This window comes from Hemibagrus wyckioides, linkage group LG16 (genome assembly GCF_019097595.1).
Source record: "Hemibagrus wyckioides isolate EC202008001 linkage group LG16, SWU_Hwy_1.0, whole genome shotgun sequence".
Taxonomy (NCBI): Eukaryota; Metazoa; Chordata; class Actinopteri; order Siluriformes; family Bagridae; genus Hemibagrus; species Hemibagrus wyckioides.
In genome coordinates this window covers 8,929,992-9,498,330 of record NC_080725.1, presented here as the reverse complement: position 1 = coordinate 9,498,330, position 568,339 = coordinate 8,929,992, and the positions used below count along the sequence as shown (strand labels likewise).

At 39.1% G+C, this 568,339-nt stretch overlaps 17 protein-coding genes and 1 long non-coding RNA gene across 35 annotated transcripts; 8 read left to right on the top strand and 10 right to left on the bottom strand.

Moving 5' to 3' along the window:
- Nucleotides 1-55,055: 55,055 nt before the first annotated feature.
- On the top strand, nt 55,056-63,948 carry LOC131367347 (uncharacterized). Its single transcript, XR_009206930.1, has 3 exons — nt 55,056-55,237; nt 59,534-59,622; nt 63,194-63,948. It is a non-coding gene; the product is annotated as an uncharacterized LOC131367347 (long non-coding RNA).
- Nucleotides 63,949-103,062: 39,114 nt separating this feature from the next.
- On the bottom strand, nt 103,063-112,996 carry mn1a (meningioma 1a). Its single transcript, XM_058412597.1, has 4 exons — nt 112,365-112,996; nt 108,886-112,170; nt 104,941-105,001; nt 103,063-104,823 (listed from the first exon to the last, which is right to left on the bottom strand). Exons 2-3 carry the CDS (start codon nt 111,986-111,988, stop codon nt 104,991-104,993), a joined length of 3,114 nt encoding a protein of 1,037 aa, XP_058268580.1. The 5' UTR covers nt 111,989-112,170; nt 112,365-112,996; the 3' UTR covers nt 103,063-104,823; nt 104,941-104,990.
- A 533-nt stretch (nt 112,997-113,529) lies between these two features.
- pitpnb (phosphatidylinositol transfer protein, beta) lies at nt 113,530-125,945 on the bottom strand. The gene is made up of 11 exons (XM_058412258.1): nt 125,835-125,945; nt 123,938-123,968; nt 122,465-122,610; nt 121,758-121,849; nt 121,479-121,486; nt 121,127-121,201; nt 120,902-120,985; nt 119,846-119,923; nt 118,878-118,988; nt 118,536-118,658; nt 113,530-115,783 (listed from the first exon to the last, which is right to left on the bottom strand). The coding sequence occupies exons 1-11, from the start codon at nt 125,852-125,854 to the stop codon at nt 115,733-115,735; spliced, it is 819 nt and encodes a 272-aa protein (XP_058268241.1). The 5' UTR covers nt 125,855-125,945; the 3' UTR covers nt 113,530-115,732.
- Nucleotides 125,946-127,571: 1,626 nt separating this feature from the next.
- Nucleotides 127,572-327,186, bottom strand: ttc28 (tetratricopeptide repeat domain 28). 4 transcript variants are annotated; one of them, XM_058411492.1, is made up of 24 exons: nt 326,802-327,186; nt 318,906-319,193; nt 210,267-210,414; nt 204,723-204,995; nt 200,689-200,819; nt 172,761-173,268; nt 162,798-164,139; nt 160,764-161,287; nt 158,113-158,222; nt 155,602-155,731; nt 154,157-154,375; nt 152,766-152,934; nt 139,708-139,848; nt 135,054-135,198; nt 134,161-134,340; nt 133,271-133,758; nt 132,666-132,913; nt 132,450-132,574; nt 131,929-132,160; nt 130,672-130,748; nt 130,482-130,505; nt 130,184-130,313; nt 129,905-130,012; nt 127,572-129,792 (listed from the first exon to the last, which is right to left on the bottom strand). In XM_058411492.1, exons 1-24 carry the CDS (start codon nt 326,829-326,831, stop codon nt 128,285-128,287), a joined length of 7,278 nt encoding a protein of 2,425 aa, XP_058267475.1. In that variant the 5' UTR covers nt 326,832-327,186; the 3' UTR covers nt 127,572-128,284. The 4 variants fall into 4 exon arrangements, with proteins under 4 accessions (XP_058267475.1, XP_058267477.1, XP_058267476.1 ...); XM_058411494.1 differs by lacking the exon at nt 326,802-327,186 and adding an exon at nt 326,595-326,728; XM_058411493.1 differs by lacking the exon at nt 130,482-130,505 and having other exon boundaries at nt 326,802-327,185.
- Nucleotides 327,187-327,437: 251 nt separating this feature from the next.
- pla2g3 (phospholipase A2 group III) lies at nt 327,438-331,840 on the bottom strand. Its single transcript, XM_058411497.1, has 7 exons — nt 331,140-331,840; nt 330,913-331,045; nt 330,601-330,735; nt 329,288-330,387; nt 329,077-329,206; nt 328,872-328,985; nt 327,438-327,710 (listed from the first exon to the last, which is right to left on the bottom strand). Exons 1-7 carry the CDS (start codon nt 331,702-331,704, stop codon nt 327,476-327,478), a joined length of 2,412 nt encoding a protein of 803 aa, XP_058267480.1. The 5' UTR covers nt 331,705-331,840; the 3' UTR covers nt 327,438-327,475.
- A 2,005-nt stretch (nt 331,841-333,845) lies between these two features.
- Nucleotides 333,846-366,509, bottom strand: rph3aa (rabphilin 3A homolog (mouse), a). Of its 4 annotated transcripts, none has more exons than XM_058411236.1 (16): nt 366,314-366,509; nt 351,272-351,406; nt 350,315-350,444; nt 347,756-347,842; nt 344,001-344,175; nt 343,527-343,691; nt 343,289-343,402; nt 343,049-343,128; nt 341,372-341,446; nt 340,630-340,739; nt 339,486-339,612; nt 339,327-339,383; nt 337,931-338,082; nt 337,548-337,629; nt 337,237-337,333; nt 333,846-335,569 (listed from the first exon to the last, which is right to left on the bottom strand). In XM_058411236.1, exons 2-16 carry the CDS (start codon nt 351,376-351,378, stop codon nt 335,436-335,438), a joined length of 1,692 nt encoding a protein of 563 aa, XP_058267219.1. In that variant the 5' UTR covers nt 351,379-351,406; nt 366,314-366,509; the 3' UTR covers nt 333,846-335,435. The 4 variants fall into 4 exon arrangements, with proteins under 4 accessions (XP_058267219.1, XP_058267218.1, XP_058267217.1 ...); XM_058411235.1 differs by having other exon boundaries at nt 333,849-335,569; nt 343,527-343,694; nt 351,272-351,401; nt 366,314-366,508; XM_058411234.1 differs by having other exon boundaries at nt 333,851-335,569; nt 343,527-343,694; nt 366,314-366,507.
- A 9,284-nt stretch (nt 366,510-375,793) lies between these two features.
- ptpn11a (protein tyrosine phosphatase non-receptor type 11a) lies at nt 375,794-389,536 on the bottom strand. Its single transcript, XM_058411626.1, has 16 exons — nt 389,273-389,536; nt 388,348-388,470; nt 383,834-384,028; nt 383,461-383,653; nt 383,207-383,326; nt 381,956-382,069; nt 381,736-381,832; nt 381,478-381,557; nt 381,085-381,243; nt 380,531-380,662; nt 380,008-380,162; nt 379,666-379,733; nt 379,388-379,539; nt 379,112-379,224; nt 376,997-377,097; nt 375,794-376,058 (listed from the first exon to the last, which is right to left on the bottom strand). Exons 1-15 carry the CDS (start codon nt 389,284-389,286, stop codon nt 377,028-377,030), a joined length of 1,785 nt encoding a protein of 594 aa, XP_058267609.1. The 5' UTR covers nt 389,287-389,536; the 3' UTR covers nt 375,794-376,058; nt 376,997-377,027.
- An 806-nt stretch (nt 389,537-390,342) lies between these two features.
- Nucleotides 390,343-395,177, top strand: tmed2 (transmembrane p24 trafficking protein 2). Its single transcript, XM_058411627.1, has 4 exons — nt 390,343-390,690; nt 391,059-391,251; nt 393,484-393,591; nt 394,240-395,177. Exons 1-4 carry the CDS (start codon nt 390,511-390,513, stop codon nt 394,362-394,364), a joined length of 606 nt encoding a protein of 201 aa, XP_058267610.1. The 5' UTR covers nt 390,343-390,510; the 3' UTR covers nt 394,365-395,177.
- Nucleotides 395,178-397,491: 2,314 nt separating this feature from the next.
- ddx55 (DEAD (Asp-Glu-Ala-Asp) box polypeptide 55) lies at nt 397,492-405,635 on the top strand. Its single transcript, XM_058412701.1, has 14 exons — nt 397,492-397,663; nt 397,749-397,799; nt 397,902-397,988; nt 398,622-398,713; nt 398,800-398,862; nt 398,961-399,110; nt 399,197-399,386; nt 400,404-400,486; nt 400,624-400,755; nt 401,367-401,459; nt 402,138-402,252; nt 402,618-402,786; nt 403,472-403,758; nt 404,452-405,635. Exons 1-14 carry the CDS (start codon nt 397,556-397,558, stop codon nt 404,632-404,634), a joined length of 1,803 nt encoding a protein of 600 aa, XP_058268684.1. The 5' UTR covers nt 397,492-397,555; the 3' UTR covers nt 404,635-405,635.
- A 916-nt stretch (nt 405,636-406,551) lies between these two features.
- Nucleotides 406,552-427,221, top strand: naa25 (N-alpha-acetyltransferase 25, NatB auxiliary subunit). 2 transcript variants are annotated; one of them, XM_058412700.1, is made up of 24 exons: nt 406,552-406,696; nt 415,053-415,138; nt 416,458-416,596; nt 416,825-416,943; nt 417,361-417,435; nt 417,529-417,636; nt 417,725-417,803; nt 417,904-418,015; nt 419,599-419,688; nt 420,541-420,713; nt 420,943-421,055; nt 421,272-421,479; nt 422,020-422,109; nt 422,388-422,568; nt 422,652-422,751; nt 422,848-422,999; nt 423,230-423,355; nt 423,640-423,883; nt 424,150-424,276; nt 424,414-424,479; nt 424,563-424,660; nt 424,771-424,881; nt 424,980-425,126; nt 426,243-427,221. In XM_058412700.1, the coding sequence occupies exons 1-24, from the start codon at nt 406,639-406,641 to the stop codon at nt 426,363-426,365; spliced, it is 2,925 nt and encodes a 974-aa protein (XP_058268683.1). In that variant the 5' UTR covers nt 406,552-406,638; the 3' UTR covers nt 426,366-427,221. The 2 variants fall into 2 exon arrangements, with proteins under 2 accessions (XP_058268683.1, XP_058268681.1); XM_058412698.1 differs by having other exon boundaries at nt 406,553-406,696; nt 424,147-424,276.
- A 2,003-nt stretch (nt 427,222-429,224) lies between these two features.
- Nucleotides 429,225-442,218, bottom strand: brap (BRCA1 associated protein). Of its 2 annotated transcripts, none has more exons than XM_058412703.1 (12): nt 442,121-442,218; nt 437,022-437,180; nt 436,439-436,622; nt 434,943-435,132; nt 434,712-434,825; nt 433,084-433,232; nt 432,518-432,593; nt 432,035-432,173; nt 431,812-431,921; nt 431,630-431,719; nt 431,429-431,532; nt 429,225-430,785 (listed from the first exon to the last, which is right to left on the bottom strand). In XM_058412703.1, exons 2-12 carry the CDS (start codon nt 437,173-437,175, stop codon nt 430,416-430,418), a joined length of 1,680 nt encoding a protein of 559 aa, XP_058268686.1. In that variant the 5' UTR covers nt 437,176-437,180; nt 442,121-442,218; the 3' UTR covers nt 429,225-430,415. The 2 variants fall into 2 exon arrangements, with proteins under 2 accessions (XP_058268686.1, XP_058268685.1); XM_058412702.1 differs by lacking the exon at nt 442,121-442,218 and adding an exon at nt 437,614-437,954.
- Nucleotides 440,659-445,041, top strand: tor4aa (torsin family 4, member Aa). Of its 3 annotated transcripts, none has more exons than XM_058412706.1 (2): nt 440,659-440,773; nt 443,251-445,041. In XM_058412706.1, exon 2 carries the CDS (start codon nt 443,251-443,253, stop codon nt 444,487-444,489), a length of 1,239 nt encoding a protein of 412 aa, XP_058268689.1. In that variant the 5' UTR covers nt 440,659-440,773; the 3' UTR covers nt 444,490-445,041. The 3 variants fall into 3 exon arrangements, with proteins under 3 accessions (XP_058268689.1, XP_058268688.1, XP_058268687.1); XM_058412705.1 differs by lacking the exon at nt 440,659-440,773 and adding an exon at nt 441,634-442,365; XM_058412704.1 differs by lacking the exon at nt 440,659-440,773 and adding an exon at nt 442,136-442,360.
- Nucleotides 445,042-448,174: 3,133 nt separating this feature from the next.
- Nucleotides 448,175-453,286, bottom strand: zgc:56235 (Voltage-dependent anion-selective channel protein 2-like). Its single transcript, XM_058412730.1, has 9 exons — nt 453,152-453,286; nt 451,680-451,751; nt 451,518-451,567; nt 450,680-450,832; nt 450,531-450,583; nt 449,759-449,980; nt 449,419-449,569; nt 448,904-448,961; nt 448,175-448,786 (listed from the first exon to the last, which is right to left on the bottom strand). The coding sequence occupies exons 2-9, from the start codon at nt 451,744-451,746 to the stop codon at nt 448,695-448,697; spliced, it is 846 nt and encodes a 281-aa protein (XP_058268713.1). The 5' UTR covers nt 451,747-451,751; nt 453,152-453,286; the 3' UTR covers nt 448,175-448,694.
- A 1,467-nt stretch (nt 453,287-454,753) lies between these two features.
- On the top strand, nt 454,754-468,275 carry slc25a1b (slc25a1 solute carrier family 25 member 1b). Its single transcript, XM_058412165.1, has 9 exons — nt 454,754-455,030; nt 461,335-461,442; nt 462,543-462,642; nt 463,306-463,444; nt 464,217-464,301; nt 464,868-464,972; nt 465,064-465,179; nt 465,949-466,022; nt 466,126-468,275. Exons 1-9 carry the CDS (start codon nt 454,907-454,909, stop codon nt 466,238-466,240), a joined length of 966 nt encoding a protein of 321 aa, XP_058268148.1. The 5' UTR covers nt 454,754-454,906; the 3' UTR covers nt 466,241-468,275.
- Nucleotides 468,276-468,955: 680 nt separating this feature from the next.
- On the top strand, nt 468,956-509,412 carry pi4kaa (phosphatidylinositol 4-kinase, catalytic, alpha a). 4 transcript variants are annotated; one of them, XM_058411952.1, is made up of 55 exons: nt 468,956-469,139; nt 470,868-470,984; nt 472,075-472,168; nt 472,269-472,357; nt 473,555-473,627; nt 473,761-474,023; nt 474,637-474,703; nt 476,539-476,687; nt 477,044-477,109; nt 477,200-477,296; nt 477,764-477,955; nt 479,086-479,186; nt 479,316-479,445; nt 479,556-479,685; nt 479,905-480,000; nt 480,119-480,302; nt 481,169-481,269; nt 481,707-481,875; nt 483,403-483,453; nt 483,557-483,665; nt 484,056-484,192; nt 484,838-484,971; nt 486,211-486,293; nt 486,379-486,449; nt 486,533-486,657; nt 488,597-488,678; nt 488,767-488,850; nt 489,254-489,343; nt 490,595-490,714; nt 491,088-491,180; nt 491,296-491,452; nt 491,602-491,729; nt 491,825-491,983; nt 492,607-492,758; nt 492,872-492,979; nt 493,129-493,256; nt 493,904-494,062; nt 494,725-494,804; nt 495,004-495,203; nt 496,142-496,232; nt 497,022-497,189; nt 498,696-498,749; nt 498,844-498,964; nt 499,503-499,632; nt 499,715-499,785; nt 499,897-499,969; nt 501,328-501,398; nt 502,054-502,163; nt 502,254-502,358; nt 503,294-503,419; nt 504,458-504,578; nt 506,504-506,663; nt 506,837-506,926; nt 507,488-507,571; nt 508,295-509,412. In XM_058411952.1, the coding sequence occupies exons 1-55, from the start codon at nt 469,044-469,046 to the stop codon at nt 508,344-508,346; spliced, it is 6,291 nt and encodes a 2,096-aa protein (XP_058267935.1). In that variant the 5' UTR covers nt 468,956-469,043; the 3' UTR covers nt 508,347-509,412. The 4 variants fall into 4 exon arrangements, with proteins under 4 accessions (XP_058267935.1, XP_058267933.1, XP_058267934.1 ...); XM_058411950.1 differs by having other exon boundaries at nt 493,129-493,349; XM_058411951.1 differs by having other exon boundaries at nt 476,536-476,687.
- Nucleotides 509,413-513,882: 4,470 nt separating this feature from the next.
- On the bottom strand, nt 513,883-525,748 carry hic2 (hypermethylated in cancer 2). 3 transcript variants are annotated; one of them, XM_058412195.1, is made up of 2 exons: nt 525,611-525,748; nt 513,883-520,685 (listed from the first exon to the last, which is right to left on the bottom strand). In XM_058412195.1, exon 2 carries the CDS (start codon nt 520,655-520,657, stop codon nt 518,960-518,962), a length of 1,698 nt encoding a protein of 565 aa, XP_058268178.1. In that variant the 5' UTR covers nt 520,658-520,685; nt 525,611-525,748; the 3' UTR covers nt 513,883-518,959. The 3 variants fall into 3 exon arrangements, with proteins under 3 accessions (XP_058268178.1, XP_058268177.1, XP_058268176.1); XM_058412194.1 differs by lacking the exon at nt 525,611-525,748 and adding an exon at nt 525,266-525,393; XM_058412193.1 differs by lacking the exon at nt 525,611-525,748 and adding an exon at nt 522,677-522,698.
- Nucleotides 525,749-529,383: 3,635 nt separating this feature from the next.
- On the top strand, nt 529,384-532,735 carry ube2l3a (ubiquitin-conjugating enzyme E2L 3a). Its single transcript, XM_058411882.1, has 4 exons — nt 529,384-529,453; nt 530,634-530,729; nt 531,476-531,662; nt 531,859-532,735. The coding sequence occupies exons 1-4, from the start codon at nt 529,427-529,429 to the stop codon at nt 532,011-532,013; spliced, it is 465 nt and encodes a 154-aa protein (XP_058267865.1). The 5' UTR covers nt 529,384-529,426; the 3' UTR covers nt 532,014-532,735.
- A 5,707-nt stretch (nt 532,736-538,442) lies between these two features.
- rasgrf2a (Ras protein-specific guanine nucleotide-releasing factor 2a) lies at nt 538,443-567,238 on the bottom strand. 3 transcript variants are annotated; one of them, XM_058411879.1, is made up of 28 exons: nt 566,603-567,238; nt 560,678-560,784; nt 560,073-560,220; nt 559,795-559,884; nt 558,692-558,945; nt 558,451-558,530; nt 556,928-557,121; nt 556,740-556,849; nt 556,108-556,226; nt 555,720-555,880; nt 555,270-555,336; nt 554,057-554,193; nt 553,275-553,357; nt 552,478-552,726; nt 551,326-551,418; nt 550,567-550,970; nt 549,341-549,478; nt 549,065-549,154; nt 548,225-548,331; nt 545,679-545,791; nt 543,986-544,046; nt 543,619-543,722; nt 543,200-543,284; nt 542,899-543,096; nt 541,731-541,810; nt 541,514-541,631; nt 540,593-540,661; nt 538,443-540,442 (listed from the first exon to the last, which is right to left on the bottom strand). In XM_058411879.1, exons 1-28 carry the CDS (start codon nt 566,879-566,881, stop codon nt 540,344-540,346), a joined length of 3,837 nt encoding a protein of 1,278 aa, XP_058267862.1. In that variant the 5' UTR covers nt 566,882-567,238; the 3' UTR covers nt 538,443-540,343. The 3 variants fall into 3 exon arrangements, with proteins under 3 accessions (XP_058267862.1, XP_058267863.1, XP_058267864.1); XM_058411880.1 differs by lacking the exon at nt 549,065-549,154; XM_058411881.1 differs by lacking the exon at nt 551,326-551,418.
- Nucleotides 567,239-568,339: the final 1,101 nt, after the last annotated feature.

Here is a 568,339-nt window from a genome sequence, read left to right as displayed (position 1 = left end):
TATTTGGACCCAGAATAAAAAGTTCTTCAAGCCAATAGAATAGCCATACAATTGGCACCCTGGAGGTCCTACTGATGCCATCTGGTTCTGTGAACTGTAAGTTGTCTTGTCCCTGATGAGTCACTTTTAGATTACTAGGCTAAACCATCTACATGAGCCGTCGATCATTATATAATGCTCATGAGTCTTCAAATGACAAAGATAATGAAAGCCTGCAAATAACAAGCACCATATGCTCTAAAAGAGGTCACGTACAGTACAAGCAAAAGTGTATTAAAAAGCCGTTTTGTGATAAATTGCTGATACTCAATCGGTAACAAAAAAGGGGTCTAGGTTTCAGTTTTTTGCTAACTATAGAACACTTACACTTCAGAGTGACTCCATGGGGTTCCTAAACTTAATTGAGCATCGACTTTGTTCCAGACATGCTCTTGTACATGGCAGAAAATTGCTTTTTAATGACTTTTTGGGGTAAATGTTCAGAACATTTCTTCTCCACAATAAATGTCGCTGAATGAGTGTAAAATATAGTAACAATCAACCATAGAGAAATGAAATAAAAATTATCTAAAGTTCCTTATTCCTGATTTTTAGACAAACAGAAACTGATAACAGAACAAAGGAATCTTGAAGGCACTGGGCAGGTGTCTACTTACTTTTAGGCAATACAGTGTACAAAATGGTGGTGTAGAGGGTAGCAATGCCACCTCACATGGACAAGGGTTCCTAGTACAACCCTTTTCACCATATCTGTGCTGGTTTCTTCTAGCTTCCTACCCAGGTCCTATCTAACAACCCCTAACCCTAACCTCTAACAATCCAAGTCATGTTTGTGGTCCAGTACTTAATTATGTATTTGTACTTGAGCTACAACTAACATCTGTGTCACACCAATATCAGATTTTTTGGTAATGTTACACTCTTACCAATGTGAGTTAAAACCCAATATGACTTTTTCAGTTTGAACGTGGAAGTTGTATTGAATGGCTAAATGTTATACAGATATGAAGAATATAGTTCCACTATGAACTTAAATTTGTATACAGGCAGAATTCCCTCTATGTCTATTTCTTTAATTAATATGTCTGGCACAGTGGTGTAGTGTTGCCACGTCTTCTTTGCATCTTCCATCTGCATCTATGTGGGTATTCCTCCACAATTTTTTGCCACCTCCCAAAAACTTGCTAGGAAGTGAACTTAAATTGCTCCTAGGTGTTAATGTGTGGTGGTCCAGGGCATATTCCTGCCAGTGTTCATCGTTCAAGCTGCTTTGAGACAATGTTCACTGTTAAAAGCACTATACAAAACTAAACTAAACTGAATTGAAAATTTTAACTTGCTGAAATTTTTTTGTTCAGTGTAAAAAGTGTATGCTGCTCAGTTTGGCCTTAAATGAAGCTCCTATAGGTCAGGTTACCTGTGCTTACAGACTGATGTTAATGATGACTAAATGAACTGTAATGACCTTTGCAACCTCTCTGACTTCTTTTGCAGCTGCTGTCTAATGTAAAATTGCACCAGATGCCTTGGGATGATTTCAGAAGAAACAGGCTTTGAAGTTATTTGACTGAGTCTGAGTCTAATCCAACGGCCTGTTCTTTCTATTGTAAATGTGAACAAAACAACCATGAGAAACTATGATTGACACCAAAAGCTGTGAACACTGTAAGGTGTGTGTGTCTGTGTCTGTGTATTGTCTGAAGACAATGCACTATTCCACACACTTTCATTCCAAACAACACGACTCTATAGTGTGTGTCTGGGAGTATGTGCATGCACATTCCTCCCCTTTTCCAATGCTATATGTTATTCCTTTACTTTCAAATTAATTCACATGAATATAAATGAAAGTGACCATGAGGATGCTGCATTTCCATGTACATATCAAGGGCCAGAAAACAACATCTGACAACATTGAATCACACATACACTTACATAATAGCCATCTGCCCATCACTCAAATGTCCATTATGGCATTGTCCCATGTCCAACTGTCCTGCATTAGATACATGAGTCATGGGTTTGTCCTAGTTTCCTACTTTTCTTTTCGGCCTATTTTGTTGTTTATTGAAAATTGTAATAGTGTGCATTTTTGTGTGTTGTTATTACATCATGCATGTTCATAAATAGAAACAGCAGTTACACAATTACAGTATTAACAGTTTTCAGTGCATTTTAGAAATAAGGAATTGCAACTGTTTCTTCCTATGGCATATTTTTACTATTTCAAGTCACATACATTTTATTACATTTCTCAGAATTGTTGTCATTCCATTTTCTTTACTGTTAAACAAACACGAAACTGATTATACACAAAATCTTTAAAAAAATGAAATGCAAGACTGAACATGTCCTATCAGAGATTTACTGTAAATTCTCCTTTAATTATTTCTTCATAGCATAGCATTGCATTGCAAAACACCAATGTAACAAACCAAATGTTGCACTTCCGCCTGCCAAAAAGTGTATTGCAGCATTCTAGGAATCTCAAGTTTGTACCAGTGGCTAAGAAGATATACAGTGATGTGTTGCATTCCTTGCGGCATAGTGACAAGTTCATTCATGTCGTTTGGCTTAGCAAACCACACCTATCCCATTGCATTCCTACACACACCTGCCTGCCGTTTCCCACAGCTTCTCCCTGCAGAAGAAAGCGTTTCACCCTGAAGGCATGTACAGTGGCACAGGCTACAATAAACCACCCTACAAAGCTCCTTCAGAGACAATTCACTATAACCCCTATATGAAATACACCCTATACTCAAGGTGGAAATCGTCTTGAGGCTTTTGTTTCATGTCTCACGCTAGCATCATGTCTAAGCTGCCTTCAAAGTCAGCCTTCAGTAGCCTGCTTGCTGACTATTGCTATTGGAACTAACAGACACTGAACTGGTTGTTCATGTCATTCAAGCGGAAAAATACAGCAAACCAGGAAGTTAGACAGCATCAGGAACATCCTAGGACTCTGGGCATGAAGTGCTATGCTGCAATTTGTGCGGTGTGCCTAGAAGAATTTACAAAGCTGTACCCCTTGGCCATATTAATCTCAAATGCTCTACAGCAGCCAATAAACTATAAAACCCTAAACAACCACTAAGAGAGTGAGAAGACACAGAAGAGAAAGGTTTTACACACTACTTAGTCTCCCAGTGCTAACGTTATTTGCCACTCAGACACATAAAGTTGGTGTCACACCAAACATGAATGAAATTTTATTACATATTGTTCGCCAAAAATCCAGTTCACTGTGATAAAAGTATTAAGGTTGTAACACAATGCCACTATCTGGGTCTGTTTAGTCCTCAAGGTCTGTGTTTTTGTTGGTCCTTTAGTAGTATAGTCTAATTTTACCCTCTACTGCTCTGATGAGGCAGTTAGCATCCTAAATTTTAATTTTTCTGTTAGTATTCATGTACATTCCTCCAATTTCTGAATACAAAAATGTCATCTCTTCCAACACTAGCCAGCAGGCTAACATCAGCTAATGAGCTACTATGACATATATAATGTCATGTAATATAATAGATATAATGACATATCTGACAGTACTATTTTAGTTCTTCTAATATTTTAGACTTGTTTAGTGTTCCTAGATTTTAATCTTCATTGTTAATATTAGCCAGCTGGCTAACATTAGCTAACACAAATAGAATGATTTGATTATCTAAATAAATCACTAAGTGCTTACGTTAGACAGCTAGCTAACATGAACTTATAACAAGGTAGGATTTCAGCAACTCAATTTAATATTTTTCATCATTTATACTGGTAAATAAAGGAGCTAGCTTACAGTAGCTCTGTTTCTATAACATTTAGCAGCTAGCTCTAACAAGGTGCTAACATTAGCCAGCCATCTAAGATTAGCTAACCAAGAATTTCTGAGAGGATTTAAAGGATTTGACTGCTAATTCTTGATAGATGGCTGAACATAGTTGAAAGGTTTCCACCTTGCCATCCTACCTCATAGCCAAGACGTATAAAGAGCTCAGGAGATTATCATCACACAAAGGGAACAACCAGTACTTGCCAGATTTCTGCAATTATTTTATTGTTGCTGTTGTCCTCTTGGCTGCCTCCCTGACTAGTTTTCTCCTGGTTCTCTTATCAATTTTAAAATGATGTTCTGTTCTTAGTAATGTCAGAATTATCCCATATTATCTCTTGTAACCTCTTCCTTATTGTCATTACAGTGTTACATGGTATATCCAATTCCTTGGAAAAAATTTTCTAACCCTCCTGATTGATATTTTTTAACAGTGAGATCACAGACTTGCTTCATAAGCTCTTTGCACTTTCCAATTGCTGGTAATAAAAAGAATTATAGGAACAGCTGCAATTTATCGGGGGTTAATCAGCCAGATTAATTGGTGGCAAGTGTATATTAATTAGTATTAAATAAAAGTATAAAGTAATTGGATGATTCTTAAATACAAGCTGGATACTGGAAGATTTTTTTTGCTTGTTTGTTATTTAATTTTTAGATGTTGCAATTTCATTGGGATGTGACTTTCCATGGTACAGTAGCATAGGCTATAGGCTGTAGAGGCACTTAGAACAGCTGTTTAATTCATGTAAACCTTTCACACAGTAAAATACTAAAAGATTTGACTAAAAGATCTCATTTAACTCTGTTTTCTTGGAAGCATTTTACACTGAAGATACCTGATGTACTTGGTCAGGGATGCTCATCTATCACCACTGTCTTAGACATTGCTGCTGCTGACTAAGCATTCAGTGCCTCAAATGAAGACTTTCTTGCAAGAAAATGCTTTATTACTGACTTGGATTTAAAATTTGTGTGTACTTTCTTTTATTAAAAGTAGAATCTTTTATTTTGAACTCTTTTTACCCCAGAGGCTAATAGAAGACTGTTTTGGAGGTATACATGCTCAGTATTGAATTTCTTTGTCATGTTACACTTAACAGAGGTGATTCATGGCTCATATGCTGTAGACAAATTGTTCAAAAGTATTTCTGTTTTTAACTAGCATACTAGGGGCATCAAAAAGTTCCAAACAAACAAACAAAAATTTCTTTAAAGTAAATGGTGATATCAAATCAAATTCTGCTCTCTGAAATGTCCTATCTAATCAATGTTATCTTCAACTACTTAAATTTTGTGTAAGGTTAGCCATTCAGAGCCAAAAACATCTCACACTGTTTCCTGAATTTTTATCAGACTTGAAATCAATGAAATCATTTATTTGTTTAAAGTGATAGTAATTTTCCAATAAGTTGAACTTCCATTCTTCAGTGTACTGGTTCAAATGGATAACCAATTACTTTTTTCAGGTTATTTATGCAAGTAAGAAATAAACTATTGGACCTTGATTGACCATTGCACATTTAAAGCATGTCTCCAATAAGCATGTCTCCAGGTAAGATTATCCATTGAAAAAGGGTGAGACATGGCTATGAGTTGATTTTAAGCAAAATATAGAAAGGAGAAAGTGTATCATGTTCTAGCTGAACATTGGCTAGCATCTGGATTAGTCCATAAAATGTGGACGTCCCATTAACCTGTCATGTCAACGTGGGCTTGACTTTACTGCCAGTCATTTGAAGCAGTGCAGAGTGTGTTGTGTTTTTTTTTTCTTCTTCAAGTTATGGAACCGGTTCTGTAGGGAGAAGCAGAGAGGTCATTTAGACAGCTGGAATATATAAGAAACAGCCATCTGTAATTTCAGCCTTTCCAATAACAGAGCCATGAACTTAAAGGTTTGCTATGCAGGATGAAAGGAGCAATGACACAGAGATTACATTTCACTGCTCTTTTGAAAAGATAAACCACACTCAGCTTTGATGAGAGCATCATCATGTGTTTTTGTTCGAGAAAGCTTCATTTTTTTGGTTGGGTTGACTGCAGCGGTTTAATATTTCACTGATCTCTTATTATATTACCTCAGTAAAGAAGCAGACTTTTTAAAAAAAACTTAGAAAAGTACGAGCATCGATTTCATTTTAATCACAAATATAAACTTTATACTGGACATAGCTGAGCACGCTACATGAGTTTCACTCCCAGAAACAGCTCATCGAATGATACACCAGGGATCATCACACAAAGTAAAGGCACAGCATGAAATTCACTTGGCTTCTGCTCCTCTAGGAAGTTAAGAAAACTTCACATGCCTTTACTTCATCTCTATGAGATATCTATGACAGATTAATTCAAAGATAAACAAATAAACCAGAAAATTGCCTGCCTACATTTACATCAGGGAAGAAACAGATAAACGAAATCACTAAATAAGGTTTTCTTGCCAAGAACCGTCTTGATGCCGCGTGTTTTTGAGGGTTTTTGAACCACAGGTATCTGTGCAATGCTTGTAATTGATTCCAGCGATGGATGTGTTCATGCAAGACCAGATCATTTCATTCATAGTTCTGCTGGCATGTCAGAGCAGCCTACGCTCGAGCGTGTTTTTGTAGATGCATGTGTTCTTCTTTCCTAGGGCTAAGCACGAGATAATTCATAAGCTTCATAAGGCTTTTCTTTAATCCAAAGATTTGGCCAAACTAGTGCTACCACGTGCCCATTAACATTTGCACAGGGCTTGTCATTGCTTCCTGCAAACATCATCAATCCTGCAGTGAGCCAAAGTACCATTAGACACCGGATTATTTCACCATGTAAAAAAAAAAAAATCAGCAGTTGGAAAAAAACATGTCCTCAATTTAATTTGCTGTTAGCTGTACATACTGTAAATGAATACACCACTATTGAGCAATAAAATACAAAGAATGGTCAACAATAAAACAAATTCTACTTCTCTACTGAGAGTCAGGCAGGGCATCAAACCAGGAAATTATATTTTCATAAGGCAATATGGCTGTCCAGAAACCTGAATGTGATGTCAATTATGTCGGATCAACTCAAATCAAGTTAAGAGCAACAGGAGACAACAGAAGTAAGTACACTACGTAGACCTACACATTACTACATAAAGTGCAAACAGTGCAAGACAGTACAGTTTGATAACTGACAAGGGACAGTGCAGCACAAATCAATATGCAAGAAGGTAATTTAATATAGTACAACACTGTAGACATAAGACAATGTGGGAGTGGTAGTCCAGTGGTTAGGACGTTGGACTGGTTAACTGGTTTTATGCAGTAAGATGTATATAACTCACCGCGATTAAGCCAAATGATGCAAAAAAGATGCTCTATAAGCATCTTGTTTGAGTGCTGTAGCAGCAGTCTAAAGAGAAGTGTTCAAACATGTTCTTAAAGAAAAATATCCAGAAATTTATTTATTGTACTGTTTCTTTAAGAACAGTGGACATCTTTGCACATGGGTCTAGGTGTTAGGAAATGGCATTTAGTCTGAGAATCATAATGATAATGATAATGAGTTATTGTCGATGAAGGTATCTTATGGAGTACATTATGAAGTGCCATAAGGATCAGTCTTAGATATCATGCCATTTTCAAAAGCATGGCATTGACCTTACCTGCTATAGTATTTTGATGACACCCACATACACATTTCGTATTCACATGAATGAATTCTCTCATACATCTAGATCAGCTAATTGCATTCAGGATATTAAAGACTAGGGTATTTGAAAAAGACTTTCTCTTTCTCAACCCATGGACTTTTATGATAGTCTATGAACTGCCTTATCGATGTTTTAGATATATCATCAGCACTTAAGGATAAGCATCCCAATGTCATGATTGACAGCAACTTATTATTTGATATCTATTAATCAGTGCTGTGGCTGTAGAACATCCTTTTTTCCATCTTGGGAACACTGTCAGGATAAGAGACATGCTGTCCATGTACAATGTGGAAAGGAGAGTTCATGCATTCGAAGCCTTAAGATTAGATTAGATTACTATAATTCAGTTCTTGGTGAGTGCCCTGCTATATCGATCAACAAGCTCCTTCCATTTAAGGTAAAGAAACACAGTCTAGTCCATAAATATTTGGACGGCAACACAATTTTGTGTACACCACATTGTCTACACCACCACAATAGATTTGAAATTAAGCAATCAAGATGTGATTAAACTGTAGACTTTCAGCTTTAATTCATTTATCAAAAACACAACAAATCTATCAATGAGAAAGCGGAAACTTTAGGAGTGGCTGAATCAACAATTCTGGAACATTAAAAGGAGGAATACCAAACAGCTTGGAAAACCACAGAATGGATGATCGCAGAATTTTTTTCAAAATCTAGCCAAGAACATGAGAACACTCTCATGGAGGTCAGAGTATCACCATCAAAGTCTACAACCTAGAGCTGCCCTCATGAACATAAATACAGTGTGCTTTCCACATGATCCAAACCACTTACGATCTCCAGATTAGACTATTAGACTATATCTAAAACATCTAAAAATGCCTGACCAGGTCTGGAACAAGATTCTTTGAGCAGAAAAGAGTATGGAGAAAGAAGGAAGAGCTCATGATCCAAAGCTCATCAAATCCAGAGCTCATGCACCACATCAGCTGTTAAAAATGGTGGAGGCAGTTTTACAGCATGGGTTGGTATGGCTGTTTGAATAATGGTGGTAGTGATGGCTTGAATGGTTAAGGCTCTGGGTTGTTGATTGAAAGGTTGGGGTTCAAGCCCTACCACTGTCAAGCTGCCACTATTGGGCCCTTGAGCATGGCCCTTAACCCTCCCTGCTCCAGGGGTGCTGCATCATAGCTGCGCTTTGACCTCAACTTCTTCAGCTGGGATGTTGTGTATGTGTGGCGATAATAAAGGCTTCTTCTTCTAACTCTGTCTGTCTGTGTTTAGTGATAATGTGACTGCTGATAGATGTAGCAGGATGAGTTCTATCGTTTGTAGAGCTGCTATACTTTCTGCTCAGATTCAGTCTAAACTGATTCCCAGTGCAGAAAGATAATGACCAAAAACAACACAAAAAGACAAAACAAAAGAGCTTCTTAATGTAAGAGATGAAATGTCCTTAAATGGCCGAGTTACTCACCTGATCTCAACCTGACTGAGCATGATTTACACTTACTGAAGACAAAACTGAAGACACGAAGACCCATAAACAAGCCTGGAAAAATATCTCCAGGAAGGAAACTCAGTATTTGGTGATGTTCACATGTTCTAGACTTTAAGACAATGAATTGATTTGCGTTCAAATATTAAAAAAATATCCTTATTATTAATTATGTTAGTTTGTCAAATTACTTTTGAGTCTGTGAAAATGATGACTGATGCTGTAATGATGCTGTAATTCCTAAAAAGTTAATGCCATATTTTGGCTAAACCCCTTAAATTAAAGCTGAAAGTCTGCATTTCAGTGACATCTTGATTGCTTCATTTTAAATCCATTGTGGTGGTGCACAGAAGCAATTACTCTCATTACTCTACGCCCCACTGGATTTCTTCTTTTAGTCTTAGGTTGAAGTAGTTAGGCCTGCCAGAACACTAATAATGATAATAAAAATGTTAATGTTGCATACGGATCACCTTACAGACCTTTTTTTTACTACAGTATAATATTCTCATTTCTCTTTTTCAGAACCATCCTGAGGCCTCCTGAGAAAATTACAGACTCTCCTTGTCCCCAGTTTTAAACTTTGTAATATGAGTTGAAAATTGGTATGATTTTGCAAGGTAAATAAAGTAAAAGTAAATAAAGAATAATAGCACAATAATGTTTGTAATTAGGTAAAGAATAAGGCCTAAGCTAGTCAAAGAAAAGCTAGTCTGCTGTTGCTAATGCTAGCCAAGCATTAACTGTTCTCTTACACTAAATTTGGGGTGATGCATTTGCATACCTTGTGTGTATGAGAAATGCTAGTCTTAATGTAAACATCATGTATACAACCTTAGCACACTTTAATGCAATCAAACACAGTGATTCATTTAACAATAACAGATGACCTTCAGAAATTTTAGTTCCCCTTCAGAGTAATAGTTCTGCCTGGCAGTATAATTAATATACAGATTAAACAGGTTAAAACAAGAAGCATAAAAACTAGCACATGTACTGTGGATTCAAGGACCAGGATCATATGGCTTGAAAGCAGCAATCAGGCAAGACTAAGAAAAATGATGATTTAATGATGAAGTGACTGCTTAATATTTCTTGTTGGGTATTAAACAATGTTTTGTTCCTTACATTCAGTGAGATTGTATGAGAGTGTGTGAGCTGGCAGTCTGGATCTGTCCTCTTAATGTCTACTTTGTTGAATACAAGTGAGCAACAGACAGAGAGACAGGATGTCACATGGATTTGGTTTGGGGCTAATATTAGAGTGTCTGAGAGAGTCACATGAGTGCACAAGCTTTTTCAAATGCAACTTTTTGCCTAAATGTTAGCCATGGAAATGGAAAATAATATATAATAATAATGATATTTGCACTATACGGCCAAAGGTATGTGGACGCATGCATGGTTCTTCCCCAATCTGTTGCCCCAAAGTTCAAAGGGCAATGTTCATTAGGATGCAGGATGTCTTTGTAAGGAACTAAGGGACTTGCTCCAAATATGTTCCAGCATGACAATGCTCCTGTGCACAAATCAAAGTCCATGAAGACATGGTTTGCTAAAGTGGGTGTGAAAAAACTAAAATTACCTGTGTACAGCCCTGACCTTAGGGGCATCAGACAGTGGATCTGAGTAACAAGGGCACAAACATAGAAAATAAAAAAAAACGTGTATCTGTATATTTGCTTGTCCTTCAGGGTTCCAATAAAATTTGAACAACCTACAATATTCATGTATACAACCTCAGCACACCTTGATTCATTTAACAATAACAGATGAGAGAAATAACAGATGAGAGAAATCTTAGTTCCCCTTCAGAGTAATAGTTCTGCCCAGCAGTATAATTAATATACAGATTAAACATGTTTACAGGTTAAAACAAGAAGCATAAAAAATAGCACATGTACTGTGGATTCAAGGACCAGGATCATATGGCTTGAAAGCAGCAATCAGGCAAGACTAGGAAAAATGATGATTTAATGATGAAGTGACTGCTTAATATTTCTTGTTGGGTATTAAACAATGTTTTGTTCCTTACATTCAGTGAGATTGTGTTGTTATATTCACAGTGATTTTTAATAGTTAAACTGTAATTTCTTTCATGTTATAATGGACGTTGATAATCTTTGTTGCTGATAATAATAAATCCAATCTAGATAGCATGCTAAACTCAGAAGGCTAGTTAGTAATTATTAAACTAATTTGTTAGTCAAATTTCTTCATGACTACGTGACTCACTACGTGAAATAACATGTGGGATGCCAACCATCATTATTTTCTAAGACGTAGCCACCAGTTTACTGCATCTATACTTGCTATTTAAAATGAGGAGAATACTGTAATCATAAACTTACATAAAGGTACTAGCTTATCTCTTTAACTCAAAGTAAACACCACTGATGATATTTTGGATTTTAGGATTTTACTGCCCCATAACAGATCAACCATTGATCAAACATTGTCTGTGTCTGCTGTGAACCAAGAAAACACAGAAATGATAATAAAACCTTTCATCACTACTGTAAGACCTCTTCACCTTTCTTCCAGTTTGCTGGTGTAGGTAATGTGCTGAAAACCAGAATGAAACAGAAAGAAAAATAAGGGGACAAGACAGGTTGCTTAGGGTTATTCCTCATTAACCCTATTTTTGTGATCGTAGCACATGCTCAAAACCAAGTGACCATTAGTGTAGGTGAAAATTCAACCTAGGATTGCTGCTAGGATTAGGCTTAAAGAATACATTACTATGTGTCAGCTGTTATATCCTCCCCCTGAGGAAAGGAGCTGGGAACCGGATGATGACAGGATGACCAACGTCTTATTAAGAAATTCTACCACATTCATTTTGATCTCTGTTGTAATTAAATCGGACCTCTTTGAGTTCTAAAAGCAATAAATAAATCTGTAAAATCTTTAAGATTGGCGAACTGATACATAAAAGGAGCACACTTTCGTATCTGTCTGCTTATCTGTTAGCTTCACTAAAACATTTTTTATCCTCCTCGCTGGTTACTTCTTTCCTCAGATCTTGGACTTGTAAATGAAATGTATATGAGGGTAAATTGGGTGTGTAGTAAATATCTATCTATCTATCTATCTATCTATCTATCTATCTATCTATCTATCTATCTATCTATCTATCTATCTATCTATCTATCTATCTATCTATCTAAATACTGTGTATATGTACTATATACATTTTCTGTGTCACTTAACCTACACAGGATTGCAGGAAGCCTGGAGACTATGCCAGGGAACTTGGGGCACAAGGCAGGGGACACCCTAGATGGAGTGCCAACCCATCACAAGGCACACACACTCACAATAGACAATTTAGGCATGGCAGTTGCATGTCTCTGGGCAGTTGCATGGGGGAGGAAACCATTGTCCCTAGAGGAATCCCCTGAAGCACAGGGAAGACATTGCATCCCCAACCCCAGAAGTGTGAGGTGAATGTGCTAGCCACTAAGCCACAGACAGACAGACAGACAGACAGACAGACAGACAGACAGACAGACAGATAGATAGATAGATAGATAGATAGATAGATAGATAGATAGATAGATAGATAGATAGATAGATAGATAGATAGATGTAAATAAGGAATCACACCAGTATTTGTTCATACATTATTCTGTTTGCTCAAACCAGCACTGGTTTCAACAATGAATAAGTGTCAGTAAGCAGTACATGTACTAGTTTTAATGATTCTTTGGAGACCAAAGATGAGGATTAGTGGCTACTCCGAAGTTCTAATCTCAGCAGGTTTCCAATCAAACTAAAATGCTACCTATGGTGAAGTCTAAGTGCCTGAGGGAGGATAAGAGAGAGCTGACAAGAGATTGAATCCACATCCACGCAAATGCTCCCATCCAGGCTGACTGACTTGGTTAAGTAAGAGTGAGATATAAAAATATCTCAGTAATACCACAGGATGTACTGATTAGCGATTTATTTGTTATAACTGTTATAATGGTTATACAGTTTAGTGACTGTAAACTAGCGTGTTAGGGTGCCTAGCAGATCTCTCTAATTAATTTCTTTAAAAAAATTTTTATTACTTTATTAAATATGTTATTATTTATTTATTTATTTGTTTGTTTGTTTGTTTGTTTGTTTGTTTTATTTAGCAAAATAACTACACAAGATGAATGCTCTATAAAAATAGAATAAATAGATCAAAATAAATTGTATTCATAATAAATAATAAATAATAACATATTTAATAAAGCAATATTTTTTAGAAATTAATTAGATTAATTAAAAATTTTGACATTTTTATGACATTTACTGTCACGTTTAAATACTCAGATATCCAGAGTGTTATACAGTGTCAGGTTATTACACCATGATGTTTATGATCATGTTCCACTCTGAGTGTGGGTTTAATAATATGTCAATATTATTCTGTCACAGCTGTAGACCTCCATAGTAACAACAAATCTTTGCATGTTTGTTGCTGCTCTACCTGGATCTGCTGAAAAATGAATGAGTCAGGATTTCAGAGCTGAGACTTTTTTTTACCCCTGTTGAGATAAACTTTCATAGAATTTTACTGAATTTTACTGGTTGAAGATAATGCCTTATGAACAAGCACTTGGGGCATCTCAGTGAGCAGTAATGGGTTTAATATCACCTTTCCCTATGTAGACAGAAACTTTTGTGTGAAAAAAAAACACTAACCGTATTTTTGGGACTTTTCTGTGAACATATTGCTCTTGTGGGCTAGGTAAAATGAGAAATACTTAGGAAAATCTACAAATCCTTAAAGGATTCAGTGCCTACTTTCATATGAGCCATTAACCTCATGTGTGACGTGACAAAGAAATTCAGTGCTGAACATGGAAACCCCAAAACAGGCAGCATTTTTTGATCTCCGGTAAAAAGAAAGTGCTTCATTTAGCGTCCTCTATCTGCTAATTGTATAGAAGGTGTTGACTCATTTTAATGATCATTTCAAACAGCAGCTCCGACAGTATTTCTGGCTATAAGGCAAATCACTCACAATCATTTAGATTAATTGCTGTAATTGGAAACGAATCAACTTCAGGAATTGCTCTCTGCTTGGTATCAGGCTGATTCACACCACACTGTCATTGATTATTTTCCTCTAACAGCAAACCACCTCATATTTTATTCTGTACTCATACTGAAGAATTTTCATTTGAATCCATTTGTAAGTTAAAGAACTTCTACAGAAGAAGACCTTGGCTATTGAAGACTTTGCTGTGGACTTTTATCCTTGCTTTGAATCTTTTAAAAAAAATTTCATCATCTAAGAGCTGCACAGCTCCTTTACATCACCAGGAGCTACAATGAAATGACATGTTCATTAGAGTCATTTTTATTTTATAGTAGTCCTCAAAAGTCATATGTTCTGTAAATGAATATCCATCGACCCATGTCATGTTTAAGAACCAGATCAAATTACAAAGGATTCCATCTTCACATCACTCTGAGAAATCTCATCGAGCGTTCTTCTAAATTAAACTATTATGTGGAATGAACTTGTGACCCAGTGTTCTTGTGACCAAAACTAAATGGGGCAAAAATGAGTGCTGGAATGGCTGCAATTAATATAAGTCATGCATAAATAAGGGGAACATGCAGTTCTGTTGTTGCAATAACATCACAAGATGAGTAATGATTAATAGTCAATAACCCATGGAGCATCATTCCGATGCTGTTTCATAATTGACTTCTGTTTTCCAGTGCCTGAAGTTTTCTCATCCAAAGCAATGAGGCATTGATTTTCCATGACGTACTTCTACTCTGTCTTTCCATCCTAATGAAAGTGGAATAATTGATGGGCTTAATTCAAATAAAAACCACAAAGTAAAGTATGACAATAAGATTTGCTCTGTTGAGATCTAACAGTATTGGATCCAAATACCGGTGCAAACCTTGCAATCGAGACTAGGATCAATGCTTAATCAAATTCTTCCACCCCCATATAACATTTACAATGTCATGCTCATAAGTGAAAGGGTATCTGGGTATCCTAACATGATGTAATGTTGTAGGTTTGCCAGAGTAAATAGTGACAGAATTGCTGAGAGTAAATCTGCATTGTTCTAGGTAACAGACCCGGCCCTGTAAAGACTCGGCTGGAGAAAAATACCTGGAAGTTCACACAGTTGGGGAGGAAATGGTGAGGCTGGATTTTCAGTGCCAACATCATGTAGCATTTCAGTTTCGAGAGTATGATGTAACCAAGGGCCAACCGAGGAGATTTTCCAATTCATTGGTTATCTTTTAGCACAGCTGTGACACAGATAACACACAGTGCTTTACCTAACACAACAACAACAGATAAAATAATTCAGTATTTACTTCAATATTATATCATATTCATATCATATCATTAGTCATTGTATCCATTCTATTCATATGCTGCATCAAAAAATTCCATTTTTTATTAATATATAAAAAAGCATTTCACTACATCATACTTTGTATAATTGTGTTGGTGATGAATAAAAATTGAATTGTATTTGATTTGATGCAAACCATTAAAAAACGGGTATCATTTCTTTTAAACAGACCTAAAAACAAGGCTTGGTGTTACTACTCTATTTCCAAAGCCTCCTTTTCAGACAGGGTTTCAATACAGCCATGTTAAATGAAACGCTGTCCTCCCTGACTCCTGCCGCGGGGGATGGCAGAAAAATGGTCTTCCTGATCCTCTTTTTTTTCTTCCTCTTACCAAGCAGATCATTAATTTATCTTTCGTGATGGCTGAAGGCATGGACTAAACATGAGTTATGTTGTTCAACAGTCTACTTGAAATCACATTACTAAATAGGCTAGCATAAAACATGACATATTTGTTATAGTTATCTGATAAGATGAGGTTCTGTAGTGAATTAGAGAGCTTGAGCCTTTGGTGAGACAAACTGTACTTGGTATAAAATGTCATGAGGAAACATTCAACATTTAAAATGTATGGAAAGGGATTTTTCTGTAATTTTAGGAGAAATGTTTAATTCACAACAAGCATACAACACACTCTGCAGCTTTGCTAAGAAAGAACATTGGTGTCCATAATATCTGTAATGGCACTGCCCATCCATCCATCCATTTGTTTATTTATCCATCCATCCATAAATTTGTTTATTTTTCCATCCATCCGTCCATCCATCCATACATCCATTTATTTATTCAACCATCCATCCATCCATCCATCCATCCATCCATCCATCTATTTATCTATCTATTTATCCATCCATCTATTTATCTATCTATTTATCCATCCATCCATCCATCCATCCATCCATCCAAGGTGGGAGACACCCTGAATGTAAGGCCTGACACAATCACACACACACTCACAGACATTTTAGAGATACCTACACTGCATGTCTTTGTACTGTGGGAGTAAACCAAAGTACCCAGAGGAAACCCCTGAAACCCTGGGGAGAACACGCAAGCGTGTGGCAGGGTGCTCTTTAATTATTCCTTGCTGATTATACAGTACAATACCAATTAGTCCTGAAAATACATTAAAGCTTTTATTATCATTTAATCTAAATTACTCTGTGTTAACTCATTATACAACTGAGAGAACCTTTAGTCAGTAATTTCTGCAAACCATATGATTCCCCAGAGTCATCAGATTACGCCGCTCAAGTTAGTTCTTGTCCTATTTGTACTGTATATAAAACACCAAACTTTGACCTGTCTCATAGAACAACAAAGCCAAGCCATCTATGCATTCCGCTTCTGCCTGCAAGCCATTAATATGACATCAAACATCACCTTATTGTGTTATGGCATAAGGCCAAAAGGTCTATGGAGATTAGGACAAACAGAAGAGGATACCCCCCCCCCAACACACACACACACTGTTGTCAGATATGGCATTTATAATTGAGTGATTGTTGCTCCCCGACACGCCTTAAGGATTTACATTCCAAGTACCTGAGAACTCTCACCGAAACTGATGCAAGGAAAAGATGAGAGAGATAGAAAAACAAAGTGTGCTCACAACATGAAAAGCTATCAAGAAACCAAAGGGCACTGGGCCGGGGGTTGTGTAAGAGCATGAGGAAAACACCTTATTCAGACATGCCTGAACATGACTGACAAAGAACAAGCAACAAGCATTAGCTCATGAGACAACACATTCCACTGATTCACAACAAAAAATGTTAATGAAGCAAGGCCATATGTTTACTTAATTAGCACACTCAAAAGAGGTGCACTTATTTTAAAATATAGCACATATATACAATCATAACACAATCTCTGAGCTCTGCCAATTCATAAACAGTAAAAAGTTCATTTTTATGAGGGGATCGAGTTTCGACAGGCTCTCAAAAGTTTTTTTATTAGTCAAGAAATTTTTTTTACAGCTTTCTCTGGCACCACTACCAAATATCCACATCAACCTTTATTCTAGTATTAAAGTGTCGGGTGTGATGAGTAGAGAAGTATAAAAATGCATTCATCATTCTTTTGAAAGACCTGAATTTATGTGGCTTAGCATCACAATACAGCATGAGCAAAATGAAGATACAACAATGAGAGCAGTCACATTATAATATTATGTGCATTGTATAATATACTCAACACAAGAGCAGTAGAGGGGTGTGTGTGTGTGTGTGTTTTAAATCCCATTCCGCCTGCTCCTGAAAGAGTTCTAACAACTTCCAACCTCTACACTTCTGGCAATCCCACCCACAATTTGAATCAATTCAAATCAAACCAACACCTAAAGCTATTGTTTTTGTTTGTACCTATGTGCGATATTTATTGCAATGCAACTTCCTTGGAAAACCAAAACAAATTTGTCATTTGAATCAACCCTGAGAAAAATTCCGGATATCTCTTTTTAACTTTGTTTGGGGCTTCGATTCCTACACTGTGTGTCTCTGGTTTCCTCTCTTAGTTTAAAGACATGCTTTGTAGGCAGACTGGGATTTGTAAATTGTCTGTAGCGAATATGTGTGAGATTGTGAGAATGAGTTGGCACCCCGTCCAGGGTATCCCCCGCCTTGTACCCCAAGTCCCCTGGGACAGACTCCAGGTTCCTTGTGACCCGGTGTAGTATAACCACTAAAGAAAAAAGATGGATAGATTATCAGCTATACGCAAGCTACAAATTAAATTTCCAGCTTCAACCCTTTAACACTGTCAACAAATAAGTAAACATACTTTTTGGTGTGAGAAATAAATCTGTTTTGTATTACAATTTTTAAGGATGTATCGATTCTTAAAATGTACTCAGCTTCAATTGTTATTTCTGAAACTGAGGAACTTCTTACAGCTTAATGATAGATGGAGGACATGACCTCTACAGGAGCATCTGGGACAATTTTCCAGCATGTCCTGATCCATCTGAATATGAGTCTGAATCATCCTACCATGTGCCACCTATCTGACAGTAAACTAGCTGAGTGGGAGGTGATATTGTATTATTTATTATTGATATTGTGTATATGAGTTTTGAGTAATGCTGGTTAACACAGTGCAATGATTTTAAATTAAACTTTTATTCAGCTTTACATAACAGTAAAAATATCTGCAGGTGGAATTCCTTTTGGACCTGGCAGAAGCAAAGGTAACACTTTACAATAAATATTTAAGTCCATGAAAACAAGATAAATAAAATTTTTTAGAAGTGATTCCATCCAGTGAGAACAAAATGACTTTCACCTACATTCTTTACGAGTCTCTCTGTCTCTTTTTTCATCTGTCTTTTTGGCATAAGCTTCAAACTGAAGATATCATTATGTAAAATTTGACCAGTCAGATATATTCAGGTTTTACAGCTGAGATGAAAGAAAAAAACCAAAAAACTTTACAGTCAATCTGACATGAGAGAGCTGATTCATCAGTAGAGAGCAGATTCATTAAGAGTTCATTACAATGATGGAAACTACACAGCAGCACATTGGACCGCTGATAAAGTGTTCTTATCACATTTGTAGGTCCACTGAAAAAGACAAATGGCTTTGCTCTGCTTGTTTCCCGCGGCTCAGTAATGAAGCCCATGGTGCAAAAACTCTATATGATAGAATATGATGTTCTCTCTGTCTGACAGAAAACAGTTCCCATTAGCACACAAGAGGCATTTAATGAACTGGGTGTGAGAAAAAGTCAGTTCCATGGGTTTAAGCCAACAGCTCGCCTCTGCCATCGCTGAGCTCTGAATCAAGACCTTAATCAAACCCAGCAGGCAGGTCTTACGTTAGTTCACGAGGCAATGTCGTGGGAGGGAACTGAACTCAGCAACCCATGTAAAGAGCATCAACAGGAAGGAATAATGGTAGATGGATTTTTTTTTTAATCTGAAGGAGGAATGAATGAATGAATGAATGTAGCCACTTTTTAACAATGGCTTTCAAGGCAAGGACTTGTTATTGTCATTCCTCCATTTAGCTTCCTCCAAATACGTCAGTTTCATTCACTGTTACTCATTTTTATCTCATGTAGGGTAGTTTACTTGTTAAATTTATCTAGAACTGCATTGTTTAAATAAGAGCTGCCGACTTGAAAAAAGTTAGACTTGAAAAAACGACTTGGTGCAGCGTCTCCCGATGGGAGTAAAGACAGTAGAGAGCATGTTGTCTGTGATGAAGAGTACACACTTATTTCTTCTTTTTAGTTCAATGTTTTAACATTTATCCCTCTTGAAATTTCTTACAGTGTTCAAACGCCAGAATTTGTTTTATTTTTACAGCAAGAAAAGTGATTTGTTGTGAAGTGGAATGCTTATTGGGTCACCCATTGATAAACATTATCGCTATGGCCACCAGGACTGGTGACTTCATAGTATAGCGACTTGCAGCAATAAAAACACAGTATGTGTGAACAGCATAATGCTTACATAAGAAATAATGGCTTACATTGTTTGCCCAAGAACACAATGCATGCTTATCATTTATCACAATGAAACCAGATTTACCACAGAACTGAGTGCCAGCACCATGTTTCAAAAGATTCCCCTCATAACGTACTGAACTATAAACACAGATAATCCTCCATTCATTTTGCTGTGCTTCATATTTGCTATACCTGAGCGCCTTTGCCTCAAGGTTATTGGCAATAAGCAAAGAAGGAAACTGCAGCTTCAACCTATACATCAATATCAGTGTTGTGCAGTTAACCTAATTGAATGTAAGTAAGCACAGCATGGATCTGTCTGAGATACCTCGCTAATGTTCAAGTGACAGACAGACAGCAATATTCATTCATTTACAGAAAGTCTTTCAACCTGGCAGCTCTCCAGAAACTGATATTGATTCATAAGTTAGCTGTGCTGTTTGCATAATGGCTTTACATCACGAGACAAACACTAAACTAGTTATTTCCATCCAATTGAATTAGGGGTATAAAGATAGCACAAATGCTGTAGCATGTGTCTGGGTTGGCTTTGCGAGAGATCTGGAGGTTTGACTTCCTGACAAACAGGAAGAGAAGAGGAAGCCTAGAGCTTAATGACACAAACTCAATTGTGTGTACTTCCTTTAGTCAGATGCAGGTGCATCTTGCAGGCCAGCTTGACTGTGAGGCTAGTCATCTGGCAGCACCTCCTCGAACGTTTTGCTGTCTCAACACTCTAGTGGTATATGCCACAGGCGATGTCAGCTGAAAGAAACAGTTTGCAATGAGCAGGAACCAGCACAGTGTGTTCTGTACAGCCACACCTGACATCATGTCCCATTAAATGAGTCCAATTAAATGCCTCAGTTTTGCTTGATCCCTGACATTTTAATGCACTGCCTGGTTCTGCCTGTACACTTCAGAAGTCATCATCAAGTACATCCTTTAATAAATCTCTAATAAATGAACTCATGAACTTGGTAAACAGGTCAGAGGAGAGGTGTTTCACAAGTGTGGCAGCCTGGAAAAAATCGTATTTATTGTTATCATATTTTAAAAAATCTTTACCTCCAAAAGTGAAAAGACAGAAATGTAGATTTAAATGTATATTTATCCCTTGATGTAGAAATAAAGATTTAAACATATATTTATCCCAAATGAGCAAGCGAGAGGTGCTGGTAGTGAGGAAAAACTCCCTGAGACTATATGAGGGAGAAACCTTAAGAGGAACCAGACGCAAAATGAAACCCATCCTCATCTCTGTGACACTAGAGAGTGTTATAAATCATTTCCTTTTTAAAACTGTATACTATACAGTCAAGTGCAATTGTGTAACCAAGAGCAATGTAATAACATAATTATGAGCATTAGCGTCATTTCCTTCCTGAATTTATAACTGCATTTAAAAAAATGTATTCCAATTAATGCACCAGGAGCATCATAGACATTTTGACATCTGTTGATTAAACTTATGTCTGTTTGTTTTGCTATTGCATGAATTCATCCAACAAATAGACCAAAGTGTGACGTGTGTGTGTGTGTGTGTCTTAAACTGCCTAGGAAAACAACCTCAGCAAGACTGAAAAGGAAATAAAAAAATATATTTCTGGATTCTTAAAGAATCAAAGTATTCTATAGACAGAGAAACTCAATTTTCTAGAATGCAGCCACACTCATACTTCAGTGCGTCTTCCCAGACTGCCACATTTGTAAGCCTAGAAAAAGGATTGTGTTCAAGGAAACATTACTGGTTGGATTTACCTAATTATTTTACATTTGCATGATATTTGCCAGATAATCCCACTGCATCAGCTTCAAACAGTAGCGACTCTATATACATACAAATGATTTGGTCAAAATATCTACAGCAGTGACGAATTATTAACTTATTAACACTTTACAATAACAGAGCATGAATAATCCTGCACTAATATCTAACTTAATACTTACTTCAGTATGAACCAATGATGAGTTTAGGCATGTACTAATCATAAACTAATGAAGTGCTAACGTGATAAGCGCTTATGAATTTATTTGTGAATAAACAGCAACGTCCTTAAGTGCATGTTTGTTAGTTAATGTATTAATTAAAATGTAGAGCTTAATGAAATCACATATGTGCAATCTAAGACTGAAAGACCGGAAAGTAATCTTATGGGATACTTAAATGTTAATAGATAATAGCTTCTGATGAATGAATCAATATTAGTGTGTTAATTTCACCCTTGTGGTTAAAAGAGCAGAGCCTGAGCCACCCAGAGCATATAGTAATACTGCAATGAAATTGGAAGAAAAAATGAATGGAGAACGAACAGGTTAAAATGAAATTATTGGAGTATATCGCAAATTATATAAACAATTTAATTCATGTTCTCTCTTATAACACTGTGTTAATTAATACATTATATGTACTCAAGGTGGTTGTTATTTACACGAGTTCATAAAACTAAGTCTTCTTTAGTTTTTGATTAGTTTATGCCGTAAGTCATCATTAAATCTTATTTAAGTAAAAATTAGTTCAGGTATTAGTGCAGGATTACTCATTATGTCTGTACAGCACTGGTCTTTTCCAAGAGGTCATGTTAGGTCAGATCTGGGGTCATAACTTGGATGAAATGAATCATATACAGTAGGTCATGTCATGTGATGTATGATAAAAATATACATTTAAGGAAATCAATTACGTACTGGACTGAAAAATCAAACCAGACACTTTGTACCCTTTAGCTTATCACACTGTACAGACTTGCTTTAAAGTAAATCTGCATGCAGCAAGCAGAGCCGAATCTAATCACCGGCTCTTTGAATGGGTGTGCCGTGCACACATCATGCGAGTTCAGAGCATTTTTAGTAACTGCTTAACAGAAACAAACACAGCACGAAAGATAAGACGAGCAGGCACAAGGGCTCAGGATGCAGTGAGAGGAAAAAAAGAGCCTTCAATCAGCGTGGAGTCAGCCACCTCCCTCAGGAAAAGTAGGGCTGATTATTTTCATGAACGGAGTGAACCCTCGGCTGATAGCATCATGTTTGGACTTCAGTAATGAGCCAGTGAAGCTGTTTGTATGAAGGCTGCAGTAAAATAGACTGTTCTCACACCATGTGCACCTGGAGGTATTAAACAGCTTGGTCACTGCTAGGTCACATGGTTTGGGTTGAATAGCATCAGTCTTGAAAATCCTTCATTAATTATATGAGTGATTAAATGAAAGCAACCTTTATGTGGCTTCTATATGATTCTATGTAATTAGATACGACTTCATAAGTTAGATTATAATGTTGACGTGTCCAATTAGCTGCTAATATGGAATGTATTAGATGACAATATTCCTCTAGTAAAGGGAAAAAAGGAATAATGTCAAAACAAGTAGCTGTCATATTAGTTCATTAGTTCATTTTATATTATGAACAATAAAATATACTTCATTGAACTTATTTTGCTCTTTGTTGTAATATTCAGACTTCAGCAGAAATAGTAAACTGTGTAATGTAGGTTATCTCCTGATAACAAAAAGAAAGCTATTTGACAGACTGAACAGAACTGCAAAATCTAGCAAGGTGAAAAAGCACTTAGGGAAAAAAAAGCTGGAGATAAGCAGCACTGAAAACACACTGCAAACATTTTCATCACCATGATTTCACATCTAAAAACAATGTCTTGTTCCTGTCAAGGTTGTTCTCACAGTTTTGCCACATTATCTTCAAATGCTTGGCTACATTTCACATGGAATCAGTGAGAATGAAGTGGCTCAGAGCATTCTGTCACCTCCTACACTAGTTGTTGTGGGGAAAAAAAAAAAAAAATCCTTCAGCAAACAGCTGGTACATCTGATTCCTGATATTCCATTTGTACCACATTGGGGAAAGTTGTTCTATTCATCATGATTTTTTTAAGGTTTAGGTCTATATCTAGAAATCATGCTTAGAAGCTTCACTCATTAACCCTGTGATTAGAGATAAACATTTCTGCCGTTATCAAGCAGGATACTTCAAATGTAAAAGACAGACACAGCTTGTGTGAGACCAGACGTGTGGAATGTGTTACGGGTTCGGTGGAGACGTGACAACTTGATCATGATGCCTGATGTCTGTCATGGTTGTGAGTCACCTGAATGTTGATACTACAACTCACCTGCTGATTTCTGATCCCCCAGACACCAGACAGCCCTAATCACAATGACTTCATTGTATACAGATATATTTAAATTATATCAGGTATATATATATCTATATATCAGGAGAACAAGGTGTTTTACTATATTGTGGTGCTGGAATTTTTAACAGGATACATATACATATGTTGTGCGCTTTGACATATATCTTTCTAAAAAATGTGGCATCATAGTTGGGATTTCCAGGGCCAGATACCTGGCACTGTAATCGCATGACTGCACATATACAACAAATTATTGTGATAACTGAAAAATAGAAATATTAAATATTTATGACTTAACATGTAGAGCTAAATGAAATCAAACTTCTGTCATTTTTTCTCTAACAAGGATCAGTATGAAGCTACTTGTTTTCTTTACTTTTCATGCAGCAAGTGCCTAAAGGTAAACGTGATTCAGAGAATTTCAAATAAAAATCCTACAGCTGGAATTGAGTTACGTCAAGGCCTTATTTCATGATGTGTGTAGCGCTTTTAGGCATCATTTAGTTCAGAGTGGTGAAGCGTGCATGATTATGTGATAATCCAGTGAGTAATGGATAAAGCATGATGGATGATCATAATTTGGTTCGGTCCAGTGATTCTGGTGGCAGAGAGCTCCCAAAAGAATTTCAATTAAAGCTACTAGATGAGAGTATTACTGACGCTCATCAAGCCTTTAGACTCTGTAAACAAAACCTGCATGTCTACAGCTTACAGGTTAGTGCTACCACAGAATATCTTTAAGTTTAGCGTAATGGCGTCGTTGTCTTTTATCCCAGTGTATGTGTGTGTATGGAAAAACACCTAACGTGATGTGGATCATTTATGATGGATTGGTGAAAACGTACTGTACTGTATTTTCTTATCCTTTCACAGTCATGTTAATGTTTTGGCTAAAACAGCTAGCAACAGATTCGTCACCTCACCAGCCTCACTTTTTTCTCTCTCTCTCAAAGTCAATAAAAAAAAGAAACATTTATTTTGCTGAGAAACCCGAAAAAACTCTACCTTACAAAGTGCTGACACTAGAGAATCCTTCTTGTGACAGAAAACATCACCAAATCAGCACACGTTTATTGTCCTCCATACAAATCCTTTGTTTGTTATGGAAAAATCAGCAAATTCAGCAGTGCTTAATATATTTCTAGTTATTTCATTATTTTAATTCTATTTAAACTGATCAGCCATAACATTACAACTACATTACAGTATATTGTGTAGGTCTTTTTTGGGCAAATAAAACAGCTCCATGGACTCCACAAGACCTCTGAGGGTGGGCTGTGGTATCTGGAAAAAAGACGTTAGCAAAAGATCATTGAAGTCTTGTAAGTTGTGAGGTGGAACATCCATGGATCAGACATGTTTGTCCATTGCAGGTGCTTTTGATGGTGTACAGGGGAAGCATGGGCACTGTGAGTGTTCTTATGGTTCATTGAGCCCTATGGGTAGGTACTATCCACTGCATATTGGGCGCAGCACACAAGACCTGCTGTAGCTTGGAGATGATCTGATCCAGTCATCCAACCATCACAATTTGGCTCTTCTCTCAGATTGTTACACTTGCCCATTTTTCTGCCATGATTTTATCCTTTTTTTGGCCAAAAAGAAACTGTACAGCTATATATTTCATTAATGAGTATTGTTTAATCTTAGCTTACATTTATGTTGTTTAAAACATTGTTTAATGTGAATTTTTTTTTTAATTAAAAAAAATAACCTCAGCAGATAGCTGTGTTATTTGCAATCACTTCACACTGAAGATGCTTCTCATATTAAATTAAAGAACATGACATTTTCAGCTAAGCATCTTTATGGTTATGCTAGCAAGCAAGAAAGCATCAGATTTTCATTTTCTGGTTAAAAAATCCCCTTTCCAGCATTTTTAACTTTTAACAATTGAACAATTTCACAACTGAACATTTATTTCAACTAGCAAATCTGTATGTATAAAATGTATAAAAATGCAAGTGTTATGATAATGTTGTGCTAAATACTACAATATATACAGTAGAATCATGTGACTGATATATAACATTTTACTGGCTCACATCTTCAACCACATGTTTTTCTCGCCTTTGGTAAACCTTCCTCACGATCTATTTCACATCTCTACACTGAACGTTTTTAGATTGATTTTTCACAGAGGCCTTGCAGTAAAACCCAGAGGAAGAAAAATAAAACCCGGTTATTGACAGAAGAATGACCTTTGACAGACCTCTCACACATCTGCTTGACCAATTCCCTTCAGCGGTTTTATTTTTATGACCTAGACTTGAGTATTCTCATCAGGTTTATTGCAGTGCTATATACAAGGTCTGCAGTTTCATAACTGTCTGCTGACAGCAGCCACTGTTATCATTCCACGCATTATTATCTGATGGGTGGAAAAGAGTAGCCAAGGACAGAACTGCAATTCAAAAAAAGAACAAAGCACCATTGAGGCAAACGAAATTAAAGAATGCCTTCGACTCCCTCAATATGCAAATGAACGTGAGGAATCGTGGCATATCTTATAGACTCCAGTGCAAACTTGAACACAACAAATGCTGAGTAAGACAGACTGAATAACAGAATTAAGGACTTTCAGAAGCAGTGTAGGAGAAAAAAAAAAGACCAAGCTGAGAACATAAATGAATTTACACATCAAATGTGCGCTTTCGGTTCAATCAATATTCAAAGTGCGCAGTTCGGAAGTCTATTTGAATTCTTTCATATGGAAATGCAGATCGAATATGTTGCCGTGGAGACAGTTCTGGCGTCATGTGCCACAGCTGCACATATTATCACACTTCAATGCATCTCTCTCTCTCTCTCTTTCCTCTCTCTCTCCTCTCTCTCTCTCTCTCTCTCTTTCTCTCACTGCCTGCTCCTCCATTGCTATGGCAACTAACTCCAACGTCTCTGAAAGATGAGAGGCTTTTCACAAGGGTTCAAAGATTCTTTCCCAAAGAAATGGGAGTCTGCACACACTTCTTCTCTCACATGAAAGTTTTACAGATTTTGCTCTTGAAAGCTTATCTTGCTGTAGATTTTGCGACATTTGCCTAGACCACACATTTCCACACTTACTACTCTGCAGATGACATCTTATCATTTCCACAGTTAGCTCAGTGCAAACACTGAGATAACGAACACAGTATTGTTGTGCGAAAGACAGCTGTAAATATCCAGCTGGTACATTTTAGATTAGCAGGTCAGATGTGTGGCTGCTGGCACTCAGACTCAGATACACTCCAAACACCCAGTGCTTCAGCATGCAAATGACATCAGCATGCAACACACAGCGAGAGAGAGGCTTTTCACTGCAAATGCACCAATGCCATTTTGTTAAGTGATTCAACCAACGTTTCCCATCCGTAGCATTTTACATTTTACATCAATCCAATTAAATCTAATTTCTGCTGATTGCCAAGCAGCTAGCACAAGCGCAGCAGGATGACCACAACAAGTGCCTACTTGATACATCCTCATTTGCAAACAAATGTTTTGGCCTTAGCATTTGCAAGCACACACATGAGAGCTGTGGAGGTCCATGCTATTTTGGACACTTGTACATAGTATTATATTAACTTGCACAAAGAGGGCTGCTTTAAAAGAATTGCATGATGGGCATGACCACTACTAAGTTTCAGTGTGTGTCATAAAGTAAACTTATAGTAGTAGTAGGTTCTAACCGGGTCAATTTTTTAAATCCTGTTCAAAATCTTGATGGTTAAAGTTAGCTAGCTAGCTAAAATGATCAAAGTTGACAGTCTTTCTGAGATTATTTTTGTAAAATCCTGTTCACAATCTTAATGTTTAAAGTTAGCTAGCTAGCAAAACGATCAAACCTGACAGGATTTCTGAGAGGATTTCTTAAAATTCCTGTTCAAAATCTTGATAGTTGAAGTTATCTAGCTAGATAAAATGATCAAATCTGACAAGATTTCTGAGAAGATTTTTAAATTTCTGTTCAAATTCTTGATGATTAAAAATAAGCCAGCTAGCTAAAATGATTGAACCTTACAGGATTTCTAAGAGGATTTTTTTAAGTATTTAAAATCTTCTGGTTAGGCTAAGGATATCTTATGTTTTAAAGGCATATTTATATACATTTGTAATGACATAAACTAACTTGAAAGGATTAAGAAAACCATTACAGCTACTCTGACATTTTGAGGGCATGTACCACACAAGAAGACCAGCACTTACAATGGACAGAGAATATACATTCATATCTCTAAATGATTCAACACGACTCTGTTACTAATGCACAGCGCAGACCTCAGACGCTTGAACGGTCTGAATCGACACTCCAAACATGTGCTCATAAATGTCTCAGGGCTAGTCACCAGACAATGTCTTACACGTTCTTTCTCCCTCTAATTACACACACAAACTCACACACATAGCTGATTCATCCAATTGTACCTATCAGCAGACTTTCAGGCTGGAATAGAGAGTTGAATTATCTAAGTGTGGCCAATAAGCCGAGGAAAGTGTGTTAGTCATGTCATGGTTGGTAAGCAGTGTGTGACTGACATTGGGGTTTCTCTTTCTAACACACACACATACACACACACACAGAGAGAGAGAGAGACACACACACATGCACGCACGCACACACAAACACATATTAAACAATAATTAAAAACACATTAAAAATAATTTGCCTAAGGCCTTTTTTTCCTGTTATCCTTTTATGCCTTCACTAACCTTTGGTATTCAGTTGTCTCAGAACCTATTAATGTATTAATCACATACAGTTATTTTCACATGTGTAGCACATATTAATATTAATATTTATCTAAATAAATGACACTCCTACAATGTATTATGTGGTGTTGTATTTTTTATAGATAGAATGTGCTTTTACCAAAGTAGTACGTAATGGCCTGACTTTGCGATCTAGCTGCACTACAAGCTACATACAGCCCAGTAGCTTAATTTCATAGATGCTAGAAACACCTTCTGTTTATTTCAAATAACAATTTGACAAACACTTTTATTTAACAGCCAGTAAGAATATACATTCATATCTCTAAATGATTCAACACGACTAATGCACAGCGCACACCAATTTGCAGCCACCAGACAAGAACCAGCTATGGATTATATATTGATGGAATATATATTTCAGAGAAAATGAAATATTATGCTATGCTACAAGCTAAAACATGTTACCACCTTGTTAATGGGAAAAGTAATTTCATTGAACAATTAAATCTTATTCATATAGTGCTTTTAGTAGGACCATTGTCCCAAAGCAGATTTACAGACAAAATGTCAAAATTCAAAATATAAATTGTAGAATTGTACATTTAAATTTAAGTTTATCCCTAATGAGCAAGGCGGTGGTGAGGATAATGATATTTAGAAGAAACCTTGAGAAGCACCAGGGTCAAAACTAATAGCTTCCCTGTAATAACTTCAAGCCTATTGAGCATTTTTTTTTTTTTTTTTACTATGAATCAGCTTATTCTGTTGAAATTGTATTATTCTCATTTCACACATTTCTTTATGGAAGAATCTCACAGTAAGTCATATTAAATAACTTTAAAATTCAAGATATTTTCACTTGCCAAGGTTTTGTTTGCGGTGTAATACTTCACTTATATGCTCATATGGAGCTCCTGTGTTTGCCTTGTCACTATTTGGGGTTTTACATAAGACCATTTGAATCCTTGTGTGTGTTGAGAGAACAGTGTGTTGTGTTGTTAATCTCCTGTTAACACAAGCCAAATACAGGATGCTGATTATTACTGGATTATGACTGGAAACTGGGACCTGTTAAAGAAGCTGGCCACACCCATTCTCTCTAGGTTTTCCTTTCCCTCTTTCAATCCACTTCCACTTTTACTTACAGTAATTGTATCAATAGCACATCCTGATTACTTCTCATGGTTGTAATTTTATAGGGGTTTGTCCGTAATGAGCGATGAAGCATATACAATGCAGGTAAGGAAAGTGTTTGCTCAGGCAGTGTTTCCATTTCATCATAAACATCACAGTGCAAAGGTCAATCTTACTCAGCACCAGCAATACCTGTTTCTGCAGTTAATCTGTGATGGAGTGATAAAGATCAAGAGGAAAGTGTACCATTGGATCCCTGATGCCCATGTACAGAATTACAACCCAGTAAAAGTATTGGAACAGATAGTTAATTAAAGTAAGTAACGCTTCATATTTGGTCAGTAACTGCATCATGCCTGGTACTCATTGACCAAAATGTTGGTCTCTTCTTTAGTGATACTTTTTCTATCTTGTATCAAAGCTTCTCAGTTATTATTTATTTGGAAGGGTTTCCGCCTTCAGTCTTCTTTTTAGAGGTATAATGCTGCTCAGTTGGGTCATGTCTGGTGATTGACTTTTCCCTGTTGAAGTCCTTTGTTGTGTTAGCAGTGTGTTTGGCATAATGAAGTTCCTCCACAGTAATTTGGATGTATTTCTCTATAAATTGGTTTCTGTATACATTGCTGCAGTCATCATGAGATACATCATAAGTAAAGATTAGTGAGCCTGTTCCAGAAGCAGCCATGCAAGACCAAGCCATGACATCGCCACCACCATGTTTCACTGATTAGCTCATATGTTTTGGATCATGAACAGATCATTTATTACATTACACTTTGGGCTTTCAATAACTTTTGTTGAAGTTCATCTTGGTTCCAGAACCTTTCAGTCTAATCTCTTTATTTTTTTGTGAATTTCAATTTGGACTTATGAATCTTACTGATGATAAGTGGTGTGAATCTTGTTGCCTTTATATTTTGGCTCTTGAAGTGTTCTTCAAATGGTGGATTTCGATACTTTCACACCTGCTGTGTAATTGTTGTAATGTTCCAATACTTTTGCTCACATGGGGTGGTCTGAGACAAAATGTGACATGCTCTATTTAGTTTAATATAATACATGACAATACCTGACATTCTAAACTCTGTTCTCTCATATGCATCTTTTGATCTCAAACCTAAATGTCTTCATTCTACATCACAAACAAATAAAAGAGCCTTGCTGTTCCAGTAGTTTTGGAGGGAAATGTATTTGAAAGAGTGCATAACTATAAACCTGTAATTGGTCTTGTAGCTGGAACTGCAGTCAGAGCTGCTGTTATAGAAGTTAAATCATTGCTCTCTGACTAGTCAAGATCGATATTTCAACAAGAAACCTGGTATATTAGCAACCCGACTACACATCTCTAATACTCTTGGTAGCTGTTTCTGTATCCTTGAATTGCATTCTAAACAGTGACTAATTGGGTTTCTAGACTGAAAATCAAGTAAATTCATGGAAGACCTTTCATCCTTATTTATTTTATTCTCTCTGAATCACATAATGGCAGGAGGGCTGTTGTGGGGAATTCAGCCCTTGCTGTTTGTTTATGTCCATATCAAGGTCTTTCTCTGGACCTAGGTGCACTATTTATTTTAGAACTTCACTCCAACTCTATGTTCTTTTTCTTGAGCTGGAGCCAGAATCTGTTGGGGTCATAAAATTAAGGCTGGAGGTTATCCACTTACTTCATACTATTTGGACTTTAAACATTGAAAGTCTAAAGACATTATTAAGAAGTTATCCTGTTCTAGCAGCATTTCATTTTATCAAGCCATTAAAGCTTGTTATACAACTGTGCTATTGAATTCTCAAATCTGATCACTCAGAAGGTGTTGATTAATTTTGTGTAAATGCAGCTCTGAAAAGTCACAGATTTATACTAATACATTCATTCACATATTTAATTATTTCCAAAGTAACAGCTAATTCACAGGGCTGTGTATGACACACACTCAACATAATCTAAGCTTCAAAACCATCTTTGTTATTTAACAAAGAAAATCAGTGTCTGAAGTCTTAAGAGTCTTCTGTAAGATGTAAGCTTTCTGCCCTGGGGTTTCTGGTTTCTTTTTTTTTTGTCATTTAAGAGAGAAGACTCATAATTGTTGAAAAGGAGACATTTAATTAACAGTTATGGTCAGTCACAGGAGCTCAAAGACAGTATTGTGTTGATGCACAAATTTGGGGAAGACTACAAAAAAATTCTGTTGCATTGAAGGTTCAGAAAAAAAGCACAATGGCCTTCCTATTTCTTAAATGGAAGACGCTTGAAACAACCAGGACTCTTCCTTAAGTTGGCCATCTGGATAAACTGAGGAATTAGGGATAAAGTGGCTTGGTAAAAGGTGGCCAAGAACCAGATGGTCACTCATCACTACAAGAACTTCAACCATCACTGCAACACTACAAAAATCTGTACTTTATGCTAGAGTGACCAGAAAGAAGCTTCTACTCAGGGCAAGACACATGAAAGCTGGCTTGGAATTTTCAAAAATGCACCTAAAGGACTCTCAGACTGTGAGAAACAAGATTGTCTGGTCTGATGAAACAAAGATTAAATTATTTGGCCTCAGTTTCAATTCCTGTCTAGAACAAATCACCCGCACAGTTCCATCCTAAAGATGAAGCATGATGGTGGTAGCATTATACTATAGGGGAGTTTCATCAGCAGCCAAGCACATAGCCACAGCCAAGACAACACAAAAGAAGTTTGGGCAAATTGAACACTTCTGGAAAGACCTGAAAATGGCTGTCCAAAGCCAGTCCTCATCCAACCTGACACATCTTGAGAGGATCTGCAGAGAAGAATGACAGGTAATCCCCAAATCCATCATCCTCAAAAAGACTTGAGGTTTTAACTGTTGCCAATTATAGTGATTTTACATTTTTTAATACATGTGCAAAGCTATGACAAATCTCAGTTTTGCTTTGTCATTCTGTGTAGATTAATGTGAAAGAAATCTTACATTATTAGTACAAGGCTGCAATATAAATGTGAAAAAATGAAAGGTTCTGAATACTTTATAAATGCAGTGTATATACAGATAATAATTATTCATTTATAAGCAATGTTTAATGTAGTGATGTGTGGTGTTTGCTGCTACAGGGTTATGAAGTTCAGGCACAAACCGTGTTGTAAATATTCCTGTACATATGAATTTTTAACATTAAGTGGGTTCATATGCTACGTACGAGCAAACCTCTTAAGGGTGACTGTGTTACGCCTATTGCACCTCCGTCTGGTACATTTACTGTCTAACCTTTGGTATTTTCTGAACTTTATCTGAAAATTTATCTGAGAGTCTGTAAAGGACATACCACACACCAATATTTTCTCTCCATTTTCAAAGCCAACATGCTGCAGAAACTGAAAGGAATTATGTTAGAAAAAATGTTAGATGAAAAACAAATATTAAAGATTTTTCCATATGGTTTAAGTACAAACCTTTAACTATTGTAATTGATATTTGCAGACATATTTTTAGGGTGCCAATAATTCTGTAGGGCAATGTTTATAAATATAGTTCATATATAACATTCTTTTTTTTTTTTTAACTATCCCCATTCTTCTGTTTTAAGTCACCCAATGATATCCTTACTGGAATCAGATTCCAAGTACTTCCATGGGGGATATTTGGTGCTTTGAGAAAACCCACAAGCTAAACTGAGAGTAATTTTAGAAAATAGAGGGAGAGATAAAGTGCTGCTGACCATGGAACATAATTAGGCTCCTTGAATTAAAAAGACATCCACTGTGTCTCTCAACTCCAGACACACAATTTAATGGCCCCAGATGAATCAGTGAACCCAGTATTCCATGTTCTCTGTCCTTATGTAATGGTTCTGACCCAAAGTCTGTTATTATTAGAAATTAAATCTAGTGTCCACACAAGTAATATGTGCACGTGTGACATATTTTCAATTATCTGTTCCTTGATTCAAGATTCAAGAAGCTTTATTGTCATTTCAACCAATATAGCTGACGCAGTACATAGTGAAATGAAACTACGTTTCTCCAGGACCTACATAAACATACAACATATAGTTCAAACACAAAAAACAACACAGAGCTAGGACCGAAGTTTGTCCAGGCCACATAAAGTGCAAAGTGTGCAGCTAGGTGCAAACAGAGCAACAACAAGACAGTGCAAAAACAATAAGTACAAAAAGACAACACAAAAACACAGGACACTCAGTGCCGAAAAAAGAAAAAGAACATGTGCAATGAAATATAAATGAAATGAAATAAAATGAGATGATGTACAACTTTGAGACCTGACAACATGTATTGTGCAAAATACAGTAGCAGCGGCTGAGGTAGTGCAAAATAGAAATAAACATAAATATAAATATAGCAGCAGGTGTCCACACGGGTGAGAGAGAGAGTGTGTGTGTATGTGTGTGTGAGAGAGACAGAGAGTTTTGTACAGTTCAGTCCTTAATGTGTGTGTGTGAGAGAGAGAGAGTTTTGTACAGTTCAGTCCTGGGTGTTGAGGAGCCTGATGGCTTGAGGGTAGAAACTGTTAGACAGTCTGGTTGTGAGGGCCCGAATGCTCCGGTACCTCTTTCCAGATGGCAGAAGGGTGAAGAGTGTGTGTGAGGGGTGTGTGGGGTCATCCACAATGCTGTTAGCTTTACGGATGCAGCGTGCAGTGTAAATGTCCGTGATATAGGGGAGAGAGACTCCGATGATCTTTTCAGCTGTCCTCACCATCCGCTGAAGGGTCTTGTGATCCAAGACGGTGCAGTTCCCAAACCAGGCAGTGATGCAGCTGCTCAGGATGCTCTCGATGGTCCCTCTGTAGAACACAGTCAGGATGGGGGGAGGGAGATGGGCTTTCCTCATCCTCCTCAGGAAGTAGAGGCGCTGCTGGGCTTTCTTGGTGATGGAGCTGGTGTTGAGTGACCAGGTGAAGTTCTCTGCCAAATGAACACCAAGGAATTTGGTACTCTTGACGATCTCCACAGAGGATCCGTCGATGAACAGCGGAGAAAGGTCACTCTGTGTTCTCCTGAAGTCAACAACCATCTCTTTAGTCTTGTCGATGTTCAGAGACAGGTTGTTGGCTCTACACCATGCTGTTAACCGCTGCACCTCCTCTCTGTAAGCTGACTTGTCATTCTTGCTGATGAGACCCACCACGGTTGTGTCATCGGCGAACTGTGCATTGCTGCACAGTTGGGAGTCAGCAAAATGAACAGCAGTGGACTGAGCACACAGCCCTGAGGAGCTCCAGTGCTCAGTGTGGTGGTGCTGGAGATGCTGTTCCCGATCCGGACTGACTGAGGTCTCCCAGTCAGGAAATCCAGGATACAGTTGCAGAGAGAGGTGTTCAGGCCCAGCAGGCTCAGCTTCTCAATCAGCTGCTGAGGGATGATTGTGTTGAATGCTGAACTGAAATCTACAGCATTTGAACATAGGAGTCCTTACAGTCCCAGTGTGAGGTCAAGATGGAGGGTTGTGGTGATGGCATCATCCGTGGAGCGGTTAGGATGATACGCAAACTGCAAGGGGTCCAGTGAGGGTGGTAGCTGTGTTTTGATGTGCCTCATGAGGAGCCTCTCAAAGCATTTCATCACGATTGGTGTGAGTGCGACGGGACGATAGTCATTGAGGCAGGAAACCGTAGACTTCTTTGGCACAGGGACGATGGTCGTTGTCTTGAGGCACGTAGAGATGATGGAGCTGCTCAGCGAGATGTTGAAGATGTCAATGAAGACATCTGCTAGCTTCCTAATTAAACTACAAGGGTAATATCTGAATTTATTATTATTTTTTAATTTATTTTATTGATTGATTGATTGATTGATTGTGTCCCAAACTGAGTTCACTGAGTGCAAACATCCTTCTTTAGTAGCAGGTATTTCTTTAAAAGAGAGAGAGAGAGAGAGAGAGAGAGAGAACCCTTTATGCAAATAGCTCAGACTTTTCATTTCAAATATATGCAGAAAATTTACATGGCAGTTTCACAAGAAGTCGCAGCAGCACAGAGCATTGACAAGAACAGATTAGGTGAGATAGCACAAAAAAAAGCTCAGTGTGAAGACCAACTAAATGAGTTGGATGCAACAGGTCTTAGAAAATGCTTGGCTTAATGAATGAGTTGGATTAAATTTGATTATTGATGAGGCAAAGCAAAAGAAATTCTGCTTGAAAATTAGGTGGCTCAAGAGGGTAATGTGAGGATAGATGGTAAGCAGACACCAGACAAAAGAAGTCTAAGTACCTGATTGTTGTTGTGTGCCATCTGGATAGAAAGAAAAAAATATGAAGCAGACTATGTATTCTTCCTACAGCTTACTGAATTCATTTCACAGCTAATTGCATCTGTTACTACTGTGGACCTCAGGTAAATCAGTGTATTATCAGCAATCAGACTGATTATAACCATTAAGGTGTACAAGACAGTGGTGAAACCGGCCATGCTGTATGGTTTAGAGACAGTGTCACTGAAGAGACTGGACTCCCACCTTTGGGAGTGACAAGGTTGGACAGGATTAAGAGTACATCAGAGGGACAGCTCATATTGGAAGTTTGGGTGACAAAGTTAGGGAGGCCAAATTAAGATGGTGGACAAGTTCAGAGGTGGGAGAGTGAGTATATTGGTAGGGGAATGTTGGACATGGAGCCAGGCAAGAGGCAAAGAGGAAGGCCAAAAAGGAGGTATATGGATGTAATAAATGAGGATATGAAGCTAGTGGGTGCAAGTGTTGAGGATGCAGAAGACAGGGATAGGTGGAGAGAGATGATTTGCTGTGGCGACCCCTGAAGGGAAAAGCCGAAAGAAGAAGAAGAAGAAGACTGATTATAACCATCCAGCTTTTTTAAGTCGATAAATATGTCTGTGAAGTGGTTGCTTCTGGTAGACTATCAACATGATACATAAAGAGCAAGGACATTCTAGTTACATTAGAAAGCTCCAAGACAGTCATAGAGTAATAGTGTAAACTGAATGCTGATGACTTAGACCAATTAACATTAAAACTACCTGCCTATTATTGTGTAGATCCTCCATGTGCCACCAAAGCAACTCTGACCCCTCCGTGGAATCAGCCAACAAGATAGCAGCATATTTTTGTAGGTCACAAGGTGGAGCCTGCATGGATAGGACTTGTTTGTCCAGCACATCCCACAGATTCTCAGTTTAGGTAGGTGGTATGTGTCAGTGTAACATCCACATGTAGCATCACAATGCTCAATACTCAAGGTTTCCCAGCAGAACATTGGCATTGATGGTGTTGCCAATATTAGCATGATTAGCAAATTGAAAGTTTGGAACTGATCTGTTCGAGCAGAGTGTTTGAATGTGCAGGAGAGATATGTACAGACTAGAGGACTAAAGCTCTGCTGCATCATTCTCTTTAGGTAGAAATTAAGTAATGGCTGGTTTCCAATAGGGCCACTATGAGAATGGCATTGACAGTAATGTTGGAATGTCAGAATTTCATCCAAATAAATCTTGGATACCTTGTAGATTATGTAGATTAATAGGCAAGTCGTTCAGGGTGGTTTTTCCTTTAAGAGTATATAACTAACTACTGAGAAGTATAAGCAACAGACATGCTCCTCTAAATGTGTGTGCTAATATTTAAGCTCCAATAGCACTCCAGCAGAGGCATGTTTCAGTTTGTTTCACTGTAGTTGAGTGAGCACAGGAAGTGAGCATACATCCTTTCTGCTTCCCTCAGCACAGGTTCCCAGGATTGTGTGTGGATGTTAAACACTTCCTTTCATTGCTGCTTGCCTGGATTTCCATACACATAAACACAGATACCCTTTGTGGCACCATTAAAATAATACAAACAGAGAGAGAGAGAGAGAGAGAGAGAATCAATGACTTTTCATTTCTAGCAAAGAGTATACAATGTATATAATGTTTTAAAACAAGTCAGAGTCAAAACTCTAATATTTACCGGACTGTGAATTTAGAGATCACGCTTTCGTTTTTAATTAAATGGCCTTTTAGTGCTTATTGTTTAGAATTTCGCAAATTACACATTAATTCCATATTCAGTCACACCATTGTGTAATTTATGGTCAGTTGAAAATAACAAACAAGAATTTTCAACATTCTAGAAACACCCTATTCCCCATTATTGGTTATGGAAAATTGCACATTTTAGTTGCATCTCTGATTCAACACTAACCAAAACACATTCACCCTTATACATACTGATGATGATGGGAAGAAGAAGAAAAATAAAGTTCTGTCTTACTTTTTTTAGGTTTTATGATATTGACTGGTATGACCTTGTAAGGAAAAAAGTAAATCCTTATCAATCCTCATGCTATTTGTATGAATGCTACTCAAAGACATTTTGTGTATTTGCAAATTTTATGCTAATAGAAAATCCTCAATCCTCTACTACTCTATGAGAAAACTTCAGCCTGTCAAGCAAATCTCAAAAATGAGACTTGCCTAAAAAGGGATTTTTTCAAATGGTTAAATGCATGTTTATGATGAATATTGAAAAATGGTTTTAAAATAAAATTTCTTTTTCAGAAGCTTTTCAAAGGCTATATGGCACTACAATCCTGTAATCACCCAAAAAAAACCTGGTTTATCAGAATTCATTGATTTCTTTCTAAAATCCCAGAGTTGCAATGAAATCTGATCTACAGAGCACTGTAAAGGTGTAGTGTCTGTAGAAACTATATTAGAGGCCGCCCTGCTTTACTGCTCAGGCATTACAACCAAATTCCAACAGCGTTGTCATGGCAGTTGATTGAGAATTTGAATGTGTGGAGGAGTTTGTAAGAAGAGAAATGCAGCAACACTGGATAAAGCCTAAAACTTATTTCTGAGAAACTCTTTTAGAAGTAAGAAATCAACAACTGGGCCTCTTGTACTAATTCTGAGAATCCACTTTAATGGATTTGTAAATAGCTTTTGGCCATTGCATGGCTTGTACAAGAAGTTTTTTTTTTTTTTAAACAAACTTTTTCCTGTTATCTAGGAACTATATTCACTCTTTTTTTTGTCTTTGTCTCAGCCTGCTCTACATTCTTTACTCATGTGAGTCAGCAGCTTTGGGCTGAATGCACACTGCCCCCTACTGAACCATACTTTATCATCCACTCACAATGGATGAAATGCACCAGACACCATTAAAGAAAGCATAAAGCAAGACGGCTTCTTTCAAAATGTGAAGGATTGCATGTGAATGTTATAGGGTCCAAAAGGTCATGTCTGTGTTGAAAGGACCATGTTGAAAATTCTTTTTTAAACCTGAAAATTAACAGAAGATTTTGGAATTTTAATATTCATGATTTCATAAGCTATGTCTAGGTTCCTCATGCTTAATCTCTTCTCCTGAAGCATGTGTTCAGAAAACACTGATAAATTTGATTCAGAATGGATCATAGGGTTTTGCACAAATTTGAGGAGTCCATGCCAGCTGGAATGCACACTGTCACTGAAGCAAAAAAGGGTATGAACCAAATACTAGGAAATGTTTCATGATTCTGATTTCACTCAATTTGTTGTCAATAATATATCATTTATTAAGAAAACTGTTGGATCATTTTAGAATAGAAGCAATTTCAGTACTCTCATACTTTAGTAGGATACTGTACATGCTGATAATCTAGTACAGAAAATCCTATGATATTCAACAACATATTTACAGTTTGCACATGTTTAAGAAAATAAAACAACCTCAACCAATTTTTAAGGGTAATAATCACTCTAATAACAAATATAATGTGTTTGCTTTGTCTGTTTCAGTGCTTCCAGTTTCAGTGCTTTAAGTTCCAGAGCTTCAGCTTTTTTTTCCTTCTCTCAAGTGACCCACAAGCAAACTGTACTCAGAAGACCTGATTTATTTGTGGGTTCATTCTTTTCCACTTGATTCGTGCATTTGGAAAGCAAAGTTAAATTTAAATTAGTCCGATTCACATTTTGCTTGACATTTGTTGGACCCACCTTACACAGCACTGGTTTTCTGTCACCTATCAGAAAAAAACATCTCAATTAGCATTCATGGGGTCATGTGGTCCCACAACATGACAAATGGGATAATAGAGCCACAGTGGCATGAGCGCTTATTTGTTAGACAGCAGTAATAATAGCATTCTATCAATGACAGGAACAATCAATGCTTATTAATACTATCAGTATACAGAATGTGTGATATATATGTGGTGTATATAATCCCGAAGCTAAAAGTCAACCAGTACTACCATCAGTGACTGTATGGCAAGTTGATTTTGATGATTCAGCATTAAATAAAACACTTATGCTATTTCACTTCATATCCGAGCATTTTAGCCAAACGGTAGTGTAGTGTAAAGCAATCACATATTAAAGTACAGTAAAGCAGTTGTGGTGTGAACTGGTGGTGTGATGTGCTAAAATGTGCCACAATTTTCAACAGTCTCTGTTTGAATCCACTGCTGTATCATGAACCCTGAATGCATGATCCCGCAAAACTATTTAAAAACAACTATGAGTGGAAACACCAAGGCTTTTGTTACAGTATTAAACAACATTTATCTAATCTGTTATTATAATTATAAATGCTATAATTATAATTTGTTACATAATTGCTTTAGCATATTTTAGTGTAAACATACAGTAAGAGGATTAAAACCTTTATCAACTGGAGTTCAAGGGCCACAATGATGTGTGTCTGTTTATTGTTTACGTCAAACTTATTCATGTATATATCAAGCTTATTAAATATCAAGATGGTGATTTATTTCTTGCGAATGTGTGGATATTTTTCATTGTCTAGCCAATTTAAATTAAACAGGCAGCCAAGTGTAAATGTTCTCAGCGAGGGAACGACCCCAACAGTTAAGCGGTCTTATATGAGAACAAGTTAGAAAGCAGTGCTGTTCAGGCACTTTTAAAGAGCTTGACTTTATCAAGGATTATATCTGAGGATTATTTATTTATTTATTTATTTGCTTATTTATTTATTTGTTCATTTATCTGTTTGTTTGTTTGTTTGTTTGTTTATATGTATATACTGTATTTTTGATACGTTTGTCTAAACATTCACGTTTTTTAAAATGTAATTGTAGACTACAGAGTCAAAGAATGTGTTATTTAAAAGAAAAATATATATACTGCCTGCAGCTTATTAGAGGAACAATCATCTGAGCTCAGAGACTGATGATTCCTGGTGGTTAATAAACATTGTGTTCTTGCTCATTAGAGGGAACTGTAAAGGTAGTAGGTTACTCATTGCTTTCAGGAAGGACTGTTATTGAAGACTGGGGGTCAGTTGGTCCCACCCATGATGAGCATGGTAATGGCTGTAAAAAATCTTTGAAACAGCATCACGCTGTTTCCTCTAGAACAACCGTTCCAACACATTCCAGTGCAAAGGTCAGTCCTTTCTACGCACTTGAGCCATTCAGTTTTGTAAAAAAAATGCTTGAACAAGAGGACAGATTGAGGCAGCTGTGAAGGATAAAGGATATGTGCAGCATCCTTTCTGCACATGGCTGATGATAAACACGAGGAAGTGGGATGTGGGTGTGCCAAGAGGAAGCTAGAGCCATCTGCGTGAGCATTCCCTTCTAGGAGGTTGGAGAGGAAATTGAGCCTAGAGGTTTGGAGCAGGTTTGTGCAAATGCTTTCCTCTGCTTTGCACGCTTCCTCAAATTGCACCTGAGAAAGAGTCTGGCATGTTACAGAGTGTCAGCAATGCTGAAGGTCCTGTAGGATAATGCCTCCATGAATGCTGGGTACAGTCCAGGCCAATAAATCATAATATATGGCTGATTGTAGCCACAAAATGATATTAACTTTTGACATCCATGCCAGGCCAGTAAGATGCCAGCTGTGGAAATGAATTGTGCTATGAATGCACAGCCAGAGAGTCCTTTTTGAATATCCAGCAGCATGAATGCTTCATTTTACAATCTCTATTTTCTCTACCACAAATATCAGGTCCAGTGTTAACCAGATACAAAAAGTTGCTGTGTAAATGACATAATGTGCCCCAAACATGTTTTTTTCTTGAGCTCCAATTAAATGGAATGTTCTTCAGCGTGTTCTGGAGTAATATAGTAAAATATGGCACGGCCAATAAAAACAAAATGCAGAAAATAATAAACAGAAAGAGTATTTTGTATAAAATGCTGTTGAATTATGGACTAAACACAATACCAAATGTTCCTTTTGCCTCAAAAAATATGGGCTTTATCTCAGGAAGTTCGAGGACGAAAAGGAGTGTGATTATTGGGTAGCATTTGACTAATGATAGGCTTTAAAACAAGGCTACAATTAGCATCTTGTCCTCTGGAGTAGCCTTTGGGTGGATCTTGCTGTTGACAGTTTGATAAAAGCACTGCAAGATATATTTACAGCTTGCTTGTTTTGCACCACATTAGGGTTTTGTTTACATTAAATATCAAATTCAATCAGATTTTGGTTTTGGCTTTTTTGGCTTTTCTTCCCATCAGCTTGCTTATTTTCTGTTTCACCCAAGCAGAAATCAGAAAATTGCATCTAAGCCTGGGTTAAACAGGAAGTGAAAGATAAGCATCACTGAGATAAAAAGTCTGCAGGCTGCATCACTTACATACAGAGATGTAAAATCAGTCGTTATCAGAATTACAGAAGCGTTTCAATGCCAGAAAATGGGAGTGGTGATTCAAGTCGCACTTTCAACTTCCAACTCTATATTTCATGCCTGTTTCAGCCAAAGAGGGTGAGAGGGTCTTTGATGTAAAATCACATACTAATGGTTATGCTGAGGATATGTCCAGCTGCAGTGGAAGCTGATAGAGAATATCCACAAATAGAAACTCTGTTTTTTGTAGTATTTGTTTTAAGTCATATCACACTTCTGACTTGGATACATGAGCAAAATTTAAATAAGTGTTCAAGGACATTCAAGGAAATTAAATATAAAATTATATTACCACTTAGTGTACTGGATTGTCTAATATACTGACAATGTATTTTATACATAGAGATAGATGGATTATAGTAACAATAAAATATAGGTATTCACTAGTAATTTTATTAGGAACAGCTGCACACCACATATCTACTGTGTATGTCATTTCCCTGTTTAAAAATCAATAAAAAATATTGTTGAAAAGAAGGAAAAGCTGTACACATGCTCATTCATGCAATCAGCCAATCATGGGAGTAGCACAGGACATACATTCATGCATATATAGCTTCAGTTAATGTTCACGTCAAATGTGTGAGGAAAAAGTGTGAAATGACTTAGGCATAGTTGTTGCCACATGATGCACTGGAAATATTCATCACAACAGATACATTAAACATTCCAGTTTGGTAGGAAGTTGGGGACAGAGCACAGGGTCAGTTATGTCCACAGACTAGAGCAGAGAGGGTTTAGGGCTTTACTGAAGGGCCCAGCTTGTGGCTGGTGGTTGAACTCCTGATCATCTGATCAGTGCCTTAACATTTAGCCACCAATATCCTGCCAGAAGAAATGACTATTTGATAAAAGAGATCAGTGCAGAAAACTGATTGACAGAAGCTCCAGAAAAACTCACATAACCATGGTGACGATCTCACTCTTTACAACCATGGTGAAAAGAAAAGCATCTCAAAATGCACAGCACGTCAAATCCATCAGCCAGGGGTAGAAATGTGAGGCTGTACTGGGCACCGATTCATAGAAACTGGACAGTTAAAGATTGGAAATATGTCATATGGATAAAAATGAATCATATTCCAAAATGCCTATATCTTTTTTTTCAATATCTTCTATTTGATTACAGCTGTGAGCTGACTGTGTTAGTGTGTAGCAATGCTGGTACTGAACTTAACTTCATTAATACTTCACAAAAAAAGGAAGAAATGTCTAATATTCAATACAATAGAATCTCTGTTCAGCAATCTTTTCTTTGATGAATTCTAAATAGATTCTTATAGAATCATATAGATTTAATAATATATTTCAAATATATTCGAATAGTGTAGTATAGTGAAAATGTGATGGAATAATTTGAGGGTTATGATAAGCACAGGAGAGAAAGAAACTTCGCTCCTTGTAGTAACTTGGAAAGGATTTTAGAATTGACGGGCGTGGTGACAGCAGTGCAGTCTTATGCCAGTGTGTAATTTGGAACGAAGCCTTTAAACTGGCAACAAAAACAGCAGAAAATATCAGATTTTTGAGATTCTGAAATGCTGTGAAGTCCATGTTACTCAAAAATCTGTTCTTAAAACATTTGCACAAATTTACAGACAGTTTATTTGTGGAATAAACCTGATATATGGGTACCAAACGTGAATCCCTCTTTGCAGGATCATTTTTTATTCAGGAGATGATTTCATCTTTGACTTTACTGCATTACTGGTGCAGTGAAGCTCATTCAAGCATCTTTGTGACTCATCATTGTGAAAAAACTGATTGGGTGATTAATAATCATTTGATCATAATATCCAGGGTAAACCTCTTAAAGTCTGAATCAATCTTTCAGGTGATTATTATCATTCTGCTTGTTCTGCATGTAGTATTAAATATGCCAGCTGACATTTAGAGCACTTCTGTGTGCTTGGGGAAATACTGTGGTCAGGGGAATTTATAAATCCTATAAAACAGTTCTTCTGAAAGAGATTTATGATTCAGAATGTACACTGCATTATTATTCATAGCTCTCTTTCAACACCAAAAAATAGAGGTGTAGGGTTATAGTTTTTACACCAAATTGGTTGTGGGTGGCAGAAGCAATTCTGTGGATGGTGGGCAACTATGGAGTTGCTTTTTCAGTCTATAATACTGTGTCAGAATGCTAGGTCTAAATATGGAAGGAAATACTGCAAATATTGGGGTAGGAGAATAAAAAAAGTGCATAATGACCTCACTGAGAGATAATTAATGAGCATTTTGTAGATACTGTGCATTAGAAATGTGTGTTTTGCAATGCATGAACATTTTGGACTAGTATATCTTTTCTAGAAATATTGTTGGGCTGGAAAATTTGCTAAGACCTGTTATCCCTGGAGGTGTGTAGTAGACTGAATAGAGCTTGAGAAGAGGTTCAGTCCTGGGGCACTTCAAGGTTTTTGCCTATTAGTTCTGCACCATGACTCAACATGGCACGAGGCACATGTCCTAGATAACTAATTGAGAATCGGGATCGTTGCCATTAAGCCATCTATTAAAGAATAAAGCATGTTCAGTAAAGAAGAGGGAGAATCAGTATAGGTACTATGAAACAGGGAGGTTATTTTGTCAGAAATTCATTTCCAGTCAAGTTTATTGTGATATGATTGATTTCATCAGCCTGTATAAGGAAAGGAAAAGGAGACATGATGTGATGGATGTTTTCACTGCTATGCTCTGCTGCACTCTCATCATTCATTTCCACTTTGACAGAGGGGTTCACAGAGGATGCAAATTTAATAATGGCATGTAGGAGAAGGTTTGCTCTAATATTGTAAAATGACAGGGGGTGGATAGAAACACAAGATACTTGGTGGTACATCACCGCACTGAGTTGTCTAATGGACAATTCTGATTGGTCAGAAAGATTTTTTAGAATTATTTTCAGCTCTACCTTCTGGGGTTTCCTCCGGGTACTCCGGTTTCCACCCCTAGTTCAAAGATATGGACTATAGGCTGATTGGCATCTCTAAATTGCCCATAATGTGTGGATTGGAGTGTGTGTGTCTGGAAAGTTCTTCTTCACCTTGTACCCTGAGTTCCCTGGGACCCTGTGTAGGATAAATGGTACAAAAAATGGATGGATGTTCTACAGTAACAACTTACACAGGGACATACTGTATATGGCAGATGATCCATGTAAATTGATTAAAAACATCAGAATGGATAATTGTTTTAAGGATCTTGATGGATTTTTGGAAGGAGTCTCTAGTGTCGGAACTTTGTAACAGTCAATGCATTAACATTAAAAGCAACTATAAATGGATAAAAGTGCAACCATTTTCTTTAATTAATAAAAATGTAACTGTTGGCAAATTGGTCTGGTAGTACAGTAGCGGTATAAAACTCTTTAACATGCTGTGGGTAGCACCACACTGCTCTGTTATTAAATATCTTCCTATAACAGAAGATTCAATGCAACTTTATAAATAAGTGAAATAACTGAATAGAAATTAATTGTAAATGTTGTTGTATAGATCACAATATGCAATTCTACGACCTCAATGTGCATACTGTGCATGAAAGAAACATAAAATACTTTTCCTGGCACGGTTCACTTCAAACATTAAAAAGAAAAATACACCATGGAGTTTTCTTCTAAATATTTACTATTTTCCACAAAGCTGTAAAAGGTTTGTGTTTTCCATTAGACTAATGACATTGTGCTCCACTGTGATCTCTCTCTCCTCGGTCCTCTCTGTTGCCATGGCAACTTTTGCCGCTGTTCGAAGTGTACGTTCAAAAGACGCTAACGATAACGGCGGGAAGCTCTGCACATTCCGAAGTGGATTGATCTGATAATTATATAACCACCTAACAAGAGTCAGCATTTCTTTGTGTATATGTTAAAGTACTTGGCTAGATGAGGATAGGGTGGAGTGTGTGGCATTCATCACAGTGTTGGGTGGATACATTTTAGCTGTGGTGCTACTTCCTGTGGCCTGCTGCCTGCCTTCTCATTTTCTCACCTCAGCTGCGTTGACTTATTGCAACGGAATGTCAGATTAAGGTGTGCCTTTCCCCTTCCAGTGAGCAGATGAAGGTGAAAATTGCTTTTGTGTGCGTGTGTAAAGGAAGCCACATCCTAAACAAACGATAGCCTGAAACCACACACCTCTCTCGCTTGACACCTTGAGGGTCACATCCCTGGCTATTTCTCAAGGTTTGTTTTCTTTGGATAGAAGATGCTTCTTACAAAAAGAGGAAACCGCAGCATGGGTTAGTGTTTGGCTATACTTTTCACCCTTCTGTTAACTCTGGCCAGTTAAAAGAAATTATTATTTATTTGAGTACAAGCCAACCACTGAACTTCACCCATTACCTCTTCCAACTTTCTGTCCAGAATGAAATCAGCATTCCACCTTCTGACAAGACAAATACAAAGCACAATCTCTTTCGCAGATGCACTTCAACCAGAAAAGCAAATGCTAGAAAAAAATATAAGGAGAAGTGAGGAGTTTCCGTGAATTCTTTAGCACTCCTTTGCACGGGCTTGCAGATGTGTGGAAAGCCTTGGATAGTGTTTGCTCTTCTGAGTCATTCACTCGTTGTCAAGTTGGTTTCATGTCTTTCTTGAGAATCAACCACTTTTTTTTTTGTGAATTTGAATATCAAATTCTTACAGTACGTGTTAGAACATATTTTCACCTGTCACTGTGTCTTGCTAAATACAACTGTATGCCACACAACCTATTAGTGTGTGTGTGTGTGTGTCTCTGTGCTAGAGCAACTCTCTGTCATCAAAACCACAGAGATCTGAGGTGTTAGCTGGCGCTGACACAAAGCAAACCCCTATTATTTGGTACTGCCGAAAAAAATGGATACTCCTTAATTCAATTCAATACAATTCTTTTTGCATAATGCTTTAAAAGATGGACATTGTCCACTGAGTTCATCATCCCCTGGCATCTCATACACACTCTCTTCCTGCTTCATATCCAGTATAGTCCATATTCTAGAAAAATCAGCATTTATTATATTAACTATGGATACATTTCGTTATAAAAAAGATTTCTTTGATATCTCATCCGTAATTTTTTTCATACACAGTGACTAGCAAAACCAAGTGAAATCTCGTGTCAAACTGCAATTTTCAACATCTTATCTCTCAACCCCCAGGGCCTGTACTCTCTCCTTCCCTGTTTATAGACGTCACAGAAGTGCCTTGCATGCAGAGAAGTGTGTTTTCCTAAGGACCCTTTAAGCCTTGACTGGATAGAAACAGGATACGATAATAAGAGATTAGCTTACCATCTCTTGGTCTTAATTCTGATAACCATCCTGATAACCAGGGGCTTCTATTCGGAGTGCTCATTATTACTGTGTGTCTGGACTTGTTAAACGTTCTGTAGCTGGGATTCTTTTAAACAAACTAAACCACATACACCCTCAGGATAGACTGAAGATTGACTTTTCTTGTATGAATATAACCCACCTATTCAAATATTAAGGTTATTATTTAATAAATAAATAAATAACATTTATTCCAGATCTTTCCATTCGAAGAGGATTATTTTTTGTAGGCCTAAACCATGATTATCCAAGCAGCCTAATAATTACAAGTGCTCAGTTAAAGAAATACACAGTAGATCTGATAATAATAGTGTGCTGTAATTTCCATTAATGCAACAAAATGTTTTAATAGAAACTCCAGACATCCTGGCTATGCTTCCTGGACTGCACTTTGAGAGACAGTATGCAAACATGCTCCAGCAAGTTCGTATACAAAGTAAAACAAAAAATATGAAAGCAGGAATGTTGCCTCCTGGAGGCAGAACACCATCATTCCCTGTTCAGTTCAAATGATATATTAATACTGAATGATATAAAGAGGTATTTTTTTAAAAAGGAATTTTTTAATTTATGGTAATTTTGTTAGTGCTCTCTGAGTGTTTGTCAACAGGAGATTCTACACAGATGCTCAGATAATATAACCAATTATCACTGACAATTTTAAGACAAACCTGTGTCCTATACTGTGTCTTCATACAATGTCTATATTGTCTGCACTGTCATTTGTGTCATTCTTGCATCCCTAAGTGTTCAGTCTACAGTGTGCTCAGGTCCTACGGCAATAAATTCTACAGTCACTGACTTTGTTTATCCTGTTTCCTCCACAAAACGTGCTCCTCATCACTCCTACCCAGCACTGTTTACTAGTCACAGCATACAATGGTCCATTTCACAGTTTAATCATTAGCCTACAGGTGGAAAGAAAAAAAGAAAGAAGAAGAAGTACAAATGAAAATTTTGTGTCTTTTATCTCTTTGGAGACAGTTTTTGGTGTTTTAAAGAATTGTCACTGGATTTCCTTTTAGGTCTTGAGTCATAATTCAAGAAAAAGATAAATAAAGTTACAATTAAAATGTATAAAATTAGAAATGTGGGAAGTTGTAGCTAACCCCTGAGCATGGCCCTTAACCTTTTACTTAGTCAGTTGTATAAAATGAAATATAAATGTAAATTGCTCTGGATAAGGGTGTCTGCCATAAATGTAATGCATAATTTATATCCTGAATTTTTATATAGAGCTGCTTCACATAAGTGTCCATTGTCCATAAAGGTGTGTGTTGTTTAATCAGCACAGTACCTGAATTTGTTAAACAAACCACAATATATTTATACACTGCAATTCACCTTGATAGTTCGGTTTTTGCAAGCGTAAGCAAATAAACCATCTGGAGAATCTGGAGATTTTAAGGCTGTTGCATAGGAAGTTCTGTGAAAGCAGTGAATGGGGTGTGGACTGCAGAGGACGTGGGTGGGAATGGGGGATGGTGGGGGTTTGTATCCTGATGGAAAACGCTGGGAATAGTGTGTGTGTGTTTGGGGGCTGGGGGTGGTTGGGGGGGGTCTTCCTACCGGAGAGATCGCAGCTCAGAGAACAATACTGTGAAAAGCTGCCAACACCCACAGCAGTTCCCTGTGGAGCAAAGCGTTATCCATCAACACCGGGATGTTCTGAGATGAAGTCCAGCGCCTTCACTCTCCAGCATTACAGCTGATCTGAGATCGGATTTAAACATGGAGCTACTAACGGGTGTCAGGCTTTCCAAGCAGTCCTTTACTGCTAAAGCTTTCAGAGGGTGTGATCCATGTTCACCGGCTCTAATTAAACACGTTTGATAAGCCTGCGGAAAAGCCTGACACCGCTGACAGGAAATCTCACCCTGCTGAATGTGCTGCTACTGTGATAAGCACGAGTATAGAGAGTATAGCCTTAATGTAAACACTGTTAAACATAAAATGTGTAGTTTTTTGCGGGGCGAAATGGCTTCCAATATCACACTTTTGGTGAATTACACCAACAAAGACTTTGGATCAGTTCGGAGCTCAGTTCAGTACATTGAACTTGAACATGATTATTAGTGTTTTTGTGTATGATCACTGATTAATTAGCACATTTTTAATGGATCACAGGTTCATGTTTTGGGAATATATTCTTTCTCTACAGCTCTGATGTATACTGTACAGTTAAATGCTAGATTACTGCATTTGCATAACCCTGAGAAAACAAAGAGAAAGTCATCACTTGTGATAAACAGATGTAACTTTCTGGTTATTAAACAACATGGCAACCTTAATTCAGATATGTACTATGTTCTTTTAAAAAGCAAATATTAGATGCCCTAATGTCAAAGGTGTAAATATCACAGAGATTTTTATTGCCTTAAGATGGAGGTGGGTCTAAGATATGCGGTGACATGCAGACAATGTATTAACTGAAGTGCCAACAAACAAAAAATATGAGATAGAAGGCTGATACAGATGCAAGTGCAGGTGAGCAGCTCATTTGTAAGCCACAGTGCATGCTGGGAGTTGGGACACCAAGAAGAATCATAAACATGAAGAGTGGCAAAAACAAAGCTTGACAGTAAAATAGAAGTTAAATAGTGATACGAGTGACAGTGATGATGTGATGTGCTGGGGTTGACAAGTAGTGTATCCCTCTGGTTACAAAATATTACAAAGGTATGAATACTACGTCAAACCACAGGTTTATATTACATTAATACTTAGGTGTCTACATTTTTCTGTAGTAAAACCTCAAACAGGAGAAATATTCTGTCATTTTAAGATTTTACATCACAAATTCCACAATATTTAGAGGATCCTGAAGAACAATTAGCACAGATTTTCTGCAATTTTGGGCGGACACATCATCACAATACACAATCAGCAAAATCTGTCTTCACAGAAAGTAAATCTTCACTGCTAGAATTTTAAGAGAAGACTCTTGACATTTGAAAAATTTTCTACATTTTGAAAAAAACAAAAAAAACAACAAAAAAAAATACTAAAGATATTAAATACTAAAAATAATAAAGCACTTTGGGATGTGTTGATGTGCACTGAATAGGAAAATAATCAATATCACATCGCCCCATCATTCATTGTTGCATATTATTTTTTACTTGGTACATTTTAAATGTACCAATGTGTGAAATCTAAGAGGTAATTTTTTTTAATGTCAGTGTGGCTAAGTATGTGTTTTCATTTTTATTAAAGCATTCAATATAAAAACCCCTTAAGGTTTAAGCATAACACAAACTACTTACTAATTAACTAGAACCCATATATTTATACCTTCATACTGTCACAACCACAACTAAATTTATTATAATTGTAATATTTTTTTTCTTTTATTCATGAAAGAACAGCTAAGTCAGGAACTAACTGCTCCACAGACTATAAACTTCTTTAAAAAACTACAGTGCTGAATGAAGAAAGGACATTGATGTGACCTGCATTCGAAATGGTTTCCGGGATTTAAACACATGCAAATAACTGAAGTTTGAAAGGCAGACAGAGCTAAGCTCATGGGTATCCTTTGGTTAAACACACTTTCCATGCCTTAAGTGCTGCACTAATTTATTTTTATCCCAGCGCTCAAAGGACATGTGAAGTTCTACCTTCATGTTTTTTGGTCTTCAGAGTCCAGGTGACGACATCAGCGGGTCAACTTTACCTCTTGCAATACCTACAGATGTCATTCTTTGTAAAAACAGGTCCATAGAACCCAGTGGTGTGCCGTCAGGGCCAGCAAGGCCTTCTCTGCTTGTCTAATCAGCAGTGATCAGAATCACTGACTTGCATTTTAATATATTAAATATATATTTTCCATGAATGTGTATTAAATTATTCCCAATAGTCTATTCTCTACATTTCATAGCCTTTCTCTTGGTTGTGCTGCTTCCAGTAGTCTATATTTATGTTAGTATTTATCCAATCATATTTCAGCCAGTGGCTGACATCATGTGTTGTCAGGGTGAAAGAAATCTGCCTTAAGGCCTTCAGAATCAATAGTGCAGGTGCCCGTAGCTTAAAATAAGTGGCAATGAAATAGTTACATTAACCAATCAGATTTCGAGTTGGCGTCACTGGAGCCATCTAGCAGATATACGATTACATCAGCAATTTCCCGTCCTTTGATTGGATAATTGGAGTAGTCAGAGGCAGCAAACCGCACAAACAAAATAAAATATATATATATTTTAACTCACAAAGGCTGACAGAGGAGAAGAAATCGATTTGGTCGCAGACATCCTTACAAATCCATTTTCAAGGTGGACTGTAATAAAATTGACTATTCCTTGAGGTGTGAAATACTGTAGCCTAATTTCTTTTTTACTTTGCTATTTAACGGTTGATTAGTATCTATTGCCGTAGTGTCATAATGACGGTATAGAGGTGGATTAGATTCAAGATTCAAAAAGCTTTATTGTCATTTCAACCACATATAGCTGACGCAGTACATAATGAAATGAAACAACGTTTCTCCAGGACCTGGTGCTACATAAACATAAAACATAGAGTTCAAACACAAAAACAACACAGAGCTAGGACATAAGTTTGTCTTAGCCACATAAAGTGCAAAGTGTGCAACTAGGTGCAAACAGAGCAAGGATAAGACAAAAGTGCAAAAACAGTACGTACAAAAATTAATTCAGGAAGGACACCGATGAAGACCTAGGTGTGAAATGCACGGTCCGCCACTGATAGAACCAAAAGCTTATCTAAATGTCTATCATGTCTCTGTCATCACCCAGGCTTATATTAAGATCTGTTTTTTTTTGTTGTGTTAACCTGCTGGGGGTCATCGAACAAAGACTTTGGTTTTCTCAAGGAACCCTAGCAACGATGCGATTTAAAGATACATTTTCCTTTTTGAAAATTCTCACATGGCAAAAATAGAATCGGATATGTATAATCAGAAGCACTTCCCCCAGAGCCGTCCTTTGTCATGTGTAAAATGTGTAAATTTAGGTCACACAGTCTCACTATTGTCCTCTAAACCGGTTCTCAAGGGAAGGATACAGTGACTGGACTAAAGGAATTTGCTTCACAGGCCATGTGCACTGTCACGTTCGAATAGACAACGCTGCCAAAATACGTGTGTACAAGCATGCATTGATATAAAGTGCCTCCTTTATACCTGCAGTACTACAGCTGGTTGATTGCGACTTTAGTGAATAAGGGACTTAAAGTACAAAGGAATACATATAGAAGTAAAGAAATAGAAATCATTATGAAAAAACTGGACTAGCTTTTATAAAAGTTCAAATATCTAGAGTAGGATGTCTAACTGCACCATCTTATTGCTCCCAAAGCCTCTGACTGAATATAGGAAGTCATTTGTGAACCCTTTTATCAGAAAATGTTATAGTTAGTAATCTGCAGATCGTTGGTACATGATGTGAAGGAAGACTTTTTAATGGAGCTGCAGGATTCTCATATTTGACTAGTGGAAGATGTTGAGTAGTTGTCTTTGACAGTAATTCTGGTTATAATTTTAAATCACAGTGTTATATTCAATTTAATTTAATTTTAGGTTCTATAGTGCTTTTATATTTCTTTTAAAGCAGCTTTTTATAAATTCAGGATATGTTAGGGTCTTCATCACCATCACCATTGCCAACACCATCATCATCATCATCATCATCAGATCATCATCATCATCACCATCACCCCAACACCACCACCACCATCATCATCATCACCATCACCAGCACCACAATCATCATAATATAACCTTCACCAACATCATCACCATCACCATCATCATCATCATCATCATCACTATCACCATCAGCAACACCACCATTACAGACACCATCATCACCATCACCAACACCACCATTATTATCATTGGGGGAATTGGGGGATTGATTTCTGCCTCTGCCCTTTATCATCGTCGTCATCATTACATATTCAGACAACAGATGTTGATCATTATATGGAGTTATCAGATTATCTAAATACTGTTTCAGGTTTAAAATTATTTATTGTCCTTCAGATGATCTTAGTTCTATAGTCTGATCTATAGTTCAACAATCCAACTAATTTCTTTCACCTATGAAAAAAGAATTCATGAGAAACATGACCAAAAACAGTCATGATCAATAACTATCACCATCACAAACACCATCATCATCACCATCAGCACCACCACCACCACCATCATCATCATCATCATCATCATCACCAACACTATAACCAACACCATCATCATTACCATCACCAACACCATCATCACTAACCCCACCACTACTATCATCATCATCACTAAGACCATCACCATCATCATCATCATCACCTTCATAATCAATGGGGCACACTGTGGCTTAGTTGCCTTGTACCTCAAGAACTGGGGGATTGATTTCTGCCTCTGTTTATCATTGTCGTCATCATCACATAGTCAGACAGCAGATGTTGATCATTATATGGAATTATCAGATTGTTTAAATGCTGTTTCAGGTTTAAAATGAGCTTTATTGTCCATCAGATGATCTTTTCATAGTTCAACAATCCAACTAATTTCTTTCACCTATGAAAAAAGAATTCAAGAGAAACATGACCACAAACAGCCAACTGTGCAGGTTTGAATCATTACCTCACATCCTCACATCTAACCAAGCAAAAAAAACGGCAAAAAGTACAAATCCTTCACATGAAAAGGTCAAAGTCGTTCTTCGATTTGATTGTCATTTTCCCACTGAAGCTCCGTTTAATTAGGAATATGAGCTTGTTGTTGAGTAACATGAAGCTTAACTAACTAGAATTTACAAGTAGCCTGCCAAACTGTGAATACACCTGACATGTTTTCACAGCAATTAGAGCCACACTAGCACACAGTGAATGTTTTTTTAATGTGAAATCCTTCTAGTCCTCCACTTTCTTGGCTTCTATTTTATTTTCCTTTGTTATGTGTTGCTGCAGGTCATCTTGCCTTTAGAGTAAGTCAGAGGAGGTCAGGTATGCATCGCTAAATGAAAAAGCTCTCTCTGTGCTCTGCATTCATAAGAGAGACCGACTTTTTGCTTTTTGTTTGGGCAGCTGGCTAATCACGCAGATGTGCTCTATTTCAGTCTGTGCTACACTTCATAATCATCTGAAGAGCTCTTATTACAACCCCACAAACGCTGCGACAGCATTTTCTTGCAAACGGTGTGTTACTGATCAATGAGATGAAAATGACACCTGCTCAATGAGGTCCCCCAGGGGGATTATTTGGTGCGGGGTAAGTAGAAATCTCAGCAGGATAGCCACGAGTGAAATTATGAAAGCAGGAATCTGGACTTCATTACATTACACATCCAGGGTAGAGCGATGTGGTATGTGAGTTCAGGTGCACCAACATGTGACTGACACTCGACCTTCATTCATATTCTTCACAGTCAATGGCAGTCTGATTGCTATGCTGTTCACACAGCAGTCTTGCCGGATGCAGACCCCCAAAGTTTGCTTGTGATTGGCCAGCAGGGGAAAAGAGCAAGAGACCTGCATCTGCAGTCTACTCACGTCACCTTACTCTGCGCAGCAACACGACAAGGGCTGACGTCAAATGCAGCTCCTTCACCGAAGGTAAAGGGCTTTAATTCCTCCCAGGAGTTCAAGGTGCAAAGATACTGTCTAGCTGGGAGCAAATAACTTTCTTTCTTTTTTTTTGAGATAATAATAAAATAACAGAGTCACTTTGTCTGACTGGAGAACAAATAAAAAAGGACTTTTTTTCTTTAAACTCTCTAAAGGTTTCTCAAAGGCATTTATTTTGATACCTGGTGCTTTTTTTCAATTTTATTTATTCTTCTATTTCCTTCAAAATCACTAAAATGTCACTTATTAATATTCAATATATATATATATATGTGTGTGTGTGTGTGTGTGTGTGTGTGTGTGTGTGTGTAAATAAAAGCTGCTGAAATGTTTACACTGTATGATTTAACCTATACTCTATAGTGTCCTGAGATCAGACTTTTTTTTTTTTATTCAGGAAATAGCAGATTTGGTGGAAAATTGTTTGGTGTATTACAAAAGGTGCATTAATTACACAATGTGAAATTTAAAAAAAATTATCTAGCATGGCAACATTTGACTAAAACGATTTTTTTAATCAGTCCTGTCCAAATAAACAGTTTGAACTTTTGAAAGCTCTGAAAGTGTCCAAAGCTCTGGCTTTAAGAGCAGCAAGCCCTTTAATAACAGAGATAAATAATGGCCTTATGATCCATTCCTTGCATTCTGTTTACAAATCTAGATTATGTGGCAAACCATCTGAGGATGACAAGCCTTTGCGATCGAAATGTATTTGTATGTTTCATTTAACGATAGACCCAAAGTCACAGAGAGGTTTACGCCAATCTAGACCCCATATGAGAAAGTGGGAAAGATTACAAACTGTTGTAAATCATTCTGGATGATCAAAACATTGAGCAGAAGCAAGAGAACTGAAGAATCAAGAGGCTAAGAACCAGGATGTAATCCAAGAAAGAGTTTATTTGATACACAAACACAGCCTGGGTTTAAACCTAAGTTGAACAGTCGACTTTTATACTGAGGTGTCTGTGGAAAGGGCAGACTAGGACAGACCAGAGTAAGCAAAAAAAAAATCATACTGACTTCATTAAAGATTTTATCATATATAATTTCATAAAAAATCATGGAAAATTAATCAACAACTTCCACAAAACCATTATAATATACTGGTATAGATTAGTAAAGCAAGTTTTTTAAGTGCCTTGACAATAAGAGTCTTTTTGATTACAGCAGCAGTTCTTAGATCCAAATCTACAACATCCAGATGAGTAACTGTGCTTTGTTGTGTTTGTTTTTTTAATCTTGTATCCGGCCCTAATGATTCCATTCCTGTATAAATATATAAAGGCTGGCACAAAGCCCACACATTTCTGGTAAATTACTGTGTTTAGAAAAAAGACTTGGACCACTTACTTGTGAAGGGATTCACTGACTCTACTAGCCGAAGGATTTCTCAAATCGTACACATATGAGTCGGGCAGCTGTATTCTGGAACGTTCCATCATGAGCTGTCTGTTTTCTGAGAAACACTGTAGCCTCAGATTCCTGTGCTGGACTGAAAGGAGTGGATCTTAATATGATCTTTGGGTGTTTTCCTTCAAAATTCATCCTGCTGAATTCAAAAATGCTTTTCAACTCAGTACGGTTGCAAAGAGTTGTTATTTGCTTTACCTTGAACCAGTCTGTCCTTAGCCATCAAAAAGGAGTTTCCCAAAGGAACCTGGAGGGCTGGATTGTTTTTTTTTAATTATTATTATTTTTAGCACCATTTTGTGTTGTTGTGCAAGACATTTAAAGGACATCAACAATTTCTATCAAATAGGGTGATTAACTGATGTATTTGCATAATATTATGTACTGCACTGCTGCCATGTGATTGGCTGATTGGATAAGGGTGATCAATTTTCCTATTAAAGTGGCCAGTAAGAGTATGTATGCAGCATATCCTGTTTTCAAACTACTTCCATTGATAGATCCATATCTCTAAAAAGACATATTTCTGGAAGCATACTACAGATAATATTTTTCTGTAGAGCCTCTGCTGCTGTAATTGGAGGTTTTGGAGCATTAAAGCACTTGGCCATTAAAAACCCAGCTGAATCTCACACCCTGGGTTGCACTAAAAGCTATTGACAGGCTTCAGGCATTCCATGCTTCCCTCCCTTTCCAATTGCATGAAGAAGACAAAACAAGAGAATGGCCTGAGGTTGTGTAAATGTCTCTGCACAGCTACAGTTGGGCCTGGACATGAAAAAAACATGTAGCACATTTGCTGTGATTACACTGCCATTTTACACACGGTGACACACCATTTCAATACTGGAAAACATGCTAGAGTTTCCAGCTATGCAAACAGGGAAGATTCAGTAAGAGGGAAAGAAAGAGGATGGTTTTGTTCTCAACCAATCAGGACCAATCTAGGCTAAAATATTAATTACACATTTTATAGTCAGTATTGTAAAAGGAACTCGAGTTAACATTAAGCTTAATTAAATGTTCCCATTGACCTCATCCTAAAACTCACTGTATAATCCATTTTGCTCGTGTTAGTGACGATGCCATTTGCATGAATTCATTAGGCTGCATTACTATTCATGGCCACCTAAATCAAACGTTACACATTATAATTCTTTATAAGTGCTACTTTCTTGTTACCCCGAAGCTTCTTATTACTGCGGCTGGCCTCGGCTGATTTGCATTTTTGCTCGATGTTTTATGCTTCCATAATACCGAGCTATAAAACTTATATTAGTCTGCACAAGAGTGCGATACATCTTTCAACAGACTGAAAGGAAATTACATAGAGAAATCAAGGATGGCGCCAGGCAGCTCGGAAAACTTTTATATGCAGATGAAACCTACAATTTATATTTCAATACTGCAAATGTCAGTGAAGACACCGCTTCAAGCGAGAGGAAGTTAAAGTCTAGAGCTGTACAGAGTGAAAGGAGTTCAACTTTTAAGAAACAATGTTAACAAAATGTAGTTTTCAAATTATGAGAAACAACATTTACTGTGTAAAACATTTAAAGTAGACTAAACTTGCTTTACAGCCTCTGGAATAAACCAAACTTATGTAATATGTTTGCCTTTTGTTTGTTACATAATTCCAGGGAATATCTGGATTTTGAATCGAAGGACGTTTTCTTTCTTTTTCTTCACATGTAACTGAGCCACATTATTCCATAAATACAAGAAAATCCAAGTGTGAGAAATGTCTGGACCTTGATTCTTCTTATAAACCCATTAAACAAGTTTAAACCTAACATTTTTATACATAATTCCAAGGAACTCCTGGATTTTTTATGGATATGGAGCTTTGCACTTCACATCTAACCAAGCCACATTATTCCGTAAATACTAGAAAGTAGAAGCATGAGAAATGTCTGGACCTTGATTCACCTTTTTAAATCTCTTAAACAAGATTAAAAGCAACATTTCCACAGCCCCTGGACTAAACCTAATAAACATTTAATATGTTTGCATTATCCATTTTAGTTTTTGCTACAAAATTCCAGGAATTATCTGGATTTTGGATGGATTGAAAGTTTTTTTGCTGCAATGAAGGAAATTGTAGGATACTGTTCTTAACATAAGGGGTTTTTTTTGTTTTTGTTTTGTTTTGTTTTGTTTTTTTTTGCACTATTTTGCTTTTTGGGGGGAAACATAATTCCAGGGAATTCCTGGATTATGTAAGGATGAAATGGGCTTTATGACTAAATACATACTACATAGTAGAAACTAGAAATGTAAGAAATGTCACCATATAAACCAAGTAAACAAGATTACATATTTTTTACAGATCCTGGAATAAATCTAACATTTTTAAACATGTTTGAATATTCCTTTTTTTTGTTTTTCTGCAGAATTACTGGGAATGTCATGATTTGAATAGATTTTTTTTTTTGTTACATCAAATGAAAACCAAACATTTTGCTTTTTTTGCTACATAAGTCCAGGGAATTCCAACGGAATTCCAAGATTTTGGATCAGATGTTCCCTTTGGGCTTCACATCTAACCAATGCTCATTATTCCAATACTTGTCAGTTAGAGTCAGCATGCAGTATGTGGCCTGTTCAACCAATCCATCAGTTGGATCAATGTGGTTTGGAAATAGCTTTGGGTTGTTGTTGTTGCTGTTGTTATTAACATCATCCTGTGTTTGATGAAATGATGATTCCACACAATTCTGCACAGTCACTAGTTTATTTGAATCCAAATAATTATCATGCTAACTGTGAAAACTAGCACTTAGTTCTTAGTAGAAAAAAGGTGTAAATCTTGCATGGAGCAAAAGCTATAACATGTCATCCATATTAATGTCTTGTCTTTTCTATCCTCAGGCAAACATTGCCAGTGAATGAGAATGAGATGGATGCAGGTGCCTTGGGAATAAAAGAAGAAGGAAAGAGGCAAATCCAGGGCTGCTTTGGTAAACAGGACGTGAGAGTGGTATCTGAATGGATAAACAGGCAGCATGAGAGTCAATGAGAGACAGACAAGAGATAGGAGTGTGCAATTTTTTTTGTTCAGTCTTCTACACAGTTGAGTGTCTCTTTCCGTGGATAATGCAAGGGATGATTTTTATCTTCAATCAATCAATATTTCCCGCTGCTGAACTCTGACCTCTAACATACTAGGATTCTGACGTCTCTTTAGGACAGTTATATCCATCAAAACCTATTGAAGTGGAGGTATTTATCTGATATGGTGCTGCTGTTTCACTTAGAAAAAAAAAGGTCTGTGGGTGTAACGATGGCATGGAAACAAGTGGATCCATGAGACAGCTGCAAGCTGGGTGGTGAGAGAGTGAGAAAATGAGTAGTCATGCTAAACACACACACACGCGCGCTCAGATAATGTCTTTCAGCTTTGCCCAATACATCCCTTTATTGCTTGAACTCAGCATGTGCATCTTTTAAATCTAAAAAAAATATATATATTTTTCAGTTGAAGGATCTAAGGATCCAAAGGATTCTCTTTAATCACTTCCTGATAAAAATACTTGTTTTATAGCTATGAAGGAAGGTTGGGCCTCTTGCCCAAATCCCGCAAGCCTTGGTCGGCTAATCCTCTGCTTCACTACCTCTCATAAAGTGCCAATTGTTCAGAGATATCATTCTGCTTCATACTAACTAAACACAGCGCAGAGCCAAGAATGCATCAAGCACCTTTCATAAGTCCCCCAAAAGCTTCCTGCCTCCATAAGTCCCCCAAGAGATTCCTGCCACTGCACTGCTATTATACTATATACTGTACATGTAAGAGAGGGTAAAGAGAATGATTTATTGACACAACACTCTGACACTTTTTTTAATAAAATAAAGTCAGTTCATATTTTGTGGAAAGCTCTATTGACATATATGAGCTCTGTAGGTTACAGATTCCGAACCCTGTCTCTGGAAAACCCTCTGTCTTGCACATTAGTGCTTTTCCCAGCTTTATACCCACTTCTACCAAGTGCTTTAAGCATCTATATACAAATTCTTTTCATTTGCTTTTAATGTCATTTGAGCAATATATAGCTGGTGCAGTACATAGTAAAATGAAACAACGCTCCTCCAGGTCCATGGTGCTACATCAAGATGCAGAGCTACATAAATAACAAATAAGTAGGGACTGAGTACAATCACCCATTTCCAAACACAGTGCATGGGTGCAAACCGGTATACCGTACTGTAGAGTGCAAGTGAGGATGTTTTGGTTGTAAATATAAGACAGGTTTCAGCAGCTTTGTAGCAGCATTAAAAGAAAGTTGTACACTCCTACTGTACAAAGACATAAAATAGAACAGAAAACTGTAAACAATGTATTCAGTCATAAAAGGCCTAGTGAGAGATATTGCACATTCAATACTAGGTAAGTTGTTTTTTTTTTTTTAAACAGGAAGAAATGTGCAGGACATGTGATATAGGCATCAAATGATGTGATAACACAGATCTTGCAAGAGAGAGAGAGAGAGAGAGAGAGAGAGAGAGGGAGGTCTTGATAGCTTTGAATTGTGAAATATGTTTTCACTGAAAAACAGGAAACGGTAACAAATTGCTACATTTTTAAGAGTTCAAGGGCTAAATATCAATATCAATAGGGCATAGTTTAGCTGTATTATCAAAAACACTTTTTCAGTCTAGAGTAAATGAAAAAAAAAACTTGATCATACATACAGACCTGTGGGAACAGGCCATGCTCTTTTGTCCTTACATACTTTCAATTCTCTGTTAATTCTTTTCATTGCTTCTTAAACATAAGTATGTGCATCTGTCATGTCCACATAAAGGTTCGAATGAAAAGTCGCTTAATCCAATAATCCATACCTTTATGGCTAAGTGCTGCTGCAGATCTCAGAGAGCTTGCAGGCACAAATAATTGCCCTGGTTTTATTTGTTCAGCTAGTGAATAGCGGGTAAAATAATAATCCAACACCCCCCACACACACCATCTCTCTCTCCTTCTTTGTGACTTATTAAATAAGCTCATCTGATGCACTGAAAAGCCACACTGAGCTGAAAAAGTGATGAAAAGATATGATAAATATTTAGAAATCCCACTGACAATGAAGAAGCAAATCTCACTGGTTTATTCAAAGGCTTTGCTTATGTGTAGGTAGGAACAAAAAAAAACAATCTTTCATGCTTAATTTTGTGGTCAAAGCAAGCAAAGTGCTGTTTCATAAATTACAGCAACTTATCGCTTATACATTCCACTCACATGTATGTTACGGAGCTCTCAAGACAACCGAATTATCAGTATAATGCATACAAAGCCAGAATCTTTCAGTCAGGGGTAATAATGTGCTCTTAAAAAAACAAAAAACAAAAAAAAAACATTGTAGCACTGTTGCCATCTAGTGGAGTCTGTTCAAGCTGATCTCAACAAACTTTGAAAAGGTCAGAGTAAAAATGGGAGAAAAGAGAAAAGAAAGCTCATCTCATCTCATAAACACGCTGCAGTAAACATTAGAGTAACTTGTCGGCTTGGCTTTGGCTTCAGATAGAGATTGTTTAAACATCGCCCCCGCTGAGGAGTGAGTGAAAAATAACCTTCCATCAAAAACCTTTATGTTGTTTTGTAATGCCATTCTGCAATAAGGTCATTTATCAGATTTATCAGCTTTTATCTAGATCAGAATCCGATCTGGACATGTCAGTTCTTTCTGGGGTTCAAATTTAAAGATTTCTGGCCAAAAGGACCACATATAAGGACTACATATAAGATCCAGGAGCACTCTAGCACTGTGCATTAAAAGAAAATTCCACCCACATATTTACGCTGAAATGTTTGTGATGTGCTTCACTAATTTGTTGGTCTGTGCTGTATTTCCTTTTTTCTTGTAAAAAAGGTAGCACCTGCTTTGATGTCATGGGGATATTAGCTAAAAAACAACTTTTTTCTCAAAAATCAGCTAATAATTAATGTTACATTGATGTAAAATCTAATGTAGTGGTAGTGTCGAAAAGTTAAACAGAAAGTTCCAGAATGCAATGTGTTTACATGAGAAGTTTTTGCTGACTAACAGCAGAGACGCAGTTTGGCTAGTTAGAGAGACCGCTCTCTGGGTGAAGGAATGGCAGACTCCTTCTTTCAACCTGTCAATAAAATCTCATCAGCCAATCACGGTGTGTCTGTGAGGTTTTGTATGCAGAAGAGGGCAGCTAGCTTTGGAATGATATCTGTGTTTGTGGATTATGCACATGAGGAAGTGAGAGAGCTGGACAGACAGAATTACTAAAGCGCTGCTGCATACTTAGGTAGCAGGTGGTCAGGTTTGATGGTGGTTGAGTGGCTGGATGCTTTATTTCCCAGGAAGCCCTCACGTCTGTGTCACCTTCTGGCTCCCCTTTTTAGTTATGCTGCTAGTCTTGTTACATGATAATAAGCATACCTAATAATCTCTCTCTCTCTCTCTCTCTCTCTCTCTCAGCTGTTACTGTTCATGAATCTAGTAGTCTTGTTACTTTATTACTTTATTTATTTATTTATATTTTGTGTGTGTGTTTTTTCAGTGATCCTGACCCCTTGTACTCTACCTGCCTGATCCACCCTGATGCCCTCTGTTTGGAGTCTTAGCACTTGGAGGCTGTTTGCTGCAGCTGATGCCTCCACATATACAGCCTGGAGATACATGAGAATACTGTGAATAGTTCCACTTAGATTCCATGGATCTGGCTTTGGACTGCAACAGTTTTGCACTCAAGTCTCCATCAGTGAACATCTAATCATTTCAACATAACAAACTTCAAACTAGAATGAATCTATAAATTATACAGTTACAAAAAGGAAATGATTTATAATCACACTCTCTGGTGTCACCCAGATGAGGATGGGTTTCCTTTTGAGTCTGGTTCCTCTTAAGGTTTCTTCCTCATATCTTCTTAGGGAGTTTTTCCTCGGCACCGTCACCTCTGGCTTGCTCATAGGGATATATTAAAAATAATTTATACCCTATATTTATATATTTACAGCCTATACATTGTTAAAGGTGCTATGCATAAAATTTCATTGAATCGAGTTAAGCGGCATTGTAGGTCATTACAAAATAAATCTTAGAAGAAATTAAATCTAAGTACATATTATAATCCTGTTTTTTTTATACAGATTAATATCCAAATCATTCACTGTGGATTTTTCCTTTTACCATGGATCTATTTTCTCTTATTTAAAATTATTTAAATAAACATTTAAAACTAGTCATCTCTGCATGCCAAAAAGTTTTTGCATACAGTTGTTTGCTGTGCATTTCAAACAATAAAGAAGCTTTCCGGAGCATCTTTTTTGTGTAGCACTGATTAGGATTTACATTATAGGGCAATAAAAGACGTTAGAGGTGATGGGGCAATTAGGCAGGAGATTGAGTTTAATGAACAGTGTAATTGGACATGTGTAACCTTGAGTAGACATGCCATGACTATAGCTCAAGCTGTTAACACACTTCTACATCTAGGGGTAAATACAGTGTCAGTGTGGTAGTAGTGATTAGTAGGAAGGAGTTAAGTGTAGAAATATGACCCACAGTATGAGTTTACGTAGACAGGAAATGCTGTTTGCAATACTGTTTATTTCTGGTCTTGCTAGACGTATCTGCTAGCGTCATTTATGGATTACGAATGGTGTTATTATTATTATTATTATTATTATTATTATTATTATTATTATTATTATTATTATTTAGATTATTCATAGCACAGAACGTAGCATTCAAACAGCTTCCAAATCTTAAGTACAGTACCATAAAAAAAAGTTTTTTCAGGTCTGTGGTTGCAAGATTCAAGATTTTTATTTGTCATGTACACAGTTATATACAGTATACAACTTGCAAAACAATCTTCTAGGTCTGTGATGGGAAAATGTATAGAATATGAATGCATATTAACATAAGATTTTAATGTCACACAACAATGCAGTTGAATTCTTTTATTTTTGTTTTATTCTATCAAGTTACAATTTTTTTGTTTTAACTTTAATACAGAGGAACAACAGAAAAACATTTGCCTTATCAACAAGAGATTGTGAGTTAGAAGCACTCTGCTCTCTGGGTGAAGGAATGGCAGACTCCTTCTTTCAACCTGTCAGTAAAATCTCATCAGCCAATCACGGTGTGTCTGAGGTTTTGTATGCAGAAGAGGGCAGCTAGCACTTTCTTCTGAGTATATTACACTGCCTTGTGATGCAGCAAGAGCAGCAGTTTAAACAGAAGTGCTTGGGAACGCTGGTTGGTTTGTGGGAAGTGAAATCCAAAAGACAGAGTGAGAAGTTGATTCCAAAATCTACGATCACAGTAGACACAGATATGACATTTGCTTTGTTTGTAAGACATTGACTCCAAAATTTACAACCAGTGTAGTTTACACATGCAGAAAAATATAGAGAAATATAGAGAATAAGAGTACAACTCAAAAGATGTCAGCATGATCGCAGGCATTGATAGATGAGTGAATAAGCAAGGAAGTTATCAAACACTGTCTCAGGTAAGGTTTTTAATTCTTCCCTCTTTTAGATTTGTCATTAATCGTTAGTTTATGGGACTAATAAATGTGGTTGAATTTCAGAAAGGACTAGTAGAATAGGAGATAGAAGATTCTATTGTGAGTGTAGATTTTGAAATTGAACTCTCACAAAAACAGGATTATACTCAGCATTTTTAGTTGTTTAGAGTTGCACCCATGCTTTTGATATACACACACGTTTTTGACACTTTTTTTATTCCATATACAGTGAGGAACAATTATTTACAGCTGCTATGACGTAAGTGATGAAAGGAACTAACTTGTTTTGCTGATACTCCACAACATGAATCATAACTATAAACAGATAAAACCAGAATGACGCGATGTTCTTGAATAAATTTGCAGAACAATGCTTCATGACATGCTGCTATTTGAAAGTGGTGGTCATAATAAGTCTGCTTTGCATCAGATTGCATCACACCACATTATTATGGATTATTTTCCTGCCCTGTTGTGTTGTGTTTCACTTACTTATTGCTCTAATTGATTGTTCACTTTTAAGCTTCACATCAAGTGAATTGTGTAACTCTATATGCGTAATGAAATAAAGATGGTTCCTGTCTTTGCGCTTGGCTTTGAATGCTCACCAAACAACCTCTTGCTCTCTCTTAAAATACACAGGAGGTGGGAGGATGATGCTCTGTTGATAAACGAACGAGAGCGTGAGCAGGTGTTAGCCCCAGATGGTTGTAAGTGAGCATGGTGGATGTTTTTTGGCCATTGGGGATGAGAGTGTTGTTTTGGGGTTATTAGCTTTTGTACTGCATCACTAACCAAATAAATAACACCCACACATGGAGGCCCAGAGCCCTCGCTTCTGCTCACGCAGTCCTGGCTCCTGTGGTCCTGTTATTTTATTCACATGTAAAACGCAGCTCTCTGCTGAGAGAGGTTTAAACACACTTTGTCAGATTGAATCACTGTTTTTATCGTAATTATACGAAGGCCCTTAAAAGGGACGGCCTTTTCTCAACTCCAATCTCTCAAGTGCACGTTTCCTGTTTATGCCAACTTTGCTGCATCAGCGTTTAAGCATGCAAACATTTAGAGAACCAGTGAGTAAGCTTGGTTCTGTTTACAGAATTGTGCACTCTAGGACAGATGGAGGCTTCTCATGCTGGAAGATCTGAGAGGTGTGAGTGAACAGGAGAGCTAGCAAACACGATGACACATGACTGCATCGACATGAGATGCACTCTCATGGGTGACAGGATGACGGAAGATCTCGTTAAACTGTGCGTGACGCACTAGCTTTACCTCCACACTTCTCAGAATGAGGATTAAATCCTGGCGGCACTTCAGTAGAACTACTGCTGACAGGAAGAACAAGAAGTTATGCTAAACTTGGGAAAGAACTTGTGCTTGAAAAATGGCATTGGGAAATTCTAGAGACAACCTAGTGGAAAAGTGTCAAGTGAAAATAATATTAAAATACCTATATTATATGTGTGTGTAAATAATTCATAACCAAAACTTTATGGAGCAAAATATTTTCTCTAAATATGGACCATGTTTCTGATGCATTATTTGAAAGATAGTTTATAATACCACGTTGTAATTAGGGACCCCAACACCTACCCTGTTTTTTTTTTCGGACAGAGCTCTGTTTTATTCTTATTATTCTTATACCCCATAACACACACCATGTAAAGACAGAAGTCCCCACATTGCAGGGCTCAGTCTAAACTAAAAGTCATCTTGAAACAATAAACATTTTTTCTAAATTGCACAACCCAAACTTGAATTCTTTAATTCCCTCACCATCTACAAAACCTTCAACATTCACCTTCTACAAAGTCTTCAGGCTTTTATAATATGTATAATTACATTGGATATGTCAAACTATTTAGCTTACACTGACCAGTGAGTCATGAGGGTGTGTTCCATTCTGACTATACCAGCTATATCTTCTAAACCTGTTTGACTCATCATTAAAACGATTCTGAACATCAGTTTGATTCATTTTAAGTATTGCTATAACATTCAGATGGTTTCTACCAGTTTTCCCAATGAAGCTGATATTGTGCATGCTGCATCTAGTGATCGGGCATAATAATAAGGTTTTTAGGCATTATATTGCTTTATCAAGAAAATAACTCACGTAAAAATATAACAATTAAAAGACACAAGTCATAATAAAAAAAAAACTCAGGCTTTTAAGGGATTTTTTCATCTAATACTAGTCTATTGGCAAAATAATTAGGACAATATGTGTCTTATCATGAACTTCAGTTACATTGGTTTCATTCATGGATGATTCTTTTCTTTTTTTTTAATGAATCTTTTAAGTGAATCGTTCTCGTTCACTTCCAGGTACTGACTGATATTTTTGTCCCAAACCGTATAAAACTTTAGCAACTCTTAGTGAGCAGACTGTGAAGGAGAATATCTGTAGTTAGACCTTCCTAAAGAATAAACCTCACACTTTTATATAAAAGTTTTATATCTCTGTGCGAAGAATAATTCCAGGTTATGAATATGTGATGATGGATGATGAGCTTATTCAATGAAGATCACGCTGACTGAAAATTGTTAATTTGATAATTGAATTTTTTTTTTTCTTCTTTTTAACGCAGCATAAAATATCGGAAAATATTCAGATCTGTTGGTGTCATTTGAGGTGAACAAAGTTTAAATAATGAAACACGATTTTCCAAGACATTTGCAGACATGCACATTTTATAACAACAAGAACAAGATTCACTGAACGAATCAGTAAAAGACTCAATGAACGAATCTGAACGAATATTTTGCTGAAAGGAATCAAAAGATTCGAGTCACTGTGTTGAATGGAAATTACCTCCACTAATTAACACTTAAACAGGTGATTCTGTGGTACTAATTGACTACTTAAAAACTGTTTGGACGCCGATGATGTTTATTTACTGCTGTAACAAACTGACTGGCTAGATGTTACAAGAAACATCACTCTTTTTACTTCTTATTATGATGAATGATTACAGGAACAAAGGACATTACAAGCCATCTTTTAAATGCTTATTTCTTTTTAAAAAACTAAGTTTTCATAGTATTGCCTGTTATTGTTCATCATACGAGATCAGGTTATTTTTAATTCTATTATCTATTACAATACACTTTTTTTTTAATTACCAGTCTTCAGATACGCATGATTTACCTGAATAATAAATATCTGTTGTTTTAAAGACCTGAGGAAATGCGCACGTTAAATGGCGTCCCCTGTGTGTTAAGGAGGTTTTGAACACCCCCTAGTGGTGTCACATAAATATTCTATAATTATTTGAGTAGGTACTAAATGTTATTTACTCACCCCTCCTATGAGGTACTTTTAGGTAACAAAGCTTGGGTTCCTAAAGGTATATCCAAGAACAAAAACAACTTAAAAAAGGGTACCCTGGTTTTTAATTGTATTTCCCAAGGCGATGTTTCATATAAAAAAAATCACTTACTTACAGTGAATTATACACCTTAGTGTTCTCTCTTTTCTCAACAAACATATCCAGTGCACAGTTCTACAGATATACCTGCTAAAAATTCTCTCTCTCTCTCTCACACACACACACACACAAAATAAATAAATAAATTTGATGTAGAATAAATTATGCACTCTATAAATAATTCAACAACTCTTTAGAGGGATTTAAATAAATTTAGAGAGATACATGTTAATTAAACTCTCCATATGGTTAAAAGAGAACAGCTGGTGTCCTAACTAAACTTCAGAAACCAGAAAGAGTTTGTATAGAAACAGATGATTTTTCATTTAAGCTGGGTATTTTTTGTTGTTGTTGTTGTTTCCCATCTTAAATGTCTTCCATTTTACTTTGAAGCCTATTGCTGTCTTTAATTCATAGTATTTCAGAGAAAAAGACAGAGAAAAAAGGGATGTTGCCCTCAAGGGTCCATGTTTTGTACCTTTAATATGTCTGTGACACATGGAAGCGCAGATATAACATAAGCTTAAAAATGATTTAAGCTACATACAGGAGACATAGCCAGTTTTTCAGAGTAAAGCTTTAAAGGAACACTTTGTAGATAAAAGGTGAATTTTGTTTGTATCACACTTTTAACAATAGAAGTTTTGTTATGAAGCAGCTTTACAGAAATCCAGGTGGAGATGCAAATATAGACAGACAGGGGTGAAGCAAAATGGGGGAAAAAAGGCTCAAACGAGAACATGTTGGTAATGCCGGTTAGTGTGCTTATAAACCATTACACTTCTACAACTGTAAGATAAACATGTGTGAAAAGGATTTATGACTCTAAGAAAGGTTTTAAGGGATAAGTGCACGTCTGAGATTATAGACTGAAGGAAGCAAGGACGAGGTATGATATCCATGCAGGTCCATCTACAGGTCCAAAAAAAGGTGCGCTGACTTTACAATCTCAACTTAGTCCAGTTTTCTTTTTGTTTGTTTGTTTTGTTGAGTGTACCTTTACATTGCAATTTACAAAACCTGAATGACCTTAAACTCAGACTAAGAATCAAGCTGAGACTAATAAAGCTGAAAGTGGAAAAGTATGTAATAACAAAAGTGAACCACCAGTTAGTGCTGTTGTTCCTTATAACTTTCTCTACATTAGGAAGAAAAAAAACGCACACACAACACGCTCGCTTTTTTACTTGTGTAAAAATTTGGCTAGAATTTTACAACAGAACTATTAAATAGACATTTATTAACTCATTAAATTAACTCGGTGTTTGCACTGAAATGCAGTATGCCACGGGACACAAAAATCCCCCCTTCCCTTCCCGCTGTGCGTACTAAAGTGAGTGGAAAGCACAGGGTGTGCCGTGCTGTGGATGCAATTAGTAGCGTGAGCTTTATAGTTGCTATATGGCAATGCAGGGGCGGTGCCTTTATTTATTATCTCACCAGAGGACAGAGCGTCTGCGTGCGCGGGCGTGCGTGCGCGTGTGTGTGCGTGTGATGATTGAAAACCACAGAGCAGAGGAAAGCCAAGGGAATAGAAATTATAATTAAAGTCAACGGGGGATGACAGGCCTTCTGCTTGCAGGAGTTAGAGGTCTTATTGGAGCCGGCAAAGCAGAATCATAATAATGCAGAGATCCACCTTAGCCGCCTGAGACGCTTAACAAGTCCTAATGAATAATGGAGGAGAGTATCCCACATCTCTCTCTCTCTCTCTCTCTCTCTCTCTCTCTCTGGCTGGCTGCCCTTCAAAGTCTCAGAGGCCAGGTCATTCCATCTTCTTTGCCCAATTATTAACTGTACATTTATTTGACTGTCTAAGACAGCGAATGAAGTCCAAACCGGATTTTACATCGAAAAGATTATGTAAATAATTTTGCAAATTCGGGTGTAATTGAATGAAAATGGCCACCCTGTGGTGATGAACTGTGCTTAGTTTACCTTGTGATTTGCTAATTACTGGTCTGGGTGCTAGGAGTGCTATGCTAACTTCAGAACAGTCGGTGAGCATAACAACCAGACACGTATTTAAAACACACACACACACACACACACACACACACGCACACACACACACACACACACGCACACACACAAAAAACTGTAACTGTATCTGAATATATTACTACTGCTGCTCTATAAATGTAGAGGTTATAAGCATTCAAACATGACCAAATCCTGAGAAAATGGGATCAAGTCATCCTAGGATCCCTGTCCTTTTTCTCCCCTTTATTTTAAGCCGTGACTCATGAGACAACCTTGAAACCTTACTACTCCACTCTACTCACTGTTTAACACTTCTCTTCTCTTTGTAAAATATCTTCAAATATTGCAATGATTTGTTTTTATTTATTTATTTATTTTTGCTTTATACTACAGCACTGTGAATCTTTCAGAAGATGTTGATTCATTTTCTCCAGCAGCAGCTCTGACCGTAGTGCCAGCTGTAATTAAAATCACAGGTTTGTAATAACACGCTCGTTAATTCTTATTCAAAGGGATTCGTATGGTTTACAAGCCACATCATCTAAACCTAATAATAAACAGATTAAAAAAAAAAAAAGCGTGCTGTTATTTTAACGAAATAAAAACGTTTAGTTGATATGAAGAAAATCTGTAAAGAGATGTTTTTTTTAAAAACATATATGGAAGGAGTCTTAAGACTTTGTAATATTGGGTATTTTTTCTGCCAGAGGAAAGTCTTCAGGAATTCTGCATGGTTTGGGTTTTCTGTTTGTTTTTGTTATTAGTTACATTTAAAGCAGCTGCTGTTATGTAAGTGATAACAGGAACTAAGCAATATTAAATTAATAAATTAGTTACATTAAAATGTATCTGTAAATAATTCTTCATTTTTCTTCTATTGACTTCATATTTAAAAAAGATTGTAGTTGTAGTATAAGATGAATAAGGATGTAACAATGTGCTGTTATAGGAAAATATTCAGCTTTGGAGGGGAAAAAGTAACTCAGTTTTGTGTCTTTTTGCATCACAGCAGCCTGTTGTTGATTCTTTTTCTATAAAAACCCACTCCACTGCATGTAGGTATTGTATACACATCAGCCTCCTTGAAGCAATTATCCAACAAACGCTGGAAAAAATGTATTTTTCTTTTTATTGAAATGGAGATGATATGATTGTAAGGTAGCGGGCAATAAATGACAAAACCAACGCATGCATGTGTGGCATACATGAAGTAAACAAGGTCTATGACGGACGCTTCACTGGACCATATTTTGTCTTCACCTGTGAGAAAGGCTGGTTACAAAAAAAAGCCAAAAAAACAAGAGTTCAGCCACTAAATGACAGCTAGAGAACAGCCAAAAGATGTCACATTCACTTGTTACATTCCATCAAAATTCCTTCCAGTCTCACAACAGAAGCCTATTATTCAACTACCTTCACTTCCCCAAGCAGCGCAATGGGGTTGATGTGTGAAACTCTCTAATCGTAGACATTTGGGGCGTCACGAATCAAGAGGTGCGAACACACGTGAATGCATCCTTCCATATGCAGGGAGAGATTCATATACATGCATGTGAGATCATGCAGTGTATTCTACCTCCAAGATTAAAACAACGGCCCGTCATTGTACATTCCACCAGAGGGACGCATCTGAAGTGGGAGGAATGAGAAAGAGGAGGAGAGCGGAATATATTTCCATAAATTCAGCCTTGCCTTGTCTGCCTGCTTAGACCTCGGCTGGCTCGATGCTTGCCCTGGCCAGACCCTATCAGTGTGAAGGGCGATCTCATCCTTTCTGCATCTTTCCTCATCACAGCTTGATTAAATGGGCTTCAGATATGTTGGCTGAATACGTAATGTGCAACCTCCCATACACACACACACACACACACACACATACATACACATGTGCTCTCTTCTCTCTAGCGCTTTGTTCAAGACACACCGATGTCTCCATAAAACAAAGGACATTACACATATCAAGCCCAATCCTGAGCAAATAGGTGAAGAAAGAGCATTTCACTGATGCTATACTAACTCATTCATCATTCCGACTTTTCGTGTGTAAAAGAAGGCAGAATAATAAATGTGTGTTTCACAATTATTGCATTTCACATATAACTCAATTCACACAAGATCACTATTATATCTAGGTATCATCTACATGGGTGTTCCTATCGCTCTATTTTTCTCATTAAATCGTCGTGAATACTTTATCATCGTAATCTGTAATGATGCATTCTAATCTTTACATCACATGCTACATAATTTTATAATGTATATATATATACATATTTATATATAAATATATATATGTATATATATATATATATATATATATATATATATATATATATATATATATATATATATAAACCATGCTGTGATCTAATAGTATTAAAGCTTGCCTTTATAGCCACATTAGTTCATTTCCATATGATCTTTCAACAGCAGCACACAATTTAATAGACTTTTGTTTATCATTCCCACTGCTTCTCACAGCAGGAGTTAGATGATTTCGCCAGTAATCTCCAGAGACCCACAAGGAGACACAAGGAGAATGGCAGTGCATGCAAATAGACGAATGTATGACTAATTGAATGAATTGATTAAAAGGGCCAAATCAATGGCCTTACAGCCAGCAATGAAGATGAGGCACTCAATTTAACATGAACTTGCGAGAGTAAGCATTAACTGAGGAGAGCGCACACATTGCACACTGGAGTGATGGTAAAAGAAAATGGCTGTGTCCTTAGACTCGGTTCTAAGCTTAATGGGGCAGCAGCAGCCGCTTTGATGGACGCATTATAACAGTAGTTAGAAATGCCACTGGTTCCTAATGAGCTCTTTCTTGATTATTTATCCAAATGTTTTTACAGCATTTTATTTTTATTATTATTTTAATATTACTCCACTACTAAGAATTCTGAGAGTTCTAGTGTTCACATGAAAAAGTGGAGAATTATTTCAGGAGTCCCTGTTCGGACTTCTATTGGTGTCGAGCAGCAGCTTAATGTGTTTGTGCCTTTGCTGCCTTAACTCCGTAGCTTTGTTGGTGAAGTGTATCGATTGGCCGTATGCTAGCATTAAACTCACTGAAGTACCTTGAAGAATCTACTTCGGTGTCCTCTAACACCAAACACAGAGGACATCCAGAGGAAAAAGAGGAGGAAGGAAGATACACTCGTCAGCCCTGAAGCTACTGTTCATCTTAGTGAGAAGGAGAAAGCAAGAGGAAAGTAAAAAAAAAAATAAAAAACCTAAAGAGAAAGAAAAAAAAGTGGAAAGATCTGTAGATTCGGTGGTGTACCGCCGGTTTGGTTGTGATGAGCTACCCTAAGAGGAAAATCACACACATTTCACATGAGATCCTATTAAAAAAACATGGCTTGTGGGTGAAAAATGAAGATAAATTCATTGTGTGAAAAAATATAAACACATGCTGTACATGTGAAAAGAAAGTCAAATGTAAATTAAAAAAAGAGGGGCTGGGTGTGGAAAATGAAGAACATGAGAAAATAAATAAATAAATAAATACTTTTGCACTACATGGGAAAAGTGCATAGTACGAAGCAAACCTCGTCAGGTGTCTAAATCGTGCAATTATTCAAATTTGATAGAAATTTCTTTAAAGGTGAGTCACTTAAACCTGCACATTTATCTAAGATAGTGTAGAAAACTTTCATTAGAGCCGGATGATAATATCTTGCATTAATCAAATTCCTTCCAATGCCCTGTGCTTCGTTTCATCATTTACACTGATGGATAGCACTGAGATCAGACTCTGACTCTCTGATCTCCCACAGTGACACTTTTTTGACTGCGTCCAATGTTTATCATTATTCTGCTAGAATTAGAATTAATAATTTAGTGTACTGTATGTGCAGTATCTCCTGTTATATGACACTTTATGACACATGATACTGCACAGATTGTGTAGAGTTTACTATTATTTCATTTACTTACTTTAGCTTCTTTATGTGCTAAGTTAGGAGGAAATTTTCACTGAATATAGATACTTAAAGCATTCTTTATGCACATGCCGATAAGCTCGCAAACTTCCTTGAGGAACTGCTTAAGTATATCACTATAGCAAAACTCTCCTGTGGTCTAGCATGGAGAAATGCTAACACAAAACAAAGGAAAAAAATTAAATCAGTCTTCAAGCACTTGAGGGAAGCTCCAGAATTTACTACTAATTGCTTTTTAGTGTTCAGCAGTTCTATATGCAGAGCACAAAAAGAAGTAAGAGTCCTAGTCTGCCCCTAGATGGGGTATTTAAGCCATACTTGTATATCACTTCTGCATCTTTACTCAGACGCTATTGAAATCTATTGAACTCAGAGCATCAGTGTTGAAGGAGACTTTCGGAAAAGCATGCTGAACGAGGTGAGGTATAAGCAGCTTGTCGGTCATCACTCCTGTAGTGATTTAAGACAGGCCAATAGGAGCCTTGGGAGGTGGCAGCCTTGTCAGTGACGGACTCGCTTACAGGCCTGGTGACCCTGTCCTCACAACCCTACAGATCTAAAGATGTAGTGACACAGAGAGCTCACAGATAATTAAATATTGATTTTTGTTCCCCGCTCCTACATAAAATTGTCCTGAGCCTCCCAGTAGTAATTCTCATTTTAGGGAGAAAAGAGACGGTGGTGGGGGGGGGGGGGTGAGAAAAAAGTGTGAATTGGCCAGTCAGGCCTTATTTTATGTACAGGTAGGATATTTGTACTGAAGTGTGGCTCAGTCCTCATGGCAGCCCGAGCTGGGTAAGATCCAAAGATCTGAGATGCCAAGATGAGCCGTTTGTTGCTCAGAAAAGTTGGCAGCATCCATGCAGTGCAGCTTTCGCCTATTAAAAATTCTTCGGAAAAAAAAACTGCTGGAAGTAAACGGAGCACGGCGACACATGCTTGTGTAGAGTGGGTTGATAGGTGTCAGTGATTTGTTTCAAACACGAAGCCACTGTATGCCGTCATAAGCGGTAACTGTCAAAGACGGATGAGTGCAGCTCGGGTTATGTGGACTAACACGCGTAAGGTACAATTCAGTCAAAAGTACTGGCATGAAATCTGTAATTAGATCATAATACAATCATCCAAATTTCCACTGATTTAAAGTGTATTACTGGCAACAGAGCAAGCAAAACCCTAACCCAACCTTGTCTTAAATAAATAAATAAATAAATAAACAAAACACGCTGCAGTTTTGTAGCAATTATTTTACGCAGCGTGACCAGGTACCTTTTCTGAAAGCCTAACTCAGACTACGACAGTCAAGGCACAAGACTAGATGTTTTTAATGAGAGAATCAGAGTCTTTGACTCATCTTTACTTTCGTGGGGGAAACTTTAACTGCCGTCTGCCCTAAGAGCTGTCTGAATATGGATGAGGCAAAAATTAGTTCAACAGAAGAGGCTGTCGCATTCATTAAGTTCCCCCTACCCTCAGAAACAGCATCATAATATTCATGCTGTTACCATGCAAATCAGGGATAATAAGATGCTGATTATGTTTTTTAATCACAGAGGGAGGAAGAGAGGAGGAAGGGGGAAGGTGAGTTGAATAAACAGCTCTCACTCTCTAACCCCTCATAAGCAGGAGCCATAACAAATAAAGCGTTTGTTGCATTTGATAATTACAATGTTTTATTTAAAAAAAAAAAAAAACAGTCCTCCTGCTAACGCAAGGGTCATCGTTGTCAAGGTCATGGCAGCATTCTGATTTTATTCCGTTATTTATTTCTTTATTTGTTACATTTTTTTTTATTCTATGCAAATATGAACACATTCCTGCGTGGTGTAGTTTCACACTGTTGGTGCAGAAATGAAAGGCAGCTACACATGCATGCCAAATGTGACCAGAGATCAAATTAAATTTCACGCAGACGAAATTGTGGAATTTTTGTTTTTTTTTTTTAGGAGAGAAAAGCAGGAAATACCTCAGTTCAGCATGCTAATGTGGCTAACAAACACCAAAAGCTGATGGATATCAGTAAAAAAAAATTCTGTTCAGGAGTATTCTGTTTATCCTGATTTAAAATTGAAATAATTGTTTAGACAGGAAATTTGACAGTACTGGCACAGCTAAAGAGCTGGAAATATCGTATAGCGTCAGAAATGAATCTTTTTTTTTTTTTTTTTTTTTTTTTGGAAAGAGTAATTTTAAAAGCAAAAAACAGCGAAAAGCCAAAGCCATGATACTGTACTTGTAACTTTGTCCTTGATGTAAATGACTTCCTGCCAAACTGTTTTCATTTGTAGAGCAGCATTATGGTTATAAACAGATCATAACTGATAATAAGTACACCATCAAAAAAAAAAAAAAAAAAAAAAATCCGGCATCTAAAACTGTTTTTGGAGAGCCTAATTAAAATTCTCAAGCGGACATTCCAAAACAAGACATTTTCACTTTATCGCTGAGATCTAAGCATGTAACCCTGATGGAAGTGAGGGGAAAAACAGCATGTTTTATTGCCATGTTAGGACAGAATTACTCATGTGTTATTACTGGCTGTCGCAGTACACGCAGAAGCGAAGAGCAGATGGGCACTGCGTACGGGGAGCAGATATGGAAACAATTTCAATCTGAAATTTGGCAGCATTTAACTCGCGCCCTGTGTTTTGCTTAACGGCAAAAATCATTCGCTTCTTTGCGGAGAATGTGTTTATTTATTGCATGGGGAAAATAATCAATTTTCTCATTATCCTGACCTTGGAAAAGTGTAGGTGATCTTTTGCCTAGTTTTTGATCGAGGCACTGAGTTTAAGGCATTTTTGAAACACTTTGTCCTGTGTCACTTTGTCGTATATCTTCTGTTATAAACATTTAATTACCAGGTTATTAAACAAAGACTTAGACATGTCGCTCTCGCTCTCACTGTCTGTGCAACAAAAAAAAACTTTTGTCTTAAGTCAAGCTGTCCAGCTAATATAATACACCACACACGAACATAATGTTTGTATCTATGTGGGCCTTTTTTCCTTTTTTTTTCCTCCACATTCTCTCGTGTGGCTGCTACTTTGGAGGTAGGCAGCTCCCACCAGAAACAAGCATCAGAATGCGGCCCCCGTACGCTCCCTTCTCCCCCCACTCGAGCAGAGTGCGAACCGAGCAGCTGTGATGATTTCATTTACATACTAATAACCAACCGGGGCTCAGGCAACCGCCGAGTGTTTGACTTTTATTGTCACTTACATCTCCTGCAGTTCAGCAGGAGTGGAGGAGCCACGCATCAGTAATTAACTGTTTGGAGCCACGAGAGTGAAGGAGAGCCGGCGTCACCCAGCTCAAAATAAAAAAAAAAATCATGGCTGCATGGATGCTCTTGAGAAATCTGGAGTTCTTTCAACACTTGTGTACACATCCTGCATTGCTGCGTGTGTTTTGCAAATGTCCTGCGTTACATTCGTCTTTGCTAAAGGCATGTGCCAATAATTTGTTATGTGATATACCATCATATGGATGGGGAGACAGCCTTTTTGGGCAGCATTTGTGTTTCCAAGACAAAGCCTGCTCCATTCGGAAGGCAGTTTAAGGACAGCTGTCTTCTTGTGTTGCTCAAATTTAAAGCATCGCTTTAAATCACGTGTCTCTCTCTCTCTCCCTTTTTGTTTTGCAAAACATGCTAAATAAAACTAATTCTGATTAAATGTGATTAACATGTTATTACTATTGATAAAGGGGTATAATTAGGTTGTTAAAATTATCATTATCAGTTCATACAACATTGCTTGTGTTGCTTAGATTTGTGTCGTTCTGACACGTCATAGATGCTTCATAAAGGAAAATTACTTAAAAATTATTCTTATCCCGAGGCATCTGCTGTGATCTCACAATGTCTTTCTTTCACAGTGAGTCCTGCTTGTACAAACTTTTTTTTTTTTTTTTACAACCGTCTTTGTCTGACACGCGCGAGACCTTCTTGGACCTGCCCATCAGAAGTAGCACATGGCAACCATTAGGGTAACTCTATACTGCCAATGGCTGCCTCATATGGCACTTTGATCACTTAAAATGCTTTTTAAGGAAGCAGGGGCCACTTTTTGAAAACCCAAAATCTCTTTATTCCTTCCAACTCGTCTTGGAATTTTAATTCAATCCTTTCTGGGTTTTTCTGAGATTTTCGAACTGGAATTAGTTTTGTGTACGTTTTTGGGGATCTACCTCACCGAGTGCAGCAGTGAGGAAAAGGTGGAGGTGAAATTTGACTCCCGCTCCTCGTGTTTGGACTGGCCGTGCTCGCCTATGTGGAAAAAAACCCACACATGTTTAATATTTTCACTGGTGTGTTTCACACAAATCCATGCAGTTTTAATTCAAAACACCCTGCGGAACGAACATCGTCCTTTCCCAAATGAAATTTTTGACATATTTTTGTTAAAGTAAATTTTCATTTGTTTTGTTGATTGTTGATTGATATTATGACGAAAAAAAAAACCAAACTACAGAACACTGTTAAAGGGGAATAAAATATAATATATGTAATATAAAATAATACCAATATATTACAGATACTGGATTTTAAAAACAATATCAATCAATTTATCATAACCTCAGAACGTGGAAATTCTGAACACACCTTTAAAATTCATTTTATTTCTTTTAGTTATAAAAAATATTTACATTAAATGGTATTGTGGCGGAAGAAAATATTTGTTTATTTATTTATTTATTGACCATTTATTATTTTATGGATTTCAATATTTTCAGTATTTTTTTTCTCTGCATGTACAAGCTTAAAGAAAAAGTATCTTATTGTGAGCTATACATTTCTTGCATTTTACACACACACATACACACACACACACACACACACACACACATACTACAAAGTAATCTATACAACAAGAATGAAATCAAACCTAAGTTTTAAAATTCAAATATTCTGTCGATTTCTGTCAAAGCATGTTTTGTTTCAGAAATTGTCCTTCTGGGAATTTTTTTTTTTAACAGAGTATTTTTCACTGTATTTTTCACCAAGTCGCGCACATCTTAACTGTTTATGGCTCAGCTACAATTCGCAGTAATATCTCCTCTGTGACTCAGTGAACAGCGATTCAACCGACATGCCGCGACAAACCAAAGCCACAGCAGATATCACCACACAGGAAATCTGCTTCTGCGGTTAGTTTTCATAGCAGAAATATAATCACCATTAGCTACTACACGAATCCTCACAACTCAATGGAAATTTCTAGTTTCCTTTCTTGTATCAAGCTAGCTAACAAACTGGGTGAGATTTTAACTCAGGTTTGCCAGATAGATACTTATAGATGATTCTAACTATTATAGTTTTTTGATTTAAAAAAAAAATGCAGAAAATAATGAGTTATTTAATCAATTGCTGGCTTTCCATTTTCCCCTCAAAACTTTTCTATTTCAGTCGCATGAGCTGACAGCCGCATCCTTTACCCAATGCTAAAAATGGTGACGGTTTTTTTTTTTCCCCCCCGACTGGTCTGTTACTCTTTGTTGTTTTGTACCATTTTTGGAAGCTACAGATTGTTTAGTCACATGACAGGAACAGACATCAGTGGTTGTAGCTCTGTTCATAGGTGACTACACCCAATTTGCTGAGCTGAGTTGTAGCAGCTAGTTTCTGTGTGCATGGAAGCACACAGTCGTTCAGCGTATCATGTGCGTTTGCACTAGAAACACCTGTGGAAAATTTCCTATGGGGAAGTATTTTGTCTAGTCAGAGCCATAACATGGGTTATGTAGCTTATATGAAGGGATTTTTTATTTGATTTTATTTTTTTATCTTTTTGCTTTCTTTCTTAATCATTTTAAAATAGATTTAAAAATAATTTTTTGGGACAGTTTAAACCCTTATAACCAATTGTAGGGTGTCATTATTTTTAAATAACTTAATAATTGCCGGAGCACGTTGGAATTACAGAGTACATAAATGGAAGACAGATGAATATTAATGAACTCCACTGGCTGTGCATGTCAGTTTGAAGACAAAGGAAGCGCACACAACAATGTGGACTGAAAATAAGAAAAAAAAAAAAAACGTAGCAGCTCATAGCTGAAACAAAAAGGCGAGCGATAGAGAAATGAATGGAGCCGAGGCAGGCAAGAGGAGAGAGAGAGAGAGAGAGAGAGAGAGAGAGGCGTCTGGGAGAGTCTATTAGTATTCATGTGGCGTGCGGCTCGGGAAAGGATTAATGTACTCTGATGCCTAATATTCTGGAGAACAATTAATTTGCCCCCAGTTTTGTCACGCTTGAAATGTAAGTGCTAGAACCGATCGATGCTCGCAGCTACTAATATGATCACTGCAGGGCCGCCTCAGCCCAAGCCAAGAGTCTCCAATTTCATCATCATTTTCTCTGCTGGCTCCTGTGACACAGCCGGCACAGGTTCCACACACATTCCTTGTCAAGAATGCCTCACATACAGACTCTGACACACACACACACACACACACTGTTAAGCCAGGGCACTTTTGGCAACAACAGGGGGCGTAGGTGTAACAGCTTGCTGTTGAATTATAAGAGAGACTTGCACTAGAGCTGCTGGTGTCTCCAACAGAGAGGCACAAGGGCTCTTCATGAGTGCTACATGTGGAACCCATAGCTGGAAGTCAAGCAGCTCTCAGCATGGGGCAGTGGGAAGGAGGTTACTGTGGGGAATTTTTAAAAAAAAATCCCTGTGTTACCATCCACATCATGTTTTCTGATAAGCGTTTTTGATTTATAGAGCAGAAGCTGAACACAGTTATTTTTGTCAAGTGCAAATGTTGATGATCACTTAAAGGCTCTATGGTTATTGTCAAATATCAGATGACGGCTATTGGTTTGTAATGTGCTCCGAGATCTTTTTAGGTAAAGGAGATCTTTTTAAAAATTTGTTTTAAATTAAAACTGGTGAAATATCTATGTGCACATCTCTCTCTCTCTCTCCCCAGATAGATAGACAGATAGATAGATAGATAGATAGATAGATAGATAGATAGATAGATAGATAGATAGATAGATAGATAGATAGATAGATAGATAGATAGATAGATGGATAGTAGCTTTGTAGGGGTTTCCTACCAAACCTTTTGGTTTTGGTTTTTTTACAATAATTAAAAACTAAATAATAATCCATTTTGCTTCAAAATGTAACTACATCCCTCCCATTCTTCACCGCTCTAAGAATGGATAATGTTACTGATTGCTTTGTTTAAGTTCGAATTTCAAAATAAAATCAACTTTTTGGTCGACATTCGTCATAAAACCAGATGTAAAGATGGAAAAGTTCAGAAGGAGCAAAACGTCCTGGGGTTGGGGTTCAGAGAGGTGGTGGTGGTGGTGGGGGTGCTGCTAAAATCAACACACAAAAGTGGCAAGACATATAAACGCATGTTCTTCGTTCGAAACTTTGCGTGCACACACACACACACACACACACACACACACACGTACACACATACACACACATACACACACACAGACACATTCTCCTGCTGACTCTGACAAGACGCTCCTCATTTCCATTTTTTTTCCTACAAGGTCATGACCTGTAGGTGTGCAGGGACTGTGGTGTCAGAGAATCAATAATCTGCTCGGGTGAAATAAAAAGGCACTGTGTCGGAAGAAACAAGCACAGGAACGTTTGCAAAAGGGCTCTGCATTGATTATTATGATTATATTAAAGAGAGGGGTGCTTGAATTTGCAATTAATTAAAGGGCACAATGGGCCTTGATTTTATTTATTTAGATGTAATATATATATATATATGTATATATATATATATATATATATATATATATATATATATATATATATATATATATACAATATGTTTGGTCAGACTTTTTGCGATTTAAATTCTATACTCAGAGCTCATATTTTAGAGTTGGAAAATTTCTGGTTCAAAAATTATTATTATTATTATTATTATTATTTTAAATAATATTTTTAAAAAGCACCACCTTAAATAACATACAATATCAGCAATGCCTACATGATTTTGAATTGATGATTGAGAAAAAATTCTACAATAATGAAATTCTGATTTATCCCAGCAATATAGAAGTCACATCTATTCTCATTTCTCTTTGTTTTAAATGAAAATCATCTTACAAATATTTTTGGTTGATCTATCATGAATTGTCTAAGATTTTACCCTCATATCACACTCTTCCACAGGATCTGAAGTGTACTTTTCTAATCAGCTAGTCACAGAAGCTTTAAGAGTATAAACTCCTGAAGGGATCCTCGGTTTAAGGTGCAGCGTGTGCGTTTCTTTGCCTGGGATGAGGAGTAAATCTGGTGATGGTGGAGCTGGTGGAGGGGAGGGTGGAGGTTGTTGTAAATAAAGATTTCAGAAGGGGTTGGGAGGGTGTTGTCAGATTGTGGGCCTGTCTGGCGGTCCGCTTCTCCCACTTGCTGGCCCGCCTCCAGACTCCGTTGCATAAGTACCAGGAAGGACATGATGTAAGTTTGCTCATGAGAGAGGATCTTTATTTATACACTAGTAATCTCGACACAGTCAGATTGGGTAAAGGTTTGTTTTTTTATTGTTGGTTTTTTTTTTTTTTTGCATAACCACCTAGTGCTTAAACAGCTACATGTCCTTTAATAAAACAGAAAGGAAATGCAATTTAGGGTTAACTGGGAGAGGATCTTTTTCCTATTCAGGGTCTTATTTGTCCATTTGGCACACAGCCAAACAACTTTTTTGTCCATCAAGCTGAGAGCAAACACTAAACGTCGGACCACGTTGGAAGGACTGATGTTAATCCTGTTGAAATACCCGTCTCAACAAACGTCCGGCTGCAAATAACCAAGAGGGAGAATTCAGCTGCAGCTCAAGCACTGGATCTACCTGTCTATAAAAACATGAAGAATTTAACAGAAGGCATTTTGTGCTAGGACATATTTAAAAATACATATGGCTTTGATTAGTTGGACGAAGAAGAGAACACTATAAAAGTTAACAGCTGAGTTGTTTGGAATTCCCCTGGTGTGTGTTTCTGGTCCTTCAACACACCTGATTCAGCTCATGAAGGTTCAGTAATCGGTAAAGGAATCATATGAAGTGAACTATATCGAGGGAAAATATGAATCTTTGGCAGTCCAAGACAAGGCATAAGCACACCTGCTGTAGAATTATGTTACACAAGCTTGGGCTGGAAAACCAGTACAAACAGGAGAAGAAGATTGGCATCACATTTTACATTCTTGTACATCACAGCGTGTCAGGAAAACATAAATAACTAACTGTTGTTAACTTTACATTAATTCCAGCGTGGGTCACACCAACAGAGAAAAAAACTCATTGTCTGAGTAAAATAATATATACAGGAAATTTATTTTGAAAAGAAATGAAATGAGAATGTATTAAGTTAGGTGGCTGATATGATATAATACAAACACACACACATAAACCCCTTTGTAAAAATCTTGTGCAACGTTGGTTATTTATCTATTAGACTCAGTATTAGAAAGGGATCCAAGTCTTAAGTATTTCAACAATCCTTAAAAAAAAACAATGTGTACTCTTTAAAATTCTACCAACCATGCTGTAGGTACAGTGTGTGTGTGTGTGTGTGTGTGTGTGTGTGTACTGTACTTTTCAATCTGTCAAAAAAATGCATGACAGATTGCAGCAAACATAACAAGTTACCTACACTAAACCTACTCCAGTATGGGTCACACAGATAATTGAGATCATGGTCACTTAAGGCAGCTAATGAGATTTCCATGAAATGAGCTTCTGTAAGCAGCTCATACAGTAGTTGTCTGTGTCACTGCGGAAAGAGGTAGAGAAAGCCCTCAGGCTTTAACAAAAGCCTCCAGATCCAAACCAAAAGCATCTTGTCTCCAAAAAAAAAAAAAATAGCCAAGCTACATCTCGAGCACTGTGCTGCCTGGAAGAAAAGAAGTAAAACTTTATTCCATATTATATAAGTATATTAGTATCTGCAAAAGAATAAAAGTATGTCCGGTATAACCAGGTACCTCTAAAACTCTAAAAGGCTGAGTCGAATTTCACTTTATTTTAATTATCACATAGCTCCAGCTCTTTGGACGTATACATTCGGTTCAGTCTGTGAGTATGTGCAACTTTTTTCAAAATGCTTCTTTCTCGTGATTGCATAGCGATTTATAATTGCTTGCACATGTGGGCCATTTCCAATGGTTGAGATGAAATCACAGCTTGGAAAAGAGAAAGAGAAAGAGAGAGAGGGAGGCTGAGTTCCCCCCACATTCCTCTGTTCCCCTCTCGACAGCATCTTGAGAGGTCAAGGGTCACCGTGGGGAGATCAACACGATCAGACACAGGAGTATTGTTTCAAAAAGCGGGAGACATTAGACGGGGCCTGCACCACGAATCCCGACCAGATCAAAAAGCTCGCGTTAAGTTGCCGAAATTCCTGCCTGCCTCGGATTCACCATTTTAACCTCCTAAGCAATCAGGCATTTTACAGGAACCATTTGGCTATAATCAATCCCCGAGCCTGTCTTGCAGCCCATCTCTTCTTTGAAACAGGATTATACCCTAAATAGGTCTCTTTTTTCCTCCTCTGTAAAGTGAAGAAGCAGAAAAGTGCTTTTAATCTGGTGAAATTCTATATGGGACGTTTTAAAGTGTGCATTCATAGACTAAAATGGTTTAAAACCTTTTTTTTTTTTAAAGCTAATGATTTCCTATGCAATATTGCTTCTTGTGTGTTGTGAGACAACATCCGACCCAAAAAAATACAGAAATTCAACCACAGCAAATTCCGTGGCAGTTTGCTGACTAGCTAGTTAGCTAAGAACAAGGGCTAGGATCGCGCGTAAATTAGCATGCTAGCTAGGAAGTGAAAGACCCTGATTTTATTGAAATGAGTTTTCTGTGAAAAGAAATGAGAATAAAGTGAAACTTAAAAATGCAGTGAAGACAAGTTTATGTAGCAGGTTATATTAGCTATAATGTCGAGATTGATGTGTAAATATGATAATGCTAGCCTCTTACCCAAACTCCCCACAGGGATTATCTGGCTTTGAATCAATTTACATCTTGACAATTTGAGAAATAATTGAGAATAATTGGCTTAAGGATTGCATTTTACCATGTGGAAAATACAACCCAACATTTTTCCATGGTTGATTTGGATATATTCTCCTAATTAGGGATGTCCAGTAATTTGTCATTAATTCTTTTTATATATTTATTTGATGTCCAACTTCTTATTATTTTTTTAAGGTACAATTCATGCTGTTTATTTAATCTGTGCCAATGTTTCACTGCTTGTACTTAAACCTGAAAGCAATTAGTTTGAAATTTTAACCCTTCCTCTCTATGTGTTTATTCACAGTCAATCAGCACGGTGAAGTGGTGGAGGAAGGGCACGGAAAAAAACGGATATATGTCTGTGGTAGTCTGTCTGTGGTGCAGGTAGGGGGCAAAAGCTAGAATGTAGCTCAGGAGTTATTTTCATAATTAAACTGATACTTTCACATAACAGCGTAGTTTATAATATGTGTTTATGTGTGAGTAATATAATTTAAAAAAAAAAAAAATCTGGGATATAAGTGAACTGACCACAATCATGGCTTTGATTAACAAGTCTTTCCCCCTGTATAGACATTAAGATGTATTTTTCTTCCTTCCATGCCCCGTTGTGCAGAAACCCTGCTGTGTTGCTCCTCTCTCCATTTCCGCAGTACTATTGATCCAGCCTCCACAAGCCGAGAGCGCACAGACCCAGCAGCTCAGAGTGGAAGTGCAGGACTGATGGTGGACACACTCGAAAGTGTTTATCATCGCATTACTGACCAGCGCTGTCCTCTCTCAGAGACCTGGAAGAAGCACAAGTGGCGTGTAAAAAGCTGAGTAACATGAAGGTCGTGTGAAATTTTTTTCACTCTGTTTTACTGTACATGTGACAGATAAAGTCTTCTTCCTCTTCTTCTTCCTCTTCTTCTTCAGGGTCTTCACTGCAGCAACATATGGATTGCTTGTTCAAGGTGAATCAATTCACATCGATTAAAGAGAATACTGAAGAGAAATGTTTTAGAAAAGGAAAAAAAAAATCATCCGGCGCCTCCAGCACAATTTGACAAAAATGGGTTAAAAATAGTCACACACACACACACACACACGCACACACACACACACACACACACACTCCACCCCCTACAACACCCCCACTCAGCACCACCACCACCACCACCACCACCTCCGAAATCCTCAGTCCCCTGTTACATCCAGCCTCTTTGACAGCTACCTTTCAATCCTGTAATCGAGGGGTAAGTAGCAATTTTCATTCTGCTTCACCATTCACAGCGCACGCTAATGAAAGGCAGAGGCTTGTAGGAATGGGCTCAAATGGGCTGATAGACAAGGCCTCTCCATTCTATTACGGAGGATGGCTTCTTATCTCTGGCGCACAGCGATGCTCTTCCCAATCCATTTGTCACCAGATTTACCCTTTAAACCATCGCCAACCCCCCAGTTTGAATTCAAGCCTGCCCCAAGCCTGACCAAACGTCAATGTCTCGCCCATCTCCCATGACGTCTTCATTGCGACGGTGCAATCTGGACATGAATTTGCAAGAAAAAAAATGCCAATGCTTTAGTGCCTGCTGAAGAAGCGGAAGTCAAGAAACTGGACAGCTTCAGCAGAGATAGAAACAGGAGTAAAATAATGACAATGAATGATATAATAACTCACTAATAATCAAGGAGCATAGAAGCTCAGAAGCTCATAGAAATTTCTAGAACATGGTTTTGATATCATAGATAGATAGATAGATAGATAGATAGATAGATAGATAGATAGATAGATAGATAGATAGATAGATAGAAACAGTATCAAAACAAAATATTAGCAATTTATTTATATATAAATGGTGTTGTACCCTGGGAAAACCCTTCGCATGATGAAATATTGACATATTTTAATTTCAGTATTAAATATATCCAGTTCTGAACATTTCCTGAACTGATATATTTTCTCTTTTGCCAGTGTCTCCGTATGTAAGTCAGATTATAACCAAAAAAATAAATGAGGATGTTTCATTCGAAGATTCCGTTCTGACTCTGGCGAAGTGGACATTTTGACAGCTGGTATCTGATGACAAACAAAATTGATTTGGCTTTTGTCCATTTTTGTGGCATTCTCTGTCTGAGGAAATCTGACTTAGCTTGCAGGCTTTCAGGCAGACTGACCGCTGCTTATTTGTGATTTCTGCAGAAAGAGAGAAGTGTTTCATAAAGTTGAGTTGTCAAAGTATGTTACAGGCAGAAAAGTCTGTAGTTGCTTTTTTTATGCATTTTGTATATTTTACTGTGAGAGAATCCAAACAGTGATAACTCCAGTAAAAAAAACCTGATGAATACCAAATGGACAAGTAAAACGACATGCCTTCAATTAGGGAATGACCTGAGGCTGAGATGAGACAGTCCAACAACATGGAACAGTCCAATGCAGTTCATTTTATGGAGTGCTTTTTTGTCTGCAATAAAATATTACAGGGATGAACAGCCCAGAACTTTTTTTCAGCCCCTTCTAAGAAATGGAGAATTCTTTTCCACGGATGGAGGCCTGTGGATTTTTCTGCTATTGGAACTATTTTCTCATCTTTTACCCCACTGGCCCCATGAGAAGTGATGGAGAGGGGCCTCGTCTAGCTCGGGCCTCAGCTTACAACAGTGTTACCAAGGAACGGAGCTGGAGCTCGCTCAAGTTCCACTAAACTCTGCAGAGCGCTGAAAAAAAATGCCTCACTGTTTCCTTTGGCAGCACAGGGCTCTTTTTTCTATTATTCCCAGAGTGTGTGTGTGTGTGTGTGTGTGTGAGAGAGAGAGAGAGAGAGAGAGAGAGAAAGCTGTCTCCTGACCTGGGGAGGGGGAAAGGAAAGGTCGCTCTGCTTTTCTACCCATTCCTCTGCTGGACTTTTGGAAAAAAAACAGGTCTCCAGCATGCACCCTGCCCCCCTCAAGGTATACAGCTTTACAAACTTAGACCTGTTCTCTGAGGATTAACGGCTGAGGCAACTCAAACCATGTGTCTTTTTTCGCTCCGTTTTCCCCCTAGAATCTGGTTTATGAATGCATAATATTATAAAATCCTAATTGCATTCATAATCTGCTTCTCTGAATGTTAAAATGTATGGTGTGATGTAAACATGCAGTTGCTTTACATGACATTGTATAAATCAATTATTTTTATGGACAGCGTCCTAAGGTTGATTAGATATTCCTTAAAATGAAACACTGAGAAAATCTTGTTTTTTTTTCTTAAAGGATTGTCAAAAAAAAAGAGGGAGAGAGATAGAGTGAAAACCTCTCACTTGTGTATCTGTGAAGAAATACGTGAGAGGCAATCACTGCAGAGATTTTTTTTCCCCCTTGAACCTCTAGAAGTGTTCCTCCCTTCTTCATTCCCTCTCTCCTCCCTCTTTCCCCACCTCTCCTCTCTCTTCACCTCTCCTCCCGTGCCTGACTGCTGCTTAACTCAGCTCCGTGCTCACAGCACAGCCAGGCAACGAGAGCAGACAATTATCCTCAATATCTGTCACTCACATGACAAGCACTGCGTCTCCCCGCCACGCTTCAACAGATGCAGGTGGGAGAACAAAGAGGCAAAGGCTCCTGCTTTTACCAACCCTCCTCTCACTCTTTCTCTCTCCCTTTCTCTGTTTTTCTCTCTCCAACTCTCCCTTTCCTGTCTTCTCTCCGTTTCCTCTACCCATGTCTCCGTCCTCTCCTCTCTCTCCTCTACTCTGTTGTTTCTCTCTCTCTCTCTCTCTCTCTCTTTCTTCCTCTTCTCGCCCTCCTCCTCTCGTTCTGTCTTGTCGTGTGCCTGCTATCTCCTTCCTCATTACCTGGCCCATTTGCATGCAAGCTGTCAAAAGAAAACACAAATGAAGAAAGAAATAAAAAAGAAAAAAGAGGTAAACAACGTGTGTGTGTGTGTGTGCGTCTGTGAGCGAGACAGACGACGAGAGTCTATTTACACTAACCATCACCTTCTAATGCAGCCAAACTACAGCCACATCAGTGACGGAAATATCCACACTCCTCCAATTCACGCCGCATGGAAAAATCAATACCTGCACTCACAGTCCTGAGGATATAAATTCAATATCATCAGAACTAAGTGTTCACAACTTCTTTTCCGGATATGATTATTACAGATGAGCAGAGTTTCGCTGCACAAACAAGCTCCAGATATCCACTGGGGCCGGCGCAATAGACAATGCTCTAATGAGCCTTTATTCATTAATGGCGGCTTTTGTTCCTGTAAACAGCATGAATATTTAAGGCAGCCCAAGATTCCCTCCTGGCTAATGAATGCGTCTAAGCCCGAGCATCAGACTCTCGGGGGAGCTGGGCCACTGGGGCCGGTTGCTAAGCGCTCAACCACCGCTCGGGTTTTCAAGAGGAATGCTGTTCTGCACCACCAGTCTGCTCTGACACACACTCGTACGGGTACACACACACGTAGAATACTGACAGTACACCCCTGGTGGCATTGTTTCAGAGGGAAGGTAGAGATGAGATCATACGCATGTAACGATCACACACACACACACACACACACACACAAACATCACCTGACACCGCTTCGATCTGCACTTCCAGTTGCTAAATATAACACAGATTAGCATTCTATATAATGTTCACTGTGTGACTCCAAAACTGGGCTGCCATTTAGACCTTTAAATGCTTAAAAATGAAACACTTTAAAAGAATGAGTGCATTTAGTCCAATAAAACATGCATTTTATTGTTTAAAAAATGATATCCCATGTCAGGCAATAAAAGGGTCTTGTTAAAAGGTTTATCTGCTTAAAATGTCTGCAACTTATCAGAATTAATAAGTAATGGGGTCAAGGTTAGAATTAGCAAATACACACACACACAAAAAACATGAAATTATTTAGCCAAAATGTATTATGTAAAAATAAATAACTGAATAATTTACTTTTCAATTATTTATATACTGTATATAAATATTGAATATTAATAACATTGAATAAATATAGAAATATGTAATATTTATTTCTATATTTATAATCTATCCTTTAATATTTATACATACAGTATCACAGTATCTTTTACAATAAAGGGGAAATTTAAATAAAAAAAAAAATGAATAAAAAAAATTAAATCTACTAGAATTCTTCTTCCCGTGATTTTTGGGGAATTTTGGACCATTTATCTTTCTGTTGAATGAATGGTGGAATATTCCAACTCTTTTATAGGGGTGAATGTGTTCTAACACTGAGTGTTCATGTGGGACTACAATGAAAATTTTTCAGAACCTATTATGGATGATTCATGGAAAAAATATTTCAAGCATGAAATGTTAAATGGATTCATACATTAATATAAAAATAATATGATTTTTTCCCGTAAAATATTTAAATTATTATAAGTCAAGTGTAGTTATAGAAGGGTAGGAGAGAGAAAAAAAATAAATGCTGTTTTATTAACATTTTAAGTTATTTATACGAAATACGAAAATATAATATTAGTGCAACATCTTGAGCCTGATCATAGAAACCCTCTCTCCAGCACTTTTTTTTTTTCTAAAAACTGAATCCTGAACAAAACGTCAGATAGAATCGTCTTCTTCTAAATATGTTTAAATGTTTAAACAAGATGCAGGCGCTTTATATCACGTCTTCTTTCACTCCTGTGATGAAATAAGACAAGTCCCAGTCCATGCACTCGTAAACAAACTCTGTCTCCTATCAAGTAATTGGTCCATAGGGAATTATTATCTTCTTCTAGAGGAGCTCTAATCTGAGTAGCAAATACCTTGAGTTCCTCAAGGTTCTGTGTAGTTACAGGAATTTTATTGTAGGATTGAACAATATATGGTATGTGGCTGAGAGATGATCCAGAGCTTGACTGGAATCACATGACTATTAGTCAAGTCTAACTCATGCAGGTAATCCATCCATTAAAAAAACAATATAAAAAAATGATTAATTAATCAATAATAATAATAATAATAATAATAATAATAAGCCTCTGGAGTAGACAGTGTTATCAAGTTGTTCACTGTATAGTGTTAGATACACTGTATGACCAAAAGTGTCTGGACACCTAAGTATTAAAGAAATTCATTCTCAAAACCCTGGGCATTAATATGGATTTGTTCCTCTTTTGTTGCTGTAACAGAATCCACTTTCATGGAAAGGTTTTCCACTAGATTTCAGAGTGTGGATGAGGATTTGTATTCATTCAGCCACAAGAGAAACAGAGGTTAGGCACTAAGGGGTTTAGGTGCAGGCTCTGTTTGCCAAGCAGTATGGGTAACTCATGTCTTCAAGGAGGTTGCTTTTTGCACAGGGGTGATGTCATGGTGGAACATGTTTTAGCCTCTTAGTTTCAGTGAAGCAAAATTATAACATTACACAATTGTGTGTTTCAGTTCTACATTTTTAGGAACAGTTTTGGGAAGAATTCAATTCATTTTTACTGGAATAGTATTTTTTTAAACAATGGACATTATCTTAAAGCAGCTTTAACAAAATATAAAAATTCAAAATAAAAAAGGTTCAAAATTACATTTATATTCATTCCTGATGACCAAGGAAAAACTGCCCGAGATGATATGAGGAAGAATCCTTGAAAGGAACCAGACTCAAAAAGGAAGCCATCCTCACAAAGAGTGTGATTATATTTAAGGACTTTTCTATAACTCTATATAGTCAAGTGGAGCATTTTAGCAACTTATAAATCAGCACACTTCTGAATTCGTTATAGATTTAACACTAATTTCTTCCTGCTGAAGCCATCAAATGTTCAATGATGGAAGAATTATATATGAGTGTAATGGGCAGCTTTTAAAGAGAATTCCCAAATAAAGTTTTGGTAGTGTTAATTTATTACATTTTTTAACACTAGCTAACATTTGAGAGATAAAGTCAGTATACGAAATATTTTACTTTTGTAAATCTTGTGCTTGTTAATCTTTTTTTTTTTTTTTCTTTACATTGAGTGAATATTTTTGAGCTACTTCTGTGTAATTGCACTTTTACTTGAGCAAAAAAAATGTTTATAATTTTACCATCTCTGCATGGCAACAGCTAGTACTCTGCGGAGCCGCTAACCCGACTGCTGCTGTTTGAATCCCCACCTCATTTTTTAATCATGCACTGTGGCTGTGCTTCACGAGGCAAAAAATGGTCAACATCCCTCAATAAGGAGAACTGATTGGTGGCTCATTGTATCCTGACGACATTGTATCACCTGAATTCGAGGCTAGAGGAGCACACATCATACCCTGCCTCCAGCGCCCTCCTAGCTGTTGTCAGTTACTGCCAATTTAATGGTGCGTTAAACACACCATTGCCAACGAGGCTCGTGCTGCCACCTCTTTCCTTTTTTAACAGCAGAGCAGCCATTAGCAGATCCACAGGTCATGTTGCAGTCTGGTTAACCAGTCTGACGAGATTAAAAGCCTCTGTTCATTTTAATAGTCAGTCGTTTGCCCACCACCGATGGTTATCGTACGGGTTACAGCTTTGTGGGGAAATCTCGCATCAGTTATAAAGATTTTATGGATGAACTGGGACAGGGGTAACCATGCAATGTTTTCTAAATGGGGAAGCTGTTGCCGCTTAAACAGCTATATATATTTATAGTTAACTGTTCTGAAAAGCGGTGTGGTAATTATGTTAGTTAATTTAATGACTCAGTTGTTGACTCAGGTGAGTCGCAGACTGGCTGAAATGACTCTCAAACACACTGGCGCCCCTCAGGGCCCATATTGGGTTTCTCGCATCTGTTTTGGCAGTGTGTGACTGGCAGAGGGGTCATATATGGACTGGAGGAGGAATGGTAATACACACACACAGTAAAACTATGTCAAATGCAATTGCTGCTACAAATACCTCTCCCTTCCCCCTTTGGGCTTTTTTTTCTGCATGTCTGTCCTTCATGACAACATGGCAAATGTTAAATACAATAAAATGCTAAGCATCCTTCCTCTTTTGCTCAAATGTAAATGCCTGTTGAACATAAATATATCATAGCACTCACAGCGCATCATCCTCGGTGACAGACAAGATTTGTGATTTGAATGATGGCATCCTGCAATATATCAGAGCGGCTTGGCCATCACCACTCAGCATGTGGGAATTTACACCAGCAACTTACACACTCAGTGTTTGGAAGAGAAACTGCTGCGACAACGTGCATTTTTAGCCTCGATCCCTTCATGCACAGAAAAATAATGCAGCACAGTGTCCCCCGCTTGTCATATTCCCATGGGACTGCAACATATAAAAAGTGAATAATGTGCACTTCATGGCAATCAGTGAGATACACACACACACACACACACACAAACACTGAGTCCATGCTTCCCCAGTTGCCAATCCGTTACTCTGTCAGACAGCGAACGTAAACAAATTGTCTAACTGCAATGAAAACACGCTCCCCTAGCCCATGTGCCTGTGGGAGACAAGCGTCTCTTTCCCTCTTCTGCTCCACTGTGGGAACTAGAACGTCACTCACACAAAATTGCTGGATGTTATAAGACCTCGACTCAATTATAGTCACCAATACAATGATGTACATATTTAAAAAAAATCTCATAGACAACAAGTTCATGTGTTAAAAACATGCATGCATGACATCCATTTTTTAAAATATAGCTTATTTTCATTAACTACATTTACATTTCTGGCATTTAGCAGATGTCCTTATCCAGAGCGACTTACATTTTACATACAACTGAGCAATTGAGGGTTATGCGCCAGCAGTGGCAGCTTGGTGGACCTGGGATTTAAACTCACAACCTTCTGATCAGTAGTCCAACCTTAAAAACTAAACTACCACATCCATTAACTATTAGCTAGTTCTCTTCTATCACACAACAAAGCTACAACCAGCATAGCATGAACACATCTTTATTTTCCTTTCAGATACTCTGCTCTCTGGATTTAGATTTGAAATGAGGCACAATTTTGTGTTGAACTATTTGTTGATTTGCTGAAACTTTCTTTTGTGAGATTTATGGAAGGAGTTTATACTATAGTTACTGTTTGAAGCTGTTAATGATAACAGGAAATAACGTGTCTCCTGGATGATTTATAGTTTAAAACATTATTAAAATATAAAATAGATTAAAACATATAATGTGTTCCATAAAATAATCTAACAATAAAACTATTGTAATAAAACTTTTTGCAATGCAAATTTTATTTAAGTTTCATCTGAAATTTCTGTAAATATTTTCTCTCAAATGCATATGCATGAGGGGAGGAGCCTAAAAGTTTTCTGCTTCTGCCTCTCAGTCTTCTGACAGACAGGATTAGTTTTTCCGTTACACACATATCTGAATGAATAATAGCTTAATATGTCATGAATCTCATGCTTGGTTCATGATATTGTTGTCACTTGAGTTACTGAGTTACGCTGTTGTTTCTGTTGCTGTTAAAAAACAGAAATTTTGTGGTGGGGAAACTTTGCTCTGCCCAATGAGGAGATAAGAATCAACACTATAACAGTATTAGGTAAATCTCATATTATGCTATATTTGGAAGATTATTTGGAAAGATGAGCTTGAGTAAAATCCATTATCCTGTAGGAACATCTGTATATTTTTCTCAAAATCTTTTTCTGGCCTAAGCTTCAACCACTAAATAAAAAAAGAGTGATTGTGTTAACATTAATGCTTTGATCATTAATTATTTTCCAATAACAGAATGCCCTCCAAGTGTTTTATTTCTTGATGGTGCAGATCCTTGATGGACATCTCTGGCCAGTCAGGAGTCCCTGATAGGAGTCTTCGACCAAAGCTATTATTACTTACAAAGAGAAAATGATCTCAAAGTGTTCCTTGTGACAAACAGACAAATTACTCGTACTGACACATCATTCGTAGTGTTTTCAATAGCAGCATTTTGAAGCACTTTGAGATTTGCAACGGTGATGCAACAACTGCCACGTCATCGCATCTCATCTTGTGCGGCGTGTGTGTTTTGCCAATACTTCCAGCTGTGCCACCGCCTTAAGCCTGTATACAACATAACATGAAACGAAGATTAAGTGGATCTACCGGGATGCTTTGTGTTCATTTGTCATGACATGAATGAATTTTCTGAATCAAGAAAATAAATCCTTAAATATTGCAGTGTAACCTTTAAAGCTTACCAGCCTACAGGACCCAAATTCACTGAACATTTTCATTGGACTACTAGAGGGAATGATTTCCTAATGAGCTTGGTGGGTTTGATAGCACAACAGTGCACTAATGCTAATAGCTTTAAACTGTCCTCTTGGTGGGAACCAGTTATCATGATTAATTTACACCATGCCAGTTACACACTTAGCTCTCATTTGTTCATAGCAACATTTGTGGGGGGGTTTTGTGGGGGTTTTTTTGGGGGGGGGGGGGTCAAAGTATTTCTGTAATCAATATTCAATAACAACATAAGCCATAAACTTAAGACTTGTATAAAAACTGTGTTGTGATCCTCACCATTGCCTCATCTTTCAAAAGGGAGTGATCCAGACATGAGGTAATCCAGCAGGAATAATGCTCCGAAGCTCGTGCCATACAAAACACACATTTAGAAAATGTTCTTGGCATGCTGTTCTGATTTTTTTCATAGCCAAATGTAGTGGATAAACTGAAATGTGTCTTTTTTTCCATAGAAGAAAAATATGGATACTTAATTCAATGTGCTTGATTCTTCACTATATTAAATCTTTATATTTTACTGCATTTCAGGTTCATGCTGTAGTCCAGGTTAGAGTCTCATCACAACTAGCTGTAAATAGCCTCCCATACATTTTTATTTTGACTGTAACATGAGCTATTACACAACTCAGGCTCGTTATTGTTCTGTATTTGGAGCCAGCAGGTCCACACACACAGCCTTCCACAGCGAGAATGACTGAGCTGGAGTCTGTGAGCCAGCTTTATTTCAGTACCTTTAGTCCCAGTGGAAGAAATGTCAGGCATTTGCCTCACCAGTCTCAGTGTGTGTGTGTGTGTGTGTGTGTGTGTGCCTGTGTGTGAGAGAGAGATGGGGGAGGGGGGTGTATATTTATGAGCATGATGTGCACTGAGTATTTTTGGCTCTGCGTGAGGAGAGGGGAGGAGACTGAGGTGTTCCTTTCAGGGGTACGAGCAGCCAGCAAGCATGGAGAATGTAATCTAAAGAAATGGGAACAATCAAGACGGGAGATAGCTGAAGCAGTGGGAGAGAGAGAGAGAGAGAGAGAGAGAGAGAGTGTGTGAACGTTAGAGAGAGAAGTGGATAAGAAGTAAGGCTCTTTGATCCATTGCATCACCCGCTGCTATGCGTAAGCCAACTGGAGGACCTGGTGAACTGGCAGCTATTCTGAGAGAGAAGACGCCACTGATCTGTCTCATGACTGCTACAAAACACCGTCAGGGTCACGCAGCACACACACACACACACACACAGCAGGTTTCAGAGCTCTCAGTATGACCTCATCGTCATAGGCACACAAAACACACACTATATCAGCTGTACTTTAACAGATTATATTTTACCCTGGAAACCAGTTCATCTTTACCACTAAATTTAAATAAAACTCAAAGAAGAACACGTGGGATCAAGTGGGAGTGAGACGGGAGGAGGGAGGATGGGGGGGCAATATTTTACATTCACTCCACTAAATTTGGAGAATATACCAAGGATATAGAATATACAACAGGCAAGAATAACCTCAGTAACCCCAGTGACTGCATCTCTGTCATATCTGCTGTCACACCAACCTGTCAAGCAGCCTCTCCGAAGTACTGAATTGGTGATGCTTGTTAAGATTCAAGCATTTGTCACAGCTCTCCCCCACACACACACACACACACAGCTTGGCAAGGAGCTACACATACGCACACACACACACACACACACACACACACTAGCACTCGCAGACAGCCCCTGGCTAAACTCTAAATTAAAGACCTAATGTGCAATCCTCCTGTGATGCTCACAGCTAATGAAATGGAGAAGCTAAGCCCCTGAGCAGTGGACACAGGAGAGGAGGACACCTGACTCCCTTTGTGTGTGTTCTCTGTCTGCCTCACATAACTACACTCTATAGCAAATGCAGTGAACGTGATACCTGCTATGTGTTATGTGTTGGATAACATAAATCCCCTCCGTAACACTTGATGCTTTATCTGTTCGGATTTTATGTTATTCTTATTATGTTATTATCTCATTATAGTCCACTAGTTTGGTGCAAATACAAGTAGACAAAATGTAATAAATACATATATACAATGGAATAAATGTCCCTGTATAGCAAGGGCACGTGTACTGCATCACACTCGCTTGTCTCATTATCCTTCAGAGAGGAGATGCTATGCCTGTACAGAAGGGTTTTTTTCCTCGTCCAATCAGACAAAAGATACAGGTCATTAGGAGGGCAGTCTGGACCTGTCACCATGAGGTTAGAGGGCAAGCACCTGAGTAATGGAGGCCACAATAGATATTTACAAATTGCAAATGAGTGTGAAACAGATGATATTTTCCACGTCCTACGAACTTATTGATGGTAATGTGTTTCCTTACTGTGTTCCGCTGCTCAAAAGTTTCTAGCATAAACTAAGCATTTGTGTAGCCAAGGTTTGTCAATCTTAGCATATACAGCAGGGTCCTGGCTTCACAAGTGCTGCTTTATCCATTTTTAAAGGCAATTTTTCACTAAGAAAACGATCCCTGACAATGGAAACGGAAAAAGTATTCCTCCAGCCCCGTGCCTCTTTTCTCTCCTTGTGAGTCATATCAGGTAGACTGTTTGCTGATGCCATCGTGTGGATTTTGGCTGTGGATTTTTTCCCAGGTGCCAGTCTGGAAAAGGGAGACGGCAATGCACGTACGGGCCAAGTGCTTCTCCTTGTCGGATCCGATAGCTAAGACAGCACGGCGAGCCGCAGAGCCCCAGCACTGGCTGTCAGCCAGCTGGCCGTCTGGGATTACTCCAGATTGGAGCTCATTAGCGTCCCACTGAGAATCCTTCTAAATGGTATCAAGCTGCTATTTTAGAGGAAGTAATCTCAAGATGGTAATTGTGCTGCTTGAATTATTTCAAAGAGATTGGTCGAGTTTCGGAGAGGTACCTGGTGCTCAGGAAGAGGGGAAACGCTATGAAGGCAGTTCTGGAGCTCGAAGTCATGGGTTGCTTGAGATAAATAGGGAATAGTAACAGCCCATCAAATACACACATTCGAGGCACCCAGTTGGGCTTGAAGGTGTGAGTAGTGATATGCAACAGTGTCCCCGCCTCCTTCACTGGCCTGGGGCCAGTAGTAGCTAAGATCAAGATGATGGACTTGCTCTCTAGGTATGTTGGACCCTGAAAGATGAGCACAGCTAATAGTCTCATTACACACACCTCCTCAAGTGCACACCTCGCAAATGCCACTGCCTCAGAGAGAGGAGAGAAAGCAGAGCGAGAGAGAGAGAGAGAGAGAGAGAGAGAGAGAGAGAGAGAGAGAGAGAAAGAGAGAAAGGAAATTTAATACTAATCTTACTATACCTCTCCCACATGAGTACTTTAGCTCTTTCCACACATAACAGTTCTGTAAGGGTCTAACGAGACCTTGAGAAGATTAACAGACCCAAGACTTATCACATCCAGATCTCTAAACTGCATTTTGTCCCATACACTTTTTCTTGATCTGATCTACGGCAATGGCCTTCTCTCTTGCTGGCAAGCATCCAACAGCAGATAGGCTTTCTCTTTCTGAGGTGGCTTCTGTTTCAGCTCCACATCTCTATCTCAGGCCCTTATCAGGTGACCTAACTGCTTAATATTGTTTATGAGAGCACGCACCTGGGCATTTACTGACTGTCACTTTAAAATAAACCAACTCTATAAATAAATAGTATCCTGTAGCTTATCAGAACTAAGACCTTGGTCACTCAAACCTAAGCTGCGCTACTAACTTGAGGCTAAATGCTTATACCAATGCAAAAAATACTACAACAGCAAAGCAAATTGCTATAATTAGCAAGATTCATTCGCACAGAGCAAGAACTGGTCCCTATTTCAATTTATTATTAACGTTTTCCAGCAAAGTGTCCGTTCCTTCAACAAATGAGACCAACTAAAAGGTTCAAGTGGATTCTTTTAGAAAGTGAGAAACCAGACACTATTCGTTTTCCTCTCTCGTTTTGGCTGCCTACTGATAGAGGCTAGATCAGGTAACCTTGCCCGAAAGCTAAGGGGACATCGTTGGAGCAGGAATCTAATATGGAGATGCAGAAATTACAGACAGGACTTGGGATGAATAATTCAGTTAAGACTGCCAGTTCACTGATTAATTAATCATCAAGCACCTCTCCACTGGGGGTTATGTGAGAGCCAGACAAATGAACTGTTTGCATTCAGCTGTCTCTCTGAGTGCTGCTCACTATAAGTTTTAATCAACTCAAGAGTCTTGTGCCATAAAGAAGCACATGTAAATGTGTAAAGATTCAGCTTAAACGGCTCAATTTCATATTAGGTTCCGTAACTGACAGAAGGGCACGACAGCATTATGTGCATGACTCAGGAGAAATCAACACAGATCAATATGTCTAAGCGAGAAGGTAATATTGTATCAGACTGGCTTCATCATTGTTGCACTTTGGATAACTGCAGGTTTTTTTTCCCAGTGCTAATCAAAACACAGCAGGAAAGCCTAGGGATGATGTTGGGGTGAGGTGGGCGTGGGGTTATAAGAGAAGGGGAAGACTACAGGTTTGGGCCTTTGGGTTCTGACTGTTGCAATGCCTCTGCTCTTTCCAGTCCATCACAGCCCGCTCCCCTGTTAATGAGTTCACAAAGCCTCCTCAGGAAGACCCGGAGAGGCCAGCCAGCAGCTTGTGGAGGAGGGAGGGGGGATGGATTGGTGGCTTGAAGAATTGGAAGAGGAAGAAGAGAAAATAGGAGTTAAAAAGAAAAAGAGGTTGCGGTTTCCAACTCCCTATCCATGTTGAGTCATGGGTAGTGCAGAAGACCAAGGGCAATAAGTCTTGGAATACAGGTCGATGTGAATAATTTAAGGCTGTTTTCCTGGACACAGATTAAGCCTAGTCACTGGATTGAGTTATACTGTCAGCGAGGACTCCTCATAGAAAACATTTATCAGCTAAGTACGAGTCTTGCTTTATAATCAGTGTTGTCTAGACAAGTAAGGCCGTTGCGATGGAATAAGCCCTCCTCTTTTTGCTGAACGGGGGAAATACAAGTCATTTGCTTCTTCTGCTACATATTTTACAGAGCTTTCAGGAAAAGTTCAGTTCCAATAACTTTATTTGTTCTTTTTGCCTATATAACTATGCTTATAAGTCACAACTAATCTATCCCCCAGTGCACACTTCCTCTTTCAGTTCCACTGCTGACAGCTATAGACCATTCATATGGTAAGTTATCCAGTTTTACTTCAGCAGCCCTGAGGATAAAAGAATCATTAAATGCATCCCAACCTCCTGAACTGGCCTGCAGCGCTCACTTACTTGCCCCATACAACTTGCACAAAGAGAAGTATTCCACAAGCCAGGCAAGCATCCCTCCCCCAGTGCCACGAGAGATGCAACAGGCTTTCCCAAACACAGGACAACTGAGTCTCCTCTCCTCAGGCCTCTCCTCTCCTCCCCCTCCCTCCCCTCTTCCTCATTCTTTCGAAGAAAAAGGATCCAAAAAAGCTCTCCTTTTCACTAGCTTTCTTTTGGATGAGCAGATTGAGCTCTCTTTAAAAAGATACTAAAATCTTTGTTTTACTCTTATTGTGCAGTGGGGGGATTTTTCTCTTCCTCATCTCTCGCTCCCCGCAGCTGATTTCCATCGGTGCAGCCCAGCTATTTAAGTGTGCATTGTGTGGGCTGACCTATGAAAAATTCAGGGGACACGAGGAAGGGCCCTAGCCAGCGTCCCACCACTGACTGGCTCCTCAGGGATCGCCAGGCTTTGGGCAGCCAGTGGCATTTGCACACCAATTGCAGAATCCTATTCTGGAAGGAAAGGAAGGACTGAGGTACCCCTCCTCCTCATCCTCCTCTATTCTCCCTCTTTCCAGCGATCCTCACCATGGCACGGACATGAATAGAGGAGCCCACTCTGGGGCCAAGTGAATGGACAGACTGTCAGCTCTCTCAAAGGCCTATAATGTTGTAGCCACTTGGGCTGCATATTAACATGTATGTAAGGAGCAAACCATGCGGTCGCACTCAGGCAAACACACACACACACACAGACACACACACACAAAGAATGGAAAAGTGATCTGCTCCTAAAACAAACACACAAATATTCCAGGCTTAAGGTGGAGGCAAGGCTTTGCCAATATGCTTGTGTTCCAACAAACTGGCTTTTCTAAATATTGTAATTCAAATAAGCGCAGCAAAGACAAACAGAACAATGAGGTAATACAGTAAATACAAAGTTTAAATATGAAGCTTTTACAGTAAAGCATGTTAAATAAATGGCTAGGACTGGATCGCTCATATACAAACTAATTAATTCTGCATGTTATACATAAATATATGCACTTTTGCAACTCTTGCAGCGCAAAAATCTTATCTCTAGGCATTGGTTAGAGCAAACAGAATTATGAAGAGCTGAAAATTAGTCCCCTGATGACAATATGAACTAGCAAAGGCTGAAATTTGCAGCCATTTCTAAATGGGAAAGTGTCTCGCTGCAGCCCCAGCAAATTGGAAAAACAAGTGCAAGAATGTCTGGCGGCAGCCAAGGAAAATGCACCTTCGGCCTAGCTGTGCTAGGACATTTTTCAGACTGCTTTTCCTGTTAAAGATTCCGTCTCTTAGACCGTGCGTCACCCTTGGGAGCCAGAGGACACCGTAACATTAACTCTTTCTACACCACACTCAAGTTGGATTCCTAATGCAGCCGAATGCAAAGAACTAACACGGAGTAGTGGAACACGGCTGGAAAGGGTGCACGTTTAGAAGCAACTGTCTATAATTAGAAGCATATGCTAGATTTTTTTTTTTTAAAAACCTTGCATCATCTAGCTTTTGGTCGTGGCAGACATTTTCGACTCGGGTTTGCACGGGGCTGCACCGTCATCTTTAAAAGCCTGTCACACTGATGATCTGAGACAGTCAAAAACACACATACACACACACACGAACAAAGCTAGGTAAACATTTATAACAAACGTGTAGCTGTGTTTAGCTTGCTTGCTTTTCAACATCTCGTGGCTGTAGTCTGCAAATTAATGTAAAGCGTATGAATGAGGCACGCTACATAGTCGCCTCAAAGCCTGGCTACAGTTCACAGGCATCACTGAAAGTATCCCTTGACTAAATAACCTCTCTCTCTCTCTCTCTCTCTCTCTCTCTCTCAACTCCTTCACAGTTGCTTTCCAAAACTATTTTCCCACTGTTTAAGATTAGTTCAGGGTAAACATGAACCCACTATTTCTCAGGCTGTATCTCAACCTTCATAGACCCTTAAAGAAACAAAAACATTGGGATTTTTTTTTTTTTTTTTTAAATGAGTGGTTTCTTGAAATATAAATGACAAAAGGACAAATAATTAATGCACTCAGTTCGTTTTATATTGATGAGTGTCAGGTGCAGAAAACAATGATTTACAACATATTTCTCAATTAATCCATATTATACAGTTGCTATACAGTTTATTTACATGTCCTATACATTCTACAAGAAAACCATTTTAGCTTTGTAAATATTGCAGTAAAAGCTCTTGGCTTTCAATGCCAACCGCTTTTAATTTAAAAAGCCACTTCCGCATGTGTATAAGTCCATTCAAAAGGTTTCACACTGTGAAAATCCACATGAAAGTTAAGGGCCTTTTTTTAAAAAAAAGAAAAAAAAAAGAAAAAAAAAAGAAAAAGAAAAAGAAAAGAAGAAGACAATGTGTCATGACTAAAAAGCAAATTCAAAACAAAACAGAAAACAAAACAAAACAAAACAAAATCTTAAAACCATAAGCATGGAAAGAGGTAGAGCATGGAAAACACTGAGGTGTCAAACACCAATAAACTGGTTAAAGATCTTTTGAATCACCAGAAGGACACCCATTTTCTTAAAAGGAAAAGTCTTTTGTCAGTGGCTATTGTCCCCGCTTGAATAGGCTGCCAAGTCTGGCCAAACATATTCAGCACCAGTTAGTTTAAAAGCAGGGAGAAGCTCAGTATGTCAATGAAGGCCGAGTGAAGGGGAAAACCCAAATAGAGAAGAGTATCGGCTTGAAACAATGGCATTCCGACACTGGCCAGGCCGCCACAAAGGGATGAGCTCAGCCTACATATCAGATTTCCAAAAGCAGGAGGGAGAGAAGGGAACCCCCACTGGCCTTTCAAAGTCAAAAGGTTGACCCACCACAGTCAGAAAAACCCAGGACTGAGGACCAAAGTGAACTGCCAGGCGTTTTTTTTTTTTTTTTTTTTTTTTTAAACACAATACTGAAAGTGGTTCTTCTCCTGTGAATAGTTTCTGTTGTAACTCTAAAACAGCAGAAGGAGGGACAAAACCAGACATTTGATATCACAGCCAAGTTTCCATCTGTGATGGATAAAATGTGGTGAATATATATTTAAAATGTTCATCGCTTATGATCAAAAAATGATCTAATGGATCAAATAAATAGAGGAAAGAAACAGTGTTCCAGCAAGAGTTTGGATGATTTGAAACAGCCATAAGTCCTGCTGTACGTTCGACGAGGAGAAATATTTTTTAGCTTTTCATCAATATCTCTATGATTAAAAAAAAAGAAGGAAAAAAAACCCACCTCAACATATTCTGATGTTCGCTTGACAGTTTTGTTTTGCTTTTTTAAAAAAATGAGGTAATCAAACAAAATTAAAAAAAGAGGACAAATGGCGAAAAGGATTAAAAAAATATTTGTTAAAAGCAATTCGGCCACGCTGTCCAAGATTCCAATCTGATGTGCTTGTCTTTTCTAAGTCGCAGTCTTCAGTTTCTATGTTGGATCTTCCAGTAGAGACTCAGAGTGTGTGGCCTTCTAGCAGCATTGAACACACACTGTGAGATGGCGGTGTGGCCTCACTGTTCCTGATGAAGACATTATCCAATTATCAGTGAAAAAAAAAATAAAGGACCAAAGACTAACCACCACAGTGATCTGTCAGGTAGAAACAGGCAGGAAGGACCCCCTGCCCCAAAGTGTTTGTTGGAGCTGCTCTTGGATGTTTGAATTTGAATATTGGGTGCTCCAGGAGAGCTTTAGTTGGATCCTTCATCCCTCAATCTCCCTGTGCAGTGAAGAGACAGGAACTGGGCTCCGTCAGGTTTTCCTCCACTCCTACACCAGTCTTGAACAGCACCTGCAGAAAACACGGGCACGACAATTTAGTCACAAGTCTTTTCTCATCTATTTTTTTAGCCTTCAATATGAAAGATGCCTTAAAATGGCTTCCTTCCAGTCAATCTGCAATTGTTACCTTTTTGACGACTCAGGGAGAAGCCACTGAGGGATATCCAACAAGTGATTCTACCCATGCCCTTGGGAAAGACACAGAGAGAGTGTTAGAGAGAGAGAGATCAATTAGGATCATGTCATAGGGTTAAATCTGAACCATGCTAGGATTTGAATATTAACTCCACTGCAAATCATCTCACTGGGCCAGATTTCTGATTTTATTACTCGAGCCTTGGAGTGTCTACCTGTCATTGTTGGCTAGTTTTATCCACAGCTCTAAACACCTGCCAGCTGAACTGCAGGAGTCTTGTGGGCGCCTCCCCACACAAGAGCACAGAGAGCGTTTGGCACTCGAGCTCACTTTTACATTAACGAGTCCCTCTTGGACCTGTTTTTATATACTGTTATATGGTTCGAATTTCTATTGACAAATTTGAATGAAATTGCCTTAAAATATTCGACAGAGTGAGTGGGAAGTGAAGCTGAGGGATATGAAAGGACTTTTCACAGTGTTTCGGAGGCCTGAAATGCACTGAGGGAGTCTCACATCTGAGGCCTGGGGCCATACAGGGCCTGCCTTCATGAGCTCAGGGGCTGGAGAAGGGAGGGAGCGAGTAGAGAAAAAGTGGGGGAGAAGGAGGACTGGGAACTCAGGCCAGCTGAGGGGCCCAGCATGGATGGCTTGCTGCTGTCTGGATGGTTAACTGCTCCATCTGGCTCTCAAACACGCTCTCTTTGGCCAGCACGCTACAGGCACTAAACCTCCGCATATGGACCAGCAACAGCAACACCCTTCTGCTCCATATACAGCTCGTAGGCAACTTCACTGATCTCAGAAACATATGATCACTTCATTGGGAGCTGAAATGGAAAAGTATGAAAAAGATCAACTAAGCTCAATAACGCTGCTACGTGCTAGAGCAAGCCTACAGAGAATTGGTCAGAAAAGTGTTTTGAGCTTAGTTACATCCTCCAGAAAGGGTCTATAAGAAGGAGGGTGTTGCAGGGAGGAAACGGGTATAAATCAAAGCAAAACGTTGGATTCCTTGATGCATTTGCACGAGTATAGACCTCCCTTTTGGCAAAACCCTAGGGGAAAATGCCAAGACAAGATCTTCATTTTTCCTTATGTTCTTAATGGAAAAAAGGACCATGTAACGCAGGAGCTCTGGCAGGGAGCGTCAAGCACCTTAATTCATTCTGATAGACAAACACTCCCATAAAAGGTATGCTCTGGTAAATCACGCTTAAGTTCATGAAACACCGATCTAGCTAAAGGCGTGTGTGCATGGTGTTAGACCATCACAGAGTTCTTGCAGGAAGAGAGTATTACTCTGAATTTTAGCGTGAATGATGTGGATCCAGATGTCATGGCAGACAGAATCATAAGCAGCACGAGTTTTAATTAGTTCTCCGTTCATTAGCGTGTACTGATAATCTTCACTCGTCAAAGGTTTGATGCGTCAAACAAGCATATTTCAACCGTGTGTGTGTGTGTGTGTGTGTGTGTGTGCGCGTGTGTGATGACACATTTTCAGATTTTAGTCCTTAACAGAAACAGTGTTATGGATGTGCCATTAACTAAATAACGAACACCTGAAGAAGAAACCCCACAAAAAACGAATGTTTATCCATGACTAAAAAAACCCCACTATATTCATGCTCAATATGAAGTAATCTCTTAATTACTACATTATGTAGGGTTAAATCAAGGATTTCACCATCCATTTAGTAATTTAATTTATGCTGTAGAATTATTTTTATTCCTGAATGGAGAAAACATGCTGTTTATGATTTATTTCAAATGCAGATCTTATTTAATAACAGCTTCTTATAAATCTTCATTAATATAATTTATTTATTAACATTATATACAGCATCTCAATATGTAAATTCATCCTGTGATCATTTTTGCTGTAAATACTGTGACTTAAAAGAACCTTAATCTGTGCATTATTATTATTATTATTATTATTATTATTATCTTAAATTCACAATCATATAAAAACACTAAAGCAAAATACAGATTATTTCTTATTTACGCATATTATTTACCCTGATCTAATATTTCCAGTCAGTGAGATATTGTTTGGATTTTTTTTCTTTGCTGTGTTTATTCTCAAGAGCCGCAGTTCTGTTGGTATTTTGAAATGTGACTGTTTTAAATATCACACCTGACAATCTCTGCTGCTTAGCCAGTGAATTTTAAAAGCATGCTTATTGTACACACACACACACACACACACACCCCATTGTAGAGTTCTACATTATCACACATTATCGCTTAATTTATTAACTGCAATAACTAATAAGCATTAATATTGCAAACAAACAGATTAAAGCCAATAATCTGTACTAATAAGTTCTATCAGAATAAATATATCTATATAAACGGTTAACATTTTAAAATCCCAAAGCTTGAGGAAATATCTTCAAACATCAGAACATGAACAAAAAATCAGAGACACATTCTTAGATCCTTATATTAGTGGGTTTTCCTGTACTAGTGAAGTCTGAGGATGGTTTCCTGAATGTTCTGATCCATTATAGCACCTTGTTATTCCAGAAATTATAATCACACATTATACATCTTTATATACACATCATTTTAATAAGCGTATCCATTATATAACCTAAAAATTAACCTAAAAAAGAATAACCTAAAAAACACAAGACAAAAGGCATCTGCCTAGCGAGTGTCTTACAACCTAAAGGTTCGTCTCACAAAATTCACTAATCACTACCTAATTCCCCTCAACATTAAATTTTCATAGTCGCCGTTGACTGTAGTATCGCTACACTGATGCGAAAGTCACATGATACACGACACATAACCAGAGCCACTGTAAATCAGACAAGTGTTGTTTTAGGAGCTGCTATAATGCATCACAGGAGAAAGAAAAAAAAAGAAAAAGGGGAACATGCCAAATGAAAATTAAAAGCATACAAAATATTCTCCGCTCGCTAAAACTCGACTAGCTTTCCGAGCCCTTCTATAAGAAACAAAGAAAAAAAAAAAAAGAAACCCCAAACCCATAATTAATCATGAAATGAATTTAAGAAAATATCTAATGCACTGTATCACACTTTTATCAGATTTAATAAGAAAATAAACAAGATTAAAATAACAATAAAAAAAAACAGCACATGCTACAGAATCACTGGAACGAGCTCTCCGGGCTGAGCCTTCCTGTTTTTTTTCTTATTTCCAACGCCATATTTGATTTTTAATCTAAGTGTAGATGTATCTCAAAGCATTCATTACAATCAGTGAATTTATTTCAGTATTCTGGTGAGCACAGTTAATGGAGAACAAATTAATATTTTGTTGTCGATATTTTTGTGTAACTAAAGAAGAAAATTACATTTTTCTTTAAAAAATGACAATAATAAAATAATGATTCAGTAAATAATAATAATAATAATAATAATAATAATAATAATAATAATAATAATAATTGTAATTTGCAATATAGATCATTTCTTATCAGACAAAACAGTGGTATTGTTTTCTGAACAGTAGCTTGCAGAGCCCTTTTTAAACATTACTGAGTTTGATCTATGTTTTTTTTGGTGTGTGAATGTGTCTAAGCATTATCATTTGTATACATTTAAAAATTTATGAGCATAGAAATAGCCTGTAATGTTTTACTAGCCATGGATTTTATTTCAAATGTGGCCTGCACCTTTCCTTCACCACAAATTGCACATTGCCCACACATTGCTGCCTTCCAGCAAAAAATGGACCACATTTTCGTCTTTACATGCTGTGTCTGTCACCACCAGACAGAGTGTAGCAAAGTGTGCTAATTAAAGCCCATTTCTCTGAGAAAGATTAGCTGTAAACCCCTAGAGGTTAAGCTACCTAAAGTTGTTCATTATCCAGCCATTAAGTCATCACAGTAAATTCAACAGTCCATAAAACCACCAATTCATCATGCTCTCACTGTGAGTCGATTGTGTTTACCTTCTTTGTTGTCACTCTGGCCTCTTGCTCTGTCCCAGAATCCCATGCACTTGCCATTCCTAGAGTCCTCTATCAGAGCCTTGTTGCTAGGGCCATACCAGGTGGCACGTTGCTCTGTCATGAGAGAGTCAAGGTCAATGGTATTCACAGTGCCCTTGCCAGGCTCTGGGCTGCAGCTCGCCATGGCACAGTCTCCGTTAAGTCCAGACTGGCAGTCTGGCTTTTTGCCATTCTTTCCTGCAAGTGGCTGGTCCTCTGAGATGCTAAACTGCTGCCTCTGCAGCTGAATTTGAGCTTGAAGAATCTCTAGAGGATGCACCTCATCCTGGGCCGAACTGTCCAGGGGCGTCCTCACCTGTTCCATGCAAGGCGTGTCAGGATAGCCACTCCTATTGTCCGAACTGCACTTTATGCCTGTTCTGTTGGTCCTAACATCCTCGTTGCCGTAGTTAGGGCTAGCATCGTCTAGATAATCCATACAGGGTGAAACACCATCAGATTTGCCCATGCTTTGAATTCCACTATCCACTGAGGTTGTAAGGTCAGGTTTTCCAAACGAAGGCGAGACAAGGACGCTTTCAGGTGTCCTGCCTCGGCCTTCAGCGCCCATGCCCAAAGAAGATGCTTGTTGGCCTGGACTAACCACGGGGTTGCTACTACACGATGGGGAAAAATTTCCTGGACTTATATGCCCGCTGTCCCGTCTTCTCTTCCCTCTCCCGCGGCCGTTGCCGATTGCTCCTTTGCCTTCATTCCCAGAATCCACAGTGTTGTCTGGGGAGAGGGTGGCAGCTTCCCTTTTCGCCATCTGGCCCAGAGCACTTTGACCCACTGCTGCATTGTTGTTATTCCCAGAGCAAGGCGTCTGACTATTCTGAGAAGCACTGCTCTGGAAATACTCTGCTCCTGGGCCACAAGCCCCAACACCGCCACTGCTATTTATGTCCTTCTCCACCTGACCTGGTTTGCGTTTGGCCTCATTTTGGCTCTTCTTATTAAAAGTCACATTGAGGTTTGGGGCCCCCAGACTGGCAATCATATTCTGGCAGGCAGTGGAGAGAGCCGCCAGACAGCTTTGGCCAAACACACTGTCTTTTGTACTTGCTTTGTTTAAATTCCCCAAAGAGAGGGCCCCAAGCTTATTGACTGACAGGTGCTGGCTGGAGATGTACTCAGGATGGGAGGGATAGTTCCCTGGTGAGGAGTTGAAACTGGGAGGATTGCTTTGAGGGGTTCCCTGTTGATTTGGGCCCCCAGGAGGGAAACTGTGCTGACGTCTTATAGCGGCTCCTCCAAAATCACCCTGTCTCCTGTTCATGGGTGCGTTTGGCTGCATTGTTCCGTCTTCAGATGTCTGTACCTGCAAAGGATTGTTCATGCTATTTTCAAACTGATTTTGTGGCCCTGGCGAATTTAAAGACTGCATCTCTACACTCGTGACCCCTGATCTAAAAATATCATGTCCATTTTGCGACTGCTCCATTCCATGAATGTTAGTTTCCCTACACTGCTGATGTGGGTCAGGAAACCAGGAGTTTTCGTGAGGTAGGTGGTGGTTCTGAGTATCAAAGTTTCCATGAAAATTATGCTTCTTGTCAAAATTCAAATGAGACATGCCACCAATCGGTCCTCTGTGCACCATGCCGTTCTGTGTAACATCCCCGTGCTGACTTATAGGCTGCAGGTCTGCCTGCCTCATTCTCTGCTGCTGGTTTCTAGATGCCATTTGTTTGATCATCATGGCTGCATTTTGCTGGCGAGCCAGTGGCTGCTGTTGATGTGAGCCACAGCTCAGCGGTGGGGGGCCTGATTGAAAACCATCCGTCACGTGAGTTGTGAATTCCCCCATGGGAGCTGGGAAGGAGGAGGGGGAGAGGTGGTTCTCAAGGCCTGGGCGATTATGTAAGCCACTTCTCAGGGGGCGACAGCTCTCCCCAGCAGAGCCATTTGGGGCATCAAACCGTGGCCTCTTGGCCATATTTAAATAGGGGAAAGAGTTGAGATGCTGTTGATGGGGTGGTTGAGGTCCAAATTGGGGATTAAACATGGGCTCCCCAAACGGATGCATGTTGTGGTTATTTAATCTGTGTATGGGATGATCCAGCTGGCCATGCTGACCGTGGAGCACTACGTTGTTGTTTTGCATGTCTGGGCTATTTGGAACAAACTCTGGTGTGTGGTACAACCGGGGAAGGACAGGGGAGCCAGGGTTCTGCCTAGCCATGGGTCCTGTTCTTTGTTGGGCCATGAGATGATGTCTAGGAGTGACCCCTGGTTCTAATTTCCCCCTGTTCCCAAACCTCTCTGAATAAGTGTTTTGCTGAGGTAGCTGCTGATCGACTTTAGAACCGCCAATCATAGGAGCCCGTGAGCCGCTTTGATTGAAGGTGGGAAAATTACCTCCAACCATCTGGTTCCCTGCTTCACAATAGGACAATTTGGGTTCAGTGGAGTCAGGAGTAGAAAATCCGGCCATATCAAAATGTCCAGAGATAGGATCGCATGGGTAACAGTATTGAGACCCGCCTACCCTTCCCTGTGGGAAAAGTCTATAGTGCTCCAGTCTGTTGCTTTCAGGAGAGGAGGATGGGAGACCATGGAAGGACGCGGCCCGATTGGGTGACTGGTCTAGAGGCAAACATGGGGCCGGAACGGCGTGATTCCCATTAGGATGGCTGTGGAGCTGATAATCAGGCATGCTGGCTAGCCGCTGCTGCTGTGAGAGACATTCTCGGGTCTGAGCTTCTGTGAAATGATTGAATTCTGTCTCAAACATGTGCTGGTGGCCTGTGTTGCTGCCACTGAAGCCAATGTGTCTGTCCCCATGCAGGCAGGAGGTGACCCCATCCTGGTAGGGGTGTGAAGGCTGGTCAGGATTAAGCTGTTGGTTGTTGAAAGGCAGCGGCATATGGAGTTGATGCTGCTGCTGTAGTCCGATATTGAGCATATCTCCATGGCTGTGAGGCTGGAATCCATACTGCTCTCTACCCGACGTGAAGCCGAGACCCTGCATGGAGGGTTCGTTCAAAGGGCCCAATACTGGCTCTACACCCACTGATGGTGCTTTCATGTCAAATCCAGAACTGTTATAGTTAGTGTTCATTGTTACTGTGCACAAAGCTTGTGCAATTACTGTTCATAAAGCCCACAATCACCACACAGATAATAAAAAAAAAAAAATCAATGGAAATAATCCAAAATGATCACTAATCCCATTTTCTGTATTCCAAAATGTTCACTTTTTTTTTTTTTTTATTAATTTCTTCTTTTCCAACCAGGTCCATGCTGTTAACAGGTAAAAAGAAAAATATATATATAAGTCACTAGTCAAAAGATCTGTCAAGCAATGACTGGGGTATACAACTGTTTTAAAATATTTATGTCAAAATGTTATTGTAACATCGAGTATTTATAGTAATTGTATATTATTATTAATGATATGGTATAAAGGAAGGAGATGTGAAATTAGTTGCAAGTACCTCCGGAACCCCAAACAGAGGGCAGTCGCCGTAAAATCGACGTAGCGAGAAAAACTTTGGTCCTTTTGTTGACGAGGAGGACACACACATGAGCTTAAAAATAAAAGCCTGGAAAACGCACATGTTCAAAAAAGCTTCATTAACACGACTTTGCCGTGAATAAGGCTGCAGGCAGCGGCAGCGAAACCGGCGCAGCGCAAAGCAGCACACGACCCATCCTCAACGCTCACAAACGCGCCGAATCCAAGCAAATATGTTGCGAAATGTGGAAGATCTTGTTTACTCCGCCATCTTTGTGAATTTAACGGCTGCACGAAGATAAACTTGTCTCATTGTGGAGTAGAAGAGCAGTCGGTGCGCGCGCGTCTCTCGCCTGCAAGCTGAATGTCCGGAATACGGCGGTTTGACACTGTATGAAATGTAACGGCGCGGCGTCGAGGTGAACGCTCAAGTCCCGTTTTACTCGCTTGTTAGAGCGGCGGATCGCCGTGCTTAAAAAACGCGAGGCTGCTGAAGGACGTACCGTTCATCTTTATGTTGTCCCGATTTTCTTTATGTGTTTACCTCTACAGTCGGCAACAAGTTTGACATTCCCTCATCTATCCCAGCGCTGCATGATCACCAATACGGACGTGGCGTCCGTGCGCATGGGGCGGGGCTTGTCACAAACCCCGCCCACACGGATGCAAAGAAAAGCCAGTGTATAATCTGAATTGGAAGCGAAGTGAATCCGTGAGCTTATATAGTTATAAATAGCCACGATATATCGATTATACACATATCAATAGACATGTCTACGTCACATCTCATGTTGGCAAACTTTATGCAAACCAGTGAATTAAATAAAGAAATAATGGGAAACTAACTATGGCTGAAATGTTTCATATACATCATTTTCCTTAAATAGAGAATAAAAAGATGCAAGATAATGGTGCATATTATACAAATCACTTCTTTTTAAAAAAAAAAAAAAAAAAAAAATCCTCTAGGCTGCATTTTTTGTCTTGCACAATATTTATTAAAAGTTCATTTTTAAAACTACTAGGAAACTCAATCTACATGATGCATGTTTGCGAAAGCCACACAGCGCCATCTAGTGGACACACAAAAAAAGGACACAAACGGACACGCGCGCGCGATGGAAATAAACACGTAAACACACTGAGAAAAGAGACTTGAGAAATTTATTATATATTCAGTTCCATTCCGCTCATTTATCTAGACAACTGCATTTAAATTGAAAGCAAAAAAAATAATGACAATTTATTTGCATTTCCCCGATCAAAAAAAATGAGATCTTTCTCTAAAATTGACTTGCAACGTTGATGTCTGAAAGCCTCGTGTTCCATCCCTCCTGATCTAAAACACGGGGAGTGTTTTCAGTGTATAAAAATGTACAATGTAACTGATGAGACACTCAAGTGACAGTATGATTGTATATCTCAGTAAAGCTTTACATGAGTGCGCGCACACACGGAATTTCCTTATGGCTTCCATTGCAATGCTCAAGAAAAAGGGAAAAAAAAGCCCTGATGAGAGAAGTTTCTGCATTCAGACAAAATATGCTTGATGGCACTGAGGCTGGAATTCACCTAGTAACTGAACCTGAAAAAGATGTTGCCAACTCCAGCAATTCAATTCAACATTCACAACAGGTGATAAGTGTGAGGAAATCAGATTATTCTAAAAAAAAATGTACAAAATGCACCAAACCCTTGTCAAAAAGATTCACTTTGAATTCACCAGGTCCAAATGTCTTGCTACATACCGATAAGGAGGGAGCAAGAAGGTTGGAAGGGTTACAAAGCATCAGGCTCAGCTTCGCTTCCAAAATCCAACCTTCAGCTGTTCAGGAAGCCCTGTGGCCCATCACACAGACTACTAAATATAAAAGTGGATATCTACAGTTAAAAATCTTGTAAAGATGTGTGTCTCTCACTCTCAGCTCTCTAGGAAATAATGTAATATCAACAATCTCTTAAAGTCTGTATGATAGAAAACTGTACACATACTATTTAAAGCACATTGTAGAGAAAAGTGAAAAAAGCCCTATATAGCAGGTTCAGTCTCTTGTGTGACCAGTGCAAGAAAGCTAACCACTGTGGGGGTTTTTTTGCTGTTGTTTTTTGCTACGCTGGCTAACGGGAATTAAGACACCAGACAACAGTGGACATGAGAAGGTTCACACAGGAGGTCTGTTTCAGGTAGCATCTTGTACATATCTCTGAATTTGAATCATCAACATACATGCTTGAAGCCTGAAGTAATTTTTTTTATTTTTTTTTTATTTTTAGGTGCTCTGAAAATTTTTTGGAGGATTAGCATTTCAGCCAGCACCAGGAAATATATGGACATTTGAGATCTAGCAGCATGCCACTAGCTCTAAGAGCTCTAGAAAAGCAGCAGTAATTGCACTGGTTGTCTGAATCATGGAAGGAATCAATGCTCCAATAAATGCACACATTGCGCAGTGCTGAGGACGGAGGCCCCTCTGAGGTCAGGGAGACCTTCAGTCAGAAGGGGGAAAGGGGGGAAAAGAAAAAAAAAAAAAGAGCACAAAACAAAACAAAAAACACCTGCTCTGTCATGGCATAGCTAAGCTCATGCAAAGCCACTAACCAAAGAGGTTCTGTGGTCAGTGTGTGCTTCACCCAATGTGACAGAATGATTGATGGCAAATTGTGCGCGCGTGAGCGTGTGCTTGCTTTTCTAGCTGCAGATTACTCCCTTCATGCAACAGTATAATATTTTCTAGAACAAACAAAACAAGAAAGACAAAGCTATTATAATCCACTAAATAACAGGCTAAAAATATAACCATGATTATTAATAATAATAATTAAAAAATAAACATAGAGACACCACAATCCCACTGACATAAGTGCTTGATCTGAGAGGGAAGGGGGGGGCAGTTTAAATGGTGAGAGGGCACAGCAAGAGAGAAGAAAGAAAAAAAAAAAAAAAAAAGGAGGGAAGGGGAGAGGAAAAAACCCCTCAAGACCTACAGTTAACATTGGGACATTGCCATATCAGACAGTTAAAATTGGTCCAATGCCTGCCACAGAGTTTACAGGAACATAACTAAACCTTAATTATTTCTAAGATAATCCAATTCATTTTTAATTCTAAAGCACAAGCTCTACCGTTCTCCAATAAAGTCATTATAGGCAAGTAGATATAGGTGCGAGAGTCTCTGTGTCAGTGTGAGGCTGTTTGGTGTGCTGAGTAAGATGTTGAGGTGGCTACAGTACTACTGATCATTTAGGATGTTCCCATCGTTGTGGTGGAGGACTCGAACACAGCACAGGTCGTCTAGTCTTGTGTGACGTGTCGTCATTCCTTCATCAGCAAATTGCAGTAGAATTCTTTCATTGTTCATGAGCAGCACTGGTGCCTCGTACCTGACCGGTTTTACGAAGCTGAAAGAGACAAGGGTGGGAAGAAAGAAAATGTGAAGGGCAAAGAGCAAGCTGATTTTTAATCAAAATATGGCACTGTTGTACACTTTGGGACACATTCTCTATGGATTCCGTTAGCCATGCAAGTACTGCGAGTTAACGAGCCAACAGTGAGAAGAACAGATCTTATCTCAACACCCACCTCAGCATTGAAATTGCAAGGTCAGAAGTGGTTGTAACACTATGCCTTTAACCACAAGTTCACATAAAGAGAAAGAAATGTACACAGTACATTCAAACAGACCACTGAAGGTAAACACTTGAGATTTCATACAGGAAGCATGTTACTTTAAATTAAAAAAGGAAAAAACAAAAAGGTTAGTAATGAATGGTTAGTAACAGACAAGACGAATCACATAAGCACTGGAGCAAAGAAAGCTGAAAAAGACGCAGTGAACAGCTGAACAGAGGGGAAAAAAGATGGATCAAATATGAAGCCAGAGTAATGTACTCAAGCATTCAACTGCTTTCTAAGATGTATAGTTTCTGTAAGTCTAGTGGGCCTGTAGACAGAAAATGATCTGTAATCTCTCCACAATGAATAGGAGATGGAAAAAAAAAAAGACAAATGTGGTTGAGAAAAACATCTGAGACACAAAATCCCAAATGGAACAAGACTAAGGTAAGAAGTAGTGATTGTTAGTTTACATGCTTGGCACCATGTACAAGCAGCCTGAGGATGCTACAGGACTCACTGCCTCCATTCTGGTTCACAAGTAAACATATCTCTCCATGGTTGTCAATGTTAGTACTATTTTTCAAAATCATTCCTGCTCTAATAAAGCTTTCTGAAATTTTCCCAGCTCTCAAGGTCTTGATGAGCTAGATGAGTTGTGTTATGCTATTGAAAACCGTAAACTGTGATCTGCAGGATTGAGAACTTGTGTTCTCTCATAAGGATCCCTGATCCAGGTTTTTCTGTTCTTCTTTTTGAAGCTATGATCCGTAGATGAGCTCAGACCTCTGTTTCTGATTTGTCATGTTGGGTGGTGCAGGTTCTCTTGGCCTTGGCAAACACTCCATTACAGCTGGCTGCCTTAAGCATTGTCTAGGGACCAATTATTACATTGACTAATCTTAAAACATGACAGAGGCTTTTCATGACACCCTAAATCCTAAATTCTGCTGGTGGTAAACCTAAATGGAGACAGTGTTTGAAAACATAATGTGAATCATTAAGAAGTGAGTGAATGCAAGCGATAAGAAAACAAAGTAAAGATACCACGAGTCCTGGCAAACTTACGGATCTCACGCCACCTGTATGGCCTATCAGGTGGCCAACACCTAATCTTCAGCAGCTGTTGTGCCTCTTACTTTGCCTTTATGACGCATCTATATACAAAACAGAAGCTCATCAGCACACACAATATAGTCACTTTGCTTTAGCACTCCTGTTGGGGTAAAGAGGAAAGGGTTACTGAAAGGAGAGCACATCATCAGCATCATAATTAACAATGAGTCCTCAAATAGGCTTTGGAAAAGCAGCACTTGGAAGGTCTTGGGTCTGGGAGACAAAGCCAAACTAAACTATCAGATTAAATATTAGGCAAAATCAGCACAGTTTAAACTTGGCAGAGGTATAGTAGCAGAGAAACAAATTGTTCAATGTTAGGGCTTAGTACCTCGGCTCCAACTCCATCATTTGCCACGTTCACTGGAGGAAAAAACCTCCATTTTTAAAACTTAAATAATAACAGAATGGGGCTAATGAGACTGAAAGTTGACCATCTGAGAATCAATATTACCTATTAATTTTGGCAAACTACTCCTAAGAGTTCAAGTAATAGCAGACTACGCCTTGGGCCTTTGGAAGAGAGAGTATTGATCAATATTTCCCAAGGAGTGGAAAGTCTGTGGTTTTCCTTGGCTGTGTGCTGAAAATGATCACAGAGTGCGTCAGGCTTTGGAGGGGCCGCACGGCTGGATCACATTTCTAACAGGCTGACAGGAAGAAACCGGGCCAATTACCAGCCTTCTTTGTGCTGGGCTACGTTCAACAAAAACATACACTGAAAATAGAGAATATTATAGAGTGGCCAGTGGCAACTAGAAGAAGAAAACAATACTGAGCAAATCTGCAAGTCCTTTAAAGCAAGAAAGTATGCTTTTCCCATTATCTTAAGACCTGTTAGGAAAACATGGAGGTGTTAATGATTAAACACTTGGCATCATATACCTGATTTGTAATTTGGAGAATTCATAATTAGGGCTGAACAACAACTGGACACAGATTAATAACAAATCTCATAAATTTTGATTTAAAATCCCAATATTCTACAGTCATAACTAAGTTTGCATCTTGAAAATGAAATATGATTAGTAAGCACTGAGGTACTAGACAAAGGACAAACTGCATGCTATTTATGCTGCTCCTGGACAGCAATGCACTTTACATTTACAACAACAAAGACTGAACTAGCCACCTTAACCACAGACTACATGTACCATCAGGCCCCAATCAGCAGCTAAGTCAGGCCACCCTAAGACTGCTTCTTGAATTTATTACCAATGGTTGCATTCGACAGACTTTTGTTGATGTAGAAACCAGCTGCAGTCATTTCTCACTGGGAGCAACAACATGGAAGTCACCCACACAAATGCCTGGACTCACGTAATGTAATTGCACACACAATTACGACCCCAAATAATGAAATCATTAAACCAGTTTCAGTCTTTTTAAATGTGATAATAGTGTTCTGCACACAGGCCTGACCTCCTCTAGTTCCTTCTGTGTCTCAGCTTCCATCCGCCGGATATCCTCCATGGTGAGCTCCACCCACCTGTCGATCCAGCAGAAAAGCTGCCGGTGGAAGTTGGTGAAGATCCTTTTCTCTTGCTGTAGAGAAAGGAGAAGTAAAAAGAAAAGGCTATTTAACTGCAATCAAAATACACAGCTACTGTGTGATTAACATTCTCAAGGACTGCAATGATAAACAAGCTATGGCTTAAAAGACACAGGTACCTTTGCTGAAGTGTTTCTTTTTTTTTTTTACATGATATCACACTTCAGAAGATTTTGTCTGCTAAAAAGCATTGAGTGAATGTTTGTATTTACTTTGTGGATGAAGTGCTCGATTTTGTTTTGAAGGCCCCACCACTTGAACTTCACGGTGACGAGTTTGTACGCACACATTCGTGGAGTGTCTGTCTTTGTACTGAGCTCTGCCTGTTAAAGAGAGTTATCCAGCACATAAATAAGTTCAGAACTCCTACAACCTAAACAGCAAAGGGGAAAAGTGAACAAACAGATTGCAATGTATCAAATTTAACAACCTGTTTCATATAAAACTCATTTAGACCCAAGAAAGCTTTGTCCTGTTGATGCATAGTTTTGAGTGGCACTGACACCCAACCACACAACAAAATTTCTCGTTAGTTGCCCTCCAAAAACCTATAGGTAGCACAGCATTGTCATATCACCCACTAATATGTACACATACACTTACCAGCCACTTTAATATGAACTTCAGCACACCTATTTATTTATTCAATTATCCTGTCAATCAATCATGAGGTAGAGCAATGTATAAATTTATGCCGGTGAAGGGATTTATTTAATGTGCTCACCAAACACCAGAATGATCTTAATAACTAGTACAAGAGTTGTGAGTATTTCTGAAACTGCTGATCTCCTGGGGTCTCCTATATTATTTGAGTTAACTCATCTACAAGCTGTTTCCAGCCACAGAACTACTGCTTAGTATTTGATTTCCGGATAATGTCTACACACCGCTGCAAGTGAAAATCCCATGAGACCAGCAGTTTCTGAAATCCTCAGCCAGGCCAACTGACACCAATAACCATATCACGATCAGTGTCACTGAGATCACATTCCCCCCCCCCATCATTCTGATAAAGCTCTTGACGTGTATTTGCATGATTGCGCCAGTGCTGTCAGACTGAAGAATTTCGTGACTGAGCAGGTGTACAGGAGTTTCTATGAAAGTGGGCAGTTATTGTGCATCACTGCTGATATAAACAAACACTGTAAGTACTTGCAAAACACAATAGCAGTTTTCGTACCTTCCAGTTTGGGCCTAGTGGACCTCGTCCTGTCTTCTCTGAGTGAAAGAGTGCAGGGTCTTCATCCGGCTTATAATCCTGCAGGGCACACCACCACATTATTTTCTACATAAACTCAGATTGTAGATCTAAGCAATAACAACATTTCTTTTTATTATTTAACAATACAACAATAAGCAACAGAGATAGAGTTAAAGCAGAATGTTCTTGGTGAACATAGACTGGAGAGATGCAGTTTGCTCTTATCTGGATTGTTTCTGCTCCACACTGGAGGACATATTAACATTTTCATCTACTCTTAAGATACTCTGTCAGATGAACATTCACACAACCTTCAAGACCTGTACACCGAATACCTTGCACAGATGGCAACTGGGATTAACCCTGCCCCAAAACTGATCCACTTAAGTCATTAAAGATACAAAGCAAGAAGATACTGCAACCCTCCAAGCTCTAGCCACCCCTGTTTCGTGTCCTCAGTTTTCCTGGGCTAATTTATTTAAAATCAACTTATATCTCCAGCATGTGTTTGAGATTACTTACAAACTAAATTTGAGATATTTAAAGTTTGTAGGTGTATATTTACAGAGAGGATTTGGTGCATGATGTGCATACTTCCTTTACTTGCTTGCTGAATCAAGTCCACAGCTCCAGTGCAAAGCTAAAGAAGCAATCATTAAACTCAAACATGTCTTGGCCAAATGACAACATTTGGGGAAAAGAGAAAACCAAGTTTGATTTTTTGCCAAAACATTTCTTTAGCCTCGAGACTTTCTTTGGAACAGGCTCAACTTCCCAATGACAGTCAGATCCCTGCTACTGGTTTAGTGTGCCTTTAAGGTTAGCCTTACAGGAACAGCTTAATGTTTAAGCCTGCTATAGATTCAATCCTGTTGTATTGTTTTGGTTCAACGTTGTATTGCATTGTTTAAGGTCAGAATTTAGAAATAATCACAGCAACTACTGTGTGAAACCGAGAAAGCCAGAGAGATCTAATACACATTTAACAAAGAGACTAACAATAAAGTGAACATTATTAGATATTTGTGGACTCACTCCAGGCTCCACTTGAGATTTATCTGCTATGTCGATGTGCACCACCTCAACGGTCTTCCACGTCTCTGGGTCTAATGCATGTACCTAGTTAAAAAACAAAAAAAAAACAGAGAACATGGATACAGGCAGATGATGATCATCTAAATTGGTTAAAGAAAAAAAGTGTTCAAAATGAGTAACAGGAATTATACTGTTGTGTGTTTTGAAGGCTCCTTCATCACTTACATTTTCTGTGAAGCCCATATCTGGTTTGTGCCAGGTCTCAATTTTGATCATAAAATCATCTTTCATGTATTCATTCTGCAAAAGCAAGGGTTATGTTAAATGCTGAGATGTATTGCTTATTTCAGAATAGAGCAGCAAGATAGAGAAAATGTGTATTCTATCTCTGAGTCTTTGAGCTGTCAACTTAAATGTTATAGCGTAAAAGCCTATAAGAGAATTTCTTGCATGGTCTGAGTAACTACAGCTTTCAAATGAAACCAAATACTAACTGCAAGTGACTCATTGTCAGCAAAACCACAGTTACTCTAAAAAATGTGCATAAGGCCAGACTGTAAAATTTAACACTACTCACCGTCACAACTGAAGCAAATGATGCAGCAAGAAGGAAATGTGCCGAAAAGAAATAAAAATAAATCAGTCATTAGCTGCACAGTATTTCATAATTCAAACCAGTCAGTGGCACTCTACTGTTACTCAGATTAACAAAAACTTAACGTAACAGACTATTTTATTTTTTTGCAGAGGCTCATGTCAAAATCTCAGCAAAATGCTAGTATTAGTACTAGGTGATCTGAAATTTATGCAAGTTTGGGAACAAGTGGTTGATGACTGGACTGAAGGCAAAACGTACTAGTTCGGCAGTATGGGTAGGCATTCCAGGCTTTTTCGTGGAATACTAGAGCCCCCTCTGGTGCGATCATCTTCACAAAACCAGGCACTTTGCTGCACAAAAAGAAAGAAAAAAGGAAAGACACAAATTATCACACCATCATTACAACAGTTCCTCTTTTTGTTCCCCATTTTATGACAGGAGCTGGAGTTTCACATCATTTTTCATTGTTCTACAGGTTGAAGACCTTAGAAGTGTATCGCTATTATTTATTTTCTGGGTGTGGTACTCAATTATTTTTACAAAACATGTTAGGATATTTCACACTGCAACACAACAAGCTTTCATGTAACAAGACAAGGTGTTCAGAAGGGTTTTTTTTTGCCAACTGCACATTTTTTTTACTGACAAAAAAAATAAATAAATAAAAAATATTTTCTGCATTATATGTTTTCTCTTAAATAACCGATCTGTTAATTTTAGGCTTAGTTATTTTAAGCTTATTGTTTGGCTATGATTAAAAGCCCATATAAATTAGGTGCACAATTCACTAATATAAAACTGTGATTTGTCTTGCATCCAGAACTACTGTCACACTCGAGAATTCAACAGTGCTGTGGTATGAAATGATTTAACATAACGCAAGTGAGAAATGTAATGGTGAGTTACTGCATCACATTAACGCTACTGATTAAAACCGATATACTGTCGAGTTTCAGTTCACCAACCTCTTTAAGTGGTAGATCTTGTGTGTGTATTGTCCTTTTTCCCCCTCTTTTTCATACGGTTCATTTTTCAGCACTTCGATGCCCTCTCCACCACCGGTCTCGTTTTTGCTGGCCTCAGCCACGGAGAAAAGCTGGCCCACTTGGTACTGTGCAATTGGGTAAAGAAAAAGAAACACAATTACAAGCCTATTAACATGGAATTCTCCTATTATTTGCAACCATCAAGTCATTCAACCATCAAACCATCAAGGAAATCTGTGGTCAAAGGAGACAAACAAACAGACTGGCATTCAAATAAAGATGAGGTTACAAGAACGTGCAACAATCAGGCTGCAATTCAAACAAATCTATTAAACCTGCATGCCACTTTCTGCCTGTTTCATTCAGCCTAGTAAAAATCAGTCCAATACTCAAGATGTAAACATGTAACTGTAAGCGGTGCTTTTCACATAAAATCCATGTGTAAGGCCCAAGATAAAGGAGTTGGGGTTGCAAAAGAGAAAAAATAATCAACATAATTGTATATTTAATGAGTCTGTACTAATTTAGGAAAAGGGGCCTATATTTTTGGACAAGTCTCTGTGCAGTTTGAATGTGTGATAAGGTACAGGATATAGTACAGAAAGCCTGCTTCTTACATTCTGGTATTTAGAGATACAATAGTACCCTTGTCAATATCAAATCTAGTGAAGCCAGAGAACTGGACAGCTGCTTTGAGATAAACAACAGATTCATTTAGATGTTGTACAAAGCATGTTGGCCAGATTACATTATAAACCAGGCTCTTTTGAACTGGTCTCAACTTACACAAAGACTCATACAAAGTGCTACTTCGGTCATGGCAACTGTTAGCAAATTAGCACAACAGTAAACAGTAAGGAAATACAATTGCAGTTGAATGTTTATGCTATGAAATCTGTAATCCATTAAGCTCAGCCCTCAAGCATTCCACTAAGGGCATGTCGATGTAAATCCGGCACAGGGCCGACATGTGGCCACACGGCGTCTAATATGAGCTTTTCTCTGCCGCACACAACTGAACTTGTGTGTTAAATATAACCTGCGGGATACACTGGAACTGTCTGAGTGATCTGATTAAGTGTTATTTTGAAATGTTAAGTTTGGGGGTTTTTTTGGTTTGTTTTTTAATCAACCATTAAATAAAATTTTCAAGTTCCAGCACAAGTATAGTTAGGAACAGTGTTTTTTTTTATAAACATACATATACATATACACACACACACATACATACATACATACATACATACATACATATATATATATACATGTTTGTGTAAATGGGATTTTTACACTTCAAGTACACTTACTAGTTAATGAATTGCGTGCAAAAAAGGCCGAAAATGTAATCTGAATACCTTTGTTAGTTTTAAACTGTTACATCATCATCAGTCGCTTTTGACATGACTGGGGATAAGAAAATGTCAAATTAGAGATAAGAAAGGGAACACTCACCTCTTCTACCGAGCATGGCAGGACCACACGGCTGTGCAAAAAGAGAAGAACAAGAAATATAGATTTAATTTCAGCACCAGTCCAAATGACATTTTCAAGTTATTTTTTGTGGTAAAATCATATTAAACAGGATTAGAGGAAACACAGGTTAATAACCCTGGTCTCCTTCTCCAACACACCCAATACAACAATTCAACTTTTTACCAGATCTTAATGAGTTACTGTATGTGTGTGTTTGTGTATTTGTGTGTTTATTATAGCCCACAAAAGGAAAGACAGCTCTACAGAATGATTATAGAACCTGTGGTATAATTCTAAACACTATAATTCTTTCAACACTTGACATGGATTCTTAAAAAACAAACAAAAAAAAAACAAAAAAGGACACACAAAAAAAAGATGCTTCATGAATCCTAAACCCATCCTGTGCAAAGATAGTGAAGAAAAAAATCCCTCACACACACACAGAACCCTGAGCCCAGGCAAACGTGTGGCTTTCTGATCACAAAGCTCAATGCTGATTATTTATTTTATGGATAATCAAAATCCAGCCCACAGGGCCACGTCAACACTGTACAAGCTCAAAACCACAGCATGCAAACTGCAACGTTCCAGGAAACTTCAGACACAGAGTGAGACACAGATCCAACATGAAGAGGTGTAGGAGATTTGGAAACAAAATTTAAAAAATAAAATAAAATAAAATGTACAGATTGAAATATAATCTTCCAAATGAGTGAAATCACAACTACAGCAGAGGTGGATTTACTATGTTTATGCCACAAGCAAGCCAACTTTCTGCAAGCAGGATATGAGCTGGACTAGAACACACCCTCTGACTAGACACTGGTGTTTATCATCAAATCAATGAAGGAAAAAATTACCGAAGATCCACAACACACTTCTTACTGTATAATTTAACTAGTGATTTATCTGACTATCGTGACACTCAGAGGAGGATGTGTTCATTTTTTTGAGTCTGGTTCCTGTTTCTTCCTCATGTCGTCTCAGGAAGTGTTTTTTTTTTCTGGGATCAAAATTACCATTCGGATTTCTGTGAAGCTACAGTGTGTCAAAAAACTTAATATAATATAATCTAGAAATATAATTCAGTTCAGATCCCGGTGACGTTTGGTGGCTCGGTAGGTGGAAAGGAGAAATCTACCCAGGGACTGACAGGAATATAATTAGCTTAGGAGTGCACACCATGTAAATCTAGAGGGAAATGCTGGAGGCGATGTTTGTGTCACATTTTCTTACTAGATCGAACAAGCTGCTAGCAAATAACCAGCTAGCTCTGAGGAAAATACGTAAAAACACCAATAACTCACGAGACCTTTTCCCTCCTAACGAGTTGAATGGAACTTAAACCCGTTAAACCGCTAGTTTCGGTTTCGCGGCTTTATAGCATACTGACAGCTCGACTGAAAAAGTTCTGAAGTAATATTTCCTGTGAAGCTCAATGTCTGTCGTCGCTTTCTGTTTATATTTCTATGATTTCTAAGCTCACAACCGGAGGCGCAACCCAGTTAATCTTTTACTCGCAGCTTACGGCTTCACAACTCCGAGCTAACAAGCTCAGCTAAAGTGAGCTCTCTCTCTCTCTCTCTCTCCCTCCAGCTTCCTTCCTCACTGACAGAATTAGCATGCTAGCTAGGGTTTAGATGCTAATGCGGCTAAGCTAGGCCTTAAACAAGCCGGTATCCACCTTTACAACCCGAGTCAACCCTCTTAAACAAGCGACACCAAAAACTAAAAAGAGCATATATATATATATATATATATATATAATAACGACAAGCAGACATTACACCTCATGTACACCAGACTGAATGAAAGACAACGCACACACGCCCAAATGTGGGCAACTAGTTAGAACTATAATACTTCAACTCACTACTCCTTGATGATCACCATCTTCTCGCCACGCGTCTGCGCATGCTCCAGGAAGTATACGTCACCTTTCAGAGCAACAGGCTTCTTTCCCCGCCTCCTCTGATTGGCTGATCTTCATCATCTTTTAGAATATACCAGTCACTGTACCATTAGTGGATCACATACGCACCGTAGAGCTGTATATAAGTTTAGTATGTTATTAGAGAATTTAAAAAAATAAGTTTAACATATCCTGACTTTTTTTTTCTTCCAGGAGACAAAGAAGCATATGTAAATTATGCAAAGGGAGATCATGTTAACTGAGCTCAGCTTTCATTCATAGCTAGCCAAAACAGCAATAACGTGATGACCACAAGGTACTGAATTCCGGATTCTGATTGGCCACGAGTTGTTGTCTTATAACAGCAGCTCGGACAATAGTTTAGCTGCAAGACAAAACACAGGTTTATATAAATGCCCTTATTCAAACGTTCTCACTTCTACAGTCACTACCTCTATGCTAGATACTTAGGTAAACAGACTAAAATAAATATTGACTATAGTGTACTAGTTTATTTAACTGGTATAATTCAAATGATAAACGGAACTAACTTGGCAATGTGGACATTACACAACAATAAATGTATACAGAGCCTGGCATGTCATTCATCTAGACTTTTCCCAAACTTCTTCTCTCGCATTTTGGGGAACCTGTGTCCCTTATAGCCTCAGATTCCTGTGTTTAGCTGACAGAATTCTACATCAAGATTTGGCATGTTTTTGTGTCCTGAAATGGTTTTCTGCTAACCAAAGAGGCCTCTCTGACCTGTTTCATTTCCTCCAGCAGAACTGTTGCTTACTGAATGATTTTGTGTGTGTACATGTGTGTTTACTGCCATTTTGTATAAGTAAGTAGTCTTTATTTATCACATGTACATTACTGCACAGTGAAATTCTTCCTTCACATACCCCGTTCTTGGAGGCTTGGGTTCAGAGCACAGCGTCAGCTATGATGCTGTGCCCCTGAATCAGTAGGGGTTAGGGGCCTCGCTCAATGGCCCATGGTGGCAGCTTGGTGGCTTAAAACGCAATCTTCTGTTGAACAACCCAGAGTCTTAACCACTTGAGCTACCACTGCCTGCTCTAAAGACTCTTGTGAATGAAAATCCCAGAAAAAGTTTCTGAAACACTTAAACCAGCTTGTCTGGCACAGTTAATCAAAAAGTTTAATCACCATGATCATCTTTATTTCCCAGATTCTGATATTTGATGTGAAAATTAATTGAAGCTCTTGGTTTGTAGCTACATGAATTTATACATTGTCTGATTGGATCAGCATGTGTACAAATATTCCTATAAAAGTGGACATTGAGAGTAATTCTCAGATATCCACACAAGGTGAAGGTACATTTCTTTTTTAAATGTGGTAAAAGAATTGTGCCAGATAAACTCATACCAGTGTACCACACACTTCCATCTCTATGCTCAGGGCTCACAGGTGCTGTGCTGTGAATTATCCCCACAATAATATTGGGTCAGTGTTAATCTTGTGGTGGAGCATTTAGTACAGGGTTGAAGACAGCTGACAAAATGATGACACAGCAAATGATGGACTACATTCAGTAATTTTGGTCCTACAAAATGCACTGCAATTAGGGTGTAGGTTCATTTGACAACATACCTATATCAGTTTAAGAGCATCAATCTTAGAATATGCATGAGCAAAAAAAGAAAGAGTAAAACTCCAAGCAAGTAAATTAAACCCTTTTATTGAGACTTTTTTTTTTTACTGAGAAATGACTGAAATATTTCTGGATGAGAACATATGCAAAATCTTTTTTTTCTGTTAAAAAGACATCGAATCACTGAAGAGCAAGAGAACCCATGCTTTAATACTGACACTCAATTCACATAGATGTCAGGTCAGATGCATTTTTCTTTTTTTTTTTCATTTCAATAAAAATATGAAAATGTTTGTCCATCTTTTTTTGTGCATGGTGTGTCTCTTTAATAATATAAAAATGTATAATACTGATTGCAAAACACTTGTTTTAATTTACAAAAAATAACTGTAATAACAATTACAATCCATAATAATAACAATAACAATAATTATATTAAAAATGAAAACCAAAAATCAAATGAAACAAACCAGTCAAAGCCATGTGGTCCTTCACTAACACAAACAGCAAGCGTCTTTTGTACTAATACCATTTTGGTATAATCTTTTCCTTTTTTTCCCTGACACGTCAGTTCTCTGGTCAGTCTGCATATATCAATGGTTCTTTTACAGTGTAGGTGGAAGCATAAGGATTATATGCTCTCTGGTCAGTCTGACACAGTGGATAAAATGAGGCTCGTATCTGAATCAAAACCTTGCGCTATCATTTCTACTGTTTCCAAAGGAATGGCACGCATCCAAATATTCCACATCTACCATTTCAGGAAAAAAACTTATGTAGGAGAGAACTTTCAGCATTTAGATGAGGGAAAGAATCTCCCAGGGGAAAGAAATTTATACCCATTCCCTGTGGGCAGTCTGATGGTATGGGAACCAGGGCTACTCCCTGTGGAAGCCGTGGGAGAGGGGGCAACTCTTTTTGGCTCCATCTTCCGATGGCCATTGGGTGGGTTTTTAGAGCTGGGCTCCATCGACTGAAGTCCCATGTCTTGAAATTCATGGCTGGGCAGGCTGTGACCTTTGCCATGGCGGGGGGACAGATTAAGAAGGCCTAGAACATCCCTTTGGGAAGCACTCAATTTTGCTCCACCATGGAAGGCCCTCATTGGTCCAGACTGCTGCTGCTGAGCGGCACTGGCCCAAAAAGTCTTTAGATTGTGAATAGCTTGCACTTTCTCATCAATGGCAGCCAGTTTGAGGCGGTCAAGGTCACCTGGGCTGGAACGTGTGGAGCCGGTGGAGGAATAAGACAGGGCGGGGGAAGGTGCGCTGCCTGCCGGCGACTGGTGGCCTGAGCTGGGTGAAATGTGCCCACTGTAAGGTGAGCTGGGGTATTTAAGTTTGAACTGGGCGTGAAGGCTGTCGGAGGTGGGCGATGGCTGACTGCTGTCCTTCAGCGATGTCTCTGACATGGCGGGACTGTTATAACCCGAGCTGATCTTCTGGAGCTTCTGTGATTTGATGCTAGCTCTACTACTGGGTCGACTGAAAGCACTGGTCTCTGAACAGCGGAAGGCGGAGCCTCCAGTTGGCGTTGGGGCATCACCAGGCCCTGAAACGCTACCCCTCTGGAGTGTCTCCACTGCCCGCATGTGGCTCTGTGTCTCCTCTAGGATCTTTTGCGCCAGCTCCTGTGGATCGAGAGGTGCGGCATTTGCAGGTGGGTGTTCCTCCTGCGATTTCACTGTGCTGTCTGTCTCTGTGCTGGACTGATCGGACTCTCCAGTGTCCGAGTTGCCTGCTTTGCCTGTCTTCTGGAAGGGTGAGTTAGCACTGGGTATCAGGCTAGCTGTCTTCACAGGTGATGTTGGGGTGCTGACACTGCCTCTGCATGACACGGATGACACGTACCCTCTACCTGCTCCCCCACGGCCATTGCCACGCTGATGCCCAGCTGGTCGGGGGAGTGTGTCGCAGTGGGTGCCTAGTGGTTCACTGCTGATAATGCTAAAGCCTTGGTACTCGTCATCATCGTGCCCACGGGCCGCACCATGCGGCGAAGAGCGACTACGTGGAACAGCCGAGTGCCGCTGCGGGGTGAACAGGCTAGCATGGCGTTGACGCTGTCCGGTGACATCTGATGATCCATCGGGCCGTGGCAGGAAGCTCATGGATGAGGCAATGGAGCTCAGGCTGTAGACAGAAATGGCATCTGATGCCAGGCTGTCAGGGCATGGAGGAGAGAAGGGAGGATTGGCGTAGCCCACAGGCAGCTGCTGGCACACAGACTGAGCTGAAGCTAGAGACTCCAGGGATGAGGAACTGTCCAAGCTCAGACGCTTAGGAAGCTCAGTGGAATCTAAAAAAAATTAGAAGCAGACATTTCTATTTAGCTACTTGCTTGCAATAGGCAATCAATGGGATACGCATGCTTTTATCATACAGATAAATAAGCAGATGATGAGTCTTACCAAACAGAGCCAGCAGAGACTGCAGGGCAAAGTGCATAGTGCGGCGGTTCGCTTGTTTCCCAGTCTTTAGCACCACTTCCTCCTGACCAACCTCACACAGGTCAAATCCTAGGAGAGACAGATAGAAAAAAAAGAGATAAAGCATTTGGGAAAGAGACAGAGAGGCTCCAAAATCCATACTTGGAAAGCAACACATGATACAGAATGTAACCTGATAAATCTACAACAGCATAACCTCACATACTTCAGACAGCATGTTGAGTCTGCTTTAGCACTTACCCAGAGCAGCCAAGAATTCATGACAGCCAGGCAGCCTCCAGAGCTGCACACTGATGGACACCTGGATAGGGGCCAGGGAGAAATCCTGCTCCTTTTCTCCAGACTGCAGTTGGACCAGAACCTGGTGAAGCTGCCGAGAAAGATTTGCAACAAATGTATGTTTAGAAGAGGCTCTCATTAACCTTATCATAACTGATCAGAAATGAGAACACGAATTTAAGGCAGAACTAGCTTCATTATTAGGTATGTTTAGAAAAGCAGGTCAAGTGAGCTGAGTGCAATTATGGAAAGCACTTACCATTCCAACTACATTTTTAACAGCCTTCAAATGGCAGGTTAAGAAAAAGAGAAGAAGACAGGATTTAATGGCATGTGACGCAAGCATTAGTGACTGCACAATATGCATGCAGGACTGAAAATACTGCTCAGGATGCATAAGTTTAAGCTTCAAATATATGGAGCCATGTATGTTGTGTAAAATGTCTCACCCTGCTGATGAGCTGCTCGCCGGTCTCAGAAGCTGTGATGAGTTTACAGAGGGCCTGGAGAGCAGGAGGGGGAAGACCTGAGGACACACAGGACCAGAGCGCATTGTGATTTCTTTCCTCCCTGTGGCTCTTTCACCACAAAAAGGTCAGGTGACTGGGATGTAAATATCGAAGCGTATTCAAGTTACAAACATATCTCTGCATGTGTCTGTGTCTGTCAGGATTCCACTTTTATGGACATAAAATAAGTCAGTGATGTAGTAATGACATTGCCTAGTCTGTGTCTATATAGTGTTTGGAGATTTGTTGTGTGATTCTGTTCTACACATTTCATCATTCATCTTTAGAGTTTCATGTATTTAGATAATTAAATTCTAGATTTTGTTTTCCTGATTAAATCCTCACTGCACAAACATGCTTTTATATATCAGTATGACTTGATGTGAGCAGATGATGGCACATACCTTGCTATTTATGCAACTTAACATTATTTAAAAACATGCCCTCTGCTGTATGTGGCTAGATCATCAGGAAAAGGCTGATGTTTGTGGAAGCCATGTTTAGAATGAGAAAAATCCACATCAAATCCAATTCAAACTATCTAGATTTTTTCCCCCATCACACAGATGACTGACTGATGTGTTCAGGGGCAGCATAGTGATTACTAGCACTGCTCGACTGTTCCCACTATCTCTCATGATACGTGGTAGGTACTCATCGAGACTCTTCTCCGTTTTGGCACCTATGTGGTGGAATGAACCTCTAGATATCCAAACAGTATATATAATAATGCTATATATCCTCCCAACAGAGTTTTTAGACTAATGGTTTCCTTAGTCTGTGTCCCAGTGTATTAATGTATTCATTGTTGGAGACTTCAAAGCATTTTGTACGTTGCTCTGGATAAGGGCGTCCACCAAATGCTGTAAATGTAAATGCAATTGTAAATTCTGTATTAATGACCGGATGGTTGCAAGTTCTAATCTTAAGACTTCCAGAGGGTCTTTGAGCCAGGCACTTGAAATGAAAACTAGCCTTACACAAGTCTGTGAATGATGAAATAATTGTCTGAATTAGGTGTGCTAAGCATAAAAAAGGTGCTTTTTGTGTATTACTCTAATATGTACGTTGTCAGGAGTCATGCAAATGTAAATGCATTTTAATTTCTGTACAACATTCTAGTCAACATTTATGCTTTATACATAGACGTCACTTGACTCAATGTGGCTAATTAAAGTTTGTGATGAACCAGTGTACCTAGCAGTGATTGCAGGGTGGCGCTGCACTGTTGGAGTCGGTCTCCGGGATCTGCCATGGGAAAGAAAACAGCAGCGGGGAGGCCGGCACCACCCGAATCCAATCTAAAACCCACTGCACTGAGCAGAGCCTGCCAGCCTGGGACGCCCCCCACCTTGTTCTCCACGCTCTGCTGAGACGTGTACATGGAGTTACGCTGACCGCTCTGAATACGCTGCAGTGATTTCTCGACCTGGGGGTGAAGAGGAACTGGTAAATTCATAATATTAACTAATTTACAGTTGTTCAAATCTCTTCTGCTAGGTGATTTTTGAACTGAATGTTTAAGCATAACTTCAATCAGATGACAGAAAGGAGGACTGGGGTTTTTTGAACTGGAGTGTCTAAAATAAACAGCTACACTTTGGCTCGTGCAGCTCGCATGGAACAAAAATAAACAGTTCTCGTGGCTGTAATGTTCAAGCTGTGATTTTATGATTCACAGCACATTCTAACGCTATGATGCTTTGTGCGTCTCTCACAAGATGCAGCAGGACCCTCAGGGCATCTCTGGCTTTGTCTGGATACTGCAGAATCTCAGCCAGGGCTTGGCTAATCAGAGATGAGGGACTGTTCAGCTTCACATCACTGCCAATCAGCATGAAGCCTAGTATAACATGCAAAAAGAGATGAGCTATAAAATCAGCTTTAAAAATGATCATCAGCATGGCACTGTGTGTTTAAAATCCTGGCCTAACCTGCCCAGTTGGAAGGATGAGAGAACTGCTTGCTGCCCTGAAGCGTTTTCATGGCATCGGCGAGGGCTGCGCTGGCCTTTGTTCCATTCAGCAGGGCTGTGTAGAATGCGTGGACGAACATTTTGGATGCAGCTACAGGCACAGGCCATAAAGACACCAGCACACACTGAGCGCCAGCGGCTAAAAAGGCTCGGGTGAGTCCCACCACTCCGTCTGCTGTCACCTTGCTGTCTGATTCCTGGTAAGAACTGGACAGATCGAAACACGGCACAGTGTTAGCAACACTAGCATTAGCTTCAGAGTAAGGCCGTTAGCTGATACAGCTCAAGGCAAAGGTAAATTGTCTGTAACTCTACTGAGAAGATGGGAAGCAGAGCATGGCCAGTTTAACACAAACTGTGTATGTAGCGTATGGGTGATTACACTGAATAATTTTAATCTTTTCCTGTATGAGGAAAAGCATGGAAAACACATTTACTTGAAACACACTAACGAGATTAAGCGAGAAATCTACATTACTTAATAAAGTAGATAAAGTTAATAAAGTTAGGAGTAAAACGATACATACTATACATAAATACAGACACAAACAGAGACAGACTGACCCCAGCACCACTAGCTTGACAGGCAGCCGGAGGTCCAAAATGTCTGCAGCTGTAAGCAGAAACTCCTGCAGCGGTGGGCTGTCACACACGCTCTCAGCGTCGCTGGCGTCGTCTTTGATACTGTAGCTCGACTTCACACTGCCCTCAGTGCCCCCGGATGCCCCACCCGAAGTGTTAGCACCATGCCCAGTGCCTATGTCCTGATTGGGTGCTAGCACCAGAGCTGCCAGCTTCCAGGAGACATGTGTGGCGAAGTGGGCACACTCAGCCTGGCTCAAGGCGCTCATGACGCGCTGCTTGGTGGCACCCTGGCCGGTTAGAGGCTGACAGCCCAGTAACTCAGCCACCATGTGGGCCTCCTCCTCGGCAGAAGGCATCGGCCCCCAAAGCCAGCGCTCCATCACTGAGGCGGGCAGGCGAGGGTTTCCCACCACCGCTGCAGAGCTGCCTCCAGGGCACAGGGCTGGGCCGGCACGCCGAGGATGAACCTGAGGAAGAGAGACAGAGAGAAAGAGATAATCAAGCGTTATCACTGTGAATAATAAATAAATAATTATCACTCATCTATGTGTAAGACTGGAAAGCGCTTAGTCATCCAGAACATACAGACCTAAAATAATGATCTAGCAAGTTAATAAAGAAATAAAAAAACCCAAACCTAATTATTTTGCTTCTCTTTCCCAAATATATTCAGCTGCATCTAAACATACTGAAAGTAATGCTGAAGTTAATACATTCACTAATAAATCTATCCTGATCTGACAAGCACTGAATAATAAACCTAAAGAAAAGCGTGAAATATATAGAAGTTAGTAGTGCATCTGAATATGTGGTTTGTCTTCTTTTTATTACAGCTTGCACATGACAAAGTAAAAAGGCAATGAGCTGACCTTGGCATTGGCCCCAAGGCTGCCGATGGAGGGCATGGCTATAAGGCTGAAGCGCTCATAAAGATACTCGTTGGAGGAGCTTCCCTTTAGCAGAGCAAACGGGATGAGATAGAGCTCGCCTTCGAGAACCAGCACCAGCTGCCTGTGCCGACCCACCGGCCCACTGGAGTGCATCAGACCCTGGAGGAGGCAGAAGTGGATAAACAAAGAGAATTAAGATTTGTTGGCAAACAAAATAGTACATAAATATCATTGACTAAACCAAATACGTTCATAAATCTTATTATTTTAATAAGTCAAAATAATTATGCCACTCAATGTAGAAATGTTCTTCAAATAAATGCAGATTATTAAGGTCAGAACTAATATACTATTAGGTTACACCCTATGCAGTGGGCATGTATATAGTCAATAGGGACTGATATTTTAGAGGGTTTTAAAACTGATTCCTGCAAGAGAATGAGAAGACGGTGGATTTAACCCAACAATCTAGTTTAGCATAAAAATGGTCCACATCTCTGAATATTGAAGTAACACATGGAATTATGCAGTGATCTAAAAAATTCAGACATATGCATCAACTTAAGCCTTGAATGTATTTATATATATGAAATATGTCTCAGAATGTCTTTTAAGACTATGAGAAACATTAAAAAAAATGTGTGTCAAAAATTTTGACCAGTCTGTATATAGTTATCTTAGCCAACATGAAGAGACATAGAGGGACAGAGAAAAGCGACAGACAAAAACGATCATTTGCTCTCATAAAACCCCACAAGGTTACACCAGCCATCTAAACATAAATGAAAATGAAAGAAATGATTTGCAAAAAAATAAATAAACATAAACAAATACAAACGAGATGAAAAGAGATGCATGCTGCAGTGCCTCACCCCCTCCATAGGAGCGATGAGAAGGTCATAGAGGGCACGTAGTGGAGGCTTGCTGAGAGTGCTGGAGCGACGGGAAAGAGAGGAACTCCCCTCTTTTACTGGAGACACCGTGTTACTGAACAGACTCGTCATACTCTGACAGCTCCTGAGGCAAGGGATCACACACAGAACAGAACACACAGCAAGGTTTAGAAAAGCAGTATAGACACGCTGCCATGGACGTAACACTATACAAAACAGCCACTAGGTGGCACTGTGTATCCATGCAAGAAGCCTTTTTTAACGGAGGTCAGAAATGAGACAGCTTCAGAGCACAGGAGCATATCTAGGAGATATACATGGTAAGTAATAACAATTAGATTTTGGCTACAGTCACAAAAAGTGTGAATTACATTTGAAAAACCCTGCATATATTATATATAAAGTGTTAACTAATGTTTAATGTATGCCTATGGTTTGTATGCAGCTGATTAACTAAAAAAATGATTGGATTATCGATCTGTGACTTTCAACCACAATAGTTTGATTCACTTCCGGATAGATTAGGTATGATCAATGGCAGCCTCCTCTGTCTGTGAGGGGAGGTATTGATTGTGGATGTCGCCCCACGCTAATGAAGCCAGAGTGCTCATAACTCCTCAGAGAGGTATCAAGCAACTCATTACATTAGAAGTGATTCTCTTATTAAAATATGGTACAGGCAGTGTATCACAGATGTTCTCACGTTCTCCGGTGCTCTCGTTTCACTCTTTTGATGAGTGCTTTAAGTGTTTTTTTTTTCTTTCTCGGTCTCTTTTTCACACTGTTTAAACAAATGAGGAAGTGCATTAACCAGCTGAATGGCAAACTTTACCCTCACAGTGACTCCCTAATGAGCAACCTTGCCTGGAAGCTTTGTCACTAGACCATCCTATACCTATTAGCAGCTCAAATGTTTACTAATTGTTCAGTGATTTAGTGATCGATCAGCTCTCTATTTTCCCAGGAAAGCAACGCTTAAAAACCACACCCTAAGGGCCTGGTGCGGCTGTGCAAGAATTAAAAAATCGTTTTCTCAGTCTGGACTAAATTATGAAGAAAATTTCAGCTAATAAAATAAAAACAGTTAAAGTATTAATACATGTTACATTTCTTTAAAAAAAAAGGACTTTGCAGGGCTTAAAACTCATAACCTCAGTTATAAAATTCACATTTACACCACAATACTGTTAAATTCTTAAATCTGAAGTTTGCTTCAATCTGATCATTCATCACATTCATCATCATCTGATCATCATTCATCACATTCTCTTTTCACCTAATGTAAGACTGATAATAAACAGTAAGACTCCTCGTAGTGTTTTGGTCCTTACATATTAAAGATAAACTACACAAATATAAGTGAATAATATACATTTCTCTATGTGGACGAGCTTTCACCCCAAGTGATTTACAAATAACCCACAGTAAGTACATGGATAAGCTGCACAAGCAGTAACCGGGAGCCTCTGAATTACTCTGAGGTTTCTGTTATTCGTGCTTTTAGCAATGTATATAGCTCCTATGTTTTAACACACTTTCATTTAAGTCTGTAAAAATGTCATGATACTCTATTCTGATTATTTTCAAATATTAAGTGATAATTAACGTTTAAGTTGATTGTAAGTTTAAAAGCTACACAGTAGGGGGTCCAAACCAACACAGCCAAAAACTACATTTTGTATAAAGTGACAGCTCTTTTTCTTTTTTCTAAAAGAAACCATAAATATACCAAACTAGGTACCAAACATTTCAATAAGTAAGTACTTTGGCAAGTCTATTAAAGTAAGTGTAGTTAAGTGTAATTTTTGTAGGGAGCCAAAAACACAATGAGAAACCTATTTCAGGAGAAAGTTTTCAGAACAGAAATGTCAAAATCCAGCATGTGAAGGGATTTCCCAGATGCCACATGCTATATACACTATATTGCCAAAAGTATTCGCTCACCTGCCTTGACTCACATATGAACTTAAGTGACATCCCATTCCTAATCCATAGGGTTCAATATGACGTCGGTCCACCCTTTGCAGCTATAACAGCTACAACTCTTTTGGGAAGGCTGTCCACAAGGTTTAGGAGTGTGTTTATGGGAATTTTTGACCATTCTTCCAGAAGCGCATTTGTGGGGTCACACACTGATGTTGGACGAGAAGGCCTGGCTCTCAGTCTCCGCTCTAATTCATCCCAAAGGTGTTCTATCGGGTTGAGGTCAGGACTCTGTGCAGGCCAGTCAAGTTCATCCACACCAGACTCTGTCATCCATGTCTTTATGGACCTTGCTTTGTGCACTGGTGCACAGTCATGTTGGAAGAGGAAGGGGTCAGCTCCAAACTGTTCCCACAAAGTTGGGAGCATGGAATTGTCCAAAATGTCTTGGTATGCTGAAGCATTCAGAGTTCCTTTCACTGGAACTAAGGGGCCAAGCCCAGCTCCTGAAAAACAACCCCACACCATAATCCCCCCTCCACCAAACTTTACACTTGGCACAATGCAGTCAGACAAGTACCGTTCTCCTGGCAACCGCCAAACCCAGACTCGTCCATCAGATTGCCAGATGGAGAAGCGCGATTCGTCACTCCAGAGAACGCGTCTCCACTGCTCTAGAGTCCAGTGGCGGCGTGCTTTACACCACTGCATCCGACGCTTTGCATTGCACTTGGTGATGTATGGCTTGGATGCAGCTGCTCGGCCATGGAAACCCATTCCATGAAGCTCTCTGCGCACTGTTCTTGAGCTAATCTGAAGGCCACATGAAGTTTGGAGGTCTGTAGCGATTGACTCTGCAGAAAGTTGGCGACCTCTTCGCACTATGTGCCTCAGCATCCACTGACCCCGTTCCGTCAGTTTACGTGGCCTACCACTTCGTGGCTGAGTTGCTGTCGTTCCCAAACACTTCCACGTTCTTATAATACAGCTGACAGTTGACTGTGGAATATTTAGGAGCGAGGAAATTTCACGACTGGATTTGTTGCACAGGTGGCATCCTATCACAGTTCCACGCTGGAATTCACTGAGCTCCTGAGAGCGACCCATTCTTTCACAAATGTTTGTAAAAACAGTCTGCATGCCTAGGTGCTTGATTTTATACACCTGTGGCCATGGAAGTGATTGGAACACCTGATTCTGATTATTTGGATGGGTGAGCGAATACTTTTGGCAATATAGTGTAGATATGACATTATAAAATAATCATCACAGCTTGTACTGCAATTCCCTCCAGCAGCCACACTATCGCCCCCTTCTTCCCTAAGCTCCAGGCTTTCTGGTTTTCTCTGTACATCTTACTAGTGCAGGGCTCATAGCTAAGCATCACACATACTTCTGCTATATTAATTTAAACATAAGAAGATAAAGTATTCTGAAACAGTCGCTTGATATTTACAGGCATTATATAACTCCACATTTGTATTTTGTACTGTAACAGGAAGACTATGGCAGGAACATGGAAATGCAAATGATTTTGATTGGTGGGAGTCTTTCCCCCAAGTTTATGATAAGCCTAAGATGACTGACGTGTGGTCTCTCGACGAGCCTCGAGTAGTGCTGTCTGAGCACTTCCAGTGTGGCAAGTTGGACTTTCTTACATTTAGCATTCTTCTAATTAAAATTGTTTACTGCTGTGGTGGGAATGTGCAGTTTTATAGGTTACCACTGAATTAAATGTAGGTGCAAACCAGATTAAACAGAAATATGCAGAGATGGCGAATAAACATGATTATCAGGAAGATTTCTAAGCACTGACCTAAATATACAAGGTTTTATTACATGTTTATATCCTTTCCACTGCTTGTTTATATATTACTACAGTAGTCTTTTATATTTATTAGTCTTTAATATTTTTTATGGTACTAAATAACAACCCTGATATCAACACTTGGAAATGAGTAATCTGCTCAGTTAGAGCAACGTTTTCTTCAGCTCTTTGTATGTTCTCTAAGGCCAGCAACATTAGTTACCATGGCTCGAGTAGGTTTCACTGTAGAAGAGCAGGTTTTGCTCAGAAAAAATTTGTTTCAGTATAGCTCTAAGCTCTTTCAAGGTCTTCACTGCATCAGAATCCCTCGTTGTAAATTTCCAGATAGGGGCCTGATTGTCAAGAACAATATTCTGGGTAAGCGCTCTTATTTTCATTCATCTAGCATTGCCTGTAGTCATTTTTCCTACCTAGCCAGTGTTTACTGCACTTTGCTAGCTGTACTCTGTGTGCTGGCGACAGCTGTGTGCTGAGTGTTTAGGATATTATGGCTTTGCTACAGGAAGCGTACGTCTCATCACTGCTCACAGAACTAAAGTGCTCTGAGACCTGACAGTTTCTCTGCATACTCCAATACTGCTCCTGATGCTTAGGTCAGCTCTCTTTAAAAGATGCTGTTTAAATGCCATAATGTTTTAATAGGTTACTTAAATAGTGTAGTAGCTCTTCTAAATATTTTCAGAGCACAGTTTGCAGTCTGCTTTGCTTCGATTTTGATCTTTAACTGAGTACCATGTCTGCTGTGATCTCATGTCTTGCTACAAAGTGTGACAAATACTAGCCTTATATCACATAGTATAGCCTGGGGTTATTACCTCTGGGACCATGTGTATAAAAATTCAGCAAAAAATGACAACGCACTGTGTTCGTTTGTTATCAAACCTGTTGAAGAGGTTGTTTCTGGACACCATTCTGAGGAAGCCTGTCGGGTCAGTGACCGAGTTCAGCTTGTTGTTGAGCTCCTCAAACTGCTGGTCCAGCAGATCCCCCGCCTCACTCTCGGTTTCGCTGCTGGAGCACCCTCTGCCGAAGAGAAACAACACAATGCTTTCATCCCGGACGTGGCTTTTTAACAAGCTTCATAATATACACTGTGATACAGATAGAGGCTCTGATTTCACTTATCACTCTTGTGTAAATCTCTGGGAGTCGATGGATTTCCTAAAGTCGGCACATTTCCTACAAGCAACATCAATTTTATAGTCAAAATGGCTGAAACAGGGTCGTAATGTGCTAGTCAGCATTTCAATTATGCAGCTGGCTGCAGTCTGAAGAGAGGGGATCTCCACTGACAGAAGAGATGGAGATAAAGAAGAGAGAAAAGAGAGAGGGGGGGGGAAGGAGGGGAGAGAGAGAGAGAGAGCTCATGTCACTACAGTCCATGACGCAGAGCTGAGTCACTGCTGCATTGTCCCATTCTACTTTTAACTCCAAATCTATTTTTTTTAACAAATTCAATATCACATCCTGCAGTAGTGTAAGAAACTCGCAGAAAATCACATACACACAAGTATTGTATCATAAAAGTTGAACAATATATGATAAAATATTCATCTTTTCCTGATGCATATAAATGTATTGTAGCATATCTAATAATCCATATGACTTGTCACTTTTCTGCTAGTTTCATCAGCAAAAAAAAAAATAACTCCAGTGTTGTTTTCAATATCAAATAAATGCATTTCAGCTACTGCTGTAGGCCAATGTTGAATAAATTAAAATCATACAGAATTTTATGCCTTGTGGTATATAACAGCGTATATTATGTTTCGTATATAATACATCATCCTGTCCACGTACACCACAATACTTGTGAAATATAGAAAAGTGCTTGTGACTATGATCCATAGATTCACCCAAACATAATGTATACAAAACAGATTAAGAACATAATGCTAACATATTATACAATACATTTCAACATATGCATTTTACATGTTTTATTCCACAGAACCGACAAATACTCAATTCCGATTGGTTGCTGGTCCTTACAAGCGCTCCTTTAATAGACTTGTGTCTTTGTCCTTCGTCAGCTCCCTGTTCTGGGTCGCTACAGTGGATCATCCGATCCACATACTTGATTTTGACATAAGTTGTATGCCAGATGACCTTCCATGTACCTTCCATTTTATCGAGAGTTGGGAGCAGCACTGACAGATATCCCCTCAGTGGCTGGGATAAGGGACTTGTGTGTAATTGTTAATATTTTGTAAAGATGTGTAATTTGTAATTACAAGACATGTCACTGGTCATTAATGTGATTATTTTTGTCTGACATTTATGAAAGGAGGAGTCCTGCAGTGTCAGAGGTATCCATTAAGTTTTCTGAAATGGGAAAGCCTTTCCTGTGGTTTCTCGATAATTCACAAGCTGCATGTTTTAATCTTGTTTTAAGAGAAAGAAAAAAGAGAGGCTTGTGAGAAAAAGAGGCTTGTGTTTATAGCTGCTATACTGTAAGCGAGTACAGGAGCTAACCTGTCTCAAGTTGAACTACATGTTGACAATGTTAACTGCTTCCACCGAGTCTGATCGTTCTTGTTTCTTATTTGTTTGAAGCAAAATTATTTCCGACACAACCTTGTTTTTGGATCAGTTCTGAATTCTAATCAGAATTTCATTATATATTATAATTCAGTTATTATAAATAACTCTATAGACATTCACTCACTTGTTCTTGAGATACTTTATTAAAGTGCTGATGAATTGCAGAAATAAAACACTTCTGGATGTTATACTATCTTAAATGCAACTGAAATGCCCTACTCATACCATAACATAGAGTGAAAAGCTCGATAGAAAAAAAAATTATAAATACTGCAAATCTACGTTTAGGCTAGCTGCAATATATTAGCCAGTACTTACTCTCTAATGTGCTAGATTCTATTAAGGCTCTGTGGGGATCCTCAACGACTGTTATTCCACCACCTCAGATTAATATCTGTGTGTTTGTGTGTGTTTGTGAGAGTGTGTATGAGTGTGCTGACAGTGCACATGGCGGTTGCTCCCAAAGTGGCAGGCGCCAATGTAAGCTATGAAAAAGTAGTAGAAAAGTGAGGAAAAGATGACTATACTGGGAAGAAATGTAAATGGTTCCCATTTCTGTGCGTGTCCGCTTGTGTCTGCTTGTGTGTGTGTGTGTGTGTGGTTGCAATGCGCCTTGAAGAGAAAAACATCCTTCCGTGTTTTCAGCCACAACAGCTCTGTGCATTCCTTTTGCTCTGTGTACTAACCTACACATACTACACCCACATAAGCACACTCTCTTTGCCACAATCATATGCATACATATAGAAGGGCAATGACAAACCAACTCATAATTACAAACACACACATGATCTGCACCACAATTATATGCACACATATAGAAGGGCTATGACAAACCCACATGCATACTTGCTTACACACACACACACACTTTCCTCTCTCAGCATCTGGAAAATGCATGTAGCTATTGAATATGCCATGTTGCTTGCTCAGAAAGCATTAAGATGCAATGAGGAAATACAGAAACAATTTCACACATGATGAAAATACTACATAGTCAGAGGATCAGAGATAATTACAAACAAGTCATTCTGCAGCAAGCGTACATGGAAATAAATTCGCCTGATTAGTTGTAATGAAAAAGGAAAACACTTTCATTTTGATTAGAGCAGATAAGACAAGTATTTTGTGTTGTATTGGGTTAACTGGCTCTTATCTGCTCCCATTACACCACCAAAATGCTTTCATTTACACCTAATAAACGTTAACAACTGCAGATGTGTGCGGATTGCTGAGCTGGAATTACTCGCTTAATTAGCATGTCAAAGCTGACAATAAGTGCACAGATCTACTGATTCACATTGAAAATATGGAGTTATTCAGAACTGATGGAACTGGGTTGAAATTAATTTGCTTAAGAACTCTATAAATAAAGCATGATTTGTCTGTTAATGATAAAAAAAAAACATAGAGGAAACAGTTAACATGCGTTATTTACTCACATAGCCATGTTTTCATTAAAGAGACGATTCAACCAAAAACTACTAATGAGTCTGATAATGAATGAAATCAACAAATGGGAAGTAGTTAGTGTGATCTCATTTGCATAATATTAACTGGCTCAATCATGAATGTGAACCATGCTTATTTAATACAAGCTGTGTTAACATTTTTGGGTGAACTAAGCCATTCATTTAACCAGGATACAAACAAAAGTATAGTAGTTAATATTACTACTGTTACTACTACTATTTTATTTATTTATTTATTTTTTAAATATTACTGTTACTACAACTATTGTCACTACTGCTGTCACTACTACTACTGTTGCTCCAGCTCTCACTACTACTACTGTCACCACTACTGTTGCTACTACTACTGTCACTACTATTGTTGCTATTACTACTATCACTACTACTGTTAATATTACTACTATCACTACTACTGTTACTATTATTACTGTCACTACTACTGTTACTATTATTATTGTCACTACTACTGTTACTATTATTACTATCACTACTACTGTTACTATTACTACTATCACTACTACTGTTACTATTACTACTATCACTACTACTGTTACTATTATTACTATCACTACTACTGTTACTATTATTACTGTCACTACTACTGTTACTATTATTACTGTCACTACTACTGTTACTATTATTATTGTCACTACTACTGTTACTATTATTACTGTCACTACTACTGTTACTATTATTACTATCACTACTACTGTTACTATTACTACTATCACTACTACTGTTACTATTATTACTGTCACTACTACTGTTACTATTATTATTGTCACTACTACTGTTACTATTATTACTGTCACTACTACTGTTACTATTATTACTGTCACTACTACTGTTACTATTATTACTATCACTACTACTGTTACTATTATTACTGTCACTACTACTGTTACTATTATTATTGTCACTACTACTGTTACTATTATTACTGTCACTACTACTGTTACTATTATTACTGTCACTACTACTGTTACTATTATTATTGTCACTACTACTGTTACTATTATTACTATCACTACTACTGTTACTATTATTACTGTCACTACTACTGTTACTATTATTATTGTCACTACTACTGTTACTATTATTATTGTCACTACTACTGTTACTATTATTACTATCACTACTACTGTTACTATTATTACTGTCACTACTACTGTTACTATTATTATTGTCACTACTACTGTTACTATTATTACTGTCACTACTACTGTTACTATTATTACTGTCACTACTACTGTTACTATTATTACTGTCACTACTACTGTTACTATTATTACTGTCACTACTACTGTTACTATTATTACTATCACTACTACTGTTACTATTATTACTGTCACTACTACTGTTAATATTACTACTATCACTACTACTGTTACTATTATTACTGTCACTACTACTGTTACTATTATTATTGTCACTACTACTGTTACTATTATTACTATCACTACTACTGTTACTATTACTACTATCACTACTACTGTTACTATTACTACTATCACTACTACTGTTACTATTACTACTATCACTACTACTGTTACTATTATTACTGTCACTACTACTGTTACTATTATTGTCACTACTACTGTTACTATTATTACTATCACTACTACTGTTACTATTATTACTGTCACTACTACTGTTACTATTATTACTGTCACTACTACTGTTACTATTATTATTGTCACTACTACTGTTACTATTATTACTATCACTACTACTGTTACTATTACTACTATCACTACTACTGTTACTATTATTACTGTCACTACTACTGTTACTATTATTATTGTCACTACTACTGTTACTATTATTACTGTCACTACTACTGTTACTATTATTACTGTCACTACTACTGTTACTATTATTACTGTCACTACTACTGTTACTATTATTACTATCACTACTACTGTTACTATTATTACTGTCACTACTACTGTTACTATTATTATTGTCACTACTACTGTTACTATTATTACTGTCACTACTACTGTTACTATTATTATTGTCACTACTACTGTTACTATTATTACTGTCACTACTACTGTTACTATTATTACTGTCACTACTACTGTTACTATTATTATTGTCACTACTACTGTTACTATTATTACTGTCACTACTACTGTTACTATTATTACTGTCACTACTACTGTTACTATTATTACTGTCACTACTACTGTTACTATTATTATTGTCACTACTACTGTTACTATTATTACTATCACTACTACTGTTACTATTATTACTGTCACTACTACTGTTACTATTATTATTGTCACTACTACTGTTACTATTATTACTGTCACTACTACTGTTACTATTATTACTGTCACTACTACTGTTACTATTATTATTGTCACTACTACTGTTACTATTATTACTGTCACTACTACTGTTACTATTATTACTGTCACTACTACTGTTACTATTATTACTGTCACTACTACTGTTACTATTATTACTGTCACTACTACTGTTACTATTATTACTGTCACTACTACTGTTACTATTATTACTATCACTACTACTGTTACTATTATTACTATCACTACTACTGTTAATATTATTACTGTCACTACTACTGTTACTATTATTACTGTCACTACTATTGTTACTATTATTATTGTCACTACTACTGTTACTACTACTGTTACTATTATTACAGTCACTACTACTGTTACTATTATTATTGTCACTACTACTGTTGCTACTACTATTGTCACTGCTACTGTCACTATTACTACTGTTACTATTACTGTCACTGCTACTGTCACTATTACTACTGTTACTATTACTGTCACTGCTACTGTCACTATTACTACTGTTACTATTACTGTCACTACTACTGTTACTATTATTACTATTATTACTGTCACTACTATTGTTACTATTATTATTGTCACTACTACTGTTACTACTACTGTTACTATTATTACAGTCACTACTACTGTTACTATTATTATTGTCACTACTACTGTTACTATTATTATTGTCACTACTACTGTTGCTACTACTATTGTCACTGCTACTGTCACTATTACTACTGTTACTATTACTGTCACTGCTACTGTCACTATTACTACTGTTACTATTACTGTCACTGCTACTGTCACTATTACTACTGTTACTATTACTGTCACTACTACTGTTACTATTATTACTGTCACTACTACTGTTACTATTATTATTGTCACTACTACTGTTGCTACTACTATTGTCACTGCTAATGTCACTATTACTACTGTTACTATTATTGTCACTACTATTGTTACTACTACTGTTACTATTATTACTGTCACTACTACTGTTACTACTACTGTTACTATTATTACTGTCACTACTACTGTTACTACTACTGTTACTATTATTACTGTCACTACTACTGTTACTACTACTGTTACTATTATTACTGTCACTACTACTGTTACTACTACTGTTACTATTATTACTGTCACTACTACTGTTACTATTATTGTCACTACTACTGTTACTATTATTACTGTCACTACTACTGTTACTATTATTGTCACTACTATTGTTACTACTACTGTTACTATTATTACTGTCACTACTACTGTTACTATTATTACTGTCACTACTACTGTTACTACTACTGTTACTATTATTACTGTCACTACTACTGTTACTATTATTGTCACTACTACTGTTACTACTACTGTTACTATTATTACTGTCACTACTACTGTTACTATTATTACTGTCACTACTACTGTTGCTACTACTACTGTCACTGCTACTGTCAGTATTATTACTGTCACTACTACTGTTACTATTATTACTGTTACTACTACTGTTACTATTATTATTGTCACTACTACTGTTACTATTATTACTGTCACTACTACTGTTACTATTATTACTGTCACTACTACTGTTGCCACTACTACTGTCACTGCTACTGTCAGTATTATTACTGTCACTACTACTATTACTATTACTACTGTTACTACTATTGCTGTCACTACTACTGTTACTATTATTGTCACTACTACTGTTACTATTATTACTGTCAGTACTACTGTTACTATTATTATTGTCACTACTACTGTTGCTACTACTACTGTCACTACTACTGTTACTATTACTACTGTCACTACTACTACTGTCACTACTACTGTCACTATTATTATTGTCACTACTACTGTTACTATTATTATTGTCACTATTATTACTGTCACTACTACTGTTACTATTATTATTGTCACTACTACTGTTGCTACTACTACTGTCACTATTATTACTGTCACTACTACTATTACTATTACTACTGTCACTACTACTGTCACTACTATTATTGTCACTACTACTGTTACTATTATTATTGTCACTACTACTGTTACTATTATTACTGTCAGTACTACTGTTACTATTATTATTGTCACTACTACTGTTGCTACTACTACTGTTACTATTACTACTGTCACTACTACTGTTACTAATATTATTGTCACTACTACTGTCACTACTATTACTGTCACTACTACTGTCACTATTATTATTGTCACTACTGCTGTTACTATTATTGTCACTACTACTGTTGCTACTACTACTGTCACTGCTACTGTCACTATTATTACTGTCACTACTACTGTTACTATTACTACTGTCACTACTATTACTGTCACTACTACTGTCACTATTATTATTGTCACTACTACTGTTACTATTATTATTGTCACTACTACTGTTGCTACTACTACTGTCACTGCTACTGTCACTATTATTATTGTCACTACTACTGTTGCTACTACTATTGTCACTGCTACTGTCACTATTATTATTGTCACTACTGCTGTTACTATTATTGTCACTACTACTGTTGCTACTACTACTGTCACTGCTACTGTCACTATTATTACTGTCACTACTACTGTTACTATTACTACTGTCACTACTATTACTGTCACTACTACTGTCACTATTATTATTGTCACTACTACTGTTACTATTATTATTGTCACTACTACTGTTACTATTATTACTGTCACTACTACTGTTACTATTATTACTGTCACTACTACTGTTACTATTATTATTGTCACTACTACTGTTACTATTATTACTGTCACTACTACTGTTACTATTATTACTGTCACTACTACTGTTACTATTATTATTGTCACTACTACTGTTACTATTATTACTGTCACTACTACTGTTACTATTATTACTGTCACTACTACTGTTACTATTATTACTGTCACTACTACTGTTACTATTATTACTGTCACTACTACTGTTACTATTATTACTGTCACTACTACTGTTACTATTATTACTGTCACTACTACTGTTACTATTATTACTATCACTACTACTGTTACTATTATTATTGTCACTACTACTGTTACTATTATTATTGTCACTACTACTGTTACTATTATTATTGTCACTACTACTGTTACTATTATTATTGTCACTACTACTGTTACTATTATTACTGTCACTACTACTGTTACTATTATTACTGTCACTACTACTGTTACTATTATTACTATCACTACTACTGTTACTATTATTACTGTCACTACTACTGTTACTATTATTACTGTCACTACTACTGTTACTATTATTACTATCACTACTACTGTTACTATTATTACTATCACTACTACTGTTAATATTATTACTGTCACTACTACTGTTACTATTATTACTGTCACTACTATTGTTACTATTATTATTGTCACTACTACTGTTACTACTACTGTTACTATTATTACTGTCACTACTACTGTTACTATTATTATTGTCACTACTACTGTTACTATTATTATTGTCACTACTACTGTTACTATTATTATTGTCACTACTACTGTTGCTACTACTACTGTCACTACTACTGTTACTATTACTACTGTCACTACTACTACTGTCACTACTACTGTCACTATTATTATTGTCACTACTACTGTTACTATTATTATTGTCACTATTATTACTGTCACTACTACTGTTACTATTATTGTCACTACTACTGTTGCTACTACTACTGTCACTATTATTACTGTCACTACTACTATTACTATTACTACTGTCACTACTACTGTCACTACTATTATTGTCACTACTACTGTTACTATTATTATTGTCACTACTACTGTTACTATTATTACTGTCAGTACTACTGTTACTATTATTATTGTCACTACTACTGTTGCTACTACTACTGTTACTATTACTACTGTCACTACTACTGTTACTAATATTATTGTCACTACTACTGTCACTACTACTGTCACTATTATTATTGTCACTACTGCTGTTACTATTATTGTCACTACTACTGTTGCTACTACTACTGTCACTATTATTACTGTCACTACTACTGTTACTATTACTACTGTCACTACTATTACTGTCACTACTACTGTCACTATTATTATTGTCACTACTACTGTTACTATTATTATTGTCACTACTACTGTTGCTACTACTACTGTCACTGCTACTGTCACTATTATTATTGTCACTACTACTGTTGCTACTACTATTGTCACTGCTACTGTCACTATTATTATTGTCACTACTGCTGTTACTATTATTGTCACTACTACTGTTGCTACTACTACTGTCACTGCTACTGTCACTATTATTACTGTCACTACTACTGTTACTATTACTACTGTCACTACTATTACTGTCACTACTACTGTCACTATTATTATTGTCACTACTACTGTTACTATTATTATTGTCACTACTACTGTTGCTACTACTACTGTCACTGCTACTGTCACTATTATTATTGTCACTACTACTGTTGCTACTACTATTGTCACTGCTACTGTCACTATTATTATTGTCACTACTACTGTTACTATTATTATTGTCACTACTACTGTTGCTACTACTACTGTCACTATTATTATTGTCACTACTGCTGTTACTATTATTGTCACTACTACTGTTGCTACTACTACTGTCACTGCTACTGTCACTATTATTACTGTCACTACTACTGTTACTATTACTACTGTCACTACTATTACTGTCACTACTACTGTCACTATTATTATTGTCACTACTACTGTTACTATTATTATTGTCACTACTACTGTTGCAACTACTACTGTCACTGCTACTGTCACTATTATTATTGTCACTACTACTGTTGCTACTACTATTGTCACTGCTACTGTCACTATTATTATTGTCACTACTACTGTTACTATTATTATTGTCACTACTACTGTTGCTACTACTACTGTCACTATTATTACTGTCACTGCTACTGTTACTATTACTACTGTCACTATTATTACTGTCACTACTACTGTTATTATTATTATTGTCACTACTACTGTTGCTACTGTCACTACTACTGTCACTATTAGTAATAATAAAAAATAGTTGAATAGTCGCTTTTTAAGATAGTTAATGCGAAAACCGTTTTGGAGCATCTCTGTTTTTAAGCTGTTTTATTTGTGCAGCAAAGAATTCGCCAAACCGCTCTTCAGTTAACAGCCTACATACACAAGCCACAAATGGCATTTCCAGCTTCACTGCTGTTTTAGGCTACACTGTTAAATAACTCGGTGCAACAAATGTGCAAAATAATAAATCATTTTATACATAATAAGAATACTACTACTGTTACTACTACTACTACAAGTAATAATAAAAAATTATTGAAATATTAATTCTTCATGACAATGCCCACGTGTCATGCGTGTGTGGGATCACTCACATCTGTCTACTTTAAGCCAAGTGAGTTCAAAATGTTAACAGTCTAATAAAGCCTAGAGTCTAGAGAGGACTTGGCTTCACATAGTAGTACATATTTTCAGACTATCAAAGTATATTTAGCTGCATTCTTTACCATCTGCCTGCATTTCTTTACTCCCAGTCTCTCTGTTCTGCTGCACAGGATCAAGAGAGAGAAGACTATTTATTTTAGTCAAAATATTTCTCCACATCAGCACATATTCCAATTCCCACAGGACACACCAGATAGTAACAGGGCAGTATGTTGTGTAGTATTAGTAAAAAGTAAGTGTTATGTAGAGACAGAGTCAGGACATGAGAAGCTCATTTGCACTCAGCCCTCCATTTCTACTCCTTTCTCCCTGCTGAATGGACGAGTTTATATAGGCTGCATGAATAGGAAGGAAATCACTGCAGAGATTACAGCCCAAGAACTAAATTAAAAAGGCTGCGATTAGAGAGCAGTTTAGGGGGAAAATCCTTCACACCTCATCACTTATGCACTCGCGAGGGTACCACTGCTCCTGATCTTGTGACACTGATGTACAGCGTTACACTGGAAGGGAATTCTCACCATTCAGTAGCCTTTTAGGATACGCTCTTACGCTGTTTAGGATTAAATAAGATCACTGAACCTGCTGTGATCACTTGCAGCATTTCAATGTGCTAAACTGTATAAAATAGGTGTTTTTTTTTTTCTCAGTACATTATGTGAACTGTCCACTAGGTAATAATATCCAGACCCCCAGTCAATATAAAATAAGGAATAAAACACAACAGTATATGGTGTTATACAAAAATGATCAATGCGAGAAAATTTTCAATCAAAAATTCAACAGCGCTGTGGTGTAAAAATGTATTAAGTGAAACATGTATTTTAGAAAACATGACTGTTTCAACGGAGTATGCTCTGATGCACTATAACAGGAAGTTAGCCAACAAAAGTTTTCTCAAACACATTCTCAATAAAGGCTTTCAGTACTATTTTTTTGTCATCTGTTACTTTTCTCCGATCTGGGAAAAAATATGATAATGTAGAACTGAGCCTTTGGGGGGCAATTAAGAAATTTGTGTAGCTTTGCTGCAGAAGTAGCATTTACAGAGACCCTTTTCTCGTCAGGCATTTTGGCATTGCAATGAGCTGTCTGGCTAGTGTTAGCTCACTATAATCCTGTGTTTAACTACTCTTAAGACGAACTTGCTTGCACTAAACATTGATTGCAGCTATTGATCAGTCCAACCTAAATAATGTTTTTTGTGAAACGTTTTTGTGAAACTACTAGGATACTAGGTACACTAGGTTTCATTTTCTCACCTCTTACAGTCTAAAAACGTCCACAATACAGGAAAGGGCAATTTCCACAGACAGCAAACTTTAAAATAAACCGGTGTACTTTAGGTCACGAACTTATCAGCGAGACCGGATGCTCCCCCCTCGTCTAGCTGTCACTGCTTATTTCCAAGTGTGTGTGGTGAGAAGTGGTCCCTCCGGGATAAACTTCCAGCACATACACAAACACATGACGCGCCATCCTGCTGCATTTACTACCACCATCTGATGTGACTGCATCCATCTGAATTTATTTTAATGCTCACAGATTCATACATCAGAAGTGGAATAGCTGTAGGGGACTGTCGCCTAGCCTTCCTTCCTCCTCCCTCTATTTTCACTGTTCTAATATTGATTTGAGATTAGTTTTTATCGCAAGTGCTTTTTGCTGGAGTCATACTGTGCTGCCTTAGTGAGGGACATTCAAATAATCAGTGATATTTGCTGGGCACATTCAGGCAGCTGAGACTAACAGTCTATTATAGATGTTCAAAAACGACCTCTACAATGACCTCGACACGGGTAATGATCGTGCAATTTGTGTGTGCATCTAATCCAGTGTTCCAGTGTTAGAATTAAAATGACATGTTCATTTGTTGCTACCTAGAAGTGTACTGAGGTTACTGGCAGGATCTCATTTCCTTTTAGCTTTAGATTGCTCGATTGGTCAGGATAAGACATTTAAATTTTTTTTTATTTTATTAGAAAAAGGATTTTTCTAGCATGAACCCTTATGAACTTTGCTCAGTTTCTTGAGAACATACTGTGTTTCTTTGGTATCAGAGCAGATCTATTCCACATTAAGGCACAAAATCCTATTTGTGTCACTACAACCTTGGGCAACTGCTCACCTGCTGTAGTAGGCATCCACTCCCAGAGCTTCTCTTGCATTGGCAATGTGCTGCTCCAGGGACGAGGCTCCGCCCCCTTGCATGGACCCACCCCCAGCCTCCTGGAAGTCAGATGGCCCACTCTCTGAAGCCCCTTCACCGAGGTACACTTCGTGGAACTTGAGAATTCCTGGCAAATCACAGAGAACTGATTTACCTCAATATGCACACATATAAAAGGTCATTTTATTAGAATTTGTAGTAAGAACAAATAAATGCAGTGTGGTGTACTCTCTCCGGCTCAGTGTATGTAATTCTCCTTGCTTTAAAGGTCATGGATAACACAAAAGGAAGAAAGAGCATGAATAGATTTTTCAGAGCTACAGCTGATTATATAGCATATTATTCCTGCTTCCTTGGTTTAAACACGAAACTTCAAGCAGTAAGTCATTGTGCTGAGGAACAAAGTCCATCCTGTAAGAAACTGCAGGATGAGAAGTCAGAGAAAATCAAATAAACCACAACAGCTGTGTGTCTGGAATGAGAGTTTGTTTGTGTGTGTATGTCAGTATAATATTGAGATGTCTGTTTTAGGCTCAGTGTGTGTATATATGTGCGTGTATGAATGTGAACATGTGTGCGTGTCTTAGGGACAGGATGTGTGAGGAATAGGGAGGCAGGTGGCACTGCCGCTTTGCGTTAATTCACAGCTTTTTACTAGTTACCGCCAAGCAGCAGGCAGCAGACAATGAGCTGCAGGGAACAGAAGGTGTGAGGGATATGGCTGCTTCACACAAAATGATCAGCTCTGTGTGTGTGTGTCTGTGTGCACCAGACAGTGCGTAAGAACACAAATTAAAGCCTTACAGATTTGTTAGCATGCATGAGTGTGTGTGTGTGTGTGTGTGTGTGTGTGTGTGTATAGACAGACAGGGGCTCAGCATGTCTACAGACTAGGCTCTGCTTGTTTATCCAACTGTGTGTTCAGAGTCTGTCTCACACCTCTGGCTCCCTCACAGAGACCCTCACACTAATGCATGCATACATCCATCCATCCCTCTATTTTTTCATCCATCCAAACACTCACTCACCTACCCAACCAATCCAAACCTCCATCAATCCATTTAATCCACCATCTAACTCTAACCCAATATATTAATCTGACCCCTAAACCCGTCAATCCTGCCCCTTTAATACTCCATCTATCCATCCATCCTCCAATCTAGCCATCTGTTGTATCCATCTACCCTTCTACTCTACTCTTAGGTTTCTTTATCTCTCCACACAGCCATCCATCCAGCCAATTGATTCCACCACCCATATTCATGCACCCATTTATCCGCCTGCCTCCCTTTCCCTAAACCCAGACTTGAATGTTCACAAGTCAGTCCAGCTCCCGTGTGTTCTCCTACCTGAACCTGGGGCCAGCAGCCAGCTGTACAGGTAACCAGCTGCCACTGAGTAGTAGAGCACCAGCGCGCGCTGACTGTTCACCGTGTCCAAGATGTGCTCCACAGTGACGGGGGTGTATGGGTCTGAATCTTGCTGACCCGTTTGGCGTTCCACAAGCAGGTCAGCAAACGCCCGCGTTCTGCCTCGTTCTGCCACTGCCAGTGCCTCGTCATGGTGACCTGGGATCAGATGCAGACTCACATTAACACCGTAGCCATGCTGATGGAGGATCAGTTGCATGTTCTGTTCTGTTCATTACTTGCCAGCGAATGCGCTCTTTGCCAGAACATACTGACCCTGGCCATCTTTTTAGATGTTACAGCGATATAATTGTATTATATGATATATTATAGATGCCCTTGGAGTGGACGCTTAGTACAGCAGGTGAGCATGCTGCTCTTGTTGGACGCTTTCCCAGAAACAGATAAACCCTCGTGTTCTGTTCACTACTTAGCGCTGAATGTCTCCGGAGAGCCCCTTTGATTTCTTATTAAACACCCAGTGTATAAAATCTTCATCACAATTACTAGCACTTTATACATTATTTACACAAAAACCCTTCATTTGTTTGCAGATCTTAGTGGTGGTAGGTGTGTGTTCAAACTAGGATATAGGGCATTTAATTTCCCATTTAGTTGTCTTTTTATACAATAATTCTACTTTTTAATGTTCATGCTGCACACACCATGCTCTCATGCACTGGAGAAGGAATACAAGTGAACAGGAGCATTCAGCACTGTGCCTAGCGTCATGCCCCACATGCCAGGAGTTTAGTGCATCTGCTGGTGCAAAGTGGTTTGTGATCGGTTCAAACCGAAATGCTGTTTTGATTAAATATTTTGTTCATGAGTTTGGAAAGGGCATGAATTTGTGATGAGCCTGCATTACTCCTAATAGCATTAAGCAGCGCAAACGCTTCATCCTCTTTATTTAGATTTAATGAGGTTACATCCGAGAGAAGCGCCTTCCATAATATTTGCATTCTATTGCCGATTTTTTATTAAATCTTTAAAATGAAAGACATCATGCGCTTGGGTTTTTTAATCTATGTTGTCTATTCATGGATATTTTATACAGGACAGAAACACATATGAAAATTATTAAATGGTACATCAGAAGAACATTTTTCCCTTTTCTATTTAAAGTGCTGATCAGAAGAAATTTCTAAACTTATTCTGTTTTTCTAGACCAAATGTTCATAGTGCCGAGATGAAGCCGTGTTGTCGGCTGGGGGATGTTTGGTTAGGAATCTTCACACTGCTAGATGTCTAAGGTTGTTTTTTTTACTTCATTTTACTGTACATTAGTATACATCTTTGGAACAGTGATGGAAAATGCAAAACAAATAACAGCCATGGAGTTCTGAATGAAGCTGGTAAGAGAGACAATGCTAGACGAAGCCTACCAAGGCTGACAAGGACCCTCTGGAGAGCCTGGTAGGAGGAGGTCTGGAGATCGAACAGAGAGAGTTTGTAATCGGTGCTATGTTGAGCCTCGTGTCGAATGGTCTCAAATAAAGCCGAGGCACGGTACAACTAAAGGAGGAAAAGAAAGAACAAACATACTATATATTAGATATTTAAAGAGCATTTACTGTATAACATCTGTAACAAAAACATATTCTATGCAAAATCCATTACTGAAAATTGTCATGGAAACCTCAAAAGAATATTATTCCAGTTCCCTGCACTGAACAGCAGGTGGCATGAGACCTCTATGGCGAAAAACCCGTGCTCCCATGTTGCAACAGGCTTTCTGCAGCAAGGGAACGTCCTCTCTCTTTCCCTCTCCCTCACCAACCTTCATAAGATACGAAATCTAGTACATTCTCATTCTCACCAAAAAAATCTGGAGGCGTAAAACAGGAGCCAATTGTCAGTTTAGGTGGCAATTTAACCTTGATAATGGGTCTTTAAAACAAGGGAGGAAGGTGAAGGAGGGATGTTTGTAAGAGGAAGTCTCTGAGTGAACGGAGCTGGAGACATAGGCTGCTGTTTGTTTGCTCTTTAGCGCCGGTCTGTTTTTCATTTAGCCTGATGAATAAAGAGGGCTTGTACGGTGTGAATGGCGCATTATTTCTCTATAATTATTCCTTTCCTTGGTTCAGACAGAGAGATGGAGCCATAGTCTCTCCCTCTCTCTCTCTGTGTCACAAACACACACACACACACACACGGGCACAGGACCATTAAATGTCAGTGTTTGTGTTTGTGCAAGAATAAGAAGCTTTGGTTATAACGTCTGAATCTGCGCTTATGTGTGTTTAGAGATGACTTGTGTGTTTTTGTGTGCGTGCTGCCTGGTGGAGCTGCAGGAGAGGAATGCAGTGTTCCTTTCGTCAGCATCAGCCAAGACTAGCCTGCAATCAATTAAGAGAGGAATGCTTGTGCAGCACACAAACCCGTGCGTACATACACACTCTCATGTTGCCTGTGATTTACACGAGCCAAGTCCTGAGATATCTATCCATCTCAAACACAAACACACACATACATACAGCGGAAGAGGCAGCAACAGCTTTGCTTACATTACTCGAAATACACGACTATGTTGTTGAATTCATTTAGGCCCATTTAGAAAGACCTCCCACACCTGCACCCACACGGAAAAAGACGTCTCATCTTGCAGATCTCTATCTAGCTGAGACAATGCTGTAACCGTACTGTATAGCTGAACTACAAACAAAAATACATTAATGTTTACCTTAGCGATTAGCAAGGCTAACATTGTAAATTTAGCTTCCTAGCAAGCTAACATTAGCTATAATAAGTTACACGCATGTTGTCCTCTGTTAGCATAGACTAACAGGCTACCACTGCATTACTCTCCCTTCTGTAGAAATCATGATTGAACAAAGAATGATAAAATTGCTTTATTATGACACCAAAAACTGTTTGATGTTAACAAACAATACAAAATCCTTCCATCATTTCATTCTTAACTGCAATTAAGTGACCATTGATTAATCATTAACCGCCCAAGTGTGGATGTCTCTGGATTTGTGTGTTCGCTCATGTGAGACGCACATCTTTGATTGACGGCGGCTTTCACAGATGAACAGAATAATGACCCTCTCGACTGCATCTAAAGGACATCTTTCCCAACTGACAAGAATGTTTCATTTACAGTCAGGCTGCATAATGACAAACACATTACCTTCCAGCACAGCCACTTTCCCCAAAGACATTCAGTACATAAGTAACTACGCTGTCATCTTACACATGCGCTACGCTGCCAGACACACACACACACACACACAAAGAATGCCATCATATGCAAGAATCACACTGCTCCCCAAGCTCTTTCAAACCTTACTAGGCAGGAAGAGACGATTGCACAGCCAGCGCAGCTCCACCTGGCTTTCTTGAAAATTGAAACCAAAGCAGCCTGAAAGCAATCTCAACCTCTGGCGACCCTGTCCGACCCGACGACATCCCAAACCAGACGGCAAGAAAGCAATCCTAAAACGCTCCAAATGGATAAAGGACCAAAGCCGGAGCAGGTCAAGTTAATGTGAAGTTGTGTATATCTGCAAGGGAGGGAGGACTGGCTTGAGAAGTTTTTCACGATACAAAATATAGCAAAGCCAGGCTCTTTACACACAGGACAAGGGATGTGTGACGTGTGTCTGCACCGAGATCACTGGATCAATTAGGGACTAAGTGGGAGGGTGTGGAGCAGCTTGCTTTCCTGTTCATCAAATGCTGCCTTGTAGCGTGTATCTTAAAATCATGGCACCACTGGAGACAATTCCAGAATGATTCACAACAGACACACAGAAAACCCACACACATGCCTGTGACTACAGGCCAGTCATTACACTGTACTGGGAAGGATCTGAGTAAGGTAACGGTGACCACTTGATTCAAGTCAGTAGAGCCAAACAGATCACTAAGCTGTGTGTGTGTGTGTGTACCTGATGCTGGGCCTCCTCCAGGTTACCGCTGGCCCACAGTGAGAGGCCCAGACGGTGACGGATTTTGGCCTCATCTTCACGCCGGCCCAGCTGCTCTGCCAGACGCAGACCTGAGAGAGACACAGAGAAAGACAGAAAGAGAGAGAGAGAGACAGAGAAAGACAGAAGGAGAGAGAGAGAGAGAGAGAGACAGAGAGAGAGAGAGAGAGAGACAGAGAGAGAGAGAGAGAGAGAGACAGTGATATTTTCAAACTGCCATTTTGCACAATTTATTTCTGACTTGTTTAGTATTTCGAGGTGTAAACGTGTGATCAGAAAATAAACAGTAGAATACAGCTGTCAGCATGTCCCAGTTACCAAAACACACCAAAACACATAAAAAAACTGTCAAAATACTGTTTGCTAATCATATTTTAATATAGTCATGGGGAAAAAGAAACTACACCCTTCTTCACCTCCGCCTTCAATTGTTTTTACTGACCAGAGCCTAAATAAAAAGTGAGGTCATTACCAAAAAAATTAACCAGAGATGAAAGCCAACATGTGCTGAACACTAGATAGTGTGAAAATGCTGAGTAGGTGCTACAGCTCTTTCATTGTTATAGACCAGGTCAGAGTCTGTCATGTGCTGTCATAAACTGGATAGAAAGCAGTTTAAACTGTATTTCATATGTGAAAGGTTCTATATAAACATATTTACTTATTTATATATTTAGTCATTCATTCATTTTAATAATAATATCATGTTATACACCATTCCCTGAGACAAAGCCTCAGTCTTGCATTTAAAAGCTCTTACTCCGAATTACTCTCACCCTGAACCACATTCTCTCACCCTACAACTCTTTCTTTCCTTCTCCTTGACCTTTTTTCTTGCCCTTTCTTCTTCATTTCTGGAATGGCTTACAAAGATCATGGCAGGTCGTACTGATATTGAGCTTTAACTGAGGAGGAGGTTATCCATTCAGTGCAACCTCCAATCACCTTCTCCATCTCTCCGTTTACTCCGTGTGACTCACAAGGACATTTCTTTCACAAGCCATTCAAATGTGAGAAACACTGCTAGAACGGTCAACGTGTTTATCCGCTTTTGTCAAGCCACTGATGGAAATATTAGCTTTTCATTCAAGCTCTTCAGCTGAACAGGCAGAAGGCTTTCATGGCTTTATTGAATAACCCAATAGATGAAGCGTATGTCACAGTGCTCAGTATATGCCCCTCTATGTACAGATGATGTGTGCAACAGCTCTGCTTCCTTATCTACCTTATCTTTCTTACAGGCATTGTATCTAAGGAGTGATGCACATAGCAGCGTGGAAGCACTCCACTCCATTGTATTAACATCTGTTTACTTTGTACTCCCTTGCCAAACACCGGTGCATGCTCTAGTCAAAGGCTCACAACAAGATCAATGGGGCTGTAATGGACAAGGACACATCTCTGAATGCAGTTCTAATTCAGTACTGTGTAAACAATGCACATATGCGCTTGCATGCATTCACTTGTGGTCTGTGAGGACACATGGAAAGAGTAGGCGGCCATTCCATCAGTAAACCCATTTGCACATTCCTACAGAAGACAAGCAAGACTCTGTGCTCTACACAGTTTTAATTATAGCTGCTGTTTTTCACACACATGCAATCGCACCCTTACACACGTGTAGAGGCCACATTGAGCTAATTGGATGTCAGGCAACACTATGGGACAGTATGCTTTGGTATGACAGGTGCGAAGCAAAAGCTCTTCTTTGTTGTGTTTTTTCATTCTCTCCACCGCCATCAGCTTCTCATGTTCTCACCCTAACACCCTAATAATCTACAGCACTGAGCATGACTACTATATGGCCCAGGAGTATGAACTGTCTATATGGTTGAATGGCTAGCATCTATTAAATCCTACTGCAGTACGACTCTGGAAATGGTTCTTAACACCATTGAGTCCTGAAATCGAGCTGCTCTGCCTTATAATATTCCCTGGTAAACATCAGGACTGGATTTGAGGACCCTCAGGCTACACTGTGTTAAGTCTGCTGACGTAAAGCAGAATCCAAAAGGAAGTACTGCATCCAAACGTCAGCATATGGCCCTATGAATCCTACAGCTGCACGACCAAATGAGCATGTGTCCACCATATTTATCTCACATTCAAACTTTCACTCTGGATTATGAGTTCAGACAGTTTTAGGTGGTATATAAGCAAAAGATATAAGCGATTTAATTTCTTTCCTAATCATCAGAAAGCAGAGTACTTACTGTGATGTATTCACAAAAAAACACAGAACAGAGAATTTGGACACATCAAAATCAAAATGAAATTTGTCACATGCCTCCTTAAATAATCTCACAACACCGTTTAGCCTACAGCAACATTTTTTCAAGTTATGGTTACAATAATGAGATTCCACCCTACCTACCTGCTCTCATATGGGATAATTCTCAGCAGGAAAAACGTGTTATAACAAATAGATTTATCAGTATTTCTGACAGGACTGAGGTATGACAATTCTGCTTATTATTACAGTTGTAATTGTGAAAGAGTACAATCCACCTGTTAATAATGGCAATCTGCAAGGTGTTGAGTGATGTGCTTTTTTCGTTTGTTGTAGTTCAGTTGAAATTATTATTATTAAAATGATTAATTCTGTCTCTTACCTTCCTGCAGGTACATGACAGCCTGTGAGTAATTCTGCAGGGCGTGGTGTGTGCGTCCCAGGCTGCTGTAAGCCTGCGTTTTGGCTGCCAGGTCATTAGTCTGTGCAGCAATGCTAAGGTGCTGTTCCTGATATACCACAGCACGCTCGAAGTTGCCCAAAGACTCGTAGGTGAGACCCAGGTTGCCATAGGCCCTGCCCTGGCAGCTTGCGCTTCCTGTTTCCTCAGCAAGCTGCAGGTCCCGCTGGTGAAACTGCAACGCGGTGTCATACTCGCCCATGAGCTGGTAGACAGCACCCAGGCCGCAACTGGCCTGGCCCTCCAGAGATGGGTCGGAGGTGTCGCGGGCGATGGCTAGCTGGCGCTCCAGGCATGAGATAGCTTGTTCATAGTTGCCCAGCTGGCTGTGCAAGCTGCCCAGCTCTCCGTATGCCTGTGCCTTGTTGTTGCACTCTCCAAGCTCATGAGCCACCACCAGGCGCTTCTCAAAACACACCAACGACTGCTGCAGGTTGCCCATAGCCCTTAAAGGATAGAGGGAGCACATCATTAGCTACATATTTCACTGGAAATCAGATGGTTTAGGGATTGCTGTTTGCCTTTTTTAACCATTTTCCTGGACAAACTACATTTCATATCAGACTACAAATTGGTTGGGGAATAGAATGATTCATTTGATAACTGGCAACTGTAAAATGCTATAATGAAGCTATTAAAACTGCAAAACACATCTCTACATTTTTAACAGACCACCACTATAAAGTAGGATAAGAAACAAAAATGGACTCTTTACTGAACTCTTTTAATAACAAAAGGAAAATCAAAGACCAACACTTAAAAATATAGTAGCAATATCACTCCAGTTTCACATTATGTAGAGACCCGAGTCTCATGAGATCCCATACGACATGACCAGAATGAATTATTTGAAAAATAAAATGTTGTGTGATACACTACCCATAGCCTCATTCAGCATGAGAAATGTAGCCTATCACCACATAATATGGAGTCCTTTGGGAGAAAAGTATCTTTGCAGGTTTATGTGGAAAACATCATCTAACACTGTCTCTCTGAGGAATTAGAAAGCCTGACTGTATTCATGCAAGGCGGCTGCTGGGACACATTTGCTGTTTAAGACACCATGCATCATTGCGCCTTGTGGCGCAGTCACTTGGAATGACACTGCCATCAGTACTGTCAAATGTAAATGAAACAAACAGCATTTAATGCCTGGCCTTAATGAGCCTCTTGTTGGATGCATCATGAGTATCGAGGGCAAGCTTTCTCTCAATGGGGGAAAACCTGGCGCATTGTCCCTGCTGACAATGTAATTTACGTACTGTGGGCTGCAGTAGGACGACCGGGGGTGTTTGATGAATGATAGCTGCACTGAAACTGGTATACTGTAGGCCCAATATGGGTTATTCCACCCCTAGCTGTTGCAACTCAGCTGGTAGCATCTTCCCATCAGCCACTGCAGAAGCCCATTCATCAACTCCTTACCCATGTCAATACACTTTTTTCCAGAAAGAAGAAAGGTAAGCAGAATGGACAGAGGGCTCTAAGATGGTGGTGGACTGCTTATGCAAATGATTGGATATTAATTAAAGACGATGGGTGGTATGCTGCTTCAATAACTGCCATAACAGCTCAGAGGATAGGCGTTGCTGTGCACAGACTGACAGTTTTATCAATCATGCTTGGCCTTGTGGTAATCGCACCTGTGTTGCTAACACATTCACAGATAATCCAAGGAGCATAATTGTATGTTTGCTGTAAGCATGATGGTGAATCTGCAGGCAATCTAGAATTTTTTATATCTGGGAAAACACTTAATTATTTTCAATTTCTGGTATTATTTAAAGTACCATCACTAGGTCTGCACATTAATAACAAATCAGTTGAGGAACTTGAACCCTTGAGTATCTAATATTTCGTTTAAACATGGACCTGAACAATTTACTGGCAACTAGACTTATTTGATTTATATCGAGCATCTAACGTTACACATAGTTAGCAAAAAAAGCATTGTACCTGTGTCCATTTCCAAGCCCCCTGTAGGCTTTCTCCTGGTCCTGCATGTGATTGAGACTCTGTGCCACTGACAGGTACTGCTCATAGTACTTGACTGCCTCCTCATAGTCGCCCAGCGAGTCGTAGCAGTCTCCCAGGTTGCCATAGGCACGGCCGCGGTCCAGCACCGCCTCATTGCCACTGAGCTGCTGCAGCATGGCCAGTTGCTGCTCAAAGTAGCCAATGGCCTCCTCCATCACGCCCATATTCATCTTGGTGATACCCATGTTGCCGTAAACCTGGGCCTCCACACTGGGGTCCTTTAGTCGTTGGCCCAACTCCAGCTGCTCTTCATAGCACTTAAAGGCCATGCTGTATTTCCCCAGAGCCATATACACGGCTGCAAGGTGCCCATGGGCTTGGCACTCACCTTGGATGTCTCCTAGCTCCTGGTAAACCTCCAGCTCCTGCGTGTGGTAACCAAGGGCTTTGTCGTATTTCTGCAGCAGCCGGTAGGCAGCACCTAAAGCAGCATAAGCGTTGGCCTCCATCTTGCGCTCTTTGACCTGATGTGCCAACGCCAACTGTTGTTCGTAAAACTTCACAGCACCAGGAACATCCTTCTTGCAAATAAAGATGTCACCCAGGTTTCCCAGAGCACGAAACCTGGCCTGTGAGTTGTTCAGTGACTGGGCCAAGGACAGAAGGTACTTCTGGCATTCTTCAGCCTTATTGTAGTCACCTAGCGCTTTGAAAGCCAAGCCTAGATTGCAGTAAGCTTTGGCTTGGCTCAGCTTGTCATGAAGGTCTTTGGCCAGAGCCAGGTCTTGTTCATAATACTTGACCGCTTCCTGGAAGTTTCCCAGGCAATAATGTGCATAGCCCAGATTGTGACAAATCTTGCCCTCACTTTCCATGTCCTGCAGGTCTGGTGCGAGCCGTAGATACTGCTCATAATAGGGCACAGCCTGTGGGAACTCCCCTCGTGAACAGTGAAAGTTTCCCAAGTTCCCCAGAGCGCGGGCCTCACTCTGGATGTCACGGAGCTCACGGGCGATGTTCAGATGATTCTGGTAGTGTTGCAAGGCTCTGTCATGTGCCCCCAAGGCCTGATATGCAACAGCCAGGTTGCCATGGGTGGAGGCCTGTGACGCTCGGTCGTTAACCTCCATTGAGATCTGTAGCTCCTGTCGGTGGTAGCGTACAGCCTGGTCAAAGACACCAAGGGCATTGTAAGCATTGCCCATGTTGCCATAAGATCTGCCCTGGGCAGCATAGTCATTCAGCTCCTGAGCTATGGAGAGGTGAGCTTTGTGCAGTTTGAGAGCCGTCTCATAATCTCCTTTCATCTGGTGGATGATTCCTAAATGGAAGAAAAAGGAGATAATGATCAATTTTCCAATCAACTTCTCTGTGTCTGTGTTTCTCTGTGTCATATCAGCTTTTAATGTCACACCTGTCAAAATTAGCACTGAATGATTGTCTAGACATCTGCTCAATCAAAGAAAGCTGATGCATCTGAGGAACCTCAGGATTAGTTGTCTGTTTTAAGATCTCTGTGCTGGAAATTAGCATAGGCAAATGTCATGCAGTCTTTGGTGGGAAGAGATTTGAGTACACCTCAAGTTATAGCAGCTTTCAAAAAATTAGAAACAATTTTTCAAGCAAAGTGTGTTTAATAATTGAAGAGTAAGTTTGTAAAATATCTTGGAATTATAAAGGTCTAGCTATGCTTTCTTCTTAGTGCCTTTCATGCCAAAACTATTCATACCCAGGGGATGGAGAATTTCATTTAAAAAAGTCCAAAACATCCAACTTTCGTGTGTCATGGGAGAACTCAAAGGATCCCCATTTGCTGTTTTTGTACTTTTTCCATAAAATAATCATTACCACTGTGGTGTGGAAATCCTGGCCCTTTTCTCCCAGTGCATGATGGGATCTTGTGGCTAGAGTAGTGAAGCCGAGTGTTGGGAAGGCTAATGAATATGTACAGTGGAAAATAGGTTTGAGTGCAAGAGTCGTAGGAGACATTAATATTAGGTTCATGAGATTTGGCTTCCAGACCCCAGCGTGCCCTAATCGGTTCCTTTCTTCCACTATCCCAGAGTGCCATCTGCTAAGTGCAGATGGATAAAGGAAAAGTGCTGGGATGAGCGGAAAACAGGACTTGTGAGTGGGACTAACAGCGGGCAGCTGGTTGCAACGCTTGTCTAATTGGTATAGCTGTACTAACCAGAAATGATTTCTATCACCAGGGAGCACAAAGCCATGGGAAATTCATGCAAAAATGGTCACACAGAGATAAAACTTATTATAGGGACTGAGGAGCCACTGCTGTCTAAATGGCTTGGCTTTAGCAGATGACCCTGCTGTGCTGTGTAAGCCACTGGATAGTTGGTGCATGCTCCAGTGTGTTTGTGTGCTCAAGAGTGTTGAAGTGTGTGCTTTGAACAACCTTCTATTTGTTTGAATTCCTCAACATGAAGTATGCACCCTTATCCTCCTCTATAGCAACAAAATATCATACCTATGGAGATATTTACACATAGACCAGCTTACCATCCGCACAGCGACACTAGCGCACTCTATATCAAACATGTCACACACTGTCAACAATATACTCTAGTGATGGATGTCTGTGTGGGATATGTCTATATTCATTCATCTTCAAGAGCTGCTTTATCTTGTGATAGATGGGGAGTCTATGCCGGGAACACTGGACATACAGCAGGAACATACCCTAGATGATACGAAAGTCCATCTCAGGGTGGCTGTTCACACCTTGGGGCAATTACATGCACAGCTAATTGACCTCCCGGCATGTTTTTTTTGAAACCCACAAGCACATGAGAAAAACATGCAGAACTCCACACAGACAATAACCTCAGGATGCTCAGGATCGAACTGGGAACCCTGGAGTTGTGAGGCAGCAAAGCTACATACTGTACTGCCCTTTACAGAACATTTAATTCATTTCATACAAGCCATTAATAATCTCAAATCTCTGCATATGTCTGATATATTCCGATTCTATCAGTAATCCTCATATCGCTGTAACCGGGTCCATATACATTGTAAGCAGCAGCAGTGTGTGTGCATGAGTGAGCGTGAGGTGGAAGAGGCCATGAAAATGGATGGAGGGAATAGACGCCCATCTGCTCGTTGTCAATCAGAGTAAGCCAAAGCAAAATTAGCAGCATGTGGAAAATCCAATTAGGGCCAGTGCCAACCTAAAACCTGGACACCAAGGGCCATTAGAGCACCTTTTCATCAAATATTTTCTTTTAAATAGTCCTCAGTTTTTTTGACCAATTATTATTACTTAACCCCGAGATTCCTCATTTGAAAGATAAATTTCGTGTTAGAGCCTGGTTTGAAAAGGATTCCCACAGCACTCCTCTCAGCAAAAATGTGCCAGACGCTCATAATTGTATCTCTGTGGTAAAAGCTCAACTCATGAAGCCCACAGGGAATTATTTCTGCACGACTGGTCTTGGATATACTTTGGCTAATGCTACGTCCACAGCATGTACTGTAAGGCACAGTGAACACAGTCAAATCAATGACTGGAGCTTGTGTCCCAGGAGGTATGCTGTTTCACAGCTACTGTAACTAAGGCAAAAATTTTGTTCATACTGATAAAATGAAATAATTTTTTAACAATAATTTATATATATATTAGAGACATGTTGCTGAGCTCTAAAATAAATTGTAAAATAGTGTTGTTTCATTCTAGTCTAATATTTTGTATATTTTGTTTATTTGTATCCAATTTGCAAATTTACGTATACAGCACTGTGTATTGAGTGTAAGAAGGATGAATGGCTGGAAAGTCAAAAGTGTCTCTTCTTTAAAGGATTACAGCAGCACAGGAGTAAAACCTCCAGAGATTGACATCTGGAGACATGGGGACAGCGGATAGGTAAAAACAGGCTCAAAAGTTCACCAGAGGCCACTGGGAACATCAAAGTTGCTTTTCACAAGGTGAAATGCACAACCTCGCAAGTGGAGAATACAAATGCTGAGCGGCTTGGTTTGCCTGCGACGGCAAAGAGTCGGACTGTCGAGGGTGTTGAGCAGTTCCATCAAACGCACATTAAGACTACACCGTGCCCCAGGCAATGGCTCAACATGCTAGAATATGAAATATTATGCTTTAAATGGCCATGTGGAGATTTAATGTACATCCAGCTCCAGCATCATGTACAACCTTCATTAGAACAAACAGAAATAAATATATGAAATTGATAATGCCTTTGACATTTTAAGCTCATCACCTTATAGATAGATAGATAGATAGATAGATAGATAGATAGATAGATAGATAGATAGATAGATATCATTTTGACTTTTTTTCAAGTAAATTCTATATTAAATAAACAGAATGCTTTTTGTTCAAGGAAAAATTCTTTAACTGAGTGAAAATCCTGGGCAATATTTATTTCTATACAAAAACTGGCAATAATTCTGAAGTTGGACTGTATCAGGAATACACTTCATTATACTCCTAAATGTAAAAAAAAAAATTTTTTTTATTACACTTTTAATTCCATCCTTCCAGAGCAAATCTCCCATTTGGACCCCTTGTGTTGTTGTCGCATCTGAAGGATCATCTCTCCATGAGCACTGCCATGTTCTGAATTAATTAGCACGAGAGTTAACGAGAGATTTGACAACTTTTACAAAGAAAGATCCAACCAATTCTCATTCGACTTTTAAATTCTTAACATTAAATTCTGCACCTTTAATAATGGAGGATATTTGCATTATTAACTTGCTCTTTGGAGCATCCGTGTCTTTTTTGAAATTCCAGCATAAAAAGAATTTGTTCTTCTTCCAAGAAGCGTGGACAAAGATGATTTTTATGAGGACAAAGACTGCGTTTAGCACATCCCCTGTGTATGAAGCCTGTTTTTGCTGTTCTTTGCTTTTGCATTAACCAACAGTGTCTCAACACAATCAGGAACAACAACAGGTTGAGGTGCTGGAATCTACAGTGCCTATAGGAAATCATCATACCCCTTTAAAATAGTTACTTTATATGTCATACAGCCTGAAATCAAAACCAATTCCAAATATGTTTTCCAGCTTTATTTACAATTTTGGTCTTATAACATCAAACCAATGAAAGAAAAAACACAACAGTTCTGCAAATTAATAATAAAAAAAACAAAACAAAAATTAGAATAACAGGGTTGGAAAAGTCCCTTGATTTAATACTTTGTAGAACCTTTTGCTTTAAATACAGCCATCAGTCTTTTTAGATATGCCTGTAGTAGCTTTGCACACCTTGATTGGGGAATATTTGCCCATTCTTCCTTGCAGTATTGCTCAAGTTCAGTCAAATTCTTTGGTGAGTGGCAATGGACTGCTCTCCGCAAATCCATCCACAGATTTTCGATTGGATTTAAATCAGGACTCTGACTTGGCCAATCATGGACATTCACCTTCTTATCCTTAAGCTATTTCATTGTTGTTTTGGCAGTATGTTTAGGGTCATTGTTGTGTTGGAATGTGAATGACCTGCCCATCTTCAGCTGTCTAGCAGAGGGACGCAGGTTTTCCTCAAGAATTTGGACGTACTTGGCAGCATCTATTTTCCCTTCAATCCTGACCAATTGCCCAGTCCCAGCTGAAGAGAAACAAGGTCAATTTTGGTCTCATCAGGCCATGGCACCTTTTGCCAGAAGGTATCAGACTCTTCCAAATGTGTGAGTGTGACACTTTTTTTTAGGAAAGGCTTCTTTCGTGCCACCCTGCTATACAGGTCAGCTTTGTGTAAAGCTTAGGAGATAGTTGTCACATGCACAGTCTGACCAGACCCAGCCATAAAGCCATGTAAGTCCTTCAAAGTTGCCTTTGGCCTCCTGGTAGCTTCTCCTATCAATGCCCACCTGGCTCTGTCATTCACTTTGGACGGACAGCCTGATCTAGGCAATGTGCTGGTGGTGCCACATGCTTTCCACTTCTTAATGATGCTCTGAGCAGTACTCCGAGGGATAGCTATAGCCTTTGCAATGTTTTTGTAGCCTTCTTCAAACTTGTGGCTTTCTTCAACTTTATCCCAGTGGTCTTTTGAAAGCCCTTTCCCAACCATGAAGAACTAGTTGCCATACCATGCACTACTAACAGTGGAATCTTCAAGAAACAGCTTGTTTTATTCTGAAGTTATCAACACCACCACTATTGATGTCAGGTGGGGCAGTTACCCTGGTGTTTAATCTGGAAGTTGATTGCTTGCATCTGAGCAAGTTTATAATGGTATATTCTAAGGGGCTGATCAGTTTACCAAACCAGGCATTTCACTGATTACTTTTTAGTCCAGAATTTTTTTAATGATATTTTTACTTTAATGATGAGGGTTATATTGTGTACATGCAGCTCAAAAAAGTTAGACTTAATTTGTTTTATTTTCAAGGGTGTAATGTGACAAAAGGTAAAGGTTTTCACAGGGTATGGTGATTTTCTATAGGCACTGTACATCGTTTTAAGCCAGAGACATGAAGCTAACAAGTTGCTGCCTCCTTAAGCATCAACATTTCACAATCAGAGGATAGAAGAGGTAAAACTACAGCGCAAGAGCCTCCAAGCCGTTTTCCTTTCTTATCACTCCTGCCCTTCTTCACTACTTCCTGTCTAGTCTCCTGACAATCCAGACATTAAACAAGCTGCTATATTCCATCATGTGACTTCCAGTGCTCTGCAAAGCTTAAGGCAAAAGCAAAGACAAACAAATAGCAGACGTATTGACATTGAATTCTCTATATGGCTGAGCTTTGTTTGGCTTCAGGAGAATAGAACGGTAAATTGCATTTTGACTGACAGCAATGTCCCCGAGATGGAAACCTAGAAGAATGATAGCCTACAGAAAAAAGAACCAACCTCGAACCAACACAACCTGCATTCTGTTCTGGAAATTATTGTGGCTGTTCTCGCCAGCATAAATAACTCTGCTCCACATTACCACAGAATCTCAATCCAGCCCTCATTTTAATTTATTACCCCCAAATCCCAGCTAATCTTAGATTACAATCGCTGTGTGTTCGAAAACGCTGACCCATTTCAAAACCCACTAGCGTTATTTGCTCTTTTTTCTCTGCCGGTTCGAGTCATCTCTACTGCTTTAAAGTATGTTATTAAAAATGTGTTGTAATATGCTATTACGATAGAAGACAATGTTGTCTTCAATGTTATTTCTCAAGCAAGAGTACCTGATTCTTAATTAATACAAGCATCAAAAAAAGGTTTAGTGAATTCTATAAGGATGATCATTCAGAACACACACACACACACACACACACAGGAGTGTAGTAATCACGTCAATATCAGGTGTTACTCATTAGACAGCAGCAATAACACTGTGCTGTTTGCCAGCTATGTTCATTACTGTGAATGAAATAGATGGCGCGTGAAAAATGAAATAGTGCACAGACAGGATATTGAGGTATATTTTTTGTTTTATCTGATACAGGTGGGGACCCTAAAGATTTCTGAGAAATAAAAAAGTCTGTACCTTGTAGCTGATTGTTATTCTTAAGATCATTATTATAATTTTGTGCTTAATTTCTCCAAGAAATTGTCTAATATTCTCTGGTCAATTTTTCCAAGAAATCTAATTTATCTTGGTATCTCATTTGACTTAGGATTTTCTTCCACTGAATCTAAGCAGACACGGCCAAGTGAGTGTACATATAGGCTAAGAGCTTGTCCAATTAACCATTAAACCATTCAATATATTAAACATAAGGAGAAAGTGGCAGAGGAACCAGCTATCAGGCCTGAAAACATCTCATCACATGTAAAGCCAAGAAACATCACTGCCATCACTAAATGTGAGAGTTAGCTGAACCATTAACTGACCTTGAATTATATAATCAGGCATTTTGCATGCAGCATCTGAGTTGAGCAATGAGATTTAGATGGTAGGCAGATTCACAGACTAGCTGGCTGCACTGGTGCCCATTAAAACAGGAACAAAATCTATAACAGCAGAGGAAGTACTTCTGGATTTACTATTGATGGAGAGCGAAAAGGAAATAATTAGAAATGGCTGCTGAGCACCACTGCTAGCAATGCCTCGCTGGTTACACTGCTTTCTTAACATTCCTGAAGTGTGGGTTTGTGAACCGAATTTAACAATAAGAATGAGTCATCTGACTGTCTGACTGTGCCATGTTTCTAGTCCTGCTGATTTTTCTGGTTTTTGGAAGCCAGTGTCCTCTATGGTGTGTTAGTGTTCTGTAACCTACGATATCTACATTGAGATCTAATAGACTGTTCAATTTTTTAACCAGTAGTGAAGTACTAAAAGCTCTGAATAAAAATTGAAATATAATCTCAAATCCACAGACATGAATCAGCCAAAATAGAAAAATGCAAATGTGATCAAAGGCTTTGGAAGCTAGTAAACAGCAGCACATTACAAGTACCAAGAAAGAAGATAACCTGATGAAACCCACCAACCAATAATCCAAATCAAAGCTGCATCCTTTTACATCCTGGGGACTGAGGCACAGCGATAATGGCGTGTCTGTTGCCTGAGGGCTCTCAATCCGCCTCCAGTTACTGTCCACTCAGCAATACTATACAGGGATCCAATTCTCCACACTCAGGGCTTGGATATCGCTTATCCTACTGAACCCAAACCACCTCTGAATAAAACATGAGTGGTTACAGAAAAAGAAGGCAGCTTTCTCGCATTTCCTACCTGCAAGAGCAAATAGGAGTTCCTACCCTAGGAGTGGCTAATGTTAGCGTTTTGAGAGATAAACCAAGAGCCTAGGAGTGCTTGAGGTCACAGTAGGAAGGATTTCCATTTATAAACAGTGGTTTGACACCTCGGTAACGTTTGGGAATTACATTTCGTACACATGTACACTTTGTGGCTCATGTACATACAGTGAAATCGTATACCCAAGCAAATAATAGCACCTGGAGGGGTTTCGTTTCTGTTCGAGCAACTCTCGCTGCTATGTCGATAAATATTTTGCTTTTATTCTTTGCTGCTAAATCTTACCTCTGATGGCGCAATCGATCTGTTCATTACTGTTGCCGAGCAGCCGAGCTCTAGGCACAGCGTGCGATCATTAATTTTATAAGTGCTGCCATTCTTTCCCAGCGTACTGTTATTGACAGCGCTGATCAATAAAGTTTCGAGCACACGCTCGCTGGAGAGAGAACGAGGCCAAACAGAGGGAAAGTGTGGTGACTGGCGGGCCAGTTACTGAAGTGTAGCACATCCCAAAAGCCATTTTCATTTAGTTAAACAGGCATACTGGGGTTGATGGGTAATGTAGAAAGCGACTAAATGAGATAAAATGTACATGATAAGCAAAATACTTTTGAAAATACAAACCCCAACATCAGTATATCAGGTTTTGAAACCGCTTTCTGCGGCAGGTTTTTAAAGGCAAGCATATATCATATATAAGCAAAATCAGCTTCCCTACAAACCCATATAGGTATTGCTTTATAAATGATTACACTAAAGTCAGCACACAACAGATTTTTCCTCCTTTTTTTACACTCACAGCACATATTTACATAACAATTGACTCGCAGTCATTCTGGATCAAGCTCATGTCACTTGCGCTGCTGCCTGCACTCGCTTTTCAATGGGAACATTTTTCTTTCGAGTGTTGATCTATTCATTTGGGAGCGCATGCATGCCATCAGATCAAATTGATGGAGCTGTTGTCAGGCTCGGGAGAAAGTATTAGAAAGGCACTAGAAGTCAAAGTGAAGGATAGAAAGAGCTCAGAAAAACTTGAGTGTGATGGGCTCAATTTGTCCTGCGCTTACATTTTGAAAAGAGGCGCAGTAGCTGCTGCAGGAAAGGGTGTGGGTGTGTAGCGGGTGGGTGTGCACTAAAACCTTGACTGCGGTTTGGAAGGATTGCTACTTATTGCTGGGTAAGATTCTGAACTGTGTTGGGTGCAGTAGAGCAGCCAGGGAAAAAACTCAGTAGCTTGTTTTGGTGCTTACCCAGGTTAGAGGAGGCACGTCCCTCAGCGGCACGGTCTTTCAGGCCCTCAGCGATACCCAGCTGCTGCTCATGGTACTGCTTGGCGCGCTCCAGGTCCTGCATGCAGCGGGCAGCGTGGCCCAGTCCGGCGTACGCCCTCATCTCAATAGCACGCTCCTGCAGCTCCTGTGCCAGCTCCAGTACACGTGCATGATACGACGCAGCTTTGTCAAAGTCACGCCGGTAGTGGTAGGCACTGCCCAGGTTGCTGTAGGCACGTGCTTCCTCACGCTTGTCACCCTGCACTTTGGCAATGTCCAGGTGCTGTTCATGGCACTGTACGGCACTGGTGAAGTCTCCCATGGCGATGTAGACAGCGCCCATGTTGCCCAGCTCACGTGCCTCCGCCAGCTGGTCCTTGCGCTGCTTGGCCAGGAGAGCGCATTGCTTGTGGCTAGCTAGTGCGTTAGGGTAATCACCGATGGCTGTGTAGACGTGGCCTAGGCTGCTGAGAGCGGACGATGCTGCCTAGAAATAGAGAAACAGAAATAAAGTAATGGCACCTTATCGGATGTCACTGACTCTCATAGTCACATGGCAAAAGATTACTGCTACATTCATTTACCCTCAGCTTTGATACAGGAGATGCCCAAGCAAATTATAATAGTGCAAATCCTGCAGAATTCGCCTGTAAAACTAAGCTCCTGATCCTCTGAATATGCTGGCTGCAGCAGCCGAGCATCCTAACAGGGTTGACGAGACCAGGCTTGTCTCCTGGATAGCTACGCTTCATGGAAGCCCATTAGCTGTTTGTGCAAGCTGCCGACAACCTTCTCTCTAGTGAGATTTGCAACAGCACTGTTGTCTCTAAAAAGCTGTGCTTCACATGGTGCAGAGCCTTTAATTCAATTTCGATTCTCAAGAGCCAAGAAGGTCATTAGACAGGCATGCTCACGCACACACACTAACACGCACAAGCAACACAAGGTGCTAAATACCCTCTGAGTGTGGCTGTTCCTGGGGCTCACACAGTCAAACCCTCTGTGCTGGAAAGGTTTCTAAGGGTGTGTGCGTGTGTGTATGTGTGTGTTGGGGGGAGATGCTTCAGATGTGAGTTTGCATTTTGTCCTCTGTGATCAGCTGATATTACGTGAACTTTGATATGTGGTGATGATCAGATCTGTAAATCTGAGATATGTTTGTCGTCTGTATAAAAATCTGCCTCTAATATACTAAAAAACTAAACCTCAGTGTGAACATTGTCTCTGCTGTCCAGTCTTGATGCTAGGTTGCTGAAAAATAAAGAAACACCGACTCCCATGGAGAATAAACAATAAAGAGCTTAGCTTGAGCTCTAAAGCTCGGGCTCATTCTGAAGCTGAACACTAGGCCATCCTTAGGCTTGCTTAGTACCAATCTCTGGGTGCAGCCTGGAACCAATTACCAGCAGACATAAGGGCTTCCAGCAGTTTTAGAGGGACGCCAAGATGCAAGGCAATTACCCTCCATCAGGAGCCCGGGTTCCTCCTGGTCACTGATAACCTATCTGTACCACTGCAAGTTCATGTGCACTGGTTGCCTGTGAAGATTTTCAGTCATCTAGGCCTTTCTGATGGTCTTGGGGAACTGGTGAAGCGCCTTAGATGTCTTCTAACATAAGTCCAATCACCTTGACCTACTATTACTAGTCATTTGCAGTATTTGATTACAGATTTGTCTCTCAGTACAGATATGAGAGAGAGAGAGAGAGAGAGAGAGAGAGAGAGAGAGAGAGAGAGAGAGAGAGAGAGAGAAAGAGAAAGCACTTCATTAGATTTTTAAGCAGTTCAGCCTGAGGTAAAACAACATTCTCTAAGGAAATGGGCTTCTATCTCACCGAATTTCTGAGAGAGATCTCAAACGAAAGGAGGAAATTAAAAAACCTTCTCTCAGTATTACAGAGTCAGTCGCCGTCTACAAAACTGCTCTGTGTTTGTAAGTGTGTAAACACTTCTGATTTAGCTCACAAGGAGGTCGATAATTGGTTAAGCTGGACTGTTAGAGCAAAAAAAAACAAAAAAACAAACCACAGTAGTAAAGTGCTTTGGTCCACACAGAGTGGAATGTAATTTCAAACTATTAATTATCGTGTAGATTTGCTTATCCTGGGACTCTTATTCACAAGCTGCTCATCCTTTCAACACGCTAAACAAATACAAATACACTTTTTGGAAGGAAAATATCATGTTTTTGAACAGATACAAACACACATACAAACAGGAGGCACACAATTCATTTTTTGTGTCTGTTGTCAGTAATTCATTCTATTAGCCTGACACCATATTTCTATGTAAACAGACCTAAAATTTATAAAGGCAATGTGTTTTAAAAAATTTCTAAAGCTGCTGCGCCATTTTTAACATTGATTAAATGAAATGTTCGTTTCATTCATTTCAAATGCAATTGAATACACTGGCACTTAAAGTACCCCATTTTGACTAGCAGCAGAACTGCATCCTAGCTTCGTAGCAGACACTGTTAGCGTGTCCAGTGAACTGAAGTCAATCGAGATGAAATATTAATAGACAGTATAGTTCCTGGAGTTGGGAAAAAGTTTTGTCAGACAGTTTCCCAGCTGTACTCAGTCACATTAGATAGAAAGCTTGCCAGAAATTGCCATAAGACATCAGGTTGAGACCAACTTCCATACAAATACAAACATCAATATTTGGAGACCTAAACTGATAGAGATCATGTCATTGTGACATGCTTCTACAAGAGCAGCAGTGTTTATACCCTGATATTTAATCCTACTATCTGGTGTCACCCAGAAGAGAACCTTTTTTTTTTTTTTTTTTTTTTTTTTTTGAGTCCTCTCTAGATTTCTTCCTCATGCCATCTTCCTCAGGGAGTTTTCTTGCTGCTGTTGCCTCTGGCTTGCTCATTAGGGATCTAAATCTACACCCAGAGCTGCATTGTGTCTGTTGTTAAAAGTGCTCCATAATAATAATAATTGAATGAGTGAATTTTGAATACAAAACAATACAAAATCTGTTTGTTTGCTTGTTGTAGTCCTTGCTGCTGCATTTGTGTCTTTCTCCGTTCAACTTCTCCGTTTTCTCCAAAGCCCACGGTCTTAGAACTGTGGACTGGTTACCGTGGAAACCTGACTGGATTTGTCAGGAGCGGTTAACTGGGAGAGCCAATTTTCGATAAAGGCGGATTTAACACCCTCTTTCCTTGTTTCCTCAAGTCAGCGGCTTGGAGTGTGTGTGTGTGTGTGTGTGTGTGTGTGAACGAGCAAGCACATGTGGGTCTGTGCTGGCACTAAACTGCCCGTCTTTTTGACACAGCGCCACCAGGGCTGTCGAGTTTCTATGGGATGAAACAGATGATATTTTCACTCCCAGCCCTCTCTTTCAGTCTGCTAGAAGGTTTTTTATGGTGCTGGAGAAACGCTTTGTTCTGCTCTCACAGTGGCTCCATGTCTAAGGTCAAAGGTAAGTCGTGCAGGTCTGAACCTCCATAAAAGCGGTCAGTGAAATGATAGTCCTAGGCTGAAACACATAAATCTCAGAGTCAAGCGAACCACTGTGAAATAGAGCAACGAGAAGAGCGGTATATTAACAATGCATCAAAATATACTGGATTTTAAAAAAACGCCACTAATGTGCTGTCTTTAAAAAACAATTCTTGGTAAGTGAAACGTTTTCACTCGTTGTCCATTAAAACCTAGTTTCACAGACATAACTTCATGCTTCACGCTTCCTTGCCTGATAAATTAGACGTGATCTCATGGGCTGCTCGAAAGAACACAGGTCAGTTCTCACGTGACCTGCTGTCTTTCTTCCGAAAACTTCCACAGTGACACACACCATCAAGAAACTGCTGGGTCATATCACAAAAAAACAGCTTCTAAAAGCAAAGTCTTGTTGTTATAGTGTGAAAGAACAGACCAGGCCACATGCAGTTTTACTTTAGTTTTGCCCCATGAGGAAATGATAAAAGGTCAACTGCTGTCCAAAAAAACAAAAAAAGCTGGCTTCAAAGTTTATAGGGAGAAGGATAAATCTCAGTTCTCATACTTATTTTACAACGGGATTCATTATACACAGTGTAAGTGAATAAAATATATTGTATATTACATAATTGTGTGTGTGTGTGTGTGTGTGTGTGTGTAAACAGTTTGTTATCAGACAATATTTGTAGTACAGGACAAAGTCAGGCAGCCAGACATACATTTGAGCCTAACTATATGTTGCTTCTCTTACATTTTTGACATGACTCGCACACATCCAGGTTCATGCTCAGTTACTCTGGTCAATGGGCTACTCGTGTCTGAAGGCCCATTGGAAGACCCTGCTGTTTTTCTTCGGCGAGCATGAATCATCATGTCCTCTGCTCTCATCTCATCTCATCACACACACACACACACACACACCAGTGGCAAAGTCATCTACACTGAAGCAGGAGGAAAGGGAAATGTGGTAGTGAGGCTAGCTCAGAAGGAAAAAAATTAAAAGGAAAAAAATTAAGTAAGCACATAAGTAAGTCAATCAATCAATCAATCAATTAATACAAAAAAACAGCTTTATTTTTGTTGTTCTTGCTGCACAATAAAATAGTAATAAAAAATTCTGAAAGTAAAATATTGGCTTTTTTTTTTTTTTTATAAGTGGGGAGAATACTCATGAAAATATTGGTGCAGTACATTTCAGAGTGAACACAGTCTACAGGCCATTTTGTTTTCATAGAATAAGTGATAGAAATTTGAATGATGCGGAAAATACTACACTTTGGGTGATTCATATAATCTCACACTGCAGGGTTTTTTTTTCCGGCCACCCTGTCGTCCTCTTGCTATTATTAAAACGCATGTAGTGATCCATATTAGCAGTATATCAGGCACTCTGTAATCTACACAGTAATTGCTGATACACACCAGGTCATTCAAGATCATTCATTAATTTTAGCCTGAAAAGGAATCAGAAACATTTTTTGTACATCTAATCATTTGCATATATATTTCATTTTGCTGGATAAAATGAATAAATTCACTGCACACAGACTATAATTGGATATATTGCTATTAAATTAGAGGACGTGTCCTGAGTGACTGGGACATCCATCACTACACAGTAAACACAAGAGGAGTGTTAATGGCACAAAGTCCATTAAAGGAGCTCTGAACTGGTTTCTGGTGCAGCGCAGAGTTTTGGACAAATCATAACAAAACACAATGAATCTAACTTTGTGATCTTTACCAGTGGCTCCCACTAATTGGATGGCTGCTCCTTCAATGGATGATTTATTCCGGGGTTATTGCTATTGATCCGAAGGCCATCTGGACGAGGGTGGGAAAATCCATTACGTGGAAGAATGAGGAAGAGGATGGTAGGGGCACCGAATTAGAAGAACAAATGAGGATGGCATTTAAGCACAGAACATTCGCAGCTCGTTAGGTTTTTCATTCACGAGAATGCCGGACGAATTAGTCACTTTAACCGATAATTACTTTACCAACTGAGTTAACCATATCATCTATTCATCTCGGTATTGGGACAAGACATTCCAGCGGGCAACAAATTAATGGTCGGCTCAATAGAGACTTAAGGCGGATCGATAGAACATCTCCATTGGCGTTCTATAGTGGGAAAGCAACATAAAGAGCATTAGTTCAAAAACAGACAGAGACCTTGGTGGAGAGAAAGAGGCCGGAAAGCTCATTAAAATCCAAAACACTCTCTGCTGGTGTGCGAGACAGCTACAAATCAAAGTGATGAGCAGCCGTAGAGTGCACTCGCTCACTCAAATGAGCTATTTCTTCATGCACCATTGCATTTCTGTGAAACATTGCAAATGACGGCGGTTTCACTCACTGAGGAGGGCCAGTTATTAATGCACATTCATGTGAAAACCTGAATTATTGTTTTACAATAAATGCATCAAGAATTAGCAAACCACCCAAAACCTTGAAATAGGTTTAGGTTCCGGGATGAAACACTTCAGCTGAAACGGATGACAGAAAGCAAGAGAGTGAAAGAGCGAGACAGCGAAAGATAGAGAGAGGGGAAGGTACAAATGAGTGATGCGTATCACACGCCTGCCGCTGCGCTCGGTGGCACGACTCAAACTCTCTACACACTCCGGGGGGAAATGACTCTTAGATCTGAATTTACCTTCAGGAAATTATTCTGACAGTAAATAAAACATCGCCAGTGCAATAAATAGAAAGAGGGGGGCACAGAGTGAGGTACTTGATTGAAGGAGACAGACAGAATGTGTGTGTGTGTGTGTGTGTGTGTGTGTGTGTGTGTGTGTCAGCCTTGGGGACCGCCACAGTAGCGATAGTAGGTTTTGGGAGTCAGGGGGAAAGGGAATGTAGAGATGAATTATTTAAACAGCTTTATTAGCATGTCCTTTAGTGATTTCTCAGGCTGGCTGTGTTTGGCTCGAGCAGCGAGTTCTTTCCTGCGGGCTGGGTGGAGAAACCGTGCAAAAAAACAACTGCAACTCACATTTCTAAATCACTCACAATCCACAATAGCATTCTTCATGCATAACAAACCCTGGAAATGATTTTAAAAAGCCATGGACAGACTCAAACAGCCAACAGTGAGGTCCTTAACAATGCTCTGCTATCAAACATTAGTTTTGCTTTTCACTTGACATGACTGAAGCTGATAATTATTCTTAGGAAAACTCTCCTGTTAACAAGGACACCACATACGAGGAGTGAGAAGATTAATCAACACATGCTGCCTTCACAGATGAGTCAAAGGTGTTAGACTACAATAGCGCACCCAGCAGTCTGTTTGGATCTGGCAGGGGGAAAAAAATGATTCATGCACTGCTATTTGGACAGCCTTTTGCAGAAGTGTGCATCACACTGCTCACTCCTTTAATCATACAAGTGCAATGTGGCACTTTCGTGCTGTACAGTCATAAAATCGCTAATCCTCTATATCTCAATCTGGTACTGGTTAAAGTAATAAATTCCAGATTTCATAAAGGTTTCTCTGAGATTGTCACACATGAGACATGTTTACAATATAGACAAATCTATTCTTATCTATCTATCTATCTATCTATCTATCTATCTATCTATCTATCTATCTATCTATCTATCTATCTATCTATCTATCTATCTATCTATCTATCTATCTATCGGCTAATAGTTATTTTGCCAACACAAGTGACACAGCCTCTGCAAATATTGACCTCTCTTGACCAACACATTGGGCAACTCTCCTCTTACTTGTTTCCTATGTAACACCAGGTATGATCTACTGTATGAATTCTGACAAACGTGTGAAAATAAGCCCGGAGTAATTGAATTATGAGCTGATTCTCACAGGCTACCTAAGAGACCCTTGATTGGGGGGTGGGGGGTTGGTGTTAATGGAATCACAAAGCCAGCATGACCAAATGGACTATTAGCACAGCGCTTTTAGAATACAACAGTTCCATGAGCCTGCACCTACAGGGAATCTGACTGTCTGGCACTAACCTTGCACTAACCTTACACAAGGGGAAACACACCCACAAACTGCTGGTAGGTGTCTGAGTATTTCTTGCTTTCCATTAGCCAGCCCATCCCAACCACCAATACAGCCAACCCTGCTACTCTGGCAGAAGTGTGACAGAAAAGGAAGCCTTTCCCATAATTTAACTTACTTTCAAGCTCAGAAAACAGATGCCTGTTTTCTTCCAATTATAGATCTGAAAGAGTTACAGATATTATATATACTCAATCAGTTCCTGAAGACTGCTTCACCTGCTAAGGGTGATGGATGTAGCTCAGACTGCACAGGCACAAAATTTGTTCTTGGCAATACTTGTTTTATGTTCCCCTTGCCCTAGAAGAAAGGTATTTTTTTTAAAGAAAGGTTTGCCTTCCCGAGGACAGACATTTTAAATCCAATTTAAGTCCTGCTTTTCAGCCTCTCCCGAGCACCCTATGTGTTTTCAAGATATATGCAGATCACTTTGTCCCCTCTGATAGCTACTGGCATCAGGATAGTCCCATATTTCACACAGGGGCAGGCAATCCAGAACACATCTATCCTCCTTGACCATATTATGGTGCTTGCTCTTAAGGTAAACTCAGATACGTCCTGCCTAACACAGGGAATGTCCACACAGTTCATTGGAATGAGGCTAGATACACTGTGAATGCTAGTCACTTTATCACCCCGGGGTGTGGGGAATATTATTATGCTTGCCAATCAAGATTCTGCCACACCCACAAAAAGTGAGCAATCAGCATACAGCTGCAGTCCTCCAAATGACACAGACACGAATGTGTCCTTGTCTGAGTGGGGAAAAAAATCAAGCTGGGAATGCAGAGCATTCCTAACAGAAGGAATCCAGTTGGGAGTGATGTAATCAGAGAGATATAATAACCATGGAAGCCTCCCATACTGGATGGGGAGTAATGTGGTGCCAGAGTGGCTCTGGGGGAATGTGGCCCATCAGTGTACTGAACCTTTTACTCTGACTTTTTTTCGGGCATTTAAGACAGAAACAAATTTGCAACTACCCTAAAGCTCTGTGTAGAATCCATTGAAACACCACAGTGCCACACATCTCTCTAGAGTTACACAGACTAATTAGTTGTCTTTTAAAAGTGGTTGAGGGACCCCCACTGGCTGCGGTCACCTAGGAGCCTGTCAAAGAACTTCGACCTTGAGCTGAAGTCTGTTTATGGGCTTGTATATGATGCTGACTTGAAATGGGTATCTCTGAAAACTAGCACTTTGCTGGCAAACTCTTCAGCTAAAAAAAAAAATGTAGAACGCTTTATGCTCTGATGATTAACTTGTCTTACACACACTCATAGCCAGATGAATCTGGAGTGACCTTGTGACTGATTCCATAATCATATCACCCAGCTTTATGAAACAGTCGATCGACTTCAATGAGACTGTAGAGTGTTTCTTACTGTGCCTGGTACATGCAAACAAAGCTGTAACATGCGACTCTACAGGGAACTCCTCTTCATGCGTCTTCTTTAGAAATAGAAATACAGCCTTTGTCACATATACATTACAGCACAGGGAAATTCCTTCTTCGCATATCCCATTCTTGGAGGTTGGGGTCAGAGCACAGGGTCAACCATGATACAGCGCCCCCTGGGCAGAGAGGGCCTTACTCAAGGGCCCAACAGTGGCAACTTGGCGGTGCTGGGGCTGATCTTCCGGTCAACAACCCAGAGCCTTAACCACTTGAGCCACCACCGCCCAGGTGTATCACTACAGGAATTCGACTGCTGCTAGCTGGGCATCACCATCCACCTTTTCAAGCTTCTACATTAACCATCACCCAACACAGTTGTTGTTATCTGTTTTTCAGATGTTTCACACTGCCCCTGATGGTAAAAAGTGCTTGGGTACTTGGTACTGATACTTGGGTAGATAACTGAGGTGCTATGAACCATCAGAGTTTCATGCCATTCAGAATCTGCGCCTGTAACTTTTAGTGACAGATGGCTGAATGATTGCAGCAGATACAAATATTGCATCATATTGTTTTTTCACTGGAAGAGGTCAGCATGCATGTGTATGTACATAAATTACTCCAAGGTCTAACTAGAGTGTTTACTGTCCAACAAAAGCATGACACAAATGCTCACAGAAAGGGTATAAACATCATTATTTTATTCATGATGTCATACCACACAGGATTTTTCGCATTCAGTCAGTCCCAGCTGGGAGGAAAGCTGAACTATGGAGTTGTCAGTGTGGAAATCCATCTATATCACCTTGCATTGTCCTGTTCAGTATGCACTGGAGTCTCCCTCTGGCTACTCGGTCCCATGCTGACACCGTCCATCACACCTTTCCCTGTGATGTTCCGAACACAGCAGGACATGGCAGTGGATCGATGTGCACATATAATAGCTCCGGTTTTTGTCTGCCCCTTCCTTCTTGTGTATAGCCTGTATTTTCCGTGACTGCTGTCAGAACAGTAGGTGCATTCCTACACTATGCCGTATTGCATGTAATATTCAGTAAAATCTGCCACAATGTTGTTTTGCTCTGAAAAGCGTGCAAGGACACATAATTGATTGCAGAGATAACTGAGTAAAGCAAGTGTACTTATATGAGAAATCTGAAGGGAAGAATGATATTTCTGATTACATTCCCATAAAACACCACTCAAGTCGTGATCGCTGATATTCTGTACACAATATTAAAAACAAAGGCAAAGATTTTGTTATAAAATTGATCTTTTATTTATTTATTTATTTTTAAAAACCCTGTGTCAGGGTTGCCAAGTGTTATTGAGTTACTCTAAGCAAGAAAAGGCTGCACTGAAAGATTTGTGGCCTGACAGTACATTTATGTTTTACTCCTGTGACAGGAGTGTGAAAGCCCATTTACTTCAACCTTCAAAGAGATGCAGAAAGAAAGGGCTTAAAATGTAGGTCATATTTCATAAACCATTTTCTGATAACTTAATTTTTCGGGGTTAAAGCTACAGCCAAGGCTGTGAACACTGGAGGATTTTTTTTTTTTTAGAAAAGCAAATAAACTGCATTTGTGCTGGGAATTTTGCCAGGAACATTTTTGCCTTATCATCATAGAATAAGTCAGTTAAAAGACGCCATATTCATTCTTCCTGATGGTACATGTGTCAGTATCCACAGGATAATGGAGAGGAGGTGAAGCATAAAAGAGAGAGAGAGGAGTACTAAACTGTTGGCTTGGTGAAAAAAGAAAAAAAGAAAAAACAGAAAAAGAAATTTATTTCTGATGGTCATTTTATTTCCAGATTCTAGTATGAAATCCCCTGGAAATGAACATTTCTGACCATTTGTACTGTTATGTGGATAATAATTAAACTCTAATAGGAAAAGCATTTAGGTATGAATTAGAAGAAAAAATCATAACAAAGGGACACTTGTAGATTAGACTGCTGGATGTGAAACGTCTGATGAAATAACAGAAAAAGAGGTCAGAGCTAATTACCTGTTATCCATGTGTTTCATTAGCAATTCATTAACCCCTCGGCAGATATGGTACCTCAGCAGTTACACGCACACACACACACGCACACACACACACCACACACACACAGATTCAGGCTGGACTCAAAACAACCCTGAAACTCTAAGAAACAATAGATCCGAGTTCCTTTCCCACTGTTCTCACACACAGCCTCACTTGGGAACAGATGACCTTTGGAAGCATTCAGAGTGTGCAATTAGCATCAGTGTGCATAGTTTGTCTGTAATTAGATCAATGGTTGTGATTTGATTTTTGCTGAAAGGTAACGAATCAAACAGTGTTTTTTTTCCTTGCTCAAGGGCTCAGTTGCTCTGAGTGTGAATGTGGTGCTTTGCAGTCACGACATTGATAAATGCACAATGCAAATTCCCATCTACAGAGGAGCTGTTAGTTTCTGGGTGCAGGAAAAAATGTATAGAAAAGATGTGAGAGACTCATAGGGGAGATTTGTGGAGGAATGGAAAGGCTGGTGCAACAAACACCAGATGGCTGCATGGTGCACACTTCAGAATGTACAGAGTGTACACAACACACAAGAGTCACAATGTGACTTTAATGCCTTGCTCCCAATGAATTAATTGGTTCTATTACGCAAAATATAAAACTAGCGGCCAAATTAAAACTACTGCAACCTTGCTCAGGCAGACTCCAGTCCCAATGGAAAGAACAAAGTATTAATCCACTTTCTACTTGTATTTGCTGCTGTTTAGAACCTATTATATCATGTATTTGGTTACATTCCTCAGCCAGAGAGACACCCAACTGTGATTCTGTTCACTGATGACAGGCCAGTTAAGAGCTTGAAGAACACAAACACATCTTCACCGTAATGACCCTGTAAAGCTAGTTTATTCACCAACATCGTTTTCTTTGTGTTTAGAAAGCTCCGAGTGGTCCCACTGAGCTTGGAATTGCTTAGTCGAGATAAGACGGAGGCCACCAAGCAGTCGGCCAACGAGAACAGCCGGAGTCTGAGCCTCTAAACCCCGAACAATCATGCCAGGATTCTGCCTCTCCCTCTGCACTGCAGTCTTAGATATGCCCTCTTAGCTCCGACATGAGAGCAACGGTACTCCATTTTGCTGCCTCGCCGGACAAGGCTGCAGGCTTTCACGGGCCTTGTTCACAGCTCAGTGCGTCTGAAGTCTAGTGTCAAGCTCAGCACTTCCTTTTTATGCGCTTCTACTTTTCTGTTCTGCCACCACAAACTGCTTATACTCATCAACATGTCGAAAAAATTGAAAGCAAAGAAAGAAGACAGTCGCAGTTCTAGTGGCTTTTGTCTGGCTTTAGCTCCGATACAGAGAAGCCATTTTTGCCTACCTACGGAACAGCCATCTCACTTAGGACTGCCCACATACAACAAAACAATTCCAAATGTGCAATATTACCTCTGTCACGACCCCAGCGAGCGGGCTGAGGGAAACACATACCTAATCACATTTCCTTAAAACACCAGAGAAGAACAAATTGCTTAAGCGAGCCTATAATGAATCGAACACCAGACGGTGCGCTGCTGTAATGTGCTCAGACAGGCAGCTGTAAAACAGAAAATCTTGTTGACAATTTTTTTCTCTTTGCCTTGCGTGAAGCAAAGCAATTCCTCTGGAGTGATTCTGGCATGATGGGCTGGAGGAGGAAGGAGGGGGAGGCTTCCTATAAGCCCCGCATGTAAACAGAGGAAAATGAGTCAGTGCGAGTGAGAAAAAGAAGGAAAAACGACGTGGCGCATAGGGCCAGCTGGGCTGACAAGTGATTGATTTCCCAAAAGAAGCACCAGGCTGCCATGCAAAAAAAAAAAAAAAAGGCAGCTCCTTGCATCAGAGGTAGGTGGGGGAGGCTAATCCGGTTTGCTCATCTTTGTGTGGATGTCTGCTTTCGGGCCTTCGGTAATCCATTTCTCTTTTTATCCCCTGCTAGCGTTTTTTATCAATTTGGATAGCAGAGAGGCAGACGGCTGGCCTCCACGTGAAGAGCGAAGGAGAAGGGAAGACATCTAGTGAGCTCCCAATCTAGTCCTTGTCTGAGCGTACGGCATTCATCATCTTTGCAGGTCTCAGTGCTGGCTCTGATTCTTAACGGATTCTTCATTTTATGAGAGGTTGAAGTGGTAAGAATAAAGTTTCATTCACTGTGCAGAGTAAGAATCATTGAGTAGAAGGACTCGGGTAAGGAGATGCAGACGATTCTTTGCCCTCTATTACAAGAGAGCAGGAAATTGGGAGATTAGAGGTCATTTTAAACACTGTTTAAAAAAGAAAGAGAAAGGCAAGGATCGAAATTAAAATAAGAGATAAAAACGTGAAGAGAAATACTGAATTATAGTGAAAGAGAGAAGGCCTAGTCAGCACAGAAAGCCTGGCAGGAGCAGAATGGACCCTCAGCTGCTGTGTTCTTTGGCTGTGCGTCAGCAGAGGACGCCTTGTGTAACAGTGTTTCCTCAGCGTGCAAGAATGCAAATCCTCCCCTGGGATGGAGCCTCATGTTTTATAGAGCACAACTCTACAGAAGTGTAGCTTGCAACTCTAACGATGCACTGACCTTTTCCACAGAAAGCTGTGCTTCTCTGGTCTGCGGTTGCGTGAAAAACTCACAGTGTCTCTCCCCAAACTGCACTGTCTCCTTAAGATCTCCTTATTAATGGCATGACTCACTGCGCCATGAGCCCTCATCCTGCAGATTAACTATGACTGAACTTCATGAAGGTCAGTGCCAATTGCTGGCTCAGTTCGAAAGAAAGTAGAAGAGAAACAGAAAACCCCTTAGAGGAGGCAAGAGTCAGGCCATAAACATATGTGCAATAGGAGGACCAAGTCTTTTAGCAGGTTCATCAGCGGAAGGCTGGATTTAAAACAGTACAGAGGCCCACAAGCTCATATTTCCACCCTTAGGAATGGAGAAAAAGAGCTGATTCCATTCTCTGGGAGGTGGCCTGCTAGAACTCTGTTTTTGGAACAAAACATAAGCACATACACAAATACACACCATATGCTAAGCCAGCATGCATGTGCAAAGCAGCAAGGTGTGAAGGTTCTTTACAGGTGTGAGATGCTGCGATTCTTTTAGCTTGAAAAACACAAAGATAAAGATCAGCCTATTGATTGCTAATGAAGTGATTATCAAGGAACCCACAGGCAGTGAAGTCATGGTGTTGATCATATAACAGGAACTCAATAACCGAGTTACCTCTAGTCATTGCCCAAGGTCTAAACTGACCTCTCTGGACATCCAAACAGACTCGACAAAACATCCAAACTCTGACTGACTTATGAGTTAATCCTGCTGTGCCCAAAGTTCCATTAATCCTGAAGCTCCAGAGAGCCCAGAGGGCAAAAAGAGCAGAGCCTGAGCATCTGGTAAATTCTGAGGAGAAATGGCAACCTTTGCAATCTCTGACGTCCCAATTCTCTAGAACCAGCGTGGAAACAAACACATTGACAGAATAATTACAGGTCCTGTCTCTGCCTGAACCCTCAAAAAGACTGCTCTTGATGCCTGTGCACAAACCACCAATGTTGAGATCAGATGCTTTTCAAGTGTTCAGAACAATTACTGCATATATTAGAAAAAAAACCCTCCTAATTAAACATTAAAATTCCACGGTCTATTGTTAGTCACCTAATTTAAGTCTATTAAAGCCCATTTTCTAAACATATGGCCACATGTTGCTTAATGTGAATAAGTAACATTAAAGTTTTGGTTAAATCGTACATGTAGATCATGTGTCTGATCAAATGTTTATAAAAAAAACACTGAAAACAATTCAGTCCTAAAAGTGATAGTACAACACAGAAAAACTGGCAGAAACTGGCAACTTACTGGCATCACATTTTTTGAGACAGAATCTTAAATGGAGTTTAATTGGCCACATACACCAAATGGACATCTCACCATCACACCCATGTGTAAGTCTTCCCCAAACTGCTGCCTAAAGTTGTCTAGGAAGTTTCTGTATGCTGTAGCAGTAAGATTTCCCTTCACTGAAAATAAGAGGCTTAAACCTTTTCCAGCATGACAATGCCTGTGTGCACAAAGCAAACTCCATTAAGACATGACTTGCCAAGGTTAAAGTGGAAGAACTCGAGTGTCCTTCACAGATTCCTGACCTCAACCCCACTGAACACCTTTGGGATGAGCTGGAATGCTGACTGTGCTTCACCCAACATCAATGCCTGGCCTCAATGATGCTCTGAATGAACACATTCGCCACAGAGAAAATCCTTCCCAGAAGAGTAGAGAATATTATAACAACAAAGGGACACTAAATCTAGAATGGGATGGTCAAAAAGGTGTGACAGTCAGGATTCCACATACTTTTAGCCATACTATGAAGGCTGTAGAACCTCATTACCTTATACCCTATATCGTACACATATACAGTAAGCAAAAAGCCATTTAAGAATTGGCTAACATATTAAAAGTGCATAATAAAATTATGATAAAGTCTTGTGGTATTATTTGCTTAAAAAGCCAACACAATCGCTGGGATTTGTAGACCAAAGCATAGCTCTACTGCCAATGTTTCTTCTGTCTGTGACAGTATAAAATTACAGGCTATTATAATACATTTGAATACCAAATCTGTGAAGTAATTAAAATTTTAATGCAATTAAATAAATCAGACAGCTCTAGCTCAGATAAGCTTATAACAGTGTTTTAATATCACGGAGTAAAGCAGTAATATAACAAACCTGACACTTATTTGCACTAGGATGGGATTCAGTACTTCACCGAGTCGACTTGCCAGACCTGGATGTGCAAAGGAATTTGCAGCAATCTGATAAGGCAGGATCTGAGGATGACGTCAACTTGCAAGCTGTACAGCTGCAGAAACTGTTGTCTAATGCAATAAGGTTAGCATTTGGCTTAAGAACTGTAGAGGTTTTGTGGGAAAACTACAGCAGGTAGCTCAGGCTAAATCAGCTCAGCTGTGGAATGACCCCAAATGTGTTTCGCATATTAAGCTCTAACAGCCTGCCCCAGGGGCCAGGAGTCTATAAGAGAGTGGCTACACTACACACATATACAAAATGACCATGTACTCACATCACACACACACACACATACACACATACACAATCTACCTTATGCTCCCTCTCCCTCCTCTCCCTGCATTGAAATGGACTTCCCAAACCCCCCATTCATCTTTCTGACAGGCGTGGCATTGATCGGAGTGGGCCGCGGGATGCAATTCCGGCCCTTTAAATGACTCCGTGCCCTGCCACTCCAGTGTGGCTGAACAGCGTTTGTGGAGGATCAGCCAGTTAGCTGCACCAGAGCAACGCAACACCTCATAACACGCTGAGCAGAGAAACCTATTAAGGCTAAAAAACACCAAAAAGTCCAACTGATTTAAAGCCTCACTACTGATTTGTCAAAATGATTAAGTGGCTTCAGTGGGTGCTGTACTGAATGTTTGATACTTCATGCATGGGGTTGATACTGTATAGTAGGGTTAGAAAGTTATAAATGACTGGTTTCGTATGGGACATATACAGTATTTCTGACTTTGGTATCCCACTGTACCATCAAACTTTTCATTTTAAACCATTACAACCGGTGTTGAAGGGTAATTGCTTAATATTATAACAAAGAAACATGTCCACATCTTCTAAAGACATTCAACCTGGAAAAGTCCGCCACATCCTCCTCTTACCACCGCTACTATAATCCTTTTCCACACTACCATGGTTACACTGTGCTATTACAGACAACATATACACAAAAACGTGGAAGGCCACGTTGAAGAAATCAAACCTTGTAGGTTAAAAGTTTAGAGTGACTCAAGAGTCCAAAGTAGAAATGACAAACTCAGGGAACGCTGTAGTGTAGTGTACACAACATTACCACACAATCAGACAACTTGCACTCCAGAAAGGATTTGGCACAGATACACGACAGTGTTTACAATTGTAGTCTCGATTTACAATAACGTAAAAAAAAAAAGAGGAGCCAAATTCAGAAGTCTATATTCTCCATAACAGTAATCCATGCATCATTTTTCTGTTTGGTTTATCCTACACAGGTCCACTGGGAGCCTGGAGACCATTCCAGGGAACTCGTGGCCACTCTGGACCAGGTGCCAGTCCATCACAGGGCACAATCGTATTCATACACACACACACGTTCACACACTATGGACAGTTTTTAGATGCCAATCAGCCGACAACACATACTGGGGAGGAAACTGGAGAAGAAAATTGGAGAACCCACAAAGTACAGGAAGAACATCCAAACCCCCATCCCCCAGGTGTGAGGCACTTAGGCAGTAAGAGTTCCTGCAGCAATATAAAAACATAATAACTACACATTATATGACAAAAAGTATGTGAACACCTGACCATCACACACTCCAAACTGTTCCTGCAAAGTTGGAAGCACACAAATGAATAGAATGTCTGTGTGCTGTAGCGTTACAACTTCCCTTCATTGGAACTAAGAGACACACACATATTCCAGCACGACAATGCTCCTGTGCACAAAGAAAACTCCATTAACAACATGGTATGCCAAGGTTGTAGTGGAAGAACTTGCACACAGCCCTGACCTCAACCCCACTGAACACCTTCGGGATGAGCTGGAACGTCAACTATGCGCCTGACCTCATTAAAGCTCTTGTAGCTGAATAAGCACAAATCTCAACAATGCTCCAAAATCTAGTAGTCTTCCCTGTAGAGAGAGTGGAGATTATTAGAACCACAAAAGGAGACTAAACCTGGCATGGGATGATTACAAAGCACATGCGAGTGTTATGGTCAGGCGTTCACAAACATTTGACCATAAACATCCTGTATTTTCACATACACTGCATATGAGTTATTATTCGATTACAGAATCTTAAAGGTTTAACACAACAGCTACATCTTAAGTATTTGTATAGATTTTTATAGAATGAATCTGAGCTCAGAAAAAATTCTTAGTCAAATCTGATTTTCTGAGTTAAACACACATCCTGTACATGAATGCAATCTCACATTTGAGAGTATCTCGATCATTAATATAGATCTGTTTGTGTCTCTGTACACTGCATGCTTCCTTCTGTGTGTGTGTGTGTGTGTATGTATATGTGTGTTTTCCCCTCTGCTGGTTTCTCTCTCCATCTCACTTCTTGTATTTCACTCCCCTACTGTTGCTTTCAGTCTCTGGCCCTCTCCAGCTGTCTGTCTCTTTGCTGGTGTCTGTCTGTCTCACTTGGTATCTCGCTGTCTGGAGATAGGACTATGAAATACTGCACTACTGCAAACGCTTTGCATTGTTGAGTGTACTCTTGTGAGAAACAGGTGAAAACCAATACAAGCAGACAAACTGACAAGCCAATGGGTTAAATTTACAGTCCAAATCAAAGCCAGCAAAAAAAATATATATATATTAAAAATCTTAAAACACTAAATTCAGGAAGGAGGCGAGGATATTACTGGGATTTGTGCTTCATAGGAATTGAATAACAAGCCTTATATAAAGGTTGTGGAGAGGACGTCAGTGTGTCGCATGGAGGAGAAACTGATTCAAAACACCATCCAAGCAGGAAAGCAGCATGACAGCTAACCACATGCTCCATTTCAGCAGAGGAGAGAGAGAGAGAGAGAGCGTGAGAGAGAGAGAGAGAGAGTGTATGTTTTAGAGAGGTATTTCAGGACTTAGCAACACAAAGCACAAAATAACGCTCTTATAAGTGTATAAATTATTTCCATTAGCAGACAGACCAGAGTCTATATTGCTGTAATTATTGTAGACATCCAGTCACACAGGATCCTCACAGCAGTCCCTGAAGGATTTCTTGGTGTTGCCATTGCATGACAAAAGGAAAGCAAAATTGAGCACATTTTCAAGCAAACTCTGCGATATTCTTGCAATTTTTCAAAATGACAGCAGATTTGGGATGTGTCATGTGACATCAGCACAACACACATTCAGCTGTTTGGTTTCTTCCTCATATTGTCTCAGGGAGTTTTTCCTTACCACCGCTGCCTCAGGCTTGGGCTTGCTCATTAGGGATAAATAAACATTTCATTTGAAACTGATTTTTATTCTGAAAGTTTCTGTTTCTGTAAAGACAATGAGACAATGTCCACTGTTAAAAGTTCTATACAAAAAAAAATTGAACTGAACTGAATTCAGTCGAATCCCTCGTCCATTCACGTGAGAACATGAGTGTCACAAAAAGTGGTGCACAAATCTCAACAATGCTGAAAAATCTAGTAGCCCTCCCTGTAGAGAGAGTGGAAGTTATTAGAACCACAAAAAGGAGACTAATCCTGGCATGGGATGATCACAAAGCACATGCGAGCGTTATGGTCAGGCGATCACAAACGTTTGGCCATAAACATCCTGTATTCATTGGTAGGAGATTTCAAGAAGAACCCTGTGCCTGTGAAAAAAATATACAAAAAACTCAAACATACTGCTTCACAGTATGATGTACATGTAATCAAACAGCTCTGTCTCTGCACTTCAATCTGCTGGTTTGGGGAAAGATCTGGTAATCGTAGTAAAAGACGACGTATCATTTAGCCTTACTACTGCTTTAAACACCACTTCCACTGATTACACTCGGTGCCTGTGTCTGACGTAAGGAAACAGCCTTCTGGAAAGCTATAAAAAGGACAGAAAATGTGTAGCTGTCAGCAAAGCTCAGGGCTAAGTATTATGCCAATTAGTTTTTTATTTTTTATTTTTTTGTATATCAAAGTGAGGATCTGAAAGGACGCATTCAATAAAAAGTCTTTCAGAAATGAAATGAAAGAAAAGATGATGTTCGTAACAGCACTACGACGCTGTCTTTATGTTTACTGGAGAACGTTTTAGAGACATTCATTTTATTCTAGAAGAATGATCTGAAAAAAATGGGAAAATAATAAATATTTAGGAGGACAAACCTGAACCCATATGGCTTGAGTTATTGCACACTTTCCTGCTCTGTCGGGGCGTATCTGTTACACAGTCACGGCTTCTCTACCGTATAGTCTTCTTATGTTGTGTATATGGCGGGGGTGGAAAAAAAAAAACCCTGACATCCATATGTGGCTTTATGGTGCAAAAAATGACTGCCTTTTACTTGTGAACAATTTCAGTTTTCTATTTCAGCGCTCAAGTGGTGCTATCCCACAGAGGAGAGGGAGAGAGGGGGGGAGAGAGAGAGAGAGAGAGAGAGAGAGAGAGAGAGGAACAGCAAACAGTCAATACCTCAGCAGCCATTAATCTCACTGACAACAGCACATTCGCTTGTGTGTTGGGGCTGTAATCTCTGTTTGTCTGCTGTCCCACACCTACGAATACTTGCTTGTACAACTGGACTTCACAAAGGATATACGCGAATACACTGCAGAGATCAGGACACACACGTATTACCGTCACGCTGCCAGTTTCCCACGGAGCTCTGTGTGTTTATTAATTTTAAGCTGGTCAGTACAACACACTGGCGAGAAAAAAAATCTGATTACTTGTTAATAATAACGAGAAAACAGTGCTAAGTATGTTCTCTTGCTTGGATCCACTTTTGCCAAGTTACTGTGTGGGTGTGTCCCAAATGACCTGACTCCTTGACAAGAACACCGGTGAAAATCCCCACCAGCACTCGCTCCTGTCAGTGGAGAAAGATTGACGGCGAAGTTGATTTCACAGGTCATGAATATGTAACATGAGGCAGAGTGTATATATCCAGGACACGGATAACATCAAATTAAGTGCAAGTCCAGACAATAAGGCAATAAAACCTGATAGGATGTGTGCAATAGTGATTTTATCGGAGTCTCTCGGCTTGATGGAAAGCTTCAACAAAACGAATATAATAATATAAAACCCGGCATTCAATCATTTATTATTAATAACATTTATAAATAATTTAAAAAACTGTTCTTCAAGCACGTGGTGTAGTGTTTAACTGTTAACAGTCTGCTTTGATTTGCTAAGCAACGTAACGGACAAAGATGATGGTTTATGTTTCAGTATTTTCAAGTGTGTTTGATATTCTAGTCGATTCACCACAAGCAGCAAGAACAACACTGAGAAATTCAATCAAATCAAATTCATCTGCTCTAATGTGCATCAGATCCCTGAATCCTGGTATATCCTCTACGGATTAGTGTGAGAGAGCGAGGGCAAAAATGTAAGCACTGCTTCTATAAGAAAGGATTTGGTATCTTAGACACAAATGGTCATTAGGAACAGCGTAAAAACAAAAACAACAGGTTTCCTGAGGGAGCATAGTACATAAATAACTGCTTTTCATTTCAATATGCCTCAAGTTCTCTTGCAGAAACGGCAATCCATGCAGTTATGTTTCCATAAACAGTGCAGACAGACACGACAGACAGCTCTCACATTTCAGGGGTTTTTTTTCTTTATTTGAGAAAGCTACCACTGTCTATTACAATCTAGACTTTTGAGTGCCATACATTGGAAGAATTTTACTTGCCCATATCTTGGACACTGGCTGAAAAACACAGCATCATGCCTCTTGAGAAACGTCTGAGATGGTGGTTTTTTTTGGAGTTTGTTTAAAATGGTGGGCCTTGGAGAGCGAAGTTACGATGCATCTAGTTAATTTATTATAAGAAATGTGTGGGGTCTATAGTGAAACATACCATGTCTGTTTTGTAAAATGTACTAAGAATATGTGCATATTTACACATGCAGTGTTCTAAATGCATAAATCCAATAAATGTTAAGACTTTTCTTTTGAGAAAGCAGGAATCGGGATCATTCATGCTTCACCCGTTTTAACTCCAGATGAAAGAGTGTGTAGTGTATAGTGTGTGAGCCTCATCATGATCGCTTGCATATTGTGTACACGGCTACATTTACAAAGCAGCCGAGTATAAGTGATAACATGAGCTATTTAAAAATTTGTAGCGTTAATGTGGCTGATGAGACATTAGCCACAGTTTCATTGATTTAAAAACCAGTTCATCAATACAGAATTTAATGGTAGTGTTGTCAGGATCCTGCAGTCTCAGCGACGCAGACCCGGTTTAATTCCCAGACAGGGAACCAACCCAGCCGTTGAGGGGTTAACAACTCAGTGCTGAGCCCAAGCTTTGGTAAAATGGGAGGTTTGTGTCAGGAAGGGCATCTGGTGTAAAACCTGTGACAATATTAAATATATGCGGAGCGAATGATCGTGTTTTAAGGTCATGAATCTGTAAAGGCATGTTCTTCTACTTCAACATTGTTAAGTCATGTCTCTATAGAGTTTGCTTTGTGCACAGGAGCATCGTCATGCTGAAACAGGTTTGAGCTTCTTAGTTCCAGCGAAGGGAAATTGTAACATTACAGAATACAGAGGCTTTCTAGACAATTCTGTGCGTCCAAAGTTTGTGGAAGACTCCGATATGGGTAACATGCTCAGGTTTAGAGGTAATAAGTCAAAAACACAGTAAACAGTATGATTTAACAGTAGGATGAGATGGGCATTAGAGAATATTTTACCATGAATTGCATTTGAATTTCATCCAACTGTCCAACACTGAACAAATAAAATCTTTCCGGTCTTTGATTAGACGTTCCCAGAGGTGGTATGTTGTGGTTTCCAGGAACGATCAGACAGAAATGTAAGGATATCCTTTGCTGCGTAGGTATCACAAACACAACTGCTTCCGTCTACAAAAGCAGTCCATTTATAAATACTTTTGAATGAAAAATACATTAAAGTGTTTTTTTTTCTGGGTTTTGCCTAGACTTTTACTGACTGCCCCAACAACATCCCCACTTAAACATTCATTAAAAGGGAAGTGTGAGATTCTCGTCATGTCAATCACACAAACCTACAGATATGGAGATTAAGCTGAAAAAATGCTGGACTACATTAAAAAATATACATAATATATACTTAAATTATATTAAGTGTAAGTCAAGCAAAGTTTCTGTAATGTCAGAGGTTTCACAGTTTACTCTTGTGGGGATGATGTAAAACAGCACACACACACACACACACACACACACAAACCATGGCTACTAATGACCTCTGGGACAAATACACTAACACACACATGTGCGCACACACACAAGGCTACTAATGACCTCTAGAACATACACACACTCACACATGCTCAGATGCACAGAAGGTAAACACAGACTTTGAGATGTCTCCAGTGAAATGCACACGGAAGAATCTTTAAGCAAATTTAAACACCTCTGTACAGTGAAAGATGACCAAGTACAACAATTTCTCCCATCACGCCTGCGCCAGAACAGGATGAGAGTTTGGTAAAAGGCCCCAAATGAAGCGTGTCTTTCCGGATTTACTTTAATTGGGCGAGTGACAGTGACTGCAAGTCACAAAGAGGCCAAGGCTCTGAGACAATGAGCACATTCTAACTAGACAAAACCAAACCAATTACAGCTGCCATCACATCCGATATCTCTGTGTCTAATGAATACATGAAAATATGCCATTGAAATGAGATTAAAACGTGCTCTGCGTCACGCAAATTACTGGCGAGCGCAACTGGCGGGTTTCACGCCGTGCAACAGCTGCACGCTTAAAGAAACGATGCAGACAAACACGCGGAGGATGTTGTTTCGGTGCTGGCTGCGTTTACGTCCTTCATTGTCATTGCGGAGGCTGAAGAGAATTCCGCAATAAAGTAGGATCTGCCTTATTTCATGCTCTTTCATCTCTGCTTTAAATCAGGGCTTAAGACGAGACAAAGCTTTGAATGAAGGACGGGAATGATACGATCCATCATGTTATTCCGGTGGCCTCTCTCTCTCTCAGTATATCCTATAAACTGCAAACCTCGCTTCATCGAAACCATTACTGATATACATGCCAAGGGGTGCAGAGCAGGGTTGTCTGAGTCCATACGGCTTACTTCCTCCCAGCTTTTCCACCCTCCAGAGCTTTATCTTTACCATTTGGAGCATAAGTGTCTAACGCCATAAAATTTTAATGTTTTTCTTTTTTTTTTTTTTCCTGAGGCCTGTGTTTTTATTAGCCAGAAGCATACACTGTGAATATTCTGTGTTCAGACCGGGGTGAGGAGGGGAGGGGAGGGTAGTGCAGGAGAAATCTGTGGATGTATACAGCAGTGTGTGTTGATCTTTATTGTGTAATGCGGGAAGCATGACAGAAGATATCAGAGATTTCTCTTGAAAGGAAAAAAAAAAATGAAATAAGACGACGTTGCGGGCTTGGGATACAAAGACAGGGTGATGAAGCGCTCTGCTTTGGTAAATAGATCCGCTAGCCACACACACACACTCTCTCTCTCTCACACACACGGCTTTTAATTTTCATGGCTTTATTGACACAGACTGCGAGCCTCATTTCACTGTAAAAATTCTCAATGCATCAATATTTATGACCAGATTCCATTATGCTCATTCAAAGCTCTAAGTTTAATTAATGATGCAGCCACATATTATACTTAATGAACCAATATTCAATAAGCTGCAGCAATGGGGAAAATTTTTTAGTTAACGTGCAAAATCTCTATCTCTCATTCTCTCTCTCACACACACACACAGGACCATATACCTGACTGTCTTTATCCAAAATCTCATTCAACATCATGAGAAATGATAGGTTTTATTGCAAAAGGCTGGTGTGTGTGTCTGTGTGTGTGTGTTTGTCCTTTACATGCTGCAGGTGTGTAAAAAGGGAATTGGAGTATGATTGTGAGCTGCAGTAATTAGAGAGACACGGGCCAGAAGTGTTTATGAAATGAGACCAGGTGCTGCGAAGCAGATGATGCCATTAGACAGGTACTGCTTACAGGAGCCTCGCCCATCAGGAGGTGTGTGCCAATAATCAAACACACACACACACACACACAATGCATATGGATGTGCATAATACACAAAGACGTGTCTTTCTCAGAGCTGGTTTACATATTTCCAATAAACTTTAGATTTAAGTTGGTGGAGCTTTAATGCTTCATGAGATGTTTTGCTTTGAACCAAGAAACTTTGTACCCCACAGTCTCTGAGTTACGACGCAAAACACAAACTCTGGGTCATACAGTGCTATGATCAGTCAGTCTGCCCATCCTTAATTGACCATCACAGAAACATGCCTGCTCTCACTGCACAGCACCAGAGCGCCCATCATCTGAGGACTAACCCGCTTCCAGCTTTACCTGGCTCACCTGATTCGCATCACCATACAGTAAAAACACTAGAAATTCCACTTAGTCTTTGCAGTCTGCAATCCTGTTTGTTTCATATTGAATGTGTTTGTCATATTCACAATATTTTGCCTTGGCTTGGGTGACATTATTCATTTCACAGATGAAACAAGTCCAAAACAAAACCAATTCAGCTCCAGCACTTGTGCTCTGACCCCACATAAAAAGATGAAGAAGAAAAATCAGAACAAAAACTTCCAGGTCCACTAAAACATCCTATCCATTACAACAGCTTCTAATGAAGAGCAAATCTTTTTAATCACTTATTTAAAAATCCAATAACAGGCATCCATTAGCAGTCCACCACCACCTGCTCCTTACAGTACGAATACAATCTGCATTATTTAATGCTCTTTCATTTCACCTTTAAATCAGTTCTAAGCTGAGACTCTCAACAAGCGAGTGAATTCCATGATCCATCACGTTATCCCAGTGGCCTCTCTCTTTATCTGTCATTCAGTCCAGCACAATAATTTTTTTATCGTTTTCTTTCAGCAGCACCACTAGACCGGCGAAGCCAAAACAACTCGCGTCCTTCTTGGAGCACAGTGTGAATTTATTATTCATGACATTGAATGTGGAAACACTGAATGTGGAGCTCTGATTCTCCCTCTCGAGCCTGCGAGATATAAAACAAGCTAAAGGTATAGTCATGAAAGATTGAACTGAACACGCCATAATCGCTTCTCCTATGAGAAAGCAAGAAATAAATAAATAAAATGTAAGGTTCAGTAATTCAGTCATAAACTGCGGTGTGTGAATGTAACACAACAAATCTTCATTAAAGGCTGATGACAGTCCAGTCTTCTTTACAGTCTAACTCTATTTTAATCGTGGTCAGAATTTAGGACATCCTTAATTAATTCAATTTGGACCACAATGCAGCTGGATTCTGGATTCTGATTGGCCGGAAGGTTGATTCATTTTCTGGAACAGCTTTGACATGTTTACATTAATATAAATCGATCTAATATCTTCTAGTTTTAAAGCAACTGCTCTTCCATTTTTGGAAGGAGTCTCCAGTGTCAGTGCTTTATAAAAGACAGAGCTAGAGCCATCCATTTTATTTCTTTTAGTTTTCAGGACAGACGATCCCTACCAAACACATGCCTACAAATGAGCAGGACATGGTGGAGTCATCTGTCACAGGCTTTACCTCAGAATAAAAGGAGGTGCCATCACTTATGAGCACTTTACACGCCAATACTCAGTTCTGTCATCCGCTACTCCTGCACCTCACAAACACCTTAACTCAGCTCCTTATTGACAGATTACCAGTCTATACACTGAGATGCCTACTGGGACATGGTGATAAAGGACAGGAGGGGAAAAAAAGGTTACCATGAGCATCACAATGACCTTCTGAAGTGACTAATGAAGAACTGGAGCAGATCAGGGCTGCAGTTTATCTACTTCACACACACACACACACACACACACACACATACATTTCCTGCCAAATAAGCTATATCTACCTCGTTAGCTCCATCCATTCTGCCACTATCCAGCCAGAAGCGATGTGATTCTGACACCCTCCACTACCCAGCATGCAATGCAGCCGTAGTGGCAGTACGGGTGTGATGGGGGAGGCATTCGTTTCTGCCAAAATGGTCTAGTACGTGTAAACGTGGCCTGGCGCTCGTGCAGAGAACGTGAAGCTCTCGAGAGCTGGAGGGAGGGGGTCACCATGCCGCACACACAGTGAAGGACATGTAGAGGGGAAGGGGGGAGGTGGAAAAACCCTGAAAAACTCATAAAGCTTTATTCATGGCATAAGCGCAAATTTTTATGTTTTTATTCAGCATGGGGAAACGTATGAAATATGGAAGAATTTTTTTTTTCTTGTTATAACACCTAGTCAATCTAACGCAGGGTTAAAATCGCATTGTTTTGGTGTGATGTACAAATCCATGTGTTGATGAATGACTAAATTAAATATAAAATAAAATTCGCATTATTTCCCATATTGAGTTTGTACGGATCGCCTAAATAAAAAGAAATTTCTTCACAGCGAAGATTTTTTTACATCTTGTTGAGAGCTCTTCATCGCCGAGCGCATTCGTCAGCAATTTCACCAGGAGATTATTACTGTTCACAAGGCGACTTGATTAGCACTGTACTTATCTTCGTACGTGTCGCCTAAGCTTGCGGAAACACACACACACACACACACACACACACACATACACAAGATGTTCTGCTGATTTTAGGCTAATTGCAGACTAATCAGTAAAAAAAGCGCCATTACGAGAGACGACTTTATTGCAGGATTTGGGGTATTAATACATGTTCTGGCTGTGCAGTGGAGTGCAGTGGAGTGGAGAGAAGACACAGCACCAGACTGAGAACGAGTGCAGTAACAGCCAACCAACCTGAACAAGAACGCTGACAATAACATTTATCACTTTCTCAGTAGAAAGCCATGGCTGGCTGATAAAATCAAATATGACTTGTTTCATAGCGCTTCATAGCAATTAGTCTGGAAGTCAGAGGCCAGGTCTTTTTTAGTTGTTTGTGGAATTTTTGAGTAAAACTAAAAATTATTCTGTAATATATCCATACTCTCTCTCTCTCTCTCTCTCTCTCTCTCTCTCTCTCGACTGTTCAAATCAATTCATTAAAATGTTAACACACAGATGCTCTTAACCCTTCTGTTTCATCTGTTAACCAGGAACAGATTTACAGTCACTATGCTTTCAGTAAATTGGATTTATTCACATTTCTATAAGGAAATCATTAAGGAATAACATTTTTGTGACATTTACTAAAACAGTGTGCAATTTTACATAAAACAGACATAGAAGTATACAAACACACACACACAAGTTTACCTCTCTGTCCTTCAGCTTCATGGCCAGGACAAGCTGGTTCCTGTGATTGGTCAGGGCCTCACGATAATTGCTCTTGGAGAAGAAGGCCGAGCCGAGGTTCCCATGAGCCCTGCACTCACCTGCCTGGTCACCTGCAAGAGACGACGAGTCAGCAGTTCAGACAAACACACACGCCTGGCTGTGCTCACACACTTCCTCAACTGCCAGCTCAAAGACATGACATTCAATGACTCTTTTCAGAATGACAAATCATCACTCTCTCTCTCTCTCACACACACACGCACACACACGTCAGCACTCTGTTTCTACTTGAGTGTGAAAATCTTATAGGGATATTTTTGCTGATACACACTGAAGGAGCAAAAAAAAAAAAAAAGAAAATAGAAAAATCTATGAATGAGTAACTTGTTTTTTTTGCTGACTTTTTTTCGACAGCAGTGCTGTAATGCTGATTTAATCTGCCTGATATTTCTGTAAGCTTTCAAGATTAAAACTGGACAAGAGATTGCTGTTACAGCCAATATCTTCCCAAGCGGAGTGTTTCCCACATCTGTCACGTCTTATGAAAGGCTGGCAGCTGGTGAGACGAATCGGCTGTGAATGATATGATGCGAGCGGGACGACACCAAAATGCTTTGAGTGCTTTCATCCTTCAGAAGAGGATTAGAGTAATGGCACTAAGTACCGAGGTGAGTACAAAACGTGAACACGGAGAGCTCCATCCAGGGGCCCCTGCTAGAAGATAACATACCGATGACATCATGGCAGTGGAGTAAGAATCTCTGGCTAGCACTCACACACACACACACACACACACACACACACACACACACTTGTATTCCCTACTTTATGGGAAATTTGGAAGAAAAAAACACCTCTGTATTATTAATGATAGTAATAATCATGTACAAACTATTACTATTTATTTACCCAAACACATATTCAGAGATCTAGGGTTCTACTTTTAGTTGTTTAATGTATGTCTATTTAAAATAAATAAATAAATAAATTTCCAAACCTTGACTCTTATTAATATTACATAACTGGCATGTAAAAATGACAGGAAACTGGAGTATCTCTGTGGCGGAAATGTTGAAACTTGTCAGAATAAAAGATACAGGTTCAAATACTAGAGAAAGTTCCCTGAATCAAATTCACCCCAACGCCACTGTGTACGTTTCCTGCTAGGAAAACATGCCACATTGCAGTTAAAGACGTCCAGAGAAAATAAGGATGCTAGCCAGACTCAAATACTTGAAACGTTCGCCAAGAACTCTGTGATAAAACAACAAGCCGAACTTGATGTGCTGGATTAAAGACTTTATCAGGAGATGATAAGGACTAGACAAAGGTTCATGTTAACTGGTAAAATCTATCTTTCTGACTCTATCCTCACCTCACAGTCCCGAGCTGTGGGTAAGCACTAAAGAGAGAAAGTTCTGAGTATAATACAAGGCAGCAGGAATTTGGTTCTTAAAAAGGGTTTATTTTGTTTTTCAGCAATCCAGAAGATACCGGCTGATGTGGTTCAACATAAAGCCTCTCGGGTCTTCTTGTGGTAGAGCTGTCGCACTGGATTTGGACTCGAGGCAGACCCAGAACCTGCTGCAGAAGTGATATCCCACAGCCAGCCTGGAAGTGTCTGAGGATCACACCAGGAGGAGCTGAAGATTCTACTGGACTGACCTCTCGGCCGCCTAAGCCTCTCGAGTGAGAAAAGCGGAACGAAAAAGAGCATCTTCCGTGACACTGCCTACTCACTCCAAATCTCCACTTCAGAGCTGTTGTGCAACGTGTTAAATGTGTGAACTGAACCATGGCTCGCTCAAGTGCACGCTGGCACAGCTGAGCGCTTACAAGAGGAAGGAAAGAGCCGTGATCAAACAGCAAAAGCTTTCATGTCTCAACAAAGAGTGCTCATGAGAAGAGTTTAGCCGGGTGCATGATTTGAGCTGGGACTTTTTCTACAAAAAACGTTAAAAGGTGTTGTAGCTATTAAAACTTTATTTACTAAACTGGAAAACAAACCCTCACTTTAATGTAGCATGTAGAAGGTTTGGCAGAATGTTCGTTTAAATAGGCTTTGGGGTCAGATTAATAAACTCAACGATGACGCAAACTGTCTGCTCAAGGTCCTCATTATGGCCCTTATTATTACAGACAATGTCAAAGCTACATTAATTCAGCAATAGGTTTTTTTCCCTCATCATCACACGGTGTCTCTCAAGGCCGACGTTCATTTCTGAGCTTAACCTTGTTTAAATAATCAAGCTTTAATCATGCTGTGTGTCTGTACAGCAGCAAGCAAAAGAATTTCCTCGTCCTTCAGGTGTTCATCTTAAGACTGAACGAAAACCTGTTAAAAGATTTTCTCACAGCATCTCCTACCATATTTGACAGCAACACATCCTCAGATTGCACTCGTGTATATCAGCATGTCATCGTGTATCAAGCTGAACTGCGTCTCCATCTCCTCTAAGAACTCCTGATCAATCCTTCCGGATGTGCACCTCGATGTAGTGTGAGATCATAAATAAGTTTCTTATTCTGTTGTAAACTCTACTCAGTCATGCAGTTTCTTCCTGTACAAGATCAAAGTTAGTGTTTGGTGCTGGCTGCATGTTCACTACATGATCTTGGCTAGTTCACTTTCTTACTTGTTATTCTAGGTTTATTTACAGCCGGTGTTAAAGTAGTGTGCACTTCTTAACTAAATCAGACAAGCAGCTCTATTTTTTCCCAAAGCACCTAGTGGTCACTGTAAAACCCAAAAAGAGCAAACTGAAACAATAAACTTTTTATACAATTATCCAAATATTAAATCTGTCACATTGTGCCTTTTTTTAATGGAACGACAAAAAAAAATGTTGGCACCCCTAATAACCACAGTTAACAGATGTTAGCTAAATTGAACAGACATTAACGAACTCTAATTGCTTTAATCTGAAAAAAAAGTTCACAGAAAATGATGGAGTCACTTCTCTAATGCAATACAATCAAAATGATGTGAGAGGTTATACTAACAGATGGGGGCTTCCAGGGGGTGTGGGTTATATTATCATCGAGTTCAAAACATTTACTCAAGTCGTTCTGCATTCACATGCTCATCTGTCATTTTTATTTGGAGGAGGAAAAAAAATATAAGACTGCTCTTTCTGTCTGTTATGTTTGACTTGTCTTCATTTTACCCGCATATACTGTCTATGTCACTACACTCGTGTACATCCCCTGACTTCCAGTATTATCTGCCTACGCTCACAGCCCAATGCTCCAATCTTCACTCCAACATGGCAGCAGAAACCTGGCTGTAATCTCTGACTGACGTTTTTCTGCACGGCTTTATAAAGAAAAGAATTTGTCACACGTGTCCATGTTTCTTTTACCACATCTCTGAATGTGAAGTCATTTCCATTACGGTTGTGGTGATAATGATTAACATCCATTAAAGTCGTCTACTACCTTAATTTGCATAATTATCGGATACTTAATTAACCTCTGGAATTCTGTTAATGTAGGCTTTTATGATTAAAGACTGAAAGAGTTCATTTCGACGCAGTGCAGAAAGAAATGCAGAGTGCATATGTTAACATAACAAAAAACAAAAAAAAAATATAAGCCTAGTACTAGAAACCTTTCCAGATGAATATTTTGGCTTTCATCAAGGCTGCATTTGATGCACTGTAAATTTCATTATGTCTTGTAAGTAATCGCATTATTCTGGTCAGCGTCATGGTGTGATTTAGCATAGCAGGTGCGAGGTGGGAGGAAACCCAGGGAGAGGAACTGCACAACTCCACAACACAGCCTTCTCCCTTCCCTAAATACTAGCTGCAATATTCAGAATAAAAACTTTCCCATGGACTTCTTCAAACAGACATCTCTCTTTAATAAAACACCAAATGTAACAGTGTTAGCTCATGTTGATGAGGTGTTTTATCACCAGTTTTAGCACTAATACTATTTTTAACATCCATCATGAATGGAGATGAAGCAGAGAAGAAGGTTGATTGGTTAAATCTATAGCGCTCACTCACCTAAAGTCTTGGCCACCTCCAAGTCTTGTTGCATGTAGGCGGTGCTTTTCTCTGTGTTGCCCAATGACCAGTAAGCGCTGCTGAGGGCGGAGAAGACCGAGCCTCGCAATTTGAGGCTGCACGTGCCGATCTTCAGTGCCGCTTCCAAAACCACCACCGAGGCACTGTGGTGGCCAGCGCTCAGCAGCTCCTGGCCGATCACGGATACCACCACGAATGGACTCTTGTCCAGCTTCATTTTCTGCAGCTGCTGATAGGTCGGCTCCAAAGACTCTGAGGGTTCGGACAGCAGAAAAGAAAAGAGACTGAGACACGTCATAATGTGCGGCCTAGTTCCCATGACTTAACCTTTAAACAGGCAAGTGGGTCACATGACTCAGGTTCAGATTGTTTAGTCAGCGTGGATAGATACTGAGAATTTGGTAAGTAAACATACAGTGAAAATAAAAAATAATATAAGATCAGGTAGGAACATTGTCTTTAAACGCTGAAGAAAAAACTAGTTCACATGTTGTTCTTAATGTTATTTTTGAAGTATATGTATCCCCTGAGATACGTTACCAGATTAAATGCAAATCCAACGTAAAAAAAAAAGGTGCAATTATAATTCAAATAAATGTCTGTATATTCCAGCATGAATAAAATGCTGGGTTCTTCATAGACAGTAATTTATCACACCTGCCTTTAACATTTTCCTCCATGGCTTTGTCTCATATCATTTTTTCCCCTCCTCTTACTACAATAAGATGTCTTTCTGATGTCTTTCTGTGATACACAATCACACGCTCAGTGGAAGGGCAGACCGGAGACAGAAGGCCAGCATATGTGTAGAGGTGACCTCCGCCGGAGGGGCGGAAACGCAGGTAAGGTGTGAAAGTGCACGGTGTCATAAATCAGCTCATGCCACGGCCGTGTGTCCCCGTGCTGCCCGCTGGGAGTTATGACACTCCGGTTTTAGCTGCCCTTCCTTATCAGCTTGTACTATCTAGCAGGAAAGAGCTTTCCAGCTGTCCCGCTCTACTTTCTCTCTGTGTGTGTGTGTGTGTGTGTGTGTGCTGAAGATGGGATGCGTATGTGATTCTGGGAGTCAATAGCAGTGTGTGCAATTACAGTTCTGCTTACTTTGCATTAACTGCTTTGTAGGAATGAAAAAGCCACAATAAGAAAATAAGGAAAATTATATACATATATATATATATATATATATATATTTATATATAATTTGAGTGATTGGTGATGTTATGTTATGATGGTAAATTGCAGCAGAGAAGCGTTTAGCTGCAGTTTCAGTTAGTTCAGTGAAATGGAAAACCATCAGTGTGTGTTTGTGTGCTTGAATGCATGCATGCTCCTGTCTGCTCCATTAAATCAACAATAGCAGCTCTGTAGTGAGAGGAAACTTGTCCATCGCTGGATGTCAAATATGTTACACGCACCATTACACACCTGTAATCCTCTTACACACACACACACACACATACACACTGCAATGCTAGATGTGACAGCACTTTGTGCACAAACACACTCGCAACTCGAACAAAAAACACACGTTCTGAAGCATGTACAGTACATAGTAATCAGGTCAGAAGAGCAATCCCAGATTTATGGTAGTGATGTTAAGAGATAAGTGCAGAATTTTGTCCAGTCTGTGTAGAAATAATAAAAAGTAGAGTAGAGGTATGACTTTAACAGTTCTGGGAAATGTTTTGGGGCTGTTCATTGTGCATGAATTTAGGAGTTAGCAGGATTGAATTGCTTGCAGCTTGATGTGATTTGTCTGTTCTGTCAAGAAAAAAAAAACTTCACTGGACTTCCAAGACAAAAAGTTGAGTAAAAGCCAAGGATATTTTAAGTGGCACAGAAAGAACAGTAGTCTGGGTAAAGCTGGTGCAGACTGAACGCAGTTAATCGATCGTGAGTGTTTTATTCAGCTTTATTAAGGTAACACGTTTGTCCTAATTATCGCCACGATCTGTATCAAGGTTACCTGCTGAAATATTCACCACAATTGTATTTCCTTGCATAGTAATTAGAGTCACTGCTGTAATTCGCTTTAGTAATTAAAGTTAGCTGACTCTTTGGAATGGAGTCAGGATTCCTTTAATGATCTGCATTGCCACACACACACAGACACACACTTCATTTATCTTGACAGCATTACCAGTTGCTAAAATAAAACCACGGAAAAAAACCTCTTTGGCGAGTGGTGTACCAGTGTGTGTGTGTGTGTGTGTGTGTGTGCGCGAACGAACGGGCTGCAAATCTAGTTAACCACAAAGTGCGGCATGATAAACAAGAAAGGAGAAATGCTTATGCGGCCTGTCGCAATGGAGCGATGGCACGGCCAGGATTTAATGACGAGCCTCTGGGTGCCTATTTTTCTCGCTCTTGCTCACTCACACTCTCCCTCCCCCCTTCCCTCCCACCGCTCACCGAGTGCATGCCATGTCAAACGGGAGCTTTGACGTGACTGTCTGGATCCCCGTAGGAAAGCGGCTAAATAAAGCTGTAATGACAGCGAGTGACAATGCCGCCCACCTCGCATTATTTCCTTCCCTTCTCTTTGAATTACCGTTCAGGCGACCTGCAGGCCTTTCCATTGCTGCCATGTGTCATGTGATTAGACACTCGCCGGGCACGGAGCGTAATCCGAACCAAACTGATGGTTTTTTGCGTTTGTTTTCCAAACCCTTTCATTTGTCTGAAGACTGGACGCATTAGTGTGCACGTGTTTATCCCTTGTCTGGGACTGAACGTAAACTCAGAGAGGAAAAAGCGCTTCTGGGGTGAGTAGCTCGGCTCAGACAGCCTGCTCAGAAGTTTGGAGCTGTTTTCTCGTAGGGCTTGGCACCAGCAAGTGGGTTTGGATGGCACGCTTGATGAAGAACGCTACGATTCAATTCGGTCTCAATTCAATTCAATTAGACTGAAGGTAATCCCCTGCATGCAAATCCTCACATGAGAGAGCAAGAGCTCAAACTGATAAAGAAGCAGAGGAGAGGAACAAACCTCTGGCAATGAGATGACAAAAAAAAGAGATAAACAGGGAAAAAAGAAAGACATGGGAGAGAAATGGTAAAAGACAAAGACACAGAGGGAGAGGAGAGAGGAGCAGAATAATAGTGTCAATGCAGTAGTAGAGATCATCTCTCTCTGTGGGGCTGATTATGAAGAACTGCTCTACATAATCTCTCCAGTCATACACACGCACACACACTCTCTCTCTGGCTCTTTCCGTGTGTGTGTGTGTGTGTTTGTATGTTTAACCCATGCACTTTGGGACAGCAAGGGAAATAACAGGTGTCATTAGGAGTAAAACAGCTTCATTTTGGGCACGTTCCCAAGACTGAGGCAGCTTATGTGTCACTGATTTACCTCCAAATAAAACTGGCTGTTTAGTCAGAGGCCACAGATGTATATTTTCTGTCTCTGTGTCCATTATTGTCTCTCAGACACACACAAATACACATACACACACACCAACATAGAGCAGGCAGGAAATGTGATATATGCAAACACACAGACACACACACACACATACACAGATTTCATCCAGTAAACAGGCAGCTGTAGAAACATATCTCCACCAGACAGCTCTTCTCATTCCGAGGCCTCATCCTCAGTAAACAGCGACTCTGCTGCTGCGACTTTTTTTTTTTTTTGCGAGGCTGAGATTTCACAATCGCAAAAAAATCCACAGGATAAGCAAACAGGCTGCGCCAAGCTCCACAGAGATCAGCGTATGCATTCAGAGGGTGCACACAGGTGATGGTCTGCATGTACAACAGGTTGACTCCCAAAGGCTTTTTTTTTTTTTTTAAATGAATACAAATTGGTTCAACATCTGAAGAATAACTGCTGGTGCAATATAGCTGAATATCCTGTTCATATATCACAAATCATACACGTATTAGCTAGCACAACAGGAAGGTAAAAGCTCATTGCTGTGTTTTGCTTGCCTGAAAATAGCAAACTATATCAAAAATATCATGATTCATCATGATTATGAAGTCTATGAGACAAATTACTGCATGCATCATGATATATAGGTTTAGCTACAATTCCCCAACAAAAAACTCTTTAATATTGACTTAATACTTATTTTACAAAGAAAATATGCTGTATATTTATGTCGACAAAAATGTATGCATTATTTAAAATAAATAAACAAACAAACAAATGAGGAGGAGCTTCTTCCCGCAGGCCATTTGGGCCCTCAACCAGAAGACCTAGTACCTGGACTTTCTAGACTTACCCCAGACATGAACATTACATTCTACCTCAGCTGATTGTTGCACACACAAATTGCACTACTTGTATACCCTGCACTACTCTGCACACACAATAACCACACTCACTGGACATCTTTGTGTGCATACTGCACCGACACTTTACAAACTGTATTATTTATTGTCATTTATATTTATATTTGACTTTTTCTATCTACATACATGTATATACTATATATTATAGATGTTTATACATATATATATATTATTTATTTATATATTTTTATAAATATTACATTATATTACATTATCATATTATAGTTATAGATATTATAATATTATACTATTGTATTATTTTACTATTGTATTATATATAATATACTGTGTGTTATATATTATATTTATACTATGTTTATATTTTGTACACATTTTTATATATTTATATTTTTTTATATACACGTATATTTGTATATGTATATCCGATACACAATCGGCTTTACATAACTATTGGTGTTTTTTATAATTTATCATGTCTTTAATTTCTACTAAGTTTTTATTCTTCCTATTTTTCCATTTATATTTTTATTACCTATATCCCTATACTTTTCTTGTCCACACACTTGACTTTATACTTTATACTCTTCTTCAAATGTAGGACAGGCGTAATAAGCATCTCACTACATGTCGTACCGTGTGTGATTTTGTATGTGACGAATAAAATTTGAATTTGAAATTTGAAGTTTATAGAAAATTGTAAAATAACTTAGGAGCAGTAAAGAATTTACATCAATTCATCTTAATTAAAAAAAACATAGCCAAAACATCTCAACATGGGTATCATATCGTGTCACATGAATTTGTATCATGTTGTCAAAATATGAAAAGGATATTAGGCAACATTTCTCCTATGAGCTGTGGTGTTCTGTCTTTGAATCGCTTTTAAACTAAAGTGTCTTTATTTTCTCTCTGTATGTCTATAGTTCATGGATTCTTATTAATGCGGCTAGTAAAAATCAGCTGATGTGTGTAGTGCAGCAGGTGGTGAGCTTGGGAGTGTGTTACAGGTCCAGCACCACACCACTGTGAAGCTACAATATTAAATGACTTAAATTAATGACTAGAAATTTTAAAAAATACCCAGAACAGACATTTTGCTTGTACCAGTTACCCAAGCACCAATAACCCAACACTCAAAAGCATCAAAAAGCCCATTAGTGCTACAATGGAGTACGTCATTTATGTGACAGCTGGCTGAATTTCTTCACGTAATGGATGCTAATTTGTGCACTCTTAATAGGACTCCAAAAACACACACCTCGAAGTGGTGACTTCATGGCGGCCTCCACCATGCCGACGAGCAGCTGCAGACTCTTGGGGTCCTGAGCGAGACCGGAGGCGAAGGCGGCCAGAGCATCTGCATGCCGGCCCAAGTACTGGAGGGCAACACCCTGTCGGAAGTATGCCTGTAAAGGAAGAGAGAAAAACACACACACACACACACACACACACACAAACGAAAGAGGATGTCAGATTCATGGTCTATCAGACACAATTGTACAACACTGCAATCACCAGATAATCACTGACCAATACACTGTGGTACTTCATGTAAATCTTAAAATAACAATACTGTGAATGTTATACAGTAACATTACAGAATAGTACAAAAAGCCGAACCAAGGCGTCGGATGGCTGATGAACATCTGAGCTGTGATCTATGATAATTTGAGCAAATTACACAGATACTTCATCCTTCTTGAATCAGACAGTCAAATCCTTTACAAATGACATTAGCAAAGCTTCTCTGCTAAAACTGATCCAGCTCAAACAGAGCTCCGGTGGCGGTGCAGGAACATGATTAGCTGCAGAAAAAGCTTCAATCAGAACATCTGGGCACTCAAGAATTTCAGCACTGGAGAATTCCACCAGCAAGCCTCAAACCAGTTTGTGTAATATTTTGAACAGTCGAGGGTGAACGCTTGCATCGTATATGGACAAATAGGATGAAAAGAAGGAGATGGTATTAGAAGAGACAGAATCTGGAGGTTAAAAAGGAAAGCTTGGGTGTAAAAGTTCGACAATGTTTATATGGCGTTCAGAAAAAGCTCACACGTGTATATTTGTCCTTTCGGAACATACGCTGTAAAAATGTTGCTTAGTCGTTTGGTGATAATGAAACGAGCCAGACTCCCATCTGTGAAGTGCACTAAATGTCATGCTGCGATAAACGAACATTTTTTTATTCCCTGCCACTGGTGAATGCTTAAATCTGAAGGTGTGGATTCATTTTCATAACCTAACTCAGCGATAGGGTTATATTAACATGCTCACTCTGATATATTGTCGTTCCTATAGCAATAGCTCCGGGATTTGGTATAAAGGATGAGCCTCATCATCTGAAGTTATTTAACCGGTTGTTGATGTAGTGACTTTATTAAGCTTTAGACACATTTATTATAACATTTAACATTAGTCTTCAGGGTCAGGAATTTGGAACAGACACTAGGTTTCTGTCTAGGGAGAATCTTCAGAATAGACACACAGAGTCAAGAGAGAGAACAACTGAGATTAAAGCTGCTGTAGCACAAGTGATAAAATGTAACTATATACTGTTAAAAAGATAAAATTTTCTTTTATTAATCCAACAACTGTAACCGTCTGAAATGGCTTTTAGGTACAAGTGGAATAACACAATTAGGCATGTGAAGCTATGTGTAAATCTGTCCATCAGTCCACCTCAGTGAGGATTATAATAGTAACTAATCACGGTGCTTATTACCGTATTGCTGTGTGTGTGTGTGAGTGTGAGAGAGAGAGAGAGAGATGTTACTCAGGAGGATGTATGAATGAAGAATCCTCTTAATATTAAAACCCCTAAAGGAAGAAATCTGGTATCTATGTCTGGTGTCTATGGTCTGCTGGTGCAACTGTTCTATCGTCTTTCTAATCCTCCATTAGCTAAAGAGGTAGCTCATGCAAACAATTCTAATAATGAATGAAGGCTAATGTAGTCAGTCAGTATGGCAGCGTTTGACTGAAGTATCCCTTTAACTGCCATCAGTGCTAATCAGCACTCTGTATGCAGCTCTGTTTCCATGGTCCTGGGAGGGATTGTCTTATACATAATGACTTAATTTTCACTCTGAGGCTTGTTTCATTATGCCGCTAATGTTTGACTACAGGGCTCTCCGTCTCTGCAGTCTGGGATGGATACACACACACACATACACACCTATATACACACACACACACACACACACGGCCGTGTGGGGCAGCCTCGGTAGGAAGCTTGTTCAAGTCTCATACATAACATCCCTGGAATTTTTTATTTTTTTATGAGGGAGTGGAGAGCTGTGGAAAGTGACACAATGAATTTATAGAGACCGGCTATAATTAATTTCATGACGCACAGGAGGGGGCGTGACCCTTTGATTACAGAGACATCATCTCTCTCTCTCTTTTTTCTTTTTTTTGGACTGTATCATTGAAATGGACTGAGAGGCAGATTGAATTCCACGCATTAACCTTTAGCCTAACTGTGTTATTACAGAACCTTGCAGGCCATCATGCGCTGCTCACTGTTAATTGCCTCAGAGTGTGTGTGTGTGTGTGTGGGTGTGGGAAGAAAAAATAAAATAAATTAAATAATAATAATCAAAAACATACTGCACGTTCACATCACGCAATTACATTTCATCTGCTTTTGACATTTTATTGGACCAATGATCAAAGTTTTTACACAACAGGCTTTCAGAAAAATCACTTTGGTAGAGCATTAGACAGGAAATGCATTTTTTGTCATTCTCAGAAGCCAGCTTATGCTAATTGGCAGACATCTGCAGGGTGCCAGAGCAATGATTCACACAGAAACTTACTTTAACTGTTTTTTTTATTTTTTATATTTTGAGAATGTCAAGATTTTCAAATATCTGTGTGTGTGTGTGTGTGTGTGTGTGTGGACTTCTGTTTACTTTTTAGTCATTTGACTTTTATTCAGGAATTCAGGAATCAATTTAAAAATATATTATTTGAAGTAGACTTTATACACGATGAACCATACATAGTAGAGAAATAAAGTGTGTGTGTGTGTGTGTGTGTGTGTGTGTGTGTGTGTGTGTGTGTTTTCCGTCTTTTTCAGAGCACTTTCAGCTCCAGTGCACAGCAAATCTTTGATGAGAGCTTTTAGACAAATTGCACTCAAAGCAATGGCATTCAGGCTCTTGCCAATATAAAGAGGAAGAGGGGTTTGTTTGAGGGGTTCACAGATGCAATTCCATTTCTTTAACACATTTAATATTAGAATGATTATTATGACGATAAGCGATTTCCTCCTCCAAGTACAAAAGGTATTTTGTGAATGAAGTGCAAAAAAAACCCTCTGTTTATGGTTTCTCTCACACCACTCTCTTTGGCTCTCACCAGTTAAGACTCTCATGCCATTCCCCTTAAAGTCTTTAGTTTTTGCGTGATCATTTCTTTTTCTCCCTCACACACATTCCTCACACTTCCTGATACCCATCGATTCATTAAGAGCCTACACAGCGTTCAAGTCCCTTCAAAAAAGCACAAAAAGTGACGGGCGCTCATGAACAGGCAGCCGTCTGATCTTCGCATGTAGTCAAGCATGAAGACAAACACAGCACATAACTCCTCATCTAGCAGCTTATCACACACCTTAGTGCTTTGCTGAAGCGTATGTAGGAGCAGATGATTAGGGAAGGGGGTGTACTGAGGGGTTAGACAAGGTAAAGTAGGCGTGTCAGCTTAACTCCATCCATCCATGAAACTCGGGTTTGTTCAACACGGCTCTCGGAGCCTTTCATCCTGCATCTGAAGAGCTCTATTCACGAGAAAAGAAAATCATGCTGATGGTTTTATTTAAGGGCTCTACAACCGGAGTAGTCGGCTTGGGTTGTATGGTATACTTTGGCTTCTAGTAAACAAACAAACGCAAATGAGATTCACACGTTTCGCCCGGCTGCTGAGTCTAAATTGCCGGCCTTGTTTCAGGAGCTTCATAGGCAGTTAAATTCAGCACTTAAGTCGCAATTGCTTTCCCCTGCCTCTTCTTCCTGGCCAGGATTAAAATGCTGCAGGGTAACAGCGGTGTTAAAAAAGCACTCAGTGCTTAGAGTAAACAACTGTATAGCACTGACAACATAAGTAGCGCTACCCTGATCCATTAGGATGCTCTGCTTTGTAACTCGCTGACTGATTGTACAACATCAACAGGAGGTAGAAACGTTTTGTGCGTATTTATATATGTGTCTCTATCCTGGTGGAATGCCTCCTAAACTTTCTGGCTGCCTAGCAACATTGTCCTGCCTCCATCCCTGCAATGTGGCTTGCTATCACTTTGCCTAAAGCACGCAGACAGAGAGCATGCAATTAGCTCCCTAATGAAACGCTCTCTTGCCTCAGATTTGCAAAGCTATCCTCAAAAGGAGACGTGGTGTTTTATTTACCCCACAGTGAGGTAATCGTTGAGCTTTGATGCTCAAAAAATCAAATGTGACATACGTGGCCAAATATGTCTGAGCCGATGGTGAGATGATATCAGTCATGCAAGAGCAGGCAGAAGACTCCAGCGTTCCCTGAGTGCACGGTTCGATCAATAGGCTCGCATCAAACCACAGAGAAGTGCGTAGAAAAGGTCATACTTCAGAGTGATGATCAATACATGCATTCCAAATTACAACTGTTATACACAGGAACAATGACACAATCAAGAAATCTGCTCCTAACCTGGCCTTGAAATTAGAGTATGAGTTTTTTTTTTTTATTAAGTATCTATCTATCTATCTATCTATCTATCTATCTCTCTCTCTCTCTCTCTTATATCATGTTGCTATATTTCTGATGACAGCTATGAAAATGTTTGTGAATCTGTATTGGTGGCTTGTGAAATGTGCAAGAAATTCAGTGGTGCCATATGTAAACATGAAAAAGTCCATACTTTTATATAATACAGACAAAAAAATACAGACAAAAAAAAGTGCTATTTGATACGGTCAGCGGATTTTGCAAAACCACACCTAACATCTGAAATATTTATTCTACTACATGGCAAAAAGTTAGTGGACACCTGATATATGAGAATCACACAACACAATAATCTAGAATGTCTTTGTAAGTTGTACATCACAATTTTCCTTCACTGGAACTAAGAGGCTTGCAACACGACAATGCGCCTGTGCACAAAGCAAACTCTATAAAGACATGGTTTACCAAGGCTGGTTTTTAAGAGCCTTCACTTCATGCACAACATACAGTGCCTGACTTCACTGAATGAGCACATATCCCCACAGCCACACTCCAAAAGAGTGTGTAGGAGAACAGAACAGTGTAGGAGCATGAAACTCCATGTTAATGCTCATAGTCTGTGAATGGGATGTTCATAAAGCACATTGGTGTGATGTTCACATACTTTTGGCCATATAATGTGTCACATAATTATCGTTATGTTATCCAGACTGGAGTACAATGCATGACTATACAGAAATGTGTAACAGTAATGCCTACTGATTACTGAGTAAGAGGAGTCTAACACTTGAGGTTGGGAGTATTAGCAGATGCCTCAATTATCTTTACTTACATTAATCAAGACCAGATGGCGACTGTACAAAAATATCCCAGGCTTGAGCTCTGGAGATAGAAACAGTGCATGTCTGAGGAATATTATTACCCATCAACTACACAGCTTTACATCTGATATAGGCGAATTTTACCTTACACACATATGCCTTGTGGCTGCAATGCATGAACGAGCGGAGACATCCTTCATACAGAGCATGTAAGTACACAATGTTAACCTTCCCCACGCAGTCCCTTCAGGCGCATCGGCATGTTACCTCTGAGGACTGTCTATTCCCCGTCATGCATGAACGTGATGCTGACATGGGTGTATCTTAGCATGAGTGAGGTTCTTATTAATACATCAATTCTGTCTTGAAGCTTGAAGTGTTTCTCCTCTCCACTGAGGGAGAAACTTAAACCATGGGAGTATTAAATTGCTCAAGAATCAAGACAGCAGCATCAGCAAAGCTGGAAAGATGAGACAGATGGGCTGAGAGTTGAAGACTACAGAGATTCTCAGTTTTTAGCGCATTGCTACAAAAACGTCCTGATGCAAAAATTGATACGAGCTGAATTCTTGCCAGTGACAGTCCTCCTGTTAAGAGGAAAGAGAGTCCATCAAGCACTTGATTTCTGTTGCTATCAGCTAAAAATCAGATGGTATCGACCATGGCCAATGTAAACAATAGCTGCATAGTTACTGATAGAAGTGATTAAAATAAAAGCTTGCAACGATGAGCTGTTTGACCTTGCAACACCAGGCTTAAAACCTGGATAGATTTGTCCAGTGAACCCACAGAACTGACATCATTTTAGTACCAGAGGCAGTTCCCAGGTGTTATGCCTTCTTCAGCCTTGGTGATTATTTTCAAGGCTGGACCTTTTACAGTGGTAATTGGTACCTTGTTTGTTCTCATAAGCAAGGAGGAAGTAGTGCCAAGAAAGAAGGACAACAAGGACTGTAACAAAAATAACAGCCACAAAGATGCTAGAATAACAGCAACTGTTAAGATCTTCATGCCTTGTAACAAATAAACAAGTGACATGTCAAGCGTATAAGTGCGTGACAGAGGGAGGAAATAGAAGTGGACAGATGGAGTAAGGCTGGGGTTTATAAAGCTCTCCTCATGGCTGGTCATTGTCCAGCAGCTCTGTTTCCAGGTTGCCTGGAATGCAGATGCTTAGCTCTCCCAGGAGATTACCAGATAAATGCACTCTAATGCATAACAGATGCAGTAAGCCCAAATATAGACCTGCTAATTCCACACAGTTAAGTCCAAGCTGCATGTTCAGAGGAATAGTTTGACCAAACAATAGAAACATAAGTGACAATGCATGTAGACTTCTTCCGTTTGCTTGGCGTGATGGTATGCTAGCCGATGTTCAGCTTTAGTTAGGCAAGCTTGAGTTGATCAACGGTACTGCTTTGGTAAGCATTTGGTGTATTTCAAACACAATTCTCACTGATGTGTCATTAAAACAAGACCTTTAACACAATTTTCAATCTATTACAGCATCTCCTACAGTCCTTTTGGTAAGCATGTTAAATGGCGCAGTGTGTTAAGACTTGTTCAGATTTAAAGGTAGCCAGATTTTGGTGACCAGCTGTGGAGAGATTAAAGTGCTGAAAGGCAAACAGCAAACCTTAATTGAAACCAATGTCATCAGCTGTTCCTAGCTGAAAAGCCAGGCCCAAAATAACAGGGCCGAGCTCCATGAATATTAATCTGTATTGTTGTGGAAAGCTAATCAAACATCATTAATCTGGACATGCACGTCTTTGTAAGCAGTCCAAAAGAGACAAACAAATGCATTCCACTGCCAGATGCAGCCAGCGAGTCACCTGACCCCAAATAACCCGACCGTCCAAGATCGTGGTCCAACACGCGCAAACAAGCTGGGAAATGATGACAGATGCTGTGTTTAGCAAAATAGTGGAAAAACAACTACAACTATTGCCATGGGATCCTTTTTAGTTTGGACCGTGTTGCACTGAAAGCAGATCCTTGGCTCTTGCATGCAGTGAGAATGGAGGAGTATATGACCTACTGACACAGACACCACGCCAGTGTAAGTCTGAAAGATCTGGGTGGAATTTCAGAGCCATCACTGACTTCCTCGGATGTCCTATGTAACATCATCTTAGAAGTGCGTCTGAACCTTGCTGATAGGATAGCCGTGACTGTACTAGCATCCAGACAAGATGTCCCCGAAGGCTCAGGGTTTGCAGTACTGAGTGCACTGGAGTACGAAATTGAGGCTGCCGCAAGTTCAGCTGTTTATTCGTTTATTTTTTTTCTTGTTCCCCCGAAAGAGTCTCATTTCATACAACAAGGGGTTTAGGCAATTACTTGTGACAATAGCTGGCATGGCAGCCACGGGAAGGATTGATCCGGACAAGCAGGAACCCTGTTTGCTTTATTAAAAGCCATTCATCACCGTGCTTGGGTGTAATGGTGCAGAGAGCATAGTAGGATAGGAATGATACTGTGTGTGTGTGTGTGTGTGTGTGTGTTTGTGACCGAAGAGGACAAGCATCATCACTGAGGAAGCAGTGTTTCATTAGCACACATCTCAGGTTCTGGTGGATGTTAAAAGAAAACTATTCAAGTGCACCACAGCTGCAGTAAGAACACCCTCCTTGAGGGCTTGAGAAGCCTGAGGGCTCGCCTCACTTTTTTCTCCCCAATGTTGTCTAATCCCAACTTACCTCAGCTTCCTGCTTGCACTGGTTCCTAGTACACACTGATCAATATGCTACACAAAAGTATGTGCAATACATGGTGAAAGAGAGTCAAGGTCAGGAAGTCTGTGGTCAAGAGGGATTCAGCCCATTTTTTTCATATATTAACCGAGTGAAGAATGAAGCATTGTTGGGGATTAGTTCAGCAGAAGGCTCCTCAGCGCTGTCTCACCTTGCTGCAGGAAAGCTGCTAAGCTGGCGGAACAGGCAGCCACACAAAGGGCAGAACAACAGAAAGAGATGGAGAAAGAAGGATAGGAAGAGGAGGGCGAGTGCAGACCCAGAAAAAGAACTGACAAGTACATACATAATTGGGCTGTCAGATTCATATGTAAAGCTGAGCTCGGGGGTTCGAGATGCTTTTTACTGACAAAGGTCATCACTCACCAGGTGTGAAAAGCAGGACAATCCAACATGGCTAATACTAAGTCTAATAATACTAGTGGTATGAGTCTTCAGCATGTTCTTTAAGTACCGACTGACAGCAAAGGTGCTGAAAAAGGGTAAGATCTCCATCATGGATTACACACTGATCTTCATTCTTTATTTATTTGCTAGCAGTAGTTATTTGTTTAAAGATGCAAAATACAAGTCTATAACAGAATTGTGTCACATATTAGCTAAAGAAATCCCCCCTGGCAGCAGACCTATGTCTCTTTTGTCTGGCCCACGGCACAATCAATCGAAAAAAGTACATAAAATCCATTGTTATGCTGCAAAGACAACATATAATTACAAGCCAGTCCTTTTATGAAGGGATTGGTTCTGAATTTAGGCTTCTCATGCAACACAGTCTTGCTGAAATGATACACTCACTTCTGATTTACACTCCAGACAAACTGCCAGCAGCTCCAAGCAGCTTCGTGTTTAACCGAGCTATTTCTTCCCATCCCAGAGAGAATCCAATGCAAAACCCCCTCAACTCTGCTCTTCCTCTCCGAGAGGCACGAACGCGCCTTGCACTCGTAGGCGGATGACATGTAAAGGAAAAATAAAGATCCAACGGAGTGCATTAACGTGTGGTTGGACTGTATTAGACTAGGGAAGCCTACGGGTCTGTCAGGCTGGGTTCAAAGCTTCTTTATGGCTAGAGCAAGGAAGAGAGCAAAACGGAGAAAACGTGGCTGTTGCCAATATTCCCAACAGGCTGCTCTGCTGATGTCAGCGCAAAGGCTCGACATGGCTGCCCGCTTCCTCTGACACTAATAAAGCAGGAGACTTTGAAAACCAGGGGCGTCAAATACCGTACAGTCTCTGATTGGCAGCGGGAGATGGGTGAAGGCGAGAAAACAGCTTCTTCTGTAATTGAAATCAAACTGCAGGGCTGGCAACTAACAACGAGCCATCGACTGGGACGCAAGAGCTGCCTCTCACCCAGCTCAGAATAGCTGCTGCTCTCAAAGGCTGGGAAAAGGCGTTTTTTGAAATTAACACCATTAACACAGAGTCAGAAACCCAAGAGAATGTTACACTGTGGGGGGAAGTGTCTTCCAGTGAACTGTTCAGTATAAACTAAGCTAAGATAAAAAGACAATACTTGAGCAGCATGATAGTGAGATGAGGTGAGACAATTAGGCGCTCACTACCTTGAGGGTGGTCTGTATCTGCATCTGCAAAAGGCTTTTGATCTTAAGCGGCTTGAACGTTTAACGAAAGGAGCGCTGTGAAGTGCTGAAAGCCGTTATGATGCAACGTGATGAAGTCACGTCTGTGCATGGCTCCGCTTTTCTGCCGAGCTCTTTGAACATGCTGTTAATTTTACAGGTAGTGCTATATAGCAGGGCAAAGAAAGATGGCATTCAGTGGCCCTTGGCAGGCGGGTAATCCGCTGCAGCTGAGACGTGGATCTGACAGGGTTTGACCTGTAGGGGAGACATGACTTCACTTCTCAGGCAACCAACAGCTTTCTGCCAATAATTTCATAGCAGTCACACCAGTGATCTCATGCCATGTTGGCGCCAGTGAATGGTGCCTCCAAAGCTTTTAGAGTAATTCATTCAAACAGTTAGTTAGGAACCCCATTACACATCAATTTTAGAGAAAATGAAAGCTATTACGAAAATGGTAATAAACAAATCATACATTACTGTGACTCCGTAACACTATCGTAGTTCATCTCCAATTAACACTGAGCTGGAGTATGCAATCCAGGAAACAGCATAAGGTTCTAAAAAAAACTGATGAGACACAAGCTCTTCGACCTGGCTCTGCTCCGGTTGTTCTTACCTGCATATGTCACGTTTATTGACAGTGTGTAATGGGTGACCTTTAGCTAGTCCTGAACAGACACATCTTTCCGCTAATCCTAGCCCTCCACTAGGCAAAGGTCCGATGAGCAGGCATGCTGTGTGACACCAAGCTCATTATATATCTTTGGTTTGCAAAGGAGCAGTTCATTACTGTCACCAGCTGAGCACGCAACGCCTCTCCTTCCCTTATGAAGATGAAATGAACTCAGTCAGGGTCTATACTAGGACTGGGTGAATAATTAAAATTCACAGTATGAGCACACTACAAAACACTATCCTGTTTTTCGTGGTATCTCAGGATAAGCACATCGCCAACACTGTGTTATCAAATAATGCCATATAATTATGTTGCTGCAGATACAGCTAGTTCTACATATTCTACTAGTTATACAGACACAAGGATATCTAATTACATCTAATTACAAGGATATAGCTAACTATAAAGATGCAGCTAGTTATACATGTATAGCTAGCTCCACATATACAGCTAGTTATACAAATACATCTAGTTGTTAGACATATATTATATATACAGCTAGTTATACAGATACATCTAGTTGTTATAGACATACATATACAGCTAGTTATACAGATACATCTAGTGAGACAGTCACAGATACTGCTAGTTATACAGATACTGCTAGTTATCACAGATACTGTTAATTGTTATAGATACAGCTAATTATTACAGGTAATGCTAGTTATACAGATTCTGCTAGTTTTTACAGATACTATAACCTTTATTATATGTACATCTAATGAGATAGATACAGATACAGCTAGTTATATAGATGGTTAAACAGATACAGCTAGTGATATAGATACAGCTAGTGATATAGATACAGACACAGCTAGTTATATAGATGGTTATACAGATACAGCTAGTTATATAGATGGTTATACAGATACAGCTAGTGATCTCATCTGTGCAACAGATCTAAAGACCTGCAGTCTGCTTACTGCCTTTTTAAATGTGATTCCATTAAAATCTGTATAATATTCCAGCAGCAGCCCAAGTATTAAATCACAAAATTGGGAAAATGACAGTAATATTTTTTAACAGACTTGTTACGAGGATGTCTTCATATAGGCTTCATAAGTCCATCCAAATACTAGTCTGTTGAAATGGAAGAAAAATCTCTCCATCAAAGAATATAAGGGGGTGCAAGTGATCTGAAGCACAGCCAGTCTTTCACACTATCATGAATTATAATTAGTCTTGAAACAGACACATTCTGTTGGTTCATATTACCCTTACACACACGCGCACACACAAATAAATAAATAAATACATTCGTTCATTACAAAAAACACCCAGAAACAACGATGACTATAAAATCAACAATCTCTATAGCCATCCATCTCCTTGTTAGTGTGCAGCCTCTAATTAATTCAGAAATGAAGAAATTTATGGCAATTAGTAGAGAGCCTTTAAAGCACATGTGATGCTGCTTAAAATGTCAGATTTTCAGACACAATTAAACAGATTCTCCTTACAGCTTTGCAGACAAATAATGTAAATAAATAAATAAATACATAAATATCCACAGACTGCTGCACCTCGCATATACAGTATAAATGTTCAAGAAATGTTAATGGGCTCTGGTGCATTTGCTGAGGCTTCAGTTTACTGGAAGCTGCTTTACTGGTCACTGTGCATTGTTGTGGAAATGGCTCAGTTTCTTTTATGGTAATTTAGAGACGCTTCGAGTAGCCCAGGTCCACAGCAGCGAAGATAATGGGGCTGATTCTATTGAGCGTTTAGAGGATCATTTGCTCGGCGCAAGTGTTTACTGACTCGGCTTAAAAAGCCAGCAGATTAAAGCGACCAAATAGCAATGAGATGTGCGAGATTTCACCTCTACACTTGCATAGAACTGACACTCAATAGTGGAACCTATTAGTGTGCCACATATAAGGGACAGCTAAGCAAAAAGAACTGTTATGTTTCCAAGGTAGATATTTTGTTTACAATTTTTTTATTATTTCTCATTTGCTGATGGTGTTTTAAGATGGTTTTCTAAGCCATTGTTTTAGAGATCATTTAAAGCTTGCAGGGTATTGATTCAGTCAGCAATAAAATCACGGCATCATCCAGGACACCCAGGGCTTTCAGAACCGAGACCACCAAATGGCAACTACAAGCCGGTGGCATTTTAAAATCCATGTCCACCTTTGTTTGAAAATTTTCAAAAGGTCATATTTTGCTGTCACAATATGAAGAAGAATTCTGGATGAGGGGAGAATTCTGGATGTGAGCAGGAGAGAGAGAGAGAGAGAGAGAGAGAGAGAGAGAGAGAGAGATTGCTCCGAGGTTAGCAAAACAAGATGGACAAACCGCCACTAAGCTCCCGCCAGCAAACGAACGCTACACACAGAATCCGGTTCGATCTGTTGGACATTTCGTCCTGGGATCTGAGTCGCTTAGTGATTGAGACCGTCTGAAGGAACCGACAAAAAGAGTTAAGATGTATTTGAGATAAGAGATTCATGTCAAGCTGACAGAGTGCTGGGATTTCAGTCAGGAAACTTTATTCAGTCACAGGCTAAGATGCCGAGAGAAAAAACGACACCTTGTTATTATTTATCATCAGTCAAACAAACACATAAAACCCTTTGTGGTTTTTCCCTCTCGTTACAGCCACGTCGCAATGCTCGTGTTCAAAGCTCGGATGCAGTGACTCCCATGGCTATTTAAGGAAGTGTTTTATTTGGATTGTGGGGCACTGGCCTGGTCAGCAGAGCAAAACAAAGTGGTCTAGTAAGCTGACCTTACTTTTATTTACAGGATTTCACTGGCAACTGCAACACAAACTTAGCAGATGCGTTAAAACACGGCCATTCTCTTCTGACGTAACCCCCAATTGATAGTATTTTAAGCAATTCAACGATCGAGTCGTGCTGCTTAATTACAGTGTCTACGCATAATTACTGCATTTCAACACTAAATCATAATCCAGGTGCTTAAGGAGTTGGCTTTGCCCGAGAGGCAGCTGTCCTGGTGCTGCCAGGCAGAAAAAGAGATCTGTGGGAGGAGGCTCTTGCTGCATCATTGGGAACAGGGATGGCTGATGCATTGTACGCCAGACCAAGCTCGAAAAACAGCTGGCGGCTTGCCTCCATCTCCCGTCCAGACACACCAGTCAATCACAGCCCTGTATTTGTCTTGTTCCTCCCTTGTGGAAGCCACCACTTCTCTTCACTTACTTCATTATTTGTTTTGCGCTTTCTTCTTTGCCAGGCACAAAAAAAAAAGGTTGGAGGTCCCATGACAATGCAGATGGACAGAGAAAGGACATACGCCCCCACTCCCCCACCACCAATCTCGTTAACTACGACACCAGCACATGACTGGCATTGTTGTATGAGGTAATTAGACTGTCAATCAAGTCTCGCATGAGTGACCTCTAGGTCAGGAGGAGGACATGTATTGAGTGCAGGCCAACTGTTGTTTGAGTAGAATGTGACCTCTGGTATGTTTGTGTGTCCTGTACAAAAAAAGGTACAGAGTACAAGTACACAGTAAATGATGAGCTGGGTTTAATCAGACGTAACTAGTTATTTAATTGCTCAGAAGGTACTGAATCGTGCTGCAAGGCAAATCACTCGTTTATCTTTATAATTATGCATATTATCGTTTCTATAGTAACAACTAGTTAACAGAGGCTGGTATGACAGACACTCCTTTAAACACACACACTTTTTTTTGTGTGTAAATGTTTGGTTTGTTGACGAGGACATTTAGTGTTATTGGAAGGAGTCTCCAGTGCCAGAACTTTGTATCAGTCTAATGAAAAGCTTTTTCTTTACATTTGTTTCTCTGCATTGTCATTTTTTTCTTACTTACTAACTACAAGGGAACTGCAAACAGATATGAAATTATGACATTAAAATAAAAGCATGACATGAGATTCTACAATAAATATAAGAATATTAGTGAAGGAAAATTGCTTTGGCACTGTAGAAGAGGAATATAAATGAACATCAGCGCTGTAACAGTAACACAGTGAGCAATTCAGTTTCATCTTCAATAAATAGATAACAAGGCATAACTATGGTCCATGGCTACTTCTAGAATAAAAGCAAACAATAACACAACTGGAGGAAATAATAGCATATTGCTCTTTGGACAGTGGACAGGTCCCCATTTTTTTTTAAAAAAGCTTTAAGCTTTGCTTAATGCTTTTTTACATAAGACATCTGTCTAAAATTAGAAAATACCAAGACTGCTCTAGATTTTTTTGATATACATCAGAATGACTTCGACAGAACAACTGCAAACAAACAAACAAACAAACAAATAAATAAAGATTTTTTTTAAATCCTGGAATTCCAGAATAATACTTAATTCTGTCAGTTGATAATGTGATAGTAAAAAAAATAAATAAAATATCAGTGTTAGCTTGTTAAAGAAATGGATCAGGTTTTTTTGTTTGTTTGTTTGTTTTTTTATCCTTCAATATTTGATACTGGCCTGACATCAGATCAGTGGTGTGTGTAAGAGAACTTTACAGATAACGCTTTAATTTTTAAACCCTGAATTCACCAAATCTGTGCTTTTATTAGAAGGACTACTCATGGTGTATACTCCATGACATTGCTGTCTTAGGGGGAGCAATTATAGCCCACTGTGATACACACACACACACACACACGCAGACAGACTGAAGAGGGCACTGGGAGCAGATGCCTCTAAAGACTTTATTAAATCTTTAATAAACCCAAACCTTCAAACCAGCACTTGCTTTAAAACATAAATATAATCCACACAATCATACACAATCTTCCTGCTACGTGATTGATCCTATATGATTTGATTATCTGTGCAATTCTGGGACGATCCATCGACGCCCTGTCAGAGTGCACTTTCTATCTTTCTCGACACCACTACAACCGAGACAATCGGCCTAACACTTCAGCTAGCCGTCAATCACGCTGCACAAGCACAGTAAAAGCAGACGGCATACAGAAGGAGAAGAAGGCGGAGGCAGCCCTGGCCCTTTGCTCCGGCATCGATGCCCCTTCCCTGCCCCCAACCATCCACATCTAAGGCAGGGGAGAGGGAGCAGCGTGCTGCTTCAGAAGTCCTGCGCTAATGAGCGATGTCCCTGAAGACCGACAGAGGCCAGGGATTCAAACGCCTAGTCATCTTCTCAGCTCTTTTCATGTTTCCTTAAAGTGCAGAGAGATGCTCCTTTATCAGGTCACACTTACTGAAGATTCGGACCTCTGCATCTTCACAATTCCAGATTCATCCATTTCCACTCGTGAGGAATGTTTAATCGGATCAAAACGATTCACTTAGAGGAAAAACGGAAAAATCTAGGTGCGTCCTCTCCCGAGGGAGGGAGTGCCCTTTCCAAACCTCAGCCCTATGCGCTGTGGAAGCTTTCTGAAGCTTTTCCATTCATTAACATTATGTTGTTTAAAAACAACCTATAGCAAGACACAATATAACGTGTTGCTTTTCTCATGTAATTAACTTTATCTTTATGTCACTCTTGGAAAAAAGACAGGCACCAAGTTGAGTACGGTGTCTTGGTTAATTCACTGACAGCATGGTCTATTAGCATGCATCTGCTAATTAATGATTCTGGAGTATTTACTGAGACGGCATGACGTTCGATGCTGGTCTCGTTAACATCCATTTCCAGCAGTGTGCAAAGGCTCAAAGGGTTTATTTAATTTATTTATTTTTGTAATTCTTGAAATGCACATTAACAATCAAAAGGAGTGCAGATAAGGCGCTCGATACTGCGCTGTATATCACAGTGTGTTTCAGAGGAACGCTGAAACATTTATGGGTGTATCATCCAATATACTGGCTGTGAAATCTGAGCGTCTAAGCCCTCCCTCTGCAACCTTCTGCCGAAAGTGAGAGGCAGAGAGAGAGAGAGAGAGAGAGCGAGAGAGAGAGAGAGAGAGAGAGAAAGAAAGAGAGAAAGAAAGAGAGAGCGAGATGACAATTTTAACGTGAATCTTCTTTTTTTTTTTCCCAGAATTTTTTTGTCAACTGCTGCCTATTGTACTATAAATAATGCATGCGTATGAATCCTCCGGTCTCTCTCACTGTGCAGGCAGTCCTTACTGATTAAAAAGGTCAAGCTTGCTATGTTTTCTGCTGTGATTCCTAAAATACCATTAAACTAATGAGTGAGAACACATGCGCTTTCTTAACAACTCAAAAATCCTGGCTGGAGCAGAAGAAAAAAAAGAAGAAGAAGAAAAGGGGTCCATTTTTGGCAAGCCATTCTCCTTTCCTCGGCCTGTCTCGCTGTTTGACCTAACGTCTGACATACGGCGAGGCAGAGGAAAAGGAATGCTACATTCCAGCAGAGTTATTGTTCTTCTCCCATATGGTATTCTCCTTATTACAGTAACACACTTTTCCTGCTCAAAGCCTGTGTTTAGAAACTCGTCCATTATCATGTCCTAAAGTGCGAAAAGACAAATTTAGAAACAATCTGTCTTCCGGCACTGAGGCTTTAAGGAATATGAAGGGTTGGAATTCATATACCTCACACTCTGTTGTGTGTGTGTGTGTGTGTGTGTGTGTGTAATATAGACTTCTCACTATCTGACGCAGTTTTTGAATTTTTGACTGAAGCTATTCTGGCGAACGTTGCTGGCAACTAAACAATTCTGATTAAAGTGATTTGACTGAATTTTATTAAAGAAAGTCTTTAAGGCTGTAATAATCAGTCACTGCTGCTGCTGCTACTGTGGTAGACAAGGCAAGTAACATGAGAAAGTAGGTCAAAGGCGTGTTTCCATCCTTCTGCATTTCTTGGAAAGATTTTACAGTAAGAGATGTTCTTGAGGTCCTCTATTTTCCACGTGCAATAATGTTCAGTTATTACATAGAGTGGTCTGTTTTCTACTGACGTGTTACAGGATAGCTGTGATTGGATCTCTGTATACGTTCATTCACAGCCACACCAGCCAATCTGTGCGCTCATGTATGTGGAAGAGGGCAGACTTCAGCGATTTATTCAAAGTGTGTAACGTTGCCCTGTGCAGCAGCGCTTTAAAAAAGATGTCTCGAAGTAAGTACACGTTTAAGGCTTAGCCTTCATCCTGACGTCTGATTGGGGAGAGCTGACAAACAGGAAAAAAAGGAAAATATTCCTTTGTGGCATGATAACAGAACTATTTTATATGTGAATACAAAAAAAAAAGACACTATAATTTCATATAAGGAACAGATGAATGGAAGGTTTTCAAGGTGTGGCCTTGGACGCTTGCTTGACATTTCCCGCAACCTCAAAAGAATCAATCCATGCTGGCTCTGCCTGGGTTGTAGTAAAAACTACGGCAGGCGTTCTAAAGGCGCAGAGCTTCTAAAGCGTGTGTTTAATAGACACCTCAAATGTGATACAGGAGCATCTTCACGCTGCGATGATTTGGCCCAGAAAAAGACTGAATGTGAAAAGCACTGTGGTGACATTATCATTGCTCACAGACGCAGACTAGCAGGGTGGGGATGCAAACCATTTTAGACGAAACGCTTTAGAGGATTATTTCAGCGCCAACCTCAGGAAGACGTAAACACACCGGGAAGTGTGTGTGTGTATGTGTGTGAGAAGGAGGATAAACCCTGCATTCTTGAAATGCACATTTCAATCAGGGTCTCATTCAGAGGTCTGCGCATCCAGAGACCTTATTTAACTGTGTGGCTGCATCAACACAGGAATATGACACAAATCTCCTGAGCTTTCCTTCCCCTTCTGTTGAATATTCATCTGTGTCTCTTACCTCTGCTGTACTGCTCAAGACCTAAAAAAGACCCTTACACACACACACACTCTCTCTCAAGTCACAATGAAGCTCTCATTCTTGATTCTTTGCCTACAATGGAGTCTTCTAAAGAAATCTTTCAGTTAGGGAGGACTGGGGAGGCAAGATGATTGCTGCTGAAGTCCCGTTTTTACAGAATTTCTGATGCAGTCATCACCGCTAACAAGACTACGGGTGCTGCAGGAATGCAGGATGGAATGCCTGAACGCTGCGAGATGAGCCATAGAGAAGAAAGTAAATCAGGATTGTGTGACAGTCAAGAAGGAGAGCAGATGTGCGAGATCTCCTTGCTCTTACTTTTACACCTCACTTTTTTTTTTCTCGAAAAAATCTTTTTCCTATCCTCCTCTCCTGAGCGCGGCTGCACATAGAGGATTAAAGACCTTCTCGTGCCTCAGCGGAACTCTAACCCCGGCTGCACAGAGAGCCGCATGTGCGGTTCCAGCATTAGTGCTGCGTGGGAATTCTCCTGGCCAAGAGGTGTCACGATGTGACAATCTCAGCTGTGACATCGGCTATCGTACATGACGTGTGAGCGTTTCTGTGTCTTCTTGTGCAGGACCATCTGCTAAGGACGTTTAATTGACAATAGTGTTGTCTTACAACTTGACAGCAGGAGACAGAAGGACGGGGAATAAAGGCTCTTGCAGTTGTATGCTTTTCAATTAGTCCGTGTTCTTAATTGGATTGCAGGCAAAAGCATCCACCTGTCTGCCTGCCTCTGTTTCTGTACTCAGGGGTGGACAAATAATACATTTATTAGCTAACACACTGGACAAGTAAAAGCTCTGGTGTGTTGCTGGGTGCTATGTTTCGTTTGCCCAAAACCCTAACCCAGTATACATCACTAAATTCTCCCAAATTAAATGTCTGGAACTGCACAGTCTTCAGCTTTAAGGTTATCTGTTATTTAGAACCTGTGATAAATGGGGGATTACTGTATTGTTTTGTCTAGCTGAGAATTTGAGACAAATGAACGAGGACTTAAATTAAGAAATACCTAAAACACAAGCCTAGTAGCTACCAATAATACACAGTGAGCTAGTTAGCTAGTAAAGTGAATGAACAAGAAACAAATACATCCAAGATCATGCACACTGACAAAAAAAAACCCCAAAAAACAATGGCGAGTGATCTGCCCATTGGTGCTGCACACTGCCCCGTCCTCTGTGTGCTGAGAATGTAGGTGAGTGTGTGCTATTCTAGGAATATTCTCTTTTCATCCCAGCAACTACACTAGACCACTACAAATAATCCCAATCCTACAGACACGCGTCTAACAGAACCGACCCGAAGCTCAGGTACTGACCTCAGATACTCCAGATACACGTAGCAGACCCGTTCCACGCACTCCTTTCCCAAGTATCAATCCAAACAGTGCTTGTTATCATTCCCCTAATTCCTCTGATGGGTAATTATTTTATCACCATATTTGTTCCGTGGGTCAGTCCTGCTACGTAGCTACACTTATCTTAATTTGAAATCGGTCAGGTGTAAGTAGACTAAGCAGCTGATAATTATGACTTCACCTCTTCCTGCTTTTTCAGTAGCCGCCCCTGGCCTCTATTAATTGAATCAGTTCCGGTGAGTGATCAGCGTCGAGAGAGTGAGCCTCAGTTCTCTGCCTCAGAGGTAACTGAGTTTACTGGCATCCATGTCATTGCACAGGGTGATAAGCTTAGCTTTGTGCGGCACTCGCAGAATAGAGGGACACGTCGTTTCGGACATTTCGTTTTCCAAAGACGAGTCATTTCGCACAGTGTTGTTGGGGGAACCCAACCGTTTGACGTGTGTTAGATTAAGCGCTGTCAGGAGAGCACGCTCTATATCTGGCAGTTCCCATATGGCCAGTGGGTCTACAAATCGTTGCAGATATTTGCCACAAATGAGCAAGAAAAAGTGAAAAAAGTGCAGATGGAACTTGAGAGGCCAGTAAGTCTGGACAAGAAGCAGTCTGTGGTGAAAACTGGAGGCACATTATGGAAAGCAGTGAAGCAGATTAATGATGACTGTAGGGGAATGGAACATAAAGGAGGAGAAATCCTGACCTGCTGGCGGAATCTGTCTATCTGAGAGATTATGTGTGTGACCAACAGTCATGATGCTTCTTCCATATAATACTCTAAACAGAGATTTCAGCAGAAGAGCGGAGGGCCTCGGTGAAGACCCCGAGAAAGGACACGCTCTCGACTTTATCCGCGCAAAAACTCCAAAGCCTCTCTGGCGCACTTTATTTTGGTTACAAGAGATTAATACCTCTAATCTGCTTTTGGTGCTTAGCTGGATAAATGAATGCAGGCTTTTGCAGGCTGAATGACTCTGTTTGTCATTTCAGGCTCTCTTTTTTCCCTCTCTCACCTCCTCGCTTTCTCTTTCTGTCATTGCCCAGGGCCACTAACTGCAATAGCCCATCACTCTCCGCAGCTGGAAAGACAGTGAAGGACAAATCAACTGGCACAGCAATCCTCATGCTAATGTGCAGCTACAACAAGAAGAGCTTTCCTGTAGCAGAAAAAAATAGTCTTTTCTTGTAAAGATTTTTTACCCAACAGTTCTTTTTATACCGCGTATCTTCTTTCAGCATCTTTCTTGTTGTAAAATTCCCAAAAGGACATGCAACTTTGTGGGAATTAAAGATCAAACATATTTGAAAGAAATGTGATCTTGAAGTTTGATCTCAAAATGGCACCGCCCTTAAACAAAGACCAAGAAGAATCAGTGAAGCTCACACTCTCGGGCCCCAGAACATATACACACACACGCACACACACGCACGCACACACACACACGCACACGATAAGACAAGCATAATTGTCTTTACAGAGGGCGTATCATTTCTAGCCTGAGAAGCAGACTTTCTTTCTTCTCGAGTCCTGCAGTCTGCCCGCAGGCTATAATGACACTCGCTGCGCACTCTCCGCCCACTCATTTGATCCAGCTCTTGATCTGGTCTCGTAGCCAATCCAACGCACACGGCTTTCACTTTTGTTATCTTAAGACCTCCGACACATCCACATCTACGTCTCCTCATACTACAAATGTCGACAGTCGTCGCCTCTGATCTCTAAAGATAGCGCTTGCCCCAAAACATCAACCTACGATCCAAATTCATCTTCAGCTGTGGCTCTGGTGAGAATACCACCCAGATTTAATAAGATGCCCTGACCATGCTGGAGCTTGTGTGTGTGATTGTTAGACCGCAGTTAGGCTTGGAACGTATGGGGCTTTCATGCAAGATGCTTTCTTCCCCGAGTTGAACAAACAGAGAACATGAGTAGTGCCTTGTCTGTACTCTTCTGAAGGTAGTGTGCACTTTCAGCATGAAAAGAGCGATATTCGCCCATTTCCTTTTCCTTAACGCTGACGATTCTCCTGCATAACGAGGCGTGTGTAAAAAACGCACCCTGCTTAATGATGTACTCAAAGAGAGAGTTCCATTATTTCGCTGCGTTCTCACTGCCATCTGACATCAGACACTCAGAAAAGCCTGGGGCTTCTTTAATCCTACAGCACAAATGCTTTCTTCAGAGGGAGATGAAAAAGTTATGATCACATCACTCCAAGGAGAGACGGGTACTTCCAAGGGTTCTTGATTTTTTTTTCTTTTCTGTGTTGTGGGGGTTTTTTTTTTAATCACTGCATTGGTGACTTTTCTTTAGGGAGCAGTTTGTCATCAAATGAGTGCATGCAGCAGAATCAAGTTTAGTTTAGGTCCAGGGAGACTACAATGAACAAATATGGTGTCTAACACTATGCTTACAGTAGACAACAGACAAACATTTATTTTCGAATGTATGTTTACAACACAAAGCTGTGATTTCAGTAAGAGCATGACAGCTTTGTTTATTGAGCTTTTCAACGAAAATGGATGAAATTTGAAAAATCTTGTCTTGGTCGACGTTACGACCAAAAAATTAAACCTGAACATAAGAAGTAATGTAGCTAGTGAATGAGTGGGTAGCCTGAGTGTACTTGCAGGTTTGGCTGAAAAGATGATAAACAGAGACTAAACAAAAAAAGCCAAAAGCATGCCCTGATATAAAAATGAGAGTGCAATTCTTTAAAAAAAGAAAAAAAAAAAAGGAAAAAAAGACACCCTAAAACTCAACAGGACAGTTATTTCTATACATTCCATTGCAATCCCATTCCCTGCACATCCATCTTTCCATCCATCCATAGATACATATAGAGATAGATAGAGCACATCAGGGACGACGTCTCCTTGCATTGTGACCAATGCCTTTAATAATACCAGTCATGCCAACACCTCCGATCTCCTCGCTGTTCGATAACACCATTGACCTGCCAGATGTAGGACGCTCAAAAAAGTCATGCTGGCTGTGAACGTAGCTGGATGTCGTTACACATGCTGGGGACAAGTCATTTGTCGTGCTAAATAATTCATACAGACAAGACAGCAGCCCTCATAGATGCACATGCATTTGAAAAAGTCTGCTGTATTTACTCCATGAAAAATTAATGCCAGCGTGTTAGAAGAAGCTGAAGATTGGGTGATTACAGCGCTGGCAAACAGACCATTTGGGACAATCCTGCATGGATTATGCTTTCCTTTTGCAGTTTGCTGTGTACACAGGAAAGCTTACACTGTATGGCTGTCTGTTTAACTTGTGGGTCCAGTGGAATGTAACTCGAAAAAATGGGTCACCCTTTCAGCAAATTCCATGAAATAAATGTCCAACGAAGGTTAACTGGACCAGCCAAAGTGTGAAAAAATCACTGATAAACCCATTTAATGGGCAAACACCCCTGGCAGCACCCATAAAAAGAATAAACACCTTACTCTAACCTCCAGTATCTGGTCAAGGCAACTGCTCTTGTGGAAGTTTTAGACTTTGACAGGGCATGTTGTTATAGAAAACAATGCTGATGTTTCCACTCTGAAATGTTTTAATGCCTCAGCAATTTACCAGCAAACTTCAACTTCCACAAATTCAGTTATTTCCTGTTCTCACAGCTGTTACCAGTCCTTCCTTCACCAGACAACTTTCCTCTTTCTCCTGAGATGTAATGAGACAAAGAAAAGCTGGTCATGTTACAGAGAAACCATGAAGCACAAAGACCTTGTTCCTGAGACAACTTGGAAAAGGGACTTACACAACAAACAAACCGATAGAACATGCTGACACTGGAGACTCCTTCCTTAAACATGAATTAAATACATGCCTTCTTATAAAAAGCTGCATCATAACAGTTCTACATTTCTCCTTGTTAAATAACACAGTTTGAAAATTTGTTGATTATTCAGCACATCCAAGTAAGTTAGCTGTTACCATAGAAACAATGACATATTAGAAGCTTAATAGAAACCTGGTTTGCTTTATAGCTGCCACCACAGTCGATCTGCTATTTTTTTCACTAATCAGAAACATGTTTAGCAATTAAGCATAGACCTAGATTTTGGAAAATCTTTACTGGGTGTGAACCCCAGTGCATTTACATTCATCTTGCATCACAACGAATGCACACGGGGAACACAGCTAGCATTATTTTGATGCCATTATGTGCAGTAAGGCACCTCACCTCTTGTGTGTCCCACAGTGTTCCCCTGTGCGTTGTGGAAACTAATGATGTCATGACTGGCTAAAAGACATGAGCAGGTTACTATAACACTTGAACAATTGTAGACCCAAGTACAAGCTGCGCTCACGTTCACGAGAATCACAACACGGTTCCAGTGCAACTGAACTCACACCACCTCCTACACTGCAGTCTCAGGTTCAGTATCATGGTGCACTTCTTGGCCTAAATGACCGTTTTCTCATTACCAATTTTTCACGCAAACCTTGCTTTGTTTTAGACTCAACTGCCACTAAAATGCCCTGATTTTATTTTATCTTTTCACAGAAGACTTCATTCAGTGACTCCAGTATCAGGAGAGCTGCACTGACCTGCTTATGGTGGAAAAATCTCTCTGTCTTCTGTATTTTACACAAACTACAAAGATTCTGTGCATAGTGACACATTTACCTGTTAATCTACATAAAGGTCCAGGCTCAGTCAGCTAATAAATGCGTGGGATATAGAGTAAATGAACAATTAGCTTAAGAGAGTAGAAGATAAACAAGGAGCATACAGATGAATCTATTTATATCTTATGGAACAGCTACAAAAGAGCTGGGAGGTTAGGAAGGCTGATGTGAAAGCTGATGTGGGTGGGTTGATGTCTAGTTCGGGATAACTATGTTATACTCTCAAATTGCCCACATAACAGGCGAGACTAAAACATGGCTCGGGTGTTCACAGTGTGTTTAGCTGCAAGTGTCTTTAGTGTTGTGCGTATACGTCACTGGAATCACACTTTCCTTAACATTTCATCGTATTTCAACGTCTTAGAAAAAGGTTTAGGTGGACAGCCTGGATTTCAAAGGAATGAACAAACTCCCCAAAGATGACAGTGCTTCTACGTAACATCACTTACAGTATTGATGATTATTTGACACTATCCAAGTTCGAACTCACATAAGTGGTATAAGCAGCAGGAAAGTGAGGTACAGTTTTACTGCATACTGTAGCAAATCATTTCCGCTAGACATTTTTTCCACTTGAACGCCCGTGGAAAATAAGAGCAATGCGAGAAGCTTTTAAGAAGCTGAAGGTAAAAATAACAATTGTGACTCAAGCAAGTAGTACAAGAATTCTCCAAGCCAGCAGAGCTTATTATTTGGCTCACTCCAGCTTATTTCAGATGACATGGCAGGGCTAAGCCAACTCCAGGAGGTCCTCTAACCTTCTAGCATGTACACACAAACACACAAACACCTCTCAGTGGCTACCAGTCCAGCTAGCTGCCTGATTACTCACTCCAACCTGTAGGTGGTCGCCCTTTACTCATATCTACTCTCTCTCTCTCTCTCAGACACACATATACATACACACACACGCCTCTAGCATCATGCTTGCTTTAATAAAGCACAGAAATGCAACTGCATCCATTTTTCCTTCCTGTTCCATAAAGGCCTCCATCTTCCATCATTTCAGACAGAACTGGAAAACAAACAAACCAAAAAAAAACAAAAAACTCTTTACTCAGAGTAGAGCAAGACAAAAAGCTTCTATTGTATAACATACACCACTAAACTGCCATGTTAGTTAGCAATTTTCCCCCCACATAATCACATTTCAAGCCATCACTACTATCCAAATTGAATTCTAATTCCCAGAGAATGACCAGAGCTGGCGTCATTTACAGGCAAGTTCACACGGAATTTAACATCTAATTAGATCCACAGTGTTGAGCCATATGTCTGTGCAGAGTGTATTAATGTTAAAAGCGTGAGGGAGAGAAGAAGACGGGCGTTTATGAAAGCGCAGTGTTGCACGTGTCGTTACGAAGGGTCTGGATGTGGACGGCGTGACCGGGAAACCCCGCTGTTTGATGCTCAGGATGAGACAGCTCTCAGTGCACTTTAAGCAACCCACAGAGCTTCATGGACAGTAAACCTCGCTTCTCTTCGAATTGCGGTTCTCGCTCTCTTTCATTCTCAACCATCCCAAAGCAAATCTATCACTCCCCCATCTTCATGTGCCGTGCTCGCTCTCATTGATCCCACGGCTTTTCATTAACTGCAGCTGTTTTGCCTCCGACGCTGCCAGCACTGTCATAAGGCAAAATTGATTTTTTTCCCTCTCTGCTCTTCATGACACAAAGCATTAAACATGGCAAAGATTATTGCAGCACTATAGTTACATACAGGAAGAGAGAATCATGCAACTCGGACCATGAGTACCTCCACCATGGCCATTATGTTAACCAGTGAAGATTTTGAATGTATGATGGTTGTTATGGGCGATTTTGTAGCGGAGTAATTAGCCGCATTAAAAATGAATAATTTATTAGTCAATATTTAAAATAAACAGTGTGTGAAGCAAACTGTTTTAATTAACAGTACTAATTTTTGTAACAAAAGATATATTGTTGTCTATATCGTTTTTTTGTGCTAAGTAATTAAAATAAATAAGTAAGCAAGAACAGTCCGGTTAAAGTATAATAATGCCACAAAAAGGTGAATAAAGTTTTAATTTGTGTTGTTTAAAAAAATCAACACCACATACACAATACCATGAATTTTGTTTTAGACTTATTTAGCTACTATACTAGTTCATGTTCTTGACTTGTATTTTAACTTGAGTTTACATTTACAAAATCCATCATATTCCATTTGGGCAGAAATGTTATTACTGTATTCAAGCAATACATAAGGTATAATCGGTGGTACCTACAATACATACTGTTTATTTACACATACAAAAGAATGCTATTTGAAACTGGACTGTATAAAAAGTTCCGTCCTAACAATATGTTAACGATGAATTATTTTTTCTGTATTTCGATAATTTTCAACATTACTATAGGCCAAGCTCACTGTGTCAATACGAGCCCCATCCCTATAAGAACATCACTTTAAGAATACCTGTAAGATTATAAGCCCTAGCCCTTTATGGCACTATTCACACTAAAAGTTCTGGGATTTTTTCCCCCTCAGTCAAATAAATCAATAAGCAAAATTCCAAGAGCGTTTTTCTAATCGATGAAGCGCTTACATAATGAGCACTCGATGAGAGAACTATTTGTGCCCGTAACTAGTGATAACTTATGAGTAATTAAAGGCACAAAAGAGCGCTGTGCTGTCAATCACAGCTTTTCCGAGTTAGAAGGCGCCCTGCTCGCTATTCCCTGCTGTGGAAACCATTTAGCTGTAGCAGGCCCAATCAAGTGCCCTCCCAGAGAGTCTCATCTTGCCCTCATCCTCAAACGAGGCTTGTTACAGACAGCACGATCAAAACACAACAAAGACGGCCTTTAATGACTTTCTCGCTGTTTCTCGCTTCTGCTCCTTCGAACCTTTTTTGTTTTCTTTATCTGTGGCCTGTCACGAGAGCGATAACACGTCTCTCCACTCGCCTCCTCTGATATTTCTATCCATCCTTCCCCATAATTGCATAAACCCCTTTCTAATATTCTCTCTTAATATTGGTTTCTCTTCTTCATCCCTTCAAACTTCTCTTTCCCTTCAGAACATCCATGCCTGCAATTAAATTATCCTTATTCTATCCACAATTTCTCTCTCCCCCGGTCACGGCCTGGCTGCCATATTGTGCATTTCTTTTTTGCTGTATAATTACTTTCTCTGCCTCTGAACATCGGATGGAGGCCAAACAGACGAATGCCACCACCAGGCAGCCTGTAAGTACCCCAGGGCAGAGAGTAGTTCGATTCAGAAATCCCAAGCTGTGTCTCATGAACAGGCAAACACCTGCTTTTGAAGGCACCTGGGTGCATCCTCTAGAGATTTGGCACAGGTACGACCACGGTTCTAAATATATCCTCTGAGCTTGTCCTTTTCTTTCTCTCCTGTCTCTCTGTTATTAAAGTAGATGGCATTGCATACAGCGGTACCTGTAACAACAGAACACTGGCAGCTCGCCATTCTCTGTAATGTACGGCACATCTGGGAAACCAGTCAACACACTGGACGTGTTTTCAAGAAGAGACTATTCTCAGTCCCAAGATGCATCTGAAGCCTGGTTAGGAGTATCAGAGTGTAAAACATAGCAACACATGGTGATCATGTTTACGCTCTTCTGCCCGATGGCAAGGATTTATTTGCTATGGCTTATTCGTATTGGCAGTGTTTCCTCATTCCTTGTATACAGAGTGACAGGAGAGGGGCACAGAGTTAAAGTCGTATCCAAAGGGTTGCATTCAGAGCCATAAATATTTCATCCCTACAAGTCACAGCCAATTTCTTATATTCGCTGTAATTAAGCATTCAATCCTGAAGGGGAAACTGCAGTGAAGCCCTGAATTAGAGGGCTTCAGTGCAATCAATCAGGGTCAAAGCTGGTACATAGTGCACACAGAGTGACACAGAGTAACTGAGTCCATGAACATCATTTCCACCATTAATCAAAAACCCACTGCCTCTTGATCACTCAGGGATATGGAATCTGATTTTGACATCTTCACGAATTAATACAGTCTCAATAGGTCGCTTGTTTCTGGTTAAACTAATACTCTGGGTTCTCACTATTACCCCGTACCGCAAAGAGAACAAACAAACAAACAAACAAAAAAAAGTCAAAGTGTTTGAGAGAAATCTCCCTAACAGTGTAAACAGATCGTAACTCTACAGGGCTCGTGGGAATATGCTTGGCACAAGCTATGGTTGGTAGAACCGCAGTGCATTTCCTCTCCACCCACTGCCCAGTTGCCGTGACTCCAGAGCCACAAGGTCGGCTCCACCCAAGGTCGCAAACGGAGTGAGTAAATATCGCCGCTTCGCATCTCCTAAAACCATCCACCCACCCCTTAATTACACGTCCACCTCTTTCACGACAGGCCCCACTTGAAAGATGGCGTTGCCACTGTGGTCGGCAGCCTTTAATGCGGCCCTTTTTATGGTTTTGTTCAAAATTCCCCCGTAGACTGCAAATGGCTGGGAGACGTGTGGTTGGGCACGGGTTTGGTTACTATGGAAACATGTAGCACTGTTTACCTGGCCTTATGATGAGAATATTGAGTTTCATAATGATCTAATGAAATTTCAGATGATGTAGGGTGAGAAAGAAGGAAAAAAAGAGAAAAAAAATTGCTATGTAAATAGCAAACATGGTGTCATCTAGCCTAATTTTAGCTTTAGAGGACATATAATTAAGCTGCCGGACTTTTGGAAGACATACTGGATTATACGACAGTGGCGCAGACAATAACAGAATAGAACTCTGAGGGTAAAGTGTTTCCTTTAGTCTGAAGAGCCTGGAGACTAACGCTGACTTAATGTGTAGATAAACACTACACTGGTTGAGTGGATGGATGGGTGGATGGATGGATGGATAACTTCAGTAGGCCTCAATTTTAGGATTCATCAGTGTTTGAACTTCATTGCTGCTCAAATGTCTGGACTAGCCCACCTGTTTCAAAGTTCATAAGCATATATCCAGACGGTCCGTGCAGTCTGGGGACACTGGCCTTTTGTTGAGTTAAGCAGGCAATATGAGAAAGCTCATGTTTCACTGAGAGCTCTCACAGACAGCCCTGGGTATGAAAAGACTTGAATCATCTTCAGACTTTGCAGGGCTCTTGTGGATGGTATCATCTGAACAAACTGAGATGTGCATGAAATTAATAAGCAGATGGTGAGAACAAATCATGACACCAGCATGTGTGTTAAAACGTCTCCTTCCTCCCTCGGTCTGAAAATTTAGCCAAATTGAAATGACGAGAACCAGTCTGAATGGCGCCCACAGGCGCAGACATACAGGATGCACTTCAAATCCTGCTTAACAGGATTCCATCTGAACCGCTTCCATTCATCCAAATTTATAACACAATAGATAGCTAAATTCGAGAACGTCCTCTAAACTTGCCCGCTTAATGGTTCGTTTTGCTTTTAGGAAACGACTCTGATGAGCATTTAAGCGTCTGAGAAGCTTCCAAAGCCACACTGAGGTTAGACATGTGTACCTAAGCACTGTTCCCATGTCGAGGGTGTTCCAGCTGCCTCGCTGTAAAGTGAGCTACACTCTAAATTTGAAAGTGGCAGAAACTGGGACACCTACCGCACAGACCTTGGTTAGAGGTCACACAGGAAAAGACACAAAACTAGACAGAGACAAAGCACACATCAAAAAGGGACACAGTGGAAGCACCCCATGCATTACAGTTTCAGCCAAAATGTAACCTGGTGTCAATAGTACATCATACGATTTCACAAGATGCTGTGGGACATTTCTGTCCTTCTCTCCTGCCAAGCCTCTGAGATTTTTATTGCGATACTCTTCATGGCTGAAGCGCCCGTTTTCTTCCTTTGCAATCTAAACATTTAATCTAAGATGAAAAAATAAACTAATTTCAAAACACCATACAGATAAGAAACCACTTTACCAACCCCACAGCGTCATCCCCGGGGAACGAGAAAGAGACACAGCAGCCAAGGATTGATCCGAGAAAATGATAAAGGAGGCAGAATTACATTTCTCGCCTGTCAGTTCACACTTTATTTCATTCGGGCCAAAATGAATGCTTTATTTAAAGCAAGCTCTTTTCTTTTGAAATTAATACTGTTTACTAAGTTACACGAAGCCATCACACAGCAAGTAATATAAAGCAATACTCTGCTATAAACCCCTCTTTCCAAACACTGTTCCATGAAATGAGGTCAGTCTGCACGGCCCCATTCTAACCTCAGCTCGCTGTCTCCGCTGAGATAGCTGGGGAAATTAGGATGCTGTGACTGAGCCATGGAAATATCCCAACATTTGCAGTGTATGAGGACATTTGAAACCTGCAACAGCCATAAACGTTTAAAAAGGTAATTATGTTTTTTTTCCCCTGATATGTATATACAGCATATATTCAGTTTACTGCACTGTCAGAGATGTGCTGTAAATAGTGCATTGTGCACTAGGTAAACACCGTTCAGTGAGAGATTCCACACATCCTGAAATGCTGCTTTGTTCAAAACAAAGCTGAAGAGATGGTCAAAATTCAATTTCTTCGCACTGGAGAGAAAAAAAAAAATGACACGGCATAATTACATTACACAAAAGTGATTTTTAAAAGAAGAGGATAAAAATGGGGCTCAGACTTGATTAACTGGAACAGCATTCTAATCGGGTTTCTGGGAGAAGCCAATCCCGTCTCCTGCTCTAACCCCCTGGAGGGACGCGGGATCATATTAATGAGAGAGGGCCTGAGCTTTCAAATGAGATCATTCTGACACTAATTCGCCAAACAGAAAACCGACTTAAGACATCCACCGATACACTGCAGTGGATAGGGGCACATCAGTAAGCAATGAGCTACCTCAAGAAGGCAATTAGTGGAAGTGAAAGGCGCACTTTTGCAAAGCTTGAGTGGGTATCTATTTGGGAAACAATGTTGTCTGTAACGGAGGGTGGAGATGAAGAGGCAAATTGGGAACTGTCTGAAGGAGGGTGGGATTTTTTTTTTTTTTTTTGATAAGGCTGACGGCAGACAGCGCACAAAAAACAAGTGTCATATCCACCAGCCGTGATTGCTTATCGAGTCTGGAGGAGTCAGGCGCTGTCTGAAACTGAGAGAAAGAGAGAATGCAGGAATGCACTCACTGTTTTCAGACAGTTTGAAGACAGATCAGAGAAACAATGAACATTTGTGATTGACTATCCAGAAGGGTCTAAAACATGACAGAAACATCCAACAGCAATGCAGGTATGAAGTCTAACAGTAACATGAGCTCAGTTTTGACCCGTGTACAGTGTAAGATGGACACACGGATATGCTAAAGTGGAGAACCACCAAACCAGATAAAAGTGGACAAAAACTGCCACCATATTTAAAAATAAATAAATAAATAAACTCTGTTTTGAGTAATTTCACTTTATCAGAACCACCTGGTCTTAGCAAACAGAACAGTTAGACAAACAGCAAAGAAAACGAGACTCTCCACTGCAGCTGCCCCAGAGGCCCAGAAGCATACGGAGTGGCCAAGCCAAGGATAATGGCTACAGAGGCAGCACCCATTACCGTGAAGATCAGTAGAAGACCAACTGCGGTATGAACCTCGCTCAGGTTTTGCTGGCCTTCATGCTAGCCAATATGTCAAAAAATGTTTATTCAAACTGGCCAAGGGGGTTGAGGGGGATGGTGGGGGGAGTTAGTTCAGAGTTTTCAAGGCCATGAAAATGAAAGCCATGGAAAGTGCTAGGCTGAGGAAATTCTAAGGCCAGCAGCCTATTATTTTAGGAGCTCCTATTTTCCACCTGGTCCTGTGACGTTAATCGAACTAGTGGAAGAGATCGTGCTGGGGATGGATGACTGAGATGAGCTTCACTGGGTAGATGATATGTAGAAGAGATTCTAAGTGCTTGCAGTAAGGACTTTTCCAGAATAAGTAGAACCTTGCAGACTGGAACTGTACCTGAATGTATACCCAATACGGTTTGGGTTGCTTTTTTTCCCTGTAGCATACTACCCTCTTTGGCTCTCTCCTTCTCTTTCCAGTCCACTCTTTTTTTTCATGAGCCCTCTGAGAGCAGGATTTATTTTTGTTGCCAGGACAGAAAAAGAAAGAATGAGCCAAAAAGTGAATGTGTGTAAAAACAGAAGGGTTGGTAGAACAGGCCTGCATGTATGTATGTATGTATGGATGGATGGATGTTTATATGTATGTATGTTTGCTGCATCACCTGTATGTTTGTATGTCCTACTTAACTGGCTTACCTTGTAAAGCATTAGAACCAAACCATCCACACTTCTTATCGGCTCCTTAAACTGGTAAAGAAATTGAAGCTGTTCCCTTGATATTTCCCCTTATTTACATCCATTCTAGACCTTAAAATCTTCAAAAGCTGACAACAGGGTCAAGAGCATCGACAGAGAATTTTAACTCACATGGACCTTCACAACCTGCAAAATTACAAAGGCTAATTAAGACAATGATCAGTCTTAAACCGATCGGAGTCAGAGATCAGTCTAGATTCTTAATAGATTTGTGCTATTTTTGGTACAATACAATAGAAACCTTTAAAAAAAAAAAGTTTAATTAGATATGGGCATATAATTACTGATGAACAATAATGATGTAAAAACAAAATTAAAAGCACTGATGAATAAAAAATCTCAAGCTCATACTGGACGTTTTAAAGGAAAGATGCACGCCCTACTCATTTTCCAAAATGGGTTATGAGGACACGACCAATTTCTTTTTTTTCCCCACTGTGTGTGTGTTTGTATATGTGTGTTTGTATATATATATATATATACTGTATGTGTGTGTGTGTGTGTGTGTGTGTGTGTGAAGAAAGAAATGGAGCACTATTTAGTATGCTTGTATGTGATTTGGGACGAAACACCATTTTGGATGCAGTGTGGAGTTCAGTTGAGTTCAGTTGTTTATTGCCCATGTGGGAAAAGTGATTTTCGCAGCTTGGTATGACAATAACACACTTTCTAAAAGAACTTTTAACAACAAAAACGTCAAGAAACACAATACTAGAAAAAAACAAAACACCTATCTATCATTCCTGGCCTTACTCCTGAACAGAAATTCTTCATGTTTCATCTGAAGGTTTTTTCCAATGCCACATCACAACCAAACCAAGACAAAAGCAATTTGTTGCGCATGCAAATTATATTATATTCATCATAATAAAAGAGCTCCTCTGCCTACAAACCCAACAGTGCTGGCATATGATCCCTACATTCAAGAAAACCTTTGCTCTTGTTTCTGTAAACTAGATAAAATAATACCAGACGTCCTTGCTGATGAGATCTGAGTGGACGACTAGCTTTCTCATTGAAATTGTAATGAAATACCCCAGCTTCAGTGAGAAATAAGTAATGTACAATGTTGTCCTTACCGACGATACAGTAAGCGTTACCTGAAAGAGTGAATGCATAACAAAATGAAAGCATTCCTGAGTGTCAACAGCTGTAAACAGCAGCTCTTGTAATGATATTGCACTGAAAATCTCACAAAAAAACAAACAAACAAACAAAAAAAACAGCATTTTCATGGTAATGTCTACATTGTGTTATGAGAAAGACTGTGGTGAATAAAGCGAGCCTGTTCTGACAAGCATGGAGAAAGCTTTTGGAAACCAGGCAGAATCTCTGGCTTTGCTAAATGCAGAATCGGACTCCATCCCTCTAACTCCCTTTTCACTGAACGGTCAGAGGTAAATGGTAGTGAGCTGCTCCACAGCTCGCTGGGAAACCTCTCCAAATCATGAATATCTTTTTTTTGTGCCAAGTCAACACATGAAACATGCAGAGATTGAGTATTTCACACCTTCGTGGCATAGGAGAATTGGAACGCCTCCATTCAGAGCTTATTCTCGAGTGCTCATGCACGCGCGCACACGTGCAAAGCTACAGCCACAAAATAACACAAGGCAGCATCTTGCAGAGGAGAGACAGTTGGTGGTTAGAATGGGTGTGAAGCAGAGCTGGGAATTGAAACAAATTGCATTAAAGTCCAGTGTGAGGTGAGGAAGAAGGGAGCCCCTATGGCCTTTTTATTATTTCATTGTTTCACACCTGGAAAAGGAGGAAACTGGATATAGCTCCAAGGGACAGGGGCACTTTGATGAAAAGCAAGAGTGCTGCGTGCAAGAGAACGAGAGAGAGAGAGAAAGCGAGTGAACGAGTAATGGTGGAGGAGGACTGCACCGAGACGCGAGCAATCGTGATGCTTGCTTTGCTTCACTGCTTGCAGTATTTTAAAGGAGTTCAAAGGCGCCACTTACACGCACACATGAAAGACTTGCTGTGTGGGTGGTGCCACCTCTACCCCAATGCTTCCATTCCCACACACGTCTGAAGAGCTATATTTATTATTCTGATTTAAGCATACACGTCAAACGGATACAAAAAAAAAATGCCTTGGATATAAAGTTGATGATGATGATTACAAGCCTTGGGAAAAGTTCTCCTGTACACTGCTCCAGAAACGTGAAGGCTCGGTCGATGATTCAAGCGTATTAAGAAATCTTGTCTAATCCATGACATGTTCAGATTTTTCAATAATATAATATAATAATATAACACGACTTACCAAGAACATCCACCTGATTTACAACTGGGGTCGTGAAAGAAATGTCTCCTATTTCATTTATTTTCAATGAATAATGAATGAACAATGAACAAATGAATGTCGCCTTAACTCTGAAGCTTCATTTAATAAAGTCCCTGTCTTGACACGCTACATATACACTATATTGCCAAAAGTATTCGCTCACCCATCCAAATAATCAGAATCAGGTGTTCCAATCACTTCCATGGCCACAGGTGTATAGAATCAAGCACCTAGGCATGCAGACTGTTTTTACAAACATTTGTGAAAGAATGGGTCGCTCTCAGGAGCTCAGTGAATTCCAGCGTGGAACTGTGATAGGATGCCACCTGTGCAACAAATCCAGTCGTGAAATTTCCTCGCTCCTAAATATTCCACAGTCAACTGTCAGCTGTATTATAAGAACGTGGAAGTGTTTGGGAACGACAGCAACTCAGCCACAAAGTGGTAGGCCACGTAAACTGACGGAGCGGGGTCAGCGGATGCTGAGGCGCATAGTGCGAAGAGGTCTCCAACTTTCTGCAGAGTCAATCGCTACAGACCTCCAAACTTCATGTGGCCTTCAGATTAGCTCAAGAACAGTGCACAGAGAGCTTCATGGAATGGGTTTCCATGGCCGAGCAGCTGCATCCAAGCCATACATCATCAAGTGCAATGCAAAGCGTCGGATGCAGTGGTGTAAAGCACGCCGCCACTGGACTCTAGAGCAGTGGAGACGCGTTCTCTGGAGTGACGAATCGCGCTTCTCCATCTGGCAATCTGATGGACGAGTCTGGGTTTGGCGGTTGCCAGGAGAACGGTACTTGTCTGACTGCATTGTGCCAAGTGTAAAGTTTGGTGGAGGGGGGATTATGGTGTGGGGTTGTTTTTCAGGAGCTGGGCTTGGCCCCTTAGTTCCAGTGAAAGGAACTCTGAATGCTTCAGCATACCAAGACATTTTGGACAATTCCATGCTCCCAACTTTGTGGGAACAGTTTGGAGCTGGCCCCTTCCTCTTCCAACATGACTGTGCACCAGTGCACAAAGCAAGGTCCATAAAGACATGGATGACAGAGTCTGGTGTGGATGAACTTGACTGGCCTGCACAGAGTCCTGACCTCAACTCGATAGAACACCTTTGGGATGAATTAGAGTGGAGACTGAGGGCCAGGCCTTCTCGTCCAACATCAGTGTGTGACCTCACAAATGCGCTTCTGGAAGAATGGTCAAAAATTCCCATAAACACACTCCTAAACCTTGTGGACAGCCTTCCCAGAAGAGTTGAAGCTGTTATAGCTGCAAAGGGTGGACCGACGTCATATTGAACCTTATGGATTAGGAATGGGATGTCACTTAAGTTCATATGCGAGTCAAGGCAGGTGAGCGAATACTTTTGGCAATATAGTGTATGTGTAATATCGAGTCAGTGTCACTCAAACGAACAGTGGTTTATAAAACAAACATGAAAACATGCCACTTCATTAACATTCTTTTAAAATGGACTGAGCAAAACATTTGGAAACCTCAGTATTATACGGTCCAGCCATAGTTCATGCTATTACTAGTGAAACTGCTCTACCGCCATGATGCTGATGACTGATCCTGACACCCTTCACCTGCTGTGACTCATCTTGCCCTCTACCTGCCTGATCCTCTACTTGTGACTCACTTTGTCCTCTTGTGAATGGTCCCACATGGATCCCCTGACACTTCCCTAAATCAGTGCCACTGAGTTTCACTGGATATCTAGATGCTGTAGTCTTCCATCTACTATGTAAGAACTGCTGCTCATACTGAACATCCCGTAGAAGAGTAATGATTGATAATTTTGCTCTCCAGTGCCACCAGAAGAGGATGAGTTCCCTTTTGATTCATGGTCCTTTTCAAGGCTTCTTCCTCATGTTGTCTCATTTTTTTTTAAAATCTTGCCAATGACTATTCATCAGGGAACTAAATCCATATCTGGTTTTATTGCTTTGTGATGTGCCTACTGTTTAAGTCATTATACAAATACTACTATGCAAGAACTACTTACTATAAGTGTTTTGACACCGCTATTCACAAAATCTAGTCAGAAAACACTGAAAGCGTTTGATTTTTCTTACCATGGCAGCATATGTAGAAATAGTTATGGATTAAATGACAAGACTGGTGCTTGTGTAAGATGGTGACAACCTTAAACAGAAGAGCTCCCTAACCTGACATTTCCAAATGCTGCAAAAGACAGACAGAGAGGTGAAAATTGGGAGGGTGAGATAAAAAAAAAAAGACACTACAGTTCAAGATACTGAGACTACTTGATCATGTACAATATGACTAGGAATATAAACTAGCAATGTTTCTTAAGTTTAACATGGCTACCTGGCAGGTACAGTACATGTTTAGTAAAGTTGGATGTTCGTGTGTTAGAGTAATTCAGCTAACAGGGGGCACTGTTGCCATCACCTCATTCATAAAACAGTGACATGCACTGAATATCTGAATATCACAACATTCTGTATATGTTAACGGCTGTAAATGTCAGTTTTCGTTTGTCTAAAAATCAGCCTGCATATTTCATGACCAGAAAGCACAGGCTGTCTGCATATTTCATGATCACACATGCCCACAATCCTCTACACGCACAAAAGGGCTGTTCGGGTCAAAGAGTCAGCAAGCACAAGCGCTATCAGATGTCCATATAGACTAAACAGCCGGGCAGAACTGTGCCACTGTGTCTCTATGCCTGATGTCCATTTATAGAGTCGACCCGCTGGCCTACAGAGCAGGAAAGCGGCGACTAGTGCAGTCTGACAGATAACCGCTCCAGACAAAAGCCTGACCGACACACTTCATCCCGTCCAGAAAGACACGCCTGATCAATCGCTGTGTGAAACGAGGCTGGTGTGTTTACTGCTCAATCTCACAGGTCAAGAAAGTCAGTTTGCACCTGTCAAAGCACACAGTCACACGCATGCTTGGGTACTACAGCTATACGCATGTTTAAGCTGTATATATTTTTTTCTAGATTCTTTTTCCTGTATCACATTTCCCTGAAATATTAATTGCCTCTATATCTATAAAACCATGTCTTTTGTGGGGGGGGGGGCACAGAGCAGAATTAATTTATTCATAGCATCTTTATGAAAAACATTTGACTTGTTCAGTCTATAACTAACCATTTTATAGAATACCAGATCCAGATTTAGACAGACAGATACACAGACAGATCGATCCCAGAGTCCCAGGTTCAGTCCTAAGCTCTGGTTACTCTCTGACAAAAGTCACTGAATGGATACTGTTGCGGGGTCTCTGGCTTCCTCCCACCTCCTTCGTGTGAATGACTAGCATCCGATCCAGGGGGTAAAACCAGTATTCCCAGATCCACTGTGATCCTGACCAGGCAAAGCGATTAATGAATAAATGACCCAGTGAAGGCAGAATGGACATACCTGTGACAGTGATACACTGTGATGCACTGGCCATTGCATTACTAGCATAATACCTCAATCTAACACATCATGTTAGCTAACAGATAGCTGGCTGCAGTGAGCTGCAGAATTATTGGCACATAAAGCTATAAAATGAAGAACACAAATCCAGTGAATGATAGTTTGATCTAAGTCATATGGTAATGCTTATATTTGATGATAGCTTTGGGATTCGCCAACAGACTCCATCTATCATGATGGCTATCAGGTTGGACTGTTTAAGTATCTAAAAGTTTAGAAACATGATGGCTGCAGCTTTAACACTGACAAAAATAAATCGTCTTGTTTCTCGAAATACATGCTTCTATTTAGCTTATAAGAAGGTTATATAGTCTGACTTCAGAGAAAACTACACCCCCTACCCTTGCTGAAAGCCACAGGTGATATTGTCTTCAAGTGGTGATAGTTACAGGGACAACAGGATGATTCCTAGTAATGATACATTTATTGGAATGCGATGTTTTTTTCACAAATGCTGCACTTGTTCAGTCAAATACTGGTTTCTCACATCCCCAGATCTGCTATTTAGTGAAGTGTTCTCTGAAGAGGATAACCACAGTAACGTCTAACAAGGTTGTTGACACTTGTAGAGGATCATGTCTTTATGACGAACATGAATACAGTGGGGGGACTAGTCACAATAAATCCACTAATTCAACTGGACACAAGCTAAGGATGCCTCTGCTTGGAGGTTAAGACATGGCCATAGAAGATCGAATTATGGTTATAACCCATTCATCTAAAACGATCTAGAACAAATATAATGTTTTTCAATAACCGTCACAGTCTTCAGATTTCAGAAAGGATGAGGATGTGCAATAAATATGAAGAATGCTTGGAGCTTTCCCCATAAAGAAGTGGTCGAAAATCCTTCTATAAGTGTCTTTAACTTTGTTTGGATTCTCAGTGCTGTTCTCTCCATGGGAGTCATGTGGTGCCGATAAATATGCAAGCAGCAAAAAGCCACTAATTTAAGAAAGAAAGAAAGAAAGAAAGAAAGAAAGAAAGAAAGAAAGAAAGAAAGAAAGAAAGAAAGAAAGAAAGAAAGAAAGAAAGAAAGAAAGAAAGAAAGAAAGAAAGAAAGAAAGAAAGAAAGAAAGAAAGAGAAGAGAGAGTGCTTGAAAAAACAATGTGTTAAAATTATATATTATCCACATGGGGCACAGTTACCATGTTTGCCGCTCATGTCTGGGTACAGCTCTGTCCTGTTTGTGTGTGTGGAGTTTGCATGTTTTTTCCATGGATCAGGGGTTTCCTCTAGGGTTTCTGGTTTCCTCCCCCAGGTCCAAAAACATGAGGTATAGACTGACAGGCATCTCTAAATTGTCCATAGTGTGTGTGTGTGTGTGAGTGTGCCCTTTGATGGGTTGGCAGGTCCAGGGTTTCCCCTGCCTTGTACCCTGAGTCCCCTGGGATAAGCTGAAAGTTCCCTGTGACCCCATGTAGTATAAGAGGTTGAATGGATGAAAGGACGGCTAAGAGCCTCATGGCCACAGGCCTGTGCTGTCACTCACTGCATGTATTAAGACTTGACTGTATTTTGCAAATGCACACAACATAAATCGCCTCAACCTTTCCAATTTGATTTTGGACCAAGTTTATAATAATGAGTGGAATTCTCAGGCTACTGGTGTACAAGAGCAGACGCTCAGCCATCTAACGAAAGGTGAGGAACGCAGCTGCTAAAACATTTTGGGTTGCACATGCCTCTGGCAGACAGTGATGAAGCTCATTATTTATACAGAATAATTCTGATGAAAGCCAGGCAGCTAAAAGACACATGCTGACAAAGACTCAGCATCAAGCATTATCTAGGAAAAAAAAACAAAAAAGCAATCAGGCCATTAAGCTGCAGAACAGTAGGTGAGAATCTTCATCAAATGCTTCTGGGCCAGCCCCTGTTTTCAGACATAAGGCTTTTCTTTTCTTTTTTTTCCTTCCTGAATTTGCTTTACTTCCTTTGAGTATAGAACAAGGAGCTCATGCTAGAGTAGATCCAAGAGGCCAGTGTATTTGAGGTGTTTTTCCACCTCAGCGCACAAGGAAATATGCTGTGTATTGAGCCTGCATGTTTGCTTAACTGACTGCTTTTTCTAATACCTCTGGGCCCCAGGAACAGCCATGCTGGTCTGAGACAGACAGACAGACACACACACACACACACACACACACACAACCCAATCATACCAATCAGCACTACACCGTTACATGGTGAAACATCCAACCCTAAGAATTTCCAACCCCTCCTGGTGATACCACAGCAGCATTCGTGTACACACACACACACACACACACACACACCATATCTACCGCATCCAACTAATTAACTCATCTGCTCGCCTGGGGTAAAAAGCAAAATTGTGTAAATAGGTTTCAATCAAAAGCATTATTGGTCATATTAGATGCTTGGGTGCTTGGCTGAGATGAGCTCTTGCGGCGGTAAACCTCCAACACATCAAGGAGCTAATTTTCTGCACTGCACTGAAAATGTTAAAGGGAAATACCATTTCCAAATGATATTTCCATATTTGCTCCAACTGCGTGCCAAGACACTTAGAATGCTGCCTGCTTTTAAAATGAAAATGCAAACAGGATTACGCCGACAAGCGTGGCTGAGATGAAAATATATTAGGGAGAATGTAAAGTGCACTGTAGGAATTAAGGACATAACACAATGCTATTTGTATCTGTATCTGATTAGAGATGCAAATATTCAGATCTGGTGTGGCCTTCAAATGGGGCAAAATAAAGAACAAAAACTCAGTGCATAAAAATGTTCACTCCATTTCATGCTCATCACTCCAGTGTGTATACTACAGATGTTACTTAATCCTGTTTGTATGAGAATAAATGATTTAATCATCCAGAACCGTTTTCCTCAAAAAGAAATAAATAACGAGCATGTCCATTATTTCAGGTTTAAGGAGCGTACTGGAGACATAACAATATTACCAGGACTATTGGCAGTCACTGTGGCAATCAGGAAACACCTAAAACATAAATTCTTTACTATACTACCTGCAGCATACTCCCATGTGGAATGTGTAAAATCACAATATTTTCAAGAACATTTTGTTGACTCACTGTCCCAAAATAATAATTAATAATAAAATAACTAATTTAATCCACCACCTCCAGACCCTGACTAAGCAACTACTAAGGGCTGTTAACTTTGTCCTGCTTTCTCAAAGCCAATGAAAGTAAAATCCTCCACCTTGAATGACTTTTCATTTTTTGATCCTAGCCCTGATGCACACATGTAAAGCATTCTTTAAAAAAAACAACCACACTCTTTCTATATTTGGGTTTGCATCCATTCTGTTCAATCGGAATAACGTAACCGTATCCGTATTCAGCCCCACAGTAAGCGAATGATTGCCGTTCTTTAGCCGCGAGCTATCATGAGAAAACAATGTCCAGATATATCGAATTATGCATGTGGCTTTGCAGCTGAAGGAGGAGGTGAACGATCTGCGTTATTAAAACTCCCTGAGCAGGCACCTTCTCTTTGTGTTGCAGAAGGACGATCAGAAGGGAGCACTGCCAGGCTTCCTAATAACTTCCATCCACTACTTCCTCCACTGCATTAGCAGTGCAGATACAAGGGAGAGAGAGAGAGAGAGAGAGAGAGAGAGACTCACGGCTGGCTGCCTGCCTTGCAAGCTTGATTCAGCTCAATTCCACACAAAGCGGTAGGCTGTAAATATGCTGGCCTGTCAGAGAACACAGCAGGTGCACCTACTCCTCACCGTTAATCATCCAGCTGGCTCGCAACATGCTCCCTCTTCCGTTTCACTGGGCGTGACAGAACACCTTTACACCATACACTGGAGCACCAGCATCCTTGCTTTATGTGTTACGGGTGCTCTCCGTCTTCCTTTCGATATTCGTGACTGTTCACCTCTTTGCATCATAAACACGAGCCGCAGGAGGTTAGAGATTGAGGCTCGGGTGATGGGACACACTCTGTACGCGGTGTGTGCAAAGGCAGCGTGTGTTTGTCATTGCGGATTCATCGAGTTGTTTCCCGCAAAGCGTTTTGTTGTCGAGCCGACAGTCAGAGCGGCTCCGGTGATGGATAAAATGTCAGGACGGAGATAGCCTCCACTCATAGATCGAATAAATAAAGCAGAAATCGAACGGAGATAAGGCCCTGAAGCTGCTTAGAGGTTAAGAGCTAGCAAATTAGGTTAGAGCAGAAGCAATATCACTGCAGATAAGGGTTAAGCCCGATCCGCTGAAGTCGCCACTAAATCAGGTCTGCGGCAATATCATTTAGAAGACGTTGGCCGAAAAAAAAAATTCCTCGCCACTGTAAGGACACCATAAAGAAGTGATTATCCCTCAATCTTGACCACCGCAATCAGAGCTCGGTTGACGTATTAATCAGGTTTATATCTGAGCTGTCATGCTTAAAAAAAAAAGCCAGCAAATTTCATATACAATGCCCTGGCACCCATACTAAAAACTTTCAGGAACTTTAGTTCTGGTTAGATTCATCTTTAAATCAACAAGCACCAGACTGTAAAGTGAAAATGATATATTCCATGCCTTGTCTTCACCCGCTTTTCTGGAGCGCATTCCTGATTCAGCATCTCTGACATCATAAATAATTACATCTCTGTCTCCAACCCAGCCTTCTGTAATAGCTAACCTCTGGGGTACAGGCTTTCTATAAGTCACAAGTCGCTTGTGTATAATGGATAGGGTAGGCTGATCTGCTGAGGTAGTAAGACTCTGAGAAGAGAGTCTGGTAATAATCCTCGTAATCCGCGATGAACAAAATCGCCTACTCCCAGAACGCTATCAGAGGAATATGAAGTGCACATATTAGTGTAATCCAATCAGGAATTGAAGAGTCACCCAGGGTTTCAGGCAAACCCGGACTGTTTATATCACCACCTGTATTGATCGGCTCTAGGAGCACACAGAGGATGCAGGAGTTCCGCTTCGAGATGCAAATCTACACAGCTTGTATGAAATAGCATGCATTTGCAATGAGGTTCAATAACAACATGGGCTTACTTTCAGCTCAGGAACATTCTGATCAATTTTGTTTTACTGTAAACCGCATCAAAATGATAATTAACAGTAAGAGAATCTTAAAATCTGAGAATAGCACTCTTACAGTTACACTGAGAGTTCTGATGCGTGCTGGTCCAAGCTCTAAATTATTTAGAGGTGACAGAGGAGATAACTTGGAGTGAAAACTATTAAAAATGAGGGGATGAACTGAAAACCACACAAAAAGGCAGCTGGATCAGAGTAGGGTTGTGGCTTTTATTGAGTGTTGAGCCTGAGGAGGTGGGATAATGGATCGCAACACACTCTGAGACAGAGGCCTTTCAGCACATGGATATCTTACACTGATCTACATCTTGCTGAGAGCAAGAGTTGTGTTTGAAGATGCAGCTCTTTGAGTTTGTGGTTTTTCGAAGCGATCATAAGGACACATTTAGGTCATACAGTTGAGAAAGCCTGAACAAAAAAAAAACAAGACATCCATTTCACAAGGAGATGAAAATAAGTGGCCTTATAATACTTTTCAAGGAATGTCTTCATACTTGAATCAAAAAAGACCTGTCCCTAAAGTCTCAAATTAAACTCCTGGAACAGTGTCAGACCCACCACAGCAGTAGCCTGGGGTTGATATCAGTCTGAAGGCATGCTAGAAGAAACATTTTTGTACTTGTTAATGGGTATTATTTTCTAGATTTTTTCTCACCTGTGTTGTTGCAGGACCAAAGCCTGGCCTAACTGGTGAAGCAAACCTACATTCTTGGACAAAATGAGAATGTACCAGTGAGCACTGTGTCCTCTGTGAGTGACAATTTCTCCAGAGAGCTCAGGGATTGTGGAAACACTGAAGGAAATGTGAGGCCAACTCTGCAAGGAATGCTCGCGGCTGGCCAGGACCGCACAGAGTCTCGCCAAACCCTGGCCCAACAGGCCCTGCTTTCTGATTCTTCCTCCGAAGAGTTCCTCTGTCCCACACACACACATGGTGCAGACACAATAATACAACTGCTCTCAAAACAATATCATACACAACACAAATGTGTCCTTGGCAGGAACTGTAAGTTCAGAAATTCCAAACATCTTATAAAGCATCCTTCCACTGTCCTGGGGAAGAATCAACAAAAAGTGCCTTTGGATTGCTTTAGAAGAAAAACATTTGCAGTGGAGTGAAATCTGTGGTGCTTTGATCAAGTACAGAAGGCCCTGTGCGGGGGGAAATGGTGGAAATCGTAATCAAGAGGTTTCTGACAAAGAATGCAATCTGACACCTGCTGAGTTTTAACAGCAGCCATCTTTTGCTAGGAATTATTATCATTCCCTCCCCTTTGTCACGTCCATTGAAGCTGAGGTGGCGTTCTGAATGACAATTTCCTGAAACGTGTGTGTTCTGGGGCTCTCAGACTGTGTTTTGGCTGTAATAATCCTCCAGAGTGGTCTGTTTACTGATTTCTTTTTGAAAGAGGTGCACTACAGCTGCATAGATGACTCACTCACAATTTGAGCATTTTTTTTCTGTTATTTGAAAATACAAACATTTTTACTGAAATCTTTGGAATCCTGAGGAATTCAATGAAAACTGCTAATACACACGCTAATTAAAACACAGAGCAAAACAATCAAGATATATTCTGAGGGGAAATAAAGCATAAACACCTATTTTTTCAGATGCTAGAAAAATGAATCAACTCTATTCTTGCCCCCATGTGGAACAAAGAAGAACTACAAGGTTTAGAATCAATACTTGGGTCTACATCCCAAAACATGATCAATATCCTTGTGATCAGACCAAACTGAGGCCATAGTGGACTTTTCCACGTCTCAGGCGAAATTACACATTACGTTTTGCATAGCTGATATTTTCATAGTGGCCCACATAAGAAGGAGATATGAGAATTGAGAACAGGCTAAATATCAAGTTGACTGGATTTTGTGGATGTCAATGATGAGCATCATATAGGGTGTGCGCATCTCTGACTGCACGGATTGTGAAAGTTTGAGGTCAGAAAAGTGGGACGTGAACCAGACATCCAGACTGGAGTGATCACCAGATCATCAGTGCTGCTTATGACTGTATCAGAACGACACATGAAATAGCTACTTAAACGGTAACAATAATGCTAATTTAAAAACAATAAATATAACGGGTATTAGCGGAAGTGGAACCTGTGCCGATCCGCCCACATGCGTAAAATGCGCCACATGCGTAAAATAAAGAATTTTGGCACAGCGCATTTGGCACAACTTTCAGAAGACTTGAAAAAGCAAAACAGAACATTTCACGTATATAGTTTCGATATTAATCAGCTTAAAACACTTTCTGATCACACTCCAGCACAAACAAGCACGTAACAGAAATGATCTCACCTTCTTCCGGGGCTGCCATTTCATCATATTTGTAACCAAAAATGTGCAGCATCAAAACATCACGCAAGCAATGGAGTGAGATCGGTGCTAGTTTCAATGCGCCGACAAGTCATATTAGTGGCTCTGCACTTTTCTTCAGTGTTGCAGCATTTTCTCAGAGGAATACAGCGGAATGCGCCAACGGCAGCCCTTTAATCCAGCGCGTTTAAGGCAAGCGCAGTGAACTTTTCCTCTCTTTTCCCGGAAGCGCAGTAATCTGCAGTGTGATCTGAAGCAGGGATGCGAGTTGTCCCCTTCAACCACCCACAAGTCTGTGTGCCGAGACGTGCAGCACCCAAAGTCGCCACCACACCACCAGTTTTTTTTCCTTATTTTTTCCACTAAGCTGAAACCCGAGAAAGAAAACTTTCCGTCGCTTTTTGTAATAATTACTGTCTTACTGAGGTTATTTTCATGCGCGCGAACTGGCACTTCAACGCCCAAAGATTTCCTGGCAGTAAGATCTCTAATATGTCAAACTGGAAGGAAAAAGACTTGGTTGGTAATAGAGCACTTCGGGTACTTTGGGGGTGGAAATGTCCCGACAAAGCGGCAGTCGGTGTTCAGTTTGGATTCCAGAGATGATGCGTAATTCCATAAGATCCCAAGAAGGACGGGCGGAAAAAAAATCACGGGAGTGGAAGTGAGAGTGAGACCGAGCCACAAGGACGCCGAGAGGCTGAGAAAATACAGAAGGAGGAAAAAAAAATAAAGCAGATAAATCCTCGTAATTTCAGGCCGAAGAGTTAGAAGAACATCCCGCAAACAGCTACGAAGTCGACTTGAGGACAGTAATGAGTTCCTCTCCGCTCGGCAGCGCTTTGCTCAGCTCGGCCACAGGGACCGGGAGGGAGAGGAGGAGTCCGCTGGGTCATAGCGCCGCCTATCACTCTCTCTCTCTCTCTCTCTCACTCACACACACGTTCCATTTAACACGATTCAATGTAAAACACAGCATATATATATATATATATATATATATATATATATATGAGTAGCAGGATTTGGATTTGTAGGCAGATGCTAATGGCAAGTAGCAAGTCTAAAAGCTATCATTTTAAATAAAACAAAATAATTAACTGAGTCAAATTAAAAATGTCTTTCCCCAATGGTTCCCTAATCCCTGTAGTCCTCCAGCAATGTCTGTTCTTTAGTGTCCCAGTTATCAATCATTTAATAATGATTGGGCCTCATTCATCAAGTTGGATTTGAACAGATTTATTCGTAAATGGTTCTTACAAGCATTTATTCTCATAGTGAGACATGACAAGATATTTGGTATTCATGAAAATCCCATCATTTCACAAAAATGTATCATACGTGTGCTCCTGTGTGTGTGTGTGTGTGGTAAGAATGTGATGCATAAGAACAATAAATAATGCAAACCTCAACTGATTGACTTCAAATCACATCAAATCAATTTATGATGATCACTCTGTCAAGCTTAAATAGTTTATGTATTTCAGTTACACACACAAACAATGAATATTTTTTTAAACCGTGTCATCTCATATTAAAGGCATTGCCTAAAGAAATAATGAATTAAATAAAGAAAAGGAGCTAACAAATCCATAAATTAAGACAAATAAGCCCTGCCATTGCATTAAGAATAAAGTCTAATACAGTTGTACAATAGGAAGAATTTATCTGAGCCAGCACTAAGTGGCCAATAAGTGACTGATTAGGTATGTGTCAAGCTGCAATGTGTCATAACAATTCTCCAACATGGCATCAGGATGGGTGTGGTAGCTGAAATAGTTGCTGAGACACAGATTTCCCTGCCTGAGATGCCGTGCGTGATGTGCATGGTGTCATACTATATATACTCTATACACTTATATACTTAATTCACATCTAATTCACCTTATCTGTAATCCAGCTTCAGATATTGGTCTATTTTAATTGGTTATTATACTGTTAAATAATAAATATTTTCTTTGCGTTAGATGCAAGTCAAAAAGCTTTCACTTCTTCTTCATTTTTGCCATTTACTTGGCGTTTCAGCTGTTTGAGCTTTGCCCTTATGAGTTTTGTGGGCGTCAAGAAATGCAAATCAGCTGTTCTGTGCATGAGCCTGGTAATTTACGAGTGATTGCAATTCATCAACATACACACACACAAGTACTTAGAAAATCAGGGGAAATTTCTAGTTTGGGTTGAATTAGTAGAAAAATTCACACAACTTTACTAAAAAATGATGAGCTTCATTGTGTGTAAATGTATTTGTAAGGCAAACTGAATAAAAAAAAATATCCAGTCTGATCACATTTACAACACATCTGATTTGCATTTAGTAATGTCCACAAAACCCCATAAAAGGCAAAGCTCACAGAGCGCTGAAATCGACAAAATGACCACTGATGACTAATCATGGTGTCCATTCAATGTTCCTGTAATGCAGCTCAGCCACTGCAGCGTGTCAGCTACAGAAACACACTAACTCTTTATAGGGCTCTGTTTCTTTTTTGTTATTGAGTGGCTAGTTTCATGTGCAACTGATATAAATAGGTGAAATTAAGTGATTAAGTGAGTGAAATTAAAGTTGTCTTCTTAGTTGTGGTTCTGTCTCAAACAGCGTGTTAATCTCTGTGGTCCTCTACCGAGTCTAGCAAAAATCTGCACTTTGGTGCCCCATTTATCAAGCTGGATGAGTACATTTACTGCTACAGTAACTCCCACCAGTTCAAAGCTGATTATTAAAGGTTTTCATTAGTAAATCCCCAGTACAGGAGTTCTTTTATGATACAACAGTGTTTCCAAACTCACAGGATCATCATGAATACTACATTTCTTGTGCAAATGCTCCATTTGCTTGATAAATAAGACCCATTGTCCAGGTGTGAAGCTATGGTGCATGAGGGCTTGAACAGGAGAATGTGGGACAAGCCTCAAGCCCCATGACTTCCAAGATGCTGCCTATTGTGGTGTTCAGCTTGGAGCTTTGACAATGGCTTAGGTTCAGCGATTCCTGTGGCAGACTCCAAAACTCACACTGTCATTACAGGGGGAAGTGGTGGCTCAGTGGTTAAGGCTCTGGGCGACTGATTGGGGGCCTTGAGCCTGTGCTGTGCCCTTGAGCACCTTTTTGAGAACGCTTAAATCCTTCACTTCTTGGCTGGATCCTGCCTCAATGGTAAATTGCTTAAGATAAAGGCATCAGGCAAATATGTAAGTCTAAATGCTAAATGCTAAATTACTCACTCGAGTGCTGTGAGTCAAGCTTTTGCCATTTTCTGTTGGGAAACAACTAAAGTTCTGCATCATTTAAATAAATTGCATTGGATTACACTGACAAATAGCTAACGTGTGATGTTCCGTGGCAAAATCAGCTACATATCAAGCAATGTAGACTATGCATGAAATTAGGTCATCAATACTCCATTATTTTATGTTTGATTTCATATAAGTTGGAACCCTACTGCTGTTCAATCACAAGTTGAAGATGAAAGAAACTATGTAGTAAATTTGAATATCTTTAACTCCATTATTATTAAAGTAGCTGTAATATTTATTCATTGTTGCTCTCATCCACATCCAACACCTACAGCCTTACACACCACACTGGCACACACAAAAATACAGCACCCTGGGCACAGCGGTTGATACTCTGAGTGCATCTTCAGTTTCATCACACAACTGCATGAAGAGTGGACTGGTTTACTTCACTGGAAAATAGTTACAAGAAAGCAGCCTTGTACACTGTTTACCTGAAGGATTTAGTTAAATCGTAAACTATGAAAGCATGAAGAAAAAGAAAACAAATGGAGGCTAATGTTCAGATCACTCATTCATGGTTTAATCTGGTGAATTGTTGACCATTTTTTTAGCAATGTGCTGTTGTTTTACACTGAAAGAAAAAAAAAAACACTGGGTGGGTTAGTTATCTCTTTAACTTCGTCCTGTTGCAAATAAATTAGAGGTGAATGTCTGCTCTGTCTAGTGCTTAAAGGGTGCTTGAGGAAAGCAAAATATCCTTGGTTTAAACACACACACGCACACACTTTTATGTACTATGTAAACACTGTTAAATTTTCAAAATGTATCACACCCTTCCAAATCCATTTAATTACATGAAACTACACAGAGAGCCATTTACTGGAATCGGTTATGTCACACGTACACATATGATCACCTGGTCATCAGCTTGACCTGCTTGGTTGTGTTGCAGTATAGTGAGTATAGGAGTGCAGTTACGGCAGTACATATCCACTGGAGCAGAAGGTGTAAGGGGAAACCGCTAAACATTGTGCTGTTCCTGGCTGTCGAAAAGCAAATGTATCTTTGCTGAAGTTTATTTTTTTTTCCCCTGGGTCCCTCAGGATTTCAGCTCAGAGCGTAAAGGTTTGTTCAGCACATTTCAGCCTGGACCATTTTTTTTTTTTTTTTGTATGAAGCACAATGCACGGAAGGCTTTGCCAAACGGCTGGGAAAATTCCAGCTTAATGTGTTCTATAGATCCATAGCTGATATTGTACTAGCTAGCTAAAAAAGCTTTATGTGTATGTGTGTTCATCTGCAACCAATACTAGCAGGATTTATACTGACTTCATTAGATCTACATGAACTGGCTAAATATACCAGATATATAAGAGCTACATGCAAATTTAGCTGCTGCTGTCATTTCCATATATTGATGTAAAGGCTCAAGAGCAAAATGAAACGCTCTCTAGAATACCAAGGAAGTCAAGCAATCCAGGAAGTAATAAACAAACCTGAGAACACTCAAATGTTTGCAGCTAAACTGGCTACGTTTCCTTTGCTTTCGGAATTTATAGCGGCAGTTCTTTTAGCCACGTCAAATGATATATGTGATGCTGCCTTCAAATCTCAGGAGACAAATGTGTTATGCGGCATTTCAAGATGGACGGCCATGCATTTAGAGCAAACACTGCCTAGCTAGGCTTCTGCTCCATAAGTGTATTTATAATATTGTTATCCACAAAAAATACAATCCACGCAAAAATAATCAAATGATATTTAATTTATTATCGTGTATTATGTTTGAATTTTGTGAGAGGCTATGTTTTTTTGCATATTTTTATTCATCTGCCAGACAGAAGCCATGCAACCCATTTTCTAGAAAAACTAAATGTTTTGTATGCAAGCATGAATGAAGCATGCTTAGCTGAGAAAAAGAAAAAAAATATTTCTGTATAAACTTTAGTGCATAACTTCAGCGTTTTTTTCCTAGCTTCCATCATAATATTATATATTTGGATATAAACCCACTTAAATTGTGTATTGGGGTGGTAGTTCAGCCAAGGAACCTCCTCGATCATTTTCAAGTACACAGGCGTTCATACCAAGAGCATAATTTTAGAAGCATGAACTGCCTCGGTTTCGATGCATTCCATCCGAAAGAGCCTCCAGAACGGAGTGCGGTTTATGAGTACGCTGTTCTTCTGTTGTAACTCTGTAACGCCAGACTGAAGCTGACGTGCTTGTGGCCTTCTGCTGGAAGCAGCCCATCACCCCGTCACCCACAAATTGCATCCAACACCATGCTGCCGTCTTCAGTCTGTGTCAATAACAACCCCAGGTAATGTGACACCGTTTTTTTTGGCTTGGTTTTAAAGACTGATCTCCGTGGTTGTTTACTTTGCTTTAGCACCGGGTCGAAATGTGTCTCCTTTGGAAATCTGGCTTAATCCCTCAATGATAATACCATGGGCTCTGATTTCAAAAGGCACGAATGCCACCCTTAGTGGCAAAAGATAAATGAAAGGTATCCTTTTCCTTCCCTTCACTGCTTTTGGATTGGTTCACCATGCACATTTATTTCTTTTTGAAGCTGAGGAATGTATATAGTAATTTAGACCACTGATTATTTATCTCGCATTTTTATTAGAAATGAGTCACGAAAGGTCCTTCATGCTTTTTAAGCACTTTTCAGGCACCATGACACACACACACACAAGCTGCACGTGTTCGCAGTGAAGGAGGAACAGGGGGCAGGACACCACTTGCCCTGTGAATAATAATGCTCAAGTGTCTCACTCACAACACAATGAGCTCCGATTGATACAAATGACCCTGAATTGGTGATCATGTGCACTGGATGCACAGATGCTCAACTTCACCTTTTGCACTAGTCCTTAATTAGATTTTGCTATTAAGAGACAAAAATGGCCACGGTGGAAAATTGTTCCGTTTAGTATGGCATTAATCTATATACGGCTTTAATTGTGCCTGTCGAGTGTAATATGTCAGCCGTGCAAATGACCTAATGTCCAACAACATGCCTCTTACAAGTTCAACGGAAGACCTCTGCATTCATACAATATAACTACTGTCCACTGAAGGGTTGATTTTGACTGACAGGCATGTTTTGAGTGGTCTCTGGACAGGTCCCCACCTTAACAGGGATATTCCTGATTTTATGCTTTTTGAGTCAGTAGACAAACATAATATCAAAAACTAGCAGTGATTTTAACAAAGTATTTAAATTCGCTTCTATCCCATGGCACTGCATGAGATATTCTCAAATCTGATTGGTCAGAAAGGCTAGGATCCATAGTAACCACTTGACTATGGCCACATAAACATAATAAAACATGTAATTGTTAAAATGTTGAAGTTTTCTGTGGGACAGCACACCATTATTGATTATTTTTTCTATATTAACATGTCCCCATGTTTTTTGTTTGTTTGTTTTTAATATACATAATAGCTTTAACAGCCTAATGAATCAGACACTGTGTGTTTGTTATATATGTATTCAACAGTACAAATTCTATTTGTGTTCATACTCAGACAGGACATGCCTTTATTAGACACATCATCTTAAACTGGAGATGCTAAATCGAGCTTTCTGAAAATCACTGCTCCTGAGCAACACATCCATCTGCTGCCAAGAAGCTCCAGCCCAGGCCTGCTTTCCCAATCAGGAACGTACAGGAAATCAGCACAGCTGCCTTTTTTTAGCGTCTCTGTTGATTTACCAGCCACGTACTGCATCTGCGTTTCTTTTTTTGGCGATGAAAGCTCTTGAAGCATCTTCATCGTTTAAGAGGGCAATGTTTGAGCGAGCGAGGAAAAAAAACACTGACGGAGGTGAATTCTGGGGTGTAATAAAGGTGCAGAGTAACGTTATGTGGTAATGTTAGAGAAATCAGTTGCTCCTCGTTACAGAAGTTGCTGAATGTTGACAGTGCTAAGATTGAGACATTTTTTGTGGAGTGCCAAGGAAAGAATTGAATACACAGCTTACAAGAAGATTTCAGTGTGGCAGAAAATAGTTCTGTAGAAGTGTTTGCAGTATATACAGAGAGAGAGAGAGAGAGAGAGAGAGAGAGATGAATTATCTTAAATTTAAGGGCATCTTGAAAGTCTTTAGACTGTATCAGTGTGAGTTAATACTAGACCCTCTGGGCTATAATCAGAGTTGTTAATTAATATTGCCTCTATCGCTAAGCCACATTTGCTCTATCTACACTGAGCACCATCCTCTCACCAGTCTCTCAGTCACTCCTATCCCTTTCTAAGAAGACACATCTGCTATACCTTTTCTCTCTTTACACCAAAAATGGCTTACTATTGAATTCTCTGTTTCTGATGAAGATGGATTGACATTTTGGATACCCCATTGCTTCACGGGGAAATCCCTCATGGGGATTGAAAGGGTCAGATGGGCAGTACACTCCCAGCTATGGGTCAGGAAATCCTTTCGGGGCAGGACTGAAGGGAATAGGGTCCGTTCCTGGATGTGCGGGGTCTGGTCAAGCAGGAGAAGATATACTCTTGGTTGAATGGGCCACAAGGGATGGAGTCGGTGTATAAAAGCACTACGCAACTGTCTCCCATTATTAGATATACAATGACCTTACACAGAGATCACTAGCGCTAGCCGCAGGGCCCGCAAATGACCTCCAGGCAATTGGATTTAGCAAAGCATTAAGCTTTGTTCTACAGCGCCTTCACCCCCTGAATATCCTACTAACTTAATAAGAGCTGCCTGAGTATACATGCTGGTTTGTCACCCTGCCTGATTTTAGCCGGAGGGCAAGAACCGTCTAAACAGCACAATCAGAGGTGTGCAAACTGAGCAGTGAACTTCCACTGACCACATATGACATTGCAGCTTCCAGGAACCATGTGCATGCACACACACCCACACAGATATATAGATATACATATATATAAATTTATAGATGCGATTACTTATTGTTTCTGTCATTTCACAGTTATATGAGATCTACATAATCAAACATATAAAGCTTATTTTTTTAATGCCATGCTTTTCACATTCTTCTGTTCACATATTCTGCATAATAAGGTGCTTAGATGAAAGATGGATGCTACAGCATGCCACAGCCCATCGTTTAAAATTCAACAGTTAAATCAATAATTCATAAAATGACAAACACCCTGCGCTTCTTTGATGAATGCTGCGTCTTCCAGTCGGCGCTAACAAAGTTAGCAAATGAAGTAGTGTCATTAAGCTGTGATCTCATCGTTTACTGAAATCAGTCTGATGAAAGAGAAAGCTAATTCTATAAACATGGCACCTTCTTCTGTTCAAAAAAAACTCGGAAAGCGATAGCCTTTTCCTGAGGCTTACACTTCCACTGTGCTCGTGGGAATGAAACCTCCTGGTTTCAAAATCAAATTGAATCTAACGTCAGGCATTCGTTCTGTCATTCTAACGTTCCACAGCCGTGATAGAGAAGTTTGATTAAATCCTTTCCATTGCTTCCCCTAACAACCAGTGGCCCCAATTACTGCAATGTACGCGGGTCTGTTTATCTACAAAGCGTCGCTACTTATATGAAAACGCTTTATTTAAGAAGGCGCCAAGGCTGCTAAAGCTGTGTTTAATCATTCATCTGCACTAGATATCGATGGAACGGAGCCTAACATGCTGTTTAAATCAACATGGCTGTTAAAAAGCAGTCGGGTTTCATCTGTACCCAGATCAATAATAGCACAGCACAAGGGAGCCACAGTACACACTACAGAAACATGGAGAGAGAGAGAGAGAGAGAGAGAGAGAGGGAGGGAGAGAGAGAGAGTTGGGGGGGAGGGGGGAGAAAGAGCTGTGTGGTCCCCCTGGTGTTAGCACAGATAACGACTCTTTGGTAAGTGGTAAATATCTGTGTATGAAGATGTATTACATCACAATGCTGTTGAATTCTTGATTCTGATTGGTCAGTAGGTTTGGATTCGCTTTCTTCTCAGCAACCTTTACAATTATGCCAGGTACAAGGCAAATGTAATTACATGGGTGTACACATTCTAATACGTTATCGTTTCTATTGCAACAAATTCCTCCTAAAACTGATATATAGCCACAGAAATTGGTTTAAATAAATAAATAAATAAATAAATAAATAAATAAATGAAATTTAATTATGTAAATATATGAAGTCTCCATGACATGTGACGCACTGTTTATAGCTAGCATAATGTATTTCATATTGGATGTGATAACTTGTTTAGCAAACAGTCCACAGCATGTCGAAGCATGTATAAATATAAATGCATAAAAACCTTGAAATTTTATATTAAATGTCATTTAAAAATAAATAAATAAAAAAGAGGAATAAAAACCATGATGTTTGATGTGCTGTTATTTTAAAAAATAATAAATTCAGGATGGTAACAGTGACTGGCTGCACACCACCAACAACCCAATCACGTGTTATTTTCCTATAACATCATGTTTTTATTTCTTATGTAGTACACTACGTGGCCAAAAGTATGCAAACGCTTGACCATCACAGCCATATGTGAGTCTTCTGTTGGCATAAATCTGTAAGCACACAAACGTATAAAATGTCTTTGTATGCTGTAGCAATATAGTTTCCTTCACTGGAACTAAAGACCCCAAACCCGATCTGGCATAACAATGCTCCTGCATACAAAGAAGGTCCATGATTTGAAAAGGTTGGTGTGGAAAATCTCAGTCCCACACAGAGCCCTGATCTTAACCCTACTGAAAAAACCCAACAGCCACTCTCCAAAATCTTGCAGCAAACCTTCCTAGAACTGTGCAAGGTATTATAACAGTCAAGAGAGATGGGATTTTCAAAAAGCACACACTGATGTGATGGTCAGGTTGGCTTTATAGTGCATGTATGATGTATATGTTAGCGTTCAGCTCTAAATAATTGAGAAGCTAAAAAGAGGAGAATCAAAAGAGGCAGCACTTGATCTTCACACTAACAGACAAATAAATATCAATTTACCTTAATCTCTATTTGAAGATTAAAATTCAGTTTGAAGCTTTTTGGTGCGGACACAACTCTTGGTTTCTGGAGGTGAACTTGATTCCAGCTGTACTTTCAGCTGACCGTGGTGATGCCACCCGTGAATGCCTCTCGAGCCAAAACGCGCAAGATGCCTCGGCAAATAAATCACTCGTCACTCAGAATTTGAGGTTCTCAGGTGTACGTGTGAGAGAGTATGTATATTTATCAAGCACAGACACCACTACATTTGATGCTTTTTAAATCCGCAAATGATTCCTGACAGTGCTTGTGAAAAAGTATTGAAAGCTGTCTGCTATAGGACAGGGAGAGACATTTCACCAACTAATCTAACACCTGATACCTAGTGGTAAATATAAAAGGTGTCGATTTCAGGAGTGTGTCATTTTTTTTTTTACTGGAGGTGTGAAATTTGTTTTAAAGTGCCTTTATGGGCGAAGGAAATTGCCATCAGCGAGAGGAGTGGATATTCGGGTACACCAAAACAGGTTGCAGTTAAAATTAATGAGGCTGCTGGATATTTACACAGCGTTTTATTCCTGTTTTGCATATTAGGATCTTTACAGCAGCTGACAGAAGGAGCGTTCTTGCAGAGTGGCATTATATCCTGCTGTTGTATGTTCCAAAAAAAAAAAAAATGAGTGAGAAACAGAAAAAAATCATGTGTATGACAAATAGTGCCTTTGTGAGAGTTGATTTTCTTAGAGGCACGGGAAAGGTGTATTTACATCAGGTCGAACAATTTAAGATGCACCTCGGGCCTTGTTTAAGTCCATTACTGTCCTTTCAGCCTGCATGCATAGAGTATATCTCTACATGCCTGCTATGTATTAGGACTTGCATTAAAAGCATGCCAGTTGAGGTAGAAGCTGCTCTCTATGTCTAAATAGCTCTGAAGTTCAAAGACAAGAAAAGGGAGGGAGTGTAGTACTAAAATTTGGCCTTATTTATGGTTGGCAAAAGAGCGAAGAAGAGATAAGCGTAAGGGAGGAAAAGAAAATGAAAAAGTTTTTGGGACTCCATAACCTCCCCTGTCTTGTAGAAAAGGACAAAGGGGTATAAGAAAGAACAACACAGAGATTAATGAGTGGCGTAGATCCTATGGATGGAAACTCTGGAAAAGAAAAGCTTTGGATTGCGTTTTGTTGAACTAATTGGTCTGTAAAGAGGCAATAAACTAGAACCTGTGAGAAAAGAGAGAGCGTACTGTCAGAAAATACAGCAATAATAAGACAGAAAAGACTGTTAGGTTACCCATAATGTGACAAAGCCATAAAATGGCTTGCTTTAATGAACCAATTTCCTTTAAAAAAAAATTTACAGTCACACATTGCCATTATTGTGAGCTTCAGCAAACCAGGACTACCAAAGTCGGAAACAGTAGGGTGCACTGTGAGTTGTATGCGACAAATGCAATAGGGCATAATGCTATAATATGACATTTAAAACTAATAGTATGATATACTCCTATTAATCAAGGAGAATAATGGAAATTTGTTAAGCCAGTGGTGTCTCTGTGTATAATCTGTCTTTGAGTATAAGATGGTAATTTGGTGCCTTAACTACAGCAGTTGTACACAAGGAGCAGAATGATTGGGAGTCCCAAGACTACATGAGGGTATTTATTAAACAAATAGCTTTGCCGCTTAAAGGCGTAGCTTGGGAAAAGTTCACATCTAGCCCTATAATCTAATTACTATCTCTCTCACCTCCGGAACCGGCATATTACAACTGCATGGGCATTGATCAGGTGGAAAAAGTTATCTTGTGCCGGTCCAGTGGGAGCTGAGTGGAGGCTTTGCACCATGCATATTTCATGACTAAGAGATGGCGGCGTGAGTGAAAGCATCTTGAAAGGCGCTTATTAGAGAGAGGCACGTGCTGATCCTTCGGCACTAGAGTCAAAGGAATGCATGCTCATTATGGCCTTATTCACGCTGCTTCTACTCTATCATCTTCCCAAATTAATCCGTCCGTTGATCTTTCTTGTCGGAGTCAGCAGTTTGAGAATTCAGCTACAAAAGATTTTCTGGTTTTGGAAAAGCATTTTTTTTAACAACGCTCTTATCAATAATGAAAATGGCATAGGTGATGAAAAGGGAGTGGGGTCATACAGGCGATGAAAGGATTAACTCTCCGAGCAAGTGGCTGCTCTGGACTGAGGAGTGCCTGGTTGGCCAACACCAAATTACCCATAGAGTCTTCAATGGCCAGAAAGAGCCGTTACCAGAAAATCCTGGAGATGGTCGTTAACCGCAGGCTTACTCTGTGTTAAATGGCTACAGAGCCTTTTTGAGCCTTCTACAGCTCCAGTTTTTATTCAGCTTTTAGGGCTCAGGGTGTTTAGAGCTACTAAGATGTCCAGCTACTAAGATCTCAACCTGGTGAGTTCATTTCCAGCCATGCAAGTTGACAAGCTGCCCACACAGAATGCACTCTCTCTGTACACTTATCATCTGCTTTTTTTATCTTCTGCAATATTAACATACTTGTCTTCAATACTGTCTCTGAATTTGAGCTAAGCTGATTCATTCCCCCAGAATATACCTTTTTCTTTTCTTTTACCTTTACTTGTACTTTAAGCTGCGCACAGAGAAGACCTTTATAACACGGCTCAGACAGAGGTCAAGGCTCCCAGATGAAGTCCCACCTGTTTTAACTCCCTAAACTGTCCACCCCAAGGTTCTGCCTAATTAGGAGACATGGAGAACTCTTATTGGAGTTGTTGATGCATTAAGCAAGCCCCCGGCAAACTAAATAAATGAAGCTGTCATCTGAGAAAGGCAAAGAAAAACAGTACAAAATTGTGTTGGGGGTTTAGGTAAATAATGCATGCACACTGGTCGTATATTTACTCGAAAATAATCATAAACCAAGGCAGATAATCCCATCAAAACTACGGGAGAAAATTTCCTTCATTATCACTAGTTATGTCTAGTGCCCATAAAGGAAGAAAAAAACCTGTGTTGTCATACTGCTGTGTATTTTATACACCACATGATCAAAACTGCAGTTAACAGCTCAGCTTATGCTGGATCAGAAATCAGTCCTCTGACAACCAATCCCATCTAAGAACTGGTGCCAGTTTCTGTGATTAAAAATTATATGTAGCACCTCAAGCCAAGCCATATAAGCAGCTTTATATAAGAAAACGTATCAAAAGGATTATTTCCAGTGTGCTAGACGTCTTTCAATATGCGCTTTCCCTCATGAGTATGATCAGTGGAATCCCCAGTGCCAGAAATAAAGGTCACTGTAAGAATGGAAAAGCTTCTGAATCTCTTTCAGTTCCTGACCATTTTGCCTGTTCTCCTCCAAGATTTGCCGTCTAACCATCAATCACACCAGGCCCTGTCCTGGCCGCTACACTATGGGCTTCTGGATAGCAAGAATCACGACTTGCTATACAATCACAGTATCATTTAGCTCATTCTTTTTTTCATGCTTAGCAGGGTCCACACTCTAAATATTAAATATTCATATTAAATATTTATGCTGAACACTTTATCACAAATGTTATACCTGTATCTGTTCTCGTTAGGCAGAATTTTAAAGCAGCAGTTTGTCAGTTTGTCAGTTTGTCAAGCTACACCCGAGTCATATGAAAGCCAAAATCAACTGATCAGACACCCAGTGTTGTAGTGGGATCTTGGTCTGGTCATTTTAAGCTTCTTTACATTCTCAGGTTTGTGCATGATGACTTTCCTCTTTATACAGGATTCAGTAGGGTTCAAATCTATGAACCTCCTGGCAGAGGCACCCAGGTTTTGGGCTGAAAAATCCTGGTACTTAGTAGAATTCATGACGTCATCAATCTTCACAAAAGCCTCTAAAGGACCAGCCACAAATAGCCCTAATTCATCAATGAGGTTTTTATAATGGAATATATCTTATAAAGTGGCTCTCAGCTGAGTTTTCCATCGACACACTATAATGCCAACTGTAGTTCTAAAGACACCTGGTGTAGATCAGGTGCTGTGTTTTATAACATGTTCTCAGGTAGAGCTTCCAAACAGCTGGTTGTTATGTAAGTGGTGTTTGACAGTAGATTCTCAAACGTGACTACAAGAATGAACGACGCTGTGCAACTCTTAAACTCATCTTAGGGCGCTTTTTTCTCTTTTGCGCCTCTTTAATCACTGTGACTGAGACAGCAGTGTGCTCAATGGGTCGCATTCTTGGCAAATGTCCAGTTATGGCACATAAGTGTTTTGTGTTTAATTGTATTTTTAACTATTTTGAATTTTTTTATTTTATTTTCCATTACCTGATTTGTGTAGGTTAACAACCACCTGTGTCTTGTCTTAAAAGGTCTTTTCCCTCATGGTAATAAGTGATTTTACATGTGTGAAAGCTCATATTCATACCCCAGGGTAAAGATCAAATGCAACACCCGGGTTCTTGGGGACCAAGTGGAAAAATAATTTCAGTTTTTCTAAAATGAATATTGGTCTGCTTTTAATTTACATTTTCACATTTGCACATACAATATAGGACCAGAAATATGTGGACACCTGCCCAGGTCTACCAAATGTACGTGATATTTATGAAACATGTTACTTGATATTTAGTTATAATAACCTTCCTCATCTGGGAAGGTTTTCCACAACATTTTGAAGCATAGCTGTGGGGATTTGTGCTCATTCAGCTACAAGAGCATTAGTGAGGTCAGGCATTGATGTTGGGCGAAGAGACCTGGAGCACAGTCAGCATTCCAGTTCCTCCCAAAGGAGGTGTTCAGAGGGGTTGAGGTCAGGAATCTGCTAGATCTTCCACTACAACCTTCTTAAACCTTGCTTTGTACACAGGGGCACTGTCATACTGGAACAGGTTGGAGTTTCCAGTGAAGGGATACTGTAATGCTACAGCATACAAATTCGTTACATACTATTGTGGGCTTCCAACATTGTGGTGTGTTGCTTAGGCATATACAAACTTTTGGCCATATAGAGTTTATGGTTCAGTGAATCATTTAAAGTTTAATGATAGAGACAATATCACAATTTATAATGAATATGTGATATTCAGTTGTATCCAGCGTTCATTTGAAATTAAATCCTGAGTGTCTTTATTTTAATTACTTCATTTTCATTACTAACAATACTATTCAACTACCATCTGATAGTCATACCACTGCCACTTGCTTAATCTCTACCTAAAGCTCTGAAGCATCAGTCCATAAGACTGCTCATCTCTTTCACCTATCTTGTCTGTATGCTCTACTCAAACAGATCAGCTTTCCCAGCTTCAACATTCATGCTAATGCTGCCATCAACACCATCGTACTTGTCATCTTGTAGATTTAGCCTAATTAGCCAGGCAGGGATGGTTTCCAGCTACGCCCCTCTTGCTCAGCACCCGCCATATTCCACTATGCTTCTCATTAATATAATAATGAACACTGCTGGAAAAAAAAAAGACGAGAAAGAAAAAGACACTATTAAACATTTGCAACGGCACTGGTGAGAATGATTCAAAAAAAGTGCATCAGGCAACAAAGTAACACCAGATTCACTAAACACATCACAGACTTTCCCACTGTACTGTATAACCAATTATCAGCATAATTCGAGTTCAAAAGAGGCTTGCTGTGATGTAACACTGGTGTAAAACAAAACATAGAGCAGAAGAAGAGGATGAAAGGAGGGTCTTCTACACTGTTTGAAGTGTGCTGCCACGGCATACATGTACACACACTCACACACTCCTTCTTCTCCTGAGATGGAGCCCAAGGGGAGAAAGCACAGCTGTGAAGTCAATGATCAGCATCAATCAGTGTTGCTGTGCCATGCAGCTCTTTCATCAAACACATGCAAGCATGCACATGACACACACACACACACTCCCCTGTACCTATACCTAAGATAGTAATATACATACCCATTGCCGTACACATTAGGTAGAACATTCTGGAAACAGCTTTGACGAATTTATGGAATTCAAGTGCAATAACAGTTCATGGAAAGATTTTAAACCTACGAATTCTGTGTGTTATATCTTAAGAAATATTTCTTTTGCGCGGGAGAATCTGTTGACTGAAAGGGTCAGGAACTAATTGCTCCCAACTGCATTGTGAGATGAAGCTCAGGAATGCAACAGGGTGTAGATGTGTGCCATAAATTGCCCAAATGAGATCTGCTGTGCTATTATCAGTAGATTCCTCTCACATAAAAGCAAGGCAGCAGGGAGTATCTGTGGAGCTGGCTTTCAGCCTTACACCTCTAGAATGGTATAGAAGTCTTAGTGCACTTGAGAGAGGAAAAGGAATTCTTAGAAAAGCCTTAATGACAGCATGCCCTTCTGCCTTTATAGCACACAAAGAAGGAATGACACAGCCCATCATTTTATTATTGAAGAACTCACTGACTCCATATAGCAGTCCCCCTGGTTGCCATTCTAGGGCAAGACACAGTACGTTCTCAGTTACACCAGGATTTAGGTCAAATTAAAGAGTTGCTGATCTTTCTCCTTTTTTTCTCCACATTCTCTGTATGGTCCTCCAGAGGCCCTACTGATGGATTAGAGCCATCTGCCAAGACAAGTGCTTCCAGGTTTTGGGGAGCACAAACAGTACTCTCGTAGCTCTGATACTTTCTATTCCCTGGGTTGTAGCCCCATGTCTTCAAATGCCTACATTTTCCTTCCTCTGTATCATAAGAACATGTCTTTGAACTTGCAGTTTCCAAATTTGAGCTGAAAAACAGGAAAATCCAGAGCTGTATAAACAGTGGGGCCCAAAACAGTGAAAATCTTTTTAAAATAAACAAAAAGTTTTACAAAGAAAGGAAATATTCAAGATTGTACATTGTTTCTATTTAACACTATTTAAGTTGAAGCACATTTAACTTAGACCATGAATTCCTTTGTATGAACGTTTTGAATTATTATTTTTCTATTATTATTATTCCTTCCATTAAAGCACAAGTTTACACAAACTTGTGGAGTCAGCTCGAGTGGATGCAAAAGTTTCAGATGCAAAATATTCTACTTTTTACTTAAGTCGCTACTGCATTTTAACAAGTTGCCTTAGACTTTTGGACTACAGTAGTGTTTGTCCAGGTTCTCTAGAATTCAGTGACCATCTTCTACTTACAGAAATCTAGAGAAATGAGTTGGCAGTGCATTCATGAAGCTTCACTTATCTATTAACTGGCATGTGTAAAAAAACAGTGTATGCAAGTTAGCCTCCATAGCCTAAAATAACAGCTCACAGAAGACAGTGAGTCTCTCCCACTGGGCTCTAATTGGACAGATAAGGCCACCCATCTACGCTGGCAAAGTACTTTATGGATCAAGCTCACAGACTTAACATCTGGCCTTCCAGCAGCGCCCTCTCTTGCACGCTTGATCTTCAGCATTGTGGCTCGATTGGGCAGAACCGCTTGCCCACTGAGGAGTTAAGCCCTTTTTGAGCTAAGCTGATAGAGAAGTGTTTGCCATAGAAGCCATCATTTCTAGTATTGATTGTGTGTCTGCTTAGACTTAAGGGGCAAAAGCATGTGGCTGCATCTTTGACAAGGGGAACTGAGTTGTGCCCAGACCCCTAGCCACAAGTCTCATCCTTGATACAACCATCAATGGTACAGTGGCTGTGAGAAACACAGATCAACAAAAGAAGCAATATAGTAGTTTATGTGCAAAAAAAAAGAGAAAATCTTCTACAGCCAACGTAAGGAACATGGCTGTCATATCTTGGGGCTAGCCACAGAGACATAAAGGGCAACAGGGGCAGCTGCATGACAGCTTGGGTGTTAAAAAATTCTGACAAGTAAATCTGGGCTGTCCATCACTGGTTGTTCCTTGAGAGGAAAGTACAGTATCCATACTAATAATATTTGCTGAAACAGAAGATATGTGACCTGGCAAGATAGACTGAAATTGTATTGAAAGACATCCAGACCAGCTCTATGGAAAGAGGCTTTTTTTTGTCTGTTTAATTTTTTGCTAAATGAAACTGTTGAGATGGGACTAATGCAAAAGAAAGAGAAAACAACAAAATACTTGATTAAATCCATGCGGCTGCTCTTGCTCTGTTTAATGCAAGTGTGAGGTGTTTGTGGGAAACCAGTATGAGCCCTCTCTCTCCGCCAAAGATGAAAAAAGGGGGGTCAACAGTGGTTAACGATGCACAAAATAAAATAGCAGAGACAACATTTTTTTAACCGAACCCGATAAGACATATCACATTACAGAAAGGGGGGGGGGGTCCTATCATGTTGCCATGGCAACACTCAGGCCTATCATCCACAGCCTTGGCTAGAGGAGAACTGGCACAAGACTCCTGAACCTTTCTTTAATTGTGGTGTGATTTCTGATATTACTTTATGCTCAGCACAAGATAAGAGCCTGGTGTATAAAAAATTGTACAGAAAAACATTTTGAGTTTCAGTGTCAATGTAAATGTGGCAAAGCCAATGTTAGCTTCGTTGCCTTTCAGTTCTACTGTACGTCTGCAGATATGCTGTGTGCAGTATTTATACGTTTGCAAGGGATCTATAATGTGACAGACATGCAGAGACACACACTAAAAGCACATTAGTGTTTACTGGCGGCTTTTAGCCTACTAAACTGCATGAGTATTCAAACCAATATCTTTTTTTGTTTATATTATTGCATTTTGGCAGAAATGGTAATCAGGCAAACAGCATATATTCAGGGTATTAGCTGAGGGTACTGTCTTACATTCGCATGGACACCAGAACCTATATAAATGAAACATCAATGAAAGGTTTTTAAGCTTCTATATTTTTGGGCTTAAGGCTCTCCATGTTGTTTTAAATTTTATGTAGCACTGAGGTACAATGATGCTTTTCTACAGCACTCACTACTATAAGAAAGCAATTGAAAGAACTGGTTCTCAAGTGGCACAACAGAAAAGCATTCTATTTGAACATCAAGGGATCAAGCTCGAATTGTGTTGATGCCACAGCCATCCATGGTTTAAAGTGAAGAGACTGACACTCATGAGCTCATGTATGTGGAAGAGGGCAGATAGTGCTTTCCTTTGAGTGTTATGCTTCCCTGTGACACAGCAGTTCAAAAAGTTGAGGTCTGCCTGGCTTCAAATGTCTTGGACATAGCATGTGTTAACTTAAACACAACAGCTTCTGTTAAAGCTATCCTAGGTTGTATGATCAGGGAGAGCTAGCATACAAAATGTACTAACTGGTGGAAAATTCATCACATCATTCGTCACTAAATATTTCCTATAATCTGATCCAAATATGTTGAGATATTATATGATATACATACGCTTATGACATTAGTTCATACATAGCAACCCTCAATCTTTTTCACATGAGCAAAAAATTTTTGTTGTTGACAAATCTGACAGATGCCAGGCTGTACTGTATAAAACAGCTATTCTTTTTATTTCATCCGAAATAATTAATTATGGAGAAACTCTCAAAAAATACAGCATCATACATCAAATCACATTATCTGACAATCCATATTGCAGCTTGTGTACAGTCTACTAAATAAAAAGACAAATCAACTCTCTAGATAACTGAAGATGGCACACAGTACTCTCTGCTTAGTAATTCAATGGGGCACATGTGTATGCTGGTAATTAACAAAATCTATTTGACAAGTACGCTTTTATTTTTATGGTCTTCTTAGTGTATGAAGTCCTTATCTTTATTGTAAAATATATAAATATTATCTCTAGCAACTCTTTCTCTAAACTTCAAGTAGAAATTCTTAGCTTGATATTTTCAGAGCTACATACTGGTTAAAACTTACAGGACCCTGGGCCTCACTTACTTAACAAACTGCAATACAAACAAACGTATTTTAAAAACTGTTCTCGAGAACATGTACAAGAATAGAAATGTGGCAGTCGTTAAAATCCGGTTGCTTATGAGAAAAGTGTGTATTTTGTGTCTCCTGTAAATTTAAGTATAAGGTTATGTAAAATATCAACCTCGACTGATTGGCTTCAAAGTGTATAATTATGGATGAACTGGTTACTGCAATTTTATATACGAATTAGGTCATGAAGTTTGCTTAATTATTTCAATTGCACAATGTAATGAGAATTCTGGGCTCAGTCGTATCCCATTAACAACAATTAACCGCAGACAAATAAGACTAGTCATTCAAGCAAGTCATAAGAAAAGCACTGTATTAAAGGAGGAAGATTTCAGAAGAGTCTATGTTGGAGCTGCGGGATGATTTTTTTAATTTAGTACAACAAAGTCAACAAAAGCAGGATATCGTTTATGTACAGACAGTATATAAATATAATATATATACAGTAATATATCAACGGTATAAACAATGCAAATAAATATAGCTAAGGCTATACAGAAATGCACACTAATATACAAAAAAATAAAGAAATAATTAAAAGGTATGAATACATTTTTGTATTCATTACTTTCACTAAAGCACCTAATCTGGAACACAGATTCCATGTTTTGGCAATTTTTTTATTGCATGAGGCAGTTAATGTTTGCACAGTACATTCCACATCGCTTTCAAAAGGGCAAGAAAGTGGTTTGGGGGCTGTGTTTCAGAGCCACGCTTTCACTGTTTAGTTGTCATTTTGTCATTTTCATCTGGCTGTGTGTTTTGCCTTTGATGTGGCCATCACTAAACGCAACTCAGATGTGCTGTGAACACGCTTGCTAATTTACGGCCGATTGGCATTCATCAACACGCGCACAAATAAACTGGGTGTTACTGAAACTTGTAAATCTGGTGGGAATTTTTTTCTCGCTTTGGCCTATGAAAACATTTACACACAACTTTCCAAAGAGATTGATTAATGAGGTCCCATGTTGGTGGAAAATACTAAAAATGTGAACATTTAGGTTTGTAAATATTTGCAAACAACTTAAAAGGTCAAAAAAAAAAAAAGAGTCAAGATCCACTACCTTGCAAATCTCTCAGGAAGTATTTCATAGTATCATATCCTACACCATCCTATAGTGTTTGGCTTTATAGCGTTCCTACTCCTCATTTTTCTCTAAAATGTCCCTATTAGTTCAGTACAGATTCAGTAGGCTTTAAGGCAGGTTCAGTACCTATTAAGCCTTTAAATAGACACGCGTACACTTTAAGAGATCTTTAAGGCAGTTAGAACAACAAAGCTTCTAAAAAAGAAAATCTTATTAATATACAGTCCACAAATCTGAATAACATGCATCCCAAAAAACTCTATTAAACCTGTAAGGGTGAGAACTTTTTGGGGGGAGGGGGAAAAAAAGGCTTAATGAGAAAATATTTCATTTAAAGAAAATTGATTTTTTTTTTTGTCACGGTGTGATAAAATTGAAAATGAAAAAGCAGAACAAAATGAAAGATGTGAAAAGAAATAACTGTGCAGCCCAGGAAAGTCATTAAACTGAACAGCTACAAGCTCGAGACTGAAAACAGTGTACTGAAACACTCTAGTGACAGCAAGTACACACAAACACGTTTCTCAAAGACTGAGCTGAACGTATCGGTACCGGTTATAATACAGTGTCTCAACCAATGCTCAACATGTGAGCTAAAGTGACTCTGTGTGACTCATCAGGTTATTAGAGCTGTTCTGCAAGGACAGACGCTAAAGCACTAGAATAACCCCAGTCTCTGAAGCTATTAAATGTTCATTAGACTGTTAGTTTTGTAGTAAATCTGGATGTATGCCATCTGGCCATCTGTTACATCAGTTTCCAATCATACCGATGGCATGGTGTGGCATAGGAATGGTGCAGAAAAGCATTTGCATTCTAGAATTTCTTTCCTGCTCTTTTTTTAGATCTGATATGACGGAGAGCAGTGCTGCATTTGGTAAAATAGGACCTCAGTGTAATGAAAGAATACAATCAGGGGAAATAATTATTCAGACACTAATTTTGGTATTTAAGTCTTTTGACTCCTTGTAACTATTTTTATAACAGAAATACCCTTAAAATATACTTCAAAAATAAAGGGGGCTACTGAAGAGAAATTATTTCAGACAAATATCCTCCCAGTGACCTTGACCCAGTTCAGTTCACCTGTTGGATGCAAAAAATGTGTTTCATTAGTTTTTAACAAATGAGAAGAAACTTGCATGGACGCACAGACAACCTGAAAACATAATGCACATTAAAATTCAAATGAAATAGATTTTGGGGAAAAGTACAGGTATTTCTGTGTGTGTGTGTGTGTGTGTGTGTGTGAAATGGTTTCATAAAAGTAAATCAAGTTTAAGATATTAATGCTACAAAACAAAATCTCTCATGCAAATTGCACCTGCAGCTTCCTAATGGCAGCGATATTAAACAACACCCGAACAAAAAAGAGCTACAGAGCCATTAAAAAGACCTAAAACATCCCTGTCAGTAAAAATTCATTCTATAATATGCCAGTGGAAAGTTCACGGACCTGCAACTAATCGTCCTTGGACATGATCGGCATGTGAGATCTTACATCACGCTCTCAGACTATAAGAATAAGGAATGCAAGTGTCGATAATACAGAATGTCAGTGAGACAAGACAGAACTCCTTTTGTAACAAAAGAAACAAAAGACATTAAAAAAAGGTAACAGAACTCTCTGGCAGTAATTCAGTTCCCAAAGCTTCATGATATATGGCTGCAACCAGTACTGGGGCATTACAAATGTGCCGATGTACTGGGACATATTAGGGAAGACTTTAATCTCATCCGCCAAGACAGATGGAAAAGATGGAAGTTTCAACAAGATAACAAACCTCAAACATGCAGCCAAACTAATTAAAGAAAATAAATAAATAAATAAATAAATAAATAAATAAATAAATAAATAAAAGTCAAGGTGCTGGTCTGACCTAGAAGATGAAGATGATCTCCTGATTTAATTACTTGATTCCCACTGAAAAAATTTTTTTTTGAAACTGTGCGTCCATCAGATGGACCTCCATAACTTTGATGGAATTGAATAAAAACAGTAGACAGACAGACGTGGGCAAAATGTGGACACAAAATTGAACTTCTTACCATTAGACGTCTCAAAGCTGCTGACAACAGCTTTGTAAAGTACTTTGCTTTTGCAAATGACTAATGCTGGTCATTAGCATTGTCCAAATACAGCAAGCCTGAATACTTATTTCTCTTCATTTTCATTCAAACTGCATTTTGACAGCCATGTCACACTGACTGCATTCACACAGGGGACACATGGGCAGAGATTTGATCCCCTGAACAACAATGACCAAGAAAATAGTGAGACATGATTGAAAAAAAAAGTGGATCGATCAAAGACACAGGAGGATCATTAAGTGACTGGAGGATAGAGGAGAACAAGTTGGTAAGTAGGACAAGCATCAAACTTGGTGAGTGCTCCATTTACTGAAGTCTCTGTGCCGTAAAAAAAACTTTGAACTTTCTACAATGAGTTATGATGGAGTTTTTTTCTGTAAGAACGGGACTTTCAGAGGACAATGTATTCTTCCAACAATCTCTTATGATCAGTATAATTGAAATAACAGCATATGTGCCTGGTATGGCGAAACAAATACTTCACCGAAACTGGCCATGAATTTAACGGCTATGAATTTAACAGAAGATTATTTAGAATGATCGTGTTTGCTTTGTTGACAAACAAATGAATGATTCCTCTTGATGCATGTTTCTAACGCATAAGCGAAAATGCACTGGATTACATATTTGAAGAACATGTTCTTTTTGTTGTGATCAACTGAAAGCTACCATGATTTTATCTAACATGATCAAAATTCTATCCTCCTGAATGAAGGAGACTGGGTTCAGCACAGCACAGAATTCAAAAAAGTCTTAGACGATCTCAAAGTTAATCAAGACGCATGTACCTTAGCTAGCAGTAGGAAGAGTGCACTTATATTTTCCCACCTTGTTTCTGAATGTACTTCTTTTTGGGGAAAATGTATGAGCTGTAGAAGTTGTTGAGGACCACAGTAGTATTCTTTTAATCATTTAGACATAAAAACAAAGATATGAAAGAAGGCTGTAGATTCTTTTCCCCATGACTATAGACTCTTCTAGATCTCAGTGTGGCTTTTAACTTAGATGAATACAAGATATTTACTTGGCTACAAACCTGGGTTTTTGGCTCTGTCATAAACTGGTTTTTATCCTACTTAAATGTCCAAGAATGTTTCACTTGGTATTTGTTTGTCCAAGTCTGATCATTTATCATGTGGAATGCCTGAAGTTTTCCAATAGCCTGGATAATCAGTACAGGAAAATAAAGATCTGGATGTGTCATAATTTTCTGTGGCTAAACAATGTTAAAACAGAAATCCTTCCTATGGGGAATGCAGAGCAGAGAACTGACATACTCTCTATCGGTGGAGGCTAAACCTCTGCATACGTCTTTTTATGTCAGCTCATCTGAATTACTGTAATACTCTTTTTATTTAATCTTCCAAAGAGCTCTATTACAAAAAGCTCTGCTTCAACCCTGTAGTTCAAACCTGCAGTCAGGGGACTAGCTGAGCACAGGGGATCACTGACATGTGGCCCAGGGGATCCACCAACATGTAGAATAGGCCTGTTCATTCAAACTATTTCAGCTAAAAACACGTTTGTAGAAAACAGGTTAATCCCGAGAGTTATTTTTACATTTAAAGAGAGACTGTTTAGCTTTTTATTAATTTTTAATTTTGCTTAGCTTTTCTTTCATTTTCCTTGTGGTAATTTCATTTTGCTGCATAAGTTACTTAACATTTTCTTCTTCTTTCGTCTATGTACTATATGTCCTGACTTAATTTTATTGTACTCTCCCTCTATTAATTTTATTTGTTACCTTACTCTCTATAATGTACTTTATATACTTTTCTTTATGAAGGACTATATGAGCACAGATTATTGTTTTACAAAATGATTGTACTGAGCTTGTAGTGCACTATGTAGGTTCTACATCCTATTATGTGTATATCTCCAGGATAAGGAGAGCCAAGCCACCAACTCCCAAACTCCCATAATCCTCAGCTAATCAACAAACAACAGTCTATGTCACATGTTTAGCAGCCTGATCTATATTCCTGCTCACAGTTTCTAGACCTTTGATGGGTTCACAATTACATACATTAATTAAATAACCCAGGCTTTCAGAAGATCTTTGTGAAATCTCACACCTGCCTTTGCCCATCATGTTACTGAGTGAATGTAGTTTAATTCAGATGTAACTCTGCTTTGTCTTGTAAGAGACCCATATAATTACCTGAGGAACTGACTAATAAGCAAGGATATGAACTGCTTGATAGAAGAGACCCAGGTGACAACAGACCCAACCAGGTGACTAGTAGTTGTGTCAACTGCATTACCCAGCTGCGCAGATGAGGTCAAGTAAGGACCTAGTCGATGATATCACAACATTCACAGAGAAATGATGTTAGAGTTAGAAGCTAGCACAAACTGCATATCAGCCCGCACTCCGTGCCACCCCACCCCATGCCCATCCATTAATAATGCAGCAGCGAGGTTATTTGTTTATGCTCGTGGCTGCTGCTACTTCATTGTTTTTTCATAAAGGCTGTTAACTGCATATTTATTGCAAATAAGCACACCACCAACATTGAGGCATGAAAAATGCGAATGAAGAAATTCTGGAAGTGCATACGGAGAGAGAGAGAGAGAGAGAGAGAGAGAGAGAGAGAGAGAGAGAGAGAGTTCGGACAAGAAGTGGCACAAAGAGCTGAGTGTGAGCTGAATGCCTGATTGACAATTCCGTCTGTTCCACTCCAAAAAGCAATAGATTGTTTCTTTTTGAGAAAAATTGAGTGGTTCCTGCACCTCTGTGCTTTCATCTTATACAACAAACAGGGAAAAAAACTGACTGTAGTGTTTCATTTGGGTCAAGGGGTTAGCCTGAAGTAAAGTGGAGAGTGGTTGAGGTTAGAATTCAGAAGTCTTATAATTCAGTTCACAAGGGCAAGGCAGCAGAGGTTACGTAGACTAGTAGACTAGGTGACTAATATGTTAACTAGCCATTGCTGTGGGAAATGTGGCTGGGGTAATGGAAAAAAAACAGAGGCAGATTGTAATGAGATATAGGCATACAGCAAAATGAACTTTATTAGACTAAACATATTTCAGATTAGATGAAATCAGTTCTACTGTCAACTGCACATTGTGTAAGACTACAGAGGATTAAGTCTTTACAAATGTTTGATCAGCTAATTATTAATGACCAGCTGTAATAGTACATTACAATTTGTATTGTGTAAAGTGTACAGGTATGCACAGAACAATATTTTTGTTTTGTTTTGTTTTTGTTCTACACCCACACATGTGGTGAAACCCTCCAGACACTGCTGTAGGCATCACGTCTTCCATCCAAGGAAGGCTTGTCATTGAGCTGTAAAGGAGGGCTCTGTTGATGAGACTGTTTAAAGGAGCAAGCAACTGGCTAGTTTCAGTAAATAGCCTCACTGTAGCTTCTGGTTGCTGTTCTTGCCTGACAGGAGTGGATCGTGATGTGGTCAAGGTTTGGTGTTGGTGTGTTCTAAGATGCTATTCTACTCAACACAGGTGTAAAAAGGGCTTATATGTGGAACCGCAGACATCCTGTCAGGTTAAACCAGCCAGTTTTTAACCTTTTTAATAAACCAAGGCCCACAGAACTGCCACTTATTGGATGTTTCTTTGTTTTTCATTTCATTCTACAAACTTTAGAGACTGTTGTTCATTACAAATTGCAGAAGATCAGCAGTTTCTGAAACACCCAAACCAGCCTGCCTGGTTGCAACAACAATCACATCACAGTCAGAGTCAATGAGATCGGCCATTTTTCCCCATTCTAAAGATAGATGTGAAAATTAATTGTAACTCTTGACCTGTATATGCATGACTTCATGCATTGTTGCCAAATGCTGCCACATGACTGCCTGAATGTGCAGGGGTAAGGATGTTCCTATCCTTCCTAAAGTGGCAGGAGCACTACTATTCAAGTAAATTATACCAAATTATTTTTAAATTGTTCTCAATTTCTTTACCTAAATTCTTATTCTTAGCTGTCCAATATAAAAAATGTAAACATTATTTAATATGGTTTTAGTGGATCATGTGATTAGACTGTTTCCAGATACCAAGCCAATATGAAGCTTAAACCATGTGTGGCTCCACATATACACCTGCCTATTTATCTTCGAAAGCTAAGGGTCACCCTGGTCACGTCTCCATTTACTCCCCATCAGCCTGGTCCATGCCGCCAGAGGCCTGACATCATTACTCTCCATTTCACCATATCAGGGATAACATGCATTGTGATTGAATGCTTATTGGCAGCAAGGTTGTTTAACACCAAGACAGTGATGGATTGGATGCCCAGTGGCAGGTGTGTGTGTGTGTGTGTGTGTGTGTATGTGCTTGTGTGCGCCTATATGTAACTGTTCATAGATCCCTTGCCTCTATATGCTTTCCATGCAGTCCTATAAAGCCCTTTTCCCAAATTTATTTCCCGGCTCACATTAATGTATGCAAAGGAGCTAAGCAATTTTTTTCTCATGCATCATGAGCCATGTAGCAAACTAATCTAATAACAAATGTAATAAACACCCTGTCATATAATTCATAGCAAATCTAAACTGAACTCCATGCAAATATAATAAAGGAAAATATTGTATATGCAAACTAAAATCCCCCCAAAAAACGTTTCCTTAGGAATAATTTTTAATAGATAACATAAAAATAGCATATTATGTTATTATGTAGCAAGCAATTAAGCTTGATCGATGCACCTCTAATGCCTTGACAGGGATGAGGCCTTTGCAGAGGAAAATGCCTGTCCTATGCTATGCTGTTGCATTTTTATTTATTGACAGCAAATAAAGACTTTCAACTGAAATGCCACCTAGATGATGACCCCATACTGCTGCAGAAGATCAATATACCACAACTGGAAGCCCCGGAGGCAGGGCAGACACGTTTGTTGCAACCTCTCAGGGTTCATGTCGTGTTTTCATCCTTTCAAGTGCAAATCTACAAGCCCCTAAATAAAGATAAACCAGTCATTTGGAATTATGGAAGAAACAATCTTCAGGGACTTCAGGGAGAACACTGTGAAACCCCAAACCAGGATTTGACTGGCCATCCTTAGTTCCACTAAATACATCCTCCTACGAAAGCCTCCAGATACTGACCAGCTACAGTAAAAGCCCTGAGCATGCTGCTGAATGCAACCCTGAATACAAAAATGGTAGAATTTACTTTACTGAATTAAATGAATCCAATGTGTCCTGTAAAAAATGACTGCATTCATTCATTCTTTAGTAATGATTTATCCTGGTCAGGGGTGCACTGGTTCTGGAGCCTCAGGAGGCAGAGATACATTGCCTCTCTTGTGCTCTCTCTCTCTGTCTCTCTCTCTCTCTCTCTCACTCTCTGTCTCTCTCTCTCTCACACACACACACACACACACACAAACACACAGACACATGCACACACACACATTTGCACACTTATTAACACCTAAGGGCAATACAGAATAGCCAATCTACTTACTGGAATGTTTTTGGACAGTGAGAAGTAACACAGTACTTATGAGAATATGCTAAACTCCACACGTTTCACTTGATCATCAGGATCAAATCCAAGACCCTGGAGTTATGAAGCAACACCACCACCACCTGAGCCCCCATGCCACCCAGACTAATATCATCTTCAATTCAAATCCATTCAATCTTTGCTTTGTTGTAACTATTTCAATTTCAGCTAGTTTGTTACCTTTCTACACAACCAGGAACACCAGGACCCAACTGAAGGTCCTTGATCTTTATAGTGACACTGGGAATACCTACAAATCCAAACTATAGCCACATATCAAATCATCCACAAGACACAAGGTCACATAACAGAGCAACTGACCTCTGAACTAACAAACACTGTTTCAGTGTCTGCCACAACCCTCCACTGCTTCTGTAAGTTCACTACATTTTGCCATCAGTATGAGTCTACAACATATCAGACTAGAAAACCCACCAGAGGGAGGTGAACTGGCTCAGGACATCAGCTATTTTCCCCCTCATATCCTACATGTACATGAAACGGCACAGCTGAGACCTCTTCAGTTTGCTGCCAGCCGGAAAAATGTAGAAAAGCATCTGGACCAGTGTCAGCATAGAAAGAGAGGGTTCGTAACACCAATCTATCAGGTTTTTAAACCAGAACTTGAGTATTTCACACATCTGCGAGTGAAAATTGCTGTTTGCCAATGTGAAAAACTCTTTGAGTTACTGGTGTGAGTGACAAGCTGACACCCAATTAAATCTCACAAACTACTACTATAACACCATGAGTTTAACTACAGCTCTACGGTTGTATGCGATTTCATCTTGTTCGAAAGTCAGCTGAAATAGGACAAAAAAGTGTGAAAACAACAGCAATGGTGTTTATTCCTACTAGATACAAAGTATTACATACAGTGACAAGCCCTAAAGTTAGGAGATTTTAATCCCATGCCCTCAGTCCACTTACCCCAAAATACAAACCAAAACCAAGGTTAAACTAAACATTCTAAAGGGGAATCCTTAACCATTAAAACCGGTTGGTTGGTTTTAATGGTTAAGGATTCCCCTTTAGGGCTAGGTATAATTTATCACGCAAAATCACATCAGTTTACACTTGTTGGATTCAGACAATTGTTGGATTCAGACACATGGTAGCTACACTGGAATCCAGATATAGAGTCTGCAACTTTTTTAGTAAAACACACATCCCTATGCTTTATGGAAAAACAGGATTGGGGGATAGAAGCAGTTTAGTACAGATAGTTAATGCAGAACCAAATCTCAAGCAACATAAAGCAGATGAAGAAACCTTTGCAATCTGAACCTAATCTTATTGGAGCAGACCTGAATCAAACCTTAATAGTGTTGAAACAAATCATAATGGTTCACACCCCTATATATTACAATGCATCCCAATGGCATTCATGGTGAAACAGTGTATTTTTGGGAGGTCACAACCTAATCATCCCTGAGCAACAAAGCCTGCCAGCTGGAAAATAAGCCTTAATACTGAAAAAGCAAATAAATATCAATTCACTGAAGACTGAGAATGGTGCCACCTGTTAGGAAAGAACTGTGCTGTGAGTGACACTGAGATAGTGAGATTATACACTGATCAGCCGTAATATTATAAGCACCTGGCTAATATTGTGTAAGTTCCCCTTGTGCCACCAACGGTGCTGAAGCGTCAAAGCATGAACTTCACAAGACCTCTGAAGATGTGCTTTGGTATCTGACACCAAGACGATAGCTGCAGATGCTCCATCGGATTGAAATCTGGGGAATTTAAAAGTACCTTGAAGTCAACACCTTGTCAAGCTCCACAAACCAATATTTGCAGTGTGGCAGAGTGCATTATCCTGCTGAAAGAGGCCACTGCCATTAGGGTGTACTCTATCTACAAAAATGTGGTCTGCAACAATGTATAACCCTAACCCAAATTTCACACACAGAATATAAAACAAAACATGATTCATCAGACCAGGCCACCTTTTTTCCATTTTCCACGGTCCAGTTCTGATGCTCACACACCCTTTGTAGGTGGCCCCAAACGCTGCAATATCCAGTGCGTGTTCTGACGCCTTTCTATTACAGCCACTTTTTCCACAATTTGTGCTACAGTAGCTCTACTGTAAAATCAATACAGACAGACTAGCCTAAACTTCCCACTCCTTCAGTGAGTCTTGGGAGCCCATGACCCTGTCAGCGGTTCAACGGTTGCCCTTCCTGGACCAATTTTGGTATGTACTAACCACTGCCTACTGGGAATCCCCACAAGACTGACCGTTTTGGAGGTGCTCTGACCCAGTCATCTAGCCATCAGATCCTTATACTTGCCTATTTTTTCGCTTCCAACACATCAACTTCAAGAACTGACTGTTCACTTGCTAATATTTGCCATCCCCAGACAGGCACCAGTGTAACGAGATAATCACTGATATTCACCTCACCTGTCAGGAAAGTTAATGTAATGGCTGATGGGCATAAGTCATTATAGGTGTAGAAGAATATATCCAGGCAGTGGATAGTAAGTAGTTGGTATTTTCTAACTATAAGGAACCTTGTTAGTTGAAGAAATCAACATTTTGCTAAAATGAGTCGTTGAAAATGCCAGTCTGTAGTGGATTTTTTTTACTTCATTTGTTGTTTGCTCTGTCGTTTATTTTATGATCATTTTATCTGCTGCATGAAGCTAGCCACCTAACAGTGATTTAATGAATAGTGTAAAGCTACTTTACATTCAGTGTCAATTCACTAGATAGGTGCTCGTTTTTTTATTCAGCTGAGTGCTTTTTCTTTCATTACCTAAAGGTGGATATGCCTTTAGATAATAAGGTCATCTAAGAGTATATGAGATCAACTGTTTCTGGCTATAAATAAAGCACAAATAAATGCATTTGGGGCTTAGTATTGTTTAGAAAATACTGGGTTGTAAGTGAAATTTTTTTCTTTTTAAAAGAAACCTCACACCATTGCTTGGGTTTGGAAAATCTGCCTACTGCTGGAGACATAGGCATGATGGATATGACAGTTATGAGAGCTAGAATCTGGCTTTGAAATGTATGCTGTGAGATGTGAATGGCAGACACGCAGGGTGAAGGACATTCATCTAGGATGGGAGGGAAGGTTTGATGTGGTCCGGAGCTTCAGGTTATTAAATTATTTTTGCTTGGAACGCTGCTGGAAATGTACTCGATAAGGTGTGCAGTGTGATAACATTTACTCTCAGACCCTTCGTGTCCTAGCTGCAAATGGATGTAGGACCAACATTTACAGCAAGTAATCAAATCTACGAGACTGATTTAGATACAGCAGGCAAACATGATGAGAAATATTCCTCATGATGATAATTCATAACTGCAGCCTTCAGCGAAACTGCAGACTTGAGTGGTCGGCTGTTAAAGGCTGTCTTTTTCAAAACTGACTGTATGCTGTCGTGTCTTCTGTTGGTTCATTCTGCCCCCCTTTGACACTTAGAATGGGTTTCTTCCTGGATATAAAAAAACTGCAGCAAATCATTTTGATTTTTTTTCTTAGCCCTTTAAAAAATCCATCTGGTGGCCCGATTAGAGCAATTAAGGGCTTTAATCGGGGGGTGATGTGGGGAAGTGAAGACAGGACATTGCATACTGGGCTCCCAGCACCCCTCTCTGCACACTGATTACAGAGTGCACTCACACACACACACACACACACACACACACACACACAGCCTCATAAAAGGTTCACAGCACAAAGCTGAGTTGCAGGCACTTTCCCTATTCGCTATTCTCTAAATTTAACACTTCAAGTACCCCCGCACTTCCACATGCTGCTTTCTTCCTGCTGCCGTTTCTTCCTATTTCAGTGTCGATCAGTGCCAAGTAATACTCCATTTCCACGGCTCCTTATTTCGCTTGGATTGTAACACAGGGAATTTGTGTTTTATGCTTGCCATCACACTGCCACAGTCTGATTAGAAATTTAATAAGCAAGCCAGGGAAACGTTCTCTCTCTCTCTCTCTCTCTCTCTTTTCTCTCCCTCTTCTCGATCTCTCTGAGGTCTATAAAAACAAGGATTTCTCTATGTATTGGTAAATTAAAGTGCCTCAGTGCAAGATTCCCATTCCTAGGCGACACCAGAGGAAGAGGAATAGCCAGCCCTTGAATCAATGACCTCATTATGGGTCTGCATTAAGTCCAAATATATTGCTCCATAGAAAAGAAATGATGGTGGGAATTTGTTGGGTTCCTCTTCATTTAGCTAACCCCCTCCCAGTCTCAGTACTATATTGGTTTAAATTATTAACTGCGTTCCTTTATGAGTGTGTGCACGGCCCGCATGGGCGAGACTCTCTCTCCTGAGGTGGCTGCCTCCATAAAACACGTTCTCCGTGTTATTTAATACAACAGCCAAGAGCCGTGCCACACAAACCGACTACCCTAAATCAACTGCCAGCTCCACTGTGAACGTGTGATTGCATGCCCATCTTTATTAATGAGATGAAAGCTGGAGATTATGTTCCTGTAGTGCTCGATAGTCAAGCTACGAGTCAAGAAAGCTGGGCATAAGAATTTTTTAAAAGATTGAAAGGAAATTGTATCAGAGGTGCTATGATGGTTTTTAATGATCTACTGAAAAATTGAAAATAAACATCTCATTAAAAATGACATTCTTTACATGTTAAAACGTGATCTGACACGAAACAGACGATTCTGTTTGCTAAACTTTGAACAAAAACTTGACAAGCATTAATATACAGGGAGGGGGAAAACTTGTTGCAAATATCAAAATGGTTAAGTCGTTTTCTAAGCATTTTACAGCATTTCTCGTAGCACAGTGAGGTATGTGCGCTGAGCTATTTCTAATCCCCAACGTAGTCATATTTGCTGACGTATCGCCATATTTGTGACAGAGACCCTGCAGGGCTGTGTGATGAACTGCTACCTTATTGCCAGCTAGCTCCTTTCCGCAGCAACAAATCACACCCCAGTGCGGCCCTGAAATCTCACATACCCTATGCAATCACACGGGCATGGTTAAACCACAAACACAAAAGCCATCAGAGAAACACAGTGTTGCTTATTTAGGTATAGCTACCTGCTATTCACATTCAATGTAAGCAGGGGGAAACTGTTAGGCGCAGGAAAAATACACCAACATGAAGACGTAGGCAGCAGCCCATAGCTCCCATCGGAAAACATTAAGTAATTAGCTTTCAGACACAATTATGAATTTCAATGAACCCAACACAATAAAGAAAACGAGGAGTCGCCACTGAAGAGGCTGTGAAGAGGCGAGGGACCAGGATGTTGAAACACACATGGAGAGGAACCCTCCATCTGGGGTTCCATTTGTAACGCACCTGGGGGGTGATCCTGCCAACAGATGGATCCGCTGTCAGAGAGACGTTACGCTCTCGTTTTTGACAGCCATCCCGGCCATCCTCTATACCACCCAATGGGCCAAAGGAGCTCATGCACATCCAGAGCCAGCCCTGCCCCATGGACCGGGTTTCTGGGACTTACCTTTCTGACCCAGACAAGCCATCCTGGACAGGTGGAACTATTAAACAGGGTCATCTGTTCCGTCTGCATGGCCATGTGTTAGCGAAGGTCACCAGTCAGTCCAATTTTAATAAGGAAGGAATTAGACCGGTGGGGTGGCAATGCGCCATGATGATGCTTGGGTTCGCCAACAGACACATAAAATCTTTTAGGACATGTAGTTAGGGCATTAAGATTTATTTATTTATTTGTTTGTTTGTTTGTTTGTTTGTTTCTGGTTCTCTACAGAATATTTTAAAACTCTAAAAAATCCCTTCTTTGACAACAAATTCCCAACTACTATTCTGCTAACATGTACATTTAATCATACCAATATGAAGATGGAAACTATATTATGCTGATCTTTTTATTTCTCTATTTCTTTGGGCAAAGATTAACGGAATTAATCTTCCATTCCCCACATGCACCGTGATTGGAAGCTATTGTATTAAAAAGATTCTTCATATATTTATGATTTCACCCAGTTATCCAGATTTAAATTCTCACTCACTGCTTCCGTGTTTCACAGTGCAACTCTCAGACAACCGAGCACCACTCAACTTCATATGACATACAGAAATTCTGACAGCTTTCCTGTCTGCTTGTAAATGCTATGTATCAGTCCATGTGCCTCGATGACTAAGAAAATAACAGACTGCTATTGTTTGTTGGGTGTTTCAAATCATTTTTTAAACAGACTATTTATCATTTATTCTAATCTTCTTTACACTCAAATTTAACTTTTTTTCCATAACCTCTGCCAATTCTAGCAAACTACTCTTTGGTGTGATGAGTTATTTGACAGTTTACTTTAAAAACAAATGAATTATAGCGAGTGAGAAAGCAAGATTTATTTAATTATCTTTTTTGTCAAGGATGTTTTGACAATGTGTTGTATCAGTCACTTTCTTATAAAGGGATAATTACTAGAGCCTATAGTTGCCAGGAATATATATATATATATATATATATATATATATATATATATATATATATATATATATACTCATTTGGGTCTGTATTGATGCACTTAACTAGCCACTGTATGTTATCTACCAAAACATGGGACTGGGCAGCAGATTAGAGCTGGTACTTGCCCAGTGGGTTAGCTAATATAGTGGAGATATCTATAAAATCAGGCTTGGATGAAAAATTGGGGCAACATCAAAACATCCTCTTGCGGACAAATAAATAAAAGCTGCTAAGCAGCCTGCAACAACTATTAACATCGATACAGAAATACCAGACAATGATATCAGTGATGTGATATATATTTAGCTCATCCACCACTTCACTTTACCTCACGGGGAAGGTGTCATGGCATAGAGCACAGCGGAAGCACAGAGCTGCCATTACCCACTAATGCCCTTCACCCTCCCCTTCCCATAAAGAGCCCTCATTGTGTTTTGCCAGCACAATCCATCATAGCAGGTCTAACGCACATGCAGTTAGGATAGTATCGTTCCGTTGCAACCCAGGCTGGTAAAAAGGTCCGGTCTTATCCTGCCGCAGTGACTGCGGAGTCACGACATACAGAGTACGTAATGCATGGAAAACACTCCTTGAAAATGACTGGCTTTGTGCACCACCAACTAAGAGCTGTCAGCCAAAACAATAGCAGCAGACACAAATCAATGGGCCCTGAGTCAAAGTGGGGACGAGGGGAAAGGATCCAGAAACAAAAGCGAGGAGAAAGAGACAAACTGCGTTAATTAATTTTCCACTGGGCGTGTGCTAAAGCATCGGCGCCAAGACAAATGATCTCATTTGCAGGGAAAACTCAAGAGGCGGAGGCAAACAAACCTAAACACTTGCACAAAGGTTTCATCCTGGGATTTATCAAAGCGCAGCAGACAATGGGTTCAGGATGTATACAAATGTGCCTGCAACTGAAACAAAGCCTGTACATGACTTGCTTGAAACATATGATGTCTCTATACATATGTTATATAACAAATACGCATCAGGGTGCTTATACACTCAGGAGTTCATCTACTGTGAATTTAAACATATGAGTCAAATTATCACGTAAATCAGGTAACTTTGTCGGTATACAATTACTCACTGTGTCCCTTCTGTTGCTCTGTATAAATTGTCAGCACCCCTATACCCCATCAATCAGTGTAACTTAGGACCACCCTTGACCAGATGTTTTACGAATAAAGGACCATTCTCAACACATCAGTGATGCTGACAAATTGACAGGGTGACTGGGGTTTAGTTCTACTTATACACCATTGCTGGACCAAATGATCAGCTGATCCTATCATGGTTTGCTGATCTAAAGCTGATCTCAGTCCTACAACAACACAATTGAAAGTGATACTTTAGGGATTTTAATGGCTCATTAATACATTTGCCTGAATTTTGGGCAAGCATAAGGACCTGAGTGTCTTCAACAAGGGACAAATTGTGATGTCTAGATGACTGGGTCAGAGCATCTCCAAAACAGCAGTATCTTCTGGGTTGTTCCCAGTGTGCAAAAGTGGTTCAAGAAAGGATGAACCACTGACAGGGTCATGGACACCCAAGGTTCACTGATGCACTTGGGGAGCGAAGTCTAGCCCGCCTGGTCCGATATCACAGAAGAGCTACTGTAGTTGAAAAAAGTTAGCTAAAAAGTTAATGTTGTCTATGGGAAAAAGGCATCAAACATACAGTGCACTGCAGCTTGCTGTATATGAGGCTGTGTAGTTACAGACTGGTCAGAGTGCCCATGCTGACCCATGTCCACCTCCAAAATGGGGCTGTTTTGGTAGCCCAAGGGGAACCTACACACTATCAGGCAGGTGGTTTTAATGTTATGGCTGATCAGTGTATGTATCTGCTAAAGAGAGAGAGAGAGGGAGAGAAAGAGAGTTTAAATATTTACACCTAGAGATAGTATGACATTTGAGGGCCACTGAACTTTTTACATACAGTTTTGAATGATCTTATTTTTTTACTGAGATGAAGCCAAGCTGTGATTTCATTCATTCAAACAATAAATCTCACTCCAGCGAGCAGCCTGGAAAACAAAATGCTAGTGTCATAGTCATTAGGACGTTAAGATACGCATCAGAGCAAAGAGGCTCTACAGGTCCATTTAATACATTTTATGTATATGCCACACACCTAATTTACATAGTGTGAGTAATGAGATGAGGAATAAACAAATAATGTGCCGCGCTTGAATTTATCAAAATGGTGTGTGATCCCGGCGGATACTCCATCTGCGCCAGTTTAATAGCCACTCGTTGCCAAATGTAGCATCAAACAAACAAACCAAAAAAACGCCCATTTATGACTTTAGTACTAATTAAGCACACGACTGTAGCGGTGGAGTAAATGGCAGGATGGCTGAAAAGCTGGAGTTGGAAGCTTCTGACATTCCCCATAACAAACAATCCTGGAGCAATGCGCTATTGTAGATAACGTTTGAATATCACATTTGACCGTATCAGAGCCAATCTTTTGGACTAAAGGAGGAAATGTCAACAGCCAGTTAGGGAGTGTCTAGCAGTGGGGGAAGGAGTTGTATTCATAAGAACTTGTCAAGCATGGACAAGTTAGTGCACTTTACATCTGAGTAGCTGACCTTCATAGTGGAGTCCAGCATCGCACTTTTATCTCATTTATCAGTTGAGCATGTGTGTTTATCACTGTCACAGGGTGTGTGTGTGTGTGTGTGTACTGTGTGACAGAGAAAGTGGCGAGCTGTGCACAGTTGGTTAGCGGACGCTAGCTCCCAGAGCCAGCTGCTGGGGAAGAGAGGGCTTGCTGAAGGCATCTGTTCTGTGTGCTTCCGTGGGGCACCATCCATATCCAAGAATGCTGCCTTTCTGGAAACTGAAGCCAAGAAATCATTATTGACACCTGTTATTTGAATTATTAATGCATGCAAAGGCCATCCAGATTGGGTATGTGTACATGGATGAAAAATATTTGTTAGGCATTCAATTAAAATTCAAATGATCGAAAAATCAAATCATTATCAGGGTTTTCTTGTATTCATATACATAAGTGCACCAAAAGCATGTTGTAAAACTAAAAATAAAAGGTAAACATAAGAAATCTAATTTGTTTCCTCTTGCTAGATAGTCATGTCTTATTATTCTGTCCAAGTAATATCAGCACCAGTAGATAGCATAGTCATATACAGCACAGTGACAAGTAATTACTGGGAGATAATACACTTTTCTGATGACTAACTGAAGGCCGTCAAAGAAGCAACATGGTAAACATGCAATGAGTAACCTCACTGCTCTTGAAGCTATTATGAAATTTCATTATACATGGTATAATCAGCATTATAGTGTATGATGTTGACCTCCCAACACTGCTCTCACCCAGCAATACTGCAGCATCTGGATCACTGCTGAAATAGGCAGAGCAGTGTGTATGACCTTCATATGTTCCCCTGGCTCCTCTGTGAAGGGGGCTTTGCATATTTACCTAATATGCTTGCCACAAAAGTGTCGAACAAAAGTGAGAGGAAAACCATTTAATTCAACTTTGCTGGTAGGCTTGGCCAAATCTAATTATTCTTTCTTTCTAGAATTGTAATATCTATTTTGCCATAAGTGCAATGGATATGGAACAAAATATTCATCTCCCTTGAATAAGTGTGTGTGTGTGTGTGTGTGTGTGTGTGTGTGTGTACGCCAAGCATTATTTGACCACATGACTGAAGGGCTTGGTTTTAAAACATGTAAATCAGAACCAAACCCAGGGAGTGTAATCACACAGTTTTGATTTTGATCACGTTTCAGTGGGTTTTGACTCTTACAGATTTTCCCAGCCACTATGAGCTTTTTAAATCAGATGTGTAATATCGTTGGGAATTGCACTAGCCCAAATGTCTGGCCTGATGCTGACCCTCTACACATTTCACACTCTGCAGCAGAAATAATAAGACCTACTATAACCATCCGACGAGAGAAAAAAAACTGTAAAAACTATGATAGAGCCAAAGATATAAGCCCTAGCTGGTACCTTAGGTTAAGAGTAGTGTTGGGACTGAATGGCTCTATAGACACACATCCCTAATATCCAAAAGGATTATCAGCTAGCAGCAGTGGCTCAGTTCCAATGATGTGCTACAGACGGACAATGAGGTCTGATACTGTAGACAGCAGTAGATCGCCTGGGGGGAGAGGAATCAATATCAGCTGGAGGTTGATAACATGGTGCCATTGACTTGGGCTTATCACCCACAGCTCGACCACAACACTGACGAGCTTAATTCCTCTTACACACATGCATGCCTACATACATGCCCTACACCTCCACACATCATTATCTGTTTTTTTTTTTTTTTTTGTTCAGCTCCCCAGCTGTAAAGGCTTAAAGGGCTTAGTATTTTGTGCATGATGGTAAAAGTAGTCAGACAGAAAAACATCTGAAAACCGAAACGTGTGTGCAAGCAGGGTAATTTGACCAGAGCCAACACACACCTGTATAATGGCAGTCTACTTGCTGAGAGGCCTTATTAAAGTACAACCATTTATATATATATATATATATATATATATATATATATATATATATACATATATATATATATATATATATATATATATATATATATATATATATATAAAACTATATCTGGAGCTCAGTTCCAGCGCTGATGAAGCCCATAGTGACTTTTTTTTTCAGATCATTACAAGTGCAACAAGAAAATCCTCATCTCTGGAGTCATTATTTAAGCAATAGACCATGCAAGAACGTATACCACTGCTGCGTTTATGACTTTGACTTGTAAAGCTATATCTCATGGTTCCATCTGGCTGGCCTTTCAGGAGCGAGAGCCCAAAATGCTGTCAGCCTTCTGCACCAGCGACTGTCAGAATAATGGCTGCTCTGTGAAATAACCACGACTTTGTCAGAGATCCGCACAAGCACCTTGGTCTTCACCTGTCAAGTCAAGTTTCGTGTATTGAACAGTATATTAATTCTGAAGGAGACAAATCTGCCTGTGTAGTCATCTTGCATGGTGATAAGAACAGTCCATCAGTTCTTCTTTCTTGTGCTATCTGCCTGTGGGATGGATCATGATTATGCATCTCTCTATTCCTTTTTTATGTCTTTTTTTTAAACGACAGTGGAATGATTCTGAGAGGAATAAGGCGAAGGAGAATCATTTCACTGGCTGATTTGCACCTCTGGGCTACCAATGTGATACAGCAATGATGTTTTGACAGTGCTAATGATAGAGAGTCCTGTAATGGTGTGGTGATGGTGGTGGTGGTGATTGCAACAATGATGATCATGGTGATGTTCAAGATGATGATGATGATGATGATGACAGTCAGAAATGAGTGTTTCAGGTTTTGTGGGAAGCCAATTATAAAGGAAATGACAGACACATGAGACAGCACTGTGTGCAGACAGACCAGCCATATAAACTAAAATGTTCATTCAACTTCTGCATTTTTCAGAATACACTATAAATAATAATAATAAAAAAAAAGAAATAGTGATTCAGCAGTGCAAAATGCTTGGCAAGGAAGCCATTACAGAAATATCCATAACACCTGAGAATGGATGACTTTCTTCCTCATGGTTTTCAAATCCAGGAGAAGGATGCAGTCATAGAAATAGGCAAACGTGCGAAGAGGAGCATCAATTGATAGAGACGCCAGCTGGAAGAGAGAGTGCTGTAGCTCTGTGAGCATCAACACAACCCAGAACATCTGCCACATCAGCATTCCGCTCTACTGCTACTAAAACACCTCTCACTCTGGGAGTATCACTCAGCAGAACTGTCAGATGTGAGAACACATATTAATATCATATGGAAGCCAATTATGTAAGCGCAATTAACACTTTTCACATATTTAGTCTCATTCTGTAGTTTCAAAAAAACTGATTGAGAGAAACACATGCAACCCGCTGTGCAAATGACCTGCTAGACTTAATCTGCAAATGGAAAAACACTAAACATTGCATTTTTCGAATGCCATGTGCGGTTTCCTGAAGGTCAACAGGAGACCAAGAAGTGGTTTTGGGTGAACAAGAGTCGAGTGCACATAGTGGTGTAGCCATGCCTTGTATATAATTGTCCCTTTATAACCTCAACTGTGAGTGAACTACAGTATCAGCCATTTCCTCTGCGTGCCGCACTCCCCATTTCTATTTCTTTTTTTTTTCTTTTTTTTTGGGGGGGGGGTGTCTTCAAGGAAACTAGGACATGACCCAGACTAATATCTCAATGTAGGTTAAGTAATTAGTTGGACTGAAGCCTGCATGCCTTGCAAAGATGCCGGATAAATTCTCGGCACTTTAATCTAAACATTCCGTGGGCCTTGTGTCTGGGGCCAAAGGCTGTTCACATACCACCGTTTCAGAGTGGAATATCTGCTGCTTTAAACTTTGAGCAGTGTTATTCATTGGTTGACCCATATAAAGTGGTGCAGTGAGCTCAACCGAACCCAGTCAAACGTTATCTGTCTGTTAAGTGATGACACCGGGTGGACAGAGAACAGGAAACAATTGTGATTGTCAGAACAGTCTCCTCTGATTAATACCAGAGTGGCCTCTTGACCTCAGGCCACAGTCAGCATCCCTGGGTGACCCCCATGACCTGTATTGATGAGACTGTAAAGGAGAAAGTGTGGGAGTTAGAAGCTTCTTGGTAATATTGACAAAAAACAGCATTGATCCAATATGGCTCTCTCCAGACCCATTCATAGGACTGATGGGAGGCTGAAAAGAGCAGAATGGGGTGGGTATTAAACAGATGCACAGCTTGAAGACAAAAAGTAAGCCAGTACGCAGCACTACCCCAAAAGAGCTAAAGTCAGCTTGTTTTCTCCTCTCATTGCTGTTTACACCTGGGATTTCAAACATTTTGGGCATTTGACCCACAGGTGCTGTATAAAAACAAAAAGCATGTCCCACAATCCAAGTTGGATGATCTTGATTTGTTGTGCTCAGCAACACACACTAGGGAGAAAAGGAACAAGCAGAGTCTGTGCCATATGTCATTAGAAGCTTCATAGAAGCAGGCCTTGAGCAAACAGATGAAAGCAGATTAAACAGGAGAAACAGAGTATGCTAGTAAACAGTCTGATTTTCTAATGAATCTTCAATCAATAACAGTCCAATAAAAGGAGGGTCTCTCTCTCTCTCTCTCTCTCTCACACACACACACACACACACACACACTCAGCACCATGTAGTTTAGGATCTGAAATTCCACCAGTTCAGCAGAAGTAGATCCGCCTACCGACAGCAAGATCAATTTTATGAAGATTAATCAGGCATCACTAAGATCTGTATAAAACTAGAGTTCTGACATCTTATCTGCAAGACTTATTTTTCACTTTGGAAACCATCAAAGTTCCTGAGAACCACAGGTCCAACAAAAAGTACTAAAACCTTTTTTCTTGAGCCCTACTGAAATCACCTGGTCGTTAAACAGGGTTTTGATCGATAGCTGGAAAATAACGCCTTCGAGAGGTGCAATAAATTTTCTCGACTTCTTATTAGATCTGAAAGCTGTGGGTGAAGGGCAGCAGATCTGGGCTTTCATCAGTGAAAGGTGACAGGCGAAGCTACTACAACCAAAAGAGCAAAGCTTTTCTTCCAGGCAAGCACTCTTTCAGATGTTCAAACACAGCAGTGCACGTCTGACCACTGACAAGCACAGATACTGTAAAGGTAAAGGAGAGTTTTCAGAATGTAATGCTGACACAACTCCTTTTTTTCCCAAGATATGAACGGAAATAATGGCTGAATAAGAAACCGGCACCAAAAAGCCAGTGTGAAAGGTGAATGTAGAAATGTAATATACTGACAGTTACGAAAAATTGAAAAAGCAGTCCTGAATGAATTTCTTTACTGATCACAATCTTCCGATCCTCTCACTATGTACTTCATTTGAAAGAAAATCTGAATTACTCTTCCTTCAGTCATATCCTATCCCATATAGACCTCGTCCTCTGTTCTTTCTAAGGACATAATACAAGCCCACGTCAATATAATTCTAATAGCAGAGGATTTGGTTGGAGGGAGCACAGCAGGCAGCAGAACAGGTTAAAACCTCATAACCTCATATCCAGGTTTCAGAAGATAGGCAGCATACCAGTGTTACTGCAGTGCCCTAGACATTATAATAACATAAAAAGGGGTTTTGAATTTAGAATTGGCATTTTAAGTGGCAACTTAACCAATTTAAATAACACTAAGATAACACTAAAAATGAATCTACATCGTCTTTTGCCATAGGCACTGTATTCCAGTCATGGTTAGCCATATTAGCTTGGTTGGGTTTAACTATGTTTTTAACACAGACACGGTCTCCACCACCAACAGGAGCAACTGCAGCAAGAACTTATGCGAATGTCATCAGCAAGACTGGAGAGTGGAAAAGCAGAAATGCAAGAGGAGGAGAGGATTTCCAAAGCCTCCAGGCAGCAAAACGGGGGGAAAAGGCAGCCCCTGTAGCAATAAGGAGATAAGGGTCTTTGCTGTGGCCAAGACTGCTTCTGCTTTCACACTCATCAAAGGTTGGAGGGGCCAGCAGGTCAGCTGCCATAATGCCACTGCCAGATTCACATGGCAAATGGTGCTGTGATAAACATGGTCCTATTCTCAAGCAAAACTACAAGAAACATGTCTACATTTCCCTTTAAAAGCTTGATACTGTATGTCAACACCAATACAACGATTGTAAAATAAAGCATCATGAAGCAATTAATGTGCAGGCTAATGCATAACAGCTAACATAACATGACTAGCATCCCCCAGTAAAACAAAGCGGTTAAAAAGCAGGCTTGATTTCAGCCTTGAATAAATTGAAAGTTCTTTAGACTGAAATTCCTCTTCTGAACCCCTTCAAGCAATCAATTATTGAGTCACTACAGCAAAGGGCTGAAGATCAAGTGAGCCTGAACTCCAGACTAATTACTTAAAGTAAGCATTTGACTTAAAGGAAAGTGAAATGCCCACGGCAGCTGCTCTCCTTTTCACTGCTCACAGCACAGCTGGAAAGGGGATGGCCAAAGGCCTGGACATGTACAGAAAGGGAAATGTCTGTGGAACAGAGCAACTCTCTCACACACACACCTACACACATACGCTCTCACAACCTCCCTGCATGAGGGCCCCAGGATTTGCAGGCCACCTCTATGAAAGACAGATAATTCCATGGCTCTTTTTCTCACAACCAAAGGCAACCTCAGATTCCTTCCCTCTCAGTAGCCTGTAATTACAAATCCTTTATTTGATTGTTCATTAAGTTGAACCCTCCTCTGGAAATTGCGACGCACACCCCATTATTAGTGGTTCCAGACATTTCCCCTCCTGTGTGTGTCTGTGTTTTCCCCGCCGAATATGTGCCTCTGCAAAAAAAAAAAAAGAAAAAAAAATACGACGGCCCGTGAGATGACAGGGCGGCTAGATGGCGGCGACTTTGCTTTAATGGTCGCCCTGGCAGTAGCACAGACAGAAAAAAATAGGAGAAAGAAACTTACCACCGATCAGAAAGGAAATTATGTCAGTACTGGCAAGGCAAGGCCCACTATTATTACCACATTATTCCTGATAATTATTATCCTCGCTAACATGATATGATGGTACATATGCTTGCTTTGAATATCACTGCGAAACAGATGCAAAAAGAAATAAAAGAGTGAGAGAGAAAGAGAGAGAGAGAGAGGAAGAGAGAGAGAGAGAGAGAGTGATAGTACATCAAACCTTCTCACTCTCTTTCTGCCTTTATTTCAGCCAGCCAATTCTACAGCCATTCTTCCCTACGCCTCCAAAAATAACCCTGAGGTTCAGAGGTATTCGGATACACTAAGACCTACCCGCTGATGGGTATTCCCTATTACGGCCTTAAGAGCATCCAGAATGTCTCCAAACCAGTAGAGCACTTCCAAGCACTGGGAAACTCCCAGTAAACTTGATCTCAGAAGCCCCGTCAACAGGCATTAGGATCAAGTGGAGGAACAAAGAGAAAGGGCTGGGTTTTGGAGACACTTCACAAGGAGCGTCTCAAGTGTCTCCAGAACAGGGCCATGTGTGAGAGACAGAGAAAGAGAGAGAGAGAGAGAGGAGGAGAGAGAGGCAGAGAGAGATAGGGAGGTCATGTGTAAAACCTCCCAGAAAAACAAAGCCAATCTGGGATCATTTTTACTTTAATAAACACAGCGATTAAGAAGACGAAGAGCCTAGATTAGTTTTCTCAGGCGTCACACATGACACCTTGCTGCTCTAATGTTTGACCACAATAAAGACAGGGTGCTGCTGAAACCGCACTTGGCCTTGACTGCAGCTGCAGTTCCCTCGCCTGCCACAACTACCTCCCACCTCTACACACAGGGATGCTTGAGTAACTCAATAGCTTTCACTTGCTTGCTTGCTATCACATTCAGCATGACCTTTTGTGCGCATTAAGCCGCTGTCACCTAAATGAGTGACTTCCTACAGCAACTGTCACTCTTGAGTCAGGTTTGGTGTCCTGCACAGCATTAGAGTTCATTAGACATTCTAAAAAAAGAAACAGCTATATGATAATTTCTAAAAGTTCCCCCCTTTCGCAAAATTTTCTCGTACATTCTTCCTGGCAAAGGTAACTGCATGAACTTTATGACCAACTGAGAGTAGAGTAAAAATTTGAAATGAAGTTAGTAATCCCACTGTTGAATTCTCGCATCTGAACAGAAGGTTGGTGTTGAATAGTTTTCTATAACACCAGCTCTTATAGTCGTGCCAGCTGTAATTCAAATCAAAACACTAATATCGCTTACTTTCTAGTACAGGATCCTGTGCTCTCATTGCCGTGGCATCAACAACAACAATAACAACTTCTTGGTACAAAACGTAAGCCTAAAAGTTTTTACTTATTGATTTAAACTGAGAAAACAAAATGTCAATCTCAACACTAAATCTCTAAATGTAAATGTTAGTTAAGATGTACAATGCAGTGCACAGATTCAATAATGCTTAATAATTTAAAATGCAGCTTATAACGAGACTGGTGTAGGACATTTTTTTTTTTACGTCTAAAGTCAATAATTCTGATTCGAACATATAATAACGAAATTCATATAAACATTGAAACACTGCACTGTTGCTGCTGTCACTGCTGGTTATCTAAAGCCAATAAATCTTGTGTAAGCAGCAAGGGGAGAGCAGGGGAGTGTGTGGCACTGGTGAGATACTGCAGTGGGATTTTAGTCACCTTTGCTGGAGTGGAGAGGATGAGATGTTCCCACACCGCTCCACTGCTGTGGCGACACTGTGATCTGGATCAGAACAGATGTTCCAGTGTGTAGCATTAGCAGCTGCACTGTTTCCGCCCTCCTACACACCAATACACACACGAATACACACGTAACCTTGTGCGTTTCTGTGCGTTTTCTCCACAGTTAACGCACCTCTCGCTTCAAACCAATTAAGGGTGCTCCGATGCCAGACGGAGCTGAGTCAATTAAAAGAAGAAAACAGACAAGCAGAGGTGTGATCGGAGGGGGAAAAATCATATCAAGGTGCCCTCTAAAAAAAAAAAAATAGTACATACAGCTATGTAACGCTTAAAGAAAACAATGAACTGATATCAGAATACTTGTTCCACATGAACAGTTATTAGAACCGTTCATTTGACCTTCAGTTATCACTGGGTGATTGATTCATACGAGAGAGATTGGCATGTTTAGTCCAAATGTTTCAGAATTGTAAGATATGTGCTGCCCTTGTCTGTCAAAATAAAATTTGCATCCTGACCCTTCACCCTGGAGAAGAGGCGGTCTTCTAATGCCATATACATGTCAAAACACAAAAGAGGCTATTGATAAGAACCACTCTGCCGAAAGAGGATCCATCAATTTCTCATCTAGCTGTCAGAGACAGATTGGATCGTTTGCTCCAAAGGTGTTTAAGCAGTGTTGCAGCTGATGAAATTTACGACCTCGGTAATATGACTCTGCCAGTCAAATGCGTGCAAACTGCTTTTCATTCCTCACTTGGGCTTCACTTTCAACCTGAGGCACGTTTTTCATGTCTTATAAACAAACCTCGGCATCCGAATAATAGTGAACTGTGACCTGTGAAGATTTGACACTATTTGAATACAAAGAAAAAAGACTTAAACTGTGGATTTCGCTCCTGGGGCCGAGTTGTGCTGCCATGTGTATGTGTTCATTTCGGAGGAAAAGCAGAGAAACAAATCCCCATGTGATGCAGCTGGTGCTTAAAAAAAAATGCTTTAATTTCATGTGACCAGATCTAAGATAAGCTGCCCCCCTACCCTGGTACTTCTTAAGAGCACTGTACAGTGACAGGACATTCTGGGTCAGCTCTGACAAAGACGTTTGATCTTTCTTGTTAAGACTAAACAGTGCTGTGAAGTGTGTATAGGGCAGGCCAAACCTTTCAAAGTTTTACACTTATCTGTCATTAATGTGGTTAGGACTTTATTGTCCAATTAGCAAAATGGTATAGATGGTTTAATGTAAAATTTATACTAGCACAACATGTGAAAGGTGATTAGTGGTCTGCTTTAAAGCAACCTGACACTTAATTATTAACAGAAGCACGTGTGGGTGAGTGTGCATGTGACTATGCGTTTGAAGTGGGAAAGAGAAAGAAAGAGCGAGAGAGAAAGAGAGAGAGAGGAGGAAAGAAAGAAAGGGAGAAAGAAAGAAAGAAAGAAAGAAAGAAAGAAAGAAAGAAAGAAAGAAAGAAAGAGAAAGAAAGGGAGAAAAAAAGGAGAGAGACTACAGGGAGATTATGGGATTGCTGTCAGAAAGACAGTGAGATCAGTACTAGAACAATAAAGAATACACAGCAGTCGACAGTCTTTTCAATTTTTTAGCGTTTTCCCCTCATTTACAAGCAGACATAGATATTAAAGGATGATTCAATGGTTCCCCCTGGTGTTAGGCTTGTGTAGCACAGCATCAGGGTTTTGTTATTTTGTTGTTTTTTTTAAGTGGCAGCTAAGGGTATGAAAATTTTGACACACCACTTTAAATATAACTAATAATTTAATGCTTTCATCTTTATTAATTGGCGTATCCCTCTCAGGAATACTCAAGGGACAAGGTGGATAAAAAATACATTTCAGTACTTCCTGAAAACTAATTCAATATACCGGTAAGTCATCTGATAACGATAATGTTCATATATGAAATAAACATTATCAGATGAATTTCCTGCATTTTCTCTCGGCCTATCATTCTCTCTCTCCCTCTATGCTTAACTGCCCCTGTAAGTCTCATTAAAGGGTATGTCAGTCCCGGTGAAGAAGGCATAGCCTACTGTAACGCTCCTTAAAGCGAACACATTTTTTAATGAAAATCAAGCTTGTGTGCATAAAACAGGATCCCATGGTAGCTTTAGAGCTCTGAAAATCATCTTTCCTTAAAATAACTTTGAACATCACAAAAAGAACTTCAGTAGAGCAGAAAAATTATATTAGTGTCCACATTTCAATACTGTGAGCATGAGATATTGCACACCTTCACACAGCACTACATGCTCTTATGCTGTGATGCTGGAGCCAGATTTCAGACACACTTTTACTGATCTGGACTTTCCGTTCCTGATCATTCTATATCCTTTCAACACAAGCAGCAGACTTTCTCTCTGCATATGTATGCTGCGATGCTTAGCGTGATCCCCATGTCACCCACTCTTCATAGCTCACTCCATGCACAGATTAGAGAGCATGAGATGACATGAAGAACCCTGCATGTGACTAGATAAAACTTGTAAGCATGCAGTGATTTGAGCACAACTAAGGGTTACCCTAACCCTTTTACCTTATTTAAACATGCCATATACATACAGCAAGCCAACATTTACTATCAGATACATCACATTTATGCAAAACAGCCTAGTTTATACAGGTGTTGTGATAGTGAGCCAGTAAAATGAACGTATTTAGCGGGCTATCAAGGTGCATGGAAGATCTAAGGAAAGAAAGAAATGAAGAAGGGAAAAATGGATTTTAGTGAGGATGAACTAGAGGTGTTTTAGCCAGATGTTACAGCGTTATGGAGTGTATAATGTTGAAAAAACTTAAATAGGTCGCATTTCACTAATGTAAAATGTAATTAAAGCTTTATTTATCAATATAATTCTTTCCATATGTATGTTGCAATCATATTTCATATAACCAAATGCTGGAAGAAAAAAATGGAAAGCAGACTACCAAAATAAATAAAATTACATCTGGCATGTTTTTGCAATGATATGAAACTATATAATTAACCTCAAAAAATGTGTAATGACATCCAAGTGTCTTTGCACAAGCTGCGTGCTAGGTGTGCGTGGGACTGGGTTTTAATCACATTCCCACCCACTTCCAAAGGAATTCTGACCAATCTCAGACACTCCCACAGTTATGTTTTTTGTTTGGACCTGCCAAATGATATTTTCTAACAAACTTACAAAATGTTTCCTGTGAATATTTGCCAGTGTCAATTAAATCTGTGACCCTGGCTTGGATTAACAGTTACGTAACATGAGTAAATGTGCACCGCAGCATGCCCATGTCCTTTCTTTATCCATGAGCCCCTGTCACTTGTTGTCAGGTCCACGTCGCTACTTCATGGTACACATACAAAAAATGCATTCCATTTAGCCACCCTACCCCATATCCCAGAATATGAGAGATTGTTGTCATTTGCAGGTAGTGACAGGTACTTGCAAGATATTCCTGAAGCTCTTTTAATGTTGCTGTAGGTCTCTTGGCAGCCTCCCTGATAAGTTTTCATCTTGTCCTTTCATCAATTGTGGAAGGATGTCCTGTTGCTCCATTGTCTCCACTTGTTGAAGAAGTGTCTAATGCTAATGATCCAATGTTATGGAAATTCTTTTGCACCCCCTCTCGTGACTGATATCTTTCAACACTGATATCCTGTACATGCTTTGTTTGCTCTTCGGAATCATTGCTACAGGCATTGGATAAAACCAAAATGACATTTAGAAATCCTAGAGAAATATTAATCAGAATCACTTCATTTATAACATCTGTACGATAATTACTTTTGCAATATTCATTCTGAGTACAATCCTATGCACAGAATTATGCAGCAAGGTTTGTCTTGGTTGAATTTCTTTAACATCACAAAAACCTGCCATCATAACAGGTGTGTATAGGCATTTTTATGTCTTCTGGATTCTCAGCATAAAGCCTGACTTTATCTCTAAAGCTTTTAGCTAGCTTTAGTATTGGTATATTGATGTGCGCCTGTCTCAGAAACATTATATGCACTAAGACCTGCAAACTCTGCCAGGAGCACAAGTCAACATATTTTCAACAGTAAATATGGCTTTCTGTCCAAAGCTTCCAGGAAGTTTTCTCCCCTGAGCTGATAGGATGAGGGGGTGCTGGCAGGAAGCCGGCAGCCAAGAGATTCGTACACAGTGAGGCCACGGTGTCGAGAACCATGCAAGCTGCCAGGACTGGAGGGCTTTGGTTCTGTGATGTGACCATGCATGTCAATACCAACAGATTTACATAAAAGTGGGCAAGTGTTGTGTATATAATATAAAGTCTTATTTTAGCTTTTTCTTTCTGATCAGTCCAGTGCATAGGGAAGTTACTATGTGCTACAAACTGCTTCATCTGTACCATCTGCACTAACAACCTATGTCTAAACATGCCAGAATGAGATTATGTACATGCTGTAACAGAGGTTATATACACAAATATTTGTCTTCCATCTGAATGTTATTTCCAATTTATATTCCTGGGCTGAGGTTTATCAGCAAGAAATCCCAGTAGTATTTGATTAAATAATATTTTTTCAGGTGTTTGTGTTCACCAAAATAATCATCTGAACATGCATATGATGAGGTTATTGAGGTTATTTCTAAGCTGCAATAAAGTCTATCTACCTCGAATTTCGAACATTTTAAGCCAAAAAAGTTCTCCGAGTTCACTCATGTGGTGAGTCATGATGCAGACACTCACGCTGAACCTCTTCGCATCATATCTCCCTTTGCCAAAGAGCATGTTGTGGCTGTATTACTGCTTAAGAGCAGGGTGTCTTAGATGGTGAGGAGCAGCAAATAGCTATGGCCCCTGTGCACCATGGGAAAAGAGCCTTGTGAGATGTGGGATCTATAATGCTTTGCCATATAGAGAGGATGCAGACTAAGAATCTTTCCAGACTATTGTTACACCAAAGATTACCATGAGTCATCCTCTCATATTCATAAGAACACAAAAAAATGACAGATCTTTTATAATAAACTGCTCACTGTCTTTTCCTTTATATAAGGTGTCCCAGGTTTATTAAGAACAGTAGAGCTATCTTTATATACTTTTTACAGTGGCGGGCCATGCATTTCACACCTAGGCCTTCACTGGTGTCCTTCCTGAATTAATCCACCTCTATACCATCATTATGATGCCACCATGGGCGTCGCTAGGCCATTTTCTACTCAGCCCCCCTAAAATTCTGCGATTCTCCATAAACTGTACACAAATTGGTGATCTCAGTCCACTTTGAATTTCATATTAAAACAGCGGCAGACTTTGGCTCTTCCCCATCTTTCAGCACGTTCTTCAATCCGCAGACCGCGGCATCGCCGAGCGATGATCAGAGGACAGGACGTGTGTGTGTGTGTGTGTGTGTGTGTGTGATCAGGAAGACTCGTATTTGGTTTGTTCAGTACTCAAATGTTATACACATCTATGCAGTATAGTGGAATGCTGCAATAAGTCTACCATCCTACCCTGTTAGTCAAACCTTTATTTTATTTATTTATTATTTATTTATTTTTACTATTATACCCTCATTTGGGGCTGAGCCCCCCTTAAATAAAAATTCTAGAATTGCCCCTGAACGCCACGGCAATAGATACTAATCAACCATTAAATAACAAATTAAAAAATAAATTAGTCTACAGTATTTCACACCTCACAAGGAATAGTCAATTTTACTACAGTTACTTTTCTCAAAAAAGTCATTCTTGATGATGTATGCAGCAAACTGCAATCTCTGGAGGACGCAGCATCCAAAATGAGACGCAGGAATATAGAAACAATGTATATGGGCGGGTCGCTGCCTCTGACTACTCCAATTATCCAATCAAAGAACAGGAAATTGATGACGTAATCATATGCCTGCTAGATGGCCCCAGTGACGCCAACTCGAAATCTGATTGGTTAATGGAACAGTTTCATTGCCACTTATTTTAAGCTACGGCCGTGTACACTATTGATTCTGAAGGCCTTAGAGCCGGGCAACACATGATGTCAGCTACTAGCTGAAATATGATTGGATAAATACTCTTATCATAAATATACACTACTGGAAGCAGCGCAACCAAGAGAAAAGCTATGAAATGTAGAGAATAGACTATTGGGAATAATTTAATACACATTCATATCAAAATATATTAAAAATATTAAAATGCAAGTCAGTGATTCAGATCACTGCTGTTTAGGCCAGCAGAGAAGGCCTTGCTGGCCCTGGCCACTGACTTCTTATATGCTATTTTGTTTGAATGGTGCTTTAAACAATAGACATTTTCACAAAGCTGCTTTACAGAATTCAGAGTATAAATGATAGATATTAAATGCATCTCTAATGAGAAAACCAGAGGTGGCAGAGGCAAAGAAATCTCCCTGAGATAATATTCAGAATATTAGAGGATATTAGATGACCCAGTCATCTGGGTGACACCGGATAGTGTGATTATAAATCATTTCCCTTCTATAACTGTGTATTATATGCTCTAAGAGTGCAAGAGTGAAATTCATTCTAGTTTTAACTCTCTTGTTGAAGTTATCAGCTGTTCACTGATGGAGGCTCGAGTGCAAAATGTTCATTGCAATTGCAGTCCAAAGCCATCTTGATGGTATCTTAGTGGAACCATCCACAGTAATCTCATGTATCTCCAGACTGTATATGTGGAAGCATCGGTTGCAGCAGCACGCAGCCTCCAAGTGATGAGACTCCAACCACCAGAAGTAGGGCATGGTTCAGGTTCAGGTAGGTCTGATATATATAACTGTATATATGTGATAGGAATTGATATGTAGATCAATGCTTTATGCATATTTTGTAATCTAACAGCTTCAACTGAATTGGATTTTATTTTGTATTATATTTCACAAATCTACAGAAATACTCCATACAAATGTTAATAAATTTTATTGCTATCAAATGTTATTACATAAGACTTTACCCATGTTGCTGAAGGAAAAAAATAAAATAGTTTCTGGTTGCCAATAGAATTCACTTAATTAATTAAATGGAGTCAACCTGTATGCAATTACAGTGTCATGTGATGTCAGTATGCATACACTTGTTTCAGGAAGGCCCCAGAGGTTGTCAGAGAACATATCTAAACATGAAAAGAAAAACAAGATAATCCCAATTAAGTCCATTTCAATTGTAGATTATATCACAAAAATGTGGAAAAGTTAATAAGGGGTGAATACTTCTGCAAAGGCATGGCATTTTATCTATTTCACTTTTACCTATTTGCCAATTCAAATTCCTATCAAAATACAATAAAACAATTAATAGACACAAATTTCTCTGTCCTTGTCAGGTCTCAGTCTACATTTATACCTGTGTGTTTTATGTCTTGTATCTTGAGTGCGATCTGCTTTTAAGCACCTGCAACAACACTTGGAATCAAATGAGATACAGTTTACTAAACCAAAAGCTAATATGTAATACATAGCTCAGCTTGTTGCACATGACAAGCAATCCTGTTTCTATTTGTTTTATTTAACGGACATGTCCTTAAACTCAAAAGACTATGTTCCTCTTTAGATTTGAGTTGTTTTAGATGGGAATGTGGGCTAATATAGTAATAATATTATGGGAGTGAGGTCTCAGGTATTTTAGTCTTGCCCGAATCATACATGCCCCTGAATAGAAGCCACCATATTTCTTTCATTTCTATAAAATGATCAGAAGAAATAACCCCAATATATATAAAATATAAAATATGAATCTAATCCCAACTTGATAAAGATTTTCTTTATATCCTATAGGAAAAGAGGCTCTGGGCTTTTTCATCTGGATGTAAGACACTCTATTCTGTGATATCCTGACAAACCAAAAGCAAATCCAAGCACTAGCCAAGTTTACAGAATGAAACAATAAAATATACACAATGTTATGTTACACAATATAAAAAATTGTGCCTGTAAAGTGACACTTACAGGGGGTTTGAATGAATTACTGAGCTCAGGTGAAGCCTACATACATGGTCAGGTGACCCACTGATGATCAAGTGCACTACAACAAAGAAATTGTAATAACAGACAAAATCAGTTTGTATTAAAATGAGGTGCTTAGAGTGCATGTGTACACCATCTTTGTGATTTATAAAGAAATCACTTATCGAATGTGATTAGTGCATAATTATTGCAGATGTCCTCCAGCAACTTAATTAACAGACATATGTCAGAAATCTTTTTGAATACTCAATAAGCCAGTTATTATGTTAAGGCTTTGCAAGGGGTTTTGATTGCTATATGTGCCTTGGGTGGATGGCTGTAGTCACACTCATGTAATGTCTAGTAGAATGTGTCTTAGTCAATATAAAGTGAAACATATTTACATCTAAATTCATCCATATGTCCTGGATGTGAACTATATTTTTAATCCATATTCCGTTCATTTCGATACTCACATAAACACCTAAAATGACACAAAGGTACATAAAATGAATAGAAGTAAACAGGGTCTCAGTATAAACATGCTTCTAATCCTTCCCTTACTATGAGTTTAATTTGAATACAAGTCAATGGATTTTGTTGCATGCATAATTATTTACGATACAGTGTCTAGTTCACACAAAGAAAATGGTTACTGAAGGAACGAGACCTTATTTATTCATGAAACTGCAATTCAAGATAAATGTTTGATAGGACACAGAAACGCTTTGACGTGCAGTGTCTCTTTAAAGAACGTACGAGGAAAACCTTTCCACAATCTCTGTGCACCCCACCTGCAATCCAGTGGGCTTGACAACCATAACCTAGCAACTGTGCCGACTCCATAAGAGCTAGAGAACGGCAATAGTTGTGACTCCCTTTTCAGACATGCAATGTAAAGAAAGCAGGGAGAGAGAAAAAAGAAAGACCAAAGAATATAGGTGATGGACACATGCACTCAATGTCTTTCACCCATGAAATGCTTGATCTGAATAAGAAACAGCTCTTGTGTCTTAGTAGACTGGCATTGAAAGAACAAGGAAGGGAAACTCCCCATTTAAAAAATGCTTTAAAACACCACACACACACACACACACACACACAGAAATTCCTTCTTTTCCCTTCTTCTGAAGAGGCTGTTGTGCCAACACCAGAGTCTGAGGAGAGGGAGCAATAAAGTGGAGGGAAGCATGAGGTTCCCCAGCTGATTTGGGAACCCAAGCAAAAGTAAATGGCCTGCTCACAGTGTACTCTCTCGTTTGGGACTTAATTAGATTTGAACTTGGCCAGTGACCCCACAGTAATGGAGCAGCAGGTCACTGCTATGACACCAGCCTGCCTGGCCTGTCACTCCGCTACACTTCACTAACCGTTCATAGCCTCCGACGGACACATAAGCTTTAATAAAGAGCACTATGAGGGGGAAAACTCTGAATTTAATGGACATTTTGGAATTACAGATTGCTGACTGTCTAGACTGGCAGACCCCATTTACACTTTTAAGTCTCATATCCATAAAAGGATTATCTACATAAAATGAATTCTACTATAACCCTCTATTACATTTTAGCTTATACATTTTTGTACTTTGTTAGTTCTACCTCACTGTAATCATTAGATGATTTTGGATGAAGCAATCATCTTTTCCATAAAACTTTAAACAAGGGGAAAAAAACAGGGAACTAAAAGAATTGTAATAATATTAGAATATTATTATATGATCTATACAGTCTGAAAAGGGATCATTGCTAGCTACCAGTCCATCATATTTGCTAGGGTTGTAAAAACATGGTGTATAGTGCTGTATCATTTCATGTGCTACAAGGCTCTCAAGTCCATCTCTGCATATGGAACAATACAGTCAACAGCCTGGATAATAAAGTAGCCTATTCATAAAAAATACCATTTATTTACCACCTTTTTCATTGCATACATTTCAAATAATTGTGAAAGGTAATCACTGTGACTATGTTTGTTCTATAAAAATGTGAGGTGTATCATTTACACCCCAAATATCTACTAACATTTGCTAGTTCTTTCTACCAGCTGTAAGTCAGATTTATTTGAAAACCCTTTCACATGATTTTGGAAAAGCAGATCATGTTTACAGTTTGTAAATTGGCTATAAACATTTAGCAGTAAAAGCTAACATAGTAAGAGAAACATAGAAGGACGCTTAGAACTGGATTAAATTCTGCTTTATAACAAGCTATCTATGATTATATAATTATCTGTCCAGTCTGCATTTCACTGTCTACGAACTGTGCAGCCATGCATTATTCATCCTGACTGCTCCCACAATAGTTCTGTCTGCCTGACATCATTTATGAATCTAAAACCGTTATTGACAGTGACTGTACAAAAATGACTGAAATAACAGTTTTTCATGGGATTTATAGAAACGATACTGTTTAGCAAGTGCTTTCGGTCACTATGCATTGATACCCAAATTACACACACACACACACACACACACACACACACACTTAAGCTAATGTGTGCATGCTGATGAACTCAAACTTGTCTGAATGCATACTGATTTGCACCCTTTCCGCATCCGCCGCTCCACATAACCTCTCTTTTGAAAGGCTGAAAAGTGTCTGCATGAGTGACTGAGAGGAAGAAACAGCAACAAAGCAAGAAAATGCAAGGACACAGCTTTTCTGTGCTGTCATCTAGTCTAGTCTCACACTCCTGAGAAAGAAAGAAACTTAAAAAAAAAAAAACATTTTAAATGAACATAATATATAATACATGGCTACTTACTGCAATGTTTATACTGCTAAGTGCTTATAAATAACCATGATGTTCAAGGATGATATTTCAAGATCTTGGTACATGGACTTCTGAAACATTCCATTGTAAACATTTAACTTGAAGAGCAGAAATCTCAGAGAAGGACACTCTGTGAAATGTGTTGTGTTGAGCAAGAACACAAACCCCATCTGTCTCTTAAAAGGCAGTAAAAAGCATAGGAATGTTCTCCTGTTATTGTTCTTGTGCTAGTTTGCTGGAAAGCTTGTCCAGTTTTTGGACAACAACATTGAAGTAGCTGCCCCACACCCACCACTTCCTCCTATTCTACTTTAAGAGGAAGTCCGATACTGGAAACAGACTCCATGCTGGCTGTGACATAACTTACTGTAGGTCCTATTACTGTTGTTCTGTTCACTATAAAGTTCAATCCGATTCTATTCAAGTCGTGTCAGTTTGTTTTATTGGTAGTTACAGTATTGCCAAAGCACTGAATTGGCAAATGGTCCCAGCTTTACAGACATGAATTGTAATTTAAATTGAAATCTTCACTGAAGTGTGGTGAATGCAAACAAAGAAATATTAGTCATGCTACCTGTCTGTCTTAAGTGTAAAAGGTGATTTTCATCTCACTTTGCTATTCTGAGCACAAGATAACCTGGAAGTTAAGGTAAATAAAAATTACTAATGATGTCTTAGGCCAGCTGCTGGGGGTGAAAGTCTTCGAATTCATTGAACCTACATGTAAATTAAGATCTTTGGTATATATGCACACAGATGTTTACACACTTGGCAACATATTAAATCAACATTAAGTGGAACAAAGCCGAACCACAGCCACACAAAACAGATGTTCTGTACAATTAAGTTGCCACAAACCACAAACCCATTTCATTCGATAATCCAGTACTACCATGTGATTAGTGCCCTTTTCTTTTACGATTGTGAGTTTTATATGACCCTGTTTAGTTTGTTTGTTGGCAGAGACTGCTGAAAATGGCCATTCTTTAGAATGCAAAAATATGAGTGGTTTCACTGTACTTAATCTTGTACTTTCACGAGACATTTTACTTTGGTTTAATGTCTAGTTACTGCAGGACCATGCAACTATAACACATCTTTTCATGGACAAATCAGCGTCTTCTGATGAGCTACAGGAATAAAGTCTAACTAACAATTTATTAAGTCAGACAAAATCTTGTGGCAGAAACTGAAGATATATTGGTCTAAATACATACAAAACACATTGTTCCAACAACATGGCAGGGTAGAATCAAAGAGCAAAGGAAATGGCTGTGCTCATGAGTTTCAGGATGGTTGTATAAGGTCACTGCATGGTAGTGTGTCAGTGGATAGTGTGTCATCCTTTTCCCTGTCAAAATGTTGTGACTGTATGCAGGCATAAACCAGATCAATGTTCACCTAATAAGGGAACACAAGCAATTACCAGACAGTGCCAGGGCTTACCAGTCATTTCAGGGGTCATTTCTGAGAAATCATAAACTGCTTCTATATATTTGGTTGCAAATGTGGAATCTGTGGGTAATAATATATATATATATATATATATATATATATATATATATATATATATATATATATATATATATATATATATATATATATATATATATATATATATATATATATCAATAAATATATACATATATATATATATATATATATATATATATATATATATATATATATATATATATATATATATATATATATATATATGTATATATTGCAAAGACATATACTGAGTGTATTTTCCAGTAATTAGCATTATGTATGAAAACTATTTTGTGTGTGTGTGTGTGTGTTTAAATAGTGTGTTTAGAAGTATGTTAATGTTTTTTATTGACTATCAGTAGTTACAAACAGTATGTAACCTTAATGCTACATTGTGCATGTGAGACATATTTTGCAATATTAAAAAGAATATCATAGAAGATATTTTTGTGACCTTCTTAAAGAATTCCCAATAGATCAGAGCCAGCTCTGGATGACAACCCTAATGGTTATCTGGGGTTTCTAAAATTATAATGGCACATGCAACTAGCATTCTATTTCACCCCAGCTAACAGCAGTGTAAATCACTGCAAATCACTGGAATATGTAGAAAGATTTTCAGACATGACTACCATGCTTGACCATTGGCAATAACTTTGTATAAGCTGGAGAAAGCACCCAACCTGTCTATATGCTGTGGTGACTTCCACAATCCGACTGTCCATTCTCTAATTTGTAAAGAAAGTCCTTCCTGACAGACAAACAGTTGGCCTGAGGATCAGATGGCCAGTGCCCAGGCTTATTAGAAACATATGGCACATATGCAAACAGGTACAGCAAGGAATGCTAGGCAGGTCATTCACCTTATGTACAAAAGTAGGTGATTAGATCGTGGGCAAAAATCCCACATTCAACCACGAGGTCACCACACAGTAGCCTAGCCATTAATACATGCATAGAGCCAGAGCATGAAGTTCTCCCACTTTTCAATGGCACACAAAGCAAGCTGACACTTGCACAGGCCTAAAGGAACGCTACATTACAATAGATGCCACACTCCATGGCACTATGAGGGGGAAAACTCCAGGATCGTGTTTCCTGGACTGTTGGGTCAACGTGCTTAACTGAGGATTTATTCTGAGAATTTATTCAGACACTGGCTAAAAGTATCAAATTGCTCCATGCATTTGATACCACAGATCTGCATTGAATGGAACCCATGAGGATATTCTGTCCACCAGCAAAAAAAGTAGTGGAAACTAACATCTTTTTGGGTATCTTGAAGCCACAAGCAGAACTGGCCTAGATGCTGAAGTATGTGTAACATAGGTTTAGTCCAAGGTAGAGGAAAAGCATAAAATAGATGCTAAGGCCAGTTGTGGGACAATGCAACCTGTCCTGGGCTGTCTGTGTCTGCATGTAAGAAACCAGCAACAAGCTGATCTGTGTTTGGCAGTCCATCTGAACTTCAACAAAACTTTCCCAAATCTGACTACCATTTCCAGCCACAGACAGATATCCCACTATCATATGTGCTGTGTAGTGATCCTACTCCCACTATCATATGTGCTGTGTAGTGATCCTACTCCCACTATCATATGTGCTGTGTAGTGATCCCACTCCCACTATCATATGTGCTGTGTAGTGATCCCACTCCCACTATCATATGTGCTGTGTAGTGATCCTACTCCCACTATCATATGTGCTGTGTAGTGATCCCACTCCCACTATCATATGTGCTGTGTAGTGATCCTACTCCCACTATCATATGTGCTGTGTAGTGATCCTACTCCCACTATCATATGTGCTGTGTAGTGATCCTACTCCCACTATCATGTGCTGTGTAGTGATCCTACTCCCACTATCAGATGTGCTGTGTAGTGATCCTACTCCCACTATCATATGTGCTGTGTAGTGATCCAACTCCCACTATCATATGTGCTGTGTAGTGATCCCACTCCCACTATCAGATGTGCTGTGTAGTGATCCTACTCCCACTATCATATGTGCTGTGTAGTGATCCTACTCCCACTATCATATGTGCTGTGTAGTGATCCCACTCCCACTATCAGATGTGCTGTGTAGTGATCCTACTCCCACTATCATATGTGCTGTGTAGTGATCCTACTCCCACTATCATATGTGCTGTGTAGTGATCCCACTCCCACTATCATATGTGCTGTGTAGTGATCCCACTCCCACTATCATATGTGCTGTGTAGTGATCCTACTCCCACTATCATATGTGCTGTGTAGTGATCCAACTCCCACTATCATATGTGCTGTGTAGTGATCCCACTCCCACTATCAGATGTGCTGTGTAGTGATCCTACTCCCACTATCATATGTGCTGTGTAGTGATCCTACTCCCACTATCATATGTGCTGTGTAGTGATCCCACTCCCACTATCATATGTGCTGTGTAGTGATCCTACTCCCACTATCATATGTGCTGTGTAGTGATCCCACTCCCACTATCATATGTGCTGTGTAGTGATCCAACTCCCACTATCATATGTGCTGTGTAGTGATCCCACTCCCACTATCAGATGTGCTGTGTAGTGATCCTACTCCCACTATCATATGTGCTGTGTAGTGATCCTACTCCCACTATCATATGTGCTGTGTAGTGATCCAACTCCCACTATCATATGTGCTGTGTAGTGATCCCACTCCCACTATCAGATGTGCTGTGTAGTGATCCTACTCCCACTATCATATGTGCTGTGTAGTGATCCTACTCCCACTATCATATGTGCTGCGTAGTGATCCCACTCCCACTATCATATGTGCTGTGTAGTGATCCTACTCCCACTATCATATGTGCTGTGTAGTGATCCCACTCCCACTATCAGATGTGCTGTGTAGTGATCCTACTCCCACTATCATATGTGCTGTGTAGTGATCCTACTCCCACTATCATATGTGCTGTGTAGTGATCCTACTCCCACTATCATATGTGCTGTGTAGTGATCCCACTCCCACTATCATATGTGCTGTGTAGTGATCCCACTCCCACTATCATATGTGCTGTGTAGTGATCCCACTCCCACTGTCATATGTGCTGTGAAGTGCTCTGCAGTCACTTCCTTGTAAGGGAAGTGTCCATCCATGGTAAACATTTCTTTCTCTTAGGTTAGTGTTCCCAAGCCCTTTAATTAGAAAATTCATGGATCACATGCAAGTTTGAACCTGGGCCCCTGTCTCCAAGACAAAGACATGTTTCCATGTGTGGTGCTTGTGGTCCAGCCATAGATCACATCCATTTCTAAATGTTTCTTCCAGCAAGCCTAGGGAAGTTGGCAGTGTTGTGACCAACATCAGTCCCAGCATGCTTAATAGACTGGCATGCATAATAATGCCTGTCACATGTTGCCATGACAGAGCAGCTAGCATTCTGGCAGCACAATGATGCATCCTGTGGCCTGCTTTGATGTTAGGTAGCTCTTTGCTGAGTTCACCATGATACTGAATGCCATAATGTGCAACAGGAGTGTGAACATGTACCAAAATGCCTGGCTACCAGGAAAGACAAGATGTCTTACTTACTATGTGTCCAAATCACTCATGAAAAGCTCTCAATAAAATCCCATCACTGTGACATAGTATTGTGAAGTGTAGTACAAAAGAAGGCAGCCAGTGCTGTGAATTAGGTAGCACTGCCCATTTCTACTCAAGGTATTTTTTATTTTACAAATGGCTACATTGGCAGGTTTACGGCAAGGACCAAGCCAGATGCATTTTCAGATGTTGATAAGGCCAGAGGTCCATGATAGATCAACTGCTAGCTCATTATTAGCTTAGAAAAATCTAAGCAGACAAAAAATTAGGTAACTCTCACCACCCCTGGCGGGAGGCATGAAATAGAAATATTGTTTAAGTAAGTACTTAAATGCAAATATTCCTAATGTATTTAAATACACAAACATTAGGGCATAAGCTTACACACTATATGGCCAAAAGTAAAAGGACCATAACATCCAATATGAGGTTCTTCCCTCAACTTGTTGCCACAAAGTTGGAGACATGCAATCGAACAGAACATCTTCATATTCTGTATCACCAAGATCATACTTTATTGGAACTAAGGCCCAAACATGTTCTATCATGACAATGCCCCTGTGCACAAAGTGAGGTCAATAAAGACATGATTTACCCAGGTTGGTATGGAAGAACTTGAGTGGCCTGCACTGAACTTTGACCTTAACCTCAACAAACACCTCTAGGGTGAACTGGAAAATTCATGCCAGGCCCAACATCAGTACCCAACCTCTGTTGCTCTAGTGGCTGAATGGGCACAAATTCCCCAGTGACATTTACTGGACAGCCTTGCCAGTATAGTGGATTCTGTTACAGCAACAAAGGAGGAGCAACTAAATGTTAATGCCCATGGTTTTGAAATGAGATGTTCAGTGCTTGGTGTCCACATACGTTTGGCCATACAGGGTAAATGTGGTGATGCATAGAGCTAATTATTTATTGTGTAAAATCTTATTTGAACAATAATCAACATAAAATACATTCATTGACAACCATTCTATCAATCTATCTAATCTAACCAATCCCACGTACCTTAGGCCACTTGGGGTTGAGCAGACGAGCCTTGACTGCATCATCTAGTGCTGCATGGTACTGGCCAAGCTTGAGGCGGGCAGCTGAGCGGTTGCTATAGAGAATGCAGTTCTGTGGGTCGGCACACAAAGCCTCACTGTACAGCTCCACAGCCGTGGTGAAGTCACCTAGCTGGCACGCCTCATTGCTGCGCCGAACCTTCTCCATGAACTCAGCCTTGCTCATGACTGGCGCCTCAGCCCCAGTAGGTGCTGTCCTGCCCAGTGCCCGAGATCCAGCTCCTGTAATCTGCAAACAAATGAGAATGAGTGTTGCCTGGTGTTGATTTTGCTGCTTTTAATAGACAAGATTTAAGCTTGAACAAATGTTTTGATGGAACTTATATGGTTACTGGTATGACAATACGTGAAATGTACTGCAAACATGTAGAAACTTGCAAACGTGTGCACTAGGGGGCAGAATTACATGTAACAAATCAGAATATAAGAAAATAACAAAAGAGAAAAGTCTTTCTTTTTTTTTTACAATAATGGATAAAAGAAGCAAAAGTATTCAACATGATAATGAAGAACTATAAATTGGTAGAAATATTTAAGCCTGTGGCAGAAAGTTCAAAAGGAGATGGTATGTGAATCTGTTAATGTCTAGGTCAAGACATTTAGAAAAGCAAAAAAGCAATTTAGGTATTTTAGCATGACCCGAGTACAGAGCTTATATCAACACATTGTCCATCCCAATCCCAGTGCTACTGAATATACTGAAGATTTCCACAAGGCATCTTGGCATAAATACATTAATGTGCATCTTTAGAGAAATATCTTACAGAGTCTGCTGTAAGAACAAACCTCTTAAATTCACTAAAATATCCTATCAGTTATCCAAACCAAACAATTGATCCCTGCAGTTTTTGTCTAATGTCATCCTTTTTCAAAAGCTGTAAGCATATACTGCACTGTAATGAACCCCTAGAACAGGGCTTTGTAGCCATCTATTTTAGTTAAAGCAGTAGACTATTGTAGCAGTTGGGACTTCTGTGTGTGGTGGACTATTGTGAGTTATTTTGCTACACGGAAAGATAAGGGAGCAGCTGCAGGAAGAAGGAAAAACATGGACAATGCAGCTGGAAGGTTCTGCTCTATGCTTTTGGCTGCAAGGAACACAGTGGTGGCTGCTGCTGACTTAAGAGTATGCAAGAAATTTATGGCTAGCCACCTCTGAGCTTCACATCTGGAGTATCCCCAAGAGCAAGGAGGGACGGACAAAGGGGGAGACCGAGGACGCCTGGGGAGAGAGAAGGAGGGCAGAAGCAGGGATCTCTGGCACAGGCCACACCTCTCCTCTAACGGAACTCTGGGATAGCGCAGTAATTACTTCCAGAGAGAGAAGAAAAAGAGGAAGGTCACAGGAGGCAAAAGCTACGGCTACAGGACGACTAAGAGAAAGTAAAAACACACTGGAGGGGATTCAAGAGTCAAAAAAAGTAAAGGAAGCAGAACGTTTGTAAACCTTGTTTTTTTTTAAGTGACAGGATAAGGGCATTCTGAGGACAGAGTCTGGGTTACTGTGTGAAACAGAGGAGCATAAGAATAAAGGTGAATGCAACAGGATGTTGGGGGAAAATGACTGTCAAGGCAATGGAGGGAGAGAAAGTGGAGGAGAAGAAAGACAGTCTGAAACTGAGGTCACACAGAGAATTAAAAGACCAAGACAACACAATTACCCCTCTCTTTTAAATCAGAAAAAGCAAGAACAAACTGGAAGGCAAATCATACACGAATAGACTATACTGCTCCTGCGTTTTTATTTTTTTAAATATACAAACCAAGAAATACATGCCTACCTGCAAGTGATTATGTCAAATAGTTTATCTCCTTAGGCAAGTGAGTTCGAGTGAGGTCTAGACCGTTCTGTGTGTACAGACGGTCTGCTTGAGAAAAAGACTGTAGTGAGTATTATCCAGGCCAGACACAGATAACAGTGTTGGGTGTGTTTATGTTGGCTGTTGACCACATGGACACGCAATGGGACTTAATGAAAGCCTTGGTGGTGGTAATTCTGCACAGACAAATTTGGGTACCACCGATTCAGGGAGTTCAGGGAGCGAGACTCAACCTTCAGCTGAAGCAACAAAGTGCAGAACTTGTGCATAAGTAGACACACATTTGTCTTACAACCTTTTATTTAAATATTAATGCAACTAATTAACGCTATCCCAACACTTGCCTAAACCTAATCTAAACCTAATGTTAACCTCAGTGATTAAAAGGAAAGCTTTTACTCTTTTATTTATTATTTAAAAGCTGCAGTTTTGGTAAAAACAGCTAAATTTCCCCACAAGGTCAAAACAGTTAGATATTCCTATCCTCGTGAGGATATTTTATCCTGACCAAGATAGAAAAAATACCCACACACAGACAGACAGACAGACACTGGCCGCACGTAAATGTACATCACAGTGGGTGTGTACAGACCCACCACATGCACAAACATGCCACACGTGTAGAACCCAAACAGTTCAACAGTCCAAACATAACAGCTGTAAACTTTCCACAGACACAACAACTAACAGATGAAATATAGGCCAATTAAAATCGCTTGTAGATGCTTAGGCAGTTTTACAGAGATCCTTTACTTCATACAACATCTGTCAGGCGACCTTCCATAAATCATGTCATAAATATTTTTGTTATCCTGCACAACTTCAGATTGGATGATCTAATAGAAGAGACAGCACCGTTATCATATTTTTCTTTTCAGCAGCAATACATATACATATTTAAGTTATAAAATCAGCAATTTTAAAGTGAAAACCTTCAGTGAATATGGCCACCTAAAAATAAGCCTAAACCTAAAATTTCATAGTTATAACCTCAGAATTTTTTTTTAATTAAACAAATAATAATAATAAAAGTTGCATTCTAGACAAAGTCTTATTCCTGACAACTGTAATTACATTATTTTTGGATTTTTTTTTTATTTAATAGCTTATAAAAGCATGTTCACTTGGTACAAAATTGGATATAGTATTTTTCCTTCCCATATGTTGGATATTGGAGCAGTGACATATCTGTTACAGCATGGTGGAGACACTGTTCCTTTTTTCCCTCTTCTGCAGTTCTTCCTCAAATCAAATAGCTATGTGAGGCACTAAGTCAAACTGCAGACTCTTTCCAATAATACTCCGGGCCTCAGCTCATAAAGAAGGAATTTTCAACCTGCTTCTTGGGCCCCGGCTCAGCAGAACAAACAAAGTCCCGGCGCACTTGCTGTTTCAGTCAAGACCCACTCAACACGAAACAGTCAAAACACAGAAACTAGCATTTCTAAGTCTGCAGTACCTCTACCTGTATTGCCCAGCCTCTGGCAGTAGGCTTTATTTCTGCTTCTTCGCTCAGGTCACGGGGCCAAAACACATTCCTGGGAAAATAAAAAAAAAACAGGTCTCTCTTGGCAAGTAGCTGAAGGAGAAGTGGATGCCCAATTTCATTGGAAGATGTAGAGATTTAGCCTCAGCATGGCACGATGTTGATGTGGAACAGCTGCTCCTCTGGCTGCCCAGCAGCCAAAATCCCAAAACATGGAGAAGATCTGAGCCGGTTTCCTTTCAAGAGAGGCCAAACAGCACAAATGAAGAGTATATCTTAGATATTTACGAGTTGTCAGGATACCACATAAGTGGAATAGTTTCATTAGGAGTTAACTGTATTTGCAGCTTGCCTGGTTCTTTTGGAAGGAGGGACGATTGAGAATCAACTTAAACAAAATCTGAAAAATGGCTTTGCGATCAGCTTTAATCAGCTTATAATGCCACGTTATCATAAAGATCCAACCGCAAACTACAGCAAATGCTGGCTAGGCCAGAACAAATGTTTACAGACAACACTCTATAATCTGTAAAACAACAGATTTACCCAGTGTATTGTTTTCGATGAACAACCATTATCGGTCAATGACGCTAAGGGATTATGAAAATCTTATTTTACTTACAGCTGTACAGAAATGCTGTGCCAAATAAAACACAATACACTCTGCTCCACTGCAGCCCTACTAATCCAAAGGTAATGACTGTAGCTAGCCAACTGTTTGACCAAAGGTGCACTCTTTTTTCCAGTAAAATAAATTACTGTTACATTCAACATACTTCCAACTCGCTCACAAAAAGTGACCTTTTCCATCAATCTTAAGAATTCTGTTTCAATGATTCAGCTTCCTTCCCTGCATCTCTTAAAACCTTCTGTCCATCCAAAGGGTTTTCTTCCGTATCTTACTTTTCTAGCAGGATGTAATGAACAATTTTCTTTCAATGTTAACCTTTACTTCTAAGTGCATTTTCTCAAAGTGAAAATTTAAAAGAAGGAAGAGAAAAAACCTCCATACATGTCATTACTATAGAAATGATAACGTATTATAAGGTTATAAAGGTTATATAAATCTGTGAACATTTGAGTGGTAAAATAAGCCTTTGCTTTGCCTTCCAGCCAGAACTACCGAATCTGTTGCTCTCAGAGAAATCATACAACTGCTGTAAAATAAGTTATGGTCAGTAGAGTGGAAGCACAGCAGGAGCCACACAGACAGCACTGACAAGCTGTTCAGTCAGAATCCTGCTCCAGTTTCAACACCTGTTTTGTGAACACTAGAGTATTGAAGTGTACATCGTTGATACTGTTGCATACTGAGCACTGAGGCGGTTCTTCTAAAGCAGAGGTGTCCAATACCAACCAGGGGCTTTTCCTGCTCCAACACTCCTATTAAACAATTTTCATGATAAGTGAAATCAATATAGTCCTGTGTGTGTAGTTAATTTGTATGTTATGATGCACCATATTCATGACCCAATAGACGAAGACATCTCGTTAATATTTAAATTTGATCAGGATATTAAACATTTATGAAAATATTTTGTCTATTTACTACAACCACAAATCTTTTCATTCCTAAGCTTTACATTTCTTATTGATTAAAATGATCCTTAGAATCAAGCTAACATCACTGACAGGCCTGCTTGTTTTTGAGCCACTCCCACTGATTAATAACTAAAAGGACTCTGATAATGATGGGCTCTATATTCCACTACTCTAATCACTGTTAGCAATTTTAAAAACCTCTCTGTGTAGGAGGGATGGCATGCTCGCTCTCCCCTGTCTATCACTATGACTGGTAGCCAATTGTGAGTGTCTGTTAGCTCATGTGTGCAGAAGAGGGTGAAAAGTGCTATAATGAATGGATAGTCTATAATGGTGGATAGTCTAAAATGAATTTAGAAATTATGCTGATTTATAAAGTTGCTCAAAACTCCACTTGACTATATACAGGTATCATCCACATGAGGACGGCTTCCCTTTTTGTCTCTGTTTTTTTTTTTTATTAAAGCTTCTTCCACAGACCATCTCAGTGTTTTCTTGCCACTGTTGCATCAGGCTTGCTCATTAGGGATAAATATGAATTTAACTTTAAACTTTGTCATTTTCAATCTGAATTTTTATATTCCTGTAAAGCTGCTTTGAGACAATGTTCATTGTTAAAAGTGCAATACAAATAAAATTGGATTGAATTGAAAAGTGCTTTTGCTGGCATCATGCGTCTCTGATGAAGCACGTTTGCCCTGACCCTCCCTGTTTGGTAGGTGTTATATGATAGAGTAGAGCTGGCTGCTGAGGAGGACTATAGTATGTTTGATTATAGCATTAAGTCCACTCATTGCACTTAAAAGGACATTGGAATCATAATCACACCCTGAAAGTTTGACACATTGGATCTAGACGTGCCTACTTATTTCTTTTCCAGCAGTGGTACAGTGGTCTCAAGATTTGAATACTTCTGTCGCTTTAGACCTTTAGGTTGTGAGTGTGTGTTGGTGGTGCAGTTTTTAACCACTACTGGAAAAACTGTAATCAAACTTCTTTGCTAATTACACTTTAATGGAAAGCCTGGATTGCTTCTGCACAGGCATGACTTGTCAGATGAAGATTTCTTTTATTTATCGTTGCAGAGGTATAGTGCTGAAGCACATGGAAGGAGAACTGCAACAGCAAAAAGTGCAAGAGAGCTAAAGTTCTGGAAGAGTGTTAGGGGTAATTTTTCTGTGGCATATTAATGTCCTTTCCTATTTTCTTCACTGTTTCGGCAAAGGTTACTGTTTTAAAGGAAAAAAACCTGCAGTACACTCCACTGGCATTCTTCGTTCTTCATATTCAAGATACTTTAGCATAAACATGCATCGTCATATGTTTGCTCACAATCACACCCCGACATCCCAGCTGAAATAAAAACACTACTAGGTTCTTGTATCATAGACTTAGATGACCAACATAAGTGACCAATAATATCATGTGTTAACAGTCATGCTAGGCAAATCACAGTTTTATATCATGCACTCACTAATTTAATTTCTCCTTTCTGTAATAACAGCTAAGTTACAGGGGCTTGTGTAGACACTCCACATAATCTCTAATACCAAACAAAGAAAAACATATAACCATTGATTTGTTGAAGTTTCCTGCAAGGTTTGTTCAACATTTACAGAAGGAGTCTCCAGTGCCAGCACTTGTTAACGTTCTCAGGTAAAGGTGTTCAAGTTTGCTGCCACAATGAATGATGTTGCCTTTTGCTGTTTCTCAGAAACAAGCTGGTGGACATGTAACTCTACAGTATACAGACTTTCAATCATAAAAATATAAGAGTTATGACACATTTCATGACATGCTGTTATAGGTGAATAATCAATTTTGGGGTGGTAACAAAAACACTGCTTCACAATGGGCTCCATCCCACCGCCTCATCATTTATTCTTTTCTTATCATTTTCCCCAGTCATGTTTTACTCCTTAAATATTGTACAGATTACTGGTTAATATTAACTGAACACACACCAAAGCATGGTTTGCCACTAAAGGTTTTTGTCTACATTTACGGCACTTGGTAGACACCCTTATCCAGAGCGACTTACATGACAGCATTAAGGGCCTTTCTCAGGGGCCCAGCATAGGCCGTTTGGTGGACCTGGGATTTGTTCATGAAACAAGGGGGCGGGGCTACAAATGGCAGCCTGTACATTAAAATAAACTCAGCAAGGCAGTTTGCTAGGACTTTTAGACTTTTAGGACTTTGCTAGGAGGTTTTTAGTAGAATATGTAAATGGAAACTAGCCAGGAATGAAATTTTTGATTATGCCAGTCGAACCCAAACACACACACACACGCTTGGATGTCTTGAGATAATTCTTCCTGCCACTACTTACTGCTATTCTTACAACTACAGTAAAAACTTTAAAGTTTATAATAAAAGTTAAGTTTTTTTGTGTGGTTCTCCTCATGGGGACCAAACCACTGTCCCCTATACATATATTACTATCCTTGAGGGGACCTATGGTGCTTACCAGTATATCTCTCTCTCTCACACACACACTGTCAGTATGAGGGATTTTTGTTTGTTTGTTTGTTTGTTTCAGAGGCATTTACTAATATTCATTCATATCAAAGCTACACGGAGTTAGGATTAAATAAACATAACATTTGAGCCCTGACATGAAAACGCTCTGTTCTTCTGTATCACTTTGTTACAATAAGATAACTCCAGCTATCCAACATTGTAGCGGTTGTAACATTAAGCTCCCAGGCTAACAACTAAACCCAATCCTGAACCAGAAACCTATATAACAAAATAAAAATAAGAAGTCAGGCGTAGTTACCCTAAACAGTAGTTATTTTTGTTTAGGTGTTAAGCTGTTGTCCTGAAGTCTTCTATATTTCAGAGGTAAAGTGCTGGCACGGAATACAGAAAAAAAGTGTCGCCATCCGTCAGGGTGATAAGAGTTAGCTCTGGAGACGCGGTGTAGCGGCTTAAAGTCACAAGACACGACTAAAGAGCCTCATATTTCACACTCTGACCGTTTTACCTTCTCTCGTCTCGTTCCTTGTTTCTCCATCCTGTCCCGCTTAGATTTCCATTAACAACAGCAATGTGAAACTTTCAGCCCATGATAGGTTTCTCTCCAAGCCGAAGGGAAAAAGGGCCGCTGAGAGCCAGCCGAGTGAAGAAGAATAATAAAAAGCCCAAACTTTCGGAGCGGCGCGAGCGAATGCAGGGAAGGAAGGGAGAGGGGGAAAAAAACAGTGCACGCGCGGAGTTTATGCAGAAACCGTCAGCAACTCCGAGTGAAAAAAGTTATTCCTGGGAAAGTGCGCCATGTTGTCAAATCCGCTTTTCTTGCGGATTTTTCCCCTCCTGGTAGAGGCGGTTCAGAATGGCATGGTTTCGGCGGCGGTGAGGGCTCAATTAACTATTCGTGACATCAGGCGGGAGTTGAGTTACCTACTGCAGCGCGTGCATGCTCCTCCATCACAACACGTTAGACCTGTTGATTACAAACGCAAAAGGTTTGTCCTGTAGTCACCGTCACACACTCTGTGCATGACCCAGGATCGTGCAAGACTCAAAAACGACACAGACACTAAATAAATGTGGTTTTATATACAATATTTACAATAATACATATTTAACTGAATTCACATTATTACTGCATGATGTCCAGTTACAGCAAGTGAATGCATGCCGGACGGCCTCGTAACATCATTTACTGTACAGCTGCTGTATTTCTTTTCTCTTAAACGTTTTTGTTCTATGGAGCTTGGAGTGCATCCTCAGACACTTTTTGTGCATTCGGATTCGAGAGTCTTTCCTCTTGGACCGTTTGTTGTTGAATCGCTTGGCTTTGCGCCTCGGAGCCGCTAGATGTCGCCAGACGGCCGCGCCTTTGCTCCAGCGCTCGATGACAGGCGCGTCATGAGAAGAGGAGGCGGAGCAACTGTTAAAGAAAGAGGGCTGAGTTTTAAAATGGCACCCTGGTCATTCTTCATGGTTATTAGTTCTTTGTAATTAAGCACGGTGATTAAGGGAATGGGATTTGGATTTCAGGTGTCTTGCTCTACGTCAACATTTCTGGATTTTTAAGGTTCCTAGATCCTCTAGGCTCTCTAACTAAATGTAAAAAAAAAAGACATACAACTGAGGGAATCACTCCATGTACAAGTAATTGTACCATAACTATCCAATTTGGCATCTTTTCTCCTTGTGTCCAAATGTAAATAACTTGGAAGGAATTAAACATGACAATGTGTTGTTAAACGGAAAAATAATCAACACTGGGATGGTGTGACTTTTACATCCCAAAGTTTTTCCTGAAGTATTTTCTGCCCTGAAGAATTTTACGGCAATCTTGTAGGGTTTACAAATTCCATTTCATTAATAAACGACAAATCATGCTTTTAACAGTATGTAGTTACATTTAATGTTGTGGAACATCTCCAAGACATTTTCTAATTTCCTGTTATCGCTCATGTTATAGCAGCTATAAACAGTGATTCCCTCACTTCAGAAAGTCTTGAACTTACAAAATACTGACACCAAAGACTCTTTGATAGATAGATCAATGATAAATAAATGTCTCCTTAGAGAATGTGTTACCATACCAACAATTATTTGTTTTGTTGTTTAAAAACACATTTTTTAAATCTAGTCTTTGGATTATAAGGCTATAAATTTCCCTGTTACTATAGAAACAACAACATATTACAGCCAGCACTACTGACAGAAATTAATCAACACCTTTAGGCTATTTAGATTCAAACTTCTACAGCGCTGTAGTATAAAAAGAAACATTCTCTTTTCACTAGGTCTGTGCTTCAAACAGAATATTGCTTTATATTGAATTATCCTTTGCCTACCAATGTACACTAGTGCTGCAATGTGAGATTTCATGAATAAACTGGATATTCAACTATACTCTCAGCCTTGAATGCATAATAGTGCACTGATGAAGAAAAACGTGGCACGGTTTCTTCCATTGCTGTTGAATCATTTTACATTAAAAATGATCATCATGATCATCAAATAATAATAAAAAATAAACCTTTTTATTTTACATTAAAAAATTATTTAAATGCTTAGTTTAATTTAGTGAACTAACCTTTCAGTCCCAGTGCAGTTCTGAGGCAATAAGAAGCACGACTGAGACACAAAGTCCAGCAGCCAGAAATGGACCATGTCAGCTTCATCCTCTTCAGCCAGCTCTCTGGCAAGTCTATTGCACAAACAGCAAGCTTCAGTTTTTCTGTCTATGTCAGCACCTTTTCAGTTCCGGGGAGTGCAGTATATGTGTATATGTAGTGTACCTGGCTGTACAGTTGCAGTGGTACATGGTGGTGTGTTCAGTATTGCGCAGACCAAATTTCTCCCGCAGTGCAGGTATCTGATAACGACAGGAGTCCAGGTCTTTATAACTCTCACAGATGTCCAGTTTACCTATAAAACAGAAAGTTGTGAGTCAACTCATATTATGCCAAAAACACAGGAGAAGACGTATTTAAAAGACACTTCTTGTACCTTTTTGATTTGTGTGCATATCAGGATAGTGGTGCATCTTTGGTGAAACTGTTGTTTGTGGTTTCGATGAGGCTGTTGTTTTTGTTTTTGGTAAGTCTCTTGTTTGGGTCTTTAGTAAATCTGTTGTTTGTGTCTTTGGTGAGCCGGTTGCTTCTGTTTTTGGCGAGTCTGTTGTTTGTGTCTTTGGTGAGCTGGTTGTTTCTGAGCTTGTTGAGTCTGTTGCTTCTGTTTTTGGTGAGTCTGTTGTTTGTGTCTTTGGTGAGCCGGTTGTTTCTGGGCTTGTTGAGTCTGTTGTTTCTGTTTTTGGCGAGTCTGTTGTTTGTGTCTTTGGTGAGCCGGTTGCTTCTGTTTTTGGTGAGTCTGTTGTTTGTGTCTTTGGTGAGCCGGTTGTTTCTGGGCTTGTTGAGTCTGTTGTTTGTGTCTTTGGTGAGCCGGTTGTTTCTGGGCTTGTTGAGTCTGTTGCTTCTGTTTTTGGTGAGTCTGTTGTTTGTGTCTTTGGTGAGCCAGTTGTTTCTGGGCTTGTTGAGTCTGTTGTTTGTGTCTTTGGTGAGCCGGTTGTTTCTGGGCTTGTTGAGTCTGTTGCTTCTGTTTTTGGTGAGTCTGTTGTTTGTGTCTTTGGTGAGCCGGTTGTTTCTGGGCTTGTTGAGTCTGTTGCTTCTGTCTTTGGTGAGCCGGTTGTTTCTGAGCTTGTTGAGTCTGTTGTTCCTATTTTTGGTGAGTATATTGTTCCTGGATTTGGGGCATCTGTTGTTTGTGTTATTGGTGAGTCTGTTTGTGTCACCTCTGAGTATGTTTTGTCTGTTTTGGATGAGTCTGTTGTATGTGTATTTACTGTTTTCCCATGAAGTTTACGCTGCTGAGATCTATTAACTGTAACAGATAGCCATTGTGGTACTGTCACTGATGAATGCTTTTCATTGGCATCTTCAGTGACAATGTCAGATGACATTACCAAGTCATTAGTAGCTGTTAGATCGCCAAACAACACTGTGTGATGGATGCTTAGATCCAGTTTATCATCTTCCACTACTGAGAATGTGGAATTGTACTCAGTTGCGTCTCTCAATAGAGCATAGGTAGTCATGTGACTGTGTTTACACCTGTTACAAAAGATTAGGAAACTGAGGATTAGTTTTTGTAATATAATGTAGTGTTTTGTAGAGTAATACTAAAAGGTAAGTGGATTTTGTTCACTTTGCAATTATTAATCACATACACTAATTTTACATGCCTTACACATTTACATCTATTATATGCCAATGAAGAGCAGCTGAAACTGTGTAGATACATGATATCACAGGGAGATAGCTTACATGCCCCACCATGTCCTCTCTGCACACTCCATTCTCTGTGAAAATTCAAAGCACCGCATCTTGAGGACATTGAAGTAGCCATAGCCTACCATGTCAGACATTCTTTCACTGGCTTTATGAAGGCAGCGGCGAAATCTAAAACAAAATCGCAGTGACAGATTGCATTAAGATAACATCTCAGTGGGATACAGTACATTAAAACATTTTAGTAGTGGCCCACAAATTGAGTTTTTGTCACATTTTCCAAAAGATATGTAATAAGTAGCTATCCTGGCATGTCATACAATGAAGCTGTAATATAATAAGACTTACTTGCTATCACAGTCACAGTGTGATAAAGTGAAGAAGTTACTGTTGAAAATGCCAAAACCAAACTCAAAGGACGCAATGGTCTGTTCACAGTGGTCATGCTCCCTACAGCACTTATCAGTCTCCTCAAATAAACCTAGAATACAAGAGGATAGGTGTAACAACAGGAAAACTGTCAATAACCATCAAACAAAGTTGACACAATATCATAATCAATGCATTTGTCTAACCTAAATCTGAAAAATCAGATGCTTTGTTCCCAGAGCCACACCACAGTGTGCCTGGAATCATCCATGCCCGCTTTGAACGCTTCAGCTTTTGGAAACTTTCTCCATTGTTCTGGTAAATAGTTCTGCGGTCTATATTTTCAACGTCTCTGGTCCTGCGCACAGGCGCTTTCAGTTCCGGCAAATGTCCCACATCTACACAGGGGCCATCAGGTTCAATCAACATGCTGATGTTAAAGCGTCCGTCTGGAATGTCTGAGAAAAGCCTGTCTCTGGCTTTCCAGCACTGTGATGAAAAGCTTTTAATAACAGCATGCTTGTTGCTTGTAATACACTCCACCAGGCTGTTATTCTTGTTCCAGATACTGTCAAATAAGACAAGAGATCTCTCTTTGCCCACTGTAGTCTGGTGAAGGAACATATAATGTGTCTGTCCATTGGAGATAGAGTTAGTCCAGAAGCAAAAATGGCTGTTTCTTCCAGATGTCCAAAAATGACCAGCAGCAGAGAAATGAAGTAAAAGTGAAACAAGTGACACTATAACCAGAGAAAGGCAGCAGCCATTCATTTTAGATTTAGATTTAAATCCAGAAAATAAATCTTCAAAGCCTGTATTTCTATGAGAATCTACATAAAAATTCTCTATAAGAAAATGCTGTTATTTTAAACTACTTGAAATGTAGAAAGTTGCAGTAAGCTATTGAGTGTCTAAATGAACATCTACTTTAGCTATGAGACCTTGGGGTTTATATCTTAGTCAGAAAGCATAACTTTCCTCATGTAGTGACCTTACATCAACGTCAGAGGGCGTGTCAATAAACATGGATTTTTTTGTACATGTTGGACCTCAGTTCTGGTAGCATACACATGCTTGTTCCTGTCCTTGTTGGACGGACACACACACACACACACACACACGGCATAAGGCATCGAACATTTATTCCTCCATTTTATAATAGCTTATCATCAAAACTTTCATCTTTTATCATTAACAACAATAACATGTTATCTTCCAGGATGACGTGATTTTAACAACATGACAACAAGACAGAATTCAAATTCCAGGGGAAATTAATGCACATATGCTGCAGCTGTTAAGAATGCACTCACTAAAGCCAAACTTATTTCAGTATATGACAGTTTACAATTAAAACATTTTACTAAAAATTTCATCATGTTTTCAATAATATTGACTTTATACATGTTTATTTTTAAAAATCGGTGAGTACATTTTGAATCTATGATGTAATGCATTTCTGGAGATGGACTATAAAGATATAATGATAGAAGCCTGGCACTCTTAGGGAAGGCTGCAAAGTTTACAAAGCAATGCAAAGTTCACATGGTTCTTCTTGCGTGTCTGGCTACACAGACTGGTCAAATCCTCACCTGATTTCACACCAACTTTTCTGTCCTATCACCACTCAAGACATGTTAATGATTAGCCGTGCATCCTGGAAACACCCCTTCAGCAAATCGAATCTGAACGACTGACACATGAGCTTAAAAAGGGTTAAATCTAGCTACATCTACATCTATGAAAGATCATTAGATTGGTATTATGTAGAACTTTAGTACACAGTGCCTCCATATGAGTGCTATCCAGGTAGATTAAATATCTTAGATATTTAATATCCCTTTAGTGTCTAAGGGGTATATCATACTGAATATCATAAGGGGTATATTTTCTTGGTGTATATGCTTGTGTGACGAAAGCAGGTTAGTATGGGTCCTTTGTACTTCATTTCTCTATTTAATTCTTTAAGTCAAGAGTTCTTTAATTGTTGTTTTGGATAATATATATATATATATATATATATATATATATATATATATATATACTTTTTTATGATTCATAAAAACCATGACATTTATTTCATGTAGGATCCAGACAGTGCATACATAAGCAAATCTTTTCCTCATAATTGACTGTTCAATTTTCTGCTTTTAGCACCTATTATGTTAAAAGTGCAACCTGCCCCCCAACTGGTCCATTCATTGTTTTAATAAAGTGCAGCGCCTGGACAACCTCATATCTGAAACCCCCTGCCAAGCTACACAATGTGCTAATACCACATCCTGCTTTGTCAACAGTGCTTTATGCCACTCAGGTTGATCATGTCAAGGTCCTGTAGTGCTTTATAACAAATCAAATATCCTGAGCTCGGTTACAGACAATAACCCCCAGATCACGGTAGTATGCCCCCTGTTTTTTTTAAAAAAAGTACTGTGTGGTTTTACATGCTGAGTTCATTGTTTTCACTAAGGTCAGATCCATTCACTTGACTCACTGGCAGAATTTTTTACCTGACAATCAAACTGTATATGCATTATATAGATATTAGCTTTCTTTATTGTACATGGGATTGGTGTCATATATGACTGCATATTACATTATGAGGTATTAGTTAATTCAAGTGCTCACGTGGATTCATTTGTATGCTTGAACTGTATTTTTGTATTGTGTGAACATACAAGTAAAAAAAATAAAAATAAAAATAATAAATCATCCTACTGACAATGGGCGTGACAGAAGTCTTCCTACACAATGGAAAATGAGATTATGTCACAGACTGTCAAACTCGTCACTTGACCTTTGTGCCAGTTCTCCTGAGACGTCTGAAGGTGAGGACAGAATCACGGCAGTGCAAACACATCACTGGCACCCAGGGAATTGCAAGAGGTGTTATCCCTGCCAGGTTCCAACAGATCACCAGTCCTTATGAGGCTGTTTATTAGTAATGACTTTATTGGCTACATTAGGATCATACAAGTGTATACACTGAAAATCCACTGAATATATTAAACAAATATTTTAAATAATCTTTTCATATCTGTCGCAATATAACAAGGGCAAACATATTTAAGAAAGTGTCCATGCACAAATAACATTTTTTGAATAAGCAAGCATTTAGTCTGGATAGATATACACTTACTGTCCACTTTATTAGAAACACCTTTATGTTCAGGCATGTGGCTGAAGCACAATTCATAAAACCATGCAGAAAGAGATCAAGAACTTCAGTCAGTGTTGACATTGAAGAAAAATGGGTTCTTTGTGAGTCTGGCTCTCCTGGGAGATGCAACAATCTCTTCATTTTCACAGAAGGCTATGAAAAACAAAAACATTGAGTGAGAGTGGAGATGCCTTGTTGACAAAAGATGTTTGAGAAAAATGGTCAGATTGGTTTGGAGGAATATAGTAACTCAAATAATCACTCTACACCCGTGGTTAGAAGAAAAGCATATCATGCACAAAACAATGAACCTTTGGGTGAGTTTCGGTGAGTCTGTGCCCATGATAGCCTCAGATTCTTGTTCTTGTTTGACAACAGTGGAACCGGATGTGGTCTTCTGCCGTTGTAGCTCATCCACCTCAAGGTTGCATTTTTGAGATGCTTTTCTGCTTACCAAGCTTTTCTTATCATTTTCTACTCATCTCTATCTTCAAGGTGTATCAGCCTCCGCTCACAGTGACAAATTGAATCGTTTTTGCTTTTCATGCCAACTCTAGAGACACGTGTAAAAATCCCAGGAGCTCAGCAGTGAAATACTCAATAATAGTCATCTGGTGCCAACAACTATATCACAGATAACATCACAGAGAAGAGTTTTTCCATCATTCTGATGTTTGATGTTTAACAGAAGATCTAGATCTGTATCTGCATGTCTGTATGTATTTGGCTGCTGTTACATGAATCTGCAGGTGTAGAGGTGTACCTAATAAAGGGGACAGTGAGAGTATCACCCTCAGGTACGTCAACAGTTATTACTCAGTTTCTTCATTGTTTTTCTACAGTGTAAAATACAACTTTGGATCTGAAAAATATATGGGAATATCAATATACAACAACCTGTATACAAGATGCAGCTTGATGCGTTACACAACTTCCTGTGTGCAGAATTTGTCATCCATTTTATTAGTGCAGTCATTCTGTCATAATTAATGTCAAAATGATTTAGGGGTTAGATGCTCATACTCGAAAATACTGTAATTACATCACATTTAAAGTCACGTATACTTTCTCAGTACCTAATGCGACACGGTTTTTTTTCTCATCATCATCTGCAATAGTGGATTAGATTCAATACGGTTAGACGGTTAAAGATGATCTAAACCACTAATTACATAATAGCTCGTTGTAAGAGCACGAAGCACGACGTGCACTATCGTACATGAAGTCAGGCTAATTAGCACAGTAGGAGCAGTTTTAAGGGAGGGATGAAAATGAATGGTGGAAGACAGGATCGTACAGAGTCACAAAGTAAGAGCTATTTGGATATAGAGAGCAGCGCATTTCAGTCATCAGCCTCAATGTTGTTTTGATTGTACAGCACATGCCAGCGTTCAATCTTCTTGTCTTTGTTCTTCAGGCACTCGTACCAATGCTTCAGGCATTCTCCTTTGGCTGTGATACCAAGCTGGCATCCTCCTGTGTTTCATACAACATATATTTCATATATTTCATCTGCTTGCATTGGGGTCATATGGAGAGAAATACATGTTAAATTGAAAAGCAATCGACATCTGAAATATGTGTCGAATTGAAAATCATTCTGATGTTATTTTCATGACGCCTGTCCTCTTACTGAAAAAAAGGTGTGGATGTGCATTCAAAGGATGCGAGTGAATTAAATGCATTTATCTCTCATGCAACTTGCAGTTCACTGTGCAGTTCACTGTGCGGTTCACTTTAAACGCGGCATCACAAAACACTAAGCCTGATGTTGAAGTAACTAAGGAACATTTAACCATTTTAATCCGTTTTAAGCAGTTTGCCTGCATTTCCAATTTTTAATAATGAAAGGCTCGCATACGTTTTAACAATTTATGGCTACATCGGTGAAACAAGTAATGTTATCACTCATGTAACAGTGATAAACATTAGCTTCATCACAGCCTCTTTTTTTCTGTCTATTAAAGATAATGAAAAATTCAGCCCAGAAGTTGAACTTTCCAATGTTATAATTTTGTTATGTTATATTTTGTTATAATTTATCAATGTTATAGTTTTACCTCTAACTCTAACAAAAAGCTTCCAAAAACTTTCCCAAAGAAAACTTTACCATCTCAAGTACATTTTAATCAATTTGTGTGGTGTATCCACCCTGAATAAATTGTTATAGAACCAACCATAATGTGTTAGAACCAGCTAGAACTATCATCAGAGCTGCCATTATATATTTACAATTACAGTTATGGCATTTGGGAGACACTCCTTTATACAACTGAGCAGTTGAGGGATTGCTCAGGGGGACCAGAAGTAGCAGCTGGGCAGTGTTGGGACTTGAACTCATAACCTTTCAAGCAGTAGTCCAATGTCTTAAACACTGAACTAGTCCTTCCCTATATAACTAGTCTCTATATGATGTTGTATAAAATCTAATACCTGTCCAATCAAATTTGGGAAGTGGTGAAAAATTTTGTTGGGTCTGATGATGTGCCACTGAAAATAAAAAGCTGAATATAAAAATGTTCAAATATTTTGTAATGGTAAGGGAACTGGGAAACAGGTAGATAGTTTAATTAGACATTACCAAAAAAAGGGATTTCCTTATTCTGTCTGCAAACCTGCTTAAAATACATAATGATTATATTATATTACATTATTCCAGTATAGCTCTGGCATGTTTTTTTAAACCTGAAATCTGAGAGAGCTTGACAACGTGGCATTTCAAGATGTCCAGAATAAATCTGTTCTGACACAAATTCAGTATTTCATTTTTTTTTTTAAAGCAAATCCACACATTCAGTAAAGAAGGAAAAAATAGAACAAATGATGTAAAAAAAAAAACCCACTGTTTTCCATTTTACCATATTCTCCACAAGTAATGTGAAGGGTGCACGTTGCCAGTCACATTTTTCTAATCTAATGATTGCATTTTTAATGTGACATGAATTTCTTTCCATATTCATCGAGGTCATGGCCTTCATTATCATGACTTTGGCTTGTGGAATATTGCATGTATATTCCAATTCATGACAATGTCCAGCAGTTTGAGTGTACAACATTAAAATAATAAGGAACTGTATACTATACATGTAACTATATTATTATTATTATTATTATTATTATTATTATTATTAATGTCACTATACCTATGAAATCATTGGATTTTCCCATGTCGTAATCCCAGACGGAGATATCCAAAGTCTTCTTTGCTAGTTCACTGTGTTTGATCTCATAGCTGAATTCCTGCAATAAAAAAAAAGAAAAGAAAGAAAGAAACTCTGTCAACCGTGTGTGAAACGTGTCAGTGGCAAAACCCATTTCATGCGACGTGAACAGAATAAAGCACCTTCTTTGTCTTAAACTGACAGAGCTCATAAATGTTCTCTCAAGGTGTCATGTCAGTGGTGCTTATTAATAAAACAGAAGGATATTAGTGAGACAGACGGCGAGAGCAAACCTCATTAAATTCAGGGTTGAGGGTCTTCTTCTTGATCTGTGTTTTATTCTTCGCTTTCTTCCCCATGTCAGGTTTCAGCGAGCTACAAAGCAGCATGAAGACAATAAACATGACAATGTGCAGTTCAATTATGAGTCACACTAGAGCCTAATTAGCTTTAAGAAAAAATAATCTATCAAATAAGCTCTAACGTGCTTAACAATGAATGTCATTTAGCATGACCTCATTTGCATAAAGACTGATGGCGGCAAGGCTTTATCCCTTTGGAAATGCGGATTTTGCCCAGTTGCATTATGTATGTAAATGTATAATTGTTAGGACAGGAGATTGATATTGACGTTTTAAAGGCTGTTTACAGTGTAAAAGCTTTTTTTAATACCTACATCTTAACATAAGGGTCAGAGTAGCCGTTGGCGTCCATGGGAGCCAGATGAGCACAGCGGATAATACCCACAATGAGCTGACTCCGCTGGCTGTTGTAGGTGAGAGACACCAGAATGCGTCCTCTCTCCTCTGCATCATCACCCTCGTTTACCTGCAGACACAATCCAGCAGACCAGACATTGTTTGTTAGGACTGCTGTAAATTCTATTCATCACATATTTACAATAGTAAAGGTATAATAAATGATTTTCGCAGAGATTTATGAAAAATTGAGAATGAAAAATGTATATATTCCCTGCACATCATGTTTCCTCTAAATCCTGTCGATGTTTCCTCCAAAGTCTGTCACATAAACTGATGTTCCGTTCTGATGTTTTATTCTCCTCTAATATTTTATAGTATACGCCAAAAATGACAAAAAAAGAATTCTGAATTAAAATCACTAACCTTCAATGAGTTCAAAAGCATACTCATAGAACAAAATAGAGATAAAATAACAAAATAAAGATTATACTATATTACTCTAGGTTTCCAGGATGTTGCTTTCTTATCACAAGTAATAATAAGTATTTAAAAAAAAAAAAAGTGTGCATTAATTTATGGACAAAACAGATTTTAGGGCAGTGGTGGTTCAAGGTTCAAATCAGAATCCGCACCATGGATAAAGCTGCGCTCTGACCCCAACTTCCAAAAAAAAAAAAACTGGTATATGTGAAGAAAAGAATTCCACTGTGCTGTAATGTAATGTGGGGCAATGATAAAGGCTTCTTCTTCTAAAAGGTTTGCCTTTCTGAATGTGCTGTATACTGTCTATTATTCATCACTTAGCACTGGGTCAGTAATTGGTCCTGATTGATTGAGCAGTTTATATTATATTATATAACCACACTGGTTTTGCTGTATGGATCACTGCGCTTATCTGTGTTCACCAAGTAAAATTCCACTTACTAGTTCAAAATGGTTAGCAAGGTAATATTAGTGACATCATCAGCGAACATTGACAAACAAAACAAAACAAAACCTTTCAGGAACATAATTTTTAAATTAAAATATGAAAGAAGTTGAAAAGAAAGACGTCGATTTTACCCAAAGCGCCTTTAACGGGAACGTAAAAACCCTTGTGAGAGATTTCCACTAGCTGGAACAAATCTAAACAAAACATCTGGCTATATTGAATCTGATGTGTCATTTATTCAATATTCATTTCTTATTTATAGAACTGTTATATAAGCAAAAAAAAGTAATATCATACTCACAATCATGTGGTTTTATTGAATATCAGCTGATAATCAGTATAAAAGCACTCTTGCTTGTGTGATATTGCTTAAATAATTCCCATGCTTTGCTATTGCTATTCTACTTTCCTTTTATATCCTTTATGTATGATTTAGTTACCTCCTCCTCATACAATGCCATACCACGTACTGCACCTCCAGCAGCTGTTCGCTTCACCTACATGTGGGAGGACCAAAAGCACATCCAAGTGAAATCCAAGAGCACATATCACAAGAATATCTGTAATATAATAATATCGGTATCAGTGATGCAGCTTACCGGAATAACTCTCTCCAAACACACATTGAAGTTCTTCTTCTGGCTTGGCTTGAGCTTTTTCAGCACCACGCGGGTTTCTCCGATGAACTCGTTATGTCCAAACTTGTCTTCATCGCTCACAGAGAGTCTGACAACGAACAATGCAGGTGCAGACCCTTAGCAATCTCACAAACGTCATGCCTTTAATTAACTGATGAGATCTCAGAATAATACAAATCGATATTATTCCTTGTATTCGCAAAATTAAATGGAAGCAATGAACTGAACTGAAATGAATACACAATCAGACTGCTCCCTCGAATAAGCTGATTTTTTTTTTTTGTAACCGAAACAGCGTGGCTAATGAGTATACGAATGTCAGTCGATACAGTATTTACAGCTCTCTTTAAAGAATCTGATATCTCTAAACGTCAGCTCTATTCCCGTTTCGAAATTGAGAATGATGTTAACTCTTGCCTTACATGCACAGATTACATTCTGCAGAAGAAAAACCTAAAAGTTGGGCTGTTTTGAGCCTTGGAACACCACTGGCAAGTGAAGTTTTGGGGAAATGATTATCACAGGCAACAAGTGACAACCTCCTGGAGCACCTCAACCTCAAATCTGATCAGTTGTCATCTATTCACTAATGGCTGATAAATATGATTCTTCAAGATCTGATTTATGCATGAAATTCTAAGAAAAAAGGCTTACTAAGATATCAATGGTTCATATCTCATATTCCTACATCATCTGTATTATATTCTTATGTCTTCTCATTTAAATTCTCTGTGCATTCATAGACAATATTACTTTCTAGTCTCACGATCATGTTTAATTGTATTTGCATTAGCGAATAATACACAAGCCGCCCAGCTTAACTCAGTGGTGTAAAGCTGTACATAATGTAGCACTTCCTTAAAGTCTGACCTATTTGGAGGATAATGAGAACAAACCATTTCAAGTCCTTGACATATTTTTGGATTAAACAAGTAATGCTCTCCTTTTTTTTATGATTTGCTTATTATATCTGCTCATGGCCTTTGCTATTTGATTAAGCAACATTAATGATTATATTATACTGCTCTCTTTCTTTGACAAGTAACCTTGACTTTTACATTTGGTATAGAACAAAGCCCTAAATATAACACAATTATCACATTACCTGAGGGTTTTTCTCTGCATGTCCTCATTGGTGATGCCATGGTAGACAAGTGTCTCATTCCAAGCTGGATTTAAGGTGTTGTGCAGAGTTTTTGTGCGTAGCTTGTTAGACTAAAAAGAAGAAGAAGAAGAAGAAGAAGAAGAAGAAGAAGAAGAAGAAGAAGAAAATAAACACTTGTACTGTTTACATTTATACAAACAAGTCAACATAATTGTCAGGATATTTATAATTCTTCTAAATCTTTTTTTTTTTTTTAAATTCAGCTTCATGAATATGTAGTTCAGAATATGCCCTACATAACAGTGCAAGTGTCACGAGATGCACAATGCATAGAAAACTAGAGAACTTTCTGGATGCAACCATTGTAAATAAAAAACACAGGGATGTGCCAAAATAATCATACATTATTTAAACCACATAAAAGCCTTCAGCATTCTGACACCATTTTTACAAAATAAAATCCCTTCTTGGACCATTTTCACAAATAACATGAAAAATAGTTAACTACACACACAAGAATTGAGTCTAAATAAACATATAGGTCTCATTAGTACAATAACTAGAAGTTTCTCAACTTAAAATCCGTCACACCAACAAAGTACACACCAACTTGATTTTTTTTCTGTACAGATTTAGCAACATTTGATACAAATAGGAAAAAAAATCCTTCTATTTATGACTTAAAAGTATTTCCTCGTGGCACTTACTGGTGCAGCACTGACAGATTAGTCTAAATGTTTACCTTGCTAGCACCTGGAAGGAAATGCAGTTTGACATATGGATCAGCAAGGCCATTGGAGTCCATCGGCTTGAGGCCCTTAACCAAAGAGACAATGATAAACAATTTCAGAAACAGTGTGTGTGTGTGTGTTCTAAGTTTGAGAGCACTATTATACTGTAATAAAATAGTCTCTACTTTACATTCCAACAACATGAATGAATCTTTGAAATATTTAAATGAATTTCAGAGTTCCTCAGTATTGGGTTCATCCCCTTATTTGACAGTGTGACTCGAGCTGGCACAGACTCCACAAGTTTGTGTAAAACCTTATGATCCATTTTAGATCAAGCAATTAGAGTGTCATCTGAACACATGCTTGAGTAAAAGAAATTTGGCACGAGGAAAAATTGACCTTTGGTGCAAAGTAGTTAACATGGTCAATAGCACGCCTGCTGACATTTAAATTGGAACCTGGAAAAAGTGCAGAATCTTTACATGCTTTATTTTATATATATGTATATATATATATATATATATATATATATATATATATATATATATATATATATATATATATATATATATATATATATATATATATGTGTGTGTGTGTGTGTGTGTGTGTGTGTCTGTAATGTTCATTGCTCATCAGAAGAAGGGAAAATGCAATCTCAGTGATTTTAACTATGGCAAGATTATTGGTTTGAGAATTTCTGTAACTGCCTGCTCCAATATCAACACCCCAGAGATGTCCCACTTAATAATAAACAAAAAATGTTCTCCTACTCTCTAGAGTTTAGTCATAAAACATTAAAGGACAGAAACACGTGTTGAGAGAGGTCAGTGGAGAATTTCCAGAATGGTCAGAGATGACAAAAAGGCTACAGTAACTCAGTACTGAGCACAAAAACAACTCAGAATGCACAACACGTCGACCCTGGAGGCAGATGGGCTACAACAGCAGAAGACCATGTCAGGTTCCACTTCTTTTAGCCAAGAACAGAAAGATGGGACTACCAAGAGCACAGAGTTATCAAAACTGGACAGATGAAGACTGGAAAACGTAGCATGGTCTACAGATTCTCAATTTCTGCTGAGGCAAACAGATGGTAAGGTCAGAAGTTGGCACCAACAGCATGAACCCATGGTCCCAACCTGTCTTGTGTCAACAGTCCAGGCTGGTCATCGCTTGAATGCCAAAGATTATCTGCATATTGTTGCTAACTACGTGCATCCCTTCATGGCCACAATTTACTCATCCTCTAATGGCTACTTCCAGTATGATAATGCACCAAATCCAGAAAGCAAAAGTCGTCTCAGTCTGGTTTCATAAATACAAAAATGAGTTCATTGTTCTACAGTGGTCTTCCCAGTCGTCAGATCTGAATCCAGTACACCTTTGGCATGCGGTATGACAGGATTCACAGCATGAAAGTACAAAAATCTGCTGGGATCTGCATCAACATGGGCCAGAATTTCAAAGGAATTTTCCCCACATCTTGTAGAATCCATGCCACAAAGAACTAAGGCTGTTTTGAGGCCAAATGGAGGCCGGACCCAGTAAAAGTATAGCGTTCCTAATAATGTGCTCAGTGAGTATATGTGTATATATGTGTATGTGTCTCGTACGGAAATGGACTTTAGAAAAGCTTCTTACTTAATGCAATTTTGGCCTGCTCGCAGATAGAAATATGATACCTTGGCTCTGATGATATTGCAGTGCAAAGTGTTGTTTTCCTCTTCATAGAGCAGACTAAACTCCAACATCCCCAGTGTGGCTGAGAGAGGGCAAAAAATAGCAGCAAGAGGAAATTGAACCTGAAAACAAATTACAAACTACAAACTAAAGCTACCGGCGTGCAACTAAGATGGAGGAGAATGACTATAGAGCTGCATGGTAAAGAGTTTAATCATGAGCAGTGTGTGTTACAGTCTTACTGGCATCATCAGAGTCGTAGTCCTCTACCTCCTCGGTAGTGGCAGGAGTGTGGGTGCTGTTTGCAACTGGAGGCTGCATAGTAGGTGTTATCCTACTCTCCATCTGATGGACTCCTTTCTCAAGGATAGTTGCAGAAAATAGAAAATTCCATTTTACCCATGGCTCTGAATTAAAGGAATCAAAGTTCCTCTCAGAATATGAATGTTACCTCTCAGCTGTTCCTTTTTTTTTTTTTACCTTTCTGCATTATTGAGCTCGAATAAGATGGCTGGAAAGGACTGGTGCTCTTGACAGATTCTTCTTTTTTCCATGTTGTCAGATTAGGCTGTCTCTCTGCACCCGATTGAGTTTGACTGATCTGAGCACTGACAGGCAGCACTTCTTGCTCAGGAAGCTTTGTTTCTACTGAGTTGGAGCAATCAGGAAAGAGATATAAATTTTTACTTATATGCCTTTATATATTTCAGACTCAATATTTAATCTCATGCAATTTACAGATACTGACGCAGAATCTGTGCCTTTATGACAATAAGTTGGGGGAAAACATAATAATAGAATAAATGTACTTTGTTTCTATGCAGAACATACATTCAGACAACCATGTAATCTATTCAAAATTCCTTATTAAATATTAGCCACTACTAACATGAGAAGTTCTTAAACTCGAAGTACCTGAAGAAAACTAAATGAATAAGAGTTTAAGAGGCTAACCTCCATTCTGTGTGTTGACATGTGAATGAGCAGTTGTGCTCTTTTGGGAAGGTGGCTCAGACGGTGCAGATGTGTCATCAGTGCTGAACTGTTTTGGCTTTGAAATGGGTAAAGGTGCAGGCAAGACTTGTTGTGGCAACCCCTTGAAGAACCAGGCACCAGACTGCTTCAACATCTTGAAAAAGAGTCAAATGTATACATATGATTAGCCTGTGAGTCCATAAACTAACTTTTGGGTGTTTACAGGAAACATTTGAGTGTAGTGAGTGAAATGGAGTAATCTCTGGAGAAGAGAGAAAATGTATAATCTTTTATATCACTCAGAGTTAAATTTTATACAAAAATATCTATATGCAGCTGAATTTCTCTGAAAAGGATATGAAATTAATAATACCAGTAACTCAACATTCAAGTAACCCAAGTCCCCTGTGTGGGAGAAATTTTTTTTATACTAATAATTAATGAATAGTGCCACATGTTTGTATTTAATTTTAGCCTCAGATAATATTTTACAGGGTTTAAAATCACATAAATATGTTTAGAATTATATAAATGTGGAGACATCAAGCTGTCAGACCAAGACTGCCCTCACTTGAGTAGATATTGTGTGAGCGAGTCTGTACTTATATGTGAATATAAGACTGCACACAATATGACCCTCAGTGACTAACCACACAGTATTAAGTTCCAAATAAAACATACTTATGAAATGTTACTAAGATTGAGCACATCCCTGCTGAGAGAAGAGTGGAACAGGCTACCGGTGGATCTGACTACCCAGGTGGCCTAGATCAGGGTTGTTAAAGGCCTAACCTTTAATAATACGTCTGGACACATGTGTCATACGCCCGGAGTAGAATAGCCTGGAGTGAAAAGGCCTGTAGTCAAAAGAGACTCACAAATACTGCTGCCAAGACCAGGGTGGAGAATATCAAAAGCAACAGCCTTTCAAACTCACAATGCACCACTCTGGGTAGTGTAAATATGTACCTTATAGCAGCCCCATAATGCACTGCATTGTTTGCTTGATCCATGCATTCCTTTAGTGAGAAAGACAGAAAGCTATCATGCCAGTGCTCTCCTCAAACGTACTTTATCAGTGTCTCTGAAAGGAACAGAATGTATCTTTTTTATATAAAGAATGAGCTCTATAGTCACATACACTGCCCGTTAAATTTATCTTTTTTGTAAATAACCTCATTCATAACTCTAACACAAACAGGTTTAAGCAAAACTTTTTCTTTCTTTTTTTACTGAGAAATGTTAAATTAATTTTAATGGAACAATCTAAATGAAATATAAATAGAAAAGGCCAGAAACGTTATCACTTTAATCGTGAGACGAATCTCAGATTTATATTTTAAAATTAATCCTGACAATCCTGAGACTTTTTACCCTCAGTTTTACCGTCCAAGGATCTGAAAGGGAGCCTTTTAATAAGCTCCACAAAGATTTAGGCTTCCTTAAATAATTCTGCATCACTGACAGTCTGTATCATCACTGGTTTAGATTCTAATAATGAATTAGTATTAAGCTTTATGTGGGTTTACCTGATCGAATGAGACTATTTTGTTAAAATAGTGCAAAAATTATTGTATGGCTCCCTGGATTTCCATTTTAGGACACAGTGAGTAGGGAACCATTTCTATCATAGCTCAAAATCCAATTTGCATAAGATTTTTAAATAAATAAATAAATAAATAAATAAAATAAAACACAGAGGAAAGCGTAAGTTTGACCATTAGTTTGAATTACTGAAGAATCCAGGGTTTTTGTATTATTTGCAAATGAGGTTACACCAGATTAGGGACACACAAAAAAATTGTGTCTGCGTGATCAGCTTGTATTATGGGATGCGGTCTGCATGCTGCTTGGTGACAGCAGTGACTCATCATAAGGCATGAATCATCTCATTATGGTAGAAGACCATCCTAAAGTCAGAGGTGTTGAACCTGTCAAGCTGGAAAAGACAACCATATGCAGCGCTCTCTGTTTTGGTGTGTTAAACAAATAACACACCACGCTAATTGAAGGGTACCTACATAGGGATTAATACGAACCGTACATGAAAAATTTTCTCAAAGAACAGATAATGTGTTGGAAACAGATATGATCTATAGTCTCCTTACAGATGTCAATAGAATGTACACCTTTTTTTTTTTATCTTTCCAGAATTGTTTGCATGGCATGTGGGTGTGTCTGGAGATGTGCATCAGGACTGGATGCGAGTGAGAGATGACTTATGAAGCTCACATGACTAAACGTGTACAATGTCCATATATATTCGTGCTAAATAACTGCGTGGTTGGGGTCACAGTGGTTTAAATTCTAATAGGCAATTAGTTTGTTTGTATTTTGGGAAACATAACCAACAAAATTTGATTGATAAAATCACAGGCAGGTACAAAAAAATAAGATCAGTTCAGCGACATATCTGTGGATGAAGCCGGTGCTAACTTTTGTTTTTGCCCTGTTTATCCTAGTGGGGTGTTGTGGCTTATTTTATATATTTAGTACTAATAATAATATTTTATTTTAAATATATATAGTATTAATAATAATATAATAACCTACTAGTTTAGACCAAACCCATCTTGGGTTTAAATACAGCTATTACATTCCTACTGCATGGGATCTTTCTGATGCATCCATAAACCTGTTCACTGCGGGTTACACTAAACAGTTGCTGCATCAAAACTCTTGAGGTAATATTTGAGGGTTTATGTGACACATGAAAGAAAGAAGAGATGACATAGAAGAAGCCTGCAGAAAACTGCTGAAGGTATAATAGTGTTATAAATGTTATAAGTGTTCTAACATTTTAGTTCCAGGTTATAATTGACTGGTATATGGATTTAATCAACATATTTAGCCCCATATCAAAGCCCCTTTACAGTTGCATTAATTAATTAATGTTCCTATAATATGAAGACACAGCAAAATATAACTCCTAAACCATACTAACAACTTCCAAAATAATAACTTCAAAGATCATACACATAATCATAACTTACATTTCTTCTTCCTTTCAAGACAAAATAATATATTTCATTAAAAAAAAAAAAAACTCACACAAATCTTCCATTATTGCTTTCATGCTCTACCTTCAAGCTTGAAGCTGCTGCTCTCCTGACTCACGTTCTGCTGTTGTAGATGATCCTACATGGATATCATAAAAACATACTCTTCCCAAACCGCTTGGTGTTCAAGTCTCACCCTTTCTTCAGTGAATAATCTCACTTAGACACTGCAGACCTGCTGCTGGAATCATAAATCCTGTCCTGTGCACACACACACTTATGACTGTCTGCCCGTTTCTACAGTTAGAAGAAGAAATAATGATTTAAAAATCCCACTCTCCGGTGTCAAGGATGGCTTCCCTTTTGTTTCTGTTTCCTCTCAAGTTTTCTTATTCATGTTGTCTCAGAGTTTTTCTTTTACCTTGCCACCCTCACCTCTCGCTTGCTCATTAGGAATCTAGATCTACATTCAATTTGCTCTAAAGTTCCTTTGTGACAGTGTTCTACTGTTAAAAGCCTTACAGAAATAACAGTTTTATTTAATAGCTTAATATATAATATATTTAATATATATATATTTATTTATTTATTTATGCAACACTTGAATATGTTATGAAAGCCCAATGTAGGTCAAAGAAATTGTTAAGATTTCTGCAATACGTTATAAAATCAAGGACACTAATACACATTCTGCTTTGATGATTATAATTCTTATTATGAGGAATGATTTCTGACCTCTTTGTGTTCACTGCATATCTTGCACAGCCATACAGGGCAGGAGCGACTGTTACTGCTGTAAATGCCACACTTGGAGCATATGTGCTGTGGTGGGTGAGAAAACACACACACACACACACACACAGAGAGAGACACACACACACACACATATTGGCCTCAGGAGACTGTTCAGGTGCAAACACACTCATGGGGCCACATAGCATCAGCTTTCAGTACATTTCCACATCATGTGAGATCTCTGATGGGCTTTAGCACTGATATCACAGACTTTTAACAGGATGTGTGCAGCAGCTGCACCTGTGTTATATAAATGAAGCTTTAAGTAACACAATATTTTACAGTACAGCAAGTACCCAGTATTTAACAGATGTATAGTAAATACTTTTCATTATTAGATGTGGCAGTGTGTAATAAACTACTCAGCTAGTATAATAGAACTTGTACCACAGAGCAATAATTTCAGAGCTTGGCAAGTAATAATGTAGCATTTACAAGTAATATTTGGCGTAAGATGAATATGCAAGTGTGTAATATGGATGGGGAGAATTGCCTCACACATTTATGCATTTTATGTTTGGAAACAAAAAAAAAAGGTACTACCATTTGACTCAGTAGGTACGTGAATATTGGAATACATACATACACTATATTGCCAAAAGTATTCGCTCACCTGCCTTGACTCGCATATGAACTTAAGTGACATCCCATTCCTAATCCATAGGGTTCAATATGACGTCGGTCCACCCTTTGCAGCTATAACAGCTTCAACTCTTCTGGGAAGACTGTCCACAAGGTTTAGGAGTGTGTTTATGGGAATTTTTGACCATTCTTCCAGAAGCACATTTGTGAGGTCACACACTGATGTTGGACGAGAAGGCCTGGCTCTCAGTCTCCGCTCTAATTCATCCCAAAGGTGTTCTATCGGGTTGAGGTCAGGACTCTGTGCAGGCCAGTCAAGTTCATCCACACCAGACTCTGTCATCCATGTCTTTATGGACCTTGCTTTGTGCACTGGTGCACAGTCATGTTGGAAGAGGAAGGGGCCAGCTCCAAACTGTTCCCACAAAGTTGGGAGCATGGAATTGTCCAAAATGTCTTGGTATGCTGAAGCATTCAGAGTTCCTTTCACTGGAAATAAGGGGCCAAGCCCAGCTCCTGAAAAACAACCCCACACCATAATCCCCCCTCCACCAAACTTTACACTTGGCACAATGCAGTCAGACAAGTACCGTTCTCCTGGCAACCGCCAAACCCAGACTCGTCCATCAGATTGCCAGATGGAGAAGCGCGATTCGTCACTCCAGAGAACGCGTCTCCACTGCTCTAGAGTCCAGTGGCGGCGTGCTTTACACCACTGCATCCGACGCTTTGCATTGCACTTGGTGATGTATGGCTTGGATGCAGCTGCTCGGCCATGGAAACCCATTCCATGAAGCTCTCTGTGCACTGTTCTTGAGCTAATCTGAAGGCCACATGAAGTTTGGAGGTCTGTAGCGATTGACTCTGCAGAAAGTTGGAGACCTCTTCGCACTATGCGCCTCAGCATCCGCTGACCCCGCTCCGTCAGTTTACGTGGCCTACCACTTTGTGGCTGAGTTGCTGTCGTTCCCAAACACTTCCACGTTCTTATAATACAGCTGACAGTTGACTGTGGAATATTTAGGAGCGAGGAAATTTCACGACTGGATTTGTTGCACAGGTGGCATCCTATCACAGTTCCACGCTGGAATTCACTGAGCTCCTGAGAGTGACCCATTCTTTCACAAATGTTTGTAAAAACAGTCTGCATGCCTAGGTGCTTGATTTTATACACCTGTGGCCATGGAAGTGATTGGAACACCTGATTCTGATTATTTGGATGGGTGAGCGAATACTTTTGGCAATATAGTGTATGTAGGTATGTATGGTTAACAAACGTGTCATGAAATTGAATCTACTAAAAGAATGCCTGTTTGTTGATTTACATGGCATAACTATTAACCTCCTTGATCTTTTCCCTATTTGGTAGTGTTACAACCTGAGAATAAAATAGATTTAATTAGGACTTAGTGTTCTGATTCTACACAAAAGAGTCTATGGGGGGACAAACAATACTATAGTATAAGTATATAAAAATATATATGTATTCAACCCTGCTCACTTGTTCTGCCACATCCAGATACTTGACCAATGGTCAAGTATAAAAAAATGGCTCTAGAATAATGGATCTAAATATTGCACACAAATATAGTTTTTTATTATGATTATTTCCTTATATTTCCAACTTGCACCAAGTATTACTTACAGGTACTACATATTTACTTATTAATTAATTCAATTAAATACTTTTTTCTCCTGTGATATTATCTTATTACTTGTAATTACTACACATTAATCTTTTAATAATGGGCAGCTACAAAAAAAAATAATATAAACTTTAAAAATAATTAGAAAAACAAATTCTAATCCTAATTCTAATTTTGTTAAAGCAATTATGTATTATTATTATTTTTTAATATACAGGCCACATAGATAGTAGCTGTTCTGTAAAGATTGTAAGGCTCCTCTGCTGTATACCTTCTTACACTCATCACACATGGCTGTGTTAACACCCATCACTCCAAGCTGCTGGCCACAGAGCAGGCACTGCGAGTGGCCATCACCGCACGCCGTCCTCTTTATAGTGTCCAGCCGATTGACCAAACGTCTGCAGGACACAACAGCAGTAAGCTCATTACACACTCCTACAACTACTCCTTTAAGCCATTAACCACTCTCCACTTAAATTCTGCTGATCGAAGGAATCAAAAAAGTCGTTTTGCAAATGAAGTGTTGAGGTCAGGAGGCTGGGTGGAATGCATCAGCAAATCAAACAGAGACGAAGGGCTAAGCAGAATGATTGATACAAAGCTGGAGTTTAACATTCACTATTAATGACTTGCAGAACAGTCTAGCTCTTTCTGACTCACACAGCGGCTGTAATGGAGCCAAAACGCAGTAGCATCCTAAAAATGCTGAGACACTTGTGCTTGTGCTGAATCACTCTAAAACACTTTAACAAAAAGATTTTAATGAGTCCATTTTTCCCCATCTTCTCTCTTTCTTTTCATTTAGATCAAGTAGAAGTGGACTTATACTCTTACTTCAGTTATCCCCAATGGAATAAACAGTCTTTCTGCATTATCCAACAGAGCCGAGATCAGAGCAGAGACTCAGCGATGATCCAGCACTTTTGGATTAGCTGAGGTTTATGTTAGCTCAAAGAGATTTAAATTAGAGGTGTGCACATGCAGGGACTGATAATTTTATCCCACCTTGAAGAATTCTGGCCAATCCTGTCCGTTCTCGCAGAAAGTTTTACCAATCCTTGATATCAGCGATCACCACATGCGTTCTTATTTTAATGAACGTGGTTTTTGTGGTTGTCCTGGCACCAATGCACACCTCTAATTTAAACACTCATCCTACCAGCTGCTAGTACAAGGAAGAAGCTAAAATAATACAATCAAATAAATAATGTCAGACTCTACTCACCCAATCCGCTCCTGCTCCATGGCCTCGATTAGCTCGGCCCGGGCCAGCACGCTGTTGATGATTTCCTTCTCCTCATCCGTCAGCTCCTCGGCACCAGTGAACTCCATCTGGTCGGTGTACAGCTGTCAGCCTGTCCTACAGCCACAAGGAGAGAGCTGAAGGATCACACATGCACACTCGCATGTAATCACGCTCGATACAGCAGCAAACACATTCACTTGGAGCCAAACGTCTTGAGAAAGGAATGTTATTGGCTAGCTATGGCTATATTTTAACTGTATACAGACAAAACAGTTAATACCTTTGGCAAGCAGAAGCAAGTAGATAATAAAACCTGACATGAAATAACTTCAGCAGTTGTTAAAAGAGCTAATGAATACTTTTGTTCGTTTCTGTTATGTTAGGAGCTGTCTTAACTAGACATCTTCACGTATGATCCAGCCTGCTACGACATATTTCTAGTTTACTCTACAATACAGATTGAATGTCAAACAAGCAAATAGGACCACTAAAACAGATTATTGGCTCGTAAACCGGCTGAAGGTTCTGGACTTGGTTGTTTTTATAGCTATGACAGATTGTTGCAGCATGTGCAAGTCGCAGTCGTATTAATGTGTTCCTATGTGCTTGAATTAGAAACCTAATAACTCTAAGTCAAGTAAATTTATACTGTCATTTCAAGTATAAGCATCTGCAGCGTAACGAATGTTGCATTATTTAGGATTCTTTTCTGATACAAAGAGAAGACTACAGAAAATTATTTTTAAAAAATAAGTGCATAGATACTGGCTAGAAGGCAACCCTGTTGTGTTGAAAGTCACAAGAGTTATTGATCACTGAATGTTACCATAGAAACAAACTCATTGCTCTGATCAGGTATTGCTCAGTTCAGCACCTAAAGCATCATAAAAAGTGAATCTCATCTACACTGTGAGAGTGAATGTTCAATTTGATGCTCATGCTACCATTTAATAAATAACGATGCTTATGGAAAATTCAGCCCAGTTTAGTTCTGTTGGGTGTTTGGAAGGTCAGCAGGTTGACTGCCTCAGGTCATTCTGGCAGATGGCAGGATACTCAAGAGTCCATTAAACGGGATGCAGGGGTAATCAACAGTGTGGCTCTCCACAGCTAACGAAGAAATCAGGGGGTTAAGCCTCGTCAAAACAGCAAGTGCTCGGAGCTCTCCACTTTGTCTGTTTGGATGTCGTACCACAGACTAATAATACACCGCTCTCAATTCTTCAAGTGAGGAAATTTTAGGTTATTTGTCAGATCTGATTTTAACTCGCTGTGAAAAGCAGGTCACTTACTTCAAAGAAGTATTTGGAGAACAAATTCTGCTGAAATTTATTTCAGTATTTCCCATTCAAGCTTCTACAGCTTCATTAAAGGTGAATTTATGAATGAGACCAAATTTCGCATGACTGTGTGCCTTTGCTTCCAGTCACATAATGTGCATGCTCTGCTTGCTCACTGTATTCCTGTGGGAAAGTCTGATGGTTTTGACCAATTGGACAATTCCTGTGCTGTTTTTAAACATGACATAAAATGCTTTTCAATGCATGCACTGAAAATAATAGTAAACGACAATAAAAATTGGTGAAATATGCACTGTATCTGTGTATACAACTGTAGCACAAGAATTTTATTGCATATAGATGCTTAAAGCTCTCTTTATGCATCGTGAAGCTTGAATTTCTGGACCAAAATGTTGGCTTGTGAATGGGATTCTTCAAACCAGCCAGGAGGCAAGTGCTTAAAATGCTCAATGGAGAAATAATAGATTGTAATCCACAATGCTAGTGTCCTTGCAAATTCACTGATGGTTTAAGTCTTTCTTGAAGGAGAGAGGGGGAGAGAGAGAGAGAGAGAGAGAGAGAGAGAGAAAGCCTCATAACTGTTCAAAACCAGATTGTCCCTTGAGCCTTATACTCACTGTAAATAGGATTCAGTGTCTTTAACCCAAGAGCTGTCAAGAGTCAACATATTGGTAGAATCTGAAGGACACTCCGCCCCCAAGCACGTTAAATATGTGTACATTAAAAGATTTCTGATGTGCTTTAGTGATTCTGCTCCCAATTTGTTAGTTGGTGCTGGATTTTTATTATTCTCATGAGAAGTTAATGCACACAGGGGAACATTGCTGGTGCAGTCATAATGGTGTTTAATCAGAAGAAAACAATTAAACGATTTCAGAATTAAACAAGCATTGTTGACTGTTAGCTCCTAAGAAACTTCCTCACCATTTTCCATCAAGCCGGTGATGCAAAACAATGTTTCAAACATTCACTCAAGTGCTCTTTAAATCACATTCCACTATATCCAATATAACAACCACACCCACCTCTCCTCTGTCTGGAGGAGGAACAGCTGCTTTGTCGTGGTCTGTAGCAAAAGCATGTCCCACACACACACTGCTGGGGTTTGTTTTTTGACTTCGTACCACACACCACTGCCTTTTTTTAACTACTACCCACACACACTAAGATTTTCTCAGTATGTCAAAAACATTTGGCCAGACAACAGATGTTTGATCTGTCTGTTCAAACTGAAAGGGTCTCGACCCATATTTTATTGCCACTGGGTTTTTCAAGTAGTCAGAAAACAGACATTTCTTTTTCACAAGAGCATGATTTAATTGTGCACTGAGGGATGCTGCAGTGATTGTGATTAGTCCCTAGCTCACTGGATATGGTGCTATATATCCTCCAGATTTGTACACAAGCATGAAATAGGTCCAGAAGATTAAATATCTAATAAATATTTTTATCTCTTTATTAAACACATTGATCATAGCCAACTTCACATATATAAAATGACATGTGCTTTTCATGTCATGTGATTAGACTAAACAGGTTCATCAAATAAGCTTTCACTTTTTCTCATATACATATCATGGTATGGTGTCACATGGAAAGTATGAGTAGCACAGTATATCACACTCAAACATTACTACAATACCCATGAGCCTCATCAACTCCCAGTCACCAGAAAAGTAGAAAGTTTTAAGAGACCTCAGAGACTTCCTGTGTTCTGAAAAAATACCTGATTTGTCATATTGTGTTACTACATGAACTGGAAACATGACCGTTTCTCTGAAAAGCTGAGAAATGGTTGTGGGAAGCTATGCTCAATGTGTTTTTAAAGGAGGAAAATTAATTTAATGCACATTGATTCAAATAGTGTATTGTAGAGGTTGGTGGAAAACAAATGCCTGTCTCAAACTACCAGAATGCAATGCAGCTATAACTACACAATTGTGCTGAATGATGGTGTTGACAGCATTGTCATTAACATGAATGTAAAAGCTTTAGACCGGTTTAAGCACAGTGTACACACAAACAATTAAAGGACGAAAGCACTGCTGCAAAAAAAGCTAGATTTTATTTATTTACTGTGCTAAAAAATTGTTAAAAAACACAACACATGAACGTCCATGATTTTTTTCCACACTTTGAAGCTTGACAACACAGGAAGAAAATGGCATAATTCAGATGTTTGTCAAATGCAGCATTCCCTTTCTCATAGCATTGTTGGTAATGTTTACCCCAAGTGAAAAATAGACCATGATGTCAATGAGAGGAACAAACTCAGAATTTCATTATAAAATAAATCTTATAATTAATATTTGCCTGTTAATTACAAGCACAGTATTTTGCAGACGGCTCACACATCTCCCTTAGCAGTGCTGCTGGGAGGAGGAAAGAATTGACTGACGCTTTACTGTTCCACCAGCAAAGAGCATCAAAGGGTCGTACTGGAGTCAAAATTGACCTGGTCGAGTCTAGCGATTGTGTCCTACCTTAAGTCCTTAATCATAGATAACCAAATCATTACTCCAATACACTAAACCACCTAAGTGCATAACATGATGCTTGCTATTTTTCCAAGACCTTATACCTTATTTAGTAATTAAGGTCTATTGAACTGTGGGTATCTCCAAGACTGTATGTGCGTCATTAGGTTAGGAGTATATTGAGCTCGTAGGCTGAGTAGTTAAGGTCAGGTGTAAAAAATGAAATTGAATTACTGTTTTGTGTTGGATGAACACCAGAGAAGACGCTGCAAATCGGAATGGTGTTTCACTGACCCTCATGAAACTGGATTATATTACACTCACCCTGCAACTTACTCTTATGTCCAGCTGCTGTTCTGTGTGTAAGTCTTTATTAGTGTAATGGGATCCATCAATAAGAGTGAAATACAAATTCATAGATGCTTCATTATATGTGTAACTTGAGAGTGGACCTTGATAGATTTTCATTCATTTTCAGTCACAGTGGGCATTGTGGGATTAGACACTTAATTGGTTGCCAGTTCATCACAGGAACACCACATACATTCACACATTTTAGCATAGCCAATCCAAATACTGGTATGTTTCTGGGTGTTGGGAGGAAGCCAGAGAACCTGGAGGAAACCTACTCAGACAGTAGAGGTGATGATGGTGACGATCATTTTCACAAACGTTTTTAACTTCACAAAGAAATAAATTCTTGCATGCTTATTATGCAAATCTTTCTAAAAAGCATGTGCCTGGAGCTAAGAAAATAAAAATCAGTTTTATTGTTTGAAAATTATGACATGTATCGCCACCTCTGCGGTTTATTCTCCTACACAGCTGCAGTGAGATAAAATTAAAATGTCTGTGGTGTGCCTTTTGACATTACAGTATGCCTTATCATCAATGAGTCAGTGTGCTGATCTTTCTAGCTCAACCGCTTTAGTCATATTCAGCTTTTGCCCCATAGAGGCATGCTAACCACTGATTGAAATGTCGAGGAGAGAGTGCTGACAGTGAGGGCGACCTAGCAGAAGACGTGACTGATTGCTGTCTGGGGGTGGAGGGCAGGGAAAGGCAGGGAGGGAGCATGGCAAGGAAGGGAGGAGAGGGAAAGAAGGGAAGCAGCGAGAGTGTAAAGGAGGGAGAAAAAAAACACAGATGAACGGAAACTGCACCGCATTCAGCATCATTGTCACTATTCATCTCATCAGCGCTTTTCAAAGCCGGCAAATCAAAAGGAGCTGGGATTCGCGCCCTTGCTAATAGTTCGACATTCAACTGACTAACTGCAAAAAGAGACACTTTTAGCGCTTATCAGGTTTATTATATATTAAACGTCACTCTCTTCAGCGTGTAGTAGAACATGCTGGAAATTTTTCTTTGGTGTCCATCTTTTGGATTTGAACACACAATTACTTCTGGATATGAGAAAGTATTCTGTACTAACTCACAGATCTATATATGGTGTGTCTGGATCTTACATAATACCACAAAATCAGCAGAGAGTGTGCTGTAAATACACTGGCAAATTTGAGATCATTACCTACAAAAATGCCACAAGATTTTTTTTTTTTTTTTAAATAAATAAATAAAAAAGATTTCTAAATCATGCACATGCACTCCTGTCCAATTAAAATGTCCTGTCAGACAAATGACTGAATCTGAGTCCATGCACCAGCTATGGATTATCTGCATCAACCAAAGGGACATTAATTTACAGTCAACCTCTAAATGTCATTTACTATTGAAGTACATTCAGGACACTGGATTAGAAGCGTATTATCCGCACCATAATTCAATGCCATCACCTCTACATGTGCAAAGATCGGATGTACTAATTATTCATAAGTAATGAGCTGAAAAAATTAATGCAATGCCAAGCATATCAGTCTGAGTTAGTACAGTTAGTGTACGGTGTTACGTCCAATAGATGTGGAGTTTCAAGTAATTATCTGGCTGGCAGGAGATAAAATTACAGATTTCCAATTAACATAAAACAGAAATATATCATAATAAGTGAGAGAAGATCGGTAAGGTCATGTATATTTTTAGCTCAAGTTTGTAATGAAAAATATTACGTTTCATTAGAAGATTTATAAAGTGCAACTTTAAAGACATGCAGGAATAGTAAAGTAGAGAAAAATTTACAATATACGTTTTTCTGTTTCTTGTGTTCTACACTAGAGGTCATTTGTTTACATGCATCAAGCCCTTACACAATCGGAGACGACTCTGCCCATTTCAAGACGATTTCACACAGCAGGACCTTTCTGCCAAAACAATGTGCTGTGAGCACCGGGAAAACAATATGCTCGGAAAACTGATTATATGCTACTCTAGTATTAAACCGCAGCTATAGAGTCTCAACTCCATTCTCGGTCTCAAAAGCTACATTTGGCAAATCCACGTGTTTGTTCACACTTGAGTGACTCCAGTGCCAATCTTTACACTCATCCTCAGCTGTTCCAACAAGGCCTGTGTTATTTGACTTTATTGAGGGCTCTGATGGTGCGATGTATTGGAAAACCCCCGGGGCATCTAGACAGTGTCTGGTCCCCTTTATCTTCAACACCTGCTCTTCTCATCCTTCCAAACTCAGCCCTCCTGTTGGTATTTCTCAGCCTCAAAAAAGAGAAATAAAAACTGTACCTAACTAAGTTTAGCAGAAAACATAATGTGTGTGGAGTACATGGGAAATAGGTTAATGAAATTCATAGATCAAAAGCCAGACATGGAGATTTAATTTGGAATGTTATTCAATGGATGGGAGTGGAAAAGTGGCATGATGAAGACTATTCTAAATTCAATAACGTCTTACACAAACAAATTTAAGTAAATCAAAGTCGCAGAGAGAAGAGGCGAAGAGGACAATAATGCATGAGTCAAAGAATGAATCAGAATTTAAAGTGTATCTATCCATTCATCCATCTGTCCATTTGCTCAACTGCTTATCCCACACAGGGTTTAAGGGAACTTGGACTCTATCCGAGGGGACTCAGGACACAAGAAGGGGGACACGCTGGACAGCGTGCCAAGCCATCGCAGGGCACACAATCACACACCCATTCACACTACTACAGACAACTTAAAGACACCAATCATCCTACAGCACATCTTTGGACTGGGGGTGGAAACCAAAATACCTGGAGGAAACCCCCGAAGCATGAGGAGAATATGCAAACTCCACACATGGAAGGCAGAGGTGGGAATCAACCCTATAACCCTAGAGGTACCACTAAGCCATGCCACCTTAATCATACAATTAAGACATATTATATGGTTGACATTATAATTGTGATACACAATACAATGTGTTTGTCTGGTTTCTGTTTTAGGCCAGTCTCCACCCATGTCCAGTCATTGGTTTGTTTCCTGAATGTGTGCACCTTTTCTGTGTTTACACCAGTTACTCTATCTGTGCATAACTTGCTGCTCCTTGTTTAGTTTTTAAGTCTTTTCAGATTAAATCTGAGTCTTGGGGCAGTGGTCGCTCAACTGCTTAAGGCTCTGGGTTGTTGATCAGAAGATCGGGGTTCAAACCCCAGCACCATCAAGCTCCAGAGTTGGGCAATTGAGCAAGGCCCATAACCCTCCCTGCTCCAGGGGTGCTGTATCATAACTGCCCCTGCGCTCTGACCCCAACTTCCTCAGCTGGGATATGCGAAGAAAAGAATTCCACTGTGCTGTAATGTATGTATATGTGGCGATAATAAAGGTGTCTTGCCCTCAGTTCAGTTCAGTTGTTTCCTGTGTTTCAATGTACTGGCTGGTTCTAACCTTCATCTGTTCACTGACTGCAAATACACTGCACTTGTGTCCTGCCTCATTTTGCCTAAATGCTGTAATAATCATTTTCATTTTGCTTATTACTGAAATCCCAATTATTTATCTCAGGCAAATTAAGAAAAAAAAGTCTGTTGCAATTAATTCATTCATTATTGTATGGAATACAGCCATTTAATTCACATTGTATATTCAAAGGCCATTCCTTCAAACATAAGGCTTAGTCTCACTAATTAGGTGTTAATGATTTGAATGCTAAATATAAACACAGTTAGAATGAGACTAAATAATGAAACAAATATGCCAGCATATTCATTGCCAATTCCTACCCACTAGCTAAATTACCCCGATTGCATGGCGGCTATTATCAGCGGAGGTCATAAGTGAAGACGTTTCTATTGTTAACCCACAACATCTTTTCAAACTGCTGCTTATGCGATGGTTATAGTTGATTAGCTTTTCTGATTATTTACATTTTTATGTGCATATAAATAGGCCCAGTTGGTCTTGGATGACCAATGCTTTAGAAGTTGGGATGGAATTTAATCAAGGAGTTTTTAACAGATTGTACAGGAAGATGCATGAATCCTAACAAACATCTTTAGAGCTGAGTGCCAGAGTTTTGAAAAAAATCTGTTCATTTGTGTCAACAAAGAATAGTGGCCCAGTTTGCTGCAATCTTCTTGGAAAGCTTCCAGTGAAGGGATTTGTTTCCATTCAGCCACAAGAGCATTAGTGAAGTCAGGCACTAATGTTGGGCTTTTAGATTTGGCTTGCAAATGACCCATCAAGCTCACCCTAAAGTTGTTGATGGGGTTTGAGGTCAGGGCTTGGTGCAGGCAAGGTACATTCTTCTAATCTGCTTTCAACAAATTAATTCTGATAGGACATGGCTTTTGTATTGAGACAGGAAACTAGCCATAAAGTGGAAAGCAGAGTGTTGTCTAGACTTGTATGTGGTATTGCTCAGGGGATAGGGGTCTAATCAGTACCATGAAAACCTGCCCAAGACCATTATTCTTCTGCCACCATGCTATACAGTATAGCTGGCATTGAAGCCAGCATGCATCAATATAGGTCATGTTCTTCTAGCATCTCCTGTCAGGTAGTGATATGTGACTCATCACTCCAGAAAAAGTTTCCACAGCTCTAGAGTCCAATGACGATAACTTTACATCACTCATGCAATCCATCTCTAGCATTACATTTGGCAATTCTAGGTTTGCATGTGGTTATTTTGTCATGCAACTCGCAGATATTTAGTTTATTTTTCTGATGATGGTTTGAAAATTCTGCAATCAGTATGTGGTGACACAGTTACCCGTGTATAAGTGTGTGTGGCCATGCCACCATTACTAGAGTTTTTCCACTGCACATTAACGTAAGCAGGGAAGGTATAGGGCAGGAATTTGGTAACGTGCCAGTCAGTGATAGTTTTCCACTAAAGGCCTGTGAGCTCTGCAGTTTTTCTAATAAGAGATCACCTCAGTGGATGCAGTATAGCAAAGGGATAAACAGTCAGCAGAGAAGGAGAGTGAATTCAGCAGGACAGCAAGAGATGAACTCTATAACCAATAAACGAGACAGCACCTGTGAAGGGCTGAGTTGCCTTGGGGCAGAGATACCATGATGATAAAACTGTAATGCAATTCTGTTCCTGATGAAAGAAGAGCCAAAAAGTTTCATGGCAAGTTTCAAGTGTGGGGGGGGCAAGGGTCATCTAGAGAGAGATGGCATCAGACACCGTTGTCCCAAGGTGGAGATGGTGGGAGAAAGAAAAAAAGACCCTAAAGAAATGAAAACCATTATCCAGGAGTGCCAAGAAAGAAAGGAAAGGAAAAATGTAATGCTGACGCACTTCAACAATACATAAGCTCTGTTTTGGCACTCAATAAAGAGATTCCAAAGACTTGGTCAAGTACATTTTCATAAATACAATAATCTGATTAACAAAAGAAATCAGCTTGTGGCAATAACTCATTCAATAACTGCATTACTCTCAATAATGTCTTTTTAAAAGATTTATCTTACAACCAAATACTTATTTTGGGAGTTTGCTTTGAAAAAAATATCGCTTTGTCACCATTTACCAACATTTGGTGTTGCATTAAAAAAGTCTGTGGCCTTTATTATTTTTGTGACATTTTTTTCATTTCTGGTTAACACACACACACACACACACACACACACATGTGCAGACTTCAGGTTAAAGGTACACAAGTTCTGTATAACTTGATTATTGGGCTGGATTTCTTAAAACCCAGTAACAGCTTAAATCCAATTTTCTTATTGTATGCTGTTTACATGATCAAATGAATTATCTGGTAATAAGACATATTAATGGTGTGCATGTAAACACAGTATTTCTTATGCGAGTCAATTATAAGGCATTAAAAAAGCCAAGAAGAAGAAACACAGGTGATGACATCCAGCTAAAGTCACTGGGCTTAGTCTCAAAAATCGTTGACAAGGACAATCCTGGAGGCAAAGGTGAAATAAATGATTAAATAGTTGCCAGAAATGAGGAGAAAGTGAAGAGCTGGAAGAGTCACGCACAGACCCTGCCACTATAATGCAGAGAAATGGTATGTTCGGTGTTGACATAGCAACCAATAATGGGTAAATACGGTTGATGATGGGTACAGCAGAGCGAGAAGAACAAGAAAAGGGCAGTATAGAAGATAATATAACTCCCTAATTCTAACTGAAGCATCGATGGTAATCTGGCTCTGAAATTTCATTTGGCAAATCTGTGTTTGTTCACACTTGAGAAACAGCAGTATCAATGTCTTACCTCCAATCCTCAGCTGTTGCAGGTAGACTTGTATTATTGTCTGGCTTTATTGAGGACGCTCATGTCAAGATGTGTGGGGGAAAAAAAACCCTGGGGGGCATCCAGACAGTGTCTGGTCTCTTGTAATTCCAACACCTGCCCCTCCTTGATTTCATGAAACCACAAAAGCACCACAAATCCATATCAGGTAGAGATCCATGGAACAAGTCAGGAGGCCAGTAATAAAGTGCTGTTTGATAGAATATTTATGTGGCCCAAAAAAAAAAAAGATTTAACATGATAGGTGAGAAACAAGAACAAGAGTTTAAGAAACTATTAAAAAGCCCTTGGGCATCCTATACATGGAAGATACTGAGATGTCAGGACTGCAGTATAAGAGGGAGGAAGAGCAATGCCTGCAGCATCATCACTATTTTTATGGGACACAAGAAACAGGAAGCCCAGGAATAGGCAGAGATGATGAAGCAATGAATATGGGAAGAGATAAAGAATAAAGGATATGATGAACATGGAAAGAGTTTGAATGAAAGGAGAATGAAAAAGCAAGATTATGAAGAAAAGAATGCAGCAGATGTGAAGAGAGATCAGCTTTAAGGAAATCTGTGGAAATCCCCAATCAGGCATGGCTGGGATGATTGTGGTTAATTAGATGTGCTAGCTGTTCCAGACAGACAGACAAGTCAGAGGAATGAGAGAAGGCTGAGCAGTTATGGAAGAGGCCATTGAACAAAAACTGATTTCCTCCCAACCTTCAATTACTACCTTTTGTTCTGAGAACAAAATCTGTGATCATTTATTTAAATGAGAGATGCACAGAAAAATATGAATAAACGACAGTGTTGAGCAGAAAAGCATCTCAGAATGCACATCGCACCTTGAGGTGGAATGGGCTACAACAGAAGAAGAGCACATCGAGTTCCACTTCTGTCAGCCGAGAACAGTGTACGCTGACACTGGAGAGTTGAAGATTTGAAAAAAGTTCCAGGCAATGTTGTTCCAATCTATCAAGTTAGTGTGAGGCTGTACCCACTGCAGCCTCCTGCTCTTGACTGACAGGAGTGGAAATCAATTGCCCTTCTGCTGTCGTATCCAATAGGCCACAAATTTTGTTCGATGCTTTGCTTGATTTTCTGCTTACCATGTTTGTAAAGAGTGGCCGTTTGAGTTACTACAGACTTCTTATCTTCTCCTACGACTGTTCTGCTTCCTACTGGATTTTATTTTTCTGTGACAAGAAGAGTTGTGCCTTAAAATCCCAGATTTCAGAAATACTGAAACTAGTCCATCTGGCACCAACAACCATGTCACCGTCAGAGTAACTGTGGTCACATCCTGATTCTGATCACAAACCGAAGCTCTTCATCTGGTCTAAATATTTTTTTTTCCATTGTGCCGCTGCCTCTTGATGGGCTGATCATTGCATGAATAAACACATGTTCCTATTAAAGTGGCTGATTAATGTATATCAGCATAGGTGGACACAACAAATAATGTTTAAAATGTCACTTCAATTCTAATGGATGCAGTCTGGGAATTTGAGACTGACGAACTAAGAAATCATACAGTACAAATGCCCCCCAAAAATGTGTTATTCTTATAAGGAAGATGTTTAAAGATCTCCAGTCAGCCAGTGTTAGAAAAAAAAAAGTATTTTGAACACTAAAGAGTTTCTTAAGCCTCTCATGGGAATCTCAGGTTCGATGTAGCATCCTACTGCAGGTTGAGAAAGTTCCAAGAATCAAAAGGCCATTAACCTTAAGAGTATGTGTGTATACATTTTCACTTCTATTTCCGATACAAGATCTATATCAAAGCGTGGCTCAAACCTGATACTGAACTGATACTAAAAATTCTCATAATCTTCAGTAACTGCTTCATACTGATGGATCTGGAGACTATCCCAGGAGCACTGGGTGTGAGGTAAGACTACTCCCTCACTTGGATTGCATCCCTCTTAGTAGCAATTCCTCCTCCTGGCAGAGAACAGTGGACTAATTTCTACATGCACACTTTATTCTTGGAGTTATGCATGGTCTAATACATAAAGCAGGGAAAACACTAGAGTGCTGAACATTAGCTCAAGGGATTTTGTTATAGCTGGAATAAAATCTTTCTGGTGTATGAGGCTCCCGAGTACAGCGATGCGTGGTCTGCTACAGTGCGTTGCTGGGAGAAAACCCTTGTCACTTAGCATCCACTGCTCGTTGTGTTACAAGCGAACTGTCACTAGCCCAGGGAAGGGAATGGCAAATTGACATGAGGAGGGGGGGGTTTTTAAAAAAAAGCAATGCTGTGTGGAATGACTCTGGGCTGAAGGGTCTTTATTCTGTGCTCAAGGTATATGCATGTCTGTTTACACACTGCATGACCACTACAAAACAAGGCTCTGGAGGAATGAGATTTTCAGAATTTTATGCCTACTATGATTAATGAATGATGACAATCTATAAAAGAAATTAAAAATCCTTAAAATGATTCTAAAAGCATGTCAACATTGGTGCTTAACACATCACTGATGTTTAATTTGCATTGTAATGCCACTACGCACACACACACATATATATATATATCTGTATTAACACAGAGCAGATCAACCACCCACCCAGTTTCACTCGAAGCAAGAAGCTTACCATCTTATTAAGAACCTCAGCTAGTTCATCCCTTCTGAAGACTTTTTCTCTCTCGTGAGATTAAGCTGTGCTTTAAACCCAATACTGTTTTTACTACACCGGCTATATTGCAGGATGCAAAATAACACACTGCGAGGCATGTGCTTGACCATCTGCCTGAGCTGGAAGAAACACACACCTCTGACTGTAGAGTGTTTATTAACGTCATAGCTGCCATGCCTCTGTGCCAGAGATTTCCTGCGGGAATTTGCTGAAGGCGTCGCTCCAGCACCAACAGGCAACAACAGATTTGTCCTGAGCAAATAAAAAATAAAAATAATAATACATTTCCAAGTTGAATTGTCTGTTAATTGCATTGTTTTATTGATTCATTGCAGCTTCCTCAGTGTGAGGAAAGCCCTCCTACGACACGTCAACACAATGTGCCCATGCTTGTGATGAGACACGGGTTACAGAGGGAGCGTTTAAGCAGCTGTTCAGTCTCAGCTCCTTATTAACAGACAGAAGGCTTTAAGCGCTTTGTTTTCCCTCTGCCACGTTTACTACGAGGCCACATTTCATCTCAAATTGCTCTGACTATAATGCTTTTATACAGGACATCACATTTAAAAAAAACATGCTGACTGGAAGTCTTTCAGCACTGCTATAATGCTTGCATTGATAATGATATCCACTTGAGTCCAGTGCATCACATGACTGACTTAAGACAGACCCCAGATATTAGGTATTTCCTGATATTTCTGGAAGTGTTGGGGTTTAAAAAAGGAAACAAGACCTATTAGGGAGACGCTCCTTCCTTAAAAAAAAAAAAAAAATTGTATATTTCACTTTTTCGTCAACTCTTAGTGCATTAGCTCTCTCCACTGTTTCACATCATTAATATGCATGAAGCCTAATGCGCCTTTTCGATCTCCAAGCCACATATACTACTGTTGACTTTAATGTATACCTGCAAAGTGCAACACTCCTTTCTCAAGCCTAATTGTAAAAAATAATTAACAAATAAATAAATGAATAAATAAATGAAAATCATAGCTGACAATTAAAAGATAAGAGTTCACCCAGTGAGAGTTTAACTAACTTTAAATACAGATGAATCTGTTACTCGTATCATCACATTCTCACATTTACCCCGGTAAAGTGTGTGTAACAAAGAAAAACATTTTTCAGCCTAATGAATAATATAGTAGATTTTAAGTCTGGTCTGTAAGAGAGCAATCACTTTTTATTGCTTTTTCATACCATCAGACTCACAGTCTAAAAGCTCACAGCCTCTGAAGAGTCAGCTCTCCTTATTTAATACACCGATCATGAGTCTCTTGAAGGTGTGTGCAAATCCCTGTAGTGCTGCTCCAAATTACTATTGTCGAGATGCTCTGCTCCTCTATGGTCACACTCCGAGAATGAACAATGAGACCCGAAGGTATGATTCAACAATTCATTGTCAAACATATTTTTTCCTTTTAAAAGAATTTATCTATATCATAACATATATGTACATAATGGCATGTAGCAAACTGTATATAATTTTGGAATAGGTCATATAATCATTTAGTGTTATGATCCTGTGAAAATGCTCTAGCAAAAATATAAGTCACAAATGAATTAATCCTTGCAGATATAATTGGTACAAATGAGAAACTACTTGCCTAATAATCGTTACAAATTAATTAATACTCGCAAGTCTTGATCACGAAGGAATAACTACAGGCAGAGCAGTGATTATGGATGCTTGTTAAAAACACTTTGTAATTAATTTCTAATCTTTTACATGCCTCAACGTGATGGAAAGTAGCGCTGTTTATTGCTTCATCATGTCAGACCCTCCGTTCGATCATACATCCTCCATACGTTTCCGTACAGTATTGTAGGATATGAACATTGTTCGTGTCAGTGTTATGTAACTAGAATCAAAAACTAAATTCAGGCATCAAGAAATTCAAGAAAACCATATTCCATTTTTGTGCATTATGTCTTGCAAACACTCTAACTCAACTAAAGGATGAAGATGTCGGCAGAACTTGGTGAACGTTGCGAGGAAAACTTACCTCACGACTGATGATCTGCGCGGCGTTCCGATGCAGAAGAGAAGAGAGGAGGAGAGAAGAGAAGAGGAGAGGAGCGAGAGATCACTCCGCCTGTTTGAGATGGAGCTAAATGCCTGCCTGTGTCTCCTGCACACACACTGTCTCCTCAATGTACTGCTGCTCACAGATAGAGAGAGAGAGAGAGAGCAGAGAGAGAGACAGAGAGAGAGAGAGAGAGAGAGAGAGAGAGAGAGAAACCTCCACCCCCTCCCTCAACCGCCTGCATTAAATCACAGAGTTGCTGAGCACAAAAGCTCCTACCTACCATGCACAAAGGCTTTTCCTCTCTTACAATGAATAATAGTCCTCTTAATTGCTATTGTTAAAAGATTCCTAAGGTAATTAGCTCTTTGTCCCCACTGCTATGACTCCGCTCAAATACTGTAGGTATTAATATTAATATGGGTCTATTTACGCAAAGCATATAGATGCGTACCATTCACACTGCACCGCCCCCCCCACCCCCACGTCTTAGTTACATTTCACTCATTTGGCTGACTTACATTTGAAACCGGATATAAGCAAAGCACTTGAGGAGTTACAGATCTAGCTCAAAGACCCAAGCGTGGCAGCTTGACAATGCTAGGATTTAACCTTGTAGCCTTTTAATCAGTTGCTCACAGCTTCAAGCACTCAGCCAACATTCTTTTATAAAACACACCTTTAGATTTGTTCAAATACATCTTAGTACTGGGGTGAAAACTAAGAACTGTCACGCTCAGGTGTCCACATATTTTTGGCCATATCTCTAATTTACTACAGTACACAACACTGTGTTCACTTAATGGCGCATTGCTTGCTTATCCACTCCAATACGTCCTCCATATTACACAAATGAAGTTAAAGTCACACGTGATCTTTATCATCAAGCTCAAACGTTCACATTCCTGCTGATGTGTGCCTCGTTAAGGGCTTAAGAGAGTCAACAAATGTTTACTTTGTTAAGGCCAGGAAAGGTTCAGTCGGGATCAGACGCTAAAGCGGTTTTGCTCCGAGCAGCCCAAGTCGATACTAGACACGATCAGGAAAGCAGAGAGCAGACAAAGCTGGAGAAGGATCTACAATAAACAAGATAAAGTGTTTATGGATACAATTATGAGCAATTCAGCAGTGGAGGAAAGAGAGACACAAAGGCATTAGAAAAGAGTAGCAAGGGGAAAATACAGCCAGAGAGAATCACAAAAACAGCCAAAATCATTAGAGGCAAGTGGAATAAAGGTTGACATTTGTATCAGATTCTGAAATATCATTATTCTCTTCACATACACTTTCCAACCATTCTGTTACATGTGTTAAAGGTTTTCATCTTTCTGGAATACAAAAATCTATAAAATAAACACTTAAGAAGAAAGTGAAGAATGAGACATACAGTACCAAATCAAACCTGCCAGAAAAAGCGACCCAGTTTTCCTTGACGTCACCGGTCTTATCTCTATACACCTGTATCAATTTGACATTTTATCTCCAGTCCTGTGAATTTGCCGCCCTGATGAATTCCCTACATCTCTACCAGGGTATGAAGATGTCAGCACAGTTCAGATAATTATCCCAGCAAATGCAGTCCAGGGCTTGCTAATGGCCTAATGTGCTGGGTCAGGTGTATTTGCAAGGAATTAACCAGATGTAGCTATAAATACTCAGAAATGCCCCCTACCACACACACACACACACACACACACACACACACACACACACACAATCCACTATCCTTATTTCAAACTGGAGTCAAAGGCCCTGATAATGCACCACGACTTTATTGCCACCTTGTGGCAATTGTTCATTAGAATAGTAAAACCTGGCATAATTAAGCCTGGAGGTGTCCGAGAGCTACTGTGCATTCTATAAATCCCTATGTAGGGATAAACATGATATTTTGTTACAGGTGTATTCTCAGAACAAATTAAACATTTTATAATATTAATAAGATGACTCAAAGTATTCAGAGATCAAATCATTTTAAAAATTCCATTCATTTCCTGTTTCCTGCTCACTTTAATGCTCGGTGTAAGCCTCAGGGACTCGAACACTCTGAGTTTAGGGGCATTGCTGGAGGAGTGTGACCGGAATGAAGAAGAGCAAGATGTAACCTGAGGTATCACCCAAACGCATGCTGCCACCAGCACCCTGCAGTTAATTTTCATTTATTTTACAGCACGGATCTTCAATCTCCCTGCTGGGGCTTCTGCATTGCAGAATTGTTGTGGGTTGTATCTACTAAGTAATGAATCTTCTAAGTGACCATGCAAAAGAAACAAGAGGTGATGAGACTTGCTGGAAGCTGGATTAGAAAACCGTGTTAATTATACCTTGCTTTTTAATTGATAATATGCTCAACCGTTTCCCCTTTTGGTAGCTATAGTCCCATTACTGACTTTGTTGCAGTTACATGAAGCTAGATTTACCTGCAGAGAAGGCCGTGAAGTCCTTGGGATTCACAAATTCATCTTATTTTCCCTGGAAGCGCAAACGTTAGTACAAAAAAAAGTGCACCTCCTACCGTGTCATAAGCACTGCACAGCTGATGAAGGACTATTTTCCTCGTTGAAGCATCGTGTTACTCTGGATTCTTTGTGCTCTATTAAGAACTGATTTCGTCCCCTAACAAAAGCCAGGCTAAACAGAAAGCGGCATGGGGCGATAAACAGAAACATCAGGCCTGCTCCTTAATTAGATAAGACTGTCAAACACCTCAGGGATGTCGTAGCCCATTAGCTGGGTGGTCCTGGTGGTGGCATGGAGGATGCCCAGCAGGGTGATGTTAGCCAGACTCTGGAGCCCAAGAACGACGGCCTGCATAAAGGGCAAGTGAGATTTGAATAATCAGAACGGGGTTAAAACCATGGTGTTAATTTGGGTTGTCGGTTCAATCTGATCCAATTTTATTTGTGTAGCAAATTTAACACTAGACGTTGATTTAGATCCGATTAATTTAGGCACAACAATGCCTCGACAAAAATGAGTCGGAAAGCTGCACTTGATTTACGCTATAAGTCTAACAAAACTAGCAAGTGACTTTGTAGAGAAATCCAGTCACAGACAGCTGAGATTCAACAACATACGGTCACCCGGCATAGTCTAGCAGCTTGTCTTGAGTGATTGTTGAAACAGGTGTTTTCTGTTGATAAAATTTCCAGCATAACTGTACATTAAGTCTCAGATCTCAAAAACTTGCCACAAAGATTTGAGTCTTTATGTTGCAAAAAAAGGTCACTGTGGCGCACACACTACATTTTTGTTTTGTTGTACTCTCCCAAGCTCTGTAAAATATCTTATAAATTATTGTGTACCTTACAGATACACTGCCTGCCCCAACACTTTGCATTAGTTACTTTGGTGGAAGAGGTATGTGGCAGAATAACAGACACTATCAATCCTGATGGAAACTGCAGAACTTAAACTAGTCAAACTTGGCAACCCTGGTATTAACTGTCCTTGCTACTGCTCTGCTCTCTAGCATGGGGCAGCATACAACTTTCCCCAGTGGGCAGTAGGCGCAATAGTATGTCTATGTAAATAAATAGAGCAGTAAGCGTGCCATCCTACAATAGCACAACATCAGCCAAGACAGGCAAAGAGCAGTAAAAAAAAAAAAAAAAAATGTAAATCACCCCTGAAGAACTTGAAAGGTTGATATATGGTCTACTTGCCTCTAATAGACAAACCACCACTGATGTGCAGTTAACCAAAGTAAACAGCGTATGAACAGAAGTGATATATAAAATAGTGAGAATGGTGTCTAAATTTAGTCTCTTCTCATCCACCGTAGAGCCCTTATCTGCCCTCTGGAGAAAGAAGTATTGAACTCAGCTCTTAAAGACAAGCAAGATAACAGCCATTCATGTTCCTAGGAACTGTCAAACAAAGTTATCAGTACACTCTCTCTCATTCTGAACCCTGAGATTTGTGAAAGTAGCTGCTGCTAAAACGGGTTGTGAACTGATTCCCAGATCATAATAAGATTGTTCATGGGGCAGGAGATTGAAGTGCCACTTTCTATTATTAGAAGCTTGTGTTCGTAGGAGGATTAGTCTTTTCCGGTTTGGGAAGACAGCAGTCAGTGGTGACTACTGGTTCTCCTGGGAGTCTTATTTCCTCAGCCCCACAATAATACAGCGGGTGTTATTTTTGAGAGCCTAATATTTCTCAAAGACATTACGAAAGGCCAGTAACATGAATCTCTAGAAACCAACACTGGAGCACAAGCGTTAGTGAAATGCTAATTTCTAAAAACTGAATGAATCATGAAGCTCCTATATAACCACAGTCCTTGTGAGTTTTTAGCTTTCGTAGCGTTTGCTTTGAAGAAGTTGGCATTGAATGAAGAGAACTTCATTCAAAGCCATATATTATAGAAATACTTCGATAGTACTGGGTCAGTGAGAGTTTCTGTATGATGTTCAGTGCTCTCAGAAGTGTATTTAGTTACAGTTACATGGGCCTTAATCGATGCCATGCCTGTAGAGAGAAAAGAGTCCAGTCCATGTCTGGAATCTAGAAATGGTATAGTCAGCGCATCATGTCAGTGCTCTAAACATATTTATCCATCATAAATGTATCTGGACAACGTAATGTTTTTATCTCTTTAAGAACAATCTTTGAAAAATGGCTGCAGTTACATAATCCATGTTAAATAGTTTGTGTTTAGAAAGATCCTTATTCCACAGCAGATTATAGCATTTATAGCTATACTACAGTGTTACTTCATCAATCAGGCATAACATTATGAGCAGTGAGAGGTGAAGTGAATAACACTGATGATCTCTTCATCATGGCACCTGTTAGTGGGTGGGTTATATTAGGCAGAAAGTGAACATTTTGTCCTCAAAGTTGATGTGTTAGAAGCAGGAAAGGTTTTTGGCAAGTGTAGCGAGTTTGACAAGGGTCAAATTGTGATGGCTAGACAACTGGATCAGAGCATCTCCAAAACAGCAGCTCTTGTGGGGTGTTCCCAGTCTGCAGTGGTCAGTATCTATCAGAAGTGGTCCAAGGAAGGAACAGTGGTGAACCGGTGAGAGGGTCATGGGCAGCCGAGGCTCACTGATGCATTTGGGGAGCGAAGGCTGGCCCGTGTGATCCGATTCAACAGACAAGCTACTGTTGCTCAAATTGCTGCAGACGTTAATGCTGGTTCTGATAGAAAGGTGTCAGAATACACAGTGCACGACGGGTCAGGGCTGTTTTGGCAGCAAAAGGGGGGCCGACACAATATTAGGCAGGTGGTCATAATGTGATGCCTGGTCAGTGTATAGCAACAAGTAGGTGTTAATTCTTCATAAGGAAGTTCTTATTTTAAATTGTATGTTTATGGTACATAAAATGTATTGGCTATTCTAAAGCTAATAGCTTTTTTATATGTAGTGAAATTAGTATATCCTTCTTATTAAATATATTTAGAAGCATACAAGCAAGATCCACTTACATCTGAAAAACCACAACCATCGGGTTCCTTCTCGAACACGTTTAACCGACTCAACAAGAGCTTAATCCGTTGAATTAAATGTGTTAGAGGATGAAAAAAAAACACAATGGCACAGATGTCTTAAGATGGTTCAGGTCGTGTGTGCTATTACTTCATTACAGCCCATAGGCAGTCTAGGAGCACAGCTGGCTTTCCTTCTAACACACACACTGAACACATTCCCACAGAGCTTAGCCAGCTGCAAAGCACAAAATTATCACCCAACACAAAACACCACAACACATCAACCTCCCCTCCACACACACACAAAGCTCACTGCTTCTATTCCTTTACAAGAAGAAATGTATTTATTTTGCAGATGTTACTCAAAGTGACCTTCAAGTCTAAGACCTCAATTCAGTTGATCTCACAACTTTGCGGACATGATAGGAAAAGAAGGAAATGATTTATAATCGCACTCACAGTGTCACCCAAATGAGGATGGATTCCCTCGAGTCTTTTTTCCCCTCGTATCGTCTCGGGGAGTTTTTCCTCGCCTTGCTCATTAGGGATAAACTGAAACTTAGTTCATTTATATTCTGAATTTGTATCTTCCTGTAAAGCTGTTTTGTGACAATGTTCATTGTTAAAAGAATTCTAAAAATAAAACTGAATTGAAGTGAATTTTCATCTCAGAGTCGCCACTGATGAGTATCTTACACTAATCAAGTGTCTTACAAAAAGTACATACAGCCCAACGTATCTTAACAAGCAGCATCTGGTCCAGATCTCACATCTTGCAAAGCTGCACCAGAGAGGGAAGTTTCCGGGTGTCTGAAAAAGAAAAAAAGATTCCAAACAGCAATAGCACACAGCCCACCACCCTGATAAGCAGTTTGCTCTTAATACTTTCCTCCTCCGCTACTTCCACTGGTAAACCCCTCATTTAATTCTGGAGCATGCGCTTGCAGCTCAGGAAGACTTGTTGGATAAATTCCCTGGCGTTCCACATGCAGGGATTACCCTCGCCGGAGAGCACGACACACATTATTAATTCAAAACGGCATTTTTCCTAGAAAACACAATTCAGCAACTTATTCCCTCAGAGCGACTGACAAATAATAACCTTCACATGCTTGTTTGGGAAACGGAAAGTCAAAGAGAGCTCTTCTAGCGCTGCCAATTCATGATTTCTGCTACAGAAGCCATAAAAACAGAGGAAACGTGAGACTAGGTGACTGTGAAGTGTCAGGCTGACTTCTAAGAATGCACAAGGGGTTCATTATATCTTTCAACAGAAATTCCAACAGGAGTCAGTAAGGATTTTGCAGGTTGTTGTGCTTGATTTTGCTGCTGCTTTCTTCAAAATTGGCCGTTCAAAGAAAAACTACTTGAATTGGCTAAATTGCAAGCACAGGACTCTTCTTTCAAACTCAAGACATATGTTATTACTTTCTGTGATAGCTGTACTCATGTTCAATGCATGTGAATTGAAGAGATTTGACCCAAATCTGTGGCAATTTAAAAATGAATAAATTGCAAGCCTCTCTGAATATTGTGGAGTTTGCATGATTTTGTGGAAATCATGAATTCCTGGATGGACTGAATAGGAAGTACACAAAGTATTGCTAACTACTGAATCCTGAGGCAGGAAGACACCCTAGATCTATCCATGTCCTGGCACCTCTAACACACATCCACCCCGAGAAAAACTCTAGAGTAGACAATCCAGTAAATTATGGCTTTGGGAGAAAACCATGGAACCTAGAGGAAACCCACACAGACTGCTGCATCACCCCAATTCCAATCGAATCAAACCCAAATAAGATAAACAAAAAAAACCCGAGATGTGAGCTTGTTGTTTATTGTTATAGACAAATTGATAAACGGTTAATTGCATTGACAGCCAGACAACACAATAACCTCCATTAGCTTCGGCAAGGCTCACGTTCCGCCGTGAGAAATGTTGCTGGGTTAAACATATAGTATATTTTAAATTGGCATTTAGATATGTTTAGTAAGTACACTCTCCTCTACAAGATTCATGTACAATATACAAGTTCAAAAATATAGTTTGTTTGCATTGAATTCATTTCCCATTTATTCTCTTCAGGATGACAAAAATTCACATTAGCATGTTGTGGGGCTAGAAGTCTTTTTCTTTTTTTTTGATGAAGCTAAAAAGGACTGGAACTAGACACAGAGCCAAGACGTCACTGTGTGTGGACCCAAAAAGGTTAGTAAGTGCACAGATGAAAGAAATCAAAATGAAAGACCACAAAAGTGTGCATGGGCCTGAAAAATAATTATTTTAAAATAAAATAAACAAAAACGTAGGCATGAGCTGAAAGCTTATCAGCAGTTTCTCAGGTAACACATGACCCCACACACACACACACACACACACACACACACACACACACACACACACACACACACACAATAAATGAATGCAGTACAGTTTGTTGATTACGAGCCCTGAACATTTGGGCGATCTTCACCTGCCAGAAAACAGAATCGAACACTTAGCTTCCTATAAGGCCATGTAAAGGTATTAATAGAAAAGATTAGCACTGTAATTATAATTAGGAATATAATTCAAATGGCAGAATTACATTCTTAAATGTCTGAAGAGAACGCGTCTACAATATAAAAAGATGAGAGCGAAGTGGGGGGGGGGGGTTGGATTGTGAGTAGGGTTGGACGGGGCGGGGCGATTCGGCAGGCTTGTGTTATAGTTTTGAAATGATGAGGCAGAAGGATGCAAGAAACGCTCTAAACCGTGTGTGGAATAATACATTAAATAACAAGAATAACCGGAATCTCATTTGGAAACAAGAAATACTGTTGAGGACAGAAATTCAGGCAGGGCGGAGAAGAGGTTGGTTTAGTTGTTGATGGTAAGGTCTGCTGAAATTGAAATTCCAACAAACAAACAATAATAAAAAAAAAAGACATACCCACAAGAATACATACTAGAAAGCATGTATTCATACTGTAAAATTCCCATCAAAAAAAAAAAAAGTTGAGGATTTTTCATTAGAGAGGACCTTAAAATCCTCATGAACATGCAGTCATGTCATCAAGGACTCAGAAATTAAGTTCTTATGGTGCACACATCGGCAACAGGCAATTAAAAAAAGAAAGAAAGAAAGAAAAAAAAAAGGCACATTGTCAGAGAGAAAGAGAGAAAGAGAAAGAGAGAGAAAGAGAAAGAGAAAGAGAGAAAGAGAGAGAGAAAGAGAGAAAGAGAGAAAGAAAGAGAAAGAGAGAAAGAAAGAAAGAAAGAAAGAAAGAGAGAAAGAAAGAGAAAGAGAGAGAGAGAGAGAGAGAGAGAGAGAGAGAGAAAGAAAGAAAGAAAGAAAGAAAGAAAGAGAGAGAGAGAGAGAGAGAGAGAGAGAGAGAGAGAGAGAGAGAGAGAGAGAAAGAAAGAAAGAAAGAAAGAAAGAAAGAAAGAAAAATGATAAAAAGTTAGACCAACAATGATTTAGTAACTTTGACACCACCAGGATGGGGCTGTTTAAAAATAACCAATCCTAGAAATGCGTGGGTCAAGGGACAAGTGAGATGTGCTGGATTTTGGATGGAGTCTCCCAAATGAGTCAACTTTACCTCCTTATCCCCCCTAAAAACGCTGTACACTGTATGTAGGGCGGATTGAAGTAGGACACTGCTATACCTTTTGATGGGGTGAGTGGGTGGGTTTATTTCCCTTTCTTTTCACCCCTGTGTATAAACCTCTGTGAGAACAAACAGACTATAGGTGACTATTAAAGGCTGTGTGTCGAGCACATGCCATTTCACGTCATTATAGAATACCATAACTCTGAATAATTCTAATATAATCTTGCTTTGGTAATAGAAAGAAAATTGAGCAAAAATGAAATACAAAAAAAAAAGACACAGAAAAACAAAGACAAGACAGCAAAAGCTCATTTCTACATTTTGCTAATTGCAGCCTGAATGAATTGCAGAGAACTCCACAGCGGATCAGTTCATTTACGCAGGGGCTCTCTCTCTCTCTCTTTCTCTCTCTCTCTCTCTCTCCATCGTCACGAGTAAGGCTTCATGATGTTCACAGTGGTTTCTTAGCGTGGGGGAGGGGTGGAAAAAAAGGCTGCTTTGCAGGGAGAAGAAATGAATTTTACTCCATCCACATCTCTCCCTCACAGACTGGTCTCCGTTTTCTTTTTTTTCTTCTTTTTTTTTTTTAAACTCCTTTTCATACATTTTTATTTTCATCTTTCCGTGTAGCGATGATCACATTTCAGGCATTCAGGTGCGGCTGGCGATAAGGAAAAATGGTTGCTGTGGAAATAGAAACCAGAGGTCAGATTAGGAGCGAGTAAGCTCTGACATATTTAGACAGAAACAACACAAAGTTACACAAACAAAACAATACCAAAAAAACAAAAACCCCACATTACACAGAGCTGTTGATTTGTGATGTATCTACTAATGTACATGAGCAATGTTATCTAACAATGTAATTATTATTATGCGACATTTAACGTCAGTTAATTTGGTCTTAATAATATTATGCTTAACACACAATCTCAGTCTGAAGGGTCTTGCTTGAGGTTCGAAAAATCCATCCAGTAGCCCCACTGGGCAAGTGAGAGCATTTAATATGCTGCTCAGGGCTATGGGATTGGTTGCCTGGATACCTAATTGACTAAGCTAAAAATGGTAGCTAACAATGTAGTAGTGTACAGTCAGCTAGTCAGTTAGTTACAAGCAGTAATGCACACAAACAAGGATATAAATTCTTGCAGAGGTGAGGACTCGGTCATAGCAATTATGCTTTTCATAGCGACTATGCTTTTTCTTTTTTATAAGAAAAAAAAAAGGGGGGGTAGGTAGGCAGTGGTTGGTTATCAGCTTCTTTCTTTTCTATTCACTTTGCACATAAAAGTTACTATTCAAGGGCTTTATTATTTGGCTAATTAAACCAATGCGTGGAGCAATAGGTGGAGGGATTCAGATTCATTCAGGTTGTGAATGAAAAGAAAAAAAAACGGAACTTACTGTACCTATTTGTCCACTAGCAACCATTTCAATATAAAAAATAAATAAATAACACTACAACAAGGATGTGCAATCAATTTATCCTATACAAACAGGTTACTGAAGTGCCCACCTCTGCTTTAGCCAGACTAGCAACAATCAATCAGGCATTTGTTAAAAATTTACAGCCTTTTTTTTTTTCTACACGCCCTCTAATTCGTTTGTTTGAAGGGTGATACCTGTGAGTTGGACAGTCCTGTGGTCAGAGTCTCATCTGTGACTCTTCTGCTGCTGCATCAGTCCCACATTCTCATACACTCTGGAGCTGTCCTCCCGCATACTGCACACACACACACACACAGGAAAACTAAAGCATCTTCGTTTAAAGACAGCTACCAGCGTACGCTTAGTATTTTGCTTGTCTCTTGGTATTTACACGGTGTTACACATATAGGCATGTGGGATATGATTTTATCCTCCCACGATATACATCCAGTGCCATTCACTCCACTTACACCTTACTACAAGTTCATACTCTAAAACAACACCCAAAGGGCAGTCTTTTGCCCTTTACTCACTAAAGAAAAAGGAGAATAGTTCATCAGCATATGAATCTGGAAAGTTCTGAAGAGCTATAATGAACTTTCCAATATTAACAGGACACCTGCAGGAAACCTTGTCTCCTCCTCCATCTCTCACCTCCTCTCCACTGTGCTGTACTGCAGACTCACCTAAACGTCCACCATCCAGCTGAGTTTTCATGAATGTATCAACGTTCACGACCACAGGGCTATTTTATTAACTATATTATGCCGTGCTCCTTTACTCTCCTTACAGGTGAAAAGGTTCCTGTCTGTTTCTAAGGTAGGCTTTTATGGAAGAGTACATTTGCATGCACCACCATCTATTAAGAAAAACAATAAATATTTATGAACTAAGATTCAGAAAAAAAAAGGGGGTTTGCTTATACAAAAGTTTACACAGGTCCACTATCAATATCTGTATTGATGCCGTCTGTTTTTTGAGAATTTTGTAAAACAGTAATTGCCTTTTATAATCAGACTCTGATCTCAATTAAAGAGAAAAACTAATAAAAACACGTAGGTTTTAATACTTGTATAAACTTCAGTCTTCTGTTAAACATCCACCAGAGTCTGAATGGGGGGGCGACAACAAATCAGACAAAAATGTGACTGTTGCTTAAACTCTTGCTGAATGTGCTGACTAGACAGATCTATGAAGTGTCTGGGTGTGGCCCGATATTCTACAGAACACTCTACAAAACGAAAACGCACTACCTGAGACTCCCAGCCTGCAAGGACACACGCGAAAGTAAACACAAAGGTGCAAGGACTCTTCAACCTTCTGAGCGCTCAACTACAGAATCAACAGCTGTAGTCATGAGCAACATCATCCAATTGATTAGATTGGATGAAAACTTTTGCAAGCTTAAAAAAAAAATCTCTCTTAATATAGAGATGTATATAGAGTTGACTACATGCTAGATGAAAGTAGCTGGGGGGGGGGCAACACAAATACACAAACAGTACTGATGTGCACAAACCACTGAAAAGCAAGGCCTTCTCTGCACTTCTTTTAGGTCACTTAATCGGCAAACAATCGGCAGTGGTTTGCTTGTTTTTTTTTAAAGAATTAAAATGCTGACTTTGTGTCAGAAGCGAGTGTAATTTCCTGCTGCACTAAATTTCACTTTCATTATATCGGTGCACTCATGCCACAGTGAAATGCAATCCCAGCCCTATGCCTTTTCAAAGGGGGGGGAGGTGGACTTAATCGGAACAGGGGAATAAGGCTTGCAGCAGGATCTAGAATTTATTCTCAAAACTTTTCAGTTAGTCATCAATGAAATTCATCAACAAAATTCTTGCTGGCATCATGAGTGGTGAGCAGTGAGGGTTTTGCTTTACAGTGTCGTACATTTTCTGTAAGTTATTACTACACGAAAAGCAATACTGTTTATGCAAACAGTGTATTTTTCCCGCTAGTGCGATTACATTTCTTCTCCACAGACTTCGACCACCTGCTTAGATGCATAGTTGACCAGTCTGCATAGTTTCTGTACTGCCCAAAAGTCTAACATTAACCTAATCAAAAACAGATATAAACTTGGTCTTCATAACACTTTGTTAGTACAATACACAATGTTGGATGGAATATATGGAGTCACAAAAATTAAACAAATAAAGAAAGCATTTTAAGCGCATTTGGTTTTTTCTTTTTCTTTTCTTTAAACCTACTTTGATCTGAGTCAAATTAAACATGAACTCACTACCCAGTCCAAAGTGCTAAACTGGATCTTTTCTAATCTACAGAATGGATTGAAAACTACTCACTCAGCACAGGTTGGCGTAGGAGTGCAGGGAGGAAGCGGGCTCTGGTCCCCTCCGCTCAGATCATTCAGCGAGTACTTAATGTTGGTGTACTCTCGTCCTTTGATTTTGCTTTTCTAAAACGAAGTAGCCAAAAGATTTGAGAATAAAGCACAATAAATCAATGCTATGACGAGAGTAGGCATAGAATTTGATGCTGATTTCACATGGCAGCCTGAAAATGAAATATTTCACACTACAAGTTTAACAGGTACCTTCAAAAAGAACACGACTACACACCTGCTCCTCCTCTATGCGGCGCTGCAGGGTCTCTATGTAGTGCTGAACTGCCATGTAGATGAAGCGGTACTGGGCTTCGGTCTGCACCATTCCTGAGCGCTGTGACCGCACCATCTGGATCGTCTTGGGCACGTCAATATCACAGTCCACTCCTGCACTCAGACAAACGGCAATTTAACAGCAAAGCCCATACTTTTTGAGATTTAACCTTTGAAAACAAATACAATTACAGATCCCAGTCCCCCTTTAGGTTTTCTGTCATGGGATTAAAGCTTTACCTTTCTCTCTGATGATGTCTATTAAGATGTCAATCACAATAAAGGTCCCAGTGCGTCCAATCCCGGCACTGATAAGCAGACAAAAATAAATAGAAACATTACATTTGGGCATCAGTGTATCCTCTAAGCACCAACATATCCCTAAGAAAGATGTTCGAGTCAGAAAACTATTTTTGTGTCCTTTATTATGTTGCTTGATATTGCATTACATATTAGCATATTTGTTAAGTGGTTGTTGCATAAAACATTAAGACAACACAGACGGAAACAATATCTTGCAATAGGTATAAGAAACAAACACAGCAAATGTGTAAAGGGCTAAAGGCTTGAAGTTTGCTTTACCTGCAGTGCACCACAATGGGCCCAGCCTCTAGAATGCCCTCTTGCTTCAGTTTGACCTCCTCCAGGAAGTCCAGCACACCACCGGGATCAGTGGGCACGCCATGATCAGGCCAGGCACGGAAGTGGTACTGCCATACAGTGCGCTCTGTGTTTCCCTGTACAACAAGAACACTGCAGAATTACAGACATACAAACTGCTCAATCAAAAAAAAACCTGGCTGAAATGAAATGCCTTTAAATGACTTGATCCTGTGGAGTTCATCATACGCATACAGCCAGAGACATTCATTCAGAGAGAGAGAGTGAGAGAAAGAGAGAGAGGGAGACACATGTGATGCAACACAAAGCAATAACAGAAAATTAATAATTAATCCAACAAATATCTGTATCATGCTACATGGCAGAATTTGCCTTTATTTTAGAGATAGCTAAAAATGTGCAAATCACCTATAACCTTTCTGTTGGCTGATTACTGGTCTGAAAAGTGGCAGTGTTTCAAGGTTTATGGATTCCTTTTGCTTACCTGTCCGACTTTCGAAAGCTTCAGCTCTCGCAGGATGTAATCATGGGCTGATGTCTCTTTGACGTTGCGCACGCGCATGGCACCGTATTCCTTTAGCGCCGAAACATCTGGCCAGTACTTCACACACTTACTCTGCAAAAACACACAGTGACATACTACGTTACTCCTGTACTGCATTATAATCTCTATATTTCTGTTCATTAAGGGGCAAGATTTAATTTTACAATTTTTCTGATACATTTCAGAAACTGAAAGGGTCTTAGATTCCTAACAGCCAACGCTGTTTAAAAATATTTCACTCCTGTGCCAACATCAGAGAGAATTTATGCTCATGGGAGCTTATGCTTTTTTTTTTGCATCATCCAGGAAATTTTAAAACTAAAATGTTTTATATATAATATAATATTTTATATTCAATACATACCGACATACAGATCTCTATATACATAGAGATACATACCAAGCTCAAAACATCACATTTCATGATTGCTTCAGTGGTGCCACAAAAATCTTTCAAGACCTTCATCTCAACACTCTGAAGGAAAAGCACATACCTTGCTCCTCTCGACCTCTTTAGTCGTCATAACAATAACTCGAGAGTTTTCCTGAAACACCATCCGCCAGAAGTCACTTATTGTGTTCTGCAGGCAGCCCTGTGTGGCGATGTAGCTTTTCTTTAATCTGGTGTTGTTGCTCTTCGACTCCATCTCTGGCTGCGTGAGGAGAACAGCAGCAAATTAAACAAACTGAAAACTCACAGTGCTCTAAAACACACGCTGTATTAGGTTTCTGCTAAATGTGGCATTCCTTCTTGCCTGATCCTGTTATTAAATGTTCATTTAATCGAATGTGATCTAAGCCAATATAAACACAATATTTTCTCTTTCCACACTAGGGTATTAAATGGTCATCTGCTTATATTTGTCAGTGCACCATGTCATTATTACCGTGATAGTGTTAGCGTTGATGTAATCGGAGCCCGGCTCATTTGTGTCGCCGTCGTTGAGGGTGACTCGCGTGTGGTCGACTAAAACCAGGATTACAGAGGAAGTAAAAAGTCAGCCGTTTTTACTCACAATGCTGAACTGCACAGCTCTCTCTCTTTCTCTCTAGGGCACTGCTCAGCCCCTTCTATATGCCTCAGCTTTAAGATAACAGACAGAGCAGAGGTAGAGGGAAAAAAACAAAACAAAATATATACACACATGGAAGAATGTTTTTGTATCTGTTCTTGTTCTTGTTCTCAGCGCGCTGGCCCTCTTTGCGACTGTACAGCAGCTTGCACTCCTGCTGTTGAAGTGTCTATGGCACAGTGGGAGAAAGAGCAGAAATGGAAATCATAAATCTCAGCATTGCTAAGAGAGTGCAGGGTAATGAAATAACCTAGTTAACTATGTTAACTGAAGCGTGGATGATGGCTCTCACCTCGAACTCTTCCCAGAAGCCCTGTTTGACCTTATCAGTGGCCTCAGCCGGCTTGCTGAGCTCCCGCACTCTGCTCTCGATCTCAGCTGCGTTAATGCGTGTCGTGTTGAGAGGCTTTAAATACAACAGGCGAGAAGAAGTTTACATTAAGGCAACTTCTGACTTATAACTACAACACTGTTCTAGACAGAGGATCAACAGATCTATGTAGAAGACGTTTAAGTTTTAGTTGTTTTATCTTTTGATTTTGATCTATTGGATGATAAATATACTAAATTTGTTTGTTATTTATTTATATATTAATTTCCAGAATTTTTATTAACTATTTGGCACCTTTGAACTGGTTCAACACACTTATTCTTAATTATGTGGGATGTGGCAACTCAGTGGTTAAGGCGTTCCACCACTGATCTACAAGGGTTTTTTTGTTTTTTTTTAAGTAAGTTGTCTTTATTTGTCACATATATACGTTACAGCACAGTGAAATTCTTTCTTCACATATCCCATCCGTGGGGGTTGGGGTCAGAGTGCAGGGTCAGCCATGATACGGCGCCCATGGAGCAGTGTGGGTTGGGACTTAAGGGCCCAAGGGTGGCAGCTTGGCGATGCTGGGACTTGAACCCCGATCTTCCGGTCAACAATCCAGAGCCTTAACCACTTGAGCCACCACCGTCCCAACCCCAATTTGTGAGTTCCAAGGCCACCATGCTGTCACTGCTGTTACCTTGAGCAAGTCCCATATCCCTCATTTGCTCAGCTCTTTTACAAGCGTCAGTGGCAGAGGGTCTATATTTTAACTCCACCTTCAGATGCCTAAATGAATTCTGTTTACTGAGATCAAGTGAGATGATTCATTTCTGACATGTGGTCAAGTTTTCAATGACACAATCAGTGAAATGACTCTTCTTTGGAACAACTTTGAACTCAACTGAAAGCAGTATAATGACTTGAAATTCAGCATATGTTACAAATATCTGTCCAAGTTAAGAAAAACGTATCGTATTGTATCATTTATCAAAGCTACTGGGTTAAAATATTTTTTTCTACTTACAAGGTCATTCTTTTCAATAGTTTCTCCAACTGTATAGTGTGCATACAGTGTAGTAAGGTTTTGAGTGCCATGGTGTGCTTCATAATATAGATGAAGTAACTGCCAATTATCTGATTTTATTTTTCTGTTAGTAGTTCACAGGCTTATCTGGTATAAATATGCATGAATTAAAAACTCAGTCAATCTGCCCAACACCACACCTGTTTGAGCTGAAGCACAGTGCCCAGTGTTTCCACCATGGGGTTTTTCTTGTAGTGTTCCACCAGGTCTGTCAGGGAGTCAAACTTCTCCCCTCCACCAACATCATACTTCATATCAGGCTGAGATAAAAAAAAAAAAAAAAAAAAAAAAATACCACTGATGTTTATAAATCAGTTATATAAATGTGAAAAATAAAGTTCCAAACAAAGCAGGTGAAAAGCCAGAGTCATTAAAGTCATCTTTTCTGTAGTACCTTGCAACGAATCATGACATGAGTGACTTTGGGTTTGCTGTCGGTGCTGTCTGTTTTGTCATCACCAGTTCGTACAGAAAGCACAAAGTCCCCAGGATGACTCTGGCTCTCTCGGACCAGGAAGCTGCCGTTCTTGCCCTTCTCTGTCAGCAGCTTCTCGGCTTCACGGCCCGAAAGGTGACCATGAAACCACCTTGGCGAATGAAATGTCAGGATACAGCAAAAGTATTCGTTAAGCAGATGCTTTTATGGATATTTACTTACTGTTATAAAGCAAGCACTCCTATAGAAAAACACCAGCTATGAAACCATTCTAGCCAGAATAAAAAAGATGGAGACACAGTAGATGAGATGGATTTGGTTGAAGAATCACCTCTCTGACGTCGGGTCAGCACAGTTGAGCGGGTACTTCAGCTCGATCACATCACCATTCTTCTCCTTTAGCTGCCCATGATGCTCCATGTAAAACTGCACCAGCTCAGCCAACGTGGCAAATTTCTCTCCTCCGTACAGGTCGTAGTAGTCCCCCGTGTTCTGGATTTTAATGTGGGTGACTGCTCCATTTCGCCTAAATATACAAAAAAAAAAAAGCTTGGAAATTCTTGCCTGCAACTTTGATTCCACTGAGACTTTGTAAGCTCACGAAACTGTGTGGGCCTGTGTTCATTCTTTCACCAATGCGCAGTTTTAGGGTTAGAAACCATGCGCATGACTAAGGCATAAGCTAAATTTAGAGATAATTTCAGGACATTTTCAGAATATTAACTACTAACAAATGTTCTGTTCTTAAAGATCTTTGCCAAATGTAAACATCACCTACAACTTGACTGAGCCTAACTTCAGATTAACATCCCCCCCCAACCCAGGCTAACTTCAGAACAATTCCTCTCCACTCACTGTCATACCAAACATGCAAAAAAAAACAAAAAAAAAACATCAGTCAGTCTAATTGTGAAACTGGACAACAGACCACACAACTCATCACATACCATGACGTCATACTGTAAATATGCACAATCCTAAGATTCCTAGCTACAAATGTATCCGTTTATGTCTAACCCCCTCACAGTTTGACGGTGCTCAGAACAGTGACATAGGATTGGCCCAGTAACCAAAACCAAGATCTGTGTAAATGGATTCCTAGTAATATAACAGAAAAGGTCCTAGAATGCTTCAATATAGATGTAGAAATGTGTGAATCAGAAATTTAACAGCTTTAAAATGCTGTTAAATTAACATTAACAAAACAGATACTTTGGCAGACGCAGAAGTGGCAACGTTGCTAACAGGAAACTCCGAGCAGGCAGTGAGAAAGGTCATGAGGCATACTGAAAAAATATTATAGCTATGTCTGCACAATTTAACATGCACTTTAATCTTCTCCCCCCCCCCACACACACAGGGCAACGTAAAACACTCCGCATACACATTCTGCATATGTTAGCACATATGTACACGAGATGAGATTTTTCATGTCTGTGTGAGATGCGTCACATCCTGAATAGGGGAATATAACAATGTGCTATAACATTCATGACACAGAGTATAGTCAGGGATAAGAGTGCTTAAAGGATCCGCGAGAGCATGTGACCATCATTACAAGCAGCAAAATTACAATAAAATGGGAAGTTATTTCTTTGATAGTGCTGCAAGGATGCAATGGCTTTTAAAAAAGGAAGTAAAATCTGAACATATAAGATCTTCAGAGTGCACTTATTATACATCTGTACATTTGCCTTCATTTACAATAAGGCTTTTTTTCTAATTGTTTTCATTTTTCATTTTTAGTTCATGCATACAGCAGTTCAAACTGACGAGCCTGCTTGTAAAAGTCTGCTGTAAGAAATGATGTGTTTGCTGATGCTTTCACAAGTCATCGCGGTTTATACTGTGTAGCCTCGTTTCACAGCCAGCTACACAAGGCTAGGCTTTAAGTAACTGTTAGCTTTTTTTTGTTTGCAACACTTTGCATTTGTGAATCATATTAGCACAAATTTCTAAAACCCCTGCAGGTTCCATTTTCCTCATAAAAACAGATTTTGTGCTATGAGCTAAAGAAAAGCTGTTAGCCGTGTAACGGCTTTGGAGACATGACTTGATTCTGGGTGTTGGCTTGTTTCTGACCAATGACTGAAGGAGATTTTTACGGCTATGTTTTCAGCCTTACACCAACCTCAGCGAGTGTTTTGCTTTTTGCTTTGTTTAATTATGTGCAGTGTGAAAGTAATCCAAACAGCAAATAAACCAAATGTATGCAGTTTCCTTTGATTTGGTGAATAGGTCCTTATATTAAAAATCAATCATTCAAAGTACTGTAACTTAAACTTACACATTAAACAAGAGTTTAAAGTGCCTATGGAGAGAAAATTGCCCGTTGAGAACTGTACAATGCCATAGTACTCCATTCCCAATTATAAATAAATAAATAAACAAAAACAAATAAAATAAAAGAGATATTATATTTATTTTTACAAGAGAATTACACAGCAAGAAATTTTATATGATTGAAACTAGTTACCTTGAACATGATAATCTAATTAAACACTCTCTTTAACCACATGCCCCGCCCCAGAGGTGTGTCTTACTAGTAGCTCCAGATCATTAGCCATAAACACACCCACCTCAATCAGCTCCCTAGTTCAGAAGTCAGGGCACTGATCATGGAGTCGGACATTTCAAGGGCTGTCTGTTTCTGTCTTCATCTCTATCTCACACACTCACTTCCATGTACTTGGAACATTTGCTCACATAAAAAAAAATCCCATAATGCACTGCAAAAACCAGGGAGCATCTATACTCACTATGCTCCCTTCATGGAAAATGTGATATTTTCTGAACCCTCTCAGCTCAAAACAATGGCGAACTCACAGTCAACTATGAATACAAATATAAGTTGCTTGGTATCATTGTAGCTTGTAACATTATTTGAAATTCAATTTGTTTGAGGCTAAGTGTTTAATGACTAAAAAAAACTCTAGAATATGCAACAGATCAATGCATTTTTCATACTGTACTAAAACAACCTGCTGTGGATAAACGGCAGTGGTGAAGTTTTGCAGTGTGGGTATGTAGTAATGTCACCAGAAATCATCAGTCATCATTGTGATGCTGACTAAACACTCAGTCAACTAGGGATGTGACTGAGACGTGCCCATGGTTTGTTTAGGGATTCAACCATACGATGCACCTTTCTACTAATCGCTTGTTTGAAGGAAAGAAAATGGTTAGAGTTTATTCATTTGGAAATGCAGTTCTTAGAGGAGGGTTAATGCCAATTTAGGTTGCTTTCTCAGACAGAGAGTACGTGATGGTGTGCACAGTCAGGTCTTCTGTATTAGTAAAAGGATTTAATCATGTGTTCACATTTGTTTAGGCTTTTTTTAAACTTGGCAGCACTGCCAAATCTTGAACGCTATTGGCTAAAGAGTCAAGCTGTTCAATATGACATTTTTTCCCGACTTCCTGTTTCAAAAGGAAATACTTTTAAAATATAGAATCAGCTAAGAAGCTATTTCACAGAGATTCAAAAAAGAGATCACTTTAAATTGTGTGGAATTTCTCACAGCCTGCTTATGCAGTGTGTCTTTGCTGTGTTGGGTATCTAGAGGAGAGGTTTCTCACCACCGTGCCCTCTGTTCCTGGGGTAAGTGTGTGGTGAGCTTTAAGCTTTCAGAGTCACACACTTAAGCCGTCTCAATATCAAATTCCTAGTTATGGGTGCGGTGCAAATGCTTTCTAAAAGAGCATCTGATCAGATGCAAATGAAGCAAGTACAGGACAAGTTAGCACAAGAGACTCAGAGGTTCGAAAAAAAAATTATTTTCATGACCTGAGAAAAATAAATAAATAAATAGATAGATAGATAGATAGATAGATAGATAGATAGATAGATAGATAGATAGATAGATAGATAGATAGATAGATAGATAGATAGATAGATAGATAAGAAAGAAAGAAAGAAAGAAAGAAAGAAAGAAAGAAAGAAAGAAAGAAAGAAAGAAAGAAAAGAGAAATAAGCTTGGGATGGGTTTGAGGTCAGAAAACACATAAGTCATTTGCTTCTCTCACATAATATTACATACATTTATCTAGTAGCCTTTAAATTTGATTTTCCAGAGAATAATCCTGAGCAGGCATGGAATTAAAGTTTCCCTTCTGCACCAGCTGAAATTTTATTCATTACAGATAACAACTGATAATAAGATAATGATGTATTGTTGCATATCAGTCTTATTTTCCTGGAAATAGTTTTCCCTGGAATATTATATGCACTACTAGTGTGATGCACTTTATAAAATGTAGATGAAGGAAATCCACAGTGACTTTAGGAATGTGTTTTGAATAAATCCTCCAAAGTGGATGCACAATGTTGATGCGGTGGTAGCTCAAGTGGTTAAGGTTCTGGGTCGTTGACCGGAAGATTGGGGTTCAAACCCCAGCACCACCAAGCTGCCACCACTGGGCCCTTGACCCCCAACCCACCCTGCTCCAGGGGCGCTCCATCATGGCTGACCCTGCGCTCTGACCCCAACCCCCAGGGATAGGATATGTGAAAAAATAATTTCACTGTGCTGTAACGTATATGTGACAAATAAAGACAACTTGAATTAAAAAGACACTTGAACATGAGCTTTGGTGAGAAGAATTAAAACATCAGTGTTGATTTGATTGCTCAAATTTTCAGACTTTGGGGTTTAATTTCACTCCAGGAGCAGCAAAATCACTCTGTTCATTCAGCGAACAAACAGACACACACTGTTCTGTCACGCAGCCCTCTCTGAACACATTTTCATTTCCTGCATCTCTGAAATGTCATCTCTCTCATTATTGTTTCATTCAAACAGCTTTATTTCCTTTTGTTTCTCTTAGAGTGCAGTGGACTCTCACCTGACAGAGAGGGTGAAATCTCCCGGGTTGCTTTTGCTCGGTCGGGCCAGAAAGCTTCCGTCCACGCCACGGGTCAGCAGAAGGTTCTCAGCCTCCACACCGGTGATGTTGGGGTGAAACCACCTGTTAACACAATCCATCACACTGACTTCAAATGGCACAGAGGGTGCGAGACTAAACATACAACTAAACATCACTATAATGCCATGATCATGTGATAAGTCACTGGATGCAGACAGGCGGCAAAATTATCTCGATCTGACCATCAGTAAACAGTGTCAACGACTTCTCGGCATATTTACACAAACATGACACTAGTTCTGTATACATTATACTGTATCTCCCGAATTTCTGCCTCCTCGGTCGTTAACTAAGGAAAACAAGATCATATCTTTCAAAACAAGGACAACACTTTAGGTGATGGGGTGTACTTCTGTTACAGAAGTAGAAGTTTTGTTTATAATCTCACGTTTCTTCTCGTCACAAGCAGTTTGAAAAGCCCAGCTAGCAAAGCAGCTAATATGAACCCCGTGACGTGTCCACCATCATAGAGACTGTAAAGCAGAAGATATAGTAGATAACTGCGACTCGTCCAGGAGCGGGGTTTCAGTGAGCTAGCCGAGTCTGACATGAACACTGTTCTTAGTTTTATTTTTGTCTTTTAGACAGTTAGCCAGCTAGCCACCTCACTCGGCTGACTAAACAAGTTAGCTAACAAACCTGCTAGCAAGCTAACACAAGCAAGTTTGAAACCCTGGGCGACCCAGTTCGTGACCAATTAAAACTTTGGGTGTTTGCCCCACTTCTAGTTAAACCTGTAAGAGGAGTCCAGACAGATTTGTGCTAGAACAATAACGCTGCCATGTTTGGCTCGACTACTTAACACCAGCACATATCGCTTGTTTTTCACTTCCATAGCTCTCACCTCCGAGATGTCATCTTTCCCAGCCTTGTTTCCTCACTCCGGATACTGGATTCAGATTTTATTTACTTTCAAGCCAAGCAACTGCGCCGAAAACCCCGCTGCTTTTCTCTGGCAAAAAAACCGTCATAAGGAAAAGACCCGCTCAAAACGGGTTTAAATAAATAAACAGGTTAAAAAAAAAATAGTCCGAGGAACAAAACTCGGTAGCTAGGCCTCAGCATCGGAGACCTTTCGAGTCAGTTGTAAAACGTCACCAAACATGCGACAAAGCAGAACTGCGTAAAACACATGCGCCCTCTAGCGCTAGCTTCTTCCTTAGCCAATCCTGTCTGGAGACATTTTGTAGTCATGTAGAAGGGGAGGCTGGTCTAAACGGGCTAGCAAAACTTTCATTCCTAATATTCAGTTTAATTTCTTTTGCCATATCAGATTATTTGCTGTTAACAAATGTCTTGATGTGGATTATTTGGTATTCGTGTAGCACCAAGAGCAATAGCACCACCAACGATCCTCAGAAAAAATACATAAATAGGAATTAAGACGTGAGGCTGATTTCTTTCTAGCCCAGGGAGCCTGATCAGGGATTAATGACTGTTGTTCCACTGTTCCATTGTGGATTTCTTCATTTTATTTGATACTTTAATAAATTGTCTAAAAAATAAATGAAGGAAAACATGCACAGTTAAAACCATTTGCAGCTTTAATAGAAAAATCACTTTCTTTTTAAATATAATAATTATTATTAAGTAATTACAAAAAATACAAATCAGCAGTTATATGTACATATTTCCAGTTAAACTAAAAGCATTTTCCAAATCCAAATGCTATCTTTTCTATTTGTTTTTCTGTTTTCCTATTTACCTTTTTCTGGTATCAGTCTGACAGGTACACTGCTCAGTTTGCAAGTCTACACATATATAAAACGTATTACAGTTTAATTGCACGTCTTGTCATGGTTTTTAGTCTGTTATTGCGAGCCACATTTCCAAAACGACAGACTTTCTAGGTTTGTTAGTTTTTGCCTTCGCGTTTCGACTCGTCTAGTTTGGCCCTCAGCGCGACCCGTCATTAGCTTTACGTGGCAGTACCAGTGAAGCTCTGTGTTCAACTTAAAAATAGCCCCGACTAGCTGCTGTCTCTGCTCATGGAGAGAGAGTCTGTCTAGCATTTGTACACAGACTCTTAATGGTGCTGGTGGTGGATTTATTAGCGTTGAATAACGTCAGTTCGAAGCGAGAATGTTAACGTTTTCGGAGCTCGTCGTCCTGCTCGGTGTTTTCTGCTCTGCAGCGAGCGGCTACTTCGTTAGCATAGATGCTCACGCGGAAGAGTGCTTCTTCGAGCGCGTGAACTCGGGCACTAAGATGAGCCTCATGTTCGAAGTAGCCGAAGGAGGCTTTTTGGACATCGACGTTGAGGTGAGTGATTTAATATTTAAAAGCGTTTTGATTTTCTTTCAGTGGGAAGTTGCTTGCTAACACTCTGCCTGTCTGCTGTGGAAACGGAAGCTAACATATGCTGCTAGCTAAATAGGTTTAAAGAAGTGGAGTCCTGAATGGCTTCCTGTCTCAGCTGGAGTTCGCTAGATTCGGGTGAATTCGGATTAGCTTGGTTCACTATGTAGCGCGCCTATCGAGAGAATACACCTCGAACTAGGACACAGCCGGTCTGAGTAAACCTTTCAGCAGCTAATGCCAACGCTAAGTTTTGTACGCTTCTTCTCATGCACTTGTCAGCTAGCTCATGAACTGTGCTTATTCTTATTCATGTCTTTTTTTTGTTGTAGATAACTGGTCCAGATGGGAAGCAGATTTATAAAGGAGACCGTGAGTCCAGTGGGAAGTACTCCGTGGCTGCCCATATGGATGGCACTTATAAATTCTGCTTCAGCAACAAGATGTCCACCATGACCCCCAAAATTGTGATGTTCACCATTGACATCGGAGAAGCCCCCAAGGGTCAAGACATGGAGACAGAGGGTAATATTACACAACACACATAATAATAGTTTACTTACCAGTTTTTCCAGTTGTATGCTCAAACCACAGTGTTAATGCCTGCAGTAAAGACTGTTGAAGGAATTTTCCCTTTCAGGTGTATCAGAGGCTATACTGATCAGACCTGGTCCTGCACACAGTTTACACTGTACAATTGTCAGCATTGAAGTGGGAAAAAAAATTATGCTGTAAAGGAATTCTTCAGTGTTGGATGTTTTACGCTTTGTGATTTCTTTGGTTGCACAGAGAGAATGTGTGTGTTTCATTACAGATTATACGATGAAAGTCCTCTAACGACAGACCTGTGATTGAACAGAATTATATGATTCTGCTTCTCTCATCACTCATGCACATATAGGGGTTTGATTAAGACAATACGGGTATTGTTTTTCTGTTTATATGGCGAGTTTAAACCATTGCCACTACTGGATTTGTAGCTGTCCTGTGAGTTTTGCAGAACAATACTGTTTTATTGGTGGATTTCACATGCACATCACAGCAACACTTATCATTGCAACCCAAGACACTGGTTGTCTTGGGTTGCAATGACAAGTCATCGATAGGATGGTGGTACAGGTTGCGCAAAAGTCACCAGACAACTGCAGATACAGTTGTGGTGATGCTGAGACTTGCTTATAGACAGAAAAAATTGATCCTTCTCACTTCGTGTGCACTGAATATTATTGTGTGCGAGACCTCATTTTCTACACCAGACTGGATTGTGCTGATGTGAACATTATGGAAACTTTTTTTTTTTTTCTTCAATACAATCTGACATAACTTGGGCAAGATTTTTCTTTAGATCACATCATACAGCACATGATGGTGTGTGAAATGTTCCAGGTGTGAAGGCTGCAGACGCCATCAGTTAGTTACACTGCTGTCATTTTACTGAAATTCTGAAACCTTTCATAACCCTTTGTGTTAAGGTTTATATGTATAATGACCAGTGAAAACGTTCGTTATAATGCTATAATGACATTTATAGCACATTGTTATAAGCATTATATAAGCTTGTATCTAGGTAAATCTTATGGCCATGTGTTTATAAATTTACAGGAAACACTAAAGAGTCTATATGACACTTGTAATCACAGAACGGCAAAGACATTCAGCCCTTGATTGCTCACTTTTCACTTGACTATAGATTATTTTCTAATATCAGCAAAATAGAATTTCCAGTAATGTACTTTATAAAGTTTTGTAGTATGATTTCTCAGTATGTTTTCTGATATAATTTTATTCTAAATGGTAAAGGAAAAACACCCCAAATACGCTATGCAAAGTCTTTAGATTTGGTACTGTAATATGTTATGAAGAGGTGTAGAGTTTGCCTTCCACTTCCAGAGTTGGGGGTTTGGTTCCTGCCTCCTCACAGTGTGCACAGTTTTTGCATGTCCTCCTTGTGCCTTTGGGGTTTACTCCGGTTCCCAAACCTGTTGTATGCTGGTGGTGTGTGTGTGTGAGAGAGAGAGAGAGAGAGAGAGAGAGAGAGAGATTGTGCCCTGTTATGGGTTGGGCACCCAGTCCAGGGTGTCCTCTACCTGGTGTCCTGAGCCCCCTGGGGTAGACTCCAGGTTAATGTGACCCTGGATACAATAAGTGGAACAGAAATTGGATAGTTTAATGCATTAGTTTTTTATTATATAAAACCTTAATGCATTATAACAATATGGATGCCATTGTAGCATATTCTGAATATGACCTTCATATTTATATCTCTCCACTGTATAAACTGTTTTACCTTGGCCCTGACTGTTTACTTGCTCCTCTTCTCAGGCGGTGGTGACAGCTGGGATGGTAGGCACAGGCAGCACAAACAAGAGCACTTTTAATATGTAAAGCTTCATGTGTTCTACTCTAACCTGTGCCCTGGTTTTGGTTTTATCTGTTAATAAAAGCCCTTATTGCCTGTTGCATTGTGCTTCTAATAAGAAGATGGTGGGGGAAAAACAGGGTGTAATCATAGTAGTGGTTATTTAATGGTTCTGTTGAAACATTTAAAAAGTTGGCTGGTCAATATTTTATGCATGTTGTGTACCTTACACTTACATTTTGACAACAGAATGAACAAAAGCACTTTGCTTGGCACTTCTTTTGCATGTGCTGACAGCGAAGCAGTTAAACACTCCATTTTAGTCTGATCCTCCACACACACACACACACCTTCTGTGACTACAATGTATTTTACACATTGTATTTTTTTCCCTTCAGCTCATCAAAACAAGCTTGAAGAGATGATCAACGAGCTGGCTGTGGCCATGACTGCCGTCAAGCATGAGCAGGAGTACATGGAGGTCCGAGAAAGAATACACCGAGCAAGTAAGTCTCACACACATTCTCATGTTAACATTCCTATTCATTGTAAAGTTCACGTGTGAAAAAAAAGGATGGCCATATTTTCAGCACTGATATGGCAAAACAATATGCAGCCGTTTAGAAAGCTTTATTATATTAAATAATAATGGTCAGATCCTGTGAGAATCTTGGACAGTTCTACAGCATCTGTCGCCAGGTGCCAAGAATACAAAATTGCCCTTATGCTTCCACAGCTTCACTAGCCACTAAGACAGGGGTGTCTAGCCTTATCCACAGTGGGATGCAGGTTTTTATTCCAACCAAGCTGAAGCCATACGTCCGTCTATTAAAAGCCAAGATCAACTGATTAAACAGGAATCGGTTGAAGCTCCTGCTTGATTGGAATGAAACCTGCATCTGGCTTTTGGATAAGATTAGACAACCCGGTCTTTCATCAGTGTGTTACGCTGATGTTTAAAAAGATGCAGTTGTCTGGCTTCACACATCGCAGAAGAAGCACATTTTAGTCTTTATCCTGCCTGTTTGGTATCTATATAGGGATATGGTGTTCCAGAAAAAAAATGCATCCTATTGTTTAGTTGAATATTTGTTAATTGTACTTATTAACATCACCGAGTTTTCCATTTACTATTTTTGTTTTTCCTCCCCTAGTTAACGACAACACCAACAGCAGAGTTGTGCTGTGGTCATTCTTCGAAGCCCTGGTGCTCGTTGCCATGACCCTTGGACAGATTTACTACCTGAAGAGATTTTTCGAAGTACGGCGAGTCGTGTAAAAAAATAAAGAAATAAACAAACACGCTTCCTCTCCACTATCAAGACAGTCTTTCAGCTACTCCAAGGATTGGCTATCCAGCCTCGACACTTTCAGAAGAGTACTACTTATCGTCAATCAGTTTCCATTATTGTCTTTACTTATTGTGTTTGTTTAGATTTTGTTTAGTTTGTTTGGGGAGCTGTGATCAGGCAAATCTTTGTGTTCACTTTTAATTTCTTTTAACCCCCAGTTCTTACTAAGCTGTTTTATTTGTTGGAACTTATTTGTTTTTGCTTCTTGTCTAAATTAATTGACTTGATGGACAAACCATGATATAAAGAGGGTGTATTGGCTGTTGCTTAGGAAATGCTACAAGCATTGCATGGTGTAAATTTCACGCTATTGTTGAATGTTTTCAATGAATGATTTGGTTGTTGACTTGAAATGAAAACGATTCACTGTAATTAAATGGTGACAAACCCCCATTGTAGGCTTTAAAACTTCTTTAACTTACATGGCACATAATTAACGTGTAATAGCCAACCTATGGAATATGACTGTTTACGTATTAAAATGGCTTTATTGTATTTTCAGAGGTTTAAGTATAATTTGCATTTTGGGGGTTGTTTTCTGTTAAGTGGGGAGGGGAGTAATTTATGTACTTTTTTACTGTTACATGTCTGTATGGACATTTAATTTGCTATACAGAAAGAAAATTGGCCATGACTACTGCAGATTTGATGGTAAAACTGTACAATATTGTAAAGTAGAATGTTCAAGTGAATCAAATATGAATTTGATTTAATAAAACATGATGTTCTTTGAAACAGTGTTAACTCTTCTGCTCTCTGATTCCTGGATTTGTGGCTTTTACACAGTGACTCTGGAGTCGATGTGATGTATCAAATACTATGGTATTAATTAGTATCACAAAATAGTGTCCTATGGATTGTCTTAACACTGTTTAATTCACTGATCAGGCACAACATTATCAGGCGTAAAATTGTGTTGATCCCTATTTGCTGCCAAAAGAGGCATGGACTCCACTAGATCCCTGAAGGTGTGCTGTGGTATCTGTCACCAAGATGTTAGCAGCAGATCCTTTAAGTCAATTGGATTGAGATCTGGGGAATTTGAAGGCCAAGTCAACACCTCAAACTCGTTGTGCTCATCAAACCATTCCTGACCCATTTTTGCTTTGTGGCAATTTGAGCAACAGTAGCTCGTCTGCTGGATCGGACCACATGGGCCAGCCTGCGCTCCCCACGTGCATCAATGAGCCTTGGCCACCCATGACCCTGTCGCTGGTTCGTCACTGTTCCTTCCTTGGACCACTTTTGATAGATACTAAGAGCTGCAGTTTTGGAGATGCTCTGATCCAGTGGTCTAGCCAGAACAATTTGGCCCTTGTCAAACTCGCTCAAATCCTTACTCTTGTCCATTTTTCCTGCTTCTAACACATCAACTTTGAGGACAAAATGTTCACTTGCTGCCTAATATATCCCACCCACTAACAGGTGCCATGATGAGGAGATAATCAGTGTTATACACTTCACCTGTCTGTGCTCAGAATGTTGTGCCTGATCGGTGTATATACAGTGGGTGGGTTATTTTGTTGTCCATTCTAAACATATCCCAGAATTAAAGTTAGTGGGGATCAATATTTATCATGATATAAATGATTTGTGTTGCACCTCCAGGCTTGAGGGCTTGATTCATGTCTCTGTCTTGTGTGCGGGTTCCTCTAGGTACTCCAATTTCCTCTTCCGGTCCAGAGACCTGTGCTGTAGGCTGATTGGCGTCTCTGAATAGTCTGTAGTGTGTGTGTGTGTGTGTGTCGAGGGTGTCCTCTGCTTTGTACCCCAAGTACCCTGAAATAAAGTCTCTGTGTAGGATAAGTGAAACAAAAATTAGATGGATGTATCAATTTTTTAAATGAAATTCTGAGTTGGTTTTTTAGATGAAACTTCTTTTATTGACACTCAGTGCCGTTTGACTACCAGCTGATTGTGGTGCCAGTAAGGATTCTTCCTTATCTCTCACTCTGCTCAAACAGATCAGCTTCCAAAACTTCAAATTACATTTTAACTCTGCTATCAACACCATCATTTTACTCAACTCATAGATCACTAACAGTCTCTACTGTTACTGTTACTCAATGCAATGCTGTCTTCACTACATCGACATCGAATTATGCTGGAAAATGGAAAGTGAAAAATAAAGCTTCGACTCCTTTGTTTTTAAGAGCGCACAGTGAAACCACTCTCAGTGCAGCTTATTACTCTATTATTTCAACATGACATACAATTGTTACTATCTTCGAAATAACAGAATACAACAACCAACAAATTAGTGCCAGAAACACTAAACACATCACAAATATTTCAATGTAAAAATTTTTTTAATAAAGGTGGATGTTCCCATTAAGGCAAGAATCTTATAATAGGTTTAAAACATGGTCATGTCAATATAGTTTCAGGATTTAAAATAAAAAAAAAAACATTTTTAAACATATGATTGTTGTTCATATATCAGGGAAAATACCTTATAAAGTATATTAACTTACCTGGAACCACAATGTTTTTTATTATTATTATATAGAACCAGATCCTATTTTCACAAAAATGTACACATTCATATCATACCTATAATCAGCCAGATATTCCTGACATCTATCTATCTATCTATCTATCTATCTATCTATCTATCTATCTATCTATCTATCTATCTATCTATTTAGTTATTCATTTATTTTTTTAGAGTGCCTTGTATTTTTTTAAAGCAATAAGTACATTACTGTATATGCACAGTATATTTCAACAAACTATATTGCAAATGTCTTTCTCTTTCACAGTAAAATAAAGATTTTATTTCTAACACCATTTTTGTTTTAGTATTCAAATGTTCTCATTTATTAATCACCCTGTAAAACTTTCTAAAGGTTCTAATGCATAAAACAGTCTAGCAATACATTGGCGAAGATTAATATGGTAAAAGATTAAAATAATGATATCTATTTTTGTATACTCCATTGACGTCTCGCCTGTACAAAATAATATTCACATATTTCTGTATACTGTACTGTGCAAAATGGCAAAGAAACGTGGAACACCGTACCGAGTATTTTGTTCCCACCCGGACCGCGTACTCCGTTGCACCGAAAGCATGGGGATGTATAGGGTGAAACAGAACAACTGAAAAAGCAGAAATATGGAGAGCATAAGCGATGGGAAATGGGATAGTTTACCAGTGAAACTTCACGAAAGTATACTGCTGACTCTGAAGAAGCTGGGATTTATTTATATGACTCCGGTTCAGGTATTTTGAACGTATTTTTGTGTTACATCTAACTAGGTAGTCTTTTTCTGAGGTTCTAACATGCTATTGAAATGTTTCATGACAGTCAGCTTGCATCCCTCTTTTCATGAGCAATAAAGATGTTGCAGCCGAAGCGGTAAGTGCTTTCTGTTAGTATAGTATTAGTTAATATAAATCGAAAAGATTAGCTACTTTAGACACTTTGTGCGTGTTTTAAAATCTGGTTAAAACGTTGCAGGTGACAGGCAGTGGGAAGACTCTGGCTTTTGTCATTCCTCTGCTAGAAATCCTCATGAAGCGCGAGGAAAAGCTGAAGAAAATGCATGTAAGTCATGAAATCAGTCACTGGTGTATATAAATGTCAACACTATAGAGTCATTCTATTAACTTAGCGATGTGTTTATATATACGGGTTTAGGTAGAGATGGAATTTTTCAAATTGCACAAATAATGTAATGGTGTCAGAAAGGAAGACGACGGACGAGGAAGCATCAATAAAACTACAGGTTGCCAACCCTGGTCCTGTTCTACCCTCTGTCCTGCACGTGCTATAGTTTTCCAAGTTCTTAACACTAATGATACGACTAATCAGCTATTAAACAGAGTTCAAGTAGGTGTGTCGAAGCAGGAGAAACACTCACTTGTGCTGGACAGGTGACTGCAGGACAGGGCTGGGAATTTGTGGTTAAAACAATGCACTTGTTAGTCACACTCAAAACCCCAACACTGATTTTGTCGACAGCTGAATCAAAATTGAAAGCAGGTATGACACATACGCAAACATTTAATCTGTGACAAAGATGCCAGAATGTGTATTGTCTACGGTAAAGGTGTGAGTATGTGTGCATGGTCCTTTCCCCCCCCAGTATTCCTTCCTGGAACAAGCTCTGGATCCACTGGAGGTTGTATGAATACATGCTTCCTGCTCACCCCTCTTTGTATAATCATTACTTTGTAGGTTGGCGCTTTGATCATCACACCCACCCGAGAGCTGGCGATCCAGATCAGTGAAGTTGTGGGCCAGTTTCTTGAGGAATTTCCTCAGTTCAGGTCTGTTTCTAGGCTAGAAAGAAGAACATTTCTGGCAGAAATCAGAAAATGAAATTTAAGTTTGCATCTCTTGCTGACTGTTTCAGGCAGATTCTATTAATTGGTGGAAGCAACCCCATTGAAGATGTAGAGAAGTTCAAGGCAAATGGGTGAGTGTAGTTTAATCATTTTGGTTTTGGTAGTTTAATCATAAATCAAATTCCACCATAACAGAGTTTAGTGTAACATGAGGTATTTTTCGCCGTAGAGCGAACATCGTGATTGGAACCCCTGGCCGGCTGGAGGACATGTTCAGGAGGAAAGCTGATGGCCTTGACTTGGCCAGCTGTGTGAAGGCTTTGGACGTGCTTGTTCTAGATGAAGCTGATAGACTGCTGGACATGGGCTTCGAAGCAAGGTGCTGTTTCAAACAAAACGCAAATCTCTAGGAGCCTAGTCCATGTTTGTACCACCTGGTTAACAAAATATCTTATCCTGTTGCAGCCTGAACACTATTTTGGGCTATTTGCCCAAGCAGAGGCGCACAGGCCTTTTCTCAGCAACACAAACTCAGGAGCTGGAGAAGCTGGTTAGAGCCGGCCTCCGAAACCCGGTCCGTATCACAGTGAAGGAGAAAGGAGTGGCAGCTACTAGTGTGCAGAAGACACCAGCGAGGCTTAGTAACTACTACACAGTAAGCAGAATGACTAGAATACTGTTCATTTTATGTATATATATATTGTACTTACTGTATATATTTACTTAAACTTTCTCATGTTACTTATTCTTTTTATACTCAAATTCAGAAGATTTACACAGTCCCCAGAAGGCAAAATAACAATTTACACCAAGCATCCTGTTCAAAAGTTTATGCCCCTGCCTCTTTATGTATGGTGTTGCCCTCTTGAGCATCATTGAATGTTTGTACCTTTTGTAATAGTTGTGTACTAGTGCCCCAGTTGCCCTCATCAATGAATCTTTGTCATCCATGATCCTGTCACCGGTTCACCACTGTTCCTTTCTTGGACCACTTTCGATAGATACTGACCACTGCAGACCGGGAACACCCCACAAGAGCTGCAGTTTTGAAGATGCTCTGATCCAGTCGTCTCACTCAAATCCTTACACTTGTCCATTTTTCAAGGACAAAATGTTTACTTGCTGTCTAATATATCCCACCCACTAACAGGTGCCATGATGAGGAGATAATCAGTGTTATTCACTTCACCTCTCAGTGCTCATAATGTTATGCCTGATCTGTGTGTGTGTGTCTGTGCAAAAGTTTGCACACCCTACCTTTACTAGTAAATTCGGCACATTTAATTAGTTTTAACATACAGATGAAATCAAATACTGAATGTTAAAACAAGCACAAGGATTTTTTGTAATGTGAAGTTTTCCTTCTGTTTGTTATTCCCTTCTCTAAATATTTGTCTTACTTTTTAAAAGTAGTGTTTTTTTATACTTTAGGTTACATTTTTGATTGAAAAGAAGAACAACATCTAAATAAATACAGAATTCTGCTTTGCAGATAAACTGTAAAAGAGGCAAAAGGAGGATGCAATCCTTTACATTAAACTGTTTCTCTATGGAAAGAGGATGACTAATTAAAGGAAATGGCATGAGAGTCGAACGTGTTGCTTGTGCATGAATACTTGTGTGCTGTTTTCACTTGGTGTTCGTGGTTCATTTCATCTTGTCTGTTTTGCAGATCTGCAGAGCAGAAGCCAAGTTTAACTCGCTGGTGGCTTTCCTGAGACAACACAAACACGAGAAGCAGCTCGTCTTCTTCAGGTACTTGCTCGAAGCTCTTGTGCAGAAGCAAACCGAAAAGTGAACCTCTGAGACCTTCACATTTTATACCCCTTCCAATTTCTGTAACGCCCTCTCCCTGTCTTTATTCTTCATCTGTTTATTTATTTATTTCACAGTACGTGTGCCTGTGTGGAGTATTTCGGCAGAGCGCTGGAGGTCTTTATCAAAAATGTCCCCATTCTTTGTATCCATGGCAAGATGAAGGACAAGCGGAACAAGATCTTCTCTGAATTTCGGGAATTGAAAAGGTACCACACCTTGTTTAACACAGTCATGTCTTTTTTCCTTCTGTTACAGTGTTATTTATGCATTAATGTTTTCTAAATGTTTTCAGTTGTTCAGATTGGTTTGATTATGTCATGTTGGTGAGCCAAGGGAAAAGATATTTTGCCAAATATTTCAAAATCAGATTTCAAATTTTATTTGTCACATACACAATCATACACACTACGACATGTAGTGGATTGATTTTTATGACTGTCCTTGATATAAAATAGAGCCAATTAACACTAAGGTAAAAGGTTAAAGGTAGACACAAATAAGACACAATTTTTTTTTATTGCAAGTATTAATCCATCAGTGGCGTCATAGAACATGATTTAGCTTTGTTTTCGCAGTTTAAATAGTGGACCAACTCTATAGGTCTATCTTTGTGTACTGAGGCCATACGATTTGACCTTTTCTGTCATCCGTTCATTAACACGACAACATAGTGCCTATTTGTTACATGGTATCACCTAGTATTGTTTGTTTCTGAGCAACACATTTCTATGTATGGATGCATATCTAATTCTTATTATTACAATACATCAGGTAAATGATTCTCGTCCAGCTTCACTGAGATGTTTCTATCTTGCAGTGGAATACTCGTGTGCACCGACGTGATGGCAAGAGGCATCGACATCCCTGATGTGAACTGGGTGCTGCAGTATGATCCTCCAAGTAGTGCAAGGTAAAACCATGGCTAATGGTGGTGTGGATAAAAAAAAATCTATTTGACATTCAGTCCAATTACCTAATTTTTACTAAAGTCATAATGCAGTTTCTCACTGTGTATGATCATATCATCTCTTTTATGTTTAGCTTCTGTAAATGTACAGAAACTAGAACGACAAACCACTTAGCCAAGCAGCTTGCTACGCTTCTCCACTTTATCTTTTTTTTTTTCCCCTTTTTTTTCGTTAGACTGTTAAATATGGTTTGTCTTTTTATTGGCATTGACTGACTTGGTGACTTCAGTTCTCCCTGTGAGAAAGTAAATATTATCCTTTTACTATGTGAACATGAAGAATCAGTCTTTTGGACCTTTTCTAATTACAGTGGAAATTTATAGTTTGTTTTGGCTGGCACAAACAATTCCACACATCCTCATTGAAAGATTGATCAGATTTTATGATTTTCCATAGATTTTATGGAAAAGTCATTCTCAAATTTCGCCTTTAATGTGTGTTGTATTGTATATTGAAGGTATGTAAGGATGTGTAAAGATTTCATTGTTTTTTTTGTTTTTTTAATAATAAGTGATTCAGTGAAATTATAAAACTAGTTTACCACACTGTGAACATTTTTTTAAAAATTCTATATTTCAAAAATAATTTCCCCTAGATGACGGTGTGTTTCCTTCCCACAGTTCTTTTGTGCACCGATGTGGCCGAACTGCTCGTATCGGGAACCGAGGCAACGCTCTTGTCTTCCTCCTGCCAATGGAGGAATCCTACGTCAATTTCCTGTCTATCAATCAGAAAGTGAGTATCAATGGGACATCTGTTGGAAGAGCATACTGGGTTTCTCTGAGGATTTAATGTTTCCATGATTTGACATGACCTGAAAGTCCTGTAGATCCTCTGCTCTGCTCAGCTGGGGCAGATGTGTGACCATAATGATCTACTGCATGATTTGATGCATCAGTGTAAAAACACTCCAAATGAAGCGTTCACTATTCTGACTAGTTCTGATCCTCGGGTATTAGAAATGAATTAAGTCTTGATTTCATCTGGCATGGAACATTTTGAAGAAGTTATACTATAATAACTTAATAATTTCATATCCTCAATAATTGAATGAATTCAGAGATGAAAAGGTGAATGAATAACTAGCTTGTGTCCTGCAGTGTCCTCTCCAGCAGTATCCTCCTGTGAAGGTCATAGTGGACGTGTTACCCAAACTGAAGGCTTTGGCTTTAGGGGACCGGGCTGTGTTTGAGAGAGGAATGAAAGCGTTTGTCTCATTTGTCCAGGCTTACGCAAAGCACGAGTGCAGCCTGATATTCCGACTCAAAGGTCAGTGCGTCTTTTTCATGTTAACTCTATGCAGTTGCGCTTTATTTAAATGGCAGGTGTATGAGATGGGGAAAAATCATGAGAAATGTGTATGTGTCTGGACTACATGTAGACTAATTAACAATGGTATAATTATAAAGAACAGCTGTGATGGAAGATGCAGAGACAATTTATTTCGAAAGTTACAGCTTTGCATAATAAACATCGAAACACATCTTATTTTATTTATTTCTGGATGGAAACACAACAAATACAAACTTGTCCATATTTAGTCAATGTACAAGTATTTTATTTAAAACACTACAGGGTGCACTATAAGAGGAAAATAATCAAATACAGATTGATGTGAAGTGAAGAAACTGGGACCAAGTTTTTCTTTAAAGGCATGTCAAAGTATTTTATCCCTTACATATAACAGATAAAAAACTGACAAATAATTTAATACTCTACTTGCATAAATAAACCTAAAATTTTTATTTGCTTATTTAATATTGATGTTTGGAGTTCAATTAGCTTTTCTTCTTACCTCTTCATGATCCAAATCTGACCTCAGCTGATTTCTGTATTTATTTGCTCCAGAGTTTTTCCCTTTTAATTTATCACCTGTATTTATAAATATATTTCTTTTGTGAAAATATTTATAGGCATGTGCACAATACGACTGTTTACTCATTGTATCCACCAGATCTGGATTTTGCCGCTTTAGCTCGAGGCTTCGCTCTTCTCCGTATGCCCAAGATGCCCGAGTTGAAAGGCAAGACGTTCCCCGACTTTGAAGAGATCACAGACACAGACTCGATCCGCTTCAAGGACAAGAACCGAGAGAAACAGAGACAGAAATCGTTACAGGAGAAAAGGGAAAAGCAGGCACCAGTCCAAAAGAAGAACTTCATTAAAAACAAAGCCTGGTCCAAGCAGAAATCCAAGAAGGATAAGAAGAAGAGGGTGGCTGCCAAGAGGAAGATGAATGAGGTTGTGTTTGTATTTTTTATTTTATTTCATTTATATTAAATAAATATATTTTAATTATTTATTTTTAAACATCATAAAAACAGGGGCGTGTAGACTTTATATATCCTGTGTGTGTGTGTGTATATATATATATATATCACAGTGCTTCAATTCTGATTGGTCAGAAGGTGTTGATTAATTATTTATAATAGCAGCTCTGACAGTGAAGCTGACTGCAAGGCAAATTACAGGTTTATTTTGTTGTGCTCCTTCTTATACATTATTCTTTTAATAGTAACTGTTACTGGATATTGGATAATTACTGATATGGTGAAGCTTCCTGCAAAGAGGAGTCTCCAGTATCGGTGTTTTTGAAATGGTCAGTGTTGCACCATAATATAGAGGATTAGTTTGCATTTTTTGGTTTGTTGGTAACAGGGCAGGCTGGTTTTTGACTTACAAAAGGAGGCAGAGGAACAAAAAGACTCTGTTGCTGCTGTGATGCAAATGAAAACTTGATTTGTGGACTTTTCATACCATTAAATGAATTATGAACTGATAAAAATGACATTTTGTTCTTTTTGTAAGAAAGGAGATCAGCTTTGCGTCATTTCTGCCTGATCAAGTTCTATAGCAGTACTTTGCAAAAGGTTGTTGATTCAAGAAGAGAAATCTAACGGTTACTTTTTATATTAATGCCTGTTTTTGTCTCAGGGATCAGACGTGGATGACGAGGACATTGACGAGCTGTTGAGCGACACGCGTCTACTGAAGAAGCTCAAGAAGGGAAAAATTAGCGAGGAAGACTTTGAGAAGCAGTTGAGCTCAGGAAGAAATTCAAAGCAGAAAAGAGCAGGTCCCTCTAATGAGGACGGTGCAGATGGAGATAGTGAATGAACACACAAACCTGGACTGTGCTTAACATTTCTGTTCTGTTGTGATATTCAGTGTGCTGTATCAGCACAGGCAAAACTTCAAACAATGATATCAATTTCTAGATCTATTAAAGCCTGTAGGACTTCTGTGGTAAGAGATGTATTGCAGGAATCGGATTTTGTAAACAATATATTTTAAGGATTTGTCGTTTGATTCTTGTTATTTCATACAGTCTCAGCAGAGGCTTTACAGTAATGTGAATTTAAAGATGCCTTGTTGAAAGGGGATGTAAGAACACATCTTATTGGGCAGAGATACACAGACATACAAAATAGTTTGGGCAAAATAAATATCCTAGAAATATTACTGTATTAGTGTCAATTTTTATCATTCCTAATAATAGATTTGGTTAGATGCAACAGTGATTTAAATAATCAATAAACTAAACATGAATGGCATAACAGTACCAGCTGTCTAACAGATGTCCCAGTTTGAGCGGCAGGGGTTTAATTCACTGACCACGAAACAACCCGATCATTTTATAATTAAAACACTCGAGTCATACAAGTCTCAACAGACAATGGGTCATCCTGCTATTGAATATTTGTGGTAATATAGCAACATATACAGCTGCTTGCCAAATATTTTGTACCTTTCGGACAAAATTAAGACAAATAATTATTTTTTAACCACCTTATAAGACCTGTAGTGTGTCTAGTTTCTTATACATATGTCATATACACTGTTGTCAGAGCAACCTAAAAGCCAAGAGGTGTATTACTTTTTCTCTTTGTGTTCATGTTAATCTGGTACAAAACACATACAGATTTCATTTTTAGCTTCTGGGAATAATAACTGTTAACATAACTGTAAATGTTACTATTTACTGTTACTGCTACTGTTACATTATTTAGTTATATTTACATTATTTACTGTCCAGTGTCACCCACAATGAGGATGGGTTCCCTTCTGAGCCTGGTTCCTCTCAAGGTTTCTTACTCGTATCATAACGGAGTTTTTCCTTGCCACCAATGCCTCAGGCATGCTCATTAGGGATAAAATAGGAATAAAATAAGTTAGTAATTTAATTTAATCATTTTCTCTGTTTTTCAGCTTTTGTAAAGCTGTTTTGAGACAATATCCTTTGTAAAAGGTGCTATACAAATGAATTGATTTGAATTACTTTTGCAGGTGAATTATAGCACATTTTACAATTATTTCTAAGTAAAAAAAAAAACAAAATAATGGAAAAAACAAATGTTGCACTCAGTTACTGGGTATTTGAATGAAATCACAATAACATACTAGGTGGTGTTATTTTGTTAATATTATATTCAAAATATGGGTGAATTACCTACTATGTTGCATGGACATAAACCCGGGTGATAATAAAATATGAAATATTAAGTTTAATTGTGAAATATTAATAAGATATTGAATTTGGAGGTGCACTTTATTCACAAAAATATCTTGACATCTCACTGTATGTTTGTTGATCAAATCCATTCCAGATTCAGTCCCCACATTTGCTTTCACTCTTCTGGGAAGGCTTTCCTCTAGATTTTAGACTCTGAGCATGGATGTTGGGATTCAGCCACAGGGGTGTTAGTGGGATCAGACTCTGATGCTGGATGAAGATATATGATGAACAGTCAGCGTTCCAGTTCATCCCAGAACTGAGCAGAGGTGCTTAGTGGGGGTCAGGGCTCTGTGACCTTAAAAACCTTGCTTTGTGCACAGGGATATAGTCATGTTAGAGCAGGTTTGTGCCTCTTAGTTACAGTGAAGGGAAATCCTAATGTTATTAGGCGATATTTTTAGATTGTATAATGTGAAATATAAAATATTGAATAGTGTAATATGTGGTGGAATTTCCATGGAACATTAAATATTGAAGAATAAAGTGAAATATTATGAAATATTGCAGTAGTGAAGTCGCGTGCCCAGAGAGCATGAGCTCTCCGCTTTCCTTTCCGGAGCGAACTAAGTGCGCATGCGCTGTTATTAATCTTGCTAACCTCCAACATGGCGGCCAGGGGCCATGTGCAAGACCCTAACGACAGAAGACTGAGACCAATTTACGGTACGAATTCATGACTGTCCGAGCAACAGGACGCCTTTCATATGTGTCGTTTTGCGTGTGCAGTCAGAGCGGTGAGAAGTTGGATGTATTTGAGGTTGGTTTGAGAGGCGTGGAAGCCGGTAAGGCCCCCTCAGTGCTCCGACCGCGGACTCGCCTAGCCTGCGCTTCCCAATGACAGCGCGCTCGAGCGCAGTATTGTAGTGATTTGCTAACAGCTAACACATTTCATTGGGTCTATTTATTCATATTGGAGAACGGTGCTTGTTTATTATTTCACCAGTAAAGCATTCGGTGTGCATTGCAGTTGTCGGGCATATCTTTAGCTAGGCAACGTTAGCTCGCTAGCTAGTTACTAGACTGGAACATGTCAGGTGAACTAGCCATGTTAGCTATCTAGCTAGCTCTGACTGCACAGGTTTGTTAGCGCTGTGGCTTTGAATTGGGTTGTGCATGACCTGGTCAGTTAGTTGTAGTACAGTCGCTGCGTTTTATTCATCATTAGGAAAAGTTAGATCCTGCAGTATTTTTTGAACACTCCTGTCCACAAAAGGCTGGTTTAACACCTCATGATAATCCCAAAGGTGATCTCAGTACGCTTTACACGCTGCTAGCTTAGGCTGGTTACTTGGCTGTTTTATTCAAATGAGGAGTGAAAAAGGAGAGCAGTGTCTGTCGTGTCATTGAGCCATTCTCCTGGTCAAATGTGAATAAAGCACTGCTCTAGGTATCGACGATGTCCTGATTATAGATAGCTTTCAGTGTTGATGGGTTTGCTGTAATTCGTTGCATATTTAATCAGATCCACTGTTGGTGGTGAAATTCATTTGCGAGCTCATTTGACTGTAAGACATGGGCTTCACTGGTGGATGTCTGCTTCCATCTTAGTTTTTTTCACGTCGCCTAAATATAGGCTGTACTTTTTTGGGGGATTGCATACGAGACATTTGGTGTCACTGTTCTCTCTCTCTCTCTTTCTCTCTCTCTCTCTCTCTCTCTCTCTCTCTCTCTCTCTCTCTCTCTTTATCACTGACCGTAGAAAGCTCTTTAATCGGCTTGTTATGAAGTGATCTACCTTAGTTGATATGAATACAGTCTATCATGCTTCATATTTTAACGTTGTGGAAGGTCTAGTGACAAGTTCATTCCTGATCTCACGTGCATTATAGCAGCTGTAAACAGCAGTTCTCTTATCAGTCTAGCTTTTTTCATCTTTTGAAATTAAGACAAACATGTAACAAATAAAGTGGCTTCGTTTGAGTGCTGACACACGGGACTTCTTCCATGAAGGTTAAATAAACATCCCCTGACAGGAAGCTTCATGTCATCATGATATGTTAGAAAACAACAGAAAAGATAGTTCTTAATATTGATTTGTTGAAATTGGGAACAACGTGTAAGCATAAGGATCTGAACGACTTTGATAAGTGCTAAATTGTGATGACTAGAGCATCAACTCTAACGGTGGTGTTGCCAGTAGGCAGTGGTTAGTACCTACCAAAAGTAGATCAAGGAAGAACAACTTCTAAACAGGTTCAGGAGCACTCGAGTGTATGTGGGGAGTGAAGGCGTAAAGTTCTGCTTCAATCCCACATGAGCTACTGCACCACAAATTGCCCAAAAGGTTAATGCTGGGAATGATAGAAAAGTGTCTGAACACAAAGCTTAGCTTGCTCTGTATGGGGTTACAGAGCCACAGATCAGTCAGGGCTGTTTTGGTGGCACCAGGAGGTGTGTGTGGGTGAGAGAGAAAGAGAGTGTGTGTGTGTGTGTGATTCCAGTCATGGAGTCTGCATTTACAGACATTTCTGAAAAATGTGGGTCATTCTGAAGAGCTAAGTGAATTCAAGCATGCTTCTGTGAAAGGATGCTATCTTTGCAATAAGTCACTTCGTGAAATTTCATCTCTGCAAGATGCAGTCAACTGTAAGTGGTATTATTGGAAAGTGGAAACATATTAGAAGCAGCACAGAACTCGAGCCACGAAGTGGAAGACCACGTAAAGTCACAGAGAGGGGTCAACAAGTGCCGAGGCGCATGGTGTGTAAAAGTCGCCAGCACTCTGCTGATTACAAACTGCCACTGGTATTAATATTAGCAAACAACTTCATGGAGTGGGTTCCCATGGCTGAGCAGCTCACATGCAAGCCTGACCTCACCAAATACAATGGCAAGCATCGGAAGGAGTGGTGTGAAGCATGCTGCCACTGGACTCTGGAGCAGTGGAAACGTGTCTTGTGGAGTGACGAATCATGCTTCTCTGTTTGGACGTCTAATGGGCGCGCCTGGGTTTGGTGAATGCCAGGAGAATGTTACCTGCCTGACTGCATTGTGACAACCGTAAAATTTAGTGGAGGATGGATAATGATTTGGGGCTTTTTTTGCCCCCTATTCCAGCATAACTGTGCCTGAGTTCACAAAGCAAAGTCCATAAAGACATGTTTGGATGAGTTTGGTGTTGAAGAACTAGACTGCACAGAGCCCTGACACCAACCCCATCAAACGCCTTTGGGATGAACTAGAATGGAGATTGCGAGCCAGGTCTTTCTTGCCCAACATGAGTGATTGACCTCACAAATGCTCTAGTAGATGAAAGCGGAAAAAAATCCCACAGAAACAAAAAAACTATTTGGGAAATCCTGTCCAGAAGAGTGGAAGCTGTTACAGCTGCAAAGCGGTGGGATCAACTCCTAATGTCTGTGTATTAATGTGATGTCATTAAGGTCCCTGTTGGTGTAATGGTCAGGTCTCCGTCCCATACACACACCCCTAATATTGTGTAAGTCTTCCTTGTGCCTCTAAAACAGCTCTAACTGCATGTATGTGTGTGTATTATAGCATAAAGTAAGACACGTTGGTGTCTCTTGAGTCTTGTTTTTCCGGTAGGCTAGTTTAGTGCTGGAGCAGTTTGACCAGTTTTACAGGGACCTCTTATGTGAAGTGCTTCTATTAAAACCATAGCAGTTAAAATGTATTGGTATCAGGCTGTACTTAAGGTTTCAGGCTCACTATCAGTAACAAGAGTATAGCATCCTGCCAGCATTAGTTCAAATCACAGCGCACTACGTACTGCAGTGTGTGTTGTTCATTTTTATAATTTTGTTACTGCAAACACTTTCAGCGAATGGCACTAAATAAACAAAGCTGCTGCTCCTTAAAACAGGGATACTGTATTTGTTAACTTTGTAAAATCAAGTCTTGACCGATGTGTATAGGATGCATATCGGCAATTACTGTGTACATTACAGCTTGCCGTTAGTGCCTGATGTGCTGCTGCCATGGATCACTGAGTGTGTTTTAAAAATAGCAACACGAGGACAACATGACTACTGACAAACAGAGCGGGATATCTCCAGGTGCTGCAGTTTGAGAATATTTTAATCACCATAAAATGTATTTCTTTAGATACCTGTTTCTTTAGTTACCTGTTTCTACTGTATCTTTTAGGAAAGCAGAATAACATCAGAGAAAAGAGTTTCTAGCTTGAGTCTGTTTTCGCTGAAGAGTAGTGCAGTAGCATTTTTCCTTCCATATTTGGATTCCTGACTATTTGATTAAAAAATAAAACAACTCTGAAAATTTGTGAATCAATATTTAATGAAAAAAAAGTATATATACGTATTATATTGTTTTATACAATTAGAAAGAGTGCCTAAAAAGAGTAGATCTGACAGTAAGGATGTGACAGTAGCTGACACCTGCTACCAGGATCTCCTATACCAGTCATGTTTGTTTTTAGTAGCAAAATTGGAGTATAATTTGTGTGCGAAATAATCACGTGTGTCTGTGTTTGAGACTTTGTACAGTGGCAGACCTGGGATAGGTGGCGCAGCTATTCCTAATAGAGCCAGTGCTGCAGTGGAGGAGGCTGTGTAAGGGGATCCGTGCTGCTGGGGAACATGCCATCAGCACCATTCTTACACAAGCATGTGCTTCTCCAGAGCTCTTTATTGACTGAGCATGATATAAGCTGTGTGTTGCATATGATCTTTAGAGGGGATCATATCTTATCAAATGGAACACTAACTCTCTTCCACACCTTAGCGCCTGGTAGCCCTGCACCTCTTCCACTGCTTGCGAGTGTTGAGTGCGTGAAGTGTCCAGAATTCTTGCAGCTTCTCGATTTTTCGTGTGATTAAGTGCCTCATCTGGATACTCAAAGTGCGCTTTTTTTTGTTTGGAATTCTTACTGTGAACACGCTACACTGTTATCTCTAGCTAACAAATTTGGCTACTTGTTTGATGTGAGGTTACGACGTGCGATCTCTCACAGCTAGCCTCATGCTTCAGGAGCATGCTTGTTGTATTGATAGCAGTAACAGTTTTTGCATGAATTTGGCGCATTATAGCACATCTTTACTCAGTTACAGAGACCTTAAGGGCTTTCTATGGGTAGATGAAAGCTATCTTATCATGGTACTCTATTTGGGGGGTGGGGGAAAGCAGCTTTTATCCAGCACTCTTTTTTGGAGTGCTGGAGATCATTTGGGTACATTTCAATGGAAATTTCACTTTTTTTTGAAGGACGCATCTCAAATTCTCTTTATCATAGGCCCTGACCAGAAATGGACTAATCTTGCTTTGTTAGTCCTTGACAAGCGAGAGAGAGTGTGAGCGAGCTCAGTGTGCGCTGCAGTTGCATAAGACTTTGATCGTGCCAGCTCGCTTTGACCCTGCATCGATCCATTCTGCACACACTTTGTTTTTAATCAGGTCTGTGTACGGTAGCGGTAGGAGCATTATGGAAATGCAGGCACTTGCCTGTGCTCAAAAGTCTTAAAGAAATCTTGGAGGTAGATGATTGCTTAATGCTTAGATGTAGATGAGTGCTTACATCGAGGCATGATTCGTAAATTGTGAACTGTTTTAGGCTTCACAAGAGCTGGGAATAATAATTGAATTAAACATACAGTTGAAGTAGCTTGTTAGTTAGAGTTAATGTGATCAGGGCCTGGAGACAGATGGTTAGTTGTATTAGCAGATGAGTGTGAGATTAGCTGCTTGAGCCATGTGGCCTAATGTAATTCAGTAGCTTATTAATACTATTTATTTCCACACTAGTAGTAGTAGTACTTGTGTTTCTGTCCACCCCTGGTTGCCCGGGAGTGTTTTATTTATGTGGGGCACCAAAAAGTTGAAGATTTTCGGGGAGTTATCATGTGGAGTTTGCTGATTTTCCCCAGAATAAATGCGAGTACACTAGCCACTTGCCTAACCGCATCCTTAGGAGAAGCTGTTTAGCTCCTCATTTGATATATAAATGAAGTGACTTCTTCAGAATGTGGGCTTCATTATGTTTCAATGTTTCTTACACCTTTTAGCATAATTAGCCTGCTTTTATCATTTAGCACTGAATGTTTTGTTTAATACTCAGACTTACCAAATAGAAAGCCTTGTATTAAACGATATATTAGAATGTGTGGTGTACTAACACCCCTTCCTTCTTCATTTTTTAATCGTGAAGAAAGTGCTTCAGAGTAGAGATGTGTTAAACAATCTTTCAGTGAAGAACTCGCAGAGTCAGTGGAAGGATAGGATAGGACCGGACCGGTCAAAACTGGGACGTGACATTTCCTTCAGAATAAGGGGAACGTTAACGCATGGACATCTGCCCTCAGACCGTGTCTCACTTACGCGGATGGTGTGCTAAACAGCTTCAGCAGGTTAGGCTGACCTTGTGTACAGTGCTGCATTCTGATCAATGATTTATAACTGTACTTGTTACAATTATAAAAAAAGGAATAATTAGTAGCTTTGCCACCTCACAGCTGCAGGGGTTCCAGCTCAGGTCCTCCCTTGTGAGTTTACTCTGTGTCCTCTGGGTTTCCTCCCACCGCCAGGAAACATGCCAGTAAGTGGATTGGCAAAAATAAAATGCCCCTAGGTTTGTACATTCAGGATGTATTCACAGCTCACCATCAGGGTAGGATCCGGATCCACCGTGACTCTGTCCAGCATAAAGCAGCTACAAACTGCTTTTGTAACGTCTCAAGTGGCACATTTTAATCAGAAACGCATCATTACTGTATTAGAGCGCTCGTCATAGAACTGCACCAAAACTCTACACTTTCTGCTTTGATGGAGCTTTTGTATGATTTGGCGTTTCTCCTTGCTCTTTGTGTCGGCCTTTCTGAAAATATACAAGTCACGACACCATCTGGTATCCTCCACCCCCACCTTCTGCTGCATGGAGCAGACTGTGAGCACTGATTACTTACATTTTTAGCAGTGCATCATCTAGGTATCAGTCACACAAGATCTTATGTGTACACACTACTCAAAATGAAAGTATGCACTGTAAACCATTTCACATGCTGCTTATGTCTCGGAATAAAATTCATAACCCTGGGTATCAGTCTTTACTCCTGAACTCTATCACTGTGACGAGTTATTGTTTGTAATCCTTCACAATGTACGTTTTTTATATGATGGTAATGGTTTGGGGCAGGGGGGGGTGGGAGGAAAAAGCTTGGTTAAGGATCACATCTATATATATTAATTATTAAAGATCTGTGTACTGCTTCTGTTGCTAAGAAACATGTTAGACACTTGGTTTTCACGAGACCGATGTGTGCCTCGACAGTTTTAGTCTTTTTGTCAGGCAGCCTGACTTTAGTTTGAGTTTTGTTGTCTGCCCCATCATTTTTTTGTACTCATAGTTACTGGTAATGAAATAAGTCTCCTTATGAATGTTGAGTAAGCATTTTCTACTGCTCTGTTCAAGTTTCCTTAATTTAAATAGTGGCCATGAAAAGAGCACACACGTCCTTTTTTTGATGCTCATTGTTTCATTAGCCTCATTCTTTCTCATGTTGGCGAGATGATTTTTGAAAATGATCGTCCTTTTGTTTGTTGATGAAGATCGATAGAATTTGTTGTTTTCATTCACGAGTTGTCTGTAGACATTTTTTCATGTCTTGCCAATGTAACGAAACAGCATTTTTCTTTTAATATTAATTTATATTTATTTTAATACTTTGCTACATCAACATATACAAATACATTTTTATCTTTAAATTCTAAAATCTTTATAGTTTTTAGTAATTTTAGTTAATAGTTAGCTCTATTATTAAGTATTTTTGTTCTTTTTTTATTGTCGAAGGATTTAATCAGCTTGTTTTTGCTTTATTGAAAATGTTTCTGTCAAATTTGAATCATATGTACTGTTACACCTCTCTCAGGGTTGCTTAAATTGCAATTTAGGTAAATATAATAGTCTTTACATAGTGATCGCTGTGACGTAAGCTTGGCTGTAAGTAGCTACTTAGAGGCAAACTCGCTATGTCTTTGTCCTCTATGTGTTCTAGTTACTTTTGTAAGCCAGCTGTCATGATAAATGGCCTTGAGCATTCTTTTAGTGTAACCGGGGCACTGGCCTCACACACAAAACATCACAGTGCACAGGAGCAAGTTTAAGACAGAGTTTGGTCACTATCATATTAACTTATCAGGCTTGTACTCTGAGTGGAGCGCACAGACTGGAGAAAACTGTGTTCTACCTGTTCTATCTGTGGACTTGGCTTTGTCCTTTGTTTTTGCAATTTTTCCAACCCTTTCATGCTGCAGACATGTGGATAGTTTTTGTTGTTTTATTTTTATGGCACGATAACTGAAACAGAATAAATAAATGTATGTAAATGCAGGTTTTGGACTGTTCAGTGATGTCTTTTGAGAAGCATAATGCAAATTATTATTATTATCATTATTATTATTATTATTATTATTATTATTATAGCAATCACATGACGTGTGACACTTTCATAGATGAGTTTTAACCTTTTAACAGCTTTAACCTCTATTGATGTTGATGCTAAATAGCTTATATTGTTTTGTTGAAACATTTGATTTCCAGTGCTCTGTCTCTTATGGTAAACTCCTTTCAATTAAACAGTTTTTTTAACTTTAGTTAACCTTTTTGATAGATTGCCTATAAAAAGCACTTGATTAGTTGTTGCTTAGCAACTGTAACTAGGCATCTTTGCCTCTAGAAAGCTTTCTGGACTTAAGTGTCCACAATTTTGTATATGTGGTGTAAATCAGATAGCAGATATCCTGAAAGTGTGCTTTACTAAACCAAGGGAGATCAGTTAAACCTGTTAAAAGTGTATAGAGTGATTAGTATATTAATGCATACGTATAAAAAGATGTCAGATTCTCCTCCCTGACTGAGCACTGTGTGATGGAGTTCAATCTAAATGAGACACAATGAGTGACTGTCACTGTGTTGTGCTGATACAAATATCTATAATTCATTTTATTTGAGCTCTTATAAATTAATGTACAGCTGTTACAGAGATCAAAAATTATGATCCAAGCTGAACACTTTCATCTCTCTCTCTCTCTCTTTCTCTCTCTCTAGATTATCTTGATAATGGCAATAACAAGATGGCGATACAGCAGGCTGACAAGCTGCTCAAAAAGCACAGGGATCTTCACTGTGCCAAAGTGAGTAGCATCCAAAGTATCCCAGACCTCCATTGCGCACAATTAAGCCTCCATTGCGCATCAAATAAGTATATCTTTCTATCACTCTCTCTCATATACACACTCGCGTGTGTACACACACACATTCTTAAGGCTCATGCTCTTTATGCCGAGTTCCCACTGCACGATTTTAGCCCTGATTTTCACTCGCTGACAAATGGACGAAACCTGAGACAAATCAGAGCTCGTTTACGCGAGTGACAATCACGCTGTGTGAATTATCAAAGACGCGATCTGAGAGAGTCGCCAATGTGTCGGCAATGCCCGTGAAATATTTGGCATGCTAAATATCTGGACCTGTTGGCGATTCAAAAATCCTGCTGTGTTAAAGGAGTTAACTAAAAGCTACAACAGATCTTGGTGCAGTGTAAAAACAATGGTGATCCGATGACTTAGAAAATTGTGCATTGTTAACTTGGCATTAGGAAGACCTGAACACCTCATTCACGCAGTTATTGAATCAGGGTTGTTGGTGCCAGACAAGCTGCTTTGAGTGTTTTTAGAAACTGCTGATCTCCTTGGATTTTCACACACAACAGTCTGTAGAGTTTACACAGAGTTCTGTGAACCACAAAAAAACAAGATGTGAACAGCTCTGTTGGTGAAAATGCCTTGTTGATGAGAGAAGTCAGAGGAACATAGCCAGATTGGTTCAAACCAACAAGAAGAAAGAACAGAAAGAACAACAACAGCAGAAGACCACATTGGATTCTGCAAACAGGACATGAACAGAAATCTGAAGCTATCATGGGCACAGACTCGCTACTGGACAGTCTCTTTCCCATCTTCAGCTGTCCAGTTTTGATAAGCCTATGCCCATTGAATTGCAGATTCTTGTTTTTGGCTGACGGGAGTGGAGCCTAATGTTGTCTGTTGTGTGTGACTTAAAAAAATAAAGTAAATAAAAAAAAACAGGTTTTTGTTAATGACCCAGCTGCTGGTTACAGTAGTAACAGTAGTACATACAGACCTACAGATTTTTCAGTTATATCAGTTATGTATCCTTCGGTACAGTACTACAGCTTATCTACCTGGCCATCAGGTTGAATAAATTATGCCTGTTGGAAAACAGATAAACAAAAATAAATTGTTTTAAAAATAAATGTTATATAAGTTATTTATTTACTGGTGAATGTCTTTCACCATCAGGAGCCCAGTGGCAGGAGACTACATCAAATCATGACAATGCAAAGGTTATTAAATGTACAAAAAATAAATAAATGTAAGATCTGTATTTGGAGTAATGTTGAAAACAGAATTTATATCTTTTATTCATTTAGGTTCTGAAGGCTATTGGTCTGCAGCGCACTGGGAAGCAGGATGAAGCCTTCACTCTTGCTCAAGAGGTGGCCAGCCTGGAACCCACTGATGATAACTCACTCCAGGCTCTCACTATCCTCTACAGAGAGATGCACCGGCGTGAGTAACCTACAGCACAGTGCTGGATTAGTGCATGCAAAAGCTATATGATGCAATAAAATTGTGTTGCCTTATATTGTTACCACAGTTTGCAGATATGTTTAAAAAGCACTTAACTGTTCATCTGGGTGCACTGATTTTTGAATGAGACCTTGCCATTTTGCACAAAAAGTGTTTTGTTTTAGTATCACTATAAAATGACTGCCTTTTCTGTTTCACTGTCTACAGCGGAGTTAGTGACCAAGTTGTATGAAGCAGCAGTCCGGAAGGTCCCTACAAGTGAGGAGTACCACTCGCATCTCTTCATGGCATATGCACGTGTTGGGGAGTACAAGAAAATGCAACAGGTGCTGCTATACGTTCAAAATTCCAAATAAGAAAAGTCGACGCATATGACTAACAATCCATTTGTATAATTTGTTGTATTTGTTAATGTCTGCTTATTGAGTTCAATTGTGGCGCTGGACTCATTTGCATGACGTCAGATCTGTCAAGACTGCAGTCAAAAATGCATTCTAAACCAAGCTCAATACCAGCCCTGAAATCTAACTTTAGTAACACCTACCAACCCATGGGGTCATGCACCAAGTGTTAGTATTTTTGTTTTTTTGTTGTATTTGGCTCATTTTGGTTGCTGAAATTTTAGTGTGTCTTTAACTAGAATATTGTTTTCCTTTTCGAACTGAGTATATAGGTGTCTTCATCTTATCTACGTTATCTTTCTCTCTCATTTGTCTTTGCTTATTTGTCTCTCTTTAAAACAGGCAGGAATGGCTCTTTATAAGATTGTTCCGAAAAACCCATATTACTTCTGGTCAGTTATGAGCCTAGTCATGCAGGTAAGTCTCTTAATTTCACAGATTTAAGGCACTTAATTTCACAGATGATGTGTATGCAGCATGAGGAATCTCATGTTTAACTTTGCATTCCAGGCCATTTCAGCCCAGGATGAGAAGCTTTCCCACACAATGTTCCTGCCTCTCGCTGAGCGCATGGTAGAAAAGATGGTCAAAGAGGAGAAGATTGAAGCCGAGGCAGAAGTAAGAGTGTTTTTTCTGCTCTGCCTGCACTCGTGCTCGTCTTTTTTGACATTGATTTATATTGTGAGACGGGTTTTGATTCTTCCAGGTGCAGCTGTATTTCATGATCTTGGAGCGTCTGGGTAAATACGACGAGGCGCTAGAGGTGGTGCGAGGGCAACTTGGAGGTGAGGATGGAGCCAGAAAATGTGTGTAGCTGCTTTTATAACCTGAAAATCAGTTTAAGGCTGAATTGATTGGGTTGTGTGTTTTGTGTCCTTCACTCAGAGAAGCTCACCAGTGAGCTGCAGAGCCGGGAAAACAAGTGCATGCTGCTGTACCGCCAGCTGAAGCGCTGGCCTGAGTGCAATGCACTGTCATGCAAACTGCTCCTCAAAAAGTAAGCCATGTTCTCTGGAAAAGTCTTTTAGAAGACTACCAAGTGCCTGAAGGTGTTTGTACCAGATCAGCTACCCTTCTAATAACCAGCAACTTCAACAAGGAGCTTATGTCTTTGTGTATTGGCATCTCACTAATGTTTCTTGGCCAAAAAAAAAAATCAATCAATTGAGAAGGTGTACAGTTAATAGAAGTATGAGGTTTGTGATGGTCCTCCTTCAAAACTCCATTTGGCTGATTCTGTTGCTCTGCTCCAATTTGTAGAAAGAATTGAGGAGATTTTTCTTCTTTCTTATGTATTACCAGTGCAGTAATGCTTCTAGCAGAGCTACATTTTGTAATGTAGTATTTCCAGTAATTTATCTAGTTTTTCAGCAAATAAACTGTAGCCTTCTGCGACATATTGACCAGTTCAGTATTGTTTTTTTAATCAAACAAATCGCAATGTTCATACTGTTGTATCTGTCCAAAACCAAAAACCAGAGTGCAGAACATCCATCAGCCAAAAAGAACTAACAAGCAGTGGTGGCAAGTTTTATTAAGCATACAGCAGCAAACAGCTCTTTAATTTAAAGGCAGAACACAATTAAGCCAAGTACCCACTTACTTTAACCTCTATTCTTGGTTTGCTCACTTTCTAGAAATTTTGTGCAATAAATGATTGAATAAATGTCAAGTTACAATTGCACAGTAGCTTAGCCAAAACTGTCAGTGGTCAGCTCTGGGTCATAAATAAACATCTAGCCCAAAACAAACGCTAGATTCCAAACAGCCCAACATTTTATACTTTTGTATAGATAGATATACCTGAAACTTGTTACATTTGATTTTTGTTTTCCACCAGATTGTTTTCTGTAGTGCAATGATCAAGGATATGGAATTATATTATACCCTAGGTAGAGCCCATAAGTCACATGAGACTTGGATTAACTGTGTTTTGCCAGGAGATAAATAATAAAATATAGCTCTGCTGTGATTTTGATTCTGATGTCATGATGACTTTTTTTGCTTGCACAATAAGTATGCTTCGTTGTGCAATAGCCATTATTACTTAAGAAGAAGAAAAATATTGCCGTCATCTATTGTTGAATAAGCCTGAAAAAAATAGCAAAACATTCATTTCCAGGGTCTGTATCGCATCCAGTCAAACAAAATATTTTAGTCTTTTAGAGATTGCACCTTGTTTTTATAATTACCATTAACTTGATCATGTATTGCATTTGTTGTCCATATCACACTGCCACTCTGCATTCGTTAAACACATGCTTTCTCATGAGCCGCCCCATTGAAGTACATTTTTTTATCTTCACATAGGGTGTGGACTAATGGAAATATTGGGTGTACAACACTCCTGATTCACTGCACCAGGATAAACTGGTTATTGAAGATGAATGAATAAATGAATCACCCTTGTTACAATATTCTTACTTATTTAAAGTTGAAGTATGTTTGGGTACTTATCTTACTTATCTGACCGATGAGAAATGAGTCCTCAAAACCAGACCATGTTAAATAAAATGGGGGGGGGGCCTTTTAATTAGACCTTTTTAATTTATTTTCATTCTTTTTTCCCTAACTATCCAGCCCTGATGACTGGCAGTTCTACTTGTCATACTTTGACTCTCTATTCCACCTCATTGACCAGAGCTGGACACCTCCAGTGGAAGGAGACCAGTGAGTGCCATATATATTGAGTATATAGCATTAAATCTGGTCCACTAGATTGCATCTGTTTACTTACACTACCAGTCAAAAGTTTGGACACACCTTCTAATTCCATGGTCTTTCCTGATGTTTATTTCTTTCTACATTGTAAATCAATGCTGAAGGCAGCTGAAATACACAATAATGTCCTTTGAACAGTGGATATTGAGATATGTCTGCTACTGATGCTCTGTAAAGCCTTCATAACGGCTCTAATCTGAGGTGCTGTTAACTGGTGATTTCTGAGGCTGGTAACTCAGAACTTCCCTGGTAACCCCTCTGCAGCAGAGGTAAGTTTTGGTCTTGCTTTACTGGGATGGTCTTCATGTGAGCCAGTTTCATCATGGTGCTTGATGGGTTTTGCAAATGTACTTGACAATACTGTTCTTACAAGAACTATTCCAGAACACCTGACCTTCGTGTCTTAAAATAACAACTGACTGTTTTTTGTTGTCGTTACATATGTACATAAGTCCATGTGTGTTATTTCATAGTTTTGAAATCTCCAGTATTATTCTAGAATGTAGAAAATAAATCCCTAAACAAAAAACATTGAATTAAAAGGTGTGTCCAAATGTTTGACTGGTAGTGTACACTACATCTGTACAAGAGTACTGTGGTGACAGAAAAAAAATTGTTAGTCCATGAGTTGCCTATACAGCATTTAAACAGGCATGCAAATATATGTAATATGCCACTACTAAGAAAATTATTCAACTATTATTTTGTGATTAAGACCGACCAGACTCAGAATTTTGCTTAATGACATATCAGTACTCCAGTGTCCTCTCTGAGATTCTTTGTTTTTTCCATGTATTGTAGTTGCATAGAGGGCGACGTACACTCTTCAGTGGCCCAGGCCATCAGTTTTGTGGAGGAACGGATAGCAGCAGAGGATGTGAAGGAGTCCCGGCCACTCAGGGGCCCCTACCTTGCTCGTCTAGAGCTCATACAGCGTCTCCGCCAGAGGAACTGCTCACAGGAACAGCAGCTTGGTAATTTAATGGCACATATTATAGTCTAGATCATTGTTCTTATTCACATCACCAATCACCGGTTTTAATGTTATGGCTGATTGGTGTAAATAAGCAATCTGACAGTGTTTGATTTTTTTTGACTTTTTTAATGTGTAAAGCAGGCAGAGAGAATTTTAAGTGGCTGTTGGCACAGTAATTATAGTAAATGTAGAAATATGCTTCTCATTTTATTCATGCTTTTTTGCAGGTGAGCCTCTTGAACTGATGTATCAGTACTTTGTAAAGTTCGGAGACAAACCATGTTGCATCACGGATCTGAAAGTTTTTCTAGACCTTCTTGTACGGGACCAACATGTCCAGGTAATCACAATCCCAGGACTGTCTTTTTATTATAAGGACCTATTCACTCCTTTAAGTTGCCTCTGTTTACCCTACATTAGTCATTTCTGCTTTACTATCTGTAGTAACAAATGGGTGTAAAATGTTTGTTTGCAGTTATCTAAGGTCTCTCAGAGCTGACTCTGAGCAGTTAACGAGCCCCGACGGGTTGTTCTGATCTTTCGATGTATGACTCAGTTCATTAACAGGCTAACGGAGGCAGTGCCCCTCGGGGCTGCGGATGAGACTGGCATGGCCCTTCCGGGAGACACGCGCTCACTTCAGAGGCACCTGTGTGTAGCGCAACTCAGCCGCTGCCTAGGCCTGCAGCACGCACTCAGTCCTGATGGCAAATTGGCCCTCATCTGTGAGCTGAAGCATCACTACCGTCACGGCTTACAGTTTGGTAAGTTCCTACTTAAAATCCCCTCCCAAGCATGGTCTGGCTTAGGACAAAGTTTGGTTTCATGATGTGTCTTTTCACGAGTTTCATTTTCTGGTTATAGCCTTAATCTAATGAAGGAGAAAACAGATGGTCGGGGTTTCTTTAGCCCATTAAACCCCTAGTAGTCCTCGTTCTTGCACTTGTATATGTTTCCATAACATATGTATATGTTATATGTAGTGATGTTTCATACTTTTAGTGCTGATCCTGAATACTTGTGCCTGTTAAGGGCAGTGGGTCTGAAAACAAGTCCTCAGGGGCTGCCAGCAACCAGACTGTTGGCATTTTTGCTCTGTTCACTATGTTGTGTGAGATGGGGTGAAGCGAAAATGTGGACTGTCTGGGGAAACACTGAGGACTGGTTTGAGCCAGATGGAATGGCACAGATGGAAGTGTCCTGTACCATTTTTATTACTGCATGCAAATTCCATTTAAAGTGAGCACACACACAATTTGTTAATCACCATGTTTAAATGGCATGTTTTCTCCCTTTATTCAAAGGAAAGTCCTGTCTAAAAACAGAGCTGCAGTTCTCAGACATGTACTGCCTCATGGCTGCTCATGTCTACATAGACCTGTGGATAGAGACTGGTAAGCTTTATCCTTCAACTCTCCTGTGGTACTTGAAAGAGAACTTATTCTGTGCTGTTTTCAGTTTGCGTTTCAGTGTGGGCAGGAAGTGGACTAAAAACAAAAGTTTTAACTGGGCTTGTGTGGACTACTGGAACTCTTGAGATAAACATTTTTATTTGCTGTGCTTATTGTATGTTGAATTATGCCAATTCTGACCTAATGTTTATCAAGAAGATATAGTTTTGTGATTCTGTCTCTGCCATCTTGAACAGCTTCCTGTGGATTGTGTGTTACAGGCGATGAGCACATGCTGTGGCAGTGTCTAGGGATGCTGGAGGAAGGACTGTCACACAGCCCCTCTAATGCACAGTTCAAGCTGCTTCTCCTGCTCCTCTACTGCCGCCTGGGAGCCTTCGAGCCTGTAGTGGACCTTTACTCCAGCCTGGACGCCAAACACATTCAGCACGACACCATAGGGTGAGCTGCTGTTTATACAAAATGTGGAATTATGGTGAAAAATCACTTCAACACTCATTTTGTTTTACTCTTTCCATTCACAGATACTTATTGACTCGCTATGCAGAGTCCTTGGGCCAATTTGCTGCTGCTTCTCAGTCCTGTAACTTCTCCCTCAGGTTTTTCCATTCGAACCAGAAAGATGTAAGCTGCCTGATTTGTTGAGAAATCATCTTTAGCTTTTCGCAGTATCCAAACCTCCTTCTAACTAACTTTCTCTCTTGTTCTGTGCTATTGCAGACCTCAGAATACATTATTCAGGCATATAAGTATGGTGCATTTGAGAAGATCCCAGAGTTCATTGCGTTTAGGAATCGATTGAACAATTCGTTGCACTTTGCCCAGGTGCGCACAGAGAGGATGCTGCTGGATCTCTTCCTTGAAGCAGACATGTGAGTCTAGTTTGTCAGTAGAAACAAACCCTTTGGTGTTTCTCAGCAATCTGATGCAGGTATCTATTTAGTGTAATATTCAAACATTAGCTAGTAGTTAAAGTTTGTTAAAGACCTCAAATCTGCACAGCCAGTATCCTCCTGATTTGTCCTCTGATGTAAGCCCATTTTGGCTAGAAACAAGTATGATATATATCCATTGATCTGTGCTTATTGCATTTCTTATTTAGATCATCCACTTTAGAGGAAAGCTTGAAGTCCATGTCTCTGTGTCCTGAAGAAGACGACATTCCATGGGACAACATAAGGGACAACCGGGATCTCACTGTCTTTGTTAGCTGGAACCCAAAAGACCGGTACAGTATTCTGTTGGTCATCACACAGACGTACTATGCACAGTGATGATCCTTCCGGTGATACCCCAATCTTGATTTGATCTCTACAGAATGGTTTCTAGACCTACATGTTCTGTTAATCTGAATCTGTTAGTATACACTTGTCATTTGGTTAAAAAAAATGTGACATGGTTTATTTGGCCTAAAAAAGATTCTTATCCTGGATATCTCAACCCTGGCATAACTATCAAGACGATCTGTTTGATAAAGATCAGGGTTAGTAACTGAGTGTGTCACACCTGCAGACAGCTGAATGAGGAGAACAGGCAGTGCTCTCTAGAAGAGGAGCTGTTGTGGCTGAAGATCCGCTCTCTGACTCTGAGGCTTATAGGCTGCCTCTCCTCACTGTGCCATCCTCCATCGCTGCACAACTCGGAGAAAACAGCCGAGAACGGCGTGTGTGCCAAACCCTCAACCCTGCAGCCTTTGCTTTCACTGCTGGAGAACGCACTCAGTCAGGCAGTTCAGTTCACTGAAAAACACTCTCAGGTCAGACTCGTGCACACGCGCGCACACACACACACACACACACACACACACACACACACACAATTACGCCAAGACATTTTCTGACCCCTACTACTAAAATCTCCAAGCATTATTAATGGAAGAATGACAAAATGAACTTTGGTGTCTCTTCAAAGTACTTTTTTTAAAATATAAGAGTATAACCACAAAGAATGGAACATCAGTGACTGAGTATTTAAAATTCTAATTGCTTTATGTTTTGAATTAATTTATTGTGTGTGCAGCAGCAGTACCCGTTGCTCGGTCCTCCCTCCACTCGGATGGCTCAGGCTCTGGCCAGCGGGAGTTGCCAGTGTCAGCTCTCTGTCCTTCAGCTGCCCCTTCATCTACAGGAGCTCGAGGCTGCCGGTTTAGGTAAGATCACAGGACACACTGAATAGCATTACATTGCTTGTGCTTGGATTGGGACACCTACACACACACACACACACGCACACGTTTACTTATGTTAATAGTTGTCTTGTGTATATACACTTTCCTCTTTGTTTCAGATCAGTCAGCAGAGCTTCAGGCTCAAATATCAAACCTCTTCAAATCATTAACAGTACAGCTTCAAGGTACTTTGCTTTTTTATGTATGTATGTTACTTGTTTGCATTTTTAAATTACGTCAATAATAACCTGCCTTCTTTCTCTTCTAGATATACTGAATAAATGCAAAGGCGATTTGATGGAAATCAAAGACAACCGATGTAAAACGCAGCCTTTTCTATTAGAAAGCCTAGTCTACTTTGTCGAGGTGAGGCCTTAGACATACTACATGCTTACTTTACATTTTTACAAATGTACTTGTATTATCATACTTTTAGTAACATGTTCTTTTACTTTTTCTGGTTTGTTTTGCACCAGACGATTTGTGTTGTCCTGTGGGTGTCCAGTTACTGCGCCAGCACGCTGCGGCCGCTCAAGTCTAGCTTACAGAAGAAGAAGAAAAAGAAAAAGGACACCAGTACAGTAACAGTAAGAGCGGCTTTGTAGTCAGATGAGTTTGGAAGAAGAAGCTCTCTACAGAAATAAGGTTGTATTTATTTCTGTATTTTTCTCTCCTTTTTTTTCAGCCTGTAGTGCTCTCTGGTTTCCAGGAGTTCACTAGCAGCCTGCAGAACATCATCGGCCAGGCTCTAGATTATATTAAAGCTCAGGAGTGTGTGTTAACAGCTCTGAAGCTGGAGAGTCTCTCACTGGAGGGCGTCACACAGACTGAGGTAAGCATCATGAACACTTTGTGGGTCCATGGCAGGTTTACTTTTGTTACTTAAAAGTAAACATGTGGGGGTAAAAACATTCATGAAGTAATACACTTAAAATGGTTAATTCATAGTGTAAATTTGAATTTTAACTCACTTGCTGTAATTATTTAGAATTTGAAGATATAGCCTAACAGTGATATCATGGTGATATTTCCACACCCACTTTTTGTTTTGTTGCATGATTTAGGCCATGTCCACACGTAGCTGGGTATTTTTCTACTTCCGTTTTTTTTTATTATTATTATTTCTGTCCACACAATCTACATGTTAAAAAATATCATTGTCCACATGAAAATGAAAACGCCCTGTTAAGTGTTGTCAGGAGCATGCGTAGCCAATCAGAAGCCTAGACAAAACATCATTACAGGTTCCGGTAGTTTAACAACAATGGCGTGTCGCGGGAAAGCCTTTGACATGCGAAAATTTTATTGTAGAATGTAGAAGTAGGAAATGTAGGAGTTTACCAAAAGCTCAGTTTTCAACGACCTCTAACTGTTAGCATGTGGACAAAAGGCCAAAACGCAGGGAAAAATCTCAGTTTTTTAAAAATACCCGGCTACGTGTGGACATGGCCTTAGGCTGCCAAATTTATTTTGGAATTTTGTTATATTTTGTGACCAAGGACCAGCTTCTATATTTCTATAAATGAAACGTAAACAGGGTATATAGCATTGCCTTATTTGAGATTTTTACCATTAAATTACACTTCTGACTTTTGAGGTTTCAAAAGACTTTTTCTGAGATTTAATAAGGTTTAATTAGACACCAAAGCAGACAGTTGCTGGTTGCATAGCTATCCCTATATTATTCTATATTTTGGCTCTATCTATACATCTTACCCTCAACACTGACCAGTTTCTCAGTCCCTGCTGTTGTAAGGTATCCCTACAGCACAGTGCTATCACCACCATGCTTCACTGTAGGGTTAGTAATGAGTAATGTGTTGGGTTTGTGCCCAAGTTTTTTCGTCAGATAAAGTGAATTGTTTGCAGTAAATGATACTGGTCAAACATAAATATTAAGTATTTGTTTCAGGATAAAATTGTACATGTGGGTTTTTTGTTTACGCAGGAGGAGAGCACCTTCATGAAGACTGTGATGGATAAAGTGCAGAGCAGCTACCAGCGCTCACTCCAGGAGGTTGGGGAGCTGCTGAGGAAACGAAGCGACACCATAAAATCCCTGAAGATCTGATCGTCAGCTCATCTCTCACACTGTTCTGTTGCTCTTGTCCTTCAAGACGGTCCATTCACTTTTCCTTGTCTTTGCTCTTTTCTGATGCCACCTCCCCTCCACAGGCACGCACAAAACTCCCCACCGCTTCAGCACAAACCATCTGCGGTGCTCTGAGCCACCGATCAAGTGGATCCCCATGTCCTCAGAATGCTAGTGTAGGCAAACCAATAAGCAATTTTAGAAGAGCTGCTCTATAAATTATTGTACATAGTGTGAAGACTCACTCGAACTCGGAATTAAAGTGAACTGCTTTGTCCTTTTTCCGTCGCTGTCTGATGTTGTCTCTTTGTTGGTATCTAGCAGTTGATGCCCCTCTACCCACCGTCCCCGTCAGCTGCTCCTCCTCCGGAGACCATGCCAGAGCTCAACTTGATAGGTTGCAGCAGTTTAGTGGCCAAGGCCATTGGTGGTGCTTCAGTTTGAGTCCTGCTTTATGAAAGTAAAGTATGGTGGACGAGTGTGTGTGTGTGTGTAAAAACACATTTGCTCCAAACTGGCATTTGAGCAACACCGAGAGAATGTTGCTTCAATGATTTGGTTCATTTGCAGTTTTATATCGCTACAAGTGGAGCTCATATAGGACGTGTGTGTGCGCGTGTGTATGTGTGTGTGTGCGTCTGTGTGTGTGCATGCAGAAATACTGCAAGATGTAGCTTTCCTGCGTGACGGTTTGTTCTCCAACTGCAAGAACCGTTCACGTGAAGTAGCGCTTACTATGGGGCTCGTCTCTGTTAATTCATTAATCAGTGATCTTGCATACGTGTACATGCTCATACGGTCTCTGAAATCTGGATTTCTTCTTCTTCTTTTTTTTTTTAAACAAAAACAAAACCTTGTTCTTCACACAGGTCATCTGTTGTGTTGTGTAACTAAGGTCACTCATTCAAAAGGGGACAAACACTTTTTTAAGATGCATTATGTTTACTGTTTGTACTGTTTAGAAATGCACTGAGGTTCCCTGAAATTGTGAGGATTTTTTTAAAAATCAATGCATACCAAAAAAAAAAAAGGAAATGAAATCGTCACTATAAACGCGCAAGCAGCTGAAGTGGTTGTTCATGTGTTGATCTGTAATAAGGGGAGTGAAACAACTGTTTACAAATTGCATTAGAGAAATGACAAACTTCTTATTTATAGTTGGGGTAGTGTGTGTGCCGCAGCTTTGCTCTGCTTTCGAGTTGTGTTTGGGTAGAGGGGTCAAACCTCTTCTTCTTTTTCTTTGTTGTTTCTTTTTAATCGAATGAAAGGTGAGGGAGGATTGTGATGTGTGAATGAAGTTTTTGTGGCGCTCGACCCCTCAAGGTTCTTCGAACTGACACACTAGCGGACGATGTTTCTGGACTGAAGAGCTCGTTTTGAGATGCCGAGATGTGGTTGACAATCCGTTGTCGTCTTTTCTTTTTTTTTTTTCTTTTTTTTTTTTTTTGTTAGAAAATATTAAAACAAAAAAGGAAAATAAAAACACTGGAATGTGAAAGTATTTTTTTTTTTTTTAATAAATAAAACAAATGTTCCAAAATGAAATGTGAACATTTGACTTGCCATCTGAAACGCAATGCAAGTACTTACTGTACTCTGTAATTAGAATAAATACATCGCTGTAATTTTAATATTAGGATTTCATTTTAAAGATAACTCTAACTGATATTTGAACCGTATTGAGAACCGTATCCTTTAAGAACTGTTTATTGCATACGGTACAGTTTTGTTTTCAGTGTGATTTTAGTTTCCATATACTTTTCTGTTTTAAGGGCTGAATTTAACCACGACTGGACACCAGACATTTTCTCCATGAAGCAGTGTGAAGGTCTATTACGTCACCGTCATTAATCCTCATCATTTCGAAATTTGTATGCTAAATTTAAAAGCCGAATTTTTCATGTCACGATCCTGTTCTTGAATCTGCCTGTGAAATGAATCAACAGGGCTCATCTAACAAACTCCACTGGAGCGGACGGTAATGAGATGCTTTTGCTGCATCCATGATCAAGTGGGAAGTTTCTGACCTCCCAGTACTAAGGATCTGTTTAAACAGCTCTCTAAAATTACTCTTCTGAAAGACTTTTGAGACTTCCAACCTTTGTCCATGTTGCAGTTCCAGGGCATTGCCTCAGCATGGTAGTGCTCATAGTGAAAAGTGAGAACATGAAATAACAGCGTGATTTAAGGGTTTTAAGCAGACTTGAGTTTCTGTTCATCCTCGTTTATATCATCTCTAAATACTAGGTGATGCTTTGATTTGACTGAAATGTTTAATTACCTTTCTGAAAGATTTTTGTTTTGACTGATTTGCACCCTAATTTTCAGCACGATTTTCATTGAATCATCTGCTTTTAAGTAAAACAAATTAAGTTAAACTAACCAAACAATTCTTTAATTCCAAACTTTGTAGACAGCGAAGAAAGATTTTAGATGAGGAGAGAGTTTCTGCCGTGGTTCGTCTGAAATCTGTAACGTGGGAAGAAGGGGAAAGCAGCACCTGACTACTGACGTGCAACTAGTGATTGATTGAGGGAAACGGACTGAATTGAGCAACTAGGTCATATTTCAGGTATTTCTAGCAGAAAACAAGGAAAGTTAGGACACCTTTATCCTGGTCTTTAATCCACTATCAGTGAAAACATTTAAATGTTTACATTAAAATTACATTTATAAAACATTACTAAGATTAGATCTAATCCTAAAAACAACTCCTTTCTATGAAACAGGATTCTTTAATTGAATTAAAGCTCAAACTGTTAAACAAAAGGAGAACAAATAATTAAACTTTGATTAGAGGTGTAAACATATGGTGATAATGTGATTTAAAAGACAAATTTTGTTTTTTAAATATTTTTATTCATATGCCAAGTGTAATTAACAGGTTCTGCCTCTGAAATATAAACATGACTGAGAGGAGGATTAAAAGAGAGTATTTTTTGTTATAGTCAGTTAACCTGTAACTAAATCTGAAAGTCAGAAGAACACAGTCAAAACACAGGAACACTGCTTACATCATGTACCTCGGCTGAAGTTAGCAGGTTTGCCTGAATATTGGATGCTGAATTGAAAGCATGACTGCACTACGTGCCATAGACAGATTTTCTTTGTGTACTCGGAGAATTGCTAATTACGAAGGCTTCCCGGTATTAAATGTTCCCCATGGAGTGTTAGAAACCAGGGCACAACTCTTATAAGACATATTAACAGAATATGAACTTACCAATAACTTAAGTAAAGAAACAATTTATGAAAGAAAAGAATCATTCGTCACTTTCAGCTAGCATCCTTTGAGACCAATTTAGTGCCAACATTCATTACGGCCAGTCATACTTGTAACTTCTTTAAGGTGAAGTCTGTGCATGTCCTTAGAAATAACATAACAGAAAAAAAGAAAGGTTATAGCAATAGAAGATGGTAACAGTTTAGTCTAGTATGGCCTCTTTAATGGATGCAGTTACATTCCTAAGCCTTATTATAGTAAGTGTTGACATGACACTGTGGATTTCTGGTATTATAATTTTTGGTGTCAGGAGTGTTCACATAAAGAAGTGTCATTTTGCATTAAATCTTTAACAGTCAGTGTGTGTTATATTTTTCCAGCATGTCAGCTCCCAGTAGATTACATTTAATAACACTTTCTTTATGAATTTAAAGAAATACAAAATAGGTCTCTTCTATAGGCACCAACAAATATACAGAAGTGCACACTTAAACGAGGACAATTAATATGCTGATAATTAACGACTTGCCAGCTCAGGGTGTTGAGTATCCTAAACTGGAGCTCATCAAATAACAATGGTCTAAAGTCATCCTTTAGTGTAGTATGTACATTACCTTTAATATAGTGCATCTTCTTCAACCTCTTATCTTGTATTAAGAGGTGACAATTACAGGACTAGGTGAGTGGACTGACTAAATATTTTACAGGCTGTAGCTTTATTCTACAGTCTCATGGTGGCACTTGTGGGCTAAGGTGGGCCTTGTGTCATAAACGGTCATGTAACCCCGGCCCACGCCACTGACTGGCTACTTCCCTCTCTTGGCCCGCCCCTTCCTTGAACCTGTCTTGCCCGAGCCGTGTGTAGAGGGCCCTGGCGTGGATGCTGCAGGGGCTGAGGCGATGTTTATCTGACCCTCCTGGATCTCCTGCCGCGTCTCGGCGGGCATGCGGCTGATCTGCTGTTGTGTCTCCAGGTAGAACATGACGTCTCGCAGTTGCTCCTGAAGCTCGGCAATCTGGGTGTCCTTGTTTGCAGCCGTCTCACTACCTCGACTCTCCTCTTCCTGCAGCTTTGCCTGGAGCTGCTGCTGATTGGCTCGTAGACATCGGTTCATTTCCTGTTCTTCCCGCAGCTCCTGGCCCAGCTTGGCCACCTTGTTGTTCAGCTGTGAGCATCTAAAGATGGGAGTGGACATGAAATGCACCGCTGTTCTAATCGAAATCTAGGCTTTGATACAGATGGTACAGAAGTCCTGAACTGCACATGCTTAAGAAGGCATAAGAGCTGTCATTTTTTTTGTCTTGTTCTATATGATGTGCTGTATATCTTAATGTATTATACTCATGTAGGTCAGCCAGAAATATTGATTTGATATTTTGTAAGTATATTAAATATCTATATAAATACAATATTGCTGCTACTTTTCACCAGTGTTAGCGTTAATACACAAACATTCTAAGCATTCTCCAATTACAGGTCTATCAGGTGTGTTTGGTTTACTTTACCTGTTGCTGCCTGCATGTTATTCGACACCCTTTTTAGCAAACCTATTTTAAGCAAGTCTTCCTCTTTTAAGGTCGGATGACTGCGTAGGGGTGCTAGTGTATTTTTAGCAGGCCTGAATATTGAATACTCATATGAGTGGGTGAGAGAGTGTGAGGTTGGGATTCTTGCTACATCATCATGCACCCATTTCCAGGACCTGAAATTTCCCTCACAGACAGCAGAGGGCTCTAAATTTACAAACAGCTCCTGTTTTGTACTGTTCTTAAGACTTATTCTGCCTCATTTCATCACTTCAGCTAAAAACAGGCTTACTTTTTCTCCATGGTCTGTTTCTCTTTGGTTAATTCATTCAGCTTGAGTTCCAAGTTATCGCACCTCTCAATCGTCTCCTTGAATTTGGCTTTCATGTTGTTGATCTGAAACCAAATAACTCATTATGTTTTCAAGCCTATGTAGTTGTAAAATTATTTTAACATTAATGTTAATGGATCCATTTCCAAAACCAGGGTTTACCTCTTCTGCTGTTTCTTTTTCTAGATGTACAATTTTATTTTCCCAGTAGATGCGTTGTGATTCCAGTTGGCTGGTCAGCAAATAAGAATACTAGAAAAAGATGGTGAACATTCTAAAATATGTCATTAAACCCAATAAATTAATAATGTGATAAATTAGAGCTCAAAACACCAAAAACATACCTCAAGCTGTAGAGAGTCGATCTTCTCATCCTGACAGGAGTCACCCTCGCACTCGTACTGTACCATTTTGCCATCTGTCTTGCTGGCCACCAGCCGATGCACGTAGTTATCTTAGTTTACATGAACCACAAAATAATTATTTGACTCACTTTAGACAGGAAATTTGTCTGTTTTGTTACCGGGGGCTCAGAAATATGCAGCATGATATATAATGTTTGCATACCGCCTGCATAATCCCAGACTCTGTGGTTGGTCAGCTGCATGGCATAGGTGTGCTGTGTTTCCTCGAAGTGCTTGTAGGCATGGCGACTTACATAGCGTCCGCACCCGATGTGGCCGCAAATCAGGCAGATCCACAAGTTCTGTGTACAAATTTTATGCAAATATTTCTGCTGTTTTTTCAGACATAGAATAGAGTTCTACATTAAAGCGTATTGCGCAGATTTATACCTGCTGTAATCCTAAAGTGCTCATCTCAACTATTGGCCTTTACCCATTTACATGTGTACACTGCAGTGATTTATAATCCCACCAGAACGTCTCTTTGGAGTCTGGTTCCTCTTAATTACTTCATGTTGTCTCAGGGAGTTTTTCCTTGCCACAGTCTACGTCAGGATTACCGTAAAGCTGCTTTGTGACAATGTCTACAGATAAACACGTGTATACAAATAAAACAGAACAAAGTACAATTGAAACATCTGGCTACCTCTTGCACGCCGCACTCAAAGCATTTATTCTCCTCCACAGGCTCCGGGGTTTGACAGTACCTGCACACAGGGCACCTAGAGAGAGACAAATGTCTGGTGTCACACTTGAATACACATTCAGAACGTCATAAATTCTAACAGTCTGCAGATTTATTGTCCTCGCCTGAACGTCACTGTCACATTACTCAGCTGATGAGTCAAAGGTCATCTGCTACAATGCTACAATAGCCTAACAACAACATGATGTCATGATGTTTGGAAAGAGAAAGGAAGAATGTAGAAAATTCCCAGCACACCATTTTTTAAAACAAATAACAGATGTGAGAGTAGTAAATAGTGTATTGTACGTCAGGGCATTATTATGAATGATGAATGCAAAGGGGAAAAAAATCGAGTACATCAAAAACACATAACCTCAGTTGGATTGAAATGAAACAGAATCCACTCCCTATGGGTTGTAATTATATAAAACACTTTGTAGAGTTTTTGGAAATCTGTGGATAAATTATCTGTTTGGTTTAGCAGAGATCTGGAAAAGCTGATTACTGGAAAAGCTGTTACTCACGAGGCATCCTCCCAACGCTGCAGGCACTGGCTGTGGAAGCTGTGGTTACACAGGGTGGTGAGCACACCGTTCACCGACTCATCCATGCGCTCCAGACACACCGTGCACTTAGGGAGCTCGGTCAGGTCCATCACTGGTAAACTGGCTCCCTGAAGGGTTAAAAACCACAAAACAGTCCCATAGGCTTAAATACCTCTACAAGACATGCCATCTTATCGAACTAAAATTCGATGTTGAGAATAAAGTCACAATATTAAAAGACTAATGTACTATTCCATGTCAGTACTACAAGAAAACTAACTATATAAGAAGATCAGAATGTTGCCATCATGTTTCAACATGAGAAATGTGAAGTTAAAATTGTGTGTGGGTTTAATGCAATTTGAAACACACTGACAAGATGTACACATAACCTCAAAATATTCTATGATATATATAATACAATTGAATATTTAACCGCTTTTATATTTAACCCAAATTATAAATGGCAGGCTTTTTGCGAGGGGTGCAAATGAATATTCCAAATGAGACGTACCATGGGATATTTTAAAGCCCATCATCAACAAGTTAAGGAAATGAAGCATCACGTTGACACCAAGTGGAACAGGACTTGTAGAGATCTACAGCAACATTACATGAGCTGCAGCAATATCTGGCAGGTACTGATTACTCCCTGCACGTCACAGCTTTCTCTCATATTCTTCACAAGCCCTTTCTCACAACAAAAAAAAAACAAGCGCCTAAATCACCAGAAACCATGTGGCAACACGCGTTGTGGTCTGGTGCAGGTTTCATTCTGACCAAGAAGAAGCCGTGGTTTCTGCTTGGTTGAAATGGAAACCTGCACCCACACTAGCCGTTTCTGGATAAGACTGTAAGACCCTGTTGTGATGAGACCACAGTGTAATAGTATTTTGGCACAAAAGCCACAGGTGTCTGTTAGACGGCTAAAGATGAGGAGAAATTTTACATTCCGGCATGATGATAACCCAAAGCACAAATCCAACAAAGGAACAACTTCAGGTCACAAAGATTAATGATTTGCAGTCTGGATCCAAATGCTATCAAAAACAAGTGGAATGGCTTGAAGAAGGCTGTGCACAGATGTCCCCTTGTAATTTGATAGATCTGTAGCGTTTTCCCCAGAAAGACTGGAATAAAACAGGCAGTGGACACTTGTAGTAAATTGCTGCATTACAAGCATAAGGTGCTCTAGCAAAAAATTAGTTAGGGGGAGTATACAACCAGACTTGGTGGGTGAATGACATTTAAACATGATCCGACATCTTGGTCCTTTTAACAGGGGTGTGTAGACTTTTTACACCCACTGTACTGTGTGTGTAAACAGTTTCCATAAATACAGTTGTATAAACACCTCTCTGACTATGCTTCACACAACATCAGGAACCTAGGATGAGTTCCTACATAGTCTTGGCCTTCACAGTTTTAATGCGTTTACTAACCTGGCCTACATGTTAGGAGCCCGAAAAATACCTTATGCAGCTCATCCAGTCTTATCTTAAAACATGTAAAAAAGGGAATACATGAAGAAGTGGAGAAGTAAACCTCTGTAAGAAGGGGAAAAAAACAACACACTAACAGAAAACAACCTGCTGCAAAATTAATACCTCTTCAGACTTGATCACCTCGGCCCTCTCCACATAGACCAGCTGGCAAACAGCGTCCTCGATGGAGTTGAACTGCCGGCCATTGCAGGTTGTATAGAAGCTGTCAGCATCAGCCTAAAGAAAGAAAAAGAAAATGAATTGATGCCTTCTGACCAATCAAATTCCAGAACTCAACTGCTGTGGTATAAAAGCAATCACATATATTGGTATTGGAGGCTGATGGGAGCTTACCTGGGTGGCAAACTTAATCAACACCATGTACTGGTTGGGTGTTGAGTCACGGATAATCTTCATGTGCTCCATGACGTCATTAAAGGGTGCCACAAACTTCATGAGGTCATGGCTGGTCATTGTTGTCGGCACACTGAGCACGCAAAGCATGGCGCTGCGCCTCACATCCTCTGTCAACGACGTCATCTTGCTGTAGCCCAAGGTAAACAGGGCGTAAAAACACGGTTGCATAAGTGCATTCTTATCAGTATCCAGGGGAACAAAGGATTCATTGTTCACAAAATCTGTTTTTTGACAGAATGTCTTGTCTCACACTGCCTTTCAAAAAAATTAACAATGTAATGTATTGTACATTAGTAATGGAATGTTAGCATAATTTTACTTACCTAGTAGTACTTACGTCATTTTACGTAGCGCTAAAGGGGACATGACGCTATGAAATGTCTGCTCTAAGATATCTATTTCAGTGTTGGGTGTAGTGTCTCAAATAAAAAAATCTGTACTTTAAACCAGAATTATTTTTAGAATAATAGGAGATTCCATTCTGATCCCTAATGAGGAAACCAGTGGTAGTGGTGATGGCAATGAAAAACTCCCCTCTTCTGGGTGAGACCCATGATAACTGTAGTTTTAAAAAAACAGCACAGTATGCAGCTTTATAATGCCCAGGCTCTGTGAACAAGCCAAAAAAATGATATGGACTAGGAACAGGATGAAGACGTGTTTCTGCCTGCCTGTCAGTCACTGATCATTACAGGGAAGGGCTGTATTTGTATTAGGTTTTAACTTGATAATAACTAGACTGAGCTAGATTGAGCTATGTGCTCCAAAATAAAATGTAAATATGCAAACAAATACAGTCGAATTGGTCATAACTCAGTTACTTATGGAACGTACATTCACTGAGCACTTCACAGGGAACATAAGGTCTCCTTTTGCTGCAATTTTATGCTGTGAATCTCCTGTGCTCACGTCCCAGAGGTGTTGTAGTGGATGCAGACTTGAATGGGAAGACCACTAAACTTATTGTCATGTTCATGAAACCAGTTTGAGATGACTTTTGCTTTGTGACGGTGCATCATTATGTTAGAAGTAGCCATTAGAAGATGGCATTTTGTGGCTATGAAGTGACGCCCACGATCAGCAGCAATACTCAGACGATTGATTATTAACATGACTGGATGATTGCATGATAACTGCATGAATGTACAGGAGTATGTGTGTTCATTATAAAGTGCTCATTGTGTGTAGTGTACTGCACAATATATATTATGTGGCTTTAAAACACAATCGTTTATCAGAAGCGGCTCTTCACTGGATAACATTATGCCACTTTTTTTATTCATTTATCTTCAGTGAGCACTTTCTTCTAGTCAGGGTCATGACAGAGCTGAAGCCTGTCACAGGAACACTGAGGCATGAGGCAGGAATACACTGTGGATGGGACACCAGTCTATCACAGGACACCATTCATACAGTCTATACAGTGATCTTACTTTGTCTTGTAGAGGTGCATGATGCCATGGATGATCTCCACAGATGGGTTGCCACTGAAGAAAGAGATCTGATCTGGAAGCTGTTTAGAGGGCGAGTCAGGAACTTTGGTGGCATCGACTTCCTCAGTTTTACTGCTGCCACTTTCCTCTGTTGACTGCGTGCCCCCTTTCTCCTCACCTCCATCTACAAAAAAAAATGCAATTTCCTGAAATTCAGCTATTATCTTGATTCATTCTGAAGCTACTGCTGACATGTTTACTATCTGTGTGCATTTTCGGACTGAATTCCCATCTAATGTGTCTACAATTTGTTACAGTTTTTACAGTCTCAAGCATGCAGTCTACTTAATGCTTAAAATTGCCATGTTATAATTCAGTTATGAACTAAAGTGGAACTAATAGGAAATGTATATAACGTGAGGAATGAGTCTTGAGCAGTCAATATGTTTAAAGGGGTCTGATGATTCTGTTGTTTCTACAGTCTGCTGTCTCCCGGATCTTGATCGGTGTGTTCAGGTGAATCCGGGAGCTGGAAGAGACTGTCATTTGGGAAACACAATGAATGTACAGAGTTGACTCTAACCTGAACTCGCCACCAAAGTCTCAATCACCATGTCTGACATGGCCCGGCTACCGATGTGCTGATGGAGGATGGCAGCCTTCTCTAGCTCCGTCTTGCCCCCTAGTGCCATCCTGGCAGAGGCCAGGGCCTTGTCTCTCATCTCCTCTTCAGACATCTCATCTGTGGGCAAACGGATAAAACACCTTACTTCGATTTTTTTTTCAGTCATCTAGTTGTGAGAAGTCAATGCTGGACAGAAAAAACACCATTTTGAACACAAACACAGGTCAGTGAGCGCTGTGTGAAGTCACATGATGTGCAACCTGCAAACTGCACAGTCACTCAGGAGAAATGTATAGAGGAGGAGGAGGAGGTGTACAGGGCCAGGAAAGTTCTAGAAATGCAAGGAAACCTATTTGTTACCCCATGAGTCTGGTTAACAAGTTAATAAGTGAGTCTGGAGTCTGCACTACGAAACAACCGTCATTACATCACCTCACCTCACTACTCTCCCTCAGACAGCTACTGACAACTTAGAACGATTAAGAAGTGCTTTATTATGGCTATTAAAGTGACACCAGGTACACTCCCAGCGTGTGTTTTTATATCTTACCGGCACAGTACTGAAAGTCTTGTGGCATGAGCGACCGGTGCGCGAGCTCCAAACGGATCACTACGAGTGACACGCTCATGTGGTAAACTGTTAGCTCACGCGCTAAAGCTCTACAGACTGATCACAGCAAAGCAAAGCGCGAGCTCCGACACTCATAAACATCACCGATGTAAACGCAACCACAAAACGTGTTAAACAATCAGCTACGGAAATCGAGTTTTCGTGATTCACATATAGAATATCAATGACTTCAGGGTTCAGTTCATTATGTACTGCTCTTGAATAAGAAAACGCGAGATAATAACTGAACTTTAGGAGTGGTGGTGGGGGTGTAAAGCTGTCATTATTCATTTCCGGGTCAGGTGAGTTGACGTTTCAAAATAGAAGCTCTTGACGTAAGATCACGTCATTACGTCAGCGCTTTTCGATGGTTTCTCTGTAATAATTTATAGAAACTCTAGGATCATCACTATGATAAATATCATAAAAATATCAAGGTTCATGGTAAAACCGTATCAAACCACTGTCTGAAACCCAAACACATTCTGTGGTGAAAATGAAAGGATTGGTTTAATGTGACATTTACTGACAAACGTCTCATCCTCGTGTATAAAGCTATAAGAAAGAAGGATAAAAAGATAAAGTTGACTAATTGTTTTTTTTATTGCCTTAAAAGATATGTTACAGAACTGAATTTCCATGAAATCTCTTACATTCATCAATTCTGAATACGAGCGGAATTATTGGTGAAAATCCCATCATTTGGGAAAGACCAGAATTTATGTAAATTTACACATATAATAATAATAATAATAATAATAATAATAATAATAATAATAATGTAAACCCCATGTGACTTCTGTATTTCAGTTCCACAAGTTTGATTAAACGTCTGTGACACCCAGTTATTTTACTAACTAAAAAAAAATGTTTCAGATTTTTAAAAAATACATAAATAAAAAGTATGGCAACATAAATCCATAAATTAAGACAAATAAGTCCAGTCATTCAAACTGCTGTGTGAAAGGAAGAGGCACTGCAATGACTCAGCATATAAATTGGAGCCTTTTGACCTGGTGTCTTCTTAGAATACACTTAGATTGTATGACTTCTGCTTGAAATCCTCCTACTTTTCAAACACAGCGTTGGAGAAGGTGCGCGGATGTGTAATTTCAGGCTGGGAGTCGCTGAAACGCTATGATTTGTATAAAATCTTAGATTAGTAGTTTCCCTGTTCATTTGTGATGAGCTTGAGGCCCATGATCACCTCAGTACAGTGTATACATTATTTTCTCTACGTTCATGTCAATCCATTTTCTTCATGGCTTTACCAGCCTGACTCTGAGAAAGTATCTTATGCTGTTTACTCGTCATTTTCGTGCTGTAGGCTTTGCCTTTTATGGAGTTTTGTGGTCGCAACCATCTGCAATTGCAGTGCACACACCTGGTCATTTACAGGTAATTAGCATTCATCACCAGGAAATTATAGTTTCTGTACCTTTTATAAATCTGTCAGAAACTTTAAGTTGGGTTTGGAGTAGGGTAAAAGAGTGGGGGTGCTAAGAAAAAGGTCTAAGCAGAATGGCAATGTGGAGCGCTGCTTAGCTGAAAGTAGAAAGTTGTTTAGTTCTGGTGAGCAAATACATGTTCTTCTGTGTGTTTGATAGCAATGTAATCTGTTTATAGCAGAAGTGGATTACACAGACACAGAGTTGCACAGAGAAACAATGATTGCTGTAGTGTGATTAAGTGTGACTAAACATGGAAGAATCTCCACATTTTTTGGGTGAATTGCAGACTGACATGATACTGATGGAAAACACTGCAGTAGCAACTTAACTGGTTAAAAAAAAAAGAGAAAGGCTTTACTGTAATAGGCAGAAAGACTGATCATACACTCTGACTCATTGTGAAACCATGACACAGCAACAACCCTAATGATGACAAACCAGAATTAGAGAAACTGACATTATACTGTTAATGGTCACTGAATGAGTATAGATCACAAACCCCCTTTTTTGTTATTAGGATAAAATCATAGAAATGATTAATAATAAACTAATGATGGGTGAAAGACTCTAATAACAAGTGAACACATTTAAAGGTGGTAGACATTAGCAGAATTTTAAAAATGCATCCCTTCCTTCGGTTGTCTTGCAAAACACCCAAAACACTGAATGCTAAAGAGGGAGAGCTGTCTGAATTTTGCGGTGAAAAATGATTGGCAGGTTGCAGGGATGTTGTTGGTCCGCATTATTGTTCATAATTATAGAGATACTGTGCTATGATATACCAAAAGCATGAGCTTGGATTATACAGTGATATTGCATATTGCATATTGCAGATTTGGTGTTTGACTGCTTCTGTCAGTGTGTACACATAATAATGTAACACAATTCATGAGGCTGTTCTGAATCGAAAACCCTGGATGACATATGAACGCACCTGAAACAACATTCAAAAACACATACGCAGATGTAAGCATATACTCTTGCCACAGACACACTGGTGTGATACTTTTTTTATACCCAGGGACTTTATTTGCATGTTTAGCTCATAGCATTTTTCCTGGAACACTAAGCCATAAGTAACAGATCAACCAGAGTGTCACACACACACACACACACACACACAAATTGTATGCTCATGCTCCCATCATAGCTTCACACTTTCACTTCACTTGTTTAACTGTTTCTGCTGTAGAATTGCTCCCTTTATGCAAAGAAAAATAATTTGTATATATTTGCATAAAAATGACTGTATTAGTTATCACACACACACACATATATATATGTATATATATAGATAGATAGATATAGATCCAGATATATTACAACACATATATAAACATTTTTGAGGTTTCAGGGTCATGACATACTGAATAATGTTTATATATTTTGGACTTTTTTATAAAACCCTACCATCCTCCTAATGCATCCATGCTGAATACATATTATGGGTGGGACATTTCTCAGCACAGCAGAGACGCTCACTTTGTGGTGGCTTTTTTAATGTGTGTTACACTGGTTCAAGTGTCACAGGTACGTCAGCCTTGTTTAAACACTGTACTCTTTTACTGCCTACATTTTTAGACACACCAGCGTGTGTGTTCATGGAGCACAGCAGTACTCAAAGTGGTGTCAGTAAAGCATAGAAAAGGGTAAGTGGGTTTTTTTTAAGTTTATAAGTATTTATGTTATTGTGATGGAAATCACAATCACAGCCATTATATTTATTACTGAGTATTTATTTCTTGGCTTGTTTATCCAGTCACTTGAATTAAATGTGGTTGATCCAAACTTCAAAAACAAGTAGCCCTATAAATATATCAATGTGAACCATAATGTCTTCTGTTCACAAATAAAAAGCTCTGTGGTTCCAATAAAAATCAGCCAGAACATTCTTGTAGATATATGTAAATAATGAGCCTAATACTTCCGTAGCTGGATTATGTTAATGAAATAAACGTAATAAAGCTGTGCTGAAGGAAGTCAGTGGTATTTTCTGGTTATATGATTCTCTTACAGTCAGTAGGTTTGTGGCTGCAAAAAGTATCCTCGCTCTAACCCTTTATCAGTGTCAGTTTCTGATCACATGGCTTGCTGGTCTGAGAATAACAGAAGTGCGCTTACAAAAGTTAAAAAAACAGAAGTATATAGGCACCGCCTATAAATGTGATAAACTCGTAGCCAAATCATCTACATCATATCAGTGTTGTGATAATAGTATGGTAATGGTCTGTTTCTATGTCTCCTAAGTATTGTCTGTTAAATCGTGAATACCACAAGTGAAGCACTGCAGACAGTTTAACCTGAAAATATCATGTACAATGCTCATATTTAAAGGAAATATATTTTTAGAGTTATTTCTTAAAGCCTTCTCGTGTGCAAGGAAGAAACGTTTGCTAGTTGTTATCAGAGGAAGTAGCTGTGGTATGAGTGATGTGTCCATCACCATTGAGTCGGCTCTTTAAGATGAACGAATCGGCTCTTTTCTTGCAGCGGAATTGAATCAATACGCTGACTTTTGAATAACTTGTCGACTTTTAGTGCGCAGTATGACCCTTAGGATCCGCGCTCAGTTTATCAGGTTCAGTTTATATGAAGTACAGACACATTAATGTGTGTTTTCTGTGTTTGTCGGTGCACGGGTGTAGCGTCTTGCTGTTTTAAAATACTGTAATATAATGCACTTTTGTTCGAAAGTTAGATTTCACGATTCGTCCGATTTCCTTAACAATATTACGAAAAGAACAATCTCTGGTTAAAGAAAATCGCAAACGTTTGTACTGCTTAGAATAGATGAGTCGTTTTTGGGAGTCGAAATAATCGACTCTTTTTCGAGTGAGCCGAAAACATCTGGAATATCCTTCATTAGGTGTTGCCATTGTACTCAGCAAGTGTGCTTAATAAACCTACGACTTTTACACTATATTTAGTATGGAAGTATGCGTTTTTGAACATTTATTACTATTTAGTACAGGAGCGTGCGGTTTTAGATGACTTGCCTTAGTGTTCAGCGTTTTCGTAGACTCTGGGTCTTTGCGGTTAGATGTGGTGGAGCAGAGGAAGGGGGAGGGGTTTCAGTGGAGAGATGAGCAAATAGGTGGAGTTTATAACAAGTGGTAAGTGGAGGTCAGACAAGAACTACCTCCTCCTTTTCCTCTTCTCCTGTCCTCTTCACCATGCTCCACGTTGAGAGAAAGCTTTGAGACTTTACCAAACCTCTCCGTAGTGATCGTCTGAAGGTAAGGTGCGTGCATGCGCCCGCGCGCGCGCGCGCGTGTGTGTTTGTGTAGTAGTTTTCGTGCAGCTGCACATAGGGTCTGCAACCTTCTTCTGTTTTTTCCCTTAATCTTATCACCATCTCTACTTCCCGTTTCGCACGGTTCAGTGGTAAGTCAGAGCTAATACATCCACATAGAACTAATAGAAGAAAAAAGCTAACATTTTCCAGGCAGCTTGATTAGCTTCTATAGTCAGACACATACACACACACGCACGCACGCGCACACACGGTAACTATGGATTGTGGGCCGTTTTTAAACTCGGGAATAGCCATGATTCCCAGAAAGGAAACCAGCCTTATATGCTGTGATAGTTTCGTGGAGGGAAAGTTGAACGCGTGAAACTGCAGGAAGAGCAGAAGTTTACACGCACGAGCTCTTTTAAAACGCGCGCATTCCTCAGGTGTTGTGTGTGTGTGTGGGGGGGGGGGCACTTATCAATGGATCCTCATCTAGTGTCCTGCGTCCATTAACCGGAATAACCGGCTTTATTAGGAATGAAATAACCTGTGAGGCCTTTTGTGTACAGCGGCGAATGATGAAATGAGTACGATTTGCATACACACACACACAAGCCTTCTGAGAAAACGCAACAAACGGCCCCTTTACTTATAACAAGATGACAGACACTTTTGGTTTGCATTTCATTTCCTTCTATTACTTCATTTTTTTAAATACTAGTTGCCGCTTCTTTTTTATATGGGGTGGGAAAAGCCGATTGGGGGCGGGGTTATAAAATAAGTGGTCAAGTGGGAACACTTCATACCTCCAGCTTGAGTTTATCCAAGTTTGTTCAAATAAATTCCTGCATCAGTTTATGAAAACACATGCTACCGTTTGATTTTTCACAGATGGGGGACCAAAACCTTACTGCCATGCTTTCAGAGGATGAATTGGAGAAGACGAAGGAAAACAGGCCAGTCACGTTCTCTCAGTTCTCCTCAACTGTACGGGCCGTGGTGCGAATTCGCCAGAAGTACCAAGCAATGAAAAGGCGCCGAATGGAGCGGGCAGCGTCCCTGCACAGTGCTCACTTAATGTCACATTGCAACGATCAGCGCTCCAACAGCCCGAAGATCTTCACGTTTGATGTACCTGATGGTAACAGTCCTGTCAACGTAAGCAAGAAAAGGAGAAAGAAAAAGGCACGTGTCCTGTTCCCCAATAGCAGCCGCCGAGTCTTGCCCACCAAGGAGCAGAGCCGGGCCAAAAGCTGCCTGGTCTTGCTGTGCGTTGTGGTTTTCTTGCAGGTTTATAACGCTATTGAAAACTTAGATGATCATGTGCTCAAATACGACATGGAAGGACTCGAAAAAACCCTTAAAAGAGAGGTTTTTGGACAGCAGGAGGCAACTGATGGCCTCTTGGACCATTTAAAAGATTACTTGTCCACATACGTACACAGTAAACCATTAGTTTTGTCTCTTCTTGGGCCCAGTGGTGTAGGAAAGAGCCACATAGGAAGGCTGTTGGCTCAGCACTTCCGTTCTGTAGTGGGCGAGCAGCTGGTCATGCAGTACTTTGTGCTGCACCACTGTCCCACAGAAGGAGACGTCCCACTCTGTACCGGAACCCTGACCTCCCAAGTCTCAGAGATAGTCACTCGGGCCGAAGAAGAGGAGAAGATCCCCCTGTTAGTTTTTGATGAGATGGAGCACATGCCTACCGAGCTGCTGGACACTGTGCAAAGTCTCATTGTAAAAAAAGACACCAACGAATATTTGAATGCCATCTACATCCTTATCAGCAACCTGGAGCAGGAGGAGATCACAAAGTTTGTGCTGCAGAACTCCACGACCAACGCTGTTTCGGGCCGAGGGCTCCTTAACAAGGAGTTGAATAATTTGCTGCATAATCATCTTAAAAAGCACCACTTGCTTTGGCTGGAGGCTGAGTTGCTGCCTCTCACGCTTCTGGAAAAAATCCATGTCATGGAATGTTTTATTGATGAGATGTCCCGAGAAGGATTTTACCCAGAACGCTCTCATGTAGAAAGACTGGCAGATGAGCTGGGTTACTATTCTGTGGGTGAACGAGAGTTTTCACGCACTGGATGTAAGCAGGTGGTGGCAAAAGTGAATCTTCTGTGAAGCCCAAAGCACGTTACACTGAGCTCATGCGGAAGTGAGTACTGTTAGAACAATAATACACTGACGCATCATGATCAGTACTAATCTGTGATGGCTGAAAATGACTGGCATGGTTTTCTTGTTATTTTACAGCTCTAAAGATGATCGTTACTAATGATGAATTTTAAAGAATGTATTTAATGCATTTGTTCCCCTCCAATACATTAGTTAAAAAAAAAAAGCATCAGTGACTGTTTCTCTCTCATGCTCGCTCTCATACACACAGTGTGTGAAAGGATTCCTGTGTACTTTGTTTTGTAGTTGGCTGTTACTAGTAAACATTTGTAGGATGTTTAACAAAAAGTAAATTCTCCCAAGGGAAACTAGGGCAGGGTAGCTGAGAGGCCTTTCAGTACACTGTAATATGTCAGGGCAGATCCACAATGCCAAAGGTTTCAGTGATATTCTAGAATAGATAAGAGTTAAACAAAAGAAAAAGGTGAAAGTACTGAAACTGAAAGGGGGTTGGGGATTTCTTGAGATCACCATTAAACCTCTTCATATAAGCTGTAATTTGGTGTCTTGCTGTCAGAATCTTGAAGTTCTTGTTTCACATTGTCAGATGATGCTCTTTGTACAGCACACACAAATGACACTGTAAAAAGCATCAAACCAGAGTCTTATCGTGTAGTAGATTTTTCTGAATCAGCAGGAACTACTGTTAGGTAAATTTGCTTTGGCCACTTAATGTATAGGATAAAGTAAAGAACTAAACAAACATGTTATTATTCCATAATCATAAAGCAAATAAGAAAAATTTTCTCAAGTAATTCTCCTGTGTCATTTCTGTTGGGTTTTTTTTTAGCGTTTTTTTTGGTCCAATCTTGCCATGATATTGTACATACACAACAAAAAATAAGATTCTAATCTGCAAATAAGCTGTTTTTTTTGTGGGGGAAAACACCATCATGTTTAGGTTTTTATTCCTATTTATCTGTAGATAGAAAATGAGATAAAATGTCTGAATTTACTCAGGTCTGAATAATAATAAAAATAAATATAGCTGCAAGCAGCAAAGACGGGCCCTCGCACTATGGGCCATCACTACATGGTGCCATCGCCGCCCAGGCGCACCAGACACAGTGAGCACAGTGGGTACATGCATTAAAAGGGTAAATACCAAAAGGACAAGAGTGACAATTTGGGTGTACTGAAAGTGATTACAGCAAAGTCCACTGATGGCAAAACAAAAACTGACTTTCCTTCTAAACTATATAAGGACAAAAGGGACAGTTTGGGTGGGTGTAATGAAATAGATCATAGCAATGTCCAAAGGGACAATGACTCTCCCTCTAAACTATATTACTATATCAGTTTATATATATATATATATATATATATATATATATATATATATATATATATATATATATATATATATATATATATGAGAGAGAGAGACACCCAGAAAAATGTATACACAAATGTTTCAGGATTTAAGAATTTTTTTTTTATACAAAAATTTGTATAAATATTGTATTACTAAATTTATTGCTATACGTTATAGATTGATTTATATGATGATATTATGATAATATTATAAATATTATACTAATATTATTTACATCATACTATTTTTCTTTTCCTGAAGTGTATATCCATTTTTGGTTGACTGTATATATGAATTGTGAAAATGAAGCAATATTGTAAAAAAATTAAAATAACGGGATAAGAGCCTCTAGTGGACATAGTGTAGTACTGCAGGGGTCAGGTGAAAATGGACTGATAAATGTAAAAATTTGTCGTGAGCCGTTTGAGCCTCATAAAATCATGAAACTAAGCAGGATCACTCATAACCAGTTGTTCGTTCTATTTAAATTTTTTTTGAAACATTAGGGCTTTCCACTGTTAAGATATAAGAACATTAATATTTTTCTATTATGTCCTCACAATAGCAGCATCGTTCAAAATATCACAAATCCCTTCACAGTTTCACATCAGCCATGTCCTGACATTATTCTGACTGATTTTCAACCAAATCAGGTGAAAGTAAGGGAAAACATTAGAGATTTCTAAAATTGACACACTTCCTGCTGCCAGTTGGTGACGCTATGACTGACACTGACAGTAGTCAGGTCCATGTGATCAGCTTTCTTCTCTTAACATAAAGTTGAGGTTTGATGTACATCACACAATATACACCGAAGTTATTAGCCACTTCCTGTTTCCTTTTATTCGCCATAAGTTTAAGGGCTCCTCACGGCTGAACCGTTTGAGATATCAAAAATCCCTTAGCAATTTTAGATCCTCAATGTGTTCAGATCATATTGGACCCTGTTTGGTCAAAATCATACAAATCCCCTAGGAGGAGTATATCAAATTTCATTAGGTGCGTTTTTCAAACATCCCAAAATAACTGACTTCCTGTTGACAGATCCCATGACAGGTGGATGAACGTTATTTAGCTCAATGAGATCTAAATGTATACCGGCTCTCATGCATATACGTCCAAGTGAATATGAGCTGTGCAGCTATATTTCTGACAAAGTACCAGGGGGCGCTGTGACAGCCCTGTGGCACACCCGGTGACCAGCCACACTGGCCTTTCTCAGAAACATTTACACTCTCTATGGGAAATATTTTGGAACATTAGGCCTTTTCACTCGTAAGATATGAGAAGAATCCATTTCTTCCATTATGTTCTCATGTAAATTGTCACCATAGTAACACGATTCAAGGTATCAAAAATTCCTTCACAGTTTCACATCAGCCATGTCTTGACATTATCCTGACTGATTTTGAACCAAATCAGGTGAAAGTAAGGGAGAAAATATTAGAGATTTCAAAAAGTGACACACTTCCTGCTGCCAGTTGGTGGCGCTATGACCGAGACTCACAGTTGTCATATCAGTGTGATCAGCTTTCAATGCTTAACATTATCCTAAGGTTTCATGTAGATCACTTAATGTACACAGAAGTTATTAGCCACTTCCTGTTTCGTTTTATTCGCCATAAGTTTAAGGGCTTCTCACGGCTGAACCATTTGAGATATCAAAAATCCCTCATCAATTTTGCATTATCAATGTCTTGAGATAATTTTAGCCTGGGTTTGGTGGTGGTTGTATCAATGTCTTGAGATAATTTTAGCCTGGGTTTGGTGGCGGTTTTATCAATTCCCTAGGAGGAGTATTTCAAATTCCATTGGGTGCGTTTTGCAAACAACTCAAAATAACTCACTTCCTGTGGATTACACTTAATGACATGCAGTGTGAAAGTTGTTCAGTTCAATGAGATCTAAGTGTGTACCAAGTTGTTCATGGATACGTGCCAGTGTGCATCAGCTATGCAGCAAGATGTTCCAGGGGGCGCTGTAACGGGTGTGTGCCACGCCCAGGGCCCAGCCACGGTGACCTCCTAATGGCCGCAGATTCCAACCTGTCTGCTGATTTTCAAGAGTTTTTGAGCATGTTAAGGGGTCCAAAATGCCCCGAAAGGTTGAGAAAAAAAAAAAAAAGTGTGTGTGTGTGTGTGTGTGTATATATATATATATATATAAATATAAAATTCTAACGAAAACAATAGGGCTTCCACACCTAAGGCCTCTGGCCTTGCTCCTTCGGTGCTCGGGCCCTAATAAAAGTATAATACAACACATTAATGAACATGTTAATCAACCAAAGTGAAGGACATTTATTGCTCCCTTGAATACCAGTTTTCAGTTGAAGTTTATTGCAGGATGCTGATGAAGAAATCTATTGACATGTTCTCTCAATCACGTTGAAAAGTCTGGGTACCGACTACAGAATATGACACTGCGACCTATTAGCATGCCTACTTTCCATACCGAAATCCCCCAGAAGACAGCAGCTAACGCTTCGCTTATGTTATATTATGCAAAGTTATCTCTAGTAATAAACAGGGGAAAAAAGTCTTGAATTAAGTGTATAACAACTCCAACTGTCATTAAATGCCATGAAATCTGTAGTTGTAGTGCAGTGTTTTTTAATAACAATTATCTTTAACAGAATATTTAAGTTTTTAGAACTCAGAACATTCCTATCATTGGTGCACCATCTACTTAATGGATGGAGGCATTTAGCGTTCAAGCGTTGACTGTCACTCAAAACAGCACCGATGATCACGTTTTTGTTTTTCAACGTGATGGGGTAATGCTTGTGTACAACGAACAATGGAAAGTGGAGGAGAAATACCACTAGATTGGGCATTTATGCTTCGAGTTCAAAGCCCATTCCAACTTTATGTCCTCCAGTGCTGAAATTCTTGCCATCGATGAGTGCAGAGAGTGTCACCTTCACACCTACACAAGACAAGGAGGGTAAAGTAAGGGGAACAGGAGTTCAGTTCATATGGTTTGTAGTGGAGGAAACTGCCGAAAACTACATGAGGAAAAAAAAAGATAAAATGCAGTGGTTACCTGGTCGCAGAGTCTGAGTATAACCAATTCCAATCAGACTAGCATTGTTCACCTTGGCCTGTAAGTGCAAAATTAGAGATCAAACAATCAGGAGCTTCATTTTTTTTCCCTCACTGTAATTTTGCTTCCTCAACAGCCATGCCAATACCAATGTCCTCAATCAAAGCAATCGTGCTAGACATCCTGTAGGTTGCCAGCCATGTCTGGCTCTGCAAACTGGAACTTTGAGTCCAATTTTGTAAGTAAGAAGCTATCACTCTTTTATAACAGTGCAATTTTAACAGTGAAACCTCTGCATGTTTGAGACTGATGAATTTTTCCCCTAATGTCCCTGTGACATCAGCATACAACCACAGGAATAATGAAAATACAAATTAGCACCAGTATAACAAACATCATATAGGACGATCTATTATGCTGTATTTTAGGGTTCCTCAGTACAATGGTATGAGTTTCCTTCCTAAATGGCTAGTTTAGGTGGCCCCATGAATTCACCTCCTGACCCACTAACTCACAGACAAAGAAGCATCACTGTCCAGCTGGTACTTGGCAGCGATGCCAAAGCGCGTGTTGTTGCTGCCAGCAGTCCAGGCCAGATTGACTGCAGTCTCCAGCTGATTGTTCACCTTCTGGTAGACAGAGCCACCAAACTCAGTTCCATCATTTCTGAACAAAAAAAAGAAAGCAAAAACATATTTAGGAATTGCATACACATCATCCAATACTGGGATACCTTAAATATCATGCTAATATAGCAAGAGCAATTGAAAAATGAAACCTATTAAGAGAAAAGTTGCACTTCACCTAACTATTAGCCTATGTTAACTTTTCATTTTAGCAAGCCCCGAAACTCACACATTGGTGTGTAGCTGGAAATCGCCAGCCTTGTAGCCAAGAGCAAAGTTGTTCTGCACCAGTTTGGACTTAGCTGTGTCAAATGCCATTTGGTAACCAGCCAACCAGCCTGCGTAGCCCAAAACAGCTGCAGAATGCACAACTGGGCCCTCAAAGTCAACATCGCAGGACAGGTTGATGTAGTCCCGTTTGTAGCCAGTCTTCAGCTTGCCACTCTTCTTGCTATGGTAGAAGTAAGAGAATATTTCAGTGAGCAGGGTCAGTTAGGTCCATTGCACAGTTGGCTTATTTCATTTCAGCAATAATCAGTGCTCCTAAATAGTGTAGCAGGCACAAGTGCTCATGCACTCATGCACACTCATGCACTGTGAGAGTGCAAGTGTGAATCCTGAAAATGCCACAGCCATCCTTGCTCTCTAGCTTCGAAAGGAAATACATTTCTCAGTCCCTGTCAAAGCGACACTAGCTAATTCCAGCCTAAAGACAGCTAATTAACCTCTCCTCCAAGAACACGAGCAGCTGGTTGAAGCACTGTACTGTCTTGAAGGAAGCATGGTAGCTTCCACCTTTGCTGATTTATACGTCTCATGCTATAAAAAGTCTAGCAAGAGGATACCATCTAGAAAAGTCATTTTGTTTCGTTTTAAAATAAAGCAAATCACACCAGTATAATGTATTAACATTAACTACAACAAACCCAGTGCAATACATACCTCACAGTACCAGCTACAAATTTCTGATACTATTCCTGCTTTTCATTAAGAGCACTCACCCTGTATTTGGAACAAAGGATGTGTCAAGCGCCACCTTCAAGCCCTTTGCCAGCTGTTCAAAAGAGACGAATCATTTTACACCACTGATACTATCAGTAATAATCTGTTGAAGTAAATGAATGAGGAATGCTTCAGAGGCTTTTCACACCTGGTCCTCCACAGAAAGCTCAGTAGTGAGAGTGTTGTCCGTGTTCCATTTCTGATTGAGACCCAGACCCAGCTCCTTCAGCTTGTACTTGGTCTCCAAACTCCCACCGGCCTTGCCAGTGTCAATATTAGTAGAGCCAGATGTGTTGAATTCCTGGAAGCAAATATGAGAGGATTTAAAAGATAATCCAAATAAACCACACCTACAGAAGAATTACTGTAGTCCAGCAAAAGGAAGTTAAAAAACAAGTATTAGGTATGTATGAGAATTATATGATCTACAAATCATTAACCATACAAAAAAATGGATGGGATACATGCAAATAACAATTAAGCAATATTTTTAATTTAGGAAACTTCACTACTGTTTTTTCTTTAAACAATTATCTTTATTCCCACATTAAAACTGGTACAAAGTAAAAAGACCATTTCTGCATTAAACAAGCTCGTAACACTGATCCCACTATCGACTCAAAGAGCAGCTTATATTATTGTTTGTTGAAAAGCATAAAAATACACCAAAAGACCAACAAGGGTCAGAAGTTCAATCAATAATTTGTCCGCATTATACAAGAAGATTAAAAAAAATCCTACTCCAGAAGTACGATTTGGATTACACTTATTAACAGACATTTTAACAAAGCAGGTTGTTCCAGCTGCAGAGTCTGATTTACTTCATTATCAATCTTTCAACACAGAATATTTGGCAATGGGTGCAAGTCAGCAATAGCAAATCAGATTCAAACATCAAATGAAGGAAGTTGGCAGCAACAGGAAGACCATTTCTGAGGAAAAGAAAAACAAAGAGGGGAGAGGACGGGAAAAACATCTGAACTCACAACTCCATTCTGAGACTTGGTCTTGAGGTCCAGCTTTACTATTCCAAAGCCTACAAACATAGCGAAAGACAGGACAGGGCTAGAAACACTGTTCCATCAAACACAGACAATCTTCAAAAGCTTTTATTTTCTTATTAAAGCAAAACTACAGCTATAGCTCACCATAGCCTTTGCTAAAGATATCCTTCGCCGCTTTTCCGAGGTCAGAGTAGTTAGGAGGAACAGACATTGTGCCTAATAAAGTAAAAGGTTACAATCAGTGTCAACAAGGAGTACAGCAATGTCTAATACTAGTTCTGTGGACTAGATGCTTTACATAACCATCAGCAAACACATCTGTCCTGAATAATAAGCTCAAATCAACTTAAGTTGTACACTTGACATACAGAATGCTTAACGCTGATTAGCAATGCTTAATGCAATACTGCTTAAGCAAACTTGCGGTGAGGTAATCTTGAAAAATCACGCATTGCTAACTACAGTTGCACAGGACACAACTTTTGTTAAAGTGCATTGTGATATTGTTGATATTTCACATAATGTGGCATAAGAAACACACAGAGTGTGAAACAGGTCCCTAAGAGGATGTGGCAGCTTAGTGGTTATGGTGTTGGACTACTGATTGGAAGGTTATGAGCTCAAACTCCAGGTCCACCAAGCGTCCACTTCAGGGCCCTTGAGCAAGGCCCTTAATTGTATAAAATGAGATCTAAGTTGCTCTGGATTAGGGCATCTGCCAAACGCCATAAATATCAATGGATGCTTGGATCAGATCAGTACATCTACAACAGGGCTCTAGAGAATTAAACAGACTTGTCCAGTTAGCTGTCAATTTCGTTAAAATACCAAGATACCTCCGAATAAATTGACCATAACGTCACGCATTTAATTCTACATTTTTTTACCCCATGTGTAAATGCAGATGAGAAGAAAATCCTCTTGATAATCGTGTTAACCTTGAACTCGAGTCACGTGATTTCTGCTGCCAAGAGTAACATCTCCATGAAGGACAAACCCACCCTGACAGGCCTCTTACACACTACACTGAAGCACTAGTCATACTCGTTAAAACCTAAACATTTTAATATGGCGGACTAAATAAATGCATTTTATTGCATACAAACGACATGTCGAAAGAGAAAGACCAGATATTTCTAAGCACAAGTCTACTGATTCTCGTTAGATAGCAAAAAAAATAAAAAAAATACCACATTCAATTCAGAGTGAATAAAAACGCTCAATTTGATGAGATATTTTTCTGCAATTTATCTAGATATCGAAAGCAACCGCTAGCTCTGTAACTCAGCAACACATCTTCATCTGCATTTAACGTTACTTTGTGCAGAACAGATGCTGCAAGAATAAAAAAAAATGCATAGATAACCCCCCAAAAAATTATTAACACGACTCTCTTAACTTCCTGCACTGTAAATCTAAAAGAACCGCAAATATTGCTGAGCCGACATGCTAACTCGCTGGTTGTCTCCCTGGTAATATCACTCAGGTAACATCAACCGTTTCTAACAAACATGATGTATTTGTGGAACGTAACGCAACATGTTAGCTCAAACGGGTTTTTTTTTTCGCACAATAATAGCTTTTATACCAACATAATAACTGAAGATGTAACTCACAAAAGCTTGTGTCCTTCTGACGCAACCTGCTAGCTATTCAGTGTGTGTCTGTGGCAGATACGCTAGCTTTTACACAACGTAGAACAAAGCCACAACGGATTCCGCACAATTCTGTCCTAAATAGTATGCAAGTAGTGTTCTACATCACCACACTCCCGCAGCTGCACACTGCTCTTGCATACTGCTCAGTACGATAGTATGAGTTTCCAGACACAATCAGAAGAGGTCGCTGATGTTCTTTACAGAAAGTAATGTGAAGTTAGACTATTTAAACACCGAAATTCAAAGTAAAAGTGTTTCGTACAGCATGACAGCATGTTACCTGTATGTAAGACTTAAATCAAGCAATAAAATGACGATAATGTAATGATAAATTCCATTTTATTTGATTAATAAAACACATGATATCTATTATGATCATGTATGTACGTTTTCAGCTGACCTCTAGGGGGCACCATCAGCCGCACACGACGTTCAGTGACCGTGTAACTGTGGTCAATAAAACCGTCATTTCATGTTCATAATAACCGCATGCTTACAGTATTTTAACACACACACACTGCCTAATATTGTGTACTGTTATTATGTTATCTCTGTGCCTTTAACTGTGGCATGATTGTTTTTTGCCAGATGGGCTGGTTTGACTGTTTCCATAACTGCTGATCTCCTGGGATTTTGTGCACAACAGTCTCTTGAATTTGTTCAGAATGGTGATTATACAAAATAAAGAAAATCATGCAGGAAGTGACAGTTCTATGGACAGAAAGGTTTTGTTGTTGAAGGAGGTTGATGGAGAATGGTCAAACTATTTGAAGCTGACAGAAAGGCTACAGTAACTCAGATAACCACTCTGTACATCTGTGGTAAGCAGAGGTGGAGATCTGCTTGATTTCTAGCATTGAACTGCTGACACATGATTGGCTGATTAGATAACTGCAAAATGTTGTAGGTGAAAGGTTTTCCTAATAAAGAAAGGTTTTCCTAATAAAGAATGCACACACACACACACACACACATTTGTGGTCCAAAATTTTGAGTCAAAAGAAAGAAAGAAAGAAAGAAACAAACAAACAAACAAACAAACAAACAAAAGCTTAATGAACCTTGAACCAGATGGGTTACAACATCAGAAGAAGTAGCAGATTTCATTCATTCATTCATTCATTCATTCATTGTCTATACCCGCTTATTCCTAGGGCTCTTAGTTGTATAAAGACTGTTATGTTTGTAAGCCCATCTTTCACTTTGTCAGTATAAATTTTTTTGTGTAGATGTGAATGTGAGAATATGAGAATATTTGTATTAAATCCACACTTTTAAAAAAAATATATACTGTGTTTATATTTCATTGTATTATTCCATTCAAAATGGATTTATATATTTCAAAGCAATCTCCATCTTATTTCTACTCCACTGAAAGCAGACAGAGTGGCTATAATTAAAAGGGCGCTGTCATACTGTAGATATTTTAAGGTGTATAATGGACAGATCTGGAACCAGTCGAAGCACACGATCCAAACTGTCCCGTTCCACCTTAAATCGCCTTGTTTGTGAAAAAATATGGCGCTACGTATGTGAACGCGGACGCCCCGCCCACAGGGCTGATGTTCGGCCATTCGCCCGACGCTGACAGGAACCAGGAAACTTTGGGCTGTCAGAAAGCAGTATTGTATCGCTCTGGGCAGACTACACAGGAATTAACCCTGGATAAAATTTAATATTAAGTTAACGAAAAGCCACTGGCCATTATTGTAAATGACTAAAACCATGTCAGGAGAGCCGAAATTCGTCAGCCCCTTCCACAGACCCCACTGTCTGTCTGCAGCTGCGCCCGCTGGAAAAGCAAAACTAACTCACCCGGGAAAAGCCATTTTAGCAGGTAAGCTGATCTCTTCAAGCGCATTGTCACACATTTTAGAGTGTAGGTTCTGTGTTTTACAGCATGCCTAGTGTAGTCTGAAGGGCGACTGAATCTGATAGGGAACTCGCACGTTGTACTGCTTGCACTGGGTCCCGAGCTGTAACAGTAACATAACTGGTGCTTTCAACAGGACCGAGTCACATAAACACCAGCACACTGCAGGCAAGTATCTGGTGTGATCTGGCATGCACATGTCAAACAGTGGAGCGATCTCTTAATGCTTGGTGTTCTTTCTTTCTTTCTTTCTTTCTTTCTTTCTTTGAGCTATTAGTCCTTACAAGTGTGCTCTGCCCTGTTCTGTATGATCCTCAACAATCCAGTGGTTTTGCTTGCAGACTCATTTTATGTCTCTGTTAATGCAGCACGACAAATATACCATCTTATTTGGTCCTTTAAAAGAAAATTAGATACCTTTATTCAGACAAGTGATAACGACTTCTCTGACACCTTCATCTGCACTAGGTGTGGAACAGGATGACAAAATACTACATTATGATAACCTTACAGGATATATCACGGTTTTTAATATGGCATGGTATCTGCATGTGGATGACTGTGCAGTGTTTCAAAACAAATAAATGGTTCCAGCTCAGATATTTCTAAACCATGATTATACTTTTTCTGATTTGTGTTCTGGGTAAAAAATATTTGTTCTTTAACAATCTTTATAACAAAAATCAATAGGGACACATCACACCTGAATAATGAGAAAAGTGAAAACTCAGTTTTATTCGTATAGTGCTTTTAGACCGTGTCACAAAGCAGCGTTACAGAAACCAGGATGCAGATTTATATCCCTAATGAGCAAGCCAGTGGTGACAGATGACACTGGGAGAAAGCCTCGAGATGAACCCTCTCAAAAGGGAATCCGTCCTCTTCTGGGTGACGCCAGATAATGAGATTATAAATTATCAAGACATACAGTATGTGCGTTGACAGGATGTTCAGTTTAAGCATATTGGAGTCCTGGGATGAGCACAGCACAGTCTTACTTCATTTTTTATTTCAGCAGTAGCTCTAAATTATAAGCATACAAAATATATTTTTTCTGTGATATTATGTCCGATAACCTTATGTCACGATATCATAATATTTTTTCCAAAAGGACACAACAAGCAATATATGATTGGTTGTTTTTGGCTGACCCTGATCTCTATGACCTTTTTTCTCTTTAGTAGTCCATTTAAGAGATTGAATTTTTTTTTTTTTACGATCATGGAGACAGGCCTTTGCTAATTAGATGAAGTGCAGGCAGTGTAGTGTGTCATCTTCCTATCTTAAAAATAACATCTCGTTCACGTCAACAAATTTAATGCACCACTGATGTTAATAGTTTGTTAGCTTCTAATAATAGATGTTTAAATTCTTTAACTGTGAGATCTTGAAGTGGATGAATCTTTCCATAATCAGTTTTTTTTTTTTTTTGTGGCATATTTAAGACATGAATTAAATACATGTGCGTGTTGATCTAAGGCTATGAGGAAATGCCATGCCAATAAATGTATTCTAAACTCATCCCAAAAACAGAGATATTTCTCAACTGTAAATGTAATTGTGATGCACATAGATGTGGGCATGTGAACATTCAGAATTTCTGCTTCACTGAACGAACCAGTGACTCAGCATTTCCAGCGAAACGTCACACTTTTCTGGCTATGCAACTGCACACCCAGTGATTTTATACTACTGGTCATTTCCATTCACATCAATGCCAGAGGTATAGAGGTATATAATTTAAAAAAAATAATAGAGTAACGTGTGCATTCATATGTCTGCGATCATACATGTATTAAAGTAATTTTTTAAAGTCATCTTTCTTTGCTGTTTGCCAGTTCCCTAGTTTGATGTGTTTCGTAAGTTTAACTTGCTGATAACCTTTGCCCTCACGTTGATAGTCATATAGTCAGCACAGTTGTAGTGAGTGAATGAGAGAAAAGAGCATTTATCCAATCCAGCAGCTGATATAAATTCATACTCTGTGAATTGAATTGAACTAGCTATTGTCATCTGAGTGAAACGCTTTAAAACAACAAAGGCTGATAAGACGAGATGATCATGATCGTTCTTTCAACACCTTACTCCCATACTAAATAAACCTGAACAACAAGTTGAAAAACCCTCCTTCACTCTTTTTTTAGCTAGTAAATTCCTGCTGAACAGGTACACTGGTTCCTGAACAACTGGTATTTTTTAAAAAGAGAACTTCGCTGGGTTTAATACAGGATTGACTTAAGCCTCAGTTGCAAAATTACAAAACATTTTTTAAAGGGAAAATGAAATAATACCAGGACACACCAGACGTATTGCTTAGGAATGAAACACTATTCAGTTTTCATACATAGGCATATACGGTATAATGCTAAAGAATTCTTCTTTTATCTTATCCTTTTTTCGTTCATCCTAAAAATATACTTGTTACTTAGAGAAGTTTTCTCCACATCCTATTCAAAAGACGTTACAGGAAATATAGGACTGCCTTTCCTTAGAAAGTTCTGCACAGTTCTGCATATAATAAGTCACCTTAAAAAGGAAACTGTGTTTATACAGCCTCCCAAATGGAAAATCAAGGGTTGTTACAGTATAATTAGACTGTAGAGTTTATAGGGTGCAATTGACAAAAAAAAAGCATCCAGGAAGTGGCAGTTATGAAGGTGAAGTCCTCTTCTTACTGAGAGTGCTTAGGAGGAAATGAACGAAAAGGTCGGAAAGATTCAAATAAATCTGTAGACATTTCATCATACAGCTCATAGTGGTGTGTGGAAAACATCACTGACTGTATAACAGGATAAATCTTGAAGACTAAACTTGGCTTCATGCTTGTCAGGGTAGATGATCATTACACAGTTTTTACACATACTGGAGGCAGAATTCTTCATGGATGAACTGCTGGTCAAAAAAAAGTGCAGATACTCAGCAAAATAAATCAGCCAATTGCTAGCTAGCTATTTAAAAAATGCAATAGCGTATGTCAGTAATTATAACGTATTTTAATGGATCATTTACAGAGAGGGGTATAAATTCTCATTCTTGCTGTTACATCAGAACGTTAGATTTATTAAAGTTTTTGTTCGACTCCTTGAAGCTCTCTGATGCTTTAAAAGGTCACCTGAGCATATACACAAATATATCTGTCCATTCATTCATCTGTTTTCTGTACTGCTTATCCCACATACACAATCACACAAGCATTCACACATTACAGACAATTTAGAGATTGCACTTGCACACAGCCTACATCACATGTCTTTGGACTAGAGGAGGAAACCGAAGTACCCAATGGAAGCACGGGGAGAACATGTAAACTTCACACACAAAAGCAAAGGCAGGAATCGAACTCCCAACCCTGGAGATGCTAGTATTTTATTTAATGTAGTGAGTCATTATTATCTGAATGTATAATATAATGTGTAATATAATGTAGTGTGTCAGTATTATCTGAAAGAGAACTAAATTGACAAGGTACTTCCTAAATGTAGATGAAGCAACACCCATGTGAGGCTCTTCCCCAAACTCTTGCCACAATATTGTCTATGTTTCTGTGTTATAGTGTTACAATTTCCTTCTCTGAAATTAAGAGCTTCAAAGAGGCTGTGCACAAAGCAACCTCCTTAAAGACATGACTTGCCAAGGTTGAAAAAGTAGAAGAACTCATGTAGCCTTCACAGAGCCCTGACCTCAACCCCACTGAACACCACTGGAATGAATGATTTCATTAACGCTCCTGTAGCTGAATGGCCATGGGTTTGGAATATGCATACTGTTCAAATGTCCACATACTTTTGGCCATATAGTATGCCTGAGTGGCAGTATACTCTCTCTGGTCCAGGGAAGCTGTGCCATAAAACTGTAGCTTTTATACAAGCTCATAGTGGTGTGTAGAAAACATCTCTGAATGTATAACAGGATAAACCAAACTGGGCTTCACGCTTGTCAGCCCGTGACTGCCCTGTTCTCTGACCCCGGCTCCTTCAGAGCTATGCCAAAAACTCATTGTTTTATGCGCATGTATAATATATGTATTAAGACAGTTCTGTCAGTGTAGGTAAGTGTGCAGTTGGAACAGTGTAAAGCAGTAGTGGTTGTGTTACAGGGAATGTTTGCTTGGTACACATTAGACTCCTTACTATGAATTTTACAGTGTGCTGAATTTCGCTGCCCAACTAAATATTGCGTCAAAGGGCAACGGTCTATATTTTTACCATACGGCTCATCAGAAATGGCTTTTATATTTTGTCTGTCTTTTACCTGTTTATTTAAGTTATTCCCAATTTAAAGACAAAGGTTTCTCATTTAAAATCGAAGTCTATTTGATTATCGATTATTTATTTATTTATTTAATTTTTTAGTGAGTGTTAATGACTAACAACTTATTTTACCTTAATTTACATTGATTCATTGATTCCTGACTTTGCGACAGAATAACCGGCATGCAGTTTGGTTCTTAATAAGCAGTCTGGGAATGTGACGTGTCATTACCCGTCGCTGTATTCTAACAGGCATGTCAAAAGAGCAAAGAGAGCAAAGAGCATGTGCTGCCATTGTGGAAGAACAGTGTGTTTTTTTCCCCTACACTGTTAATCAGCAGGATTCACAGCAGCTCAGCGACACACCCCTTCAAACCCTCCGAGAGGCCAGTGGGTGTTTCCTGTGGGGAGAATCGCACCGAGCCAATCACACGAGATCGCACCAGACGCTCTGCTGGTTGCTCCTCAACAGCAGATGTCTTGAGCTGAAAAATTTAAGGAGGCTCCAGCTTATTGTGAATCACTTCTTTTCTCAGAAATCTCAAAACTCAAAAAAAAGAGAGAGTAGATTTTAGGATTTTTAAAAGGTATATAATAACGTCATCCAAGTTCTTGCTTGTGAGTGTAGGCCAAATAACAAAATGTCTTCCATGTCCTTGGTGTTTGCTCTTCAAGTGCAGATGTTTTTTTAAGGGCTCTTTAAATCAGCTTCCCTAATTCAAGTAGCATAAGATCAAATCTAATTATTCAACACGTGTCTTTTCAGCATTCGTGTCAATTTGGACAACCTGTAAAAAGGTTCGTTTGTATTAAATAATCTGTAATAAGTAGAGCAAGTTAGTAGTTAGTTAGTAGTTATTTAGGCAGTGTAACTATGTAAATAGTCAAAGCTTGAAAAATCTTCTACTTAAATGTAAGTAATGCAGCTTAGTGTCAGAATCATACATCTGAATCCTCAGTGGATCTTATTAGTCTCATTAGCTCTCATGCAAGACGCTCTATAGGATTAATCAGCATTCTGTACAAACATTCTTATGATTATTGCACAGCATGCAGCTTATTACATCATTTCATATCAATACTGTCAGACTGGTCATCCAATTTACAGCTTTTGATTAATTTCTTGCAGAATATACAGTATTTATTAATATTATTATTATTGTTAATATTAAATAATATACAGTATATAGATAGATAGATAGATAGATAGATAGATAGATAGATAGATAGATAGATAGATAGATGTGTGTGTATATTTATGAGGGGCCTCTGTCTCTGTTTGTGTGGAATGTTCTCCCCCGGTTCAAAGACGTGCAGTATAGTCTGATTGGCATCTCTAAACTGTCTGTTTTGTTTGTGTGTGTGTGTGTGTGTGTGTGTGTATAATCATGCTCTGTAATGGGTTGTCACTCTGCCCAGGATGTCCCCCTCCTTGTGCCCTGAGCCCTCTGGGATAGACTCCATTCTCCATGACCCTGCGTAGGATGAACGCTACAGAAAATGGATGGATGGATATTATGTATTTATATAATATAGAATTAGAAGAAATGTCACCTCTTTCATATTCAATAGAGAATAGATTTCAAATAACTTCCTCTGGGAAATGTCTTCTACCTGATTGTGTTTAGGAACAGCTTTTTACAAAAAAAAAGGAAAAAATAGCACACTATCAAAACTTGCTTGATATAGCACTCTGATTGTATTTCTTTATTTATGGATAAATGAGTAAATGTAGATGTGTATATGATGTAATTGAAGAGACTAGCCGGTGGGAGCTGTGTGTCCACGCAGCTGAAGCTGATTTCTTTTGATTTCATAACCTGTTTTTTTTTCCCCCCTGAATAGCATTTCTAAACTATTACTTAAATAGTAGAAAGGGTTTGGCCATTTTTTCTGTCATCTATGCTTTTTTTCTCAACAGCTTTGTAATAAGGAAATTAGTTCTTTAATTATTGGGAGTGTTTCCGAAGAAGAACATATCACATGTCCCACAAATTTGTGGCTCTCTGTTTTTACAGGTGGAATTGCAGGAGGGATTGAAATCTGCATCACTTTCCCGACAGAGTATGTGAAGACCCAGCTGCAGTTAGACGAGAAGGCGAACCCACCACGCTACAGAGGGATCGGTGTGTGTCTCCTCTCAACCCTCTATTTCATTTTGATTATATTTAGGGTAATGTAGGCGTTATATAGGAAGCAATAGCTATTTTAAAACATGTCGTTCCTACAGCGTGCCTCAGTTTGTTTCTGTGTAAATGCTTTAGTTCAGTTGTGGCCACATGGTTGAAGAAGAGAGCAGGCTTCCTTCGACAGAACTGCATGTTCAATGTTCAGGGGTCAAAATCTGCCTCTTCTCATATCTCCAGCACGCATCAGAGCTTAACCAAAGGTTCATAGTCCCTGTACTTCAGAAGGCAGGCTTGTTTTCCAGCACTGATTGTTCCACTTGGGAAATCTGCTCTGCTGCACAGTAATGTATTAGATGACGTTCACTGCTTTTATCTTTGCAAGACTGATGGTTCATTGATGTAATCAATGATTTACTAATTAAGTCACGGGTTAATTTCATAAAACAAACATTCAGTCTTTTACAAACTGAAACACCTATGACCCACATAACAAGCACAGTGTCGTCCTCAAAGGGAAAAAATACTTTATAATTAATACGTGTTCTTCAAGGTTGTACAATATGGATGTTATAACTTTTTTGTCCATTCATTGACATCTCAGTCTATTTTCACATAACCTCATGGTTTCCTGCATTACCCATAATCCTATTAGACTACCCGCTGATAGTGCTGTCATTGAGAATTAGCTCTCACTTCATTTCTACCTAGTCTGCAGAGTTCTCCAGCTCCACTTCTCTCATCTCCTAATCTATACATTATGCTGAAATGGATAAACTCTTAAAGTTTTACTGTTTATGCTAATATTTTGCCGCCATACGCAGATCGCTAACTTTGCTGTCATAGAGCTATGTTGCATTCTGGACATTTGAGTGCAGCATTTGCTGTTTCCACTACATTCAATTTCTCCTTAATATGACACTGAACGTTGCTGGGAAATGCTGAGTAAGAAGTGTTCTTTTTTGCAAAACCTGTTATCTCTTAGGTTTGAGATCATTTACATGTTTGTGCCCCTTGTGGCGTCAGAGTGACAAATAACCGCTAGAGTTTTCCTTTAACAAGCAAACATGTTTACCCATGTCTTTTTCTCTCTTGCACAGTTGACTGCGTGAAGCAGACAGTGCAGGGTCATGGGGTAAAAGGTCTGTACAGGGGCCTCAGCTCGCTACTCTATGGCTCCATCCCCAAAGCTGCTGTGAGGTAATCACTGTCTTTCTGTCAGAATCTGCAAACACCTGCTGCTTCATCGAAACATGTCCTAAGAGCTAAAATACTTTTCAGATTAATGACAATTGGGGTCCTAATCACATATTTATGCCCTATTCTACATTTTGTAGTGTTAATAGTGTATGTTCTCACTGAAAATTCCAGCAAGAAGAAGAACAGAAAAAAAGTGTAGAATGTTGGACACTTTGTAGGCGGGGCTACCAGGCACTGATGCTGGACGAGAAAAAAATTTCAATATGGCCGACAACTCTCCGGTGGAAAAGACAGTCTTTTAAATTAGCTCACACATTGCGTGTTTAACATCATCTCAAGCTGCTACGCTTCTAAAAAGTCATACACTAGACCATACAGTGCATAGTGTACACTCTGTCATTTGGGACACAGCTCCTGACAAAGTAATATCAGTGTAGCTGATGAAGAATTCACGGAATGACTACAGTGTAATACAGTTTGTTCCAGATCTGTTCTCCCAAATAATTTGACCTTTTCACCTTATAGAGATTCAGAAGCACTTATTTGCACGGCTGATGAAATAAAGAAAATGCCCTGCTTTTATCTCTTACTGCAATTGCCTTGGGGTTTTTTTTATATCACAGGTATAAATAGTATTGTCCTTTATTCATGTCGCCACTTCAGGTTTGGGATGTTCGAGTTCCTCAGTAACCAGATGAGGGACGAGTCTGGGAAACTGGACAGCACCCGAGGCCTGATCGCTGGCCTGGGAGCTGGTGTAGCCGAGGCCATAGTTGTGGTGTGTCCAATGGAGACAATAAAGGTGTGTGAGATGGTGATGGTCATCCTCTAGCATCAGTTGTTTACATCAGATTTGAATTATCAATTATGATTGGTCAGAGGGTGGTAAAAAATTTTTTGACAGTTGTTTCGGCTGTCTTTCAGATCACAGTAGCACACTTCTAAAACATTATTGTGAATGACAACAACTCACTCACTGGGTAACCTGTGTTTAGGAACCATCCAGGATTAGGTTTGGAAACAAAATTTTCACAATAGAAATTATTTTTACGTAAGATTGCTGTCCTTTTGCAAGAACTACATCAATAAAACACATTCTACTCCACTGCCCTGCCCTGAGCACTATAAGGCAGAAATTTTATTCAGAAGACACTTTAGAAAATATCTTCAAGACAGCTCCACCGTACAAGATTTTGAATTTCTTAACAAGCATAAACCTCAAAAAACTTATATAAACTCTTTTTGCTATCTTACATATCAATGTATCTATTCTATCTATTGAATATCACCCTATGTTTTAACTACATTCAAACTTTTGCCATAATATAGCCATTGAAGCTAACATGGCATTAAAAAATCAATCAATAAATAAATCCTTTTGCAAGATCAACTACTGTTCTCCCTGGGTCTGTCATTTTGATGAAGCAGCAATTAAAATGTGTGTGTGTGTGAGGCTACACTTATGAAATACGTTTTAAAATATTTAATTAATATCACATTCACACACAAGGTGTACTTTTCTCAATAACCTAGTATTCACTTACTGTAAATGTCTGCTTTCTGTCTAATTTCAGGTTAAATTTATTCATGACCAGACCTCAGCAAACCCTAGGTACCGGGGCTTTTTCCATGGCGTGAGGGAAATAGTCAGAACCCAAGGTTTGTACTGCCTCCTACTGGACATCAAATTGCTTTAATCTTTATTTAATGTTAAGAGTTTAATTAAAAATTTAATTAAGACATTTGACATGCTAATTTAATAAAGTGTCCCTTTGCTCTGACGGCTTCAAACACAAACCATGGCTCAGTACAGTGGTTTTCTCACTTTTTGTTACAGATACAGAGTTTAGAATAAAACAAAAATTAAATATACATATAATTATAATTAACGCATTTCATATGTATATGTTTTTTTCAAAGCACAGTTGATGAAAAAACAAGCTGAATTCCAGCAAGTTGTAATTCAGTATTAGTGCAGGATTTATTTGGTTCAGGCTTTATATATAACTGAACATGCATTTAATCACTGCAGGCATAAATGATGTATAAATTCAATAATTTAGAAATTACGCACTTGAAACTTGACTGCTTATAAGGTCTCATGATGTATAGAAACATAACTGCTGATTTAGAACAAATAGTTCATTGTTTTTGGAGAGGGATGCAGGCTGCAGTGGAATGTGGTGTGACTTTGTAATCCGGCGCCTTTCCTGCGTTTCTTACAGGACTTAGAGGAACGTATCAGGGATTGACGGCGACAGTATTAAAGCAAGGATCCAACCAGGCCATTCGCTTCTTCGTTATGACCTCCTTGAGAAACTGGTACAAAGGTCTGTGCTGAACTTCTTGTGAATTTCATACATGGTGCATAAGGTTGATTCCGAGCTTGTATAAGAAGATTGTGTTTGTTTTTAAAACCAGGTGACAACCCTAACAAAACCATTAACCCGTTGGTGACTGGACTTTTCGGAGCCATAGCCGGGGCTGCCAGCGTGTTTGGAAACACACCGCTTGACGTCATTAAGACTCGAATGCAGGTGAGATTATAAATAAGGAATTGTATTAATTTGGAAGATCCTGATGCTCTCTTACGAGAACAAGTGAGACCAATGACATGATCTTTAAAGTCAAACACAAAGATTTATGGCTATGCTTAGGATTTCACAAACTACATTATTTCTTGATCACTCGTAACACAACAGTAACTATTAAAACCATCTCACAGCTGTGTTACTGTATTTAACCTCCCAGCACTATTAACCCTAAAATCCAGGACTGAGCCTGAATCAGCTTTTGAGAACATGCTTTCATAGAACATGTAATTTGTGCCCATATCTGTGGACATTAACTATATATTTTATATTTATTTAAACAAATGTCATTTAATAGATGTGTACTTTGTTTTGTTGTAAACATTGTGTGTTAATACAAGTTCCTGGATTGTTAATGTTAACTAACACAGTAAATAAATTTACTTAAGGGAAGCCTAAATGTCAAACATTACTCACGTTACTCATGTACACAATCTAGTGTTTGTTTCTAACTGTGAAGCATATTTCATGTTGATTAAAAAAACCCAGTAATACTTCTTATATGTTAGATGATAACTTCTAAAGTGAAAACTAATTTTTTTTATAAAATTTTTTTTTTTATATCTAAACATATTTATATTTTTATGTATTTAAGAATGACATTTTATCATGATGTTTTACTAATGTTTAAGATTTAATTCAGGCTATAAGAGAACTGATCCAGGTTGTGATGCTGGTGTCTCATGCTTCTGTGTAATTAAATGTTTCTCTACAGGGCCTGGAGGCGCACAAATATAAGAGCACTGTGGACTGTGCCGTGAAGATTATGAAACATGAAGGCCCAGCAGCGTAAGTGCACATGTCCATGCTGCCGCTGACTGAGCAGTTACACATGAATATATAAACAGTAGGGAATAAGGAGTGTTGATTTAATGGCATTTTTGTGCTCTAGGTTTTACAAAGGCACTGTTCCGAGACTGGGGCGAGTGTGCTTGGACGTGGCTATCGTGTTCATCATCTATGAAGAGGTGGTGAAGGTTCTGAACATAGTGTGGAAGACGGATTAATGCTGAGAGTGCAGCTCATGGAACACGGGCAGACCTTCCTAACGTTGCAGTGTCACGAGGAAAGCGAGAGATGATGTCAGTAGGGCAAAGCGACATCACACCAGCTGTGAACGTGTTTAAGTTCCCTTATATAATTACAACCAAGTAAAAAACAAAAAAAAATTCCCCCAAATATGTGATGTAGAAAAATACTTGAAAATTTAGTCAAAGAGGAAAAAAAAACATTGAATGCTCCATGGTATGGTTTCAGTAATGGAGTGTTTGAAAAGCCAAATGCTTTATACTGTGGAGGGATAAAAGTGGCTTTTTAATAACATTTTTTTTTAAGTGTCATGGTTTTGTTTCTAGTATTTTAACAATTTTTATTTTACATTTCTAACTGACAAAACTCATGAATCTGATTACTTTGTTATAGTTTTTTTCTGATCAGTTGGTGTTTTCTCATGTAAAGACACTAAATATGTATGCAGTGGTGAAGACAGAAAAATAACAACAATTTTTTCATTAAGCAGAAGTGCAGCATGTGTTAAAGCCATAAAAAAGGTTTGTTGAGGGTTAATCCAAAAATGACAAATATTATTATTATTATTATTATTAAAAATGTTAATAATAATAGTTTATAATAGTAATTAATGTTTATAATAATGCAAAATAATAAGGCTAAAATCTAACTGGTAATTATTATTATTATTAGTGTAATTACACTTAAAACTTATTCATGCACTAAACAACAACAACAATAATAATAATAATAATAATAATAATAATAATAATAATAATAATAATAAAATCTGATTCTAATTAAGCACTCTAAGCAAGAATGAGTTTTCTGTGGGGTTATACCGTAGTTTGAATGATTATTATTTTTTTCTTTTTAAGATTAATCTAATCTAGACAGGTTCTTGGATCCAAAGACACACAGAACATTGAAGCATCCTGACACACCACCAAAGCCTTTACCTCCCAGAAACACACATTCCTCAGTATCTTCAGTAAATACATGCACTTTCAAAACCTTAACAGATTTGGTACTAATTAAAGAGAAGTAATGAATTTACTTTTAAGTGCCTGACCAGTATTTACTAGTGCTAGTGATCAGTGTGTAGCTTTTTTTCAGAAACCTTTGCCAGGAACAATGATGCCAAGTTGTTGTTTTGTTTTTTTTTATTATTATTTTTGTGAGGCCATGTTTAGTCAAAACTAGATGTGTGTGTGCTCTAGAATATTTTATTATTTTAATGTTGTTAATGTTAAAATGATAAGATTTCTAAAAATGATGCCCCTCCTCCCAAAAATGTTTGGTGTGAAAAGCTGTCCGTGGATCTGAAATTGCCTTAAAATTGTTCCTTTTTGAGTGCCATCGTCAGATTTATCACTTTCCTACCTCAAGAAATTCCCCCAGAATCCATAGTGTCAAGAGGGAAACATTCAGTGTAAAGAAACCGTCTCTGTCTCAGTGTCTCCCCTACTTATGTTGCATATATAATACACTATATACATATACAAACTTCAATATCTTGGGCGTATGTAAAAAAAAAAATTTAAAAAATAAAATAAAATACCATTTTGGTGTCATGATGCAGAAGCAAATGCAGAAACGTAGATGTTTGTGCTACTTAATGTTGTAAGTGATATGGGAGCATAACACTGTGTTTAGTCTTTGTGTTAAAGAAAACTATTTGTGCCTAAGTAATATATGGATGTCTGCTGTATTAAAATGTTTATAACTTAAACACGGATGTTGTATTGAGTATTAGTGTTTTATTCTGGTTGCTAACTCTTTGCTCTTGTACATCTGTTATGTTTCCATCTATGACCCATCTTTATTTCATGGTTTCAAAGTCTAGGAGAGCTTGGAGTGATATCAGATATCATTGTATCTGGTTAACAGTGATAAGGAAATACTGTTTTCGTTGTTCATCCAAAACTGAAAACATTTACACCTTTTTATTATACTGACAAGTTTATTTTTTATTAATCATAAAATGTGCCTTTAAATTATGTTCTTAATTTTCAATAAATCTTGGTGGCTGGACATGAACTTGTGTGAGTTTTTAGCAAGAAGCTAACTGGCTGTTTCTGTTTTTCAGCTAATGAATGAAGTAAGGAAAGTTTTTTCCTGCCACAATGTGGAGTTATTTACAATGAAGAAAGGACATTATTTGCATTTACATCATTTACTGTCCGGTGTCCACACAAATGAGGATGGGTTCCCTTCCTCGCCTTCTTCCTCATATCATCTCAGGGAGTTTTTCCTTGCCACTGTTGCCTCAGGCTTGTCCATTAGGGATAAATGTTAGGGATTAATAGTAAGTTAACTTTAAACTTTATCATTTTTCTATGTTTCTATTGTTCTGTAAAGGTGCTTTGAGACAATGCCCATTGTTAAAATCGCTATACAAATAAATTGAATTGAATTAAAAAAATGAATAATGTTCAGTACATAATAAAAGAACTGAGGAACCTCTCCTAACTTCATTTTCATCCAAAAATATAACATTAAACGTTTATTTTTAATACTTTATTTTCACACAAAATACACCATTTATTTTTATTATTCTGAGAATGGTAAAATATTCAGTTTCACTGTCGTGAAGGTTTTTATTATTTATGATGTCAATTTATTTCGGCACTTTCTGTAGCTAGTGAACGAACTGAGGAAGGTTTCTAGTTATTGAATCGCTTTTTTCAGCTTATTCGTGTTGTGAGGTGTGGCCTCTCTTGCTTTCCGTACTGATCGCCTCTGTCATCACTGCCTAGAGATGCACCGACATTAAAATTTTCCTACTTTTACAGTCTAACGATGGCCGCTAAAGGGGGATCGAGGGGCTTTTATTTCAACACTGTATTGTCTTTAGCTCGGTCCTTGGCTGCTCATCGCCCGGCTCCGATTGACAAGGTAAAATCAGGACATAAACATTTCAAAGAGGTCACACAGGCTAACCAGCTAGCATGCTAACTCCGCTTCCTAGAACTAGCCGCTTCGCGTCAAAATAAAATGTAGCTATTGTCAAAACGAGTGCATTTTCCTTCTAGACACATTCCTGTTATTGTTTGTTAGGGGAGCCTATTTCTGACGAGAACATGACCGATTCATGTATCATACAAGCACAATTAATGAAGACGGAATATACAAATCAAATATCTCCATCACATTCAATCCGGTTAGTGACTGCTGTGTTGAGGAACTACATGAAAACATTAGTAGGAAGAGACAGCTTGGTATTAGACAGTACTGCAGTAGTGCAGACAACATCAGGGGTCATGTTTTGACAGCCTTCATTGTGGTTAAAAACTTGATGGTCACAAAATAAGGCATATTTACATAATATATTTATTTTTCACACAACCCATTTCCAATACAGGGATGAATGATCAAATTCTAGGATTAATTCTCCCCCTGACCCTGCTACACATCAATCAGTGCATGGAGCTCAGACTGACACGGAACCCACAACATGCAAAACAAAATGCATACATTACTACACCACACAACCATTATGAATATTTGAGAAGCTTCTGTGCTATGCAGAAGGTTAGTTTTTCCTTTAGGCCACTGAGTCTTGAGAGTGGATGACCAGCAGCGCTAATATATATATATATATTTTTTGGCTCATTTTAGTTCTAAGTTTGATTTTACAGCTCTTAGGGACATTTAACGTTCTGTGGCTTCTCTTAGTTCCCAGCATCAATTTGTTCACTTTTTAAATCTCTGTCACACAAAAACACTGCATCTGACTGCATCTTTCCAAACAGCTGTTACTCAAATACGCACTAAAGGGAATGTGATGTCTGCCCTCTTCCACATACATGAGCTCACAGACCCCAGAGATTGGCTGATTCCACTGTGATTGACAGGAGAGAGAGTGTGAGTGTGTATGCTCTCCCTGCTGTCCAGGGAACACCACCAAATTTTGCTTTCTTGGCTCGCAGGCCATGATGGTTGTAGCATTGTTGAAATTTCTCTAATGATACAATTATTTGTTCTTTCCTTTTTAGGTTTTCTTATCATATACACCCTTCATGTGTGTTTATGGATTTCCATGTTTACTTGTCTAGCTTCAATCAAGACCTTTTGGGTACAAATTCAGAGCTACACCCCAGTAACATAAAAACAAAATTTATTTCAGATTCTGTGACTTTTATGTCTCAAGCATCCAGTAGTGACCAAGGCCACGTGCTACTAGGTTCACACCTATGGTGACTTATAGCAACAAAGTGACTGGAGTTTGTTCATTTATAACAAGAGCTGCTGACTTTCTATGACACTGATCTTTGGTGACTAGATGTGAGCATGTCCACCTCAGCAACACAACAAAGTTGGGAAAAGTTTATGCAAATATAGTGGAGCGACTGGATGCAGTGTCTGCCAACAGGAGTAGAGCGCAGGCACTGCTGCTTCTTCTTCATCTCCTGTGATACGATGCATATATCCACTGCTGAGTTTATACACAAACTGAATTTATACACAACAGAATTTTCCTTCAGAATGGATAAATTGCTGTAGGTAGATGTAGCTTCATGCACATGCCCAGTAGACTGTTCTTGTATACACTGTATTAATCAGTATCCTGCCAGGTTGTTGTTTATTCAACTAAGCCGTTGCTATTTGTTGTTTTTTTTTTAGGTCCAGAAGCTACAATGCATGTGTCCAGTGGATTTTCGTGGTGTTTTCCAGCTGGACGAGAGGAGGAGAGATGCTGTGATAGCACTAGGTATCTTCCTAGTGGAGTCTGAGCTGCAGGTGCAAAACACTTGTCTAATTAACTTAAGTTGGAGACAAATTCATATACTGCACTGATCGATCTGCTATAGCAATCCAGTGATGTTAATGCTTCCTACACCCTTACTGTGCCTTTTAACAGCCTGAAACTGTGAATTTCATTCTCCTGAACATTTTCTGATTTTTTTTCCCCTTATTTGCTATCCTCCACTAAAGTAATTACGGTTATCAGATGTCCTTTAGAGCTGGCGAGATTTAACTGCAGTTTGTTGTTTTGCTTTGAGAGATGTTAGAGCACCTATTCTACTGATTCATGGAAATCATTGAATGTGGATTCATTTACACAACATTCACAACATATTCTAGTTAATTATGCAGACGTTTAATGATGGGTGAAGTGAATAACAATAATGACCTTGTTACAGTGGATCCAAATATTAGGAAGTATGTGAACAGTTAGAGGCTGATGTGACTTGAAGCTGATGTGTTGGAAGCAGAAAAAATGGGCAAGTGTGAGGATCTGAGTTGACAAGGAAATATTGTGATGATTAAATGATTGGCTTAGAGCATCTCCAAATCATCAGTTCTTGTGAGATGTTTCCAGGAGCAGTGTAACCACCTAAAAAAAGGTGGTCCAGTGAATGACAACCAGTTACCTGATGACAGGGTCATGAGCCCACAAGGCTCATTGATGCAGTTGAACATTGGGAGAGAAGGCTAAGCCATCTTGCCTGATTTTACACAAGACCTATTGCTGAAAAACTTAATGAAAGAAAGGCCTCAAAACACAGTGCATCGACGGTGCTGAGCTGTTTCCCTGGCACACGGGGGAACAACGCATTAAACAGTATTAGGCAGGTGGTTTTAATGTTATGGCTGATTGTTGTATAAACCCTGTGATTTGACTCACAGCTGGTTCTACTGTCAGAAAACTAATCAGAACCTACTGACCAATCAGATTGTAGAATTCAACAGCGGTTTGAAGTTTATAAATAAAACAAGCGAATGCGAATTATGTCAGTGAAAATAATCAGGAAGGAAAATAATACACTTCAGGTTCTTCATGATTTTGGAACTAATATATATTTTTTAAATTGTGTATTGTTCTCAGCACAAAGATACTATTGTCCCGTACCTCCTGGGTTTGCTGAAAGGTCTGCCACGAGTGCAATGGATTGAAGAAAGCTCTGAGAGGAAGGGGAGAGGTAGAGCACTCACACTTCTCTGTGATGAACTTTTTTTTTAAGGTTTCAATACATGCTGCTCAGATTCAACTGTCCTCTAACGGTCTCACTGTTCCTGCAGAATCTCTCCCTGTAGCTGAGAACTTCTGCTTTTGCTTGGTGACTATGCTGTCTGATGTGGCTCAGAGGGATGAGACCTTACGAATTCAGGTAGATGCAATGCTGCTGTCTATTAAACACCTAGATTTTATACGCAACAATAATTATAAGAAGGCAAATCTATTTGGATGTCAAATATTTTGCAATTTTGATTATAGAATTAATATTTCTGGAGAATTAGAGAAGCTTTATTTGATGCAGAGATTGCCTTCCATCTTACGGATTTTAACATTAATTATTATATTTCTTCATGTAATACAGCTTTTAAGCTGGCAGATCTGTGCCAAATGTACGTCAGCTGGTAGATTAGATATTAGAAGAGATTAATACATGTGGTGGTCTTGAAAAAATATGCCACATGCCACTGTGGATGAAGTCTAGCAAACAAAAATTGGACCAAAATTTGTTTTTCTCTGTATGATTTACTTTGTATACATACATACATACATATATATATATATATATATATATATATATATATATATATATATATATATATATAATGTGTATACAAATATATATATGTATACAAATATATATATATATATATATATATATATATATATATATATATATATATATATATATATATGTGCTGGGGCTGATGGGATATTTTCAAAAATATTTTCACCTCAGATAACAGCAGCTCTATTATATTTTAAAATAAAAGTTATAAAATAGAAAATACTGACATTCAATAATCAATTTTCATTTTATGTAAACAGTTATTACATATTCATAAATTGGGGTTAAACTTCATGTAAAGATATAAAACTTCTATATAAAATTTAAAAACACTGACACCGCTAAGAAAAGGAGATGACTGACGTGGATAATACTTATGATTAAAGACTTTATTTATTCCTAAAAAAAACTATTTCATTGTCACATTTATAATTTTTATTTCACATTTGTTATTTAATAGTTGGTGTCTTAGTACTGTTCAGTGTGGTTCTGAATGGATCTTTATGGAGGTTTTTTCCTTTTTCACTTTTTGGGATAAATCAGTTACTTATTAAATAAATAAATTACTTTGCATTGGAAGCTTGTATTTTTCAGAATTGTCAGAATTTTACCAGGTAAAGAGTTTTCTCTGTCCACCTCACAAATGTCGAGAACAAAACTACATTTTCGTATGCTGTTTTCAAGTGTTTTTTGTTTTTGCAGTGCACTTACTCAAGATCCTGAGACAAACAGAACAAAGGGAGTCATTTAAATTAATTGTAAAAAATCTCTCATCCTGGACAGATTCTGGAGGCTGTGATGGACCTCATGCAGGTTCTCCTTGAAATATGCCGCAACCCTGAGGATCAAGACAAAGGTCCGTATCTGTAACTGCATCTGTCATGTCCTGATAAACCCTTCAGACCTTTCCATTATGAGCTTTGGCAGTAATCTCAAAATGATCTAAATGTCAATTGTTATTGTTGTTATTTATTATTGTGTTTATTCAGAATACCTGTGTCGATACACTCTGCCCTGTCTGCTGGGTGTGGTGCGAGCATCTGGGCGCTACAGCAACACAGATGAACCACTGCTGTCCAAGCTGTTTCCACGGACAACGACACAGCCGGTGACTGCCTCGGAGGAGCCGGAGTCAGTGAGACGGCGTTCATTCAACGACTTCCGCTCCATCTTACCCAGCTCGCTCCTCACCGTGTGTCAGAGTGACACACTGCGCCGCAAAACCAGCAGCGTCTCCAGTATCTCCCAGCAGGTGTGTCTTTCACTCTCACTTTTGTTTTCAGTTGAGAATGATTCCATGTGGACCTTCTGTTAAAGTATAAATTTGTTATTCATTCATTAAGGAATAAAACATGATGGGGCTTTCGATTTGAGAACGACATCAGTTTTTTAATAGTTGTATTTAATGTTGTAGAATGTCCGTGAACCCAGTTAGTTCTATTTATCGCTTATGCTGTTGCATAATGGAAACAGCCTCTCTTTAATTTTTGTCATTAGTTAGTTATGCAATAAAAACCCAGTTTTTCATGTTACAGTGAAATCTGAAAGTCAGCTGAAGAGTTTGAGTCTTAACCTAAACTTACAGCATTACCTCTGCATTTACGCTGGAGACTCTTTCTAAAAGTACTAAATAAACCCAGAAATCTTTTTAACAATTTCATGTTTTCTGCACTTGCTTGTCTGGCACATCTGCCGTACAATTAGAATTAGATACTCAAGAAAGTACTAGGAAGTACTGCTAAAACAGAAAATTCATTAAAGATTTCTGACCAGTCAGAATGATCTGTTAGAAAAACTACATGTTACATTAACACACAATGCTACACAGTTACAATGACGATTCTATCCTCCATGTTTTGTAACAGGCCAGTCCAGAGCGTACAGGATTGCCTCCGAGCTCTCCTGCTGACCCATCTGCTCCTTACTTTGAAGGTAAATTTGAACATCGGAAATGTCCCCTTAGAGCTGAGATGTGTCACAGAGCATGTTCTTTATAAAAGCTGGGTGACATCCTTTTGGTATAAATGAAAATAATCTGTACACGCTGATCACAGTGATGTGACGCAGAATTATTATCCTTGCTCACACTTTATTTTATTGTGAAGACATACAGCATGCAGACCACAGAGTTAAAACATGTTGTATAAAGAATGCAACTTTATCTAGCAGTATGTATGGATGTCTATGATGCTGGAAAAGCAGTCACTGAATTATTCATTGGTATTGTTAATTATTAGTGATATTAATATGCACCTTTTTGGAGGGAATATTACTGACTAGAGCTGTTCTATCAACAGTTGGGGCCAAAGGTTTACATACACAAGGTTATAGGCTAAAAAAATACTACATTTCAATTTTTCATCTATTCACACATTTACCCTGTTGCCATACATTTCTTTTACATACAAGACAACTAAATTAACATCAAAGTTCATTTAGAAAATGTATTATAGTCGAAACAGACATCAAGATCTCTTTTAGTGATGTGGCTGTAAAAAAAAACAAAAAAAAAACGTGTACTTCGAGAGAGTGCCTTTAAAACCATGGACAAACTCGATTAAACAACTCATTCAAGACCTCAGAAAAAGATTTCAAGTCCTCAACTGAACCCCAAAACAACAACAAAGAAACTGGTGAAGGACTTGCAAGCATCAGGTGGCAAATACATCCATCCTCCATTAGGAAAATTTTACATCACCATGACCTGAAAGACAAAGTATCATGTAAGGACAAAGACCCATCCTAAAAATTCTATATACTGAAGTGATCATCAGGAAGAAGACATATCCTCTAGGAGGAGTATTCTTTGGTCAAGACCAAGCAATAATTAAGCTATTTGGACAAGCTGAAGAACACGATTCCTGTGACTGTGACTATGAAGTATGGTGATGGCAGCATCATGTTGTGGAGGTGTTTTACTGGAACTGAAGATCAGTGCACTTCAGACAGTAGATAGGCATCACAATGAAGGAGGGATATCATGAAAAACTGAAGCAATACCTCAAGCCATCAGGCACAACTGGGTCTTCCAGCAGAACAGTGATCCTAATCATACTTCCAATTGAGCTTACAGATGACAAGTATCGCTGTGGCCATTACAAAGCTCTGATCAGAGTCCCATAGAATTTGTGGATTGTATTGAAAAATTGTGTCTGAACAACAAGACCCGCAAACCTGACCGAGTAAGAACAGCTGTGTCAAGAGAAATAAGCAAAAACTCCAGTAAAGGATTGTGAGAAGCTTGTGGAAAGCCACCCCAACATTTAATCAAGAGTACTTTCCCCCTCTTCCCCAGAAAAGGCTCATAGGGCATCTGATTCAGAATAAAGGTATGCATTAAGACTGGGATCCCTCAGGGTGCAACTGAAAAAAAAACTCATGCGAGCAGAAGGTTTTTACTTTTATGTGGGTGCAATCAGATATGAAGTGTTATATAACTGCACAAGCGAGACTAAAAGCCAGTCCTCTAACTGAGACCAATTAGGAACTGAAATGAAGGAACTGAAGGTTGAACAGCTGTTAGAGTCTATGTTCACACACCATGCAGAAAGTGCTGCCATTTTCTACCTCTTTAATTTTGCATTTTGTTTTGCAGTGCTTCTAATTATGGAGCACTGTGCAGATATATAATATATGATATATTTACGTATATACTGTCACAGTGTGACACCCATGCAGATAATATCCTAATAAAATATATATTGATATCAAAATATATTGATTGTGCCTTGCTTTGGCCTACATGTATTTGTGTTTGTTTATAGCAGGATCATATCTACCTGATGGCAGTGCTGTAGACCCAGATTACTACTTTTCGACCATCAGTTCCAGTTTCTCTGTGTCTCCGCTTTTCACTGGAAGCAGCACTAGAGGCTTCGACGTACCTTTAGATATGCTGAAGCGACTTCTTCAGATGGTCAGAGCTCCACATCCATCCTTCTCATCCTACTCTGCTTTTTTTTTTCTCTTTTTCTCTCTATCTCTCTGAAGTGAATAAATGCATGAGTAGACAGATGGGTAGATGTGTGGATAGACAGATGTGTGATGGATAGATGAATAAGTATGCTTATGTAAGTATGTATTTAATTGCTCCCTTCAGGAATATTGTTAGAAAATCCAACTCAGTGCAAGTAAACACCAAACAGAACAGTGAATATACTAAATATAATTTGAGAAAATCACTGAAATACAAATATACTTTTAGCAAATTGTACTTTATATAATCTCACATGATTTCTACTAATGATGCACTTGATGCTTCTTTGTTTTCAGATTGAACAATTTGTCGCCGAGACGTTTTTAAAGAAACTGGACCAAACCATGGTGGATGTTTTGGAGGTAAGATGTGTCATTATTGTCATTTGTTCCTGCTTCATCCTGGGTCAGTAATAATGCAGTGCATGCCGTGATCTATGTTTTCTGTTTCAGAGCAATCCTGGGCATCATCTCTTCTACAAAACCTTCAGTGATCCTCTATATGTGGCGATATTTAAAATGTTGAGGGACACGCTGTACTATATGAAAGGTAATGGAGATAATAAGATACTCCTTGATATTTTGTCCATTTGTAGTTACACGTAATGTTGGGGAACTTTCTCTTTGTTTTTTTATTTTGTTAGAGTTTATTAAAGCAAAAGAAAAAAACAGCTCGTCAAACCCAGAATGCAAAGTGTCCTCTGCCATTAAGACTGTCCCATAAATTAAAACTTCATCCTTAAATGTCATATTAGACATCTGCCTATAAAAAAGAAAAAGTTACGATCATCATTTGTTAAGTAACAGCATTTAATCCATTTATAATTAAGTCCCTTCCAAACAGACACTATACTATTAATTTTGCTTTATTTATCTTGAAGTGGCACACTTTATTAATAATTATTGAACCCATAAAGTTTATATATTTGCATAATAATATACGTATTCTAAATCTACCTAATAATTATTCACCTTTAGTTTTATTGTAAACAATCAGACCCTCTCTTTTCTGTGCAGACTTGCAGACGTCCTACGTGAAGGAGGTGCATGACTTTGTGCTGGAGCAGTTCAGCAGCAGCCAATCAGAGCTGCAGCGCATCCTGCATGATGTGGAGTCCCTGCACAGTGAGCTGAGCCCACTGAAATTACGATGCCAGGCCAATGCTGCATGTGTGGACCTCATGGTTTGGGCTGTCACTGAGGAACAGGGTGAGAGGAGCGTTCTTTGGAAGAGCTTTCACCTTCTGCACTTTTGAAGTGTGTAAAAGAATCTGCTTACCATCTGATTGGTTGTTTGGCATCTCTAAATTGCCCATAGTGTGTGAATGTGCATGCATGTTTGTGTCCAAATGACCACCACCTTGTGTCCAGAATCTGAAAACGTCAGCATATCAATAAAGAAGAAAGAATTCTACCAGAGTTACTATTGTAACTAGCCATGTTAACACTTTTTTTAAACCAGAAGACAAATTGTGCCTGTTTTGGGTCCCGATATTTAGCACTGAATTTATTTGTGACGTCACACTTGTGTTATAGTGGAGAGGTGTGAATCATTTGCCCAGCAGGGGGCTCACACTGTTCCACCAGCTCACCAGCAGCTAAACACAGTCACTATACACACAGAAACCCAAAAGTGAGCTGACTAATCTTGTAACAGACATAAGACAATAAAATAATTTATTTGTTTATGCATCTTCAAAAATTTCCATTACATTAGCAGATTTGAAATATAAGTGTATTTGCCAGAAAAGGTCAATTAAGGCATTTCGAATTTTTAATATTTGTAAGGGAAATGTTTCTCATTTGTAACTATCACATGTAAAGTTTATTTTAAAGTCTTCTCATGCCAGATATGAACAGGGAGCAAATTGTCTTTTAAGAATTCATTCCAACTGCAGTGAAGGAGCTTCAGATGATCAGAATATGATTACAGCCTGAACTGATGAGGCTTATGTTCATTTCCCTGTGGTGTGTAGATGTTTAACAACTTGATCAAAGCCTGGTATTTACTGTGTTAGAAAACCACTCTTAAATAACAAGGTTTTAGGCATGTTTATGCAGACCTGAAAATTAGAATTAAAACATTTCCATGTAATTCTGGTGAAATATATTCATTGTTTCTTAACGGTCAAAGTAAGTTATAAGCATATTTGGTCTTATTTTCTTATAGTTCAAGCAGAATCCTCCTTTACACAGGGTGCCACTAACGTTCTTATTTTCTGTAACTTTCTTTTTAGTTTTTTCTATTTATTTTTTTTTATGCTGGTCAGTATACCTAGAAACCAGTGGCCTTCTGAACAATAAAGAAGGCTCATTTAGTTTATTTCACTTTCTGGTAGGTGCTGAGAACCTTTGCACCAAGCTTTCAGAGAAGCTGCAATCTAAGACGTCCAGTAAGGTCATCATCGCACACATGCCTCTGCTCATCTGCTGCCTGCAGGTTAGTCTGGAGGCTTGAACCAAACCTTGAGTGGATAACATTAGTGGATAAGAAAATGGGTAACAGCATTATAGATGATTCAAAAGAGATACAAATAATGATCACTGTTTTATCATTCTGTTGTTTTAGGGTCTTGGGAGACTGTGTGAGCGCTTCCCAGTGGTGGCTCACTCCGTCACCATGTCTTTGAAAGACTTCCTGGTGGTGCCGTCACCTGTTCTGGTTAAACTCTACAAATACCACAGCCAGTATGCCAGTGGTGAGACCCACTATCTCTGTCTCAACCAGTTTAGCTCATATGTATGAGCACACTTCTGTTATTAGTGTGGGGAGTGTGGAATCAGACTTTTCTCTTTTCTGGAAAACCAGGGACCGGTGAGATTAAGATCCACGTGACCAACGAGCATTCCCAGTCCACCTTTAGTGCCCACTCCAGTAAGAAAAGCCAACCATCCATGTACGAGCAGCTTCGAGACATCTCGATAGACAACATCTGCAGGTAAACAAACGAAGGAAAAGACAGATTTTTGTGTCACGCTGTAATGTATGTGCAATAGAAAATATACAGAATTTTGTAGATTATTATAGTCTATTAAATTCTAAGGAGCAGTGGTCAATCCTGCACTACAATACAGCAATAGAGTACAAGATTGTTTTGTTCCTTAAGTCAGTAAATGTTCCTCAGTAAATGTTTAGTATCTCATTTATTGCCGTTCAGGTGCCTGAAAGCAGGACTGACCATGGACTCTGTCATCGTGGAGGCGTTTCTCGCTAGCCTCTCCAACCGCCTTTACATCTCACAGGAAAATGAAAAGTAAGTCTTTGTCTGTTTGTTAACCTCTCAAGTGCTGAAAGTGACTATCTGCTCTTTCAGAGTAGATCTTTTATTTCTTTACAGTTGAAAACAGTGAATGTTACGAACTCCTTTCTAGGGATGCTCACCTTATTCCGGATCATACCATCCGAGCATTGGGGCACATTGCGGTGGCATTGAGAGACACGCCACGTGTAATGGAACCCATCCTGCAGATCCTGCAGCAGAAGTTCTGTCAGCCACCCTCCCAGCTCGATGTGCTCATCATTGACCAGCTGGGCTGCATGGTCATCACAGGAAATGTGGGTTTGCACATACACAAGTGTTTTTTAGTACTAGATGAAAATATGTTCTTAACATATTCCTTAATGGAGGCTTTTTTTTGCACACTGTGTGCTCTAGGCAAAGCCTTCTCCTTAATTTAGCTCAGCGAGTACAACTGAACCGTGAGTGTGCTTTTACTGTGGAATTGCCTGGGGTGGAGTATCATTGTTAGTTTTTTAGGTTAAGAGCAGTGATAGGAAAGATGATGGCCACATGCCTTTTTTTGGTTCTAAAAAAAGCATTGCCCCCCAAAAATGTTCCATATTTTTTAGTGATAAAAGCTATAAGGCCATAGATAACTCAATATGAGGCTACCACCATCATGCTTCACTGTAGGGATTGTGTTTTCAGTCTGCTGATTAGTGTTTGCTTTTCAACTCAAATGTGGCACTTTGTACCGGGGCAAAAAGTTCTATTTTTCTCTCCTTTGACATTTTTTGTTAACAATCTCTGGGGCCTTTTTGGAACATGTGCTGCACACAGTCAGACTCTATCCAGCTAAATATATGATGTTGGCAACTACAAAGACAGAATTAATTTATGGGATTCATAGCAATGTGAGTGTGCATACTTATGATATTTAATAATCGTTGCAAACTATTTTCAAACCCCAAACCAACACTATGGATTATTTTGTGGAGATTCATGACCTATAATCCTGTTAACACAAGTCCATTTCAGTTCCAGGTTGTAACCCTACAAAATGTGGTGAATACTTAGGCAAGCTTATACTTATGTGTATTAGTAACATTATTTTAAATGAAATACCCAAATTTTCTATGCTTTTTACGAAAGCTGTGTGAGAATGGTTAGTAATGATTTTTTTTTTTTTTTACCTGTTCAGCAATACATATACCAGGAGGTCTGGAACTTGTTTCAGCAAATAAGTGTGAAAGCCAGCTCCATGGTGTATTCCACCAAAGACTACAAAGATCATGGATACAGGTACTTCCACATGTCACTTCATGTCATTCAGCACGACTAGTTGCTGAAACAATGTAGGAATCATTATGTTGTGCAGGTACAGGGGCAGATAATGATGTAAGAAATGTTATTTATATAATATCCTGCAGTGCACTATGCAATATGCTAAGAATGAAGGTAGCTTACATATACAAGATGCAGTTCAACTCGAAAGGTATATATATATATATATCTACATTGTTCAGATAAATTGTTGAAGAGCAGGTTTACTTTAATGCCTCTGTTCCTTTACTTTCCAACCACAAAGCGGCTCAGGGTCTGCTTTAGAATAGGGTTAAACCTGAAAGTGGTTGAACAGTACTGGTTAACAAACTCTAATATCCAGAAAACTTGTCCCTGGATGCATTACCGTCAGGGTTTTTAAGGGCGATGTCATTTTTTTTGTTCTGTATTGGCAGGCATTGTTCCCTGGCTGTGATTAATGCTCTGGCAAACATTGCGGCTAACCTGCAGGCTGAGCAGAAGGTGGACGAGTTGCTTGTAAACCTGCTAGAGCTGTTCGTTCAGCTGGGCCTGGAGGGCAAGCGTGCCAGTGAGAGAGCCAGTGAAAAAGGCCCAGCGCTTAAGGTATAAACACCTACACTTTCCCAAGCAGGTTCTATTACATGGGTAACATTCATACTGAAAATAAGTCTGTGCTGAAAATGACCACTGAGTTATCATCAAAATGATATGCCATTCCAAGTCTTATAATTGGTGGAGGAAGAGGTAAAATCCAGGAGAGATAAAGGAGTGAAAAAAAGGAAATGAAATCAGAAATACAATGAAATAAAAATATTTGCCTAATTTTTTTTTAAATCATGAAGAATGATATCAAAAAAGCACCAGATAAACAGATGTTTTGGTGTTTCTCTTGCTGTGTTATCCATGTCCATACCACTTTATTTGAGGTCCATAATTATTGGCACCCTTGGGAAAAACTGTTTTTTATATACTTAATTTATTTTTAACAGGTTATGAAACAAAATGACTTAATTTTATTAATTTCACACTGAAAAAATGGTGTATCGCACTTTAATTGAAGTAAATTTATTCTGGCAACATAAAACACTCATATTTTTAAAAAAAAAAATGCAATAATTGTCAACCCCTATAGCTAATACTTTGTGAAGCTCATTTTTGCTCTTTCCCAAGGGTGCCAGTAACTCCAGAGCTGACTGTACATATAGAAACAACAAAGACCCATCATAGGTTAAGACACATGAAACAGGTCTAACCTGCTAGGACAGTTAGGGAGTCATTTAATCTCTAATAAAAAAGATTTCCAGATGTTTTTTGGATTCTAGTGATAGCATTTGTATTGTTTTTTGTCAGTGTGGCAGAGCTTTTTGCCAGGTTCCAGCATGAATGCGTCTTTACTAGTAGTATTAATGCAGTGCTTACAGTGTTAACACTAGCATAAGAGGGTTTGCTGCAGTTCATGGATTTGTAGTTGAACTCACTTTAACAGTAATACACAGAACAGTAATAAAGTTATCTTGTATTAAGGTTATAGCATTTTGTGTAACTTTTATTAAAGAGTGTAATGCATCTGTAAGCAACACAGACGTGATTTATTTGTTTATGTATTTGTTTATTTATTGCTTTTTTTCTTTTTCTTTTTCTTTTTTTTTTTTACAAAAGAATTACTGTAAAACAAAACAATACTTGAGAGATGAGGTTTCTGTCAATACAGACTAAAGTCACACACAAAAACTAGCGCAAAATGTAGTCCAGACTAGTCTAACATGGGGATTGGTTAGGGTGTTTGTTTGTTTTGTTTTTTTAAAGATTTAACAATCCTCCAACAAATTGTTGGTATCATAGATATCATACGTTCAGCTTTAGCCAGTTGAATACATCCTTCCAAAAGATTAAATCAAAATGACAAAAATGTTAATGTTCCACAATGTTGTAGTATAAACACACATTTCAGTTACCAATATTAAACCTTACTCTGAAACATGAGAGGTTGAGTAAATGTCATTTATGATTTTAAAACACAGCTCTGCATTTCAAGGCTATGAGAAATGAAACGTAGCAGCCTTGATTAAAATATGTGTAATTTTTATGAGCTTTTGTACTTGGCATTAAAAAATTCTGTCTTTGTTTTAGGCTTCAAGCAGTGCTGGTAATTTAGGAGTGCTCATTCCTGTCATCGCAGTGGTATGAGATGCAACACAATGGTTTTCACTCAATATATTGTGCACTGTATATCTTTTTTCTTTTTTTTTAATTTGTGAATAATTTAACTTTATTTCATTTTCAGCTGACCAGACGATTACCACCAATAAAGGAGGCTAAACCCAGGCTTCAGAAGCTTTTCAGAGACTTTTGGCTCTATTCAGTCGTCATGGGCTTTGCAGTAGAGGGCTCAGGTGATCTGTGAATGGAAAATATAGAGAAGGGGAAAGAATCAGCAAAAATGTCAATACTACAATAATACTCTCTTAAATGTAAAACAATTTAAAAAAAATTAATGTAATGCAAAAAAAGCTTTCAAACTTATTTTAACAAATTTTTATCACAAGTAAATCTGAATTTTTTATAAAGTTATCATGTACAGAAAAGTGTTTTTTTTATAATCTTTATTTTTTTATTGAATGTTTGATTAATATCTGTAAGTGCCATGAAATAGACATGGAAGCTGGTATGGCAATAAACATAAATACAAACAAACATATTAGTGTACAAATACTATGTTGAACTACTATATACCAGAGTGGATTACAATTGTCTCTGGACTAATTTTGTAATGTCTTCTCCAGGTTTATGGCCAGAGGAATGGTACGAGGGTGTGTGTGAAATTGCCACCAAATCGCCTTTGCTGACGTTTCCTAGTGGTGAGCCTCTGCGCTCGGAACTGCAGTATAACTCGGCTCTGAAGAATGACACAGTCACTCCAGTATGTTTACTTTAAAAACTTGTTTAAAAATTAATTTTAAAGGAACCGGTCATTTAGTAAAAATTACCCCACCCCCATGCTGGTACATATCTGGAGGGCAATAGTAGATAGTAAATAGTTAATAGTAGAGTCATGGAGTCAAGGTTGTTGTACAGATCTACATTTCTCTCTTTTTCCTTGCGGCCAAAAAATGTAATTTGTCGTCTTTTTTGTTTGTGTCTATGTTCATCGTTGAATTTTTTTGTCATCTCACACTCCACCATGCTGGTTAATATGAAGCTTATTTGAAAGTAGACACTCAGGACTTTTGTAGTTTTCATGAGTATTTCTCTTGTTACTTAGCCATCTAGGGGCAATATTTTCATAGAAAAGCTCCAAAAAACAAAATGGTTAGTTTTTCTTTGTGTAAAGTGAATGGTGATATCAAACCCATTTCTGCTCACTAAGATTATCTTCACCTATTCAAATTCGGTGTAAGGTGTAATGTCTCGCACTGAAAGCCAATAGAGTCCTAATTAACTTTGTGTCAGTCTTGCAGGGATAAAATTATTCATTTGTTTACACCTATTAAAATGCTGGCAGAATGTAACACTGGGGGGGGGGGCGCTTAAGATGAGTTTACTTACAGGGTTTGTTTCTTTGTAGGCGGAGTTGACCGATTTGCGAAGCACTATCATTAACTTACTGGATCCTCCACCTGAAGTAGCAGCCCTTATCAGTAAGCTGGACTTTGCCATGTCTACATACCTGCTTTCAGTCTACCGGCTGGAATATATGAGGTACATCAGCAGTATGTATATGATGATGTGTGCTTTGATGTAGAGCTACTCTCTAGCCTAGAGTCGATTGTTTTCATTTAACAGCACATCCTGAAGTACACAGTAAAATGAAAGAACATTCCTTCAGGACCATGGTGCTACGTAAAACACAGATCTAAGTACACTAACACATACTATGTGAAGTATATGCAAACAGAGCAAGAAAGTACATTACAATAACACTAGTACACATACCTTCTACAATAATACACATTCCTTCTTTGATTTTAACTTCAACTCTGCAAGCCATGCTCGTTTCCTCTCGTCAGTCAGAATGCAAGAAATACAGCACCGGACACTGACTTTCTTTTCAGATTTGATGTTGTTCGAAACAAAACATTTTCCAGGAATGTCTTCAGTTTATTGCTGTTATTGTGGCAGTTTGACCCTGAGCTCATTTTTATTCTTACAAACACTCAAAGTTTCTGTTTCATGAATTCATTGCTCTCTTAGGTCAGAGATGTTCACTCTTTGGACAATGAAAGTGTCATTCAGTTTTTGGGATAGTTATTATTTGTGTAACAACATATACTATAATGAAGACCTTGGTGCCATTATTCTAGAAAAAAATTGAAATGGAACAGTGTTTCAATTAATGTTTATTAATATTTTAAATTGATTTATTAAATTCAGATGATGAACAACAAAAGAAGCATGAGAAACAAAAGACTATTGCAGTCACTGGCGATGAAATACAGCTCTCAGAAATGCATCTGCAAATGCGTATGATTTACAACAAATGCAAAACACTTTTAGTAAAAATATAAAATGGGTCAATTTGACCTGAACACTACACAAGGGATATTAAGGGTTTCTGTGGAGACTTGGACAGGACAATAGTACAGAATAACATAAGGTAGAACACATCATGATAACTCTCATTGGTTTCTAAGGTGGATACCACAATGAGTCAATAATAATAATATTAATTATTATTATTATTATTGAACACAATGTCATACAGTTAAGTTTAATGCTATTTAAAGTTTGATTTTGAAATTGGTACATTAATGTTTGCTAATACACACATTAAATTATATTTTATAAATAAATATAAAATATTTAATGCTTAAAAAAATGTATGTCTTTTTAAATACAAATAACAAATAAAACTTTACCAGTGAGTTAGCATTCACATTAAGAAACAAGTCCTTGCTTCTACATGAACATACTGCATAATATAATTCTTTTGAATTACAGAATGCTGCGCTCTTTGGATTCGGACCGTTTCCAGGTGATGTTCCGTTATTTTGAAGATCGAGCCATCCAGAAAGACAAGTCAGGTAAGACTTTAAATGGTTACTACTCAGCATGGAATTAAAAGTTTCCTATTCATTGTCTGGTTTCTCTGTTCCTCTGCTTCCTCAGGGATGATGCAGTGTGTGATTGCGGTTGGTGACAAGGTCTTTGATGTCTTCCTCCAAATGATGGCAGACAAGGTAGATGCTGAAAAGATACTTTTTGAATGTAAAGGTGTATAAAACCCATTGAGTTTTATTTACGTCTTCATTTCCTGCACCAGCCCAAGACGAAGGCTCATGAAGAGGAGCTGGAGCGGCACGCTCAGTTCCTGCTGGTCAACTTTAATCACATCCACAAGCGGATCAGACGCGTGGCTGATAAATACCTCTCGGGCCTGGCTGAAACGTAAGCATGCAGTTCATTGTGGAAAGCTCTACACAAATTTCAGAGCCTCTTTGCTCGTCTAGTACTTTCTTACTTCACTCATATCCACCATAACACAGTCCTAATTGCTGAAAACTTCATTTTAATTTTATACAAAACTTATTTCCTGGCTGTTATTCAAATTACAAATAAGATATAGGTCAAGCACAGTGCTGAGCAGTTGAAGGTTAAGGCTGCTTTTAACTGCCAGCATATGATTTACATGTGATCCAGTGGGAAACAACTGTACTAAAAAAGTCTGCTAATGGAACACTTACAGAGTGAGAAAAGTTAGGGTTTCTGATAAAAAGGACTTTTTAACTTGCATAGTATTCTATATTTTGGGGAATGAGCAAGAAGGAAAGGGCTGGTAAAAAATTAATCTTACTGTTGACCTTGGTGTGTGAGTGAGTGAGTGTGTGTGAATGAGTGTGTGTGCGTGCATGTGGGTGTGCATAGGGTGTACGTACATGTGGGGGGGTGAGGGAGGGGTTGGGCAATCATAAAAAGTAATCTCTAGAGAGAAGAGAGAGCTAGATTAGTCAGTTAGCTGATACAGTAATCCCCCTCTATATCGTGGTTCATATATCGCGGTCCCGGTATATCGTGGATTTTTATTTGAAATTCGACATTTTTTTGCAGATTTTCCCGGTATATCGTGGTTTCTGCAAACCTTATAGTGAATTGTTTTTATGTTGAAATAAGGTAATTTATTAATAAAAATATAATTATTAATTACAAAATATAAACATTAATTAAAATGAAGTAAAATATTAATAATATATAAAATACTGTACAGCGTATTTACTCGAGACAACAAACACGTAGCGTTGTTTAGGAAAGCGTGGTGCGGAGACGCTGAAAATCAAAATACAGTACAACTGGAGGAACGAGTCTGGCCAATCGGAATGCCCCATTTAATCACGGTTGTGATTGGCTTCTGGCTATGCATGCAGTTGGGGAAAGGGAAGCAGAATTCTCCAGCATCCCAGTTCTTCGCATGCCACTGTCCCGAGTGTTTGGTTTTGTTCTGTGTAGGCTGTATTTTTACGTTTTTTCTGCAAGTCCTATTATGCCCCCAAATGCTCTGAACCTTCTAAGGCTTCTGGCAAGGAACATACATACATACAGTACTCACTATAAATATGATATTTCTACGAATTTACCCAAAATTCACCTCGCTATATGCTTGCAAATGTTTTCTGTGTGTGTTTAAAGAGTGTGGGAGGGTCATTTACGGCTTAAACAATAAAAAAAAAAGCATTTGGGGGTGGTGCCCATGTATCGCAGATTTTTATTTATCACGGGTGGGTTTGGAACGTAACCCCCGCGATAAACAGGGGATTACTGTACTATCTAGGAGTGGTGAGAATGTTGTTATGGTTAAACTGTCATGTGAGCTGCATATGAGAACAACAAGCACAATGGCCAATGATTTTTTGGGGGGGGAAAAGTTAAAGCAGCCTGTTATTCACTGTTATTCAGACCCATGAGCTTTGCATTAGGTCTGTTACTTGAAGAGGAGCAGCTGCTCCATTCTGACATATTCTAATATTTAACAATCAAATTTTAACATATTTGTGATATTAACATGATAGCAAGCTTGTTACCATTTCCAATTTACAAATATTTGATGACTCGTGGAATACAAAAGGTCCACAATTTGAATTATACTCAAAATTATGTATGGAAACGGCTCAAGGGAAGATTTCTTTTGTGATTTTTTTTTACTTTGACTTTGACAGCATGTTTTCAATAACAGATCAGCACAAACAATAGATGTTACCTTAGCTAATGTCTGTAATAATTTACACATCTGACTACAAGTCTACGATAACTTAAGGTGCTGTGATGAACTGAAACTGCTTGTGTGAAGATTCTGATTCTCACACTAATGCACTGATGCGTGTTTGTGTTGTAGCTTCCCTCACCTGTTGTGGAGCGGCCGAGTGTTGAAAACAATGCTGGATATTTTACAGACACTCTCCCTTTCGCTCAGCGCTGTGAGTTTACACTTCAGCTCTAGTCAGAGTATTCTCCTTGTATCACATCTGTATCAGCATTACACTTTATTACCTTTATTTTTTGCAGGACATCCACAAAGATCAGCCGTATTACGACATTCCAGATACTCCTTATCGCATTACTGTTCCTGATACTTACGAAGCCAGAGAGGTAAAAAACCAAAGCAGCAGACTCACTTACTTCTTGCATGGGTTGTTTTCCCTGAATTTAAGCATGTTCCTTGTTTGATCCTTTGATTTAAATAGTCATGCTATGACAAGATGATGATGGCTGAATAACAGTCTTTTATTTTGCTCAGAATTGATTTTATTTTTCATTGAGGTTATTCAGTCAATCAGTAACCTACTTTAACTGTTCCTTTATCACATTGACGCTAAACAGTAACCTGCCCTCAAAATTCGTGAATAAATGAATATATAATAGGAAACCTGTGAGCGGGAAGCTTGTGATTTAATGCAGTTGATTAAAAACAAAGACAAATATACAAGAGTACATCTTAGTTTAAGAACTGTAAAATTGTAATGATGCTTAAAATCTTTCTTTCCTGATGCAGAGTATTGTGAAAGACTTTGCTGCACGTTGTGGTGAGATTCTGAAGGAAGCCATGAAGTGGGCACCATCCGTCACTAAATCTCATCTACAGGTGAGTTTCACCATGAGAGTCAAAAAAATAATAAATCATAAAAATCATATAATCATTTCTATTAAGCAACTGAAAATACATGCTGTGAGGAAGAACCCGTGAGCCTCAAAAGGGAGCCAGTCCTCTTCTAGTGAGATTGTAGATCATTACAGTGTAAAGAGTAAAGATAAACAGAACTAATTGTGTTGAAAGGATGTTCAGTATGTCCATACAGTGAATAGGAGCCCTGCAACCAGCACATATTTCAATTTTGTCCTCTACTAGTCCTCTATCATGCGATATCTATCAATCTGGGAGGATGAGCGCTATTAAACCATCCAATCACATTGTAAGAAATTACTTACTCCTTCAACCTAGATTTCACTCCAAGATATACATCAGAAAGAGCTTATTCCCAAAAAGGCTTAAATATCATAGAGGAATATGTTTACAACACTAAATGAATAACTATAATTAATAATTAGTATGGAACCGGCAGCACATCACTGGACAAAGGGTATACGTGACCCTGATTACCATTTAAACAATAGTATCACTCGGCCATTTGGGTGATAACACTTGTAACTGTACCAAGCCAAGGTGTAGGTGACCATGATTACCATTTAAAGACATCCAGCTAGACAGTACTATCACCCAACCATTTGGGTGATACTCAGTTCTTACACTCAAGTTACATTTACAGTGAAACCCCATTTAAATTACAAACAGGAAAAACAGTGTAAAATCTTTAAGCAGGATTTGTGCTGCGTTCTTTTTGACTCCAAAGTACTTTGTATATTGTCACTTCTAGGCTGTAATACAATTCTTTTTCATTAAGATCTCCGACACCCTCATCGTTTTTTCTTAAAGCTTTTTTTTTTTAAATTGCTGCTCATGCGGCATCACAGGAGAAGAGAAAGAGTATTTCATTCCTCCCACCTTGAGAGCATGGCCAGTTTCTCTCTCTTGGACTCGCAACCACAGATAGATGTGGAATTGCTGAGATTCAAACCCCAGATCTCTGAACAATAGAGCAAACACTTTTCTGTTACAGCACTTGGAGGTTCTAGGTTTTTTTCAGTATCCAGGTGTGATTACTTAAAAAGCAAGGATGACAACTGGGAATGTTTTTAGTTTTTTGGGAGGGTGGGGGTGGGGGCAAATGCAAATGTTTTTAGGGTCACTACATGGGTTCCATCCAGAACAGTAGAATGTGGGTCACATGCAGAAGGTGATGAACAGTTGGTCTGAATGTTTGTGTCTTCACTGCAGGAGTACCTGAACAAGCACCAGAACTGGGTTTCAGGTCTGTCTCAGCACACGGGCCTCGCTATGGCTACGGAGAGCATCCTGCACTTTGCAGGCTACAACCGGCAGAGCACAGCTTTGGGGGTGAGTCCATGGCAATGTACATAAACACGCACACACACACACAGTTCTGTTCATTGCCTCATTAATCCAAATAGATGCATAGTAATACAATAAATGCAGTTGGACCCAAAATGCAAAAGTTCTATTCCACAATATTATTATTAGCGGTTGTACTTATTTATCTCGCTATTTATCTACTTATTTTTATTATACATTTTTTCCATTATAATATTTGATTGACAGCCGTTTCTCAAAATAAGCTTCATTTAATGAGTGTGTATATACAAAATGCTAAATATACACACACATATAGAGGCATGCAGATATGGGAAAGCATAATGCAGAATGCAGTTGAATGCAGTCATTTGAATTAATGTGCGCTATGACCCCACAGACCAATCAGCTCACAGAGAGGCCAGCATGTGTCAAGAAAGATTACTCCAACTTCATGGCCTCGCTGAACCTGAGGAACCGCTATGCAGGAGAGGTGTGTGATGTAGCTCATTAGTTTCTTGATATTAACATCGGGCTCCTTTCTGACATTGAGCTTAGAGCGCAGTATTAGCAAACTCTCTCTCTGTGTGCGTATATGTGTGATGTAGGTGGCAGGGATGATCCACTTTTTAGAGGCCACACGCAGCACCTCTGATCTGAATAAGATGATGATCCGGCTGCTGAATGAGGCTCTGGAAAGGCAGCAGCCAGAAGAATTCACTGAAGCTATGTTCAAAATGGCAGCACTCCTTATCACCTCCAAAGGCAAAACAACTTCCTTTTCCTCCCTAGAGATCGATTTCCAAACCATTTTTTATTTATTGTTGTTAAATGTGAATGTTTAATATACCCAGTATGGGAGGAGTAAGTGTTTGTCTGGTGGTCATTGACCGAATGAATTTATGTACTGTTAGACTGCGACCCTCAGCTCCTGCATCACCTGTGCTGGTCCCCTCTGAAAATGTTTACTGAGAATGGCATGGAGACGGCTATAGCCTGCTGGGAATGGCTTCTAGCAGCTAGGACTGGCGTGGAGGTCCCGGTAATGCAGTTTCCTACTTTGTCATTTTGATTAAAAAAAATAATGAACATTCACATTTTAAAAAACGGTTACAATCTGCATTTGTTTGTTTGCAGTTTATGCGTGAGATGGCCGGTGCCTGGCAGATGACGGTGGAGCAGAAGATGGGGCTGTTCTCTGAGGCAGAAGTGGAAGCTGATCCACTGGCAGCATCTGAGGAGAGCCAGCCCAAGCCCTGCGCCCCTAACGTCATCCCCCATTACATCTGGATCGAGGTTGGTGAACTCATGCTTACACTGAATTCTCAAATCTGATGGCCAGCCTTTTGCTTTCCGTCATATTCTGATTTACAAGTTCTATTATATCATATGTATATTATTAACTATTGTTACATAGCATTTTAGTATGTTTATTCAAATGCAATTTTTTTTTAGTAATGAGTTCAAGAAATACCTGCAGGGTTTCTGTATTGCTGTGTCCAGTTATGTGACACATCCTCAAGGTTGTGCTTAGTTTCTATAATTTAATTAAACACAAACAGTGGATTTGAACGTCACTCCTAATACTAGATTCTGCAGTCATCGGTTCACGCTTGATGATTTCATCGAGCCATCAGCTCCTACAAGATGAAAGCTACTGACTTGGTTTAACAACAGTTCCAGTGCAGCACCAAGGCACTCGTCTTTCAGTTCTCTAGTTTTGTCTCAGACTTCATAGCCTCTCTGACTTCCTTGTAGATTTGAAATAAGTCGTTATTGTAGTAACCTCTTATTTAGAGTTATTTGGATTATGAGCACAAAATTTAAGCTTAATGGTTATAATTTGATTGTGTAACATATTACGTTACAGTAATAATGTTTGTGGTCTAAGTCCTATTATAAAATTTGTGGTCCTCCAGTTCCTGGTCCAGCGTTTTGAAATCGCAAAGTACTGCAGCGCGGACCAGGTGGAGATTTTTGGCAGCTTGCTGCAGAGGTCGCTATCTCTCACAGTGGGAGGCCCGAAAAGCAGCCTGAACCGACATGTGGCAGCTATTGGACCTCGCTTCAGGTTTTCCTTTTCTTCTGATATGGACATGTTTCATATTCCACAAAAAAAAAAAAAAAGATTGTAGCGTGAATCAGTGTAACACTTTGGAAGTCAACCGTTTTTTTTGCTTGCAGGTTGCTGACTCTTGGTCTTTCGCTGCTTCATTCTGACGTGGTTAGCAATGCCACCATCCGCAATGTACTTAGAGAGAAGATTTACTCCACTGCCTTTGATTACTTTAGGTATTTTTTTTCTTCCAAAATGTAGGATTTCATCACCAATCACAACAAATAATGTTTTAAACCATGGATTTGATCATCTATTTCTTAAAATATCCATGGATTGTTTTATGACAAGCAGTTTATAATGACTGATGCTTCTCCATTTTCAGTGTGGCTTCCAAATTTCCCACTCAGGGGGACAAGCGTCTGCGAGAGGACATCAGTGTCATGATCAAGTTCTATGCCAGCATCCTCTCGGACAAGAAGTACCTTGCTGCTAGCCAGCTCGTGCCACCGGGTGAGCTTGGCGCCAATCCCCCTCAAAGCTCCCTATCCGCCGGGATTTTCGGATCGCTAATCGTTTCCAGCACTTCTCCGATATCGATCTTAAGTAAGCCTGCCTTGCTCCGCCTGTGCTGACTTGCACTGCCTTGGGAGCATGCCATCGCAGTTCCAATTTGCCACTGCGCAAATTTGAAGCCTGCACTTAAAAAAATGCACGACTTCACCGCGGCCGCCGATTTATCAATTTGTTGCGAATTGAGAAATGGCTCCGCCCCATCTCTCCCCCCACCGAATGCCACCTTTTGCTAACCATTGTAGAAAGCATTCTCTCATCCACACATTAGCACGCTCATGTAGAATGCATGGTCATTAGTAGTAGTAGAGGACTAATGTAGACTCCATCCGCCCCTTAAAGCCCCCTTCATCCGTGTTTTGTACCACTGACACAAAAAGGCACTAGAGGAAAGCAGAAATGGCTTGTCTGAAATTTGTAGTGCAGGTATTGCTAATAGTACAGGTAAACAGAATGTGCTGGAATTACAACCCTTTTGAACAGATGTTAAAATGGAAAAAAGCCAGCTGAAGGGATCAGATTGAAAATGATACTGATATAAGTGGGTGTATGCATATTGAAGGAAGAATTTTGCTCAAATTTGGCAGACAACCAGGACCCGTCGCTGAACAGCCTGTCGGTGATGACTGCTGCTGACCCGAGGAACACCATGGACATGTCAGTGGGCACGCGCCAACAGAACGCCCAGGGCTGGATCAACACCTACCCCCTGTCCAGTGGAATGTCCACCACTTCCAAGAAATCAGGTATTACTGCTATTGACTACTTTGATGTAATTATGTAATTGTGTAATTGTGTTAAGCTCACACTCCCTGTAATGCAATGAGCTCAAGGCGAGAGGTGTGCATCATGACTGCAATGTCACAAGAATTTAAACTTTTAGTTCTGCGTGTATGGTGTAGGAAGCCTTCTCAGGGACAGAAGACAACTTCTGATAAGCAGAGGCCGAAAGAGAATAACAGGATGTATGTCTGGGCGTGATTGAGGAGAAAACTGTGATTAACATCTGGTACAAAGGGGCAAAGGGTCTAATATATCTAATGATCTAATATAACCCATCATCTGGTTTAAATGACTCTGTGCTTGTTGTAAAATTCAGGATTGGTCAGAATTTCTTCAGGAGCAGATGGCAGCAGGATTTAAAAACAAGACAAAATTTAAAAAATGGTTCAACTCAACTCCGGGGTGATCAGGATGTCTAGAATGGTTGAGATGAACCTAATGTGAAGTATCTTTACTTGTTTACTATGGTGAACTACAGAGACTAGCTTTTGTGCTCGTGATTATACTTTCTTTCAGTAACAATTATATGATTATAAGACTGTAGCTTTAATGCTGTTACATTTCAACCGTTATTTAAGGCCACTGTGTTCCAGTAAATTTCCCTTTTCTTCTTTATTTGCTGCAGGAATATCAAAGAAGAGTAACCGAGGCACTCAGCTGCATAAGTACTACATGAAGCGCAGAACATTACTACTGGCTTTACTGGTAAATCAGTAGATTTTTTAATCCAGTCTTCATTTTCACTTAAAGTTAAGTAAAGATAACTGTGTGGCCTGTTAGCATTCTGCCACAATGCTGGATTGGATTGAACAAAGCTGTGTTTCTCACACTTTTTCAAACTAAGCCCTTTAAGCCAGTGAAGCTCTCACTCAGCCTCTTAATTCTGTTCGTCTTTCCCCACCAGGCAAGTGAGATCGAGCGTCTGACCACGTGGTACAACCCACTGTCTGCCCAGGAGCTGGCCATCTCTACAGACCAGTCTGTAGAGACCAGCATTGCTAACTGGAGGTCCAAGTATATCAGTCTGAGTGAGAAACAGTGGAAAGACAACGTCAATCTGGCCTGGAGTATTTCTCCTTACCTTGCCCTGCATCTCCCATCCAGGTACCATGCTATTGAATTGAGAGTAAAAATAATTGATGATTCCCGTACTAGACAAGATCTGAGATTTGATAAGTTTAAACTTTTAACCCAAAACTTCAGGTTTTTGTTACTCTCATGACTAAGTTCTATTAATCATTCAGTTTCTGAGTAATCAATAATCTGTAACAGAAAAGTTCTCACTCATCAGGAGTTTGAATTCTGACAATGCCACATCTGTTTATCAGTATTTTCTGGGTCACAAAACCGCACACTATCTGCTCCTTGTCAGTCATGGCAGCACTAGCCAATCAAAGGCATCTGTGAACTTATGGGGTTGGATAACATAATACATATATTCTGCTGCCCTGTGATGTAGCGGTTCAAAAAGATGCGAAGATTGACTTCATGTGCTTCCCCAATTAAAAAAAAAGAAAAAAAAAGAAAAGCTGAGTAAATCTGTCAGAAGTTCCCAAATGGTGCAACAGAATCACTGGGAGAATTATTTCCACCTCTCTGTTATTGTCTCACCTGTCAAAATGACACTAGTCAACTGTGCATGTCTGTGAGCTCGTATTCTCGATGGCTGTCTTCAAATTGGACACACATGATAACGCACATTCCTACTTTTCAGTTTGTACCCGTCATGCTGTAGTTGAATACTTGTTAGTGGGTGGGAAATGTTGCTGATCTTATTGGAATTAAAATGGAATAATAATCTAGAAATTAATCTTTTAGTTTAAATGATTAATAGACTGATATCTAAACTGTCCATGATTTATTTGCTCTGCTAAATTATCTAGACAATTTGTATAAATACTATTAATACATATTTGGTTGCTTCATGTCATCAGTGTGCCCCTATATCTTGAAGACGACAGATGTCCTAATCACACCTTACCACCTTTACCCTGTTATTGCAAAAATATTCTCATCCAGTTTTGCTACGGCCTGTTTTGCAGGTTCAAAAACACAGAGGCCATTGTGGCTGAAGTGACTCGGCTGGTTCGGCTGGACCCTGGAGCAGTCAGCGATGTCCCAGAGGCAGTCAAGGTGAGTTGCTTTCAGGGGGGAAGAAAAGACAAAACTGTGTTCTCTTTCGTTTAGGACAGACAGGTTATAAAGTGTCCAATAGTGTCCAAGGTGCAGACAGCAGCAGTATAAAATTTTGCAGAATTATATAAGTGAAGTGTGTTGGTCACTATTGCACACTACACACTTCACTTATATAATTTTGCAGAATTTTGTACTGCTGCTGTCTGCACCTTAGACACTATTGCACTACACACTATTCACTTTATATAATTTTGCATCACAGTTGTTGTATTTTACACTTCCTGTATGTACATTTTACACTTCCTATATACATATTCTATCTTATTTTATATACATATTCTATAAACATACCTTACTTTATTTATATTTTATTCAATTTTTATTCTCTTTTATTTCTTTGCTTACTGTGAACTTCTTGTTATTATATTTTATATATCATATTTTTAGTATAATTCATATTCTTATTTTTTTATATTTCGTATTTTTATATTTTATCCTTGTCTTTTGTTCTGTCCTTATTCCTTTTCCTTTTCATAGGGTCATAATAGTCGTGTAAGCATTTCACTGCATATCATACGGTGTACGATTATGTATGTGACAAATAAAATTTTAATTTTAATTTGACGTGAAAAAGAAAAGCTGACTTAAAGAGGTACAGTTGTGTAATGAACACACAACAGTCACTGTCATTAGATGTAAAGCAACAATTACACAGTTAACACGTGACAGCTTGTGACTATTGATTTACACACTGCTTACTCTCCTTTTTTATACTATTCTCCACAGTTCCTGGTGACATGGCATACTATCGATGCTGACTCGCCTGAACTGAGCCACATCCTGTGTTGGGCCCCTGCTGACCCCCCGACTGGCCTGTCCTATTTCTCCAGCATGTATCCTCCTCACCCCCTTACTGCACAGTACGGAGTCAAAGTGCTGCGCTCTTTCCCTCCAGTACGTACCACTGGCAATGTCCAGAACGCTCTAACGGGAGGTGATCTTTATCAAAATGGCACTATTTTCATTTCAGACACAGTTCTTTGTGTAGAAAATTGTTGCTTACAGATCAAAAGTGACCGGTTTAACTTAAAAAACTAACATCCTGGAACAATGAAACCCTTTCTGGAAAATTAGATCTCATGGGCTAACATAAATCACGCACATGATCTCAGACCCTCGCTTCACGACTGTATAATGCACCTTTTAACAAATCATCAACATATAATGTGTTATGTATTTATTAATAATGAAGGGTTGAATCGCTGGAAATTCCCATATCTTCCATTAAAATGGAATGATTCCTATAATTCATTTGAAATTTAACTCCCTTGATGCGTAATATAGTCTTTATCTGTATGGAAAAGGGGACTCTACATGAACTTCACAAGCCTCTGACTTTTGAACTGATAGAAGTCCAAATTCAGTGATCTAGGGTTCCAACCACCACTTTTAATCCTGACTAGAGCAATGTTGCCCACTTATACTTTAACAGCAGTATTAACCATGCTGACAAACATTACAGTGTGAAAGATCTGGTGTTAGCTGTGGTGTTTTACAGCAGCACCCAATCTGAAATTAAACAGCATGTTTTGTACAGACCCACAAACTCTGTGTGATGTAAACAGCAGGTGAAGCACTGAAGGGAACAATTTAAAAAAAAAAACACACATCAAGAGTTTGTGATAATCATAAGTGATAATCAGCAAAATCTGTTCAGGACAAACTGGATGGCAGTCAGAAATAACCAAGTATTTAAGAAATTGAAAAATGAGCACAATTTGAATGTCAACAAAAAATAGCCCCAGTTTGTCAAGATCAGGCAAGTTTCGAGCTATTTACATTTACATTATTTAAAGCAGCCATGCTGGTAATTCTTAAATAAACTATATGGCCAAATGTATATGGACACTTGACCATCACATCCATATGTGCACATTAAAGTAGATTTAGTCCCCTCTTTGCTGCTACAACAGACTCCACTCTTCTGGGAAGCTATCACTAGACTTGGGAGTGTGGCTGAGGGGATTTGTGTTCATTCAGTCACAAGAGCATATGAGGTCAGGTACTGATGCTGGGTGAGGAGGTCTGGAGTGTAATCAGTTGTTCAGTGGGGTTGAGTCAGAGTCAGGGCTGTCTGCAGGTTTGGAGCTGCAGTGAAGGGAAATTGTAATGCTACATCACACAAAGATGTTCTAATCAATTGTATGCTTTCAGTTTGAGGAAGGACCACATACATTTGTATAGTACATCAGTTCAACAGCTACGTTTTAGCATTTATACTGTTAGCGCCCAGTTTACCAACACACGCTTAGATTTTAGCAGTAGATGTTTTTTCTTTGCATTTGGATTTAAAAGTCATCTCAAATATACTATCAGTCACCAATTCAGGCCAGGATTGTTTGTCGGTCCACAGATGTTAATTAACATGAATTTTTACTTTTTTCTCTCTCTCTCTGTAAGGATGCAATTCTGTTCTACATTCCACAAATTGTGCAAGCGCTCCGGTATGACAAGGTACTAAACTTTTGCTTGTTGCTCAGTTTACCTAAAGACACAAAGGACAGTGTTTTCTCTGGTCTCATAATGCATGTTCTTTCCTCTGTGACAGATGGGGTATGTGCGCGAATACATACTGTGGGCTGCACAGAAATCCCAGCTGCTCGCACATCAGTTCATCTGGAACATGAAGACCAACATCTACCTGGATGAGGAGGGTCACCAGAAAGACCGTGAGTAACTGGAGAGTGATCAGAATGAGAGAAAGTGATTGTAAGTGTCATACAGTCACAATAATGATTGTGTTGTTCCTTTTATGTGACGTTAATGCGTCACTTCTTCAAGGTTCGGAGGGTAATGAGGAAACGGGAGGCAGGCTTGGGGACCACTTAAAAAGGCTTTTTATGGGCTGTTACTACTTTGCTTTTATTTTAACACACACATTCACACACACACACACACACACACACACAGCTTTATCTCTCTCTCTCTCTCTCTCTCTCTCTCTTATATATTTTCTTCCACTCACTAAAATACAAAATACACGTTAGAGCAATCCTCACAATTCCTGGCTCCACCCTCTATTAATAAACCACAATAACATTATAGTTAAAGCTTAATTAAATGACACATTTTAGGTGTATTAGCTGTTTGAGCTGATACGTTATGAAACTGAATCGTAACTGCTGGTTCCTCTGTTGTTTTTTATTAACTATTACTAACAAATGTTCAGGCAAATCATTGAGGTGAAATACTTCCATTCATTTGCAGCCGACATTGGTGAGCTGCTGGAACAGATGATGGAGGAGATCATAAGCTCTCTGTCTGGCCCAGCTAAAGACTTCTACCAGCGCGAGTTTGACTTCTTCAACAAGATCACCAACGTCTCTGCCATTATTAAGTACGTTCTCTCATGCCAGTTAGTAATAAGAGAGCGTCTCTTGTTCCGGGATTCATGGTGTGCCTTTTTTTCTTCTCGTCAGGCCGGTTCCTAAAGGTGAGGAGCGGAAAAGAGCTTGCCTCAAAGCCTTGTCTGATATCAGAGTTCAGCCAGGTGAGTGCTGATTTCCACAACATGTTCATTGTATACTTTTTGTACCATTAGCACCTATTAAATCTTTTTTTTTTTTTTTAATTTGTTTTTTTGGTCTGTTTGCTCTTTCAGGCTGCTACTTACCGAGCAATCCTGAAGCCATTGTTCTGGATATTGACTATGAGTCAGGAACTCCCATGCAGAGGTGCGGTCTCAGAAAGATAAAGCAAAAGACATACATCATCACTGTAATAGCAGAGCTAATTGTAGTGCTCGTAATAAATAAGTATTTCTAAAGTGGACTGGGAAAACCAGTCAGGTGTCTGTGGTTGTGGCTGGATTCTGCTGGAAAATCGTTTCTATCGATAACACAACTGTTCAACTCAAGGCTCCTCTGCTTTGTCTTATTCTCTGAAGAAATGATAGACATATTACTCAACTCTAATGTTGTGATTCAATTTATTTTATTTGCATAGCACTTTTAACAAAGGGCATTGTCACAAAGCAGCTTTTCAGAAATATAGAAATCCAGTACAGAAATGATAAATGTTTATCACTATTAAGGAAGCCAGAGGTGACAAAAAGGCTTCCTGAGACAATATTAGGAAGGAACCAGACTCTCTCAACTGAATTATTTCTCATTTTCCCAAAAATAGAATTCACAGCAGACCCGTTGATAGCTCTAGCCTGCATTCTGTACACACATCTGGGCAGCACACACCTGGATTTGCATGTCAAGAGCTGAAACTGTGGTTAAAATGGTCACCTGTCTGCTAATACCAGACAGACTTATATCTGAAAGTTTTTCAGAAACACATCAAATGTTTTTTTAGTGTGTTTTAGTGATTGATGGCAAAATCCAGGTGAATAGTTGTTTTTCTTATTTTACTTTCAGAGTTAATGTGAATGGAGTAAGTTTTAAAATAAACAGTCTTACATCTCAGCCTTCTATTTAAGGGTTGACAGAAATTGCTAATGTGGCCCTTTTGTGTGAGCTATGACATACTTTGACCCCTGAACTTTAAGTCAGTCTGCCTGAAGATGTCTAAAACATTGCAAGTAAGATTTCAGACTTCATGTTATAACTAGAATGAATCCCCTGATTCTGTAATTGCACTTTTTGAAGGGAAATGATTTATAATCACACTCTCTGGTGTCACCCAGATGAACGATGGCTTCTCTTTTGAGTCTGGTTCCTCTCTTCCTTATCCTCTTAAGTATTTTTTTCTCACCCTCGTGGCCTCTGACTTGCTCATTAGGGATATTTATATCCTGAATGAACAGTATGTATTCCTGTACTGGTTCCCAGCTGCTTTGTGACACTGTCCATTGTTAAAAATTCTATACTAATAAAATTGAATTGATTTCCTCAGATAGAGAAGGTTTGATCAGGTTGTTCATAGCTATGTGCGGTCATAAACTGAACATCATTGCAGATTGTGAGGGAGCTTTGTAGTTTTCAGAAGCGTAAATAATAGAGACGTTCACTAAAGGGTTTTCCAAGGGTGCCACACATCATGTAGCACAACATTTCTGTTATGTTCATTTGTTTGTATTTTGCAGTGCTGCCAAAGCTCCTTATCTGGCAAAGTTCAAAGTCAAGCGTTGTGGAGTGAGTGAGCTTGAGAAAGAAGGTGTGTTGTGTATCCCTCTCTCTCTCTCTCTCTCTCTCTCTCTCTCTCTCTGTCTGTCTATCTGTCTGTCTTATAAAGCTGCTTTGAGACAATGTTCATTGTAAAAGGCACTATACAAAATAAATTGAATTGAATTGAATTATCTTTAGGGGTTTAAACATTTTTTTCTCCAATTAATTACATTTTATTGACAAATAGGCCATGGTGACAATTTTATAGCTTTTACAGTGCAGGTCTATTAAAATATTTCATTTGATTTGAATTTAAATAAACTCATTCCCAGTGTTGGGAAAGTCAGAAAAAAAACAGAAATATCAGCCTTTCTACATTGAAAGGTGAATACATATGCTTGATATTCAGCTGATTGTGAGAATACAACTGAGAAATGTGAATGGCAAGCATAAGCAAGTAACAACTAATGACTATTTAGTCTTTAAATAAGAAATGCTTAGAAACAAGACAACACATCCAGGAATATAATTTTCAATATTTTGGACTTATTTAAGGAAGTGTGTGTTTGGCTATTTTGAGAAACATCTCATTATTAAACATTTTCATCATTAAATGATATTAATAACACTCACACTGTTCTACACAACTCACTGATCACTGCCTGCATATGTACCTGTGTAAGTGTTTACCGTGTTCATTCTAGGTCTGCGCTGTCCCAGCGATTCAGTAGAAGATGGCGATGAAAACTCTGAAGCTGTCCAGAAAGTCTGCTGGCAGGCAGCTATCTTTAAAGTAGGCGACGACTGCAGACAGGTTAGTCATCTCCTGAATATTTCTAAGCACACAGCTCTTTGGAAAACAGTGATGATCATTTTGTATGATAAATTTTATCTGTTGTGCTAGGACATGCTGGCGCTGCAGATCATTGGACTCTTTAAGAACATCTTCACGCTGGTGGGCCTTGACCTGTTTGTATTCCCATACAGGGTTGTTGCCACTGCACCTGGAGTGAGTTTCATTGCAAAACATGCATCTAACTAAACTAACTCTCTGAATTTTGCTTAGTTTATTGTTGGGTTGTAAACTTCCCTTGGCTTATGCTCACTTTTAATTTGAAGCTTTTAAACATACTTGCTATTAAAAGCTAAAATCAATATTGAACGTAGTGACAGAAGGCAGGAATATCTGAAGAGGATATTTTAAGAATAAATGTAGTCCATTCAGAATTTTGTCATTTACCATCACAGAAATTAAGTCCCTGCTGGTTCAGCTGTAGGATCCTTCACTCATTGCCATTGGCCTAGGTTTGATTCTTGGGCAGGGAACCAAACCAGCCACAGAGGGGTTTAACCCTCAGTGCCAACCCCAAGCCTGGATAAAACGGGAGGGTTGTGTCAGAAAGGGCATTTGGTGTAAAACCGGTGCCAGTATGCGGATTGAATGATCGACTGTGATGGTCCTGAAGCAGGGAACAGCCAAAGGACGACACCATCAAAGACAGTCGCAGGAATTAATACAAACTCATGCAAACTTTGATTTTTTAAGGAGCTTGCAATTATTATTCTTCACAGCAGATTTTTTGCAGACTGGGCCAAGACTCTATGCTCTGTGTGATCACAACACGCATTCAGCCAAAACCCTCTCTTGTTCCGAACATGAGTATAGCTGTACTAGAAAGTATTTACACATGTGTGTTCACTGTGACTTAAAAGAACTTTGTACTTGCCTGTGCATTTCGCCAGATCAAGTAGTGTAACGCAAAAAAGCAGCTGCAGCACAAATTTTGAAATAGGCCTCAGGAAAAACTAAAAAAAATAATAATAATAATGTTTTCATCACAAAAAAACTGGAGGCACTGAGTAAAAATAAATAAATAAACAAACAAATAAATTAATGAGAATGAAGATAATGTGTGTGTAAAAATCACTGTATGTCTCTCCTAGTGTGGTGTGATCGAGTGTATCCCGGACTGTAAGTCTCGTGATCAGCTTGGCAGGCAGACCGACTTCGGCATGTACGACTACTTCAGAAACAAATATGGTGACGAGTCCACTCTGGCTTTCCAGAAGGTGACGTATTTCACAACTAACCCTAATTTATTTCCCTTTTGATCGTTAGAAATGTAAGAAATCAAACACGATAGACTGCCATTGTAGGAAAATAATCAATGGGGTGGTGTGATTTCCCACATACCACAGCAATTTGTTAATACCTGAGACTTTTATTAAATGACTGCAAAAAAAAATCCTTTTCAGCTAGAAACAGTGGTTCCTTCACCATCCTGATACATCAAAAATGTATCTTATGTTACATTACTGAGAAAGCACTGAGGGGAAAAAAACAACAACAAAAACGTACAAAAACCATTTAGTGCTTTAATTGATAGTTGGCTATAATACTGTAACTGTTATATTACAGTAAGTACATTAATGTTAATGTAATGAAATTACTGAGCTGCTGTGAAAATTAAACATTTTAAACATTATTGCTGTGGTGTAAGATATAATGCAATGTTTTATTTTTAATGTTAGCAATTCAAGTCGTTTGATTTATATTGCACTTTTTAACAATAGATGTTGTCTAAAGCAGTGTCACAGAAATCTGGATAGAGATTTCAGTTCGTCTTTAATGAGTAAGCCTGAGGCGAAGGTGATACGAGGAAAACTCCCTGAGACGACATGAGGAAGAACACTTGAGAGGAAGCAGGTTCAAAAGAGAAACCCTCTTTTTTCCGGGTCACACCAGATAGCCCGAATGCAATTATGAGTCATTACTTATTCACTATAGAGACACTGAGTGCTACATGTTAAATGTGCCGTTGTAGCTTTCTGAGTAATGGTGTGTGATAACTGCCAAGAATATTGTAGGATAAAATAACTGTCAGAAAGCTACTATTGGACTCTTAATCCTCAACCACTCAGCTATATCAATGGATTTTATTCTGCTTCAGTTCTAAACAGCTTTCGGGGGGGAAAAAAGCATCTGTCAAGTGAATACGTTTCAGCTGTAAAACAGAGCAATTGCATGCTATCCTGACTGATGTCTGTTCTCTTAAATAGACAGCCAGGTGTCCTCTAATGCATTGCCTGTACTCTTGTGTCCACCAGGCGCGGTATAATTTCATCCGCAGCATGGCAGCCTACAGCCTGCTCCTCTTCCTGCTGCAGATCAAAGACCGGCACAATGGCAACATCATGCTGGACAGCAAAGGCCACCTGATTCACATCGGTGGGTTTGTCTGTCTGTCTGATTTCTAAAGCACAACAAGAGAAATTAGGCCAAAAATCTTAATGATGAAACTGGTATTGTTTTTTTCAAGAACAAAAAAACTGCATAACTACAAATATAACTTGAAATATGGAGATATAACATGTAATATAGACCTAACATATAATGTGAAGTTCCTGCATTATATAGAAATATCATATATATATATATATATATATATATATATATATATATATATATATATATATATATATATATATATATATATATATATATATACACACACACACACTACCAGTCAAAAGTTTGGACACATCTTCTAATTTAATGTTTTTTGTTTAGGGATTTATTTTCTACATTCTAGAACAATACTGGAGATTTCAATAAGAAATAACACACATGGACTTAAGTAATCCATTTGTAATGACAACAAAAAACAGTCAGTTGTTATTTTAAGACACGAAGGTCAAGTGTTCTGGAATAGTTCTTGTAAGAACAGTATTGTCAAGTGCATTTGCAAAACCCATCAAGCACCATGATGAAACTGGCTCACATGAAGACCATCCCAGTAAAGCAAGACCAAAATTTACCTCTGCCACAGAGGGGAAGTTCATTTAGAGTTACCAGCCTCAGAAATCACCAATTAACAGCACCTCAGATTAGAGCCGTTATGAAGGCTTTACAGAGCATCAGTAGCAGACATATCTCAATATCCACTGTTCAAAGGACATTATTGTGTATTTCAGCCGCCTTCAGCATTGATTTACAATGTAGAAAGAAATAAACATCAGGAAAAACCATGGAATTAGAAGATGTGTCCAAACCTTTGATTGGTAGTGTGTGTGTATATATATATATATATATATATATCATTGTAACATTGCTTTTAAAGCAGGTTGGAGAATTATGGTCCGAAATCTGACATATACAGTAAAAATGTTTCCATTTTTTAAAAATTTACATGAATATCAAAGTTCACTATTTGGTTCATCTCCTCTTTTGCTTTCATGACTATGGCTCGAGCTGGCACAGACTCCACAAAAAACCTTATGAACCATTTTAGATCAAGCAATCACAGTGTCATCTGAACACATACTTCAGCAAAAGAAATGAGGAAAAAATTGACCTTTTGCACAAAGTAGTTAACATGGTCAATAGCACACCTGCTGACATTTAAACTGGAACCTGGAAAAAGTGCAGAATCCTGAATGTGACAGATATTGAATATTTACTTTCTTTGTTTTAAATATATAATGATATAAAGCTCATGTTCAAACAATATATTCATATTTTTTGTTTTTAAATTCACAGTAAAAGTACTGATTTGCTCAGAAAGTACTGATTTATTCTAGGTATATTTTCTGTAAATCACAGCTTTATATTAATGAGTCATTTTTAAACAAGGTCTTGTGTATCACTCCATGGTCTAATACCAATAACAGATTCAAAATATTATTTAATAAAGACATTATTTTATGAAGACAGTAGAATTATTTACATAAGTCTTTCTGTAACAAGATTTTTATTTTTGTAACATTTATGGAAGGAATCTCCAGCTTTAGTGCTTCAATCACAGGATTCAAGGATGCTGATTTTTTTTGGGTTTTTTTGTTAACATTAGAATAACATAAAAGAACTATATAAAGGGATAGTTTGAGGCCAAAAATTTACATATGTACAAATGTAACTATAAATGGATAAAAATGCTAAATTGTTCTTTAAAAAATTATAAAATGTAACTGCTGGATAATTGGTGTGGTTGGAAAAGGAACATGCTGTTAACATGAAAGTAATCAGCTTTGTGTTGGTAATGTCATCACCCCATGCCATCATTGATTATTTTTCTTTTAACAGCACCCTGATGTGGTTTATTCATGAAATCCAATACTTACTGTAGAATTATTTATTTTTCTTGGTGGCTGTAGATTTCGGCTTTATGTTCGAGAGCTCTCCGGGTGGAAACCTTGGCTGGGAGCCGGACATCAAGCTGACCGATGAGATGGTGATGATCATGGGGGGCAAAATGGAGGCCACTCCATTTAAGTGGTTCATGGAGATGTGTGTGCGTGGATATCTTGCTGTAAGGTGAGACGTGCGCCTTGTAAATATTTGACGAAGAGGGATAAGGTGTAAGGCCAGGACACAGGGTTAGAGTTCAGGCTGATTTTTATCAAACCAAGAGAAATCTATGTACAGGGCAATTCATTCATATTTGTGCTCTAACCTCTGTTTCTGTCCAACTTCCTGAACAATCCAAGGCCTTATATGGATGCTGTGGTGTCACTGGTGACCTTAATGCTGGATACTGGCCTTCCATGCTTCAGAGGACAGACTATAAAACTGCTCAAGTATGTTGATTCATTGCACTTTTTTGCACAGCTGACATTGCCACAAACCAGCTGTATGTAGATTTAGAGCTCCTATGAGAAAGTTGATGTGAAGAAGAATCTTTCAGACTCTAAATGGAAATCATCTTCTTCAGGCTGCACTTACTGGGCAGAGGGATTATAAATCATTGCCATGTGAGGGTCTAGATGAGTAAAGTCGCAAGATTGCGAATCCAAACATTTCTATTTTATACAATGTACAGGGTTGCAGTTTTTTATTTTTAGTGCCAACAGTCAGGCGGTGGTTAAAAAAAAAAGAAAAGAAAAAGTAGGAATGGATTTTCAGTAGGAGGATATTATGATATATATATCAGAGTTCTGGGATGTGCACAAGACAAGTCTTTATGATTTCAGCAGCAGCAGGACCCTATTTACAATATCTAGTATTATAGGTCCAAATATACAATATCCAGTGGTGGAAGGATGAGTTTTGAACATTGACTGCAATACGCCAGTGCTCTTATTAGTCAAGATTTCTTCTAAATAAATGTTAAATTGTATTTTGTTGTTTGTGTATTGCAGGCAAAGGTTTAACCCTAACATGAGTGAAAAGGAGGCTGCTGCATTTATGATTAAAGTCATCGAGCGTTGCTTCCTCAGTAGCAGGTACAATATTATTATTATTACTATTATTATTATTATTAGTAGTAGTAGTAGTAGTAGTAGCTCATATTAAACCAATTTGTTAGTATAGGAAACCTTTGGGTTTTTCACACTAGATATAGTTAACTCTGGCTCATTCGAAACCCTGGGGAAATGGAATCCTGGATTATCTTGTTTCACACTGCTCACACTTTACCCAGGCTTAACAATTAATCTTGGCTATTCGTAATCAGACATTTCACACTGTAGATTCGTAATCCCTGAGTTAATATTTTTGTGTTTGTATATTTGTGTATTATCAGCCATGATTAGATAAATAGAGCACGCAATCGCTTTAAATGTGTCATCTCACATGCTGCCACATCAGTGAGAAAAAAAGTCACCATGTAGGTCCTTGTTGGCTGTTTTAAGCCTCCTGTGACGCATGAAGGCGAGCTTAACAAGAGACAGGAAAAGAAAGAAAAGTTTTTAACTACTTTAACCCGCAGTGTTTCTGTGACTGTAAAGTACATCATTGAGGTTGCAGGGTTAACACTACAAAAACTTCAGAGCATGCTTTTCGTAACTCCAGGTAAAAATATTACAAGTGTTAAACGTTCCTCTATCCGGGTTTGAAATTGCAGGGTGAAAAACCCTTACGAGAACATTGACAATGGTCATTTTTAGTAAGTGTAGTCGATAGCCATGTTAAGAGTTTGACTAACGAAACCCTTTTCTGTGTTGCAGGAGCAAAACCTATGACATGCTACAGTATTACCAAAACCAGATCCCATACTGAAGTCTCTCTACATCATCCTCATTCTTTCCTGTCCCCTTTTCCTCTGACATTAACGTCCATATACAAGGACAAGCACTTTACCTAATTCTTAGCCCCGTCATAGTAAATTGTAGGTCGTTTGTTTCTTGCGGAGCTGCTGCAGTGTCCTCTGTAGTCCATCTGCTGTACAAAATGCTGTATGTGCAATGAGTCAGTTTTGATTTCCCTCATAACCCTTACGTTAACATTCTACTTTGGATGTTTACAGCATTCTAGTTCAATCTGCAGGACTGGGTACTCGGTTTGTTTACTAGCAGAGAAGCCAGCTTTGTCACCTCCACCCACATCGTACTGCAGTTTTGCTAACAATCTGCTATCGCGCAGCATGTCTACCTGCAAAGTGTCATGATTTAAAAAGATGTGCACTGGATGTTTAATTATTCTTCAGTTCAAACCACTGCTATTCTATTTTAAAGACATGCATAGAATTGGAGTGCATTTGCATGTATCAGAATAGTCTTTTTGCACACTCAGATCTGTAAAGAATCAGCTTCACTTTATTTAAAATCTATTTCATAGAATTTATTCATTGCGCTGACCGGTTAAATGATTTTGTTTTAATAGACAATTTTAATAGATATTATCCAGAGAACTATTGTAGTATATGGAATGTAAAGGTGAACCCTATTTCATGTGTGTGTGTGTGTGTGTTTATAAAGTCTACTATACACGTGTGAGATGACGATCAATGGCTGAATAATGATCTAGAATTTTATTTTGTATTTTTTATTTTAAGCCTTAATGTTCCCATTAGTGCATTAATAGATTTTCATCTTCTGTGTCTGTCCACTTCTGTTCCTTTGGTGGTGTTTTATTTATACATCTGTGCATTAACCCGCATGTTACTGGAGTAGCGGTATATGCTTGGATGAAAAGGCGGTGAGCTCAATAGACTGAGTTAGCTTTTACACAGGCTGCATGGATATAGAAATTGGGGATTTGCGGACTGCTTGGCAACCCTGATGTACAATGATGGTGTGTTTTAATTGTTTGAATATGCTTAAATAATATAAACGATTAAAAATAAGTGTGTGATGTTTTTTTAAAGGTCATGTACTGTACTGTTTTTCTGGTGCATTTCTGATCTAAACTAAGCCAATGCACCATATTTTTCTTCTATATATCCTGCATCACTGTAATGAAATTGTAAAGACATGAAGGCAAGATGGTATCTTTTTTTGAAAGCCTAATCTGGATGTCTGTTTGGTCTGGGAGAGCTGTTTGGCCACTCTGAGTCTTGCTTTCATTAATATTTAAGTAGTTGTAGTGGAACAGAAACAGTGAGGTTATCCATGGAGAGCTTCGAAGGCTCCATGCAGAAATTCAGGAGATCTCATTAATTCACCTCCAGCCGTCAGTATCTCCAAAGATCACCTTCTCTGTTCTGTTCTTTCCCTCTCCTTCTCTTTGTCCTTGAACCATCACACACACACAGCAGTTGTTCCAGCTCAGGATTGTAAGAATAATGTAACAGAGTGTGAGTGTATCAGTTCATTCTCCAGAAGCTCAGACTCTCTTGGAATTCCATGTCCATCCATACATTAGACCAAATACAGCATTGCCATGGTAACTGGCTCCCTTGGTACAAAAGAGGGGGTGGGAGTGTTCAGAGTGTGTGTGCAGCAGTAATTGGTATTGCCACAGACTACATAACCCCCCCACACACACACACACCCCACCCCACGAAACATGCCCATTCATTCACGGCAAGCAATTTTCAGAAAACATCCCCTCCCCAAACCCACACTGTCAGCTTATCATGGAGCCTGCAATGTTTATGCAGCCCTGCAGAGTAAACCAATGGGCCACGATGAGTTCCTACAGATGGTTTCAGCACGTCTTGACAAGTGCTTAGAAAGTGTACTGGACGGATCATAACTGTTCTTCCTGAAGATATTCCCTCGATTGCTGTTTTGATAAGAGTCAGATGTAGAGCACGTTGCTCTGAACTCTCCCTTAGGCTTTTGTAGCTGGGTTGAGATCTGGTGACCATGTAGACCCTGGCATGTGATTTACATCATTTTCATACTCAGTAAAGCATTCCATGTGGATGGGGGAACATCATTCCTGGAAGAGTATGAGGATAGAAATGTCAAGATAAAGGGGATCAGGTGATCAGAAGAACTTTGTGATTTACCCATCATCACTCACGTGCATTTTGTCAAGCCTTTTTACCCTATCACAGAGCAATGCCATCTAGCTTTTATACTTTCTTAAATTTCTTTTCTTTTAATTCTAGCTAGCTCGCTTACATAAAATCTGACAGGATAACTCAGGATGAATTCAGGCTCAAAGACATGCCCAAACCTGCAAACGGCAGACAGACCCTCCTAAAGACCCTCCATTTCACTATATACAGTTATAGAAAGAAATGATTTATAATCACACTATCTGGTGTCACCCAAATGAGGCTGGGTTCCCTTTTGAGTCTTGTTTCTCTTAAGGTTTCCTCCTCATATAATTGCTGGGAGTTTTCCATTGCCACCGCTGCCTCAGGCTTGCTCATTAAAGATAATTTCTTTTATATTTCTGTAAAGCTGCTTTGAGACAATGTCCAAAATTGGATTAAAGATAAAGCCCCTAACATTCCAAGTTTGTTGTAGGTTCTTAAAAAATCTATAGAGTAGCTGGCAGAAGAAACGGATCTAAATGCTTTCTAAAAATAACGGCCCTACTTACATTGTTATCGATCCATTCGTGTGTTAGTAAACATGTTAATGAAGTGGGAGCTAGCTAGTGTATTAACTTTGCCTTACATTAACCATAGAAGAAGAATTTATAATGTGCTGTTCTTACAGCTTAGTGTCTACCGCAGGGGTTTGCACGGAGCCTCTCAGCGCTGCTTTATTTTAGGAAAAGAATCCAGCTGTGCACTGTACAGCCGTGGACCATTTTCTTCTTTCACAACACAGTACATCAGGTCCAAGCTGACATCATTTACAGTTTTGCTTGTGTTCGAGTCAAATAAGCAGTCGGAAAGAAATATAACATTGATAAGTGGAAAAACCTTATGTGTCTTATGTGTACAGGAACAGTAATCCATCCATCCTCCTTTTCTTCCTGCTTTCCTTTCCCTTCCCTGTTATATGGGGTAGAACACTGAACTAAATTTGCAAAAAAAAAAAAAAAAAAAAAACCTCAGTCATGAGTCCTGAGTAATGATATTTCTTAAATGAGTTTAAAGGTTGGCTTCATCCTGGGATATGATTCACAGTTCACTTCAGAGGAATATTAAATGGATATTCAAGAGACACAAACACATTAGTTTGTCAATTGTTTTATTCAGAGGTGGGTTTAAAAAAAGTTTGGCTGTAAATCCATTAAAAAAGCAGCTTCATAACAATGCAAATGAAATGCATTTGAAATGCCTGTTAATCTTCTCAGGATAAAAAGTGATCAGAACCAGCAGGAATGTAATTTATATTGGTTAGTATTTCCAGTTTTGGTTTAAAAAAAAAAAAGGCTTGGGGTGGCACAGGTTTTATAGTATCCCCTGCTTTCTCTCTCGCACACAAGGGGCTAATACAAGCTGACAGTGATGAATGGGCTTAAAGGGGATACTGAATTTGGATGCAGCACTGGTATATTTATGCATGTGGGTGCTGAGATCTTTTTTTTCTTTTCTCTAAATCTGCATACACACAGCAGCTTGGTCTTAGTGACCCATTATGGTTAATCAAACAGCTCACAGCCTTTGATTGAAAAAATTTGTACCAGGAGTGTACCGCTTATTACTGCTACACGGCATACACTCTGCTTTAAAATATGTAAAGACAGATGCAGAGAAAGAGTATCGAATCATCCAGTTTATTTTAGGTAGTTAGTTTAACTACAGCAAAGCTTTCAAACTGAAGATATTCAGCCTAAATGTACTGGTCTTTAGCCACTGCAACATATCCTTCCTATGAACAATTCTCTTGACACTGCCATGTCTAGTGATGCCACCTACAAATGTTTGCCATAGAAAAAGACGGTGGCATGAAAAAACAAAAACAAACAAACAAACAAACAAACAAACAAAAAAAAAAAAACAGATGTCAGATTTTACTTTGAATCTTTTTTAGGGACCTGGTCTTTTGTGGCCTAGTCCCTTCAGCTCCAGAAAAGAAGCCTATTATGCCTAGTCCCAAAGCTTGCTTTTCTATAGTGCCATGGCACAGGGCAAATGGAGGAGGGAGGGAGGAGTGCAGGCCCCTCTCTCTCTCTCTTGCTCACACTTTCTCTATAAGCGAGCTGCTGTACTGTTCCATGTGAAAGGCTCAATATGCTAAATGTGCACCCTCCTTGTGCCAGCCACCTGTAGTGCCATTTCTTTTAGGCCGTGGTAGTCAGCATGGGCAGACTGGACCGTTACATTCAGCCCAGCGCAGAAGGGATGAAAGAAAAGAATAGAATAGCTTCAATGCTGCTGGACAGACTCGCATGTTAACCCCCCCCCCCAGCCCACTCCACCCCTCCTTTTTTCCTTTTTGAATTAATCCAGTGTTTGAGAGGCAGCTGCTGTACTGATGTAGCAGACACCTGGTGAAACAGTGCGTGTTTTCAACAGAAAAAACAAATCACATTTTTTATGCGAGCTTAGAAAGGTTGAAAAGGAATTGTGCCAGTGTGTGTGTGTGCGCACGCCAAAAGTTCCCAACATCAGGAGAGGAAAAAAAAAAATTCTGAAGGTGTCAAATCATCAGCTATGGCACCTGGCAAGCTCGGTTGTTTTCAGATGTGTGGTGCAAATTTGCATTTGGTAGCAGATGCCACATTTGAGAGAGAGAGAGAGAGAGAGAGAAAGAGAACAACACCAAAATCATCGTCATCAAGGGCATCTGACAACTGAATTGCCTTTCATGCATTCAGCAGCTTCTTGCAAGATCTGCATGTGATTTGGCCCCCCTCGCAGATGTGACTATAGTTAATCTATACTTAGCAGATGGGAGGAAAGTGGGGAGGGGGACGCAGCATCAACATACTAGTCATTGTGCCTGAAACTGACCCCATTCAGGGTCATTTGGCATGTGACACCACTCGAGGCGGAGCTAAATGGCCCCATGGAATCAGGCACACAAGGGCCATAAAAATGCCAACCCTCTATTCCCCTGGGGTAGGGAGGTGCTCGCTGGCCTCTTGACACACACTGGCAAGCTTGAGAGGAGAGACAAAGGGAGAGGGCTGGCCTAAATGGGCCGCAGAGGATGGAGGAAAATGGCGTATGCTAAGAATGAAGCTATGGAGAGCAGTGAAGTGTTGGCCCCCTTCATTGGTGAAGCTTGGAGAGAGGCTCCCAGATGGCAGACGGAGGTTTGTGCCATGACTGGTTTGGGGCGGCTTCCCTCTCACCCGTTCGTCATCAATCACTGGTGACTCTCCAAACCGCCAGTATGAGCCACACGCTATAGCAGAACAGACTCCGAGCCGTTGGAAGAAAGCATTGCCCCAAAAGAAAAAAACAAAAAAAACCCCACACCGCCACCCACCCTCAGACAAGAAAACTAGCCACACCGTATTGAGTATTTCAATCGAGATTTTAATGATTCTAAAATGACTTCTCATAGCTGTACATTAAGACCGTCGGGAGATTAGATCACCTCTGTACATAGTATTGTGTTCGCATAACACAATTCGAGCTGCAAGCTTCATGTAGCTCGGCCCTGAATACAAAGATCTCTGAGGAACTGAAACGTGAAACTGTGGTGTTGTCCGCAGGCCATGTTCAAGGCTAAAAATCGCTAATAGAGACAGTAATTGAACAAATATTTGCAACCCTTCTGAGGTAAACAAATCCTTTAAAAAAGAGACAGAGATACATCCATATGATGTCGATAGAGAAGAGAAGAGACAGTGGAATGGGCAGAGACCGCGTAAAAGACAGTGGACTGAATAGACATCTAGGCAGCAGGAACACAGTATTAGGTGCAATATGGCCTCAAGCAAAAAAAAAAAAAAATTATATGGAAAACACAGAGGCTTGTAAAGCTGGCTTTGGTTTACTTGGGAGTTGGTTTGGTATACCGAGGTCCGAGTGGTTGGGTAACATTTAGTGTGACACTTGACAATACTACACAGGAAATACATAGCACTGCTGCAACAGGCTACAAATCATAGCAGCAAATCAAAGATCAATATTTTTCAGTCTCCAAATGCTGATCGCGCGATCGTTAAGATAACTGAGCAAAGTTCTCTTGGTTCTTAGGGGATACAGGACCTTGCCGTCAAATCGCAAAGTGCATTTCATAAAGCTTATATTCCGCCTCGAACCGCTACGACATCAAGGTGTCTGCATGCCACTTGCTGCTTTTTTTTTTCCTGATGGATTTTGTGAGGTGAAGGTGAGCAGAAAAGAGAAGAGTTCATTCTTCTAAAAGCTTTGGCTTTGTTGGTCATATGTAAATAGGACACCCCCCTTGACAACCTCCAAAGAAATAAAGGAAACGGAATCCACTAGGAGCCTTGAACCATGATAGCGTGACAACACCACTGCTTTCAATAAAGAATACAAACACGACAAGAGTGCTTGTCCAATTAATAAAAGTCCCATAGTGTATCAACAGACAGAAGCAAACAGATAGGGAAAATGCTTTTTAAAAAAAAACAAACAAAAAAACAACACAGCCTTCAAGTCTTTAGTACAAGAATAAAAAGAACACATGATCCAGAGAACATGCATGCTTTGAGTGAGAGAAGGAACAGGATGGAGCCAATCCAGCCTTGAACAGGAACACTTCATGGGACCACATACATTCCTCACGCCTACAGCCGTGTGGGATTTGTTTTGTCGTCATTTTAAGCAATAAAAAGTAAGACCCTGAAAACACCTCATCTCACACAAAGTGAAATCTTTAACAAATGTGAAAACAGGATCAAAAAATAAATACATTCATCACTTGACAATAGATCTTTGATATATAAAAAAAAAAAAGATATCTATTGAACACTGTCAATAAGTGTTTGCACCAATGTGGTTCAGAGGAGAGGCCAGTCGCATAGAAACTGCTTCTTTTATGGGTTCAGCAAATGGCTCAGATTAAAAAAAGAAAACAAAAACAAACAAACAAAAAAACACCTAATAATTTGAATTAACAGCAGATTAAACAAATAATGACATCCCTCTTTCTAACAAACCCACAAAAATCCTACATGGTCTGAGGTAAGTCATGTTTTGTAGCTTCTATTCACACTCATGTAGACATTTGAAAGCAGCAGAATACAGAATAACAGAAATAACCGGATGCAATAATACATTAAGCTTGCACACACACACAGAGGGTGGTGGTGTTGGGGGGGGGGGTTGTTTGGGTTGGGCTGTGGTAGACATTTTCACACTTTTTTTTCTTTCATTTTTAAGACATCTACAAAGAAGCATGCTCAAACTGGCCTCTCCTCTCCTGAGGTCGGAGACTGTAAATGTTTATGTAAACAGCGAGATATACACAAGAATCATTACATCAGACAAGCTGTCAATCATTCGGTATGTGCTTTGGTTTAGAAAAAGTCTGAAATTTTGGGTATGAGCTTTATCTTATTTGTTTATACACTTTATGCTTAATAATTTTTTTAAGTTCTAAAACACTCTGAAACTTAAAAGTAAAACTTTCATGTACATCTCTGGCTTTTTTTTTTTTCCTTTTTCTTTTCTTTCCATATTTTTTTTCTTCTTTTTTTTTTTACCGAAAGCATCGTTTGAAATGGGAACGCTCTTTAAAATCTATTTTGTAGGAAACTAGTGTTTTTCATCATTAAAATACAGAAATTGACAATAGTATTGACACAGTCTTACAAATGTAGTTTCGAAAGTTCCACACTTCCAAAATATGTAGAACTATCCCTGAAGTCTGAAGTAGAAACATTATTGTCACAGTTTGAAACTTTTTGCCGTCTTTTCTCGTGCTCTTTTGGGCAACAGCTCGGAATACTTCGGCCATGCATCACATCTCTTCAATGACACTGATGTACTGCTTAAGTGCTGATACGTACACAAGAGATCAAATTGCAGCTTTTTCCTGGAATCCGCTGTGGAAGTGACAAGGACACGTTAAAGTCTCCCTGAGCTGATACACGTACTTCAACACCAGAGTGTGCTTCCAAACATGTTCTACCCAATCAGTAGGACTAAATTTTGTTTAATGAAACCCAACTTTAACATTGATAACCAATAATCCATTCAATATTATTTGTATTTTGGACCAAGTGTTGGAGCAAATGGGACACAGCTACAGGCAGCCTGTGAACTTATTAATGCCCATTAACTGCTTTAAAAAAAACTGGAAGTTTCTACAGAATAAGAACTTTGATATGTTTGGAGTCTCTGGAAAGATTGATCCCAGATTCCAGGAAAAAGGAAGTCAGTGTACATTAGAGTATATGACAATAGCTGCACCTCATGATCATTAGTAAGCACTTGCACTGGGCTTTGGATTAAGAACCAAAAAAATTATTATTTTTTTTTTAAAAAAGGAATGCCAGTAGAATTTGCATTGAGATGGGTAAAAGAAGGGTAAAAGTGACACATGGAATGTAATACACTGGAACTGGCTGTAAAATAAAATTTTTTAAAAAAAGTGTAAAATAGAGGGCATTAAAAAGTTCAGCAGTAAAATAGGATTACTCCTACCAGTGTCTGAACTGATAATGTAACAGTGACCCCCTCAAGTCAGTAACCAAAGACGACAACTAAGGTTATGGAATAAGTCGTCATTCTCTGAATTATGCAAAGGATTTCTTCAATACTTAGCAACAGACTAACATGACGTCAGTTCCGGCGTAAGCCACAAAAATAAAATAAACCCAATAGCATTTCTGTTGACTGTAGAGGCAATCCAGTGTATTGATTCCTCATTGAATGAACTTCTCCAAAATGGTGGTCATGTAACACAAACATCCCGATTCTACTCCTGTTGTCTTTCTTCTTTCTTTTTTGGTTTGAACTAAAATAAATTAGTCCTTCTAAAGTCCTTCAATAAAGTTCGTCTGCAGACAAAATTAACGACAAACCAAATCCAGACTAATGTAAACTTCAAAATTGAAAAAAACTGCCAGCCCACTAATCAGCAGAAGTTTTACAAAAGTTGTTCATTGGTTTTTAGTACAATGTCCAGTATAAACTAACATTCCCACATCATTCCTCTTTACTGAGAACTAAAAAAAAAACCTTTATAATATTATTTCTCCTGAAATGTTATTTTCTGTATTTAATCTAAAAACTTTGGTAGTGACATTCTACAGAAAAAGGTTTGTTCATAAGCCATTATTTTCCCCAGTACTAGTTTTCTCTTTGGATTTCTTTAACATAAAACTTAAATACATGCATCCAACAAGCTAAGGTCTAGTTTAACTATGTTAAATATGTTAAAAACAGAAACAACAAAAACATTAAGCCTTTGTTGAGAGATGGGCAGGTTAGGACCATTCTGAAAACCTTAAACTTTATACCTTGTAAGGGGTAAACTACATCTACACCCCTCTTCTTTCATCAATGAATGTACTGTTCTTAAGAATTAAGAGGTAGTAATGTGACAAGACTATAAAATAGGTTTTTAGAGAAGGAAAAACCTCAACAACCAAAACTGAACAACAGTACCGACAGAATGAACATTCAAAACTCAATAAAACACAAACCCTACCCATCACCCAAATCACCTCACCCCAAAGAAATATCAAAAGAACTTCCAGTTTGAACATTCACTGAATAACAATAAGTTATCTAAAACAAGTACCATTACTTTTGGCTTTTTCTCTCGAGAGTAAACCCCTATATATTATATGAGTAAACATTAGAGTTTAACCGCTCTTTTCTATACCCCCATTTGCCCATGCCAAGGCACAGAAGGAGTACTGCGTACATCCAACTCTGCCCATTATTTCAGGCCACTTTTCGCCACAAATGAAATGGTTAACCATCTAACAGGTCACCATGAGGGTTAGCAAAAAGAAGCTCCATCATGTCAGTTTGTTTCATGTAGCAATTACAATCCAAGCTGAATTAACAAATTGACAAATGTATGTGCTATGGTATAGAAATAGGCAGTGGGCATATGGTACAGACTAAAGCTTGTGAACGTGTTTGGTCAGATGCACAAAGGAACACCATAAACATTTCTAAAGGCTCTCAATCATATATTTCAATCTACCATTTTGAACTGAAAAAAATAAGTTTAGCAACTATTAGTTAATTAGTGTTTTACACGTTCTGTGGTCCAGCTCCCACCCTTGCATTAAAGGACCCAAGCAAGTGGAATTGTATACTTAGGGACAACAGCTAGAGACGCAAATAATGAAACCAATGCATAGGCTGGTCTGAAGTGATCTGGAGAGCCCAAGGAATTTTGAAAACAGCATCAGTGCCCGAGGCATACATTTGCAGCATTGAGAAAAAAAGATGCCACAGAATCATACCAATTTTTGAAAAATGTTCGTCTTTCGACTGGTGGGTCTTTAATATTTTGAACTTTCACTCCTGTCACTCAAGCCAAGAGTGAATCCTCCATCGGATCGCCCACTCATAGCCGTCATCTTCACAGAATACAGGTGTGCAGTGTACCGAAATCTTTTTGCGCTCAAGGTATTCCATTCAAAGTGTCTTTGGCTTATGATGGGGAGGTATGCATTCGAAGGTGGCTGATGAGGTTACGCTGTTGGGTGAACTTGCCCCCGCAAAGCTGACATTCATAGGGCTTTTCCCCAGAGTGTACCCGCATGTGCTCTGTGAGTCGGTATTGGCGAGTGAACCGCATGCCGCACTCCTCACAGGCAAAGGGCTTCAGACCAAGGTGGCTGCGCATGTGCCGCGTCATGGTGCCGCGCTGCGTGAACATCTTGCCGCAGATGTTGCAGGGAAAAGGCCGCGTAAGCCAGTGTGTCTTCTCGTGCTGCCGCAGCGTGGCTGGATCTTTGTAGCTTTTATTGCACACTGTACAGCAAAAGCGTCGTGAATCTACGCCATGCACTTGGACCGTCTGTGATGACAAGTCCTCGGCTTCAGCCTCGTCTTCCTTTGGATAGGCATCGTCCTCCTCCTCTTTGATGTAAAGCTCTTCCTCCGTATGAGTCTCCACATGGGCGTTTAGTTCCTCCGAGCTTGGGAAACCTTTACCGCAGGGAATACAGACATAAAGGTTGTCACCAAGAGCAGGTTCAAAGCCTTCCTGCCGATACACGTAGTTGGCACTGTTGCGTCCACCTTCATTCTCACTCTGGCCACTCTCTTCGCTCTGCTCCTGGCCATTCTCCAGTCCTTCTTCCTCATCCTTACACTGGTAGGACAGATCGGAGTTCCCTCCACCCGAAAGCCTTTCTCCAGCCACGTTTAGCCTCTTGGCAACTCCATTGGGCAAAGTGGACCTTTCCATTTCTTCACCTTTGTGACTCTCACCCTTGGCTTGTCGTCTGGGGCGCGATATCTGGCGGGTGCTTTTTTGTTGGTCAGGGTCTGGAAAATGCTGGTTCTCATCACATTCCTCTGCTTCACCTATGTCCATAGGCTCTCCAGTGGTGAGGCTCTGAGGGTTGGTGGGGAGATCATCGAACGAGGCACTGTTGGCTGTGGATTCTGAGGCAGACTGAGGTGATTCTTGTGGGATACTACTTGGACTTACTTCTTCAGTGACTGTGCTTCCTGATGGGCTTTTCTTAGAGAGGTCCAAGCCAAGTTCCAAGAGGCCACCGCTGCTGGTAATGGGGCCATTGCTCCCATTCTTACTAGTAGAGGGACTAAGAGAGTTGGCTGGGTTTGCACACTGAACATTCCTGACAAAAACCTCATCCTCGGATAACTCATCTTTGAGTAGCTCCTCGTGTCTCTTTGTTTTTTCACTGTCTTTAAACCCTGAAATTTGGTTTGGGGTGACAGGTGTGGACGACAACCTTTGGTTCCTAGAAGTTCTTCCATTGGTAGGAGTTGTGGGTTTGTTGTGGAGGGATCTGCCATTGCGTTTGAGCTTTTTTCTGCAGAGAGCAGCTAGGTCATGGAGTTGGAGGTAGCTTGCTGCCGTTAGGAGGGCATTAAAATTGTGGTCACTGACCTGATCCGAGGACAAAAGCTTGCCAGTGTAAATAAAGTCCAGTACCTGCCGAAAAATCGACGGGTTGACCATATCTGTGTCGAGGTTAATTAAGTTGTCATGAAGGATGAGGGACTTAAAGTAGATACTACTGGCTGCCAGAATGTTCTTGTGTGCCCGGAAGAGGGCATTTTCTACAACTATAATCACATCACACAGATAACCTTTGGCTCTTTGTTGGTTCAGCTGCAGCAGCAATTGTTTGGCATGATTTGGCAGTTCCATTTCCAGCTTTTCTTCTGCACCTAGAAACCTGTAAAGATACAAAAAAGATCATAAACATTTCTGATTTCAGTGAATATGTATGTTGAACAAAACTAAATCCAAAGTGAATTTGTTTACCAGTTTTAGCTGAACTAAGGGAAAAAACTGTAATTACCAGAAATCATGACCTTAATACACTTTCAAGCAGAAACCGACACAACACCCTTCTTCCAGTCTTTATATCCATAGAAAACCTAATTTTTGCTTCACAATCTATCTTTTCCTGATACAAAAACAAATACACCCCAGAAAAAAAGCAGATAAGGTGGTGCAAGAAATAGTAACATTCAACATTTTTCTTGTCTAAGCCTTCTTAACGTTCCTGCCACCACTCATTAATGCCAGCCTCCAGGGTCAGTCTCTTTGTTGAAAGATGGGGGGTTGGGGAAAAGGAGACCAGTGGATGTTTCTGGCTGGCTTGCATGAAGGACAACATGAAACTCGAGCCAGAGGGAACACCAAGGGTGTGGTGGGAACAGGTAATTCTGCAGTCCATCCACTGGATAAGCAGGCCCTGACTTGTAACAGAATCTTTGCAATTCTCAAAATAAAGGTTCAGTCATTCAGCAAGGAGTGCTGGTACTGGCTGTGGAATCTACTGAATATCACAATACTTGTCACCACTAATCAAACTGCTACTACAACAGTATTAATAGACCCAATTATATCTACTGTGTTTGTCCAGCTTCTTCCAGAGCCCATACAATGCTGTATGTATATGTATGTATGTCAAGAGGGTAAATGACTTGCATATAAGCCACTTAAGTATCAGCCAAACATATGGACACGTCTGTTTTACCTTTGTTTTACACATTACAGAATAATCCTAGACATGATATCACATGTTACTATCATTATTTCATTTAGCAGTAACAAAAATACTATTAAAATAGCATTTGCTGTGAAACTTTGCAAACTCCTGAACAAGCCTCATACTTTTCCAGCAATCTTCATATTTCTACATATTCTGAGTGCTCTTGGCTACTTTTTATTAAATTCAACAAGAAATGTACTTGTACCTTGGAAGGCATTTATTTCAAATTTAAAGGTAAACAAGATCATACACAGGCTCTATAAATAGCTTCACTATTTATGGCCTATTTGACAATCATCAAGTGAAAGCTTGTCCTGAAGAGTATGAACAGACACATTCAGTAAAGTGGGTCCAGATTTTTGTTTCATATTGTTTGATTGTCCTGTAAACCAGCAGAAGCAGTCTCTCAGAGGGTAAAAAAACCCCACAACTACAAGACTAACAAGTACATCCTTGTTATCGTTAGGCAGCAGTCCTCATTTGCATGGATCATGTGAATGGCGTGTTACTTTTAACAGCACTTCAGACTGGTTTGTACAAATTGGACACATCTGGCTTTAGTACTGCGGTTTAACATGCAACCTCATTTAATACAACTGATTCATCTCAACTGCACCATACTAAGTATTTCATAATCTGAATCCTTTGTGTTAGACGAGTGAATACAATTCACACATAACGCATAACGATCTCAGATCTCAGTAAGTGAAACTTTTCCATATGGCAATGTAACCTTACCAACATGTTATAGACCAATTTATGAATCTCACCTCATTTTTAATAGTGTGTTTGTAACAAATCCATAAGGAGCCAGACAAAAACAATATCCAGGTAAGCTTCAGGGATGAGAACAATATCTCTGTCAGTGTCTGAGTCACGCTATGGATTACTGAATGTAACATTATTCAACAGAAAGAACTTTTGATAACAGATTATGTGGAGTTTTTTTTTTTGCCTCCAGTTTACCTCCAAGATAAAAGCCAGCCCTAACATTAAGAGCGGTACCATCTCTCAAACAACAACGACGACGACGACGACAACGACCCACGTCTGTTTGACCAAATGTCTAAAGCACCAAGCTTGTAGCCCCCTAAGAAAACCCACTGGCCGTAAAATAACTCAAAAGCAAAGGTAATCAGAGAAAAGTACTTATCTGAATTGCGTACATGGGTTGATAAGGTGCTGCTGACCCTTTTTATTGCTCTGTAGACATTCCTATCCATGAACAGACCTGCACCGGCACGGAGATGAAACAAGCGGCCTAATCAGCAAGATTGCTACCTCAAGAAAAAGCCAAAGTGCAGAAAAAACAACAGCTGTGTACCATGGGTAAGACTATTACCCATTTCTTTGGATGGCACAAACATTACCGGACTTTATTTGGCGTTTGTTCTAAATAATTAGGACAGCTCTTATGAAAAACAACAAACTGTATTGCCCTCTGAATAACTAGGCAAAATTCATTAAAACAAACTCTCTCTCTATGCATATGTAAAAGGTCTTTGTTATTAGTCAAAATATAAAGAGACCTTAACTACCTTGTGACAGAGACATCCAAGGTGTGAAAAGTTCAATAAAGTCAGACTAGACCATTTGTTTCCCCACAACATTGTTACTGAAACCCACCAGTTATTTTAGAAACTTACAGAGCATTCTGAAAGAATTTCTCTTTTTCACACCCAGATTGATAAATAGCTCCTGACCCTTTTTACTGCTCTGGAGACATTCCTATCCATGAACAGACCTGCAGCAGGACAGAGATGAAACAACTGGTCTAATCAGATAGATTGCTACCTGGAGGAAAAAAAGAGCCAAAAAGTAGACAAAATCTTCTGTGGGATGTGATTAGCCAAGTAACCAAGTTCATTCAAAGCCTCAAACCCCTGTGGGCTGTTTTCATTGTGTTCAATAAAACACACACTTAAGCAAAGATTATGAGAGATTATGCTGGCTAGAAATGCAGCTGATATATTTACTATCACAGGGTAAATGGCCTTTTTTAAAAAAAAAAAAAAAAAAAAAGAACTACAATATATGAAAGATCTTTGTTAATACTAATAGTATTGCAAGCAATCTTACAAGTTTCCTTCCCTTGACCAAAACACAAACTCGATTCAATACAGTTACAACATCCCAATCTAATATAGATGCATTTCAAAAATATCTAGCTTCAAAGAGAAAAAACATTTCCCCTAATCCGTTAAGAGCTTCAAAGACAGCAGTCTTCCCTCATTTCAAGAACACTAATTTAATCAAAATGCCAGTTTGAACCAAGCGTATGTTATCTCAAGAATGCAAGACATCCTCCTTTCACTGCCCAAACCCATTTTCATTCCCTATGAGAGACAAACCTTGTTTCTTTGTCAAATCTAATCACAAAGGTTTCAAAGTGCTTAGTAAATTCTGCCCAGTTATACAAGAGAGAGCAGAATGTTGGGTCAACAGGTTGTCACAAACACGGTTCTCAGTTGATTGATGGTTATGATGCGTGCCTCAGCTGGATGTTTCTGGACACAGAATTAAGTCAACTAATTAAAAAACTAGCTGATGGAAATTACATGTTGGGTTTAGTTTGTCCTCAGAGTGAAATGTGATCTTTTTTTTAAAAAAAAACCAAAAAGGTGTGCCTGAGATTAGCAAGGAAACTAAAAACGCCTGAGTCAAGCTCTCTCCACTTTGAAAGCTGGCTGCTGGTGACAGGGATTATCAAGTACAACACCATGGGGGGGGGTGTTCAGCATTTCAGAAGAAATATGTTTCCATTGTAGATAAAATAATGACTCAAATATGAAACATTTATCACAAAAAAAGAACGAATTATAAAACGACTAAAACAGTGTGTGAATGCAGTGTTTTCAACAAGAAATTGTTGCAACACACAAACATGCCAGGCATGCTGGGCAAGATTTCAGACACGGGTCCACTGCCTTTAAGCAACATGGTTCCTGTTTCTCAAGAATATGCTGTGTTAAGAAAAAAAAACCCAAAACATCTCATTGCTCTCATTGAGGGAAACTGTCACACACATGAGGACTACTTCTACCTTAACGATGTGGACTAGATCCGTGCAGAAAGACCACTGTAAAACACCCCCTCCCCCAGTCATTAAAACAGATGAGATAAAAGGTTCACCCAAAGAAATCCAATCACGTTTAGAACGGAAAAAAGAATGGAAAACGTTGTGCCACAAGAATAAAGTTGGTGTAAAATGCCTCAATACGTCGCCTAGCACACCGTCACGTTGAAAACGGCTTAGCTAATATTAACATAACATAGCAACAGCTCAAGAATGCGAAAACGGGTTAAAAATATATTTTAAAAGACACTATTGTAAATATTGGTGCGACTTTTTTGGGTAAAACTGTTGTACAGAGACAGGGTGCTGCTGCAGCGCGTGCAAAACCCCAAACTACAGTCCACGCAAAACAAATGCAGTTTCACATTTACCGCAAAACAAGCTCCTACCTGGGATTCAAACACTCACGCATTTAGACTGCTAAAAACACACTGGATAAAACACACACACACACACACACACACACACACACACACACACAAATGCTTTTCAGTCTCGATATTTGTCCCGACAGAAACACAGATCGCGATTTTGTCAAAGGCACACAGCCCCGAAACACAGCTAATCTAAAAGTCAAATAAAAGCTGCACTGCTTCAGTGTGACTTATCACATTATTATTATTATTACCAGTACTATTATTATTGCTACTATTATAATAATGAAGGAAGCACATTTTACCTAAAAGCAAATTAATCCAGTGAATGAAGCACATTGCCCCTAGCTTGCCAAGCTTGCACTGGCGCTGTGGTGTAAAGCACTAAACAAGAGAAGCCCCTGTGGGCGCGCGCGCGCGCACGCACACGCACACACGCGCACGCGCACGCACACGCACACACACACACACACACACACACACACACGGCCCCCTCCCTCCCTCCCTCTCTCTCTCTCTCTCTCTCTCTAACACACACACTCACACCGTGATACGGTTTCAGCAATCTGTGTTTCTTTGAAGACCCCGACCGCATTAGCAGCGTACTGCCTTTCCGCCAAAAGAACAACTAATGAAAGAAAAAATTTTACCTCGATAAATCGACCGAAGCTCTTCACACAGCCATCCTGTTTTCTCATCTCACAGCTCTGGGAGCGCCATCTTGCAAGCTTGTGACGTGAAGAATCCTCACCCCTGACCCAAATTTGAATAAAAGCCAGGAAAAGAGGGGGTGAGAAAAGAGATAGAGGGGGTGAAATAGAGGGAGCCACCAATTCGCTTCAGTGCTCGAGGCATTTGGTTATATTCAGCTATGATCTAGTCACATTCACCCACCCAGGCCACTGCTGCCCACCTACTTCCACACACTGAGCAGAAATAATGCAGCAATAACAAACTAATGAAAATGCCTAAGTATAGTCGATGCAACCTTTATGTAACGTGTGCTAGTCATAAAGGTGCGTTGATTTTCAAGAAAAGAAGAGGCTTGCTGTTTTTTATGGGATAATTTACCAGCTAGCTTCCTTTACAAGAAAATAATCAAAAACAAATGATATCTGAGACTTCTGTTTGTTTTAAAAGTGATGTGACAATTATTAACTTTATTTCTGTTTACTTTGCTTTATAACATTGATGTGCATGTTATTTGCATATTATATGGTATAGTGCAACCAATCAACAAGGTGTTTTTTTAACATGCTTATGTGCTAATTGAATCTCTTTTTAATGACTTAATTTTCTTTATTTTATTTACATTTAACTATAAGAATGAATGTTAGACAGATACTTTGTTAAAGGATATTTAACAAAGCTAATGTATACTAAGCTACATGTCAATGTTTACCTTGATCATTAATTGTATTTTATTGTATTTTGTATTACTATTATTACTAGTATGAAGATGATTTAAATCCATATGCTATGGGATTCACAGCCACAAAATCTCGACCCAACAGATCACCAATGGAAGATAAGTGCTCTCTGATAACATGAGCACAACACAAACTAGGGGAATATCATTTGGAGGAATACATTAAAGCTAAAACACTTTATACTGGTATTTATCACTCATACTTTTGAATATGAATCACGCACAGTGAGTGAGAGAGAGAGAGAGATCTGTGGATGATTGCAGGTCATTTATTTTCCTCTGTACTGGAATGCACAGTGTCCAGCATGTTTTAGGGGTTTCGCTGTGTTTTAACACACTTGATCCGACTTGTTAGGTAATTACCACACACTTCATAAGCAGAATCATGTGTTTGCCAGCGCAGCTTCTCGCCAGGACTGGAAGATTTCCAAGGATATCAGTGTTTCCCTCCCACCTTCTTGTTGTAATAATCCTGTTTAGGACATTATTGGTGTTGAGCGAGAACGTCATGCTGTGTACTCCTGTGCCACCCAGAGGACATTGGGAGAAATTAATGTTTCCTTTCCTTATAACTTTTCATTAAACTGTCTGTTGTTCTTTCGGCTGCTCCCTTTTCACTAAAACTGTAGCAAATTTAGCAAATTTAAAGGGTTTCACTGAACCTATAAAAATTATTTTATATCCTGATATATAAAAGTCTTCTTATTCTTCTTCTTGATACTGCTGTTACTACCCACAGCATGACCTTTATGACTGTTACGTTTGTATGAAGTTTAAAATAAAATGGCATTATTTATTAAACCATGCGAGAAATATGTGGCATTAAGTGCACTGTTGCATAAGAGGCATCATGATAATATGCCAAATATGTGATTATGTGCCTCTTTGGATGGGGCTGGCTTTTTTTTTATGTCTGTATAATTTATATATATATATATCACAATATAATATAATATGGCCATTTAAAAAAACTATTTATAATGTTAACAGGTTGAAAATAAAAATCTGAATTAACTGTATGCTGGAAATTAACTGGTATAATCTAAACTTCAGTTTAGTAATAAATGAGGTTCATAAATGCTCTCTGATTTAATGACACTTTAAATAAAATGTTTCCTGTCATTTGTGAGTTAAACATTTTAATGGTTACAATGTTATTGTTGTTGTTGTCCTTCGGCTGCTCCCTGTTCCAGGTTGCCACAGCAGACCATCCGATCTACATATATTTAATATGGCACAGGTTTTAAACAGTATAAAGGGTTACAATAAAAAGCCAAAATATTAAGGTACACATTTAAAACCTTAATATATTAAAAAGGTTAATCAAATATGCGGAAGGAGTTATATTGTAATTTTACAGTTAACCCCAGCTATAGAAATCATAACTCTGAACAAATGCAGTAATTTTTCTTGCAGATAGTACTACTGTCAGAGCTGCTATTATAGAATATTAATCCACAACCTCAACCCAAATATAGAATTCAGCAGTGACTAAAGACTAATACTATTTAAACCAAGTAAAATAACATTGAAGCAGATTTAGAAAGTAAGTAACTAAATATTTAATAAGTGTTCAATTATTTCAGAAGTTCATGGTAGTGTATTTCTAATTAGTATCAGCTCCAGTGTTAATTGTGGAGTAGAGCGGTGCAAATATAGAACATTTGTCCTTATGTTATGAGAATATTTAAACATATATTTAAACTGATTTGGCCTGTATTTAACCTGTTACCTCAAGGCTAAAAAAACTATTATTAAAAACTACTAAGAGTGTCCTTGTATGCCTCTTGCATGCACCTTTAATGCACACATGAAGAAGTTGTTCATGCTCACATTGTTGTCTATGCTTGCAGTGTAAAGTATTAAAGATGACAAATCAGTATTTAAACTTGTCATAAAGTATGATTAAGGCAAACATAAGTGGTCATTTATAAATTAAAAAACAAGCCTATTGAGTGCTTACCATAATTATAACTAGAAAACTGTATTGATTTAGACGATCTGCAGATATCTCAACCTTGTTGCCTTATTAATAAAGCCTTATTTTTGACACCCTAAAATTCTTTGTCATTGTAAATATTGATTTTTATTTTCCCACAAAACAGAAAATAATACAAAGCTGAATACTAGATTGGGGCATGGAGGCTTAGTGGTTAGTATGTTTGCCTCACACCTTGGGGTTGGGAGTTCAATATCTGTGCGTGGACTTTGCATGTTCTCCCTGTTCTTCGGGGGATTCCACCAGGTACTCCAGTTTTCCTCCCTGAATCCAAAGACATGCATTTTAGGCTGATTATCATCTCTAAATTGTCCCTAGTGTGTGTGTGAATGTGCCCCTTGTGTTGCCCCGAGTTTCCTGGAATAGTCTCCAGGCTCCCTGCAACCATGTGTAAGACTGCAGTGCCGGAAACTAGGCAACGATAGGGTAGTGAGTTGCGGCCCAAGTGTTTTAGTGTTTACGGCATGTTTCAGAGTTCTTTATTCCTTATACCACGTTGATTAGACAAAATGAATGCAGCTTGTCATGTTACAGAGAATCCAGAAAGCACAAACTCTTCTGTCAAGAAGCAGCTCCTGTGGAGGAAAACATACTCACTGTAGAGAATAGACACTTCTTCCAAAAATGTTAAATAAAAGTCTCTTTAGGGAAAGCTTGGTTATATCAAATATTCACACCATTTTGTTGTTATTTGTAAATAGACTGCTTTTTTCTTTCTTTTTTTTTTGGCAACCTCTTCTCTTGTCAGGAGGAAGATGACTCTACACTGAACTATGAGTGATGACTCATAATGACATTTAATTACACTGAGTTTTCAATAAAACCAAGAATTCCACAAAAAGTAAACATATAAATGTAGTGACGGTAAGATTTAGATTTGTCTGTCATGTTATACAGTTTGCTACTCTATAGTTTCGTGTTTCATACAGTTTCAGTTTTGCATTTCTGATGACACATATGTATGTGCTAAGGGGGGTTTCCAGAAGAATAGTTATATCTGTCGCGGTGCACTGTGGGTAGTTAGTCAGCACATCCAAGATGGCGGCAAGCAGGAGGCTGCATAAGGTAAATACCCTGAGTAATCCCTAATTATTGTTGTTAAATAAGAATTATTCCGCTTTCTGTCTAGTCGGTTATATATAGTGCGTATAAGAAGCTGGTGTCAATTAAAATTGAACTATTTCCTTTGCTTCTGTCTTATGTCTGAGAAATCTGATAATGGAGAAGCTAACAAGCTAGCCAGTTTCATCGTATTTAGCCCACAGTCTAGAGTAGTTAGCCCTGTTAGCCACCTTGCTAGTGAAAACGGTCGAGCGCTCTAATAGCGAATGAACACAGTCGCTTGCTAAGGCCGCCGGCAAAAAGAACCTAATGTACTTTGCGCTAAAGTACCTCGTAGGTCTCATGGGCGTCGTGTTTTAATGGTAATTTATTGAAAGGTAAAGAAACAGATTAGCAGGCTGGTGTCAACTGGGTGAATTGGTTTTGAGGGAAACTGTTGGGTTAGAAGAGATGAAGTCAGCTAGCCGAGGACTCAGATGGCCTAAGAGCAAATGAGCTAGCTGTGTGATAGCTGATGGCTTGTCAAACTTAGTAACGTTACTGCCAGACAAAATGTTAGCCACAGTTTACATTATAGCCATGTATCGCTAACAGGAGGATGATTTATTCACTATATAGCACTTTTAGCAGTGTCTTTAAACCATTCGGCACCACCGATTTACAGGAGTAAAATGTTAGTTGGACAGAAGCAGGAAGTCAGTGAGGTGTCGAGTGGGTGTAGCTTTGACTTTGAGTAGTTACATTTTCACAGTATATGAGACGCTTGTGCTTGAGACCTTTTTTTTCTATTATCTTCTTTAAGTCTTAAACGTGATCACAATCCCCAATTTATTCTCCTTTTTCCTAATTTGAACTTGATTATATTTTAAGCTTTATTCCGATGATAGTGATTCAGACAGCAGTGAAGCCGTGACCTTTTCTCATTAGCTTTTGTTCAAAGCTGGGGACGGAAACCTTGATTCATCCGTATGAATTATACATCAATTTATATGAAGATGTTTACTTTTATAATCACTCATTAAAAATGATGTGATTGACTGGGTTGTTGTTTTATGTTTTTGGCTTGTGTTTGAATTTATACTATGTAATCCAATGTGATCTAAACGTCAGAGCCTAGTTTCAGGTGTTTGAACCGACCTCTCTGTCAAAATCATATCTTGGACCTGTGCAATTTGCTTCACAGGAACTTGATGAAATCCGCAAGTCTGGAATGAAAAACTTCCGCAACATCCAAGTTGACGAGTCAAACATTTTGACTTGGCAGGGGCTTATCGTTCCTGTAAGTATGATGATGGTATGATACAGTTTCATTATTGCCTTGTATATAGTTCATACTTAAGTACATTTGGTGTATATTGCTGTGAGTTGTTTAATGAAATGCTTGTTTTTGTCTGGACCATCATTTTACTGAATTTGTTATTTAAAACGCTTAGAAGCACAAAGAAATCTGAAGTGTACAGTAAACATTTTAAGTGCTAACCTTTGCGCTTATGGAATTTAGTAAAGCCTTTAACTTTAAAGCTTTAACCCAGACTTTGGGTTTGAAAATGTGATGATTTGGAAAAGGACTTTTAACATTAACACAGCAGTACAAACTCATTTAGACTAGTTGTAAAAAAAAAATCAGCCTTGTCCTGGAGATTACGAACAGAAAGCAAGGTGAACTTACTAAAGGGGCAGGCCTGGTAGTGTCATTGTTTGAGTAACGCTGCTGTTGTAGTGAAAAATACTGGCCTGCATTTACACTCACCCCAAGAGCTCAGAAGACTGTTTAATGTAGCACTCAAAATATGGCTATAATCAGATTGAGTCTATGCTGTCCAGAGTCTTTTCCAAAGGGAGGGAGTGAACTGCTGGGCTTTGCGCCTTGTGCACTGATCGAGATTTAATCAGGCATCTAGTTAATTAAGTATTAAGACATTTAGCAGTGTTGGTTGGTGCCACGAAAAACTGGATCACCTCCCAGAATGGTGATATTGCAATGATTAAAAAAAAAAAATTAAAATGGATGTTTATTTATTTCAGGACAACCCTCCCTACGATAAAGGTGCATTCCGGATTGAGATCATTTTCCCTGCTGAGTATCCATTTAAGCCACCCAAGATCACATTTAAAACAAAGATCTACCACCCAAACATAGATGAGAAAGGTCAGGTGTGCTTGCCGGTCATAAGTGCTGAAAACTGGAAACCTGCAACCAAAACCGATCAAGGTAAGTTATCGGTGTCAGCATTAAGAAACAGTGTAGGCTTTAGTAAATATTATAAATGTGAGTCATATTGAATATTGTAAATTGACCTGTATACACGGAGGTATCTGTTGCGTTTTCTTAACCAACAATGTATTCCTGTTTTTGTTTTTGTTTTTTTGTTTGTTTTTTTTTCTCCCCCCCCCCCCCCCCAAATTAGTAATCCAGTCTCTCATCGCCCTTGTCAATGACCCTCAGCCAGAGCACCCGCTGAGGGCCGACCTAGCAGAGGAATACTCGAAAGACCGTAAAAAATTCTTTAAGAACGCAGAAGAGTTTACAAAGAAACATGGCGAAAAGCGGCCGGTGGACTAATAAGACGAGTGTGACTCCCACTCTCTCCTTTGCCCACCTCTCCAGATCTTTAAACCTCTGCCTCTACCTGTATCCTTCCACCCAAGCTCCCAGCACCCACTCCGAACTTGGAGCCGAGCATCCCAAAAGCATTTCAACCTCGCTACAGGACTTTTATGACTCAGTTCTACTTGCCCTCTGGGTGCCAACTGGATGGCTGGTTTTTCTATAGTGTATAAAGCAAATGTGATCCAAATACATATGTAAGTGGAAACTCGGACAAAATGGCAAGATTTGGGTGGTGAGGGTGGGGGTCAATGCTGTTCCTTTTAATTTGTTCTTAATTTGCACAGAACTGTGTACTGGTCATAAAACCTGCTGTGCAATGAATCTTGACTGTTTTTTTTTTTGTTTTTTTTTCCCAGAGCAGATTACTACAGTGAAATTCATTATTTTATGTCTTTTCCGTCTTTCTCTTCCACAAATTTGTCTTTGTTCTGGCAAAAATCCATTAACTAAATGATAGGTGACACTTAATGTATTAAGGTTCTAAAGGTGTGTGGCATACAATTCTTTTTATATCTTTTTATTCTTTTGTTTTTGCTTAGGTTGCACTGTATTACGTGGAACAAAGTGTTATGTTCGTCATAACCTCTGTAATTCATCCAATATTCAAAACTTCAGCTTAGTCACTGTTACCAATATAATGTTTATGATGTTATAAAAAAGGAAAAAACAACCAACCATTTGTGTCTGATTTTAAAAATCAATGTAATATTTAATATAACATGATTTACAAGAGATAAATGTATCTTGGAAAAATGGCATCACTAAGCAAAATTACATATTACACCTGTAATTGCTACTTATTGTGCCCTTAAATGCACTTGCATTATGCAAGATTAACACAAATTCTGGGTGCAGCATGAACTGTGTTTTTATTCAGTTACTTAGGGGATATATTAACTCAGCAGGTTACGGTAAATCTAGTCGGGTTTTCTTTTAAATATGAATACAAGGTGGTTGAAACCACAGTGAGAGTCAGGATATGAAGTGTGATCTAGTTTTTTTATACAATAGTAGTACAATACAGTACTAAGACAATAATAGTATAGTTATCAGTATTTGACTGAGCAATACCAAGTGTTGACAGCACTGTGCATTAAGGTCCTTTGGTGTAAAAGTCCTTCTAATACTGAGTAGAGCCTCCCTTTGCTCTTACAGCCTCAGTTCTTTCTTGAGTGGATTCTACAAGATGTTGGAAACATTTCTGTTTTCATTCATTACATGTTGATATGATAATCATGCAATGCCTGCAGATTTTCCAGGTGCACTTTCATGCAGTGAAACCTCCCAAGGTGTTATACTGGATTCAGATCTGATTACTATATATATAAATTTGCCAACTGGCCATATGAGCCCTACCTTATATAGTAAGTTATATTCTTATAGTTACATATAAGTTATTCAAATACACAGCTGAGGCTTTGGATAACTTGCGCATACTTCTGCGCTGCAGTTTTCCCCCAGTTTTGTGTCCTTATATCCTTAAAATGTGGCACATTTGCTCTTTATACCCTACGTATACAGTTTCATGGTTTTCCCTCATATACACGCACATATTCCACCTATAGAGTCCTGAGGAAAATTTGTAAACCAATTGTTTTACAGAACGAAGATTAGCTTCATGTGATAGACGTCACTAAGCAGCTCTAGGACAGGAAATTAGGCCCCCTGGATTAATCTGTCTAGAGACAGAGGCTGTAGTTACGATAAACACAGTCATGTAGAGAAGACAGTGTTATAGTCTGTAAAGATAGTTCCGGTTATCAGAAACACTTCATTTGAACATCCTTTATGATAAATCTGTGTCATGTTGTATTTAAAGTTTACAGTTGGCATGTTCTTAAACATGACATTCCATATTAAAAATAATTTGAAATAAGGATTTTTAAAACAAATTATAAGTCTGATTCTAGAGGTAATCATATCATCCCATTTGGACAAGCTCTTAGCTTGTGACTGGTACGAGTAAAATAGAAGCTTGGGTGTTTGAGACATATGAGGATCTATACATGCAATCAAGAAGATGGAGTAGAATTCTGGTGTTAATACCATGCAGGGCCATGTAGATCCTTGACTACTTGCAGATTTCACTTACGCTATATATCACTTACAAATACCAGCTGTCTTGTTGAAGGGATAATCTGGGATGTCCATGATGGTTTAAATGTGGTGGTCAAGACTCCAGTTTTTTTTTTATTATGTGATCTTGTCTCTCAGCCTGGTATAGATGGCTGATGTCGGACCACAGGCCATAAAGTTGTTTTATTTAAGGTAAGAGACGTTAGCACTGCTGGGATACAGCATAAAATATCTTGTCATTTTTGAATGCAGTACATATGCTGACAGTGATGAACAGAGTGATCAATTCTGACCTGGATTCTAATTTATCTGCACTAGCTGAAAGAAAAGTGTTTTCTTAATTACTGTATCAAAGCAAAATACAGTACAAACAGTATATGTCAGCAAAGAAACATCTATTTTGATCTATATTTGATAACAAGGAAAATACTAGCAAACAGAAAGAGTTTGTCATCATAGACCAGGGTAGATGGCTCATATAAAAAACAGGAAGACAGTAAAGGAAATTCTCCACAACTGTTAGTCTGTTTTTTTTTTTTGTTGTTGTTGTTTTTGTTTTTTTTATTTATGCATTTCTTTCAGTCATCAGACAGCAGACAGGTGATGTACTGTAAGATGGGCCTTGATGCCTAAACTCACTACAAGATAATCATCAGTTTAACAGATTCGGATAAGAAGACTCAAAGAGAGTGTTGTTGATCTAAAGGCTAAAATAAACTAAGGATTAGACACAAAGAGCAAGCATTATATAGGAAATATAGCTGTATTGTAGTTGAAAATTAGAACAATAAATGTATCTATTAATCCAGTTTTTAATCATCACGATGCACTTTGGTCCTTGTTTGAGGTTAAAATGCACTTCCCAGCATTTCTCTAGACAAAATGTTTCCATCCCATTTGTTTAGTAAAGTGTATTTTAATGACATAAATAATAATGACTCTACCTTTCGGCACCCTTCATGAAAATTAGCAACACAAATTTAAAACTGGATCTAGGTCAATGAGTTTTCACAAATGTGAAACAGTAATGGCAAAAAGTTGAGCCATGAGTTATATCTGGGCAAAAGAAATGAGCTAAAGCAGTCAGTCACAGGTGGAACCAACAGATGGGAAGAATTTGGAAGGATGCAGCCTATGTAATATTTTTTCAACTGCAATAGCTGAGTCACGCTGAATTAGAATGAACGTTATGGATTTTTAAACCCAGAGCTTTAACATACTAAATGAGATGCTTTGTCAGGCTCAGTTAGGGCTGTACAAACAGCAGCCAGAAATGAGAAGGAAAATGGACTGGTAATTCTCTCTGTTTATAAAGTTAGATTCAGAATGGGATGGGTTATGTCTCTCTTCTTTGGAATAAGGAAAAAAAGCTTAAGCAGATATTCTGGCCCAATATTTATTGCATTTTTGTGTAGTAGAGACTGCACTCTGCAGCCTGTTTTGCCAGTTGGCTTGGATTGGACACATTAAACCAAGAGAAACTGTAGACCATACTCAGTGAACAGTGTGCTCAGTAGCCGCTGATCTGATATCATCTCACACTAATGTTTCACTTGCAGATGGCGAAAACAGCACACCTTTAACTGTGAATTTCTGGCCTGTTGCATTTTGTTGGAATAGTGTGACGGCAGACACTGTCGTCTAAAGGTAGCCTGCTCTCTTCAGAGCATAGTTTGTGTTTCAGACAACAGTCTAGTGTCTCCTGGACTTGTGTATAATGATTATTTGAATTAAATGAATAGACCCTGTCATTTAACACACTTCACTGGCTTCCATTGCTTGTAGTGGTCTGCAGGATCTCTTACTCTGAGAATTTCATTAAGTATCAGGAGTAACTGCAACTGTATTAGATTCAATGGTTCACATTCGCCAGCATAATATAAGCTTTCTCAGCCCAGCATGTCAGCTTTTTCATTTTCGAACTATACTCAGAGTAAATTTATGCATGGAGCCTCATTAACCTTTATACCATTATTACAGCTATTAACATGAGCCTAGATACTGTAAATGAAGCTGTCAGTGTTTCTGCTGGAGGTATTAATTAAAACCTTAGGAATTAAATTTAAAATTAATTAGAATAAATTAAAACAAAGGAAAAGATTTAGTGTTAAGAAACTAAGAAATCCATTACAATATTTTCTTTTTCTCCTGGATAGCAAATTGTATAAATCCTCTAATTTTAGCAAGTGTACCAATGAATAAGGAATATTTTAGTATTTCCAACCCAGTCAGGGTTTGTCTCTTTAAGGGGTGTAGTGGTGTCTCAAATGCACCAGTGTCTCAAGGCTCTGGGTTGCTGATCAAAGAGTTGGTGGTTCAAGCCCCTGCAATGGCAAGCTGCTTCTGTTGAACCACTTGTGTTTCAACAGGATTTAACCATTGCTGCTTCAGAGATGCTGTATCATGGCTGACTGTAACTTCTTAAGCCAAGGATATGTGAAGAAAAGCATTTCAATATCCTGTAATGTACAGTATATGTGACAAATAAAGGCTTTTTCTTATTCTAGCTGTTCTAAGCTCCTCTGAGCTCTGCACTTCACTTTATTGTGTTATTGCAAGTGCTGCTGACGGTCCTTGTGTTTGGCTCATACACACTTCCAGCTGTACCCTGCATTTTAATGTAGTAAAGCTGTTCACTCTGCCTATTCCAGGGGAATGAGTAGCCTTCTGCCCATTTCTATTTCTTCTGCAACAACGCAGTAAAAGAGCGTAGATTTTTCTTACTAGAGGGCTCTATTATTATTATTTTCATTTCATTTCATTGTCTGTACCACTTATCCGATCTATACTCGGGTCACAGGGAGCCTGTGCCTATCTCAGGCGTCATCGGGCATCAAGGCAGGATACACCCTGGATGGAGTTATTATTATTATTATTATTATTATTATTATTATTATTATTATTATTATTATTATTATTATTATTATTATTATTATTACCTCCACTGGGGCCTGACAGAACAAATAGCTCAGCAACATGCCCTGTAATACAAGTACAATTTTTATGAATTTGAAAAACAGGAAGTTTACTCTTTGTTTTTGCTTTGTTAGCACCAATTGTGCTACAGGGAAAGTAGACCACATGCCAGTTTTAACAACTTAGTCACACAGGTGGAAAATAATGTTTTTAAGTTAAGAAAACTAAAAGCATTTTTTGGAATTTTTTTTTGTTTTGTGCACCATTCTATGTAAACTCTGCTGTCACACTGTGATATGATTGGTTGACTAAATAATAACAGGATTAAGCAGGGGTACTGGTGTTCCTAATAAAGAATCAGTCAGTGCATACTTTATTCCAATTACGATGCTCATTCTGCAAAGGGATATATACTGTACATGTATAGGTGACTAATTGAAACTAGCACCACATAGATGTATAATGTATAAAAGTAGAAAATTAAAGATTTAAAAAATATTTGTCCATGTGCTGAATGCAGTGGATCAACTGTGGAACAACTGTGTACTGTACCACACAGAAGCACTGCACAGTATCACTTAAAAATAATAAGCAAGTGGCTTAGTTCATTTAAATGAATTTGTTAAATTCTTTACATTTACAAAAAATACAAAAAAATAAAAAGAAACTAAGAAATCCATTACAATATTTTCTTTTTCTCCTGGATAGCAAATTGTATAAATCCTCTAATTTTAGCAAGTGTACCAATGATTAAGGAATAGTTTAGTATTTCCGACCAAAAGAGTAGAAGGCATTTAAATATGAATACACCGCATTAAACGAACATGTGCAAAACTAATTAAAAAATTAAAGATAAATCAGACACTTATGTCATGTGAAACTACTGTTCAGTCTACTATCGAAAAAAATTACTTGTATTCAGTAAATTACCAAATGTGGAAATCAAGCAAATAAATGATTACAGTAAAGCAGCATTTTTGTTTCTTTACTATTTATATCATCACTAGTATGAATTCACAAATAACTAAAGCTGCTTTTCAGAGTTGAACCCGTCATTGAATGATGTTTCACTGTCCTCCTGTAGGCGGCGCCATTGTTTCTGTCATACACCACATTGAACACCTTCAGAGGCGTTTAAAAATAATGAGACAAAAACATGTGTTGAAATCTGACCCTGTTTATAAAACTTCAGGCTGTTATACCATCAGTACCTTATTTCACTTATTTCAAGGCATTGTGTTTCAGCATCGCTTAATCACATCCTCTTTCAGTACCCCACTTTTATAAACTGTAAGAAATTCCAGATCTTGTCTTTGAGTAATAAAAAAGACCTTTCTGGAATTACACAGATATTTTATATTCAGAAAAAAAGGCACGGTATGACCTGAGTATTCAAATAGAAAATATTCTAGATCTAACATTTTTAATATCAGATAAATGTAAGCTCATACGAAAGATGAGAAGAGCATTATGACATGATTTATCTTTGTCAAGCCAGAAGGTTACACACCAAGGATAAAATGTCCAAACTTTATACATTTAATTTTAGTATACATTTCCAATTGTATTCCAATTCCTAGAGCAATTAGGGTATCTACTTTATATCTGTAAGAGGTTATTTAAAAGTAACAGCTAAAGGTCAGATTTGTTACAGCCATTATTTACTTAATCAGATTTTCAGTACGAAGCTTACATACTCTTTGTTAGTATCTTTGCTTGAACTTGAAACACCTGGGTTTGCCTTCCACAAGCTTCTCACAATACTTTGCCAGAATATTTGCCCATTCCTCCTGAGATCTGGTGTATCTCAGACATAGTTGAGGACCTCATTCCCCTGACATGCTTTTAAAGTTTGTTTTCAGGTCAGGGCTTTGTGACAGCCACTCCAATACTTTCATTGTTGTCTTTAAGTAAATTTTTTATTTCAAAGTTTTTAGATATGCTTATGCATGTATGTAGGATTGTCCTACTGACAGACCCAATTGAGACCAAAGTTAAACTTGACAGCTTGAGGTGCTGCTTTAGTATTTCTAGCTAATCCTATCCTCTAGCCTTCCTCATTTTTTTTTGAAGGACACAAGTCCCTTTTCCAGCAAATACCCAGCATGATGCTGGCATCACTATGCTTCACTATTCAAATCCTCACTTCAGAATAAAAGCGTCATCCCTTTTCCTCAGCGGCCAAACAAATCTGACAGGAAGACAATCCCCCAACAAGCTGGATATAACCTGCAAACCTCTTTATGCCAGTCTTGGAGCAGGCATTTTTTTTCGTTGTGCAACATTCATTGACCCTGCGCTCTGACCCCAACCTCCAAGGATGGGATATGCGAAGAAAGAATTTCACTGTGCTGTAATGTATATGTGACAAATAAAGGCCATTTCATTTCATTTTCATTTCATTGTAATTTATGCCTCGGATCAGTGTAGATATTGTGGTTTAGTTGAACTTTTCAGACCATAGTTTGTTCACCCCTCTGAGTTCATCTGTGCTTCATTCCTGAACAATGCACTAATGTAAAGTTAGAAAGCCTGTTGTGCAATCAGCATTAATGAAGCATTCAGTGGGACTGAGGTCATGGCTATGTGCAGACCACTCAAGTTTTTCTACACCAATCTGGGCAAACCATGCCTTTATAGGCCTTGCTTTTTGCACAGGGGCACTGTCAGGCTCCTTATTTTCAGTGAAAAGATATCCTTGATAACCATTTGAATAAGCCCCACATATGGGTGTGATAGTCAGGTGTCCATAAACCTTTGGTCATATAGTGTATCTTCAGTTTTAAAGAGGAACCAGACTTGTGGAGGTTTTTTTGGACTTGGCTGAGTTGCTTGGATTTTCTTATGATATCAAAATCGAAAAATATATTGTCTTCAAAGTTTGACCCTTTACAGTCACAGGGCTCTCTCAGTCCTGGACATCAGTTTCTGGAATGTTCCAGACTCTATAAACAGACACTCAACTGGGTGTGGGTAAGACACAGTGCTGAAATAAAGTTTAAATAAATCTGCCTCTAATCAAATGATATAAAATCAGCTATAATATGCATAAAGTAGATGCCATAATTGACTAAGAAAAAGAATTAATATCTTTAACCAAGATATATTTAAACTTTTGGCCTGAACTGTATAAAAATGTGTGCTGACTTCTCGAACAGACTGGAGAGATAATCAGGATCTCTCATCATTTCCAAATTCACTTCAGCATTCCCTGGTCTGCTGCCAAAGACGGAAGTATTGTCCATATGCTATGTTCCATCATGGCCTAGGAGACGTGCTGAGAAATGACTTTAGTTGGCAGAAGCAAGTCTTGGTTCAAGCCTTAGAGACAGCTCATACAGAGTGTCATCATCCATAACAAGTGATTTGTCAAGTAGGAACTGTGTCACCTGGTCGGAAAAGAAGAGGAGGAGTGTAAATTTCAAAATGTTTAGCAGAATCTCTTTCAGTCAGAAATTCTACAAAAAGAATAGTAATAGTCTTTAATTAGGATCTGCTCCTGTAACATATACTGCTCCACTGCTTGCGAGTTAAAGTACCTTGGGTTGATGTTCAATCCTGTAGGGTGCTTGCTGAAACTGACGAATTTCTCTTATGATGAGAGAAATCTGTAGATTACAAACCGGGATAAATTAGGAATGTTAAAGAAAGTGATTGATTTTTTTTCTCCATTACTGCTCACACTCGCATCAGACTTATAAAATGGCAACTATATCTTTTAAAGTGAGTGACATGAAAATCTTAAATTTTTGACATATGGATTGAACAAAATAGAGAAGAAAGATATACTTTTGTGACACTTATTTTCAATAAACAAACTGCAGCAATAGCCATATTGTAGGAGTTTGTTCTGAGTAACGACACACAACTTCATGCATTCATATCACTCACACAGAAACACTTTACATTTCAAATTCTGCACTGGAAAAGACAGCAAGGGATTTCCACACTATCACAGCATATCACATGTAATTCAGGCCATAGGATGCAAATAAGTACCCAGAAAATCACCCTTGTTTATGATATCTAGTGATTGATAGTGTTTATGGAAATACAAATGCATGAGTTATTTTGAATATGTTGGATTTATCTGCATCCGTTGTGTACACGTTGTCCGATAAATGGTCATTTTCAATGGAATTATGACTTGTTCTATGAACTCTTTGATATATGAAACCCTGGAAACATAGTAAATGGCACAGCATAATGTGTGGGAACATTTTTATACTGTAGGCCACTTTGGTCACCGTGTGAGCTCATGGCTTCATTACATGCAGAACAAAGTGCTCTCTATACATTTGTACATCAGTGTAAAATTTACTTTGCCACTAATATCTTTACCAATAAAGTGTTGCATCTTTTTACTTAGGGTTCATAACCTTATACAGGCAACCTAATGGGCATTACACATAACCTGACACATAACAGAAATGATGTGGGGAAGCATGCTTTAGACTCACCATTCTCATTTTGGAGAAATTAACCAGCCCCTCTTCTGTGAAATTTGGTGTACCTTCTTCAATAAATGCCAAGTCTGTTAGATACATGCCCAGATATGGTACACATGGAGGATTGCAGCTGTGGTTGATAAACAACAACAACAAAAAATTATACAGTATTCTAAAAAAAATCATAGCCTGTATATTATAAACCCATCAGTTTAAATTTTAAGCTTACTTTTTTAGGGTTTCCCTTAGGTTTTTAAATCTTCCTTCAGAAGACACTGTTTTCTGCAGCCTGTCCATTACAGCTTTGGTCTAATGAATGAAAAATGAAAAATGAACCAAGCAACTTTCCATTCATCTTATATGTTTTTTTTTCAATCTCTAACATGCATTGTTTGAATGGTCAGCGAAACACATCCAAAACCCATGAACCTTTTTTGTCATTTGTACAAACCACCAGCAAAACACTGTATATATAGCGCAGCAACCATATCGAAATATATAAAGGTTTTACACCAGATGCCCTCCTAGACACAACCCTCCCATTTGATCTGGGCTTGGGACCAGCACTGAGTTTTAACCCCTCAGTGGCTGGGTTGGTTCCTTGCCTGAAAATCGAACCTGGGCTTCAACAGCAAGATCACAGGATCCAGGCTGCTGAACTACCAGGGATTAGCAGAATGTGTAATAATTATCATTCCCAGTTACAGCTAATTACAGTTTCAGCTGAAAGCCCACTCAGGTGTCATGTTTTTACTTTGTACTCTTTCACTGTTTCTGTTTGGAAACATGGACAAAGGAATATAGAAGAATTGTGGGAAAAGAAGAGTTGCACAAAGAGGGATAATGATATATTTCCGTGAAGAAATAGGCAAAATAAAGTGAGCAAATTGCAGCATTTCTGATTCATTGTTGTTACAGTGCATATAGTATAAATAAAATTTAGTCAATAATGAGAAAGGGTGTGTTATTCTTATTCTATAATTAAATATTATTTTATGCAAAGAATCATTTAGACATTAAAGAAATCAAAAGTTGTTTAATGCTCTGAGTTGTCAGAGTATTTTGGGTCAGTGTGTTATGAGTGATAATGTACACTTTCTGAGTGAGATTTGTTGTCTGTGATTTGGTCAGATAAGCTTATTTTGAGACAGGTATGAAGTGCTTTGTTGGTTTTGGAGATGAGATTAAGTGTTTGGACGTGATTCATATAGCTAATGCAGACTGGTTTAAAAAAAAGTTTCAGTATAGACCGATGATTGTTAGCAATTGAAGAAAAGCTGTAACAGTCAAGACATTCTTTCACAATGGACTAAACATCTAATGAGAAATGTTTTCTCTACCTATACTAGTTTTTCAAATTTTCAGAGTATTTTCAGGTATTTCGCATGCCAGTGTACCTGCTTGCAGACTTTAGCCCAGGTCTTTTTCAGCCTGTATATGGCACTGCGATTGAGAGCAGATGTGATCTCCAGCACTCCATTGTAGTTGTTGAGGCAGCGACAAATATCAGCCACTGCCAACCATTTCTCAATCGAGTTGGCTCGGGAGCTCACCTCTGTGTGAGACATGATCTCAGATGCCACCAGATTACTCATCTGAGAGCAAGAGATAGAGAGAGGAATGAAAATGAGTTGAAAGATGACAATCAAACCTGCTTGAGTGCTTTAAATCTTTGATTTGTTTTCTCTGCTTGTTTACATCATTGAAGTGCTGACTAGTCTTCATGATGTATGGAGTTCTTTCATTTTTGTCCACTTTCATCCATCCTTGGCCAAGAAATTCCCTGAAGAAAGCAACAAACATGTTATAATAGGTCATATAAGAGGTCACAGTAAGTCCCCATGTTAGTGTTTTCCCTTCCTTTTCACACCCACATCAGCTAATCAACTTAACTAATCACTTCCTGAGTTTAAGTTGGTGTGTTAGATCAGCAGGAACTGCCATGCTCCTGTCACATCAACATCCTGGTGAAGAAGGCTTCGAAGCTTAATCTGCCTTCTAAGGTGAGAAGGAACTTTTACGCCTGCACCATTGAGAGCATGTATGCGTGAAAGTCCCATTATTCTTACGTACTTCGTATTTTCTACTGTTCAGCAGGACTGAAAGAAGATACTTACTCATAGGGAATACTTTTGAACACAATGTGGTCCAGTAAGGTGATTTGCTCAGCCAACTCCATAGCAGACAGAGAGTCAAAACACTCCATTTTGGAGTATTCAGCCTAGGGACCACATATACACACCAACAAATACACATAAAATTTATAGTAGTATATGTACAACATTATTTTAGGATTGGCTTACAGTAAATAGGAAATACTAAGCTGTAGCTTGTATCTACCTGTAGCTACCTACAGAAGAGATAGCAAGTAGGAACCAGCATTGATAGGAACTTTATTAGACTGTGGCTTGGCTGACCAAAGCTCAATATTTCACTCTAAACAATACACACTAATTCCATGTGACGGACACAGACCATGCTCACCGTTTGCAGAATATCTTTGATTTTAAGATGAGTGTCATCTGGTTCTTCTTGAGAAAGGGCACTTCAGTAGAAAAAAACAAGGTTAGATGGATATTCGTCTTAGTTTTCTATCAAGATAAATGCAGAGGGTTTATTTCCTGGGAATGAATGTCTTTAGAATAGCACTATGTGTGTCTGGATATTGGAAATATGCTGGTAGACTGTGCAGCATTTGGATCTAAGTATCACTGACACTTCAAGATTAATCAGCTTTCACATGAGAATCTTTTGTGTTTTCATTTCATAAGGTCTGCTATTACATTAAAACCTTTGACAAGTAAAGTAGATAAAATATGAAGTGATTATCTCGTTACAGTGGTTCATATAAAGAGCGAGGAAATATTAGTTAGTAAATATCAAGTGAACAAGAAGTTTTTTAAGTTGATGAGTAAGAAGTAGGGAAAATGGGCAACTGTAAGGATCTGCGTGATTTTATATGGCTAGATGACACCCACTGCTTTGTGGCTATCAAATATGGCTAACACAGACTCCAATGTCTACCAACCACCAACACTTCCACACTCTCAGTCACAGGAGTTTTGATTAAGTTCACCTGTTCCTAATTTTGTAAGGCTGTCACCAAGTGTTTAGTTGTTCATTGTGAGGTATTTGCTCTGTTTTTGAGATCCGTGACGTTACTGAGCTATTTGCTTATCTCTGTGTGTCACGTTTGACCTTCTCCCGTCCTGTCGTGGCTAGCACTGTTTATGCACTTTTGCACCTGTTTAGAATATTGTTTGTGAACTACTATCATTTCTGCTACATGTGAGGCGATTTTGTGAGATTTAATGCACCTTTTTCTCCTGTGTGGATTATTAGACCTTTCATCTGAGTGGATTATTGCGCATAGAATACTGAACTGGAATTTCTGAACGCAGCTACTTCGTACAACCCATCCTGTGGATTTAGCTCTTTTTCACTGGTGTGGAATACAGTTCCTTTATTGTGCATCTTGTGCTTTTTGGGATATTTTGCTGATACGCTGCTGGTCACCCATTGCTAGCAGGAGCTGTGTTTTTTCCCCTATTTGTCCTAATTAAACACCCTTACCTAACTCCTGTCTGGCGTCCTGCATTTGGGTCCTTTCCAGTGGTCTTTCTGTCACTGTGATCTGTATTTCTCTCTCTATTTTTTTTACTCTGTCTGCCCAAATAGACCCTGGATTGTTGGACTTGTGTTTTTGCCTGCTGTTTGGATATTTGCTGTATTTCCTTTTTGCCCTTTGTTCTATTACTCTGACGCTCACAGGAACAAGAAAGTACACAAACTTCATTCTCAGACACACAGAAGAGGAATTAAAATTGAAGAAAAGCTTTAAAAATCATACAAAAGATTGTGTTGTAAGTGTTGTATGCTTTGGAAGTTATGTATCTAAAATGATTAGTTCAGAATTGCAAATATTAAAGGCCTCAGTGCCTCAAGATGCTTCAATCTGTACATACAGAATAAAGCCTCATGAGCATTTAGGACTTTGAGGTCAAACCTTGTCATTTGAATAATCTAGATTTATTATTTGTTTTCAATTTTACAATTGCATAACAGTAAGCATGACATGTGGGCTACAAAACCTCAAAACCTATATACATATGCTGATATCTAGAGTCTATATACAATAATGGTAATATCAGGGTTTTAGAGACATATGACTTGAAACCTTAATATGTTGGTTGTGGCTTTTCTTTCCTGAGGTAGCAGATCAGGATCCCTCAGCACTTCCTCTAGCAGAGTGAACACTCCAGCCTTCAGTTCACTGTTCATATCAAAGTCCTGTGCAGCACACACACACACACACACATACACATATTGTATCTTCAAGCTCTTTACTCTGTTCAGGTTTGTAGTGGAGTCTATCCTAGAAACATGAACTTGACATTTCAAATAAAATCTGTCACTTTCTTCTCATCTAAAATGGCTTTGTATTCACTTTGTTTGCACTCTACATAAGATAAAACATAATGTACTGTATATGAATTCCCCACATATTGCTTCTTCATGAATACATTGAAAAGAAATAGGAGATTCAGCTACGAATTCACAACTCATGGTTGTTTTATTAAAAGTTAAAACATCAAATAATTGTCACACTCGTGTTTGGGTGTGTGCATTTCCATTAAAAAGGATTAGTTCACTTAAGAGTAAAACAGCAGCATGCTCTGTAGCATATTCATGCAAGAAGAAATAAAACCATTCATTTTGAAATGACTTCGTTTTTTAAATTTTGAATAATTTTTCTATATTCGTGCTTCCACTGACATGAAAATAGTTATGAAAATGGAAATTGACATGCGTCCAGGACGCAGATAGCCCTGGCTTCATTTGTTATAGAGTCATGGCAAGCTGTAGTGGAGAATTGCTATATAGGTGTTTCCCTATCAGAAAAGTTTCCAAGAATACACCCTGGATGCAAAACCAGTCTATCACAGTACACACATTACCTCATATCCCCAAGACTTCTGTCTAACAGAAAAAACCCACCCTTCATGGCTACACCCAGCTATCTGCTTTGATAAAAACAAAAAGTGTCATGTCCTTTCATGTCCTCTGACACAGGAGCGGAGTTAGTGATACAGAGCTGTAGGGGGCCTGCTGACATTTCACTGCAATCATTACCATTTGTAAGGAATAAGGGTGATGAGCAGAACAAGTCTGACAGAGGAATAAGAAAGGAATCTAGAAAGTAACTGCACCACACTTAAGTAACAATAGTAGACTGTTTTGGTTTAGCACAACACACAAAGATTGCAGCGAAACAGACTAGCAAGAAGGTATTTGCAAGAAACCTGAAAGGTATATTGCTTGAACGGCAGACAAAAGTCTTCAGATATTCAGTGGACTTCCTGTTGACCCACAGATAAGAAAGAAAGAAAGAAAGAAAGAAAGAAAGAAAGAAAGAAAGAAAGAAAGAAAGAAAGAAAGAAAGAAAGAAAGAAAGAAAGAAAGAAAGAAAGAAAGAAAGAAAGAAAGAAAGAAAGAAAGAAAGAAAGAAAGAAAGAAAGAAAGAAAGAAAATACAAAAAAGATATGTGTAGAATATCTTCAGTTACAATGCAGGAACAATGCCATACTTCCACATAAGGCGACAGGGGTGCAAGAAAAAAGAAAACAAACATGAAGAAAACATATCAACAGACGTTTGTGACATTGCACTGACTCTGTTTTAGTTTTAGTACATTCTCATTTCATATGCTGACTAATTATAGAAAACCTGAGTATAACAGATCTGATCGGATCTATTTAACCTTTGCCAAGCTTCTTGAAACAGCTGCTTTACTGATCAAGAGTGCCAGCAGACCCCTTATTCCTGATTTCAAGACCTTGATCTCACCCAACTGTACCATTAACCACCCAGATGTATCACAAGATTATTGTGTTTCATGTATTTCATGAGCGATTATATGCTGATTCTAGAAACTGAAGTATTATGAAACTACATTTCATTAGTAACCCAAGCTCGGAATCAAACTCATAGCCCAAAACCATCTTTCAGTCACTACCTGCCTTATATCAGATTACTGTGGGATTCTCCTTCATCCTGTGACTTCAGTTATTGAGTTGCTTTACCTGGTCAATGGCCTGTTCAATATAAACTTAAACAATATAAAATGCTCTTGGCTTAAGTTTTGAATTTACTAATGGAAACACATTATTCTCTTTCTCTCTTTCTGTAACAGAAAATGAAGTATTTAGCAGTTTCACAACTCACAACTATCCTTGTCCCTCCCTCCCCTCCCATCAACTCAGTAACCACCATTCTCCACATTATAACCCACATTATAACCCACTTCCACCCCCAACCCACAGTCCTTCAAATAGACTCATGGATTCTCACTTTAAGTTTAATTTATTAATATATGCATCCATCTTCTTCTACTTTCTTCTTCTTCCTCTTCTTTGTTTCAGCTATTAAGCAGTACCTATTTTCACAGTTTAGACAGTTTATATTTATTTACAGATATTTTATACAGATGTTTACTCAAAGCTTTTTGCCCTAACAGACTATCATCATTAAAACAATTGTATTTTATTTGTTTTAATTATTTTATTTGGTATTTGCACTGATCATTAAATTGCGCCTTGGGGATAAATAACGTTTTTTGAATTGAATTGAATTGAACTTTATTCCTCATGTTGTAACTTTTTTAAGTTTTGTCTTTTTCCTGTAAAGTATATAGATGATATATATAGGGAATATAGATTTGACCTGCGAGTGCTTGGATACCCAGTGCCGCAGGACGTTGAGCACTCTATTTGTGGCGGCCCGGCGGATGAGAAACTCCTTGTCGTATGACTTCTCTGGGCTGGTGAAACCTAGTGAGAGTGAATAACAAGTTTTAACAAGTGTTGAATGTAATGACTGTTGCAGTCTTGATGATACATTATGTGACCAAAGGCTTGTGGACACCTGACCATCACACCCCCCACGTGCTTCTTTCCAGATTTAGTCCACTTTACTGTTCTAATATCCTCCACTCTCCTGGGAAGGCTTTTCTGTAGATTTTTGATGGGATTTTCCTAATCAGGCACAACAGCAGTAGTGGGATCTGAGAGGTCTGGGATGCAGGATATATTCCAGTTCATCCCAAAGATCTCCAGTGGGGTCGAGGTCAGGGCTCATTTCAGGATAACACTCTTGGTTTACGTTGTCTTGCTGAAGCTTTGGTTTGTGTACAAGAGCATTGTCATGCAGGAACAGGTATGGATGTGATGTGATGATCCAAATACAGCACTTTTAGCCATATAGTGTATTTTTCCACTAGTCACAGATGTTTTGATCATTACTCGAATGTTACTAAACATTCCAAATGATCTGGATTACTGAAATCCTGTACAGATAAGCTGCAACATCAGTGCAACATCAGTGCAAAAAGATCATTTAAAGTATAAGAATAGTTAGATAAAGATAATGATTAATATCTTTACCACTATACATTGTAAAGGATTTTAAACCAACACCAGCTGCCCTTTAGGACCTTGTCATGTTGGACATGGCCCAGTGAGAGATTTGTAATGAAGCTGTCATAGTTCATAAGTACTGTCTGACCTTGAGGACCACTGTGTCCAGCTGCTGCTGTGGCAATGGCAAAGGCGGAGGCAGGAGACACTGTACAGCGCAAATTCTCCATGGACTGACCTGTCAGATCCCAGCAGGTTATAGAGTTGTCAGTAAACAGCAAAATTTAATGGTGCTGTGCATGGCTCGGTGCTGTTGTTGATGTTAGCACTGGTGTTATAATGAACAGTCATGTGTGTGTGTACACATGAATTGAAAATGTCATCTCAGATATAAAATATTATGGAGAAATCCAAAATCTTTTACCTCCTGGCTGTCTGTAACGGGGGTGTCGTGGGGTAGAGGAAGGGGTACTGGGCAAGCTGCACAGAGATACGTCTCCTGACTCAACAGAGGTAGGTGTCTCTGGGATGAACTTGTCAAATGACAAAGATTCTAAGAAGTCTGTCAGGACACAAAATAAACCTCCTTATTTAAATGACCCTTCTGTGATATTAAGGGCTAACACAAACGATTACACATTTAACGCTGGCAGAATGGACATACTGTATGAAATAGATTATAAATACACCAGACAAGTTCTAATTTATAAGGTAAGAGTATAATGTGAAAATATACGCTTGTCCTCCTGGTGGCAGCAGAGCAAATAGCACAGTGAGGTAAAAATATCTAATTAGATATACAACTGTTAACTGCAGTGTGTCCAACTCTGAGGCTTGAAATGAAGAAAAGACACTCAGGCAGCCATCCTGGACCAGAACCTGAGCCATCTACATTTTAATTAGAGTTAGATTTTAATAATTTTCCTCTAAGTCCAAACACCATGGTAGGACTGTGTGTGTGTGTGTGTGTGTGTGTGTGAGACAGAAAGAGAGAGAGAGAGAGAGAGAGAGAGAGAAAGAGAGAGAGAGAGAATATTATTGTGTTTATTGTGGACGCCACTTCGTCATTTGTAATTTTTGTTCAGCATTGTATCAACACTATGAAATGACCTAAACTAAGTGCACAGGGAATCTATGCAATATTTTAGAATTCCTTTTGTTTATTATGATCATTGAGGGAGTCAGTTAAAGGCACCAGATGGTTGTCTTTCAGGTATGGTATGAATTTATATGCATTATTTCTAACACACACACAATTTTTTAAAATAAAAGATTTCAGAAGATTTATGTATTTTTTTTGTGAATTATGTATTTTATTGTGGTTAGGAATATTTGAAAATGGAGATTATGTAGCTAATGAGGCAACCCAGACATTAATCTTTTGTAAGCCAGTGCAGGCTGTGTAACAAAACGGCCAATCACATAAGAAGATAAGGACAATGTTAATCCAAGTACTTCTATGTTGGATTCAACAATAAACACACACACTGTGGTTGTGTAGTCACTTTTACTTGACATGGAAAATAAAACTATGCAACTAATAACCCCAAGCCCAACCCTAATAACACTAAGGTCATTAATTGTTGTTTTTGAATGGGAACTGGAAAAAGTACCTAGTGATGAGTGTATACAGATTTGCATATCACTTACTCCGCCTAACACTCCTCCTCAGCTTGCCGCAAAACGCATCAATACGTGGAAGTTCCCCACCTTCCTCTGGTGTGGTAGGGCCTAGCTCTGGTGAACTGGGGCCCTTGCTCAGGTCCAGTGGAGCCTTAGTACAGTTGGGGGGTGGAGAAGAGATCATAGGGTTGTAGGTGGATGTGGGACTACTGACCATCAAGGACGAGGCTGAGAGATCCAGAGCCATGGCTTTCGCACCACTTACAGGTGAGCTGAGTGACAATTTGCGGCAATGCATAGGTGAAGATGTCCGGGAAGGGATTGAAAGAGGAGGAGGTGTAGAGAACTTGCGTGACAGTCGGGGGGACTTGTTGTTCTGGAGCTCATTGCCCCATGGGCCCTGGTTCGTGGCAAAAAAGAGCTCTAGAGACCTGGGAGACCAGAAGAGGTGCAGAGGCATAGAGATGGAGAGAGAAAGGGAGGGAGAAAGGCTGAGAGATCAATAAATACATAGCAACACTGTTTTCACTGAAGAGAACAGCATTCAAAATGATTGTACTGAGGCCAGGGAATCCCTATGATCCCTAGGAGTAACACTGGGTGTTATGGTTGCTGTGATGATGTAAGACATACACAGCACTAAAATTAGTCTATAATTAGCAGACTGAGGTCATTAACTACAATGCACAAAAAATACAGAAGTGTGAATAACAGGGTGAGGATGAGGATGAGGATTTAATGAGAGACAGGAGGAGAGGGACAAACAAAAAGACATGATAGATTTACTTAGACTGGTCCAGGGCAAGCCTTGTGATCTTCAGGTTGTAGTCTGGACAGATGGAGGAGATGGACAAACGGTCAGATGAGTGGTGCTGAATCCTGTAAATGGCAGTGATAGTGGAGCAGGGAGAAAGGTAGAGGGTTTGACGTACAGCTCAATTTACAGCACACACCACCATTACACTTCCAACACAGACTTTTTTAGGGGTTTACAAAACTTTATGTACAGTTACAATGCATTGCTTAAGTATTCGTCCTCCTCGAATGGTTCACCATTGTATTGTTGTGTTGGTACATCCTGGAAATAAAATGGATTTAATTGGGGTAATATGAAAAGATTGTATATCCTACAGAGTGCCACTGAATCCTATTTAAAAAATGGAAATATTATAGAATCTGTCCACCAAATCTCAATGGCTGGAAAAGAAGGGCATTAGCAAGAGAAGCAAGCAAAAAAAAAAAAGAAAAACCAGGGTAACTGTCATCATGATGCTGCCACCACCATGCTTCACTGTAAGAATGGTTTTCTGAGGACGATAAGCAGTGTTGTTTTTCTGCCAAATGGAGCACTTTGTCTCAAATCCAAATAATTTTTCTATTCTATACTTAGTCTCCAGCAAAGGATTTCATGTGTCTCACCCCACTTTCAGGAATCCCAGTTTTGCGGTATTTCTGGGCTCTAGCCATTCTGTAAACAGCATTTCTGATCTGAGGTACACATCTCCCCAGCTCCTTCAGAGTTACTCTTGGATTCTTGGCTGAATCTCTGACTAATGCCCTTCTTACCCAGGCACTGACCTTTAATGAACATCTCTCTAGGCAGAGTTATGTTTGTGCCATATCCTGTTCATTATTTTATGGTTTCTTTGCAGGGTGTTCACATTTAGAATATATTAGTAACAAAACATTGACAGATACTTTCCCCACAACTTTCTCCTGGACTTGTTTTGACAGGTCTTTGGACATCAGGATGCTAGATACATTAGTGTAATTGTAATTGTACACAGATAGATCCACTGAACTAATTATGTGATTTCCGAGTGCAACTGGTTGCAAGAGTACTAATTTAGAGATTTCTTCATAACTGGGGGGGTGGGGGTGCAAGGTGGGGGTTAATACTTATGCAATCAAAAAACCTCTTCATTTGTGGGGCCTAACCTGACAGGGATGGAGGTGAAAGGCCTCTTGTAGATGTCATTCAACTTGTCCATGACCACAGCCGCAGTGGTAAAGATGCGGTATGTGTGCAAGAAAGTGTTGAGGAAGTCAATGGAGAGGAAGCGCAGGTCAGTGAGTCGCTCCAGCAGACGGTCAACACTGGCGTAACGGATCTGTGGCACCTTGCATGAGTTGAGTGTCTTGCTGAAGCAAATATCCACATCATCATTGTGTAACCGTGTGTCTGACCTGGAGGGAATAGTGACTTTTGTATTTCAGAATTATGAAAGGGCAAGGTTAAATCAAGCAAAAAAGCTGTTTGACTTTTTTTTTTTTTTACAGTACATACTGTTCTAAGATTAAATTATCATACACTTAACTTCCAGGAAATTCTATGTTATTCCAATTAAAAATACATTATATACCACTAGGCTTTATCACAGATGTTCACAAAATTAAATATAAAAATAAATGAGTAAAAAGCCTGAAGTATCATTTTTTAATTGATTTAAAAATGTAATAATCGATGAAAACAGGATGGACTGATATTAAAAAACAAAATTGATTCATATGATACACAGTGCAGATTATTTTTCTCTAACTGTATGATCCAGTCTTGTTTTAGTCCGTGCAAGTCATACAAACATATTCATACTCATAGTTAATGAAAGCTACTAGTTAACAATGACACAGCCCTGGCTGGTCCACTTCAGGCTCTATTCACTAGCCAGGTTATTATTTCCTGAAAAGAAAGCCATTGCATTGTAATGGATATTTAATTTCTTTGGAATTCTTACTTGAGCATGTGAGGCACTGTGACTTTGGAGTTCTCTTCAAAAACACTGGTCATAAGGCCATTGCAGCGAATATTATCGATGCACTGTGAGAACAACCCAAAAAACAGGAAGAAAAACTATTTATATTTAACTGTTTTTCACTTCCTATTTACTGTATCATTCTTTAAAAATGATTTAAAAAAGCCTTATTAAAAAAGGAAACAATTCTACAATACTGTTTTACAGAATAAATTTGTTTTACAGGCTAAAAAGAAGCAACTACTTAAAATATAAAGTTTAGTTCAGTAATTAGTAACCACTGATCCACAGCAGTGGTTTATCATCCTAACAGCCTTTCTTTACCCTGAACTTTGCTACATACTATATGTGGTATATTTGTATGTTGCTATATGACATATTAGTATGGCTGAGGAAGCTGTAAAGCCGCAGTGTGTTGTGGGCCCAGTGGGAATCTGCAGCTGAAGGGAGGAGCTGGAAACACCCTCAAGCCCACAACAAAACAAGCAGCTTGGACTCCCCAGAGCTTTAACCCCGCTTGCACTACAAAAACACACAGCACTCAAGAGAGCCACCTGCTTATGACCTTGGTGCTCAGTTTTAAGACAAGCTTTTTTTCTGTATTTGTGTACACACAACAATCTAGCTGTCTTCAAACCATAAGAATTATTTATAAAAAGCAACTCATTCAAAGGTAAATTATGTATGGTTTATACTTTGCAACAGTTACCTCGTTATGTATTCTGCACTCAAAGTAAATTAAAGCAGCACTTACTGACACTTACCTGGCTGATATCGCTGGTCCAGGCAGCTTTCTCTTGGCGAGATGGTGCCAGCAGAACTACTGCAAAGGACGGCCCATCAGGTGGCTCAAACAGCAGCTTAAACTCTAAATGACTAAATCCCTGACCTGCAGCATTGTCTAAAAGGCAAATGAAATCATTGATAATTCATTCAAGCATTAATAAATGGCTTTAGTCTCTCCAAGAAGCCAAACAAGACACATATGTCATCTATGAATATGTATCTACATAAATATACATATATACAAAAATATTTTTTGAACTGGGGAGGAAACTGGAGCACCCAGAGGAAACCTCTGAAGCACTGCGAGAACATGAAAACTCCACACATACAGCAGAAGTAGGACTTGTACCCCAGCAGTGTGAAGCAAAAATGATAATGACCATGCCCCATTTAAATAGTTTTGGAAGCTATTATATATTTGTAATTATAACACAGCACTGTTGAATTCTCACTTCTCACTGTGCAGACAGTGTTGATACATTTTCTACAACAGCTGCACTGACAATAATGCTGGCTATAACTCAAATAACAGATTAATTCACTTATACTCACTTGTAATATTGTTTCTATAGTACAGTAACCAATTCACAGGGACTTGTGCACATGATAGCCTCATTAAATTATTTGCATGTTTCTTCTTTTTAACTTCAGTTGTCAGGACAAGTTTTGTATATTAAACTCAAGTTTAGAAGATATTGAAAATTAAACTTTAACTACTTTAACTTGACTACTTAAAGTTTACATACATTTTTAAGGAAGGAGTTTCTTGAAATGTCTTACAGTGGAAACTCCACATAAACTGATATAAAACATTGAATGATATATTTATCATTATTAACTAAATAAAATCAGCAAATTGCTGTGGTATAAAAGGAATAAAACACTTTAGGATGTGCTGTAATAAAAAGATCTTCATCAGCTTCCACTGTATTAGGAAGTCCAAGCCATCACTGATGATCTTCTGCAACACCACCTTTATGTTTTATTCCTTTTACTTAGAACCATATGAGCACTGGAAGTCACTGCTTTCTGTTCTCAAATAACAATTAAATGTAATGTAAATATAATTTATATATTCTGTTAGATACTATAATGCTCCTAAAATGCACATATACAAAAAAATGAAGCAATTCTGTCTTTCATAATGCTTAAATTAAATGAATCTGATACGAAGGTTATCAGAGTACTTACAGTCTTCATCATTGGCATCTAGCTCTTCAATGAGTGTGCACTCTATCAGAGACAGAGTTCCTCCTTGCTATAAATTAAGAAGAAAAATGCTGTCATTATACTGCAAAACATTACATGCTTTTAACCCTGTAAACTCCCAGGACAGACCCTTTGAGGTGTCCAGACTAAAATTTGCAGGTTTCTATGATGTACAGTTGAGGTAATACGTTTACATACATCTTGCAGAGTCAATCTTTATGATCCCTCTTATTATTATTTTTAAATTATTATCAATTTTCTATGAACTTTTGACCTCAACTGTAAAAAAAAAAAGATAAGCCATGTCAGATCATCCATCTTTAATGTGATATACCACTTAACAATATTCAAGTGAAAAACAAAAATAAACCTTTTAGAGGGAATACAACTGCCAATAAACTGGTTGCATAAGCGTGGGGATGAGTAACTCACTTTGAGCAGATGCAGCTTGCCGCTGGAGGTGCGGTTGCAGATCAGAAGGTGTTTGGTGAAGAGGAAACACTGGCGCTCGCCCTCTTTTCGCAGAGACAGCGTACCCAAGCGCACTTTGCTCAGTTTGCCTCTTTCCACTGAAGGCAGCTGGATCAGAGAGCCTGAAAGAGGAGGCTGGCTTATTGAGGAGAAGGACGAATAGAATCTCAACCTAAATTTAAGAAAAGCACAGCCCTTTCCCGAGACTCTTAATCTAATTAGTATCATTAGAAGACACTATGATATTGGCATCATATGAAATAATAATCTGGAGGTAATCATTGTTCATGCACTAACAAGCAAAAGCACCAGATCCTTTAGGGTGAAAAAGTAGCTCTGTATGACTCACCTTGCCGTACGAAGGTTTGGCTGGTGTCCAGGAGGATGTCACAGCCTTCCACAATCATGCGCTCAATGGCGAGATTCTTACGGATGTTCTCTGTGTCACTTACTTCATCATGCATCATTCTGATAATGAACCCAATACAAAAAATCACTTCCCCTGTATAACTGAACAATTTCTACATATTAAAGAGATTTTTTGACATCTTGTGGTTGAAAAAAGACTCTGTCACATGCCTAACCCAAACCATGTTATTTACAGACAATTCCTAGCACTTAGCATATGATACGTGAGGGTATATGATATGAGAGTGAAGAATATCAACTTGGATTAATTTGATATCAGCTCAACAGAACTGATCTGTCTGTAATTTTACACAACAGAGTAAAACATGATAGCTTCATTAGATGAACCTATTCCTTCTCTTTTACTCCAATTATCATTAAAAGTTTTGTATATTGATCACAAGTTTTTTAAATGAAACTTAAAGTAATCCATTGTCTTGACGACTTGTGTGTTAAAACGGCGGTGCGTTTTCAAGGCAGTTTAACCATCTTAAAATGTCTTACAGTTTATAAAACTCCGATGACATACAGATTAAGAGTTTAGCAATCATGCAGAAATACGATTGTGCATACTTGGACAGCTCCTCCAGTTTTGATTTGGCAAAATCCAGACTCTTGCGTTCTACATGCTCATGGGGAGTATGGGCAAGCAGCTCATGCAGAGTGATTATATATCGAGGAATCTGGAAGACAGTAAGATTTAATAGTTAAGAAGTTTGAAAGGTCAAAGCAAATGTTTCCTTCAACAGGATTTGTCTCACCTGAAACATCGGGTACGTCAGAAACGTCTCCAGCATTCGGCCCTCGCAGGCGGCATTGGACTCGTACTGCTTCAGCAACTTGTCAAAGTCACGGTTCTGCTTGCAGTTTGCTAGAACCTGAAGACTGTACTGGTGATTTCGCACATATTCTTGGTAGATGTTTAACATCGGCAGCAATATATCAAAGAGGTCAGCTAAAAAGTGATAAAGATAATGTGAGATATATCACTATTCAATTTGAGTAAATCCTAAATCACGTTCATTCACTAAAGAATGTAGCAGCTGCTGTAGCCGTTATAATAGTTTTTTTTAAAAAAATATTTAGCATCTAGTCTAGGGTATAGATTCAGTTTGAACATTTAGGGACTGAAGTATAAATGAGTATGCTTCCTAAATATACATTAAAAATGAATCTATCTACCCCTTCATCCATCCATCTCTCTCCCTAATAGATTAAGGAGAAAGATGGATGGATGAAGGGGTACATCCATCCATCTCTCTCCCTAATCTATCCATCTGTCTATCTACCATCCACTACCATCGAATGATTGTTTCATTAAAACAAATTACAGAAGGCATAATAACACTTCAAATGAATGCACACTGTAACTGATTAAAACTTATACAGTCAACAGAAGACGGCGTGATGCAGCATTCAGTGTGAACACCCTTGTTATTGTTTCTAATAATGGAAACTATTCAAATAAGATTAGCTAGCATAACTCAAGTCTGTTTTTCCTAACTTGTTATGTTGGTAGTGGTGGCTATATTGAATTATCAAGCTAGCTACAATCAATTTAATTCGATTTTATCTGTATTGTGCCTGAGATGACATGGGGAAGAAACCTTGAGAGAAAACAGACTCAAAAGGGAAGCCATCCTCATCTGGGTGATGCCAAAGAGCATAATTATAAATAATGTCCCTACTATAACTTTATAGAATCAAGTGCAATTGTGCAAGGAGGAGATTTTGAGTGATTAATGTATATGTGAAGTGTCAATAGACCATATTACACCATCTTCTAAGTACATTTTCAAAGTGTTTGTTGCAAGGTAATAGGTGGGCATTACCAATGTGTAAAACAGGGGTAGGGTTGAGGTGGTAGTTTAATATTTTTATCTGATTTATTATTACAAACTCACAACCAATTCAGAACACCGTCATAAAAAAAAAAATACTTCTACAAATGTTCCAGTGTATAAATGTAGGGGGTTATTATTACTACTTCAGATTACTGGGGGGTTACCTCCCCCCATTCACCACAGAAAATATGCCCCTGATCCAGTTTAAACTTTTAATATGACACAATATGAGAACATGGTGTATATGAGAGCTGTAATAAAAACTTTTTAAATATATACAATTTTAAATATATTTGTTCTCTATCAATAAACACATACCTGTTTTTGCTATTTTCATGGTTACTTTTAATTTGCTTAAATTTAGTGAAAATTTAATATTATGTGCTTGGGCGTCAAAAAAAAAAAACAAAACATTAAAAAAGATAGCAAATGGCACTTACCTAAAACTAATCTTGGCCAGTTGGCAATTCTTGCTTTTAGGCCTTGGTGAAATATCTCATGTAGAAACATAATAGTTTCACTTGGGGGAAAAAATTTTGTATAAGAATGCTGTTCCAACATAACATTACTATCAACAGTGTCTTCTGAGAAATACAATAACAGTGTTGCGCTGTATCGAGTTTAATATGAGACCAGCAAATTTTAAAGCAGGTTATGGAATAGAAATATATATATATATACCTATTGAGGAAAATGCTGCCAACATCATCATGGCCGATGGGAGGTTTTTTGGAACTGGCAGCCATCCTAAGTGGTCGCAGAAAGCAGTTCACCATGATGGACAGCTGGAGCACATATTCTGTCTCAGCCTCTAACATGTTGAAAACAATCTGGTTCCTCTTCCTCATGCTTTCAGCATGGGGTGAGCAGATATAGTCTTGAACAATGATCTTCCACTTTCTTCGGCAAAGCCAGCCACGCATGAAGCTTTGTATCTACAAGCACCATAAACTTTGTTAGCACTCGTATGGTCATTATGAATTTTACCATTTACAATTTCTCACCTTTATCTCATTTATATAACTAAGCAAAAGGCCATGCTTAAGGGCACAGCAGTGGCAGCTTGCAGTGGTGGCGCTGGGATTTGACTTTACAACTTTTCAAGCAGTAGTTCAACACCTTAACCACTGCGCTTCCACTTCTACACAATGCTAGTTTATATTACACTATTCTACACTACACTACTCTATACTATACCATTTCACTTCACTACAATACACTACACTATACTATTTTGTAGTATACTACACTACACAATTTTATACTCCACTCCACTTTTCTATACCATTTTACACTGCACTATACTTTACCATTTTATAATACACTCCACTATACTCCACTAAACTATAAAATGTTATACTCCACTCCACTCCACTTTACTACACTACACCGTTTTATAATACAATACACCACACTATACCACACTCCACCCTACTACATAAATAAAACCATACATAAAACTACACTATATTATACTATACCGTTTTATACCATATTACACTGCCCTACACTTTACCATTATATACTACATCATTTTACACTGAATAATGATAGATTTTATATGTCTATGGAGCAAAATTGGTTTAATAATGATACCAGCACCAAAATAAATAAAAAGTCTTATAATTCTTTAGCTTATGTCTTTGCATAATTGCACTACTTTCTGTATCCTAATGTTTAGATCTGGATTTGTTCTTAATGATTTTCATGGACAAAATATCTCTTTATTATTATGTAACTGATTAAAGATGGATCTGTAATGAAGCCTTCATGAAAGTACTCACCTTCTTTATTTTCTTTATATCAGGGTCTTCCTCATCTTGATTGGAATGACAAGGTAATATTCTATCCTTTGCTTTGTTCATAGCCAGAACCTAAACACAACCAATGTGAAATACTAATATAAAATACAAAATACTAAAATAAGGGGTGAATAATTGACTTATTTAATAAATAAAAATGCCTATAAAGTGCAGCTCAGGTCCAGGTGGTAACAAAACAGACTGATGGGGTGGAGTGAATACTTATGCACTAGACATATGCTGATTTAATGATGTGTGACCTCAGTCTTGAGCCGCTTGATCTCTGTGTCCTGGTCTTCAAGCTGTGTGCGGAGCTGATTGGCTGCCACCTTCTCCGTCTCCATGATCTGCACCAGGTGGATGTACTTTTGCATGAGAACCTCACGCTCGATGATGAGGTCAGAGTAGCTGGAGAAGAGAGGGTGGCAAAGAGATGAAGACAAATGGATGAAAGCAGTGACTCAAAATACAGCACAATTCTATTTTTTTTTGTAGGAATCCTTTTATTTCAGCTGAATATTAAAAATCTTTTATTTCTATAGAATATATTAACATATGCAGTGTTGATGGATGACCTGATAGTGAACCATTTGAACTGTGTGCAAATATAAATGCATTTGGGGGTTATAGATTTGTAGGTTTTAAAGAGAAAAGTTTCTGTTTGTGCCTTTAAATTTTACAGCTTGAAGTTTGTTCCTTTTTTAACACGTGAAAAACTGCAACCAGAGAAATGACACATTTAATGAGAACATTCAGAGCTGCAGTATATCTGAAATACTATTGTGTTCAGCCACTGCAACTTACATAAGCCGAAGGCACTTCTTTCTCACAAAAATCAGTTAAATGCCTTCATTCGCTGCTGTACCTGGCTTGCTGAATGGCTTCCACCCACTCAGTGCAGTCTGTATCCTCTTCGGCGCGCAACTCCAGAGGTTTCTGTCCATCGTGGCCGAAGATGACCAGGAAATAGTGCTTAATAATGGACAGACAATGAAATCATCAGTAAACTCATTTGTTCATACAGTGAAGATGCAGATGGTATTTACTGTAACTGCAAAAAAAAGACATAAACTGAGATATTTGAATGCGAAATCTGTTTGCTTGGAAAAGAGTAAGCTCTCATAGCAGTCATACTGTGAACATTTTTCCCCAAAGTACAAGTGTTGGTGACAAGGAAGTGGTGCTAATACGCATAATAGAAAAGAAAAGAGATTTGATTTCAATATTTTCTTTTCCATAAAAGGATTATAGTGTGATTTGCAATCCAAAAGCCCAAAAGGGTGTTAATGCAGTAGGTCATAAGTGAATGTGTGAGTGTGTGTACACGTGTGTTAAAGGACTTAAGCTTAAGGGCTTTTTGTCTTCTCTCACTGCATAGCAGGTCATCTGGTGTGTGTGTGTGTGTGTGCGCGCACATATCTGCACTTATGTAACAGCCTTTGCTTCTCATCTTTGCTTTTAATGCACTCTCCTCAGCCCTGGGCCTTGTTTAAGCTGGAAGATAACAACAGAATCAATGTTTCCTTACACACACTATTCAATCTGCTTCACATCTACCACTGTCCCCTGATAGCACTTATTTATGTGTAAGACAAACAAAATTACCTACCTACTTACTTCATTATCCTTGCTACCACTCTGTGCATACTAAAAGAGGGAAGTACTATTTTTTTTTTCTGTGTATGCATAAATTTATACAATGTACACATACACCTCTATAGTTTATTTTGATTAAAATAGCTGCATTACTACCAGGAAGGTTTCTGTTATTTCTGAAAAGGTCATGGTGTGTTGACACACCTGCATGTGCACTTGTCTCTTAAAGCTTAGTAGATTATAACATTGTGTAAAGGAGCATTATGTTCAGAGCTCTGCATAATTACAATCAGCAAACTGATACAGAATAATCTACTACTCCATCTGTAACTAACATAATATCTATATCTATAACTCCATGCAAAGAATATAATATATTATCTGAGGCCAGAGTTCAGTAGTGGGATGTTGGGTGGGGGCTTGAGGGGTTTAGGATATCTTGTGTAATATTTTGTGATGAGTGCTTCTGGAATAATAATACAGTACCACTTCAGCATAACACGAAACCCGATTTCCATGGTAACCTGAGACATTTCACTTGTTTGCCATTCTGTCAAGTATGTTTCATTTGAAAACGAAATCTTTAGCAGGTACAGCCAAAGAGATGGATTGTCTTGATATCTGATAGCCACAGTTCTTGACCACCTTAAACGCTTAACAGGAGTATTTTTGCCATCAATAATCTCTACTCAGTTGAATGCAGTAATGAAAATGGATCAGCTCTGCTTGCAAAATAGACTGATCTGATTTTTGTTGTCCAGATGAATGATGGTAGCTTGATGGACTTTATAATGAATCTTATAATGACTCTACAAACAACTGTTCTATGAATATGCAGAGTAGCTCGCACATATCAAAGGCCTCCTCAGTCCAGCTGGCCAACAAAGCAAATTACAATGAGCCATTTGCTTTTAGAATGCCTTGTATTACTTTGAAGCTGTATTCTTTTGTACTAGTTTGGAGCTTCATTGCTGATATGTGGCTGAGAAAAACAGGAATTGTATTGGTCCAAACAGAAACCTTTGTTAAAGAGGTAAATGTAATGGCATTTATAATTTACCATAAAGATGTTGTGTCACATGATTATTACTGTCATATCCCAGTTTATCTTGAGTCCTGTCTGAGGTTTCCAGAGCTCCAGCTCCTGCTGTTGGTCAGCTCAGATTACTAACAACCACCACAGTCACTTAGCATCAGCTGAGCATGTATATGAATCCTGTTTTAACCAATTGATTTTTATGAAATTTTATTTATGTTCCTGTGTACAACATAAATAAACATTATCTCATCATCTCATGCTTTTTTCCAGCCATTTCACAATTTCTGTCTTTTGGATCGCTTACTACTCTGTAAGTAATGTGAATGTGGATATAAATGGATATAATTGTGATTCGTTCAAACGACTAACGCTAGCAGTTTCAATGGAAGCATGGAATTAGTAACAGTATCAAGCTAGTACTGCATGGCTGGAGAAAGTTACATGAACTTGCTTATATGAGATCTGCGGTTAGCTTTCTAAGGCAATTCTTTGTATCTGTACATGTCATTCCCACAGTGACATTAAGGGTACACTATCTATCAGCTAGAATGAAGCTGCACCTCATACTAAATGGACTCATAAATAAATCTGGGCTTTCTTTAGATTAATAGAGAGGTCACTGTGCCCTTAACAATTTTTTTGTTTTTATTATCCAATGTTTGTTCAATTGAGCCAAGTCCAGATTTCCTCGAATCGCCAATTTCAATTTCATGGTTAAAAAGCAGACCAGTGTGAACGAGTCAATAAATCTTACAGTTGGTCCCAGTTCACTGAGAAAATGAAATTTCTGGGTATTAACTTCCTAACACATACAGTACAAGCATTTAAGAATTTACACTGGGCCTGTAAAGAGGTCACATAAATGTCTTAGGACAATCCTATCCAAGTGTATTGTGCCTCAATATCAGTATACTACCCTTAAACAGGAAACTATCATTCCTGCCTAGTATGTGGATTTTCTGCTTGGCATAATGAGGGGTATTTCTAGGGTTTTAGGCATCTTTCAAGAATTTAACAAAAATACATTTAGTACATTTCTTGGAAGTTAACAAGTTAATAAATCTAGTAAAGTAAATTAGATTTGGAAAACCGAACCAATCCAAACTAAATACAAATTCATGTACTATCATACTACACATTAACATGATAAAGTGTTAGATTTGCCATTACCTTTCCTCACTCCTCAGCTGTAATTAATGTCATGCTATGAACTATTGTGTAAGTCGAGGTTTATACGGGGAAAAGTGAAGGGAGGAGGAGGAGGAGCATAGGAGGGGGTGGGGCATATGATTGAAGCACAGAATATTTTCTCTTCAGCTGGTGTTATAATCAGCCTTTATGTTTTAATCATTAAAATTATGCAGTTGATGTCGACTGTATATAAAATTCTATTTTCTGATGTATCTACTATACAGTGTGGCCCTTCCTCTTCCTTCCAGACCTCATTCATCAACACAGTGTTTCAGCCCATTTTAGCAACCACACTATTGTCCGAGTCACTCAGATCAAATTTTGTCTCCATTCTGATGATTGACATGAATATGAACTGAAACCTGGATCTGCATGATTTTATATGAGCTGAATATTAATTTATATTATTATGAGGTAAGAATTAAATTCAAGAATTATATGAATTAAATGAAAAAAATGGAAAACCATATTTAAAACCAGTATGGATAATATGAATATTTATGTCATATAGACTAGAAAATCTGCTATCAGTCTTCAGCACGTCTGTAAGCTTTCATCTGCCAGCTTTTACCACATTTTCTTGGCTCAAGTTGCTTAATGGGTATTTAAGACATTAAAATAACATATTTTATCAGTTTGCTTTGGCACTTTGACTCAGCCCTTCAGTTAATTACTTTTGCAATCTCAATGTCAGTGTAACCCTGTATTCATGAAGTCTTGTGCAACTTTCTTTCTGATCTGATGAGGAATACGGAACTGATAGCAATCTCTAAGTAGAGACTTTAATTCTCTAGATCCAGTCACAGCTCTTTCTGTGATCTCTCTCTCTCTCTCTCTCTCTCTCTCTCTGTCATTCCCTTTTCCTCTCTTTCCGTCAAGCTACATGTTACTCCTGAGATACCAGTGATGCCCACTTGTGCCATGATTTCTCATGACCTGAAATTCAACTGCTGCTGCTGAGGCTGGCCTCACATTTACAGCCTAAAGATCAACATGAGCTGAATGTGGATAGTACCACATATACATAAAACATACATATATCTATGGATGTCCTTCCTTGTCTTAGGACTGCAATATCTAAGAACAATTTGCAAAAGTCTCCAAAGTTAATACAATGATTTAATACAATGCAGTTTGATACACTGGACTAAAAATTAATTCTTTAATGAATTCAGAACTGATTCTATTGTTCATACTCATATGTTGCTAATAAGATAAGAAGGTCCTGTTTACACTTTAGTACTTTGTGTGCTGTACACTACATTGTATAACTGTATATAGTATACAGTTATAAGGAATGATTTATAATAACACTCTGTGGTGTCACCCAGTTGATTCCCTTTTGAGTCTCATTCCTCTCAAGGTTTCCTCCTTATGTTATCTCACGGAGTTTTTCATTTAAACAGTTTTATATTTATATCCAGCATTTCTGTAAAGCTGCTTTGTGGCAATGGCCACTTTAAAATCACTATACAAATAAAAATCAATTAAAAATCAAGATGGCAGAGTGACTCAATCTCTATTCATTTTGGCTTTCTTAAAAATCCTTTAAAAACATTTCAACTTGGCAACTCAGTCAACTGCATAAACAATATATCATTTCAGAAACGTTAGTCAGGGTTGACGGTTTCTCAGCAAAATTCTTCAAAAACCACACAAATATTTGGGCACTGGAAAAGGTTGATATGTTTCTTCTTTTCCTCAGCATGTCTACTTGGAAACAAGAATTTCACACATATATTCTAATGCAATAACAGTGAATAGCAGTCTTAACAGCTAATGCTGTCTAGCTATCATGAGCTAACCTGACAGATTTTCTTCTACCATATTAATAAATACGTATGGTTATTCACCGGTAAGGATAGCTGTTAGCTAACATGAGCTAATAATCATGACTGAGAGCTGAAGACATATTCATGAATATAACTGCTAACACATGTAGCTAACTTGAACTAACCTGTCAGGGTTTCTATGATAATTTAAAGTCATATTCAGAAATGTACACAATTTCCCCTGATAATACAAGCTATAAATTAACAACAAAAACAACAACAACAAAAACAAATCTGCCTGGAATTCTGAGAAGATTTATTGTTTTATTATTAGTCTTTATTCGTCTAATTAGGAGCTGGCTGGGATGATATGTTAAATTTATTTCTTAATTTGGCATACATAATTTGGATTGAAAAAATAGATTCTTACGTAGGAATGAGTTTATTTAGATGTTTCTTGAACAATAAATCAAACATAGCCAGCAGCACTTTTACTTCAGGGCCTTCTAGCATGCTAGCTATCTAAGGTAGAGAATATCTGCTGAGTGAATATTTCAGTTAGTCATACGGATTCTTGAAGCTCTGAATTTGTACCTTATCACTGTAGTCAGCGTGACATGGAGTGTCAGAGTGAATAAAATGACACTGTGTCATTTCAGACCAGATTTGTGAAATGAATTTTTTTGCTAAATGTAATTCACTGAGAAGGAGTAAATGTCCAATAACTAACTATGTGAGCATAATAGACAGCGTGCTGTTTAATGCGGTGTGTGGTGGATAATCTGAGAGCTGGGTCAGGGATGTGTGATGGCCGGGCAGTCAGACACATCTGCTCTTTTACACTACAGTGTGCAAGTGTGCAGTGATGCAGTGTAAGAGAAATGGTTTTACATTACAGAGTCATGCTGCAAAAGTGGCCACCTATAACTAATGCTAAGGTTTGAATTTATTCCAAAAGGTCCGCACTACAGCTGCGGATCAAAATATTATACTCAGTGCCAGGGAAGAGAAACCATATTTTTTTCTATAGTCCTCCACCTGACTCTCTCTCTCTCTCTCTCTCTCTCTCTCACTCACACACACACACACACACACACACACACACAAAACAGAGACACAAACACATAAATTAAAAATAATTGTTGTATGTGTGTGCTTACTATAAATATATAGAATATATAAATATAGAAACCTGCTGCTTCTCTGAACTGTCTCGGCTGATTGTAGACACTTTGGGCGCAGAGGCGCGCTCGCAGGTGCATCCTTCCAGTAAGTAAATCCCTGTCGGCCTGGTGCTCTGCTCATTCTCAAAGTAAAACAAGATGTTTTGGTTCAGAGCAAAGTATTTTTCGTTCCAGCGACTGTTATCGGTCGCTTTCTTGCTCAAGTAGCCCCGCTTCGTTCCCTCTTTACGCGCGACCACAGAGAGATAAAGTGCGTGCCCCTCATTATAACGTACACTTTTCTGCATTTTCCACCTCGACGTCTCACACCGCTTTACATGAGTCCATGACCATCGGAGACGGACCTTAAAAAGTAAGCAAAGTGAAAGCGATTTAAGGGAAGATAATCCAGTAATATTCGATTCGATGAGAAACGCACAAACCAGAACAGTAAATCCCCTGCGACAAAAAGAGGCACAGATATCTCGTTAAACGCTCGGTGGTCTAATGCACACAATAACATAAAGTATAAAAAGAGAGTGCGTGAACAGACGCTAAAAGCAGAATCGACACTAATCGGCTTTAGTCGCAACTTAAAGAGACACAGCTCTGTTTCCTCAGCGGTGTGCGGAAGATGCGCTACTGGATCCCCAGAGACACTGAGAGGTGCTTTACTGTGGAACGCCAAAAGCTCAATAACTCTCTTAATATCAGTAAACAGCTAAAAATTAACCTAATATGTTCGTTATTCAAATATTTCATTAAGACAGGTTCTGAATTTATTGAGACACAGCAGCTTTTGTTAATAATAATGTTAGGTGGCACTACACGAGACTATTTTCTATTTCTTGCAGTTTTTTTTTTTCTTGTAATTGTATTTAACACACTTGCCAAACATTCCTGTATTTTATTTTATTAGGTCTACAACAGAAAATTGGGTAATGGTAATTGAAGAATTTAAATGTTTCAAATGAATACCTTTTTAATAAAATAGTAATAGAGTTTACACCATCTAGTGGTCATTTTTTAATTTTAATTTTTTAAAAGGCCATTAATGCTATTTCCTACAGCTTTTAAATCCATAGCTTTTCTCTGAATATAGTTAAAAAATATATAAGTTAAAGAAAGGATTCATCTTCAGTGATCATTTTATCCTGATCAGGTTTGTGGTATATCCGGGAGCAAGGCATGAGAATTCACCCTGGATGGGATACCAGTCTAACACTGTACACCACATACACACACACACACACACACACACACACACACACACACACACACACACACACACACACACACACACACACAAACCCAAAATCTAAACAGCTTATACTGAATGAATTACGCACCAAGTAAGGATAAAATATTGCAGGGTGGTTTAACAGATTTATTTATTATAGCTTAGACTGGGAACTGCATTCCTTTCTAATGATCTCAGAAAACCAATAGCCTTATTTGAATCTCATCTCTCAAGCATCTTGTGATAACAGAAATTACTACTAAATAAAGTAAGAACTTAAGCATAAGAGTTGCTGATATATCAACTGCTCAGCAGACATTTTGCTACAAAACGAATTATTCCAAAGTCATTACCTAGTGTAGTGATGTAACACAACCACACAAAAACAGGAAACAATGATAAACAAAAAAGAGGAATAGGAAATAGGTTTGCTTCATCAACTCACTCCATGCATCAAAGCAGCAGTCTTACTATATAATAAATACTTCACACTTGGATATAATACAAGTACAAGTAGTATACAAGT

What these genes read in the sequence shown, in the direction of transcription:
- mn1a (XM_058412597.1), bottom strand. Translation starts at nt 111,988, where the DNA reads ATGAACACTAACTATAACAGTTCTGGATTTGACATGAAAGCACCATCA.
- tmed2 (XM_058411627.1), top strand. Translation starts at nt 390,511, where the DNA reads ATGTTAACGTTTTCGGAGCTCGTCGTCCTGCTCGGTGTTTTCTGCTCT. An exon ending in TTTTGGACATCGACGTTGAG is followed by an intron (nt 390,691 to 391,058) that starts GTGAGTGATTTA and finishes TTTTTGTTGTAG; the next exon opens with ATAACTGGTCCAGATGGGAA. An exon ending in AGAAAGAATACACCGAGCAA is followed by an intron (nt 393,592 to 394,239) that starts GTAAGTCTCACA and finishes TTCCTCCCCTAG; the next exon opens with TTAACGACAACACCAACAGC.
- pi4kaa (XM_058411949.1), top strand. Translation starts at nt 469,044, where the DNA reads ATGGCCGCTAAAGGGGGATCGAGGGGCTTTTATTTCAACACTGTATTG. An exon ending in TAGTGGAGTCTGAGCTGCAG is followed by an intron (nt 470,985 to 472,074) that starts GTGCAAAACACT and finishes TATTGTTCTCAG; the next exon opens with CACAAAGATACTATTGTCCC. An exon ending in CCACAGCCAGTATGCCAGTG is followed by an intron (nt 479,446 to 479,555) that starts GTGAGACCCACT and finishes CTGGAAAACCAG; the next exon opens with GGACCGGTGAGATTAAGATC.
- rph3aa (XM_058411235.1), bottom strand. Translation starts at nt 351,378, where the DNA reads ATGGAGTTCACTGGTGCCGAGGAGCTGACGGATGAGGAGAAGGAAATC. An exon ending in TGTGTGATGAGTGTAAGAAG is followed by an intron (nt 347,843 to 350,314) that starts GTATACAGCAGA and finishes CACCCACCACAG; the next exon opens with CACATATGCTCCAAGTGTGG. An exon ending in TGTCAACACACAGAATGGAG is followed by an intron (nt 343,695 to 344,000) that starts GTTAGCCTCTTA and finishes GCTCCAACTCAG; the next exon opens with TAGAAACAAAGCTTCCTGAG.
- ddx55 (XM_058412701.1), top strand. Translation starts at nt 397,556, where the DNA reads ATGGAGAGCATAAGCGATGGGAAATGGGATAGTTTACCAGTGAAACTT. An exon ending in GGCTTAGTAACTACTACACA is followed by an intron (nt 399,387 to 400,403) that starts GTAAGCAGAATG and finishes TCTGTTTTGCAG; the next exon opens with ATCTGCAGAGCAGAAGCCAA. An exon ending in GAATTTCGGGAATTGAAAAG is followed by an intron (nt 400,756 to 401,366) that starts GTACCACACCTT and finishes TCTATCTTGCAG; the next exon opens with TGGAATACTCGTGTGCACCG.
- slc25a1b (XM_058412165.1), top strand. Translation starts at nt 454,907, where the DNA reads ATGACTAAAACCATGTCAGGAGAGCCGAAATTCGTCAGCCCCTTCCAC. An exon ending in TCATTAAGACTCGAATGCAG is followed by an intron (nt 465,180 to 465,948) that starts GTGAGATTATAA and finishes GTTTCTCTACAG; the next exon opens with GGCCTGGAGGCGCACAAATA. An exon ending in AAACATGAAGGCCCAGCAGC is followed by an intron (nt 466,023 to 466,125) that starts GTAAGTGCACAT and finishes TTTGTGCTCTAG; the next exon opens with GTTTTACAAAGGCACTGTTC.
- ttc28 (XM_058411492.1), bottom strand. Translation starts at nt 326,831, where the DNA reads ATGGAGAAACAAGGAACGAGACGAGAGAAG. An exon ending in CATGAAGTCACCACTTCGAG is followed by an intron (nt 204,996 to 210,266) that starts GTGTGTGTTTTT and finishes CCGAACCCTCAG; the next exon opens with AGTCTTTGGAGCCGACCTAT. An exon ending in GAGGGTCCTTGTCAGCCTTG is followed by an intron (nt 154,376 to 155,601) that starts GTAGGCTTCGTC and finishes ATCTGATCCCAG; the next exon opens with GTCACCATGACGAGGCACTG.
- ube2l3a (XM_058411882.1), top strand. Translation starts at nt 529,427, where the DNA reads ATGGCGGCAAGCAGGAGGCTGCATAAG. An exon ending in CAAGCAGGAGGCTGCATAAG is followed by an intron (nt 529,454 to 530,633) that starts GTAAATACCCTG and finishes TTTGCTTCACAG; the next exon opens with GAACTTGATGAAATCCGCAA. An exon ending in TGCAACCAAAACCGATCAAG is followed by an intron (nt 531,663 to 531,858) that starts GTAAGTTATCGG and finishes CCCCCAAATTAG; the next exon opens with TAATCCAGTCTCTCATCGCC.
- ptpn11a (XM_058411626.1), bottom strand. An exon ending in GCTGACCCGACGTCAGAGAG is followed by an intron (nt 383,654 to 383,833) that starts GTGATTCTTCAA and finishes TCATTCGCCAAG; the next exon opens with GTGGTTTCATGGTCACCTTT. An exon ending in GCTTCTGGGAAGAGTTCGAG is followed by an intron (nt 381,833 to 381,955) that starts GTGAGAGCCATC and finishes ACTGTGCCATAG; the next exon opens with ACACTTCAACAGCAGGAGTG.
- pitpnb (XM_058412258.1), bottom strand. Translation starts at nt 125,854, where the DNA reads ATGGTGATCATCAAGGAGTA. An exon ending in AATCTCAAGTGGAGCCTGGA is followed by an intron (nt 119,924 to 120,901) that starts GTGAGTCCACAA and finishes TGTGCCCTGCAG; the next exon opens with GATTATAAGCCGGATGAAGA. An exon ending in CACAGAAGGAACTAGAGGAG is followed by an intron (nt 115,784 to 118,535) that starts GTCAGGCCTGTG and finishes TGTCTCTTTCAG; the next exon opens with CTTCGTAAAACCGGTCAGGT.
- zgc:56235 (XM_058412730.1), bottom strand. Translation starts at nt 451,746, where the DNA reads ATGTCTGTTCCTCCTAACTACTCTGACCTCGGAAAAGCGGCGAAGGAT. An exon ending in AGCTTTCTGTGGAGGACCAG is followed by an intron (nt 450,584 to 450,679) that starts GTGTGAAAAGCC and finishes TCTTTTGAACAG; the next exon opens with CTGGCAAAGGGCTTGAAGGT. An exon ending in TACTCAGACTCTGCGACCAG is followed by an intron (nt 448,787 to 448,903) that starts GTAACCACTGCA and finishes TGTCTTGTGTAG; the next exon opens with GTGTGAAGGTGACACTCTCT.
- pla2g3 (XM_058411497.1), bottom strand. Translation starts at nt 331,704, where the DNA reads ATGAATGGCTGCTGCCTTTCTCTGGTTATAGTGTCACTTGTTTCACTT. An exon ending in GAGAGGACATGGTGGGGCAT is followed by an intron (nt 330,388 to 330,600) that starts GTAAGCTATCTC and finishes CTTTTGTAACAG; the next exon opens with GTGTAAACACAGTCACATGA. An exon ending in CACTGCAACTGTACAGCCAG is followed by an intron (nt 328,986 to 329,076) that starts GTACACTACATA and finishes TTTGTGCAATAG; the next exon opens with ACTTGCCAGAGAGCTGGCTG.
- rasgrf2a (XM_058411879.1), bottom strand. Translation starts at nt 566,881, where the DNA reads ATGCAGAAAAGTGTACGTTATAATGAGGGGCACGCACTTTATCTCTCT. An exon ending in ATATAAAGAAAATAAAGAAG is followed by an intron (nt 558,946 to 559,794) that starts GTGAGTACTTTC and finishes TGGTGCTTGTAG; the next exon opens with ATACAAAGCTTCATGCGTGG. An exon ending in GCAAGCTGCATCTGCTCAAA is followed by an intron (nt 555,337 to 555,719) that starts GTGAGTTACTCA and finishes CTTAATTTATAG; the next exon opens with CAAGGAGGAACTCTGTCTCT.
- brap (XM_058412702.1), bottom strand. Translation starts at nt 437,692, where the DNA reads ATGAGCGTGTCACTCGTAGTGATCCGTTTGGAGCTCGCGCACCGGTCG. An exon ending in TGATTAAGTTTGCCACCCAG is followed by an intron (nt 434,826 to 434,942) that starts GTAAGCTCCCAT and finishes TTCTTTCTTTAG; the next exon opens with GCTGATGCTGACAGCTTCTA. An exon ending in AGTCTGGGATTATGCAGGCG is followed by an intron (nt 431,922 to 432,034) that starts GTATGCAAACAT and finishes ATGTAAACTAAG; the next exon opens with ATAACTACGTGCATCGGCTG.
- tor4aa (XM_058412706.1), top strand. Translation starts at nt 443,251, where the DNA reads ATGGGGGACCAAAACCTTACTGCCATGCTTTCAGAGGATGAATTGGAG.
- naa25 (XM_058412698.1), top strand. Translation starts at nt 406,639, where the DNA reads ATGGCGGCCAGGGGCCATGTGCAAGACCCTAACGACAGAAGACTGAGA. An exon ending in CTCACAGGAACAGCAGCTTG is followed by an intron (nt 420,714 to 420,942) that starts GTAATTTAATGG and finishes GCTTTTTTGCAG; the next exon opens with GTGAGCCTCTTGAACTGATG. An exon ending in AGCTGGAACCCAAAAGACCG is followed by an intron (nt 423,356 to 423,639) that starts GTACAGTATTCT and finishes TCACACCTGCAG; the next exon opens with ACAGCTGAATGAGGAGAACA.